The sequence below is a fragment of the Pseudophryne corroboree genome, chromosome 1 (genome assembly GCF_028390025.1).
Source record: "Pseudophryne corroboree isolate aPseCor3 chromosome 1, aPseCor3.hap2, whole genome shotgun sequence".
NCBI classification, from domain to species: Eukaryota; Metazoa; Chordata; class Amphibia; order Anura; family Myobatrachidae; genus Pseudophryne; species Pseudophryne corroboree.
Window position 1 is genome coordinate 949,154,844 of NC_086444.1, and position 554,917 is coordinate 949,709,760.

The 554,917-nt window shown below is 45.6% G+C and overlaps 2 protein-coding genes, 1 long non-coding RNA gene and 1 pseudogene across 5 annotated transcripts; 2 read left to right on the forward strand and 2 right to left on the reverse strand.

Annotated features, from left to right (window-relative positions):
- Positions 1-39,982: 39,982 nt before the first annotated feature.
- On the reverse strand, positions 39,983-170,222 carry LOC134919229 (E3 ubiquitin-protein ligase TRIM65-like). 3 transcript variants are annotated; one of them, XM_063920420.1, is made up of 10 exons: positions 169,589-170,220; positions 141,354-141,431; positions 107,286-107,519; positions 95,627-95,649; positions 80,770-80,909; positions 71,028-71,116; positions 70,384-70,491; positions 47,928-48,588; positions 47,676-47,836; positions 39,986-40,206 (listed from the first exon to the last, which is right to left on the reverse strand). In XM_063920420.1, exons 1-9 carry the CDS (start codon positions 170,078-170,080, stop codon positions 47,697-47,699), a joined length of 1,965 nt encoding a protein of 654 aa, XP_063776490.1. In that variant the 5' UTR covers positions 170,081-170,220; the 3' UTR covers positions 39,986-40,206; positions 47,676-47,696. The 3 variants fall into 3 exon arrangements, with proteins under 3 accessions (XP_063776492.1, XP_063776491.1, XP_063776490.1); XM_063920422.1 differs by lacking the exon at positions 107,286-107,519 and having other exon boundaries at positions 39,983-40,206; positions 169,589-170,222; XM_063920421.1 differs by lacking the exon at positions 141,354-141,431 and having other exon boundaries at positions 39,985-40,206; positions 169,589-170,221.
- Positions 170,223-197,798: 27,576 nt separating this feature from the next.
- On the forward strand, positions 197,799-197,917 carry LOC134949211 (5S ribosomal RNA; annotated as a pseudogene).
- Positions 197,918-234,164: 36,247 nt separating this feature from the next.
- LOC134974150 (annexin A10-like) lies at positions 234,165-473,489 on the reverse strand. The gene is made up of 12 exons (XM_063946507.1): positions 473,278-473,489; positions 426,805-426,889; positions 386,805-386,899; positions 367,222-367,335; positions 291,468-291,558; positions 290,129-290,208; positions 283,445-283,498; positions 282,555-282,648; positions 279,507-279,602; positions 261,143-261,201; positions 254,902-255,024; positions 234,165-234,471 (listed from the first exon to the last, which is right to left on the reverse strand). Exons 1-12 carry the CDS (start codon positions 473,293-473,295, stop codon positions 234,403-234,405), a joined length of 978 nt encoding a protein of 325 aa, XP_063802577.1. The 5' UTR covers positions 473,296-473,489; the 3' UTR covers positions 234,165-234,402.
- LOC134974039 (uncharacterized) lies at positions 336,386-337,567 on the forward strand. The gene is made up of 3 exons (XR_010190277.1): positions 336,386-336,433; positions 336,737-336,811; positions 337,394-337,567. It is a non-coding gene; the product is annotated as an uncharacterized LOC134974039 (long non-coding RNA).
- Positions 473,490-554,917: the final 81,428 nt, after the last annotated feature.

Consider the following 554,917-nt stretch of genomic DNA (forward strand, 5'->3'; position numbering starts at 1 on the left):
CACACAAATTCCTGCACAATTTTCTTTGCAGTAAACACGGCAGTATTTGTGGCAGCGGGGAACGCTTCTACCCAATTTGAAAACACATCAATACAAACCAGTACATACTTTAAATTTCTACAAGGTGGCAATTGTATGAAATCAATTTGCATCACCTGAAAAGGGCCGTCCGTTGGCGGGATATGGGACGGTTCTGTTGGTATCACCTTTCCAATATTCTTCCTCAGGCAGGTGAGGCATGTCATTGCTCTCTTTCCCGCATGGAAAGAAAATCCTGGTGCGCACCAGTAGGCTCTTACCAACTTGCACTTGGCCTAGATGAGTCAGACCATGTGCCGCCTCAGCTAAACTTGGAAGGTATGCTCTGGGTGCCACTGGCTTACCCTGTCCATCTGTCCAGAGTACTGAGGACTCCTGGCCATATCCTTTTGACCTCCAGACTGCCTTTTCCTGTGGGGAACACAAATTTTGCATTTCACTCAATTTCTGTGTGTTGACGGTATCAAATACCATCAGTTGTGTGATGTTCGTCTGTATGGGGGTGCTGGCGGCTGATTTAGCAGCTTCGTATGCCCGGCTGTTACCAAGTGCCACTGGGTCTTGGCTGTACGTGTGGGCTTTACACTTGATAACAGCCACTCTGTCAGGTTCCTGTATCGCTGCTAGAAGTCTTTTGATGTGGGTCGCATGCGCCACGGGTGTGCCAGCTACGGTCATGAAATTTCTGAGGCGCCATAGGGCCCCAAAATCATGTACTACTCCAAAGGCATACCTAGAATCCGTGTAGATATTGGCTGACTTACCTTTAGCCAATTCACACGCTCTGGTTAGGGCAACCAGCTCAGCAACTTGTGCTGAGTGAGGTGGGCCCAGGGGTTCCGCTTCTATGATACCTTTGTCATCTACGACTGCGTATCCAGTACACAAGTCTCCAGAGTCCGTCTGTCTATGGCAACTACCGTCAGTGCAAAAAGTAAAATCTACACCTTCCAGTGGGTTGTCACTGATGTCGGGCCTTGCAGTGAAATTTTGGGTCAAATATTCCATACAATCATGTGCGTCAGTGCCTGTACTAAATCCTCCTTCACCATCACTCTCATCCCCCACCCTTTGCGCCTGTCCAGGCACACCTGGGAGATACGTTGCAGGATTTAGTGCGCTGCATCTCCTTATGGTGATGTTTACAGGGGCCATTAGTGCTAATTCCCATCTTGTAAACCGTACAGATGAGACGTCTGGTTTGGGCAGAATTCAGTAAGGCTGATACTGCATGAGGTGTATGGATGGTCAGGTTGTGTCCTAACACTACATCTTCGCTTTTACTCACTAGCAATGCTATCGATGCAACACTTCGCAAGCATGTGGGGAGAGATCGTGCTACGGTGTCTAGCTGAGCGCTGTAGTAGGCTACCGGCCTGCTGGCATCACCATGTTTCTGGGTTAAAACACCTGCCGCACACCCAGCACTTTCTGTACCGTAAAACTCAAAGTGTTCCCCATAATCTGGCATACATAATGCTGGTGCCTGCGATAGGCACTGTTTGAGTCTCTCAAATGCCAGTTCGGACTCATCTGTGTGCGAAATCCGATCTGGTTTGTTTGATGAGACCATCTCTTGTAAAGGTAAGGCTAGTATGGAAAACCCTGGGATCCAGTTGCGGCAGTACCCACACATTCCTAGGAAAGTGCGAATCTGTTGCTGGGTTTGTGGCAGAGTCATGTTGCGAATCGCCTGTATTCTATCAGCGGTGAGGTGTCTCAGTCCTTGTGTCAAGCAATGTCCCAAATATTTTACCTTGGTCTGGCATAACTGTAACTTATCCTTTGAAACCTTGTGTCCCGTATCAGAAAGATGAAACAAAAGTTGTTTTGTGTCTCTCAAGGACAATTCGAGTGAATCAGAACACAGCAGTAAGTCATCTACATACTGCATTAATACTGATCCGCTCTCAGGTTGAAAGGATTGTAAACAATCATGCAAAGCCTGTGAGAAAATACTTGGGCTGTCAATGAAACCTTGTGGTAAGCGAGGCCAGGTGTACTGTACTCCTCTGTATGTAAATGCAAACAAGTATTGGCTGTCAGGGTGCAGATGGACCGAAAAGAAAGCGGAGCAGAGGTCAATAATAGTGAAAAATGTTGCAGTGGGAGGGATCTGCATAAGGATGTCAGCTGGATTTGGCACTACGGGGAATTGGCTTTCAACTATCTTGTTTATCCCTTAGATCCTGCACTAGCCTTTCACAGGGAAGATGGGACTATTGGCAGTGCTGGACGTCCTAACCAGAATGCCCTGTTGTAGCAAGCGCTCTATTACTGGGTAAACTCCTAACTCCACCTCTGGCTTCAGAGGGTATTGTGGGATTTTTGGAGCTATCTAAGAAAACACCTCCAGGAGTACAATATATGACACACCCCATCTTGCACAGTAAATCTCTCCCAAGTAGATTAGTTGGAGCCGATGCAGCTAGCAAAAAGGAGTGCTTGGTCTGCAAAGGCCCTATCGTAATCTTTGCTGGTTTACTTAAAGGGTAGTGTTGTACTACTCCTGTTACTCCCATGGCTGGAATTGTTTTACCAGTGGTTTTCATACCCACCGTTGAATTTAACACTGACTTGGCTGCCCCCGTATCTACGAGGAAAGGTAGTGATCTACCAGCTACATCAATTGTGACCTCGGGTTCACTTCCAAGGCTCGCAATTAATTTCACTGGCTGCAGACTACAGGTGTGGCCCCACCCCTATTGTACGTGGTGACCTCCCCGCAGCGCGCTGGCAGCTACAACATGTGAAGGGGGTAACTGGGAATTTCAGAGACCTGCCAGTCTCTCCTGGGTGGGTACCTCTTTGTCTCCCCTGCATGTGGTTCATAACTTCTCCTCTGCGGTCCCAGATCCCAATTACATGTGTCATGTTGTTGTCTAGGGGGTTGATATGCCTTATGTGGGTTTCCATAGGTGCAGTTTCGTGCAAAATGTCCCTCTCTCTGACAGTTATAACATTTTACCACATACGACTTACCGTCAGGGGTCTGGGGCTTTGGCTGAGGTGGCCTTGTTGTAAGGGCCTGTACACTTACTGCCATCAGCTTATCGCCCCGTTACTCCCCGTGTCTAATGATGTTCTGATCATGCCTGAAAGCGGTCTCTCTCAAAGCAGCCACCGCCATACCTCTCCAGTTAGGTTGAGTGGTCTGTACCCTAGTTCTCAACACTTCCTTTAACCCATCCATTAATACAGAAACCGCCACTTCCCTATGGTGCACATTTTCCTCAATGTCTACAATTCCAGTGTATCTAGCCATTTCCTCTAATGCCCTATGGAAATAGTCAGAAGCCGTTCCCCCTTCTTTTTGTCTAATGGAGAAAATTTTGTTCCACCTGACAACAGTTGGGAAATATACTCCTAACTGCAGATTGATCTGTTTAACATTTTCCTGATTGTATGCATCAGTGAGAGGTTTCTCTTCATCTAACTTACAATCAGTAATGAATTTCAAAGGGTCAATAGTAGAGGGCAAACATGCCCGCAGTACTGTCCGTCAATCTGTTAGTGGGTTCGGCGGCGTTACCTAGTTCTTTAATGAACCTTTGGCATGCGGCTAGATCTTTCCTTGGATCTGGAAATTCAGACATAATTGTCATTAATTCTGTCCGGGACCAGGGGCAATGCATCGCAATGTTCCTGACGGGAGTGACTCCCAGAGCGTCAGTCTTTCCATTTGGGACTGTGATCACCCTGACAGGATTAAGTTCAATCACATCACTCTGTGTTTCTTCTACAATGTGAGGTGTAATTGTTTCTGCATAATGTACAGTTCCGTACTTACCCGTGGACACAACCTCACCTATCCCTCCACTAGGGGCCTTCGCTACTCCTCTTACTGGTTGGGCCGTGCCCACTGTAGTCTCTTGTATGGTGGCTGCTTGAGAGTGCCGATATTGTGGTAGGCTCATCTTCCTGGTCGCAGTCCTGAGGGAAGTTCAAGATGGGATACAACTTGCACGGGTTAGCATTAGCATCAATACAGTTATCTACTTTACTCTTATTATTAATATTTATTAAGTGCACTTTTATCATATACCAGTATGCCATTCTCTGTAGCCATTTTCTCTCCTGTTATGTATGGTGGTGGTGGTGCTGTTGCTATCAGTTTCCTGCTAGGGTTAGAACCAGCTGCTTGAGCTAATCCCCTTTGTATCTCATCTTCCTGTTGCCATCATTGTAAACAATCATAATGTCTAATCCGTTGCTTTCCAGATTTTATCAGACATATCCTTCTCCTTAAATTTTGCAAAACCTCAGGATTAAAACTGCCTACCCTAGGGAACTGTTCCCCATCGTTCACAGTCATATGTTTCCACTCATTGCACAAAACCTCTGCGTGTGATCCATATTTCTCACACATTATGTACCTCGCCGACCCTTTGGGCCGACAAATATCAACGTGAACCCTTGTTGATCGTCCCCTACTTGAGCAACTGGCCCCCATTCTTTGCAGGTATTGCCTTCTCAGCGAACCCTTACAAAAACCAACTTACTCAGTGGTAAGGCGACGGTGAAAGTTCTCCGAGCGCTTTCACCCACTCACGCCCCTATTGGCCAATACACCAAGCCCTGTGTCCAGTGCCGGTAGTACCCAATCTCTGGTTCTTTTGTAACCTCTATTTACTGAGAGCGTGTGGGAGTATGCTACCCCTCCCAGTAAATATCAGTTGTTGGAGATTTCCTGAGTGAACAGCGAAACTCCCTTAAAATAAAAAAACCTACACAAATCACGTTTACCTGTACAATTAGCGTCTATGATCCCGCAGCAAATTTAGTGGGTATCAAGGTGAACTAACTAATGTACACAGTAGCGTGTGGTCCAGTCGCACTGCGTATAAGTATCTATTACTTATCCGCCGAACGACCAACGGAATCGGTTGTTTAGGCTGTGAAACCTCAGCCGGAGCGTATTCTCAATACGGGCCTATATGGGTACTACGCAAACCCCCGGGGCTGCGCTCACTACCTCTGACCTTTCTCAAGTCAGGGTTTTCAGAACTTCATTACTTACCTTAAACGGATTTCTGACTTTCGCCGACCTTTTGGTCTGCTGTAATACTAATTGCTCCTTTATACCTTATACAATGTTAACGTGAGAAAGCCACTCCCACGCCACCAAGTGTCCACTCACCTGATGTGGTCTCTGACGGGATCCCGAATTATGGGTTCACAAAAACCTTTATTTTCACACTCACTCCTGCTCAATCATATGCACTTTGATTTTTCTGTACAGAAAATTACTTTCATTCAGGTGAAACAGGCTAATCCCAGAGGTGATGCAACAAGAGGAGGATCTTTTAAACTAAAATTTTGGAAACTGAACAAATTTGTGCTATTATCTCGTGGACTAAAACAATGTTATCATGTGATTTGTATTTAGTGGGCGTATCTGCACGCACGCTGAGTAAACATGCCACGTGTGTAGGCCTTTGCGTTGCGTACGCAGTTTCGCACATGGTCCGAGACACGTATACAAAGGCCGGATACGTCCACAGTAACACAAATAACACTTCTATAAATGCAAACAATATTTAACTATAATCGCTTACCGAGCACCGCACAGTATCTTCTGTATAAACCTTTATAACTGGGTCAGGCTGCGTGTGTGCTTTTACAATTACTCCCTTAAATATTACTCTTTACTTTTAACTAAATAGCAACAAATTTCCCAGCACGTGATCAATGCTAATGGCAAACAGAAGGGTAGATATGCGAAAATACACAAATGAAAATACAGGTGTGTGTGTGTGTTGCGTGCGCAATTTGCACCAAACAGAAATTTAAACAGATTTAAAAGACAATAGCTTAACGTTCTTACCTTTCGGATCCGGATCCCACCAGCATCCCTACAAACCAAGCGGAGCAGATGCTTATCTAATCAGCACTACTGTATCCCCGACCACCAAACGGCTAACAGTGGATACTACCTTCCCGCCCTTTGCTGATAGATAATAGTCTGCCTTGTCCTGCTAGGCTGCGGATATGAGGAGGACCGGACGAGCCCTCAATTGATAATGTCAAATATTACCTTTAAATATTAAGCTATATACTATTACCGTTGAGCCGCTATGGCGGTTAGACCACGTGCACGTGCTATGCACTTTGCACGCTATTTGCGTACGGAGTACCGTACGTGGTATGCACTTGGCGTACACACGCTGTGCTGAGTGTACGGAATACACACAGCGAGCGCACACACAGTTGATAACCTTTAAACCTTATTATTAAAACCACAGTAAGAATATGCTTATGCTCTAAACCTTAATAGCCAAATACTGTAATGATGTAACGCTTAAAACCTTTAACAAAGTGTATACTGTATGAGCGATTAAGATGCTAAGAGAGCCATTTGCGTAGGAGTGAAAACACAAAACCTGATTTGGATTTAAAAACCACAGTAGCTCTAACACTGCCGTGGATGGTTTAGAGAAAAAGGGAAAAACGCAATACAAGTTATACACTACAAACTAACATCAAAATCTAACACAATAACAGAGAAATAGCGAACAATCGCAAACAAGAGTGAACAAATGAGAACATAAATGGCGAACAAAATGGATAACAAAATGGCTACAGAGAAATATACATACGTGGGGATGATTCGCAAGCGCGTCCTGGATCCAGCTCTCAGCATTCAGAGAGAAAGCCTTCAGAGAGAGTGAGTGACTGGCCAGGCAATGGTGGTCTATATATACACAACATACATTCACAATACAATGGTCCCTGGTAATCTCATTTTTCATTGGACACAGAAATGTGTCTCCACATTATAGCAAAAGTCATAGGTGGATTTGAACAGGTGGGCTGTGTCTTTCCCCAACTGCTCAGGTGGGAGGTATCCTCAGGATTCCCGCCGCATGTGTAATAAACAGCAAATACAATTAATGTCCATAACCTACTTTTGTACATAACTATACGCAGGAGCGAGCGATCCTTTCCTAACCAGCATCGGAATGTTACCCTTAAAATACCCTACAGCTGGATACTAGACACCACCTTTCAACCTTTATCTGACCCATCCTATCATGCAAAGAGGAATCTCTCTGTCCAGGAACAGTTTAAACTAAAGATACTTGCTGACAATGTCTAGGGGAATATTATCTACAATATGTGCTATTTGGGTTAAATATGTAACGATCGAGTCGCACGCTACATGCTCACAAACTCTACCGTAAATGCACATACCACGCGCCAAAGCGCACGGCCGTAGAAGCTCCATTACGCAAAGTGCGAATATGCGCACGCACGGCAGAGCGTGTGCACGCGCAGCGGGCATGTGCATGGGGTTAGTACAAGGCATATGAATCATGATATTTTTCGACTTTGACAAGAGGAAGAGGCCAGGGATCTTCCATGAGCAATTCCTGAAGATCTGGATACCAGGACCTCTTTGGCCAATCTGGAACAATGAGTATCGCCTGAACCCTTGTTCTACTCATCATCTTTATCACCTTTGGAATGAGTGGAAGTCGAGGGAACACAGACCGAAGGAAACACCCACGATGTCACTAGGTGTCATCGCTTGAGGGTCCCTCGACCTGGAACAATATCTCTGAAGTTTCTTGTTGAGGTGGGACACCATCATGTCTATTTGAGGAATTCCCCAACGACTCGTCACTTCTGCAAAGAAATCTTGATGAAGACCCCACTCTCCTGGATGTAGATCGTGTCTACTGAGGAAGTCTGCTTCCCAGTTGTACACATGGCATTTGTATGTTTCTCTGCCCAGCGAAGAACTTTTGTTGCCTCGGCCATTGCCGCTCTGCTCTTTGTTCCGTCCTGGCGGTTTATGTACGCCACTGCTGTTATGTTGTCTGACTGAATCAAGACAGGCAGACCGCAAAGAAGATCCGCTTGCAGAATGCCACTGGCCCTTAATTCCAGAATGTTTATGTGCAGACAAGCTTCCTAGCTTGACCACTTTCCCTGAAAATTTCTCCCGTGTGACTGCTCCCCAGCCTCGGATACTTGCATCTGTGGTCACCAGGATCCAATCCTGAATCCCGAACCTGCGTACCTCCAGAAGGTGAGAACTGTGCAGCCACCACAGGAGGGAGATCCTGGTCCTGGAAGATAGGAGTATTTTCCGGTGCATGTCCAGGTGAGACCCGGACCACTTATCCAACAGGTCCCACTGAAACACCCTGGCATAGAACCTGCCATACTGAATGGCCTCGTATGCCGCCACCATCTTCCCCAGCAACCGAGTGCATTGAAGAATTGACACTCTTACCGGTTTCAGAATCTGTTTTACCATGTTCTGTATTTTCAGAGCCTTTTCAACTGGAAGAAAAACTCTGTAATTCTGTATCCAGAATCATACCCAGGAATGACAGCCGTGTCGTCGGAACCAAATTTGATTTTGGCAAGTTTAGGAGCCAACCATGTTGTTGCAGAATCGTCAGAGAGAGCGCAATGTTTTTCAGCAATTGCTCCTTGGATCTCGCCTTTATGAGGAGATCATCCAAGTACGGGATAATTGTGATTCCCTGCTTGCGCAGGAGAACCATTATTTCCGCCATAACCTTGGTGAAAATCCTCGGAGCCGTGGACAGACCAAACGGCAACGTCTGAAATTGGTAATGACAATCCTGAACAGCAAACCACAGGTAAGCCTGATGTGGAGGATATATGGGGACGTGTAAGTAGGCATCCTTTCTGTCGACCGACACCATAAAATCCCCCTCCTCCAGACTGGAGATCACTGCTCGAAGAGATTCCATCTTGAATTTGAGTTTTTTCAGAAAAAAATTGAGGGATTTTAGGTTCAGAATCGGTCTGACTGAGCCATCCGGCTTCGGTACCACAAACAGACTCGAATAAAAGCCCTCCCCCTGTTGTGACGGGGGCACCGTGACAATGACTTGATTTTGACACAGCTTTAGTATCTCAGCGCATACAACCTCCCTTTCGGGAAGAGAAGCTGGCTAGGCCAATTTGAAAAATCGGTGAGGGGGCACGTCTTGAAACTCTAATTTGTACCCTTGGGTTACCATTTCTAATATCCAGGGCCGAGCAAACCCAGACCTGACTGAAGAGTTTAAGATGTGCCCCCACTGGTGCGGACTCCCGCAGAGCCCTAGCGTAATGCGGTGGATTTGGTAGAAGCCGGAGTGGGCTTATGTGCTTAGGAACTTGCCACAGCCTGTGACCTTTTTCCCTTTCCTCTCACAGCAAGGAAGGAGGTTCCTCGTCTTTTGTACTTATTGGACCGAAAGGACTGCATCTGATAGTGGGGCGTTTTCTTTTGTTGCGCAAGAAAATAAGGTAAAAATGACGACTTACCCGCGGTTGCCGTAGATACCAGGTCAGTGAAGCCGTCCCCAAACAAGACACTACCATTAAACGGTAGAGACTCCATAGTCTTCTTCGAGTCAGCATCAACATTCAATTGATGAATCCACAATGCCCTCTTAGCCGAGACTGCCATGGCATTGGCCCTTGATCCGAAAAGGCCAATATCCCTTGCAGCTTCTTTTAAATATGCTGCAGCGTCCCTGATATGACCCAGAGTCAAAAGCCTGTTATCCCTGTCCAGGGTATCTATCGCAGATGACAAGTTATCTGCCCACTTTTCAATAGCGCTACTCACCCATGCCGAAGCAACGGCAGGCCTGAGTAGCGAACCTGTAGTGACATAAATGGATTTTAGTGTATTTTCCTGCTTATGATCCGCAGGATCCTTTAGGGCTGCTGTGTCAGGAGACGGAAGCGCCACCTTTTTGGACAGACGCGATAGCACTTTGTCCACTGTGGGGGTTGACTCCCACTTTTCCCTGTCCCCAGAGGGGAATGGATATGCCACTGGAATTATTTCAGGAACCTGTACCTTCTTGTCAGGATTTTTCCAAGCCTTTTCAAAAAGAGCGTTCAGTTCATGAGAGGGAGGAAATGTTACCTCAGGTTTCTTTCCTTTAAACATACAGACCCTTGTATCAGGAACAGCAGGGTCCTCCGTGATATGTAATACGTCTTTTATCACCACAATCATGTACTGAATGCTATTAGCCAGTTTAGGATTCAATCTGGATTTACTATAGTCGAAACTGGAATCGGAGTCCGTGTCGGTATCTGCTATCTGGGTAAATGCACGTTTTTGTGACCCCGAAGGGGTCTGAACTTGTGACAATGAATCCTCCATGCATTTCCTGTCTGGTTCTTAGACTCCGATTTATCTAATCTCTTAGTAAACCGAGCCACATTTGCATTCAAAACACTCAACATATTTACCCACTCAGCAGTCGGCGGTGCCGACAGAATCACTCCCACCGCCTTTTCTGTCCCCACTCCAGCTTCCTTCTGGGAAGAGCACTCAGCCTCAGACATGTCGACACACACGTACCGACACCTACAATCACACTGGGCTGTAGGGGACAGACCCACAGCAAAGCCTGTTAGAGAGAGACAGAGGGAGATTGCCAGCTCTCAACCCAGCGCCTATCCGGGTTCTAAAACTTTATATACAATGCCTCAGACCTGTTAGCGCTTTTATAATAAAGATAATGGCACCAAATTTACTGTGTTTTTCACCTTGTTACTTGTACAGCAGTGTGGAGGTCAGGGCCAGTGTCTTTGCAGCTTCTGTGAAGAGAAAATGGCGCTGGTCAGAGCTGTGAGGGCTAAGCCACGCCCCCTCACCAGCACGTTTCAGTCCCGCTCATTTTAGCATATTTATACTGCCGGGGGTCTATATTGAGTGTGCAGGTATTTTTCATACAACTTTTGCCAGTTTATTTCAGGTCTACATGCTGCCCAGGGCGCCCTCCCCTGCGCCCTGTTAGTGCCGCTGTGTGTGTGGGAGAACGGCGCGCAGTGCGACCGCTGCGCAGTACTTCAAGACCTGAAGTCTTCTGCCGTCACTGAAGTCTTCGGTTCTTCTTTTACTCACCCGGCTTCTTTTTTCTGGCTCTGCAAGGGGGGGTGACAACGCGGCTCCGGGAACGAGCAGCTAGGTGTACCAAGTGATCGGACCCTCTGGAGCTAATGGTGTCCAGTAGCCTAAGAAGCAAAACCATTGAACTCACAGAAGTAGGTCTGCTTATCTCCCCTCAGTCCCTCGAAGCATGGAGCCTGTTGGCAGCAGAGCTCCATGAACATAAAAAACCTAACATAAGTATTTTTTCAGAGAAACTCAGTAGAGCTACCCTGTGTGTGACCAGTCTCCCTGGGCACAGACTATAACTGGAGTCTGGAGGAGGGGCATAGAGGGAGGAGCCAGTTCACACCCTATTTAAATCTTAAAGTGCCCATGTCTCCTGCGGATCCCATCTATACCCCATGGTTCTTGAAGCATCCCCAGCATCCTCTAGGACATATGAGAAAATAAAGCAGCGAGTATCTCTCTTACGTCCTAGAGGATACTGGGGTCCACATTAGTAGCATGAGGTATAGATGAGTCCACTAGGAGCCACTGGCACTTTGAGAGTTTGAGCTGGCTCCTCCCTCTATGCCCCTCCTACCAGACTCAGTTTCAAAAATGTGCCCGGAGGAGCCGGTCACAGCTAGTGGAGCTCTACAGAGTTTCTCTGGTAAATGTGTTTTTTTTAGAGTTTATTATTTTACAGGGAGGCTGCTGGCAACAGTCTCCCTGCTTCGTGGGACTAAGGGCGGAGTAGTGTTCTCCCTGCAGGGTCTGAGCCAATATCTCCGCTGACAGGACACTAAGCTCCTGAGGGGATCAAACAATCCCCGCCACAGGGGATCGCTCACCCCCTTACAGAGCAAGATGTTCAGTGGCGAGTTAGTCACCGCCCTCAAATGGGAAACTGGTGTGAAGATGGTGACAATAGGGTATGGAGCGCAGTACTAACTGCACTCCGGGGCTCAGCGGTACATAGTGCGGCACTGTGAGGGGCGCCCTGAGCCAGCGCCTACAACCGACACTGACCTCCAAGCCTGTCAGGGTCACAGGACCGCTGCTAGCACAATTCCTCAGGCCAGTATAATATTCAGAAGAGCGGGAAGACAGTGCCATGTAAGGGGGCAGAGCATCTCAGTGCGGACCCAGCAGTGTTCAGCGCCATCTCCTGCCTGCAGAAGCGATGACCGGGAGAGCTGTCGCTCCAAATCAACTCCAGCTATCTCTTACAGTACCAGGGGGTGTAGAAGGGAGGGAAGGCTGTGTAAAGTTTGTGTAGTCTATTAAGGTACACGGATAGCGCTGGTAGTTTCATTAATTCTACCTTAAAAAGTGCTGTGTGTGGGTTGGCTCCAATCTCTGTGGCATGCTTGGGAGGGAAACTGCGTCTGACATTTTCCTGTGTGTGTGTGTTTACTATCTCACAAAGCCAGGTCTAGGACTCATATGCTGCAGAAGAGATTTCCTCTCAGGAGATCCATTCCATGTACACAGGATTGTAATGCTTTGTCTCAGATCCCTATTGTTGAACCTGAGTGGTTTAACTTCTATCAAAGGAATGATCTCTCAGATCTCTACTAGGGTAGCTAATACTGAGACTGAAACTCAGGTGTTGAAGAAGTCTATGGCAGTTTGGTCAGGCTCTGTCCCTATTCCTGCAAAATCCCCAAGTATGTTCCCACAGAAACGTGCACTTGCACAAATTATGCAAGATGACACAGATACTGATTCTGATACTTCAGACAGTGATGGGGATGTGATGAGGGGGTCGGCATCCCTTGCTAAGGGCATGCAGCTTATGTTTGAGACCATTAGAGATGTGTTAAATATTACTGACACAACACCTGAGCAGGTTGAGGAGGCTTACTTCACTGTCAATAAAAAAGCCTCGCTAACCTTCCCTGCGTCAAAAGAATTGAACGCTATTTGAAAAATCCTGGGAAAACCCAGAGAAAAAATGCCAGATCCCAAAAAGCATTCTGGTTGCTTTTCTATTCCCTGAGGAAGATAGAAAAAAATGGGAAAGCCCACCAATTGTTAACGCGTCTGTCTCCAGACTGTCTAAAAGGGTGGTTTTTACCTGTCCCTGGTTCTACCGCGTTGAAAGAACTGGCTGATCGTAAGATTGACACTACACTCAAATCCATATACACTGCTTCAGGAGTGGCCTTAAGGCCCTCTATTGCCTCAGCATGGATTTCTAAAGCCATAGTAAAGTGGTCAGGCACATTACTAGGGGATTTGGATGCCATGGAAAAAAGTGACATTGAATTGATTTTACGTCACATACAGGATTCTGCTGGGTTCATGGTGGAATCCATGAAAGACCTGGGTATGCTGACTGCACAGATATCCTCCATGTTGGTATCAGCTCGCAGGGGACTCTGGCTATGCCAATGGTCTGCAGACGCGGAATCCAGGAGAAGTGTGGAGAACCTACCCTACACAGGTCAGCCTCTATTTGGGGAAGCATTGAATGCATGGATTTCCATGGCAACCACGGGTAAGTCATCTTTCCTTCCCCCTAGTACTCCTTTCGGACCGCTAAGACAAAACAAAAAAAGCCCAAGCCTTCCACCACTTTCTTCAGAAGTGGTCGGGCAAAATACAAAAAGCCTGCACCCGCAAGCTCCCAGGACCAGAGACATGCTTCTGGATCCTCAAAATCCTCAGCATGACGGTGGACCTCAAAGGAGGACGGTTTGGTGGGTGCGAGACTCAGACGTTTCAGCCATGTCTGGGTGTCATCCGGCCTGGATCCCTGGGTACAGGATATTGTGTCCCAGGGGTACAGACTGGAGTTTCAATAACTCCTGCCTCACCAATTCTTTAAATCAGGCTTGCCAGTTTTGCTGACAAACAGGGCTATCCTACAGGAAGCCATCCTAAAATTGGTGAAAATCACAGGTCATTGTCCCAGTTCCACCGCATATCATATGCAAAACAAGGGTTATTATTCAAACCTTTTCGTGGTACCGAAACCGGATGGTTCGGTCAGACCAATTTGGATATTCAAAACGGAGTCTCTCAGAACAGTGATTTCATATCTGGAGGAGGGAGAGTTTCTGATATCCCTGGATATCAAGGATGCATACCTCCACATTCCGATTTGGGGCACTATCATTTGGCCTCTCCACAGCACCGAGGGTGTTCACCAGGGTGATGGCAGAGATGTTTCTCCTTCGCATACAGGGGGTGAACATAATCCCATATCTGGACGATCTGCTGATAAAGGCAGCATCCAGGGAGAGGTTGTTGCAGTCCATTGTTCTCACGACTCATATGCTCAGGGAAAATGGTTGGATCCTGATTTTTCCAAAATCACATTTGGAGCCGACCAGGAGGTTGTCTTTTCTGGGAATGATCCTCGACACAGAAGTGCAGAAGGTGTGTCTGCCAGGGGAAAATGCGTTGGAGATACAAACAATGGTCCGGGAGGTCTTGAAGCCAGCCTGGGTTTCGATTCTGATGAAGCCGCTGAACCCGGAGGGAGGCGGGGAAACGCGTCATTTACTCATCTCCAGGGATCCACCTCTATTTATGATCCCCCAGAGATGACTGCATGATAAAGGTTAAAAGCACCAGCAGCCGGGGAGGATATTCTTGGTGAAAGAATCCACAAATAGGAGTGGCGAGATCGTACTGCTTAATTGTCTGGCCAGACACGCTTTTAGAGGAAGCACTGTTTCACTTTATTAACAGACTTTGGCTATATAAATGGGACAGCTTAAAAGCACACATCTAATGTGAGGAAAAACCCTATTTCAATTTTTGCGCAAAAGTGACTGTTGTATAGTTACACAGAGAAGAACTGTGTGTGCTATTAAGCCTCAGTCAACATCGGAAAAGCTAAATTTTAGCTACTACAACAGGTGTTAAGAATTTTAAGTGGATACAGAGTAATTTGCTATAATACATGTTATATCCAGTTAATATGTGAATTTATTATTGGAATGGTACATTGACCGGCCGGTGGTATAAATTGCATATTATATATATATATATATATATATATATATATATATATTTTTTAATAAAAAATAAAAGAAAACTTTTTAGTTCTAATCCATATGCGCTGTAACACTAGTTTCTTTGTTGAGAGTTTCTGATATCCCTGGATATCAAGGATGCATACCTCCACATTCCGATTTGGGGCACTATCATTTGGCCTCTCCACAGCACCGAGGGTGTTCACCAGGGTGATGGCAGAGATGTTTCTCCTTCGCATACAGGGGGTGAACATAATCCCATATCTGGACGATCTGCTGATAAATGCAGCATCCAGGGAGAGGTTGTTGCAGTCCATTGTTCTCACGACTCATATGCTCAGGGAAAATGGTTGGATACGGATTTCTCCAAAATCACATTTGGAGCCGACCAGGAGGTTGTCTTTTCTGGGAATGATCCTCGACACAGAAGTGCAGAAGGTGTGTCTGCCAGGGGAAAATGCGTTGGTGATACAAACAATGGTCCGGGAGGTCCTGAAGCCAGCCTGGGTTTTGGTTCATCAGTGCATTTGCCTTCTGGGGAAGATGGTGGCCTCTTACAAGGCTCTACAGTACGGAAGGTTTCATGCTCGGGATCTCATCTACACATGCACAAGAGAAGACGTCTGTCGCCAAAAGCCAGGATTTCACTCCCCTGGTGGCCACAACTACCTCACCTTCTGGAGGGCGGCAGGTTCGGGATTCAGGACTAGATCCTTCTAACCACGGATGCAAGTCTCTGGGGCTGGGGCGCAGTCACTCAGGGGAAAACCTTCCAAAGAAGGTGGTCAAGCCTGGAATCCAGCTTACCAATAAACATTCTGGAACTAAGAGCCATCTACAACAGCCTTCTCCAAGTGGCCCATCTTCTGTGAGATCGAGCCATTCAAGTGCAGTCGGACAATGTAACGACAGTGGCTTACATAGACAGGGTGGAACGAAGAGCAGAGCTGCAATGTCAGAGGTAACAAGAATAATCCTCTGGGCAAAAAAACACGCGTTGGCGCTGTCCGCAATCTTCATTCCAGGAGTAGACAACTGGGAAGCGGACTTCCTCAGCAGACACGATCTCCATCTAGGAGAGTGGAGACTTCATCCGGAGGTGTTCACGGAGGTAACAGATCTTTGGGGTGTACCTCTAATAGACATAATGGCAACTCATCTCAACAAGAAGCTTCGGCGGTATTGTTTCAGGTTGATGGACCCAAGCCATGGCGGTGGACGCCCTAGTGACTCCGTGGGTGTTCCTGTCGGTGTACGTGTTTCCTCCACTTCTACTCATTCCAAGAGTTCTAAAACTCATAAGGAGAACAAGTGTTCAGGCGATCCTCACTGCTCCGGACTGGTCAAGAAGAGCTTGGTACGCAGATCTTCTGGATCTACTGCTAGAAGAGCTGAGGCCTCTTCCTCTTCAGAAGGACCTGCTACAGCAGAGGTCATTCGATTATCAAGACGTACCATGGCTACGTTTGACGGCATGGAGGCTAAAGGCCAGATATTAGCTCGGAAGGGCATTCCAAACAAGATTATTCCTACCCTGATACAGGCTAGCAAAGAAGTAACGTCTAAACATTACCATCGTATTTGGAAAATATGTATCTTGGGGTGAGCCAAGAAGTTTCCTACGGTGTAGTTTCAACTGGGACGGTTTCTCTTCTTCCTGCAAGCAGGTGTGGATATGGGCCTAAGGTTGGGATCTGTACAGGTCCAGATTCCGGTCCTATCCATTTTCTTCCAGAAACAGTTGGCTTCCATTCCTGAGGTTCAGACTTTTCTGCAAGGGGTTCTGCACATCCAGCTTCCCTTTGTGCCACCTACGGCGCCATGGGATCTTAACGTGGTGTTACAGTTCCTCCAATCGGATTGGTTTGAACCTCTGCCGGAGGTTGAGGTCAAGTTTCTCACGTGGAAGGCGGTCACTTTGTTGGCCTTAGCTTCTGCTAGGCGTGTCTCAGAGTTGGGGGCTTTGTCTTTCAAAAGTGCCTACTTGGTCTTCCATGTAGATAGAGCTGAACTCTAGACACGTCAGCAGTTCCTTCCGAAGGTTGTGTCGGCATTTCATATCAACCAACCTATTGTGGGGCCAGTTGCTACTGACTCCTCAATTTCATCAAAGTCCTTGGATGTTGTAAGGGCTCTGAAAATCTATGTGAAGAGGTCTACTTGTTACAGATAATTGGACTACAGGACACCCAAGCTTCTAAGCAGACGATCTCTCGCTGGATCAGGTTCACTATACAACATGCTTATTCAATGGCAGGATTGCAGTGTCCTATGTCTGTTAAGGCCCACTCTACTCGTAAGGTGGGTTCTTCCTGGGTAGCTGCCAGGGGTGTCTCGGCTTTACAGCTTTGCCGTGCAGCTACTTGGTCTGGGACGAACACATTTGCAAAATTTTACAGGTTCCATACATTGGCCTCTGAGGACCTGAAGTTTGGTCAATCAGTTCTGCAGGAGCCTCCGTGCTCTCCCTCCCGTTCTGGGAGCTTTGGTACATCCCCATGGTACTAATGTGGACCCCAGCAATCTGTAGGACGTAAGAGAAAATAGGATTTTAATTACCTACCGGTAAATCCTTTTCTCGTAGTCCGTAGAGTATGCTGGGCGCCCGCCCAGTGCTTCGTGATCATGCAGTGGTTACTTAGTTCAGTACTGCTTAGTACTTGGTTACGTACTGTTTTGTTACTTGGTAAGTAATCTTGTTCAGACGTTGCTGATGTTTCAAGCTAGTTAGCTTGGTTTGCCTTGTGTGTGGGCTGGTGTGAATCTCGCCACTATCTGTGTAAAATCCTTCTCTCGAAGTTATCCGTCTGCTCGGGCACAGATTCTAGACTGAGTCTGGTAGGAGGGGCATAGAGGGAGGAGCTAGCCCACACTCTCAATGTGCCAGTGGCTCCTAGTGGACCCATCTATACCCCATGGTACTAATGTGGACCCCAGCATCCTCTACGGACTATGAGAAAAGGATTTACTGGTAGGTAATTAAAATCCTATTTTACCCTGCACAGAAATAAAATAACCCACCCAAATCTAACTCTCTCTGTACATGTTATATCTGCCCCCCTGCAGTTCACAAGGTTTTGCCCAACTGCTAACAAATTTGCTGCTGCGACCAACTCTGAATTACCCCCATACTAAATATGACTAGACATAAAAGTTACAACATATACCAGTACAGGATAACCAGTACAGCACAGTGTGCCATGGCTGGATAATGTCATTGTATGCATTGAGTGTGAAGCCAGGTACTACACACACTGCTTTTGCTGCGATAACCCACTCACATGCTGTCAGGATGTATTGTTGTATCTGACATGCTGCACACAGGCCCTGCAACAGGGTGTACAAGTGGAACACTTGTACTAGGTTCCAAGTTTTCCAGCCTCAGTAATCCATTTAATTTTCCCACTACCACAGACCAGTCAGTTTAGTGGCAGCCCGTGTAACATCAATATGTTGTGCCACTAGATGGCAGAGGAGCCATGAAGTCAGCAGTAGGTAAGTGTGGGCTGACAGTGCTGAAGGCACGGTGCTGGTGAGATAGAGGGAGATGTGCTGGAGACAAACACGGAGAAGGTGAGACTGACCAGACAACGGGGAGTTGAGCCGATGGCTGGAAATAGAGAGTCAGAGAATTATGCAGAAGACATAGGGAGGATGGAGAGGAAGACAGATCCCAGAGAGACACAGAGGATGAGCTAAATGCCAACTAGTCTGTACTGACCAGGGAGGAATGCCCTAAAAATCTGTGCCAAGCTTTAAGATTTCCAGCTCACGGAGCAATGGAAGAAAGTGTAAAAGTGCATCCGGAAAGTATTCACAGGGTTTCACTTTTTCCACATTTTGTTATGTTACAGCCTTATTCCAATATGGAATAAATTAATTTTCTCTTACATCCTAAGGCATACCGGGAATCCATTTAGTAGCATGGGGTATAGACGGGTCCACTAGGAGCCATGGGCACTTTAAGAAATTGATAGTGTGCGTGGGTTCTTCCCTCTATGCTCCTCCTACCAGACTGTGTTTAGAAAATGTGCCCGGAGGAGCCGGCCACGTCTCTGGAAGCTCCTGAAGAGTTTTCTGCATTTATTTTCTGTTTGTTGTTTTCAGGAAGGACTGGATGGCACCAGCCTGCCTGCTTCGTGGGACAGAGGGGGAGGGGAGGGGGGGCAACGTCTCTCTCAGGGTTAATGGTCCCGTTACCCACTGACAGGACACTAGCTCCTGGCGGGCGTACATTCCCGCAGCATGACGCCACCCCTAACAGAGCCAGAATAATGAAGTGGCGAGTACTAAACCGGAATCCCAGTTAGCGGGTCGCTGGTCATTATGGGGACATCAAACACAGAAAGTGTGAGAGAAAATGGCGCAACTAGACACTTCTAGAGACGTAAAAAGGATTGCTTACTGGTATTTTTTAGATGTAATAGGTAACGATACACCTTCCCAATATATGGACACTAAAAAGATAATAAAAGAACACAAAACATAGTGTAATCCAGTTAGGTCAGGTGATGTTTCTTTTATTCGTTACTGGTCCCACTCACATGGCATAGATGGTATATTTACATGTAGAAACCATATACATTGTATGCAACCGCTTCCACTCCACAGGAATAGGGACGTGTAATCTCCAAGAGGCACTTCAAATGAAGAGAATAAAAGATAGTGCAATACCGTCTATGTATAGGTAAGGAACTAATAATTTAATGGAAACACTCACAAACACAGGTTTAAAAAAGCATAACAACACAGAGATGCAGCATGGATGTCAGGGGCTAAGGAAGACAGCAGCCAGCAGGTATAGATGTATAGTCACCACCAATCCTGGTTGTTTTGGAATACCCCCACGCTGTCCAGTGTGTCCTTCCAATGCTCCCGTCAGTCCAGTGTAAAAAGTCCCAGCTTAAGCGCTTTCGGATATCAAATCCTTCATCAGAAGCGTGATGGGACATGCACGCTCACAGTTTTAAATAGCAGCAATAATCAAACATAGAAGAGACAGCTGTAGATCATCAGCAGCAATCTCATACACAGAGAGCAGCTGTGAATCGCCCGGCCAGACGGATCCGATATGCAGGAAGTGACGATTGCGTTCCACTCCCGTCCCGGAAGCCGTGTTGCCGGAAGTGACGTGTGCGGGTCAGCGAATGGTCGTGTTATGCGTTCCATTCAGCTCTATTAGTAGTCCACACTTAGTTTTCACTCCGTGACTCCCAAGGAGTCCATAAAAAACATAGAAAATCATATCAAATATCAAATTATAATCATACAGCGTTATTACAGCAGGAATGGACTTAAGTAAAAAAACTTTAAACGGGTTCAAATATTTAGTTTTAAACTAGAGAAGAGATACATCAAATTAATAATAAATAGTAGTTAAAAAGATATACATATATATAATATAATAATGATAAAAATTCCTCATAAAAACCATTTGAGTTCAAAATCGGTATTAAGACCAGTAGGTACTAGGGTTTTTAATTTAAAAATCCATTTCATCTCAGTTTTAGATAATGCAATATCAATTTCCTTGTTCCGAGGGGTAGGGTTAACAGTTTGAATACCCCAAAAAGATTTGAAATGACAGGGTTTACATGCATGTTTTAGTTTAAAATGTTTAGAGACTGTGTGGGTATCTAGTCCCTTTTTTACATTGTAAACATGCTCGGATAGTCTGGTTTTCAGGTTTCTACCTGTCTTCCCGACATAAATTAAGCCACAGTCGCACTCCAGGGCATAGATAACATTTCTGGAATTACAGGTAATGAAGTCTCTTATTGGATAAGAGACACCACCCACTGAAAATTCTTTTATCTTACTTGCGCCCTTTGTGCACTTACACATGGCGCAAAGGCCGCATCTATAGAATCCTATACTTCTAATGCTTGTCCTCTTTGGGACCTCAATTGAGCTGCATACAAGTTTGTCCTTAAGCGATTTTGATCTTCTATAGATGAAATCTGGTTTGGATGGTAATAGTGGACCCAGGATGGGATCTTTACTGAGCACCTTCCAGTGTCTTTTCATTATGAACTCTATCTCTCTATACTGTGAGTTGAAGTTCGAAGTGAAAGACCACTGGTAATCTTTTTCTTTTTTAGGTGCCCTTCGATTAGTACCCTGTATCAAATCCCTCCTATCTATAGTTTTTATCTTCTCTTGGGCTTGTAATAACTATATACTATAGTGTAACTATATACTTGTAAGCTCAGACGTATCTTCCCTATATACAATTATAGAGGAAGATAAGGGTCTAGAAGCAGTATCTTTCTTTCTTGAATTATCTGACTATACAGCTGACCTAAAGGCTTTTATTTTGGAAGGCATTAAATTTATACTGAGGAACAATTATTTTGTTTTTAATGGTAATTACTATTTGCAGCGTGTGGGGACTGCCATGGGCACCAGGTTTGCCCCGAGCTATGCCAACCTCTTCATGGCCTACTGGGAGGAGCAGGCAGTGTGGCATGGAGAGCTGCTCGGGGCGGGCCTGGTGCTATGGCGTCGCTATATCGATGATTTATTCTTTGTATGGAATAGAGATTCAGAGGAGCTTGATTTATTTGTTGATGAACTTAATAGAAATCAATTCAATATTAAGCTGACTACTATTATGAGTAGGGATGAGATAATGTATCTAGACCTCTGTATTTATATAACAAATGGCCTATTGAATACAAAATTATATCGAAAACCTACTGACTCAAACAGTTTTATCGAAAGGGCAAGCCAACACCATGATCATTGGTTGGATGGCATTCCATATAGCCAATTTTTAAGAGCCAAACGAAATTGTACTGACCACAATGTATGTGAAATACAATTGAGTGAATTACATAACCGGTTCATTGAAAAAGGCTATAGTGAAGATGTATTATTACAAGCCCAAGAGAAGATAAAAACTATAGATAGGAGGGATTTGATACAGGGTACTAATCGAAGGGCACCTAAAAAAGAAAAAGATTACCAGTGGTCTTTCACTTCGAACTTCAACTCACAGTATAGAGAGATAGAGTTCATAATGAAAAGACACTGGAAGGTGCTCAGTAAAGATCCCATCCTGGGTCCACTATTACCATCCAAACCAGATTTCATCTATAGAAGATCAAAATCGCTTAAGGACAAACTTGTATGCAGCTCAATTGAGGTCCCAAAGAGGACAAGCATTAGAAGTATAGGATTCTATAGATGCGGCCTTTGCGCCATGTGTAAGTGCACAAAGGGCGCAAGATAAAAGAATTTTCAGTGGGTGGTGTCTCTTATCCAATAAGAGACTTCATTACCTGTAATTCCAGAAATGTTATCTATGCCCTGGAGTGCGACTGTGGCTTAATTTATGTCGGGAAGACAGGTAGAAACCTGAAAACCAGACTATCCGAGCATGTTTACAATGTAAAAAAGGGACTAGATACCCACACAGTCTCTAAACATTTTAAACTAAAACATGCATGTAAACCCTGTCATTTCAAATCTTTTTGGGGTATTCAAACTGTTAACCCTACCCCTCGGAACAAGGAAATTGATATTGCATTATCTAAAACTGAGATGAAATGGATTTTTAAATTAAAAACCCTAGTACCTACTGGTCTTAATACCGATTTTGAACTCAAATGGTTTTTATGAGGAATTTTTATCATTATTATATTATATATATGTATATCTTTTTAACTACTATTTATTATTAATTTGATGTATCTCTTCTCTAGTTTAAAACTAAATATTTGAACCCGTTTAAAGTTTTTTTTACTTATGTCCATTCCTGCTGTAATAACGCTGTATGATTATAATTTGATATTTGATATGATTTTCTATGTTTTTTATGGACTCCTTGGGAGTCACGGAGTGAAAACTAAGTGTGGACTACTAATAGAGCTGAATGGAACGCATAACACGACCATTCGCTGACCCGCACACGTCACTTCCGGCAACACGGCTTCCGGGACGGGAGTGGAACGCAATCGTCACTTCCTGCATATCGGATCAGTCTGGCCGGGCGATTCACAGCTGCTCTCTGTGTATGAGATTGCTGCTGATGATCTACAGCTGTCTCTTCTATGTTTGATTATTGCTGCTATTTAAAACTGTGAGCGTGCATGTCCCATCACGCTTCTGATGAAGGATTTGATATCCGAAAGCGCTTAAGCTGGGACTTTTTACACTGGACTGACGGGAGCATTGGAAGGACACACTGGACAGCGTGGGGGTATTCCAAAACAACCAGGATTGGTGGTGACTATACATCTATACCTGCTGGCTGCTGTCTTCCTTAGCCCCTGACATCCATGCTGCATCTCTGTGTTGTTATGCTTTTTTAAACCTGTGTTTGTGAGTGTTTCCATTAAATTATTAGTTCCTTACCTATACATAGACGGTATTGCACTATCTTTTATTCTCTTCATTTGAAGTGCCTCTTGGAGATTACACGTCCCTATTCCTGTGGAGTGGAAGCGGTTGCATACAATGTATATGGTTTCTACATGTAAATATACCATCTATGCCATGTGAGTGGGACCAGTAACGAATAAAAGAAACATCACCTGACCTAACTGGATTACACTATGTTTTGTGTTCTTTTATTATCTTTTTAGTGTCCATATATTGGGAAGGTGTATCGTTACCTATTACATCTAAAAAATACCAGTGTGTAAGCAATCCTTTTTACGTCTCTAGAAGTGTCTAGTTGCGCCATTTTCTCTCACACTTTCTGTGTTTGGTGTACTATGTTGAAACCACGGTGAAGGTTTCCTTTGTGGGATTAAAGGCTGCTATCTAGTATAAGCGCAAGAAAGATCACCTGTTTTGTTTTTCATTATGGGGACATGACAGTACAGAGACACACGGCTTCTAGACAGGGAAGACTACGTCTCCCGCTGTATACGGGCACAGATGCTGAACAACGGACACAGTACAAAGACTGGCAACATAACCATAAAAGGAGTCTCCATTTTATGCACAAGACACATATAGCATATATAAAAAAAGAGCGGAAAGACTGTGTGCAATTGAAGGGGCGGGGATTCACTATGAGCCAATCCAGCAGCTCACCTGCACCATCTTTCTTCTGCAGCTGATACAGACACTGACTGACAGGGTTGCGCAGCTCTGCCGGAGAGACTTCAGATTACCTCAGAGGTACCAGGAGGTAATAGCACGGGGGGGAGCGATTATTAGTGTACTAAGGGGGTCATTCTGACCTGATAGCTCGCTGCAGTTTATCGCAGCACAGCGATCGGTTCAGAACTGCGCATGCACCGGCGCCGCCATCGTTGCCTAGCGATCGCATCTGAGGCAGAGGCAGTCGCTGGGTGGGAGGGGGATGGACGGTGGCATTAAGCCACCGTTTAGGGGGCGTGCCCGGACCATTGGGCGGGCCATGGCAGCTGTCTGAAATCACACGCAGCCGCTGCGACCCGGGACAGTGAAGAGGCTCTCCCGGCCAGCCGCAGGAGCTGCGCTGGCCGGGAGTAACTCTTGACATGCAAAAGCATCGCCGCTGTGCGATGCTTTTGCATTTCTGCAGGGGAGGGGGTTGGCACTGACATGCGGGGCGGACTAGCCCTGTGCTGGGCGTCCCCCCGCATGTCTGAGTGCCTGATCGTAGCTGTGCTAAATGTAGCACAGCTACAATTAACTCGGAATGACCCCCTAAATCCCTAATCTAGGGACTTAGTCTGTGACCCGGCTAAGCTTGGCATAAACATTAAAGGTGCCCTGTGCTGGTTCCATACTCCCTCTGCGTCTCCCTGGAAGAGCTCTTTGTGGGTTAATTGTGCATTTAACCTTTTCCTGTTTGTGTGTGCTGTCACTATTACAGTATGTCAGGCAAAGAGTGCGTTTCATGTGAAGCATAGTGTTACTATTCCCCAGGGGGTTCACTAGCGTGTACTCAATGTAGCGTCCCTTCCAAGGATAGTGGGGCTTGATAGAGTCTGATATCTACCTTTTAACATTAGCTATATACTAATACCGTGTAGCCGTAATGGCTGCTAAACCACGTGCACATGCTACGCACTCCGTACGCTATTTGCGTATGAAGACCTCGCACGTGGTACGCAAGTTAAGTACACACGCTGTGCTGGGTGTACGGAATACCCACAGCGAGCATACACAGACAGTAACCTTTATAATCTTTAAACACAGATATGCTTACACTGTAAACCTTAATACTGTGGTACTATAATGCATTTAACACTGAACCTTTGTGAGTATGCAAGCTGTTTGAGCAATTGAGATACTCAGAAACCCTTTGTACTAGCTAGAGAGACACAGACACCCTGCTGAGGTTCCAACACCTTTACTAACGAGCTTTTAGATATATCAAAAGGGGTACACAGTTTACAAGTCACACACTACAAGCTAACATATCATTCTAACAGAATATCTAGACAGAAATATACAATAGCGTCACAATCTTATACTATAACAGAGAGAGAGAGAGAGAGAGAGAGAGAGAGTATGGCCAATACAAACAGAGAGCAAATTGATTACAGAGAATTACTTACACACACTGGGAACGATCGCTGCGCTAGCTTTCTGGTACCAGCTCCAAGTTAGTCAAGATGAAAACCGTTTGTGGAGAGTCAGAGAGAGCTGCCCAGGCTGGCTGATCTTATATACACTGCCTACAGTACACTACAAAGGGACCTATAATCTCATTGTTCATTTGACACAGGAATGTCTCCTCGCATCATAACAAAAGGTCATAGGTTAGTTTGAACAGGTGGGCTGTGACTATATCAAATTGCTCAGGTGGGAGGGAAACTCAGGATTTCCAACACATGGACAATAAATAAATGTCCAGAAACTACTAATGGCCATAACTATACGCCGGAGCGATTAATCTTTACCTAACCAGCACTGGATCGTTTCTAATAAAATACTCTTCGGTTAGGTACCAAACACAAGTGCTCAAACCCTGTCTGGCCCTTTGTACCATGAAAAGAGGAATTCCTTTGTCCAGGGACCAACTCACTTTAAACAAACTTACAGTTATCACTAAGGGGAACATTACCAATAAAACCTGCTATATGGATTTATTAAGCAGCGATTGAGTCGCTCGCTAGACGCACACAAACTCTACCGTAAATGCACATACCATGCGCTCGAGCGCACGCCCGTAGAAGCGCCGTCATGCAATTGCGAATATGTGCACGCACGCCAGAGAAAGTGCATGTGCAGCGGGCAAGCGCATGAGGTGAATATATGGCAACGTGTAGCGTGATATTTTTCCGACTTTGACAGTCCACCCTTTGGCAGTCACCAGTAACTGCCACTTCCTAAAACACTTCAAAAAGAGAAAAATATATGTCATATGTAAATACATTTCTATGATTGGGTAAGGGAGGAGAGAAGGTGGGAAAAGGGTATGACCTAGTGAGATAGTAGAAGCATGTGTGTATGAATCCATGTTTGAGGGGTCATGTATCATCGTGCCGTACGTGTTTTAAATCAAGCTTCGAGGTATTGCGAAGTATACATTTGAATTCCTTCTTATCCCGTATTAAGGGTCTGTGGATGGGCTGTCAAACTTTACCGAGCTCTTTTCGGCTTTTGGTTGCAACAAAATGGGGGAGCACATTTTAGTTGATGATACATGAATGGGGGAATATGTGAGTGCTGATATCTGTGTCTATATTCCCTATCGACTATGTGTGTCATTACCTGAAGGTTGTAGAAATGAAGATAAGAAGCAATTATGGTAAATGCAGTCATAAACTATGTGAGTTCAATATACATTTGCCGATTGAGGTCTTGTCATGTGTCTTGTCTTGATGTACATGTTGCCAGTAGTCTCCCGATGCCTTTGCTTTAAATGATGAGCAAAAAGCTTTCTCAATGTCCATAGACTTACAATCTTTAAATTATTGGGCTATCGTAAAAGTTAAAGTCACTAGGGATATTGGGGGTCTATGGCATTGTCCATCAGTGGTCTGTGTAAAAGGTTGTCAAATTCTTCTTCCAAGCGGATTTCTTTGTACCTTGGAGGAAAACAAAGGAGAAACGGGTGAAAGAAACGGACCGTGGTATCACATTTTCATCACAACATTGTCTCTATCGTTGGGTCATAAATCAAATTAGTCGTTGTAATTACAGTGTCCTCACTCCTTAGACTCATCACTCGGGTACTACGTTTACACTTCGTTAAAATCCGAACGCATCTAAATATCAGGCCGGTTAATATGACGACTCCCAATATACACAAGAGAAACTTCCCTACATCCATGATAATACCTTGGGCCCATTCTCCTAAACCAGAGAACCAATTTCGTGGGTTCAACCATGACACCCAACCGGTCAGCTCATTACCCACAGCAGCGAGAGTGAGATTGTGTTTCTTTCGGAACTCCCATTTTAATTGCAAAATGTCATCCATCTTTTGGTCTATGACCTCGACTGGGTCCTTAGTGCTGTTAGTAATGTACGTGCAGCACTTTATTCCATACTGGGTCGCTAGGGTAACACAATAGCCGCCTGTTACTGCCGTAAGGTAATTGAGAACCATCCTATGCTGAACCAGTTCTGTTTTGTAGGCTTGTAACTCTCTTCCAGTATACCTGAATGTGTCGTCATACATTTCGGTGATATTGTCTAATAAATTTGCAAGCGCAGATATATATCTATAATTTAACACTCCTCTGGCGGTACGAGTGATATCTAACGCGAGTAGGACTTGAATCCCGGTGGATTCATGGATCAGGTCAGAGGCCGGATGCTCTGTTCTTTCTATCAGGTGCCGTTTAGCGATGTGCTCGTAATGAGTGTGAGTATAAGGAGCTTGGGCACTACGGTGAATATCTTTCATTTTGTTATGGGATACAGTCATTACTTCAGGCAGTACTTTTCCAATATAACACAATCCCTCTGAGTTTGGGGCAAGTCACTTATACGCCTTCCTCCCGCATATGAAATATGCATCATCGGGGAGAACATATGGGACGGAGTATGACATTACCATATTACAAATTTTCCATATGAAATATCCTAACCCTAATTCTTCCATCTGTTTAGTACATGCATCAGTTTGTACGACATGTGCACAGTATCCTGGTGATACTTCTCCAACTCGCATGGTCCTACTTCCTAAAGTGTACCTATACCGGAAGAATCTTCCATGGTCGGCTATCTGGCGTATAAGCTCTGAGTCTATGGGCAATCTGTCGGCTCTGTGTGAAAATGTCATGGTTTGATTACTCCATGACACTTCCCAATTTCCCGGCTTTCGGGGATTGGAAATATTAAAGCACACTAAGGACCTATCCACATGATATTGGTGGAGCTTCAAACTAGGAGGACTAGAGATATTAAACCTCCTGTCCACCGGCCTTCCACCACTTAGATCAAGTACCTCTCCTACCGTTAAAGGGAATGGTACTAGTCCTGATTTGCTATGGCCTTGAGGTACTTGAGAGCATACCCAACAGTCTGTCTGGTTTAACACTTTACCCACTAAGGAGTGATAGTCACTCAATGGATGCCGGTCCATATGGATATTAAAACTGGATTGACATTTCTTGATACACCCATCCTCGACTATACTGTTACAGTGTCTACAGATGCACTTCTCTTCAGCTAACAATCCTTCACAATTCCTTTTATTGTCAATGCTATCAGATCGTTTTCTGATACTCGCCTTTACTTAGTGATTGTGTTGCTATTGGAAATTTACACCTCCGTCTCAGTCATCAGAAACCCATTCTGGATCCTTTCTCGACCTCACTGGTACTCTCACCGAAACAGACTGCTCTGGTCAACATCATGGTCAACAGGAAAACACGGACTGCAGTCTCTTGGGGCGAGTCCATCTTACAGGAGGAGAAAGAGAAATTTGTAATGGGGGTACAAAAAAATACTTTGAGGGGAAAGAAAAATGTTACGATGTCTTATGTCCTCTAGTCTTGTTGTTTTTCTTGCTCTGCTGTCATCTCAAAGGTGCCGTCTCTCAGTCTTCCAAAAGAACACTCCGGTGATACAATATTCCTTCCAAATCAGCGATCTCTCTGTAAGGAGCAAAAATCTTGCATTACCATTTGTCTAACTGATGTGTGACATACCATCTTTAAAGCATGAGAACACGAGAGAGAGAGAGAAGGAAAAAAACAAACAAACGAGAGAGAACAATTCATCACATTTTGCATTAAGCAACAAACAAAAAACATTATCAGATCTTCCGTTCACCATCAGGCTGTCACACCAACACATCCATTGGTATCTTTGCGCAGTCTCTCCCACCAGTATTTCCACACTCCACCTTTTTTTTTTTTTGTGCCTGGCCAGGACACACAGATGTTGGTAGGTCACACTGGGGTTAGGTAGACTTCTGCAAAGACCAAGTAGCTATGTGATGTTTGAGTTCTGCCGATGAACGTCAGAGATGGGAAAAAGAAACATTTACAAATAAATTACAACGTTTACCCGGCCGTTCCTGTGTCTACAAGGAACGGACCTCCCAATTTCATTAACTGTAACCTCAGGCTTACTATCAGTCCTAATGATCACCTTTCCCGACTACATATTACAGGTGCGGCCCAAACTTCTTTCTATATGATCCCTGATTACAATTTCGTGTGTCATAATTCTGCTCGTGTTCTTGTCTAGGGGGTCTGACTTTATGTGGGCTGTTACAGTTGCTGGCATAATGCCCTTCTCTTTTACAAAGATAACAAACCCTGGGCTTCCTCCAAGTGTCAGTGACCTGAGGTCTTGGTTGATTTGATGCCTCCTCAAACGCTTGGATGCTCATCACCATCAACCGCTTTCCCTGTACTTCCCCGATTCCTTGGATATCATGGTTATGTTGTTGTCTAGGGGGTTGATATGACTTTTGTATATTTCTTGATCTACAATCTCTTGCAAAGTGTCCCTCTTTATGACAATTGTAACAGACTACCACATTTAAATTTCTCGCAGGGGTTTGGGGCTTATGCTGGAGTGGCCTTGTGGTTAGAGCCTGTATACTTACGGCCATCAGCTTATTACTCTGACTCCCTGTGTCTGGTGATGTTCCGATCATGATCAATAGCGGCCTCTCTTAATGTAGCCACCGAGGTATTTCTCCAGTTTGGGTTGGTGGTCTGTACCCTTGTTCTCAACACCTCCTTTAAACCATTCATTAATAACTTAACCGCTACTTCTTTATGCTGTGCATTTGTTTTGATGTCTGTGATCCCAGTGTCTCTAACCATTACTTGCAGTGCTCGATTGAAGTAGTCAGAAGTACTTTCACCTTCTCCTTGTCTTATGGAGAGGATTTTGTTCCACTTGACAATGGCTGGGAAATATACTCCTAACTGCCGGTTGATCTGCTTAATACATTCCTGATTGTGTTCCTCCGTACGAGGTACCTCTGTGTCTAATTTACAATCAGCAATAAATTTCGCAGGGTCAACACTGGAGGGCAAACATGCCCTCAGCACTGTCCGCCAATCTTTGTTGGTGGGTTCTGTGGAGTTTCCTAGTTCTTTAATAAATCTCTGACATGCAACTAGATCTTTCCTAGGATCAGGGAATTCAGACATAATTGCTCTCAATTCCATCCGGGACCAGGGACGGCGCATTGCATTGTCCCTGGCGGGAATGATTCCCTGAGCGTCAGTCTTCCCATTGGGGACTGTGATCACCCTGACAGGACTAAATTCAATTACATCATCTTGTGTTGGTTCTACAATATGAGGTACATTTGTTTGTGCGTGATATATAACACCGTACGTACCTGTGGACACGACCTCACCTGACCCTCCGTTAGGGGGTTTGATTACTGTCTTTACCGATTTGGTCGCGTCCACCTGGATGTCTTGCAGGATGGCTGCTGGAAAAGGTGCCGACATCGTGCTGGGCTCACTTTCTTGCTGGTAATCCTGAGGGAAGTTTAACATGGAGTGCAACTTGCACAGGTTAACATTTGTACATTTAATAGTTTTACTTTTATCATTGTTACATTTGTTACAATTACTCTTATCATCTATAATACAGTTGCTAAGTGCATTTTTATCATACACCAGTGTGCCATTCTCTGTAACCACCTTCTCTCCCGCTGCCATATTTTTCTTACCAAAGTGAGAGTCAGCTGTATAAGCTAATCCTCCTTGTATTTCACCTTCCTGTTGCCATAACTGTAAACAATCATAATATTTGATCTGTCTCTTTGCAGATTTAATGAGACATATCCTTCTCCTTAGATTTTGTAACACCTCTGGGTTAAAACTGCCCACCCGTGGGAACTTTTCCCCGTCATGCACAGTCATTCTTTCCCATTCATTGAATAAAACCTCTGTGTGTGATCCATCTCGGACCTCCTGGTTTGTATCACATGTTATAGACCTTGCCGACCCTGTTGGCCGGTTTACTACATCAACCGGAACCATGGTTGATCGCCCCCTACCTGAACAACTGGCCCCCATCCTTGCAGGTGTTGCTTTCACTACCTCTGACCTTCAACTCAGGGTCTTCAGCGAACCCTTACAAAAACCAAGATGTCCGGGGTAGGCCGACGGTGAAACTTTACCGAGTACCTTCACAAACTCTCGCCCACGTTGGCCAATACTGCAATCACTGACTCAGAGCTGCTGTACCCAACCTAGGGCCCCTATAAACCTTTATTTCTGGGGCGTGTGGGAGTAGGTTACCCGTCCCCAGCAAGTATCGGTTGTTAGAGAATTCCCGAGTGACCAGCGAACCTCCCTTAAAATAAAAAAAAAATTCACAAATCACGTTAGAATGTACAAATAGCGTTTATGACCCCTCTAGCGTACGCAAACGGTACTGGGTCAAGTTACTAACTAATGCACACAATTACGTGCGGTAAAATCGTACTGCACATAAGCAACTAATCTTATGTGCGGAACGACCAGTGGAATCGAAAATTGCGGCTGCGAATTCATTCAGCCGGAGCTTAATGGCCTATATGGGTACTGCACCAACCCCCTGGGTTGTGCCTCTTTTCTCTATCTATAGCGGACTTCCTAGTCTGCTGTACCTAGACCTCCTGGTCTGTCTCTCTGGACCTCCTGGTCCGTGACCTCCTGGTCTGTGTCTACAGTAGACTTTTACTCTGCTATACTCTAATGCTCCTGTATATGTTTAACAAGGGATGCCTCCCAAGCCACCACGCCGTCACTTACGTGAATGTCCTCACGAGAACTCGACTTCTACGTTCCAATCAAAAATGAGAGAATACTTATATATGTATACACACACTTTCACCTCATATACACTTCACTTTCGTTTCTGCGCAGAAATCCCTTTCATTCAGTAACACAGTCTAGTCCAGAGGAGTTGCAACTTAGAGAAGGATCTATTAGCTTAAAATTTTGGACACTGAGATTGACTTGCGCTATCGCGTTGCCTCCTTTTCGCTTATTTAAACAATACTATCGTGTGATTTGTATTATGTGGGCGTACCCAGACACTCCGTTGCGTAATATACGCTCCGTGCGTCGGCCCTTGCGTCGCATACGCTAGTCTCACCCTTTTGTTAGAGACACGTGTACGCCAGCCAGATATGTCCACAGAAATACAATTAACACGTTTATCAATGTAGATGGTCTTTAACTGTAATCTACCGAGCACCACACAGGTCTTTCCTTGTATCTTTAGGCAAAGCTGTGTGCGTGTTTTACAAATTACCTCTTAATGTATTATTTTTACTCTTTAACTACCAATAGCAACAAATCTTTCTTAGCACGTTATCAATTATGAAATGGCAAACAGGAAAGTGAGATGTGAAAATTACACAAATGAACATGCAATTCTAAATTAATCTAATAACATACATTGATGTAGGCACACGCATATAGATATTACATATATGTACTAATCACTATTACTTATGTGAGACCTTATTCAGTGCTTCTAATTTGCATATGAATGTGCTTTTTAACTAACTTTGTAAAGGAGACAGTGACAAAAAAAAAAAACTACTTTGTTTTATTTGTGTATTTCTTAAATCAAATATTTAATTTATTATTAACTTTTATTAAACTCTATCTGAACCACTTATGATTGACTATGATATGGATTAAATAAATGCATAAAAAAAACTCATTAAATGATGATTTCTTTTTGACAATGGATGGCTGATTATTTCCCGAGTCAACTGAAAATCAGCCGCTTAGGGAAAAAAAATAATTTTTTTTGACCTTCCCAAAATGGCCGCTGCTTCTCCCCCTTCCACCTCCATGAGGGTTACACAAAATGGGGGACAGACCATGCTGCTCCTTTTGTCACAAAGGAAATCATGCCAGCCCCTTTTAGTTATTTTTAAGCCTGGGTAAAAACTATCACGCTATGCAGAGCGATTAAAAATACTTTTAAACCTATTTAAACAGACAAGCCATCCAATCTGCGTGTGCAGTTGGCACCAAATAGAAATAAAAACCAGATTTACAAAGACAATAGCTTAATGTTCCTACCTTCTTCGGATTCCACCAGCATCCCTACAGACCAAAAGAATCAGACGCAGACTCATCTGATCAGCACTACAAGATACTACATTTCCTCCCTTTGCTGATCGATATAGTCTGCGCATTTTCGCCTGACTGAGGATATGAGATGGACCGGACTTTGAGCCCCCAATTGATAGAGTCTGATATCTACCTTTTAACATTAGCTATATACTAATACCGTGTAGCCGTAATGGCTGCTAAACCACGTGCACATGCTACGCACTCCGTAAGCTATTTGCGTATGAAGACCTCGCACGTGGTACGCAAATTAAGTACACACGCTGTGCTGGGTGTACGGAATACCCACAGCGAGCATATACACAGACAGTAACCTTTATAAACTTTAAACACAGATATGCTTACACTGTAAACCTTAATACAGTGGTACTATAATGCATTTAACACTGAACCTTTGTGAGTATGCAAGCTGTTTGAGCAATTGAGAAACTCAGAAACCCTTTGTACTAGCTAGAGAGACACAGACACCCTGCTGAGGTTCCAACACCTTTACTAACGAGCTTTTAGATATATCAAAAGGGGTACACAGTTTACAAGTCACACACTACAAGCTAACATATTCTAACAGAATATCTAGACAGAGATATACAATAGCGTCACAATCTTATACTATAACAGAGAGAGAGAGAGAGAGAGAGAGAGAGAGAGAGAGAGAGAGAGAGAGAGAGAGAGAGAGAGAGAGAGAGAGAGAGAGAGTATGGCCAATACAAACAGAAAGCAAATTGATTACAGAGAATTACTTACACACACTGGGAACGATCGCTGCGCTAGCTTTCTGGTACCAGCTCCAAGTTAGTCAAGATGAAAACCGTTTGTGGAGAGTCAGAGAGAGCTGCCCAGGCTGGCTGATCTTATATACACTGCCTACAGTACACTACAAAGGGACCTATAATCTCATTGTTCATTGGACACAGGAATGTCTCCTCGCATCATAACAAAAGGTCATAGGTTAGTTTGAACAGGTGGGCTGTGACTATATCAAATTGCTCAGGTGGGAGGGAAACTCAGGATTTCCAACACATGGACAATAAATAAATGTCCAGAAACTACTAATGGCCATAACTATACGCCGGAGCGATTAATCTTTACCTAACCAGCACCGGATTGTTTCTAATAAAATACTCTTCGGTTAGGTACCAAACACTAGTGCTCAAACCCTGTCTGGCCCTTTGTACCATGAAAAGAGGAATTCCTTTGTCCAGGGACCAACTCACTTTAAACAAACTTACAGTTATCACTAAGGGGAACATTACCAATAAAACCTGCTATATGGATTTATTAAGCAGCGATTGAGTCGCTCGCTAGACGCACACAAACTCTACCGTAAATGCACATACCATGCACTCGAGCGCACGCCCGTAGAGGCGCTGTCACGCAATTGCGAATATGTGCACGCACGCCAGAGAAAGTGCATGTGCAGCGGGCAAGCGCATGAGGTGAATATATGGCAACGTGTAGCGTGATATTTTTCCGACTTTGACAGGCTGAACCAGCATGGCTGGACTCCATTAGGGGAATGATTTCCACAATCTTTACTAAGTTATCTCAGAATGAGAAAGACGCAATACTTAAAACAATCTATGACTGAGTTTATGAAGAGAGACTCAGTACCCAAACCAGCGTCTCAGTCCCCTGCCATTTGTCTGCAAAAATGCACTTTGGCCCATATCCTGCAGTCTGACGCAGATGATGAAGGGTCAAACATAGAGGAGGGTGAGGTTGACTCAAAGGTGAGGGAGGGTACACTGTCGCAAGAAATAAAGGCTCTTATGGAAGCTATCAGAGAAATTCTGAATATCCCTGATAAGGTGAGAGAGGTGAGTGAGGAATCTTATTTTAATATAAAAAAGAAATCCTCAACCACTTTCCCTGTGTCAAAGGAATTAAATACCCTGTTTGAAGAACCATGGGTTAATCCTGATAGGAAATTTCAAATCCCTAAATGGTTGTTATCATCCTTTCCTTTTCCTCCTGAGGATAGGAAAAAAAATGGGAAACCAATAGTGGATGCAACAGTATCCACGCTCTCACAGAAAATTGTATTGCCTGTCCCGGGTGCAGCCTCCTTGAAAGAGGCAGCTAACCACAAAATTGAGACTATGCTTAAATCTTTGTATACAGCTACGGGGGTGGCCCAGAGACCCACTATAGCATGTGGTTGGATTATGAGAGCCATTACTAAATGGTCGGGTAACATACAGTAATTGAGAGGTTAGATACCTTATCTCAAGGGGAGATTATATGCTGCAGGAGCAAAACACACGAGCATGCGAACTTTATGGTGGAGGCCATAAAACAAATAGGCTTGCTTAATGCATGCACTACAGCTATGGCAGTGTCTGTATGCAGGGGTCTATGGCTACGCCAGTGGACTGCGGATTCCAGGAAAGGTGTGGAAGGCCTACCTTTCACAGGTGAGGTCTTATTTGGAGATGAACTAGACAAATGGATCTTCAAAGCTACTGCGGGTAAGTCCACATACCTTCCTTCTGCAGCTCCCAAAGCTAGGAAGGCCTACTCAGGTCCCAATTTACAGTCCTTTTGGACTGCCAAGTTTAGGGGTAAACCCAGAGGTTCTTCTACAGGTGCTAGAAGTAAACCATGCAAACCAGCAACTGCCGGTTCACAGGAAAAGGGCTCAAGCTCTGCTTCCTTAAAACCTTCAGAACGACAGTGGATCACAATGCCTGGAAGACTGGCAGGTGGGAGCCCCACTAAAACTCTTCAGTCACATCTGGACAAGTTCGTGCCAGGATCCCTGGGTCATAGATCTTATTTCCCAGGGCTACAGACTGGAGATCCAGGATATCCCACCTCACAGATTCTTCAAATCAGGCTTCCCAGTTTCACAAGAGGAAAGTATAACTTTACAGGACGCCATTCAAAATCTTCTGGTACAGACTCAGGTCATTGTTCCAGTTCCACCTCTGCAAAACAAGGGGTACTATTCCAACTTGTTTGTAGTACCGAAACCAGATGGTTCAGTAAGACCGATTCTGAACCTTAAGTCGTTGAACCTGTACTTATGAGTGTACAAATTCAAGATGGAGTCTCTGAGAGTGGTGATCTCGGGTCTGGAGGAGGGGGAATTCCTAGAGTCTCTGGATATCAAGGATGCGTACCTTCACATTCCGATCTGGCCGCCTCATCAGGCTTATCTACGGTTTGCACTGCAGGACTGTCACTACCAGTTCCAGGCCCTGCTATTTGGTCTTTCCACGGCACCGAGGGTGTTCACCAAAGTGATGGCAGAGATGATGTTTCTACTCCACAAACTGAGTGAACATAATTCCGTACCTGGACGATCTGCTGATAAAGGCACTGTCCAGGGAGCAGTTGTTGGACGTTTCCTCCATATACGCGTTTCCTCCATTTCCTCTGATCGCAAGATTTCTAAAAAGAATAAAGAGGGAAAAGGTTCAAGCAATCCTCCTTGCTCCGGACTGGCCATGAAGTGCCTGGTAAGCGGATCTTCTCGAGATGCTGCTTGAAGATCCGTGGCATCTACCGCTTTGCGAAGATCTTCTGCAACAGGGCCCATTCGTCTATGAGGACTTACCACGGCTACGTTTAATGGCATTGAAGTTAAACGGCAGATTCTAGCCAGGAAAGGGATTCTTGACAAGGTCATCCCGAACATGATACAAGCCAGGAAGGGGGTAACGTCTAAACATTATCACCGTATTTGGAAGAAATATGTCTCTTGGTGTGAGAGCAGACAATATTCTGTGGTGGAATTTCAACTGGGACGTTAACTTTTTCTGCAGCCGGGAGTGGATGTGGGCCTACGTCTAGGCTCCATAAAAGTAGAGATTTCGGCGTTGTCCACTTTCTTTTCAGAAACAATTGGCTTCTCTCGAGGTCCAGACATTCTTGAAAGGTGTTCTGCACATTCAACCTGCCTTTGTGCCTCCCACGGTACCTTGGGAACTCAACGGTGCTGCAGTTCCTCCATTCGGACTGGTTTGAACCATTGCAGGAGAATGATCTGATGTACCTTACGTGGAAGACCGTCACACTGTTAGCCTTGGCTTCAGCAAGATGTGTGTCGGAGCTAGGGGCGTGGTCTCACAGGAGCCCCTACCCAATTTTCCATGATGACAGAGCTGATCTCAGAACTAGTCAGCAATTTCTTCCTAAGGTGGTGTTTGCATTTCACATCAACCAACCTATTGGGGTTTCAGTTGTTACAAACACCTCTGCTACTTCAAAGTCTTTCGATTTTGTGAGGGCTTTGAAAGTATATGTAAAGAGAACAGCTCGTCACAGGAAATCGGACTCGCTGTTCGTTCTCTATGATCCAGATAAAACTGGATGTCCTGCTTCAAAGTAGTCAATTTCTCACTGGATCAGGCTCACTATCCAGCATGCTTATTCCACGGCAGGCATGCCAGTTCCAAAATCTGTACAGGCCCACTCTACTTGGTCGGTGGGTTCTTCTTGGGCCGCTGCCTGGGGTGTCTCGGCTTTACAGCTCTGCCGAGCAGCTACTTGGTCAGGTTCAAGACGTTTGCTAAGTTTTAGAAGTTTGATACTTTGGTCTCTGAGGACCTTCAGTTTGGTCAATCAGTTCTGCGGGAACCTAAGCACTCTATTACCCGGTTTGGGAGCTTTGGTACTTCCCCATGGTACTACATGGATTCCCGGTATTCCCTAGGATGTAAGAGAAAATAAGATTTTAATTACCTACCAGTAAATCCTGTTCTCGTAGTCCATAGGGTATACTGGGCGCCCGCCCGATGCTTCAGTGTTTCTGCACTGTTACTTGGTTAAGTATTCTGGCTTGTTCAGCTGTTGCTGTCAATGTTTTAAGTTTGATTTGCACGGCTTTCTTCTTGTTCTGTGTGTGCTGGTTCGTAATCTCACCATTTTCCTTATCTATCCTCTCAAAGTATGTCCGTCTCCTCGGGCACAGTTTCCCAGACTGAGTCTGGTAGGAGGGGCATAGAGGGAGGAGTCAGTGCACACTATCAATTTCTTAAAGTACCCATAGCTCCTAGTGGACCTGTCTATACACCATGGTACTAAATGGATTCCCAGTATCCCCTATGGACTATGAGAAAAGGATTTATCAGTAGGTAATTAAAATACTATTTTTTTCCTCCAAATTCTACACAAAATACCCCTTAAAGACGTGAAAAAAGTTGATTTTTTTGCTAAATTTATAAAAAACAAAAAAACTAAGGAATCACATGTACATATGTATTCATAGCCTTTGCAAAGAAGCTCAAAATTGATCTCAAGTGCATCCTGTTACCACTGATCATCCATGAGATGTTCCTACAGCTAAAATTGGAGTACACCTATGGTAAATTCAGTTCACCCGTCTATAAAAAGGTCCCACACTTGACAGTGCATTTCTGAGCACAAACCAAGTATGAAGTCAAAGGAATTGTCTGTAGACCTACGCGACAGGAGTGTCTCGAGGCACAAATCTGGGGAAGGGAATAGAAAAATATCTGCTGCTTTGAAGGTCCAAATGAGCACAGTTGCTTCAATCGTCTATAAATGGAAGAAGTCTGGAACCATAAGGACTCTTCCTAGAGCTGGCTGGCCATCTAAACTAAGCGATTGGGGGAGAAGGGCTCTAGTCAGGGAGGTGACCAAGAACCCGATGGTCATTCTATCAGAGCTACCGCATTCCTCTGTGGAGAGAGAACCTTCCAGAAGGACAACCATCTCTGAAGCAATCCACTAATCAGGCCTGTATGGTAGAGTGGCCAGACGGAAGCCACTCCTGGGTAAAAAAAAACAAACAAAAAACACATGGCATCCCACCTGGAGTTTGCCAAAATGAACCTCTCAGAGCATGAGAAACAAAATTCTCTGATCTGATGAGACAAATATTGAACTCTTTGGAATGAATGCCAGGCACCGCTCATCACCAGGCCAATACCATCCCAACAGTGAAGCATGGTGGTGGCAGCATCATGCTGTGGGGATTTTTTTCAGTGGCAGGAACTGGGAGACTAGTCAGAATAGATGGAAAGATGAATGCAGCAATGTACAGACACATCCTGGGTGAAAACCTGCTCCAAAGAGCTCTTGACCTCAGACTGGGGAGACGGTTCATCTTTCAGCAGGACAACGACCCTAAGCACACACCCAAGATAGCAAAGGATTGGCTTCAGGACAACTCTGTGAATGTCCGTGAGTGGCCCAGCCAGAGCCCAGACTTGAATCCAATTGAACATCTCTGGAGAGATCTGAAAATGGCTGTGCACCGACGCTTCCATCTAACCTGATGGAGCTTGAGAGGTGCTGTAAAGAGGAATGGGCAAAACTGCCCAAAGATAGGTGTGCCAAGCTTGTAGCATCACAATCAAAAAGATTTGAGGCTATAATTGCTGCCAAAGGTGCATCAAAGTATTTAGCAAAGGCTGTAAATACTTATGTACATGTGATTTCTTCGTTTTTTATTTTTAATAAATTTGCAAAAATCTGAGAAACTTTTTTCACGTGGTCATTATGGGGTATTGATTGTAGAATTTTGAGGTTAAAAATTAATTTATTCCATTGTGGAATAAGGCTGTAACAGAACACAATGTGGAAAAAGTGAAGCGCTGTGAATACTTTCCAGATGCACTGTATATAAGTCAATATAGTTGCCATTAAGCAAAAATATTTATTGCTTTGTCATTTTTTATTAAAGATACAGTAAGTCAGTTAGCTTAAACAAGTTTAGAAATAAATGATTAACATAGTTAACACACCAAAAAAAAAAAAACCACCATCTTTGCTTTTTTTTTTTTTTTTTTTAAGTATTTTACAAATAAATCCCAAATCAATAGCAGTGCCAACAAATGACCATATCTTCAATTTATGCACCAATCCACTGATTGTAGGTCTTATTCTGTAAAGAAAGAAAATCAATAACAAAAGAGACACATTAAGCACCATTACCATTACCACAAGAGGCAAAAATCACTGGCTTAATAGAAGACTAAACACAAATAAAACCTAGAAAAATATGATTTGCCAAATATTCTGTGAATAATGAAAAAGTAAGATACATGGAGAAAGAGGCTGCCAAACTCCAGAGATCACCTAAAATGAAGCCTTAGGCATAGACTTCAAGAGAATAAATAATATTTAGTTACACAATGGCAGACAAAGGTCTTTAACCCCTCCCCCCCAAAAAAATAATAATAAGAATTTACTCCGGTAATTCTATTTCTCGTAGTCCGTAGTGGATGCTGGGAACTCCGTAAGGACCATGGGGAATAGCGGGCTCCGCAGGAGACTGGGCACTCTAAAGAAAAGATTAGGTACTATCTGGTGTGCGTATGAAGGAAAAAATATACCCGAAGGTACTTGGGCGCTTTAGGTGTGAGATGCTTCGTCGAGCTGCAGTCACAAGAAGGAGGGGAGAGTCACTCCCGTTATGTTACACAGCAAAAAAGAAGGGGATTTTGTGACTGCGCTAGGTTTTGATGATCACAACAGTGATGTAATTTTCAATAAAACAAATTTATTCCTAAAGATTGCACAATAGATATATATAAGGATAATAGATAAAATATACACATATAACAAGTATTAAATAATACAATTATTAAAATGTATCTTTGAGAAAGCTGCCAGTTGGTTGCAGCGAAACGCGTCAGGTGCTACCAGGGACCCCCGCCAGGAAGTGACTCTAAGGAGGACCGAACCATTCCCCGAAGTTTCGTCCAGACGTCCTGCTTTATTCTCAGACTACATATGGCAATTATCGTATAAAGGACAGCATACACCGTAATGCATGAGGAGCTCTACACTACAGATTCCGGAGCACATTACCCTCTAACGGTAACTAGTCCATCCATTGGACCTTGCCTAAAATTCTGAGACTATTACATAAGCTGGACTGTATTGATATAGGGGAAATACATCAGGAACGGTCACTGCATATATCTCCACGAAGTCCTAATATAACACCTGGCGAATTGGGTAGTCCTTTAAGATGTTATTTTTACATTTTAATAATTGTATTATTTAATACTTGTTATATGTGTATATTTTATCTATTATCCTTATATATATATCTATTGTGCAATCTTTAGGAATAAATTTGTTTTATTGAAAATTACATCACTATCTGGTGTGCACTGGCTCCTCCCTCTATGCCCCTCCTCCAGACCTCAGTTAGGGAAACTGTGCCCGGAAGAGCTGACACTACAAGGAAAGGATTTTTGGAATCCAGGGTAAGACTCATACCAGCCACACCAATCACACCGTACAACTTGTGATAACCTTACCCAGTTAACAGTATGAACAACAACTGAGCCTTACTAAACGGATGGCTCATAACAATAACCCTTATTTTAGCAATAACTATATACACGTATTGCAGAGAGTCCGCACTTGGGACGGGCGCCCAGCATCCACTACGGACTACGAGAAATAGAATTACCGGTGAGTAAATTCTTAATTTCTCTGACGTCCTAGTGGATGCTGGGAACTCCGTAAGGACCATGGGGATTATACCAAAGCCTCCAAACGGGCGGGAGAGTGCGGATGACTCTGCAGCACCGAATGGGCAAACACAAGGTCCTCCTCAGCCAGGGTATCAAACCTGTAGTACTTTGCAAACGTGTTTGAACACGACCAAGTAGCAGCTCGGCAAAGCTGTAATGCCGAGACCCCTCGGGCAGCCGTCCAAGAAGAACCCACCTTCCTTGTGGAGTGGGCTTTCACTGATTTTGGATGCGGCAATCCTGCCGCAGAATGAGCCTGCTGAATCGTGTTACAGATCCAGCGCGCAATAGTTTGCTTTGAAGCAGGAGCACCCAGCTTGTTGGGTGCATGCAGGATAAACAGCGAGTCAGTTTTCCGGACTCCAGCCGTCCTGGCTACATAGATTTTCAAAGCCCTGACTACATCAAGTAACTTGGAGTTCTCCAAGTCCCGAGTAGCCGCAGGCACCACAATAGGTTGGTTCAAATGAAACGCTGATACCACCTTTGGGAAAAATTGGGGACGAGTCCTCAATTCTGCCCTGTCCATATGGAAGATCAGATATGGGCTTTTACATGACAAAGCCGCCAATTCTGACACATGCCTAGCTGAAGCTAAGGCCAACAGCATGACCACATTCCACGTGAGATACTTTAGCTCCACGGTCTTAAGTGGCTCAAACCAGTGTGATTTCAGGAAATTCAACACAACATTAAGATCCCAAGGTGCCACTGGAGGCACAAAAGGGGGCTGAATATGCAGCACTCCCTTAACAAACGTCTGAACCTCAGGCAGTGAAGCCAGTTCTTTTTGAAAGAAAATAGATAGGGCCGAAATCTGGACCTTTATGGACCCCAATTTTAGGCCCATAGTCACCCCTGACTGTAGGAAGTGCAGAAATCAACCCAGCTGGAATTCCTCTGTTGGGGCCTTCCTGGCCTCACACCAAGCAACATATTTCCGCCATATGCGGTGATAATGCTTTGCTGTCACATCCTTCCTAGCTTTTATCAGCGTAGGAATCACTTCATCTGGAATGCCCTTTTCCGTTAGGATCCGGCGTTCAACCGCCATGCCGTCAAACGCAGCCGCGGTAAGTCTTGGAACAGACAGGGCCCCTGCTGCAACAGGTCCTGTCTGAGAGACAGAGGCCATGGGTCCTCTGAGATCATTGCTTGTAGTTCTTGGTACCAAGTTCTTCTTGGCCAATCCGGAATGATGAGTATTGTTCTTACTCCTCTCTTTCTTACTATCCTCAGTACCTTGGGTATGAGAGGAAGAGGAGGAAACACATAAACCGACTGGTACACCCACGGTGTCACTAGTGCGTCCACAGCTATCGTCTGAGGGTCCCTTGACCTGGCGCAATATTTTTTTAGCTTTTTGTTGAGGCGGGACGCCATCATGTCCACCTGTGGCAGTTCCCAATGATTTGCAATCTGTGTGAAGACTTCCTGATGAAGTCCCCACTCTCCCGGGTGGAGGTCGTGCCTGCTGAGGAAGTCTGCTTCCCAGTTGTCCACTCCCGGAATGAACATTGCTGACAGTGCTAGCACGTGATTCTCCGCCCATGGAATCCTTGTGGCTTCTGCCATTGCCCTCCTGCTTCTTGTGCCGCCCTGGCGGTTTACATGGGCGACCGCCGTGATGTTGTCTGACTGAATCAGTACTGGTTGGTTTCGAAGCAGGGGCACTGCTTGACACAGGGCGTTGTAAATGGCCCTTAGTTCCAGTATATTTATGTGTAGTGAAGTCTCCAGGCTTGACCACTGTCCTTGGAAGTTTCTTCCCTGAGTGACTGCCCCCCATCCTCGGAGGCTTGCATCCGTGGTCACCAGGACCCAGTCCTGTATGCCGAACCTGCGTCCCTCGAGAAGATGAGCACTCTGCAGCCATCACAGCAGAGACACCCTGGCCCTCGGGGACAGGGTGATCAGCCGATGTATCTGAAGATGCGATCCGGACCACTTGTCCAACAGATCCCACTGAAAGGTCCTTGCATGGAACCTGCCGAAGGGAATTGCTTCGTATGAAGCCACCATCTTTCCCAGGACTCGCGTGCAGTGATGCACCGACACCTGTTTTGGTTTCAGGAGGTCCCTGACCAGAGATGACAATTCCTGGGCCTTCTCCACCGGGAGAAACACCTTCTTCTGTTCTGTGTCCAGAATCATGCCCAGGAAAAGCAGACGCGTCGTAGGAATCAGCTGCGACTTTGGGATATTCAGAATCCAGCGGTGCTGTTGCAACACTTCCTGAGAAAGTGCTACGCTGACCAACAACTGCTCCCTGGACCTCGCCTTTATGAGGAGATCGTCCAAGTACGGGATAATTATAACTCCCTTCTTCCGAAAGGATTATCATCATTTCGGCCATTACCCTGGTAAATATCCTCGGTGCCGTGGACAGGCCAAACGGCAACATCTGGAATTGGTAATGACAGTCCTGTACCACAAACCTGAGGTACTCCTGGTGAGGTGGGTAACTGGGGACATGCAAGTAAGCATCCTTGATGTCCAGCGACACCATAAAATCCCCCACTTCCAGGCTTGCAATAACCGCTCTGAGCGATTCCATTTTGAACTTGAATTTCTTTATATAAGTGTTCAAGGATTTTAAATTCAGAATGGGTCTCACCGAATCGTCCGGTTTCGGTACCACAAACATTGTGGAATAGTAACCCCTTCCCTGTTGAAGGAGGGGGACCCTGATTATCACCTGCTGGAGGTACAGCTTGTGAATTGCCGCCAGTACTACCTCCCTTTCCCTGGGGGAAGCAGGCAAGGCTGATTTGAGGTAACGGCAGGGGGGTCGCTTCGAACTCCAGCTTGTACCCCTGAGATACAATTTGTACAGCCCAGAGATCCACCTGTGAGCGAGCCTACTGGTTGCTGAAGTTTCGGAGACGCGCCCCCACTGCACCTGGCTCCGCCTGTGGAGCCCCAACGTCATGCGGTGGACTTAGTGGAAGTAGGGGAGGATTTTTGTTCCTGGGAACTGGCTGCATGGTGCAGCTTCTTTCCTCTACCCCTGCCTCTGGCCAGAAAGGATGCGCCTCTGACCCGCTTGCCTTTCTGAGGCCGAAAGGACTGCATTTGATAATACAGTGCTTTCTTAGGCTGTGAGGAAACCTGAGGCAAAAAAATTGACTTTCCAGCTGTCGCTGTGGATACGAGGTCCGAGAGACCATCCCCAAACAATCCCTCACCCTTATAAGGCAAAACCTCCATGTGTTTTTTAGAATCAGCATCTCCTGTCCATTGCCGAGTCCATAAGACCCTGCTGGCAGAAATGGACATTGCATTAATTCTAGAACCCAGCAGGCAAATGTCCCTCTGGGCATCCCGCATATATAAGACAACGTCTTTTATATGCTCTAGGGCATGGGTCTTCATCCTGTGGCCCTCCAGCTGCTGTGAAACTACACATCCCAGCATGCCCTGCCACAGTTTTGCTATTAAGGTATGCTAAAACTGAGGCAGGGCATGCTGGGATGTGTAGTTCCACAGCAGCTGGAGGGTCGCAGGTTGAAGACCCATGCTCTAGGGTTAGCAAAATATTATTCCTGTCGAGGGAATCAATGTTGTCTGACAGGGTATCAGTCCATGCTGCTGCAGCACTACACATCCAGGCTGAAGCAATAGCAGGTCTCAGTAGAGTACCAGAGTGTGTATACACAGACTACAGGATAGCTTCCTGCTTTCTATCCGCAGGCTCCTTTAGGGCGGCCGTATCCTGAGACGGTAGGGCCACCCTTTTAGATAAGCGTGTGAGCACCTTGTCCACCCTAGGGGATGTTTCCCAACGTAACCTGTCCGTTGGCGGGAAAGGGTACGCCATCAGCAACCTCTTAGAAATCACCAGTTTCTTATCAGGGGAACTCCACCCTTCTTCACACAACTCATTTAATTCATCAGATGGGGGGAAAGTCACTGGCTGTTTTTTCTCCCCAAACATATAAACCTTCTTGGTAGTAACCGGGTTAACGTCAAAAATGTGTAATACATCTCTCATTGCAGTAATCATGCATCGGATGGTCTTTCTAGACTGTAAATGTGTCTCATCATCGTCTACACTGGAGTCTGACTCTGTGTCGACATCTGTGTCAACTATCTGAGATAGAGGGCGTTTATGAGCCCCTGACGGTTTCTGAGTCGCCTGGGCAGGGGCGGGCTGAGATCCCGGCTGTCCCAAAGCTGCAGCGTCATCAAACCTTTTATGTTATGGAGTTGACATTGTCGTTTAAGACCTTCCACATATCCATCCAATCAGATGTCGGCCCCGACACCACACTTATCTGCCCTTGCTCCGCCTCCACATAACCTTCCTCATCAAACATGTCAACACAGCCGTACCGACACACCGCACACACACACACAGGGAATGCTCAGACTGAGGACAGGACCCCACAAAGTCCTTTGGGGAGACAGAAAGAGTATGCCAGCATACACCACAGCTCTATATAACACAGGGATTTTCACTTACAAGTGGTTTCCCAATAGCTGCCTTATGACTTATTTTGCGCCTAAATTTATGTGCCCCCCTTCTCTTTTTCACCCTTCCTGTACCTGGATACTGCAGGGGAGAGCCTGGGGAGCTGCTTCCAGCGGAACTGTGAAGGGAAAATGGCGCTGGTGTGCTGAGGAAGAAGGCCCCGCCCCCTCAGTGGCAGGCTTCTGTCCCGCGTTGTGTGTATGTTAATGGCGGGGTTTTTTACATATATACAGTACCAGACTGTATATATGTATTTTTAATGCCAAAAAGGTATATTAATTGCTGCCCAGGGCGCCCCCCCCCCAGCACCCTGCACCCTACAGTGACCCGAGTGTGTAAGTGTGCTGGGAGCAATGGCACACAGCTGCGGTGCTGTGCGCTACCTTAAATGAAGACAGGAGTCTTCTGCCGCCGATTTCGTCTTCATCTTCTGGCTCTGCAAGGGGGACGGCGGCGCGGCTCCGGGAACGGACGATCGAGGTCAGGTCCTGTGTTCTAACCCTCTGGAGCTAATGGTGTCCAGTAGCCTAAGAAGCACAAGCTAGCTGCAAGCAGGTAGGTTTGGTTCTCTCCCCTCAGTCCCACGTAGCAGTGAGTCTGTTGCCAGCAGATCTCACTGAAAATAAAAAACCTAATAAATACTTTCTTTTCTAGCAAGCTCAGGAGAGCCCACTAGGAGCACCCAGCTCTGGCCGGGCACAGATTCTAACTGAGGTCTGGAGGAGGGGCATAGAGGGAGGAGCCAGTGCACACCAGATAGTACCTAATCTTTTCTTTAGAGTGCCCAGTCTCCTGCGGAGCCCGCTATTCCCCATGGTCCTTACGGAGTTCCCAGCATCCACTAGGACGTCAGAGAAAAAAAACAAAAAACCTTACAATACATAAACTAGATGAGACTTCGACTAGTAGAGACGTTGAAAGTGTTGTGCCAACCTCTCACCTACTTCGTCTTCACGTCTTCAATGTGTCTTTTTTAAAATTAAAGTATTTTAAACTGCAACTATCTCTAAATACCCAGCACTATTCAGAGATACATATTTTATTCAACTCTTGTCATAGGCTTCATTATAATTCTCTCAGAATGTATGGCATTGAAAAACAAATCGGGTAGATAATGCTATTCACATTTTTAAGGAAACCAAGTTAAACTTGTTTCTACAATCGTGTCAAAATATTGACGTTTTGTTTTTAAAATGGCTACCAATGGGTAAATTCACTGAAGGTCCTATGAATGAAAAGTGGTGGAATCTATCATTTCTCTATTGCATCCTAGAAAATGATAGACAGAATCTGATATGTTGCTATGGGCAACATCACCACTCTTCAATTTTAGAACTTTTACTAAATTAGTAATTACCCCAGTAATCAGCCAATGTTAAGCAACCATACCTGATCATTAGGCTGGCAGAATTAATGCTGCTTTTTCTGCAGGGTCAATGACTTATCTTCTTTATTGTTACAAGTACTAGTTTGTTCAGGAGTCTCCTCCACATCTGAATTTGGATGAGAACATGCATCATAAAATTCTTCTGAGCACATGTCCTCTGGGACTAAAGGAAAAAAAAAAAAAAAGGATAAAATGTTTTTAAGTATGAAGTTTTAAGTAAGATTAGAAATCATAAACACATTCAGTGAGCTTGCCTTCATTTGCTGGTTTTGGAGATGGCTGTAGACTGAATGGGTTGCAAAATGGAGATGTCATTTGTGGATCACTGGAGACATAGGTATTACCAAGCTTATCAAGAGACTTGCCCGTTAATGTGATGTTGGTCTTAACAGATTTAATTTTCACTTTGGTTGGTAAAGATGTTTGAGCCTTTTTCAGCTTTATATCCAATCTTCCATTCTTACAAGGCTTAGTTATAGCTGTAATGTCAGAGCTACCAATACAAAAACGTGGTAACACATTTTTGCTAATACTTTCATTTCCAAATTTGATCTCACTTGCCACCATTGTATCAGACGACAATCCACTAGCTAAACTCCCAAAGTGTTGGACCTTAAACGATTTATTGTTTGGGCTTTTTAACATACATGCGGATAGTCTGTCCATTTCATGTGCCGTTCCAAGCTCTGTTCTTGCTGATGTTTCGGGGAATGTTTTCTGTTTACCACCTACTGTACATCCACTATCAAAGGCATTTTGTCTTACAAGTCTTGTGTCTTTTAGTCCTCCGAGTCCAGCAATACTGATTTGAAATCTGTCTGCATCACTGATAACATTTTGTCTTTGTACTTTAGGCAGTGACAACACAGCATTTTCCTGTGTAACGGACCCTTCATAGTACTTCATACGAAGTTCCTACCAATTACAGTAAATATAACAGTTAAAATGGCATTACATTAGGACTAAAGCTTGTATGAATGCATTTAAAATACTCAAGCATGTTAGGGTACAAAACTGAAACCAGATACAGAGAACTCTTTTTCTGGGGCACTTATAAAATCGTTAACACTTAAGTCAAAATAAATGTAGATAAATATCCAGTTCAATGACAACCAGCCCATTGGTGTAAATACTGCAGTTTTAAAAACATATGATGTCATATAATACTTTATTCAAAGCCCATGTTATATGCGCTTGCCATCAGGAGAGGTAAATAAAACAAAATATAAGCAATATCCTAGATGTGGCACTGTAAATATACGTTATGGTAAGAATTTACCGTTGATAACAGTATTTCTCCTAAGTCCACAGGGATCCCACCCCGACGCACCTGATTTAAGGATCTTTCTACTCACTAGCCCAATGCTTTTTTGACTTACCAAACTTATTATACTGGGGCTGCTTACGATCACTTTTTCCCTTTGCTTTTCCTTGAGACCGAAAGGGCCGGAAAGCCGGGACTTCGATTTGGAGTTATTTGTGGAAGGAAACTGGTCCTTTTTGGAGTCTGCTTTTGACTCCAGAATATCTGTCAATTCTTTATCAAAAAGAATATTTCCAGAAAAAGGCAAAGATTCCAAAACCTTCTTAGAATCTGAATCAGCTTTGCACGTACGTAACCAAACTGCTCTGCGAGCAGCAATTGTTGAGGCTGATGCCCTAGAAAAAATAGTACCCATCTCTAATGCTGCTTCTTCCAAGAATATTGCAGCCTGTTTAATAAGCGCCATATGGGATTTTCGTTCTCTAGAAGCTAATGAAAAATCCCCTTCCAATGCATCAGCCCAGACAGCCACTGCCTTTGCCATCCAAGCTGAAGCCATGGCTGGCCTTATGACTGCTCCAGACAGAGAAAATATGGTTTTTAGAAAACCATCCACTCTCCTATCCGTGACATCATTTAATGATGTTGATGGCAAAGGCAATATACATTTTTGCACTAATCGAATCACATGCAAATCTACTTTAGGAGCCACCTCCATTTTTAAACAATCCCCAGCTGGAAAAGGATCATTGGAATCCCATATTTTTTATTGGGTGTAGACCAAGCCTCTTCCATGATTTCAGTCAGCTGATCTGACCCTGGAAACTTAATCTTAACTGTTTTGGGACGTTTAAACACAGGTTCCTTGGTTTTTAACAGAGGCTCTGCTGAATCTTCTGAGGATAGAATGGCTTTCATTGCTCTAATTAACTCAGCTATATCCACTGAGCTGAGATCTTCTTCCTCCTCTTCGTATGCCGAAGTAGAGTAAATTGAGTTTTTATCTTCCGATGAATCCTCATGTGTAGCTTGTGAAGGTGAAGATTTACTTACCAATCGATTTATCAGCTTGCTTCATTTGAGAAGCTGCTGGGGGAAATTATATACCGTAGGTAGGGAGCTGCATGTATGGGTTAATAGTGTACCCCATTCCTGGCACAGAAGCTGTAGGAATTATCCGTTCAGCTATACTGGACAAGGTCTGTGCAAACATAGCCCAAGGTGGATCCATCTGTACCTGACGTTGTACAGGGATCTGCCTTGTATTTTGCTGAAAAGCAAAACAATTTGCACATAGACCATCCTGAACCAGATCCTGAGATGATACAGTTTTTCAAGACAAACATGATATGAGTGTTGGTATTGCTGTAAGTGTACCTTCGTCACCTTTGCCACTCTTAGATATGATAAATCATCATCACTTTCACAGTGTACTACACAATTTGTGACTGTAATCACTTTAAACCTTCTAAAGTGATATACAATCTGACCCTATGTACCAGCATTGAGGATCAGAGAAAACGACTGACAACATATAGTAAAGTCAGCAATCACACTAGCAGTCAGTCACATGTTATATAGTAGTCATATGAGCACATCTACTACAAACACATTTTTAAGTATGTAGGAGAACATATTACTGAATCCTGTTTAAACAGATCGAACGTATTCAGACGCAATGCGAAAGAAACCACACTAAATGTATACAGACTCATATGCAATAGGTACTTATCTAACTATTCGTACTCCCAAAAAGTAGATGGAGATTTAGTGCTGTATAGCCCGTACTCAGTAAAGAGTGGGATACAGGGAGACTCGCCTCGCTCCCTGGGTCAATCAACACGTTAACGAACGCTGAGTGGATCCAGACGCTACTATTGTACACTGCCGCTCCATGAACCTATAGTGAACACAGACACACCGGTCACACAGCCGCCTATGCTGCGACCGGGCCCCCTCGTGGCAGCGTCTGGGACGGAAGTGAGGAAACAGTTCATGGCGGGAGACTCGGCGGAAACTGGTCATGAACCGGGGGGAGGGGCGACCAGGAGAGCATCCGACTCCCCCTGCTGATATCAACCCTAGGGATCGTGGCCTCATGCTATTCCTGAAGCATATGATCCCTAAGGCCTAGCGCTGGAGCACCCGTGGTGGCGGCGCATCAGCTACTGTTTGGTAGTCTCCTTCCCAAAACAGTGCGGCTGGGTCCGTATTCCCCTTCTAAGTGGAACCGATGCATTACCTTTTCTCCGTGCTCTGACCACAGCCTGGTAACGTCTGATGGACCTGCTAGTATATCCGTCAAACACGCCCGCCGAAACAGCACTGTACTCGTGGGTAAGCGTTGTCGCGACCCGGCGGAGAGTTGTTGGGAGCGACTCTTTCTAATATGCGTATAAGATGCTGTTTAGAAAGATCACTCAACAAAATAGTAAGACTATAAAAATAAAATCAGAAAGCCTAGGGCTACTAAAAACAGCAGTACTCTGACCATGAGCCGGCTCCTGCCGCACCAAACAAAAAACGTATTTGCCTGAGCCAGTGGGCGGGGATATATGGACAGGCCCATTGCATCCTGGTAGGCCAGAAAGCTTTGATCGATTGGTGCCAATCTGCTGTCGCTCCATCATATCCCATTGTTATCCCGTGGATAACCTGTGGACCCTGCTGGAGAAACGCCTTGTTCCAGATGACACTTTCATAGGATATGGAGACAAGATCTGTTTTCCTACATGATACGAAGTATCCCATGTTTAGAAAGTCATTCCATGAAAACAAAAATTGTAACAATTGGGATGATACAGTATCAAGAGGCTGAATTGTTGTATCCAATATGCAAACAGCATTCAAACAGCTGTAAGATATTAAGGCATCAAAAAATGTCACGGATTAGAAGTGAATTCTGTCTACTGCATATATAAAATATATTTTGTATTGTTGCAGTCTCCTTGTGTACTTTTTTAATAATCAATTGCTTGTGTAGAATGCCCTATGGTTACACATGCAAGGTATCTTAAGGAAAAAAAAGTAAGAAGGAAGCTCTTCCCAGGAATATACTTGGCTTCTATTTTTTTTTTGGGGGTGGGGGGGTTATCCTTGGATATTGAACTCACAATGAGGGGGCCTGTATGTGGTATATGCATACAAACATAAGGAGACACTTGAGATTAATTTTGTACACAGATTATAGATTTCTTAAATGAATACAGGGATAGAACATCACTTGTGCTGGTTAAGCATATCAAGCAATGAAAAGCCCATGGCTAAATATATTAGTTGTTAGTAAGGTCATAAACAAACGTTTTACAACTATTTTAGCTAAAGCATAAACACAATTCTGTGGTGTAATAGTACCCATGCTAAAGGAAATATGAACGATAATGCTCCCAGAGGACTGCAGTCTACTTCTGCTTTCAACTATCTTATCTGAGACATTGAATAGTTAATGAGAGAGTATCCATGCAATCAAAAATAGTAACAAGAAGTGCTTCTACTGTCAGCTGTCAAATGTCTGTCCAAGTCCATAAACCATAAGCTGATGAGGGCACACTTGAGACAGGAAAGTTAACAGAGGTTTACCTTAGCACAACAGTGCATGCAGTTTTGCCTGTCAGCGTGGGTGAAGAGGTAGTCTCTTCCGATGTGCACATTTTACCAAGGGCGGCTTTGTCAAGGAGTCATGTTAGGGTACACTTATACATACTACAGTCTGCATTTTCTGTAGAAGACCCTTATAATTTTAGATTTCATTCAGATGACTGGAGGGTTGACTGACGCTTTAAAAAAGTGGTTCCCAAACTGGGTAACACAGGGCACTTGCAGAAGTGCCAAGGGCTGGTGATCCAGGACTAAATCAAATTATTTATGGTTCATGTGACTGGCAGCCATCAGCTCTGGTTAAGCCCATCATTCAAAATACGGACAAGCGCAGCACTGTTCATTACCACATAACTCAAACGAAGGATGGCATGTAAGCACAATATGAGTGAGATTCAAGAAAGTTTGGGAACCACTTCTTAAGATTCTCCTTTTTAGGGTCAGAGACACTACAGAATAATACCCATCTGTCTGCACAAACCTTTATTCTGTGCTACAACACTCACTTCCATCTTTATTTTAAAAGCTTGAACTTTATGCAAAATGCTTGTGCACAGATATTGAAAATTTTGGACCATCATACAAGAATCTGAAACCGATGAAATAAAGCCACACACTAGAATGCCCTAACTAAATTAGTGCTCCACTAATCATGCCGCCACAGGTGTTTCTGAACACCAACTTTCGAGACTTAAAAGTGCTGCATTTTGAAGTACATAAGATCAACGCGGTTGTTAAGTGAAACGTTTCTCCACTTATGAAAACACTGATCTACAAGCTTTCTACATGACATACTGAACATTTACCGCTACTGGGTGACCAAGAAAGAACCAGAACAACTATTTCAGAAACAAAACAGTGGTCTAAAAGGCATTTCCAACACCAGCCCTAGATGGGTACGCCCAGCTTTGGGAATATATTTGACACTGTTGAGAATAGAAAAACAGTATTTTTGACGCCTAAGAAAAAAATCTCGTAGTCCATAAGGGATATTGGGCGCCCGCCTCTGTGCGGTAACTTTCTTCAGGTTATCCGTTATGTGTTACCTGTTCAGCTGTTGCTGTTAATGTTGCTGGCCCAGTTATGTTTTGGTGTGCTGGTGTGTAAATCTCACCACACTTCTTGTTGTTATGTTCCTTCTCTCAAGTATGTAATTCTTCTTCGGGCACTGTTTTACCTATAAATGAGCTGTAGGAGGAGCCACAGAGGGGAGGAGCCAGCACACCCAGCTGAAGAAATTTAAAGTGCACTGGCTCCATTGGACCAGTCTATACCCCATCGTACTAATGTGTCACCAATATCCCTTATGGACTACGAGAAAAGGATTTACTGGTAGGTATTTAAAATCCTATTTTTGCGCATCATACAGCACAAACAAGGAATCAGTCTTTCTGATCTAAACCGTCCTCTGGACATAGATTTTCAAGACCCGCTCTGCATTCAATGCCAACAGAGGAGCAGAACTGTCAGAACTGATGGAATCACAATAGGTTGATTCAAGTGAAATGCGGAGACCACCTTTGGCAGGAACTGCTGTCTAGTCCTGAGCTCCACTCTGTTCTTGTAAAAGATCAAGTACGGGCTTTTCCACGACAAGGCCCCCAATTCTGAGACGCGTCTAGCAGAAGTCAGGGCCAGTAACATCACCGTTTTCCACGTGAGGTACCTCTCTTCTACCGTAGTCAGAGGTTCAAACCAGGAGGACTATAGAAAGCGTAACACTACATCCAGATCCCAAGGTGCCGTAGGCGGCACGAATGGATGTTGTATGTGACGCTCCCCTTGCAAGAAGGTCTGAACTTCTGGCAAGAGATCCAACTTCTTCTGGAAGAAGATGGAAAGAGCTGAAACCTGGACCTTAATGGATCCCAGACGCAAGCCTTTATCAACTCCAGCCTGCAGGAAACGAAGGAATCTTCCAAAGTGAAATTCCACAGAGGGATATGTGCATTCCTCGCACCAAGAGACATATTTCTGCCAGATATTATGATAGTGTTTTGACGTCACAGGTTTTCTGGCTTGCACCATAGTGGCAATGACCTTTTTGGAAAGCCCTTTGTGAGCTAGGATGTTCCGCTCAACTTCCATGTCGTCAAACGAAGCCGCTGTAAGTCCGGGTAGACGAACGGGTCTTGTTAAAGAATAGCTCTTCTGAGTGGTAGAGGCCAGGGGTCCTCTACGGACATGTCCAGAAAAGCCGTGCAACACGCTCTTCGGGCCCAATCTGGGGCAGTCAAGTTTGCTTCCACTCTTTGATGTCTGATCCGCTTGAGCACCCTCGGGATCAGCGGAATCGGAGGAAACCGGTAGATACAGCTGGTAAGGCTAAGGCGACGCCAACGCATCCACTGCGCTTGCCTGAGGGTCCCTGGTTCGTGACCAATAGCAGCGAAGCTTCTTGTTGAGACGACCATCAATTCGATGTGTGGGCATCCCCACCAGTCAATTATTTCTTGAAACACCTGAGGGTGTAGTCCCCACTGCCCCGGGTGGAGGTCGTGGCGACTTAGGACGTCCACTTCCCAGTTGTCCACTCCTGGAATGAAAAATGCGCACAGTGCTCTTGCATTCCTTTCTGCCCAGAGAAGTATTCTGGACAATTCTCGCATGCAGGCCCTGCTTTTTGTCCCTCCTCATCGATTGATGTACGCCACTGCCGTGGCGTTGTCCGACTGCACCTGGATCACCTGAACTCAGAGTAGAGAGGATGCCTGAATCAGAGCATTGTGGATAGCCCGAAGTTCCAGAATGTTGATCGGAAGTAGAGCCTCTTGGGCAGACGACCTGTCCTAGAACTACACCCCCTGGGTGACAGCTCCCCATCCTCTCAGTCTTGCATCCGTCGTGAGTCCTTCCAGCAAGTTGGAAGACTGTAGCCACCACAGGAGAGAAATTCTGGCCTAGGGCGACAGACGAATAAGCCGGTGCATCTGAAGATGGGAACCGGACCACTTGTTCAGGATGTCCAATTGGAACAGTCTGGCATAAAACCTTCCGAACTGAATCGCCTCGTACGAGGCCACCAATAATTTTATGCAAAGATGAATGGAGACTCGAGCAGGTCGGAGTACCATGCGAACCATTTCTTGAAGTGTTCTCACCTTTTCCTCTGGGAGGAACACCTTCTGTGCTACAGTATCCAGTAGCATTCCCAGAAATAGGAGTCGCTGAGACGGATCCAGGTGGGAATTCTGTAGTTTGAGGATCCACCCATGTTGAGACAGAAGTTGGATAGTGTGATCTATATGGAGTAATAGATGCTCCCTGGAGATCGCTTTTATCAGATCGTCCAGGTATGGAATTACATTGACCTCCTGGACCCAGAGCTGAAACATAATTTCTGTCATCACCTTCGGGAACACCCTCAGAGCTGTAGACAGGCGCGAAGGGCAACGCCTGACACTGGCAGTGATCGTTAAGTAGGGCAAACCTCAGATAAGCCTGATGAGGAAGTCAAATTGGGATATGTAGGTAAGCGTCCTTGATACCCAGGGACACTAAATCCACGATGTTCGAGGCCTGCGATCACCACTCTCAAAGATCCCATCTTGAATTTGAAAACCTTCAGGTAAGGATTCAAGGACTTCAGATTCAGAATGGGTCTCACAGACCATTCTGATTTTGGTACTACAAACAAACTGGATTAGTAACCCTGTCCTTGTTGTAGTAGGGGTACTGGAACAATGACCTGGGACTGGAACAACTTGTTTATGGCCAGTAGTAGCGTACCATGCATACTTTCCACAGCTGGTAAACCTGATTTGAAAACTTGTTGAGGAGGAGTACCGTCAAACTCCAGCTTGTAACCCTGAGAGACGGCCCCTTACCCAAGCATCTTTGCAGGAACAGTCCCAGATGTAGCTGAAATGACGTAACAGAGCTCCCACCTCGGGGTGAGTGGGCACCGTCATGCTGAAGTCTTTGCGGAAGCAGAACTGGTGTTCTGGAACGGAGATCCAGCAACGGCTGGTTTCTTAGGTTTTCCTCTTGAGCCTCTAGCTGCGTTGGAGGCCCCTCTTGCCGGCCCCAGATCGAAATCTGGTGGACCCAAAGGACTATGTAGATGGTCCCGGATTGGTACATCTAGCAGGTGGAACCCCCGAAGGTAGAAACCTGGATTTTCCAGCAGTATCTTTGGAAATCCATGCGCCCAATTCACCTTCACAGAGCCATTCACATGTTAAGGGAAGAGATTCCACATTACGTTTGGAGTCAGCATCAGCAATCCACTGACGAAACCATATGGATCTGCGCGGAGACACAGCCATAGCCGTGGTGCTAGCATTAATATTGCCAATCTCTTTAAGTGAGTCACAGAGGACTCTTGCCGTGTCCTGAATGTGAGTCAGGAAAAGAGGATTTCAATTACCTACCGGTAAATCCTTTTCTCGTAGTCCGTAGAGGATGCTGGGGTCCACATTAGTACCATAGGGTATAGACAGGTCCACTAGGAGCCATGGGCACTTTTAGATTAATAGTGTTGCCTGGCTCCTCCCTCTATGCCCCTCCTACCAGACTCAGTCTAGAAACTGTGCCCGAGGAGACGGACATACTTCGAGAGAAGGAAATACACAGATAGTGGCGAGATTCACACCAGTTCACACATACAACAAAAGGAAAGCCAAGCTAACCAAAAGGAAACAATTCAGCAACGGCTAAACTAGGAAATTAACCAAGTAACAATGCAGGAATATGAAGCACTGGGCGTGCGCCCAGCATCCTATACGGACTATGAGAAAAGGATTTACTGGTAGGTAATTTAAATCTTATTTTCTCTTACGTCCTAGAGGATGCTGGGGTCCACATTTAGTACCATGGGGATGTACCAAAGCTCCCAGTATGGAAGGGAGAGTGTTAAGGTTCCTGCAGAACGGATTGACCAAACTTTAGGTCTTCAGAGGCCAAAGTATCGAACTTGTAGAACTTAGCAAACAGGTTCGACCCTGACCAAGTAGCTGCTTGGCAAAGCTGTAAAACCAAGACACCCCGGGCAGCCGCCCAGGAAAAACCCACTTTACGAGTAGAGTGGGCCTCTACAGATCTTGGACACGGCAAGCCTGCCGTCGAATAAGCATGCTGGATAATGAACATAATCCAGCGAAAAATTGTCTGCTTAGAAGCAGGTCACCCAACCTTGTTCGGATCATAAAAGGACAAACAGTGTCCGACTTCCTGTGACGAGAAGTTCTCTTCATATATATTTTCAAAGCCCTCACAACATCCAAGGACTTTGAGGTAATTGAGGAGTCAGTAGCCAGTGGCACCACAATAGGTAATAGGTTGGTTAATATGAATAGCCGACACAAGCTTTGGAAGAAATTGCTGACGTGTCCTGAGCTCAGCACTATCCTCATGGAAAATCAAAGTAGGGACTCTTGCATGACAATGCCCCCAATTCAGACACCCGTCAAGCAGACACCAATACCAACAGAGTGACCACCTTCCAAGTAAGAAACTTGACGTCCACCTCCTATAAAAGGCTCGAACCAATCCGATTGTAGGAACTACAGCACCACATTAAGATCCCAAGGTGCCGTAGGAGGCACAAAGGGTGGTTGAATATGCAGAACCCCTTTCAAGAAAGTCTGAACCACAGGAAGAGCCGCCAATTGTTTCTGGAAGAAAATGATCAAGGCTGAAATCTGGACCTTGATGGAGCCCAGGCGTAGGCCTACATCTACACCTGCTTACAGAAAGAGGAGAAACCGTCCAAGTTAAAACTCCACCGCAGGAAACTTCTTGGATTCACACCAAGACACATACTTTTTCCAAATCCGACGGTAATGTTTGGACGTTACTCCCTTCCTAACCTGTATTAGGGTAGGAATTACCTTTTTCAGAATGCCTTTCCGAGCTAAGATTTGGCAATCAACCTCCATGCTGTCAAACGTAGCCTCTGTAAGTCTCGATAGGCGAACAGCCCCTGTTGGAGAAGGTCCTCGCGAAGAGGAAGAGGCCTCGGACCCTCCAGCAGTAATTCCAGAAGATCCGCATACAAAGCCCTTCTTGGCCAGTCCGGAGCAATGAGGATCGCTTGAACTCTTGTTCTTTTTATTAGCTTGAGAATCCTTGGGATGAGTGGAAGTGGAGGGAACACACACACACACTGACTGGAACACCCACGGAGTTACCAGGGCGTCTGCTGCCACTGCGTGTTTTTCTGCCCAGAGGATGATTGTTACCTCTGACATTGCCGCTCTGCTCTTCGTTCCGCCCTGTCGGTTTATGTAGGACACTGCCGTTACATTGTCTGACTGAACCTGAATGGCCTGATCTTGCAGAAGATGAGCCGCTTGTAGAAGGCCGTTGTATACGGCCCTTAGTTCCAGAATGTTTATCAGAAGGATGGATTCCAGATTTCACCACTTTCCTTGGAAGTTTTCCCTTTGGGTGACTGCTCTCCAACCTCTGAGAATTGCATCTGTGGTTAGAAGAATTAAATTCTGAATCCCAAACCTGCGGCCCTCGAGTAGGTGAGAAGTTTGCAGCCACCATAGGAGTGAAATTCTGGCTTTCCGCGACAGGCGTATCCACTGGTGCATGTGAAGATGTGATCCTGACCATTTGTCTAGGAGATCCAGTTGGAAGAACCTTGCATGGAATCTTCCGTACTGGAGAGCCTAGTAGGAGGCAACCATCTTCCCCAAAAGACGAATGCACTGATGAATAGATACCCGGGCTGGTTTTAGGACATTGTGGAATATTGACTGGATCACCAACGCTTTCTCAAGTGGTAGAAACACCCTCTGCACTTCAGTCTCCCTGTCGGCTCCAAATGCGAGTTTGGAAGATTCAGGATCGTGGCGTAGTCGAATTAAGAGAGCAATACTCTGCAACAACTTCTCCTAGGAAGATGCTTTTATCAGCAGATTAGCAACAGTCCAGCATCGCAAATCTTAAATAAGCCTGGTGAGGCGGCTAGATCGGAATGTGAAGGTACGCATCCTTGATATCCAGGTATACCAGGAATTCTTCCTACTCCAGACCCGAGATCACCGCTCTCAGAAGAGTCCATTTTGAATTTGAATTTCCTCAAGTAGGGGTTCAATGACTTTAGGTTTAATATAAGCCTTACCGAACCGTCCGGTTTTGGTACCACAAACAGGTTTGAGTAATAACCCTTGTGCTGTAGGTGAGGTGGAACTGGAACAATGATATTTGAACCAATTTTTGAGTAGCTTCCTGTAGGATAGCACTTTCTTTCAGCGAAGTTAGTAAGCCTGGTTTGAAGAATCTGTGAGGTGGGAGTTCTTTAAGCTCCATTCTGTATCCCTGGGCAACAATATCCTTTACCCAGTGGTCTAGGCATGATGACGCCCAAACGTGACTGAAAGCTTTTAGCCTCGCTCCCATCTGGTTTCGGTACCACAAACAGGTTTCAGTAATAACCCTGGTCTTGTAGGTGGAGTGGAACAGGAACAATGACATTTGTTTGAACCAATTTTTGAATGGCTTCCTGTAGAATAGCGCTGTGTCAGCAAAACTGGTAAGCCTGATTTGAAGAATCTGTGAGGTGGGAGTTCTTGAAAGTCCAGTCTGTATCCCTGGGCCACAATATCCTTTACCCAGGGGTCTAGGCATGATGATACCCAAACGTGACTGAAATCTGTTAGTCTCACTCCCCACCTGCACGACCTCCACCGTCATGCTGTAGATTTTGAGGAAACAGAACCTGGTTTCTGTTCCTGGGAACCTGATGGTGCAGGTTTTCTGTACTTTACCCAACCTCCTCTAAAGAAGGTGGGAGGGGGTTTGGATTTCTTAAATTTTGTGGTCCGAAAGGACTGCAGTGTAGGCGAAAGATAAGATTTCCTAGCCGGTGGTGCTGCTGAGGTAAGAAAGGTAGACTTACCCGCAGTTGCGGTGGAGATCCATGCATCCAAAGCATCCCCAAACAGAAACAGCAAAATGGCAGGAGGGAATACTCGTATAAGCGCCTATTCCTGTGAGGTAAAAATAAAGTATATACGTTCCTTGTATGTTGTATATGAGGTGAATTTCTCTTGTCCTCTGTCTCCAATGTTTCAATTCTTAGTCAGGAATACTCAGTCCCAATGGATATATATGAAAAAGGAAACAAAAACAGATGTGTAGAAATGCTTCGTGTTCGCCTTAGTTTCTATAATCCACTAGGCTTTAAGGGAGGGAGATAATGAAGCTCCACAGTGCGTACCCCAACTCACAATGGAGTTCACCAAGACGTATATATCACGGTTTCTTTATAACGTGACCACGTGTGACCTTGACCCAGAAATTTCTAGAGAAGAATGCGTACCTCTACTCACTTATGAGGAGGGAGTTTTCAAACTCTGAAAGGTTTCTTTGCATGGAGACTCTTCTCTTCCCTCTATCTCCAGTCCTTTCACAAGGAATTCTCAATTCCCATGGGTATGCGAAAAGAAGGTAACAGACAATGTGTAGAAATGTCTTATACCTATATAGGTTATATATAGCCCACTTAGACCAGAAGGAAGGATGATGGTTATTTATAAAGCGTACCCCAACTCACAATGGAGTGCCCCAAAATGTGTGTATATTGGTATCTTTTCAGCAGGACCACATGTGAACTTCACCAAGGAGTTTCTAAACAGGGATGCGTACCCACACTCACACGATCAGATGGTAATACCCTCCTATCTGGGTTTCTTTATCCAACTATAGTGCCCTGAGGAAGCTCAATAGGAGTGAAATGCGCATAGGCTGTAGCTATGTGTTCCCGTATTAATAATATCTAAATGTGCAAATGGCATAACACATACGTTTGAGACCTATAGACTGTGATAAGGAGCCAAATATACTTATGTCTCAGAGGAATCCTTGAGCGCATACTATATCTATTGATACTTTATCTGTATGCTGCGGGCTAGATCTCAGTAATATTTAACAAAAGAGACAATGTGGGGTTTATACCAGATATGGGATGATATGAACTAATCCTTTAAAATGTCTCATATGCAATACTGTTTCTGTGTTTAGTGGACATTCAGTGCAATTATATACACACTGCTATTAATCTGTAAACGGGCATGATTCTCTGGTACTGACACAAACTGCAACTCAGTTAAATACGATTAACAGTGAATGCGCTATCAATATGTCCTGCAAGGACACAATGTAACACTGTGCAACACGAGTGACAACTGCTGCTAATACGCATATGTAATACCAACTTCTATATGCATTGCAGGAATTTGGAGTATATACGTTCCCTGTATATTCTTTAAATACCTTTATGTATTGGGATTAATATACTATGAGTATGGCCAGTGGATACTAATCATTGTAGCATCATATCACAGGGATATATTCCATCACAGTATAATGGAATTACCTATTTCTGTGAATTAACATCACATGGGAAATACTAAACCCATCTCTTCTGCACACTATTTTATGTATTATTAATAGCAGTGGTTGGTATCAGAGATTGCTGAGGTTTATAAAACAGATAGTTTTGAACACAGTGCAGTGAGACTTTAATCAAAGCATATCCCCATTAGCTCTCTTTAATATCTAAGCTATTCACACCATATTATATAAGCTTCTTTACGGTGTGTGATAGTCTATGATTTCAAGCCTGAGTCACATACTTAGCAACATTGTTTCACCACAGAGTTTATAACATTAGAATCAGTTTACTATATTCATAGACTTAAGGGCAGGAGTGGTGACTTTGTTGCATATTTTTGAAACATGGTTAAAATTTGATGTAACAGTTTGTGACTCAAAAGAAAGACAGCATATTTTTCTCTGATACAGTACATAGGCTCCAGCTAATACGAAAATTGTAGGTCTCATATGAACATAGCACTGATACAGTGCTGCATAAATACATGTATGCGAGTGCACGATTGAAATAAATACAATAAATTATACTAAGGGAATAACACATTAGCTTTGTTTTTAAATCTTTATTGACATATTGTTTAATTTCTCATACTTTACACTTTTTTTCTCTCTATGAATTTTAATATTTCGCTCCATTCTTAATAAAGGACAATTTAGTACCATACAAATATATAAATATAAAATAAATTTCTACACCGATTTAGATTATTAAGCATTTAAGCCTTTATTTGATATTGCTGCTGAGGATATATACGCTTTACAACAACAATCATATTAAAATTTATCAGTTGGATGAGTGCACCTAAAATTTACCTGGTTTCTTTCTCTTTTCCCCTCTCTATGGGGATTTGACTCCACATATAGGTGGGTTTCCCACTTTTTCCTACCCTCTTCAGGAAAAGGAAAAGCAATAGCAATGAGAACCCTTTTTGAGATCTGAATTTTTTTCTCTGGGTTTTCACAGGATTTTTCAGACAGAGTAAAACTCCTTGGAAGCCGGAAAGGTAAGAGAGGATTTCTTACTTTCTGTAAAATAAGATTCCTCCACCTGTTCAGGTACGTTTTTAGAAATGTGTAACATCCCTAATGGCTTCAATCATTAGTTGAACCCCTTTAGCAAGGGATGCATCCCCCCCCCCCCCCCGGATATCCCCATCACTGTCCCTTGCATCAATAGTCGGCATCAGTGTCAGCTTGCATTATCTGGGCAAGTGTACGCTTTTGTGGGTTTGTAGGTGGGATTTTTGATGAAGTAGTGGGGGCCATAAATTGTAACCCCTCCACAGATTTCCTCAAAAACTGCGTATCTTTCTCAGCATGTGACATCCTTGTTGAAATCTGGGATATAATTCCCCTTAAAGAATCCACCCATGGAGGTTCGGATTCCAAAGGTTGAGACAGTATATTGCAGTCCTGAGTACATGGGACAAACTCTTCAGGAGAAGATAAACACTCTGCAGCACAGGACAGTCCTGAGACATAGTAATGTGGGATACACACACACACACACACACACACACACACACACACACACACACACACACACACAGGAAAATGTCAGTTTCCCCCAGAGTACCTTCAGAGAGTCACAGAGTTTAAGGAGCCAGCCACAGAGCGCCCTTGTGAGCAGTTATGATAAAAGCCTGGCGCGGAGTAACCAACCTTAATAGGTTCATTACTAACAATGCACTACCCCCCTGTATATAACACCCTGATACCGCAGTAACAGGAGTTATCTGGAGGGTCAACGCTCCCTGTCAGCGTCCTCTTTTATGTTTGCAGGCAGGAAAATGGCGCTGGTGAATGCTGGATCCGCTGACCGGGACGCCGGCGCTGTACTCACCACCTTCCATCTTCTGGCTCTGTTTGGGGGTGCTGCGGGAGTGATCGGTCGCCTTGTAGGCTTGCAATCATCACCCTCAGGAGCTCAGTGTCCTGTCAGTGGAGATAGAGAACCATTAACTTCTAGAGTTGGTTCCTACTCTCAAGTCCCACGAAGCAGGAAGGCTGTTGCAAGCAGCCTTCCTGTACCTAATATTCCAATAAAATAAAAAGACTAAGAAAACTCCTAAGAGCTCCCGTAGCTGTGACCAGCTCCTCCGGGCACATTTACTAAATGGAGTCTGGTAGGAAAGGCATAGAGGGAGGAGCCAGCCCATACTATTAATCTCTTAAAGTGCCCATGGCTCCTAGTGGACCAGTCTATACCCCATGGTACAAATGTGGACTCCAGCATACTCTAGGATGTAAGAGAAAGTAACAGTATTAACTAAGGTCATATCACCTGAGAAACCTTCCTTAAATTTGATTAGCTCACGAATGAATTGCAACCTGCAATGACCGGTCTTTGAGCTACACCTGCAGCAGTGTAGATAGATTTCAGAGTGGTCTCAATTTTCCTATCTGCCGGGTCTTCACCGTAAAGGAGCCCAGAGCAGGGAGAGACAGACTTCTACTGCTGGAGACTCCTCACAGAATTTCCTGCAATCAGGGACAAAGGGGAATGTATGCAAAAACAATTTTGACACCTGATATTTAAAATAGCCTGGAAGAATCCAGATAAAAAATAAGTCATCCAATGCCTTGGAATCAGCAAATGTGACTGTCAGTTTGTCTTGTGAGAAGTAAAAGGACTGCAGAGTATTAGCGTCCTCCAGGGGAAGCTTTAACACATCCCGAATAGCCAATATGAAGGGTTCAATACTCTGGGTAGGGGTGGAATCCCCATTTACGGGGGCCACATCATCCTGTATATCATCAGTATCTGATAGGAGTGCAGGTAGAGCACGTTTTTTTAGCACATTTAGCAGACAGGGGGGGGGGGGGGGGATGATGATTAGCAGTTAGACTTTCCATTGCATGTTGCAGTTCCTGAATCTTATTGGCATTTGCAGTGAGTTGAGAGGACATATCAGACATCCTAGTTTTGATAGCCCCCAACCAGGAAACCAGGAGGGCTCTGGACTCTACCCCACATTGATATCAGCATTCTGAGAAGACTGAGAACACTGCTCGCATGATATTGAGCCAGATGAACTAGGAGATAATCTAGCATGACATATACTGCATGACTTCTGTTTTACCATTGTGAAGCAGAAAAACAGGTATAATACACATACAACACAGCCCGATAATATGATTTTAGTACCTACCGGTAAATACTTTTCTCCTAGTCCGTAGAGGATGCTGGGGACTCCAAAAGGACCATGGGGTATAGACGGGATCCGCAGGAGCTTGGGCACACTAAAAAGACTTTGACTGGGTGTGAACTGGCTCCTCCCTCTATGCCCCTCCTCCAGACCTCAGTTATAGGAACTGTGCCAAGGAGAGAGAGACATTTCGAGGAAAGGATTTTTGTTTTAAACCAAGGGCGAGAAACCTACCAGCCCACACCACAAACATACCGTACAACCGGAGTATCAGGAAACCAGATAACCGTATGAATCAACAAAAGCAACAAGCTGAATATAACTAATACACAACCCGCGTGTAAACAAATTTAGCCAGTAATAATACACTGCAAGTTACAGTCCGCACTGGGACGGGCGCCCAGCATCCTCTACGGACTAGGAGAAAAGGATTTACCGGTAGGTACAAAATCCTATTTTCTCTTACATCCTAGAGGGTGCTGGGGACTCCAAAAGGACCATGGGGTCTATACCAAAGCTCCAGAACGGGCGGGAGAGTGCGGACGACTCTGCAAACATGAGGTCCTCATCAGCCAGGGTATCAAACTTGTAAAACTTAGCAAAGGTGTTTGAACCCGACCACGTAGCTGCTCGGCAAAGCTGAAGTGCAGAGACCCCTCGGGCAGCCGCCCAAGACGAGCCCACTTTTCTGGTAGAATGGGCCTTTACTGACTTCGGAAACGGTAGCCCAGCCGAAGAATGAGCTTGCTGAATCGTATCACAAATCCAGCGTGCAATAGTTTGCTTAGAAGCAGGATTTCCAATCTTGTTGGAAGCATACAGGACAAACAAAGCCTCCGTTTTCCAGGTAAGAGCCATTCTGGCGACGTCAATTTTCAAACCTCTTACAACATCAAGAGACTTTGGAACCGCCACAGCATTCGTAGCCACAGGCACCACAATAGGTTGGTTAATGTGAAACGAAGAAACCACCTTCGGCAGAAATTGTTGACGAGTCCTCAGTTCTGCTCTATCCGAATGGAAGATCAAATATGGACTCTTGTGAGATAAGGCCGCCAAGTCTGACACTCGCCTGGCAGACGCCAGAGCCAAAAGCATGACCACCTTCCAAGTGAGAAACTTTAACTCAACCTTACGCAAAGGTTCAAACCAGTGAGACATAAGAAACTGCAAGCCCACTTCAAGATCCCCCGGCACCACAAATGGATGATGGATATGCAGCACTCCCTTCACAAAAGTCTAAACCTCTGGAAGGACGGCCAATTCCTTTTGAAAGAAAATAGATAAAGCCGAAATCTGCACTTTGATGGAACCCAATTTCAGGCCTGCATCAACGCCTGCCTGCAAAAAATGGAGAAACCGACCCATGTGAAATTCCTCCACAGGAGCAGTTTTGATTTCACACAACGAAACATACTTTCTCCAAATACGGTGATAATGCTTCGCCGTAACTTCCTTCCTACCCTTAAGGAGAGTGGGGATGACCTCCCCAGGAATACCTTTTCGAGCTAAGATTTGGCGCACAACTTCCACGCCGTCAAACGCAACCGCGGTAAGTCAAGTCCGGAAACACGCAGGGCCCCTGCAGTAACAAGTCCTCTCTTAGAGGAAGCGGCCAAGGATCTTTCACAAGCAATTCCCGAAGTTCTGGATACCAGGCACTGCGTGGCCAGTCTGGAACGACTAGAATCGCCTGAACCCTTGTTCGTCATATGATCCCCAGAACCTTTGGAATGAGAGGGAGCAAGAGGGAACACATATACCGACCGAAACACATACTGAGTTACCAGGGCGTCCACTGCACTGGCTTGGGGGTCTCTTGACCTGGAACAATACCTCGGAAGCTTCTTGTTGATGCGAGACGCCATCATGTCTATCAGAGGAATTCCCCAACGCCCCGTCACTTCTGCAAATACCTCTTGGTGAAGAGCCCACTCTCCCGGATGTAGATCGTGTCTGTTGAGGAAGTCTGCTTCCCAGTTGTCCACGCCTGGGAGGAAGACTGCTGACAGAGCGCTCATGTGCTGTTCCACCCAGCGAAGGATTCTTGTGGCCTCCGCCACAGCAACCCTGCTCCTTGTTCCGCCTTGGCGGTTTACGTACGCCACCGCTGTTATGTTGTCCAACTGGATCAGGACAGGACGACCCTGAAGAAGGCTCTTTGCCTGTAGCAGGCCGTTGTAAGTGGCTCTTAACTCGAGAACATTTATGCAGAGACAAGATTCCTGGCTTGACCATTTTCCCTGGAAATTTCTTCCTTGCGTGACTGCGCCCCAGCCTCGGAGACTTGCATCTGTTGTCAGCAAGACCCAGTCCTGGATTCCGAATCAGCGTCCCTCTAGAAGGTGAGAGCTTTGTAGCCACCACAGGAGAAAAATCCTTGCCCGGGAAGATAGACTTATTTTCCGGTGCATGTGTAGGTGAGACCCGGACCATTTGTTCAGCAGATCCCACTGAAACACCCGGGCATGAAACCTGCCAAACGGAATGGCTTTGTAAGCCGCAACCATCTTCCCCAGAACCAGAGTACATTGACGAATCGACACTTGTCGGTCTCAGAAGCTCCCTGACCATTGTCTGTATTTCCAGAGCTTTGTCTTCCGGAAGAAACAAACACTCTCTGTAATTCAGTGTCTAGAATTACGCCCAGAAAAGGGCAGCCGAGTGGCCAGGATCAACTGAGACTTTGGCAAATTTAGAAGCCAACCATGTTGTCGCAGAACCGACAGACACAGATCCACATTTCTTAACAACTGTTCCTTGGACCTCTCCTTTATCAGGAGATCGTCCAAGTACGGGATAATTGTAACCCCTTGCTTGCGAAGTAGAACCATAATTTCTGCCATGACCTTGGTGAAAATCCTCGGGCCGTGGAAAGCCCAAACGGCAACGTCTGAAATTGGTAATGACAATCCTGCACCGCAAATCTCAGGAAAGCATGATGTGGAGGATATATTGGGATGTGTAAGTAGGCATCCTTTATGTCGACTGACTCCATAAAATCCGCCCGTTCTAGGCTGGAGATCACAGCTCGAAGAGATTCCATCTTGAACTTGAGAACTTTCAAGTATGGATTGAGGGATTTTAGGTTCAGAATCGGTCTGACCGAACTGTCCGGCTTCGGTACGACAAAGAGGCTCGAATAGAACCCCTCCCCCTGTTGGGACGGGGGAACGGGAACAATGACCCTCCGTTGACACAACTTTTGTATCGCAGCATTTACCACCTCTCTTTCCGGAAGAGACACTGGCAAGGCCGAAATGTAAAAGCGGCGAGGGGGCGTCTCCTGAAACTCCAGCTTGTATCCCTGAGACACTATGTCTAGGACCCAAGGATCCAGGCCTGATTGAACCAGACCTGACTGAAGATCCGTAGACGGCCCCCCACCGGCCCGGACTCCCGCAGGGGAGCCCCAGCGACATGCCGTGGACTTGGTAGAGGCGGGGGTGGACTTTTGGTGTTGGGCGCCTGATACTGCAGGCGACTTCCTTCCCCTTCCTCTACCCTTTGAAGTGAGGAAGGATGAGCCTTTTCCTCGCTTGTATTTATTGAGTCGAAAGGACTGCATCTGCTGATGGGGGTGCCTTTCTGTTGTGTGGGATCATAAGGAAGAAAAGATGACTTACCCGCAGTTGCGGTAGACACCAGGTCAGCCAGGCCGTCACCAAACAAGACACTACCTTTGAAGGGAAGAGCTTCCATATTTTTCTTGGAGTCGGCATCAGCATTCCATTGATGGATCCACAGCGCCCTCCTGGCCGAGACCGACATGGCATTGGCTCTTGATCCCAAGAGACCAACATCCCTCGCCGCATCCTTCAGGCAATCCCCAGCGTTCTTGATATAAACCACGAGTCAAAAGAATATGATCTTTATCAAGGGTAACCATATCAGAAGCTAAATTATCAGCCCATTTATCAATAGCACTACTCACCCATACCGACGCCACCGCAGGTCTGAGCAATGCACCCGTATTAAATGAAAATGGCCTTCAAAGACGTTTCCAGCTTGCAATCAGACGGATCCTTGAGAGCTGCCGTGTCAGGAGACGGAAGCGCCACCTTCTTAGACAAACAGGATAGAGCCTTGTCGACATTCGGAGACTACTTCCATTTTTCCCTGTCATCAGGGGGGAAAGGATACGCCATGAAAATTCTCTTGGGAATCTGCCATCTCTTGTCTGGTGACCCAAGCCTTTTCACAAAGAGCATTCATTTCATGAGAGGGGGGAAACTTCACTTCAGGTCTTTTCCCTTTAAATAAACAAATCCTTGTTTCCTGCACCACAGGTTCGTCAGACATACGTAAAACTTCTTTAATAGTCACAAACATGTACTGAATACTCTTAACTAGCCTTGGGTGTAAAGTAGCCTCATTGAAATCGACATCGGAATCAGAATCCGTATCTACCATCTGGGTAAACAAACGCTTTTGTGACCCTGAAGGGGTCTGCACCTGAGTCAAAGCATCCTCCATGGATTTCCTCCATACTTGTGTCAGACTCAGATTTATCCAACCTCTTGGACAATGAGGCACATTTGCATCAAGTGCACTTAACATAGTAACCAAATCAGGAGTCGGCTGTGCCGACAGAGCCAGTTCCAGCACCTTTTCTGCTCCCCCAGTAACAACCTCCGGGGAGTAACATGCCGACACGTAGTACCGACACCCCCCCACACACTGCCCAAACCAGGGGACAGACCCACAGGGAAGCCCGGAGAGAGAAACACAGAGGGAGTATGCCAGCTCATACCCCCAGCGCCCATATATCACACCAATATAATATATGATGATAGCGCTGCCCTTAATTATAAACAAGCACCAATTTATCTACAGTATCTGTTATTGTGCACAAATATAGCGGCTCTCCTCCTCTACACCCGGTACCAGCGATCCAGGGACTGTAATGGGGGAGCTGTGGAGGCTGCTGCTATGCAGAGGAAGGTGCCAAAATGCCACTGAGCCCACTCTCGTGTAGCTCCGCCCCCCACCATGGCGCCGGAGCTACTGCTGAATATTTATACTGGCCATGTCTCCCTATGTGTGTAACCTCACATAAATGCTTGGTACACCTATATTAGCCAGTCTCTCCCTAGCCCTCTCTCCCCTCCCCCCCCCCCAAATGCCTATATAACAGTGATCTGCCACCGTTGACAGGCCTCCAATAATTTCAGTAGAAGTCCACTGAGGCAAAGTGTAAACATGAAATGAAAAAAGGAAAAAAAAAAATGTATATGTGTTAGTATCATTCTTAAAAAGTTTAGTTTTATGACCAACAATTTGTTTGCATTAATCATGTGCCATACCGTACATGTAAAATGGGTCTATGCATCTATGGCACTGTAAGGTTACCTCATGGCTTAAGTGTTGATACCCAGGCATCTTTGTTATAGAAATGTAGCGAATAACCATTTTTTGCATTTGACCTTGAAGAAAATAAAGTTCATTATCTTGAATTGGCTGTAAAAAAAATAAAAATAATAAAAATAAAATAAGCAATGTGGAGTACAGGTTGAGTATCCCATATCCAAATATTCCGAAATACGGAATATTCCGAAATACGGACTTTTTTGAGTGAGAGTGAGATAGTGAAACCTTTGTTTTTTAATGGCTCAATGTACACAAACTTTGTTTAATACACAAAGTTATTAAAAATATTGTATTAAATGACCTTCAGGCTGTGTCTATAAGGTGTATATGAAACATAAATGAATTGTGTGAATGTAGACACTTTGTTAAATGCACAAAGTTATAAAAAATATTGGCTAAAATGACCTTCAGGCTGTGTGTATAAGGTGTATATGTAATATAAATGCATTCTGTGCTTAAACTTGGGTCCCATCACCATGATATCTCATTATGGTATGCAATTATTCCAAAATACGGAAAAATCCGATATCCAAAAAACCTCTGGTCCCAAGCATTTTGGATAAGGGAGACTCAACCTGTATTTATAGTATTTAGTAAGAAAGTAGATTATGCTACTAGCCACTTACACAGTACTTTTCATTGGGTACTATTTCAGGTTTCCACTTTCTGGTTATAGTTTTAAAGTAAAAGTTTCCTTTTATATTAGCCAGGGAACCTAAAATAAAAAAAATAAAAACAGAGAAAACAATTCTGAATAACGGAAAAGATTGGTAGTAGATCAGCCCTACACCTCCAAAGTCTATTAGTTGTCTGTCAGTAAAGTCCTTCTTTTAAAGGACAATCTGTCCAAAATGTGTGTCATACTCTTCTCAGTTCAAATGGCAACACAAGTCTCGTTAGACCACTTAAAAAAATCTACACTATAGGGAGAGATCATCCTTCCTAGTTTAGTATTTAAAATGTATCTATCAACCAGTGCTCAAATGACCAAATGCACAGTAATAACCTGCCAGGTGCAGTCTCCATTGTGATCTCAGCGATTTGTCCACTAGATTTAAGGCAGCAATACTTGAAAAGTGGAAACTACACCATGGTTGTGCTTTATAAAGTACTGCTAAATCGTTGAGATTGTGTGGGTGCCTTCAACTAGCAGACCATTACATTTGCACCAAAGAGTTTTTAATTACGTCTTTGAATTCCAGGTCATTCATATATTTTTGCTTCAAGCTTCCGTAACAATTCAAAAATTAAAATAAATATATTTCTATATGTATGTCTCTCTATAGAGATTACTTGATAGGCATTGCATGTGAGGAAAAAAGTTGCAAAATTACATAGAAAATCACAGCAACACCTACAGTATACTTCACCTCAAACTCAACCTGTGGGGCAGATGTATTAACCTGTAGAAGGGATAATTAAGTGATACAGCAGTGATAAGTTCATGGTGATAATGCCCCAACCAATCATTACAGATTAGAAAAATTAGTTAGGATCCGATTGGCTGGTGCGTTATCAACTTCCACTTATCACCCGTCTTTATCCCTTCTCCAGGCTTAATACATCTGCCCCTATATACGTAAAATGCAACAATTAGTGTTTTGCAAAACACCATTTTGTGTTGATACCAAACAAATGGCTGCATACCAGATTTAAAGAATCCATTTGTTTATCTGTTGCCTAACAGGGTACATCAGCTTTTGTTTATGCTGGACAGTCTTCCTCTCTCATTCTTCTCCGAGATTCTTCAAATATATGCTCTGGACTTATTCAGATAAGCAGAACACTAACATTTATTGGCACACATCAAAATAGATCAGTATCACACTTGATTTTTTCATAGTTACTTTGGTAGTTATGAAGAATATATGAAAAACTTGAGACATTCAAAAATACTCCCAAAAAGCCTATTGTACGGTTAGTTTTTATTTTTAAATACGTGGTACGTTTGTACTTTATTGGAACCCTGAGCATTGGTTGATCATTTCTTTTGAGATAACGATACTCTCACTTTAGATAATATTTCTAGAGTTTATAAAATGGCAACAAGATATTAAAGAATCCCCAAATTCTGAATTGAAGGGCAGAAAACAGAACATTCTACTTAATATCCATTTTTCTCTTCACTCTTTTTACAAAATCTCAAAAATCTGTCACAAAGGAGCTAAAAGCAACAGAGAACTGTAGTATTAATGATGGAAAAAAGTAACCCTTATTATTTGATTGCTATTATTACTTACATTTTAAGGTTAAATTTTCTTTATAGGGCGTGGTCTGGCCAGCAAGGAAGGTGGCTGTGTTTCACCTCAGCTCCTCTGGTGAACACACAATCAGAGCCTTATAACCCCTTTACCTATCCCACACGCGGCCAAGAGACAACCCAGCAGACCCCTTTACCCGGCTACCACAACCTGGGGAGTCCCGCGGAGTCGGGAAGTGCTTTTAAGCACTTCTGCGGATTGCGGCCTTCTCCCCGAGGGCCTAGAGTTGAAGGGGAGCCCGGATCGCTCCATCCGGAAGTAGACCTCCGCTACGTGAGGGCGCCCGGCGGTTCCCACCACACTACCCGGACTTACCAAACCTCGGCTGAGGAGTAGAGGACGGGTCCGGCATCCGAGGGTAAGTCCGCTCCACGCACGGAGCTCGAGCTGTGACCGAAGTGACGGTCCCCGACGGCCGCGACCCTCGTGATCCCGCTGTTCTATCCACGGCCCTGCAGCGCAGCACTGTGCGCTCCGCTACACGGACCGCCCGGCAACCTCGCTGACAGCTGGCAGTACCCGCTCCCCCCTACGTCCTACAGACGCTGGAGCTCTCCCCTCGACCTTGAACTGCACCACCCCAGGAGGCCTCTCCCTGCTACACGAAGCAGAAGCCCCGGTGGGGCTGTCACCATCCACACGCTGTCGGTTTTCCCCAGCGCCCACTCAAGCCCTACTGTTACATGCAGGTACGGCCTGCCCCTCCCTGGAAGGCCGGGGACTAAAGTAGAGACTCCCCCCCAGAACAGTGCCGACACTCGGCTGAGTGTCACGCCCCTGCTTGGAGACCCGGAGACGGAGCCTGCACTTGCCCACAGCGAGAGACAGAGGCAAGAGTAGAGGGAGACCGCGGGACGCGACGAAGCAGCCCCCTCTGATCCTCGCAATAGAGGCGCGACGGCGGTAACGGGGGTCCAGGATACCCGCGGGCCAGACGGAGACGACGGCTGGTAGGTTTTTTACTGGCCTGCCAGTCCCTAGTCCCCCGGCGGCTCAGCGGCATTCACTGTGCCTCTCCCGCCCGCTATATCTCCGCCAAAGAGGCATTTAGCTTGAGCCTGTCACCCGAGGCCTCCACTCCCCGTACCCGTAGGCAGGGGACTGAAGTCTGGAAGAGGCCCGGCCGCGAGTTCCGGGACCGGAACGAAGACACGGCGGGCCCTAAAATATTCGCCTTCAACCACCTTCCGCAGCTGTAAGATCCCTCTCCACCTGTGGCAGGCCTAACACCTGATAAATGTTAGCAATCATTATAAATTATATAATACTTATTGAAGATCAGTGGGCTTAGGGCCTAACTCCCAGTGACAGTGCCCTTCGAGATCCATTTCTTGAGCTGGAGCACCCTCTAGTGGCTTATCTATATACAGAGTTATACATATGTCATTTAGATCCCTTTATACTTCACTGATAGAATCTTCAAAGAAAGCGGGTCGCTCCCTGGGAGCCGGCATTGCGGGTGCCTTATATCTACCTCTACATTACCGAAGAAGCGGGATTTGAAGCCCACCATGTGCCTGCTACCGTAACAACGATCACCAATTAATGACGTGCTAGTGCCATTCCATTGGGAGTCATCATGCTATAGGCACTTCACAGCGTACCAAGCAATTCTAAATCTATACTCATGACATCTTCTGCAATCAAGTATTTATCCAATCATTTATAAGCATGGTTAGATCCGGGAAAAAGAAAGGCAACACCGCACAACCTAAAGAAACCACGACCCAACCGGGAATGAGATCGTTCCTACAATCTACACCTGCAAGACTATCCGAAAACCTCTCTCCCTCCAGCCCCTCTTCCTGTCACTCTGCTTCCTCTGCTTCCCCGTCAATGATGGAACAACAGCCCACCTCACACACACACAGCGACACCGCTCTTCAAGATATCCTGCAATTTATGAAAACACTCCCAACTAAGAAGGAAATCCAAGATACCATACGAAAAGAGCTGGCATCAATCAAACAAGATATTTCCCAGCTTTCCGATAGAGTAAACTCGCTGGAAGAACACCGAGACTCCACTGATAATTTTCTGGGGTCCTTAACAGACGTTATCAAATCCCAATCAGATGAGATCAGATCGCTACGATCCCGTGTACTGGATTTGGATAACAGAGGGAGGAGGAACAATATTCGGGTGAGAGGCATCCCAGAGGAGGTCCCCCAGACGGGCATAGTGGATGCGCTGACGACAATCTTTAACACAATTCTGGGCAAAGACCCAACGGCCGCTATAACATTTGATAGAGCCCATCGCGCCCTAAAACCTAGGGGGCTTCCCTCAGATCGTCCCCGAGATGTCATATGTCGTCTGCATTACTATTCCCAGAAGGAAGAAATCATGAATAAAGCGCGACATATTGACGACTTGAAACACAACGGTGACCCTATCTCCGTCTTTCAAGATCTCTCCTGGCATACCCTGCAACAAAGGAAGATTCTTCGCCCCCTGACGGAGGAACTTCGCAAGCGACAGCTGAAATATAGATGGGGTTTCCCTTTCAGCCTACAGGTATCCTCCTCAGGCAAGATACATTCACTCCACACCACATCCGACCTTCCTACTTTCTGCTCAGGACTCGGTCTCCCACCCTTAAAGGTCCCGGACTGGGACTTTACCCCCCCCCCCCGGATCTACAACCACCACAGCCTTCGAGAGGGGGAGAGTCATGGCAAGTGGTCGGCAGTCCTCGAAAGAAACTCTCAAAACCACTTCCTGCACGCCAGGATCATCCCCCCACCTGAAGAAATTGATTTCCATTACTCTGCTGAATGAGCCCTACTGATTTTCCTAGGCGGACTGAATGTCCAGACTGTGAGACACCGGGTGAGACATGTCACACGCGGCCTAGTGCCATTTTGACCTTGTTTTACTGTGTCCCCCTTTCCTCCCCCCCCCCCCGGTTTCATTTGCAGCCCCGGAACTCAGCGATGGGACATTGGCAGAAGATAATTACTTGTTTCTACCAGTTAATGTTATCAGTCATTAAAAGTTTTACCTAGTTAGAATTGCACTATTACAATATTTAAGTTTAAAAAAAAAAGTGCCTGTAAGGGTGACTCCCTTACCCCGATCCCGCATACGGCCATTGTGCCCCATGGGGATGCTGGTTAATATACCTACCTGCTTCCCCATTGCGGATGTTATTATGTTTACGATGTTTCTATTACTTGTAACCTGCTCTTTTCATCACTCTTTTTCTTCTCATTGTTTTTCTATTTCTTCTGGTGAACTGTCCGAGTACTACGCTTCATTGTGCTATGATGCAATGTGATGTCTCTCCCAGGTGTAATCAAACTCACCTCGATTAATGCAAAGGGTCTCAACACCCCCGAGAAAAGATCCCACTTACTTCGGACACTACGATCCGACGGAGTGGATGTGGCTCTAATCCAGGAGACACATTTTAAGATCTCTGCTCGAGGCCCCTCCTTGGTAAATCAAAAATATCCCCTGGCTTTCTACTCCAATAACCCTGAAGGCAAATCTAAGGGAGTCGCCATAATTTTTCCCAAGGCCCTCCAGGTGTCTAATGTCTCGGTCCATAAGCTTGTCCCAGGGAGGTTACTGGTAGTCCAGTGTAATATATTTTCCCAGGCATACACCCTCATATCCCTTTACGCTCCAAATCAAGGGCAAATTCCCTTTTTCCGATCCTTTCTACCCCGGCTTGAAGCCTTAGCGATGGGCATAGTGGTTTTGGGAGGCGACCTCAACTGGTCCATGGACCCTTCTGTCGACACCTCTCCCCCAGCCCCTAGATTTTCTGAACACAAACATAGACAGGTCAGGAAGATCTTCCACGAACTTCAACTTGCAGATACCTGGCGGGTCACACATCCCACTGACAGAGATTTCTCCTGTTTCTCACACCCACATCAGGTCTACTCACGCCTAGACTACATGTTCTTAAGCCATAGACACCTCCCCCTAATCGTAGATGCCTCTATTGGCTCCATCACGTGGTCGGACCATGCCCCAGTATCCTTGTCCCTATCGGCCCCATCTCGTGCCTTCGGTCCTTGGACCTGGCGCCTTAATGAATCGCTCCTATATGATGCATATTGTAAATCAGAATTGGATAAGACACTGTCCGAGTACTTTGATATCAACGACACAGGAGAAGTATCCGAAATTACGATTTGGGAGGCCCACAAATGTGTTATACGGGGTAAACTGATTCAACTAGGTTCGTTTGTGAAGAAAAACAGTCAGGCCTTGATCACTACATTACTACACAAAATTCACACCTTAGAAACCAGTCACAAAACCTCCCTGACACCATCGGACTTGACGGAGCTATCCGCGGCCCGAGCACAACTCCGAACAACCCTTAATAACAAAACCCAAGCCTCCCTGCGTAGATGTAATAGTAAATATTATAAGTGGGGGAATAAACCAGGCAGGCTCTTGGCCCAGGCACCCAGAGATTGGCCTCCTTCATCCCATCAATGAAAAACAACACGGGCTCCACATGCTTTAAATCCCCAGAGATAGCAGCATGCTTTAAAAACTACTATAATACCCTATATAACCTGGGTAACCCTTCCCAGGCCCATGAACCTCTCTCCAATATGTTAAGAGCCAGGAAATATCTAGCCGATGTGGCATTTCCTCAACTATCAAAATCTGCCCAGAAATCTTTAGAAGCACCTTTTACTTTAGCCGAGGTGGACCATGTTATCTCTATCGCTCCCCTACGTAAAAGTCCGGGCCCAGATGGCTTCACAGCCACCTACTATAAGATGTTTAAAGAAATGCTGGCCCCCAAATTACTGCAGGCCTTTAACTCCATATCCGCCGAGACCCACTTTTCTAGACAATCACTTGAGGCCCATATTACAGTGATCCCTAAACAAGGAAAGGACCCCTCAGTGTGCTCCAGCTACAGGCCAATCTCCTTGCTTAATATGGACCTCAAGTTCTTCGCGAAACTAATGGCTCTTAGACTGAATGAATTTCTCCCGTCGCTCGTCCATAACGACCAAGTGGGTTTCGTACCCGGTCGGGAAGCGAAAGATAACACGACTAAACTCCTCAATCTAATCCATTTGGCCTCCAGCAGTAAGATATCTACTGTACTACTGTCCACAGATGCCGAAAAGGCCTTTGACAGGGTAAATTGGGACTTCATGAGAGCGGTGCTGGAGCACATCGGGTTGGGCCCACAAGCTCTCCATAGAATACTATCTTTGTATACACAACCATCAGCAAAGGTACGGGTTAACGGGACTCTCTCTGATAACTTTCTAATTAGTAATGGAACGAGACAGGGCTGTCCTTTATCCCCCCTGATCTTTGTCCTTTGTATTGAAGCCCTGGCCAGGGCAATTAGGACTAATGACAGGATTAAGGGACTACAAGTAGGGGATATAGATTATAAACTTGCTCTATTTGCAGATGATCTGCTGGCGACAGTCACAGACCCCGCACACTCACTCCCCAACCTGATGAGCGAGCTAGACATTTTCAGCTCACTATCAGGTTTTAAAATCAACACATCCAAATCCTATGCTCTTCATATCTCAACCCCCCACTCGGTTTTAACTGGCTTGAAAGCTACGTTTCCTTTTCAGTGGAGGGACTCCCACATTACATACCTGGGAGTTCACGTTTACTGTCCTTGAACTTCCACCCCATTCTCCAAGCCATTAGAAACGACTATTGCAGATGGCAATATCATAATCTTTCTTGGCTTGGTAGAATCAATATTGTAAAGATGAACACGCTACCCAAACTACTTTATCTCCTTCAGACCTTACCGATTCGGATCCCCGACTCTTGGTTCCGGACTGTGAGATCTTTGATCCAGCAATTTATATGGCGTCGTAAGAGACCCAGAATCAAAAGGTCAATACTGACTCGACCTCCCCAGAAAGGGGGCTTTCTATTACCAGACATTGAAATCTACTACCAAGCAATTCTCCTGAACAGAGTCTTGGATTGGACCAGGAGCCGGGAGATTAAGCAATGGGTGGTCTTAGAAGGTTCATGCGTGCAACTGTTCCCAGAAATCTTCCCATGGCTCCCGACCTTGCCCAAATTACTACACCCTCACCCGACCATATCTCCTACACTTTCTTTTTGGAAGAGGACACGACGAAGATCGTGCATCTCTTCTGTTTTTGGCCCCCTCACCTCTTTTCTGAGTAATCCGACCTTCCCACCGGGCCTCTCATTAGGATATTATCAAAACTGGGCGTTGGAGGGACTCTTTAGAGTGGGGCAGTTGGTCCACCCATCCGGGGTTAAACAGTTCTCGGAGATACGAGAGAAATGGGAGATCCCACAGAGAGATTTCTGGAAATTCCTACAGATCCGTCACTTCCTACATACAAATAATGCATACCGTGAGGCTTCGAGGGAGCTGACCGCGTTTGAAAAAATGTGTGTGGCCCCCATGAATCCAATACACACTGTCTCCACCCTATACAAACTTCTATGTGCGTCTGACTCCCCGATATCCCCCCATTTTATTCAAAAGTGGGAAAAAGATCTAAACATCTCACTCTCGGATAAGGAATGGGACTCTATCTTTCTTAAAACCCATAAGAGCTCCATCTGTATCCAAGTTAGAGAAACACAATATAAGATCCTAATGAGGTGGTATAGACATCCCACTCTCCTACACGTAATATCCCCATCCATCTCACCTACCTGCTGGAGATGTCGTAGGGACTTAGGTTCTCTGCTACACATCTGGTGGACCTGTCCCCTTATTAAAAATTACTGGGATGATGTAATCTCAACCTCCAGCGCCATTCTACATACTTCCGTCCCATCTGACCCAGCCTTTTGGCTACTAAATCATTCCACTACCCCAATCTCTACCTACAAGTCATCGTTAATACGACACCTGGGCAATGCCGCACGAGCAGTGATCCCCACAATGTGGAAATCTGTCAACCCCCCCACAAGGAATACCTGGTTCTCCAGACTAGACTATTACATGAACATGGAAGATGTATTAATAAGCGCTGGGGACAGGCGCCCGGAATTTACTGCTATATGGTGGCCTTGGATAGACTACAAGACATCCGAATCATATACGACTTACATTTCCTCCACAAAATAGAGTAGAAGACGGGAACCGACTTGTGACTTAATTGGTAATAGGGTCTTAAATGAATAAGCCTAACTCTTGAATCACTGCACATGTCATACTCTCCTTTGCTTAACATACTCGGTTCAGTCACCCCAATCTTTTGATGTTTCTCTTTTCTTTTCTTTTTCTTCTTCTTGTTACACACCTATCTATTATTATGTTTTCTTAAACCAAAATGTTAATGTGGACTATAACTGTACAGAACTCGTGATTATCGATCTGTATACGCTCATGTTGTCATACCATTCTGCCATTGATTGATACCAAGTTATATTTACAACTTGTTGTAAGTCTATATTGTTACAATAAAAACAGATTATACAAAAAAAATTCTCTTTATAAAAAAACTTAACATGCATCAAAAAAATTTTTTAAACAGTCATTACTCAAGATGAAAAAGTACAGTATGACAGACTCTTAAATCACCACTCTAAAGGAAGGTGGTAATCAACATGTCTTGCCCAAGTTTACTTTATGGAAAAAAAACACACATTTTTAGCTTTAACTTATTGCAAGGTCTTTCGCATTTCAATATACAATAGTGTGACATTTCATCCTTACCAAATATTAAAAATATATAGGCATGTCGTTTTTCTTAACAACTGACTGCAGGAAAAAAAAAAAAAAGAAAAAAAAAAAAAAAAAAAAAACACAACAAACCCCACACCTCCTTAATGCAAGTTTTTAAATACGAAGGCAAACCCATTGTTCTCTCACCATTTGTTCCATTGCAGCTTTGCTAAGAAATTAAATTTCCCCTTGTAAAACAAACCGTTTGCAATAGAAAAATGCACACAAAGAAAGGCGTGTATTTAGAAAATGCATTTATTGGTACAACATAAAATTACATAACTTAAAATAATTTAGATAGGGACACCAGGCTTAACGCCATGTGTTATGAAATAGCTTGAATGAAAGAAATAACAATGAAATGGCTTGAACAAAAGACATTTACCAGCTTTATAATACAAACAGAACACATTAATATTTGCTAACCATTAGAGCTGAGGGTTGTAACTTCCAAGGCAGAAATAGCTTCCAGGACAGTCTCCACATTTATACATTTATGTTCAGATTTCAGCCAATCTTCACAGTTAACATTGGTGGACTCAATTAGGTCTAGGATAGATTTCATCCTGTAAAGATTAAAATGTATATATATTGTCACCATATAAACATAGCACCATTTCTCAGTTCCACTGCACACGGATTATCACGTTTCCTTCTCTTAGCATATTTAACAAATACCTTTACTGTCACATCTACCTATGACTAGCGATGGGAAACAGTGATGTTTTGCTTCAGATATTCAAAGTTTTTGTCATGAATAGTAAAATAAGATTTTACTCACCGGTAAATCTATTTCTCGTAGTCCGTAGTGGATGCTGGGAAATCCGAAAAGACCATGGGGAATAGCGGCTCCGCAGGAGACTGGGCACAACTAAAAGAAAGCTTTTAGACTACCTGGTGTGCACTGGCTCCTCCCACTATGACCCTCCTCCAAGCCTCAGTTAGGATACTGTGCCCGGAAGAGCTGACACAATAAGGAAAGGATTTTGAATCCCGGGTAAGACTCATACCAGCCACACCGTATAACTCGTGATACTATACCCAGTTAACAGTATGAACTATAACCTGAGCCTCTCAATAGATGGCTCAGAACAATAACCCTTTAATTAGTCAATAACTATATACAAGTATTGTAGACAATCCGCACTTGGGATGGGCGCCCAGCATCCACTACGGACTACGAGAAATAGATTTACCGGTGAGTAAAATCTTATTTTCGGACGTCCTAGTGGATGCTGGGAACTCCGAAAGGACCATGGGGATTATACCAAAGCTCCCAAACGGGCGGGAGAGTGCGGATGACTCTGCAGCACCGAATGAGAGAACTCGAGGTCCTCCTCAGCCAGGGTATCAAATTTGTAGAATTTAGCAAACGTGTTTGCTCCTGACCAAGTAGCAGCTCGGCAAAGTTGTAAAGCCAAGACCCCTCGGGCAGCCGCCCAAGATGAGCCCACTTTCCTCGTGGAATGGGCTTTTACTGATTTAGGATGCGGCAGTCCAGCCACAGAATGCGCCAGCTGAATTGTACTACAAATCCAGCGAGCAATAGTCTGCTTAGAAGCAGGAGCACCCAGCTTGTTGGGTGCATACAGGATAAACAGCGAGTCAGTTTTCCTGACTCCAGCCGTCATGGAAACATATTTTCAAGGCCCTGACTACGTCCAGTAACTTGGAATCCTCCAAGTCCCTAGTAGCCGCAGGCACTACAATAGGTTGGTTCAAGTGAAAAGCTGATTCCACCTTAGGGAGAAACTGGGGACGAGTCCTCAATTCTGCCCTATCCATATGGAAGATCAGATAAGCACTTTTACATGACAAAGCCTCCAATTCTGATACACGCCTGGCTGAAGCCAAGGCCAATAACATGACCACTTTCCACGTGAGATATTTCAGATCCACGGTTTTAAGTGGCTCAAACCAATGTGATTTCAGGAAACTCAACACCACGTTGAGATCCCAAGGTGCCACTGGAGGCACAAACGGAGGCTGAATATGCAGCACTCCCTTTACAAATGTCTGAACTTCAGGTAGTGAAGTCAATTCTTTCTGGAAGAAAATCAACAGGGCCGAAATCTGGACCTTAATGGAACCCAATTTTAGGCCCATAGCACACCGGACTGAAGGAAATGCAGAAATCGACCCAGCTGAAATTCCTCTGTTAGGGCCTTCCTGGCCTCACACCACGCAACATATTTTCGCCAAATACGGCGATAATGGTTTGCGGTTACTTCCTTCCTGGCTTTTATCAGCGTAGGAATGACTTCCTCCGGAATGCCCTTTTCCTTTAGGATCCGGTGTTCAACCGCCACGCCGTTAAACGCAGCCGCGGTAAGTCTTGGAACAGACAGGGCCCCTGCTGTAGCAGATCCTGTCTGAGCGGTAGAGGCCCTGGGTCCTCTGATATCATTTCTTGAAGTTCTGGGTACCAAGCTCTTCTTGGCCAATCCGGAACCACGAGTATCGTTCTTACTCCTCGTCTTCTTATTATTCTCAGTACCTTTGGTATGAGAGGCAGAGGAGGGAACTCATAAACCGACTGGTACACCCACGGTGTCACTAGAGCGTCCACAGCTATCGCCTGAGGGTCCCTTGACCTGGCGCAATATCTCTTTAGCTTTTTGTTTAAGCGAGTCGCCATCATATCCACCTGTGGCCTTTCCCAACGGTTTACAATCAGTTGGAAGACTTCTGGATGAAGTCCCCACTCTCCCGGGTGTAGGTCGTGTCTGCTGAGGAAGTCTGCTTCCCAGTTGTCCACTCCCGGAATGAACACTGCTGACAGTGCTAACACGTGATTTTCCGCCCATCGGAGAATCCTTGTGGCTTCTGCCATCGCCATCCTGCTTCTTGTGCCGCCCTGTCGGTTTACATGGGCGACTGCCGTGATGTTGTCTGATTGGATCAGTACCGGATGGTTTTGAAGCAGGGGCCTTGCCTGACTTAGGGCATTGTAAATGGCCCTTAGTTCCAGAATATTTATGTGTAGGGACGACTCCTGACTTGACCAAAGTCCTTGGAAATTTCTTCCGTGTGTGACTGCTCCCCAGCCTCGAAGACTGGCATCCGTTGTCACCAGGACCCAGTCCTGTATGCCGAATCTGCAGCCCTCCTGAAGATGAGCACTCTACAGCCACCACAGTAGAGATACTCTGGTCCTTGGAGACAGGGTTATCAGCCGATGCATTTGAAGATGCGATCCTGACCACTTGTCCAAGAGGTCCCACTGAAAGATCCTTGCATGGAATCTGCCGAATGGAATTGCTTCATAGGAAGCTACCATTTTTCCCAGGACTCGTGTGCAGTGATGCACCGATACCTGTCTTGGTTTCAGGAGGTCTCTGACTAGAGACGACAGCTCCTTGGCTTTCTCCAGCGGGAGAAACACTTTTTTCTGTTCTGTGTCCAGAACCATCCCCAGGAACAGTAGACGTGTGGTAGGAACCAGCTGTGACTTTGGAATGTTTAGAATCCACCCGTGCTGTTGTAGCACTTCCCGAGATAGTGCTACCCCGACCAACAACTGCTCCTTGGACCTCGCCTTTATAAGGAGATCGTCCAAGTATGGGATAATTAAAACTCCCTTTCTTCGAAGGAGAATCATAATTTCTGCCATTACCTTTGTAAACACCCTCGGTGCCGTAGACAGTCCAAACGGTAGTGTCTGGAATTGGTAATGGCAATCCTGTACCACAAATCTGAGGTACTCCTGGTGAGGATGGTAAATGGGGACATGCAGGTAAGCATCCTTGATGTCCAGGGATACCACCCTGAGCGATTCCATCTTGAACTTGAATCTTTTTATGTATGTGTTCAAGGATTTTAAATTTAAAATGGGTCTCACCGAACCGTCTGGTTTCGGTACCACAAACAGTGTGGAATAGTAACCCCTTCCTTGTTGAAGTAGGGGCACCTTGACTATCACCTGTTGGGAATACAACTTGTGAATTGCCGCTAGTACAGCCTCCCTGCCTGAGGAAGTTATCGGCAAGGCAGATTTTAGGAAACGGCGGGGGGGGGGGGGGGGGGGGGGGGGAGATGCCTCGAATTCCAGCTTGTACCCCTGAGATACTACTTGAAGGATCCAGGGATCCACCTGTGAGCGAGCCCACTGATCGCTGAATTTTTTGAGGCGGCCCACCACCGTACCTGGCTCCGCCTGTGGAGCCCCACCGTCATGCGGCGGACTTGGAAGAAGCGGGGGAGGACTTTTGTTCCTGGGAACCTGCTGTCTGTTGCAGCCTTTTTCCCCTACCTCTGCCTCTGGACATAAAGGACCCGCCTTTTCCCCGCCGACGAAAGGACTGCACCTGATAAAACTGCGCTTTTTTAGGCTGTGAGGGAACATGGGGCAAAAATGCTGACTTCCCAGCCGTTGCTGTGGAAACTAGGTCTAAGAGACCATCCCCGAATAACTCCTCACCCTTATAAGGCAAAACTTCCATGTGCCTTTTTGAATCTGCATCCCCTGTCCACTGCCGAATCCATAAGCCTCTTCTGGCAGATATGGACAAAGCACTTATTTTTGATGCCAGCCGGCAGATCTCCCTCTGTTCATCTCTCATGTATATGAACTATAACCTGAGCCTCTCAATAGAGTCTTTTATATGCTCTATGGTTAGCAGAATAGTGTCCCTGTCTAGGGTATCAATATTTTCTGACAAGGAATCTGACCACGCAGCTGCAGCACTGCACATCCATGCTGAAGCAATAGCTGGTCTAAGAATAATGCCCGAGTTTGTATATACAGACTTCAGGATCGCCTCCTGCTTTCTATCAGCAGGCTCCTTTAGGGCGGCCGGAGACGGTAGTGCCACCTTCTTTGACAAACGTGTGAGCGCTTTATCCACCCTAGGGGGTGTTTCCCAACGTGACCTATCCTCTGGCGGGAAAGGGAACGCCATTAGTAACTTTTTAGAATTACCAATCTCTTATCGGGAGAAGCCCACGCTTCTTCACACACTTCATTCAATTCTTCAGATGGAGGAAACACTATTGGTAGTTTTTTCTCCCCAAACATAATACCCTTTTTAGTGGTACTTGGGTTTATATCAGAAATGTGCAATACCTCTTTCATTGTCTCAATCATGCAACGAATGGCCTTAATGGGCATAAAATTTGACTCTCTCGTCGATACTGGTATCCGTATCCGTGTCGACATCTGCGTCTGCCATCTGAGGTAGCGGGCGCTTTAGAGCCCCTGATGGCTTTTGAGACGGCTGGGCAAGCACGAGCTGGGAAGCCGGCTGTCCCGCATTTGGCATGTCGTCAAATTTTTTATGTAAGGAGTCGACACTTGCACGTAATTCCTTCCATAAATCCATCCACTCAGGTGTCTGCCCCGCAGGGGGTGACATCACATTTATGGACATCTGCTCTGCCTCCACATAAGCCTCCTCATCAAACATGTTGACACAGCCGTACCAACACACCGCACACACACAGGGAATGCTCTAACAGAGGACAGGACCCCACAAAAGCCCTTTGGGGAGACAGAGAGAGAGTATGCCAGCACACACCAGAGCGCTATATAATACAGGGACTAACTGAATTATATCCCCTATAGCTGCTAGATATAGAGATATATATATATATATATATAAAATATATTCGTGTTTTCTGGCACTCCTCGCCTCCCAACCATTAAACGACCCGGTGCCCTCCGAATAATGTATATAAAGTTCCAATGTTTGAACGGCGGCACTCCACGGGTACTTGAAAATGGTGATGGGTATACACAAATTTGGCTGCTTAGTACTGACGTGGATTCTGCAGACGCGGGTCTGCGATGGATGACGTCAGCCCTATTCAGAATTGGCGCTTTGATGCACCGGTACACTGTGGGTGGTGTTATCTACTTAAGGTAAGAATTGTATTGTACTAATTTACTCCTGACGACGGTTTTGATGAATAAAACCGAAACGTAGAACTATGGATTAGTACGTTTGGTTTTTCAAGTACCGCCGCCGTTCAAACATTGGAAAATATATATATATATATAATAAGAATTTACTTACCGATAATTCTATTTCTCGGAGTCCGTAGTGGATGCTGGGGTTCCTGAAAGGACCATGGGGAATAGCGGCTCCGCAGGAGACAGGGCACAAAAAGTAAAGCTTTAGGATCAGGTGGTGTGCACTGGCTCCTCCCCCTATGACCCTCCTCCAAGCCTCAGTTAGGATACTGTGCCCGGACGAGCGTACACAATAAGGAAGGATTTATGAATCCCGGGTAAGACTCATACCAGCCACACCAATCACACTGTACAACCTGTGATCTGAACCCAGTTAACAGTATGATAACAGCGGAGCCTCTGAAAGATGGCTCACAACAATAATAACCCGATTTTTGTAACTATGTACAAGTATTGCAGATAATCCGCACTTGGGATGGGCGCCCAGCATCCACTACGGACTCCGAGAAATAGAATTATCGGTAAGTAAATTCTTATTTTCTCTATCGTCCTAGTGGATGCTGGGGTTCCTGAAAGGACCATGGGGATTATACCAAAGCTCCCAAACGGGCGGGAGAGTGCGGATGACTCTGCAGCACCGAATGAGAGAACTCCAGGTCCTCCTTAGCCAGGTTATCAAATTTGTAGGATTTTACAAACGTGTTTGCCCCTGACTAAATAAGCTGCTCGGCAAAGTTGTAAAGCCGAGACCCCTCGGGCAGCCGCCCAAGATGAGCCCACCTTCCTTGTGGAATGGGCATTTACATATTTTGGCTGTGGCAGGCCTGCCACAGAATGTGCAAGCTGAATTGTATTACACATCCAACTAGCAAAAGTCTGCTTAGAAGCAAGAGCACCCAGTTTGTTGGGTGCATACAGGATAACAGCAAGTCAGTTTTCCTGACTCCAGCCGTCCTGGAACCTATATTTTCAGGGCCCTGACCACATCTAGCAACTTGGAGTCCTCCAAGTCCCTAGTAGGCGCAAGACACCACAATAAGCTGGTTCAGGTGAAACACTGACACCACCTTAGGGAGAGAACTGGGGACGAGTCCGCAGCTCTGCCCTGTCCGAATGGACAAACAGATATGGGCTTTTTTGAGAAAAAAAACACCAATTTGACACTCGCCTGGTCCAGGCCAGGTCCAAGAGCATGTTCACTTTTCATGTGAGATGCTTCAAATCCACAGATTTGACTGGTTTTAAACCAATGTGTTTTGAGGAATCCCAGAACTACGTTGAGATCCCACAGTGCCACTGGAGGCACAAAGGGGGGTTGTATATGCAATACTCCCTTGACAAACTTCTGGACTTCAGGAACTGAAGCCAATTCTTTCTGGAAGAAAAATCGACAGGGCCGAAATTTGAACCTTAATGGACCCCAATTTGAGGCCCATAGACACTCCTGTTTGCAGGAAATGCAGGAATCGACCGAGTTGAAATTTCTTCGTGGGGCCTTCCTGGCCTCACACCACGCAACATATTTTCGCCACATGTGGTGATAATGTTGTGCGGTCACCTCCTTTCTGGCTTTGACCAGGGTAGGAATGACCTCTTCCTGAATGCCTTTTCCCTTAGGATCCGGCGTTCCACCGCCATGCCGTCAAACGCAGCTGCGGTAAGTCTTGGAACAGACATGGTACTTGCTGAAACAAGTCCCTTCTTAGCGGCAGAGGCCATAAGTCCTCTGTGAGCATCTCTTGAAGTTCCGGGTACCAAGTCCTTCTTGGCCAATCCGGAGCCATGAGTATAGTTCTTACTCCTCTACGTCTTATAATTCTCAGTACCTTAGGTATGAAAAGCAGAGGATGGAACACATACACCGACTGGTACACCCACGGTGTTACCAGAACGTCCACAGCAATTGCCTGAGGGTCTCTTAACCTGGCGCAATACCTGTCCCGTTTTTTGTTCAGACGGGACGCCATCATGTCCACCTTTGGTAATTCCCAACGGTTTACAATCATGTGGAAAACTTCCCCATGAAGTTCCCACTCTGCCGGGTGGAGGTCGTGCCTACTGAGGAAGTCTGCTTCCCAGTTTCCATTCCCGGAATGAAACACTGCTGACAGTGCTATCACATGATTTTCCGCCCAGCGAAAAGTCCTTGCAGTTTTTGCCACTGCCCTCCTGCTTCTTGTGCCGCCCTGTCTATTTACGTGGGCGACTGCCGTGATGTTTTATCCCACTGGATCAATACCGGCTGACCTTGAAGCAGAGGTCTTGCTAAGCTTAGAGCATTATAAAATTTACCCTTAGCTATATTTATGTGGAGAAAAGACTCCAGACTTGATCACACTCCCTGGAAATTTTTTCCTTGTGTGACTGCTCCCCAGCCTCTCGGGCTGGCCTCCGTGGTCACCAACATCCAAAACTGAATGCCGAATCTGCGGCCCTCTAGAAGATGAGCACTCTGTAACCACCACAGGAGAGACACCCTTGTCCTTGGATATAGGGTTATCCGCTGATGCATCTGAAAATGCGATCCGGACCATTTGTCCAGCAGATCCCACTGAAAAGTTCTTGCATGAAATCTGCCGACTGGAATTGCTTCGAAGGAAGTCACCATTTTTTTACCATGGCCCTTGTGCAATGATGCACTGATTTTAGGAGGTTCCTGACTAGCTCGGATAACTCCCTGGCTTTCTCTTCCGGGAGAAACACCTTTTTCTGGACTGTGTCCAGAATCATCCCTAAGCACAGGAGACTTGTTGTCGGGATCAGCTGCGATTTTGGAATATTTAGAATCCACCCCTGCTGTTGTAACAGTATCCGAGATAGTGCTACTCCGACCTCCAACTGTTCCCTGGACTTTGCCCTTATCAGGAGATCGTCCAAGTAAGGGATAATTAAGACGCCTTTTCTTCGAAGAAGAACCATCATTTCGGCCATTACCTTGGTAAAGACCCGGGGTGCCGTGGACAATCCAAACGGCAGCGTCTGAAACTGATAGTGACAGTTCTGTACCACGAACCTGAGGTACCCTTAGTGATAAGGGCAAATTTGGGACATGGAGGTAAGCATCCCTGATGTCTCGGGACACCATATAGTCCCCTTCTTCCCGGTTCGTTATCACTGCTCTGAGTGACTCCATCTTGATTTGAACATTTGTAAGTGTTCAAATTTTTTTAGATTTAGAATAGGTCTCACCTAGCCTTCTGGCTTCAGTACCACAATATAGTGTGGAATAATACCCCTTTTCTTGTTGTAGGAGGGGTAATTTAATTATCACCTGCTGGGAATACAGCTCGTGAATTGTTTCCCATACTGCCTCCTTGTCGGAGGGAGACCTTGGTAAAGCAGACTTCAGGAGCCTGCGCAGGGGAAACGTCTCGACATTCCAATCTGTACCCCTGGGATGCTACTTGTAGGATCCAGGGGTCCTGTACGGTCTCAGCGTCATGCTGAGAGCTTGTCAGAAGCGGTGGAACGCTTCTGTTCCTGGGAATGGGCTGCCTGCTGCAGTCTTCTTCCCTTTCCTCTATCCCTGGGCAGATATGACTCTTATAGGGACGAAAGGACTGAAGCTGAAAAGACGGTGTCTTTTTCTGCAGAGATGTGACTTAGGGTAAAAAACGGTGGATTTTCCAGCAGTTGCCGTGGCCACCAGGTCCGATGGACCGACCCCAAATAACTCCTCTTCCTTTATACGGCAATACACCTTTGTGCCGTTTGGAATCTGCATCACCTGACCACTGTCGTGTCCATAAACATCTTCTGGCAGATATGGACATCGCACTTACTCTTGATGCCAGAGTGCAAATATCCCTCTGTGCATCTCGCATATATAGAAATGCATCCTTTAAATGCTCTATAATCAATAAAATACTGTCCCTGTCAAGGGTATCAATATTTTTAGTCAGGGAATCCGACCAAGCCACCCCAGCTCTGCACATCCAGGCTGAGGCGATCGCTGGTCGCAGTATAACACCAGTATGTGTGTATATACTTTTTATGATATTTTTCAGCCTCCTGTCAGCTGGCTCCTTGAGGACGGCCCTATCTATAGACGGTACCGCCACTTGTTCTGATAAGCGTGTGAGCGCCTTATCCACCCTAAGGGGTGTTTCCCAACGCGCCCTAACTTCTGGCGGGAAAGGGTATACCGCCCATATTTTCTATCGGGGGGAACCCACGCATCATCACACACTTCATTTAATTTATCTGATTCAGGAAAAACTACGGTAGTTTTTTCACATCCCACATAATACCCTCTTTTGTGGTACTTGTAGTATCAGAAATATGTAACACCTCCTTCATTGCCCTTAACGTGTGGCCCTAATAAGGAATACGTTTGTTTATTCACCGTCGACACTGGATTCAGTGTCCCTGTCTGTGTCTGTGTCGACCGACTAAAGTAAACGGGCGTTTTAAAACCCCTGACGGTGTTTTTGAGACGTCTGGACCGGTACTAATTGTTTGTCGGCCGTCTCATGTCGTCAACCGACCTTGCCGCGTGTTGACATTATCACGTAATTCCCTAAATAAGCCATCCATTCCGGTGTCGACTCCCTAGAGAGTGACATCACCATTACAGGCAATTGCTCCGCCTCCTCACCAACATCGTCCTCATACATGTCGACACACACGTACCGACACACAGCACACACACAGGGAATGCTCTGATAGAGGACAGGACCTACTAGCCCTTTGGAGAGACAGAGGGAGAGTTTGCCAGCACACACCAAAAACGCTATAATTATATAGGGACAACCTTATATAAGTGTTTTCCCTTATAGCATCTTTTTTATATATTTCTAACGCCAAATTAGTGCCCCCCCTCTCTGTTTTAACCCTGTTTCTGTAGTGCAGTGCAGGGGAGAGCCTGGGAGCCTTCCCTCCAGCCTTTCTGTGAGGGAAAATGGCGCTGTGTGCTGAGGAGATAGGCCCCGCCCCTTTTTCGGCGGCCTCGTCTCCCGCTCTTAACGGATTCTGGCAGGGGTTAAATATCTCCATATAGCCCCCGGAGGCTAAATGTGAGGTATTTTTAGCCAAAATTAGGTTTTCATTGCCTCCCAGGGCGCCCCCCTTCCAGCGCCCTGCACCCTCAGTGACTGCCGTGTGAAGTGTGCTGAGAGGAAATGGCGCACAGCTGCAGTGCTGTGCGCTACCTTAAGAAGACTGAGGAGTCTTCATGCCGCCGATTATGGACCTTCTTCTTGTTTCAGCATCTGCAAGGGGGCCGGCGGCGAGGCTCCAGTGACCATCCAGGCTGTACCTGTGATCGTCCCTCTGGAGCTAATGTCCAGTAGCCAAAGAAGCCAATCCATCCTGCACGCAGGTGAGTTCACTTCTTCTCCCCTAAGTCCCTCGTTGCAGTGATCCTGTTGCCAGCAGGACTCACTGTAAAATAAAAAACCTAAGCTAAACTTTTCTAAGCAGCTCTTTAGGAGAGCCACCTAGATTGCACCCTTCTCGGCCGGGCACAAAAATCTAACTGAGGCTTGGAGGAGGGTCATAGGGGGAGGAGCCAGTGCACACCACCTGATCCTAAAGCTTTACTTTTTGTGCCCTGTCTCCTGCGGAGCCGCTATTCCCCATGGTCCTTTCAGGAACCCCAGCATCCACTAGGACGATAGAGAAATATATTATATATATATACACACATATACATACTGCGCCTAAATTTAGTGCCCCCCTCTCTTTTTTACCCTTTCTGTAGTGCAGACTGCAGGGGAGAGTCAGGGAGCTTCCTTTCAGCGGAGCTGTGAGGGAGAAATGGCGCCAGTGTGCTGAGGGAGATAGTTCCGCCCCTTTTTCGTCTGACTTTTCTCCCGCTTTTTTAAGGAATCTGGCAGGGGTATTTATCACATATATAGCCTCTAGGGCTATATATTGTGATTTTTAGCCAGCCAAGGTGTGTAATATTGCTGCTCAGGGCGCCCTCCCCAGCGCCCTGCACCCATCAGTGACCGGAGTGTGAGGTGTATGAGGAGCAATGGCGCACAGCTGCAGTGCTGTGCGCTACCTTGGTTTAGACTGAAGTCTTCTGCCGCTGATTTTCCGGACCTCTTCTTGCTTCTGGCTCTGTAAGGGGGACGGCGGCGCGGCTCCGGGACCGAACATCAAGGACGAGTCCTGCGGTCGATCCCTCTGGAGCTAATGGTGTCCAGTAGCCTAAGAAGCCCAATCTAGCTGCAAGCAGGTAAGTTCGCTTCTTCTGCCCTTAGTCCCTCGTTGCAGTGAGCCTGTTGCCAGCAGGTCTCACTGTAAAATAAAAAACCTAAAATAAACTTTCTTTTTAGGAGCTCAGGAGAGCCCCTAGTGTGCATCCAGCTCGGCCGGGCACAAAAATCTAACTGAGGCTTGGAGGAGGGTCATAGTGGGAGAAGCCAGTGCACACCAGGTAGTCTAAAAGCTTTCTTTTAGTTGTGCCCAGTCTCCTGCGGAGCCGCTATTCCCCATGGTCCTTTCGGAGTTCCCAGCATCCACTAGGACGTCAGAGAAATGCATTTACCATCAATGGTTTTGGTTAAAGACTTAGTCAGTTTATTCTGATTGGCTGACAGCAGGCCAGCCCCCGATTACTCCTTCCTTCACTATAGGGGAGTTGTAACAAGCAGTGAGCAGAGTGAAAATGGAAGACAAGTGGAGTAATTGCCCATACAAACCAATCATCCTCTACCCATCATTTATAAAGTACAGTACATTCTACCTTTCGATGGGTATAAGCAGATTGTTTGCTATAGGTAACAGTTCCTCTTCACTTCTTCATATATCTATCCCTAAAGTTAGTTATTTCACAGCTACAACAGTACCAGAAAGATTACAAACCAAATGAAACTGACTTATTTGGCACTCAAGGCAGTGGTTCCCAAACTGTGTGCCGTGGCACCCTGGGGTGCCGCGGGACACTTGCAGGGGTGCCTCGGGTTGGTGGTCCAGGACCAATTCAAAATATTTATTATCCATGTAATAGGAAAAACTAGTACTTGTGGCTGCCAGTCATAAAATATGTGTACAAACAGAAGCAAATCTTGTCCCTCACCACATAACTGAACCTAAGTATGACATATAAACATCATTTACTTAATTTCATATTTTTTATAAATTTCCCAATTAGAAACTTTTGGACTAGGGGTGCCGTGATAAAAATTCTGATACTCTAGGGCGCCGTGATTCAAAAAAGTTTGGGAACCACTGACTCAAGGTAATGTACACTGATTGAAATGTAAAATGAATAGCTATTAGGCATGATTTAAAATGGTTACTGAGACTACCACAAAACAATACCCATATAAGGCAATATTAAAAAAAAAAAATGTTTTAAGTGATTTATAAATCAGTTATTTAAACCTATATATTACTATTAAACATGGATAACTGAGGAACATGTTTTTTAAGCTATATTATACTTAACTGTGTTTGGATTATTTTTCACTTAATTTGGTTCACTTTTCTTGCCCCCACTTGTGAATTTTTCCACGTGTGCCTGCCCCTATTTTGTTGTACGCAATCAGCTTACCTTATGCTGCCTCACTTTTATGATTAATACAACAACTTTAAAAAAAAAAAATATTGTTTCAACTTTTTTTGGTTTGTGGAAACCAGTTTCTTAGAGATTCATATTTTCATGAAAAAAAAAAATTGAATCCTGCTTATTATCTTAATAATGTGAAACGTAGCTATGTATTAGAAACTTGATAAACAATGGTTAATGCTTTCTAACATTAAGGGGTATACTCAATTAGGGTCGAAAACTGCCGTCTGTCGAAAATACATCAGTTTTCGACTTTTTAAAGTTGAATAGTGATTCGACCTATTCAATCCCATCAGTTTTTATTCGACAAGTCGTGGAATTAGACTTGTCGAATAGTACATGAATCGGCGGTATAGCTGCCGATTCACGTACTTTTGAGTGAAACGGGGCCAAATTCGACAGGTTTTGGCCCCCATTTCTGACCATAAAAAATAAATAAAAAATGTTGGACTGAGATGAGGGACCCAGAGGAGGAGAGGGGGAAGAGCCGTGGGGAGACGGGGGGACAGCCGGGGGCAGACAGGGGAGAGCAGTGCTACAGCACAGCACTGCAGCAGGATGTCTCACAGCAGCGTCCACCCGCCTCCAGCAAGCAAGGTCACGCTTGCTGGAGCCGGGTGGACATTGCTGTGAGGTTTTGGGGCTGTGAGACAACCTCCTGCAGTGCTACTGTAGCGCTGCTCTCCTCAGTCTGCCCGCGGCTGTCCCCGCTGCTCCCCCCCCCTCACCTCCTCTGGGTCCCTCATCTCAATTCGACTTCTAAAAAGTCGAATTGAGATGAGATTGAAAAGGGGTTGTCGGATCCACTCCGACAAATGCATGTCGGAATGGATCTGACCCCAATTGAACATACCCTTAACAATCCAAAAGATACTAGGTTTTGGTAGGATTTATTTTACTAAAACCATTTTTTTTACTTATTATTCATATTTACTTATGAATATGTGTAGACAAACTAAACATCTAAAACATAAAAAGAACACTCAATAGTACTGAAGGGTTTGAATTTTAATGAACATGAAGGAGATTAAAACCATTATGTGTTTCTCTGAAATGCCTCTTTAATGTGTTTGAGTTATTTACCCTTTAAGATTGAGAATGTTAGTTGTGGTTTTCTCCTGTCCTAGTAAAATGTTAGGGTAGGAGTTTGTGGAGTCTTCGCTGTTGCTAGGCAGATTTAGTACCACTCTGATTTGGTTCAACCTCCAACCCTCCCTATTTCTTTGTTGTGTGTGAATTTACTGCATTAGTTCATCTCACTCAAATGAAGAAAACAAGCAACAAGAATGTGAAAGAACGGGGTACAAAGTAGTGAAAACTTTTTTCTACTTTTCTTGCATTTGCTTGTTGCAAAATAGGGGTTCACTACGGCTGGCCGGCGGTCGGGCTCCCGGCGACCAGCATCCCGGCGCCGGGAGCCCGACCGCCGGCTTACCGACAGCTTGGCGAGCGCAAATGAGCCCCTTGCGGGCTCGCTGCGCTCGCCACACTACGGGCACGGTGGCGCGCTACGCGCGCCACACTATTTTATTCTCCCTCTATGGGGGTCGTGGACCCCCACGAGGGAAAATAATAGTCGGTATTCCGGCTGTCGGGCTCCCGGCGCCGGTATACTGAGCGCCGGGAGCCCGACCGCCGGCAAACAGAAGACCACCCGCAAAATAGAGTAAGGTACACATTAACAATCTTACTTTTGATTATATTCTACTATAGGTGGGACGAGAAAGCTCTTGGCACATTGAATGGATCCCTAAGGGTCCTGTTTATAAACTATGAATAGCTGCATACTGTAGACTGCACATTATATCCACAAATCACACAAAACATTAATAGGATACATGAAAAATACTTACTTTTCATTTAGGTCACACGCCGCCTATAAATTGAAAGAACAGGGACATTTTAAATAAACAAGTTTGTGTGCCAACTAAGGACACTTCGCAATACACTAAACTGAAAACGCCACATAATGCTACACGGAAATCCCGTAAAAAAAATAAAAATAATAATAATAATAATAATAATATATATATATTTATTATCACGACAGCACTCAAAGCCTATGTATATAAAGCAAAAAATGGTGGTGCAAGGCAGCAATAAATATAAAACTCACTTCTCCAGAGATACAGAAAAAGTAGACAAGCCAGCACTCACATGTAGATGAAAGAAAAGCAGGATTTATTCCTTAACCAAACGGCATGGTGAAGTACAGCAAATACAGAAAACACAGCCCGACAGCTGGTCTTGAGGAAGACCAGTCAGTTGAAACAGCTGTCGGGCTGTGTTTGCTGTACTTCACCATGCCGTTTGGTTAAGGAATAAATCCTGCTTTTCTTTCATCTACACGTGAGTGCTGGCTTGTCTACTTTCTCTGCTTCGCTGGAGAAGTGAGTGATATATATATATATATATATATATATGGCATTGTAATGAGAAAAGTAATGTTTTAAAACATCATAACAGATTAAATGTGCACCTTCATGCTCTCCACCACCAAAAGAGTACAGATACAGTCTAAGAAGTAAAGAACTACAAATTTAACGCTCCGGAACTCTACCAAAGGTCTTTATTCATTCACTAATGCTTATGGCCATATAGCTACCTTCAATTAGCAGAAGAAGAAAAAATTAAAGGCTGTAGAGCCAGTGGACTCTACAGCCTTAAACCTCTGTTTGCTGGGGGGCAACTGCAGTCAAGAGACCAGTTGAACTGCATCGGAGAGCAATAGCCGCAAAAGAGTAACACACTGTTGCGGTGAAACTATTTACAAAATAAATCAAATGATGCTCTTAAATACATGTTAACATTTTAAATGGCATAGTATAATAAATGTGATGATGATTGTGCCCTGTAAGTTTCATAGGTTTCCAGGCCAGCAGAGTTATGTCCTAATATAATATAGATAATTTCTTATATTATTTATATGTAATTCTAGGCAGGTGTGGAAAAAATGCTGCAAAGTACGAATGCTTTTAAAATTAGAAGTGTAAAAAGGAAACTATTATCAATTAACGAAATGCAAAGTGAGTGAACAGAAGAGAAATCTAAATAAATCAGTATTTGGTGTGGCCACCCTTTGCCTTCAAAACAGCATCAATTTCTCTAGGTACACTTGCAGTTTTTGAAGGAACTCAGCAGGGAGGTTGTGCCAAACATCTTGGAGAATAAACCACAGATCTTCTGCGGATGTAGGCTTGCTCAAAGCCTTCTGTCTCTTCATGTAATCCCAGACTCGATGATGGGGTGGGGGGGTCCATATCATCACCTCCAGGACTTCTTGGTCCAAATGTATTAAGAAGTGGAGACTGATAAAGAGTGATAAATGACCAGCCAATCAGTTTCCTAACTGATATGTCACAGGCTGTGTTTGAAAAATGACAGGAGTTAGTTGGTTGGCTGGTCATTTATCACCCTTTATCAGTCTTCATTTAGAGGGGTATTCAATTAGTGCCGTTTTTTTCAGCCAGTCGAAAAAACTGCACTTTTTGACCATTTGTAGGTCGAATTTACATTTGACCTATTCAATGCCTGTGCCGTGTCCTCGACTGGTTGAAAAATCCAGCACTGGTGAAAACCACGTGTATTGGCGAATTTGCCACCAAGTCAAATGTTTTGGAGTACTCGTGGGCATTTTTGCCCATGCAGATTAGACAAAAAAAAAAAAAAAAAAAAAAGAAGGTGCAACGGAAATGGATTAAAAAATGGGCGAAAATGCCTGTAACTGAATACCCTGTGTTGAATTAGTGCCATTTGCCATTTTATCGGACCAGTTGAAAAAACTGCACTTAATGAAATATCCCCCTTTAGCTCTTGTCCTTTATGCTGAAGATAGTTGTTAATGCATTGGCTGTACGTTTGAGGTCATTGTCCTACTGCAGAATAAATTCTGAGCCAGACGTCTCCCTGATGGTACTACATGATGGGTAAGTTCCTGCCTGTATTTCGCAGCATTGAAGCACAAAGAAACGAGCAGTAAAAACATTGGTCAGCCAAGTCAACTTAAGTGTACCAGATGAAAGACATCATGCTTAAAGGTGTGTACACACGGAGCAATATGGCTCAGCGATGTTGACTATATAGTTAAAATCGTTAAGGAAGTTTGTGTATATCGCTCTGTGTGTACGCAGCGAGCAATAGCGATGCGCGTCCCTGCCAGGTGACTATCTCTATGAAAGACTCTGCAGTCAAGTCAATTTGAACAGTCGCTGGAAAAGTGAAAACATCCCCCTATTTAAATGAGTTAGTCAAAATCGCCTCTAGCCAAAATCACTTGCACACAATCAAAATCGCTGGTAAAGTTAGTCAAAATTTTCTACTGCCAGTTCAAGGTAAAATCTGTCAGTCAAAACCGCTCCATGTGTATGGACCTTTAATTTCCTTCGAAATCTTAAGATGTGCATCAGTTTAAAACAGACAGAAGCCAGTGGAACCCAGGTATAGCCTTCTTCATGATAGAATTGCATCCAAAAATACACTTAGACATGGAAACAAGGCCAAGCGACTAAACTATGCACAAAAACATAGGAACTGGGGTGCAAATAAATGGCAGTAGGTGCTCTGGATTTAGGAGCCAAAATGTGACATATTTGGCTGAAACAGAAGGCAGTTTGCTTAAAGGCTGGAGAGCGGTATAATAATGTGCCTGCAGGCAACAAGTGAGGCATGGTGGAGGTTCCTTGCACCTTTGGGGTTGCATTTTTTAGCAAATAGAGTTGAAGATATGGTCAGGATTAATGGTGTTCTCAATGCTGATCTCAATATCATCAAGTCTGTCAGGGATTACATGAAAAAACTAAAGGATTTGAGCCTACATCTGCAGAAGATCTGCAGTTAGTTCTTCAAGATGCCTGGAACAACCTCCCTGGGGAGTTCCTTCAAAAACTGTGTGCAAGTGCACCTAGAAGAATTCATGCTGTTTTGAAGGCAAAGGGTGGTCCCACCAAATACTGACTTGATTTAGCTATCTCTTCTGTTCATTCACTTTGCATTTTGTTAAATAAACTATTAAACTTCTATTTTAAAAGCATTCTTACCGTTTTGCACACCTGCCTAAACCTTTTGCACAGTACTGTGTGGGATATATATATATAAAATCATTTATATATTACATATTCAGGAACGCTGCAAGACCTTTACCACAAAACATCTGAATTCTCAGCTGTACCAATTTAATTTTGGTTTTACATATTTTTGAAAGTCCTGTCTGAAATACTACTGCTTTTTCCCTACTCTCACAATTTCTCTCAAGTCTAACAGTCTTCTTTAAAACTCATCTTATGCAACCTTATAATCTTCTCTAAATTTTGCTTGTAACTATTATTGTCAAACATACACTTTACAACACTGTGCTTTTACGCCTGCAATTCTACAGTTCTGTCTCTATCATAGTGTCCACTATCCCCCATGTTTTTTTCTCTCACCCATTTACCTCACCTACGGTATAATACATATACACGTTTTCATCCGCCTTCTCCATCACTCCTCGTCTACCTAATCATTTATTTTGCCCCTTCCTCCCACCTCTAACTGACCCCCCCCCCCCCCCCCCCCCCCCCACTCGTGTCTCCTACTCTCTCCCCTCTGCTTCCCTTCCTGGATACCCCACCATTCAGCCCAGCTCCCTCCTTCCTTTCAGTCACTTCCTCTTCTCTATCTGCAACACACTGCACTCCCGCCATGCTCTCCTCCTGCAGTTTCCCCTCCTAGCTTAGAAGTCAGCACCAACACCACGTCCACTTTATCCCTGCCATTCAAATCAATCTCACCTCAATGTTACAGAAACCTTGACAATCTCATTTGCATCTCTCCCACAAACCCACACCCACTGTCCTATTCCCTATGGAATGCCAGATCTGTTTGTAACAAAACTGGTTCCCACCCATAACCTTTTCATCCTCAACTCCCCGCATCTTCTTACCATTACAGAAACCTGGATTAACCCCTGACATCACTTCTCCTGCTGCCATCTCTGCTGAGGGCCTCACATTCTCCCCCAACACCACCACCTCGCTAAGAAGGTGGTGTTGGGGTCCTTTTACCTTCTAGCTACTCCTACCCCCGAACAGTCCCTTACATTCACTGGTCATCTCCAGACTGTAATACTGTAATCTTCTATCTGGCATCCCTGACAAATGACTCTTCACTCCAATCTATCCTCATTGCTGCTGTCCGGCTCATCTTCCTCACCAAACGTACTACATCCACCTCCCGTCTCTTACAAGCCCTTAATTGGCTCTCCCTATCCTTCAGAATCCATTTCAAACTGATTACCTACTGCCTACGGATTACCTCTTTCCTCTAAGATTTTGCATGTGCTCATCCCTTTCTGGAATGCTCTACCTCTTTCCTCAGACACTCCACAAAACTTCAAACGGGCTCTTAAGACCCACTCTTCACCAAACCCAGCCGTCTCTCATCCTGAGACCTCTGTCCGACACTCACTTTCTACTCCATCTGTGTCACCCATCTGTGTGCCCCTCCCCTTTAGAATATAAGCTTTCAAGAGCAGGGCCCTCTTCTCTCATGTGCTTTTCAGTCTATTACTTAACCCATCTTCTTTTCAATACCCCTTTGATGGCACCTAGTCCCTCGGTTTTCTGCCGCCCTGATACTTATTTGTGACACAGCTATGTTTATATACCCTGTACTTGTCCTATATGGTCTTGAATTGTAAGTCACTGTTTTCTTGTTTTGCTTATGTACTCTGTAATTGGGCACTGTGGATACCATAAATAATAATAAGAAATTACTCACCGGTAATTCTATTTCTCGTAGTCCGTAGTGGATGCTGGGTACTCCGTAAGGACCATGGGGAATAGACGGGCTCCGCAGGAGACTGGGTACTCTAAAAGAAAGATTAGGTACTATCTGGTGTGCACTGGCTCCTCCCTCTATGCCCCTCCTCCAGACCTCAGTTAGGGAAACTGTGCCCGGAAGAGCTGACATTACTAGGAAAGGATTTGGAATCCAGGGTAAGACTCATACCAGCCACACCAATCACACCGTACAACTAGTGATAACTATACCCAGTTAACAGTATGAATAACAAATGAGCCTCATTAACAGATGGCTCATAACAAAACCCTTTAATTAAGCAATAACTATATACACGTATTGCAGAGAGTCCGCACTTGGGACGGGCTCCCAGCATCCATTACGGACTACGAGAAATAGAATTACCGGCGAGTAAATTCTTATTTTCTCTGACGTCCTAGTGGATGCTGGGTATTCCGTAAGGACCATGGGGATTATACCAAAGCTCCCAAACGGGGGGGAGAGTGCGGATGACTCTGCAGCACCGAATGAGCAAACTCAAGGTCCTCCTCAGCCAGGGTATCAAACTTGTAGAATTTTGCAAATGTGTTTGAACCCGACCAAGTAGCAGCTCGGCAAAGTTGTAAAGCCGAGGCCCCTCGGGCAGCGGCCCAAGAAGAGCCCACCTTCCTCGTGGAATGGGCTTTTACAGATTTAGGATGCGGCAGTCCAGCCGCAGAATGTGCAAGTTGAATCGTGCTACAGATCCAATGTGCAAGTTGAATCGTGCTACAGATCCAGCGAGCAATAGTCTGCTTTGAAGCAGGAGCACCCAGCTTGTTGGGTGCATACAGGATAAATAGCGAGTCAGTTTTCCAGACTCCAGCTGTCCTGGAAACATAGATTTTTAGGGCCCGGACTACGTCCAGCAACTTGGAATCCTCCAAGTCACGAGTAGCCGCAGGCACCACAATAGGTTGGTTCAAATGAAAAGCTGATACCACCTTTGGGAGAAATTGGGGACGAGTCCTCAATTCTGCCCTGTCCATATGGAAAATCAGATATGGGCTTTTACACAACAAAGCTGCCAATTCTGACACACGCCTGACCGAAGCCAAGGCCAACAGCATGACCACTTTCCACGAGAGATATTTTAGTTCCACGGTTTTAAGTGGCTCAAACCAATGTGATTTTAGGAAATCCAACACAACATTGAGATCCCAAGGTGCCACTGGAGGCACAAAAGGGGGCTGAAAATGCAGCACTCCCTTAACAAACGTCTGAACTTCAGACAGTGAAGCCAGTTCTTTTTGAAAGAAAATAGACAAGGCCGAAATCTGGACTTTTATGGAACCCAATTTTAGGCCCATAGTCACTCCTGACTGTAGGAAGTGCAGAAATCGACCCAGCTGAAATTCCTCCGTTGGGGCATTCCTGGCGGTGATAATGTTTTGCCGTCGCATCCTTCCTAGCTTTTATTAGCGTAGGAATGACTTCATCTGGAATGCCCTTTTCCTTTAGGATCCGGCGTTCAACCGCCATGCCGTCAAACGCAGCCGCGGTAAGTCTTGGAACAGACAGGGCCCCTGCTGTAGCAGGTCCTGTCTGAGCGGCAGAGGCCATGGGTCCTCTGAGATCATTTCCTGAAGTTCTGGGTACCAAGTTCTTCTTGGCCAATCCGGAACAATGAGTATAGTTCTTACTCCCCTTTTTCTTATTATCCTCAGTACCTTGGGTATGAGAGGAAGAGGAGGGAACACATACACAGACTGGTACACCCACGGTGTCACTAGAGCGTCCACAGCTATTGCCTGAGGGTCCCTTGACCTGGCGCAATATCTTTTTAGCTTTTTGTTGAGGCGGGACGCCATCATGTCCACCTGCGGCCGTTCCCAGCGATTTACAATCAGCTTGAAGACTTCTGGATGAAGTCCCCACTCTCCCGGGTGGAGGTCGTGTCTGCTGAGGAAGTCTGCTTCCCAGTTGTCCACTCCCGGAATGAACACTGCTGACAGTGCTAGCACGTGATTCTCCGCCCATCGAAGAATCCTTGTGGCTTCTGCCATTGCCATCCTGCTTCTTGTGCCGCCCTGTCGATTTACATGGGCGACTGCCGTGATGTTGTCTGACTGAATCAGAACTGGCTGGTTTTGAAGCAGGGGTTCTGCTTGACTCAGGGCGTTGTAAATGGCCCTTAGTTCCAGAAAATTTATGTGTAGGGAAGTTTCCTGAATCGACCATTGTCCTTGGAAGTTTCTTCCCTGAGTGACTGCCCCCCAACCTCTGAGGCTTGCATCAGTGGTCACCAGGACCCAGTCCTGTATGCCGAATCTGCGGCCTTCGAGCAGATGAGCTCTCTGCAGCCACCACAGCAGAGACACCCTGGCCCTCGGGGACAGGGTGATCAACCGATGCATCTGGAGATGCGATCCAGACCACTTGTCTAACAGATCCCACTGAAAGATCCTTGCATGGAACCTGCCGAAGGGAATTGCTTCGTAAGAAGCTACCATCTTTCCCAGGACTCGCGTGCAGTGATGCACCGCCACCTGCTTTGGTTTCAGGAGGTCCCTGACCAGAGATGATAATTCCTGGGCCTTCTCCGGGAGAAAGACCTTCTTCTGTTCTGTGTCCAGAATCATGCCCATTACAGCACACGCGTCGCCGGAATCAGCTGTGACTCGGGATATTCAGAATCCAGCCGTGCTGATGCAGCACTTCCTGAGAGAGTGCTACGCTGACTAGCAACTGCTCTTTGGACCTCGCCTTTATAAGGAGATCGTCCAAGTACGGGATAACTATGACTCCCTTCTTTCGGAGGAGCATCATCATTTCGGCCATTACCTTGGTAAATACCTGCGGTGCCGTGGACAGACCAAATGGCAACGTCTGGAATTGGTAATGACAGTCCTGTACCACAAACCTGAGGTACTTCTGGTGGGGTGGATAAATGGGGACATGCAGGTAAGCATCCTTGATGTCCAATGACACCATAAAATCCCCCTCTTCCAGGCTTGCAATTACCGCCCTGAGCGATTCCATCTTGAACTTGAACTTTTTTATATAAATGTTCAAGGATTTCAAATTTAGAATGGGTCTCACCGAACCGACCGGTTTCGGTACCACAAACATTGTGGAATAGTAACCCCGTCCCTGTTGAAGGAGGGGTACCTTGATTATCACCTGCTGAAGATACAGCTTGTGAATTGCCACCAGTACTACCTCCCTTTCTCTGAGAGCAGCAGGCAAGGCTGATTTGAGGTAACGGCGAGGGGGAGTCGCCTCGAACTCCAGCTTGTATCCCTGTGATACTACTTGCAGAACCCAGGGATCCACCTGTGAGCGAACCCACTGGTCGCTGAAGTTCCGGAGACGCGCCCCCACCGCACCTGGCTCCGCCTGTGGAGCCCCAGCATCATGCGGTGGACTTAGAGGAAGCGGGGGAAGATTTTTGATCCTGGGAACTGGTTGTCTGGTGCAGCTTTTTCCCTCTTCCCTTGCCTCTGGGCAGAAAGGAAGCGCCTTTGACCCGCTTGCCTTTCTGGGGCCGAAAGGACTGTACCTGATAATATGGTGCTTTCTTAGGCTGTGAGGGAACCCGAGGTAAAAATGTCGACTTCCCAGCTGTTGCTGTGGAAACGAGGTCCGAGAGACCATCCCCAAACAATTCCTCACCCTTGTAAGGCAAAACCTCCATGTGCCTTTTAGAATCCGCATCACCTGTCCACTGCAGAGTCCATAATCCTCTCCTGGCAGAAATGGACATTGCATTAATTCTAGATGCCAGCCGGCAAATATCCCTTATTGCATCTCTCATATATAAGACGACGTCTTTAATATGCTCTATGGTTAGCAAAATCGTATCCCTGTCGAGGGTATCAATATTTTCTGACAGGGTATCGGACCAAGCTGCTGCAGCACTACACATCCAAGCTGAAGCAATTGCAGGTCTCAGTATAGTACCAGAGTGTGTATATACAGACTTCAGGATAGCCTCCTGCTTTCTATCCGCAGCCGTATCCTGAGACGGTAGTGCCACCTTTTTTGACAAGCGTGTGAGCGCCTTATCCACCCTCGGGGATGTCTCCCAACGTAACCTGTCCTCTAGCGGGAAAGGGTACGCCATCAGTAACTTTTTAGAAACCACTAGTTTCTTATCGGGGGAAGCCCACGCTTCTTCACACACTTCATTCAACTCGTCTGACGGGGGGAAAAACCACAGGTTGCTTTTTCTCCCCAAACATAATACCCTTTTTAGTGGTACCTGGGTTAATGTCAGAAATGTGCAACACATTTTTCATTGCCGTAATCATGTAACGGATGGCCCTAGTGGAATGTACATTAGTCTCGTCCTCGTCGACACTGGAGTCAGACTCCGTGTAGACATCTGTGTCTGCCATCTGAGGTAGCGGGCGTTTTTGAGCCCCTGATGGCCTTTGAGATGCCTGGGCAGGCACTGGCTGAGAAGCCGGATGTCCCACAGCTGTTATGTCATCGAACCTTTTATGCAAGGAGTTGACACTGTTGTGTAAAACCTTCCACAGATCCACCCAATCTGGTGTCGGCCCCACAGGGGGTGACATCACACTTATCGGCACCTGCTCCGCCTCCACATAAGCCTCCTCATCAAACACGTCGACACAGCCGTACCGACACACCGGGAATGCTCTGACTGAGGACAGGACCCCACCAAGTCCTTTGGGGAGACAGAGAGAGAGTATGCCAGCACACACCACAGCGCTATATAATCAGGGATTTACACTAACACAAAGTGATTTTCCCTATAGCTGCTTTACATATACAGTTTTCGCCTAAATTTAGTGCACCCCCCTCTCTTTTTTACCCTTTGAGCCTGGAAACTGCAGGGGAGAGCCTGGGGAGCGGTCTTCCAGCGGAGCTGTGAAGAGGAAATGGCGCCAGTGTGCTGAGGGAGATAGCCTCGCCCCCTTCTCGGCGGACTTCTCCCGCTCTTATATTTATATTATGGCAGGGGATTTTTGCACATATATAGTTTTTTAGACTATATTATGTGCTGTTTGCCAATGTAAGGTACTCTAATTGCAGCCCAGGGCGCCCCCCCCAGCTCCCTGCACCCATCAGTGACCGGAGTATGTGATGTGCATAGGGAGCAATGGCGCACAGCTGCAGTGCTGTGCGCTACCTTAATGAAGACCGGAGTCTTCAGCCGCCGATTTTCAGGATGTTCTTCTTGCTTCTGGCTCTGCAAGGGGGACGGCGGCGCGGCTCTGGGACCGGACGACCGGGGCTGGGCCTGTGTTCGATCCCTCTGGAGCTAATGGTGTCCAGTAGCCTTAGAAGCCCAAGCTAGCTGCAAGCAGGTAGGTTCGCTTCTCTCCCCTTAGTCCCTCGTAGCAGTGAGTCTGTTGCCAGCAGATCTCACTGAAAATAAAAAACCTAACAAATACTTTCTTTACTAGAAGCTCAGGAGAGCCCCTAGTGTACAACCAGCTCGGGCCAGGCACAGATTCTAACTGAGGTCTGGAGGAGGGGCATAGAGGGAGGAGCCAGTGCACACCAGATAGTACCTAATCTTTCTTTTAGAGTGCCCAGTCTCCTGCGGAGCCCGTCTATTCCCCATGGTCCTTACGGAGTACCCAGCATCCACTAGGACGTCAGAGAAAATAATAATAATAAGTATACACACCACCCATTTTTTTGATCGAGAAGGGACAATACTAGTGAGGACAACAGTTGGGATAATGAATATACAGGGCACCTTCCCCAAGAGCCCTAATGTATGCCTTTAAAATCCTCCTAGACAACGCAAAGAAAACAATGTTGAATGCGCTGATACAACAATATGGTTTTCTTCTGCATGAATTACATCTGGCTATAGTACATTACTTTAGCTCAAGTACAAAAAGTGGTGTGGTGCAGTATAGCACAGCGTTACCTACAGTACCAACACTTTGTTTTTTGGTCATTGTATTTGTTCATGAGGACTATTCTACTGAGGCAAAATGAGCAGCATAGAACACATCCCTTTGCTTACCACTGATTATTACAAATCCTCTCTTATATGGTGGTGGAACTGCATCTATAAAGAGCCTCATGACAATGCAAGAAAAGCTGTGTCCTGTGGGTTTCTATATTTTTAAACACATCTGGGAGAGATTCCTAATGAATTCTGTTTGATTTTAAATTGCAAATTCACAATAAAAGAAAAAATCTCCTGTCTGCAAAGGACCGCTGTAGGCCTGATTAGTGTGATACAAATTTCTTTGAGTACAAAACCAGGTTTTCATAACTCGCTTGAATAAGCTGCACTATTTTAGTGAGCTTGCGATTCTGAATTCAAGTATCATTTACATCTGTAGACCGTTAGCGTCAAAACGAAGTTCCATTTTTAAAGTGAGTGTCAAAAGTGTTTTACAGTATACTGTATATATTATGCACTTTACACAAATCACTGAAACCTGTAGATCCGCTAACTGCTACCTATTGACCAAGTGTCATTTTATCCCAAAATAAGTACACTTACTTCATTCCTTCATCAGCAGGTTTGTTCTGCAACAAATTGAATAGTTAAAGGAGTCCAACTCCAAGAGATTTATTCACGAAGAGGCATTTTTCAAAACCATGGAATTTCTAAGTATACATTTAAACCCAAACTGTTTTAAATTTATTATTGCAGATTTAAATAATGCTGAAAATTGGCATATTTTGGGGGAGGGAGAATGACCTTTGATTGATAAACGCGTGTCATACCATTTATTACAGATTTTGAAAAATCACCTGTAGAAAGGTTTTTGGTTCCGATACATCCACAAGTTTTTCACATTCTGGTAAGAGGCTTCCAACTTTTTTCATGTGGTGAACTCTCATTTGTTTACGCACTTCACTCCACTTAATGGATTTACTTTGAGTCTCTTGAATAAAGTCCAAAAGCTGCCGTTTTTTCAAATCTAAAGCTTCCTGCACTTTATCAAATGCAGCTGTAACCACATTAGTATTTTTTTGTAGTATATCCTAAAAACAAAATCATGCCAAAATCAGACATAACCAAAATCAAACAGAGGTAACAAGTGCACTGTTTGACAAGAGTCTATGGGGAGATCCTGTACTCTCACTGACATTCATGTGTTTTTTAAAATGAAAAAGCAACTGAAAATAAGCTGGTCATACAAGTACATTTCTAAATAAGGCTATAATGTTAAATCATAGGTAAAGGTCACTAAAGTGACAACGCTATTAAAATAGCATTATAAAAATCCGACACTTTTTTTTTTTTTAATAAAAATACTGCTTGAAACAAATTAGAAGAATATCATTTTGCAGTAGTTTTATTTGAGTTACTTATCCAGGCTGATCATTTTCATTTAACCTGCAATATATTTTCAAGTGGCTTATCATGTGACAAGGGTTGCTCAGACTGATACACAGACTAGTGGCAGAAAATGTTTACATAGAGCCCGATTTAAATTTGGAAGTAAAGCAAAATAAGCAAGTAACATTGTATATGGAACAATGCTGAGATGCAAGGAGAACAAATACTGTACATTTATATTTTTTCTGTGCAGGGTAAATACACTCTGTTTTTGTATGCATACTGCCTTATTTTTACATTTAGATTTCAGTTTGTACACACTCCACCCAAATCTAAAATCTCTGCACGTTACATCTGCCCCACCTACAGGGCAACATGGTTTTGCCCAGTTACTTTATGTTTTACGTCCAAATCCATAGTTTTGTTACTAGTACTTAAATACACTTAAAATATAACTAGTATATTTTCCCAATTGGAAAATGCATCAGACTTTCTGCCTGCTTACTGTAGTAAAGGGGGAAATTATCTTTCTAGATTAAAATGCCAAAAGACAACTGCTGTGTACAGTGTAAAGAATACTATTGATTTTCCTTAAGAATGAGCGATTAAAACAGGATTTTAAATACCTACCGGTAAATCCTTTTCTCGTAGTCCATAAGGGATATTGGGGACACATTAGTATGATGGGTATAAATGGGGTCCAAAGGAGCCAGTGCACTTTAAATTTCTTCCAATGGGTGTGCTGGCTCCTCCCTTCTATGCCCCCTCCAACAGGCAGTTATAAGTAAAACAGTGCCCGAAGGAGAAAGGACATACTTGAGAGAAGGAACATAACGAGAAGTGTTGTGAGATTTATACACCAGCACATCATAACATAACTGGGCCAGCAACATAAACAGCAACGGCTGAATAGGTAACACAACAGAGAACCTGCAGAAAAATTGCCGCACAGAGGCGGGCGCCCAATATCCCTTATGAAATACGAGAAAAGAATTTACTAGTAGGTATTTAAAATCCAATTTTCTCCAGCATCCACAAGGGATATCAGGGACACATTAGTACGATGGGGATGTCCCAAACCTTCCAGAACGTGCACAGACATCTGTAGAACTGCCTGCCCAAAACTGGGTATCCTCTTTGGCCAGGGTATCAAACTTGTAGAACTTCACAAAGGTGTTCTTCCCCAACCAGGTAGCGGCTTGGCATAGTGCAAGGCCGAGACCCCATGGGCAGCCGTTCAGGAAGAGCCCACCGATCTAGTAGAGTGGGCCTTTAGAGACTTAGGAACAGATAAGGCTGCAGACACATAGGCCTGTTGGATAGTAAGTCGAATCCAATGAGCAATGGACTGCTTCGAAGCAGGGCAACCCTTCTACTGCGCATCATAGAGCACGAACAAGGAATCAGTCTGTCTGATCCGAGGAGGAGGAGCAGCGTCAGAACAGGATGGAATCACAATAGGTTGATTCAAATAAAACGCGGAAACAACCTTCGGCAGGAACTGCCGTCTAGTCCGGAGCTCCGCTCTATCCTCATAAAAGACCAAATACAGACTTTTATACGATAAGGCCCCCAATTCTGAGACACGTCTAGCAGAAGCCATGGCCAGTAACATAACCGTCTTCCACTGTCATCAGAGGTTCAAACCAGGACTGTAGAAATCGTAATATCACATCCAAATCCCAAGGAGCTTTAGGCAGCACAAACGGAGGTTGGACGTGAAGCACCCCTTGCAAGAAGGTCTGAACTTCAGGCAGTATAGCCAACATCTTTTGGAAGAAGATTGAAAGACAAAATTTGAACCTTAATGGATCCCAGACGTAAGCCTTGATCCACTCCAGCCTGCAGGAAACGAAGGAATCTTCCTAAGTGAAAATCAGCAGATGGAAATGTGCGTTCCTCGCACCAGGAGACATATATCTGCCAGATATTATGATAGTGTTTTGACGTCACAGGTTTTCCGGCTTGCACCATAGCGGCAATGACCTTTTTGGAAAGTCCCTTGTGAGCTAGATGTTCCGCTCAACTTCCATGGCGTCAAACAAAGCTGTCGTAAGTCCGGGTAGACGAACGGGCCTTGTTGACGAATATCTCTTCTGAGTGGTATAGGCCAAGTGTCTTCGACGGACATGTCCAGAAGATCAGTGTACCACGCTCTCCAGGGCAAGCAGAATTGCTTGTGCTCCTTGATGCCGACTCATCTTGAGCACCTTTATGATCAACGGAATCGAAGAAAAAACAGCTGGTAAGGCCAAGGCAATGTCGGTGCATCCACTGCTCATGCCGGATGGTCTCTGGTTTGCGAGCAAAAGGAGCAAAGTTTCTTGTTGAGGCAAGATGCCATCATGTCAAACTGGGGGCAACCCCACTGGTCGATGATCTGTTGAAACACTTGTGGATGTAGGCCCCACTCCCCTGGGTGCAGATCGTGGCGATTCAGGAAATCACCTTCCCAATTGTCCACTCCCGGAATGAAGATTGCAGACCGTGCTAGTGAATTTCTTTCCGCCCAAAGGAGGATTCTTGATGCTTCTCGCATGCAGGCCCTGCTTTTTGTCCCACCTTGTCGATTGAAGTACGCCACAGCCGTGACTTTGTCCGACTGCACCTGGATTGCCGGATACCGGAGCAGAAGTGAGGTCTGAATCAGGGCATTGTAGATCGCCCGAAATTCCAGGATGTTGATCGGAAGTAGGGCCTCTTGGGCAGACCACCTGCCCTGGAACTGCACCCTTTGGGTGACAGCCCCCCGTCCTCTCAGACTCACATCAGTTGTGAGGCGAATCCAATCCTGAATTTCCGAAGCGTCGACCTTCCTGGAGATTGGAAGACTGCAGCCACCACAGGAGTGAAATCCTGGCCCGGGGCGACAGTTGAATCATCCGGTGCATCTGATGATGGGAACCGGACCACTTGTTCAGGATGTTCCGTTGAAAGGGTCTGGCATGAAACCGTCCATACTGGATGGCCTCGAACGAGGCTATCATCTTTCCCTACAATCTTATGCAAAGAGGAATGGAAACTCGAGTCTGTCAAAGAAGCATGCGTACCATTTCCTGGAGAGCTCTCACTTTGTCCTCTGAGAGGAACACTTTCTGCGCTACAGTATCCAGTAGAATTCCCAGAAACAGGAGCCGCTGAGAGGTCTACAGGTAGGACTTCTGTAAATTGAGGATGCATCCGTGGTGTGACAGAAGGTATATAGTACGATCTATATGGAGCAGTAGGAACTCCCTGGAACTTACTTTTATCAGAAGATCGTCCAGGTAAGGGACCACGTTTGACCCCTGGACCCTGAGCTGGAACATAATTTTCGCCATCACCTTCGTGAATACCCTCGGAGCTGTAGATAGGCCTAAGGGTAACGCCTGGAACTAGAAGTGATCGTTCAGCAGGGCAAACCTCAGATAGGCCTGATGAGTAGGCCAAATTGGGTTAAGGAGTTAAGCGTCCTTGATATCCAAGGACACTAGGATTTGCTGACGTTCCATACATGCGATCACTGCTCTCAAAGATTCCAACTTGAATTTGAAAACCTTCAGGTAAGGATTCAAAGACTTCAGATTCAAAATTGGCCTCACAGACCCGGCTGGTTTTGGCACAACGAACAGACTGGAGTAGTAACCTTGTCCTTCCTGTTGCAGTGGTACTGGAACAATGACTTGGGACTGGGCCAACTTTGTGATGGCCTGTAGAAGTGTAACACGCATATTTTCCCAAAGCTGATAAGCTTGAGGATTTGAAAAATCGTTGGGGAGGAGCACCGTCGAACTCCAGCTTGTAACCCTGAGAAATAAGGTCCCTTACCCAGGCATCCTGGCACAAACTTTCCCAGATATGGCTGGAGTGACGTAACTGGGCTCCCACCTCGAGATCCTCCCGGGGTGGGTGGGCACCATCATGCTGAGGTCTTTGCGGAAGCTGAACTGGTGCTCTGTTCTTGAGAGCCAGCAAAGGCTGGTTTCTTAGGTTTACCCCTGGTGCCTCTAGCTGCATTTAATGCACCTCTGGCCCCAGATCGAAACCTGGTGGACCGAAAGGACCGAGTAGACGTTCCTAGGTAGGTACGTCTAGCGGGCAGAGCCCCCAAAGAAACGCGGATTTCCCAGCAGTAGCTTTGGAGAGCCATGCATCCAATTCGCCTCCGAAGAGCCATTCACCTGTAAAGGGAAGATATTCCACATTGCGTTTGGAGTCAGCGTCTGCAATCCACTGATGCAATCATATGGCTCTGTATGCTGACACAGCCATAGCAGTGGTTCTAGCATTAATATTGCCACTCTTTTAGGGAGTCACAGAGGACTCTTGCAGTGTCCTGAATGTGTTTTAGGAAAGTCACCGTAGTAACTAGGGTCAAGTCACCCAGGAGACCCTCCTGGATTTGAGTAGTCCAGGTGTGAATTGCATGTGTCATCCAGCCACCTGCAATGACCGGTCTTTGAGATACCCCTGCAGCAATGTAGACAGATTTCAGTGTGGCCTCAATTTTCCTATCCCCCCCAAGTCCTTTACCGTAAAGGAGCCGGGAGTACCGCCTTCTTAAAGAGGCGAGAGACAAAAACGTCTACAGCTGGAAATTCTTCTGAGAACTTTCTACCCTCAGGAGCAAAGGGGAATGTATGCAAAAACCGTTTTGGACACCTGATATTTTTTATCTGGATTCTTCCAGGCTAGCTTAAATAAATCATCTAATTCTGTAGACTCAGGAAATGTGATAGTCCGTTGGTCTTGCGGGAGGAAAAACGACTGCTGATTTGCAGTGTCCTCTATGTGGAGCTTTAGCACATCCCTTATAGCTAAAATGAAGGGTTCAATACCCTGTGTAGGAGTGGAATCCCCACCTATGGGATCCACATCGTCCCCATCATCATCAGTATCTGATAGAAGTGCAGGTAAAGCACGTTTATGTGTGCCTGCAGTAAAGAGGGCAGAGATGGGGGGGGGGGGGGGGATGGGGAACATCAGCCATGGCAGCTAGATCTGCTACTGCTTTTTGCAGTTCTTGTGTTTTTGTTGGCATATGCAGTGAGCTGAGATGACATATCAGATATCATAGTTTTGATAGCCCCCAGCCAGGCGGGCTCGTGACTCTCTCCCTCATTGTCCTCAGCATTTTGTGAGGACTGACTACACTGCACACATGATATGGAACCAGATGAAAGAGGGGAGAATCGGGCATTGCATACACTGCATAACTTTTGTTTTATCATAATGAGAACACAACACACATACAACACAGACTGTTCACAATGCACGCCAGCCCTATTGCATGTGAAAGGAGACACAGAGGAAGAGAGGACCCAGCACACTCAACGCTGCAGAGCCCCAGTGAGGTGGTCAGAGTTTTTACAGAACAGTGAGAACTGCTTATACAATGTCATTCCCGCAGAGGAATAATATCTGTGCACAATTAGTGGCTCTCCCCATAATCAACACCCTGTACCAGTGATCCAGCGTGTGACAGTCTGGGGGAGCTGTGTGAGGCACTGGCTCCGTCTCCTAACCATCCTGTAGCCTTACATGAATGTTTGGTACAGCCATCGTTAGCCAGTCTCATGCAGGGGCTATAGCGGGTCCCTCCCAGGACGGACCCGTATGCCTCACCTGCGCTTCTGCCGCACCAAGAACCAGGGAACCCACCTAGCGGGGTCCCCTGTGTATACTCCCCACTGACGATCACCTTCAGGCAGTGTTAGGGGTGTGCGGTGTGCTGCGGTTGCCACAGCCAAGGCGCAGTGCCCCGCTGAACAAACTGCCCCTCAGGACGGTAGTCCTGCAGCGGGGAAGCGACTCTGCACCTCACAAGGCCAGCGACCGTCCCCTCCCCTAACTCCCACGGTGCAGGTATGCTGTTGCCCAAACAGCATACTCAAATAAACAAAAGTTTAAAATAAAATGAAAAACTCTGGAGCTAGCAGAGTGTGCAAACTCTCCTGAGGGCACTTTTTTCTAAACTGCCTGTGGGAGGGGGCATGGAGGGGAGGAGCCAGCACACCCAATGGAAGAAATTTAAAGTGCACTGGCTTCTTTGGACCCAGTCTATACCCACTGTACTTATGTGTCCCCAATATCCCTTACGGATGCTAGAGAAAACACATTAAAAACTTACTTTATGTAAAGTCTCGTCTAAAATGATTTTACAGTTGTGTCATTAGCAAAAATTAAATTCCAAGATAGATTTAAAAAAAGATCTACATGAATTAGTGTTAAAGTGAGACAAATCCCTAAAAAATATAAAACTTACTTGTGTAAACTCCACTTTAATGGCTTAGCATAAATAAGCAAAAATAATTAATGATACTTAAAATAAGATACTCTTAATGCAAACAATTAATGCAAAATTTATAAGGCTTTTTGACTACTCTTTGAAATAAAGGCAAAATATTTATGTTCATAGTGTTTCAACTAGGTTTTAGTTTGTGTCCAACTCAAAATATACTTAAGATTTTGTCAGTTATATTCTTTAAATGACAATAGCTAAAAAATGTCAACACAAAGGGCAATATTCAATTGATATATCGTGCCTGAACTCCCATCTTAAGCGACAGGAGATCGCTGGGCGATATTCAGTTTGACACCCATTATCGCCCCTGTGGCGCCCACAGCAGTCTGTGGGCGCGATTGCGAAAGTCCTGATTGGACACCCAAACAGGTCACTTTTCACGCATTTCAATAATAGTTTGACCAATAACAAAAGATCCCTGCTGGAAGCAGTAACCTTTTTACCCATTTGCATACATCAGTACAGTTCTGTGGCCACATCCATATTTTGTGTTATACACATCTTAGTACGCAAAGCTTACAACTTGCATACAGGAGTCCAAAAAAACCTATATTCTACATTAAAAGACAAGCTGCGCTATTGAAGATGAAGAAACAAATGGCAATAGGGTAGGGGGCCATTTCAAAGCGTTTTATGCGTGCCACTCCAAATTAGAAGTAAACATCACAAACACTTAAGAAGGTCCCATGTCTCTACCACTTCATATATACATAAAAACAACCATACTACTGCACTCGTAATTACAAGGATACAAAAAAAAAGGTGCATCAAACGTGAACTGGTCACCTGAAAATAATTTGTTCCCTCTTCATCATTTTACACATCTGCATTGGGCCAGTATCAATAACCAAAGTGTCTACCCAGTGAGCACAGGAAGTCATGTGATATCATGAATTTCCACCTATACAGAAGCTCATGGAAAATATCTCCATGGTGTCCAATATGCTACACCAGAGACCCGGCACGTAGTAAAATTGTCAAGGTCCAATAATTTTTTCCCTACAATTACCCATTTTAATATATCATGCGTTACCTAAATGAAAAGTTATCAGTCGGAAAAAAGAAAAAAAAAAAAAAAAATGGATACACAAAAAAGTTATTTCAGTTAAACATTAAAAAACTGAATATTTATTGGATTACAAATATATACAGTAGGACTCTGCATTTCGATGTCCAACTAATATGGCCGTTCCCAAATATAAGTGTTATAATTGAAAACAGCCATATTTATAGCACATGTACTGTTCAGCTTTTTTTCGTCTCAATATGTTCAATGGGACATCAGAGAAGAGTACCATTTATAGCCCTGTATTAAGATGGCATCTAAGTGTACCGGTGATAAAAATATATGAGTATTAAGCTTCTTACTTTACATAAGTTAGAAATGATCATACAATACGTAAAGAACATAGTATGTCTACGGCAGAATTTACAATTTCAAAAAAAGGAAGTGTCTATTTTTTCAGAGGTCGTCTGGAACCTAACCCACTGCATGAGTGAGGCCATACTATACTGCATCACTGGCTAGGAGAAAAAATATATAAAGAGCACTAAATCAAACAATTAAAAAAAAAATTACAAAAATTGCATTTATGAAGCAGTGTTTCTCCGGCAGGGTCCACAGGTTATCCACAGGATAACAATGGGATATGATGAAGCGACAGTGGATTTGCACCAATCGGTCAAAGCTTTTCCGGCCTCCCAGCATGCAACGGGCCCGTCCAATTATCTCCGCCTCCTTGCTCAGGCAAATCAGTTCTTTTGTTTGGTGCGGCAGGAGCCGGACTATGGTCTGAGGTCTGCTAGTTCTTAGCAGCCCTAAGCTTTTTTATTTTATTTTTATAGTCTTTTTTTTTTTGAGTGATCTTTCTAAACAGCGTCTTATACGTACATTAGAAAGAGACGCTCCAACAACTCTCCGCTGGGTCGCGACAACACTTACACGAGTACAGTGCTGTTTCGGTGGCCGTCTATGTCGGATATACTAGCAGGTCCAGCAGATGTTACCAGGCTGTGGCCGGAGCACGGGGAGAAGGTAAGGCATCAGTTCCGCTTAGAAGGGGAATACGGACACAGCCGCACTGTTTTGGGAAGGAGACCACCAAACAGTCGCTGACGCGGCTGTCACCTCGGGTGCACCAGCGCTAGGCCTTAGGGATCAGAGGCTCCAGGATTAGTATGAGGTCGCAATCCCTAGGGTTGACGTTAGCAGTGGGGAATCAGAAGCTCTCCTGGTCGCCCCTCCCCCCGTTCATGACTAGTTTCCTCAGAGTCTCCAGCCATGAACGGTTTCCTGCTTCCATCTCTGACGCTGTACAGGACCCAGTCGCAGCATAGGCGGCTGTGTGATTGGTGCGTCCGTGTTCACCGAGCGTCTATGTTCACTATAGGTTCATGGAGCGGCAGTATACACTAGTAGCGTCTGGATCCACTCAGCGTTCGCTAACGTATTGATCAGTCCTGGAAGCGAGGTTAGTCTCCCTGTATCACACTCTACTGAGTACAGGTTATACAGCACTAAAAGAGGATTTTGGTACTTACCGATAAATCCATTTCTCTGAATCCTCTAGGGGACACTGGAGTCAAACAGTAGGGGGTGTGAAGCTTGCAACCGGAGGTGTGGCACAATCTAAAAATTAGCATTGTCTGCACAGCCGGCTCCTCCCCCTTCACATCCCTCAGTTTGGAAAATTTGACCGAGAGAGCAGGACATGAAACTAGAGCACATGGCGAGGAACCGAACCGTACAACATATCAAACCGCTTCCGAGGAATTCTTAACAGAAAAACCAACGCTGTTTGCACGAACTGTTTGAACAAGAACCTTGAACACAGCAGGTTGACAGCGCCAAGGCGGGCGTCCAGTGTCCCCTAGAGGATTCAGAGAAATGGATTTATCGGTAAGTACCAAAATCCTCTTTTCTCTTTCATCCACTAGGGGACACTGGAGTCATATACAGTAGGGGACGTCTCAAAGTTATCCCCCAGGGAGGGTGTGCTGTCAGTGGTCTGCAAAACTAAACGTCCGAACTTTAGAGTGTCCGGACGCAAAGTCATCAAACCTGTAAAATTTTGCGAACGTGTGGGCTGAGGACCACGTCGCCGCTCTGCAAAGTTGAGTAGTGAAAACACCTCTGACGGCGCTCCACGAGGCACCCTATGATCTGGTAGGAGCACCCGTCTGAGCCGGAACCTGTTTGCCACAGGAACCATAAGCTTGCCAAAAGGCAAGTCGAATCCATCTAGACAAAAGCAGCTTAGATGCTGGCCAACCCCTCTTTGGCCCATCATAAAGAACAAACAATGGTCCGACAGTTTGAAGGCCGACGTAACTTGTACGTATACCCGTAAAGCTTGGGCAACATCCAAAGACACTTCCCCATCTGTGAGACTCTGAAAAGATGGGACCGCAATTGGCTGGTTTACGTGAAACCCCGAAACCACCTTAGGAAGGAAACCTGTTCTTGTACGGAGTTCTGCTTTAAGCCCATGCGACATTCAAAGGACTCATACACGATAGGGATCCCAACTTAGAAACCCGCCTGGCCGAAACCAAGGCAAGCAATAACGTGACCTTCCAAAAGATATAGTTCAGCTCTGTTTTTGCTAATGACTCAAACGTTGGAGATCTGAAAAATTCCAACCCAAATTACAGTCCCATGGCGCATTTGTAGGGTGAAAAGGGGGTTGCGTCCTCAGAACCCCCTGTAAAAAGGCTTGAACCTCTGGCAAGAATGCTAACCGCTTGTTGACATAGGATGGAGAGAGACGAAATTTGAACGTTCAGAGAGCCCAGCCTTAGTCCTATATCTAGACCGGTCTGAAGGAACAGCACAAGTCTGGATAAGTGGAAGTTCATCGAATTCCACCCACGTTCTTGACACCAGTCCATGTACATCTTCCAAATCCTGTAGTAGTGCATTGCTGTGACCGGCTTCCTAGCGTTAATTATCGTAGGAACGGTCGTTCTTGGTATCCCTCTATGTGTTAAGATCCAGGTTACAATAGCCCCGCCTTTAAATGCAGCCTATGTAGGTCTGGTGTTGGAACAGTCCCTGAGATAGCAGGTCCTCCCTTTGAGGTAATCGCCAACGATCTTCCACCAGTAACCCTCGCAGGACTGAGTACCAACTCCTGTGGGGCCAATCTGGTGCAATTAGAATTGCCCGTACTCATTCTTGGTTCAACCGTTACAGAACCCTGGGTATGAGTGGGAAAGGTGGAGAAATAAAAAACCCTCCTGTAACACCAAGGAAGTGTTACTGCGTCCACTCCTTCTGCTGCTGGATATCTTGTCCTGGACACAGATCTGGGCAGCTGATAGTTTTGCCGAGACGCCATTAGATCGACTAGAGGTAGACCCCATCTCCTCACCACCCTGTCGAAAATCTGTGGATGTAGGCACCACTTTCCCGGATGCATGTCCTGGCAGCTGAGATCATCTGCTTCCCAGTTTTCCAAACCTGGAATGAACACTGCCGAGAGGATGATTTTTCGCCTTTCTGCCCACAAAAAGATCTTTGTGGCTTCCATTAACGCCATCCTGCTCTTTGTTCCCCCTTGATGGTTTATGCAAGCAGTCGTCGTGACATTGTCCGACTGTATCTTTAAGTGTTGACCCATGACTAGGTCTGCGGCTAAGAGAAGCGCACCGCAAACTGCTCTCGGTTCGAGAATGTATTTGGGCAGGCTGCCCTTCATGTTCTAAGCCCGCAATAACTGACTGGATTTATTCCATCCTGAATCTGCCAACCATTAGGACTTTGTACCACTAGGACGGCATCCCAACCTCTGAGACTGGCGTTCGTTGTCAGGATACTCCAATCCCAAATGCCGAATCTCTTGCATGCTGCGAGATTCTTTTGCAACGACCACCAAATCAGTAGGTTCGTATGTGTGGTGGAAGTTGGATTCTTTGATGTAGAAGCCAGTGCGAATCTGCTCCCTGAGCAATGAGTTTCATCTGGAATGGTCGGGAATGAAGTCTGCCGTACCGGAGAACTGTGAATGACGCCACCCTCTTCTCGAGAAGTAGCACACAGAGGTGTAGAGAAACAGTCTGTGTCCTTAGTACCTGAGCCACTAACCTTTGTGGGTCCTGGATCTAGTGCTCTGGTAGGAATACTTTCAATTGTATAGTGTCCAAGATGAGACAGAGGAATTGAGTCCGTTGAGTTAGCATGAGGTTGGATTACTTTGATGAGATGCTGAGCATCCTTTATCAGCTGTTTCTGAGATGAGGTCTATATCAGTAGATCGTCTTGAGAAGGTATGATCGTGACCCTCAACTGTCTCAATCCTGTCACCACTATTGTTATGATCTTTATAAAGATTCTTGGGGCTGATGATAGACTGAATGGCAGGGCCCTGATTCGGTAGTAATCCCACACTGGCGCAAATCTTAAGTAAGCTTGGTGAGGGGGTCCAAATCGGGATATGAAGGTATTTTGCATTACCAAAAGTTTTGAATAAAATCCCGTTCCTCATTGAGGGCCAGGGACTGGCGACTTAAGCCTTTGTATCTAGGAGTCTTTGAATTTGCCTTTCTGTAACGCTCCTGCTCGCAACGGGCACCTTAGGCCCTCGCACTGCTAATAAACAGCCTGAGTGTACACTCCTGTAACTCTATCCTGTAACCCTGGGAAATATCTTGCTGACCCAGACGTCTGGTGATGTTTTGGCCCAGACGTCCCCAAGGTGGACCCCAGGTGAGCAGGGAGACAGTCATGCTTTTCTGGTGTCGACTGTCTTCTGGCTAGGTACGACAGCAATCGAATGAACTTAAACACTGGTCCCGAGCAACCTCCTCTAACGTGTGAAGTGGTGCTTGAGTAAGAAATAGGTAGAACGGTAGATTTCACTGTAGTTGCCTGCAAAATCTACTTGTTGAACTCATCACATAACATCTAAACCCCAAAATGGAATAGCCTCTACTCTGGGAATCGTAGACCACTAGCCATTCTCTGAGCCATAAAATTCTTCTAGTGGAAATGGGCGAAATCGAGATGCGGGACGCTATTCTACTAGCGACCCTTGAAGTCTGGCACATATAAGTCGCTGATTTTCGAATATGCTCCGCTTTCTGAGAAATTTCCTCTAGGCTACTTTCTTACGCCCAGCCCATACGACAAATGTGCTGTTATAAAATGATTTTAATGCAGTGTGCACCCTGCGACATGACATAGCCTTTAAGGCGGTCACTTTAGGCATAGGTGACATTTGTCAACGAGGAAAGGGATACGAATAGATCGAAAACTCTCTGGTTCCTGAACTCCTTACGTTAGGAAGCGTAGGATCTACATAACTGCTTTTATAAGGGAATCTAAGCTCCTGATCTAAGGCAGACTCAATTATCTTGCCCTTTTATCTATTATAAGACCCTCATCCTCCTTCGTGTAAGATGGGGAGGGTTCTCCGAAACGCCCTGCTCACATTGCATAATGCTTGTGCAGGAGGGATTAAGTTAAATCAGAATACCTCTATGGTATTTGATAATCCCTCAGCCCCTTTGACTGCTGTTTGCGGGATTTTGACATTGCTTTTGAAAGCTTTGTCAGAGCTTGACCGTGGCGGAACCTTGCTCCCATGTTGAGCGCCTTTAAATAAACAGGAAACGCATACCCGGGAGTCACCCAAACTAGCGCTGATCTTATTACAGTTTGCGCACACATAATAAGCTCTTGGTAAGTGCTTTTAACATTTGAAGCCGCACCCCAGAGAGCGCTCCTCAGTGCTTTCCACCTTTATAATAGGAACAGAAAGACCGTAACGGGTGATGGATATTAAAGGTACACCGGATTCATCTAGCTGGATTTTTGTTTGTTTTTTGTTTTACTTTACATACTACAGATGGGTCCCCGGTTATCTCGACTAGTTGCGCATATGGCCAACATAACTTATTAGCATAAAACCCTTCGGCTATTGTTCTCGAACAATACAGCAGGGGATTAAGTCCTTACAGCAGGGAATTAAGTCCGACTGGCCAGTCTCAGTTAATCTTATTAAAGGTCAAGATAAATGTTGGACCCATCCGTATATAAAATTTTTTAAAAACAACAACAATAAAAAATAAGATTTTACTTACCGATAAATCTATTTCTCATAGTCCGTAGTGGATGCTGGGACTCCGTCAGGACCATGGGGAATAGCGGCTCCGCAGGAGACAGGTCACAAAATTGAAAAGTTTGACCACTAGGTGGTGTGTACTGGCTCCTCCCCCTATGACCCTCCTCCAAGCCTCAGTTAGGATACTGTGCCCGGACGAGCGTACACAATAAGGAAGGATTTTGAATCCCGGGTAAGACTCATACCAGCCACACCAATCACACCGTACAACTTGTGATCTGAACCCAGTTAACAGTATGATAACGTAGGAGCCTCTGAAAATATGGCTCACAACAATAAACAACCCGATTTTTTTGTAACAATAACTATGTACAAGTATTGCAGACAATCCGCACTTGGGATGGGCGCCCAGCATCCACTACGGACTATGAGAAATAGATTTATCGGTAAGTAAAATCTTATTTTCTCTGACGTCCTAGTGGATGCTGGGACTCCGTCAGGACCATGGGGATTATACCAAAGCTCCCAAACGGGCGGGAGAGTGCGGATGACTCTGCAGCACCGAACGAGAGATCTCCAGGTCCTCCTTAGCCAGGGTATCAAATTTGTAGAATTTTACAAACGTGTTCTCCCCTGACCACGTAGCTGCTCGGCAGAGTTGTAATGCCGAGACCCCTCGGGCAGCCGCCCAAGATGAGCCCACCTTCCTTGTGGAGTGGGCATTGACAGATTTAGGCTGTGGCAGGCCTGCCACAGAATGTGCCAGTTGAATTGTGCTACAAATCCAACGAGCAATCGTCTGCTTAGAAGCAGGAGCACCCATCTTGTTGGGTGCATATAGTATAAACAGCGAGTCAGATTTTCTGACTCCAGCCGTCCTTGAAATATATATTTTCAATGCTCTGACAACGTCCAGCAACTTGGAATCCTCCAAATCGCTAGTAGCCGCAGGCACCACAATAGGCTGGTTCAGGTGAAACGCTGATACCACCTTAGGCAGAAAATGAGGACGCGTCCTCATTTCTGCCCTGTCCGAATGGAAAATCAGATATGGGCTTTTATACGACAAAGCCGCCAATTCTGACACTCTCCTGGCTGAAGCCAGAGCCAGTAGCATGGTTACTTTCCATGTAAGATATTTCAAATCTACCGATTTGAGTGGCTCAAACCAATGGGATTTGAGAAAATCCAAAACTACATTGAGATCCCACGGTGCCACTGGGGGCACAACCGGGGGCTGTATATGTAGTACTCCTTTTACAAAAGTCTGGACTTCAGGAACTGAAGCCAATTCTTTCTGGAAGAAAATCGACAGGGCCGAAATTTGAACCTTAATGGACCCTAATTTGAGGCCCATAGATAATCCTGTTTGCAGGAAATGTAGGAAGCGACCCAGTTGAAATTCCTCTGTCGGGGCCTTCCTGGCCTCACACCATGCAACATATTTTCTCCAAATGCGGTGATAATGTTGTGCAGTCACCTCCTTCCTGGCTTTGACCAGGGTAGGGATGACCTCTTCCGGAATGCCTTTTTCCTTTAGGATCCGGCGTTCAACCGCCATGCCGTCAAACGCAGCCGCGGTAAGTCTTGGAATAGACACGGTCCCTGCTGAAGCAGATCCCTTCTTAGAGGTAGAGGCCACGGATCTTCCGTGAGCATCTCCTGAAGTTCCGGGTACCAAGTCCTTCTTGGCCAGTCCGGAGCCACTAGTATCGTTCTTACTCCCCTTTGCCGTATAATTCTCAGTACCTTGGGTATGAGAGGCAGAGGAGGGAACACATACACTGACTGGTACACCCATGGTGTTACCAGAGCGTCCACAGCTATTGCCTGAGGATCTCTTGACCTGGCGCAATACCTGTCCAGTTTTTTGTTGAGGTGGGACGCCATCATGTCCACCATTGGTCTTTCCCAATGGACCACAATCATGTGGAAGACTTCTGGATGAAGTCCCCACTCTCCCGGGTGAAGATCGTGTCTGCTGAGGAAGTCTGCTTCCCAGTTGTCCACTCCCGGAATGAACACTGCCGACAGTGCTATCACATGATTTTCCGCCCAGCGAAGAATCCTTGCAGCTTCTGCCATTGCCCTCCTGCTTCTTGTGCCGCCCTGTCTGTTTACGTGGGCGACTGCCGTGATGTTGTCCGACTGGATCAACACCGGCTGACCCTGAAGCAGAGGTTTTGCCAGGCTTAGAGCATTGTAGATTGCTCTTAGTTCCAGTATATTTATGTGAAGAGACGTTTCCAGGCTTGACCACACGCCCTGGAAGTTTCTTCCTTGTGTGACCGCTCCCCAGCCTCTCAGGCTGGCATCCGTGGTCACTAGGACCGAGTTCTGTATGCCGAATCTGCGGCCCTCCAACAGATGAGCACTCTGCAACCACCATAGCAGAGAGACCCTTGTCCTTGTCGACAATTTTATCCGCTGATGCATCTGCAGATGCGATCCGGACCATTTGTCTAGCAGATCCCACTGAAAAATTCGTGCATGGAATCTGCCGAATGGAATCGCTTCGTAAGAAGCCACCATTTTTCCCAGGACTCTTGTGCATTGATGCACAGACACAGTCCCTGGTTTTAGGAGGTTCCTGACTAGTTCGGATAACTCCCTGGCTTTCTCCTCTGGAAGAAATACCTTTTTCTGAACAGTGTCCAGAATCATCCCTAGGAACAGCAGACGTGTCGTCGGGATCAGTTGGGATTTTGGAAAATTCAGAATCCACCCGTGCTGTTGGAGCACTACTTGAGTTAGTGCTACTCCGACCTCCAGCTGTTCTCTGGATCTTGCCCTTATCAGGAGATCGTCCAAGTAAGGGATAATTAATACGCCTTCTCTTCGAAGAAGGATCATCATTTCGGCCATCACCTTGGTAAAGACCCTGGGTGCCGTGGACAATCCAAACGGCAGCGTCTGAAACTGATAATGACAGTTTTGTACCACGAACCTGAGGAACCCTTGGTGTGAAGGGCAAATTGGGACATGAAGGTAAGCATCCTTGATGTCCAAGGACACCATAAAATCCCCTTCTTCCAGATTCGCTATCACTGCTCTGAGTGACTCCATCTTGAACTTGAATTTTTGTATGTACAGGTTCAGAGATTTCAGATTTAAAATAGGTCTTACCGAGCCGTCCGGCTTCGGTACCACAAATAGCGTGGAGTAATACCCCTTTCCCTGTTGTAGAAGGGGTACCTTGACTATCACCTGCTGAGAATACAGCTTGTGAATGGCTTCCAATACCGTCGCCCTGTCGGAGGGAGACGTTGGCAAAGCAGACTTTAGGAACCGGCGAGGGGGAGACTTCTCGAATTCCAACCTGTAACCCTGAGATACTACCTGCAGGATCCAGGGGTCCACCTGCAAGTGAGCCCACTGTGCGCTGAAATTCTTGAGGCGACCCCCCACCGCCCCTGAATCCGCTTGTAAGGTCCCAGCGTCATGCTGAGGCCTTTGCAGAAGCCGGGGAGGACTTCTGCTCCTGGGAAGGGGCTGCTTGGTGCAGTCTCTTACCCTTTCCTTTGCCTCGGGGCAAATATGAATGTCCTTTTGCTCGCTTGTTCTTATAGGAACGAAAGGACTGCGGCTGAAAAGACTGCGTCTTTTTCTGTTGGGAGGGGACTTGAGGTAAAAAGGTGGACTTCCCGGCTGTTGCCGTGGCTACCAAATCCGATAGACCGACCCCAAATAATTCCTCCCCTTTATACGGTAATACTTCCATATGCCGTTTGGAATCCGCATCGCCTGACCACTGTCGTGTCCATAGACTTCTTCTGGCAGATATGGACATCGCACTTACTCTTGATGCCAGAGTGCAGATATCTCTCTGTGCATCTTGCATATAAAGGAATGCATCCTTTAATTGCTCTATAGTCAATAAAATACTGTCCCTATCCAGGGTATCAATATTTTCAGTCAGGGACTCCGACCAAGCCACCCCAGCACTGCACATCCAGGCTGAGGCGATTGCTGGTCGCAGTATAACACCAGTATGTGTGTATATACTTTTTAGAGTATTTTCCAGCCTCCTATCAGCTGGATCCTTGAGGGCGGCCGTATCAGGAGACGGTAACGCCACTTGTTTGGATAAACGTGTGAGCGCCTTGTCCACCCTAGGGGGTGTTTCCCAGCGTGCCCTAACCTCTGGCGGGAAAGGGTATAATGCCAATAACTTCTTTGAAATTAGCAGTTTTTTATCAGGGGTAACCCACGCTTCATCACACACGTCATTCAATTCCTCTGATTCAGGAAAAACTACAGGTAGTTTTTTCAGACCCCACATAATACCCCTTTTTGTGGTACTTGCAGTATCAGAGATATGCAAAGCCTCCTTCATTGCCGTGATCATATAACGTGTGGCCCTACTGGAAAATACGTTAGTTTCTTCACCGTCGACACTAGATTCGGTGTCCGTGTCTGGGTCTGTGTCGACCGACTGAGGCAAAGGGCGTTTTACAGCCCCTGACTGTGTTTGAGACGCCTGTACAGGTGCTAATTGGTTTGTCGGCCGTCTCATGTCGTCAACCGACTTTTGCAGCGTGCTGACATTATCACGTAATTCCATAAACAAAGCCATCCATTCCGGTGTCGACTCCCTAGGGGGTGACATCACCATTACCGGCAATTGCTCCGCCTCCACACCAACATCGTCCTCATACATATCGACACACACGTACCGACACACAGCAGACACACAGGGAATGCTCTGATAGAAAACAGGACCCCACTAGCCCTTTGGGGAGACAGAGGGAGAGTTTGCCAGCACACACCAAAGCGCTATAATTATATAGGAACAACCTTATATAAGTGTTGTTTCCTTATAGCTGCTTAAATATATATAATATCGCCAAAAAATGCCCCCTCTCTCTGTTTTTTACCCTGTTTCTGTAGTGCAGTGCAGGGGAGAGCCTGGGAGCCTTCCTAGCAGCGGAGCTGTGTAGGAAAATGGCGCTGTGTGCTGAGGAGATAGGCCCCGCCCCCTATTCCGGCGGGCTCTTCTCCCGGTTTTTTTGAGACCTGGCAGGGGTGAAATACATCCATATAGCCTCAGGGACTATATGTGATGTATTCTTTTTAGCCAGAAAGGTAATCTCATTGCTGCCCAGGGCGCCCCCCCCAGCGCCCTGCACCCTCCGTGACCGCTGGTGTGAAGTGTGCCTGAGCGCAATGGCGCACAGCTGCAGTGCTGTGCGCTACCTCATGAAGACTGAAAAGCCTTCAGCCGCCGGTTTCTGGACCTCTTCTTACTTCGGCATCTGCAAGGGGGTCGGCGGCGCGGCTCCGGTGACCCATCCAGGCTGTACCTGTGATCGTCCCTCTGGAGCTAGTGTCCAGTAGCCTAAGAAGCAAATCCATCCTGCACGCAGGTGAGTTCACTCCTTCTCCCCTAGGTCCCTCGTTGCAGTGAGCCTGTTGCCAGCAGGACTCACTGAAAATAAGAAACCTATCAAAACTTTTACTCTAAGCAGCTCTTTATGAGAGCCACCTAGATTGCACCCTGCTCGGACGGGCACAAAAACCTAACTGAGGCTTGGAGGAGGGTCATAGGGGGAGGAGCCAGTACACACCACCTAGTGGTCAAACTTTTAAATTTTGTGCCCTGTCTCCTGCGGAGCCGCTATTCCCCATGGTCCTGACGGAGTCCCAGCATCCACTAGGACGTCAGAGAAATAATAATAAAAATATCACCAGCCGTTGTCACCCTCGCACACCCAACTGTATTTCAGTTCTGGGGTCGGGTTTGTGATCCAGTTGTTCCCTTTATTTCGTCAGGATCTTTTGTGTAGTAGTCCCTTGAAAATATATATATATCCAACTCTTTGTTAGAGTACATTGAAAATCCATTGCAGCAGAGTCCTAATATATAAAATATCCAGTAGAGGGAGCAGTGTTCTATCATAAAACAACTCGTTCCTCTGCAATGACTGGTCTGGAAGCCTGACTATTCTAAAGGGGGCGTATACCTTCTAATAGAAACTTTTAGGCGCCTCTAATAGTTTTAAAATGGCCGCCACTATAATATATATATATATATATATATATATATATATATATATATATATATATATATATATATATATATATATATATATATAGTGTAAAGATACACTCGGCACTCCGCCAAATAAATGTAGACATCTTGCCCGGTGCCTTCCTTCTGAGTTTGATATAAGTATGGTATATAGGCGGCACTCGTGGACTTAATTCAAATAAGAAACCCGGACACTCCTGGGTTGAATACAACGTTTCGGATTTATTATCCTTCGTCAGGTATATAACAAATACAAGAAATCAAGCTTACCTTTATGCAGTTAAGAAACACCAAGTGAAAGTGAAAGTAAGTGCAAAAACACTCCCCATGCTGCTGCTGCTGACGTCATCACCAATAGACGGCGCCTGAGCAGTGACTGGGACAAAGTGAAAATGAAAGTGAAAGTAAAAACCGTTACCATGGTTACAATGATACATTGTACAAACGGACATTACTACAAATGATCTTACAGCAATACTACAAAAAATAGCAACATAACCATTATAAGAAACAATTAAAGGAAATCATTTCATTCAGTCCATGCGGGGAAACAGTATTCAAAAGATGTATCCATTTAATTTCTAACTGCAGAAGGATCTTTCCTCTATCACCCCCCCTGATATCTTCCTTGACATGGTCCAACATCATGTAGCGTAATGAGGAGAGACTGTGCTTGCAAGTTTTAAAATGTTTGGCAACAGGCTGATCTATGTTTTTCCCTTCCAATATCTGCTTAATGGCACTGCGGTGTTGTGTCATTCTTTCTTTGAACTGGCACACCGTTTTGCCTATGTAATATAAGCTGCAAGGGCACCTAATGCAGTAGATCACATATTTGCTGGTGCAAGTAAAAACATGTTTTAATTTGATCTGTTTACCACTATGTGGATGCCTGATATAATTGCCGGTGTCCAGATAGGTGCAAGTAGTGCAACCTAAGCACCTGTAGTTTCCTGGTTTTTTAGTCATGAAGTGTTTAGGATATGTGGGTGACATGTTAGCAATGTCAACATGTATCACATGGTCCCCGATGTTTTTACCCCTTGTATAACAAGGTAGTAACGCACTTTCAGACAATTCTGCAAGGTCTGGGTCTGCTTGGACTACTGGCCAAACCCTTTTAGCGGTACTGACAATGGTCTTGGTAGATACCGTGTAATTGTTGACCCAAATCATGGTAGTGTCTATTTTATTAGGTTTGGGACAGGTGATATTCTTTACTTTAGGTCCTTTGAGTGCCTTAATTTTAGCTGATTGTAAATCCTTGTTGCTGTACCCCCTTTCTAGAAATTTTTTAGTCATAAGTTCCATTTTATTCACCTCATCAACAGGATCACTGCAAATGCGGTGAACCCGTAAGAATTGCGAATAGGGGAGACCTCTTTTAAGGGAGCTCGGATGGTGGCTGGAGGCATGCAGCATATTGTTGCAATCAGTGGGTTTCTGGTAAATAGATGTACTGAAGTCAACACCACGTATTTTTACCTCTACATCTAAAAAATGTATGTTTTCCTTTTGAATGTTCCACGTAAACTTGATGTGTCTGTCCCTAGTGTTGGCCAGTGACATCATATTAGTGAATTCCTCCTCTGTGCCCCTCCATAGGAGGGGCACAGAGCTTATATTACATAGCTTATATTACATAGGCAAAACGGTGTGCCAGTTCAAAGAAAGAATGACACAACACCGCAGTGCCATTAAGCAGATATTGGAAGGGAAAAACATAGATCAGCCTGTTGCCAAACATTTTAAAACTTGCAAGCACAGTCTCTCCTCATTACGCTACATGATGTTGGACCATGTCAAGGAAGATATCAGGGGGGGTGATAGAGGAAAGATCCTTCTGCAGTTAGAAATTAAATGGATACATCTTTTGAATACTGTTTCCCCGCATGGACTGAATGAAATGATTTCCTTTAATTGTTTCTTATAATGGTTATGTTGCTATTTTTTGTAGTATTGCTGTAAGATCATTTGTAGTAATGTCCGTTTGTACAATGTATCATTGTAACCATGGTAACGGTTTTTACTTTCACTTTCATTTTCACTTTGTCCCAGTCACTGCTCAGGCGCCGTCTATTGGTGATGACGTCAGCAGCAGCAGCATGGGGAATGTTTTTGCACTTACTTTCACTTGGTGTTTCTTAACTGCATAAAGGTAAGCTTGATTTCTTGTATTTGTTATATACCTGACGAAGGATAATAAATCCGAAACGTTGTATTCAACCCAGGAGTGTCCGGGTTTCTTATTTAAATTAAGTCCACGAGTGCCGCCTATATACCATACTTTTTATATATATATATATATATATATACACATACACACACACACACACAATCACTAAAGTGCTCACTCTGCCCCCTTTTACGGCTGCCCCAGCCCGTTGTTACTGCCAAGAGGAGACTTTGTATACATTCCCACCCTTTGCTGTCCCCCAGTGCTGCGCTGGCAGCGGGAGGTCTATACAAGGGGAGCGCGGAGGAGCTTGCTGCTAGCCTGCCAGTTATAAGGCAGCAGCGTATAAGAAGCCGCTGCTGCTCTTTTCCCCCCCATCAGCTTTACCAGCCCTCCGCGCCCTCGTACTAGCGCCGACGGCGGGAGGCGTGTGGGGGATACAGCCCGAGTCCCGGCGGGTGCAGGGGAAGCTGCGGCTGCTAGCCGCGAGAGATCTCAGCGGGAGGACGACGCGCTTTTGTAACAGCCCACTGTTCCCCCCTGTGTTTAAGCGGCGGCGTTATACGGTGCGTTGACAGCCGCAGTGTCTCCCTCAGCCCTCCGTTTGTAGTGGCAGGAGGGGCGGACGGGGGAGCTGACATGAAGTGGGATCTAAACACTGATCCCTTGTATAGCTGGCCAGGGAGTGTGTCACAGCGCCAGTGGAAGGAGGGGGGTCACTGCTGACTCTGTGCTCCGGATTTTCTGAGGAGAGATGCAGATCCCCTTTAGTAGGGATCATTGTCTCTCTATTCTTAAGACTTGATCCCCCTTTTCATTAGGTTAACTCAGTCTCAGTATTGAAATGGAGCAGGAGCTCCTTCTGTGCCTGTTACCTCCTTGGCACAATTTTTCAAACTGAGGGATGAGGGATGTGAAGGGGGAGGAGCCGGCTGTGCAGACAATGCTAATTTTTAGATTGTGCCACACCTCCGGTTGCAAGCTTCACACCCCCTACTGTATATGACTCAAGTGTCCCCTAGTGGATGAAAGAGAAAGTCTCTATCTACCTTTTGAGTATGAATTGTTAGATAAGTGCCTATTGCATACGAGTCTGTATACATTTACTGTTTCTTTCGCATTTGCATCTGAATACGTTAGATCTGTTTAAACATGATACAGTAATATGTTCTCCTACATACTTAAAATGCAGTTGTAGTTGTTGATGTGCTTATATTGCTTAATATACTAACGTATAACATGTGACTGACTGCTAGTGTGATTGCTGACTTTACTATATTTCTGTCAATTTGTTTATTCCGATCCTCAATGTATTTTACTTTAGATTACAGTCACAAATTGTGTAGTACACTGTAAAAGTGCTGATTATTTATCATGTCTAAGAGCGGCAAAGGTGAGGAAGGTACACTCATAGCAACACCAACACTAATATTATGTTTGTCTTGCAAAAATGTGTTATCCTCTTAGGATCTGGTTCAGGATACTATTGTGCAAATTGTTTTAGCTTTCATCAGGGGTTAATGAAAAAATAAGATTTTACTCACCGGTAAATCTATTTCTCGTAGTCCGTAGTGGATGCTGGGAACTCCGTAAGGACCATGGGGGAATAGACGGGCTCCGCAGGAGACTGGGCACTCTAAAAGAAAGATTAGGTACTATCTGGTGTGCACTGGCTCCTCCCTCTATGCCCCTCCTCCAGACCTCAGTTAGGATACTGTGCCCGGAAGAGCTGACACAATAAGGAAGGATTTTGAATCCCGGGTAAGACTCATACCAGCCACACCAATCACACCGTACAACTCGTGATACTATACCCAGTTAACAGTATGAAATATAACTGAGCCTCTCAACAGATGGCTCAACAATAACCCTTTAGTTAGGCAATAACTATATACAAGTATTGCAGACAATCCGCACTTGGGATGGGCGCCCAGCATCCACTACGGACTACGAGAAATAGATTTACCGGTGAGTAAATTCTTATTTTCTCTGACGTCCTAGTGGATGCTGGGAACTCCGTAAGGACCATGGGGATTATACCAAAGCTCCCAAATGGGCGGGAGAGTGCGGATGACTCTGCAGCACCGAATGAGAGAACTCAAGGTCCTCCTCAGCCAGGGTATCAAATTTGTAGAATTTAGCATACTTGTTTGCCCCTGACCAAGTTGCAGCTCGGCAAAGTTGTAAAGCCGAGACCCCTCGGGCAGCCGCCCAAGATGAGCCCACTTTCCTCGTGGAATGGGCCGTTACTGATTTAGGAAGCGGCAATCCAGCCGCAGAATGCTCCAGCTGAATTGTGCTACAAATTCAGCGAGCAATAGTCTGCTTAGAAGCAGGAGCACCTATTTTGTTGGGTGCCTACAGGATAAAAAACGAGTCAGTTTTCCTGACTCCAGCCGTCCTGGAAATATAAATTTTTAAGGCCCTGACTACATCCAGTAACTTGGAATCTTCCAAGTCCCTAGTAGCCGCAGGCACTACAATAGGTTGGTTCAAGTGAAAAGCTGATACCACCTTAGGGAGAAACTGGGGACGAGTCCTCAATTCTGCCCTATCCATATGGAAAATCAGATAAGGGCTTTTACATGACAAGCCGCCAATTCTGACACACTCCTGGCCGAAGCCAAGGCCAATAACATGACCACTTTCCATGTGAGATATTTCAAATCCACAGTTAAGTGGCTCAAACCAATGTGATTTTAAGAAACTCAACACCACGTTGAGATCCCAAGGTGCCCCAGAAGGCACAAAAAAGGGGCTGAATATGTAGCACTCCCTTTACAAATGTCTGAACTCCAGGCAGTGAAGCCAGTTCTTTCTGGAAGAAAATCGACAGAACCTAATCTGGACCTTAATGGAACCCAAATTTAGGCCCATAGTCACTCCTGACTGTAGGAAGTGCAGAAAACGACCCAGCTGAAATTCCTCTGTTGGGGCCTTCCTGGCCTCACACCACGCAACATATTTTCACCAAATACGGTGATAATGGTTTGCGGTTACTTCTTTCCTGGCTTTTATCAGCGTAGGAATGACTTCCTCCGGAATGCCCTTTTGCTTTAGGATCCGGAATTCAACCGCCATGCCGTCCAACGCAGCCGCGGTAAGTCTTGGAACAGACAGGGCCCCTGCTGTAGCAGATCCTGTCTGAGCGGTAGAGGCCATGGGTCCTCTGATATTATTTCTTGAAGTTCTGGGTACCAAGCTCTTCTTGGCCCATCCGGAACCACGAGTATCGTTCTTACTCCTCGTTTTCTTATTATTCTCAGTACCTTTGGTATGAGAGGCAGAGGAGGGAATACATAAACCGACTGGTACACCCACGGTGTCACTAGAGCGTCCACAGCTATTGCCTGAGGGTCCCTTGACCTGGCGCAATATCTAGTTTTTTGTTTAGGCGGGACGCCATCATGTCCACCTGTGGCCTTTCCCAACGGTTTACCAACAGTTGGAAGACTTCTGGATGAAGTCCCCACTCTCCCGGGTGTCGGTCGTGTCTGCTGAGGAAGTCTGCTTCCCAGTTGTCCACTCCCGGAATGAACACTGCTGACAGTGCTAAGACGTGATTTTCCGCCCATCGGAGAATCCTTGTGGCTTCTGCCATCGCCATCCTGCTTCTTGTGCCGCCCTGTCGGTTTACATGGGCGACTGCCGTGATGTTGTCTGATTGGATCAGTACCGGCTGGTTTTGAAGCAGAGGCCTTGCCAGACTTAGGGCATTGTAAATGGCCCTCAGTTCCAGAATATTTATGTGTAGGGACGACTCCTGACTTGACCAAAGTCTTTGGAAATTTCTTCCCTGTGTGACTGCCCCCCAGCCTCGAAGGCTGGCATCCGTGGTTACCAGGACCTAGTCCTGTATGCCGAATCTGCGGCCCTCTTGAAGATGAGCACTCTGCAGCCACCACAGTAGAGATACCCTGGTCCTTGGAGACAGGGTTATCAGCCGATGCATCTGAAGATGCGATTCCGACCACTTGTCCAAGAGGTCCCACTGAAAGGTTCTTGCATGGAACCTGCCGAATGGAATTTTGCTTCGTAAGAAGCTACCATTTTCCCCAGGACTCGTGTGCAGCGATGCACCGATACCGGTTTTGGTTTCAGGAGGTCTCTGACTAGAGATGACAGCTCCTTAGCTTTCTCCTGCGGGAGAAACACTTTTTTCTGTTCTGTGTCCAGAACCATCCCCAGGAACAGCAGGCGTGTGGTAGGAACCAGCTGTGACTTTGGAATGTATAGAATCCATCCGTGCTGTTGTAGCACTTCCCGAGATAGTGCTACTCCGACCAACAACTGCTCCATGGACCTCGCCTTTATAAGGAGATCGTCCAAGTACGGGATAATTAAAAACTCCCTTTTTTCGAAGGAGTATCATCATTTCTGCCATTACCTTGGTCAAGACCCTCGGTGCCGTGGACCGTCCAAACGGCAGTGTTTGGAATTGGTAATGGCAATCCTGTACCACAAATCTGAGGTACTCCTGGTGAGGATGGTAAATGGGGACATGTAGTTAAGCATCCTTGATGTCCAGGGATACCATGTAATCCCCCTCCTCCAGGCTTGCAATAACCGCCCTGAGCGATTCCATCTTGAACTTGAATTTTTTGATGTATGTGTTCAAGGACTTCAAATTTAAAATGGGTCTCACCGAACCGTCCGGTTTCGGTACCACAAACAGTGTGGAATAGTAACCCCGTTCTTGTTGAAGTAGGGGCACCTTGACTATCACCTGCTGGGAATACAGCTTGTGAATTGCCTCTAGCACAGCCTCCCTGCCTGAGGGAGTTGTCGGCAAGGCAGATTTGAGGAAACGGCGGGGGGGAGACGCCTCGACTTCCAGCCTGTACCCCTGAGATACTACTTGAAGGATCCAGGGATCCACCTGTGAGCGAGCCCACTGATCGCTGAAATTTTTGAGGCGGCCCCCCACCGTACCTGGCTACGCCTGTGGAGCCCCCGCGTCATGCGGTGGACTCAGAGGAAGCGGGGGAAGAATTTTGATTCTGGGAACTGGCTGACTGGTGCAGCTTTTTTCCCTCTTCCCTCGTCTCTGTGCAGAAAGGAAGCGCCTTTGACCCGCTTGCTTTTCTGAATCCGAAAGGACTGTACCTGATAATACAGTGCTTTCTTAGGCTGTGAGGAAACCTGAGGTAAAAAATTTTCTTCCCAACTGTTGCTGTGGATACGAGGTCCCAGAGACCATCCCCAAACAATTCCTCACCCTTATAAGGCTCTATGTGCCTTTTAAAGTCAGCATCACCTGTCCAGTGTCGGGTCTCTAATACCCTCCTGACAGAATGGACATTGCAATAATTCTGGATGCCAGCCGGCAAAATATCCCTCTGTGCATCCCTCATATATAAGACGACGTCTTATGTTCGCAAAATAGTATCCCTGTTTGACAGGGTTACAGACCACGCTGCAGCAGCACTATCTGCAGGTCTCAGTCTAGTACCTGAGTGTGTAAATACAGACTTCAGGATAGCCTCCTGCTTTTTATCAGCAGGTACCTTCAAAGTGGCCGTATTCTAAGACGGCAGTGCCACCTTTTTTGACAAACGTGTGAGCGCCTTATCCACCCTAGGGGATATCTCCCAGCGTAACTTATCCTCTGGCGGGAAAAGGTACGCCATCAGTAACTTTTTAGAAATTACCAGTTTCTTATCGGGGGAACCCACGCTTTTTCACACTTCATTCACTCATTTGATGGGGGAACAAAACACTGCCTGCTTTTTCTCCCCAAACATAAAACCCTTTTTTAGTGGTACTTGGGTTAATGTCAGAAATGTGTAACACATTTTTTATTGCCGGGATCATGTAACGGATGTTCCTAGTGGATTGTGTATATGTCTCAACCTCGTCGACACTGGAGTCAGACTCCGTGTCAACATCTGTGTCTGCCATCTGATCGAGCGGGCGTTTTTGAGCCCCTGATGGCCTTTGAGACGCCTGGGCAGGCGCGGGCTGAGAAGCCGGCAGTCCCATAGCTGTTACGTCATCCAGCCTTTTATGTAAGGAGTTGACACTGTCGGTTAATACCTTCCACCTATCCATCCACTCTGGTGTCGGCCCACAGGGGGCGACATCCCATTTATCGGCATCTGCTCCGCCTCCACATAAGCCTCCTCATCAAACATGTCGACACAGCCGTACCGACACACCGCACACACACAGGGAATGCTCTGACTGAGGACAGGACCCCACACAGCCCTTTGGGGAGACAGAGAGAGAGTATGCCAGCACACACCAGAGCGCTATATAATGTAGGGATAAACACTATCACTGAGTGAATTTTCCCCAATAGCTGCTTGTATAAACAATATTGCACCTAAATTTAGTGCCCCCCCTCTCTTTTTAACCCTTTGAGCCTGAAAACTACAGGGGAGAGCCTGGGGAGCTGTCTTCCAGCTACACTGTGAAGAGAAAATGGCGCCAGTGTGCCGAGGGAGATAGCTCCGCCCCTTTTTCGCGGACTTTTCTCCCACTTTTTTATGGATTCTGGCAGGGGTAATTATCACATATATAGCCTCTGGGGCTATATATTGTGATTATTTTGCCAGCCAAGGTGTTTTTATTGCTGCTCAGGGCGCCCCCCCCCCCCCCAGCGCCCTGCACCCTCAGTAACCGGAGTGTGAAGTGTGTATGAGGAGCAATGGCGCACAGCTGCAGTGCTGTGCGCTACCTTGGTGAAGACAGAAGTCTTCTGCCGCCGATTTTCCGGACCATCTTCATGCTTCTGGCTCTGTAAGGGGGACGGCGGCGCGGCTCCGGGAACGAACACCAAGGACGGGTCCTGCGGTCGATCCCTCTGGAGCTAATGGTGTCCAGTAGCCTAAGAAGCCCAAGCTAGCTGCAAGCAGGTAGGTTCGCTTCTTCTCCCCTTAGTCCCTCGTTGCAGTGAGCCTGTTGCCAGCAGGTCTCACTGTAAAATAAAAAACCTAACATATACTTTCTTTCTAGGAGCTCAGGAGAGCCCCTAGTGTGCATCCAGCTTGGCCGGGCACAGAAATCTAACTGAGGTCTGGAGGAGGGGCATAGAGGGAGGAGCCAGTGCACACCAGATAGTACCTAATCTTTCTTTTAGAGTGCCCAGTCTCCTGCGGAGCCCGTCTATTCCCCCATGGTCCTTACGGAGTTCCCAGCATCCACTAGGACGTCAGAGAAATACAAGGCATATTCAGGTACAGATGGCTCCACCTTGGGCTATGTTTGCACAGACTTTATCCAGTATAGCTAAAAGGATAACTCCTCCTCCTGTACCAGGGATAGGTAACACCAGGCCTGGCCAACCTGTGGCTCTCCAGCTGTTGTAAAACTACAAATCCCATCATGCATTGCCACAGTTTTGCTATTAGGGAATGGTAAAACTGTCTGAGTATGCTGGGATGTGTAGTTTCACAACATCTGAAAAGCAACAGGTTGGCCAGGCCTAGGTTACACTATTAACCCTTACATGCAGCTCTCCACCTATGGTGTATCACTTCTAGCAGCAGCTTCTCAAAACAAACAAGCTGATAATCCGGTGGTAAGTAAATCTTCGCCTTCACAGGCTACACATTATTCAGATGAGGATTCATCGGAAGATAAAAGCTCAATTAATTCTACTTTGGCATATGAAGAGGAGGAGGGTGTCGGCTCAGTGGATATAGCAGAGTTAATTAAAGCAATGAAAGCCATTCTATCCTTAGAGGATTCAGTAGAGCCTGTGTTAAAAACCAAGGCACCTGTATTTAAACATCCCAAAACAGTTAAGACCGAGTTTCTAGGGTCAGATCAGCTGAAGGAAATTATGGAAGAGGCTTGGGCTACGCCCAATAAGAAGTTTAGAATTCCTAAGAAATGGAATTCCAATTATCCTCTTCCAGCTGGGTATTGTTTAAAAAGGGAGGTGGCTTCTAAAGTAGATAAGCATGTAATTCGATTAGTGCGAAAATCTACATTACCTTTGCCTTCAACATCATTAAATGATGTCACGGATAGGAGTGTGGATGGTTTTCTAAAAAACATTTTTTCCCTTTCTGGGGCAGTCATAAGGCCAGCCATGGCTTCAACTTGGATGGCAAATGCAGCGGCTGCCTGGACCGACGCATCGGAGGGGGATTTTTCTATAGCTTCTAGAGAGCAAAAATTCCATACAGCTCATATAAAACAGGCTTAAATGTTCCTGGAAGAAGCAGCATTGGATATGGGTACTATTGCCTCCAGGGCATCACCTTCAACAATAGCTGCTCGCAGAGCAGTTTGGCACGTACATGGAAATCTGATTGAGAATCTAAGGTGGTTTTGGAAACTAACTTTTTCTGGAGATATTCTTTTTGGTAAAGTATTGACAGATATTCTGGAGTTAGAAGCAGACTCCAAGAAGGTCAAAGTTTCCTTCCACATACAATTTCATGCCTAAAGTTCCGGCTTTTCGGTCCTTTTGGTCTCAAGGAAAAGCTAAAAAGGAAAAACTGATGGCAAGCAGCCCCAATACAAGAAGTCTGGTAAGACTAAAAAGAATTGGGCTACCAAAGAACCGGTTGGGAAGACTGATAATAAACCATCAGCCTCATGGTGCGGGCCACCACCTGGGGGACCCCAGGGTGGGGGGCAGACTTCTTCAGTTTGCACAGATCTGGCAGCAGTCTACAAAAGATGCCTGGGTGCAGGAAGCGGTATCTCTAGGTTATGCTGTTGCCTTCAAGAAGCACCCTCCTCGAAGGTTTTTTGTACCAACCCGTCTCGGGTAGAGACGAAGGCCAGGGCTTTGTTAGAGGCAGTTTAGAAATTGCTTCACTCAGAAGTAGTCATTCCAGTTCCTCCTGCACAATGGGGACAGGGCTTTTACGCCAAACTGTTTTAGTTCAGAAGCCAAATGGGTACCTCAGTTTCACATGGAGACATTACGTTCCATCATTTTGGCCATGGAACCAGGGGATTATATGGTATCCCTGGATATACAGGATGCTTGCCTACATGTTCCTATAGCACTGTCCCATCAGTGCTATCTCAGGTTCGCTATCCTCCAACAGCATTTTCAGTTCCAGGCCCTACCTTTTGGGTTAGCCACAGCTTCCAGAGTATTTACCAAGTTTATGGTGGTAATGGCAGTTTACCTCCGCCAGCAGGGAATAAGAATTTTTCCATACCTCGACGATCTTTTAATCCTGGCACAGACGCAGGATTTGTGCTTATGTCATCTGCAACACACAACATGTCTGCAGAACCATGGGTGGCTCAAACTGGGCAAAATCGTCTCTGGTTCCATCACAACGGATGACTCACTTGGGAGCTGTACTGGATTCAGGTTTTCAGAGAGTAAGTTTACCTCTGGACAAGATATCCAAGGTCCAGTCAAGGTTTCAGATAATGTTACACACAGTCAAAGGTATCCATTTACGCAGCTATCTGCGGGATGGGTTTGATGGTGTCAACATTCGACATGGTGGAGTATGCACAATTCTACTCGAGGCCTCTGAAGCGTGTGATTCTTGCCAAATGGAAAGGGTTGCATCAGACGATAAAAACACAGACCACGTCTCTTATGATAGAAGTAAGAAGGTCATTAGCCTGGTGGCTACAGACATCCCATCTGGACAAGGGGACACCCCTTTGGATATCAGATTGGGAAATTCTGATGACAGACGCCAGTCTCCAGGGCTGGGGAGCAGTGTCAGGAAGGTTGTGTTTTCAGGGGCAATGACCAGTGAAGAAAGTTGCCTGCAAATAAACACATTGAACTTCGGGCCATATACATGGCATTGATTCAGGCAAAGGCTCATTCTTCAGGGAAAACCAGTCCAGATCCGCTCGGACAATGCGACGGTAGTAGCGTACCTCAACCATCAGGGAGGAACTCGCAGCCGAAAAGCTATGAAGGAGGTAAGTCACATACTAAAGTGGGCAGAACTTCATCATCCAGCCTTGTCCGCAGTGTTCATTTCGGGAGTCCTAAACTGGGAAGTGGACTTTCTCAGTCGACACGCCATTCAGGCAAGGGAATGGTCTCTACACCTGGAGGTCATCCAGACGCCAGTAGAGAAGTGGGGATTGCCAGAGATAGATCTCATGGCGTCCCGTCTGAGCAACAAAGTTCTCGCATACGGGTCCAGAACGAAAAGGAACCCAGAGCGATCTTTGTGGATGCCCTGATGTTGAGATGGGACTTTCATCTGGCTTATGTGTTTCCTCCAGTCACCGTATTACCCACGGTGGTGAGAAAGATAAAGCAAGGGAAAGGTGCAGTGATACGAATAGCTCCGGCTTGGCCCAGAAGACATTGGTACACAGATCTGCAGATGATGTCGATGGACGTCCCACTTCTGCTCCCTCAACATCCAGATCTACTGATGCAGGGTCCTTGTTATCACAGACATCTGGATCGACTGTCTTTGACAGCGTGGCTCTTGAAACCTCTATCCTGAAGTTAAGAGGATTCTCACAACAGGTAATTCAAACCTTCCTCAGCTCACATTTATCACCGAATATGGCAAACCAGTATTCATTGGTGCAGTGAACGGAAAATGGACCCCAAGGCTTTCAGAGTTTCCAGGGTCTTAGCATTCCTTCAGGCAGGAATGGATAATGGTTTAAAGGTGGCTTCCTTGAGTGCAAGTGTCGGCATTGACTGTATGGTTCCAAAAAAAAAAAAATTGCCAATTTACAGGATGTGCGTACTTTTTTCCAGGGAATGCTGCACATTCAACCTCCTTTTGTTCCTCCTACAGTGCCTTGGGACTTAAGTCTAGTCCTGAAAGCCCTTCAAGTTGCCCCGTTTGAACCACTTAATATAGTGGATCTTAAATGGTTGACAGCTAAAGTTCTTTCTGCTGGCTATGGCGTCAGCTAGAAGAGTATCAGATTTAGGTGCACCAGTATGTCGTTCCCCATTTCTGATTTTTTATCCAGATAAAGCAGTTCTCATAACTAGATCAGGGTATCTTCTGGGTATCTTCTGGGTATCTACGGATTTCACAAGAGAGGATGGCCTGCTGATAAGCAGACACTGGCAAGATGGCTTCAGATGACAATTTCAGAAGCATATTCTCAGGCCGATCTTCCTGTTCCGGCTAATGTCTCTGCTCACTACTCGTAAGGTAGGTCCATCATGGGCAGCACAACGTGGTGCTTCAGCAGAACAGATATGCAAGGCAGCCACATGGTCTTCCATTAACACATTCATTAGACATTATGCCTTGGATACCTTTGCCTCATGACACTGAATTCAGGAGAAGGATTCTCTTGTCCAATCAGGAGCGTCCTCACCACTAAATTGCTTTGGCAAATCCCATTGTTATACTGTGGATAACCTGTGGACCCTGCTGGAGAAATATACGTTATGGTAAGAACTTACCGTTGATAACGGTATTTCTCCTAAGTCCACAGGATCCACAGGGATCCCACCCTGACGCACCTGATTTGAGGATCCTTTTACTCACTAACCTCTTCCTTCTTGTATGGAAGGGTGTGCATGTGTGTTCTTATCACCTGATTAGGGCTATCTATGATGCCTTGAGCTTTGAAATACAACGGATTTGCCCGAGTAAGATGGCGGGGATATATGGACTGGCCCATTGCATGCTGGGAGGCCGGAAAAGCTTTGACCGTTTGGTGCAAATCCGCTGTTGCTTCATCATATCCCATGGTTATCCTGTGGACTTAGGAGAAATACCATTCTCAGCGGTAAGTTCTTACCATAACGTATATTTTTAAAGGCTCAGGAAACTGTCTTTTCAGAAACATTTTAGTAAGGGAAAATGGTGCTTTGATACATCAATGGGTGTTTGCAACATGCAAATGAAAAGATAAATAGTTTTGCACTCCCATCAATGAATCCGATTTCAGCAGAACTTTCTCCCCTAGGTGACAACATTATTCATAACAGCAAATGTTTACAAATGAAAATATGTATAGACCCAGTTAGTGAAACTGCAGATTTAAGCTGTTTTTCTGGACACAAAATAATACAAGTAATGTTCCCAAAAGTACATTTTATTAACTCACCTCCAAATTTTCTTTTGTTTCCTTATTCAGTTTTTCGTTTGCTTCACGCAGATTTTTTAAGCTACTGAAAAACAATAGCTGTAAACACAATAGAAAATGAAATTACATATTACATCATACATACATACATACATACATACATACATACATACATACATACATACATACATACATACATACATACATAGTATTCTTGTTCCTGTATCATTCAAATACTGCCCTGGTTTCAAAACGCTATACAAAATGTTGACACTGAAAGTATATAAATATTTCTGCAGCGGGGTACACTGGTATTCCACAGGTAATAACATCAGGGTGTAGAGTTGGATCTTGATCCGATGCACCAACAGGCTAAAAGCTTTGACTGTTCCCAGGATGCACCACACCGCCTCCTCTGTAACCCCGCCTCCGTGCACAGGAGATCAGTTTTGTTAACCAGTCCAATGCAGTAGCAGGTAAAGAGACGGTAGATGTTAGTCACATAGAACCACGTTCTCACGACAGGAGAAGGGACCAACGGCTAATGCCATACAAACCCAAAGAAGCTAAGTGCGCCAGGGTAGGCGCCCTGTGGAATCCAGTGTATTTCGCAGAAAGATTTAACCATGGTAAGTCTTACCATAAATCTTCTTTTCTGCAGCGGGGTACACTGGGATTCCACAGGGAATAACATCGGGTATGTCCTAAAGCAGTTCCTCATGGGAGGGGATGCACTGTAGCGGGCACAAGAACCCGGCATCCAAAGGAAGCATCCTGGGAGGTGGAAGTATCAAAGGCATAGAACTTGATGAACATGTTCAAAGAGGAACACGTAGCCGCCTTGCACAATTGCTCAGCGGGTGCACCACGGCGGGCCGCCTAAGAAGGTCCAACGGACAGAGTAGAATGGGCCTTGATAGCAGCAGAAGCTGGGAGACCAGCCTGCGCATAAGCTTGTGCAATCACCATTCTAATCCATCTGGCCAAGGTTTGCTTGTTCGCAGGCCAGCCACGTTTGTGAAAAACAAACAGTACGAAGTGGGAATCTGACCTCCTGATAGAGGCAGTCCTCTCCACATATATACGGAGAGCCCATACCACATCCAAAGACCGCTCTTTGGAGGACTAACCAGAAGAGATAAAGGCCGGAACCACAATCTCTTGGTTAAGGTGGAAAGATGACACCACCTTAGGCAAATAACCAGGGTGAGTTCGAAGAACTGCCCGGTCACGGTGAAATATCAGAAAGGGTGGACGACAGGACAAGGCGCCTAGGTCTGACACCCTCCTTGCAGAGGCAATAGCAAAGAGAAACAGGACCTTAAGCATAAGCCATTTCAGGTCCACAGACTCAAGAGGTACAAATGGAGACTCTTGCAGGGCGTTAAGAACAGACAGACAGATCCCATGGAGCTACAGGAGGGACATAAGGGGTTTTTGCGGATACAACCTCCCTGAGTGAAGGTATGAACGTCAGGAACAGACGCAATCTTCCACTGAAACCACACCGACAAGGCAGAAATATGAACCTTGAGGGCAGCCTGACGAAGGCCTTATCCAGGCCTTGTTGCAGAAAAGCCAGAAGCTATGAAGTTCTGAAATTATAGACAACGTAGTTCTTACCAGCACACCAGGTGAAGTAAGAGTTCCAGACCCTGTAGTAAATCCGAGCCGAAGCTGGTTTACGGGCCTTCAGCATAGTTTGGATGACCGCCTCAGAGAATCCTTTGGCCCTCAGGACTGATGCTTCAAGAGCCATGCAGTCAAAGCCAGTCTGGCCAGGTCTGGGTAGACACAGGGGCCCTGAACGAGGAGGTCTGGGTATTGAAGAAGTAGTAGAGGACATTCCATTGATAGACCCTGCAGGTCTGAGAACCAATGCCATCTGGGCCACGCTGGAGTTACCAGAAGCAAGACTCCTCCTTCTTGATTGAACTTCCGCAGTACCCTGGGCAGAAGAGACACGGGAGGGAACACGTATGGCAGCTGAAATTCACATGAAATTGCTAGTGCGTCCATGAACGCTGCTTGTGGATCTCTTGTCCTTGATCCGAAGACCAGAACCTTGTGATTGTGTCGAGACGCCATCAGGTCTACATCTGGTAGGCCCCACTTGTCCACTAGGAGTTGAAAGACCTCCAGATGAAGGCTCCATTCTCCGGTGTGTACGTCCTGACGATTGAGGAATTCTGCTTCCCAGTTGAGAACACCCGGAATGAACACTGCAGATATTGCTGGCAGATGGCGTTCCGCCAAAGAATTCTTGACACTTCCATCATTGCAGTGCAGCTTCAAGTGCTGCCTTGATGATTTATGTAAGCCACCGTGGTTGCGTTTTCTGATTGTACTTGAACAGGCCTGTTCCTTATCAGAAGCAGGGCTAGCGTCAGTGCATTGAACACTGCCTGCAGTTCCAGAATGTTGATGGGGAGGAGAGACTCCTCCTTGGTCCAGCGACCCTGAACAGAATATTGCTTGAACACCGCGCCCCAGCCCCTCAGACTAGCATCCGTAGTCAAAGGACCCAGTGAGGAATCCAGAAGGGACGGCCCCTGCTCAACTGTTGATCCTGGAGCCACCAGCCTAGAGACATGGGGGCCGGCCAAGTCAGGAATATCATTTGAGACCTGATCCGCTGAGGTAGACCGTCCCATTTGGAGAGGATTAACTGTTGGATAGGACGAGAATGGAACAGAGCATACTCCACCATGTCGAAAGATGACACCATCAGGCCTAGTACTTGCATCGCCGAGTGAAGGGACACCCTTGGGCGAGAGAGGAAGTATCTGATCCTGTCCTGAAGCCTTGGGACCTTCTCCGGAGACAGAAACAGCCTCTGGCTGTGTGTATCCAGTAGAGCCCCCAGGTGCACCATGCGCCGCGCAGGGGCCAGGGATTACTTTTTCCAATTGATCAGTCACCCGTGGGCTGTGAGGAATTGCCCTGTCAGCTGGAGATGACTCAGGAAGACATCTTGAGAGCTTGCCAGGATCAGCAGGTCATCAAGATATGGCAGGATCCTGATTCCCGGTTGATAGAGATGAGCTGTCATCACAGCCATGACCTTGGTGAAAATCCGAGGGGCCGTTGTTAGTCCAAACGGCAGAGCCCTGAATTGATAATGGAGGTTGACAATAGCAAACCGCAAATATTGCGGATGTAAAATGGCAATAGGTATATGCAAGTGTGGCCAGAGAGACTAACCAGCCACATGTGTAATGGCGGCTGTGGCACTGAAGGGGTTAACCCTCGTGCCCGGCGCCGTGTTGCGGACAATAGGCGCTTGGCGTCACTGTTAAATGTACTTACGGCGCTGGGCGCAGACTGTTTAAAAATATGTTTAATGATGTGTCTTAACATGTCATATGTAGTGCTCTGTGCACAATTGCAGGAATGCATGTTTAAATGTATTTATAGTTAAGATGTGGTCGCCTGTATTTTAAAAAGGGAAAAATGCACTTACTATATCTGTCTGAATAATCATCTCCTATCTTCTGTGAATAGGAAGTGGCATGCTAATCGCCCTGTCCTAGCAGAGAGGTGTGAATGACAATACCTTTTGATGTGTAAGTTCCTTAGAGAAAGATGCTAATCACGGGGGATCTCCTCATCCCATATATAAAGTCTATGGGCTTGGGACCTGTTTCATGTAGCTGATTTAATTGATATACGAATCCTGAATGGTAGATGCAGGAAGGAAGAATATTTGTTTGGTAAATCAAATACAAACCGTATTTGAAGCTATGTGTTAAATGTATCAATGGTGAAGTGTAAACTCCCAGGTGGTAGGAATTGGAGTTTAAATTATACAAAACTTTGTGTGTGGCAGGAAAAATAAGAATTTACTTACCGATAATTCTATTTCTCGGAGTCCGTAGTGGATGCTGGGGTTCCTGAAAGGACCATGGGGAATAGCGGCTCCGCAGGAGACAGGGCACAAAAAGTAAAGCTTTAGGATCAGGTGGTGTGCACTGGCTCCTCCCCCTATGACCCTCCTCCAAGCCAGTTAGATACTGTGCCCGGACGAGCGTACATAATAAGGAAGGATTTTGAATCCCGGGTAAGACTCATACCAGCCACACCAATCACACTGTACAACCTGTGATCTGAACCCAGTTAACAGTATGATAACAGCGGAGCCTCTGAAAAGATGGCTCACAACAATAATAACCCGATTTTTGTAACTATGTACAAGTATTGCAGATAATCCGCACTTGGGATGGGCGCCCAGCATCCACTACGGACTCCGAGAAATAGAATTATCGGTAAGTAAATTCTTATTTTCTCTATCGTCCTAGTGGATGCTGGGGTTCCTGAAAGGACCATGGGGATAATACCAAAGCTCCCAAACGGGCGGGAGAGTGCGGATGACTCTGCAGCACCGAATGAGAGAACTCCAGGTCCTCCTTAGCCAGGGTATCAAATTTGTAGGATTTTACAAACGTGTTTGCCCCTGACTAAATAACCGCTCGGCAAAGTTGTAAAAGCCGAGACCCCTCGGGCAACCGCCCAAGATGAGCCCACCTTCCTTGTGGAATGGGCATTTACATATTTTGGCTGTGGCAGGCCTGCCACAGAATGTGCAAGCTGAATTGTATTACACATCCAACTAGCAATAGTCTGCTTAGAAGCAAAAGCACCCAGTTTGTTGGGTGCATACAGGATAACAGCAAGTCAGTTTTCCTGACTCCAGCCGTCCTGGAACATATTTTCAGGGCCCTGACAACATCTAGCAACTTGGAGTCCTCCAAGTCCCTAGTAGGTGCAAGGCACCACAATAAGCTGGTTCAGGTGAAACACTGACACCACCTTAGGGAGAGAACTGGGGACGAGTCCGCAGCTCTGCCCTGTCCGAATGGACAAACAGATATGGGCTTTTTTGAGAAAAAACCACCAATTTGACACTCGCCTGGTCCAGGCCAGGGCCAAGATCATGGTCACTTTTCATGTGAGATGCTTCAAATCCACAGATTTGACTGGTTTTAAACCAATGTGACTTGAGGAATCCCAGAACTACGTTGAGATCCCACAGTGCCACTGGAGGCACAAAAGGGGGTTGTATATGCAATACTCCCTTGACAAAATTCTGGACTTCAGGAACTGAAGCCAATTCTTTCTGGAAGAAAATCGACAGGGCCGAAATTTGAACCTTAATGGACCCCAATTTGAGGCCCATAGACACTCCTGTTTTCAGGAAATGCAGGAAACGACCGAGTTGAAATTTCTTTGTGGGGCCTTCCTGGCCTCACACCACGCAACATATTTTCGCCACATGTGGTGATAATGTTGTGCGGTCACCTCCTTTCTGGCTTTGACCAGGGTAGGAATGACCTCTTCCGGAATGCCTTTTTCCCTTAGGATCCGGCGTTCCACCGCCATGCCGACAAACGCAGCTGCGGTAAGTCTTGGAACAGACATGGTACTTGCTGAAGCAAGTCCCTTCTTAGCGGCAGAGGCCATAAAACCTCTGTAAGCATCTCTTGAAGTTCCGGGTACCAAGTCCTTCTTGGCCAATCCGGAGCCATGAGTATAGTTCTTACTCCTCTACGTCTTATAATTCTCAGCACCTTAGGTATGAGAAGCAGAGGAGGGAACACACACCGACTGGTACACCCACGGTGTTACCAGAACGTCCACAGCTATTGCCTGAGGGTCTCTTGACCTGGCGCAATACCTGTCCCGTTTTTTGTTCAGACGGGACGCCATCATGTCCACCTTTGGTATTTCCCAACGGTTTACAATCATGTGGAAAAAACTTCCCGATGAAGTTTCCACTCTCCCGGGTGGAGGTCGTTGCCCTCCTGCTTCTTGTGTCGCCCTGTCTGTTTACGTGGGCGACTGCCGTGATGTTTTTCCCACTGGATCAATACCGGCTGACCTTGAAGCAGAGGTCTTGCTAAGCTTAGAGTATTATAAATTTACCCTTAGCTCCAGTATATTTATGTGGAGAAAAGTCTCCAGACTTGATCACACTCCCTGGAAATTTTTTCCTTGTGTGACTGCTCCCCAGCCTCTCGGGCTGGGCTCCGTGGTCACCAGCATCCAATCCTGAATGCCAAATCTGCGGCCCTCTAGAAGATGGGCACTCTATAACCACCACAGGAGAGACACCCTTGTCCTTGGATATAGGGTTATCCGCTGATGCATCTGAAGATGCGATCCGGACCATTTGTCCAGCAGATCCCACTGAAAAGTTCTTGCGTGAAATCTGCCGAATGGAATTGCTTCGTAGGAAGCCACCATTTTTACCAGGACCCTTGTGCAATGATGCACTGTTTTTAGGAGGTTCCTGACTAGCTCGGATAACTCCCTGGCTTTCTCTTCCGGGAGAAACACCTTTTTCTGGACTGTGTCCAGAATCATCCCTAGGCACAGCAGACGTGTCGTCGGGATCAGCTGCGATTTTGGAATATTTAGAATCCACCCGTGCTGTTGTAGCAGTATCCGAGATAGTGCTACTCCAACCTCCAACTGTTCCCTGGACTATGCCCTTATCAGGAGATCGTCCAAGTAAGGGATAATTAAGACGCCTTTTCTTCGAAGAAGAATCATCATTTCGGCCATTACCTTGGTAAAGACCCGGGGTGCCGTGGACAATCCAAACGGCAGCGTCTAAAACTGATAGTGACAGTTCTGCACCACGAACCTGAGGTACCCTTAGTGAGAAGGGCAAATTTGGGACATAGAGGTAAGCATCCCTGATGTCCCCGGACACTATATAGTCCCCTTCTTCCTGGTTCGTTATCACTGCTCTGAGTGACTCCATCTTGATTTGAACCTTTGTAAGTGTTCAAAAAATTTTTTAGAATAAGTCTCACCTAGCCTTCTGGCTTCAGTACCACAATATAGTGTGGAATAATACCCCTTTTCCTTGTAGTAGGAGGGGTAATTTAATTATCACCTGCTGGGAATACAGCTTGTGAATTTTTTCCCATACTGCCTCCTTGTCGGAGGGAGACCTTGGTAAAGCAGACTTCAGGAGCCTGCGAAGAGGAAACGTCTCTACATTCCAATCTGTACCCCTGGGATACTACTTGTAGGATCCAGGGGTCCTGTACGGTCTCAGCGCCATGCTGAGAACTTGTCAGAAGCGGTGGAGCGCTTCTGTTCCTGGGAATGGGCTGCCTGCTGCAGTCTTCTTCCCTTTCCTCTATCCCTGGGCAGATATGATCTTCTAGGGACGAAAAGACTGAGGTTGAAAAGACGGTGTCTTTTTCTGCAGAGATGTGACTTAGGGTAAAAACGGTGGATTTTCCAGCAGTTGCCGTGGCCACCAGGTCCGATGGACCGACCCCAAAAAACTCCTCTTCCTTTATACGGCAATACACCTTTTTGCCGTTTGGAATCTGCATCACCTGACCACTGTCGTGTCCATAACATCTTCTGGCAGATATGGACATCGCATTTACTCTTGATGCCAGAGTGCAAATATCCCTCTGTGCATCTCGCATATATAGAAATGCATCCTTTAAATGCTCTATAGTCAATAAAATACTGTCCCTGTCAAGGGTATCAATATTTTTAGTCAGGGAATCCGACCAAGCCACCCCAGCTCTGCACATCCAGGCTGAGGCGATCGCTGGTCGCAGTATAACACCAGTATGTGTGTATATACTTTTTATGATATTTTCCAGCCTCCTGTCAGCTGGTCCTTGAGGACGGCCCTATCTATAGACGGTACCGCCACTTGTTTTGATAAGCGTGTGAGCGCCTTATCCACCCTAAGGGGTGTTTCCCAACGCGCCCTAACTTCTGGCGGGAAAGGGTATACCGCCCATAATTTTCTATCGGGGGGAACCCACGCATCATCACACACTTTATTTAATTTATCTGATTCAGGAAAAACTACTGTAGTTTTTTCACATCCCACATAATACCCTCTTTTGTGGTACTTGTAGTATCAGAAATATGTAACACCTCCTTCATTGCCTTTAACGTGTGGTCCTAATAAGGAATACGTTTGTTTATTCACCGTCGACACTGGATTCAGTGTCCCTGTCTGTGTCTGTGTCGACCGACTAAAGTAAACGGGCGTTTTAAAACCCCTGACGGTGTTTTTGAGACGTCTGGACCGGTACTAATTGTTTGTCGGCCGTCTCATGTCGTCAACCGACCTTGCAGCGTGTTGACATTATCACGTAATTCCCTAAATAAGCCATCCACTCCGGTGTCGACTCCCTAGAGAGTGACATCACCATTACAGGCAATTGCTCCGCCTCCTCACCAACATCGTCCTCATACATGTCGACACACACGTACCGACACACAGCACACACACAGGGAATGCTCTGATAGAGGACAGGACCCACTAGCCCTTTGGAGAGACAGAGGGAGAGTTTGCCAGCACACACCAAAAACGCTATAATTATATAGGGACAACCTTCTATAAGTGTTTTCCCTTATAGCATCTGTTTTATATATTTCTAACGCCAAATTAGTGCCCCCCCTCTCTGTTTTAACCCTGTTTCTGTAGTGCAGTGCAGGGGAGAGCCTGGGAGCCTTCCCTCCAGCCTTTCTGTGAGGGAAAATGGCGCTGTGTGCTGAGGAGATAGGCCCCGCCCCTTTTTCGGCGGCCTCGTCTCCCGCTTTTAACGGATTCTGGCAGGGGTTAAATATCTCCATATAGCCTCCGGAGGCTATATGTGAGGTATTTTTAGCCAAAATAGGTTTTCATTTGCCTCCCAGGGCGCCCCCCTCCCAGCGCCCTGCACCCTCAGTGACTGCCGTGTGAAGTGTGCTGAGAGGAAAATGGCGCACAGCTGCAGTGCTGTGCGCTACCTTTAGAAGACTGAGGAGTCTTCTGCCGCCGATTCTGGACCTCTTCTTACTTCAGCATCTGCAAGGGGGCCGGCGGCAAGGCTCCGGTGACCATCCAGGCTGTACCTGTGATCGTCCCTCTGGAGCTGATGTCCAGTAGCCAAGAAGCCAATCCATCCTGCACGCAGGTGAGTTCACTTCTTCTCCCCTAAGTCCCTCGTTGCAGTGATCCTGTTGCCAGCAGGACTCACTGTAAAATAAAAAACCTAAGCTAAACTTTTCTAAGCAGCTCTTTAGGAGAGCCACCTAGATTGCACCCTTCTCGGCCGGGCACAAAAATCTAACTGGCTTGGAGGAGGGTCATAGGGGGAGGAGCCAGTGCACACCACCTGATCCTAAAGCTTTACTTTTTGTGCCCTGTCTCCTGCGGAGCCGCTATTCCCCATGGTCCTTTCAGGAACCCCAGCATCCACTAGGACGATAGAGAAAAGGAAATAGCTTTTTTGCACTTACTGACATCCTTGTAAAATGTAATTTATTTATATTTTGTGCGATAACCTGATTGGTTGGAGAAGACAAGACGGGCTTACCCCCCTGTGGTACTGTGTGGAAAATTGACATAAAAAGGATGCCTGCGAGCATCCAGAGTGTATTATACCAACTACTTTCTGCTGTGAACATCTTGCTGTATGCTGTTTCCCCTAGCAATAGGGAAGAGTTCTCTTTAGAACTATTAAAAATAAATACCATTTGCCTCAAGAAGACCGCGTCATCTTGTGACCTATAGGGCTATGCGAAACCTAGCCCCGTTCACCGGCTGTCTAGGGTGAACCGGCGTCTCCAAGTTCCGCCAGCTACCGGTAGCGGCCTAGTCAGGTGACTAGTGGGGATTCGTCACTACCACACAGGTGTGGTAAGGCAGCGTGTCGGAACATACAGAGCAGAACCGTGGTTCCAAACGCCACGGCAGGTTAGGAGTTTGGTGGTGGCAGCATAAACCCGCCCACAGCGCAGTGGGTGGAGTCGGTAACAGGCGGTTACTGACGGCAAGCGGGAATCCCCTATGTGGTCAGGTCCCGTGTGACCTAAGCATCCATTCTGCGTACTGGGGACGGGACGCGAAAGCAGTGAGGTCTTTCGTACGAAGACCGTCCGGTCACAGCAGGTAAGCATCCTGTTAATCCAGGGATACAGTGTAGTACCCATGTTCCATGGCCAGTACAATGGAGCGCAGCGTTTCCATACAGAACTTGGAAACTCTCACAAATTTGTTCAGTGACTTGAGGTTGAGAATAGGCTGGAAAGACCCATTGGGTTTCAGAACTAGAAACAGGGTCGAGTAGTAGCCCCATCCTTTTTGAGAGATAGGCACCGGCACCACCACTCCTGTCTCCAGGAGTGACTGTACAACTAAGTGTAGAGCTTGTGCCTTCAACGGGTCCGATGGGATGACCATTGTGCAGAACTGGCGAGGGGGACGTCTCCTGAAGGAGATCGCGTACCCGTGAGAGACAACTTCCTGCACCCACGCATCTGAAGTGGTCCTTGACCAGACATGGGTGAACTGCAGAAGTCGGCCTACCACCGCAGGAGGTCCCCCAGGGGAAGGCCCGTCCCATCATGATGCAGGCTTGTCCTGTTTGGAAGCAGGCTGACGGGCAGCCCAGGATTGTTTAGATTTGGGCTTACTGGTCTTGGAAGCACGAGTCTGTCTCGAGTACACCAGACCCTTCAATTTAACTGAAGTCCGAAATGAACGAAAAGTAATACTTTTGGCTTTCGGAGCAGTATTAGGAAGGCACGCAGTCTACGCAGAGGCGTAGTCAATCACGACCTTGTTTAGGTCTTCTTGGAATCCAGGTCCACCTTCCAGAACCGCAACCAGAGAATACGGCAAGCCAAAATAGACGTAGTACCCGCCTCAGAGGACACCTCCTGAATATAGTGGGAGGCGGTGGTAATATGAGACAGACACTGTCTGGCAATGTCAGAAATATCCGGTAGCTCATCCTCTAATAGCTGGACCCATGCTTCGATACCTTCTTTTGCAGCCTATAAGGCCCCAATAGTCGGTCTATGTATCGCCCCATTTAGGGAAAAAATACACTTCTGGCACCCCTCCACACGCTTATCTGACGGTTCCTTCAAGGTGGCGACAGCGGTGACAGGCAGAAAAGAGGACACCGCAATCCGTGCGACATGAGAGTCTACCGGAGGTGGAGTTTCCCACTTGGTACTCAACTCAATAGGGATAGGCTAGCGAGCTAGCATCTTCTTAGAGAGGGAGAATTTCTTCCCTGGTGAAGCCCATGCCTCCTGACGTATGTCAATTAAACTGTCAGAGTGAGAGAAAACAACTTTAACCACCTTCTGACGCTTGCATTTATCAGGCTTCTTTGACACAGTAGTGGGATCTGCTTCATCATCAATCTGGAGAACCATTTTGATAGCTTCCACTAAGTCAGGGACATCAACCTGAGTTACAGGCTCCCAGTCAGAGGCCGCTGAGTCAGAGTCAGTCGGATCAGTATAAGCCCCATCCTCATCAGAAGTATCCAAAACATGAGTGGATTGGGAGGAGGAAACCACACGCTTGGAGTGCCCCTTGGCCCCAGAGAGCTGAGGTGTAGGCTTCTGTTTAACCAAAGATTTATTCAAAAATCAGTATCTGGGCAGACAGAGTGGCCACCCAAGGCGGATTTGCTGCAGTGACAATTTGTGGCTGTAATGGCACAGGTAGTCTCACAGGGGCGTAAGATGTGTTACCAATGTATTTAACATACAGGAGAAGGCAGCCCATGGTGGCTCTTGATTGGCCACAGAAGCTACAGGTGGAGTGGGAGAGGTATGGGACCCAACACCCACGGCCCCAGCAGCAGTTTCTCCCCCTGGTAAATCCATGGGATCAGCACTGCCTGAGGCAGGAGCGTCCACAGAACTCCCGCCCTGTGTGGCAGACATTATGAGGAATGAAACCTTGGGGCACACAGTATAACATAGCCAGACAATAAGAATGCCGTATACCAATCCCCTGATCTATGTGCTAATAAAAGCTGGACACAAACAGAGAATTAAGTCGGTATGGGGTGACTGAAATACGCAGAAAAGTACACTGAGCTGTATATACTGTATTTTATGAAAATGTACTTCATTATTTTCTGTACTATATTATACTATGTATCTGTTAAGCGCCTTGAGTCCTATTGGAGAAAGAGCGCTATATAAATAATATAATTATTATTTATTATTATTAATTTTTTTTATTTTTATTATTATTATTATTATTATTACTACACTAATAGTATAACTAATATATATATATATATATATATATATATATATATATATTATATTATATTATATTATATTATATTATATTATATATCTCCATATCCATCCCTCCCTGACGCACAGGACACAGAATATAGTGATAGCAAGGGTGTGATACACTGCATGAAAACACACAGCAGCTATAGGCACACTCTGTCACAAACGCACTGCAGATATAAAGTGCACAACAATAATACTGCACTGGACATGCGAATTACATATGACAATAGATATGTATATGCAGAGAGGTAACAATGCACAGTAATACTGGATGTATATCACACAATAATTGTACCACCTATTCTGTTATAATTACACTTGTTAACTAACGCTGTCTAAACGACATGTAGAATACTCAAGTGACTGTAAAAGCATGGCGCTGTGAAAGGCGGCTTTACAGAGGAGAAATCAGCCCATCAATCCCGTTGAGAGCAGCCCTTGCTATAGAAATGGGGCCAGATCTCTGCAGGAAGTGAGGGAGAAAGTGAAAGCAGCTCCAGGGCGGGAACACCTGCGGAAGATGGCGCCCAGAGCTGGGGGGAAGAAGGGCTACAGGTCAGCCAATTATCCCCTCACGCTGGACTTCACCAGTACTTATGGAGCCTTTATCAAACGGTTTTTCAAGAAAACCAACCTGCGCTCCGGCTGCCCTGGTGGATATAGTGGGGTCCCCGAGTCTCTTACCTACTCCCCGTGTCCTGCAGCCACGCGATCCTGGAGATGTGCAGCAGCGGTGTGCCAGAATACCAGTGTGTCTCCACTGTAAGTACCCGGGAACCAGGCCGCGGGAGAATACAGCGCCGCAGTGGGGAGGTGAGGGAGCCGCAGCACAGTATGTCCCCTGGACATAAAAAGTGCTGCGGCCCATGAAGTATCTTCAATAAAGCTGTATTCGTCTTTTCTTCAGGGATGCGTAACACAGCCCCCCCTGTTAGTGACCTGCTATGCAGACACCTTTAAAACTGAGCTCCTGTGCACGGAGGCAGGGTTATAGGGGAGGCGGTGCGGTGCATCCTGGGAACAGTCAAAGCTTTTAGCCTGTTGGTGCCTCGGATCAAGATCCAACTCTACACCCTGATGTTATTCCCTGTGGTATACCGGTGTACCCCACTGCAGAAATATTTATATACTTTCAGTGCCATCATTTTGTATAGAGATTGAAACCGGGGCAGTATTTGAATGATACAGGAACAAGAAAAAGCAAAAGAAGCATCTTTTATGGGTGCACTGGAACCACAATAAATAGTTAAAATTATTCTTCTTTATTAGATATACATTAAAATTATTACAGGACTGGTGAAATATTAAAATATAGTGTGGTATTATGGAATGGTCGCGCCCACATGACATAAAACAGTGGGTTCATATCGAGGGAACAGTGCTGCCTGCCCCCATTGCATACTACCCCTGGCGCTCAAGGCTACCACATGTAGACCATCCTACTATTGGCCCTACACTTACACGTTGGGGTAGACTTAGGGTACTACCACATATTTCTTCTAAATATTCCCCTCTGACCCCACTGTTCAATAACCCAGATTTTCCACCAGCAGCCTCAGGCCGGGGATTCGACTCTTGGAAAAGGGCGGGGGTGACACGTGTTGGCGGGCTGGTGGAGCGTGGAGAGATGATCCCTTTCCCCTTAATGCAATCCAAGTGGAACCTTTCGCCTTCAGAGATTTGGAAATACCTCCAATTAAAACATTTTGCCATGGGGAGTACTATACGCCCGAGCCTAAGTAGATCATTAACAGCTTTTGAGAGCCTCTGCCTGGAACCTTCTCGCCCATCACACTTCCTCTCAAAGTGCTATAGACTTCTGATTGAGAATAAATTCCCAGATCTACCCAAATATGCTAGGGACTGGGGCCATGATGTGCAGATGGACTTGTCAGAGGAGGACTGGGAGAGGAGCTTCCAAGCCACCTTTGCCAGCTCCTCTAGTTATTCGGTCCTCGAGACGCATTTTAAAGTCTTATCTCGTTGGTACAGGTGTCCCCAAACATTAGCCAAAATGTTTCCCAATGTACCAGATATATGTTGGAGATGTAATAACCAACCGGGCTCCCCGATGCATATCTGGTGGAGCTGCCCCGAACTTCGTCCCTTTTGGGACGAAGTTATAGCAATTTCAAAATTGTTAGTGGACCCAGGGGTTCCCTCGGAGCCTACTTTCTGGCTTCTCAACTGTACTTCATGGCCCCTGTCAACATATAAAAAATCTCTATTAAAGTTTCTCAATAGCGCAGCCAAAGCGGTTATTCCGGTACATTGGCGATCTATTAAACCTCCTACTGTGAGGGAGTGGGTCGCCAGAGTAGATTGGTATATGACTATGGAGGAACTGCGGGTGACCCCGGAGACAAATCAAAGGTTTACGACTACTTGGTCCCCTTGGCTGGAATTTAAGGCCTCACAAGCTTACTCGACATTGCTGTAGTGACCTAGACCATTGGTCCTAATCCTCTACCTGGGCTCTCCCGCTGTCCTCTTGGGAACGACTGAAGCTAGAAACCTATACTTCGGACCCCCGACCAGACTAGACATGGAAGGTTCGTTATGACCTTCCCCCACCCCCTTCCCCCCTCTTCTCAGATTCTCTATCCCCCCCCCCCCCTTTTTCTTTTTCTTTTTTACTCTTTCCTTTCCGCCCTATACTCTCCGCTGTCCTGTTTTTCTTGAACTCTTTTAAAATTTGGAAATGTTTTATTGAGACAGCCTGCACCTAGAACGGCCAGAAGCGACCTTGAATTTGAGATAAGGCCCCGGCAGGGAGTCCCCCAACAGCAGGCCATGTTAAGTTTGTACACAGTTATTGCTTGTATCAAATAGACTTATTAATACTTGAATTGTAAATGCTGTCTTCCATAATTTGCTAGAACCTGTTATTACCTTTAATCAATAAACATTTATTGAAAAAAAAAAAAAAAAAAAAATATAGTGTGGTAAGAAATATGTGTGATATTAAAACTACCAAAACTCAAGTCAATTGTTATCCACAATATAGACGTTATGGTAAGAACTTCCCGTTGATAACGTGATTTCTCTTATGTCCACAGGTATCCACAGGATAACATTGGGATATGCCAGAGCGACAGCGGAAATGGCACCAAACGGTCACGAGCTTTCTGGCCTCCCAGGATGCATCGCTGCTTCACCATATAATCCCGCCCACTGACTCAGTCAAATCAGTTCTTTCCACAGCGATTAGGCAGGAGCATCAGGTAGAAACCTATTTAGGCGAGAAGAACACATATGGCACACCATTCCATACAAGAAGGAAGAGGTTTAGTGATTGTCAAGATCCTCAAATCGGGTGCGTCAGGGTGGGACCCCTGTGGACATAAGAGAAATCACGTTATCAACGGTAAGTTCTTACCATAACGTCTATTTCTCTGGCTGGGTCCACAGGTTATCCACAGGATAACATTGGGATTCCCAAAGCCAGTTTTAGGTTTGGGGACGCTCCTGATTACGCAGGAGGACCTTTCGCCCGAATTCTGCGTCATGAGAGGCAAAAGTATCGGAGGCATAATGTCTGATGAATGTGTTTATGGAAGACCATGTGGCTGCCTTACAAATCTGTTCTGCTGAAGCACCCTGTTGTGCTGCCCATAAAGGACCTACCTTACGTGTAGAGTGAGCAGAGACATTAGCCGGAGTAGGGAGATCTGCATGAGAATAAGCTTCTGATATTACCATTCAGAGCCATCTTCCCAGCGTCTGTTTACTAGCAGGCCATCCTCCTCTATGAAAACCGTAGAGGATGAAGAGAGAGTCTGTTTTTCTGATTGCACTAGTACGATCTATGTAGATTATTAATGCTCGGACTACGTCCAGCGACGCTTCTCCCGCAGAAAGTCCTGATACCTGAAAAGCTGGGACTACAATCTCTTCATTAAGGTGAAACTTTGAAACCACCTTCGGAAGATAACCAGATCTAGTTCTGAGAACTGCTTTATCTGGAAAAAAAACTTAGAAAAGGAGACTTACACGACAGCACTCCTAAATCTGATACTCTTCTAGCTGAGGCCATTGCCAGTGGAAAGAGTACTTTAGCCGTTAATGATTTAAGATCTGCTCTCTTAAGATGTTCAAACGGAGGTCCCTTAAGGAATTTAAGAACTAGATTCAAATCCCAGGGAGCTGCAGGAGGAACAAATGGAGGTTGAATGTGTACAACTCCCTGAAAGAAAGTACGCACATCCTGTAAATCAGCAATCTTTCGCTGAAACCATACAGTTAACGCTGATACTTGAACTCTCAAGGAAGCTACTTTCAAACCCTTATCCAATCCTGCTTGAAGGAAATCCAAAATCCTGGATACTTTAAAAGATCTTGCATTCAAACTTTTTCACTACACCAATGTATATAGGCTTGCCATATTCGATGATAAATACGAGCTGAAGAAGGTTTTCTTGCTCTAAGCACAGCTTGAATTACTTGTTTTGAAAATCCTCTAGCTTCTAAGATAGAGGTTTCAACAGCCACGCCGTCAAAGACAGACGATCCAGATGGCTGTGACAACAAGGACCCTGCATTAGCAGATCTGGACGTTGAGGAAGATGTATTGGTGCTTCCACGGACATCCTCAGTAGATCTGTGTACCAATGCCTTCTTGGCCAAGCTGGAGCTACTTTGATTCAGCTTCCGATTCTAGAATATCAGACAATTGTTTTCCAAACAATATATTACCAATGAAAGGCAATGCTTCCAATTCTTTCTTGGATTCAGTATCTGCTTTCCAAGTACGTAGCCAAACTGCTCTACGAGCGGTTACTGTCAAGGCTGATGCTTTAGAAGCAATCGTACCCATATCAATTTGCTGCTTCTTCCAAATATTGGGCAGCTTGTCTTAAACGGCTTAAATGATACTCTTGCTCCCTATTAGGAGAGAGGCCATTCTCTAGTTTCTCTATCCATTCGCCCATTGCCTTTGCTATCCAGGCCGAAGTCATAGCAGGTCTTACCACTGCTCCTGAGAGAAAATATATTTTTCAAGAAGCTGTCTACCCTTCTGTGACATCATTTAGTGAGGTAGATGACAGTGGTAAAGCAGATTTATGCACAAGTCGCAGTACATGTGCATCTACTTTCGGAGGAACTTCTCTTTTCGAACAATCCGCAGCTGGAAATGGATAATAAGAATCCCATTTTTTCGGAATCTTATACTTTTTACTGGGCGTCGCCCAAGATTCATCCATTATTTCCGTCAGATCATCTGACGCTGGGAATTCCGTTTTAACTGTCTTTGTTCGTTTAAACACAGGTGCTTTAGATTTTGACACTGTTTTGGCTGATTCCTCCAAAGAGAGAACAGCCTTCATAGCATCAATAAGTTCAGCTACATCTACTGAACTAAAACACTGTGACTGATCATCATACGGAGTATTTGAATATACTGCATCATCTTGTGTAGTCTGCCACATAGACGCATTTGTCTTAGTCTTACCTGTCCCTTGGTTACTTGTAGAGGCTACTGGAACCAAACCGTAGGAAGGGAGCTGCATGTATGGGTTAATAGTGTAACCTATCCCCCGGGGTGGTGCTGCCGGAGTTAACTTGTCCACTATTGAAGACAAAGTCTGTGCGAACATACTCCATGGTGGCTCTGCTGGTTGTTGAACCAATTCCTGTTTTTTACTTTGCTGAATAGCAAAACAGTTCGCACATAACCCCTCATAAGTGACCAACTGGCTTATACCAATTAACCCTGTTTTACAAGATAAACATGTTAGGGATGTAGGAGTGCCTGATAAATTCTCCTTGTCACTTTTGCCGCTCACAGACATGGTAATATTCTGTTTATGACTACACAATTTGTGACTGAAAATCACCTATATATAGATATATAGAAGTGAGATCAATCTGACCACAACTGTGCACCTGAATTGAGGTTCAGAACAGGACTGACAACATTAAAAAAGTCAGCACACATACTAGCAGTCAGTCACATGTTAAAACATTAAAACATTATCATATGAGAATACAATCACCATCATAACTTACAAGTAAGTAGGAATATTGTATTTCTGTTTTTAACAGTTTTTTTTTTTCAAACATAACATGCAGAAACAACAGTAATATACAGGTCTCATATGCAATATGTACCAAAATTAACAATTCATACTAACAAGTAGAGAGAATTTTTAGTACAGTATAGCCCTTCCTCCATAGAGCGGGATACAGGGAGACTCGCCCCACTTCCATAGCCATCAAATACACTCGCAAGACGCTGAGTGGATTCAGACGCTACTGGTGTACACTGCCATTCTGATAACTGATGAAAGACACGGACGCTTACTAACGGACGGTCAGTGAATGCCACGTGTATGCAGACGCTAAGGCCTGCGACTCGGTCCGGCAATCTAGTGTACACAACCGCAGCGTCTAAGCTGCGACCGAGTACCCTCGTGGTAGCGTCTGAGATGGAAGTGAGGTCATTCAGTTCATGGACGGGAGACGCGCGGAAACTGGTCATGAACTTGGGGGAGGGGCGGCCAGGAGAGCGTCTAATTCCCCCTGTTGACAAACTCTAAGGATCGCAGCCTCTACCTAGTCCTGGCGCCTATGATCCCTACAGCGTAGCGCTGTCGCACCTAAGAGTGGTCGGCGCATCAACACACTGTTTGCAGTCTCCACCAATACAGTGTAGCTGTGTCCAGAACCCCTAGTAAGAGGAAATCCATAGACTTACCTTCTCCCCATGCGCCGGCCGCAGCCTGGTTACGTCTGCTGGACCTGCTAGAACATCAGACACAGACGCCAGTCGAGACAGCACTGTACCGCGAAGGTAAGCGTTGTTGTGACCCGGTGGGGAGTTGTTGAAGCGACTCTTTCTAGTATCGATTTAAGACGCTATTAAGAAAAGTCACTCAAAAAACATAGTAAGACTATAAAAATAAAATAAAAGCTTCAGGCTGCTTTATTAACAGCAGCCCTGTGACCATGGTCCGGCTCCTGCCGCACCAAACAAAAAACCTTTTTGACTGAGTCAGTGGGCGGGATTATATGGTGAAGCCCCGATGCATCCTGGGAGGCCAGAAAATAAGATTTTACTCACCGGTAAATCTATTTCTCGTAGTCCGTAGTGGATGCTGGGGACTCCGTAAGGACCATGGGGAATAGACGGGCTCCGCAGGAGACTGGGCACTCTAAGAAAGATTTAGTACTACTGGTGTGCATTGGCTCCTCCCTCTATGCCCCTCCTCCAGACCTCAGTTAAGGAAACTGTGCCCGGAAGAGCTGACATTACAAGGAAAGGATTTTGGAATCCAGGGTAAGACTCATACCAGCCACACCAATCACACCGTATAACTTGTGATAAACTTACCCAGTCAACAGTATGAACAACAACAGAGCATCAAACAATGGATGCCAACATAACATAACCCTTTATTAAGCAATAACTATATACACGTATTGCAGAAAGTCCGCACTTGGGACGGGCGCCCAGCATCCACTACGTACTACGAGAAATAGATTTACCGGTGAGTAAAATCTTATTTTCTCTAACGTCCTAGTGGATGCTGGGGACTCCGTAAGGACCATGGGGATTATACCAAAGCTCCCAAACAGGCGGGAGAGTGCGGATGACTCTGCAGCACCGAATGAGCAAACTCAAGGTCCTTCTCAGCCAGGGTATCAAACTTGTAGAACTTAGCAAATGTGTTTGAACCCGACCAAGTAGCAGCTCGGCAAAGTTGTAAAGCCGAGACCCCTCGGGCAGCCGCCCAAGAAAAGCCCACTTTCCTCGTGGAATGGGCTTTTACAGATTTAGGATGCGGCAGTCCAGCCGCAGAATGTGCAAGTTGAATCGTACTACAGATCCAGCGAGCAATAGACTGCTTTGAAACAGGAGCACCCAACTTGTTGGGCGCATACAGGATAAATAGCGAGTCAGTTTTCCCGACTCCCGCCGTCCTGGAAACATAGATTTTCAGGGCCCTGACTACGTCCAACAACTTGGGATCCTCCAAGTCCTTAGTAGCCGCAGGCACCACAAAAGGTTGGTTCAAATGAAAAGCCGATACCACCTTAGGAAGAAATTGGGGACGAGTCCTCAATTCCGCCCTATCCATATGGAAAATCAGATAAGGGCTTTTACATGACAAAGCCGCCAATTCTGACACACGCCTGGCCGAAGCCAAGGCCAACAGCATGACCACTTTCCCCGTGAGATATTTTAGTTCCACGGTTTTAAGTGGCTCAAACCAATGTGACTTAAGGAAATCCAACACCACGTTGAGATCCCAAGGATCTGGAGGCACAAAAGGGGGCTGAATATACAGGACTCCTTTAACAAACGTCTGAACTTCAGGCAGTGAAGCCAGTTCTTTTTGGAAGAAAATCGACAGAGCCGAAATCTGGACCTTAATGGAACCTAATTTGAGGCCCATAGTCACCCCTGACTGTAGGAAGTGCAGAAATCGACCCAGCTGAAATTCCTCCGTTGGGGCCCTTCTGGCCTCACACCACGCAACATATTTTCGCCATATGCAGTGATAATGGTTTGCGGTCACCTTCCTAGCTTTAATCAGCGTAGGGATGACTTCCTCCGGAATGCCCTTTTCTTTTAGGATCCGGTGTTCAACCGCCATGCCGTCAAACGCAGCCGCGGTAAGTCTTGGAACAGACAGGGCCCCTGCTGTAGCAGGTCCTGTCTGAGCGGCAGAGGCCATGGGTCCTCTAAGATCATTTCTTGAAGTTCTGGGTACCAAGCTCTTCTTGGCCAATCCGGAACCACAAGTATAGTTCTTACTCCTCTCCTTCTTATTATTCTCAATACCTTGGGTATGAGAGGCAGAGGAGGGAACACATAAACCGACTGGTACACCCACGGTGTCACTAGAGCGTCCACAGCTATCGCCTGAGGGTCCCTTGACCTGGCGCAATATCTTTTTAGCTTTTTGTTGAGGCGGGACGCCATCATGTCCACCTGTGGCCTTTCCCACCGGTGTACAACCATTTGGAAGACTTCTGGATGAAGTCCCCACTCTCCCGGGTGGAGGTCGTGTCTGCTGAGAAAGTCTGCTTCCCAGTTGTCCACTCCGGGAATGAACACTGCTGACAGTGCTAACACATGATTTTCCGCCTATCGGAGAATCCTTGTGGCTTCTGCCATCGCCATCCTGCTTCTTGTGCCGCCCTGTCGGTTTACATGGGCGACCGCCGTGATGTTGTCTGACTGGATCAGCACCGGCTGGTGTTGAAGCAGGGGTCTTGCCTGACTTAGGGCATTGTAAATGGCCCTTAGTTCCAGAATATTTATGTGTAGGGAAGTCTCCTGACTCGACCATTGTCCCTGGAAGTTTCTTCCCTGTGTGACTGCCCCCCAACCTCGAAGGCTGGCATCCGTGGTCACCAGGATCCAGTCCTGTATGCCGAATCTGCGGCCCTCTAGAAGATGAGCACTCTGCAGCCACCACAGCAGCGACACCCTGGCCCTTGGAGACAGGGTTATCAGCCAATGCATCTGAAGATGCGATCCGGACCACTTGTCCAACAGATCCCACTGAAAGATCCTTGCATGGAACCTTCCGAATGGAATTGCTTCGTAAGAAGCCACCATCTTTCCCAGGACTCGCGTGCAGTGGTGCACCGACACCTGTTTTGGTTTTAGGAGGTCTCTGACTAGGGATGACAACTCCTTGGCCTTCTCCTCCGGGAGAAACACTTTTTTCTGTTCTGTGTCCAGAACCATCCCCAGGAACAGTAGACGCGTTGTAGGAACCAGCTGCGACTTTGGAATATTCAGGATCCAGCCGTGCTGTTGTAGCACTTCCCGAGCTAGTGCTACTCCGATCAACAACTGTTCCCTGGACCTCGCCTTTATAAGGAGATCGTCCAAGTACAGGATAATTAAAACTCCCTTTTTCCGAAGGAGTATCATCATTTCGGCCATTACCTTGGTAAATACCCTCGGTGCCGTGGACAGACCAAACGGCAACGTCTGGAATTGGTAATGACAGTCCTGTACCACAAATCTGAGGTACTCCCGGTGAGAAGGGTAAATGGGGACATGCAGGTAAGCATCCTTGATGTCCAGCGATACCATGTAATCCCCCTCGTCCAGGCTTGCAAACACCGCCCTGAGCGATTCCATCTTGAACTTGAACCTTCTTATATAAAAGTGTTCAAGGATTTTAAATTTAAAATGGGTCTCACCGAACCGTCCGGTTTCGGTACCACAAACATTGTGGAATAGTAACCCCGTCCTTGTTGAAGGAGGGGTACCTTGATTATCACCTGCTGAGAATACAGCTTGTGAATAGCCTCCAGCACTGCCTCCCTGTCCGGGGGAGCTGTCGGCAAGGCAGATTTGAGGAAACGGCGAGGGGGAGACGTCTCGAATTCCAGCTTGTACCCCTGAGATACTACTTGGAGAATCCAGGGATCCACCCGTGAGCGAGCTCACTGGTCGCTGAAGTTCTTGAGACGGGCCCCCCCCCCCCCGTACCTGGCTCCGCCTGTGGAGCCCCAGCGTCATGCGGTGGACTTAGAGGAAGCGGGGGAGGACTTTTGTTCCTGGGAACTGGCTGTATGTTGCAGCTTTTTCCCTCTACCTCTGCCTCTGGGCAGAAAGGACGCGCCTCTAACCCGCTGGCCTTTCTGGGGCCGAAAGGACTGTACCTGATAATACGGTGCTTTCTTTGGCTGTGAGGGAACATGGGGTAAAAATGCTGACTTCCCAGCTGTCGCTGTGGAAACGAGGTCCGAGAGACCATCCCCAAACAACTCCTCACCCTTGTAAGGCAAAACTTCCATGTGCCTTTTAGAATCTGCATCTCCTGTCCACTGCCGAGTCCACAATCCTCTCCTGGCAGAAATGGACATTGCGTTTATTTTAGATGCCAGCCGGCAAATATCCCTCTGTGCATCTCTCATGTATAAGACAGCGTCTTTAATATGCTCTACGGTTAGCAATATAGTGTCCCTGTCTAGGGTATCAATGTTTTCCGACAGGGAATCTGACCACGCAGCTGCAGCACTGAACATCCATGCTGAAGCAATAGCCGGTCTCAGTATAATTCCTGAGTGTGTATATACAGACTTCAGGATAGCCTCCTGCTTTCTATCCGCAGGCTCCTTTAGGGCGGCCGTGTCCAGAGACGGTAGTGCCACCTTTTTTGACATACGTGTGAGCGCTTTATCCACCCTAGGGGATGTCTCCCAACGTGACCTGTCCTCTGGCGGGAAAGGGTACGCCATTAGTAACTTTTTAGAAATTACCAGTTTCTTATCGGTGGAAGCCCACACTTTTTCACACACTTCATTTAATTCATCATATGGGGGAAAAACCACTGGTAGCTTTTTCTCCCCAAACATAATACCCTTTTTTGTGGTACCTGGGGTAATATCAGAAATGTGCAACACATTTTTCATTGCCGTAATCATATAACGAGTGGCTCTATTGGAATGTACACTAGTCTCATCGTCGTCGACACTGGAGTCAGTATCCGTGTCGACATCTGTGTCTGCCATCTGAGGTAGAGGGCGTTTTAGAGCCCCTGATGGCTTTTGAGACGCCTGGGCAGGCACGGGCAGAGAAGCCGGCTGTCCCACATCTGTTATGTCGTCAAACCTTTTATGTAAGGAGTTGACACTGTCGCTTAATTCCTTCCACATGTCCATCCATTCAAGTGTCGACCCCGCAGGGGGTGACATCACATTTATCGGCACCTGCTCCGCCTCCACATAAGCCTCCTCATCAAACATGTCGACACAGCCGTACCGACACACCGCACACACAGGGAATGCTCTGACTGAGGACAGGACCCCACAAAGTCCTTTGGGGTGACAGAGAGAGAGAGTATGCCAGCACACACCAGAGCGCTATATAATGCAGGGATACACACTACACACAGTGATTTGTCCCCTATAGCTGCTATAATACAAGCCTAAATTTAGTGCCCCCCCTCTCTTTTTTACCCTATTGAGCCTGGAAACTGCAGGGGAGAGCCTTGGGAGCGTCCTTCCAGCGGAGCTGTGAGAGGAAATGGCGCCAGTGTGCTGAGGGAGATAGCCCCGCCCCCTTCTCGGCGGACTTCTCCCGCTTTTTTCAGGATATTTTTGGCAGGGGATTTTACACATATATAGTCTTGCTGACTATATTATGTGTTTATTTGCCAATATAAAGTACTCTTATTGCAGCCCAGGGCGCCCCCCCCCCCCCCAGCGCCCTGCAACCATCAGTGACCGGAGTGTGTGGTGTGCATGGGAAGCAATGGCGCACAGCTGCAGTGCTGTGCGCTACCTTAATGAAGACCGGAGTCTTCAGCCGCCGATTTTCTGGACGTTCTTCTTGCTTCTGGCTCTGCAAGGGGGACGGCGGCGCGGCTCCGGGACCGGACGACCGAGGCTGGGCCTGTGTTCGATCCCTCTGGAGCTAATGGTGTCCAGTAGCCTAAGAAGCCCAAGCTAGCTGCAAGCAGGTAGGTTCGCTTCTTCTCCCCTCAGTCCCTCGTAGCAGTGAGTCTGTTGCCAGCAGATCTCACTGAAAATAAAAAACCTAAATATACTTTCTAAGAGCTCAGGAGAGCCCCTAGTGTGCAACCAGGTCGGCCGGGCACAAAATTCTAACTGGGGTCTGGAGGAGGGGCATAGAGGGAGGAGCCAGTGCACACCAGGTAGTCCTAAATCTTTCTTAGTTGTGCCCAGTCTCCTGCAGAGCCGCTATTCCCCATGGTCCTTACGGAGTCCCCAGCATCCACTAGGACGTCAGAGAAATATATATATTTTTTTTAATTCTATCTATGGGCGGCATCCAACAACCCGCCAGAGGCTAGCCAATTAGCCGACGGACGCTGCTGCTTATTGGTGATATGGTTTGACCTGCTTCCGGCAGGTCAAACAAAGTCCCCGAAAGCAGACCAGTTTTTGCAGCCGGCAAAAAAACACAAGTTTCACTGAACCGGTGTGTGTTTTCAAAATAAATATATATATATAAATAAGGATCGCCTGTAGGGAAAAAAAAAAAAGGCTTGGTGACACATAGCAAAAAAAATCTGTTAATTAATGGCTGGCTGTAATATGAAAAAAAACCTAGTAAGTGCATCCATTATTGCCTGATATTATATATAATGGTGTGTTATTAATAGATAAACCATGATCGAACACACTAGGGGGTCTGTTCATGAAGCAGTGAAAAGAGTGAAGTAAGCCTGTGGAGAAGTTGCCCATGGCAACCAATCAGCTGCTCCATACAACTGTATAGTATGCAAATTATAAATGTTACATCAATGCTGATTCGTTGCCATGGGCAAATTCTCCACTGACTCACGTCTCCACACTTTTTCATGAATAGACCCATAGGTCACATGACATGCATTATTTCCCAAAGACCGCACACCCGAACATCTTCCAACTGTCACCAAAACTACATCACACAGCAGTATCACACCACAACTGTAAGCAATAGTATAACACACAGTGGGGCAGATGTATTAACCTGGAAAAGGCATAAGGAAGTGATAAACCCGTGATATGTGCAAGGTGATAAAGACACCAGCCAATCAGCTCCAATATGTAAATTAACAGTTAAGGCCAGTACTCACCGGCCGATGTGGGAGAGATGTGTGCTGAGCGAACTGCTCAGCACACATCTCTCCCGCCGCTCAGCACAGCGCAATGTGTGCTGAGCGTGCGGGGGCGCTCACTTCACCCGGCGGGTGAAGTGAGCGACCCACTAGATTGTCCTGCATGCAGGCCAATTTAGCAGCAGCGATAGCGATGCGCTGGGCTGCACATCGCTATCGCTGTGGGGGCTACACACGGAGCGATCTTGCTTAAAATCTAAGCAATCTGGTCAGATTGCTTAGATTTTAAGCAGCAATCGCTCCGTGAGTACCCCCTTTAGGATCTGATTGGCTGGTGCCTTTATCACCTTGCAGATATCACTGGTTTATCACTTCCTCATGCCTTCTCCAGGTTAATACATCTGACCCAGAGAGACTACTCACAGAATAGCAGCACATCGCTGCCTCACCGACAGAATTTTTATAAAAAATTACTTCATAATTTAAATGATCTGACAGCAATTCTCACCAAAGATGACTGATCGTGATCATCTCTTCAGAGAGAGTAAATAGGACTATTTATTTTATCAATATCGTCTGGTTCAACTCACTCTGCCTTCGGCCTCATGCGTCATAATGCGGTCAGCATACCCAAGAGTGGTATCCAGATCACTGCTGGTCATTGCGATCAGGCAGCTGTCCGGCACCCCACAGCCAACGGCTGCAAAGCAATCAAGACTAACAACATCCTTCTATCCCAATCACTGTGGCCATCAGTGATCGAGCAACCCAGTGTCACCTCCCCCTGACCTGCATAACTGCAGCCGAGTCTACACTAGACACACAGCAGCCGAGGCTCTGCATCCCCAGTGTGTCCTGATCACTGAAGCCTACAGTGATTGGGAAGTGAAGTGTCATCTCACAAAGTACCACCTATTCCAGGCATTACTGCAGCAGTGAAGGGCGATCCTCAGGAACGCTCACCCACTGCTGAGTGCTTCTCTTGCAGGTCTGTAAAGTACTGCTAGAAGTAGTTTTACAGTTAAAATAGAGAAGCAAACAAAAAACAACATTATATTATAATATTACTGGGGGGTTCCAAATAGCCCCGATGATGTTTCAGACGATAAAAACAATCAGTTATCGCGATTAATGACCAATGGTCATTATTGCAGTATCCAATTAGGGGCCATATTTAATCAGCGGAAATTGGACCCAAGTTGACACATGGAACAGGGACACAATTCGGATTAAGAATGGCCTGAGACATCCGATACATAATCCCCAATAAGAGCTAGCATCAGAGCTAATTGGATTGCCCTGGCAATACAATCATCTGCAGTCATTGACCGCAGATAATTGGATATAGTTAGATATATCATATATAAATATTTTAGTGTGTAAATATAATAAAGTTAATACAGTAAACAATTTTGTAGACATTTTTGGAAAAAAAAAATAGCCAGTTAATACTGTAGGTTAACAAGTATATTTTATTTGTCAGGGACACAAATTGCCAGCACATCCCTGGCGAGTGAACGCATCTGAAAGGCCCGCATACATCTTGCCGCTGGTACCCCAATGCAACCGGAACTACCGATTGGCAATCGGAGAACAGGGGAAATTCTTCATGTTAAAAATCACAGGTTTCCCAATCCTAACTATTTGTTGGTAGTGATGGAAAAGGAAATCTTTTAACCTGTTGAATATCCCCAGTTTTCAGACCCTTGGTTAGCGGAATAACGGAAGTGCTACCATATGCCACAGATGTATGAGGGCCTTTACAGCAGTGCCTCCCATGTCATTAATGATTAAGATAATACAAAGTTGATACTTATGACACATATTCTGTGTCATAAGTAACCTCTTTATATTATTCTAATCATTGTAACAGTGCCTCCCGTAGACTATGAGAACAGGATAGAGAGGGGGGAGGGGGAGGGGGGCAAGCAGAGGGCTTTAAAAGCCCATTGAAACAATTGTCAAAAGCGCCAACTATAGAAGTGCCTCGTTGACAGGGACGGGCTTTCAGCCCACCTCAAAGCATGCCCATCAGCGAGGCACATGTGATTGGACAGCAAATCTGGTGCTGGATCCACTGGTCCAATCACCCATAAGAGGCAGGACAAGGATCTCGGAGCTGCCAACGAGAATTATCAGCTTCCCCCCCCAACTCCTGCAGTAGCCGCCCGCGCCCAGTAATCTCTGTTACCCAGCAGGCGCAGCTGACAACACCGGGGAGAGGCAGCAGGCACAGAGCCGGCGGCAGGAAACCCAGACCAGCAGCGGCCAGCACTCTCCTCCTCTCAGGCAGCAGACACAGCAGCATCAGCACCAGGCCTGCTACACTCTCCCGCAGGCGTCACTGCCAGGACTCAGGTGAGAGGTGATGGGGGGGAAAGGGGTGACTTGAAGTGGTGTGGGCAGGGGGGTAGCTCATTCCACACATACGAGACAGGAGGCACTACATGTAACTGGCACTACAGGGGACACCACATTGTGATCCTGGGGATGTACTGGAGAAGCCAGTGCCTCCCCCATCCATTGACCTCACCGCACGTCACTGCTAGAGACACGCAAAGATTGGGCTGTGGGGACACACCGGTTAGTCTGACCGTTTCAGGAACAGCCACCCGGGAGAGGGAATCTCACCTTCTCCTCCTGCAGAACCACATCCAGCAGATTGACGCTGTGGAAGAAGCCCCTGTGTTTAAGGGACACACACTTGCCGCAGCACGGCTCCGCGCAGCCCCTACAGAACAGCTCCAGCCTCATCTCCGGGTGCTCCGGGCAGTAGCCGGCCCGCACCCCGCTGGAGAACATGTCCACCTCCTCCGCGCCGGCCTCCGTCTGTTTCTTCTTGGCCTCATCGCTTAGCGACATGAGTCGGACGACCTCGGCGAGAGTGGTGTTCACGGGCAGCGCTGCGAGGCCCCCGGGAAGGGAGCTGACCTTGCGGCACAGCGGGCAGGTGACGGCGGTGAAGTTCGGGGGTGCGCTGCAGGACTGTACGTACACGGAGCCGCTTTGCGGGGTAGCACACTGCCGCACGCAGCCCTTGCAGAAGTTGTGTGAGCAGAGCGGCAGCGTCACCGGCTGACGGAAGACGCCCAGGCACACCGCGCACGTCAGGCTGGCCTCCATCTCCGGTGTAGGGTTTACAGTGTGAGCGCTGCGTCTGAAACTGTTACTGGAAGAACGCGGAAACTTTATAAACGAAACTTAAAAGCCACTGCGCACTTCCTAGTGCATCACGTGGGTTATCATGTGATTGTGCCACGTGAGCTAGCTTTTGTAAACACCAAGATCTGGGCAGGGTTGTGTCTATGTTAGCTTCGTGCTCAGGACCTGGAAGTGACATAACAAGAGGGCAGGAGAGAACTTCCGCCCTTACAGCATCTAAATGTTTGGGGTAATTTTTTTTCTATGCAGAATTGAACCTTCGCGGACTAGCTTCGCTCGCCACGCTTCGGGCTCGGTGTCTTGCTCCGCTTCGCTCGCCACAGATAATTCCAAATAGTTTGTGACATGGACGGAGGGGGTTATGGGAAAGGTCCTCTCCACGAAGGGAAACTAGACGCTACCATCTGGCCAGTTATAACTATTACTGGAAGCAAGTGATTGGCTGAGTGCGGTGAGTGGGTAACGGCAAATGCTGCCTATTGGGCCATTGCCCGCACGGGGCACGTCACAGCAGAGCAGCAGGGCCTGATTCAGAGATGGACACAGCTGCTGTGTGTACAATATACTGTACTAGTGCTGCAGGAAGGGTCGTGTGGAAGTAGACACCTCTTGCAAGCTTCTGTGATCTTCTGCTGCCCCCGCAGGCGCAGTACAAGATCACTCTATTTTCAACACAGCCGTTGTGTACACTGTGACTGTGTTTATGTTCCCTTAGTGATCAGCATCAGGAAGTGACAGCACGAGAGGGCAGAAGAGAATTTCTGCCCTTACTGCACCTTAGAATCAGAATCGGCTTTATAGGCCAGGTATACTTGCGTATACTAGGATGTAATTCTCGCTCTGCTCCGCTTCACTCGCCACCACAGGTTGCTATTCCAAATAGTTGGTGACATGGACCTAGGGGCTTATGCAAAAGGTCCTTTTCACGAAGGGTAACTAGACGCTACCGTGCTACTGTGTCCATCTCTGAATCACTCCCTGAATAAGGTGCCACAAATGGACAGTGGGGGGGGTGGAGCTTAGTTCAGTGCAGACTTCAGTCCCTGGCTCCTCAGCACTTCCTCATCAGCCTCCTGCACATGGGGGGTAATTCCAAGTTGATCGCAGCAGGATTTTTGATAGCAATTGGGCAAAACCAAGTGCACTGCAGGGGAGGCAGATATAACATGTGCAGAAAGAGTTATATTTGGGTGGGTAATTTTATTTCTGTGCAGGGTAAATACTGACTGCTTTATTTTTACACTGCAATTTAGATTGCAGATTGAACTCACCACACCCAAATCTAACTCTCTCTGCACATGTTATATCTGCCTCCCCTGCAGTGCACATGGTTTTGCCCAATAGCTAACAAAAATCCTGCTGCGATCAACTTGGAATTACCCCCATGGTGCGGCCATTTTGGAGGCACACATCGCTGTTCCCTGCTCCTGCTGACTGCGCTGTTCTCTGTACACAGCGCTGAAGCTCCCTGCATCCAGCCCTCCCTAAGGTCATGAGTCTTACTGTGTGGATTACATGTGCACTTATATACTGCATTTCTCTATTGCTGATATATATAACTCCCCTAATCTATATATGTCAAAATATACACTGCTCAAAAAAATAAAGGGAACACTTAAACAACACAATGTAACTCCAAGTCAATCACACTTCTGTGAAATCAAACTGTCCACTTAGGAAGCAACACTGATTGACAATCAATTTCACATGCTGTTGTGCAAATGGAATAGACAACAGGTGGAAATTATAGGCAATTAGCAAGACACCCCAAATAAAGGAGTTGTTCTGCAGGTGGAGACCACTTCTCAGCTCCTATGCTTTCTGGCTGATGTTTTGGTCACTTTTGAAAGCTGTTGGTGCTTTCACTCTAGTGGTAGCATGAGACGGAGTCTACAACCCACACAAGTGGCTCAGGTAGTGCAGCTCATCCAGGATGGCACATCAATGCGAGCTGTGGCAAGAAGGTTTGCTGTGTCTGTCAGCGTAGTGTCCAGAGCATGGAGGCGCTACCAGGAGACAGGCCAGTACATCAGGAGACGTGGAGGAGGCCGTAGGAGGCCAACAACCCAGCAGCAGGACCGCTACCTCCGCCTTTGTGCAAGGAGGAACAGGAGGAGCACTGCCAGAGCCCTGCAAAATGACCTCCAGCAAGCCACAAATGTGCCTGTGTCTACTCAAACGATCAGAAACAGACTCCATGAGGGTGGTATGAGGGTCCGACGTCAACAGGTGGGTGTTGTGCTTACAGCCCAACACCGTGCAGGACGTTTGGCATTTGCCAGAGAACACCAAGATTGGCAAATTCGCCACTGGCACCCTGTGCTCTTCACAGATGAAAGCAGGTTCTCACTGAGCACATGTGACAGACGTGACAGAGTCTGGAGACGCCAAGGAGAACGTTCTGCTGCCTGCAACATCCTCCAGCATGACCGGTTTGGCAGTGGGTCAATAATGGTGTGGGGTGGAATTTCTTTGGGGGGCCGCACAGCCCCCCTTGTGCTCGCCAGAGGTAGCTTGACTGCCATTAGGTACCAAGATGAGATCCTCAGACCCCTTGTGAGACCTTATGCTGGTGCGGTTGGCCCTTGGTTCCTCCTAATGCAAGACAATGCTAGACCTCATGTGGCTGGAGTGTGTCAGCAGTTCCTGCAAGACAAAGGCATTGATGCTATGGACTGGCCTGCCCGTTCCCCAGACCTGAATCAAATTGAGCACATCTGGGACATGATGTCTCGCTCCATCCACCAATGCCACGTTGCACCACAGACTGTCCAGGAGTTGGCAGATGCTTTAGTCCAGGTCTGGGAGGAGATCCCTCAGGAGACCATGCACCACCTCATCAGGAGCATGCCCAGGCATTGTAGGGAGGTCATACAGGCACGTGGAGGCCACACACACTACTGAGCCTCATTTTGATTTGTTTTAAGGACATTACATCAAGGTTGGATCAGTCTGTAGTGTGTTTTTCCACTTTAATTTTGAGTGTGACTCCAAATCCAGACCTCCATGGGTTAATAAATTTGATTTCCATATAATTTTTGTGTGATTTTGTTGTCAGCACATTCAACTATGTAAAGAACAAAGTATTTAATAAGAATATTTCATTCATTCAGATCTAGTATGTGTTGTTTAAGTGTTCCCTTTATTTTGTTGAGCATTGTATATAGAGAGAGAGAGAGAGAGACACATATCACATATAGGGCGTGCGTGTCCCTTCCCTATTGCTGGCTCTCCTATGCTTATTATCAGTTCGCTGTATACTTCTCTGTGTGAAAGTATTATAATGGCAGGAAAGATGGGCTGCATCAAAAGCTCAATTGAAGTTATTTGCATACAAAAAAAGGTAATACAACCTTTACACAAAATCAGAGTCCATGTCTAGACTATCTTCATATATGTAGCAAAAATAGGGCGTTTCTGACTACTCCTTTCTCTGTTGCTTTCTCTCCTACATCAGCGTACCTGCTGCCTCTCTGTTTCTGAATACCTGTCATTTTTCAGTGTGACAGTGTTGTTATAATAGTAGGCAGGGGAGCTGCATCACAAGCTTCTCTGAAGTTATTTGTTTGTAGAAAGTGTAACACGCAGAGGTATCTCTGTTCTGTGGCTCAAGTGCGGCTGGGAAATCAGTTCCAATAGCTCACCCTGTGCAAAACCCTGCTCCAGCAGTGTCCATGCCAGTATACTAGGTCCTACGGAACAGGCATCAGGCTCTATTACAGTGTGTTTTACACAGGAGGACTCAGAGGTCATTTCTCAGGATATAGAGGCACTGATCCTGATGGTACATCAGGTACTAACGGTCCCTGACCAAGGACCTTCACAACCTTCCCTCTAAAGAAACAAAGCTCTTTGGTCATTTTTCCAACAGGATTTAGATGATCAGATAGCTTGATAACATAGATAGCTTGGAAACATAAAAAGTTTCACAACGTCTGCTTGCCTCTTCCTTTTTTTTCCACAGATAGCAGAGTACAGTGGGAGACTCCTCCAACAGGGGACCCTTCTGTGTACCGTTTGTCAAAGAAGACTACTTCCAGTCCCTGGCACTACTTCTGTAAAGAAACCATCAGTTCCTGGTTTAAAATGCTATTTAAGCCCAGGCCAAGAAGCTGTGGACAGGATTGCTAGCTGGCCTCCCAAGACCTGAGCTTGTCATTAGCATTTAGAGATGTGAGCATGCTGAACTCTCGTATTCTTCGTCGGCATTCTCAGCCCGTAGACCCCTATGGCTTCGCCAGTGGCTAGCACCTGCAGAATCCAAGAGAGCGCTAGAGGCTCTACCCTTTTCAGGCGATATCCTATTTGGCTGTGAACTAGATAGGTGGGTTTCTCAGGCTACAGGTCGTAAATCCACTTATCTGCCCCCAGGAAAATCATCCTCTGGACCCTTGTTTTGTTCCTTTTGTGTACCTGCCAAGTTTAGAGGTAGAGCCAGAGGTTCCTTTTCCGCAGCAGCTTCAGGACATCAGGAGCCTAGAACTGCCAGCAAACCTGCGGCATGACTCTCTACCCTCCCACTTGGGGGACCCTACACTGGGAGCCCGCCTGTTGTACTTCAAGGACATTTGGGTGCAACTTTTCGAGACTACTGGTCCTGTATGAGAAGCCTAGTCTCTCAGGGATACAAGATACATTTTCTTTTCCAGCTCCCTCATCATTTCTTTACCAGGCTCAGGTTTACCATTTTCAGAGGAAAAGAAAGTGGTATTATAGGAGACAGACAATCACAAATCTCTTGACTTCAGAAGTGTTGCTACCAGTTCCCCCTCAACAACAGAAACAGGGGCTTTACTTAAATCTGTTTGTTTTACCAAAGCCGTCCGGCTCCATCTGACCAATTCTGAGTTTGAAATCCCTCAATCCATTCCTTAAGGTTTTCAAATTCAAAATGGAATCTCTCCACTCAGTGATTGCGGGGCTGGAAGCATAGGAGTTCCTAGTATCACTGGATATCAAGGATGCCTATCTCCACATTCCAATCTGGGAACCTCGCCAGGCGCAATTTCTCGAAGTCGCTCTTGGAACCAACTCAGAGAATACAGTTCTTAGAGATAGATCTTCGATACAGTGCTTCAGTAGGTTTTACTTCCACTGGACAACACTGTGGTGATACAGGAACTGGCTCGGTTAGACCTCCAGCCTCAGCAAGCCTCTGTTCACCTCTGCATCCTCCTACTCGGCAAGACGGTGGCTGCATTCGAAGCCATCCAGTACGGTTGTTTTTACTCACAACCCATTCAATTAGATCTCCTTTAACAGTGGATGGGATTACGTAGCTGAATTTTCTAGTTCGCTTAACTTCCAGGATGCAGGTCTCGCTCCACTGGTGGTTGCAGACCTCTCACCTTCTAGAGGCACGTTGATTTGGACTATGGAACTGGATTCTCACGACGGATGCCAGTTTCCAAGGTTGGGGTGCCGTGACAATGGACAGTCAGTTGCAAGGGCATTGGTCTCCTCAGGAGTCATCCTTGCCAGTACACATTCTGGAGCTCCAGGCAGTGTACAGTGTCCTTCATCTGTCTTTTCCGCTACTCAGAGGTTGGGCAATTTGAGTCCAATCAGACAATGCCACTGCGGTGGCATACATAAACAAACAAGGCGGAACTTGAAGCAGGGGAGCCATGCGGGAAGTAAGTTGCATTCTCCTCTGGTGCAAAAAATGTGCCACAGTGATTTCATCAATCTTTGTCCCCAGGATAGAAAATTGGGAAGCAAACTACCTAAGTCATCAGGATATTCATTCAGGAGAATGGGCATTACATCCACAGGTCTTCACACAGCTGGTCCATCGTTGGGGCGAGCCTCATATAGACCTCATGGTATTAAGGCAAAACCATCAGCTCCCTTGGTACTGCTCAAAAACTTGGAACCCAGAGGCTGAGGCTGTGGAAGCCTTAATGACTCCTTGGCCGTTTCAGCTGATTTACCTGTTGCTGCCATTTCTCTTCTACCTCGAGTCCTCAAGCGCTTACAGCATGAACTTGTCATAGTCATCCTGATAGTTCCGGCCTGGCCTCTCAGAGCATGGTACTCAGACCTGCAGCTACTTCTCATAGACAACCCTTGGGCGCTGACTCCCAAGGAGGACCTTCTCCAACAGGGTTCGTTTGTCTATCCAGACTTATAGCGTTTGCATTTGACAGCGTGGCTGTTGAAACTGCACTGCTGCGATAGAGGGGTATTCCCAGGTCTGCGATTCCAACTATGCTTCGAGCTCAGATGTAGGTGACTTCGGTACACTACTGCCGTATTTGGAAGTATTATGTGGCTTGGTGTGAAAGGATTCTCAGCTGGATTATGGTTGGGGTCTTTGAAGTTACAAATTTATGCTCTCTCAAATGTTTTTCCGGAGACACATGGCCTTAATGCAGGTGCAGACTTTTCTCAAGGCTGTGGTTAGAATTGAGCCTCCCTTTGTTCCTCATTTTGCACCCTGGGACTTAAACCTGGTACTCTCTTTCCTCCAGTCATCCTTTTACGAGCATTTGGAAATGGCTGCCTTAAAGTTTCTATCCTGAAAGACGGTGGTCCTTTTAGTTTTGGCTTCAGCCAGAAGGGTCTCGGAACTGTGAGCCTTGTCATGTCACTCCCGTTATCTAGCCTGCCATGAAGACAGAGCGGAATTCTGCACAAAGCAGGATTTTCTGCCTTAAGTGGTTTCTTCATTCCACATCAACCAGCCTATTGTGGTACCATTTTTTCAGAGTACTCTCCATCCTCTCAATCTTTGGATGTGGTAAGGGATCAGCATCTATGTGAGCAGGGCATCTCAGCTGTGTAATTCGATGATGCAGCTAAGCCAGGATGGCCTGCATCAAAGCAAATGTTTGCTCAGTGGATTTGACTGACTATTAGGCAAGCCTATCTGATTTCCGGTCTGGTCTGTTAAAAATATTTTTGTCAAATTTTATAGGTTGATACATTTGCGGTCCCTGAACCTCACTTTGGCCAATCTGTGTTGCAGGTGCTCTTCTCCCGCCCATGAAGGGTGCTCTGGGACATCCCCACTGTCATAAGCCTCCAGTGTCCCCAAGTGGATGAAAGAGAAAACAGGATTTTGGTACTTACCGGTAAATCCATTTCTCTGATTCCACAGGGGACACTGGATGCCCTCCCAGCACTATGTCTCCTGCCATTGTATGTTTGGTGTTCTGTTGTGACTGCATCTTTTTGTACAGATTGTTATTTTCATATTCTGTTTCATATGGTCAACCTCCTTCTTTAAAGTTCTGTTCTTTCTGTCTCTCCTCTGTATCTGTTTCTCTAACTGGTCTGGAGGGGGGCATAGAGGGGGAGGAACCAGTCACACTTATAAATTTAAAGTGCCTGTTCCACTTTTCCACCCGTCTATACCCCACTGCCATAACCCTCCAGTGTTCCCTGTGGAATCAGAGAAATTGATTTACCGGTAAGTACCAAAATCCTGTTATTATCTCCACATCCTGACCACTTCACTAGGAATGGTATGCAGGAGATTTCCTCACTCTTTAGGGTTTCTTTCATACCTACCAGAAGAGTAGGTAAGTATGCTTTAAATACTTGTAATGGTATGCTGTCACAACACTGGCACTAATTCATTATGGAAATATGTACAGGGTTTTGGTTTAGGGTTAAGCACAAGCAGGAGGGAAAAGCTGCGGGGAAGGGGTGGTTAGGGTTAGGCTATGAGAGGGGGAGTCTAGGCTGCTGGAGGGGTGGGTTAGGGGTAGGAAGAAAATACCAGGATGTGTTGTGACTCTAGCCATCGGGATCCCACTGTTGGTCTCCTGACTGCTGGATCCCGACTGATTGGAATTTGTACTCATTTCCTTGTAACACATAATGGTGCCAACAGGATGCCTGCCGAGTTAAGCGGTGGTGGCAGTGTAGACTTTGAGGTCTCTTAGGGCTCTCCATAGTGTTGAGTACCAAGGAGCAATTGGTTCAATGAACAGGGCACAGAAAGATGCGTGGTGTAATATCGGAGGTCAGACCTCTGGAGAGAGCTGTGCTAGGTCCTAGTGGCTTTGAGGTCAGGAACTGAGGCAGTACAGAGCACTCCTATAACAGCTGTGGAACTACACATACCAACATACCCTGCCATATTTTTAGTTTGCCCTAATTGTAAAACTATGGGCCTAATTCAGACCTGATCGCAGCAGCAAATTTGTTAGCTAATGGGCAAAACCATGTGCACTGCAAGGGGGGGCATATAACGTGCAGAAAGAGTTAGATTTGGGTGGGTTATATTGTTTCTGTGTAGGGTAAATACTGGCTGCTTTATTTTTACACTGCAATTTAGATTTCACTTTGAACACAACCCACCCAAATCTAAAGGTGGCCATCCACTACTCAGACTTGTCTGAACTGCAGATATCATCAGATTTCTCTTGAACTCTCCCGGGAGCTTCCCGGGAATCGGATCTGACCCTGGGCTTAATTTTCACTACATTCACTTCAGATATATCTGATGCGATCTATCATGTGCCAGATCGCATCAGATATATCTGATGCACACATGCTACATGCGATTGATCTGATGCTGCTGCTGCTGCCGCCCAGTCTTGTGGTGGGTGGGAGTGGCCAGGGAGATGCCAGTCAAGTGACGCTTCAGATGAATCTGATCAGATACATCTGAAGTAAAAAAAACACTCCGATGTGCACCTGATTTCTTCAGATTCAGATAAATAGTTGGGGCAGCCTCAGAGATCTCTAGTTCAGACAAATCTGACACGGGAGTGCGCATCGGATCGGAAGAGCCATCCGATGTGACACTTTTCTTCAGATTTGACGGTCAGATGCGTCGAAATCTGAAGAAAACTGCCCAAATCGGACTAGTGGATGGGGGCCTTTACTCTCTCTGCACATATTATATCTGCCCTCCCTGCAGTGCACATGGTTTTGCCAATTAGCTAACAAATTTGCTGCTGCGATCAGGTCTGAATTAGGCCGTATGGCAGGACACACTGGGTCATGTAGTCCCACAGCACCTGGAGGGCTGCATTTTGAATACCCCTGCTTTGCACCATTGACGTCTATCAGTGGAGTTAGGACTCAGCGGGAGGCAGTCTTTAAATCATGGTGGACAGTGATGTTCATGTTTGTAACTTATTAAATGTCTTAACTCTGGGAGTTTGTGCTAGAGCCTTGGGGATAGAGGGCATGATTCAGAGATGTACGCAAACCCAATGGTTTGCGTCTAACTCAGATGGTGAGTGGACTGCACATGTGCAAAAGGGTCCTGTGTTGTTGCTCGCATTAACCTCAAGTCACAGTGTGATTGACATGCTGCGCCCATTTGGGGGGGCAGTGATTTGGATTGTTCTTCAAGACACGGATGTGTCGTCCCTATTTCGTAGGTGTTCCGACACCAGAGTCTGCATTTCCCGGCCTGGCAGAGGAGTTCTTGCGGTCATTCCAAGTACACTTATGCTAACTCAGTTGACTTGGATTAAAGGGCGGTCTTCAGTATGCCAACTGTCGGGATCCTGGCGCCGGCATACCGACAGATTTTCTCCCTTGTGGGGGTCCACAACCCCCCTGGAGGGAGAATAAATAGCGCGCCACCGTGCCCGCAGCGTGGCGAGCGCAGCAAGCCCGCAAGGGGCTCATTTGCACTCACCGGCGGTCGGGCTCCCGGCGCCGGTATGCTGGTCGCCGGGAGCCCGACTGCCGGCATACCATACTACACCCGGATTAAAAAATATGGCAAAATCTTCATAACACAAGCATAATTGATTAAACAAATACTAACATACATTTTAAAGTAAATATAGCACATCAACTTTAGAGGGTGGAAACTAAACTAAACTTGTTTTCTATGCTGGTCATCATTCTCACACTTGCAGCTGTATTACTTATCTGAGTCTTCGTTAACTCTGGGACCTCTGCTGCTGTATAAAGTATTGCCACTTTTAAATATAGAACCCTTTATTGGGAAGGCAGTCAAAATGCGGCTTTTGGGATCCCGGTGTTCAGGAGACCGACACTGGAACCCTGATAGACGGCATTTTACCGATGGCTGCCATATCAACACCCGCCCCTAATTTCCACTCAGTTGGTGGGTCCGTGCCACCAACTGAGTGGGAATAGAACCTGTGGCGAGTGAAACGAGACTACGAGGTGACTCATCGGTATTCCAGCAGACGGAGATGCCGCTGTTGGTATACTGACAGGCGACATCCCATCTGCCGGTATATCATACTGGATCCTTTTATTGTTGTCCATATTTTTCCTTGCAGTTTAAAGCACTGACCGCATTTCCATTGTTTCCCTCCTGAACCAAAGATTGTAGGTTGTCCTAGCTATTATGATGGTCCTGATTTGAGCCAGTCCTGGTTGCAAAAATACAGAGGGAAAAATGTGTAGGTTCCCCATATTAGAATAACCAGCATTGTGCTTTTGGATCGGTCCTAGTTCCAAAACTACAGGGGGGAAAAAGACATAGGGGTCCCCCAGTACTTTTGAAACCAGCACTGGGATCCACTAACCAAAGAGGTAATGCCACAGCCAGTGGGCATGTTTATACTGGTCCCTGCAGCTGTATTATTACCCTCAAACTAGTCAGCCTTGGCCACGGTTTTCTGGGGAATTGGGGACCCCCCAATAAAGACCCCCCTCCAGGCACCCAAGGGTCAGGGCTGAAGCACGCAGCTATGCTCACCATAGTGGATGGACAAGTTCATAGTCCAATTTTGTGTAAAATTAAGAATTAATATTATGTTTTACTGTTGGAACTACAAGTCCCAGCAATCCTCCCCTGTATGCTGGTACTTGGAGAACCACAAGTACCAGCAAGCAGGGCATTAAAGGCCCACTGGTACCTGTAGTTCCACTAGTAAAACAAATATTACAATAAAGACAGGACAGGACAGACACCTTAGAAAGTACTTTAATAAAATATTCTTCCACACTCCCATACTTACCCTCCACATACCTACCATCCCCATAGTGTGATCGGTCCCCTTCTCCAGTAGAAATACATAGGGAACCTGGAAAAACATTATAGTCACCTAAATCCAGTATAGGTCGGTCCTCTTCAGTCCAAGTAGGCAACCCAGGGGTTTAAAAAAGGGTAAAGGGTATTGCAATCCAGCGTACATAAGGGGATCTATGTCTTACAACATAGATCCCCTTTCCCGAATAGTGGGCCGCCATGTGACATCTCTCACTTGGGGATCTGCCAGGAAATCAGGGAGTGCCAAGAAGTAGTGCTCTCCTGATTGGCTTTGCGCTCCTGACCTGTCACTCAAGCAGAGCCCATACGCTTCAGTGGAGAAAAATCCCCATTGAAGTCTTTGGTGGGAACTTGTGGTTTGTACTAGACCACAAGGTTAATTGAGGTCAATCTTGTAACTGACCTTAATTAATCTTGTGCCTTACTGCAGACCACCAGTTCCCACCATAGACTTCAATAGGGATTTTTCCACATTGAAGCGTATGAGTTCCACTTGAGTGTCAGCTCAGGAGCGCAAAGCCAATCAGGAGAACACTACTACATGCAAAAGTTTTAGGCAATTGTGGAAAAAATGCTGCAAAGTAAGAATGCTTTCACAAATAAAAGTGTTAATTGTTTATTTTGTATTTATTAACAACATGCCAAAGGAATGAACAGAAGAGATATCTAAATCAATATGCAGTGTGACCACCCTTTTCCTTAGAAACCGCATCAATTCTTCTAGGTACACTTGCACAAAGATATGGATTTTGTAGGATTATAGGGGGTCATTCTGACCCGATCGCTCGCTGCAGTTTCTCGCAGCGCAGCGATCGGGTCGGAACTGCTCATGCGCCAGCACCGCAGTGCGCCGGCCCATGCCAGCCATCGTTGCCTAGCGATCGACTCTGAGGCAGAGGCGGTCGCTTGGTGGTAGGGGGCTGGACTGTTGGGGTGGGCCACGGCGGCTGCGTGACGTCACACACAGCTGCTGCGGGCTGGGGAGCGACGAGTAGCTCCCGGCCAGCATGCTAAAGCTGCGCTGGTCGATAGCTACTCTTGAAGTGCAAAGGCATACCCGCTGTGCGATGCCTTTGCACTTCTACGGGGGGGCAGCACTGACATGCGGGGGGGAATAGGCCTGCGCTGGGCGTCCCCCCGCATGTCAGTGTAATGACCCCCATAGTTAGGTGTATGATTATCCGATCATTCCAAACAAGTGATAATGATCATCATTTATGTAGGTTGAAACACAATCATTGACTGAAACAGAAACAACTGTTTAGGAGGCTTAAAGCTGGGTGAGGAACCAGAGGTGCAGATAGCAAGGGTATGTTTTGGAGCCCTCATCCCCTGTACTGAATTTGGGTTCAAGCCACCATGTGGTGTCATGTTTCACTTGAAAAGATACAATATTTAAAAATCTTAAATTGGTGACAGGTGCCACGGACCAAACTGTGTGGAGTTTGTATATTCTCCCCAGTGCTTGTATGGGTTTCCTCCGGGTACTCTGGTTTCCTCCCACAATACAAAAATATACTGGTTAATTGGCTCCCAACAAAAATGAACCCTGTTTTGTGTGTGTGTGTGTGTGTGTGTGTGTGTGTGTGTGTGTGTTGTAAGTAATATAAATTATAAGCTCCCATGGGGCAGGGACTGATGTGAATGGTGAAATATTCTTTGTAAAGTGCTGCGGAATATGTGTGCGCTATATAAATAACAGATAATAAATAATGGATTCATTGGGAGGGTGCGTGGTCACAGAGCAGTACCAATTCACTTTACACTGCACAGTAGTGTCCATTTTTCACATTACACCACACAGCAGTACTCCTTATACACATTTCACCACATAGTAGAGCCCCTTATACCCATTACATTATGATTGAGCCCCTTATACACATTATACCATGGCAAAGTCGCTATGGAAGTACTGTAGCTGTATTTAACTTGTTTAATTCAAATAAATTAAAAACACTATGTATGCCACGACTGACCTGACCTCACAACACCCCAATTTCTCAATGAAAATAAAGCCACACACAAACCTGATAAACCCCCCCCCATCGGTGAATGAAAATAATGCCTCAAAACTGACCTCCCCAAATCTGATAATCTCCCAGTGCCTCAATGAAAATAATGTCCCAAATGTGACCCCTCCCCACACACCTGAAACCTCCTAAATTCTCAATGGAAATAATGCACCAACATTGTCATACCCCTCGCCCAATTGGATAATCCCCCAATGCCTCAATGAAAATAATACCCTAGAACTGCCATCCCGGACCTGATAATCCCACCATGCTTTAATGAAAATAATGTCCCAGAATTGCCTGAGGGGCAGAGAGAGCTGTGCCACAGCAGCCTGAGGGCAAAGAGAGGTGCTGCGCATCGAATGTGCACACTGTTCCTGTTTAAAATATAGGGGGTAGGAGCACCAAAATGAGGAATGCTATGGGTGAGGGGTTATGGTGCTGGGAAAGGGGTACAGGGTCAGAGGCGAAACTAGCATCTGTGCAAGGGGGCACCAGCCAAAATCTGGCCTAGGGCATCATATTGTTTAGGGCTGGCTCTGACTATGGGGGTCATTCCGAGTTGATCCCTCGCTAGCAGTTTTTAGCAGCCATTCAAACGCATAGTCACCGCCCACAGGGGAGTGTATTTTCGCTTTGCAGGAGTACGAACGCCCGTGCAGCAGAGCGCCTGCAAACACATTTTGTGCACAACAAGACCAGCCCTGTAGTTACTTATCCTGTGCGATGATTGCTGCGACGAGTGACACAGTAATGACGTCAGATACCCGCCCAACAAACGCCCAGCCACGCCTGCGTTTTTCCAAAGACTCCCAGAAAATGGTCAGTTGACACCCATAAACACCCTCTTTCTGTCAATCTCCTTGCGTACGGCTGTGCGATTGGAATCGTCGCTAGAACCAGTGCAAAACCACAATGGACTTCATACCCGTACATTGCGGTGCATATGCATGCGCAGATTAGCCGTTTTTTTCACTGATCGCTATGTAGCGAACAACAGTAGCTAGCGATCAACTCGGAATGACCCCCTATACCAGTGGCAAGTGCTGAACTTTCATTCGTGCTCTCTGCTAAGTACATACTATAGAAAGCAAAACACTGAGGAGGAGGGAGGGGGACAACGAGGTGGCCTTGGGGGAAAAATGCAACACAGGATGAAAAGAAATATAGACAGAGGCCATGGCAAATGGGAAATTAGCAAAGGATTAGGAGAAGAATGATACCAGAAGGAGGGCACATATAATTAAAATACATGATACTTATCTTTGGAAAGGGTGCTCTGCAAAGGAATCCCCAGGCTGCTTCATTTAAGGTGGGCCCCTCTAAATTTAACCAGGAAGGACAGGATGTGCAGCCTGTTGCTTCCAGTGCTGCACTTTCCAGGACAAAGCCTGTCTCCTCCCTGCTCTTTCCATTTATGCTGCCCCCAGCTGCCCAGCCTCCGCTGCCCTTTACTGGCTGGTCTGCTGGTCCGAGTGTGAAAGGAGGGATGGGCATACCTTCCCGTTTCCCCCTTTTACCATGCTGCCGGGCCGCCTGGCGACCCTCCCCCTTAAGGCGCTCCGGCGCCATCTTTTGCAGCACCTTTGCTGTTCAAAGTTCAGCTGTCTCCTGCAATAACCAAACCTGGTTCTGTTGTATGCAAGTATTGCCTATTGACTGTGTAGCTCTGTTGCAAATTCCTATTGGTTTTCAGGCCGATCATCTGTGTTAGCAATTGCCTGTACAAATCCTGTTTCAAGTTCCTATCGGTTTCCAGGCCGATCACCTGCACTACCTATACAAATTCTGTTTCAAGTTCCTATCAGTTTCCAGGCCGATCATCTGCATTACTTACCTGAAAAGAACTGTTTCTCATTGCCATCGGTTTCCAGGCCAATCATTTATATTGCCAAGTATCTGTGTAAAATTCTGTTCAAGTTATCACCGGTTTCCAGGCCGATCATCATGTACTTCCAGTTATTGGTTCCCAAACCGACCTATTGCAGGTGACTGCTTTTCCAAAAACTCTGTCAGCCTCCACGCTGAAATACAGTTGTATTTGCTTTTGCTCCAGTGATAATTATATTTCTGTGTGCTTCAATAAACACTATTGTGCACATGCGCAGTAATTTATTACAGCCTCCTCATTTCCTCCACTGCACCACCACTGACCCACTAGTGCCCCCTCCGGCCTCCGGGAACAGACACAAACCCAGACCTGACAGTCTCATGAGGAGCAAGAGAGGCAATAGGAATAACGTACTGTATGCCTGTATTGTGATAAGGCTGGTCGCCTCATTGCTTCTTGCCCCAAACAGAACAATTAGGAACTGAGAAAGCCTAACTGATGCTAGGGAGGCCATGTTACATACAGTTGAAATTCCTCATACGGTTTCATTTAATCAGTTCACAACTGCGATGTCTTTCTGTGTGTCTCAAATTTCAGTTTCCCTGTCAGCCCTTATTCATTCTGGAGCTGATGGGAATTTTTTCTCCTCCGTTGCATCCAAGTTAGGCCTGCCCACAATCCTTTACTGGTCTCTCTCACCCGCAATGAGCTAAGATCCCTGCCACCACTGTACAGCAGGGACAATGGGTGAGGTAAATGGCTGAGCAGGGAGTGGCCAGTATCAGAGCCAGATTTACACAAACATATACAGTATGAGCCTGTCAGGCTCCGGAGCCTTACCTCCGGCGGGTGCTCCCGCGGGTTATCATCCCGCTGGTTGGCGCGGCTGCGGCGGCAGGGAGCTGCTGGCGGCGGGTCCTTCTGGACGGATGTGCGGCTGCCGGGGGCCGAGGGTCTGGAGAGCCGGTCGCTGCGCCGGGGATCGCTGCGGTAAGGTCCTCTAGTGGTGACACAGTATAGTGTGTCAGAGACAGAAGCTGGCTAAAGCTGTGTGCTAACAGCTAAGTGTTATGATTCCAGCACTCTGGTCAGAGGAGATCTTATGGCAAGGACCGGAGCACTGGAACGGAATGCTGGGGAAGGGAGCAGGACAGGAAAATAGCCCCTGGCGCCCTAACTCTGTTGTCTCACCCGTGTTGTCAGAAATCCCCTGAGAGACTATGGTTTCTTGAGCCCTTGGCAGCCGCGTTTGAAGGGCGGATTATGTCTGCCCAACTTCGATGCCCCCCGGTCTTAATGAGAGACAAAGGGAAACCCGAGACAGGGTGATAACAAGAGGCCCTCTAACTAAACAACCAGGCCAGGGGATAAGCAAACTCAAAACTATAATATGTGCGGAGAAACCGCCAGGGAAAAGGACAACCAAAATATCCACTTGTCCAATTCTCCTACCCGGCACCGCCGAGTACCAGAGAGGACTTGTGGAAGCGGAACCCTCCGCAAATGCTCCAAACACAAAATATAAAAGGTAAAGCGGCTGAGCCGCAACACACGGCAGAGCCGCAACTCACGAACACCACTGGATATAAAACGGTGATCAGTCAGGACTCCAGGGAACCAAACGACCTCATGGGATGAGATGACAACTCCCGAATACCGGACTTCTGAGGACTGGAATGACCGGATACAGCAGGACTGGAAACAGACTCTCAGCAAACAAAGGCAGCATGCAGGAAGCTATTACCGGCGTCTGTGAGAAGCCCTGGGAGTGTATTTAACAAGGAGTCCTCCAATCAGCTGCTAAAGGCTGATTAGAATAAATGCCGTGCAGCTGCCTTGCTGCACGGCCAGAGAGCAGGTGAATATCTTAATTTCCTAAAGCCTAGCAACGGGGAAGGCGGTCCGCCAGTGGCGTCCCCGTTGCTAGGGTCCGTGCGGCTCAGCGCGCCCGGCGTCTAGCGTTGCTAGGGAGCCGGCGGCTGTACGTGCACGGCGTCTCTAGTTGCTAGGCGCCGGGCCGCGCAGACCATCAAGCGGACCCCGGCGCCTAACACTAAGTATGTCTTCTGTGCTGGGGGCAGCCATGTTGGAGACCAGAGTATTACCAATGAAAATCCCAATCTGTGTCCAGCCAATCCTGCGTGTTCTCCCCTTACAAAAGGGGGCTGGCTCAGAGGGAGAGTGCCAGTGCTTCATGTTACCGCCTTGTGAAAGGTTCTCCAGCTCTGTGCTCCCATGTTACTTCTGGTTCCCTGATTGCTTTCATCCATCGGTTACCTAAACGTTGCTGCAGTCCTGCTGTCTAAGTCGTAGAGGAGCTCCAGATGCTAACCGCGGTTCCCGCAGACGTCTTCATTTCTTCAAAGTCCCAAGTTCTTCAGCCTCGTCTTTCAATCACAAACCACAGTCCTCATTTCTTCAAAGTCCAAGTTCTTCAGCCTTATCTTTCAATCACAAACCACAGTCCTCTTTTCTTCAAAGTCCAAGTTCTTCAGCCTCGTCTTTCAATCACAAACCACAGTCTTCATTTCTTCAAAGTCCAAGTTCATCAGCCTCGTCTTTTAATCATAAAACACAGTCTTCAGCTCTTCTTTACCGGAGTTCTTCAGTTTCACTCTTCAAGTCATTTAACCATAGACTCTAATTCTTCCAGTTTCTTCAATTGCTCCAATATTCGTGTACAGCCTGATTATTCATTAAAACTACAGTTATCTTCCTACGAAGTCCTCCTGTTCTTTACGCCCTCCGGCCAACGTTAACACTTAGTTTGGCTTCCACCCCATGAGGAGGAATTACATTCAGCCACCTCGTTTACTCTCCTCACAGGTAGCTGTCCCTTCAGCCAAAACTCGGTTGTCGGAACCCCAACTTACGCCGAGCGTGACAGTAAGCACTGACCCAATGGATCCGGCAAGTGAGCAGGCTACCAGGGGCAATGCCTCTGTGGATATTCTGTCTCGTCTAAATAAACAGGAGGCCATGCAGGCACAGATTGTACAGTTCATGCAGAATATGTCCACTCGTTTGGATTCTCTTCACACAGCCATTTCCACATCTCGGACTTTAGTTCCACCTTCCAATCCACCAGCACCTAATCCTCTAGTGTCGATCCCAGTTCCTCGTTTACAACTACCACCACCCAGTAAATTTGACGGTAGTCCAAAGCAATGCCGAGGGTTCCTCAATCAATGCGAGATCCAGTTTGAGCTTCAGTCAGCTAACTTTCCGGCTGATTGGACCAAAATCGCATACATCATTTCACTTCTGACTGGACCAGCTTTGGATTGGGCTTCACCCTTATGGGGGAGAACTGATCCCATACTCTCGAATTACCCGGAATTCGTGGCAACTTTTCGTAAAATCTTTGACGAGCCAGGCCGGACCACCTCTGCCTCTTTGGAGATTCTGCGCCTGCGTCAGGAAACCTGTTCCGTCGCCCAGTACGTGATCCAATTCCGTACTCTGTCTTCCGAAGTGGGCTGGAATAAAGAGGCTCTCATTGCCACCTTTTGGAACGGTCTCTCCGACAAAATTAAAGATGACCTGGTCACTCAGGATGTGCCAGTTAAGCTCGATCAGCTAATTTCTTTATGTAACAAGATTGATCTAAGATACAAGGAGCGCTGTCTTGAGAGAACAAGGTTCGAGCGACCCAAATCTCGGGCCTGTCCCACTCCTAGACCATCCTCACCATCTACTGAAGAACCCATGCAGGTCAACCGTTCTCGTCTCACCAATGAGGAACGTCAAAGACGCAGACAGGGAAACCTCTGAATGTATTGTGGGGCGGCCGACCACTTTGTTAAGTCTTGTATTCAACGACCAGGAAACTCCCACTCCTAGCTTATGCAGTTAAGGTTAAGCTAGGAACATTCCCCAACCAATTTACCAGGAAGGAATCACTGTTGGCTGTATGTCTGGAACTTCCCTCTACCTCCTTTCATGTTACAGCACTTTTGGATTCTGTAGCTGCAGAAAGTTTCATTACTTCCGCCTTAGTCCGACAGTCTGAAATACCAAACACTCGTTTGGAGCGAGCTATCTCTATCACCGCGTTTGACGGAAGTTATATCCCTGAAGGGATCATCACCCACCATACAGTTCCTCTAAAGATGAAAGTTGGTATTCTCCATTCTGAAGTTATATCTTTCCTGGTAATTCCCAAAGCCTCTCAAAAAATAATCCTAGGATTCCCGTGGTTGCAGGAGCGCAACCCCCGCTTGGATTGGCAAACTAAGGATGTACTCGCCTGGCGGGAGTCGTTTTCTCGAAGCTGTTTATCCACCGTCAAGCCACTCTTTACCCTACACTCCACTGATCTCCCAGATGCCTGTCAGCCCTTTCTGGACGTGTTCAGTAAGCAGGGGACGGATACCTTGCCTCCCCACCAAAGTTGGGGCTGCCATATCGATTTACTGCCTGGTAAAACACCTCCCAGAGGCCGAACGTACCCTTTATCTCTCCCAGAAACCCAAGCGATGTCTGAGTAGATACAGGAGAATTTGGGCAAAGGGTTCCTTCGCCATTCCTCTTCTCCAGCCGGGGCAGGGGTTTTTTTTCGTTAAGAAGAAGACGGGGCCTACGGCCTTGCATCGACTACCGGGGCCTCAACGAAATTACAGTTAAGAACAGATACCCCTTGCCCTTGATTCCCGAACTATTTGACTGTGTAAAGGGGCTACCATTTTCACCAAATTGGACCTGCGGGGAGCTTATAACCTTATACGCATTCGCACAGGAGACGAGTGGAAGACTGCGTTCAATACTCGCGACGGGCATTACGAATATCTGGTGATGCCCTTTGGATTATGCAGTGCTCCAGCAGTGTTCCAGAATTATGTCAACAAGTTATTCCGAGATCTCCTCTATAAGTGCCTGGTTGTGTATCTGGACAATATTCTAATATTTTCCAAAGATCTGAAAGTCCATCGGGAACAAGTCAGAGAAGTCTTGAGATGTCTAAGGGAAAATCGACTCTTTTGTAAACTAGAGAAGTGCACGTTTGAGGTTCCCTCCATCCCTTTTTTAGGTTATATCATTTCCAGGAGGGAATTACAGGTGGATCCTGCCAAAGTCCAAGCAATCAGAGATTGGAACCTTCCTACCACTCTGAAGGGAATACAGTGTTTTTTAGGCTTCGCCAATTTCTATAGGAAGTTTATTAAAGATTATTCCTCCATCATTGCCCCGATTACAGCACTAACAAGAAAAGGGTCTAATTCTGCAGCTTGGCCACCTGAGGCACTAAAAGCCTTTTCGTTTCTAAAAGAGGCCTTCATCTCTGCTCCTATCCTTCGGCAACCTGATCTCAGTCGTCCTTTTCAGGTGGAGGTGGATGCTTCTTCAGTAGGAGTGGGGGCCGTCTTATCCCAGTACTTCGAGGATCAGAAAGTTCATCCTTGTGCTTATTTTTCCCCGAAGATTCTCTCCGGCAGAACAAAACTACGCCATTGGAGAACAAGAATTGCTTGCCATAAAACTTGCTTTTGAAGAGTGGAGGTACTTACTGGAAGGAGCTCAGCACCCAATCTCAGTAACCACAGATCACAAAAATCTTTTATATCTTCCGACCGCCCGATGTTTAAACCCACGGCAAGCCAGGTGGGCACTGTTCTTCTCATGTTTTTCTTTCAAGCTCAGTTATCGTCCAGGGTCTCTTAATCAGAAAGCAGATGCGCTCTCTCATTCATTGAGTTCAGATGAGTCCACAGATCTTCTGGACAGACAATTCATCCTAGATCCGGCCTCCTTTGCTGCAACTCGTACTACTCCGCTTCCGCCACCGAGAAAAACCTTCGTTGCACCAGAACTCAGGAAAAAAACTGCTCACGTGGGCTCATACCTCACCATGTATGTGACACGCAGGTAGTCTCAAGACCCTTAAGTTCATCCAATGCTCCTATTGGTGGCCTCATCTGAAGACGGATGTTTTGGAATTCATAGCTGCCTGCCCAAAGTGCGCCCAACATAAAAGTCCAAGAGGATCACCATCGGGTCTTCTTCATCCACTATCGGTTCCACAAAAACCCTGGACACACATCTCCATGGACTTTATAACTGAACTACCTGTCTCCAGAGGACGAAACACCATTTGGGTCATTGTGGACCGATTTTCCAAAATGGCGCACTTTGTCCCACTCACAGGTCTTCCAACCGCTCCACAACTATCAAAAATGTTCATATCAGACATCTTCCGGTTACATGGACTTCCACAAGAGATAGTTTCCGATCGAGGGCCTCAATTTGTGGCTAAATTCTGGAGAGCATTGAGTTCAGCTCTTGGAATTAAATTAAATTTCTCTTCTGCATACCATCCCTAACTGACCAGACTGAGAGAGTGAACCAAGACTTAGAGACTTTCCTACGACTCTTCATGTCTTCTTCTCAGGACGATTGGCTGGACTATCTTCCATTTGCTGAATTTGCTCACAATAATCTCTACCATTCCGCTACTTATTCCACACCCTTTTATGTGAATTATGGACTTCATCCACATGTTCCTGCTTTCCAATCTCTTCCAGCTCTTAAAGTACCTGCCGCAGAGTTAGCTCTTCAGCAATTCACTAAGATGTGGAAACAAGTTCATGAGGCTCTGCTTAAAACGTCCAATAAATACAAGTTTTTTGCAGATCGGAAATGGAAGGCTGTTCCTAGTCTCAAAGTGGGTGATCAAGTCTGGATTTCTACTCGAAACGTAAGATTCAAGGTCCCTTCCCAAAAATTTGCCCCCAGATTCATTGGACCATATTCTGTTGAAAAAGTATTGAATCCAGTAGCATACAAAGTGACGTTGCCTCCATACTTGATGATCCCAAATGCATTTCACATCTCCTTACTGAAGCCTCTCATACTGAACCGTTTTCGGGCTGCGCTCCCTAGACCTTCCAAGGTGCAAGCTGCTCAGGGAGAAGAATTTGAAGTTCATAGGATCCTTGACTGTCGTAAAAGATATGGTTGTCTCCAATATCTTATTGATTGGAAGGGATATGTGCCGGAGGAAAGGTCCTGGGTTTCTGAAGAGGATGTCCATGCTCCAAGATTAGTCTGGGTTTTTCATACCAAGAATCCAATGAAAGCACAAGGGTGTTCAGAGCCCACCCTAAAAAGGGGGGGTACTGTCAGGCTCCGGAACCTAACCTCCGGTGGGTGCTCCCGCGGGTTACCATCCCGCTGGTTGGCACGGCTGCGGCGGCAGGGAGCTGCTGGCGGTGGGTCCTTCTGGACGGATGTGCAGCCGCCAAGGGCCGGGGGCTGAGGGTCTGGAGAGCCGGGCGCTGTGGCAGGGATCGCTGCGGTAAGGTCCTCTAGTGGTGACACAGTATAGTGTGTCAGAGACAGAAGCTGGCTAAAGCTGTGTGCTAACAGCTAAGTATGTCTCCTGTGCTGGGGGCAGCCATGTTGGAGACCAGAGTATTACCAATGAAGTTCCCAATCAGAGGGAGAGTGCCAGTGCTTCATGTTACCTCCTTGTGAAAGGTTCTCCAGCTCTGTGCTCCCAGGTTACTTCTGGTTCCCTGGTCCTGGTTGCTCTCATCCATCGGTTACCTAAACGCTGCTGCAGTCCTGCTGTCTAAGTCTGTTGCCACTCGTGGAAGCGCTCACGGGGTCTTAGGTCATAGAGGAGCTCCAGGTGCTAACCGCGGTTCCCGCAGACATCTTCATTTCTTCAAAGTCCAAGTTCTTCAGCCTCGTCTTTCTTTTTTTTTTTTTTTTGTTTTTTTTTTTTTGACATTTTTTTTTTTTTTTTTTTTCCATCAATAGTTTTTATTGTGCAGGAAAAGAAATATCACATTTATGGGGTACAAAACAAAAACAGAGGGGATTATAACACAGTACATTGCACTGATGGGGTATGAGAGGAGCTTATTGGGTGGGGGGGGGGGAGGGGAAGAAAGGGTGGAGAGAGGGGGAGAGGGGGGGGGGGGAGCGTCCAGACATAGGAAAGAGGGTAGATCAACAGCGATGAGCATGTGGGGGACAACATGTACCAAATCGACATATACAGCAACACAATATAACCATGAAGTCATTGGAATCCTTTAGCATATAGAAAAGAGGAGAATGCCCCGAAACCATCGAGAGAGCAGGAATGGGGATAGCGTAGTTGTCTTTAAGAGAGGTTAGGATGTTCCGTTGAGCTGCAGGGGGAGAGGGTATCCATAGGTGGCTTATGTAAGTAGTGAGAGCCTTCTTTCGAGGACACGAAGAGGAGCCAAGGGGACCAACTGGATTTGTGGGGGGGTGGATTAGTGGTTGGGGGGTTAAATTCTGTTTCCATGAGGAAGTGATGGTTTATCTTCTGGATCGCCTTAAGCAGGGTAGGGGGTGTTGATTGTTTCCACAGCTGAGCCAGATTGGCCCGAGCAGCTATTAAGATGTGGCCTAGAACGTATCTGGCAGGAGGAGGAACTGAGGGAGGGAATATATGGAACAGTGCAATAATCGGATCAGGTGTAATATTGATGGAGAGGACCTTATTTATCAAGTCGAATATTTCTGACCAGTAGTTGGCGATTACAGGGCATTTCCAGAAGATGTGGAAGATGTGGCCTATCGAGCCGCACTGTCTCCAACATTTATTACTATGGGAAGGCCAGAATTTATGAAGACGGTCAGGGGTCAGGTACATTCTATTGATTAGTTTTATTTGCATTTCTGTGTGGTTTAAACATTTGGACATGGAGTACGAGGATAGGAAAGTAAGTCGCCATTCGTTTGGGGTCAGGGTCTTGCCTAGGTCTTTTTCCCATTTCATGTGTGCATTGGTTTTGGAGAGAGAAGGGGTTATGAGAAGTTTGTACCAGTATGTGATGTCCCCTTTAGTTGTAGTTAGGGCGAGGCGAGAGAAGAGTGTAGATGAGGACGCGTGTGGGGTTGAGTAGGAAGGGGGAATTGATCTCCACCAATGGGCGATTTGCATATAGTGAAAGTACTCTGAGGTTGGTAAAGTAAAACGAGATCTAAGATCTGAGAAGGAAGACAAAACTAACCCATCTAGTAGGTCAGCTAGTAGAAGGATGCCTGCCTGTTTCCATTTGGATAAGTTAAGGTGAGGAATCATCCGTGCTAATGTGGAAATGGAGATCTGCTGAATATTGGAGATAAGGGAGGGGGAGGAGGTGGACAGTTTGTCCCAAGAACGAAGTGTAGCTTGAGTGGATGGAAGGAGATTTGTCGTGATAGGACGGAGCGGTTTAGGGATACGGAAAAGGTCGGCTATGGGAGTTGATTTTGCTTGTTCTAGCTCCACCCAATTCAATTGAGGGTGGATCTGGAAGTAATGCTTAGTGGAGGCCAAGAGAGAGGCTTCGTGGTACAGGGAGATGTTGGGAAGATCTTCAGCCTCGTCTTTCAATCACACACCACAGTCCTCATTTCTTCAAAGTCCAAGTTCTTCAGCCTCGTCTTTCAATCACAAACCACAGTCCTCATTTCTTCAAAGTTCAAGTTCTTCAGCATCGTCTTTCAATCATTAACCACAGTCCTCATTTCTTCAAAGTCCAAGTTCTTCAGCCTCGTCTTTTAATCATAAAACACATTCTTCAGTTCTTCTTTACCAGAGTTCTTCAGCTTCACTCTTCAAGTCATTTAACCATAGACTCTAATTCTTCCAGTTTCTTCAATTGCTCCAATATTCGTGTACAGCCTGATTATTCATTAAAACTACAGTTATCTTGCTACGAAGTCCTCCTTTTCTTTACACCCTCCGGCCAACGTTAACACTTAGTTTGGCTTCCACCCCATGAGGAGGAATTACATTCAGCCACCTCATTTACTCTCCTCACAGGTAGCTGTCCCTTCAGCCAAAACTCGGTTGTCGGAACCCCAACTTACGCCGAGCGTGACAGAGCCCAAGGGTTCATGTGGGCATTGTACACCGGTACAGCACTATATACTGCTGGAAATTTGGTCAGTTTTAATCAGATGTGCGGAAAAGATAGATGACGCGAACCTCACCTGTCAGATTTTTTACTTCAGAGTTTTGACTATAAAAATTATTAGAATAATACAAAGAAGATATTTATAATATATTCTTTGTATTTTTCATATACTTTAGATAGTCAACACTCTGGCATATACAGGAGTATAAGGAAAAAGGAGCGACCCGGCACTGGTCATACAAAAATACAAATATGATATAATGCTACCAAATTTGGACGGTTTTCTATTTAAATCCTTAGATCTTTGTCCAGTTTGGTGGTGTGCCCACAGCCAGAGAGAACATATGTCAAAGAAGGGAGAAAAAGAAGGCTCTTGTGTGGGCGCACTCTTAATTAATTGAAATTACTTTAGGTAATTATCAAATTAGTAATCAGTAATGCTGATAAAACATAACTTTATTAAGATATTCCTTAAAATCAATGTGATCGCCCATTACAGAGGATATGATCCAAAGTGAGTTCCGTGCACATTGGATTAGAGTTAGGAGAATATATATAAAATGTTCTGGTCCTGTCTCAGGGAGTGAGATAAGAAAGGATGTAGACACTTCAAAGTCTTACAGCCATTTCAAGCTGACCAGTACAGACAATCTGTGTTAATGAGACCACTGCAATTAATGTTCCCCTACAACATCTATATTTTCCATCTTTTCTCTTCTCTTTTCCTTCTCTTTCGCCAATCCATTTGTGCTCACAATTTATCACAATCCATATACTAAGTACACACACACTTTTTAGCATTCCCAATCCAATCCCAATAATAGGATTTTTCCTATATTAATAATTTAATATTATTTTTCCTATAATCCGTTTTATCCTTTTTCTCACTTAATTCATCTTTTGCTTTTCTATCCCTTTTACTATTCATTTCTTCTTACTGTAATAATCACAACTATTATTGATTAAAAAAAATAAGTATATTATGCTTATGCCAAAACCTCTTCTTGTCTTTTTACATATAATTTTTATATTTTTCTCTTCATTTTTCAATAAGGGCATAATTGCCCTTTTCCAAGATGGCCCCCTTAGCAACTGCAGGGAGAGGTCCGCAAAATTATAAATATATTAGCCATTTTTCCCCTCTTAATATAGCCCTTGGATCGGGTGGTCTTCAGTATGCCGGCGGTCGGGCTCCCGGCGACCAGCATACCGACGCCGGGAGCCCGACCGCCGGCATACCGACACTTATTCTCCCTCGTGGGGGTCCACGACCCCCCTGGAGGGAGAATAAAATAGTGTGGCGCGCGTATCGCGTGACCGTGCCCGTGGCGTGGCGAGCGCAGCGAGCCCGCAAGGGGCTCATTTGCGCTTGCCACACTGTCGGTAAGCCGGCGGCCGGCCTCCCGGCGCCGGTATGCTGGTCGCCGGGAGGCCGGCCGCCAGCAGATCGTAGTGAACCCCTTGGATCAGCTGCTTTTCTAACTGATAATAATCTAAATGATATGTGTTAGTTCTTTGCAGATATCCACTGTGTGACTGAACGTTCGATATCTGGGGCTAAGCTCATTATTACCAGGTTTGCCCTGTGACACTATATGTCATCTTATTAACGAGAATAAATACATAACAATCCTCTCTTCAGACAAATTTTCATCGTAATCTAAATCTATCTACACTTTAACTATTCCAGCGTTTTTCATATCCTGCGCCACCAAAGATCTCTTTTCTCTGTTATGTTATTGGCACAATTTACCCTTCTTTAACATGGCCCATTTAACATCTGACGCGTGATTTGGTCTTCCTACATGCATACGGCAACAGCCGCTGATGTCAGCGGCGTTGTATTATGGGAAACACACATCTTATCCGTTGCCCCTCCCACACAAGGGATCTATTGGCAACGATTGGCTCATGCCTCCATGGGAGGCATTTTTAAACTCCATAGTTACCCGCACATAGACCCAGGAAGTGAGCAAGCCCTGCGGGGTGAAACGCGTTTTCCATTTCAGTCACAGCGGGTCTATCGGTTCCAGCCGCAGCACATGATTCCACTCCAGTTATCGTGGGTCTATCGGTCCCAGCCGCAGCACATGAAATTGCACCTTTATTTTTGAGTATACTCAGGTCAGATACATCCATTTTCAGGTTACAGCGGTTCCACCGGTTCCAACCGTAGCACATGAAATTGCATCTATATCACTGGACGTATCCAGGTTATGTGCAACAATACTTGAGATTTACCGTTATTTAGTGTTATTGTTTCCGGTTACAGCGGATCCGCCATTTCTAGCTGCAATACATGAAATTGCATCTGTGTTTGTGGGTATACTCGGATTATGTATATGATTTTGTACCTGCACTAATACCTAGAAATTTACTTCATATTTAGTGGCATTGCTGTTTTGGCCGCAGCATATGAAAGTGCACCCTTATCATTGGATACATTCAGGCCATAACACTGTTAGATGACTTATATGAAATAACTTATTTTTCTGTCCTCTGACCAGCGTGTTCAATTCTATGAGCTCTGATAGGCTTAATTATAGCCAACACCTATATTTGTGTATCTTCAGTTGTTTAGTTATCCACACGGCCACTATAACAGCATTGGCCTTTTTCTTATCTATCTGAGATTTCTCAGTTAAACCCATTTGGGGACTTCACATTAACTTGGATTTCATGTCTAGGTGATAAATATTTCTGTGTAACAGGTGTGCATAACCACAGACTTTAGTATTAGTTGCATACTTTATTGCAGTAACTTCTTCAGCACATACTGTATATAAACATGTTTAGGATTATTTCATTACATGTCACAAACAATTTGTGAGGTTTCTATTTTCATTTCTTGATTACCGTGGACTCTCATCTATGATCCAGGGGCACAATACCACAGATGTGGGATTTGATGCATCCTGCCTAACGTAGAAAGCAGATCCACACCTTTATTCTTGTAATCAAACTGTCACACTCTCCTATTTAGATGCACTCTCATTGGAGTCTGACCCACCTTCTCTACTATCAAACCACACTGCTAATGCCCGATCTCGTCCGATCTTGGAAGCGAAACAGTGTTGGGCTGAGTCAGTACCTGAGGAGGAGACTCACAGGGAATACCCAGTGTTGTAGAGTATTAATCATTATACATGATGTGCGGTATGTGACACCAACAGCAGTATCACCACTTGTCTACAATTTTTCAATAACCTTTCATGCTATTATATTAGTTTATTCTGAAGGACTAAGATTAGCCCTTCATGTATACATACAGATATAGATCTTTATAGAATAATTGTGCATGTTTCTGACGACCGGTATGAACTCTGTACTGTCATGTCAATTATTCTGACCCTGACTACACAGACTTAATATTCAATTGACCACACTGTGGTCTCATTAACACAGATTGTCTGTACTGGTCGGGTTGAAATGGGTGTAAGACTTTGAAGTGTCTACATCCTTTCTTATCTCACTTCCTGAGACAGGACCAGAACATTTTATATATTTTCCTAACTCTAATCCAATGTGCACGGAACTCACTTTGGATCATATCCTCTGTAATGGGCAATCACATTGATTTTAAGGAATATCTTAATAAAGTTATGTTTTATCAGCATTACTGATGACTAATTTGATAATTACTTAAAGTAATTTCAATTAATTGAGAGTGCGCCACACAAGAGCCTTCTTTTTCTCCCTTCTTTGACATATACAGGAGTATGGCAGGAAAGGCTCTGCCTCACCTCACCAAACGTCACTGTTTTACTGGTCTGCATGGATCCACTGGAATTTAGGATTAGAACATTACAGTATACTGTATGGTTAAAAACATTACTTTCCTAGTAAGTTCCATGGGTATTAATCCATTTATTGTAGTGACACCCACTTACTTGATACACATTCTGGTTAGACCATCTTCTGGGGTTTTTTCTTTGAAACAAATTATCTGTCTTCCATACTCCCACAAAGGAATACCAGGTTACTTGTTACCTCTTCCAAATCTACACAACCACCAAAATAAACTGCCTCTTTATTATGAATGGGATGTCTCTGTTGAATTTCCTCCTAAGGGGAAAAGTGTTTTCAGTTATCTCTTAATGGAATCTTAAGATATGGAATGGCATATTAAGTTATTAATATAATTATTAGCTTTATTGTGACAAAGAAATATGTCAGACTGCATCAGTGTATTGTTTACTGGCGGTTAAGTGCAGTGGACAAGTAGAAAACATTTCTTATTGGTACTGTGTGCCAAAAAATGGGTGTGGCCACTGAAAATGGGGCGTGATACACATATGCCCCCAATAATGCAGTGCCAGATACACATATGCCTCCAATAGTGCAGTGGCAGATACACATATGCCCCTAATAGTGCAGTTCCAGATACACACATGCCTCCAGTAGTGCAGTGCCAGATACACATATGCCCCCACGGTGCCAGATATGCCCCCAAAGTCACAGATATAAATATGCCCCCACAGTACAAGATATGGCCCCACTGTGCCAGATACACTTATGCCCCCACTGTGCCAGATACACATATGCCTCCACGGTGCCAGATATGCCTCCACAGTGCTAGATATGCCTCCATAGTGCCAGATATGCCCCCCCAATAGTGCCAGATACACATATGCTCCCCCAATAGTGCCAGATACACATATGCCCCTCAACAGTGCAACTCACCACTGCTGCTGCCTCGGGCCGGTTCTGCAGTGTCACTGTATCCGGGGAGAGGAAAGCGCAGCACGCTCCTCTTCTGTCCCTCTCCTGCCCTCAGTCTGCTCTCCTGTGGTGGCGTATAGCTCAAATCAGGGGCCAGTTTGTGAGCCAATCAGTGCTCACGGTCTGGCAGTGGCAGTTCCTGATTGGATGCCGTTCCTCGAGCTCTGACTCATGAACCGGTGCCTGATTATGAAACACGCTGCCGCCGCCGGAGGGAGACCAGACTGAGTGGGCAAGAGAGGGGCAGGAGAGGCGCATACTGCGCTCTCCTCCCCTCAGACACAGTGGCTGCAAGGTGGTCGGCCCGGCGGACAATTTCTTAGTGGTACACAGTACCACCCCGTACCGCCATAATTGCAGCACTGGTTAAGTGTAATAACCATTAAAGACAGCCGTACCACTAATTCCTGAATTATTTGACAGTATAAGGGAGTTACCATCTTCTCAAAACTAGACCTCAAAGTAACTTAATTCAAATATGAAAAGATGATCAGTGCAAAAACACTTTCAATACCAGAGATAGGCACTTTTGAGTATCTGGTCATGCCCTTTGGCCTCAAATGCTCCTGTTCTCTTTCAAAAGTATGTCAATGAGATCTACATGGATGTATTATACTGTTACTTAGTGGTCTAACTTGAGGATATGTTCCTGTAGATCTTGAGGAAAACATGACTATAAGATGTGTGTAGCTCTGGATGTATCATGTTTGTGGTAAACCACTTATACTTGAAGCTTGAAGTGTCTGTTTGAGCAAATTTAGTTGCCCTTCCTAGTGTATATTGCTTCAGTAATGGGTCTAGAGATGGATCAAGAAGAACTTGAGCCAATTGTCAAGTGGCCATAGCTATGCTGTTTTAAAGCAACACAGTGGTTATTAGGATCCTCAAACTATTACAAACAACTTATTAAGAATTATTTCACTCTAGTGGATCCAATAATAGATATGAAGAGACAATCCTAATTGCAATAAAGATTGGTTTCCTGAAGCAACAAAAGCATTTCACCAACTCTAGTAAGCTATATATTTAAAACTACAGTATATATTGGAAAAAGGAGTGGAGACTGTATAATAGAGACAGAGCAGGAGAATTACAGGAGTTCAGGTAAAAGTACAATGTTGGTAAATGTGTATTATAGTCAAAAGTAATTGAGTTACAAGTGAAACTTTCAATTATGATTTTTAGATTGCATAAGTTCAGTTTTAAAATAGACTGCTAACATTGAGAGTGGTTGTGAGAGTCAGGAAAAAGCAATAGTAATTCAGACAAGACTTACAAGAATATGTTAAAGAAAAATTACATTGGTACAGGTGAGAATTCAGATGTTTTTGGTAAGCTATAAACATAAATGTGAGGTTACTCAGACTGGAGGTGTCTGATGTGTAGAGTAAGTAGACTCACATTTGTTTGAAAGCAGTCCTACAGTGGTCCAGATTGTGGGTTGATTGTTTTCCTTCAGGTTTCCTATATCAATTACGCAGAATGTTCCAGCCAGTAGAACCTTTGTGCATCTTAAGTTTTGTGGCAAGATTCTGAGTAGAGACATGCATCACCATTTTAGGATTACTCTGAGATCAAGAAGACTCTGGAGTTCATTCTTTGAACATATTGGTGGCCTGCTATCCTAGACAATGTTAAAGACTATGTTGAACTATACTGTAGGTGGACTAGATTTAAAATGTGCAAACAAATTTAGACCTGAGAGGAATGTGTCCAAACTCAAATCTAAATTGCAGTGTAAAAATAAAGCTGCCCAGTATTTGTGGGCTACATGCAAAAGCAACCAGAATTTAGGACTCAATTCAGTAAGGATTGCAAATTCAGCTTTTTAGCAGAATTTGCAATCCTTTACCTCGCATGGTGGGGGCCTCCCATTGCAGGGCAAGGCCGCCCAACATGCTAATCGACGAACTCCCTCCCCATCTGCGACTGCACTAATTGCGGCACGATCAGAGAAATGAGGGAAGCGCCCTGCCGGCGCAGCCTGACTGCTTCGGCAGAAGGCCCGTCGCCAGATTTTTGATTGGAGCAGCTATGTGTGACGTCACGCAGCCACCCAGATAACACGGCATAGCCCCCTCTTTCCTGCCACCGCCCCCACAATGGCCCATCTCCACCTTGGAAATAGAGTATTGCCACCCCCTATCCGCCCCGCGAATGCCTCTGCCTGTCAATCAGGCAGAGACATTCGCATTTACTGTAGGTCACCCGCAGTAAATGTGGGCACATGTGCAGGACGCCAGGGTAATGTAAAAAATTTGGGATCCAACCTGAATTATGCCCGTACTCTGCATGTAAAATAAATAAATGTATTTGCACCCCTTGCGTTATAACATGGGGGTAATTCAGAGTTGATCGCAGCAGCAAATTTGTTAGCAGTTGGGCAAAACCATGTGCAGTGCAGGTGTGGCAGATCTAACATTTGCAGGAAGAGTTAGAATTGGGTGGATTATTTTGTTTCTGTGCAGGGTAAATACTGGCTGCTTTATTCTTACACTGCAATTTAGATTTCAGTTTGAACACACCCCACCCAAATCTAACTCTCTCTGCACATGTTATATCTGCCCCCCCCCCCCCCCCTGCAGTGCACATGATTTTACCCAACTGCTAACAAATTTGCTGCTGTGATTAACTTTGAATTAGGCCCATGGTGTCACGGTTCCAGAATTCTTTAGATCCAGCTCAGGGCCCTGGGTAAGAGCCGAGACAAGGAAAAATGTCAAGAAAAGAAGACTCTTTTGTGGGCACACTCTTGTTTGCGAAGTAGAAAAGGATGTAAGTATTGTGTAATTAAGAAATAATTTTAGATGTTAAACTAATAAAAGCTAAGTTAGTATCCAACAGCTACAGAACAGATTCAACATACAGTAATAAAATATGGTTAAAGCAATGTGTGTTCTGGTTCATCTATATAGATTATAGATTGAGAGAGGAGTGTAGACACAATCAGTACTACAGATGTAACCACCTTTATCTTGACCGATTCTCCGCCTAGACGGACGTTTAGTCACGCTAAGGCGATAGCTTAGCTTGCTGAATTTAATCACAGGCAGGCGCGTTGAGGCGATTCTAGATACTCAGCATGCATTACACATCTCCACCACTGGGTGGCTAATGCTCCACTAATCCAGTACTTTCGATCGTATTACGGCGGATTGATCTACAGCTCTGGCAAATGGTCAGTGATGACTGTAATGTTAATAGATGGTGACCAATGGTCAGACGGTGAGAGTTCTCAATATAAATAGTTTATACAAACACAAACGAACATGTTAAAACACTTGTGTATGCAGACGCAAGATTGTGTATGGAGACGCAACTAATTGTGTAAAAGGAAGTGTGTACAATGCATAAACACCGTGCTTTTGAAATACATGTACAGAATGAGCGCCCGAGTTCCTGTGACATTCACTTTATTATAATTTTTTTCTCTGTTATACATTCAATGGAAGGGTGCACACAGGTTTCACATAAATCTTGTCTTGTAACCTGAACGGAACTCCCTACCTGTCTACTGCATGAACTGTGCAGGCTCCCAGGGGGGAAGAGGAAAGTGGGATGGCGGTAGGGCGAGGCAGTGGAAAATACTGTGTTCAAAGAACGGGCCAATGCTGAAGGAGCGTCAGCATCCCCTAGCTAAAATACACAGGGCTGATAGGGATAAGTGAGGTCTATCCACATAATGATACAGCAGACCCTATCGCATCACAAAGTGACAAAATGTTCAAGGCACATGAACCCCTCGCCTTGTAGCATTATGTGCATAGACCTTGCTTAACCCTATCGCCCCTGTGTATTTTAGCTAGGGGATTCCGACGCTCCTTCAGCACTGCTCCGTAGCCTGCAAACCCTATGCCGTCACTCGCTCCATAGCTGAGTGCTGACACAAGGTGGATGTTCATGTGCCTTGGACATTTTGTCACTTTGTGATGCGATGGGGTCTGGGGTATCGTTAAGTGCATAAATCTCGCTTATCCCTATTGAACCTGTGTATTTTAGCTAGGGGATTCTGACGCTCCTTCAGCATTGCCCTGTGACCTACAAAATCTGTGCTGTTACTTGCTCCATAGCCGAGGGCCTCTATGGGGCAAGGAGTCAAAGGCGGTAGCCATTTCAATTGAGTCTGCCCTGCTACAGAATTGTATGTGTACCGTATGGTGCATAGAACCTTAACAGTACAACCGCTCCTGCAGCTTTGCCCTGGTTTATGTGAATAACTCCTTGTCTACTACATGACCTGTGCAGGCTCCCAAGGGGAAGGGCGATGGGCTAGCAGGAGGCGGTGGAAAATACCGTGCTTTTGAAATGCAAGTACTGTATGAGTCCGAGTCCCCAGTATGTTCTTCTAGTGTACTAATTAGCACGAACAGCTTGTAACGTACAGTGGCAAGTTTAACCTTTCTATGTATAATGGAGAGATAAAAGCTCCTTCCTAAGTTCCTAGATGCCAAATCACTTAGTATCCTTAGTATCTCTGTACAGTATGTTCTACTAGTGTACTAATTAGCACGAACAGCTTTTAATTGGATGTCAAATCACCGTACTTAGTATCTTTGTACAGTATGTTCTATTAGGGTACTAATTAGCACGAACAGCTTGTAACGTACAGTGGCAGGTTTAATCTTTCTATGTATAATGGAGAGAGATAAAGCTCCTCCCTAAGTTCCTGGATGCCAAATCACTCTCCGTAGTATCTCTGTACAGTATGTTCTACTAGTGTACTAATTAGCACGAGCAGCTTGTAACGTACAGTGGCAGGTTTGATCTTTCTGTGTATAATGTAGAGAGATAAAAGCTCCTCCCTAAGTTCCTGGTTGCCAAATCACCGTCCTTAGTATCTCTGTATAGTATTTTCTATTAGGGTACTAATTAGCACAAACAGCTAATTAGTACCCTAATAGAACATACTGTACAGAGATACTAAGTACGTGATTTGGCATCCAGTTAAAAGCTGTTCGTGCTAATTAGTACACTAGTAGAACATACTGTACAGAGATACTAAGGATGGTGATATGGCATCTAGGAACTTAGGGAGGAGCTTTTATCTCTCCATTATACATAGAAAGATTAAACTTGCCGCTGTATGTTACAAGCTGTTCGTGCTAATTAGTACCCTAATAGAACATACTGTACAGAGATACTAAGTATGGTGATTTGGCATCCAGTTAAAAGCTGTTCATGCTAATTAGTACACTAGTAGAACATACTGTACAGAGATACTAAGGATGGTGATTTGGCATCCAGGAACTTAGGGAAGAGCTTTTTTCACTCCATTATACATAGAAAGATTAAACTTGCCACTGTACGTTACAAGCTGTTCATGCTAATTAGTACACTAGTAAAACATAGAGTACAGAGATACTAAGGACGGTAATTTGGCACCCAGGAATTTAGGGAGGAGCTTTGATCTCTCTCCATTATACTTAGAAAGATTACAATGGAGAGAGATTAAAGCTCCTCCCTAAGTTTGTGGATGCCAAATCACTGTACTTAGTATCCATGTACAGTATGTTCTACTAGTGTACTAATTAACATGAACAGCTTGTAACGTACAGTGGCAAGTGTAATTTTTCTAAGTATAATGGAGAGAGATAAAAACTACTCCCTAAGTTCCTGGATGTCAAATTACCATGCTTAGCATGTACCTGACCTGAACTCCCTCCCTGTCCACTGCATGACCTGTGCAGGCTCCCAGGGGGGAAGGCCGATGGGGATAGGGAGAGGCGGTGGAAAATACTGTGCTTTTGAAATACAAGTATTAGCGTCCGAGTCCCCTAAGGCATAAACCAACACCAATGGAAAGGAAGTGACAACTTTTTTTTTAATGTGTTCCTGTAACATTCACTTTATTATTATTTTTTTCTTTGTTATACATTCAATGGAAGGGTGCACACAGGTTTCACATAAATCAGAGTGGGCGGGGGATTTTCCTACATACAGTAGTATACTGTTGTACATGTTTTGTAACCTGATCGGAACTCCCTCCCTGTCTACTGCATGTACTTTGGAGGCTACCAGGGGGGAAGGGGAAAGTGGGATGGGGGTAGTGGAAAATACCGTGTTCAAAGAAAAGGCATAATCAAAACCATGGGGAACTTTGCGGTGTATCGTTATGTACATAGACCTCGCTTATCCCTATCACCCTTGTGTATTTTAGCTAGGGGATTCTGACGCTCCTTCAGCATTACCCCGTAGCCTGCAAAACCTATTCCATTGCTCGCTCCATAGCTGAGTGCTGCCACAAGGCAGAGGTTCACATGCCTCAGACATTTTGTCACTTTGCGATGCGATGGGGTCCGGTGTATCGTTATGTGCATAGACCTCGCTAATCCCTATCGCCCCTCTGTATTTTAGCTAGGAGATTCTGACACTCCTTCAGCATTGCCCCGTAGCCTGCAAAATCTGTGCTGTTACTTGCTCCATAGCCGAGTGCCTCCATGGAGCTAGGAGTCACAGGCGATAGCCATTTCAATTAAGTCTGCCCTGCTATAGAATTGTATGTGTACCGTAAGGTGCATAGAACTTTGACAGTAGAAACTCTCCTGCAGCTTTGCCCTGCTTTATGTAAAACTTGTGTTTTGTTAGTTTGCTATGCGATCGAGCCCGGTGTACCATAATGTGCATAGACCTCGCTTATCTCTATTGCCCCTGTATATTTTAGCTAGGGGATTGTGACGCTCCTTCAGCATTGCCCCATAGCTTGCAAAATCTGGACTGTTACTTGCTCCGTAGCCTAGGGCCTCTGTGGGGCAAGGAGTCATAGGTGGTAGCCATTTCTATTGAGTCTGCCCTGCTACAGAATTGTATGTGTACTGTACGGTGCATAGAACCTTAACAGTAGAACCGCTCCTGCAGCTTTGCCCTGGTTTATGTGAATAAAAATAATAATAAAGTGTCTGGAAAAAACTAACATGCATTCGTACTTTAGGAATCGAACTCGGGACTCTGAGTATAGGAAGCGGAACACTTCACCACTTTGCCGCAGACAGATGAATAAATCCATTGGTTTTGATTATGCTGTAATGGCTAAGGGATTAGGACGCTAACATACTGTACAAAGGGGGTAATTCTAAGTTGATCGCAGCAGGAAATTTTGTAGCAGTTGGGCAAAACCATGTGCACTGCAGGGGAGGCAGATATAACATTTGCAGAGAGAGTTAGATTTGGGTGGGTTATTTTGTTTCTGTGCAGGGTAAATACTGGCTGCTTTATTTTTACACTGCAATTTAGATTGCAGATTGAACACACCACACCCAAATCTATCTCTCTCTGCACATGTTATATCTGCCTCCCCTGCAGTGCACATGGTTTTGCCCAATTGCTAACAAACTTGCTGCTGCGATCAACTCAGAATTACCCCCACAATTCCTAATCTCAAGAGGCAATAGTGAACTTCTAACATGTCCATTTGCGACAGTGTACACTACTGGTTTTATGTTGTTTTGTCTGTGGGACTTGGACGCTCACATATTCATAACGTACTGTAGATGGATCATATACTGTATGCTGTGCTATTTGCATCTGTACCGTATAAACTGTATTAAATAATGCAGCGTAATGAGTATTTACTGTATTAAATAATGCAGCGTAATGAGTATTTACTGTATGCAGCGTAATGAGACGCCTTAATAAAGTAGTCCTTATTATATATTTCAGTATTGGATTTTACGGGAGACCACACGCATGCGCAGTGGTGATTGTAAAAAGTGACATCTGGTGGATGATCGCAGGTATTACACGTAAAGGTAACGCCAAACGCTCTGTCTGCCCTCGTGCGATTAGGTACGCCTCTCTGTGACTAGACGCGCCTCCCTACGCCCCGGTACGCTGCGTATGCTCGATCGGGACAAACGCCTCAGCCAGTCAAGATAAAGGTGGCTCCATCTGTACATCCATATCATTTGGGCAAGTAAAAAAAATTATATTTAGAGGACCTCAATAGGTCAACCAGTATTTGGGAAACACCCAAACATCAACTCAGGTTGTCCTGATCTTACCACTCATTAATTGGGTACGTCTGTATTCAGAATACCTGCGTGGTTTACCATCCTTTATTGAGTATGGAATGCAAGTTACAAAAGAGGCAAACTTTGGCAATTCAGGATGAAGGAAGAAAAGCGGTGAGCCTACTATTAGTGTTGTGGCAGAGTTAATTATTCATACCATCCTACAACACCCGGTATTCCCTGGAGGTCTCCCTTCCAAGTACTAACCCAGTCCAGCACCGTTCGGCTTCCAAGATCAGACTAGATTGTGCATGTGCGGTGAGGTATGGTAGTAGAGAATTGAGGAATGTCTCTGACTCACTAATGAAAGTGTACCTAAATGTAGCTGAGATAAAGTAACATTGATGTTGTGGAGAGAATTAGGATAGACTTAGAGGGTACCAGGGAAGGTAAAAATAAAGTTTGTGGATCTGCTGTCCACATTAGATGGAAGGACGTCTGTTCGTACCTACTGATGTAGCATTGTTCCTCTGAATCGTGCATGAGAGTCCACTGAATAAGTGTAGGCAGAACTAGGTATAATAGTGGAAGAGAGAATGATTAAGTTTATTGCATTAGTCGTTGTGGTTGATACTACAGCAGTGGGTGGAATATATGACCACACGTAACACACACTGGATTGATGGTTGATTGTGATGGTGGGTTCAAATACCACTAAGGTTTGTTAATCATACAGTGTCCAATCACTATGGTGTGCCTTAATATATGGAGTAGTAAGTAGATCATATAGGCCTCTGCGATGGTCAATAAGAGATTAGATCGTGAATGCATCATGTCCGGATACCCGTGGTGACGTCTCCTTTAAAAAGTCTGCTGCCGCAGCATACTAACCCCATGTCCTGTCCCAGCCGGCTCTTCACAGACGCATTACTGAGAGAAGAAGTTCTAGCAGGCTCAACATGGCTACGCCTCCTCCCACTAATGCATCTGTGAAGAACCGGCTAGGACAGAGCATGGGGCTTAGCACGCTCTGGAGGCAGACTTTTTAAAGGACTAGTGGACCCACACCAAACCACCTCCATGCTTTACTGTAGCTACTATACACTTTGGTATCATATGTTCTGCTGGCTTATGCCAAACCCAGAAATGTCAATCTGATCTGAAAAGTGTAAATCATGATTCTTCATGCCATAACACTCACCGCCATTGTTCCACTGTCCAATTTTTACACTCTTTACACCATCGTAAACGTTGGGTTGCATTAACCTGTAGAAGTCATAAGGAAGTGATAAAACAGTGATAAAGCAGTGTTAAGTGCAAGGTGATAATGCACCAGCCAATCAGCTCCTAACTGTTAATTTACATATGGGAGCTGATTGGCTGGTGTGTTTATCACCTTGCATTTATCACTCGTTTATCACTTCTTTATGTCTTCTCCAGGTTAATACATCTGCCCCTCTGTTAGCTCCTTTCGGCAAGCCATTTAGTTAGCAAATGATCTAATCAGTGCCCCTCTACCCATTTTATACCTTCATGAACATGTGTCTGCTGCAGGAGCACATAATTTCGCTTGCACTTGGGTGTCCAATCACTTTTGTCTACATACAGTAGTGTAATAGACTGCAGATTGAGATTGCTCAAATTGCATCAATTTTATGCTATCTGTTCGGACAGAACAGAACATAGAGCCACATTAAACATATATATTATTTTGTCACTACTTAATACTCAATAAAATAAAAAAAAATCTTGATGGAACATAATTATTTAATTTATTATAAGGGCAATAATGTTAAAAAATAAGAAAATTTTAAATGCCTACTTCTGCATTTATAAGGACCTCCGTGTAATGCGCCCAGTAACCTGCGCAGTTACATAATACTTGGTCTTCTGCTATAAACCCTGCACTGGATGAGAAGCTCTACCGCCCGTCAGGATGGGACTGTGAAGCCGACCAAACAGCTGATGTGGCTACGCTGACAACCCTATCCAAGTGGTGCACCAGGCAGGTTAACTATTACTGCACCGGTTACCTTTTGCACGTATTGGAGTCATATATTTGGAACTGCTCCTGCACAGGGATGCCAGTGGCAGGTTCTGTATGTCTCATTATCTACGTATAAGCTTTATTAATATACTGTATAAACTTCACAGCTGCTGACTGATTGTTGAATCACGCAAGTGTTACATACGTACTATGGACCCTATTCAGGTTGATTCGCAGTGTACCAAACATCACAAAAGAGTGATTTTCGGTACACTGTACATGTGCTGCGGCCGCACAGCACATGCGTGCGCACAGTGTGATTGCATCTCTGAAGGATGCAATCACACTATGATTGACAGCGGCAGCATCAAGGTATGGGGGGGGGTGGCGTTGCGGTGGAGTGGTTCACCAAAGCAGGCATGGTCAGACCATTTTTGGGGTGGCTTCATGATATCACATGTGGACGTGCCAATAAAAAAACATGGGGGCATTTTTCTTTCTGCGAAGGCAGGGGTCATCCACAATTGCTGTGACTACAATGTAAAATGTGGTTGCAGCTGCTGGGCGGTGTTTATCATGCTTGGCGGCCTTACCATCATGCGAGAAACAACAGTTGCAGATTCTGCTTTTTAGCAGAATCTACAACTGAACCTGAATAGGGTCCTATAGTTGCAATATTATAACAAGTGGATACAAATGTAACTTCTGTACATACAGTACTAATTGAGCATTGCACTGAGGACTGCTTTCTATTCAGAGACTTATCTATTGGCAACACTAATTGCCTTTTAGCAGTAAAACGGACACATTTGTTTATTTTTTTCCTAACGGTAAAATGTATTCTATATTTATTTGATCAATTATTAAATGCATGTGCTGAAATTTAAAACTTTTAGTCAGGTGATGTATGTATATCTATATATTGCAAATATTTAAGTAAAGTGTGTGTATATACAGTACATTTTAAAGCAAGCCTCATATTTATTTAATAAGGAGCAAACACAGATATATACTGTATATATACACACACACAGATGTAGCCATGTTCAATGTTGCTGTAGTTTCGTACATGTCTTAGTCGCAGCAAAACGTCAGCGCAGGTTGGCATAATATGGTGTAGTAAGGCATACTAAGGCAGTGGTTCTCAACCTCGGTCCTCAAGTACCACCAACAGATCATGTTTTCCAGGTCTCCTCACAGGATTGCAAGTAGAGATGCGCGGGTTCGGTTCTCAGAGAACCGAACCCTACCGGACTTTGACTTCCGAGTTCGGTTCCGAGCCAGGCTCTGGTTTTCCCGCCTGACTCGGAAACCCGAACGTGGCAAAACGTCATCATCCCGCTGTCGGATTCTCGCTGGATTTGGATTCCATATAAGGAGCCGCGCGTCGCGGCCATTTTCACTCCAGTCTTGGAAAGTGTTTTGAGAGGACGTGTCCTCAGTGTTCAGTGTCTGTGTGGGGGCGGGAAAGAGGGGTGGCGAGTCTTATGCTGTGTTGTGCTGCTCAGTCCAGTGTAGTCAGTGTATTGTGCTGCATCAGTCCAGCCAGTCACAGTGTTGGTGTCCTCTGCTGCCATATAGCCAGTGTAGCTGTATAAAGTGGTGTTGTGTTGTGCTGTCCAGTCCAGTGTTGTCAGTGTATTGTGCAGCATCAGTCCAGCCAGTCACAGTGTTGGTGTCCTCTGCTGCCATATATCCAGTGTTACTGCCGTATAATTACTGTGATACTGGCGTATAATTCTTGTGACATTGCCATATAATTCTCGGAATACTGGCGTATAATTCCTGTGATACTGGCGTATAATTCCTGTGATATTGCCATATAATTCTCTTAATACTGGCATATAATTCACGTGATACTGGCGTATAATTCCTGTGATATTGTCATATAATTCCTGTGATACTGCCGTATAATTCCAGTTATCCTGCTGTATAATTCCATATAAATCCATATAATTCCATATAAATCCAGTCCAGTGGTGCTGCCATATAAATTCAGTGGTGCTGTCCTGTGCTGTATATTATTTTACTCCAAATAAAGGGGTTATTAATATTGAATCCAAATAATTTTTAGAGGGTTTGCCCTGTGAGGTGTAGGGGTACGCTCTCTTGTGCCGCATATTGTGTTATATAACTCCAGAAAAATAATGGAGAATAAACATTTGGAGGCTAAAATAGGGAAAGATCAAGAACCATTTCTTCCTAGCGCTGAAGCTGCTGCCACTAGTCATGACATAGACGATGAAATGCCATCAACGTTGTCTGCCAAGGCCGATGCCCATTGGGATAGTAGAGGGCATGTAAAATCCAAAAAGCCAAAGTTCAGTAAAAAGACCCAAAAAAATAAATTTAAATGGTCTGAGTAGAAATGTAAACTTGCCAATATGCCATTTACGACATGGAGTGGAAAGGAATGGCTGAGGCCCTGGCCTATGTTCATGACTAGTGGTTCTGCTTCACATGACGATGGAAGCCCTCATAACTGAGGCCTTGACACTTATGTTGGTGTTAGACGTGCATCCAGTATCCGCCATTAGTGCAGTGGGATTTAGACAATTGATGGAGATATTGTGTCCCTGGTACCAAATCCCATCAAGATTCCACTTCACTAGGCAGGCGATACCGAGATTTTGCCATTTAATTCCAGTGATTTGGATGTATAATTATTAATTACAGTGATTTTGCCAATTAATTCCAGTGATTTGGACGTATAATTACAGTGATTTTGCAGTATAATTCTAGTGATTTGGACGTATAAGTATTAATTACAGTGATTTTGCCAATTAATTACAGTGATTTGGATGTATAATTCCAGTGATTTGGACGTATAATTTCAGTTGGAATTGTTTGTGTTGCTTGGCTTAGTCATACAGCTACCTCATTGAACCTCTTCGACATCTTTGCATGAGGTGCTGTTTGGGGCCTAGTTTTTGAAAAGTGCCATCCTGTCTAACACTGCCGTATGAGTCCAGGGGTACTGCTGTATTAGTCCTGGGGTACTGCCATGTAAGTCCTCCAATTGCAGATTTTTTAAAAAATGACAGGGGCGTGCTGGAGATGCTGTCAGTGGACCGAACAATTGCGGCCCACTCTCGACATTCAGCCACTGCGTGACACTACTAGATGGGCTAGGTGGTTGTGTCGCTTAGCTTAGTCATACAACAACCTCGGTGCACCTTTTTGTCTTCTTTGCATCATGTGCTGTTTGGGGCATTTTTTTGATATCTGCCCTCCTGTCTGCCACTGCAGTGCCACTCCTAGATGGGCCAATTGTTTGTGTCGCTTGGCTTAGTCATACAGCTACCTCATTGCACCTCTTCTACATCTTTGCATGAGGTGCTGTTTGGGGCCTAGTTTTTGAAAAGTGTCATCCTGTCTGACACTGCCGTATAAATCCATGGGTATTGCTGTATTAGTCCTGGGGTACTGCCATATAAGTCCACCAATTGCAGAATTTTTAAAAAATGACAGGGCTGTGCTGGAGATGCTGTCAGTGGACCGAACAATTGCGGCCCGCTCTCGACATTTAGCCACTGCGTGAGACTACTAGATGGGCCAGGTGGTTGTGTCACTTAGCTTTACAACAACCTCGGTGCACCTTTTTTTCTTCTTTGCATCATGTGCTGTTTGGGGCTTTTTTTTAATATCTGCACTCCTGTCTGCCAGTGAAGTGCCACTCCTAGATGGGCCAATTGTTTGTGTAAACAGTTTCACCACTAATCAAAACTACAGCGCTGAAAACAATAGCTGCGGATGGATACCATACTGCAGCGTACAATACAACAGCAAGTCCTGACAAACGGGCCAATCACTCAGTGTAAAGCTTTACAATGGGTCTAATTCAGACCTGATCGCAGCAGCAAATTTGTTAGCTAATGGGCAAAACCATGTGCACTGCAGGTGGAGCAGATGTAACATGGGCAGAGAGAGTTAGATTTGGGTGGGGTGTGTTCAAACTGAAATCTAAATTGTGTAAAATAAAAATGTAAAAATAAAGTAGCCAGTATATACCCTGCACAGAAATAAAATAACCCACTGAAATCTTACTCTCTCTGCACATATTACATCTGCTCCACCTGCAACGCACATGGTTTTCCCCATTAGCTAACAAATTTGCTGCTGCAATCAGGTCTGAATTAGGCCCAGTGTACGATATGTACAGTACTTTAATGTACTGTAATTTTGGCAGGGATGTGCTTGCGTCACACACACATTGATACCATGCTTTACAAATGAATGGTGGGCTTTAGGGGTGCTGTAGAAAATATTCATTTTGTGTCAGGACCAAAAAAACACTGCTTTTATTTACACATGAGTTTGTGTCTGTATACACAAGCAGTAGTGTATTGTTAATACTTATACTGTATGTGTATACAGACGCAAACTTATGTGTAAATAGAGTAAAAGCAATGGTCCTTTGCAATTGGATTTGCGAGCATCCAAGTCCCATAGACAATACAGTATAAGCATTTCCAATTGAAAGGAATCACTGCTTAGATTTATATTTACACATGAGTTTGCATCTGCATACACCAGCTATCTACCGCTAGACTAAAGTAGCTTGGTATTAATGATTGCAGAATCCTTCATTTCTCTGACGTCCTAAGTGGATGCTGGGGACTCCGTCAGGACCATGGGGAATAGCGGCTCCGCAGGAGACAGGGCACAAAAGTAAAAGCTTTAGGATCAGGTGGTGTGCACTGGCTCCTCCCCCCATGACCCTCCTCCAAGCCTCAGTTAGATTTTTGTGCCCGGCCGAGAAGGGTGCAATCTAGGTGGCTCTCCTAAAGAGCTGCTTAGAGTAAAAGTTTTGTTAGGTTTTTTATTTTCAGTGAGTCCTGCTGGCAACAGGCTCACTGCAACGAGGGACTTAGGGGAGAAGAAGTGAACTCACCTGCGTGCAGGATGGATTGGCTTCTTAGGCTACTGGACACTAGCTCCAGAGGGACGATCACAGGTACAGCCTGGATGGGTCACCGGAGCCGCGCCGCCGACCCCCTTGCAGATGCTGAAGAGAGAAGAGGTCCAGAAATCGGCGGCTGAAGACTTCTCAGTCTTCATGAGGTAGCGCACAGCACTGCAGCTGTGCGCCATTGCTCTCAGCACACTTCACACCAACGGTCACTGAGGGTGCAGGGCGCTTGGAAGGGCGCCCTGGGCAGCAATGAAAGTACCTATGCTGGCTAAAAATACATCACATATAGCCCCTGGGGCTATATGGATGTATTTAACCCCTGCCAGGTTGTCAGAAAAACAGAAGAAGAAGCCCGCCGAAAAGGGGGCGGGGCCTATTCTCCTCAGCACACAGCGCCATTTTCCTACACAGCTCCGCTGCTAGGAAGGCTCCCAGGCTCTCCCCTGCACTGCACTACAGAAACAGGGTTAAAACAGAGAGGGGGGGCACTTATTTGGCGATATTATTATATATTAAGATGCTATAAGGGAAAACACTTATATAAGGTTGTCCCTGTATAATATAGCGTTTTGGTGTGTGCTGGCAAACTCTCCCTCTGTCTCCCCAAAGGGCTAGTGGGGTCCTGTCCTCTATCAGAGCATTCCCTGTGTGTGTGCTGTGTGTCGGTACGTGTGTGTCGACATGTATGAGGACGATGTTGGTGAGGAGGCGGAGCAATTGCCTGTAATGGTGATGTCACTCTCTAGGGAGTCGACACCGGAATGGATGGCTTATTTAGGGAATTACGTGATAATGTCAACACGCTGCAAGGTCGGTTGACGACATGAGACGGCCGGCAAACCAATTAGTACCTGTCCAGGCGTCTCAAACACCGTCAGGGGCTTTAAAACGCCCATTTACCTCAGTCGGTCGACACAGACACAGACACGGACACTGACTCCAGTGTCGACGGTGAAGAAACAAACGTATTTTCCATTTGGGCCACACGTTACATGTTAAGGGTAATGAAGGAGGTGTTACATATTTTTGATACTACAAGTACCACAAAAGAGGGTATTATGTGGGGTGTGAAAAAACTACCTGTAGTTTTTCCTGAATCAGATAAATTAAATGAAGTGTGTGATGATGCGTGGGTTTCCCCCGATAGAAAATTATTGGCGTTATACCCTTTCCCGCCAGAAGTTAGGGCGCGTTGGGAAACACCCCTTAGGGTGGATAAGGCACTCACACGCTTATCAAAACAAGTGGCGTTACCGTCTCCAGATACGGCCGCCCTCAAGGAGCCAGCTGATAGGAGGCTGGAAAATATCCTAAAAAGTATATACACACATACTGGTGTTATACTGCGACCAGCGATCGCCTCAGCCTGGATGTGCAGCGCTGGGGTGGCTTGGTTGGATTCCCTGACTGAAAATATTGTTACCCTTGACAGGGACAGTATTTTATTGACTATAGAGCATTTAAAGGATGCATTTCTATATATGCGAGATGCACAGAGGGATATTTGCACTCTGGCATCAAGAGTAAGTGCGATGTCCATATCTGCCAGAAGATGTTTATGGACACGACAGTGGTCAGGTGATGCAGATTCCAAACGGCACATGGAAGTATTGCCGTATAAAGGGAGAGGAGTTATTTGGGGTTGGTCCATCGGACCTGGTGGCCACGGCAACAGCTGGAAAATCCACCTTTTTTACCCCAAGTCACATCTCAGCAGAAAAAGACACCGTCTTTTCAGCCTCAGTCCTTTCGTCCCCATAAGGGCAAGCAGGAAAAAAGGCCAGTCATATCTGCCCAGGGATAGAGGAAAGGGAAGAAGACTGCAGCAGGCAGCCCATTCCCAGGAACAGAAGCCCTCCACCGCTTTTGCCAAGTCCTCAGCATGACGCTGGGGCCGTACAAGCGGACTCAGGTGCGGTGGGGGGTCGTCTCAAGAATTTCAGCGCGCAGTGGGCTCACTCGCAAGTGGACCCCTGGATCCTACAAGTAGTATCCCAGGGGTACAGATTGGAAATTCGAGACGTCTCCCCCTCGCAGGTTCCTGAAGTCTGCTTTACCAACGTCTCCCTCCGACAGGGAGGCAGTATTGGTAACAATTCACAAGCTGTATTCCCAGCAGGTGATAATCAAAGTACCCCTCCTACAACAAGGAAAGGGGTATTATTCCACACTATATTGTGGTACTGAAGCCAGACGGCTCGGTGAGACCTATTCTAAATCTGAAATATTTGAACACTTACATACAAAGGTTCAAATCAAGATGGAGTCACTCAGAGCAGTGATAGCGAACCAGAAAGAAGGGGACTATATGGTGTCCCTGGACATCAAGGATGCTTACCTCCATGTCCCAATTTGCCCTTCTCACCAAGGGTACCTCAGGTTCGTGGTACAAAACTGTCACTATCAGTTTCAGACGCTGCCGTTTGGATTGTCCACGGCACCCCGGGTCTTTACCAAGGTAATGGCCGAAATGATGATTCTTCTTCAAAGAAAAGGCGATCTTAATTATCCCTTACTTGGACGATCTCCTGATAAGGGCAAGGTCCAGAGAACAGTTGGAGGTCGGAGTAGCACTATCTCAAGTAGTTCTACGACAGCATGGGTGGATTCTAAATATTCCAAAATCGCAGCTGTCTCCGATGACACGTCTGCTGTTCCTAGGGATGATTCTGGACACAGTCCAGAAAAAGGTGTTTCTCCCGGAGGAGAAAGCCAGGGAGTTATCCGAGCTAGTCAGGAACCTCCTAAAACCAGGAAAAGTGTCAGTGCATCATTGCACAAGGGTCCTGGGAAAAATGGTGGCTTCTTACGAAGCGATTCCATTCGGCAGATTTCACGCAAGAACTTTTCAGTGGGATCTGCTGGAAAAATGGTCCGGATCGCATCTTCAGATGCATCAGCGGATAACCCTGTCTCCAAGGACAAGGGTGTCTCTTCTGTGGTGGCTGCAGAGTGCTCATCTACTAAAGGGCCACAGATTCGGCATTCAGGACTGGGTCCTGGTGACCACGGATGCCAGCCTGAAAGGCTGGGGAGCAGTCACACAAGGAAAAAATTTCCAGGGAGTGTGATCAAGTCTGGAGACTTCTCTCCACATAAATATACTGGAGCTAAGAGCAATTTACAATGCTCTAAGCTTAGCAAGACCTCTGCTTCAAGGTCAGCCGGTATTGATCCAGTGGGACAACATCACGGCAGTCGCCCACGTAAACAGACAGGGCGGCACAAGAAGCAGGAGGGCAATGGCAGAAACTGCAAGGATTCTTCGCTGGGCGGAAAATCATGTGATAGCACTGTCAGCAGTGTTCATTCCGGGAGTGGACAACTGGGAAGCAGACTTCCTCAGCACGACCTCCACCCGGGAGAGTGGGGACTTCATCGGGAAGTCTTCCACATGATTGTGAACCGTTGGGGAAGACCAAAGGTGGACATGATGGCGTCCCGCCTGAACAAAAAACTGGACAGGTATTGCGCCAGGTCAAGAGACCCTCAGGCAATAGCTGTGGACGTTCTGGTAACACAGTGGGTGTACCAGTCGGTGTATGTGTTCCCTCCTCTGCTTCTCATACCTAAGGTACTGAGAATTATAAGACGTAGAGGAGTAAGAACTATACTCGTGGCTCCGGATTGGCCAAGAAGGACTTGGTACCCGGAACTTCAAGAGATGCTCACAGAGGACTCATGGCCTCTGCCGCTAAGAAGGGACTTGCTTCAGCAAGTACCATGTCTGTTCCAAGACTTACCGCGGCTGCGTTTGACGGCATGGCGGTTGAACGCCGGATCCTAAGGGAAAAAGGCATTCCGGAAGAGGTCATTCCTACCCTGGTCAAAGCCAGGAAGGAGGTGACCGCACAACATTATCACCACATGTGGCGAAAATATGTTGCGTCGTGTGAGGCCAGGAAGGCCCCACGAAGAAATTTCAACTCGGTCGATTCCTGCATTTCCTGCAAACAGGAGTGTCTATGGGCCTCAAATTGGGGTCCATTAAGGTTCAAATTTCGGCCCTGTCGATTTTCTTCCAGAAAGAATTGGCTTCAGTTCCTGAAGTCCAGAAGTTTGTCAAGGGAGTACTGCATATACAACCCCCTTTTGTGCCTCCAGTGGCACTGTGGGATCTCAACGTAGTTCTGGGATTCCTCAAATCACATTGGTTTAAACCGCTCAAATCTGTGGATTTGAAATATCTCACATGGAAAGTGACCATGATGTTGGCCCTGGCCTCGGCCAGGCGAGTGTCAGAATTGGCGGCTTTGTCTCACAAAAGCCCATATCTGATTGTCCATTCGGACAGGGCAGAGCTGCGGACTCGTCCCCAGTTACTCCCTAAGGTGGTGTCAGCGTTTCACCTGAACCAGCTTATTGTGGTACCTGCGGCTACTAGGGACTTGGAGGACTCCAAGTTGCTAGATGTTGTCAGGGCCCTGAAAATATAGGTTTCCAGGACGGCTGGAGTCAGGAAAACTGACTTGCTGTTATCCTGTATGCACCCAACAAACTGGGTGCTCTTGCTTCTAAGCAGACGATTGCTAGTTGGATGTGTAGTACAATTCAGCTTGCACATTCTGTGGCAGGCCTGCCACAGCCAAAATATGTAAATTCCCATTCCACAAGGAAGGTGGGCTCATCTTGGGCGGCTGCCCGAGGGGTCTCGGCTTTACAACTTTGCCGAGCTGCTACTTGGTCAGGGGCACACCCTGGCTGAGGAGGACCTGGAGTTCTCTCACTCGGTGCTGCAGAGTCATCCGCACTCTCCCGCCCGTTTGGGAGCTTTGGTATAATCCCCATGGTCCTTACGGAGTCCCCAGCATCCACTTAGGACGTCAGAGAAAATAAGAATTTACTTACCGATAATTCTATTTCTCGTAGTCCGTAGTGGATGCTGGGCGCCCATCCCAAGTGCGGATTGTCTGCAATACTTGTACATAGTTATTGTTACAAAAATCGGGTTATTATTATTGTGAGCCATCTTTTCAGAGGCTCCGCTGTTATCATGCTGTTAACTGGGTTCAGATCACAGGTTGTACAGTGTGATTGGTGTGGCTGGTATGAGTCTTACCCGGGATTCAAAATCCTTCCTTATTGTGTACGCTCGTCCGGGCACAGTGTCCTAACTGAGGCTTGGAGGAGGGTCATGGGGGGAGGAGCCAGTGCACACCACCTGATCCTAAAGCTTTTACTTTTGTGCCCTGTCTCCTGCGGAGCCGCTATTCCCCATGGTCCTGACGGAGTCCCCAGCATCCACTACGGACTACGAGAAATAGAATTATCGGTAAGTAAATTCTTATTTTTACTAAGCATTGTCATTTTCTTAATAGGGTAATAGATGCATGTGATCAAAAGCAAGGCAAAATTTGCAGTGTGTTGAAAATTATGTTTTTCTTGATGTGTACGGTAGTTGTTTAATGTCATTTTCAGTGGGATAATAGATGCTCGCAATCAGCTACATGGTAAATTTTGGAGTGTGAAATGAAACAACTGCCATACATGTTATCATGTAAGGATGTTATCATGGTAAGGATTGTAAAACATACAGTACGTATATTACAGTACTGTTTATACAACATAATATATACAATACACTGTACTGTAAAAAAATAAAATAAAATGGACTCTAGAAATGTGACTGCTAAAATGGAAGCATTGTTTGTCTTAACAATGGAGACTTCCCTCATGTGCAATGGCTGTTTTCAAAAGCGACGCCTGGTGAATGTGTTGCAATGACCGGAGAAACAAATCATTACATTGCGACTAAATATGCCACCTTGCAGCTGAACACGCCTACCTGCGACCAGGCATAAGTAATGCGACTAGTATTATGCATTACACGCCACACAGAGGATAGATGAGTATGGCTACATCTGTATACATAACTTTCCTATACATATAATAGTTTATATTTTGTTCACTGAGCGCAGTGATTAATTTCATTTTTTCTTTATGTTTTGAATAAATATATAAATATTTATTTATTTTTAAACATTTTGCATGTCTATTATTTTAAAATGTACCTTTTGGAAAGCGGAACCTGTTGGAAAGCGGGACCAGGTAAGTATGAAATAAATTAAGGATTAAAGTATTGCATGCAGTTGCGCCGATGACCCAAACCAGGAAGCGTAAGCTATCATGCAGCTTCCAGCTCTTCACTGAGACATATTAATTTTCAAGTTGCAAATTTACACAAAAAATATTTATCACCTCTGCAATTATAATGCACATTGTGATGAATACTGGGTAGGGCGCTGGATCCCTGCGCTCAACTATTATGTGTTTCAAATGATTGTAACCAGAGTGTAAATAAGATTATGTTTTGCAAAAAGCCTAAGGACGGGTACACACTAAACAATGTGTGTACCTGGCAAATGGCACGACCAATACGATATATCGACCGTACCGTACACACTGTGGCACCCCCCGGAGGGAAGACCCGTGTATTTTGTATGTTACTGGTGCCGTTCCAGGTGGGCTGGGCACTGAATGATGTACTGTAAACGATAGTGAGGTCAGGAGGTAGTGGGTGAGTTCATGGTGCAGTGATATAGAGGACAGGTACAGTGCCACTTGTACGGGGGGGGGGGGTTGGTGTCTGAGGTACAGTACAGTACAGTTACCGGGTAGTTAGGGCAGCAAAGTACAGTATAAGGCGATATAATAAAGAGTAATCAGGGCAGCACAGTACAGTATAACAAATGGGTTAGGGCAGCAGCGTATTATAGTGCTGTTCTGGGGGGATTGTGAGCAGTGGAGACTGTGCTTCTGTTCTGGGGGTGTTTTGGGCAGTGGAAACTGTGCATCTGTTGTGGGGGCTTGCAGGCAGGGGAGACTATGCTCCTGTTCTGGAGGGGGTTATATTGAGATATTGCAATATTTGCTAATGTACTTATATCCAGAGGCGGCACAACGCACTCAGCGAGGTCAGCAATGCAGGGATGTGTCAGACTACAGAGGTGCTCTCCCTGCTCTGCTGCTACAGTATCCACTGCTGCTGCGTCTGTCAAACTGATAAGCAGCAGCAGCAGCAGCATCAAGGCTCCTCAGTGCCATTCCCCCAGTGCTGCTGCTACAGCAGCCATTTAGTAGCCGAGGCTTTGCCCCCTCCCACAGACCCTATCCCCTCCGCAGCCCGCGGCTCCCCCTGAATAGAGTAAGTTAGGGAAAGATTCCTATTACTTATTAAAAGCTTCTTCTCTTATATCCCCTTCTCTGATCTCTGCACCTTTCTGTCCTCTCCAGCGCTTTGCTTAACCCCTTCATCCCCTGTTCCATCTTGCTGCCTCCCACCCAATCCCTCTGTGCACTGTTTCTTCCAATTCTTCCTCCACTGTGCTCCATGCTCTACCTTTCTTTGTCTCTCTCCTTGATTCTCCTATTGTGGGCATTATGTGTGTAAGGGGCACTACTATTGTCTGTGGGCATTATGTTTAAGGGGCACTACTACTGTGGGCATTGTTACTGAGAGCATGATGTGTACATGGCACCATTAGTCTGGGCATTATGTGTAGAAGCAGCACTACTACTGTGGGCATTATGTGTATATGTGGCACTACTACAGTGGGAATTCTGTGTAAGCAGCACTACTCCCACAGATGTACAAATCCAGATATTATTCTCCTTAGCCTACCTTCTTCACAAGGAAGTGGTTGGGATGCAGGAAGGACCACCCACTCTTGTGGGAGCCTGTGGACTACCCTAAAATGTTATAGTCTCCTGGAGAGAGTAAGTATGCCAATATGTTATATTCAAAACACTCCTGTGTTTGTAGTGTGAATACCAGCTGACAGCGAGAATCCATTATATCTGATCCAGAAATTACATTCTCCAAGTGTTTGTATATCTACAGTACATATACAGTGGTCAAAGCGGGAATTTAGCTGTATATTAATTGTTCCTGAATGGTTTAGGGATTTTGATAGTATTAAAATCATTTTAAAACACTATATAAAAATACAGATACTGACAGAATTTAAAACATATTTGTATTTAATTAAAAGTATCTTTGGTCTTTGCTACCCATATCACAAACACACAGGGAATACATAGACTGACACAAAACAGAGACTGGGAATACACAGCATGCAGAAATGAGTCTCAGTGAAGTTACTGCATTTGGCATATTACATTTGTTCATTCTGATGACGGGAATAAAGTTTTGCCAGAGCAGGTGAAATAATTTCCATGTAAAAATGTGTCCCTATTTCAGTCTGAGCCATACAAGCTGCAGTCATTTTTTGGAGATCAAAATGCAATGAAACTGTTAACTATGGCTCCAGCATTAGATAAAAAATGTTTGTGACAATTGATCAGCAAGTGGTAAGTTGAAGAGATGGGGGTACATTTACTAACATTCGTAATTTCCGAAAATAGGTCAAAGTTCAATCACGAATGACATCGACAGTGTAAAACTGCAACTTTTTGAATTTATTACGATGGATTTACTAAGCTGTCGTATTCGTGTTTTTCTTTTCTTCCGATGTCGATGTCATTCGTTTTTTTTTACCTAATTTTACGGCAGTGATTAGCAAAACACTGCCGTTTTTTTTTACAATCAATCTCGGCCGGATCTGAGTGATCCGTGCTGGGGTTCTTTTTTTTTTTTTTTTTTAATTAAACAATGTAAAATCCCCAAAAAAAATGCGTGGGGTCCCCCCTCCTAAGCATAACCAGCCTCGGGCTCTTTGAGCCGATCCTGGTTGCAGAAATATGGGGAAAAAAATGACAGGGGTTCCCCCATATTTAAGCAACCAGCATCGGGCTCTGCGCCTGGTCCTGGTCCCAAAAATACGGGGGACAAAAAGAGTAGGGGTCCCCCGTATTTTTAAAACCAGCACCGGGCTCCACTAGCTGGACAGATAATGCCACAGCCGGGGGTCACTTTTATATAGTGCCCTGCGGCCGTGGCATCAAAAATCCAACTAGTCACCCCTGGCCGGGGTACCCTGGGGGAGTGGGGACCCCTTCAATCAAGGGGTCCCCCCCCCCCAGCCACCCAAGGGCCAGGGGTGAAGCCCGAGGCTGTCCCCCCCCATCCAATGGGCTGCGGATGGGAGGGCTGATAGCCTTTGTTGTAAAATAAAAGATATTGTTTTTAGTAGCAGTACTACAAGTCCCAGCAAGCCTCCCCCGCATGCTGGTACTTGGAGAACCACAAGTACCAGCATGCGGCGGAAAAACGGGCCCGCTGGTACCTGTAGTACTACCACTAAAAAAATACCCCAAAAAACACAAGACACACACACCGTGAAAGTATAATTTTATTACATACATACACACATACATACATACTTACCTTATGTTCCCACGCAGGTCGGTCCTCTTCTCCAGTAGAATCCAAGGGGTACCTGTTGAAGAAATTCTACTCACCAGATCCAGTGGTCCAGGCTCCTCGGCAAATCCAGGGATAATCCACGTACTTGAATAAAACAAAAAAACGGTTGCCCGACCACGAACTGAAAGGTGACCCATGTTTGCACATGGGTCACCTTTCCACGAATGCCAGAAACCCACTTTGCCTTCTGGCTAAGTGGGTTTCTTCAGCCAATCAGGGAGTGCCACGTTGTAGCACTCTCCTGATCAGCTGTGTGCTCCTGTCCTCACTGACAGGCAGCACACGGCAGTGTTACAATGTAGCGCCTATGCGCTACATTGTAACCAATGATGGGAACTTTCTGCCCTGCGGTTGACCTAAAGTGACGTCACCACTGAGCAGAAAGTTCCCATCATTGGTTACAATGTAGCGCATAGGCGCAACATTGTAACACTGCCGTGTGCCGCCTGTCAGTGAGGACAGGAGCACACAGCTGATCAGGAGAGTGCTACAACGTGGCACTCCCTGATTGGCTGAAGAAACCCACTTAGCCAGAAGGCAAAGTGGGTTTCTGGCATTCGTGGAAAGGTGACCCATGTGCAAACATGGGTCACCTTTCAGTTCGTGGTCGGGCAACCGTTTTTTTGTTTTATTCAAGTACGTGGATTATCCCTGGATTTGCCGAGGAGCCTGGACCACTGGATCTGGTGAGTAGAATTTCTTCAACAGGTACCCCTTGGATTCTACTGGAGAAGAGGACCGACCTGCGTGGGAACATAAGGTAAGTATGTATGTATGTGTGTATGTATGTAATAAAATTATACTTTCACGGTGTGTGTGTCTTGTGTTTTTTTGGGTATTTTTTTAGTGGTAGTACTACAGGTACCAGCGGGCCCGTTTTTCCGCCGCATGCTGGTACTTGTGGTTCTCCAAGTACCAGCATGCGGGGGAGGCTTGCTGGGACTTGTAGTACTGCTACTAAAAACAATATCTTTTATTTTACAACAAAGGCTATCAGCCCTCCCATCCGCAGCCCATTGGATGGGGGGGGACAGCCTCGGGCTTCACCCCTGGCCCTTGGGTGGCTGGGGGGGGGGACCCCTTGATTGAAGGGGTCCCCACTCCCCCAGGGTACCCCGGCCAGGGGTGACTAGTTGGATTTTTGATGCCACGGCCGCAGGGCGCTGTATAAAAGTGACCCCCGGCTGTGGCATTATCTGTCCAGCTAGTGGAGCCCGGTGCTGGTTTTAAAAATACGGGGGACCCCTACTCTTTTTGTCCCCCGTATTTTTGGGACCAGGACCAGGCGCAGAGCCCGATGCTGGTTGCTTAAATATGGGGGAACCCCTGTCATTTTTTTCACCATATTTCTGCAACCAGGATCGGCTCAAAGAGCCCGAGGCTGGTTATGCTTAGGAGGGGGGACCCCACGCAATTTTTTTTTTAAAAATAAGCACTTTCCCACCCCTTCCCACTGATATACATGCACGGATCTCATGGATCCGTGCATGCCTATCCAATCACGAATAAAAAAAAAAGGTCTGTTTTTTTTTAGCACTTTTTTACGAGTTGTAATTTTTCACGGCAGTGTTTGTTCTTTTTTTGCTTTGCACTTCTTAGTAAATGACCGAGATTCATACTTAAACAGCCGCGTTTTGACCGATGGTGTATTCATTCGTAATTTTTTACCTGAACTTGCAAAAAATTACGAATGCCCTCATCACTGCCGTGATTAGTGTTTAGTAAATGACCGAGATTAACCGAGATGACACTTTGAAGAAAAAACGGCATCTCGGTCAAAATCGGGAGCTTAGTAAATATACCCCATGGAAGGAGAAAACAACTCACATCGACACTGTGGCTGAACTTCATTGCAGTCATCTGGAGGTAAAGTCTCTCCACCCAACCTCCAAATAACCTCCCTTCCCCATTCTTACCCCCCTCATAGTGCAGACAACAGTGAAGACTGGAGTTTAAGTCCAGATGGGACAGGGATGCATAGGCACTTAATAGGCAGACTACAAACATCAATTTATGCTGCAGAACCAGATATTCAGTGTCACGCTCGGCGGAGATAGGGGCTCCGACAACCAAGCTTGGGCTGGGAGAACAGCTGACTGTGTAGGAAGTAGACAAGATGGTTGAATGTAGTTCTTCCTCATGAGGTAGAGGCCTAGTAGGTGTTAGGGTTGGCTGGAGGGCGTAAGAAAGAGTGAGGACTCTGTAAGAGGATAACTGTATTTTAATGAAGAAACTGTACACCTATACTTGAAAGACATGGGAGAAGAACTGGAGTCTATGATTAAATGACTTGAGGAATGGAGCTGAAGATCACTGGTATTTGAGGAACTGAAAGACTGTGGTTTGTGGTTGGTAGACGAGGCTGAAGGAGACTGGGTTTTGAAAAACTGAAAGATTGTGGCTTGTGACTGGTAGACGAGGTTGAAGGAGACTGGTTTTTGAAGAACTGAAAGATTGTGGCTTGAGACTGGTAGACGGGGTTGAAGGAACTTAAGGGCCCCATACACTACAACGATATGTCAGAGGCTAAAGTCAGAGGCGATATGTCTGAGTCTGAAGTCAGAGGCGATTTCCCTTGAACTCTCCCAGGAACTTCCCGGGAGTGGTTGCATACGATTCCATATGATTTGGTACATGTGTGGCTTTTTTTGCATGCGATCTATCGCATACAATATGTCATGCTGCGACATAGCGCATGGGATTTATCGCAATGCATTCACATGTACCATAAGATATATCTGATGGGCTGGATTAGGGTGCTAGGGGGGCTGGGCCAACTAGGCATATAAATAGCAGCAGCCATTTTTGTGCATACTGCTGCTCTGTGAATAGTGAGGCTGGTTTATAACTTCTGAGCGTTCCACATTGCTACTGTGCTTTGCTTTGTTTGTTTTTTCTGAACAAAGTGCTCTTTATCTTGTTCTGTGATGGATTCCTACAGGTATCAACTTTTATTAGCCTATGGCTAACTGAAGCTGAAATGTGACAGGGATCTGAAACAGAAGAGGGTGAGGTCTGTTTAGAGCAAGGAGTGGCTGCTGAAGAGGGGAAGCGCTGGTAACCGTGTAAAAAAGGCTTTTTTTATTTAATATATTCTATTTGTTCTTTTCTAAAATAAGGTTTATATCTCATACATATTTTAATAAAATCTTAACATACAGTATGCAATATTTATAAACCATATATTATGTTATATTATATATGTTATATTAATATGTTATATTGTTTCATTTATCCAGGTTCAGGAATGCATTGATTTACAGATTTAATTATACTAGCATTTTCTGCTGAGCCTGGATAGATGACATTCACTTGTTGCAATTTGGTCTTTGCTAACTATTCACAGCTAAAACAGACACTATTTAACCACTTTAAAAGAAGGTAAAATGTATCCTCTATGTATTTGTCAGAGAGACTGTCCACAGCTGTGTGATTAAAACACCTTATCATGAAGCGTTCTCAGTTGTTTAACCACTGTGAGTTCTAATCCATTGCCGGCAATTTATTCAACAGCTTGTACTCAAATCAGTCCTTTTTGCATACAGAAAAGGTCCTCAATAGTCACTTATATTATAGCTCTCAGTGTAATGAACTGCACTCCAATATAGTTATAACATGGCCATGTTTGGTGATTTTAAAAAATGGATATTACCATATCCGTCCTGGGAACCCTGGTCTGTACACTCCCGGCCCTGGTAGCGAAATTCCTTTTAGCGGGTCCTTATCCGGAGGTCTGAAGCAGGTTCCACAGCCAAGGAGATACTAGAATTGTGTAGTATCCCTTGGTATCCTCAGGTTATAGTAAAACGCGTTTATCCGCCTGTTTCCAATGATCGGCGGCTATTTTTTATTTATTCTTTATTCTGATTTATGGGCTGAGTATTCCCTAACTGAAAGCTGCGACAACTGTGTACATATTTGGTTGGCACCAGGAAATTTTTATTATTTATTCTTGCTGAAGAGGGGGACTCTCACATGTCGCTCCTGACTGAGATTAGGGATAATAACCCTGAAGATTATTGAAACTACCTGTGAATGGATGATGCTACCTTCCAGGAGTTGCTGGGCCTTGCGACTCCCTACATCGAGAGGCAGGACACCAAGATGCGGATGGCCATCACTGCTGAGGAGAGGCTGACTGCTACGCTGAGGTACCTGGCTACTGGGTGGTCGCTGGAGGACCTGAAGTTCGGGACCCTCATCTCCCCCCAGGCTTTGGATCGGATAATCCCTGACACCTGCAAGGGCATTGTGAAGGTGCTGCAGGACCAGTATTTAAAGGTAAATAAAATAAACACCACACCTGTTTAGTTACTTTGAAACTGTTTATAGAAAAAAAAGTTGTTTTTTTTTGTTTGTTTTTCTTGTTAACAACTGTGCAAAAACTATGGCACATATAAATATAAAACATAACATCACAATTTGGATATATATGTAATAACATAATTAAAATGATTAAATAACAGTTTATTTTACTGTAAATTCCCAATAAATATGGTGCGGTACTTTCACTCCTAAAAGATGGAGGGCTACAGTATATGGTGTTTTGCGCACAGATTTGATTGGGGAATATACACATGCTGTAAAGTGCAGAATGAATGGGCCTGGCTCCACTATTATGCACCTACAGCATGTGTGTATCCTCCCCCAAAACGCCATATAGCCTATACCGCACCATATTTATTGGAAATTATAAGATGCCTACAAATTTTCAAACTGGAGAATGTCCTCCTCTGCCTCCAGCATAGCAGAGTATATGGCTGAGGAGCAGGTGGATGGGGGAGTAGGCTGTTGTTGGGTGGGCGGAATAGGATGTGGTTGGGAGGGCGGAATAGAATGGGGTTGGGTGGAAGGAGCAGTGAGAGGAAGGCGGACGAACAGTACGACATTGTCGTGGAGTTTTGGTTTTCGGGCCTTGTTAATCATCTTTAAATTTAAATGCTCAATTTGCTCGGCTTGCCCAGGTGGCAGGTTGCGCATGGCAGAGGCCAAGAATTCCCCAAATCTTGTTGGGGGGCTGGGCAAGTCCTGTCTTGATTCCCTCAAAGATGAGGTCATCGCCCTCCTGGCCGGTGATTTTTTTTTTTGGGGGGGGTTTCTCTTCCGGGGTCGCGGCGGAGCTGGTGCTTCAGTGGTATCAGGGGTAGCTGGTACTTCAGGGGTCATATCTTGGGTCTGGGATTCCTCTGTATCCAGGAGACTCTGGGGTGGTGGAAATCTCCACACTTCCACTCTGTAGTAGATTAAAAAAAATACCCTGTATAATTACATGTCTTAATTTTTTTTCTTTTTTTTCTTGCTCCCTGCAAGTACATCTGAATGGCAAGCTGGGGCAGAGGCGTTTGCCACCACCTGGCAATTCCCTAACTGTGGGGGAGCGATAGATGGCAAACATGTCCACATCAACCCTCCTGCAAACAGCGGATCCCTTTATTTTAATTATAAAGGGTATTTCAGCATTGTGCTGATGGCAGTGGTGAATGCCAACTATGAATTCATCTTCATTGATGTTGGCAAAAACGGACGTGCATCAGACAGTGGGTCGCTGAAGAATACCACCTTCTACGAGCGGCTCACCACAAAGACCCTGAACTTGCCATCTAGGGAGCAAACCAAGCACGGCCTCATCTTTGTTTTTGTGGCTGATGAGGCATTCGCACTCCACGAGAACATTATGAAGCCATACCCCCAAAGGCACCTGACAAGGGAGAAGCGCATCTACAATTATAGGCTATCCCAAGCACGACGAATTGCACTTTTGGCATCCTGTCTAGTCGCTTCCGCATATTCCTAACGGCTATCAATTTGCAGGTGGAGAAGATAGATTGGGTGGTGACTGCATGCTGTGTCCTGCATAACTATTTGCACAGCAAAACCACCCAGTATAGGACACTGCCCAGAGCAGCACCAGGAGACCCAGACCCAGAACACCCAGAGGAGACTTCACCATTTCCCTCTGTGGAACCACCTCCACTACATTCTAGGGCGAGTGTACGGGCAAAACAGGCCAGGGTCAATTGGCAGGAGGACCACATTTTAGCGGACTGTGTTGGACTGATGGAATTTGCAAAAACTTTAGTGAACCTTTTAAAAACGTATTCAAAAAAATATACTTACAGATACAGACAAAGATAGTTCACCCTCTTCAGGCTCTGGTATGGCAGTCTGAGGGAGGGAGGTGAAACCTGTCCGAGTAGCCTCCTGGTCGAGGACAAACTCCAGCATGGGGTAGTACCAGAGCGAGGTCTTGTAAACCTGGGAGGAAGCTGCTCCAGATCTTTTGGACTGTTCCATTTTTTGGTGTTCTTTGAGGAACACCGTATGCAGGTTCTGGATATTTTTCTTTACCCAGTCCTTGTCAGCATCGGACACAAAAGGCCTGCTGTACTCCACTAGCTCCTCCAAGGCTGCATTCCGCCGGACTTTATCCAAATACACCTTGGCTTTGATCCTCCACAGCAGGGCCGGATTAAGCCCTCGGGGGCCCAGGGCACCCAAGACAGGAGGGCCCCCCCGGCTGCACACGCTGCTCACCTCCTCCGGTCACAGGCAATGGGAGCTGTGCTGCAGCAGGGGGAGAAGAGAAGACACCAGGCTGCCGGGGCAGGAGGAATCCACGCTGCCGTGGGAGTAGTGCGGCTGTGCATGCGGCTTCCTCCCCCCTCCTCTCAAGCAGCACGGTCGGGGACTGAGTCAAGCAGCAATCTCCAGCCTCTGCCACCAGCAGCATCTCTCCTGGCAGCAGCAAAGGCTGGGGATTGCTTGACTGACCATGCTGCCCGAGAGGAGGGAGGAAGAAGCCGCATGCACAGCCGCACTCCTCCCCCAGCAGTGTGGATCCCTCCTGCCCCGGCATCCTGAAGAGCGGTGCAGAGCTCTGGCCGGAGGGCCCCTTAAGACAGGGGCGCCTGGGGTACTGACCCCCTGGGCACCCCCATTAATCCGGCTCTGCTCCACAGACATTCATGGCCACGGTACATTTCTAGTAGGCCGATGATGAAGTGTATATCTTGATCTAGAGACATATCTATAATGAAAAAAAAGTGGTGCACAAACTGTTATATATTTTGTGTTTAAAAATGGTTTTACTTAAGGTATATGGCTAAATGGTTATATGGTTAAATTTGATTAAGATATGGTTTTAAAATTCATTATTTTTTTTCATTTTCAAAATGGTTTTACTTAAGTTTAAAAATATACTTTTGAAATGTTTTGCTATATGGTTCAATTTGGATAATATATGTTTTTAAAATAAAGTTATTTTTTGAAAATAGTTTCCTCATTACCCAAACATCAATGGTGCAGCATTGGGGTACAGTGGTGGGGAAAACACATGGCCATTAGGGTGTTAAAATTACTTTGGGGCCTCAAAAACACAAGGTGCAGCATTGGGGTACAGTGGCAGTGAAAACACATGGCCATTTAGGGGTTAAAATTACTTTGGGGCCAGAGAAACACAAGGTGCAGCATTGGGGTACAGTGGCGGGGAAAACACATGGCCATTAGGGGGTTTTAAAATGGCTTTGGGCCTACAGAAACAAATAAAATGTGAGCAATAGAATACATTGGTGGACAGTGTGATAGGTGGACAGTGATATTGGTGTTCAGTGTGTGTTCAGTGTGGATTAAATACATACTTGGGGCAATGCGAAATCCAATCAAATCGGATATATCTGTAGCTTTCCTCCTGCTGCTGCTGCTGCTGATGGGAGTGTCCTGAGAATGCCAGTCAAACTTCCTAGGATATATCGCAGGCACAAAAAAACACACCTTTTCCAAAACGATTCCATGCAATTACGATATATCACGGAGTGCAGCTTAGCAACCTAGGGAATCCGACACAACACCCATGGGAACGCGCATCAGATCGGATGGAAAACACATACGATGTGACACTTTTCATAAGATATATCGGTCCGAAAGGTCAAAATCGCAGGAAATCGGCCATTATCATTCTAGTGTATGAGGCCCTTTAGACTTTGAAGAAATGAAGACTGTGGCTAGGGGTTGCAGGACGCCTGCAGGAACCACCGTTTAGCACCCGAAGCCCCTTAATGACCGGGAGACCCGTGAGCGCCTCCACGAGTGGCGACGGGTTAAGCGACAGGACTACAGCAGCGATAGGTCACGGACTGATGATAGCAACTGAAACCGGGGAACCAGGAGCAGCCTGGGAGTACAGAGCTGGATCACCTTTCACATGAAAATAACTTGAAGCACTGGCACTCTCTCCCTGAGCCAGACCCCTTTTATAAGGGAAGACTGCACTGGATTGGCTGGAAACAGAGTGTGAATTCAATTGGCAGATCTCAGGTCTCCAACATGGCTGCCCCCAGCACTGGGGACATTCTCAGCTGCAGCACTTTAGCTACCCCAGCTCCGGCCCCGACTTCCTGAGACAGAGTCACCGCCAGAGGGCTCTGCTGCAGTGACTACACGCTGCAGCACCTGGCTCACTAGACCCCGGTCCCTGACCTCCGGAAGCCACACACGCGCCCAAAGGACTCGCTGCAAGCACCTCCCCGCCGCTGCAATCGCGCCAACCACCTGGGTGGCAACCCCCGGGAGACCGCGCCGGTGGTAAGGCTCCGGGCACTGACATTCAGTAGGTACACCTTGAGGCAAATGCTTCTATTGCCTCTGGTAGTCAAGCCACTGCATTGACCACATATATGGTCTGTTGATGTTATTCATTAATGATGTTTATATACAAATGTATGAATCAACATTTGAGAAAATTGACTGACCCCAAATTAACCATAATTTGGTTTAATACAAACTGGTCACATATAGCTAATAGGACACTTTATGATCTGAGCCAGATAAAATGCAGCAATGAAATCTCTGCATCTGAAATTAATTGATAAATAGTGGTGCCGAGGGGGTAGATAGCGAGTACAAATTACCCGGGCTGCTGGAGGGGCCTGACAGGGGCCCGGATCCGCTACCTTCTCTCAGTATACCTGTGCTGCTATCTCCCGGTGATCTCCTCAGGAAGATGGCACCGCACATAGAAAGCAAAGCTAGCACGGGCCGGGACTGGGAAGAGGGTACTGGCCTGGGGAAACGGGACCCACTTCCTGTTCAAATAAGTTAGGAAGTGGGTGCCCTGCCCCGCTCCCCCCATGTTAAAATTGAGCCCCCTGTCCGCAATTATTTATTATATAATTATTATAGTAACGACGTTGTCATACCTCTTTTTAATCCAAGCCACCTTCCTTTACAGGGGCCCGGCGTAGCTCTCTATGCTCCTGTTGGTAAATAGAAAGGTTGTGCATGGTTTGGAGAAACTGCAGTACCACTTATTTTACTGGGACAAAAGGAAAGTTGGAATGAAACTTTTACTAAAGTCTTGATTGGCCCTGAAAAAGAGGTCAGTTTGTGATAGGATTTATTCTATGGTCACATAAGCATAAAATTCAGTTCTGTATATAGTGGCGCTAAAGCACAGACAAATAAGGCAGACAAGTCAACATCACATTAACAGTCCAAACTACACACCACCAAACTGATTTAATACAACTTTTTACTAAAACATTGCTTCTTTTATCCTCATTCATGACTTCAGACTCCATCTGGGCCCCCTCCTCTCTTTCCGGCAGCGCTGTATACTCTGGGCACTAGGGCCACTAGGGGGCCCTAGCACTGCCCCAGATTCTAGTACACATGCGCAGATCTCCGTGAAAATGGTGTGGCAGACATTTTCCCAGTGATTTCCATAGTGCGCATGTGCGAAGTGTGGGGAAAATGCCCGCTGCGCCATTTTCCTGGTGACTTCTGCAACTCTGCCGCTGCCAACGTGGGACTCCAGAAGGTAAGTATTGAAAAAAAATGGGTGCAGCGTGTGCGGTGTGCCCCCCCATGGACCCCAGGAGCCCATGTGCACCACACACTGCACACATTATAAATATGAATGGTTAGTAGTGCGTACACACTTCCAGGTTTGTCATTGTACCACCTTGTCTCACAAATACTAGGAAGAACATAAAACCAGATCAGCAGATGGGAAGTTTTCTTGAGATACAAACATGATCTTGGGCAAGTACACACTCTTACAATATCTCACCAAGAAGACGTGAATCTTTTAATTGTATATACAGGCATTTCTAGAGAGGAGGAGGCCCGTGTACAGCTCCATTTGGGCCCCCTCTCTAGCTGGCGACAGCACTTCACTCTGTGCACTAGGGTCCTTAGAGGACCTTTGGGCTCTCCCAGAGCCAACAGCGCATGCACAGATCTCCGGGAAAATGGCGCAGCAGCCATTTTTCCAGTGATTTTTCCTACTGCGCATGCACGAAACAGAGGGAAAATGGTGCCATTTTCCAGTGCTTTCAGCAGCACTGCAGGACTCTGGAGGGTAAATATAAAACATAATGGGTGCAAGGTGTGCAGTGTGGGCCCCTCGGGGACCCCTGTGCGCCACACACAGTGCACCCATTATAAATACACTAGTGATTGTACAGGTTTGTACATTACAACAAATCTGAGGTAAGAATCAACATTTATTTGGCTTTCAAAATAGACAAATCTTTTGTGTAACTTTCATTTGTTGTTTTCCCTCCCCAGAAATTTTCAATTCCTCTTTATTAGAACATTTTAATCATCACAACTGTTGCTTTTGATTGGACTAATGCATTAGCAACTCTGATCATTTCAGCAAAGCAATGTTTTTCAGTTTATCCAGTAATTTTAAAATGAAATGGTGTCCAGATTGTTTATATCTCAGTAGTCTTGTCCCTCCGTAGTACATATGGCAAGCAAAGCTTTTTCATAATGTCCCGACGCAAAATGCTGTGAGGAAAAAAATGTTATAGGATTTATATTATGGTCACATAAACATAAAATTCAGTTCTGTATATAGTAGCACTAAAGCGCAGACAAGTCAACATCACATTAACAGTCCAAACTACACACTTTAGAACTACCAAACTGATTTAATACAACTTTTTACTAAAATATTGCTTCTTTTATCCTCATTCATGACTTCAATTACTTAGGGCCTTATTCAGAGATGAAAGCATAGACAACCTGCGTTCATCTCCTCACATGCTGGGGGCTGCCCACCACAAGGCAAGGCCAACCAGCATATGTTAGGCCGCCTCCCGATGTGTCCACAATTAGATTGCGTATGCATCAGAACTAAGGTCGACCCCTGGCTGCACGGTCAGGTGGTCTGCCGCCATTTTTTTTTCAGAGCGACTGCGTGTGACATCATGCAGGTGCCCCAAAAACGGTCCTGTCCCGCACCTCTCTACATGTCTTTATTATTTCACGGATATCAGTACATTGGAAGAGACGGGATGCAGTTAATGTGCCGGTGGTTGGGATCCCAGCAGTCAAGATACCAACAGCCAGAATACAAGCACCTGCTTTCATCACTGTGATCAGAGCTATGGGCAGCACCTGCTGCTGAAATGATATGGGGGCCAGAGGCGGGGTTTATGTGCACCAGTAATGCCCATCATAGCCTCTCACTTGTCCCCAAGATTTCATTTCCCTTCCCTTCCCAGCATCACAGCACTTGTTTGTTCTGGGTGCCAGGGTGTCAAGTTATACCCCTTTCAGACCTCAATCAATACCCTAGGTTATTGCACTTGAACATACAGTAACCCGGGTGGTAGCACAGTCTGAAAGGGGCCAGTGTAAATAACCCGTGTCGAGCAACTCTGTATTTCAAGCCAGGTAGTGAGCAGGGTTGAACACGGAATCAACTCGGCTCACGGTGCAGTGTGAACGGGTAAGCTGGGTCAATGCAACCCAGGACCTGTTCACTGAATAGGAAGAGGTGGCACTTGGAGATCCTCTCATCACCATACGCCACCTCCGCACGCACCAGTGGTGACATCACCAACCCAACAATAAGCGGGGTTGGCCCGCCAGTCTGAAAGGGGTCTCAGCCGGGTTGCACCCAGGCAGTACCCATGTACAGATCACGGTCGTGACCCGGCTTTAGTGGTCCGAATGGGGTATTACTTCTCTGTGTCTACTGGGTCAGCGCGGGGTAGAGGGGGGGGGGGGGGGTGTTGGTTGGGGTAGCCTGTTTCATTTGTGCTGGGCCTCACAGTTTTTGATATTGGCCCTGCTTCCAGGCCACAGCAGACTGTCAGTGCAGTGATTTGAAAGCTGCAGAGTGCCAGCAGGGATCTGGCCGAAGCCTCCTCTCCCATCCACAGCCGTATCCTATGGATATCCACCCAGCCCTTCTCCTCCCTCTATACTGCCTATGTTACCCAAGATATGCAGCTGAGCTGTTTGTGGTGCCCCACTCTAGCCTGTAATCTAGCTACAGAACGTATGGACCCCATCTCCCCTACAATCCTACACTTTTTCATCCATAACTATGGGCTACAACGTTAATGGTCCTGGCTGCCCAGCTAGAGAGACCCTACCACTGCGGCTAGTCTCTGCCATTGACTTGCAGGGAGCATGCTCGGCTTTGTTAGGTGATCAGCGCTTTGCCACCATTCACACTCTCCACCGGTTTAAGGAGTGAGGTGGACGGTATATGTGTGTGACACCACGGTACTACTGGTATCTACAACCGGCTCAGCTATATCCCTCTGCCTTGTAGCACAAGGTAGAATAGAGCTTTCTGTTCACATTCTCCTTTCTTTATACCATTTTCAATATTATACACAAGCCTGATTGATTGGGCTGAAGCCTAGGGGCCCAGCAGGTACTAGGGGTCCATAATTGATTTTATTCTTTTGCGACTTCCGCTTCCGGTTGCATGCAGGACACAGCGTGACCGTGCTGCTCCGTTCTGCACCCGGCCACTAATACCTTTTAAAGGCTTCCTTTAGCCTCCACTACCTCACCGATTAGTCTCCCCCCCGCTGGTGACTCAGATGGAGAAGTTCCTCACTTCTCCACCCGCTGCCAAGCCGCTGCAGCCCCGTCAGGAGAAGCATCACGCGGACCCCATAATGGCGCTGGATACAGACGCGGCTCCCAGCCTCCCAGCATCTAAGAAAGCTACAGCTGCTGCTTTAGAGAACGCAAATACACCGCAGGTACGGCATCCTCCTGACTCCCCTGTCACAAGACATAGTAGATGCCATAAAGAATACAATGACCCCTCTCTTAATGCAAGCTGTGACAGACATTACACAGCAATTACATCATCTACAGGGGAGAGTTACTGACACTGAGAATCGTGTTGCCTCAGTTTGCCATGATTTGTCTGAAGTTCCATTATAAGGCTTCAAAAGGAAATCATCAGCTTTGGAATAAAGTTGATGCTATAGAAAATCGTTCTAGGAGATCCAATATAAGAATAGTAGGAGTACCGGAGTATGTGAAAAGCCCAACCCTGATGTCTTTTGTGTCTGTTACACTCCCAAAGCTTCTGAAAATTGAGACAGAATGCAAAGACTTAATAGTTGAAAGAGCTCACAGAGTCGGTCAACCTCCTAAACCACACGATAGGAGACCGCGTGTCATTATTTTTAAATGCCTTAACTACCTGCACAAAATTGCTATATGGAAGGCATCCCGCCAGATACAAGACCTAACATGGGAGGGCAAACATATCCGTATATTTCAAGACTTCTCCGTTGAGCTGACCAGAACAAGGAAAGCATTCTCCCCAGTATGCTCGACATTAGTTTCAACAAAGAAGAAGTTTGCACTTATGTATCCGGCCCGCTTGCGCATCTTCATCGCTGATAAGCACTATGATTTTAATACCCCCGAAGATGCCCAAGCTTTCCTGAATGAGGAAAGTCAGCTGAATACTGAAGATATATCTGACCCACCTTCTGCCCTGCAGTAACCTTTGCCCTTTTTCTCTCCGAGATATCGGAAATATCTTTAAGTTACCTTGCTAAAATCTCTATACACTTATATATTTTGTGATATTATACACTCTACTGTTAATATGCTGTCACACTGTCTTTGAATGATTCTCCGCCTGATATTAATATGGCCATCATTCTTTCAGATTTATTTCATGTTTATTAGTTCATGTTCAGATTGTTTCTCTGAGGTACATGGTCCTCATTTACCGTTTGTTTACATTTAAGAGGTTTCATCTCTATCATATAAGGGTGGCGGAACACCTGCCGTGCTCCGTTATGCTCCTTAACACACATTTAAACACTGTGATTAGTGTTTCATTCCTATATTTCCTTTTCCCCCTAATGTGGAAGCAATATGCATGCTTGCATGCTGACCAGATCGTAGACATGAGGTTCGCACCCATGATTTGCTTGTCTCCTCTATATTTTTTGTTGTCTTATCCCTCACCTCCCTCTTGTGTCTCCCTTTTGTGTATTTCCCTTCTCTAGAGGTTCTACTACATCCTCATTAGAAAATTCTCACACCTGAAGAACTTACTATGCTACACTCTGATGTGACTACTATTAAAGATCGGCTCGATAAATGTAGGTGGTGTCGGCACTCCTGCCAAGCGACGCAAGGTACTACACTATCTGAACAGACAAAAACTAGATATCGTATTTATTCAGGAGACGCATTTTACAGCTCCTGAATCTCTCAAGCTCCAAATGCTTAATTGGCGCCTACTCGCCTCCTCACCTTTCAAATCAAAATCTAGGGGTGTGGTTATTTTTGCCTCTAAATCACTTCCAATAGAGGTTTTAACAACGGATAGTGATCCAGAGGGCAGATATATTATATCTTCAATCAAACTATATTCCAACACCTATACCTTGTGTTCCCTCTATGCCCCTAACTCCTATTCTAAATGTTTCTTTCAAACTATTTAAAAAAAAATTACTCCCTTATGCTTCTACAAATCTCATTTTGGGTGTAGATTTTAACTTGATTTTTTAGTACACTGGTCTCACCTGTTCCTTACCATGGAATGCTTTGGATTTCCTCACACCTTTATTTCCTTCATTAAAACGATTTACACTTCGCCATCATCACAAGTTTCATGTAATGGTTTCCTGACCCCACCTTTCCCAATTCAGAAAGGCACATGACAGGGTTGCCCCCTTTCTCCCCTCCTGTTCACCTTAGCGATTGAACTCCTTGCAATTGCCCTTCACACCGCCCCAGATTTCATAGGCATTAAAGTTTTCTCTTTGGAATTAAAGGTTTCCCTTTTTGCAGTTGACATGCTGCTTTTTATTTCAGACCCCGCTAACTCTCTCCCGGTTATCCTAGAAATAATTTCTTCATTCAGCCTTATAGCAGGATATAAAATTAATGTGACTAAATCAGAAATTCTTCCCATCTCTAACCTAACTCCCGAACTTTGTTCCCTACCTGTACTTACCCAATTTCGACTACAAACATCACAACTTAAATATCTAGGAGTCCAAATTACTAATAATACCTGCACCCTATATGCAACTAACTTCACCCCCCTTTTTGAAAAAATATCCTCTCAACTGGAAGCTTGGTCCAAACTCCCCTTGTCTTTAATGGGCAGAGCAGCTGTTCTGAAGAGTGTTATCTTTCCTAAAATCTACTACCCCTTACAAATGTTACCCCACCTCCTTATCAAACAAGATTTCGGTAATCTTGAGAGAATACTATCGAATTTCTTATGGAATGGGAAAAGACCCAGAATGGCATTAAAGAAGCTTTACAGAGCCAAAAAGGTGGGAGGCCTTGGTATCCCAAATTTCGCATTATATGCAATTACCTCTCAGTTCAGGATCATTGCAGATTGGCTCATGGAAACTTCAGCTTCCACAGATAATATTTTTGAGCAATACACGTTTTATCCATTCTCACCTGGAGCTCTACTCCATACCCCAATTCATCTAATACCCCAATGTATTCTAGATCACTCTTTATTTAGGGATACCTATAGTAGTTGGATTCGTATAAGCAAGTCCCTCAAATTCCCGCACACATCCTCTTCCTTCATACCAATATGGGGTAACCCTAATTTTGAACCCTCTCTCTCCAACCCGGCCTTTCGCCTATGGTCTCAGAAAGGTCTTAATTTAGCTACAAAACTCTTTGATCCTGGTGGCCAAATCCTACCTTTATTAAAGACACCTACAACCTTCCCAATTCCCACTTCTATCTATATTTGCAGGCTAGACATTATGCCCAATCTCTTTATCCTCTAAACTCTTTGCCCAAACTACCTCACCCTCTAGACACTATACTAAAACCTGTGCTCACATAAACTTTTAACTAAATCTTTATATTCTCTCCTTACTAAACCATTAAATGACAACAGTTTAGAGGTCCTTGCTTGTGCTTGGAGTGCGGAAATCCCTGAGATTTCCAGAGCCGATCTTATTGTCACCGCACAGTTTCCTAAAATCATGAGTACCCTCCATTTGACTTATCTTCAAGAAGTCCACTTTAAATCTATTCATTGGATTTACATAGCTTCTGCACAGAGGAAGTATATGATTGCCTCAGAAACTGGTTCCTGCTATAAATGTCTCATGGCTAATGCCAAATATTTACACTGTTTCTGGACATGTTCGAAAATTCTAAAATTCTGGCACATAATCATAGCCTTCCTCAACTCGTCACTACAATTACATTTGGATATAAATCCTCTTGCTTGCTTATGCCTGAACTTTAAAAACTGGAACCTTTCTAATGAAGATCACTCTCTCTCATCATTTCTCATAACAACTTTGACTTTGGCAAAGAAACTCATTTTGGTACATTGGATAAAGAAATCTGCTCCGAGTCTCCGAGAACTGCAAAACAGACTTCTGCAATTGATTTACTTTGATAAAAGCTCTCTCTCGCTTAATCCGGACAGTCGATTTGATAATTTTGTGATAAAATGTGGAAAATATATTTCCTCTTTAGATAACTTAACTAGTTCTGACTAGAGATGAGCGGGTTCGGTTCTCCGAGATCCGAACCCCCCCGAACTTCACCTATTTTACACAGGTCTGAGGCAGCCTCGGATCTTCCCGCCTTGCTCGGTTAACCCGAATGCGTCCGACCGTCATCATCCCGCTGTTGGATTCTCGCGAGATTCATATTCTATATAAAGAGCCGTGCGTCACCGCCATTTTCACTCGTGCATTGGAGATTGAACGGAGAGGACGTGGCTACGTTCTCTCCCTGAAAAGCTCCATATCTGTGTTCAGTGTGCTGCAAATATCTGTGCTCGGTGTGCTGCAAATATCTGTGCTCAGTGTGCTGCATTTTGGTGACCAACAGTATATAGTTGTACAGTACAGTAGGCCATTGCTGTATCTTGCAGCTCTGTGTCACTGCAAGTATACATTCCATATCTGTGCTGCATTTTTGTGAGCAGTATATATAGTAGTACAGTACAGTGCAGCATTTTGGTGACCAACAGTATATAGTTGTACAGTACAGTAGGCCATTGCTGTATCTTGCAGCTCCGTGTCACTGCAAGTATCCATTCCATATCTGTGCTGCATTGTTGTGAGCAGTATATATAGTAGTATAGTGCAGCATTGTGGTGACCAGTATACTTCAATACAATCGTCCAGTGCTGTTCTCACTGCTCAGTGTCTGTTCTCCGTAGTATCAGTGCTCAGTATAATCAGTGATTGATCAGTATAATCAGTTCTCAGTATAATCAGTGCGCTGTTAGACGTGCGCCCGTTTTCCGCCATTAGTGCAATGAGATTTAGACAATTGATGAAGTTATTGTGTCCCCGGTATAAAATCCCATCTAGATTCCACTTCACTAGGCAGGCGATAGCAAGATTTTACCAATTAATATCAGTGATTTATAAATAATTATTAATTACAGTGATCTTGCCAAATGATTCCAGTGATTTTGTCATTTTCTTCCAGTGATTTGGACCAATAATACCATTGATTAGAACAAATAATTCCTGTGATTTTGTCATTTTCTTCAAGTGATTTGGACCAATAACACCATTGATTAGAACAAATAATTCCTGTGATTTTGTCATTTTCTTCCAGTGATTTGGACCAATAATACCATTGATTAGAACTAATAATTCCTGTGATTTTGGCATTTTCTTCCAGTGATTTGGACCAATAATACCATTGAGTAGAATGAATAATTCCAGTGATTTTGTCATTTTCTTCCAGTGATTTGGACCAATAATACCATTGATTATAATGAATAATTCCTGTGATATTGAGGTGTTTGTGTCGCTTAGCTTAGCCGTCCAGCGACCACAGTGCACCTCTTTTTCTCTTTTCTTTGCATCATGTGCTGTTTGGGGCCAATTTTTTTTAATGCCATCCTATCTGACACTGCAGTGCCACTCCTAGATGGGCCAGGTGTTTGTGCCGCCCTCTTGGGTCGCTTAGCTTAGTCATCAAGCGACCTCGGTGCAAATTTTAGGACTAAAAATAATATTGTGAGGTGTTCAGAATAGACTGGAAATGTGTGGAAATTATGGTTATTGAGGTTAATACTACAATAGGACAGTGGTTTCCAAACTTTTTTGAATCACGGCGCCCTAGAATATCAGAACTTTTTTCACGGCACCCCTAGGCCAAAAATTTCTTATTGAGAAATTTAGAAAGAAATATTACATTAAGTAGATCGCGTTTATGTGTCATCCTTAGGGTCAGTTGTGTGGTGAGGGACAGGATTTGCTTCTGTTTGGCCACATATTTTATGACATGCAGCCACCAGCACTGGTTTTGCCTATTACAGATGTAGCCACCTTTATCTTGACCGATTCTCCGCCTAGACAGACGTTTAGTCACGCTAAGGCGATAGCTCAGCTTGCTGAGTTTAATCACAGGCAGGCGCGTTGAGGCGATTCTAGATACTCAGCATGCATTACACATCTCCACCACTGGGTGGCTAATGCTCCACTAATCCAGTACTTTCGATCGTATAGCGACGGATTGATCTACAGCTCTGGCAAATGGTCAGTGACGACTGTAATGTTAATAGATGGTGACCAATGGTCAGACGGTGAGAGTTCTCAATATATATATAAATAGTTTATACAGACACAAACGAACATGTTAAAACACTTTTGTATGCAGACGCAAGATTGTGTATGGAGACGCAACTAATTGTTTAAAAGGAAGTATGTACATTGCATAAACACCGTGCTTTTGAAATACATGTACAGTATGAGCGTCCGAGTTCCTGTGACATTCACTTTATTATAATTTTTTTTCTTTGTTATACATTCAATGGAAGGGTGCACACAGGTTTCACATAAATCTTGTCTTGTAACCTGATCGGAACTCCCTACCTGTCTACTGCATGAACTGTGCAGGCTCCCAGGGGGAAGGGGATAGTGGGATTCGGGTAGGGCGAGGCAGTGGAAAATACCGTGTTCAAAGAACGTGCCAATGCTGAAGGAGCGTCAGAATCCCCTAGCTAAAATACACAGGGTCGATAGGGATAAGCGAGGTCTATGCACATAATGATACATCAGACCCCATCGCATCACAAAGTGACAAAATGTCCAAGGCACATGAACCCCCGCCTTGTAGCATTATGTGCATAGACCTCGCTTAACCCTATCGCCCCTGTGTATTTTAGCTAGGGGATTCCGACTCTCCTTCAGCACTGCCCCGTAGCCTGCAAAACCTATGCCGTCACTCGCTCCATAGCTGAGTGCTGACACAAGGCGGATGTTCATGTGCCTTGGACATTTTGTCACTTTGTGATGCGATGGGGTCTGGGGTATCGTTATGTGCATAAATCTCGCTTATCCCTATTGACCCTGTGTATTTTAGCTAGGGGATTCTGACGCTCCTTAAGCATTGCCCCGTGACCTACAAAATCTGTGCTGTTAATTGCTCCATAGCCGAGTGCCTCCATGGGGCAAGGAGTCACAGGCGGTAGCCATTTCAATTGAGTCTGCCCTGCTACAGAATTGTATGTGTACTGTATGGTGCATAGAACATTAACAGTACAGCCGCTCCTGCAGCTTTGTACTTAGTATCTCTGTACAGTATGTTCTACTAGTGTCTTTCTATGTATAATGGAGAGATAAAAGCTCCTCTGTAATCTCTCTCCATTATACATAGAAAGATTAAACTTGCCGCTGTACGTTACAAGCTGTTCGTACTAATTAGTACCCTAATAGAACATACTGTACAGAGATACTAAGTTTGGTGATTTGGCATCCAGTTAAAAGCTGTTCGTGCTAGTTAGTACACTAGTAGAACATACTGTACAGAGATACTAAGGACGGTAATTTGGCACCCAGGAATTTAGGGAGGAGCTTTTATCTCTCTCCATTATACTTAGAAAGATTACAATGGAGAGAGATTAAAGCTCCTCCCTAAGTTTGTGGATGCCAAATCACTGTACTTAGTATCTCTGTACAGTATGTTCTACTAGTGTACTAATTAGCATGAACAGCTTGTAACGTATAGTGGCAAGTGTAATTTTTCTAAGTATAATGGAGAGAGATAAAAACTCCTCCCTATGTTCTTGGATGTCAAATTACCATGCTTAGCATTTCTGTACAGTATTTCCGATCTAGCCAGAAACCCTGCATCCTGTGCAAGCTAGGCGGACAACTGGAGGGGACCCGATACACGGTTGCTTCCCTTTTCCCTTTCCAGTGTCACATAAACTAGTGGTTGATCTGCCACAAAAGCCAAGAGTCTCCTCTTTTGTATGGTACCAGTCCTGAGTCTCTGGGACACCCAGAACCAGAGATATCAGTATGCAAAGTGGACCCATTTTCCCATAGACTATAATGGGCCCGTTAATTCAGACCCACCATGGGTTCCGACGGTTGCCATGAGCCTTGTGGGGGTCACAGAAACTTGGGGTTGATACCCTCTGGTAGCTAATTGTCTCCCCTTCCATACCAACCTAGCGATAAAGGCTCCCACGCTGAGAGTCCCAGGTTTGAGTCCCAAAGTGCCAACCTTTTTTTTTTTTTTTTTTATGTGTTCCCATGACATTCACTTTATTATTTTTTTTCTTTGTTATATATTCAATGAAAGGGTGCACACAGGTTTCACATAAATCAAAGTAAATCTGCAGCAGTGATTCATTCCACTATATACAAATACACAGCGGTAATGAGTATAAATTAGTGTATTCTGACGCAACTGAGCAACACAGTACTGTAGATCGTCGGCATTTGTGTATTGTACCTGACCTGAACTCCCTCCCTGTCCACTGCATGACCTGTGCAGGCTCCCAGCGGGGAAGGGCGATGGGGGTAGACAGAGGCGGTGGAAAATACTGTGCTTTTGAAATACAAGTATTAGCGTCCAAGTCCCCTAAGGCATAAACCAACACCAATGGGAAGGAAGTGCCAACCTTTTTTTTTATGAGTTCCTATAACATTCACTTTCATGTTATTTTTTTTCTTTGTTATACATTCAATGGAAGGGTGCACACAGGTTTCACATAAATCAGAGTTGGCGGGGGATTTTCCTACATACAGTAGTATACTGTTGCAAAAGTCTTGTAACCTGATCGGAACTCCCTCCCTGTCTACTGCATGTACTTTGCAGGCTCCCAGAGGGGAAGGGGAAAGTGGGATGGGGGTAGGGCGAGGCAGTGGAAAATACCGTGTTCAAAGAAAAGGCATAATTAAACCATGGGGAACTTTGCGGTGTATCGTTATGTGCATGGACCTCGCTTATCCCTATCACCCCTGTGTATTTTAGCTAGGGGATTCTGATGCTCCTTCAGCATTACCCCGTAGCCTGCAAAACCTATGCCGTTGCTCGCTTCATAGCTGAGTGCTGCCACAAGGCAGGGGTTCACGTGCCTCTGACATTTTGTCACTTTGCGATGCGATGGGGTCCGGTGCATCATTATATGCATAGACCTCGCTTATCCTTATCGCCCCTGTGTATTTTAGCTAGGGGATTCTGACGCTCCTTCAGTATTGCCCCGTAGCCTGCAAAATCTGTGCTGTTACTTCTTCCATAGCCGAGTGCCTCAATGGAGCTAGGAGTCACAGGCAGTAGCCATTTCAATTGAGTCTGCCCTGCTATAGAATTGTATGTGTACCGTAAAGGGGCATAGAACCTTGACAGTAGAAACTCTCCTGCAGCTTTGCCCTGCTTTATGTAAAACTTCTGTTTTGTCAGTTTGCTATGCGATCGAGCCCGGTGTAACATAATGTGCATAGACCTCGCTTATCTCTTTCGCCCCTGTGTATTTTGGCTAGGGGATTGTGACGCTCCTTCAGCATTGCCCTGTAGCCTGCAAAACTTATGCCATCTCTCACTCCATATCCGAGCGCTGCCTGCCACGTGGTGGGGGTTCAGAGGTGGCAGACATTTTGCCAGTGTGCTATGCGATCGAGTCCGGTGTACCGTACTGTGCATAGACCTCGCATATTCCTATTGCCCCTGTGTATTTTAGCTAGGGGATTGTAACGCTCCTTCAGCATTGCCCCATAGCCTGCAAAATCTGGACTGTTTCTTGCTCCGTAGCCTAGGGCCTCCGTAGGGCAAGGAGTCATAGGTGATAGCCATTTCTATTGAGTCTGCCCTGCTACAGAATTGTATGTGTACTGTACGGTGCATAGAACCTTAACAGTAGAACCGCTCCTGCAGCTTTGACCTGGTTTATGTGAATAAAAAAATAATAAAGTGTCTGGAAAAAACTAACATGCATTCATACTTTAGGAATCGAACCCGGGACTCTGAGTATAGGAAGCGGAACACTTCACCACTTCGCCGCAGACAGATGAATAAATCTATTGGTTTTGATTATGCTGTAATGGCTATGGGATTAGGATGCTAATATACTGTACAAAATTCCTAATCTCAAGAGGCAATAGTGAACTTCTAACACGTCCATTTGTGACAGTGTACACTACTGGTTTTATGTTGTTTTGTCTGCGGGACTTGGACGCTCACATATTCATAAAGTACTGTAGATGGATCATATACTGTATGCTGTACTATTTGCATCTGTACCATATATACTGTATTAAATAATGCAGAGTAATGAGTATTTACTGTATGCAGCATAATGAGATGCCTTAGTAAAGTAGTCCTTATTGTATATTTCAGTATTGTAATTTACGGGACATCACACGCATGCGCAGTGTTGATTATAAAAAGCGACATCTGGCAGATGATCGCAGGTATTACACGTAAAGGTAATGCCAAACGCTCTGTCTGCCTCCGTTCGATTAGGTACACCTCTCTGTGACTAGGCGTGCCTCCCTACGCCCCGGTACACTGCGTATGCTCGATCGGGACAAACGCCTCAGCCAGTCATGATAAAGGTGGCTACATCTGTATATTGACCATAAATAATTTGAATTGGTCCTGGACCACCAACCCAAGGCACCCCTGCAAGTGTCCCGAGGCACCCCAGGGAGCCACGGCACACAGTTTGGGATCCTCTGCTATAGGATCAAAATTACCCCCAAATTCTATGATTTTAGCTGTTTTTGAGGGTTTTTTAAAAAAAACACCCGAATCCGACAAAAAATTTTCAGAGAGGTTTTGCCAAAACGCATCCGAATCTAAAACACGCCCGCGGAACCGAATCCAAAACCAAAACCCGAAAAATTTCCGGTGCACATCTCTAGTTCTAACATATGGAGAAATCTTTTGTAATACCTGCAAAAAAACTGTATTTATTCATGAAGTTTTTTCTTACCATTATCGTACTTATCTCTCTGATTTGGATGTAATCTGTGATCTCACTTTGGTCCATACTCCTTAACTGTATTAAAAAGTTATCTCATAGAGATTTCTTGATCTCATTTACTCTTATCTTTCTCTGTACTTCACCAACCTGTACCCCCCACCCTCCTCCTTCCTCTACTATCTCTTCAATTTCCTCCTTACCCTCCTATACTGTCTTGTCTATTAAACCCCCCCCCCCCGCCCCCCTCCCCCTTTTTCCCAATGATTTGTACTGAAATTGTTTATCTGTCCCTTTCTATTTGAAGATACGATTATTCTTTTCATGATATTATACTCTGTAATGATATTATTAGATGTGGCCACGCATCTCTCTATCTCACAGGTTCTCAAACTCGGTCCTCAGGACCCCACACAGTGCATGTTTTGCAGGTCTCCTCACAGAATCACAAGTGAAATAATTAGCTTCACCTGTGGACCTTTTAAAATGTGTCAGTGAATAATTAATACACCTGTGCACTTGCTGGGTTACCTGCAAAACATGCACTGTGTGGGGTCCTGAGGACCGAGTTTGAGAACCACTGCTCTATCTAATAGCCCACTTTATGTTAAAAAGCCCTCATATCTCCACAAGGTGCATGATTTTTTGATTTGTATATTTTTCTTGGCTTTCTTGTATTATGCCTATTTGTCAAAACCAAATAAAATCCTTAAACTATTTTATTCTTTTGCTGATGCACTGTTTCCTGTGCCCTTTGTATCCAACGGTTCAAATCACTTTGCACTCTGTAACTTAGGAAGGCACACTCATAGTCAGCTGGGGTTTGTTTTTAGACAATGGTGGGGGGGGGTTCTGGTGACACCCCCCATCACAGAACTGCTTTGCCTGCCACTCTTACAGCATCCCCGGACCGGCTCTGGGTGGCCAGCATTTGGTAGTAGAGGGGATCAGACGGGAGGTTCAGGCTTCCAGGGAGGAAGATCCAGATGAGCTACTTACTGGAAGATCCCATGCTTGGGATCCTACAGACACTGATGTCCACTCCACCCTAGCGAGACCCTCCAGTAGCAAGCCTCAACCCAACTGTCAGCAGTCGCTGGCAGCAGAAGGAAAGTGCCAGGACACATTTACTGTTTGGTTATGTTTTCACATATTAATGTAAAAACATACTTGAAGCTATAGCGATGCAAGAGTGGCACCATTTCCACCTGGTGTTGTCTGGATGTGTTTCTTTTTGTGTATGGACTGTCAGACTTTGTGTCTTATGTAATCTCTCTCAGCCTCTCTATCTCTTCTCCCCTTTCCCCCTTCTCCTCTCTCGATGTCCCCTCTCTCTCTCTCTCTCTCTCTCTCTGCTTCTCTCTCCTCTCCACCTTTATCTGTCTTCCATCTTTTACATTCTCTCTCTCTCTCTCTCCTCTCTCTCTCCCTTTTCTCCTCCATCCCATTTGTTGTTGCCCCTTTTGGGAGAGAGATACATTCTGTAACATGGCAGGTCTTAGGTGCTGATTGGCTGGTACTTTATCTCCACTTTGTTACTCTCCAATGCTTCGTACATCTCCCCCCGAACCTGTAACACAAACCTCTCACAACAGAGAGATGTCCACTTCCAGCTCCCCCTAAAAGAAAAGTATAGATCTGCTCCCGCTGTTTGGGGATGATTTTGTTCATCTTCAGCCTCCATCACCAGCAGCAGCTCTCCCAGCAGGAGCGTGGCTACTTGATGAGCTGCTGCTGGTGTCAGGGGCTGGAGACAAGCAGAATTGGTTCCCATGTTCCCCGAGAGGAGGCTCCGGAATCTGCCGCCACTACAGGAGTGCAGGTAGGACCCGTGCTGCTGCTGCCTCATGGATGTGCGAAGGAAAGAGGCACAAACACAGCAGCCAGGGCCTGCGACAGGAGGGGTCAAAGGGGACACCTGTACTAGGCCCCAAAGATCAGAGGGGCCCCAAGGATACGTCACCTAGTCCAAATAAGGCAGCGATCTGTAGGCGGTATGGGCGCAGCCTCAGACAGGAACCTATCACACAGGGTGACTGTGCAGTGTGAGTGTGCGCCTGCTCTTCCGGATATATAGGAAAATATGTAAGTGCGCAGTCAGCAGCAGCTGGTATGGGGGTGGTCAAACCCTCCAATATAGAGAAAGAAAAATGGGGTGTAGCAGCGCTGGCTGTAATAATTATATAAAAAGGACGGTTTGCTTCATATAAATAATAACAATTTATTTATACACATATTAAAACAGCAGAAGTAGATGCATATTGATGCTAGTAGCAGCACTCATATGCAGATACCTCCCTAAATTGGATCACTAATGCAAGTCCACTCATACAATTAGAAGGAAGTTGTCAACTTCTTATTGGCGAAGACAGTTTCCAATGTGCAGTCACTGTAGAGCAATCATATTTACCGGATACACAGAATGATATCCCTGGGTTGCATCAGCCTTAGGGAAAGTCCAGGGATGAACCGGAATGGATGCTGAAGTGTGAAATTCCAATAGTGGATGGACGCCAAATAATTGCCAGAATGGTTGACAGAGTCCCAATGGACACAAGGTATAGAGTGGGATCCAGGTAGGTATTTGGTGGTAAGCTCAACGTGTTTCACTGGTAATAATAAAATCCAGCTTCCTCAGGAGCATATTTCTTCTTATGCTAATATGCACTAAATGATAAGCAATGTATATCTCTTTATTCCTTTCTGACGGTTTTAAATTTTTTATGTAAAATCGGGTTTCCTTAGATATAACAAGCTGTGGATGTCTCCAAGGAAACCAGTTCTATCTTTGCTCATTTAAACACAACGGTGTGTGGGAGGTAGACACTTCTGCACACCTCCCAGGACGTGCCCCGGCCCATGTGCCCTGAAACACCCAATGGACTCGGCGCGGGTCCCGGTCATGTGGGTAACACCACTTGATCGTAGATTAGGAGTTCAATGCAGGCCCCGGTCGCATGAGCGGTACCACGTGATCGGAGCCCCTGGACCACGTGCCCTGAAACCTTCAATGGACGTGGTGCAGGTCACGGTCACATGTGATCCCAGATCGGTAATTCAATGCAGGCTCCGGTCACATGAGTGCCACCACGTGACCGGAGCACCATGTTATACAGACCCAATTACTAATGGACCAATGGGATTGCAAATAATCCCGATCACGTGACCCGATGCGGTCACCTGATCTGCTTAAATGAATTATTTTTATATTCTAAAAATTTGTTTCAATGCTCGTTTTTATAAATAACTGTACCCCACTGATTAAGGGGAATTTTATGATGATGGTGTTGTATCTTTTACATTATTTTTTTTAGACGGTTTGCTTCATGATAGTCTGCAGCAGGCATTCACAACTTTGGTCATCAAGGCACACTAATAGTCCAGGTTTTAGTGAAATCCATGCTTGAGCACAGTTGACTTAATTAGTACCTCAGTTATTTTGATTTAACTATCTGTGGTGAAGCCTGGATATCCCTAAAACCTGCACTGTTAGTGTGCCCTGAGGACCAAGTTTGGGAATGCCCAGGGGTGGATTGGGAACAAAAAGCGGCTCTGCAAAAATTTGTACTAGTGGCCCCACATGGGCAGCACCAGAGGTGTAAGGTCTAGCCATGGGTCATGCCAGCAGCACCCTCCCCCCAAGACTTTCCAGATAGTGGGCATGTCCAGCATCAAGGGGGAAGTTAAAAAGAAATAAAATTAAACATTATGAGCACATTATATGATACACCTTCAGAATTTAGGAAACTATATAATTCTTTAGAAAGATATATTTTCTTGCTAATTACACCAACCGTATCCCAATCACTATTCACTCAATCTTATATGTCAGCCAAGCAGGCAGACAGAGCATACACTAGATCATCTGCAATCACAGGCTAAGTGGCAAAGTAATTTTCATATATGCAAATTATTTTGCATCTTATTCATTATGTCTATAAAAAAGACCACATGTCCTCAAACAAAACAGGCCCTGCGGGTGCGTCAGCCCACAGGGAATCTTCCCTGTAAAGCCTATGGCCAATGCCTGTTCTACAGTATGTTAGCTTCATTGCAAGTATACTGCATGTCTCAAGGGCAGTATATATTTGCTTATATATGGTATGTTGCATTGTTTTTTATCAAGCATTTTGGTCACTGTAATGCATATCTCCATCGAAAAGCATTGTTTAAATGCTCCACTATAAGTATACAGTATGTGACAGTGCCATTTTACGTATGCACCATTGCCAGTATACAGTGCATCCGGAAAGTAGTCACAGCGCTTCAGTTTTTCCACATTTTGTTATGTTACAGCCATAAATTAGAATAAATTAATTTTTTCCCTCCAAATTCTACACACAATACCCCATAATGACAACAAGATTTTTTTTAATATTTTTGCTAATTTATTAAAAGTAAAAAACTAAGAAATCACATGTACATAAGTATTCACAGCCTTTGCCATGAAGCTCAAAATTGAGCTCAGCTGCATCCTGTTTGCACTGATCATTTTTTTAAATGTTCCTACAGCTTAATTGGAGTCCACCTGTGGAAAATTCAGTTGATTGGACTTGATTTGGAAAGGCACACACCTGTCTATATACGGTCCCACACTTGACAGTGCATGTCTGAGCATAAACCAAGCATGAAGTCAAAAGGAATTGTCTGTAGACCTCCGAGACAGGATTGTCTCGAGCCACAAATCTGGGGAAGGGTACAGAAAAATATCTGCTGCTTTGAAGGTCCCAATGAGCACAGTGGCCTCCGTCATCCGTAAATGGAAGCAGTTCGGGACCACCAGGACTCCATCAGAAGCGCAACCATCTCTGCAGCAATCCACCAATCAGGCTTGTATGGTAGAGTGGCCAGACGGAAGTCACTACTTAGTAAAAAGCACATGGCAGCCCATCTGGAGTTTGCCAAAATGCACCTAAAGGTCTTTCAGATCATGAGAAAGAAAATTATCTGATCTGATGAGACAAAGATTGCACTCTTTGGCGTGAATGCCAGGCATCATGTTTGGAGGAAACCAGGAACCGCTCATCGCCAGGCCAATACCATCCCTACAGTGAAGCATGGTGGTGGCAGCATCATGCTGTGGAGATGTTTTTCAGCTGCAGGAATTTGGAGACTAGTCAGAATAGAGGGAAAGATGAATGCAGCAATGTACAGAGACATCCTGGATGAAAACCTGCTCCAGAGTGCTCTTGACCTTAGACTGGGGCGACAATTCATCTTTCAGCAGGACAACGACCCTGAGCACACAGCCAAGATATCAAAGAAGTGGCTTCAGGACAACTCTGTGAATGTCCTTCAGTGGTCCATCCAGAGCCCAGACTTGAATCCGATTGAACATCTCTGGAGAGATCTGAAAATGGCTGTGCACCGACGCTTCCCATCCAACCTGATGGAACTTGAGAGTTGCTGCAAAGAGGAATGAGCAAAACTGCCTAAAGATAGGTGTGCCAAGCTTGTGGCATCATATTCAAAAAGACTTGAGGCTGTGAATGCTGCCAAATGTAAATCAACAAAGTATTGAGGCTGTGAATACTTACAGGTGAAACTCAGAAAATTAGAATATCGTGCAAAACTTAATTTATTTCAGTAATCTTACGTAAAAAGGTCTAGCTAATATATTACATAGACTTATTACATGTAAAGTGAGATATTTCAAGCCTTTATTTCAGGCATGTCCACACTACGGCCCTCCAGCTGTTGTAAAACTACATATTCCAGCATGCCCTGACACAGTTTTGCTGTCAGAGAATGCTAAAGCTGTGTCAGGGCATACTGGGATATGTAGTTTCTCAACAGCTGGAGGGCCGCAGTTTGGACATGCCTGCTTTATTTGTTACAAATTTGAGGATTATGGCTCACAGCCTGTATGTACATGTGATTTCTTAGTTTTTTTTATTTTTAATAAATGTGCAAAATCTAAAAAAAACTTCTTGTATATAATAGCAATCCAGGTATAGGCTTATTGATATATTAATAAGGGAAATTCAATCCTTTGTTCAATTCTGATGTTTTGGGACTTAACCCATCAACAAGGAGATACAGTGTATAAAAAAATATACAGGTATGGGCTTCCCTAGCCCGGTGTGCTCCCCACAGCAGCTGACGGCAGCGTCATCCAGGTAAGTAGCATTGTGTGAGTAGTGGGGTAATATTTGTGGGTATAAATGTCTGCACCTTTTTAACACTGAATTGGATAAAGGATTTAATTTTTTTTAATAGTGTGTGTATAAAAATTATATCTATAATATATAGCTATAAATGTGACGCATATAACACCTCACACACACACTGTACTTACATATACATATAAACATACACACACATACAGCTGAAGAGTGTCTATGACTGCCAGTTAGTTGTCCCACAAAACTGAATCCAGCCCTGGGTGAGTGACCAATAACAGGAGTAAAATGTACGTCAGAAGGTGGCAAGGTACAAGTTGAAAAAGGAGCGCGCTTCTGTGCCAACTCCAGTCTTCCTGTTTTCTAAGGAGGCTTCATGCCTATCCCAAGATGGCCACCAACATCTCTAATAAGCATGTGCAGTGACCATCTTGCTTTACTGTGTAGAGTAATATGGTGGGACACAGAAGTATACTACTTAGCTCCTATCAGAAACCAGGATTATTACCTGCTATAAAGCTGTTCCAGCATCCCTGCACCACTTCCTGTCTGCACCACTACGCTGCATCACCAGTGTATGTGTAACAGTGAGTATGGCTGTACGTGCCATCCATCAATACCCCAACACCACAGGTTAAGAAATTGGGCTGTTCATAGTTTGAGTCATCCGCTAATGTGTGCCTATATAACTCTGCACTATCAACACCTGTGCACACATCATTTCCAACACAAGCGTCATCTTAAGCAGTAATAGGTGCACCCCGGTAGCTTTGTTCAGTAAGGAAGTTACTGGGTGCTAATCAGTCTACTCATCTCCATTTGTACCCACTTTTTACCACTTATTGATGCGTTTCTTTTCATTTTCTTTGTATCTTATTGTGCTAAAGGATTGTTTGGGCCTGAGCAGAATAAATTATGAAAATTTACATATTTGTGTTGCTCACCACTGTAATTCCAGACAATCCCAATATTGCTGTTATTATTTCTTCTATATTCTTAAGAAATAATAGAAAAAGGATAGTTTCTCTGTAAATTGCCTAAACCCTAACTTCTTCAGAGTGTGGCAGGTATTCTAAATTTTTTAGCTTTTGGTGAGAACGAGCACCTCTTTTTCTATTAAAAAAACAAAAACTTCACTGGATTTACAGCATACATGTAGCACATCCAGTGGTGAAATTTTCATTAGGGGCGGCACTTGTTTTAGAACGGTCAGTCTGAATTTACTTGTGACTAAAAATATTTCCACACTACCACTTCGTACACTATTTTGTGTGGAGTGTGGATGGGTAGGATATGTACATTCTGCCTGTGTAAGCAGTCCTATGTAGCAAATATGCATGCATAATTAAAACGAAGAGACATAGCTCTTGCTTTATTTTATTATTATATCAAATGACGGGTTATAATCAAATAATAAAAATAATACATTTGGTCGGAGGGAGCAGCCATTACTTTTGTGCTTAGGGCCGTCCAGACCCCTAAAACAGCCCCTGGTTGTGTATTTCTTTTCCTTTGGCAGGTTTAGCAGTTTATAGCCAGGCCTGCTCTCTTCTTCCACATTATTTGTGCTACATAATGTCATTTCTTATACAGGGCTTTAGATTATACATGTACTGTATGTGTGTATGGATTTACCTTAAGGTCATGGAAGAGGGAATGTCCATATCTCTCCTTGTATCTCTGTCTGATGCTTATTAGGTCTATTTCACTTCTGGCTATTATGGTCCTTATAACAGTTTTATTGTGAAAACCAAAATCCTAAGCAGAGGGAAAAACAAAAAATGACAGTGTAGTACATTGAAAATACAAAAAAATAAAATAAATAAACACAGTACAAGAATGTGTAGTAAGGTTAGTCACATAACATTAACATGGTGACATCATGGACTATGTGTGATACATTATGGGGTATATTCAATTGAAGTCAGTTCCATTCCGACATTAATTTGTCGGAATGGATCCAACAACGGCTATTCAATGCCATCTCAATCAGACTTAAAAAAAAAAAAATCGAATTGAGATGCGGGAGCTGAGATGGGGGAGAGCTATGGGCAGACTGGGCAGAGCAGCGCTACAGCAGTGGCTATAGCAGCGTAGATGGAGGAGGTGTCACAGCTACCGCTCACGGCAGCGTCCACCCAGCACCAGCAAGCGAGGTCTCGCTTGCTGGAGCCGGGTGGACGCTGATGTGAGTGGCGGCTGTGACATCCTTCGGCTACACTGCTATAGCGCTGCTCTCCCCAGTCTCCCCGCATCTTTCCCCCGTCTCCCCGCTGGTCTCCACCCTTTCAGCTCCCTCATCTCAATCCGACTGTTTTATAGTCAGATTGAGATGGTTGGAAAGGGGGCCAAAACCTGTCAGATTTGGCCCCATTTCCGACAATAGCACGCGGATCGGCAGCTATTCCAGGAATTCGACTTGTTGGATAATTTTGGGTTATATTGAATAGGTCGGAACCCCTTCAGACCTAAAAAAGTCGAAAAATGCTGTGTTTTCGACAGACGGCAGCTTTCGACTTTAATTGGATATACCTCAATGCCTACTAGAGTAATACCTCACATATATAAAGTGGACCAGTCTATGGGTCCACACATCAAAGTTTTTAACTATACACTTGTAATTACTTGGAGCTGCTGTAATGTTCTGTGATATGTTCAACAAAAATATGTATAACCCTCAATTTGTTTGTTTAAATATGTATGAATGCGTGGATGAGTTAATGGGTTAAACATACATATTTAAAGCTATGTCTATTTTGTAAATCCGGAATAGCAACGTTTGAAATCTTACTTTCTCATGTATGCATTAAAAATCCATATTGCATTGCAAAGTCAGATATGCATTTACCATAACATAGGAATATTTACTATAGCAAAGACACATGGCTAACAGAATGCATATTCAAAGCAGTGCACGTTTATGCACATGAGAAAGGACTCTGAGCTGAGAATTGTCATAGTTCCATGACAGTACTGAGAGCAATTCAGAAAAGCATCATTAAACTTACTGTATGTGTGTTTGAACAGAAGATTACATTTTTTTTCTTTAACTATAAATTCAGCTTTAAAAATTGTATTATTGACATTAATAAAGGTTTCATTTTTTTTCCATATATTCTTTAGTTTCTCCAAAACTGATAACTTTGATTTCCTTGCTAAAAAGTATTAAAAAGCCTTTGAAATACTTTCTTTGTAATTGTTGAAATAACTTATTGATAATCAAAACCATAAAATAAAAAGCATTTTAACTTGAATAACATTTGTTTCCAACAGCTTACTACTCCTCTATGTTAGTGCAGATAAGGTATAATAGTGGCCTTATGCTGACTCTGATGGTCAGTGGTGCTGAGAGAGGGGAGGGGGGTGGGGTGGGGGGGTGGAGGAGGGTACAAATTACCCGGGCCCAGGTCTGATGGAGGGGCCCAGTAGGGGCCCCGGACTTCCTCCTCCTTAACTGACAGCAGCAGTTGCAGCTCTTCTCCTCAGCCAGTACATGCTGCTGTGTGCTGGGCTGGAGTGTGGCCATGGTGGTGCTTAAAATATTTTTTTTCTGTATTTTTTCCTAAGGATGCATGACCATGCCTCCTGTGATTATCCCACGCCCCCTAAATGTACCCGAGCTCAGCAAAACTCTCTACTACCCTACTGATGGTTATAAATTATTCTGCCTGGAGACCACATCTATGGTGTCCAGGCAGAATATGCTGAGGGTTGGGTACTGCCAGAGGTGATATTAGGGTTGTTAATATATTGGCACATGCAGGGAGGGATGTGTGGGTCTGGGGGGGCCCACAAAGATATCAGTGTACTTGGCCCCCAGATTTCCGTTGCCGGCCCTGGGAGTGGCATGGGAGTATATCAAAAGCTACATGCGGTTCTGAGTTGTGTGTATGGGGAAGGGAAGTCTGTTTCCTGTGACACTTTTAAAAAGCACTTATTCTTACAGTTGATCGGATCATTTATTAAGTAATCAAAGCAAAAATAGAAAGTATATGAACTGAAGATCACAACATTACAAACTACTGTCTTACCATTTTAGTGCACACTTTTTTTTATAGCTTTTCTCACTAGATGGCAGCAAAGTCCATGAAAAATTATTTGCCGTACAGTTCAGTTGCAGTGTAATTACAGTAACATTTTCATTAGATCTGCTTACTTACAATACATCTAAGTGCAAAACTTATAAAGATATTGGGGGTCATTCCGAGTTGATCGCTAGCTGCCATTGTTCGCAGTGCAGCGATCAGGCTAAAAAACGGCTTTTCTGTGCATGCGAATGCACCACAATGCGCACGTGTTGTTGTTTTCCACAGGTTCTAGCGAAGTTTTCAGTCGCACTGACGGCCGCAAGAAGATTGACAGGAAGGGGGCATTTCTGGGTGTCAACTGACCGTTTTCAGGGAGTGTTTGCAAAAACGCAGACATGGCTGGGCGTTCGCTGGGCAGGTGTTTGACGTCAAATCCGGACACGAATAGGCTGAAGTGATCGCAAGCGCTGAGTAGGTTCAGAGCTACTCAGAAACTGCACAAACTGTTTTTGCAGAGCTCGGCTGCACATGCGTTTGCACCTCTGCTAAGCTAAAATACACTTCCCAGTGGGCGGCGGCATAGCGTTTGCACGGCTGCTAAAACTAGCCAGCGAGTGATCAACTCGGAATGACCCCCATTATCTTTTATCTGTTATGTGCAGGATGCATGAGAAAGTGTCTGATTAGATACTATGCCTTAGTGACATGTGTAGTGCAATTTAGCAATAAGAAAGCTGCCAAATCTATAAAATAACAATTTTAAAAGAAGTCAACTGAAAAAAGCAAATTACTTTTAAATACTTGTGTATAACATGGTAAATATAGGTTGATTTGGATTATTAAAATAAAAAGCTTTCTTTCAGTTTTCAGTCTTATCAAGATGCCTGTGAGAAATCATTCTCCATGCCACATCCAGTCCAGTGATTGGCAGTTGAGCATTCCTGAGTCAGTCTGCAGGTTGCAGTATTGGTTAATTAAGTTTTTAGAAATACAATTTTCATAAATATTCATACATGGGGGTAAATTTACTAAGCTCCCGATTTTGACCGAGATGCCGTTTTTTCATCAAAGTGTCATCTCGGTAATTTACTAAGCAATAATCACGGCAGTGATGAGGGCATTCGGAATATTTTGAAGTCCAAGAAAAAAATCACGAATGAATACACCATCGGTCAAAACGCGGCTGTTTAAGTATGAATCTCGGTCATTTACTAAGAAGTGCACAGCAAAAAAAAAAAAAAAACACTGCCGTGAAAAATTACAACTCGTAAAAAATTGCTAAAAAAAAACAGACCTACTTTTTTTTCCCGTGATTGGATAGGCATGCAGGGATCCATGAGATCCCTGCATGTATATCAGTGGGAAGGGGTGGGAAAGTTGTTATTTTATTAAAAAAAATTGCGTGGGGTCCCCCCCTCCTAAGCATAACCAGCCTCGGGCTCTTTGAGCCGATCCTGGTTGCAGAAATATGGGGAAAAAATTGACAGGGGTTCCCCCATATTTAAGCAACCAGCATCGGGCTCTGCGCCTGGTCCTGGTTCCAAAAATACGGGGGACAAAAAGAGTAGGGGTCCCCCGTATTTTTAAAACCAGCACCGGGCTCCACTAGCTGGACAGATAATGCCACAGCCGGGGGTCACTTTTATATAGTGCCCTGCGGCCGTGGCATCAAAAATCCAACTAGTCACCCCTGGCCGGGGTACCCTGGGGGAGTGGGGACCCCTTCAATCAAGGGGTCCCCCCCCCCAGCCACCCAAGGGCCAGGGGTGAAGCCCGAGGCTGTCCCCCCCCATCCAATGGGCTGCGGATGGGGAGGCTGATAGCCTTTTGTGATAATGAAAAGATATTGTTTTTAGTAGCAGTACTACAAGTCCCAGCAAGCCTCCCCCGCATGCTGGTACTTGGAGAACCACAAGTACCAGCATGCGGCGGAAAAACGGGCCCGCTGGTACCTGTAGTACTACTACTAAAAAAATACCCAAAAAAACACAAGACACACACACCGTGAAAGTATAATTTTATTACATACATACACACATACATACATACTTACCTTATGTTCCCACGCAGGTCGGTCCTCTTCTCCAGTAGAATCCAAGGGGTACCTGTTGAAGAAATTATACTCACGAGATCCAGGGGTCCAGGGTCCTCGGGGAATCCAGGTGTAATCCACGTACTTGAAAAAAATAACAAATCGGACACCCGAGCCACGCACTAAAAGGGGACCCATGTTTGCACATGGATCCCCTTTTCCCGACTGCCAGAAAACCCACTCTGACTGATGTCTAAGTGGGTTTCCTCAGCCAATCAGGGAGCGCCACGTTGTAGCACTCTCCTGATCGGCTGTGTGCTCCTGTCCTGACTGACAGGCAGCACACGGCAGTGTTACAATGTAGCGCCTATGCGCTCCACTGTAACCAATGGTGGGAACTTTCTGCCCTGCGGTTGACCTAAAGTGACGTCACCGCTGAGCAGAAAGTTCCCAGCATTGGTTACAATGTAGCGCATAGGCGCTACATTGTAACACTGCCGTGTGCCGCCTGTCAGTTAGGACAGGAGCACACAGCCGATCAGGAGAGTGCTACAACGTGGCGCTCCCTGATTGGCTGAGGAAACCCACTTAGACATCAGTCAGAGTGGGTTTTCTGGCAGTCGGGAAAAGGGGATCCATGTGCAAACATGGGTCCCCTTTTAGTGCGTGGCTCGGGTAAGCGTTTTTTTTTTTTTTTTTCAAGTACGTGGATTACAAAGGATTTCTCCGAGGACCCTGGGCCCCTGGATCTCGTGAGTATAATTTCTTCAACAGGTACCCCTTGGATTCTACTGGAGAAGAGGACCGACCTGCGTGGGAACTTAAGGTAAGTATGTATGTATGTGTGTATGTATGTAATAAAATTATACTTTCACGGTGTGTGTGTCTTGTGTTTTTTTGGGTATTTTTTTAGTAGTAGTACTACAGGTACCAGCGGGCCCATTTTTCCGTCGCATGCTGGTACTTGTGGTTCTCCAAGTACCAGCATGCGGGGGAGGCTTGCTGGGCCTTGTAGTACTGCTACTAAAAAACAATATCTTTTCTATTACAACAAAGGCTATCAGCCTCCCCATCCGCAGCCCATTGGATGGGGGGGGGGACAGCCTCGGGCTTCACCCCTGGCCCTTGGGTGGCTGGGGGGGGGGACCCCTTGATTGAAGGGGTCCCCACTCCCCCAGGGTACCCCGGCCAGGAGTGACTAGTTGGATTTTTGATGCCACGGCCGCAGGGCACTATATAAAAGTGACCCCCGGCTGTGGCATTATCTGTCCAGCTAGTGGAGCCCGGTGCTGGTTTTAAAAATACGGGGGACCCCTACTCTTTTTGTCCCCCGTATTTTTGGGACCAGGACCAGGCGCAGAGCCCGATGCTGGTTGCTTAAATATGGGGGAACCCGTCATTTTTTTTCCCATATTTCGGCAACCAGGATTGGCTCAAAGAGCCCGAGGCTGGTTATGCTTAGGAGGGGGGACCCCACGCAATTTTTTTTTTTAATTTTACAGTGTTTAATTTAAAAAAAAAAAAAAATAGAACCCCAGCACGGATCACACAGATCCGGCCGAGATTAATTGTAAAAAAGTCGGCAGTGTTTTGCTAATCACTGCCGTAAAAAACACAAAAAAAACACGAATGACATCGACATCGGAAGAAAAGAAAAACCCGAATACGACAGCTTAGTAAATCCATCGTAACAAATTCAAAAAGTTGCAGTTTTACACTTTCGATGTCATTCGTGATTGAACTTTGACCTGAAACGGGAAAATACGAATCTTAGTAAATTTACCCCATGGTGCTTAATAAAAGTATACACACTTACATGAATTGCAGAGTGAAGTCTGTGTGCAAAATATGATGGTTTGTCCCGAATACAGGATACTGTATAAAGCACACAAAACAGGTTGTTTCAGGAATGGTGATTAGGTTTAATTTTTAAACGACAAACTTTTTTATACATGTGGGTGACCAAGTGAATAATATCCAGTCATTGAAGTTTTATTGGAGATATGTTGTTCTTGTGCCATATATTTCTAAACCATCTTGTGCCATATATTTCTATTTATCTCCATGTACCAAATACATTTAATTTCTGCCTCACTGGGACCAGTAATGCTATGATTAGTTACATTTTATGGATCATGTTTCCAGGCCATTTTAGAAAATATGTATTTTTTTAAATTAAGAAAAATAGATATTTCAATTCATAACACAGTATCTATCAATATTTAGGGCCTAAAAACTCTAAATATATATTTTCACACCCCCTCTACACATACAATTAGCAGCCTTACACATAATGCCCACAGTAGTGTTCCTTACATATAATGTCCCCAGTATTGGCCCTCATTCCGAGTTGATCGCTAGCTGTTTTTGGTCGCTGTGCAGCGATCAGGCAGAAAATCGTCAATTCTGCGCATGCGTATGCGGCGCAATGCGCACGCGCGACCTACTTTCACAACAGCCGATGCAGTTTCACACAAGGTCTAGTGACGCTTTTCAATCGCACTGCTGACCGCAGAGTGATTGACAGGAAGTGGGTGTTTCTGGGTGGTAACTAGTTCCTGTTTTGACATCAAACAGTCTGAAGTGATTGCAAGCTAGGAGTAGGTCTCGAGCTTCTTAGAAACTGCACAATTTTTTTGTAGCAGCGCTGCGAACCTTTCGTTTGCACTTCTGTTAAGCTAAGATGGACGGCGGCTTAGCGTTTGCACGGCTGCTAAAAGCAGCTAGCGAGCGAACAACTCGGAATGAGGGCCATAGTGTCAGATACACAAAACGTTCCAGTAGCATGCCAAATACACATACGCCCCCAATAGTGCAGTGCCAGATGTACATATGTCCCCAGTAGTGCCAGATACACATTATATGCCCTTAGCAGTGCCATGCCAGATACACATTATATGCCCCCAGCAGTGCCAGATATACATTATATGCCGGTAAAGAGAAAAGAATGAGTCTGCACTGGTAAAGCTATTAAATGTATCTATTATAATGACATGTGAAACCAATATTCTAAACTGTTTTATCACATAAATACAGTATTATCTTGGTTGGTGCTTCCTGAATATTTTGTAGATCTAAGCTACACAATTTCAAAAGGAAGAGAGAAAAGAAAAAACAGTCTCTTCCAGGAGCACTCTTAATCAATAATTATGTGCAAACATATTGTTCTAACATGAAATGGTACAATTTCCAATTCTGCATTCCTAATAGTGATGTGCACCGGAAATTTTTCGGGTTTTGTGTTTTGGTTTTGGATTCGGTTCCGCGGCCGTGTTTTGGATTCGGATGCGTTTTGGCAAAACCTCCCTGAAAATTTTTTGTTGGATTCAGGTGTGTTTTGGATTCGGGTGATTTTTTACGAAAAACCCTCAAAAACAGCTTAAATCATAGAATTTGGGGGTCATTTTGATCCCATAGTATTATTAACCTCAATAACCATAATTTCCACTCATTTTCAGTCTATTCTGAACACCTCACAATATTATTTTTAGTCCTAAAATTTGCACCAAGGTCGCTGGATGACTAAGCTAAGCGACCCAAGTGGCCGACACAAACACCCGGCCCATCTAGGAGTGGCACTGCAGTGTCAGGCAGGATGGCACTTCAAAAAACAGTCCCCAAACAGCACATGATGCAAAAAAAAAAAAGAGGCGCAATAAGGTAGCTGTGTGACTAAGCTAAGCGACCCAAGTGGCCAACACAAACACCTGGCCCATCTAGGAGTGGCACTGCAGTGTCAGACAGGATGGCAGATTTAAAAAAATAGTCCCCAAACAGCACATGATGCAAAGAAAAAAAGAGGTGCACCAAGGTCGCTGGATGGCTAAGCTAAGCGACACAAGTGGCCGACACAAACACCTGGCCCATCTAGGAGTGGCACTGCAGTGTCAGGCAGGATGGCACTTCAAAAAAATAGTCCCCAAACAGCACATGATGCAAAGAAAAAAAGAGGCGCAATGAGGTAGCTGTGTGACTAAGCTAAGCGACCCAAGTGGCCGACACAAACACCTGGCCCATCTAGGAGTGGCACTGCAGTGTCAGACAGGATGGCAGATTTAAAAAATAGTCCCCAAACAGCACATGATGCAAAGAAAAAAAGAGGTGCACCAAGGTCGCTGGATGGCTAAGCTAAGCGACCCAAGTGGCCGACACAAACACCTGGCCCATCTAGGAGTGGCACTGCAGTGTCAGACAGGATGGCAGATTTAAAAAATAGTTCCCAAACAGCACATGATGCAAATAAAAAAAGAGGTGCACCAAGGTCGCTGGATGGCTAAGCTAAGCGACAAAAGTGGCCAACACAAACACCTGGCCAATATAGGAGTGGCACTGCAGTGTCAGGCAGGGTGGCACTTCAAAAAATAGTCCCCAAACAGCACATGATGCAAAGAAAAATGAAAGAAAAAAAGAGGTGCAAGATGGAATGGTCCTTGGGCCCTCCCACCCACCCTTATATTGTATAAACAGGACATGCACACTTTAACGAACCCATCATTTCAGCGACAGGGTCTGCCACACAACTGTGACTAAAATGACTGGTTGGTTTGGGCCCCCACCAAAAAAGAAGCAATCAATCTCTCCTTGCACAAACTGGCTCTACAGAGGCAAGATGTCCACCTCCTCCTCATCATCCGATTCCTCACCCCTTTCACTGTGTACATCCACCTCCTCACAGATTATTAATTCGTCCCCACTGGAATCCACAATCTCAGGTCCCTGTGTACTTTCTGGAGGCAATTGCTGGTGAATGTCTCCACGGAGGAATTGATTATAATTCATTTTGATGAACATCATCTTTTCCACATTTTCTGGAACTAACCTCGTACGCCGATTGCTGACAAGGTGAGCGGCTGCACTAAACACTCTTTCGGAGTACACACTGGAGGGGGGGGGGGGGCAACTTAGGTAAAATAAAGCCAGTTTGTGCAAGGGCCTCCAAATTGCCTCTTTTTCCTGCCAGTATACGTACGGACTGTCTGACGTGCCTACTTGGATGCGGTCACTCATATAATCCTCCACCATTCTTTCAATGGTGACAGAATCATATGCAGTGACAGTAGACGACATGTCAGTAATCGTTGGCAGGTCCTTCAGTCCGGACCAGATGTCAGCACTCGCTCCAGATTGCCCTGCATCACCGCCAGCGGGTGGGCTCGGAATTCTTAGCCTTTTCCTTGCAGCCCCAGTTGCGGGAGAATGTGAAGGAGGAGCTGTTGACGGGTCACGTTCCGCTTGACTTGACAATTTTCTCACCAGCAGGTCTTTGAAGCTCTGCAGACATGTGTCTGCCGGAAAGAGAGATACAACGTAGGTTTTAAATCTAGGATCGAGCACGGTGGGCAAAATGTAGTGCTCTGATTTCAACAGATTGACCACCCGTGAATCCTGGTTAAGCGAATTAAGGGCTCCATCCACAAGTCCCACATGCCTAGCGGAATCGCTCTGTTTTAGCTCCTCCTTCAATGTCTCCAGCTTCTTCTGCAAAAGCCTGATGAGGGGAATGACCTGACTGACTTCACGTGTGGCAAGTTCAAAGGGTTGCAGAACCTTGCACAACGTTGAAATCATTCTCCACTGTGCTTGAGTCAGGTGCATTCCCCCTCCTTTGCCTATATCGTAGGCAGATGTATAGGCTTGAATGGCCTTTTGCTGCTCCTCCATCCTCTGAAGCATATAGAGGGTTGAATTCCACCTCGTTACCACCTCTTGCTTCAGATGATGGCAGGGCAGGTTCAGGACTGTTTGCTGGTGCTCCAATCTTCGGCACGCGGTGGCTGAATGCAGAAAGTGGCCCGCAATTCTTTGGGCCACCGACAGCATCTCTTGCACGCCCCTGTCGTTTTTTAAAAAATTCTGCACCACCAAATTCAATGTATGAGCAAAACATGGGACGTGCTGGAATTTGGCCAGATGTAATGCACGCACAATATTGGTGGCGTTGTCCGATGTCACAAATCCCCAGGAGAGTCCAATTGGGATAAGCCATTCTGCGATGATGTTCCTCAGTTTCCATAAGAGGTTGTCAGCTGTGTGCCTCTTATGGAAAGCGGTGATACAAAGCATAGCCTGCCTAGGAACGAGTTGGCGTTTGCGAGATGCCGCTACTGGTGCCGCCGCTGCTGTTCTTGCTGCGGGAGGCAATACATTTACCCAGTGGGCTGTCACAGTCATATAGTCCCGAGTCTTCCCTGCTCCACTTGTCCACATGTCCGTGGTTAAGTGGACATTCGGTACAACTGCATTTTTTAGGAAACTGGTGATTTTTTTTCTGACGTCTGTGTACATTTTCGGTATCGCCTGCCTAGAGAAATGGAACCTAGATGGTAATTGGTACCGGGGACACAGTACCTCAATCAAGTCTCTAGTTCCCTGTGAATTAACGGTGGATACCGGAAACACGTTTCTCACCACCCAGGCTGCCAAGGCCTGAGTTATCCGCTTTGCAGCAGGATGACTGCTGTGATATTTCATCTTCCTCGCAAAGGACTGTTGGACAGTCAATTGCTTACTGGAAGTAGTACAAGTGGTCTTCCGACTTCCCCGCTGGGATGAAGATAGACTCCCAGCAGCAACAACAGCAGCGCCAGCAGCAGTAGGCATTACACTCAAGGATGCATCGGAGGAATCCCAGGCAGGAGAGGACTCGTCAGACTTGACAGTGACATGGCCTGCAGGACTATTGGCTTTCCTGTGTAAGGAGGAAATTGACACTGAGGGAGTTGGTGGTGTGGTTTGCAGGAGCTTGGTTACAAGAGGAAGGGATTTAGTGGTCAGTGGACTGCTTCCGCTGTCATCCAAAGTTTTTGAACTTGTCACTGAATTCTGATGAATGCGCTCCAGGTGACGTATAAGGGAGGATGTTCCTAGGTGGTTAACGTCCTTACCCCTACTTATTACAGCTTGACAAAGGCAACACACGGCTTGACACCAGTTGTCCGCATTTCTGTTGAAATAATTCCACACCGAAGAGGTGATTTTTTTTTGTATTTTGACCAGGCATGGCAATGGCCATATTCATCCCACGGACAACAGGTGTCTCCTCGGGTGCCTGACTTAAACAAACCACCTCACCATCAGAATCCTCCTTGTCAATTTCCTCCCCAGCGCCAGCAACACCCATATCCTCATCCTGGTGTACTTCAACAGTGACATCTTCAATTTGACTATCAGGAAGTGGACTGTGGGTGCTCCTTCCAGCACTTGCAGGGGGCGTGCAAATGGTGGAAGGCGCAACCTCTTCCCGTCCAGTGTTGGGAAGGTCAGGCATCGCAACCGACACAATGGGACTCTCCTTTGGGATTTGTGGTTGAGAAGAACGCACAGTTCTTTGCTGTGCTTTTGCCATCTTAACTCTTTTACGTTTTCTAGCAGGAGGATGAGTGCTTCCATCCTCAGGTGAAGCTGAACCACTAGCCTTGAGCATAGGCCAGGGCCTCAGCCGTTCCTTTCCACTCCGTGTCGTAAATTGCACATTGGCAAGTTTACGCTTCTCCTCAGACGATTTTGATTTAGATTTTTGGGTCATTTTACTGAGCTTTATTTTTTTGGATTTTACATGCTCTCTATTATGACATTGGGCATTGGCCTTGGCAGACGATGTTGATGGCATTTCATCATCTCGCCATGACTAGTGGCAGCAGCTTCAGCACGAGGTGGAAGTGGATCTTGATTTTTCCCTATTTTACCCTCCACATTTTTGTTCTCCATTTTTTAATGTGTGGAATTATATGCCAGTAATATATCAATAGCAATGGCCTACTACTATATATTCTGCGCACAACTGAAATGCACCACAGGTATGGATGGATAGTATACTTGACGACACAGAGGTAGGTAGAGCAGTGGCCTACTGTACCGTACTGCTATATAGTATATACTGGTGGTCAGCAAACTGTACAAAACTGAAATGCACCACAGGTATGGATGGATAGTATACTTGACGACACAGAGGTAGGTAGAGCAGTGGCTTACTGTACCGTACTGCTATATATTATATACTGGTGAACAGCAAACTGTGCAAAACTGAAATGCACCAGAGGTATGGATAGTATACTTGACGACACAGAGGTAGGTAGAGTAGTGGCCTACTGTACCGTACTACTATATATTATATACTGGTGGACAGCAAACTGTGCAAAACTGAAATGCACCACAGGTATGGATGGATAGTATACTTGACGACACAGAGGTAGGTAGAGCAGTGGCCTACTGTACCGTACTGCTATATGTTATATACTGGTGGTCAGCAAACTGTACAAAACTGAAATGCACCACAGGTATGGATGGATAGTATACTTGACGACACAGAGGTAGGTAGAGCAGTGGCCTACTGTACCGTACTGCTATATGTTATATACTGGTGGTCAGCAAACTGTGCAAAACTGAAATGCACCACAGGTATGGATGGATAGTATACTTGACGACACAGAGGTAGGTAGAGCAGTGGACTACTGTACCGTACTGCTATATATATATATAGTTATACTGGTGGTCAGCAAAATTCTGCACTGTCCTTCTACTATATACTACAATGCAGCACAGATATGGAGCGTTTTTCAGGCAGAGAAGGTATAATACTGGTGGTCACTGGTCAGCAAAACTCTGCACTGTCCTCCTACTATATAATACTGCTGGTCCCCAGTCCCCACAATAAAGCAATTAGCACACTGAGCACAGATATTTGCAGCACACTGAGCACAGTCAGATATGGAGCGTTTTTCAGGCAGAGAACGTAGATATTTGCACTTGCAGCACACTGAGCACAGATATTTGCAGCACAATTTGCAGCCCACTGAACATAGAAACTGAGAGGATGCCAGCCACGTCCTCTCACGATCATCTCCAATGCACGAGTGAAAAATGGCGGCGACGCGCGGCTCCTTAAAGGAATACGAATCTAGCGAGAATCCGACCGCGGGATGATGACGTTCGGGCGCGCTCGGGTTAACTGAGCAAGGCGGGAGGATCCGAGTTGCTCAGACCCATGAAAAAAAGGTGAAGTTCGGGCGGGTTCGGATCGTGAGGATCCGAACCCGCTCATCACTAATTCCTAAAGAGGGAAAAGTATAAATTTACAGTAAAACCTAACTTTTAATCCAATAAAAAAACAAGAACAATCAAGAGAGAGAGTTCTTGATTACATTCCTTATCAAAGAGATATATAGTACTAAAGGGGGTACATAATCCCTTTGTACGCTATTATTGCTGTAAATACCTTGTGTACATTAATAAATCAAGCCAGTCTTATTCAATTGGGTGAAAATATGACATTACTAAATTATTATTATTATCGAGACTCATAGTATTAATTTATCAAAATTAAATATAGAAGAGTCTCACCTCCACACAGTCTTCAAATACTCCCGTTGTTAAATTCTTCTTAATCAAGATCTTTTGTGGATCTATTTGTGACCCAATCTATGATTCCAGAAATGACATATTTCTTTTCACATGTGTGATCAACCGGTAAGTGGTGCCAAATAAGAGGTGCCAATATGCATTTATAAGTATAATGGTTTTAAAGTTGTTAAATAAGGGTGGTCTTCAGTATGCCGACTGATGGGATCCCGGCGCACAGTATACCGGCGCCGGAAGCTCGATAGCCGGCATACCGACACTTATTCTCCCTCGTGGGGGGTCCACGCCCCCCCTGGAGGGAGAATAAAATAGCGTGCACCGTGCCCGTAGCGTGGCGAGCGCAGCGAGCCCACAAGGGGCTCATTTGCGCTCGCCACACTGTCGGTAAGCCGGCGGTCGGGCTCCCGGCGCCGGTATGCTGGTCGCCGGGAGCCCTGCCGCCAGCATACCATACTGAACCCGTTAAATAAGATAGAGGAATAAGTAATTAGAGGTTGTGATTCTGCTGTCAACGTTAGAATTTATTCTTGCCGCCTCTTATTTGATCCTACAACACCTGGTATTCCTATGGGGTCCCCTCCATGGTACTGGCCAGGCCCAAAAATATATTGCTTCCAAGATCGGACAAGATTGCGCAGATTCACTGTGGTATGGTTGTAGGGTGTTTTTCACTTATAAAAAAATCGTTAATGAGAGTTCACGAATAAGTATAGTCATGAAAAAGAAAAAATAAGGAGAGAAGGAGATCTAATAGCAAAAAGAATAGTATATGATGTGAAGACTGCTATACTGTATATGCAGAGGAATAGATTCCCAGAGATCTGTTGTCAATGGGGAGAGGTGAGAAGTGAATATGGGATCTGCTTTCAGTGTTAGGCAGAGATGTGTCCTCAGGCCTCCCAAAGTGGGCACTTTCTCTGGATCACTGATGAGAGTCCCAGAAAATTAGTAAGTGATGAAATCCAAGTATATACAATCATAATGGGGGTAATTCCAAGTTGATCGCAGCAGGAATTTTGTTAGCAGTTGGGCAAAACCATGGCCCTCATTCCGAGTTGTTCGCTCGGTATTTTTCATCGCATCGCAGTGAAAATCCGCTTAGTACGCATGCGCAAAGTTCGCACTGCGACTGCGCCAAGTAACTTTACTATGAAGAAAGTATTTTTACTCACGGCTTTTTCTTCGCTCCGGCGAACGTAATGTGATTGACAGGAAATGGGTGTTACTGGGCGGAAACACGGCGTTTCAGGGGCGTGTGGCTGAAAACGCTACCGTTTCCGGAAAAAACGCAGGAGTGGCCGGAGAAACGGTGGGAGTGCCTGGGCGAACGCTGGGTGTGTTTGTGACGTCAACCAGGAACGACAAGCACTGAAATGATCGCACAGGCAGAGTAAGTCTGGAGCTACTCTGAAACTGCTAAGTAGTTAGTAATCGCAATATTGCGAATACATCGGTCGCAATTTTAAGAAGCTAAGATTCACTCCCAGTAGGCGGCGGCTTAGCGTGTGTAACTCTGCTAAATTCGCCTTGCGACCGATCAACTCGGAATGAGGGCCCATGTGCACTGCATGGGAGGCAGATATAACATGTGCAGAAAGAGTTAGATTTGGGTGGGTTATTTTGTTTCTGTGCAGGGTAAATACTGGCTGCTTTATTTTTACACTGCAAATTAGATTGCAGATTGAACACAGTACACCCAAATCTAACTCTCTCTGCACATGTTATATCTGCCTCCCCTGCAGTGCACATGGTTTTGCCCAACTGCTAACAAAATTCCTGCTGCGATCAACTTGGAATTACCCCCCATGTTCATATAGGTTCATGTGTTGTTATTAACAACACATGAACTTATATGAACAGTATGATTGTGGGCCATGGCTAGTAGTCATTGTTGGGATTACTCTACTAGAGTGCTTCTGTAAATGTCTGCGTTTTCAGCTAAGGTTATGTTTTATACAGTAAGAATGTCCGTGTTAATGATACAAACGTGGATGATATAATAAGTAACTATGGATGTCTTTTGATAGGTATTATGGTAAAGCAGAATACCACCTAGTTAGTCTATTTAAGCCTTCTGTGGAAAGTACAGTGCACCCAGAAAGTATTCACATCGCTTCACTTTTTCCACATTTTGTTATGTTACAGCTTTATTCCAAAATGGAATAAATAATTTTATCCCCTCAAAATTCTTCAAACAATACCACATAATGACAACGTGAACAAAGTTTGTGATTTTTGCAAACTTATTTAAAAAAACAAACTAAGAAATCACATATACATAAGTATTCACAGCCTTTGCTCAATACTTTGTTGATGCACCTTTGGCAGAAATTACAGCCTCAAGTCTTTTTGAATATGATGCCACAAGTTTGGCACACCTATCTTTGGGCAGTTTTGTCCATTCCTCTTTGCAGCACCTCTCAAGCTCCATCAGGTTGGATGGGAAGCGTCGGTACACAGCCATTTTCAGATCTCTCCAAAGATGTTCAATTGGATTCAAGTCTGGGATCTGGCTGGGCCATTCTAGGACATTCACATAGTTGTCCTGAAGCCACTCCTTTGATATCTTCGCTGTGTGCTTAGGGTCTTTGTCCTGCTGAAAGATGAACCATCACCCCAGTCTGAGGTCAAGAGCGCTCTGTAGCAGGTTTTCATCCATGGTGTCTCAGCACATTGCTGCATTAAATCTTTCCCTCTATTCTGACTAGTCTCCCACTTCATGCCGCTAAAAAACATCCCCACAGCATGATGCTGCCATCGCCATGCTTCACTGTAGGGATGGTATTGGCCTGGTTATGAGCGGTGCCTGGTTTCCTCCAAACAGGACGCCTGGCATTCCTGCCGAAGAGTTCAATCTTTGTCTCATCAGACCAGAGAATTTTGTTTCTCATGGTCTGAGAGTCCTTCAGGTGCATTTTGGCAAACTCCAGGCGGGATGCCATGTGCTTTTTACTAAGGAATGGCTTCTGTCTGTACAGGCCTGATTGGTGGATTGCTGCAGAGATAGTTGTCCTTCTGGAAGGTTCTCCTCTCTCCACAGAGGAATGGTGTAGCTCTGACAGAGTGACCATTGGGTTCTTGATCACCTCCCTGACTAGGGCCCTTCTCCCCTGATTGCTCAGTTTAGATGGCCAACCAGCTCTAGAAGAGTCCTGGTGGTTCCGAACTTCTTCCATTTATGGATGATTGAGGCCACTGTGCTCATTGGGACCTTCAAAGCAGCAGATATTTGTCTGTACCCTTCCCTAGATTTGTGCCTCGAGACAATCCTGTCTCAAAGGTCTACAGACAATTCCTTTGACTTCATGCTTGGTTTGTGCTCAGGCATACACTGTAAAGTGTGGGACCGTATATAGACAGGCGTTTGCCTTTCCAAGTCATGTCCAATCAACTGAATTTACCACAGGTGTACTCCAGTTAAGCTGTAGGAACATCTCAAGGAGGATCAGTGGAAACAGGATGCACCTGAGCTCAATTTTGAGATTCATGGCAAAAGCTGTGAATACTTATGTACATGTGATTTCTTAGTTTTTTTTATTTTTAATAAATTTAAAAAAAAAAAAAACCTTTTTTCATGTTGTCATTATGGGATATTGGCCCTCATTCCGAGTTGATCGCTAGCTGCCATTGTTCGCTGCATAGTGATCATTTAAAAAAAGTCTAAACTGCACATGCGTATGCACCGCAATGCGCACGTGTGGCGTATGGGTACAAAGAGCATCGTGGTTTTGCACAGGTTCTAGCGACGCTTTCAGTAGCATTGGCGGTCGCAAGGAGATTGACAGGTAGTGGGAGTTTCTAAGTGGCAACTGACCGTTTTCTGGGAGTGTTTGGAAAAGTGCAGGCATGGCCGGGTGTTTGCTGGGTGGGTATCTTACATCATTACCGTGTCATTCGTCGCAGCAATCATCGCACAGAATAAGTAACTACAGGGCTGGTCTTGTTCTGCACAAAATGTGTTTGCAGCCGCTCTGCTGCACAGGCGTTCTCACTCCTGCAAAGCGAAAATACACTCCCCCATGGGCGGAGACTATGCGTTTGCATGGCTGCTAAAAACAGCTAGCGAGCGATCAACTCGGAATGAGGTCCATTGTGTATAGAATTTTTATGGAAAATTCATTTATTTCATTTTGGAATAAGGCTGTAACATAACAAAATGTTGAAAAAGTGAAGCGCTGTGAATACTTTCTGGATGCACTGTAGATATATTTTAGTTATCAACTTTATAAAGAAGTAAATTAAATGCATGTCTTGCAAAATAAAATTACTGTACAAATCTCTCTCCATGGCAAGGGTACAGACAATGAACACCACAAACGGATGAAACAATTGTAAAACAGAAGCATTATGTACAATGACTTTAGGTTATAAATTCCTCCTGGTCGTGGATGTACATATGGTATTAGTTTAAATGTGGTAATGTAGCAGTGATGTTCTACTAAATACCAAAACATATGGGAGAGAGGACGTGAGCAATACTGCATTTGGGGGGTCATTCAGAGTTGATCGCACGTAGCAACTTTTTGCTGCTCGTGTGATCAACCTGACGCCGCCTATGGGGGAGTGTATTTTAGCATAGCAGGGCTGCGATCGCTTGTGCAGCCCTGCTATGCTAAAAAAGTTTTCTGCAAAACAAGACTAGCCCTGCAGCTACTTACCCAGTGTGACAGATCCAGCGATGAAGGTACCGGCTGTGACGTCAGACATCCGCCCTCCAAACGCCTGGATCCACCTGCCTTGGACTCATAACGCCGGGAAAACAGTGAATATCTGCCCCGGAACGCCTCCCACCTGTCCGTCTTCTTGCGATCGCCGCTGCAATCACTTTTCTTGCTGGCAGCATGCGCAATGCATCTGCCGCGCATGCGCATTTCCAACCCGTTCGCACCACAGTGAAGAACCGCTGCGTCCGAATGGGTCGGAATGACCCCCTTGGTTGATAGGTGTTTGATTCTAAATGCCCATATTCATAAACAAATCCATAATTAATTTCAGTTCTAAGACCAAAGAGGCATCCATCCATATCAGTGACAGTCAGAGAAGGCAAGGAAGGCAGAGCCTCCCCTGTCATACTCCAAGAGCTTTTACTATAAAAATGATTAGAATAATACATAGAAGATATTTATAACTTATAATATAACATATGACCAGATCCCAGAAGCAGCAGCACTGTGCAGCCGGAGCAGAGATATGGAGACTGATTGAATTACTGCAGCAGCACCATCAGGTCAGTGCTCCCATCCCCCCAGCCCAGTGGCTTCCCCCATCTCACTGACCTCCATCCCAGTGTCTCCGCTTTCCTCTTCCCAGTGTCCCCCACATCTCAATGACCCCCTCCATCCCAGTATGCTCCCCCTTCCCTCCCTAACCAGCTGTCTCATTGACTGTCACTTGTCTTAGCTAATAATGGTGCAGGGCTCTGGAACAGTGATAATAGGGGAGTAAAGTGACATGTCTCAGGAGCTAAGAGGATGGGGGTGTAAACTGTCCTTTGCGATGAGAGCACTTCCATGTTTAGGACTCGGATCCCTAATTGCGAATGCGTCGAGTTACGCACGTTTGTTGCCCATGGGCTGAGACTTTTTATTTTGCTCCACATTTAATTTCTGAGGCTATATCTGAGTTTATGAGTCCTGAATTGAAGGTAAACATTTGACTTTTGCACACATTAAATTGAGTCTGCATACTTGTGTTTCTATGGCTATATTTTCATTTGAACGTAACTGAAGAAATATACAACTTTAATTCTAGCCTATAGTTACACCTGACAGAGATGTGGCTGTCATCACTAACAACTTATGGAATATACCAGTGGATCCCAAACTGTGAGCTGTGGCACCCTGGGGTGCCTGGGGACACTTGCAGGGGTGCTCTGGATTGGTGGTCCAGAACCAATTTAAATTATTTCTGGCCAATGTAACAGACAAATCCAGTGCTGGTGGCTGCCAACCATAAACTATGTGGACAAACAGAAGCAAATACTGTCCCTCACCACATAATTAAAAACATATAAACACAATTTACTTAATGTTTTTTTTTTTTTTTGTGTAAATCTCTCAATAAGAAACTTTTGGCTTTGGGGTGCCCGGAATTTTTTTTTTCTGATACTCTAGGGCTCCGTGATTCAAAAATGTTTGGGAACTACTGGTATATACAAAGATACACTTCCTATAAGGCTAAATATATGCTCTAAATGGATGACTCTTCAAGGAGACTTTACTGTACTTAACCTTACATGTTATCCGCCTTACTACTTTGCAAGTGGATACACTGAATTCAAAATATGGCTACACTGTGAAACAAATGTTGCACAAGTCACATGTTTACATATCACAAAGCGATATTTCACCTGTAAGATTAGACCCCCTTGTACATTCCCATTTATTTTTCTTGTATACTCTGTTTTTATTGAGTAAGCAATAGTAAAAAAAAGTTGCAAACAGTAATTGCAAGCAAATTACCCCAAAATACAAATTGTAGAAAAAAATAACCATAATAATCAGTGGCAAGGGGGAGATCAATAAGATATAATTAAACACAAGACTAGCATAATTAATTGCTAGATAATTTAACGTATATGAATAAGGTTCAAAGAGAACCAAGAGAAAAGAAAAGAAAAACGGTGGGAGGGAAAAAATGCGGAAAAGGGAACCATCAAAGTGAATTGTGTAACTACCCAAATAACTCAAGTTACTCATTAGGTTGAGTTGTGGACACATAGACTTTGTAAGCATCAAAGGACTTGCATTCTAACCACAGGAACCATGTGCTTGTGAAGTCAGAAAGTTTATCCTCAGAGGATAGTAGAATGTCTTCCATAGATATAGAATAATTTAGCTTCAAAAAAACAATCCTTGCACGTGGGAGGTGTGGAGGATTTCCACAGGACAGAAATGACCAAGCGCACAGCATTGCTAAGGTGGCAAATTAATGACTTTGTATTTAGTCACTGGTGTCTGGGAATGGCCCAGTAGCCAGAAGGCAGGGTATGTGGGTACTGCTGTATTCAGTATTTACTGGGACACTGTAATATCAGTCCAGAAATTCGATAGATGGGAGCATTCCCACCAGATATGGAGTAATGTGCCCAAGGCTGTAAAGCATTGCCAATATGTACTGGGTGTAGACTGGAACATAGCATGGAGTAGGGAGGGATGTCTATACCAGCACATCTTGTATTGTATTTCTTTCACTGTCACACAAACAAAACTAGAATGTGCCTTAAGGAAGACATTTTGCCATTCTGTTTTAGATAAAGATAAGCCTAAATCTTTCTCCCAAGCCAGAACATAGGTTGGGATGGGGGGGATTGGGAGCCTGTAGTAATTTATAGAGTGTGGGAAGGAGATGTCGGGGGAGATGCATGGCAGCTCAAAAGGAGGCTCTTTCTATTGGATGATTTAAACAATTGCCTTATTTGCAAGAAAGTCCAGAAAATTAGAGTGGGGAATGTCCCATCTATTTTGGATCTCAGAAAATTGTTTAACACCAGAAGCAGACACAAACTGACCAACCCTAAAAAGATCCACAGTAACCCACCTGGGAAAGTGAGAGTGAGTTAGTCCTGGAGAAAAGCTGGGGTTCACAAGGAATGATGTCAAGGGGCCAAAGACAGAAGAAATGGAGTGGAGACTTCATAGGGCTTTCCAGGAGGAAAAAGTGGGTGGAATCGACTGATGAGAAGAAGAAATCTTAGGAAAAATGGAGAGCCACAGGTCAATCTCTGGATGCTGTTGCATTCAAAAGCCTTCTGACGCAACTCACTTCTTTAGGTCTTTGTCCCTCGTCCACTGAAGAATTCTATTTAGGAGAATGGCCTGATATATTTGATGTTTGGAAGTTGACCTCTCATCCAAGTGGGCCGTGACTATACATCACGTTTTTTGCGTGACCAGACACATTGACAGATCAGGAAATGAAGTCAGGGACTTGAATCGGTAAGGCCTGGAGAAGAGAACATAAAGCAGTCTGGGAAGCATGCTCGTTTTCACTACATTTATCCTGCCTAGCCAGGAGAGTTGTGTCAAATGCCAACTGTTATAGTCGGTATGCATAAAGGAAAGAAGTGGGGCAAAATTCATGTTGAACAACTGAGATAAATTGCTAGTCAACTTAATCCCAAGATATGTTATGTGAGTGGGGTGCCAGTAGAATGGAAATGCATGCTGGAGACCTATTACAGTGGAAGGAGAGGAAGAAATGTTAAGAGCACCAGACATTTAAAATGAGACAGTTTCCTGAATTTCTCAAATTTAAGCATTAAATGTGGGAGGGACTTAATAGGATGGGATAGCTAGTAAATCAGTGAGTATAGCCAATTAATATTCCTCATCTTCAACCCTAATGCCAGATGTGCAGATTGGCCCTAATAGCTGTAGCCATGACTTCAAATAATAGAACAAATATCAACGGGGACAAAGGGTAGCCCTGTTTGGTACCATTGCTAATGAGATACAGATCTGACAGGGCACCATTGTTTCAAACCCTAGCTGAAGGAGATGCCTTTTATAGGATCCTGGCACTATAGGCAAGATAACTCAATCAGATGTGCTCAAGAGCAGATCTCATAAAGGTCCAGCCAATCCTATCAAATGCTTTTTCACCATCAGTTGACTGGAGAATAAGGGGGACCTGGCGCTGAGAGGGTAAGTGAATCAGGTTAAGGACTTTTATTTATTGTCCCTTGCCTCTCAACCAAGAACAAAGGCCTTGGGCCCTGTGTATTAATTGTTGGAGCAGAGTGCTTAGCTTGTTCGCCATCAATTTGGCATATAATTTAAGGTCGACATTCAGGAGAGATATGGGTCTGTAACTCAAACACACAGAGGGGTCCTTACCTTGTTTAGGGACAACAGAAATATGAGCTTCTAACGATTATTGTGAGAACTATGCATCTACGGAAATAGAACAGTTGAAAGCTTGGTGGAGCATGGGGACAAGCCAATCTTTAAAAATATTGTAGTATGTTATAGTGAAGCCATCAGGGTCAGGGCACTTGCCCGAAGGGACGAAGAGATGGCCATTTCAACTTCTTTCAAGGTAAAGAGAAGCTTCACGGTATCCCTATAAGAAAGGGGGGAGAGAGAGAGAGAGAGAGAGAGAGAGAGAGAGAGATGGGGAGAGGGAAGGAGAGAGAGAAGGAGAGGAGAAGAGGGGGGAGAGGGGGGAAGGAGAGAGAGAGGGGAAGGAGAGAGAGAGAGAGAGAGAGAGAGAGGGGGGGGGGGAGAGAGGGAGAGAGAGAGACTCTGAGACTATAGAGGATAAATAATCCAGGATCTCCTGAGATGAGGAAGGATGATCTGGGTTGGTAGAGGCATTAGCCAAATTATACAATGTGGAGTAATATTGTTTAAAAAAGATGCAGTCTTAGGTGTTTGTGGATGGGCTGTTCCAGTAGTGTCTTGGACTGTGTGAATAAAGGAGGCTGCACGTTTTGCATGAAGAGTTTGGCCTAACAATCTACTTGGTTTATTGCCTCATTGGTAAAATTAGTATTTACACTACCGACAATATAATACAATCAGAGAGTATCTTATTTAGTCCCGCACGTGCCTCTGACAATTCTAAGTAAACCTCTCTGGACAAGGAGGTCTTGTGGGAGGTCTCAAGATGTTCGATCTGCTGCAGCAAGGCTGCTATTTGTGCAGTTTTTTGTTTTTAAACGTAGGAACCTAGTTGAATAAATTTGCCCTGGAGAACACATTTATGTGCTTCCCAGAGGGTAAGCTTAGAGACTTCGGGGAAGTCATTATATGTAAGGTAATCAGAAAGAGCAGCATCGATATCAGTCTTACAGTGAGCGTCTTCCAGCAAAGTCTCAGTGAGATTCCACGTCCAATGTCCAAGGACAGAGTCATCGAGATGGGGGCATGATCAGACCAGGTGATAGGCACATCTAAGATGAGGGGGAGATGTCTGTGGCTCAGATATAAGTAGTCTAGATGAGAATAAACCTTATGGGAGTAAAAAAAATAATCACAGCCTGTAGGATGCAAGGTCCTCCTAGAGTTGGCCAGCTAGTGATTGTGAAAAGCCTTTAGAACCTGACGGTATTTGACTAGAGAAAATCTAGGGGAGTTGTTAGAAGATTCTATTAAGGGGTCTAATGTCCAATTAAGGTGTCCCCATCCCCCCCATAGTACTGTAATACCCTTCACAAGGGACAATATGATCAAATTGAGCTGCAAAGAAAGTATGCTGGGCTTGGTTGGTAGCATATACAGTATGATAACGAAAGTAAGAGCTTGGTGAAAGATCTGACAATTTTTCAAGAGAAGTCTATCTGGGATTAATCTATGTACTGAGACATCAGTGATATGAAGTCTCGTAGAAAACAAAATCACTACACACTTGTTTTTCTATTCAAGCCTATTACTGAAGTAGGCAGTAGGGAAGCCTGTGAACTGTTTTTTAAAATGTGTTTCTTGAATCATGGCTACATTAACCCTATCTGCCTATAAGGAGTGAAGCAATCTGGACCTTTCTTCTGGGATGTTTAGGCCCTGGGCATTAATAGAGGAGATTATAATCTTATCCAAAATAGACATTGTGGATGGGAAAAGGGTTTAAAGGTAGAGGTTCTCAGGACAAGAGTAGAAAGGAGAGGAATAGGTAAAAACAGAAGACAATGGGCAGCATAAATAACACATCTCTGCCCGTTTATTTTCTTAACAGAATTCGTTAAACCTTATTTTGTGTCCTGCAAGTTTGAAGGCACTATGTGGCACGGTACAAAGGAAAATAGATACTATTACATTAAATACATGTGTGATCTTTAGTGGCCCTAGTGGCAATTTATTAATCCCACAAAATATGTCTCTTACCTATGGCCAAGAGCAGCTGCTTAAAGTATCCATCATAGCATTGTTCAATAGCTACTGCTATATCTTGTCCAGAGATATTCAGAAATTCTTGGAAAACTTATAAATAAAACAAAGACACACAGTTTTAATAGGTTACACAGACACACATAAGAATGGAAGAACAGGCATTGGCTGTAAGTGAAAGCTGACACTTTTAGTGCCACCGATGGGTGCATTCTATTTTGCAGTAATACCATGAATCAGTGCTACTCACCTTTGGGTTGGTTATTTTGCTAAGTGATTGGCTATAAACAGAAAGAATGACTTAAAGTCAGCTCTGGTGTGTCCTGAAACTAATGCAGTGATACACAGTTAATTAAATAACTTCTGGTTTTCTGAAACTGGTCTATTTAGGCATATACAGTATGATAAAAATATATAGTATTATTGAGAAATCATCGCAAGACATTCTCTCATCTCTGTGTAGGAAAACTAATATAATGGGAAAATATGTAAGCACCCAATCATCATGGGATGTTCATGGCACAGTTGAAATGATCCCTTCACTATCTCCGTGATAAATTATATTAAGGCCACTATACATATATGTGATTCCCTGACCCAGCCAAAACTGCAGATACGCCGACTGGAACTGCAGGTTACCGACCAGTGATAATCAGTATTCAGTTGGGAATTGGAGAAATTAAACATGTTAAAAATGATCGATTTGGCAATCCCGACTGGTTTCAGTCGGGATCGGGGAATCTGGATTTTTGGACATGTTTAATATTCCTGATTCCCAACCGTCCATCGAGGGATCAGGACATTAGCCCAATGTATGTCTGAGGTATGGGGGCCTTTACCTGAACTCTCGTAGAGGGGATGGGGCCTAATGGCACAAATAACCTGGCCTGCCCCCATCACCACCCACCTGCAGCTCCCCTACAGGCTTCTCCAGGAAAAAACTACAAATTAAGGCAAGTATGAGAAGCGGGTTCCATCCCCTGTGCTTGTGAATTTTGCAGGATATTTTAGTGAGGTGTGTTCCAGACACCTACACAATTCAATTATAAAAAGTAAATGATCTTGAACCCCAAAGACATGACAAATAAGATAGCATGACAGTCTAGAAAGCTGCTAGTGGCCACATAGAAAGTATTGGAGGCAGATAAATGGTGACAAATGGTTGGTTTTTTAGAACTTTTAGAAATGATGGCAAAATGATAGCCAGCATGTGTATTTCAGAACATAAAAGTTGTTAGAATATTGTGGGACTTACATTAAAATGTCTCTATAGTAATTCTTAAATTTGTATATACTACAGTAGTTTATAAGAAAAAAAACTTGTAAAAAACACTTGTAACTTCCATCTGCAAGTTCAAAAACACCTTTCTCAGCTATACACTTCAAAATACATGTAATACATCATTTAACCCATTTTTCTGCTTTTAGAGAAAATAACAAGTCTTTTTTCGACATTTTCCTTTTTAAAAGCCTTTAAATATATTATTCACTGGGAGGGGTGACCCAAATGTTTTGTACTGTGTCCGGTTATTTGTATATTACAATATTACAGCACACTAGTGGTGAGGCATTAGATATCAAATGAGAATGAGGACTATGAAAAAGGGAGTTTATTTTTAAAGTGAGGCTTCTTGGAGACATATTTACTCCTGTCATCAGAGATTCAACATGAACATGGAGCAGACTTTGATATACCATGTATAAAAACTATAATTACCAAAAAAAAAAAAACACCTTAGACCTGTTGTGAATATGGAGTCTGAATATTATTGCTATAACATCAGTCTGATGCCACGAATACTTATGTTTCTCATTTCTTTGATTTTCTAGGGACAATGCTAAGTTAACAAAAAAAAAATACTTGAAAAGTTTGAATTTAGCGTTGTGCACTATATATCTATAGTATGTTGAAGCAACTGATGTTTTAATAAGCGTTATGACATGACATACCTAAAGTACATACAGATTTGTCAGCTTTGAAGTAACATTTATTAAGTATATTCAATAAAATTATATGTAGCAGCTGATTGGTTGCCATGGGCAACTTCTCCACTGACTCACTTCTCCACGCTTTTTCTTGCTTTATGAATAGACCCCATAGTATAATCAGTAGGAGCCAGAACTGAGCTTTCTAAGCATACATGCTCTCTCCTCAAGTCAAGACGTCCGACTCCTCTTGCTGTCACCTGCTCTCTGGTCCGATGCGCTGACTGAGCGCTCAGATCCAGACACACACCAGACTTGGTAGGAGAAGCTGCTGAAACTTGGGCATCTGCATTCAATCCCTTACACTGAATGTTCTCACCGCTGCTTTACTATAATTTTATTATATACTACTGCTATTGTGGTCATGATTCCAGCCGCCTGCCAGGCTGGGTGGATGGGAGTTTCTGGGCAGCTTGAACTACTCATGTTTGCCCATGTGTTTTAACTAGAATCACATTGGGCCTGATTCAGAGGTGGATGCTAATGCATTTGCAATAGCAGCCGTTGTCCCAACATCGGCTGCAAAAATATGCAAATTCTAATCTCAGCCTTTACCTTGTGCACCAGTGTGTGATGGAGAGCATAATCGCTTTCAGAGACGACCCACTTTCAGGGACCATGGACAGTGCAACTGTGTCTCTGGTTCTGAGCACTCCATTGGCGAACCATCGCCCACACTATTGACACTTGCGACAGTCTATGGGCTGCTCAGTGCTTCCTTCTCAAATCCCTCTAAACCATGGCCTCTGTGGCTGTGTATCAGTGTTTGGAAACACGGCTGCGTTTGCAGACACGTCCCTGACACTCCCATAACATGGCTAAGAGGGGACCTTTTTTACGAATACTTCAGGCCACCTCGCAGTCACCGCCAGGGAATGCCCAGGTTTGTGCGCCATAAGCTCTATTACAAGGGACTCTGTCCACAACAGAGGTTCTCTGTGTACACTCTGTAATGTATAAACTTTAGGTGTATTCTGGAGTTCTTGCGCAGTAGCAAATAATCGCTCAACTGTGCAAACATCGATTTTGCATCCTCTAGAAAGAATAAAGGATTATTACCCATCCATAATTGCTGGTAGCTTTTGTTACATAAAATCAGCTGCATCATGTTTTTGTGTTCATCTGTTCTTCTTTGACATGCGTCCCAGAGAACCTAGAACATAAACAGACATACTATAGTTAGTTTGTGCAATTTCTTCGGATAGTTTCCAGTAGTTACACTGAACAAAAATTGCTCCATGATGCTTTTTTGTAGTCTAGTAAAGCACAATATATACTACTTCTACTTTAAAGCCTATCATATAGATGTAGAAACCATTAGCAGCACTTATTAAAAGGGGGTTTCTATGTTAAAAATAAATAAATCTATTTTACCAAATAGATTCTATTATCAGTAAATAAAACCACCTTTATTCACTGTATTTAGCAGAATCCTGACACATACAGGGGCGTCGAGAGCTTTGCCGGGCCCCGGTAATGAGAGGGGGCGTGGCCAGAGAGGGGAGGCATGGCTAGGCCGCTCCATTTAAAAATACATGTGCGGCCGCTCCCCTTTCTTTCATCATGCAAGAATAGAGGACTGGCTAGCACTGGTGCACTGGCTGGTAGAAAGGCTGCCGTCAGCAACAGAGAAGGGGGAGGGCAGAGCCCGGGACCCTAGAATGGGCCAGGCCAAGAGCACCTAGCCCCCCCCCCCCTCCTCAGCGCCAATGCTTACATACAGTAAGGAGGGGAGATCTGACGGTTTGTGGGAGAGGAGAGTCCCTGGGCAAGACTTTATGAAAGTACTGGTACCCTGCTAAATGCATTAAATGGTACGCTCCTAGGGGAGGCAGCTGTAGCCCCACCAATGTTCTGCTTTTGGGAAGCTAGAGGATTTTTGAAAAATTGAGGTATAAAGTTAAAAATCTATTTATAAAAATAAGTACTGTAAGAAGCCCTTCATGTACCATTGCATCCTGAGCTGCTACACCAGGATCTGGATATCCTTCCACTCTTACTCCCTGCAATAAACAAATAACATGAATGTAAAGGTGATCATGACATATTTAGTCAGATAATCCTTAAAAATTATTTTCTAAGTAGCATTTTAGACAAATAAACATTGAAACACAATATAGTAACATAGTAATTGAGGTTGAAAAGAGGCAATTTGCCCATCGTGATCAACCTGTATTAAGTTGTGATGAATCTACATACCCGCTGAATAATGTTTTAAGACTAGTTACTGTAACTACTATAACTCATATAACCCGTGGATTAACCATGTTGATATTTTAAATATTATAACCTTGGATATAATTTTCATTCAGAAATGTATCCATTCCCTTTTTAAATCCATTTACAGAGTCCGCCATTACCACCTTCCTTGGCAGGGAATTCCACATCCTAATTACCCTAACAGTGAAGAACCCTTTCCTCCATCGCGTTCGGAACTTTCTCTCCTCCAGCCGCAGCAAGTGCCCACGTTTCCTAAACTTTGTTCTTTTAATAAATAATTCCACTGATAACTCTTTGTGATGTCCCTTTACATATTTGAAGATAATAATATCTCCTCTTAGACGCCTCTTTTCTAGTGTATTTAACCTAGTAAGCCTTTCCTCATAATCCAGTCCCTCTAGGCTTTTAATCAATTTAGTATCTCACCTTTGAACCCTTTCGAGTTCACCAATATCTTTTTTATACAGTGGTGCCCAAAAGTGAACACAATATTCCAGGTGCGGACGTACCAATGCTTTATCCAGCGGCAGGATTACGTCCGAGTCCCTTGACTCAATTCCCCGTTTTATGCACGCTAGCACCTTACTTGCCTTTTTTACTGCGCTTTGACATTGTGTATGGTTATTAAGCCTATTATCAATGAGTACCCCCAAATCTTTTTCCAAATCTGTTTCACCTAGGCGTTCCCCATATAATATGTAGGCTGCAAGTTTGTTTTTAGTCCCAAAATGCATATCCTTGCATTTGTCTGTACTGAACCTCATTTTCCATTTAGACGCCCAGAGCTCAAGTTTAGATAGATCATACTGCAAGGACTCCACATCCATTTCCGAGTTAATTACCTTACACAGTTTAGTATCAACTGCAAAGATTGACACTGTGCTTTCCAGGCCTATATCTAGGCCATTGATAAATATGTTGAACAGTAGTGGTTCGAGTACGGACCCTTGTGGTATTCCGCTGACTACTTGGGACCAGGTTGAGGACTTCCCGTTGACCACTACTCGCTGTACCCTGCTATCCAACCAGTTGCTTATCCATGTGCAAATAGTTTTTCCTAGGCCAAGCTCCTTTAATTTGATGATCAGTCTCCTGTGAAGCACTGTATCGATGGCTTTTGCAAAATCTAGGAAGATCACATCCACTGCTTTTCCCTGATCAAGATTATTGCTCACTTCCTCATAGAAGCTAATCAAGTTACTCGGATATGACCTGTCCCTCACAAACCCATGCTGGTTCTTGCTAATAATCCTAGTGGTCTGTAGATACTCCTGTATGCTGTCCCTTAGAATTCCTTCCAATATTTTCCCCACTATAGACGTCAAACTAACTGGTCTGTAGTTACCCCGAAGATTTCTGGATCCCTTTTTAAATAATGGCACTACCTCAGCTATACGCCAATACTTCAGTACCATGCCTGATCTAATTGAACTATTGAAAATCAAGTATAGGGGTTGTGCTAGTTGTGAACTAAGCTCAATAAGAGAACCTTCGGGTGAAGTCCATCAGGACCAGGTGATTAATTAACCTTAATTTTGCTTAGTCTCTCTTGGATTACTTCTTCACTTAAACAAGTATCTAACCATGGATCATTACTTTCACAATTGTTATGCTTTAATCCCACCATCAGTTCTTCTCTGGCGAATACTGATGAAAAAAATTTGTTCAGTATTTCTGCTTTTATTTCGTCATCATTTATCAATTCTCCAAATTCATCTTTTAATGGACCTATATTCTCCTATTTTAACCTTTTACCATTTATGCATTTAAAAAAAAAATTAGGATTGGTTTTACTCTCTATAGCAATTTACTTTTCATTTTCCATTTTAGCTGCTCTTATTGCTTTTTTGCTTTTCTTATTACATTCCTTGTAATACTTGAAAGTCTCTTCCTTTCCATTAGATTTAAATGCTTTGAAAGCCCACTTTTTTTTATCCATTTCTGCCTTAACCTTCTTGTTAAGCCACATCAGTTTGAGTTTAATACTCCTGCGTTTACTGCCCATGGGAATACATTTATGGATATTGCTATGCAGCAACCCCTTTAAAACATCCCACATTCCCAAAGTGTTCTTGTTATTAAACAGAATCTCCCACTCTATGTCGTTAAGTGCACATCTCAGCATACTGAAATTAGCCTTCCTAAAATTAAAAGTTTTGGTGGAACCCCTGTAGCTATGTTTCCTGAAACTGATGTCGAATGTGATCATATAGTGATCACTGTTACCCAAAGTCTCCTCCACTTTATTATTATTATTAATAATATCCACATTATTAATAATTACTAGATCCAAGGTAGTTTTACCCCTAGTTGGGTCCTCGACTAATTGAGACAAGTAGTGTTCCTTTAACATATTTAAGAACCTGTTGCCCCTAGTTTTAGCACATGAATTGTTACTCTAGTTTATATCCAAGTAATTAAAATCCCCAATCACAAGGATGTACCACAATCCCGCAGCCATTTCGATTTGCTGCAAGAGTTGTTCTTTCTCATGTATGCTAATATCCGGCTGTTTGTAGCACGTGCCTATGACTAGTTTTTTTTGCATCAATTCCCCCACTTGAGATTTCAACCCATAGTGACTCTACATTATCGCCAGTTTCCTCATAGATAACCTCCTTTAAGTATGGTTTAAGTGATGGTTTAACATAAAGACATACACCCCCTCCTCTTTTGCTTGTCCTGTCCCTCCTGAAAAGACAATACCCCTCCAAGCTTGCAACCCAGTCGTGAGAGTCGTCCCACCATGTTTCCGTAATACCTATAATGTCATACTCAGCATTTGATGCTAACAATTCCAATTCCCCCATTTTACCTGCTAGACTTCCGGCGTTTGCAAGCATACATTTTAGTTTAGCGGTTCCTTTATTCATTTGTTTTTTTAAAGATATCCTATCTTTAACTAGTGCATCCCTTGAGTTACTGATAAAGACTGTCCTTCTTGCTCCCACTCCAATCCCACCGTACTTAGTATTGCCCACCTTACTTTTCTCTTTGATCAACACAATATTCCCGTCTAAATTTACCACCCATTTTCTATAGGCTGTAAAGATGACACAATTGTTATTAGTTAATGCTTTGGCAATACCTTTCTTGATACCCTTGTTAGAATCCATGTAAATACCCTTACCGGCTGCACTTTTCCTCCCCCCTTCTCCACCCCCTTTTATCTCTCTACCACCATCCCTACTATTCTCACTGCATGACCCATAGTCTCTAGCTAAACCCTACCCCCAAGCTCCTAGTTTAAAAACTCCTCCAACCTACTAACCATCCTTCCCCCCAGCACCGCAGCCCCTGCCTCATTCAGGTGCAATCCATCGCGAGAAAAGAGATGGCGCCTGACTGAGAAGTCCGCCCAGTGTTCCAAGAACACAAACCACTCTTTCATACACCAGTCCCTAAGCCACACATTTACCTCCCTAATCTCCCTCTGTCTCCCTGGGCTAGCATGTGGCACTAGTAATATTTCAGAGAATATTACCTTAGATGTCCTTTTTTTAAGTTTCTGGCCTAAGTCCCTATAGTCTTTCTTAAGGACATCCCACCTACCATTAACTTTGTCGTTGGTGCGAAACGTGCACCAAGACCGCCGGGTCTTTCCCAGCCCCTCCCAATAATCTATCTACCCGGTCCGCGATGTACTGTACCCAAGCACCCCGGAGACAACAGACCATACGGCGATCACGATCCCGGTAGCAGATTGCCCTATCTGCCTTTCTGATGATAGAGTCCCCTACCACCATCATCTGCCTGGGTGCCTCTCTAGCTTTCATCCCATCTGAGCCAGAGGGACCACTCCTCCGGTTGCTAGAGGAAGCAGTCTCCTCCGGCTCCGTCATTTCGTCGCTATCATCCACCGAATCTTCGTCCAATCGGGCAAATTTGTTCGGGATTGATAGATCCGAGATGTTGTGCCTCCCCCTCTTTTTCTTCCTTCTAACAGTGACCCAACTGCCTACCTGATTATAAATGGTTATATTAAATAAGAAAAGGAATATTTTTGACATGTTTCATAGAAATGTAGTACACTATTAAATGATGTTTATATTTTAATGATGCAGACTAAGGGGAAAATTCAATTAGATGTGGTAATTTACTGTGGGATAACTGAACTCCCGAGGCTATCCAATTAGCCCTGAACGCAGCCTGCCAGCAGCTCTTAAATTGGGGATTTTTTTTTCTGGACCTCTGCAGGCTCCAAAAAAAATTCCCTGTTAAGTAGCTGGCAGTGTTAACACACAGGATTGTGAATTTATCAGGGATTCTATGTGTAAACGCATGAAAAATAAAAATTTTACAGGTGCAAAAAAACAGGCTGTAATTGAATAAGCTGAAGTTAAAAAGTGGAAAAAACTTGTGGCTACCCCCATTTTTCACAGTCGTTAAGCTTTCAGTGCTAATTGAATTTATCCTCAAGGATATGCAACCGCAATATTAAATATTAAAGGGCCAGAAAAAGACAAGACTTAGAATTGATTAAACCCGGGCATGTCAGTCAGTACCACACTAAATCCTTTGTACACAACTACAGTAAGTAGCTTTTTTAATCATGCAACATCAAAAAGATCTTGAGCTTAGCAGGAAAATAGTGGAAAGTCATGTTCCTCATTCTAAAATGGTAAACACAGTATCGGATCTTGCCACGGGCAAGCAGGACTTTTGCCCGGGGCGCCGCCTTCCGGACGGCGCCGCGGCAAGATCTGCTACTGCTGTGCCCTCCTCTGCCCGCTGCCGCTGCCCGCTGTGAAGGGAACTAGACGCGTAGCGTCTAGTTTCCCTTCGTGGAGAGGACCTTTACTGTGCGGTGCGTGATGATGTCATCGTGCACCGCACAGCAAAGGTCCTCTCTATGAAGGGAACTAGACGCTACGCGTCTAGTTTCCCTTCGTGGAGAGGACCTTTGCTGTGCGGTGCGCGATGACGTCACCGCGCACCGCACAGCATTTCAGCGGTGCTACTACTGTACAGGGGGCGTAACTGACTACGCCCCCTGTATGAAGCCATGCCCTATTTCTCGCCTGGGGCGCAAAAAGGCATAGAACCGGCCACTTAACTGCTACACATTAGCTAGAAATGCTTTAGACCTTCTATATATAGGCAGTATTTATAGCATTCAGCTCGTGCCATCAAACTGACTAGTAAATGTGCAGATGGATAATGTAGGAATAATATAAATGATGGATGCACTTTTTACATTAAAGTTACTGGAATGTTATTATCATCTACTCTGATAATATGCATTATGCTGTGATGATTTTTTGTGTTTTAAACTTGTTTATTGCTTTTAACACCACTATATTCTACTGTTGTATGTCTACTTATCAGTGGTGCAAGTGTGTGGGTACGGCGTACCCGTAAGAATTTAGCCGTTGGTACGCCGTACCCACACCGACGGGCAGCCGCTCCTCTTCCCTCCCTCCCTCTGCTGCTCCCCGCCGCACCCGCCGCACTACCGCTGATGTGAGGGAAGGAAAGCGCAGCCTGCACCTCTCCTTCCCCTCAGTCTCCGGTGGGTGTCTCAGTTTAATTCAGCAACGATCCGTGAGCCAATCAGAGCTCGCGGTGCGAGCTCTGATTGGCTCACGGATCGGCGCTGAATTAAACTGAGACACCCGCCGGAGACTGAGGGGAAGGAGAGGCGCAGGGTGTGCTCTCCTCCCCTCACACAGACAGACGTCAGCGGTGAGCAGGGGAGGAGGGGGGGGGGGCAAGTATACCTGGCACTGGGGGTATATCTGGCACTGGGGGGGCATGTATACCTGGCACTGGGGCATATCTGGCACTGTAGGGGCATTTCTGTATCTGGCACTGGGGGCATATCTGGCACTGTAGGGGCATTTCTGTGTCTGGCACTCTGGGTGCATTTGTGTATCTGGCACTGTGGGGGCATTTGTGTATCTGGCACAGTGAGGCAATGTGTATCTGGCACTGTGGGGGCATTTGTGTATCTGGCACTGTGAGGCAATGTGTATCTGGCACTCTGGGGGCATTTGTGTATCTGGCACTGTGAGGCAATGTATATCTGGCACTCGGGGCATTTGTGTATCTGGCACTGTGGGGCAATGTGTATCTGGCACTGTGGGGCAATGTGTATCTGGCACTGTGGGGGCATTTGTGTATCTGGCACAGTGAGGCAATGTGTATCTGGCACTCGGGGCATTTGTGTATCTGGCACTGTGGGGCAATGTGTATCTGGCACTGTGGGGCAACGTGTATCTGGCACTATTGGGGTCATATGTGTATATGCCCCTCCCCCATATGTGTATCACGCCCCCATTTTTATTGGCAACGCCCCATGTGGCATTTGGCCACATCGTTTTTTTTGCACGCGTGCCTTCGGCGCGCGCACACAGTACCCGGAAGACATTTTTTCTACTTGCACCACTGCTACTTATGATAGAAAACAGTACCTGAACCAAGTTTATTAAAGCATCTCTAAAATGCCCTGAGGTTTCCGAAGAGATGCTTTCCTCCAGATTGTTGCCATATTCTACAAAGGAAACAAATAGTATATTATTTTAAATGTCACACGTGTTCTATTAAAGACATTTTTAAAAATGTTCTCTCTCTCTCTCTCTCTAGATATAGATAGAGAGAGAATATATATATATATATATATATATATATATATACACAAACACACACACACACAATATATAGCGTGCAAGAAAATGGCTTAAGCAAACATCTAAAATGCGGATGTCTTCAGACCAGTTTCATGGAAAACAGTAATTTATACAATATTCACAACATTTTCCAATAACAACATTAATAAATTTGTAATAAAACTATTATGAACCAAGCACCCACACTAAGGAAGGCTTGCCACAATATTAAATGGGTATAAAGATGTGGAGGCTATGATCCCAAAAGTTTATTGGGGTGTAAACGTTTTTATTGTCTATTAAGTTTTTTTTTTAAACAAAACAAAAAAAGCACATGCACATTTAAGGGTCTTCTAATGTGGTACAGAATCTAGACTACAACACTCGTATCTAGAAAATGCATCCTGCAGCAGCATGTCATCGCTAGTGATATCCCCCCGATCCATGGGACTGGGCGGCATTTTGTCTAGTGTGTACCTAGCCCCAGCTTAACAAGAGAGGCAACAATTAAGTAAAAGAGCAGTGTGAGAGCTGCAGGAACAAGGTAGGGATAGCCATCGGTACAAACCATCTATGGTAAATAACTATTCAGTATTGCCATCAATGGTTTTACCATTAGTAGTTTCACTCATTCACAGCAAACACTGTAAAGGTGTGTAACTGTACACACGGTAAGATTTTTTTCTTACAATTTTGACTATATAGTCAAAATCGTAAGAAAAGTTAGTGCATACCGCAAGGTGAAAGTCACCATGCGATACTGATGCGTGGTCCCGTGAGGTCAGTAACGCAAGCCTAGATAGACGGTGCAGGCAAGTCAATTTTGACTATCTCGTATAAAAGATAGTCAAAATTGACACTTAGCCAAAATTGTACAAAGCCAGTATCGCAAGCACAGTTATCTATTCTTGCGATACCGACCTAGTCCCTATCGCATAGTGAGAATCGGGGTGGGCCCGAATCTCACCGTGTGTACACACATTAAGAGTCAGGAGCTGCTTAGGGTTGCTGACTGACAGCCTAGCAGCTCTGTGCAGCAACAGCCCTCTGAAAGCCAGAGGGTATACACCTGCACAGAAATAGATGATTGCATGTGCTTAATCAGGTTGGTAGGAATAACTATAGTTACTAAAAGAGTACTTACGCATTAAATAGACTTGCTTCAGCTGAAATATATCTGTACTAGTTCTCGATGCTAAAATATCAATAAGGCAGTTTTCCTCTGTCCCGACTCCCTGTAAACAGGTGTGTAATGTGAAAAAGCAAAGGTTTATTACAAAAATGAAATCAATATTACTGTAAATCGGGTTATATAGTACCATTAAGGGTGTAGCTACCAAAGGTTCAGGGAGTGCAGCTGCTCTGGGGCCTAGAACAGAAAGGGCCCCTCCCAGGCTCGGCACTACCCGCTCAGCAAGGTCTGCAAAGCAGGGAGGTGCCGGGTTGGAGAGGTGCTCTCCCCGCTTTGTAACCTTGCTGATGTGCGCTGCTGCTGTCTGTCACACTCTCAAGCAGCAGCCGCATCGGCAGTATGAAGAACAGCTCTCTCCTCTCTACCTCCTTACTGATGGAGCCGCTCTATCCTCCTGCCTGTTGCCGCCTGCCAGCTCCTGTCACACTTATCATAGGCAGCAGCGGCGCCAGCAGCATGAAGAGTGGTGCATGCACCCAGAGTCATCACCAGGTGGGGTACACCTGGTGCGCACTCTGCATCACTACACCCTTCACCCCCCTCTTCCCACACTCACCCCGCCGGAGCCGCGGCCGGATGGAAAGGGGGCGTGGCCTAATTAAAAGAGGCATGGCCTTGCGGGTCCTTCTTCACTCCGGGGATGTATCCAGCTTCCTCTGAAATTCTGGCTGCCCCCGGAGACTAGGCAGCGTGCAGTGACGGCTCCTTTTCAGTGACATGAGCCGAGTGCTGCAGAGGATTATCACACTGCAGCACTCGGCTCCTGTCACTGCAGAAGAGCCAGCACTTGGTGTCACCCCTTCCGTGGGTGATACCTGGGGGCGGGTCACACCCCCCGCACCTACCTTCTGACGCCACTGCATGCACCGCCCCCACCAGTGAAATCAGGAAGAGTAGACCACACTAGCACAGCTCCACCTCTGAGGCTCCGCCTCCCCTGTGGGCTGCTTTAGATCAAAGGGAGCTGCAGCGCACAGTAGCACTGCTTACTACAAATATCTGGTAAGTGACAGTCGGGCGGTGGGGGGGATTTAGAGCATTTGTTTATTCTAATATACTGTAGCTATTTTTTAGGCCCCTGCCCTCATCCTCCCTATAACTTCCCCCTCAATGCCCCTACCCTCACCCTCCCTGTAGCACCCCCCTCAGGTGCCCACACCATCCCTCTAACTCCCCCCTCAGCATCCCAGCCCTCACCCTCCCTGTAAATCCCCCTCAACATCCATGCCCTCACCCTCCCTGTAACTTCCCACTCAATGCCCCTATCCTCACCCTCCATGTAGCTCCCTCCTCAGTGTGCCCTCACCCTCCCTGTAACTCCCCACTCAATGCCCCTATCCTCACCCTGAATGTAACTCCCCCTTCAGTGTCCCTGCCCTCACCCTCCCTCTAACTCCCCTCTCAGCGTCCCTGCCCTCGCCCCCCTGTAACTCCACCCTCAGCATCCCTGCCCTCACCCTCCCTCTTACCCCCCTCAGCGTCCATGCTCTCACCCTCCCTCTAAATCCCCCATCAGCGTCCCTGCCCTCACTCCCCCTGTAACTCCACCCTCAGCATCCCTGCTCTCACCCCTCCTGTAACTCCACCCTCAGCATCCCTGCCCTCACCCTCCCTGTAACTCTGAAAGTAGTGGGAGTAAGAAGAGAAAAGAGGGGATAGAAAATAGGTTGTAAAAGGGGTTGCCAAAATAGGAGGAAACAGTGAGAAGAAATAGCCTCAGACAGTGCTGGGGATAATAGCTTAAAAAAGAAAAAAGAAACCCAGGCAATGCTGAACATACAGTAAGTATATAAGGGGCACTACTATGTTGTGTAATATGAATCAGGAGGACTACGTGCAGTGTAATGTAACATAGTAACATAGTATCTGAGGTTGAAAAAAGACAATTGTCCATCGAGTTCAACCTATTTGTGGTGTCCTATGCATGATGATTTGACTAAAATTTCTGACTGATGCTGCTGTCAGCCATTGCATTTTATCCCTATTAATAGTAACTATAATGCATGACTATGCACCATACCCCTGGATATCCTTATCCAATAGGAATTTATCTAACCCATTTTTAAAGGTGTTGACAGATTCCGCCATTACAACTCCCTCGGGCAGGGAATTCCAAACACGTATTGTCCTTACCGTGAAAAAGCCTTTACGCCGTATTGTGCGGAATCTCCTCTCCTCTAACCTGAGCGAGTGTCCACGAGTCCTCTGTGTTGATCTAACCAAAAACAGGTCCCGCGCAAGCTCTGTGTATTGTCCCCTTATATATTTGTAGATGTTGATCATATCCCCTCTTAGTCTCCGCTTTTCCAATGTAAACATGCCTAGTCTTTCAAGCCTTTCCTTGTATTCCATCGTCTCCATGCCCTTAATTAGTTTGGTTGCCCTCCTCTGTACCTTTTCAAGCTCCAGGATATCCTTTTTGTAGTACGGTGCCCAGAACTGTACACAGTATTCGAGGTGTGGCCTCACTAGTGATTTATATAACGAGAGTATAATACTCTCGTCCCTAGCATCAATACCCCGTTTTATGCATGCTAATATCTTATTAGCCTTCTTTGCTGCAGTCCTACTTTGGGTACTACTGCTTAGCTTGCTATCTATGAGGACACCTAAGTCCTTTTCCAGTACAGAATCCCCTAATTTTACCCCATTTAGTAGGTAGGTGTAATTTTTGTTCTTGTTAATCTGTGAATAAGATTGTGCTACAGTGTGGCGTAATATGAATTGGAGGTACTTTTGTGAGGTGATAATGCGTGTCCACACCTCTTCCTTGTGAGACCACACCCCTCTTGTGGTGCACGCTGTCCCTTTATGAGTTAAGGGAGGGAGGGCGCAATTTAATGGTTTGCAGGGGGGCGCCGAACACCCTTGCACCGGCCCTGGGCCCACCTTCCCTGTCACAGTTACACGTGTTATATACAAGATGTCACAATCCGTGCCAACGGCAATCAGTTCTAGTATCCTGTTAACAACTGCATACAATATATTTACTATTTGGGATTTCATGCATTTGTTTTCTTACAAGTTTATGGTTTGTCTGGACTTCATCATGCTACCAGTGAGCACTTACTGCATCCAGCAATTAACTTTCCATTCAGTGCCATATCAGTGTCATTATTGCCTTCAACTAAAGGGGGGTACACACGGGGAGATGTGTGCTGAGTGATCTATCACAGAACACTCAGCACACATCTCTCCCAGAAAAGAACTAGCGCACTATTATGGTGCATAAAATTAACACCTGCTACAGAGAGGAGTCTCTGTAGAGCATTGGGACAGGGGCCCCTTCAAAATATTGCTATGGGGCCCACAAAGTTCTGACTATGTCCTTGAGTACCATGGTATAATGTGTGTGAATGTACACCTCTACTCGGGATGCAGTCAGAATGCCGGCTGTCGGGATACCAGCAGTCAAAATAAAGATGCTGGAAGTATAGGCGGCGGGTTAGGTTTAGGGATGGGGAGGGGGGGGGGGGTTAGGTATAGGTTTCAGATGGTGGGTTATGGTTAGGCTGTAGGGGGGGGGTCAGAGTTAGGCTGCGGGGTGGGATGGTTAGGTTTAGGCAGCGGGGAGGGGAACCTAGGTTTAGGTACCTCCAGGAGGTGGTTAGTGTCAAGCACTTTGTGGGGAGGTTAGGGTTAGGCTGCGGGAACAGAGGGTTAGGGTTAGAGTATAGGGGAGAGAACACCCCATGCTAACACTTGTCGGTCTTTTCAACTTCGGGATCCCAGCGTCCGTATTAGGACCGCTGGGATCCCGAGCACCGGCATTGTATACTTGACCCCTCTACTCATCACATTTGCTGAAAGTGGTACATTTAAAATTCCCTTTTTAATGCAGTTGGCCCACAGCCTGTTTAATAAAAAAAGCTGTTGCTATATCTCCGCAATTGGGAAGGCACCTTAGAGATAAAACTGCTTTACATTAAAAGGCAGCACATGAATGGATGTTAGCTGTATGATTGTTACACCCTTCCGTGATTAGCTCAAGTCTCCCGGTTAGCTTTAGTAAAATACAGCATTTGGACCATCCTTTTTTTTTCTCTTCTTTCATCCAGATGATCAAGTAGGTTAGGTGCGATTTTATGGATAAAATTGCTTGAATCACTTTTCTTTTTAGACTGAATCAATTTATTAATTTATTTTGCAAAAGAGGTCAGTGGAAAATAATTTATTCTGATTATGTAACAATAATAGAAAGTGTGCCATGTCTGTTATCCTCCATAATGATGACACATTAACATAATGAAGAAGCATCAAATCCTATTATGGCATCAAACTGCCAACATTTGAGGTTTCAGGACCCATTTTTCACCCTCCTGGGGTTTCTACCACCTTATATATTAGTAAATCTCTTCCTACCCCTTCAGTTGGCTTCCCATTCCTGCCAACACTGGGGGTAATTCAGAGCTGATCGCAGCAGCAAAGTTCTTAGCAGTTGGGCAAAACCATGTGCACTGCAGGGGGGGCAGATTTAACATGTGCAGAGAGAGTTAGATTTGGGTGGCTTATTTTGTTTCTGTGCAGAGTAAATACTGGCTGCTTTATTTTTACACTGCAATTTAGATTTCAGTTTGGACACCCCCCACCCATTTCTAACTCTCTCTGCACATGTTAAATCTGCCCCCCCCCCTGCCCCCCCCTGCAGTGCACATGGGGGGTAATTCCAAGTTGATCGCAGCAGGATTTTTTTTAGCAATTGGGCAAAACCATGTGCACTGCAGGGGAGGCAGATATAACATGTGCAGAAAGAGTTAGATTTGGGTGGGTTATTTTGTTTCTGTGCAGGGTAAATACTGGCTGCTTTATTTTGACACTGCAAATTAGATTGCAGATTGAACACACCCCACCCAAATCTAACTCTCTCTGCACATGTTATATCTGCCTCCCCTGCAGTGCACATAATTTTGCCCAATTGCTAACAAAAATCCTGCTGCGATCAACTTGGAATTACCCCCCTGGTTTTGCCCAACTGCTAGCAAATTTGCTGCTGCGATCAACTCTGAATTACCCCCACTGTGTTGTCAAATACGGATAATCCTTAAAATTACTGTTGACCTCTGTTTGAAGCTATCTGTCCAGCAAGCACAAGAGGAGGTAACAGAGAGCTAGAGATAATAGCCACCTGCTTTTCCAGTGGCAAAAATGTTTCATTCAGATGCCAGCAATAACATCTAGCCAAACTTCAGATTCTTCCCTACTCTGATCTGCTGAAAAATGATTGCAGAAGTTTGCCGCCAGACATTTGTAATGATTTTAGGTATAAGGGGGCTGATGTATCAAAAATGTGATAAGTTAAAAAAAAAATTGTGTCACTTATTGTGTCTTTTTCGATTTTTTTTTCAAAGTGTGTATAATTTTTTTAATCGAAAATGTGATTGCGATAAAAGCCCAAAAATATGATATTTATCGCAATCTACTTTTCGATAGTTTTACCACATTTGGAAAAAATTAAATGAAGTGCGCAAGCTCTGTTTCAGAGCCCGACATGCACAGTGAGTTCTTTGGTGGCGTTCAACACATACCTGGCCTACAGCAGAAAAGAATAGCTAGTTTTCTATTGGGACACTTATTGGAAAACTGAAAGGGGAGGGAACTTTTACAAAGACAATTCAATTGGTTATTCTAATGACTGTTATAAACATGTTACTAAGATGAAATTCAACTGGCCTTTAGTAGTGTGTGCTGTTTACTTCCAACAGAACTATTAAGAGTCTCACAAACAAAACATACATACATATATACACTAGAGATGATCGGGTTTGGTTCGCCGAGAACCGAACCCACTCAAATTTCACACTCTGAGTCCTCCGAAGTCTTGCGACTTCTCGCCAGACTCTGAATCCGGAACAAGGCAAACGTCATCATCATGCTGTCGGATTCTCGCAGGATTTGGATCCCATATAAATAGCCGTGCGTCGCCGCCATTTTTACTCCATACTTGAAGAGTGAGGGAGACAGACCCCTCTCTCTCTCTGTGGGTGGTGGCGTCGGGTGGGGTTAGTGTGTGCTCTGTAGGGGGTGCTGCTGCAGTCACTGTGGTGTACCTGTTCTGTGTTAGGGGTGCTGTCCCTGCTGTCACTGGTGTTTCATGTGCTGTTACTGCCGGGTGCTACAGCTGTACATGGGTCTTGCTGTCCTGGCTGTCCCTGTGTTGTACAGGGGGCAGGGGCACTGTAAAATATAGGGGGTGCTAATGTCTTAACATTACACTGGCCCTGAAAAAATTTAGGGGTGCAGTTCTTACAAATTAAAAGCACACTGTTCCTGTATGCTGTCAAATATAGGGGTGCTGCTGTTCAAATAACATTACACTGGCCCATTATGTTGTAAAAATTCAGGGGTGCTGTGAAAATAAAGGGACACTGTTCTGTGCGCTGTAATAATAAAGGGGTACTGTCCTGTGAAATGGAGAAAAACAATTTGGAATAAAAAATAGTGGAAGATCAGGAACCACTTCCAGTTCCTAGTACTACTGCTGAAGCTGCTGCTGCCATCAGTCATGACATTGATGATGCAATTCCATCAATGTCGTCTGCTAAGGCCAATGCCCAATGTCATAGAGGGCATGTAAAATCCAAGAAGCAAAAATTAATAATCAGAAAAAAGAAAGAAAGAAATTATCTGATGAGAAACATAAAATTGGCAATATGCCACAAAGTGGCAAGGAAAGGCTAAGGCAGAGGTTCCCAAACTGTGTGTCGTTGCTCCCCGGGGTGCCCTCTGGACACTTGCAGGGGTGCCCTGGGTTAGTGGTCCAGGACCAATTCAAATTATTCATGGTCAATATAATAGGCAAAACCAGTGCTGGTGGCTGCCATTTATAAAATATGTGGCCAAACAGAAGCAAATATTGTCCCCCACCACACAACTGACCCTAAGGATGACATATAAACGCGATCTACTTAATGTAATATTTCTTTCTAAATTTCTCAATAAGAAATTTTTGGCCTAGGGGTGCCGTGAAAAAAATTCTGATATTCTAGGGAGCCGTGATTCAAAAAAGTTTGGTAACCACTGGGCTAAGGCCTTGGCATATGTTCATGACTGGTGGCTTAACTTCTCATGAGGATGGATGCCCTCCTCCCTCTCAAAAAAATGTAAAAAATTAAGCTTGTTAAAGCACAGGAAAAAAAAACTGTGCATTCAGAGATATCACAAATACCCAAGGAGAGTCCAAGTGCGTCCACAGTTGCGATATCTATGCCTGACCTTCCCAAGACTGTATGGAACTGGATGACATCCTACACCAGTATGAGGAGGATGTTGTTGTAGCTGGCGCTGAGGAGGAAGTTGATGATGAGGATTCTGATAGTGTTAGGATCTCCTGCTCTGTGCTGCCACGTCGCCATGGCAACTGGGAGGCAAGTGTTAGCGAAGTAACCTGAGCGCAGCTGATACTCCGGTCCGGGTTTTTACTGTGTAGTGGTTACAGGCTCTGTGCACGGCAGGGAATCCGGCGCTGGTTTTGTGCTCACAGTCTGTGAGGTCTGAGTGGGGCGTGGACAGCACCTGCTATATAAACCATCCTCTCAGGCTAGGCAAATGCTGCTGAATCTTTGTTTGTTAGTCAGTTCCAGAGAGTTAGCTAGTACTGTGTGACTTTGTATTTACTTGTTGCTTACTGCGAATAGGCCTTGGGATTCGGTACTTCATTCTGCCAATCCGGACTTAGCAATAAGACTGGAGTCAGTTGTTTGACCTGCTGGGGTTCTTTTGCTATTCTGTGAACCCAGCAGGTTTGCGGCTGTACTCTCAGACCTGCTTGCTTAATCCTCCCTCACTGTGCAGGGCGTCCAGGTGTCAGTTTAGTGGCAGTAAGCTGAACCTGTGCCCTGCAAGTGGGGGTTAGGATTGTGGATACTCTCCTTTTGTCTATATTTCTATCTCTGACCAAGAAGTTTATTCCCACACCCGTTGGTAACCCTTTGGGGTTTTTCTGTTGCTCTTAGCAACATAATTTCAGGTGCTCCACATGTTAAATCACTACACATCGCTTCATTGTCCGCTCTATTCCATCTGAGCATTCCTGACACTAGGGAGACACCCAATTCCTGAGTCTTTGGGCTTCTCCGTTCACTTTGTGTTTATTAGTTATTCCATCACCTCCTGTGTATGTTATGTTATACTGTCTGTGAGTTCGTTTGCTTCGCATCCCTCTCTGTTCATACACCAGTATACTCCTGTTAGCACTGGTGTGCATAACAGATAGTGATGTGGTTTGTTTAAATAAGGCACCAGTGGAGACAGTTGTTGTCCGTGGGATAAGAAATCCCATTGTCATGCCTGGGCAAAATACCAAAAAATCCACCTCTTCGGTGTGGAATTATTTCTCCACAAATCCGGACAAAAGGTGCCAAGCCGTGTGTTGCCTTTGTCAATCTGTAATTAGTAGGAGTAAGGATGTTAACCACCGAGGAACATCCTCCCTTATATGTCACCTGCATTCATAATAAGTCATTGTCAAGTTCAAAAACTTTGGGTGGTAGCGTAAGCAGTCCATTGACACCTACATGATGTGATTTGTTTGAATATTATTTCTCTGTGAGTATGAGGATGTAAACACTGAAGGGTGGGGGGGTGAATCTGAGGACGAGGACGACATCTTGCCACTGTAGAGCCAGTTTGCGCAAGGAGAGATTAATTGCTTCTTTTTTGGTGGGATCCCAAACAAACCAATCATTTTAGCCACAGTCGTGTGGAAGAACCCTGTCACTGAAATTATTGGTTTGTTAAAGTGTGCATGTCCTGTTTATATAACATATGGGTGGGTGGGAGGGCCCAAAACAATTCCATCTTGCACTTCTTTTTTTTCTTTGCATTATGTGCTCTTTGGGGCCTAGTTTTTAAAACTGCCATCCCGTCTGCCACTGCAGTGCCAATCCAAGATGGGCCAGGTGTTTGTGCTGCCCACTTGTGTCGCTTAGCTTCCTCATCCAGCTACCTCGGTGCAACATTTTGGACTAAAAACAATATTGTGAGGTGTGAGGTGATTTTAGCTGTTTTTATGTTTTTTCAAAAAACTTCCAGATCCAAAACACGAGGGGAGATCCAGATACTTAAAAAATACGAAAAGTATAGAAAAGTGAAATTTATCTAATTTTTTAACACAAATAACTGTTGATTGAGGACTGCTGAGTTGAGCAAGCCCTTAACAACTACGGTGGGAAAAAAAAAGTAGGTTTTCATATATAGAAATATAAGGTGGTAGTAACGCACAATTTTTGTTTATTACCCGTAGATGATGAGACATTAAAATTCTTGCTCTTCACTTTTCTGCTGTAAGCTGCTGTGTGTGCTGGATATTTCAGATGACATTTATAAAACTTTCAAATATAGTGAACAGGGATTCCCTTCCTTTCCCTGTTATTTGCCTAAAATTATATTGCAAAAGTTTTTTTTTTTACATTGTTGACAAGATTTTGCAACACTATTCACAGTAGTTAACCCTTATCTTAGTAGGTAACCATCAGTAAAACAGATGTTTGAAAGTGGAACACAAAACGGGCGTTACAATTTACTATTTCTATTTAGAACATACTATTTAACAGTGCAAGCCTCTTTCCATATATACTTCCCATTCACACCCTAAGAAACAGGCAGGCAATATTAGTATACAGAATAGTAGAGCTGCACTACCGAAAGGTTTGTGTATCTTAGTGGCTATATTAAATGGTGGACACCAGATACATTTTTATTTTAGTTTGGTGGACTCTACATGATATGTCATTTTTAAGTTTGTGGTGGATTTACTAGTGTTTGCCCCCATACACTACAACGAGGTATTGTATGCACTCCGTCGAATCCGATACCCCTACAACTCCACACCAGCAGCTCCTGGACTCACGATATCGTGAGTCCAGGGCACCTTCACTCACGATGGGCTAACGTTAGATCGCATGCGAGCTAATGTTAAGCACCTTCATAGCAAGTGACAGGGCCGAATCTTACCTACTACATGTAAGATCTCAAAGCCCTTCTTACGAAACCTGGAAGCGTGCCTCACTTCATAATCGTAAGTGGACCATATCGTCACGATAAGTCAGACCAATGCGTTGATATCGTGGCAAAAGGCACAATATCATTCTAGTGTATGGGGGCCTTAACTCATCTGTGCAGTGAACATTTATTTAAAAAGATGTGTGTTATTTATAGGTTTATTTAAGTCTGGACAGTCTTCAGTTCTCCACAGATAATAGCAAACCAAATATTGTAATCTTCCATGTGTTTTGTTCATACGTTTGTAAATCCAGTCATCAGGACACAGACATGTGAATTCACTGCTGTGCTGTTTATTCCCTCCAACTCCAGGCACACTGCACACTGGACACTGGACCACCCACTTCCCAGCATCCTCCTGGTCCCAGGGACCATCACTGAAGATTCAGGCTTACACATGTTAGTAAGGGAGTGTCTACAAATATTAAGCATTCTAATACACTAACATCACATCCTCTTTTCTTTAAAGATAAGCCCTGTACGCTTCAATGCAACAATTAACAATGTCATATTAAGAACATCATCTAACACGTTTCAATGAGTCTCTCAGGTCTGCGTATTTCCCTTTTGGTTCTTTCATACACAGTCTGTGTTTCATCGACCATGTTGGACCTTTCTAAAATCGTGGTTTGTTCACCATTATCAGGATCATCATACATGTCAGATGAAGGGTATTCTTCAGTCATGTTGTCTTCATTATGGTTAGGTTGAGATCTTAAATCCACCCGATTTCTTCTTACTTCCGTTCCACGCTCTGTATGTATAGTATAAGATCTTGGTGCTACTTGTGCTTGCTCAATACCTTTGTGCACCCAAATACCTTTCTCGTGATCTCTGAGACGGACTTGGTCACCCGATTTAGATCACATAAGCTTTTTGTTCGCCTGTCATGGATCAGTTTCTGTTTCGACTGTTGACGTTCCTTACTCAGTCTGACCACCGCTGAGTTATGTGTATTAAGCAGTTCATCATGTATCGGGAGATTTGCTCTAATCCTCCTTCCCATCAGCATTTGTGCAGGAGAAAGTCCATTCTGTAAAGGTGTACTGCGGTAGATTAAAAGACTTTTGTAGAAATCTTCTTTACCTTCTTAAACTTTTTTCATGAGACTCTTTACAGTTTTCACTGAACTTTCCACCAACCCATTTGAGCGTGGATAGTGGGGACTTGACATAGTATGGACAAATTCCCACTCATCAGCAAATTGTCTAAATTCAGCACTGGAAAACTGAGGACCATTGTCAGTGAACACTTCCATAGGAACACCATGCCTTGCAAAGATTGACTTCATGCAATTGATTACGGCTTTACTAGTAGTTGTATGTAGTGTCTTCACCTCAGGGTAGTTAGAGTAATAATCAGTCACGACAATGTACGTTTTCCCATTACAATCAAACAAATCTGCGCCAACTTTCTGGTACGGTCTCTCTGGCACTGCGTGAGGACTCAGTGGCTCGACTTGTTGTTTCGGTCTATACGTTAGACATAATTCACATGTAGCTGTAGTCTGTGCTATGTCTTGGTTCATTCTTGGCCAATACATAACTTCACGCGCTCTCCGCTTACATTTTTCTTCTCCTAAGTGGCCTTCATGTATCTTGCACAGCATTGTTTTTCTTAGTCGTGCAGGTATGACAAACCTATTGCCTTTGTAAATAATACCATCGACAACTGTAAGGTCCCTGCGGTACATCCAATAATCATGGATAGACAGCGGGCACGCATGTTTTTCTGCTGGCCAACCTTTCAGAATGATATCTTTCAACACTTTCATTGTATCATCTGTCTCAGTTTCTTTCCTAATCTGTTCTTGTCTTGCAAGAGACACTGGTAGAGAAGCTACAATCAAATTAACATAGGCTTCTATCTCTTCATCCATCAGACTTTTGGAACCTTCACTTTTGTCCACAGCACGATAAAGTGTATCAGCAATGTACATGTATTTGCCGGGACAGTACAACAAGTGTGCATCATATTTCTGTAGTCTGATAAGCATTCGTTGAATTCTCATGGGACAGTCATGTAATGATTTAGTCATGATGGCTATCAATGGATTGTGGTCAGTTTCCACTGTAAATGTTTGACCATACACAAACTGATGAAATCCCTCACATGCATATGTGATCGCTTGAAGTACTTTTTCTGAGCATACCTTGTTTCAGCACTTGTCAGTGCTCTTGATGCATAGATTACTGGTTGCCATGTATCCTCATGTTCTTGTAACAGCACTGAGCCTAGGCCAAATTGTGAAGCATCTGCTGAAATTCTTATTCTTTTCGCAGGATTAAAGAATTTTAGCACTGGTTGCTCTGTAATGATCTGTTTCAAGTTTTGCCAACTTTCTTCTTGTTAATGTGACCACATCCACTCGTTATCTTTGTCCAACAACCATCTAAGAGAGGCTGTTCATTCAGAGAGTTGAGAAATAAACTTTCCTAAGTAAGTAATCATTCCTAGGAATCTTCTGACGTTGTCTTTGTTGTTAGGACGTTCCATGTTCACTATGGCTGATATTTTCCTTGGGTCTGGTTTTACACCTTGATCCGAGACCACGTCACCCATAAAGGTAAGTGTATTCACGCCAAATTCACATTTGTCCTTGTTTAGCTTTAGATTCACTTTCTTGATAAGTTCCATTACTTGTCTCAATCTAGAATCATGTTCTTCCTTTGTAGATCCCCAGACAATAATGTCATTATCATTGTTTCAACACCTGGAATATGTTCAAAAATCATGTGCATCTTTTTGTGATATACTTCTGGAGCAGACAATATTCCACATGGTAGTCAAAGAAATCTGTATCGACCTTCTGGTGTATTAAATGTACAAAGCTTTGAGCTGGCCTCATCTAGCTTCATTTGCCAGAATCCTGAAGATGTGTCCAATTTACTGAATCATTTTGCTCCCGCAAATTGCGACATGATTTCATCTCTGGTTGGCAGTTTGAAATGTTCTCGTTTAATAGCTTTGTTTAAATCTCTGGGGTCTAGACATATTCGGAGTTGTCCATTTTTCTTTTCAACAATTACTAAGGAGCTTACCCATTCAGTAGTCTCATCAACTTTCTGTATCACACCCAAGGCTTCCATGCGATTTAACTCTTGTTTCAGTTTTTCTCTCAGCGCAAATGGCACTTTTCTACAGGGGTGTATCACTGAAGAAACTTGCGTGTCTATATTTATTTTATGCTCTCCAGGCAAACAACCTAGACCTTCAAACAAGTCTCTGTATTCTGTAAACATCGATTTGCAGTCATCTACTACTTGTGATGTCACTATAAAAACTTTCTTTAGCAAGCTTAGTTTCTCACAGGAACTTAATCCTAGAATCGATTGCACATTTTTATCCACAATCAGTAGAGATGTTTGAAACTGTTGTCCCTTATATTTCAGTGTCACTAAGCATGTACCTTTCACAGGAATTTCCTCCCCAGTGTACCCTGTAACTTTCACTTTGGCTGGGTGAATTTTAGGTTTTACTCTAAAAGTCTTATAGTCTTGAAATGATATTAAATTCACCTGCGCACCAGTATCAAGCTTAAAGGGAATGACAGTCTTGTTCACAGTTAAAGGGACAATTCATTCTTTCTTATCTGCACTGCAAAGTTCAATGCAATCCACAAAGAATTCCTCTGTTTGTTTAACAGCATGCACTTTGTTTGTTTTACTTTTAATTTTACAGCATTTGGCAAAGTGATTAAGTCTACCACATTTCATGCAGGTTTTACCATAAGCAGGGCACATTTTAGGATTGTGAGCATTTCCACATCTACTACACATTTCCTTATTAGACTGTGGCTTAGACTGCTTCATTCTTGAGAATGGAGGTTTGCATGGCTCTGTTTTCTGCACTACATGCACATCAGCTTCCTTGTGTAACATTTTGGCTTGAAATCTAGTTATTTCTGCAGATCTACACATAGTCACTTCCTTTTCTAGTGTTAGGTCTTGCTCTCTCAGCAATCTCTCTCTGAGTCCATTATCAGGTATTCCACAGACAATACGATCTCTAATCAGTGAATCCTTTAAATCACCAAACTCACAGGTTTTACTGAGTGATTGCAGCTCTGTAACATACTGACCAAATCCATCTACAGACTTCTGATCACATGTGAAAAACTTATATCTTTCATATGTCACATTTTTCCTTGACACAAAGTAATCTTCAAACTTTTGCATTATAGAAGACAGCACCATATTCTGCCCCTCACCAAACTGAAAACTATTATAAATGTCCAGCACATCCTCTCCTATCACATGGAGGAAAATGGATGCCTTCGTTTTGTCAGTCTCTGAATCAGCTCCACATGCAGCAAGATATATATTAAACCTTTGCTTAAATCTTTTCCAGTTTTCAGACAAGTTACCAGACATCAGCATGCCGGTTGGAGGAGCTAGTTTATCCATGGTTACTCACTGTTTGAAGATAGGAGCACACGGCAGGTATTGCAGACTCTGAGTATCACATCCTGACAGACTTCTGCAGGATTCTGTCACACTCTGAGAGCACTAGCAGTCCAAGTTACACTACTTCTGACACCATGTTTTGTTCAAACGTTTGTAAATCCAGTCATCAGGATACAGAGACATGTGAGTTCACTGCTGTGCTGTTTATTCCCTCCAACTCCAGGCACACTGCACACTGGACACTAGACCACCCACTTCCCAGTATCCCCCTGGTCCCAGGGACCATCACTGAAGATTCAGGCTTACACATGTTAGTAAGGGAGTGTCTACAAATATTAAGCATTCTAATTCACTAACATCACACCATGTATCTATTTTTTTAAAATAAATAAATAAATAAATGTATGTAAAAATATTATTTCTTTTTATTTACACAAACGTGTTTTTTTATTTTTCAGTTTGTACAGTAAAGATTAATGCCAGACATTCTGAACATGTGTTATGGATTTATTACGCCAATGCAGAAAACAAGTGTGTAGTACTTTATTTATTTAAATATAGTAGAAAGATAAGAATTGCTGCAAAATAGGTCTTGATAAACAATTCCTGCCTTCTTCTAAATGTATCATTACAGGTTGAGTATCCCATATCCAAATATTCCGAAATACGGAATATTCCGAAATACGGACTTTTTTGAAGAGAGTGAGATGGTGAAACCTTTGTTTTTTGATGACTCAATGTACACAAACTTTGTTTAATAAACAAAGTTAATAGGATTTTAATACCTACCGGTAAATCCTTTTCTCTTAGTCCGTAGAGGATGCTGGGGATGCTTCAAGAACCATGGGGTATAGACGGGATCCGCAGGAGACATGGGCACTTTAAGACTTTTAAAGAGGTGTGAACTGGCTGCTCCATCTATGCCCCTCCTCCAGACTCCAGTTATAGGAACTGTGCCCAGGGAGACAGACATTTCGAGGAAAAGGATTTACTTAATTTTTAAAACTAAGGTGAGATACATACCAGCTCACACCTCAAACACGCCGTACAACATGGCAATCAACGACAATGCATGCAACGGCACCAACCTCAGCCACAGACTGACTGTACTTAACTCAACATGAGAGTAACGAAAACCAAACTGCAGATACGGCCCGCACTGGGACGGGCGCCCAGCATCTTCTACGGACTAAGAGAAAAGGATTAACCGGTAGGTATTAAAATCCTATTTTCTCATACGTCCTAGAGGATGCTGGGGATGCTTCAAGAACCATGGGGTTTTTACCAAAGCTCTAGAATGGGCGGGAGAGTGCGGATGACTTTGCAACACCGATTGACCAAACAAGAGGTCCTCCTCAGCCAGGGTATCAAACTTGTAAAACTTCGCAAAGGTGTTTGAACCCAACCAAGTAGCAGCTCGGCAAAGCTGTAATGCTGAAACTCCTCGAGCAGCCGCCCAGGATGAGCCCACCTTTCTGGTAGAATGGGCTTTCACCGATTTCGGTAACGGCAATCCTGCCATTGAATGAGCCTGCTGAATCGTATTACAGATCCAGCACGCAATAGTCTGCTTAGAAGCAGGAGCCCCAATCTTTTTGGGAGCCCACAGGACAAACAGAGCCTCTGTTTTCCTAATCTGAGCCGTTCTGGCAACATAGATTTTCAAAACTCTGACCACATCGAGAGACTTCGATTCCGCCAATGCGCCAGTAGCCACTGGCACCACAATAGGCTGGTTTACGTGAAATGATGAAACCACTTTTGGCAGAAATTGCTGACGAGTCCTCAACTCTGCTCTATCAGCATGGAAGATTAAATAGGGGATTTTGTGAGACAATGCCGCCAATTCAGATACCCGCCTTGCGGATGCCAAGGCCAACAACATGACTACTTTCCAAGTAAGGAATTTTAACTCAAGCTTACGTAAAGGTTCAAACCAATGAGATTGCAGGAACTGCAATACCACATTAAGATCCCACGGTGCCACAGGAGGCACAAATGGAGGTTGGATGTGCAGCATGCCTTTCACGAAGGTCTGAACTTCTGGAAGGGAGGACAATTCTTTCTGAAAGAAAATTGATAAAGGACTAAATTTGTACTTTAATAGAGCCTAACTTTAGGCCCACATCCACACCTGCTTGCAAAAAATGGAGCAAACGCCCCAGCTGAAATTCTTCCGTAGGAGCCTTCTTGGATTCACACCAAGACACATATTTTCTCCAAATACGGTGGTAATGCTTTGCCATTACTTCCTTTCTAGCCTGAAGAAGAGTGGGAATGACTTCACTGGGAATATCCTTTCTGGCTAGGATTTGGTGTTCAACCGCCATGCCATCAAACACAGCTGCGGTAAGTATTGATACACGCACAGACCTTGTTGTAACAGGATCTCCCATAGAGGAAGAGGCCAGGGATCTTCTATGAGTAACTATTGAAGATCTGGATACCAGGCCCTCTTTGGCCAGTCTGGAACAATGAGTATCACCTGAACCCTTGTTCTTCTTATAATCTTTATCACCTTTGGAATGAGTGGAAGTGGAGGGAACACATAGACCGACGGAAACACCCACGGTTTCACTGGGGCGTCCACCGCCATTGCTTGAGGGTCCCTCGACCTGGAACAATATCTCTGAAGTTTCTTGTTGAGGTGGGACACCATCATGTCTATTTGAGGAATTCCCCAATGACTTGTCACTTCTGCAAAGACCTCTTGATGAAGACCCCTGGATGGAGATCATGTCTGCTGAGGAAGTCTGCTTCCCAGTTGTCTACTCCTGGAATGAAGACTACTGACAGAGCGCTTGCATGTCTTTCCACCCAGCGAAGAACTTTTGTGGCCTCGGCCATCGCCGCTCTGCTCTTTGTTCCGCCCTGGCGGTTTATATACGCCACTGCTGTTATGTTGTCTGACTGAATCAAGATAGGCAGACCGCGAAGAAGATTTTCCGCTTGCGGAATGCCGTAGTAAATGGCCCTTAATTCCAGAATGTTTATGTGTAGACAAGCTTCCTGGCTTGATCATTTTCCCCTTAAAGTTTTTCCCTGTGTGACTGCCCCCCAGCCTCGGAGACTTGCATCTGTGGTCACCAGTATCCAATCCTGAATCCCGAACCTGTGTCCCTCCAGAAGGTGAGAACTGTGCAGCCACCACAGAAGGGAGATCCTGGTCCTGGAAGATAAGATTAATTTTCCGGTGCATGTCCAGGTGAGACCCGGATCACTTGTCCAACAGGTCCCACTGAAACATGGAACCTGCTATACAGAATGGCCTCGTAGGCCGACACCATCTTCCCCAGCAACCGAGTGCATTGAAGAACTGACACCTTTGCTGGTTTCAGAATCTGTTTTACCATGTTCTGTAACTCCAGAGCCTTTTCCACTGGAAGAAAAACTCTCTGTAATTCTGTATCCAGAATCATACCCAGGAACGAAAGCCGTGTCGTCGGAACCAACTGTGATTTTGGCAAGTTTAGGAGCCAACCATGTTGTTGCAGAATCGTCAGTGAGAGCGCAACATTTTTCCTCAATTGCTCCTTGGATCTCGCCTTTATGAGGAGATCGTCCAAGTACGGGATAATTGTAATTCACTGCTTGCGCAGGAGAACCATCATTTCCACCATAACCTTGGTGAAAATCCGTGGTGCTGTGGACAGACCAAACGGTAACGTCTGAAATTGGTAATGACAATCCTGAACAGCAAACCTCAGATATGCCTGATGTGGAGGATATATGGGAACGTGCAAGTAAGCATCCTTTATGTCGACTGACACCATAAAATCCCCCTCCTCCAGACTGGAGATCACTGCTCTGAGAGATTCCATCTTGAATTTGAATTTTTTCACAAAGAAATTGAGGGATTTTAGGTTCAGAATCGGTCTGACTGAGCCATCCGTCTTCGGGACCACGAACAGACTCGAATAAAAACCCTCCCCCTGTTGTGACGGGGGAACTGTGACAATGACTTTATTTTGACACAGCTTTAGTATTGCAGCGCATACTACCTCCCTTTCTAGATGAGAAGCTGGCAAGGCCGATTTGAAAAATCGGTGAGGGGGCACGTCTTGAAACCCTTGGGTTACTATTTCTAATATCCAAGGATCCAGATCCGAGTGTACCCAGACCTCACTGAAGAGTTTGAGACGTGCCCCCACCGGTTCGGACTCCCGCTGAGGAGCCCCAGCATCATGCGGTGGATTTGGTAGAAGCCGGAGAGGATTTCTGCTCTTGGGAACTTGCCACAGCCTGTGACCTTTTTCCCCTTCCTCTTCCTCTCGCAGCAAGGAAGGAGGACCCTCATCCTTTTTTGAATTTATTGGGCCGAAAGGACTGCATCTGATAGTGGGGCGTTTTCTTCTGTTGTGCAGGAACATAAGGTAAAAATGACGACTTACCCGCGGTAGCCGTAGATACCAGGTCAGTGAGGCCGTCACCAAATAAGACACTACCGTTAAACAGTAAAGACTCCATCGCCTTCTTAGAGTCAGCATCAGCATTCCATTGATGAATCCACAATGCTCTCCTAGCTGAGACTGCCATGGCATTGGCCCTTGAGCCCAAAAGGCCAATATCCCTTACAGCTTCTTTTAAATATGCTGCAGCGTCCCTGATATGACCCAGAGTCAAAAGCACGCTATCCCTATCTAGGGTATCTATCTCAGATGACAAGTTATCTGCCCACTTTTCAATAGCGCTACTCACCCATGCCGAAACAACGGCAGGCCTGAGTAGCGAACCCGTAGTGACATAAATGGATTTTAGTGTATTTTCCTGCTTACGATCCGCAGGATCCTTTAGGGCTGCCGTGTCAGGAGATGGAAGCTCCACCTTTTTGGATAGACGCGATAGAGCTTTGTCCACCGTGGGGGTTGACTCCCACTTTTCCCTGTCCCCAAAAGGAAACGGATATGCCACTGGAATTCTTTTGGGAACCTGTACCTTCTTGTCAGGATTTTCCCAAGCCTTTTCAAAAAGAGCGTTCAGTTCATGAGAGGGAGGAAACATTACCTCAGGTTTCTTTCCTTTATACATACAGACCCTAGTATCAGGAACAGCAGGGTCCTCCGTTATATGCAACACTTCTTTTATTGCCACGATCATGTACTGAATGCTCTTAGCCAGTTTAGGATTCAATCTGGCATTACTATAGTCGACACTGGAATCAGAGTCCGTATCGGTATCCGTATCTGCTATCTGGGTAAACGCACGTTTCTGTGACCCCGAAGGGGTCTGAGCTTGTGACAATGCATCTTCCATGGATTTCCTCCATGTCTGGTTCTTAGACTCAGATTTATCTAATCTCTTAGTCAACCGAGCCACATTTGCATTCAAAACACTCAACATATTTTACCCAATCAGCCGTCGGTGGTGCCAACACGGTCACTCCTACAGCCTTTTCTGTCCCCACTCCAGCCTCCTCCTGGGAAGAGCACTCAGCCTCAGACATGTCGACACACACGTACCGACACCCACAACCACACTGGGGCTATAGGAGACAGACCCACAACAAAGCCTGTTAGAGAAACACAGAGGGAGTTCTGCCAGCTCACAACCCAGCGCCTATCCCGGTTCTGAAGCGAGTAAACTACTGCCCAGACCTGTTAGCGCTTTTACAATCAAATAATTAGCACCAAATCTCTTGTGCCCCCTCCCCCGTTTTGCACCCTGTTACTTGTACAGCAGTGTGAGAGGCCGGGCTCAGCGTCTCTGCAGCTTCTGTGAAGATAAAATGCCACTGGTCAGAGGTGTGAGGGCTAAGCCACGCCCCCTTAATGGTGTGCTTAATTTTGGATATTTATACTGGCGGGGGTCTGTAATTAGTGCCCATGCACTTTATACACTTCTGCCAGTCGTATTTTTGAGGATTAATGCTGCCCAGGACGCCCCTCCTGCGCCCTGCACCCTTCAGTGCCGTTCTGTATGTGGGAGCATGGCGCGCAGCGCGGTCGCTGCGCGGTACCTCAAAAGCCGTCTTCTGCCGTCACTGAAGTCTTCTGATCTTCTTTTACTCACCTGGCTTCTGTCTTCTGGCTCTGCAAGGGGGGTGACTGCGTGGCTCCGGGAATGAGTAGCTAGGCGCACCAAGTGATCGGACCCTCTGGAGCTAATGGTATCCAGTAGCCTAAGAAGCAGTGCCTTTGAACTCAGAGAAGTAGGTCTGCTTCTCTCCCCTCAGTCCCATGATTCAGGGAGCCTGTTGCAGGTCTCCCTAAAAATAACAAACCTAACAAAGTCTTTTTTCTGAGAAACTCAGTAGAGCTCCTCAGTGTGCATCCAGTCTCACTGGGCACAGACTCTAACTGGAGTCTGGAGGAGGGGCATAGAGGGAGGAGCCAGTTCACACCCCTTTTAAAGTCTTAAAGTGCCCATGTCTCCTGCGGATACCGTCTATACCCCATGGTTCTTGAAGCATCCCCAGCATCCTCTAGGACGTATGAGAAATTAAAAATATTGTATTAAATGACCTTCAGGCTGTGTGTATAAGGTGTATATGAAACATAAATTAATTGTGTGAATGTACACACACTTTGTTTAATGTACAAAGTTATAAAAAATATTGGCTAAAATGACCTTCAGGCTGTGTGTATAAAGTGTATATGTAACATAAATGCATTCTGTGCTTAGATTTAGGTCCCATCATCACAATATCTCAGTATGGTATGCAATTATTCCAAAATACGGAAAAATCCGATATCCAAAATACTTCTGGTCCCAAGCATTTTGGATAAGGGATACTCAACCTGTATTATTATTTTTTTTTACCAACAACTGCTCAACTTTTACTGTACTCATTTGACCATTTCATAGTTTTAAAGGTGCCCGTAGAGCAACAATCTATTGGCACAATAATATGTTTTGCTGATGATTGTGTAAAAAAGGCAAAATTTAACATGTTCAAAAGCCTCAATTTGACATTGGCCCTCATTCCGAGTTGATCGCTCGCTAGCTGTTCTTAGCAGCCATGCAAACACATAGTCGCCGCCCACGGGGGAGTGTATTTTCACTTTGCAGGATTGCGAACGCCTGTGCAGCAGAGCGCCTGCAAACACATTTTGTGCAGAACAAGACCAGCCCTGTAGTTACTTATTCTGTGCGATGATTGCTGCGATGAATGACACGGTAATGACGTCAGATACCCGCCCAGCAAACGCCCAGACACTCCCAGAAAACGGTTAGCTGCCACCCAGAAACTCCCACTTCCAGTCAATCTCCTTGTAACCGCCAGTGCGACTGAAAGAGTCGCTAGAACCTGTGCAAAACCACAATGCTCTTTGTACCCGTACACCGCGCGTGTGCATTGTGGTGCATATGCATGCGCAGTTTATCCGATTTTTTAAATGATCGCTATGCAGCGAACAACGGCAGCTAGCGATCAACTCGGAATGAGGGCCAATATCAACTGAAAAATAATCTGAGTTGGAAAGACAAGGATTTCTATTATGTTGGATTTTGCCAATTATCCGAGAAGCAATTTATGTACTGGCCCCTTTAGATGTCAAAGAGGCACTAGTATTTCTTAATCTTGTTTTTTTTTTTTAATCACTGAAGATCTGTTCTCCAGATTTAGATCAGGAAATAAAGTGTATGGGTTAGGTAGCACGATGTTAAAGCAGACATTGCAAACTCATGGCCCACAACACATACTTTTTACAGTCCAAGTTTACGTTTTAAAACAATGGAATGCAGCCCAGCACCACCGAATGAGTTACTGTTGGCCCATCTGGTGTGCTCGGAGCTCATCTCCGATAGGGCAGCATTCACCATTCTGCGCATGCGCGAGAAGATCGTCAAGGAGATGGGGAAATGTCCATGGGGGGAGCTGCTGAATGCCCAGCTGCCTCTGCAAAGCTCTGCCCCATGCCACATCCCACCTGCTAAGTGCTATTAGCACTGAAGCGGTCATGCACTGTATGTGTGTGTGCCAGACTGCCCTGTGTACCCAGCTGCCCTAATTACAGGAGGATTCTTCTGGAATCTGTATAGAAAAACATCTCTCAACGAAGAAGGTACATTGGAGAGGTCTGTCACAGGAGGGCTTCTGGCTGGAGGGGACACAAGGAGCAAGAAGGATACCAGGGAGCATGTGGCTGGACTTGAGGGAAAGAGGGGGGCTGGAAGTGACACATTTTACTACCTCACACTGATATGTATTATATAGGGGGAGGGGACTGCACTCAATGAAATATGAGGGGGAATAACACAGCTCGCAGCTCACACTGATATGTATTATAGAGGAGAGGGGATCTCAGCGATATATATGAGGGGGAATAACACACCTCCCAGCTCACACTGATATATGGTATTATTAATATATGGAGGAGAGGGAACTGCACAGTGATATATGAGAGGAAATAACAACTCCCAGCTGACACTATTACATTTGTTTTCTTTCCGCTACTTGACATCTCTTTGATTATACTTTTTTGTTGGTTTTTGGAATAAAACTTTCAAAATTGCATATAATCATTTCCTTTTTCTTGCACCCTGCATAAGACATAGGGGTATATGCAATTGCTGGCGAATTGCCGAAAATGTAGAAAACGGGGCATTTTCGACACAAAAAAAAATTTGACAATGCAATACAGTACTTTTTGACAAAAAAAAATGACTTTTCAGATTCGACTTTTTGAAATTCGACAGTTCACAAATTCAACATGTCTGCAATAGTAAAAATGCGGCTTTTCGACAAAAGTATATTCAATTGAAGAATGTCGATTCGACAACAGTGCTTTTCGACAGTAATTTCGTCAACTTCATTCCGCCTCACTTTTCTGGCGGAATCTAATAAAGAATTTTAAAAACATGTTTTTTTTGTGTTTTTTTATTGCTAATAGCATATCTATTTATATTAGAAGGGATTAGGTACTTGGTTTGTCTATTAGGACACACAACTATTATTTATATATTTTTTAAAATAAGATTTTTTTTTTAACTGACTAAAATAGAGAGAGCATGGTTTTTAGTGGGAAGGGGTGGGAATGGGTTAAAATCCTGGAAAAAAAATGCGTGGGGTCCCCCCTCCTAAGCATAACTAGCCTCGGGCTCTTTGAGCCGGTCCTGGTTGTAAAAATACGGGGTGGAAATGGACAGGGGATCCCTCATATTTTTAGAACCAGCACCGGGCTCTGCCTCCGGTCGTGGTGCAAAAAATACGGGGGACAAAAAGCGTAGGGGTCCCCCGTATTTTTTTACACCAGCACCGGGCTCCACTAGCTGAAGAAATAATGCCACAGCCGGGGGACACTTTTATACCGGTCCCTGCGGCCGTGGTATTAAATCCCCAACTAGTCACCTCTGGCCGGGGTACCCTGGAGGAGTGGGGACCCCTTAAATCAAGGGGTCCCCCCCTCCAGCCACCCAAGGGCCAGGGGTGAAGCCCGAGGCTGTCCCCCCCCCATCCATGGGCTGCGGATGGGGGGCTGATAGCCTTGTGTAAAATAAAAGAATATTGTCTTTTGCAGAAGAACTACAAGTCCCAGCAAGCCTCCCCCGCAAGCTTGTACTTGGAGAACCACAAGTACCAGCATGCGGGGGGGGGACGGGCCCGCTGGTACCTGTAGTTCATCTGAAAAAACAAAAACAAATAAAAACAGGACACGCACACCGTGAAAGTAAAACTTTATTACATACATGCCGACACATACTTACCAGAAGTCACAGGGGGGTCTCAGCATTCGGTGAAAGGGGTCCCATGTGTAAACATGGGACCCCTTTCAGTCAGTGGTCCAGGTATGCGGTTTGTTTTTTTTGCCAAGTACGTGGATTACAAAAAAAAAAGAACAGGACACACTGGATTTAGGTGAGTAATATTTTATTTTCAGGTACCCCGGATTCTACTTGGAGACGTGGACAGAGTCGGCGTGTGAACATAGGTAAGTATGTGTGTGTCAGCATGTATGTAATAAAGTTGTACTTTCACGGTGTTCGTGTCCTGTTTTTATTTGGGTATTTTTTTTGCAGTAGAACTACAGGTACCAGCGGGCCCGTTTCCCCCCTGCATGCTGGTACTTGTGGTTCTCCAAGTACCAGCTTGCAGGGGAGGCTTGCTGGGACTTGTAGTTCTTCTGCAAAAAAAATATTCTTTGATTTGTCACTTGGCTATCAGCACCCCATTCCGCAGCCCTTGGATGGGGCGGGACAGCCTCGGGCTTCACCCCTGGCCCTTGGGTGGCTGGAGGGGGGGACCCCTTGATTTAAGGGGTCCCCCACTCCTCCAGGATACCCCGGCCAGGGGTGACTAGTTGGGGATTTAATGCCACGGCCGCAGGGACCGGTATAAAAGTGTGCCCCGGCTGTGGCATTATTTCTTCAGCTAGTGGAGCCCGGTCCTGGTGTAAAAAATACGGGGGACCCCTGCGCTTTTTGTCCCCCGTATTTTTTGCACCAGGACCGGACGCAGAGCCCGGTGCTGGTTCTAAAAATACGGGGGATCCCCTGTCCATTTTCCCCCCGTATTTTTACAACCAGGACCGGCTCAAAGAGCCCGAGGCTGGTTATGCTTAGGAGGGGGGACCCCACGCAATTTTTTTTAGGGTTTTTTAACCATTTTTGTGCCGTCCGAAAAGTCGAATTTGGTCAAAGTATCGAACTTGTAGAACTTAGCAAACATATTTGAACCAGACCAAGTAGCCGCTTGGCAGAACTGTAAAGCCGAGACACCCTGGGCAGCCACCCAGGAAGAACCCACCGACCTAGTAGAGTGAGCATGTACAGATTTTGGAACCAGCAAACCTGCCGTGGAATAAGAATGCTGGATAGTGAGCCTGATTCAGTGTGCAATTGTCTGTTTTGAAGCAGGACACCCAGTTTTTATTGGGATCATAGAGAACGAACAGCAAGTCAGATTTCCTGTGATGAGCTGTCCTCTTTACATATACCTTCAAAGCCCTCACAACGTCAAAAGACTTTGAATTAGCAGAGGTGTCGGTGATAACCGGAACCACAATAGGTTGGTTGATGTGAAACGCTGACACCACTTTAGGAAGAAATTGCTGACAAGTTCTTAGTTCAGCTCTGTCCTCATGGAAAATTAAATAGGGACTCTTGTGAGACAAAGGGGGTCATTTCGAGTTGATCGTAGCTGTGCTAAATTCAGACATGTGGGGGACGCCCAGCAGAAATGCAAAAGCATCGCACAGCGGCGATGCTTTTGCATTTCAGGAGTAACTCCCGGCCAGCGCAGCTCCTGCGGCTGGCCGGGAGAACCTCTTCGCTGCCCGGGTCGCAGTGACCGAGTGTGACATCACGCAGCCGCTGCAGCCCGCCCCCCCAACGGTCCGGCCACGCCTGCATTGGCCGGACCGAGCCCCCTAAACGGCGGCTTAAAGCCGCCGTCCACCCCCTTTCACCCAGCGACCGCCTCTGCCTGTCAATCAGGCAGAGGCAATTGCTAGGCAACGATGGCCTTCAGCCATCTGGCATGCGATGGCACACTGCGGCACTGGCACAAGCGCAGTACTGACCCGATCGCTCTGCTGCAATAAACTGCGTCATGCGTTCAGGTCAAAATGACCCCCAAAGCCCCCAGCTCCGACACAAGTCTTGCTGAAGCCAAGGCCAACAGTGTGACGGTCTTCCACTTAAGATATTTTGCGTCCATCTCCTGTAACGGTTCAAACCAGTCTGATTGGAGGAACTGCAGCACCAAGTTGAGAACCCAAGGTGCCGTGGGAGGCACAAAGGGAGGTTGGATGTGCAGAACACCTTTCAAGAACATCTGGACCTCAGGAAGAGAAGCCAATTGTTTTTGAAAGTAAATGGACAAGGCCGAAATCTGGACTTTTATGGAGCTCAGACGTAGGCCCACATCCACAACTGCCTGCAGAAAAAGCAGGAAACGTCCCAGATGAAATTCCACTGCAGAATGATTTCTGCTCTAACACCAAGAGATGTATTTCTTCCAAATACGGTGGTAGTGTTTAGACGTTACCCCATACCTGGCTCGGGTCATAAATCGGGATAACTTAGTTAGGGATCCCTCTTCTGGCTAGAATCAGCCATTCAACTTCTATGCCAAATGTAGCCGTGGTAAGTCCTGATAGATGAACGGGGCCTGTTGCAAAAGATCTCGTAAAGAGGTAGAGGCCATGGATTTTCGAGGAGTATCTCCAGAAGGTCCGCGTAACAGGCTCTTTCGTGGCCAGTCCGGAGCAATGAGTATTGCTTGAACTTTTTCCCTTTTTATTCTTTTTAGAATTCTTGGGATCAGAGGAAGTGGAGGAAACATGTACACCATCTGATAGTCCCATGGAGTCATCAGAGCGTCTACTGTCACTGCCTGTGGGTCTCTCGACCTGGAACAATACTGCTTGAGCTTCTTGTTGAGACGAGAGGCCATCATGTCGATTTGTGGATATCCTCACTGACTTGTCAAGCACCTGAACACTTCCAGGTGAAGGCCCCACTCCCCCGGGTGCAGGTTGGGTATGCTGAGGAAGTCTGCTTCCCAGTTGTCTACTCCCGGAATGAAGACCGCTGACATCGCCACAGCATTTTTTTCTGCCCAGAGAAGAATTCTTGACACCTCTGACATTGCTGCTCTGCTTTTCGTTCCGCCCTGTCAGTTTATGTATGTCACTGCCGTCACATTGTTCGACTGGACCTGAATGGCCAGATCGTGAAGAATATATGATGCCTGCAGAAGGGCATTGTATATGGCCTTGAGTTCCAGAATGTTGACTGGAAGGATGACTTCCTGACTTGACCATCTTCCTTGAAACTGCACCCCCTGGGTGACTGCTCCCCAACCTCTGAGGCTTGTGTCCGTGGTTAACAGGATCCAGTCCTGAATTCCGAACCGCCGACCCTCGACGAGGTGAGAAATCTGTAGCCACCACAGAAGAGAAATCCTGGATTTTGGAGACACATCGATCCTCTGGTGCATGTGAAGATGCAATCCATTTGTCCAACAGATCGAGCTGGAAGGGTCTTGCGTGAAATGTTCCGTATTAAAGCTCCTCATAAGAGGCCACTTTTTTCCCCAGAAGGTGAATGCATAGTTGCACAGAGATCCGGGTTGGCTTCAGGACATCCCGTACCATCGACTGGATTACCAATGCCTTTTCCAATGGAAGGAACACTTTCTGCGATTCAGTGTCCAGAATCATTCCCAGGAATGGGAGCCTCCATGTCGGCTCTAGGTGAGATTTTGGAAGGTTCAGAATCCACCCGTGATCCTCGAGAAGTTTGTCTGAGAGACCAATGCTGTCCAGCAACCTCTAAGCTTTCCTGGCTGGAGGAGCTGCGGAAGGAAGATATGTAGACTTACCCGCAGTAGTTTTGGAGATCCATTTGTCTAGTTCATCTCCAAACAATGCCTCTCCTGTGAATGGTAGGCCTTCCACTGGCATAACCACAAGCCCCTGCTATGCTGACACTGCCATAGCGGTGGTGCATGCATTAAGCAAACCTACAGTATCTCTTTTATGGCTACCACCATAAAGTTTTCAGAGTCCTGTATATGCTGCAGGAGTAAAACAACATCCCCCCTAGACAAGGAATCTAACCCCTCAATTAAGTTACCTTACCATTTAGCAATGGCTTTTGTGATCTACGCACATGCAGTAGTGGGTCTCTAGGCCACCCCAGCAGCTGTGTACAATGATTTGAGTGTAGTCTCAAGTTTACGATTAACCGTGTCTTTTAGGGAGACTGCACCAGGAATAGGCAATACAATTTTTCATGACCGGTATCTTGACGAAGCCTGAACATACAGGCAAAATGCGTCGATAACGGATCAACGGATTGGGAAGCCTGCACGCCTACCTCCGGAGCCATAACCTGATCGGTCTGCCGGCAGACACCCTCACCTTCGGACGAGAGCGGCATGCACTTCCAGTGACGGGACATCAAAGAGTGAGTACTGATAGCACGGACATAGATACTTGCAAAAAGTAACGGGATATTCTACCAAGTGGGCCTTTTTTTTTTTTAGCAGGATCTGTAAGCCGAGTGAAAAGGAGGTGCAGTGAGCTGGAACAACTGCAACTGCTAAGTGGAGTATCGGTGCCGCAGGAGAGAGTACTACGGCTGCATAAAAGTGAAGGACCAAGAACCGCACAAATATAGATAAGTATAAGCCAGCTTAATTATTGTATAAGTGAGATTGTTTGTCTTCTACTTTTTCTTTTTGCTTCTTTTTGAGAGTAACAGGGAGTTAGACCTTACAAACAATATGGGAGGGGCTGTGATTGGGGACCTCACTCAGTGCATGTCGTGCAAGATGTATGCACACCTGGAGCGACCGGCCCAGTGTGATTACATCTGCACGAGGTGTGTGCGAACGGTTGCCCTGGAAGCCCAGGTAACTGATCTAGAGCAAACCGTTACGCGACTGAGGGAGATTCACAATCTTGAGCGAAGCTTAGACAGAACGGTGGAGGAGTTGCGGGAGGGGTTACTGGTAGAAGAGGATGATGATCAGGTAGCCAGCTGGGTCACAGTTAGAAGGAAGAAAAAGAGGGGAGGCTCGACATCTCTGAACTATCAAACCTGAACAAATTTGCCCGACTGGACGAGGAATCGGAGGATGATAGTGATGAAATGACGGTGCCGGAGGAGACTGCACCCTCTAGCATCCAGAGGAGCGGTCCCTCTGGCGCAGTTGGGATAAAAGATAGTGAGGTACCTAGTCAGATGGTGGTGGTAGGAGATTCTGTCATCAGGAAGGCAGATAGGGCAATCTGCTACCGGGACCGTGATCGCCGTACAGTCTGTTGTCTCCCGGGTGCTCGGGTACGGCACATCGCGGACCGGGTAGATAGATTGTTGGGAGGGGCGATCTTGGTGCACGTTGGCACCAATGACAAAGTTAGCGGAAGGTGGGATGTCCTTAAGAAAGACAATAGGGACTTAGGAAAGAAACTTAAGGCAAGGACATCTAAGGTAATATTCTCCGAAATATTGATGCTAGGGACGAGAGTATTATACTCCCATTATATAAATCACTTGTGAGGCCACACCTTGAATACTGTGTACAATTCTGGGCACCTTACTACAAAAAGGATATCCTTGAGCTAGAAAAGGTTCAAAGGCGGGCGACCAAACTAATTAAGGGTATAGAGACGCTGGAATACGAGGAAAGGCTTGCAAGACTAGGCATGTTTACACTGGAAAAGCGGAGATTAAGAGGGGACATGATCAACATTTACAAATATATAAGGGGACAATATACAGATCTTGCGCAGGACCTGTTTTTGGTTAGATCAACACAGAGAACTCGTGGATACTCGCTCAGGTTAGAGGAGAGGAGATTCCGCACAATACGGTGTAAAGGTTTTTTTACGGTAAGGACGATACATGTTTGGAATTCCCTGCCTGAGGGAGTTGTAATGGCCATCTCAGTCAACACCTTTAAGAATAGTTTAGATAAATTCCTAATGGATAAGTATATCCAAGGTTACGGGGCATAGTCACGCACTATGGTTATTATAAAAAAAAGGGGTAAAACGTAACGGCAGTCATCAACATCAGTCAAAATTTTATACAAAATAATTGTGCATAGGAGACCAAAAATAGGTTGAACTCGATGGACAATTGTCTTTTTTCAACTTTAGATACTATGTTACTATGTTACACACTGTGTATTCATTCACACCACCCATCCCAGGACTTAAATATTCCCCTTCACAAGAAGGATTTTATTGCTTGTTAGCTTCCTCTGCAGCGGAGCACACAAGAAGAGACTTGTCAGCAGAGACATCTGTTCATTTATGAACTACTGAGGATTTTACAAATATCCGTGATTATTTTAGGTAGAGTAAAACGCTGAAGCGTATATACCCCCTCCACATGTGAATCTTTTGTCTTGTCAATTGTCAGTGTTGAATGTTTTATGTTTTTATGATATACCGGTATTAGGATAAATTATATATATATATATATATATATATATATATATACATACACATACACACACACTGCTCAAAAAAATAAAGGGAACACTTAAACAACACATCCTAGATCTGAATGAATGAAATATTCTTATTAAATACTTTGTTCTTTACATAGTTGAATGTGCTGACAACAAAATCACACAAAAATTATCAATGGAAATCAAATTTATTAACCCATGGAGGTCTGGATTTGGAGTCACACTCAAAATTAAAGTGGAAAAACACACTACAGGCTGATCCAACTTTGATGTAATGTCCTTAAAACAAGTCAAAATGAGGCTCAGTAGTGTGTGTGACCTCCACTTGCCTGTATGACCTCCCTACAACGCCTGGGCATGCTCCTGATGAGGTGGCGTATGGTCTCCTGAGGGATCTCCTCCCAGACCTGGACTAAAGCTTCCGCCAACTTTTGGACAGTCTGTGGTGGATGGAGCAAGACATGATTTCCCAGATGTGCTCAATTGGATTCAGGTCTGGGGAACGGGCGGGCCAGTCCATAACATCAATGCCTTCATCTTGCAGGAACTGCTGACACATTGCAGCCACATAAGGTCTGGCATTGTCTTGAATTAGGAGGAACCCATGGCCACCCGCACAAGCATATGGTCTCACAAGGGGTCTGAGGATCTCATCTCGGTACCAAATGGCAGTCAGGCTACCTCTGGCGAGCACATGGAGGGCTGTGCCACCCCACACCATTACTGACCCACTGCCAAACCGGTCATGCTGGAGGATATTGCAGGCAGCAGAACGTTCTCCTTGGCGTCTCCAGACTCTGTCACGTCTGTCACATGTGCTCAGTGAGAACCTGCTTTCATCTGTGAAGAGCACAGGGAGCTAGTGGCAAATTTGCCAATCTTGGTTTTCTCTGGCAAATGCCAAACGTCCTGCACGGTGTTGGGCTGTAAGCACAACCCCCACCTGTGGATGTAGGGCCCTCATACCACCCTCATGGAGTCTGTTTCTGATCGTTTGAGTAGACACATGCACATTTGTGGCTTGCTGGAGGTCATTTTGCAGGGCTCTGGCAGTGCTCCTCCTGTTCCTCCTTGCACAAAGGCGGAGGTAGCGGTCCTGCTGCTGGGTTGTTGCCCTCCTACGGCCTCCTCCACGTCTCCTGATGTACTGGCCTGTCTCCTGGTAGCGCCTCCATGCTCTTGACACTACGCTGACAGACACAGCAAACCTTCTTGCCACCGCTCGCATTGATGTGCCATCCTGGATGAGCTGCACTACCTGAGCCACTTGTGTGGGTTGTAGACTCCGTCTCATGCTACCACTAGGGTGAAAGCACCGCCAGCTTTCAAAAGTGACCAAAACATCAGCCAGAAAGCATAGGAGCTGAGGGAGTTGTTCTGTGGTCACCACCTGCAGAACAACTCCTTTATTGGGGGTGTCTTGCTAATTGCCTATAATTCCCACCTGTTGTCTATTCCATTTGCACAACAGCATGTGAAATTGATTGTCAATCAGTGTTGCTTCCTAAGTGGACAGTTTGATTTCACAGAAGTGTGATTGACTTGGAGTTACATTGTGTTGTTTAGGTATTCCCTTTATTTTTTTGAGCAGTGTATATGTATATCTTTTATTTTTACTTTTTTACTCATTGAATTTCATACACTGCATAGCCATCTCATTATGTAAAAAATAATAAATTATTTTTATTTATAATACATGCATTGGTAATTATTGTTTAAAGTGAGCGCTGGGGAACTACGCTCTATCTGCAATTTTTCGTGACAGCCTAGTGTCACAACTGAGGGCTGGTGCTCACTACTGGAAGCCTCAGTTGTAGGGCTAAGGTATACTTAAATGTGAGAGGCCAGGTAGGACTCCTGGACATGCGTGGACCTGCAGTACCTAAAGCCCCGAAGGCGTGACCACGACAACAGAGGATATGTTTAAAGGTTATATTGAAACTCAGCTCAGTAATGAATATTGGCAGTAGCAGAATGATAACAGATAACAAGTCACAGTTCTTGGAAGTGCATATAGGAAGTCTCTAGGTGTGGTACAATTGGGTACAGTCTTGAAGGACCTGGAGATAGTATGTCCTTACCAACACCAATGCACTGGGGAGCTGATTGGAAGTAGAAGCTGGTGACTGTGAACTGCCGGGTTTTACCAGATGGGACTGGTCCAATGGAAGAGCTGACTAGATAGTGCTGGAGCGCACTAATGTAGCTTGAGAGCGAGGAATGTATAGATGATGCTTAGGAGCATAGACAGGAAATTCTTGGGAGCATATACAGGAGATGCTTGAGAGCATATATAGGAGATGCTTGTGAGCGTAGATACAGGAGATGCTTGTGAGCATATACAGGAGATGCTTGTGAGCATATACAGGAGATGCTTGTGAGCATATACAGGAGATGCTTGTGAGCATATACAGGAGATGCATGTGAGCATATACAGGAGATGCATGTGAGCATATACAGGAGATGCTTGTGAGCATATACAGGAGATGCTTGTGAGCATATACAGGAGAAGCTTGTGAGCGCAGATTACGGGAATACAGGAACAGGGCACCGCTGGAAGCTGGAATGCTGGAAGCCGGTGTTTTTAGTAATCTGCCAGATGCAGGGTGCAATGGGAGATCGATGGCGGAACACCAATGGTGACTGGAGATCCATGGCTGAACACCGATGGTGACTGGAGATCAATGGCGGAACACCGATGGTTACTGGCAGAGTAGAGCACCGCTGGAAGCCGGTGTCGGGTAACTGCCGGTCACAGGATGCAATGATGAGAAACTGCAGAGTCAGGCTGCACCATGGAGAGTGGAACTTGTGTGAGTCTCTAGTGGAGTTTGAAGGCAGGAATGACCACAATAGGAAGAGACTGGTTTCACTAGGATGACAACTGAAGCACTGACCACTTCCCAGCCCAGGAACAGAATATATAGACCAGCTGGGAAACAGGGATTGGCTGGCTGATTAAGCAGAGTCTAGAGTGCAGCTGCTGGATAATTAGGCAGAAACCAGAGTGCAGCTGATAGGCTGAAAAGTGACGTGATGAAAACAAACATGGCATGTTTGAAATTGGAGGGAAAGACTGTTTGTAACTTGCATGTGAGTTTTAACTATGAAGCTGCCAGAATCACAGTGAAGAGACTTGAGACAATGAGATGCAGCGTGCTGCATGCAGACAGTGCAGATGGAATCCAGGCTTGGAACGCTGGGACAGTCTCAAGAGGCAATTGGAAGGTAAATACTGATAAGGAATTACCTGGATCGTGACACCTAGAGACTGATGCTTCCACTATCGGTGGATTTTCCCATTTTTTCCTATCCTCCAGAGGAAAAGGAAAATATGAGAGCAACCTTTTAGGGATTTGAAATTTCTAATCAGGATTAATCCACGGTTCTTCAAACAGGGTATTCAATTCCTTTAACGCAGGAAAAGTGACTGAGGACTTCTTTTTTACATTAAAATAAGATTCCTCACACTCCTCTGACACCTTATCAGGAATTTGCAGAACATCTCTGATAGCCACTATAAGAGCCTCTAATCCCTGTGACAGTAGTATCTCCCCCCTCCAAATCCATCTCACCCTCCTACATGTCTGACCCATCAGCGTCAGAGTCAGACTGCAGGATATGGGCCAGAGATCGTTTTTGTAGACGGAGGGGATTGAGATGCTGGTTTGGGGACTGAGTCTATTCATAAACTCATCTACAGTCTGTCTTAAGTATTGCGTCTCTTTCTCATTGCGGGATAATTTTGTAGAAATAATGGAGAACATTCCCTTAATGGAATTAACCACGCTATTCTGGGAAGGTGCACTGCCCTGAGTACCCAGGATTGAGCCCCCTGATGAAGAGGAACACTCCGCTGTACAAGAAACACACTCTTTGCCTCACATAATGTAAATGTGACAGCACACACACACACACACACACACACACACACACACACACACACACAGGAAAAGGTTAAGCACAAATAACCCACTAAGAGTCCTTCAGGGAGACAGAGTTGTTTGGAGACAGCCTGCACCGCGCCCTTATTGCTATTACCAAGCTCAGCCATGTCACAGACTAAGTATCCCGATAGGGGACTTAGTACACTAATAATCGCTCACCCCTGCTATGACCCCCCTGGTGCCGCTGAGGTAATCTGGAGTCTCTCCGGAGGAGCTGCACGTCCCTGTCAGTCAGCGTCTGTGTCCACTGCACATGGAAAATGGCGCTGGTGAGCTGCTGGATCTGCTCATAGTGAAGGCCCCGCCCCTTCAATGGCCTGTTCAATTCTTCCCGCATTTTTATACTGACTGAGGTAATCTGGTGCTTAAAATGGAGAGAAAACCATTTTAATTTTGTTTTTGCCAGTGTGGGTACTGTGTACTGAGATGCAGCTGTGTACTGTGCCTGGAGACGCATTCCTCCCCTGTTAGAAGCCGTGCATCTCCATATTCTCATGCCACCATAATGGCCAGCGCCCCGCTAACCGGGACGCCGGCTTAGTACTCACCACTCTTCATTCTTCTAGCTCCGTTAGGGGTGGTGGCGTGCTGTGGGAATGTACGCTCGTCGTGGTGGGGCTTGCAAATGAGTCCCTCAGGAGCTCAGTGTCCTGTCAGCGGGGAACGGGACCATTAATCATTCAAGTGGTTGGGCCATCCCCCCCCCCCCCCCCGCTAATTCCCACGAAGCAGGCAGGCTGGTGCCAACCAGCCCTGCCTGAAAATAACAAACATATAAAATAAATGCAGAAAACTCTTCAGGAGCTTCCATAAGCATGAGTCTGGTAGGAGGGGCATAGAGGGAGGAGACAGCCCACACTATCAAATTCTGAAAGTGCCTATGGCTCCTAGTGGACCAGTCTATACCCATGGTACTAAATGGAACCCCAGTATCCTCTAGGACATAAGAGAAAAATTAGTAAGTACCACACACTTGTGCACAGAGGTAATTTTCATATATTTTTCAATTTTTCCATATTTTACACAGTTTGGGCAGCTTCACAATGTGAGATTTTAATGATATCACCAGGATTTTTGTACCAGTAGTCCTGGTAATTAAAGTTTCAGAAGACAATATGACTATCTGTTGAAGTACTGTAGTCATCCTGCAAAACGAAATCTCACTTTTACATACATGTACATACAGATGTAGCCACCTTTATCTTGACTGTTTCTCCGCCGAGACGGGCGTTTAGCCACGCTAAGGCGATAGCTGAGTTTAATCACAGGCAGGCGCGTTGAGACGATCTAGATACTCATCATGCATTACACATCTCCACCACTGTGTGGCTAATGCTCCACTAATCCAGTACTTTCGATCGTACAGTATAGCGGCGGATTGATCTACAGCTCTGGCAATACTGTAGGCGTAACGGGAGGCGGTGGAAAAAGTATGGAGTACAGTACTGTATGTGTATGGAGACGCAACTACAGTAATTGTGTAAAAGGAAGAATGTACAGTACAATGTATAAACACCGTGCTTTTAAAATATATGAGCGTCTGAGTTCGCTAATGCATAATGGGAATGGAGGACTAGCAGAAGGCGGAGGAAAACACCGTGCTTTACAAATGCGAGCGTCCGAGTCCTCTAAGGCATAAACCAACAGCAATGGGGCGAGGGCCGGGCGCTGTTTGCAGTACTTTCACACATGAAATTAGAAATCTCTCATGAGGCATCGTGGGCTAGGGGTGAAGGCTCCCACCTCCCTCACTGGGGGTCCAGGGTTCGAGACATGATGTGCTTTCTTTCTTTTTTTTTTTTTTTTTTCTGTAATAATGCACTGTATTATTTTATTTACATTGTAAGACAGTCAATGGAAGGATGCACACAGGTTTCACATAAATCAAAGTACATCTGCAGGAGCGATTCTTTACGCTAAATGCACCCAAACAGCGTGAATGAAATGAGTGTATTCTGACGCTACCAACTAAGCAAAACAGTACTGTAGATCTTCAGCGTTTGTGCATTGCACAGGACCTGAATTTCCTCCCTGTGCAGGCCCCCAGGGGGGAAGGGCGATGGGGGTAGGGGGGAGACGATGGAAAATACTGTGCCTTTGAAATGCAATTACATGAGCGTCCGAGTACACTACGGCATACTGTAAACCAACACCAATGGGAAGGAAGTGCCAACCTTATTTTTAATGTGTTCCCGTGACATTCACTTTAACATTTTTTTTTTCTCTCCAATACAGTACATCCAATGGAAGGATGCACACAGGTTTCACATAAATCAAAGTACATCTGCAGGAGCGATTCTTTACGCTAAATGCAACCTACAGTACGGTACTGTAAGTGAGCAAAATAGTACTACAGTGGGCGTTTGTGTATTGCACATGACCTGCATTCCCTCCCTGTCTACTGCATGATCTGTGCAGGCTCCCATGGGGGAAGGGCAACAGGCTAGCAGGAGGCGGAGGAAAACACCGTGCTTTACAAATGCGAGCGTCCGAGTCCTCTAAGGCATAAACCAACAGCAATGGGGCGAGGGCCGGGCGCTGTTTGCAGTACTTTCACACATGAAATTAGAAATCTCTCATGAGGCATCGTGGGCTAGGGGTGAAGGCTCCCACCTCCCTCACTGGGGGTCCAGGGTTCGAGACATGATGTGCTTTCTTTCTTTTTTTTTTTTTTTTCTGTAATAATGCACTGTATTATTTTATTTACATTGTAAGACAGTCAATGGAAGGATGCACACAGGTTTCACATAAATCAAAGTACATCTGCAGGAGCGATTCTTTACGCTAAATGCACCCAAACAGCGTGAATGAAATGAGTGTATTCTGACGCTACCAACTAAGCAAAACAGTACTGTAGATCTTCAGCGTTTGTGCATTGCACAGGACCTGAATTTCCTCCCTGTGCAGGCCCCCAGGGGGGAAGGGCGATGGGGGTAGGGGGGAGACGATGGAAAATACTGTGCCTTTGAAATGCAATTACATGAGCGTCCGAGTACACTACGGCATACTGTAAACCAACACCAATGGGAAGGAAGTGCCAACCTTATTTTTAATGTGTTCCCGTGACATTCACTTTAACATTTTTTTTTTCTCTCCAATACAGTACATCCAATGGAAGGATGCACACAGGTTTCACATAAATCAAAGTACATCTGTAGGAGCGATTCTTTACGCTAAATGCAACCTACAGTACGGTACTGTAAGTGAGCAAAATAGTACTACAGTGGGCGTTTGTGTATTGCACATGACCTGCATTCCCTCCCTGTCTACTGCATGATCTGTGCAGGCTCCCATGGGGGAAGGGCAACAGGCTAGCAGGAGGCGGAGGAAAACACCGTGCTTTACAAATGCGAGCGTCCGAGTCCTCTAAGGCATAAACCAACAGCAATGGGGCGAGGGCCGGGCGCTGTTTGCAGTACTTTCACACATGAAATTAGAAATCTCTCATGAGGCATCGTGGGCTAGGGGTGAAGGCTCCCACCTCCCTCACTGGGGGTCCAGGGTTCGAGACATGATGTGCTTTCTTTCTTTTTTTTTTTTTTTTTCTGTAATAATGCACTGTATTATTTTATTTACATTGTAAGACAGTCAATGGAAGGATGCACACAGGTTTCACATAAATCAAAGTACATCTGCAGGAGCGATTCTTTACGCTAAATGCACCCAAACAGCGTGAATGAAATGAGTGTATTCTGACGCTACCAACTAAGCAAAACAGTACTGTAGATCTTCAGCGTTTGTGCATTGCACAGGACCTGAATTTCCTCCCTGTGCAGGCCCCCAGGGGGGAAGGGCGATGGGGGTAGGGGGGAGACGATGGAAAATACTGTGCCTTTGAAATGCAATTACATGAGCGTCCGAGTACACTACGGCATACTGTAAACCAACACCAATGGGAAGGAAGTGCCAACCTTATTTTTAATGTGTTCCCGTGACATTCACTTTAACATTTTTTTTTTTCTCTCCAATACAGTACATCCAATGGAAGGATGCACACAGGTTTCACATAAATCAAAGTACATCTGCAGGAGCGATTCTTTACGCTAAATGCAACCTACAGTACGGTACTGTAAGTGAGCAAAATAGTACTACAGTGGGCGTTTGTGTATTGCACATGACCTGCATTCCCTCCCTGTCTACTGCATGATCTGTGCAGGCTCCCATGGGGGAAGGGCAACAGGCTAGCAGGAGGCGGAGGAAAACACCGTGCTTTACAAATGCGAGCGTCCGAGTCCTCTAAGGCATAAACCAACAGCAATGGGGCGAGGGCCGGGCGCTGTTTGCAGTACTTTCACACATGAAATTAGAAATCTCTCATGAGGCATCGTGGGCTAGGGGTGAAGGCTCCCACCTCCCTCACTGGGGGTCCAGGGTTCGAGACATGATGTGCTTTCTTTCTTTTTTTTTTTTTTTCTGTAATAATGCACTGTATTATTTTATTTACATTGTAAGACAGTCAATGGAAGGATGCACACAGGTTTCACATAAATCAAAGTACATCTGCAGGAGCGATTCTTTACGCTAAATGCACCCAAACAGCGTGAATGAAATGAGTGTATTCTGACGCTACCAACTAAGCAAAACAGTACTGTAGATCTTCAGCGTTTGTGCATTGCACAGGACCTGAATTTCCTCCCTGTGCAGGCCCCCAGGGGGGAAGGGCGATGGGGGTAGGGGGGAGACGATGGAAAATACTGTGCCTTTGAAATGCAATTACATGAGCGTCCGAGTACACTACGGCATACTGTAAACCAACACCAATGGGAAGGAAGTGCCAACCTTATTTTTAATGTGTTCCCGTGACATTCACTTTAACATTTTTTTTTTTCTCTCCAATACAGTACATCCAATGGAAGGATGCACACAGGTTTCACATAAATCAAAGTACATCTGCAGGAGCGATTCTTTACGCTAAATGCAACCTACAGTACGGTACTGTAAGTGAGCAAAATAGTACTACAGTGGGCGTTTGTGTATTGCACATGACCTGCATTCCCTCCCTGTCTACTGCATGATCTGTGCAGGCTCCCATGGGGGAAGGGCAACAGGCTAGCAGGAGGCGGAGGAAAACACCGTGCTTTACAAATGCGAGCGTCCGAGTCCTCTAAGGCATAAACCAACAGCAATGGGGCGAGGGCCGGGCGCTGTTTGCAGTACTTTCACACATGAAATTAGAAATCTCTCATGAGGCATCGTGGGCTAGGGGTGAAGGCTCCCACCTCCCTCACTGGGGGTCCAGGGTTCGAGACATGATGTGCTTTCTTTCTTTTTTTTTTTTTTTTCTGTAATAATGCACTGTATTATTTTATTTACATTGTAAGACAGTCAATGGAAGGATGCACACAGGTTTCACATAAATCAAAGTACATCTGCAGGAGCGATTCTTTACGCTAAATGCACCCAAACAGCGTGAATGAAATGAGTGTATTCTGACGGACTGTGCATCTTCGGTATTTGTGTATAGCATAAGACCTGTGAAGGCTCCCAGGAGGGAAGGGCGTAGGGCAAGACAGTGGAAAATACTGTGGTCAAAGAAAGGGCATATTTAAAACTAAGGGAAACTGTCACAAAGTACAGTAACTACAGTACTGTACGTTGAATGCCTGGAACGCACGACGTCTGAGACGCACGACGTCTGAGACGCACGACGTCTGGATCGCTCATTGAGCATAAGCATGGCTGCTGTACGTGACCGTCCCTATGCTCTGGGTGAGCTGCGTCTCCTCGTTCGCTGGCGGGACAGAACTCTCGCCAGCAACGAGGAGAAAGTGAGAGCATATAGGAGGGCAAGTAGGGCTATCCTCCAGACCTACAACCGGAGGAGAACGGTGAGGTCTCTCCAGAGGAGATGGAGCGACCTCGTGAGGAGGACCCCACGACGCCTGCAGGCCATAAGGGATTGTAAGTACAGTACATTACTGTAGATTACTGTACTTTAAGTTACTGTAGTTACAGGTACAGTACATTATAGCAGGGGCTGCTGTAGCAGCAGGTATCCGGTCTATACAGCACTGTACAGTATTTGTGGTAAACAAATGGTTAAACAAGGACCAAACATTAACCCGGGTCAAAAGGTCAATTTGTTTTTTTGCGTCGACCTAGATGGTGCGGCTTTTGAAATTGGTTGACACCAGTTACTGTAGGTTGACATGGTCGTTAAGTTGACATGGAAAAAGATCGACATGCGTTTTACAAAAACAATTGTTATTTTTTTAAACTTGTGTATATACAGTAGTTCTTTACAATCCAGGTGGTCTACGATTGTGCAGTGTACAGTATCATGCAGTGTACAGTATATGCAATGTATCACAGTGTATCGTGCTGCGTAATTGCAGCGTGTCATGCAGTGTACATTCAGTATATGGTATTGTGCAGTGAGTGTAATACATAGTGAATCACATCGTGCAGCAGAGCCGGCCTTAGGCATAGGCAAACTACAGTAGGCAAATGCCTAGGGCATTTGCTATGCTTAGGGGCACCAGCAGCTTCTGCTGATTAAAATGATATGCGGCATGCCTATATTTTGCGTGACTGCGGCTGTATCTGTACCTGGCTAGGGCCAGCACTGTCGTGCAGTGTACTGTATACACATGTGGTAATTGCAGTTTTTTGTGTAGTGTACATTGTATCATATTTTGCAGGGAAATGTGCAGTTTGTCATATCACGCAGTGCATACACTATGCAGTCGTGCAGTGCATTGTGTGGTTTAATTGCAGTGTGTCGTGCAGTGTGCCGAAATTTGTGTTTCAGATAGTACAGTGTTCTAAGGGATGTTACTTTGGCAGAAATTATTCTAAGGGATGTTACAGTGGCCTAATGTGTTCTGACGTGCATTACTCTTGCATAAGGTTCATGACTGGCAGATCTCTACTTTGTGACGTAATGTGGATATACTACTGCACTACTGTGACGTACAGTACAGTAACGTGAATAAGGTGCTCTACTGTGTGACACAACGTGAATCAAGGACAGTACTGTGACGTGAATACGGTGCTCTACTGTGTGACACAACGTGAATCAAGGACAGTACTGTGACGTGAATACGGTGCTCTACTGTGTGACACAACGTGAATCAAGGACAGTACTGTGACGTGAATACGGTGCTCTACTGTGTGACACAACGTGAATCAAGGACAGTACTGTGACGTGAATAAACTGCACTACTGTGACATGACGTGAATAAGATGAATTCAGGTGAGTACTGCATCATCTGTCATGAAATCAATTTGTAATGTAATGAACAGTACTGAGATGGTTAAGGGTGGGAGGGCTGCATGCTGATGTGTGTCATAATGTTTATAAGGGCAATGCTTATGTGTGTTACAATGTCTATAAAGGTAGTGTTCTGTCTAATACCCTGGACCTACTGTACTGTAGCGATACTGTAAGTGTACTGTATGTCACATTTAGAAATGTGCCCCTTAAGTTTTGAAGACAGTACAGTACACTATGCCCTCCTGAGTGATTAGGTGCAGGGTACTAGAATGAACAATTCCATTTATTGTGATGTCATAAAGATGCTGTCAATGTTGAATTTCATTGGCTGTACAGTATGCTGCCATTATACTGTATATATATTTTTACAGGGCTGGTAGCACGACGTCACAGGAGGCGGGACAGGCGCCGCCAAGCTGGTAAGTATTGTCAAATACAGTAGTGTACAGTACATAGTGATTTCTATAGTCCCAACCCCCTGTCCTGACCATCACAGATAACTCGCTGCAATCCGTTAATGTTAAGAATGTCTGTTTACAAAACTAAATGTAAATATTAAACACAAAGTATAAATAACATTGTAGATAGCTGAATACCCGTGCTTCGCTACGGGATGAGGATGGTAAATTCCAGTGATAGTTGTTTGTTAATTTACGTTTGTTGGCGATCTAGTATATAGTACTGTATACTTTAAGCATACTGTATCTTGCTTCTCTGATGCAGATTGTTTATTGGCCGGACCCCTTTTTGGTCCTGGATACTGTACAGTACATGTTTCAAATTGACAGCTTCACTTACAGTACTGTTATTTCTTTTCCCACAGTACCACCACCACCACCACCACCACCTGCTGCGCTGCCAGGTATTGTGTAACGAGAATTCTGGTGCTACTGTCATCGTTGTTACACTACTGTACATGTGTCCTGGATACTGTACAGTACATGTTTCAAATTGACAGCTTCACTTACAGTACTGTTATTTTTTTTCCCACAGTACCACCACCACCACCACCTGCTGCGCTGCCAGGTATTGTGTAACGAGAATTCTGGTGCTACTGTCATCGTTGTTACACTACTGTACATGTGTCCTGGATACTGTACAGTACATGTTTCAAATTGACAGCTTCACTTACAGTACTGTTATTTTTTTTCCCACAGTACCACCACCACCACCACCACCACCTGCTGCGCTGCCAGGTATTGTGTAACGAGAATTCTGGTGCTACTGTCATCGTTGTTACACTACTGTACATGTGTCCTGGATACTGTACAGTACATGTTTCAAATTGACAGCTTCACTTACAGTACTGTTATTTTTTTTCCCACAGTACCAACAACACCACCACCACCACCTGCTGCGCTGCCAGGTATTGTGTAACGAGAATTCTGGTGCTACTGTCATCGTTGTTACACTACTGTACATGTGTCCTGGATACTGTACAGTACATGTTTCAAATTGACAGCTTCACTTACAGTACTGTTATTTTTTTTCCCACAGTACCAACAACACCACCACCACCACCACCACCTGCTGCGCTGCCAGGTATTGTGTAACGAGAATTCTGGTGTGACTGTCATCGTTACACTACTGTACATGTGTCCTGGATACTGTACAGTACATGTTTCCAATTGACAGCTTCACTTACAGTACTGTTATTTTTTTTCCCACAGTACCAACACCACCACCACCACCACCACCACCACCTGCTGCGCTGCCAGGTATTGTGTAACGAGAATTCTGGTGCTACTGTCATCGTTGTTACACTACTGTACATGTGTCCTGGATACTGTACAGTACATGTTTCAAATTGACAGCTTCACTTACAGTACTGTTATTTTTTTTCCCACAGTACCACCACCACCACCACCACCACCACCACCACCTGCTGCGCTGCCAGGTATTGTGTAACGAGAATTCTGGTGCTACTGTCATCGTTGTTACACTACTGTACATGTGTCCTGGATACTGTACAGTACATGTTTCAAATTGACAGCTTCACTTACAGTACTGTTATTTTTTTTCCCACAGTACCACAAACACCACCACCACCACCACCACCTGCTGCGCTGCCAGGTATTGTGTAACGAGAATTCTGGTGCTACTGTCATCGTTGTTACACTACTGTACATGTGTCCTGGATACTGTACAGTACATGTTTCAAATTGACAGCTTCACTTACAGTACTGTTATTTTTTTTTCCCACAGTACCAACAACACCACCACCACCACCACCACCTGCTGCGCTGCCAGGTATTGTGTAACGAGAATTCTGGTGTGACTGTCATCGTTACACTACTGTACATGTGTCCTGGATACTGTACAGTACATGTTTCCAATTGACAGCTTCACTTACAGTACTGTTATTTTTTTTCCCACAGTACCAACAACACCACCACCACCACCACCACCTGCTGCGCTGCCAGGTATTGTGTAACGAGAATTCTGGTGTGACTGTCATCGTTACACTACTGTACATGTGTCCTGGATACTGTACAGTACATGTTTCCAATTGACAGCTTCACTTACAGTACTGTTATTTTTTTTCCCACAGTACCAACACCACCACCACCACCGCCGACACCATCCGAGAGCTCCGGAAGTGGTAATAATTACTTTTTGTTACAGACACACTAGTTTCCTACAGTATTACTGTAATTTTTGTATTTTACAATACTTGTCATCTTTTACACACAGACCGCCTCGTAATTGATACAGAGGAGGAGCTCATTCACATTGATTCGGGGGAGGAAGAGGAGCCAGATTATAGTAAGTACAGTAGGATTTTCTCAAGCCCATTCTTAAAAGTATTGACCAAGTCCACTTTTATTACTTTTCAGGCAGGGAATTCCAAACATGTACTGTACAGTATTTCCCTCACTGTGAAGACCCCTTTTCGCCTCTGTGCGAAATCGCCTCTACTTCAACAAGAGTTACTGTGCACGTGTCCTCTGTGTCCATCTTATCAAAAACCGTTCCTGTGTATTGTCCCCTTACTGTATACAGTATATTTGTAAAGGTTAATCATGTCCCCTCTTAATCTCCTCTTTTCCAATGTAAACATGCCTAGCCTGCCTTTCCTTGTATTCCATCTTCTCAATCCACTTCATCACTTTGGTCGCCCGCCTCTAAACCTTTTGTAGTTCCACGATATCCATTTTGTATTATGGTGCCCAAAATTGTGCATCCGACCCACCCTCCACTAGCCTAACCCTCCAATCATACTCTGAATCCACACTCTGCATTCTGAATGTCGGGATCCAGACAGCAGGTCTTTTAAATACAGTACTGTATGTCCCCTACCGCTGGACAGTCATTCTGCTCCTACTGTATTATGAATATATCTCTGCCTCCTGTAGCACTGTACTACTGTGCAATTTTGTAGTAACTGTACTCTACTGTATTTTGTTTATAATATTTTTTTATTTTCAACTCAGTAATTATTGACAGTGAGGATGAGGATGAAAAACCCTCTCCCCAACTTGGTAAGTAAACTGCAGTATTGTACTGTACTGTACATTGTGTTAAACCAATGGGTTGGGTTTGCGTGACCAGCAGTCAGGATTCTAGCGGTCAGGTGACCGACAGTGGCATCCTGATTGCAGCAATCCCAACAGGGTGAGGTACGGTATCCTAACCCTCCTCCACTACCCCCTGATTCTGGCCTCGACATTCTCGTCTCTGTGTGCGAAATCTACTCTCCTCCTCCAATTCCTGACTGAATTTTTGCTTTACTGTATTCAACACAGAATACAAAAGTATATTTCATGGATTTTTTGCTTTCACAGCCCCTACACTGTCACAGGCGGTGGCGGAGGAGGAGGACCAGGACTCTATGTCCATCACCTCACTGCACCCATTAAGTAAGTCCAGTCCGGTACATCGTGCCTCTGTAGAGCCAGTTTGAGCAAGGAGAGATTGATTGCTTCTTTTTTTGGTGGGGGCCCAAACCAACCAGTCATTTCAGCCACAGTCGTGTGGCAGACCCTGTTTATATAACATAAGGGTGGTTGGGAGGGCCCAATCACAATTCCATCTTGCACCTCTTTTTTTATTTATTTATCTTTGCATCATGTGATGTTTGGGGAAAATTGTTATAAGGTTTGATGTAAAAAAAAGGTTAAAAAAAAGAGGCAGATTAGATGGGCAAAGTGGTTCTTACAGTATTTGTCATCAAATTCTATGTTTCTGTATGCAGACCCTCCAACATGACCCGCCGCACTGCTCTGTTTCTAGACTTCCCTCTTAATTTATGATTTCCATCACCTGTGTTGAACTAGTTATATGATAAGAAAGCTGTTTCTTCACAGGTGATGGCAATAATAAATTAAGAGGGAAGTCCAGAACCAGAGCATTTTGTACCTAGTGGGGCGGGTCATGTTGGAGGGTATGTGTATTTCCTGGAATGAACCTTTTTTTTTTCACATTAATGTTTTTTTTCACAGGCCCTACACTGGAACAGGCCACGGAGGAGGAGGAGGATGATGATGATGCTGCTGCATTTAGTGGTAAGAATTATTACTGACATTGATCTGATGCCATCAGATTTTTCTGGCAAATGCGTAGAAATCGGATGAAAATTGTTTTTGTTTGAACTGGTGATATTGCCCATACAGTAGCAACCGATCACATCCCACATTAACATTTACAGTATCTAGTTACACTTACAGACGATAATACAGTACAGTAGGTAATATTTGATTGGTTGCTACTGTATGGACAACATCCTGTTCTAAAAAAAACACCCATCTTACTCAATTTCTCTCTCTCTCTCTCTCTCACCCCTTGTCACTGTCTCTCCATTCATCTCTCTAGATACTGTCAGTGATGAATTTCCCATTAGGCACGAGAGGCACGTACTGTACCTAGTGGCGGCATCTGTTTGGGGGCCTCAGTTGGATGCTTACAGTATGCTAATACTGTCATCCCAAAAATTACCACTACAGTAACTGCTAAATATTTTAAGTGTACTGTACAATATGCACATACAGTACTGTACAGTATACATAATTCAAAAGAAAAAAGAGTTGCTACCTTATTCTAGTCATAATCACCGGCATACGGGTCACTCACAAATTTTCTGATGGTCTCGGTGGGGTCCCTTGGAATCACCATGCCTGTCACAAGCATACCTTTTTTTACCCACCTGACACTGGGCCTGGACACTAGTGTACTATTACTATACTTTTTACTGTATACTGTATCTTATAATATTCTTCTCTTTTACCCACAGACGACGAGCCAGAATACATTTTTGGTAAATATACTGTCAAAGTCAGAAAAATGTCTCAATGCACGTTGCCATATTTGCACCGCACACTGGTCCGCGCTGCGCGTGCGTACGCTCTCCCGTGGAGGCGCATACCCGCAATAGCGTGCACTCGCAGGCGCGGTATGCGTATTTACGGTAGAGTTTATGTGGTCGTAGCGTGCGACTCATTCGTTACATATTTTCACAATTAATGTAGTTTATAGATCATGGTCCCTTTGATAGATTCTGAAAGTTTGGTTAAAATACAATGTCCCAGAGCTGAGAAATCCCTCTTTATATCGTACGAAGGGTCTAACAGGAATCATACAGCAGTGTTTGGTACCCATCGGAAGAGTATTTAATTAGCAATATTCCGGTGTTGGTTTGGAGCGTATTAATCGCTCGTGCGAATAGTTATGGACATAAGAAGTTTATGTCCATTTCTATTATTTACTCATACTCAGGTATGCGGCGGGAAACCCAGTTTCCCACCCACCTGAGCTGTTGGAAATCGTCACAGCCCACCTGTATGAATCACCCTATGACCTTTTGTTATGATGCAGGGCCGAATTCCTTCGGCCAATGGACAATGGGATTGTAGGGACTATGAGATTGCATTGTGTGTGGGGCATAAATAGGCAGGCCGACCACATCCAGCTCTCACTCTCTCATCAACGGTTATCTGCTGATAGCCGGGAGCTGGATATCGAGGCGCAGGCGATCATACCCTTTGTGCGTAAGTTTCTCTCCGTAATCATTGTCTTTCTGTGAGCCAATTTCTCTCCATCTCTCTCTCTCTCTCTCTCTCTCTCTCTCCTCTTTTCTCTTATATCTCCCATAGTATTATAGTATTGTATTGTATTTCATTTAGGTCAGAGTAGTATTGTCTTTTTGTATTTATTGTTTAGTTCTGTGGTTAGGAAGTCTCTGTTATATTGTAGTGTATCATTTGTACTGTTATCCCCTTTTTACAAGTATATTAGATATAATACAGTTAATAGGCTTTGGAACCTAAACCAGTATCTGTGTATTTTCTATAGTGTTAAGTGTTCACTTGAGCGTCGGTGACGCTCAAGCAGCTTTGTAGTTAGTCAGGTTACACAAGGTTGCACTTACACCCTGTACTCACATTAAGGTATTCAGTGTATTTCATTGGTATAAGGTTTTAACATAAAGGTATAGTGTTGTGAGCGTCTGCATCGCTGGTGACCTCCTCGTGGTCTCGAGCGTACGCTACGCTACAGCGAATCATTCCCCTAGACATAGCCAATAACGTGTCCTGTGATCACTGGGCCGTGAGCGAACGTGACGCTTGAGCGTCTCGCCTACGGCTGAGCGATCGCTACGCCAATAGCGTACCATTACGGTACTTCTTAAGTAAACAGCGTACAGTGTTCTTAGCTTCATAAAGGGTTGTTTATACGACAAGGAATTTAGCATTGTCAATTGGGGACTCGTCCTATCCTTCTCATATGTGCACTAGGTAGATCAGCAGACATTATCCCTCCAGCAAAAGGGTGGGAGGTTGTCTCGCAGTTGCTGACGGGATAAGCGTCTGCTTCGCTTAGATAAAGAGTGCTGAAGGAATCCGGGAACCGGAAGTAAGAACAAAACGCTTGTGTCTTTTAAAACTGTTTATTTTTCTTTTGTCTTGCGTACGCACGCATATATCTGCATTTCTGTTTCATTTTCGTATATCACTATTCCTGTTTGCCAATTTTTATAGTTGATAGAAAGTGCTAAAAAGAGATTTGCTGTTATTTAATAGTAGAGGTAATAGTTAAAGTATAGAACAACACACGGTTTGTCTAGGAGATAAGGCAGTCAGTGTGGATTGCGGTAGATGATCAGGGATCATTTACATTGATAAAAGTATATATTGTGTTACGGTGGATCTTTGCATTGCGTACACGTGTCACTAACAAAGACTAGCGTACGCAATCCAAAGGCAGACGCACGCAGCGTACATTACGCAACGTAGCGTCTGGTTACGCCCACGTAGCTCGTCACGAAAAGTTGAATTAGCGCAAAGTGAAGTAACGCAAAGGCGATAAGTAACGCACAGCGGTAGATAACGCGACGCGGTAAATAACGCAAATCTATTTTTGGAAAAATCTGAAATTTAGTTTAACAGATCCTGCTCCTAATTGGTAACACTTTTGGCCTAAAGACAATTTCTGCGCAGAAATAGATATAGAAACAAAGTGTACATGTGTTGAGTGAGTGTGTTTTGTATACAAAAGTTTATATAACTTTAAGGTGGAACCAAAAGGAAAGCCGGGTACTCGTCAAGGGACATACGTGTAAGTGACATATACGGTGGCTAGGGAGGCATCCCTGGTTAAATAATATTTGAGCATTAGAGTATAGCGGACCATAAGGTAACAAGACCAGGAGGTCATAAGGTAACAAGACCAGGAGGTCATAAGGAACAAGACCAGGAGGTCGTAAGGTAAAAGGTCCGCTATAAAAGTCCAGTGGCACAACGCCTGGGGTGTTGGTGCAGAACCCATATAGGCCATAAGCTCTTGCTGAAGGAATCGCGGCCGGAAACATCGATTCCATTGATCTTTCAGTACATGACAAGTAGTGCTCGTGTACTGAACGATTGGACCACACGTAATTGTGTGCAGTAGTTAGTAATCTGACCTAATACCATTAGAGTAAAGTGGTCACAAACGCTATTTGTACATTCTGACGTGATTTGTGTAATTTTTTATTTTTGGAAGGGAAGTTCGCTGGTCACTCAGGAACTATCCAACAACCGATACTTGCTGGGGAACGCGCCCCAGTAAATAAAGGTTCACAGGGGCCCTGGGTTGGGTACCGCAGCTCTGGTTACAGTGATTGCAGCACAGGCCAACGTGGGCGAGAAGTAAGTGGGGTACTTGATAAACCACCACCGCCGGCCTGCCCAAGGACATCTTGGTTTGTTTGTAAGGGTTCGCTGAAAACCTTGAGATAAAGATCCAAGGAGGAATAAGCAACGCCTGCAGATTATGGGGGCCATTTGTTCCGGTAGGGGGCGATCAACCTCGGTTCGGGTTGATTCAGAGAACCGACCAGTTGGGTCGGCACGATATGTAATGTGTGAAAAATACGGTAGTCACACAGAGGTTTTATGTGATGAATGGGAGAGAATGACTGTACAAGACAGGGACAAATTCCCAAGAATAGGTAGCTTCAGTCCAGAAGTGTTACAAAATTTAAGGAGGAGGATATGTCTCGTAAAATCAACAAAGAGACGAATTCAGCATCATGATTGTTTACAGTTATGGCACCAGGAAGGTGAGATACAGAGAGGTTTGGCTCTGGCGGCAGGATCTGGGGCAGTCAGGAAGTTGATTGCCACAGCTCCTCCCCCACCATACATTGCAGGAGAGAAGTTGATTGCGGAGAGAAACGCACTGGGTTGTAAAACACAAACTCTTAGTAACACTGTAAATGTTAATGATGTTAACCAAATAACTCATGCAAGTATTAACCCGTGCAAGTTGTACCCTGTTTTGAACCTTCCTCAGGAGTGTGATCAAGAAGAAGATTCGGCAACAATTTCAGCTCTCTCTCTTGCGGCCACCATAGCAGAGACCACAGTAGGCACAGCAACACCCACGAGATTAGTGAAAGCCCCTAGCGGAGGGATAGGTGAGGTCGTGTCAACTGGTAAGTACGGCACCATGCACTACACTGAAACAATTGTACCACAACAAGCTGTAGAATCTACACAGGAAGAGGCTGTTAGAATTGCTCCTGTAAGGGTAATAGCAGTTCCCAATGGAAAAACAGATGTGTCTGGAGCCACTCCCATAAGGAACATTGCCATGTACACTCCATTTTCCCGAATGGAATTAAGAACAATAGTGTCCGAATTTCCTGACCCCAGGAAGGATTTAGTTGCTAGCCAAAAATACATCAGGGATTTAGGTAACACTGTAGAACCCAACAACAAGGATTGGCAGATACTGCTAAGAGCTTGTTTACCTTCCAATGTTGATGCAACTCAGTTTTTAGCTGATTGTACATTGGATAAAGATGTACCGCTTACAGACGTGTACAACAAGGATAATGTAAAAAGGATAAATTTACAGCTAAAAGAGTATTTCCCAGCCGTTGTTAAATGGAATAAAATATTTTCCATTAAGCAAAAGGAGTCCGAAACGGCAACAGAATATTTTCACCGGGCACTATTAGAAATGGCAAAGTACACTGGTATAGAAGACATTAAGACCAACCCAAACCATCGAGAAGTAGCAGTATCTGTACTGATGGATGGTTTGAAAGAAACATTAAAAGCTAGGGTACAGACCACGCAGCCATGTTGGCGAGGTCTGTCAGTGTCCACATTGAGAGAGGCTGCTATTGATCACGACAGAAACATCACTAGGCACAGGGAATCGCAAAGTGATAAGTTGATGTCCGTAAGTATACAGGCGCTGACCACAAGGCAGCCTGCGTATGTACCACCGAATCCTGTGGGTAAGGCAAGTGTAATAACATGTTTTTCTTGTAACAGACCGGGACACTTTGCACGAGAATGTAGAACAAAGAATGTACAAAGATCTTTTCAACCCCCTAGACAACAACACAACACACGACATTGGGAGCAGGGTCCACAGAGGCGGAGTTTTGAGCCACATACAGGGGAAACAAAAAGATATCCCCCGAACAGAGATTGGCATGCCTCTGGTAGTTCCCAGCTAACTCCCCCACAAGTAGTTGCTGCCAATGGGATTCAGGGAGGTCAGCATACCCAATAGGGGTGTGGCCATACCTGTAATCTGCAGCCAGTTAAGTTGATTGCCAGTCTTGGAAGCGAACCAGAGATTGCAATCAATGTGGCTGGTAAAACTTTAAACTTTCTTGTAGACACAGGGGCGGCCAAGTCAGTGATAAATTCGACAGTGGGCATGAGAACCACTGGTAGGACAATTCCGGCCATGGGAGTAACAGGAGTAGTCCAGCACTACCCTGTTAGCAAACCAGCCGAGATTACAATAGGGCCTTTGCATACCAAGCATTCCTTTTTGCTGGCTGCATCGGCACCAACTAATCTCCTGGGTAGAGACTTACTATGTAAAATGGGTTGCGTCATTTATTGTACTCCTGAAGGTGTATTCTTGGACATTCCTGAGAATCACGCTCAGGAAGTACGAGACATGTTAGACTCCCCATCAAAATTAATGTCACATTCCATTATGACAAATAGGAATCCATCCCAAGTAGAAGAGATGACATCTCAGATACCAGAGTCACTTTGGACAAAAGATGGACAGGACACTGGATTAATGGCAAACGTAGCTCCAGTAGTTGTACAAGTAAAAGATGGTAGGATAGCTCCAAAAATCCCACAGTATCCTCTGAAGCCAGAGGTGGAGTTAGGAGTTTTTCCTGTAATAGAGCGCTTGCTACAACAGGGCATTCTAGTAAGAACGTCCAGCACAGCAAATAGTCCCATCTTCCCTGTTAAAAAGAGTGGGGGGAGGGGTTACAGGCTAGTGCAAGATCTAAGGGGGATTAACAAAATAGTTGAGAGTCAGTTCCCCGTAGTGCCTAATCCAGCTGTCATCCTAATGCAAATTCCTCCCACTGCCAAATTTTTCACTGTTATTGACCTCTGCTCCGCTTTCTTTTCGGTACCTCTGCACCCTGACAGCCAATATTTGTTTGCATTCACATACAGAGGAGTCCAATACACGTGGACTCGGTTACCCCAAGGTTTCATAGATAGTCCAAGTATATTTTCTCAGGCTTTGCATGATTGTTTACAGTCTTTCCAACCGGAGAGTGGATCAGTGTTGATACAGTACGTGGATGATCTACTACTGTGTTCTGATTCATTGGAGGCATCCCTGAAGGATACGAAACAGCTCCTGTTTCATCTTTCAGACACAGGTCACAAGGTTTCCAAAGACAAGTTGCAATTATGCCAAGCTAAGGTAAAATATTTGGGACACTGTCTAACACAAGGACTGAGACACCTGACCGCTGATAGAATCCAAGCCATTAGAGACATGACACTGCCACAAACCCAGCAACAGATCAGGACGTTTTTAGGAATGTGTGGGTATTGCCGTAATTGGATCCCAGGGTTTTCCATATTGGCGCTACCTTTGCAGGAAATGGTCTCTTCAAACAAACCTGATCGGATTTCGCATACAGACGAATCTGAAACAGCATTTGAGAGACTCAAACAGTGCCTAACGCAGGCACCAGCACTAGGTATGCCAGACTATGGGAAACCCTTTGAACTATACGGAACAGAAAGTGCTGGGTGCGCAGCAGGTGTACTAACACAAAAACACGGTGATGCCAGCAGGCCAATTGCATACTACAGCGCTCAGCTAGACACGGTAGCGCGATCCCTCCCCACATGCTTGCGTAGCGTTGCGGCGATAGCATTGCTAGTGACGAAAAGTGAAGATGTCGTGCTAGGCCACAATCTCACAATCCATACACCGCATGCGGTATCTGCCTTATCGAATTCTGCCCAAACCAGACACGTCTCATCAGCAAGGTTTACAAGATGGGAATTGGCATTAATGGCCCCCGTAAACATCACCATAAGGAGATGCAGTGCATTAAACCCTGCAACATTTCTCCCAGGTGTGCCTGGTCAGGCACAAAGGGTGGAAGGTGAGAGTGATGGGGAAGGAGGATTTAATGCAAAGGAAGATGCACATGATTGTATGGAATATTTGACCCAAAATTTTACCGCAAGGCCTGACATCAGTGACAATCCACTGGAAGATGCAGAACTCACGTTCTACACGGACGGTAGTTGTCACAGACAGTCAGACTCGGGAGACTTGTGTACTGGATACGCAGTCGTAGATGACCAAGACACCATAGAAGCGGAACCGCTAGGCCCACCTCACTCAGCCCAGGTTGCTGAACTGGTCGCCCTAACCAGAGCATGTGAATTGGCTAAGGGTAAGTCTGCCAATATCTACACCGATTCTAGATACGCCTTCGGGGTAGTCCATGATTTCGGAGCGCTATGGCGGCTCAGAAATTTCATGACGGCGGCTGGTACACCGATAGCGCATGCAGCTCACATAAAAAGGCTTCTAACAGCGATACAGGAACCCGACAGAGTGGCTGTTATCAAATGTAAAGCACATACATATAGTCAAGACCCAGTATCCCTTGGTAACAGCCGAGCAGACGAAGCCGCAAAGCTTGCAGCTGCTACCCCCACACGGACAGACACCACACAGTTGATGGTATTTAATACCATCAACACACAGAAGTTGTGTGAGATGCAGAATTTGTGTTCCACACAGGAAAGAGCAGTCTGGAAGGCAAAGGGATATGGCCAGGAGTCCTCAGGGCTCTGGACGGATGGACATGGTAAACCAGTGGCCCCCAGGGCATACCTTCCATGTCTGGCTGAAGCAGCTCACGGGCTGACTCATCTAGGCAAGGAGGGGATGTGCAAATTGGTAAGAGCATACTGGTGCGCCCCAGGATTCTCCTCTCATGCGGGTAAAAGAGCAATGTCATGCCTTACCTGTCTGAGAAAGAATATTGGAAAAGCAATACCTACAGAACCATCCCATATCCCACCTGCCGGCGGCCCTTTCCAAGTAATACAAATTGACTTCATTCAATTACCCCCATGTAGAAATTTGAAATATGTACTTGTCTGTATAGATGTTTTCTCGAATTGGGTCGAAGCTTTTCCAGCAGCTACAAATACCGCTATGTTTACAGCTAAGAAAATTGTGCAGGAATTTGTATGTAGATATGGTATCCCTAGAATCATTGAAAGTGATAGGGGTACCCATTTTACAGGTGATGTCTTTCAAGGAATGTGTAAGTTGATGGGAATTGATAGCAAGCTGCACACTCCGTACCGTCCACAGGCGAGTGCGAAGGTCGAAAGAGTGAACAGCACTATTAAAAATAAATTGAGTAAAGTAATGGCAGAGACAGGATTGACATGGCCAGAAGCTTTACCCATTGTTTTGTATAGCATCAGAACCACTCCCAGGTCCCCTCTTAATCTGTCTCCTTTTGAAATTCTGTTTGGTCGACAACCGCATGTCATGATTAACCCTCAGGATGATTTGAAATGTAACAATGAAGTAACTGTAAAATACTTGATTAACATGAGTAAGCAGTTGAGGAATCAAAATGATAATCTGAAGTTGGTGATTCCTGATTTACCAGGTAGTAATTGTCATGACATTGAACCTGGGGATTATGTAATGATACGAAATTTTCTACGCTCAGGTTGTCTTATTGATAGATGGGAAGGACCATACCAGGTCTTATTGACCAGCACCACAGCATTGAAGGTTGCTGAGAGAGAGACTTGGGTCCATTCATCCCACTGCAAAAAGGTTGCTGATCCCGAGAAGTCCCGTGACAAGGAACAGACGGTAGAGGTTGTATCACTGGAGTGTCTGTTCCAGGAGGACTGAGGCGGCACCTGAGCCTTGAAGATCGAAAGCAGCTGTCGACTCCCCTCTCCCTTTTATTGTTTTTCTCCACTTCCCAGCCCCTCTCCCTTAAAATTTCTTTTTCCCCCTTCTCATTCTTCTCTATTTCCTCCTCAAAGATGGACTTGCACCAAGAGACTGTGATCCGGATTTTGATGTTAACCATGATGTTGACCAGAGCAGTCTGTTCCGGCGAGAGTACCATAGAGGTCGAGAGAGGTTCTGGAATGGGTTCCGATTATGATGATGGAGGCGTAGTTTTCCAAGATCAACCAAACCAACAAGCAAAGGCGAGTATCAGAAAACGATCCGATAGAAGAAATTGTGATGGATTGTTAGCTGAAGAAAATTGTATCTGTAGGCTCTGTGATAATCTGGTTGAAGATGGATGCATAAAGAAATGCCAATCTAGTTTTAATATCCATATGGACCGGCATCCATTGAGTGACTATCACTCTCTAGTGGGTAACGTGTTAAACCAAACAGATTGTTGGGTATGCTCTCAAGTACCTCAGGGTCACAGTAAATCAGGGCTAGTACCATTTCCTTTAACGTTAGGGGAGGTACTTGAGCTAAGTGGTGGGAGACCGGTGGACCGGAGGTTTAACATCTCCAGCCCTCCTAGTTTGAAGCTCCACCAATACCATGTGGATAGGTCCCTCTTATGTTTTAACATCTCCAATCCCAGAAAACCGGGAAATTGGGAAGTGTCATGGAGCAACCTTACCATGACCTTTTCACACAGAGCAGATAGAATGCCTACAGATACAGAGCTCGTACGCCACATAGCCAGTAGAGGAAAATCTTTCCGGTATCGATATACCTTAGGAAATAGGATTACTAGAGTTGGAGAGGTATCACCAGGATACTGTGCACATATCGTACAAACCGATACGTGCATTAGGCAGATGGAAGAATTAGGGTCAGGAGATTTCACCTGGAAGGTTTGTAACATGGTCATGTCCTTCTCCGTCCCATATGTTCTCCCCGATGATGCATATTTCATATGCGGGAGAAAGGCGTACAAGTGGCTTGCCCCAAACTCTGAAGGATTGTGTTATATTGGAAAAGTATTGCCTGAAGTGATGACTGTTACACATGACAAAATGAAGGACATACACCGTGGTGCCCAAGCTCCTTATACTCACACTCATTACGAGCACCGAGTTAAAAGACAACTGTCAGAAAGGTTAGAGCATCCGGCCTCTGATCTTATCCATGAATCCACCGGGATTCAGGTTCTGGTAGCGTTAGATTTCACTCGCACCGCTCGAGGTGTGATGAATTATAGATACATTTCCGCACTCGCCAATTTGTTAGATAATATCACTGAAATGTATGATGACACGTTTAGATACACTGGAAGAGAACTTCAAGCTTACAAAACAGAACTAGTTCAGCATAGGATGGTTCTTAATTATCTTACAGCAGTAACAGGCGGATATTGTGTTACATTGGCAACACAGTACGGCATAAAGTGTTGCACGTATATCACAAATAGCACCGAGGATCCGGTAGAGGTCATAGACCAAAAGATGGACGATATTCTGCAATTAAAGTGGGAATTTCGTCGAAAACACAATCTCACCCTTGCTGCTGTAGGTAATGAGCTGACTGGTTGGGTGTCATGGTTGAACCCGCGAAATTGGTTCTCCGGTTTAGGAGACTGGGCTCAAGGAGTCATAATGGATGTTGGAAAGTTTCTACTATGTATCCTGGGTGTCGTTATATCGATTGGATTGATATTTAGATGCGGGCAGGCTTTAATGAGGTGCAAACAAAGTACAAAAGTGATGAGCTTGAGGAGTGAGGAAACCGTAATTAACCTGGATTTGATTTATGACCCAATGATAGAAACCAGAATGTGATGAAAATGCGATTATACGGTCCGTTTCTTTCACCTGTTTTTCTGCTTTTCTCCAAGATACAAAGACCCCCTTGGACGAGGAAGTTGACGAGACGCTATACAGACAACAGACAAGCACCAAAGAAGAAGATTTGACAACTTTAAATATGGACACTTGATGAACTTTGCCATGGATCCCCAGTTTCCCTAGTATTTTTAAACTCACGCTAGCCCAACATTTTTTTGTAAATCTGATGGCTCAGACAAAGCTATTTGCTCATGCCCAAGGAGCAATACAGCGCAAAGAAGACGACTCTCAACAGATACCGAACACAACTTCAACAACAGATGTACATTTCCCTGACATAGAATATCATTGCATTTTTCATAAGTGTTCTTTATCTTCATCTCTACAACCCCCAGGTAACGACACACATAGACGATAGGGAATACAGGCACAGATAGCAGCAACCACATACCTCCCCCATTCATGTATCATCAACTAAAATGTGCATCCCCATTTTGTTACAACCACAGCCGAAATGAGCTCGGTAGAGTTTGACAGCCCATCCACAGACCTGTACCACAGGATAAGAAGGAATTCAAATGTATACTTCGCAATACCTCGAAGCTTGATTTACCACACGTACGGCACGATGATACATGACCCTCCAAACATGGACTCATACACACATGCTTCTACTTTCTCACTAGGTCATACCCTCTTCACACCTACTCCACTCTTCTCCCCTACCCAACCATGGAAATCAATTAACCCCTGACTTACATTTTTCTCCTTAAATGTTTTGTGGCAGTTATTATTGACTGCCAAAGGGTGGACTGTCAAAGTCAGAAAAATGTCTCAATGCACGTTGCCATATTTGCACCGCACACTGGTCCGCGCTGCGCGTGCGTACGCTCTCCCGTGGAGGCGCATACCCGCAATAGCGTGCACTCGCAGGCGCGGTATGCGTATTTACGGTAGAGTTTATGTGGTCGTAGCGTGCGACTCATTCGTTACATATTTTCACAATTAATGTAGTTTATAGATCATGGTCCCTTTGATAGATTCTGAAAGTTTGGTTAAAATACAATGTCCCAGAGCTGAGAAATCCCTCTTTATATCGTACGAAGGGTCTAACAGGAATCATACAGCAGTGTTTGGTACCCATCGGAAGAGTATTTAATTAGCAATATTCCGGTGTTGGTTTGGAGCGTATTAATCGCTCGTGCGAATAGTTATGGACATAAGAAGTTTATGTCCATTTCTATTATTTACTCATACTCAGGTATGCGGCGGGAAACCCAGTTTCCCACCCACCTGAGCTGTTGGAAATCGTCACAGCCCACCTGTATGAATCACCCTATGACCTTTTGTTATGATGCAGGGCCGAATTCCTTCGGCCAATGGACAATGGGATTGTAGGGACTATGAGATTGCATTGTGTGTGGGGCATAAATAGGCAGGCCGACCACATCCAGCTCTCACTCTCTCATCAACGGTTATCTGCTGATAGCCGGGAGCTGGATATCGAGGCGCAGGCGATCATACCCTTTGTGCGTAAGTTTCTCTCCGTAATCATTGTCTTTCTGTGAGCCAATTTCTCTCCATCTCTCTCTCTCTCTCTCTCTCTCTCTCTCTCCTCTTTTCTCTTATATCTCCCATAGTATTATAGTATTGTATTGTATTTCATTTAGGTCAGAGTAGTATTGTCTTTTTGTATTTATTGTTTAGTTCTGTGGTTAGGAAGTCTCTGTTATATTGTAGTGTATCATTTGTACTGTTATCCCCTTTTTACAAGTATATTAGATATAATACAGTTAATAGGCTTTGGAACCTAAACCAGTATCTGTGTATTTTCTATAGTGTTAAGTGTTCACTTGAGCGTCGGTGACGCTCAAGCAGCTTTGTAGTTAGTCAGGTTACACAAGGTTGCACTTACACCCTGTACTCACATTAAGGTATTCAGTGTATTTCATTGGTATAAGGTTTTAACATAAAGGTATAGTGTTGTGAGCGTCTGCATCGCTGGTGACCTCCTCGTGGTCTCGAGCGTACGCTACGCTACAGCGAATCATTCCCCTAGACATAGCCAATAACGTGTCCTGTGATCACTGGGCCGTGAGCGAACGTGACGCTTGAGCGTCTCGCCTACGGCTGAGCGATCGCTACGCCAATAGCGTACCATTACGGTACTTCTTAAGTAAACAGCGTACAGTGTTCTTAGCTTCATAAAGGGTTGTTTATACGACAAGGAATTTAGCATTGTCAATACTGTACAGTAGCAATAGTTGGTACTGTAATTACAGTATTTTTTTTTCTCCAACATTATTTTAAGTCAAACTGATATGACTAACTGTACTGTATTTTATCTTTTTACAGTCCGTCGCCAACCAGTGGAGGAGACACCTGGTAATAAAATAGAAATACATAATGCACTGTACTGTATTCTAACTTACTGTAACATGTATAACACTGAGCTGATCATCTTCACACCCTCTGACATAACCTTACAGTACAAACTGTACTTTCTCTCCTTTTTCACCCTCTTCACTCCACAAATGCATGCTGCGTTTCCTGACTACTGATATAATAGTGTGTAGAGCGTAGCGAGGCACCGTGCCCACCGCGTGGCGAGCGAAGCAAGCATGCAAGGGGCTGCTTGCCGCTCGCCGCCCCTGTCGGGATTGTGTGGTCGGGATTCCGGCGTCTGTATTTTGACTGCCGGGATCCCGTCCAGCGGGATTACGTACTGATCTCCAGTCTGAGCCTGCCCTAGGCATAGGCATACTTGCCAAATGCCCAGGGGCACAAGCAGCTTCTGCTGATTAATATGATATGCAGCATGCCTACAGTATATTCTGTGCATACAAAATGCATTACTAATGTGCAGCATTATGTGTATACAGTACTTTGTTGTGTAACATATACTGTAGCAAGGGCACTACTGTGTGGTCTAATGTGAACAAAGAGCAATATGATGTGATGCAATGTGAATAAGTGGGAATACTTTGAGGAGTAATGTGGTACTATCATATGATGTAACGAGAAAAAGAGACACTATTGCATGATATGTTGTGAATAAAGTTGCAGTACTGTGTGGCGTCATTTCAGATTGGGGAATTACTGTGTGGCCATGCCCCTTCCCAGCAAGAACATGCACCGTTTTGGGATGCACACCGAATGTGCACACTGTTGCTATTTTAAACATACAGTACAGTAAGTTGGAGGAGCACCAAAATGAGGACTGCTATGGTTGAGGGGTGATGGTGCTGGGAAAGGGGTACAGGCTCAGAGGCGGAAATAGCATCTGTGCAAGGGGGCAGCATCCAAAAACTTGACTAGGGAATCATATTATTTATGGCTGGCTCTGAGTACAGTCCACTATTATGGATAGTACTCCCTACAACACCACCTACAGTACTGTAACCCTCTTTTTTCTGAAGCGGTCATGAAATGTCATGACTGCTAATACATACAGTAAATGTCTACAGTATTTGTACTGTGGTGTTTTATTCCTTTGACAATTTGTTTATGACCTATTGAAGCTAAACTCTTGTACAGTACTTTATATTTTGAATACCAGCAATACAGTATAATACTGTACCTACAGTATACAGTAATAATTGTTTACTATTTGAATGTGACTAAATGTTTTTTTTTCTCCAATATAGTGCCAATTATTTATGGGGGCCCCAGACAGGGGCAAGATAGGTGGGCTGGCCCAGAAGCGGGCAGGCAGCAGCCCACTTATACAAGAGGTAAACTAAAGCAATGTTTAAATTACCTCGACAGCATACAGTAGTGTTTGATTTACTGTACTGACAATACAGTACTGTACATTGTAAATAACAATATTGTCTAATATAGAGTAAAGTACTGTATTGCCATTACTACACTGTAAAGTATTCAGTATTTGTTTTGTAATACTGTCCTTTTTTTCCCACAGAACAGTTGCAGCGTGCCATCCAGCTCCTGCGGGTGGTGGTCCACCTCTTAGTGGACCACTTTTTTAATTTTTTATTAAGATTAATTTAATTTTATTTAATAAAAATTTTTGTTCTTGTACTCCATTGTATAGTATCTTTTTCTACTGTATAAGATAGGCATACTGTACACCATACAATTATCTGGCAGATAATCTGCAAGATCTGGCTGTTTGTAATGAAATTCTCTCCTAATTTAGCTGTGGTGTACAGTACCTCCTGAGTGTGCTGGGGTGCTTTCTGGCCAGTTTGGGGTGATTTGGAGCAAGTTTGGTCGGCCATCTGGCCGACATGTGCTGTCGACTGTTTGGCAAACATGTGTTTTCACTCCAGCATGTGTGTGTCAGGCATTTTGTGTGTGTCAGGCATTTTGTGTGTGTCAGGCATTTTGTGTGTGTCAGGCATTTTGTGTGTGTCAGCCATTGCTGTGTGGTTCCACAAATGTTAGCGTGTCAAAGTGCTGACCACTGACACCACTATTTCACTTTGTACCGCATGCCTTTTGTGGAACCACACAGCCCAGCATGACTTATTGCTGGGCTGTGTGGTTCCACAAATTTTCTTGGAAAACAAATGAACATGAGTGTCTTTACTTTAATACTTTTTTTTTTTTTTTCCCACAGATATCTATATACACAAGAAAAGAATGTAACGAAGAACAAACTACTTTTTTGTTTTAATTAACTTTCAAACTTTATTTAAAAAAAAACACCTTTTTTTTCTTCAATAAACTTTTAAAAATAGAAGTTTCCTGTGGTTTTTATTAAAATATGAAATGCAAGATGCCTAACCAAGTTGTTTTACATACAGTATACCACTCTTAATTGAATTCCCATCATACAGTAGTACTAATTTATACAGTACAGGAAGTTGGGAATACAAACATTGGAAACCACGTCATGTTTATTTTAAGAAACACTTTATTTACGGACAAAATCATTTGGAACATGTAACATCACACATACTGTACTGTATTGTAATAAAGCCAACATCACACATACTGTACGGTACTTTAATCAAAAGGTAACAGCACAAATACAGTAACAATATCAACTTTAACATTTTTATAATTTATTTTTTTGTGGTGGTGGTGCGGGGTAATGGTTTTTGTACTTTATTTTTAGGTTTTGCTTTTTTGAATTATTTTTCGTTTTTGTCTTTTGCTTTTTAACACTGTCGCATACGGACACCAGAATAGAGGACTGACAACAGCAGCCCCTGGATGGAAACGCAGCCCAAGGCCCCAGATGGACACAGCACAATGGACTCGGCTGCTACTGGATAGATACAGCAGCGCCCAAAAAATCAACAGGAATAAAAGGGGCAACTTGTAACAGGCCCTTACATTACCAGGAATGTGGTGAGCCAAGTTCATGCACTCCCCTTTGAGTAACCGAGCTGCTCCAAGTGGATTCAGCACAGTGCATGCAGCCCCAGAAAATGTACAGGTCATACAGGTACATTGACACAATTTTTTAGCTTCAGCTGTGTGAAGCTGATGTGCTGAAGCTAGGAGGTAGGTAATGATCTGGTTTCATCATAGTCGAGCTTCCAAGTCATTTTCCTCTTCGTTCTCAGCACAGAGTTTATGGTATCCCTTATCTTCCTCTTTTCTGGATCACCAATCCTCACGCGGCGTTCACACCTAGCCATGATGTCATGTACCAGATTTTTGGGCAGCGGAAGTTTGCCCTTGGAACCATCAAAGTTCACACGATTGGCCCACGTCAAGTATTTGTCGTACCGTACATGGTGCTGGAACAGAGAATATGCATATTTCTGAATATGTCCATTTGAAGCTCTGTACAGATGGTCGTCCAGGGAAGTTGAGATGACAGCCAGGGCAATATTGTTCAGAGAGCCTCCGAATGTATTGCGAAGTGGCCTGTGAGCAGGTGTGCTGGTCATCATTGGTGTTCCTGGCAACAGCACACTTGAATCCAGGCCTCTGCGGTCGTCCAGCCCTCTGCGGTCGTCCAGGCCTCCTCTGCGGTCCTCCAGGCCTCCTCTGCGGTCCTCCAGGCCTCCTCTGCGGTCCTCCAGGCCTCCTCTGCGGTCCTCCAGGTCTCTTCTGCGGTCCTCCAGGTCTCTTCTGCGGTCCTCCAGGCCTCCTCTGCGGTCGTCCAAGTCGCTGACTTCGTCCAGTCCGCTGCTGTGGTCCAGGCCTCTGCGGTCCTCCAGGCCTCCTCTGCGGTCCTCCAGGCCTCCTCTGCGGTCCTCCAGGCCTCCTCTGCGGTCCTCCAGGCCTCCTCTGCGGTCCTCCAGGCCTCCTCTGCGGTCCTCCAGGTCTCTTCTGCGGTCCTCCAGGCCTCCTCTGCGGTCCTCCAGGCCTCCTCTGCGGTCCTCCAGGCCTCCTCTGCGGTCCTCCAGGCCTCCTCTGCGGTCCTCCAGGTCTCTTCTGCGGTCCTCCAGGCCTCCTCTGCGGTCCTCCAGGCCTCCTCTGCGGTCCTCCAGGTTTCCTCTGCGGTCCTCCAGGCCTCTGTGGTCGTCCAGGCCTCCTCTGCGGTCGCCCAAGTCGCTGACTTCGTCCAGTCCGCTGCTGTGGTCCAGGCCTCTGCGGTCCTCCAGGTCTCTTCTGCGGTCCTCCAGGCCTCCTCTGCGGTCGTCCAAGTCGCTGACTTCGTCCAGTCCGCTGCTGCGGTCCCCCAGGCCTCCTCTACGGTCGTCCAGGCCTCCTCTGCGGTCGTCCAGGCCTCCTCTGCGGTCGTCCAGGCCTCCTCTGCAGTCGTCCAGGCCTCCTCTGCGGTCGCCCAAGTCGCTGACTTCGCCCAGTCCGCTGCTGTGGTCCAGGCCTCTGCGGTCCTCCAGGCCTCCTCTGCGGTCGTCCAAGTCGCTGACTTCGTCCAGTCCGCTGCTGCGGTCCCCCAGGCCTCCTCTACGGTCCCCCAGGCCTCCTATGCGGTCGTCCAGGCCTCCTCTGCGGTCGTCCAGGCCTCCTCTGCGGTCGTCCAGGCCTCCTCTGCGGTCCTCCAGGCCTCCTCTGCGGTCCTCCAGGCCTCCTCTGCGGTCCTCCAGGCCTCCTCTGCGGTCCTCCAGGCCTCCTCTGCGGTCGTCCAAGTCGCTGACTTCGTCCAGTCCGCTGCTGCGGTCCCCCAGGCCTCCTCTACGGTCGTCCAGGCCTCCTCTGCGGTCGTCCAGGCCTCCTCTGCGGTCGTCCAGGCCTCCTCTGCGGTCGTCCAGGCCTCCTCTGCGGTCCTCCAGGTCTCTTCTGCGGTCCTCCAGGCCTCCTCTGCGGTCGTCCAAGTCGCTGACTTCGTCCAGTCCGCTGCTGCGGTCCCCCTGGCCTCCTCTGCGGTCGTCCAGGCCTCCTCTGCGGTCGTCCAGGCCTCCTCTGCGGTCGTCCAGGCCTCCTCTGCGGTCGTCCAGGCCTCCTCTGCGGTCCTCCAGGTCTCTTCTGCGGTCCTCCAGGCCTCCTCTGCGGTCGTCCAAGTCGCTGACTTCGTCCAGTCCGCTGCTGCGGTCCCCCAGGCCTCCTCTACGGTCGTCCAGGCCTCCTCTGCGGTCGTCCAGGCCTCCTCTGCGGTCGTCCAGGCCTCCTCTGCGGTCGTCCAGGCCTCCTCTGCGGTCGTCCAGGCCTCCTCTGCGGTCGTCCAGGCCTCCTCTGCGGTCGTCCAGGCCTCCTCTGCGGTCCTCCAGGCCTCCTCTGTGGTCGTCCATGCCGCTGACTTCGTCCAGTCCGCTGCGGTCCTCCAGGCCTCCTCTGCGGTCCTCCAGGCCTCCTCTGCGGTCCTCCAGGCCTCCTCTGCGGTCCTCCAGGCCTCGGTCGTCCAGGCCGCTGACTTGAACCGCTTGGTGGTGTGTTGCAATGATGGTGCGGCAAACTCCAACTTGCCATTCTTCCCTCGTTTGTTCAATGACTTTCTTCATGGCTTCTACCATCTGTTCCTTTATGCCTTCTTTAAGGCCAGCCACATCGGTCTGCAGCTGATTGACCTGTCCACCAACTTCTGACTCCATATTGGTCACCTTACTGAGTAGCTCCTTTAGTAAAACAGGACAGGTACACTGGCAGTCCTGCACTTTGGTGTTCACATCTGTGAAATGCAACCTTCTTCGTGGTGAATGTGTCATGTCTTCTTGTCCAGGGGTGGCTACATGGTCCAAAAAAGAAGCTTCCTGATGCAGCGTGTTTGTCACGTCCTCTAGCACCGGTATTTCCAGATTCATTGGCTGAACACTGTGATCTGCAGGAGATGGAACAATTACATCATTTGCCACACCACATATCATCTCCAACGTATTATTCTTTGCCTTGGCATTTTTTCGTGGTTTCACCACATTTTCTTTCTGAGCCGCCTTGGCAGTTTTCTTCTTCTTTTGTGGGACTAATGCAGCAAGTTTCTGTGCCACTGATGGGTGGGTTTTGGCACTCCCGTAAAATCTGGTAGTCTGCATTCTTTGTCTTTTGTCTAAAAATCTAAAAACCACAATAAGAAAACATGTAAAGCACAGCATGCTAAAAATAGCAAACAACTGTACATTTTCAAATAAAGTGCACAACAGTAAAGTGCAAATACTGTACAGTATTTGCCTTTTTTCCCTGTGCCTCCCAACAAGAACCTCTGCAGGAGGGACAGAATGCTCTGTTACGGACTTCAGTTTAAATATACAGTATGATTACCATCACCTGTGCGAACAACTATACTGTACAGTAGTTACTGTATTTGATAAGATAGGTGTTTCACCACAAGTGATAGCAATCATTCAGTACTACTGCACATACCTGTAGTACACCGGGATAAGCAAGGTCTATGTACATTACGTTATACCGAGCTGGATCGCTTAGCAACCTGACAAAATGGCCACCGACCGTGAACTCCCAGCACGTGGCAGCGCTTGGATATGGAGTGAGATACAGTATGGTACAGTCCAGGGGCAATGCTGAAGGAGCGTCACAATCCCCTAGCTCAATTACTAGAGCCATCTTAACAGCAGTGTGGGCCCCTGGACACAGCAATGCACTGGGGCCCCTACCCACTCACCAGCGGAAGGGGTGGGGGGAGCTATCAGCGGCAGCTTTGATGCTCCGCGGGGGATAGGGGGGGTTCTATCTTTCGCTCAGTATGTACAGTAGGACCTGGAGAAATAATTTCTGCTAATTATTCCTTTACTGCACAGATGGGGCAGGAAGGAGAACACTAAACTGTAGAAGGGGGCATTGTGCTGAATGAAGGGGCCCTGGTACATGACTTCCAGGGTGGTAGGGGGTGTTTAATACACAGGGGAGGAGTGGATAATGGAGTGGGCTTAATATTAGTGTTATGGACTGCAATTAGTTTCCTGTATGAAACAGATACAGTACAGTAAATAACCCTCCTTGGAAGTGCATGGGCCCTGTGAGACTTACAGTAGTGTACAGCATAAGGGTCGACTGACATGATGTACAAGCATTACATACAGTACATGTCAGTACTGTATGTAAATTCTTCAATTATTGCCTAACAACAATGCTGCTTACTGTATATTAAATACTGTAGGCCTAGAAATGTGCATCTCAATATAGTAGTTAAAAACACAGGGGCCTATGTGGATAAGCGAGTTCTATGCACACTAAAAATGGCCACCGACCGTGAACCCCCAGCACGTGGCAGCGCTCGTATATGTAGTGAGATACAGTATGGCATACATTTCACAGTTCAGGGGGCAATGCTGAAGGAGCGTCACAATCCCCTAGCTCAATTACATTGGGATAAGCGAGGTCTATGCACATTACGGTATACCGAGCTGGATCGCTTAGCAACCTGACAACATGGCCGCCGACCGTGAACTCCCAGCACGTGGCAGCGCTCGGATATGTAGTGAGATACAATATGGCATACATTTCACAGTTCAGGGGGCAATGCTGAAGGAGCGTCACAATCCCCTAGCTCAATTACATTGGGATAAGCGAGGTCTATGCACATTACGGTATACCGAGCTGGATCGCTTAGCAACCTGACAAAATGGCCGCCGACCGTGAACTCCCAGCACGTGGCAGCGCTCGGATATGTAGTGAGATACAATATGGCATACATTTCACAGTTCAGGGGGCAATGCTGAAGGAGCGTCACAATCCCCTAGCTCAATTACATTGGGATAAGCGAGGTCTATGCACATTACGGTATACCGAGCTGGATCGCTTAGCAACCTGACAAAATGGCCGCCGACCGTGAACTCCCAGCACGTGGCAGCGCTCGGATATGTAGTGAGATACAATATGGCATACATTTCACAGTTCAGGGGGCAATGCTGAAGGAGCGTCACAATCCCCTAGCTCAATTACATTGGGATAAGCGAGGTCTATGCACATTACGGTATACCGAGCTGGATCGCTTAGCAACCTGACAACATGGCCGCCGACCGTGAACTCCCAGCACGTGGCAGCGCTCGGATATGTAGTGAGATACAATATGGCATACATTTCACAGTTCAGGGGGCAATGCTGAAGGAGCGTCACAATCCCCTAGCTCAATTACATTGGGATAAGCGAGGTCTTTGCACATTACGGTATACCGAGCTGGATCGCTTAGCAACCTGACAAAATGGCCGCCGACCGTGAACTCCCAGCACGTGGCAGCGCTCGGATATGTAGTGAGATACAATATGGCATACATTTCACAGTTCAGGGGGCAATGCTGAAGGAGCGTCACAATCCCCTAGCTCAATTACATTGGGATAAGCGAGGTCTATGCACATTACGGTATACCGAGCTGGATCGCTTAGCAACCTGACAAAATGGCCGCCGACCGTGAACTCCCAGCACGTGGCAGCGCTCGGATATGGAGTGAGAGATGGTATACATTTTAAAATACACCGGGATAAGTTGTACAGGCCATGGAGCAATGCACAGGGACATTCATCATTTACGTACAGTATATAAATAATTGTAAACCGTAAATGAAAGAATTACCGGTCAAATACTGTATGACGAAACTGTGTCAATGAGCTGGAACAGTATGGCCTGTGAAGAAGTTTTCGAAGGCAGAAACGGAGAGCAAATTATCAGGAGATTTCTGAAAGGTCGGAGAAGATCCACACAGCAAGTCTGCCTACGAGGAAACAGATTTGCAAAGTGGGTAGCGGGCGGTGACTGAGACGCTCTTTTATTCACATTCAAAAGTACAGTATGCTCTGTGATTGGTGTAAGGATGAATGCGCCTATATTGGCACCAATCACAGCGGTAAGAATTCCTTTTGTGTGAATGTGAATAAAAGAGCGTCTCAGTCACCGCCCCGCTACCCACTTTGCAAAGCTGTTTCCTCGTAAGCAGACTTGCTGTGTGGATCTTCTCCGACCTTTCAGAAATCTCCTGATAATTTGCTCTCCGTTTCTGCCTTCGAAAACTTCTTCACAGGCCATACTGTTCCAGCTCATTGACACAGTTTCGTCATACAGTATTTGACCGGTAATTCTTTCATTTACGGTTTACAATTATTTATATACTGTACGTAAATGATGAATGTCCCTGTGCATTGCTCCATGGCCTATACAACTTATCCCGGTGTATTTTAAAATGTATACCATCTCTCACTCCATATCCGAGCGCTGCCACGTGCTGGGAGTTCACGGTCGGCGGCCATTTTGTCAGGTTGCTAAGCGATCCAGCTCGGTATACCGTAATGTGCATAGACCTCGCTTATCCCAATGTAATTGAGCTAGGGGATTGTGACGCTCCTTCAGCATTGCCCCCTGAACTGTGAAATGTACAGTATGCCATATTGTATCTCACTACATATCCGAGCGCTGCCACGTGCTGGGAGTTCACGGTCGGCGGCCATGTTGTCAGGTTGCTAAGCGATCCAGCTCGGTATACCGTAATGTGCATAGACCTCGCTTATCCCAATGTAATTGAGCTAGGGGATTGTGACGCTCCTTCAGCATTGCCCCCTGAACTGTGAAATGTATGCCATATTGTATCTCACTACATATCCGAGCGCTGCCACGTGCTGGGAGTTCACGGTCGGCGGCCATGTTGTCAGGTTGCTAAGCGATCCAGCTCGGTATACCGTAATGTGCATAGACCTCGCTTATCCCAATGTAATTGAGCTAGGGGATTGTGACGCTCCTTCAGCATTGCCCCCTGAACTGTGAAATGTATGCCATATTGTATCTCACTACATATCCGAGCGCTGCCACGTGCTGGGAGTTCACGGTCGGCGGCCATTTTGTCAGGTTGCTAAGCGATCCAGCTCGGTATACCGTAATGTGCATAGACCTCGCTTATCCCAATGTAATTGAGCTAGGGGATTGTGACGCTCCTTCAGCATTGCCCCCTGAACTGTGAAATGTATGCCATACTGTATCTCACTACATATACGAGCGCTGCCACGTGCTGGGGGTTCACGGTCGGTGGCCATTTTTAGTGTGCATAGAACTCGCTTATCCACATAGGCCCCTGTGTTTTTAACTACTATATTGAGATGCACATTTCTAGGCCTACAGTATTTAATATACAGTAAGCAGCATTGTTGTTAGGCAATAATTGAAGAATTTACATACAGTACTGACATGTACTGTATGTAATGCTTGTACATCATGTCAGTCGACCCTTATGCTGTACACTACTGTAAGTCTCACAGGGCCCATGCACTTCCAAGGAGGGTTATTTACTGTACTGTATCTGTTTCATACAGGAAACTAATTGCAGTCCATAACACTGAAGTTGTATTTTCAGTACTGTACAGTATACAATACTTAAATTTGAACATCAGGTACTGGATAGTAAACATGTACAGTATTAACTTCTATCATAAAACTCTTATGCATTTTCAGATGTGTAAATTTTAGACTACAGTATTCACAAATGTTTTCTCTCCATACAGGAATTATAGTTGGACAACATGCCAGTAACTATCAACAAAACGATGAGCAAGATAATCGCCAACATGAAAAAAGAAAATAAAACCATCAAAGAGATCCATGCATGGCTCAAGGAAAGTGGCATTATAGTCACTTTAGAAACGGTGCGCTATCATGCATTCGAGAGAACAACGCCCAGATTTGTATTTCCTACAAAATGCACATGGTACGTACTGTACACTACTGTAATGTTTAAATGACTTGCTTTATACCATAAACAATTTTTTTGAAATAAAATAAAAACTTCATCAATTGTAACTGTGATTGTGCTGTTCATGAATTCATATTTTTCATACTGTATTGTACTGTAGGAGAGTGCAACAAATTGTGGAGGAACTAACTCGTGAGGATGATGAGCGTACTGCTCTGCAAATAAAACGAATTCTCCATTCCAAGTATGACCTGGACATATCGGCCACCAGCATCAGAAGGATGCGACGGAAAATGGGATGGACCTTTGGCGCAACAAGGTAAAATACTGAAAGCAGTATAAACCATACAGTAAATGCACTGTTAATAATCCCTTGATACGTGATATAATAATGCCATAAATCATTATACAGAGTGTGTACTTTATACTATATACAGTATGTGTGTGTGTATATACTGTATATATTCTATCCCAAAAGAGATACCTACTGTATAGGCACTCAGAGACAGCAATGAAGCATTGCCGGCTTATTGTGATGATTACATACTGTATACTGTGTGTGTGTTTGTGTGTATGTACAGTATGTATATATATATTACTCTGTATGTAACTTAATGTACTGTATGTACAGTTTAATGTATACAGTAGGTATATAATACAGTATACTGCACATACAGTCTACTGTATATACAGTAATCTGTAAATCTGTAATTTCATAACTGTATCTGATTTCATTATTTTTGGCTCTTCACAGGATATCTCCAATGATAAGAGATGTGAATAAAGAAAAGAGAGTGGAACAGGCACGGCGATGGATTGAGAGTGGTGAAACATTTGATGATGTCATTTTCACAGATGAATCGTCTGTTGCCCTTGAGCGGTTCTCCAGAATGTCATTCAGGAAACGTAACCATATCTCTTTAAAACCACGCCCAAAGCATCCATTGAAAGTCCATGTATGGGGAGGCATATCACGATTAGGAGCTGGTCCCCTATTATTTTTCGAAGGTACAGTACTATACTTTATTCTGTGCCTGTGTTCTGTAAAAATACATGTTGTACTGTAGAGTACGTGTAACTGCACAATAAAAGGAGTTGCTTATTAATGAACAACATTTTTTGATTTCTGTAGGAATCATGGATAAGAAATATTTCCAAGAAACAATAGTAGAGAAATGTATGGTGCCATTTGTGAATAAATATTACCCAACTCACCATAGGATATTCCAAGACAATGATCCTAAACACTCCGCCTCAGCCAAATTTATGGAAGAGAAAGGTATGAATTGGGAACGCACACCACCAGAGTGAGTATTCTTTCAACAGTGTACAAGTAAAATTTTGGATAGCACTCTAGTACTGTAAAAAAAATTTTTGTTTAATAAACAGTACAATATTGTATGTTTAATTTTCTCTATTTACTGTAATGTAATTAATTTTTTCTATACGCTTTTTTTTTTATTTTTATATAGATCACCAGACATGAACCCAATCGAATTAGTGTGGGCTCAATTGAAGAGGTACGTTAGGAGTGTTGCAAAGCCAACAACAAAACAGCAACTGGTGGATGGGATAAAGAAATTTTGGCTAGAAGTACTCACACCTGAACATTGTAATAATTATATAAATCACCTGTATAAAGTATTACCTGTTGTAGTTGAAAGAAATGGTCAAGCCACAAATATGTAGTTCTGTATTTTCTGTTTAAAATTTTAAATTGGTGCATTATTAAAAAAAATGATAAAATTGCCTTTGTCTGATTATTGCATAAACTAATGTAGAATATTATACAGTAGTAATGTTATTGATGTGTACTGTATGAACAGTTATTTTCAGTTTTATAAGTCCTGAATAAGAGTACTGTACATTTTGATCAGTGCAGTACATGGAATCGGATGTTGTAATACTTTATTTTTACATTAATATTGATGTTTTTCCAATAAATATTCAATTTTACAGTATGGTACGGTACAGTACATGAGGGTACCTGTACAGTATGATACGTCATTATGGGGGAGAAATACTGTATCCACTAAATGTACAGTAAAATGTTTTTTTCTTATTACAAACACACAAATGCATCTCAGATGGAAATATGCTATACACAGCAGACAGCTTATGGTGACAGAACTTCCCTACTGTATCCCCACCCATAGTCGTGGTATATTTTAGATTGCCTAATGAGACACTCCTGCAGCATTGCCAATGATTCATGTAAAACCTGTGTGCAAACAGTATCTGTATTGAATGCAAAGTACAGTAAGAGTACAGTATACAGTATTATCAGAGCCAAACCTGACCAACATGATGCCCTAGGCTAGATTTTGGCTGATGCCCTCTTGCACAGATGCTACGTAGTTCCGCCTCTAACCCTGCACCCCTTTCCCAGCACCATCACCCATTTTGGCGCTCCTACCCCCTATAATCTAAATAAGAACAATGTGCACATTTAGTGCCAGCCCAAAACAGTGTACAGTATGTTCTTGCTGGGAAGGGGCATGGTAACACAATAATACCCGAAGATGAAATGACACAACACAGTACTGCAACTTTATTCACATTATATCATGCAGTGGTGTCTCTTATTCTCATGACATCATATCATAGTACCACATTACTCCTAACAGTAATGCCCCTTATTCACATTACACCCCACCACATTCATCTTTATTTACATTAGACCACAGGTTCTCAAACTCAGTCCTCAGGACCCCACACAGTGCAGGTTTTGCAGGTCTCACAGAATCACAAGTGAAAAAATTAGCTCCACCTACTGTATGGACCTTCTAAAATGTGTCAGTTAGTAATGAATACATCTGTGCACTTGCTGGTTTACCTGCAAAACATGCACTGTGTGGGGTCCTGAGGACCAAGTTTGAGAACCACTGCATTAGACCATGCAGTAGTGCCCTTTCCTTATGTTACACCAGAAAATATTGTAGTACACCTTATACACATACAGTACAGTAATGCCACACATTAGTAATGCATTTCATATTTAAATTTTCTGATTTAATTTCATAGAGCCGCAGTCACTCACAGAATATAGGCATGTACTGTAGCATCTCATTTTATTCTGCAGAAGCTGATTATTCCCGTTTGGCTAGTTTGCCGCCTCTGTACAGTATATCACAATAGAAAAAAGTTATAGTGTCAGTGAAAAAAGCACCTCATGACAGATACTGTACACAAGCTCATGTCTAAATACTGTATACTGTAAGCAGTGACATTAAGGGGTACAGTACTGTATATGCAATTGCAGTCGAATTCCGGAAGGAATACGGAAAAAATGGACACGGGATCCCCCATCTTTTTAGAACCAGCACCGGGCTCTGCGCCTGGTCCTGGTGCAAAAAATAAGGGGGACAAAAAAAGCGTAGGGGTTCCCCATATTTTTTGAATCAGCACTGGGCTCCACTAGCTGGACAGATAATGCACAGCCGGGGGAGACTTTTATACCCGTCCCTGCGGCCATGGAATTAAATACCCAACTAGTCACACCTGGCCGGAGTACCCTGGAGGAGTGGGGGCCCCTTAAATCAAGGGGACCCCCCTCCAGCCACTCGATTATCTCTATCACCCCTGTGTATTGTAGCTAGGGGATTGTGACGCTCCTTCAGCATTGCCCCGTAGCCTGCAAAATCTGTGCTGTTATTTGCTCCATAGCTGAGTGCCTCCTAGGAGCTACTGTAGGAGTCACAGGCGGTAGCCATTTCAATTGAGTCTGCCCTGCTATAGAATTGTACAGGTATGTGTACATTACCGTACGGTGCATAGAACCTTTACAGTAGAAACTCTCCTGCAGCTTTGGCCTGCTTTACTGTATGTACTGTAAAACTTGTGTTTTGTCAGTTTGCTATGCGACCGAGCCCGGTGTAACGTACAGTACTGTAATGTGCATAGACCTCGCTTACAGTATCTCTGTGTATTTTGGCTAGGGGATTGTGACGCTCCTTCAGCATCGCCCCGTAGCCTGCACAGCTTATGCCATTTCTCATTCCATACCCAACTGCTGCATGCCACGAGGTGGGGGTTCAGGAGGTGGGGGTTCATGGGTAGTGGTCGTTTTGACAGTGTGCTATGCGATTGAGTCCGGTGTACCGTAATACTGTATGCAATCCTACAGTGGCTTATCCCTCCCCTGTGTATTTTGGCTAGGGGATTGTGACGCTCCTTCAGCATTGCCCCATAACCTGCACAAGGGTTCAGGGGCGGCGGCCATTTTGCCAGTGTGCTACAGTATGTCATCGAGTCCGGTGTACCATAATATGCATACTGTGTATTTTAGCTAGGGGATTGTGACGCTCCTTCAGCATTGCCCCATAGTCTGTACAATCTGGACTATTACTTGCTCCGTAGCCTAGGGCCTCTGTGGGGCAAGGAGTCATAGGTGGTAGCCATTTCTATTCAGTCTGCCCAGCTACAGAATTGTATGTGTACTGTGTACGGAGCATAGTACCTTAACCTGCATAGAACCTGCACATTATGGTACACCGGACTCGATCGCATAGAACCGCTCATGCAGCTACTGTATGCCCTGGTTTACAGTATGTGAATAAAAAAAATAATAAAGTGTCTGAAAAAAACTACAGTAACATGCATTCGTACTTAAGGAATCGAACCCTGGACTCTGAGTATAGGAAGCGAAACACTTCACCACTTCGCCGCAGACAAATGTATAAATCCGTTGGTTTTGATTATGCTGTAATGGCTACGGGATTAGGACGATAACATACTGTAGAAAATTCCTAATCTTGAGAGGCAATAGTGAACTTGTAACACACATCCATTTGCGACAGTGTACACTACTGGTTTTACAGTACTGTGTTTTGTCTGCGGGACTTGGACGCTCACATACAGTATTCATAAAGTATTGTACAGTAGATGGATCATATACTGTATGCTGTACTACTGTATTTGCGTCGGTGTCGTACTGTATATACAGTACTGTATTAAATAATGCAGCGTAATGAGTACAGTATTTGCTGTATGCAGCGTAATGAGACGCCTTAGTAAAGTAGTCCTTATTATGTATGTCAGTATTGTATTTTACGGGAGACCACACGCATGCGCAGTGGTGATTGTAAAAAGCGACATCTGGTGGCTGATCGCAGGTATTACACGTAAAGGTAACGCCAAACGTCAAATGTCTGTCTCCGTGCGATTAGATAGCCTCTCTGTGGCTAGGCGCGCCTCGCTACGCCACAGTACGCTGCGTATGGTCGAACGGGACAACCGCCGCGGCCACTCAAGATAAAGGTGGCTACATCTGTAAGTATAGAAATATAAGCACATGGCATTGTTTCCTGCTTAGTGTACAGTAGGCTAACACATGCAGCATCTCTCATAATAAGGTAGATTTTGGCCGGTATCCAACTGCCGGCGTTAATTTACCACACGGCAAAAAAGGGCTAAATTAGCCTGATCGTATTATCAGGCTAACCAATCATAGCCCATTTTTACCATGTGGTAAATGACCCACTTTCAGATGATACATGAGATCCTGGATAAATTGCATTATTGCATAAAAACGAGTCTCCGGTGGTTGCTTATCATAGGTTACTATTCGGGTACCTGAGGCACCAGCAGCATAATCCCCAATAAATTCTGCATATCAGGGCTAATTGGATAGACTGGCCGAATCCATTAGCTGTGGTAAATTACTGCAGCTAATTGGATACCGGCCTTTGCCTCCTTCTATGCCTGCACATCCATGCCTTCATCATAGAAAAGACAGTAAAAGTTATTAAGTTACCTTCATTGCATGGTAGAGCTCATGGGCATCGTAAGCTGGAAAAGAGTACATCAAACCCACCATGACATCCTTGAAATGGCCATCAAGTTTTTCTCTCAAGTCGTCAAGCAAATTCTTTAAGAAAGAGAATTAGTTTTGTGATTAGGTTATGGATCACGAGATATTAGGCAACATGTAACCCTTTATGATTATCAAGTGTATTTCTGTTAATTACCAGCATGGTGACCTGCACATGTCCCCTGATGTGGATGTCCAGCTGCAGGGATAATTTGTCATGTGATAGGAAGGCTGGCTGATTTATGTATAGCCCATTAGGACTGCCAACAAATGATACATCAGACAGATAATGGTAAAACTATGGGGTCTTATACATTCTGGGCTTGCCCGTCTCACAAACATGATGTTGGCCTGAAAAGTGTCACCCGTTCATACCCGAGTGACAACATACTCTAGATAAAGGGCCATAAAAACTAATTAGCATCTATACAAGCCAGTAAGCCGTCAGAAGGGGGCTGTGTAACAGCCCAGGTACTGTAGGCATAAAATACCCTGTAAAACTCTGAAACTTTGTACAATTCTTGGGCGGCAATATGACGCTAGGATTTGCTCCATCTTCTTGTGTCTCTTCTCAAAACAGATTCATGTGAGACTTTTTATGCCTTTTTGTTTATAAAAAATTGCCCAAGACTATCTTTGTAGGTCATTCTTAATATTTTTGTATAATAAGACTGATCTCTGTGATTCTTATCAGATTCATTTTGCCAGTGGATTTGGCTAATCCATACTTCATATCTGTACTAAAGGTTATTATTTGGGTAATGATAACTGGGTTAATTTATTAGTAGTTTTTCATCAAGGGAACTTATTTTAATATACAGTAAAGATGGATACACACTAAGATAATCTGTCCAATATTTCTGGTAGGAGCGAAAATCTGGTAATGTATGGGAGCATGGGACTATTGACCATTTGCTCCCAAACACTGGAAAACAGACAAAAATGGATGTTCAGACAAATTGGTTAAATCCTTTTGAGTTCATCAATTTATCTAATCAACCATTTTTGTCCATTTTCCAGCTTTTGGGAGAAAATTACCAGATTTTCACTACAACCAGAAAGATTGGACAGTTGATCTTATAGTGTGTATCCAGTTTAACAGTTCTTCAAATATCCATATTGTTAAGGCTAATAAGACTAATGCATATAGCTCATGTATATGGAATTGATATTGGTACAGAATCCAACTATTTCCTTATTCTTCCTTCACTAAGATTTTATACACTTCGCAGATCATATTGTAAAACTGTCCATATTGGGGGTCATTCCGAGTTGATCACTCGCTAGCAGTTTTTAGCAGCTATGCAAACGCATTGTCACCGCCCACTGGGGAGTGTATTTTCTCTTTGCAGAAGTACTAACGCTTGTGCAGCAGAGCGCCTGCAAAAACATTTTGTGCAAAACAAGACCAGCTCTGTAGTTACTCTTCGTGTGCATTGATTCTAACGATGAAGGGACGGCTTTTGACATCACACACCCGCCCACCCACGCCTGTGTTTTTTCTGCCATGCCTGCGTTTTTCTAAGCACTCCCTGAAAACAGTCAGTTGACACCCAGAAACGCCCACTTCATGTCAATCTTCCTGCGTTCGGCCGTGCGACTGGAATATTCGTTACACTCTGTGCAAACCCACGATGCTCATTGTACCTGTACGATGCGCCTGCGCATTACGGTGCATACGCATGCACAGAAATGCAGATTTTTAGCCTGATCGCTGCGCTGCGAACAACTGCAGCTAACGATCAACTCGGAATGACCCCCATTAATCATAGAAATAGCATACACCGCAGGGCTGTGCAATAGGGATACGCAAAATGTTCAAAATTATTTTGTGAAATGAGCATCATTCCATATCTGGAAAAGTTTCATTCCAGCTGGAATTCCCCTATATTTTCTTTATGCCCAGATTTCTACATCATCCAAACCACAGAGAATATTGAATCAACACCATCTTGCAGGAATTCCTATTGCAATTGTGCATGGATCTATTAGTATTGGTCTGCAATATAGACCTATTTTAGGTCTATAACTAAATTAACAGGGCCTAGGTAGTGTGCATAGAAGTCCTTGTGAAATTAAATGATGATATCATGTAGAATCTAACAGAGCATTGACATTTAACACACAGTAATCAATTTGAAGCCCACTTGTAGTGACTGGCGAGTAAGAAACCAGTCGCTCCACAGTGTGAAATTTATATATATATATATATATATATATATATTACACACACACACACACACACACACACACACACACACACACACACACACACACGCATACAAACAAGTCAGGGGCACTCACCAGTCTTCAAATTCATGCACTTTTATTTAGAGCAGCATTTCAGTGCAAAGTAAAGCAGCAGCGACGTTTCGGTCCTCACCAGGACCTTTGTCAAGCTAACCATGCAATGGACAAAACAGACATATGTACCCCATAATCGCACCCACCAAACCAATTAAACAATTAATCACCTTAACCCTTAATAAAACCAAGTGCTCACCAAGCACATATAAAAACAAACTGGTCATCAGTACACACTAACCAGATCACACCAGTATCCACAGTATGTGTTACACATTGTATAAATAAATAATCAAATGACCGAAGAGGCTGTAATACACCGGGTCCCGGTGGACGTGTGCGCCCCCTCAGAGCCACACATCCGGTAACCCGCCTACGTCACCGGAAGTATGCGGCCCCAAGGAGAAACACACCAGGCCCCGACAAGGCTCCTCTGATGCTGGTGGTCCCTAAATCTAGGTCTGGGCCCAGGGTGCAGAACCCCACAAACCGGCAAAGGCCAGCTACCCCAGGGCAGCACAATGCGAGAAGGTAAAGTGTTAGTATGTGTTAATAAAAGGAAAGCAAAATCTATATACCACCTAACCTGATCACACATTATATCCCTGTTCTTTTTCACTGGCGCTAAATTAGTGCCAGTAATAGAATGATCTGTCATGCTTTATCCTGTATATTTTTGATCATATACTCGATTTTAATAACTATATTCCGCAGTGGAATGCAAGCTGCAGGCAGATGTTCCTTACTTGCTGCGGCTGCGATCACGTGACCTCTCTGAGGTCCATACAGTGTACTGTGCTGAACAAAACCAACCCGGGAGTGTGTTTCTCCTTGGGGCCGCATACTTCCGATGATGTAGGCGGGTTACCGGATGTGTGGCTCTGATGGGGCGCACGCGTCCACCGGGACCCGGTGTATTACAGCCTCTTCGGTCATTTGATTATTTATTTATACAATGTGTAACACATACTGTGGATACTGATGTGATCTGATTAGTGTGTACTGATGACCAGATTGTTTTTATATGTGCTTGGTGAGCACTTGGTTTTATTAAGGGTTAAGGTGATTAATTGTTTAATTGGTTTGGTGGGTGCGATTATGGGGTATATATGTCTGTTTTGACCATTGCATGGTTAGCTTGACAAAGGTCCTGGTAAGGACCGAAACGTCGCTGCTGCTTTACTTTGCACTGAAATGCTGCTCTAAATTAAAGTGCATGAATTTGAAGACTGGTGAGTGCTCCTGACTTGTTTGACTATAGTGGAAGTGATTTTAACGGTGGACTCACTTATTCCAGGATTGTCACCCCAGCGATTGCTCTTTTTAAGGGAGTGTGGATATATATGCAATGATATATATATATATATATATATATATATATATATGTTACCAATCGGCCCGGCACTCCTCTCTGTTAATACAGCTGCTGCGGTGCCCTCCCGGTGAAAACTCAGTTGCACTATGCAGTTCAAGGGTATTTCGGCGGCAATCAGTCAGACTTATACGGCTGAAGTATAACCAAGTAATTACTAGAGATGAGCGGGTTCGGTTTCTCTGAAACCGAACCCGCACGAACTTCATGTTTTTTTCACGGGTCCGAGCAGACTCGGATCCTCCCGCCTTGCTCGGTTAACCCGAGCGCGCCCGAACGTCATCATGACGCTGTCGGATTCTCGCGAGACTCGGATTCTATATAAGGAGCCGCGCGTCGCCGCCATTTTCACACGTGCATTGAGATTGATAGGGAGAGGACGTGGCTGGCGTCCTCTCCATTAGAAATTAGATTAGAAGAGAGAGAGAGATTGTGCAGAGTCAGACAGAGTTTACCACAGTGACCAGTGCAGTTGTTGTTAGTTAACTTTTATTTATTTTAATATAATATATCCGTTCTCTGCTATATCCGTTCTCTGCCTGAAAAAAAACGATACACAGCAGCAGCCAGTCACACAGTGTGACTCAGTCTGTGTGCACTCAGCTCAGCCCAGTGTGCTGCACATCAATGTATAAAAGGCAAAGCTTATAATAATTGTGGGGGAGACTGGGGAGCACTGCAGGTTGTTATAGCAGGAGCCCCCAGGAGTACATAATATTATATTAATTTAAAATTAAACAGTGCACACTTTTGCTGCCGGAGTGCCACTGCCAGTGTGACTAGTGGTGACCAGTGCCTGACCACCAGTATAGTAGTATATTGTTGTATGTATTGTATACTATCTCTTTATCAACCAGTCTATATTAGCAGCAGACACAGTACAGTGCGGTAGTTCACGGCTGTGGCTACCTCTGTGTCGGCAGTCGGAACTCGGCAGGCAGTCCGTCCATCCATAATTGTATTACAATATATACCACCTAACCGTGGTATTTTTTTTTCTTTCTTTATACCGTCGTCATAGTGTCATACTAGTTGTTACGAGTATACTACTATCTCTTTATCAACCAGTGTACAGTGCGGTAGTTCACGGCTGTGGCTACCTCTGTGTCGGCAGTCGGCAGGCAGTCCGTCCATCCATAATTGTATTATTATTATAATATATACCACCTAACCGTGGTTTTTTTTTCATTCTTTATACCGTCATAGTGTCATACTAGTTGTTACGAGTATACTACTATCTCTTTATCAACCAGTGTACAGTGCGGTAGTTCACGGCTGTGGCTACCTCTGTGTCGGCAGTCGGCAGGCAGTCCGTCCATCCATAATTGTATTATTATTATAATATATACCACCTAACCGTGGTTTTTTTTTCATTCTTTATACCGTCGTCATAGTGTCATACTAGTTGTTACGAGTATACTACTATCTCTTTATCAACCAGTGTACAGTGCGGTAGTTCACGGCTGTGGCTACCTCTGTGTCGGCAGTCGGCAGGCAGTCCGTCCATCCATAATTGTATTATTATTATAATATATACCACCTAACCGTGGTTTTTTTTTCATTCTTTATACCGTCGTCATAGTGTCATACTAGTTGTTACGAGTATACTACTATCTCTTTATCAACCAGTGTACAGTGCGGTAGTTCACGGCTGTGGCTACCTCTGTGTCGGCAGTCGACAGGCAGTCCGTCCATCCATAATTGTATTATTATTATAATATATACCACCTAACCGTGGTTTTTTTTTCATTCTTTATACCGTCGTCATAGTGTCATACTAGTTGTTACGAGTATACTACTATCTCTTTATCAACCAGTGTACAGTGCGGTAGTTCACGGCTGTGGCTACCTCTGTGTCGGCAGTCGGCAGGCAGTCCGTCCATCCATAATTGTATTATTATTATAATATATACCACCTAACCGTGGTTTTTTTTTCATTCTTTATACCGTCGTCATAGTGTCATACTAGTTGTTACGAGTATACTACTATCTCTTTATCAACCAGTGTACAGTGCGGTAGTTCACGGCTGTGGCTACCTCTGTGTCGGCAGTCGGCAGGCAGTCCGTCCATCCATAATTGTATTATTATTATAATATATACCACCTAACCGTGGTATTTTTTTTTCTTTCTTTATACCGTCGTCATAGTGTCATACTAGTTGTTACGAGTATACTACTATCTCTTTATCAACCAGTGTACAGTGCGGTAGTTCACGGCTGTGGCTACCTCTGTGTCGGCAGTCGGCAGGCAGTCCGTCCATCCATAATTGTATTATTATTATAATATATACCACCTAACTGTGGTATTTTTTTTTCTTTCTTTATACCGTCGTCATAGTGTCATACTAGTTGTTACGAGTATACTACTATCTCTTTATCAACCAGTGTACAGTGCGGTAGTTCACGGCTGTGGCTACCTCTGTGTCGGCAGTCGGCAGGCAGTCCGTCCATCCATAATTGTATTATTATTATAATATATACCACCTAACCGTGGTATTTTTTTTTCTTTCTTTATACCGTCGTCATAGTGTCATACTAGTTGTTACGAGTATACTACTATCTCTTTATCAACCAGTGTACAGTGCGGTAGTTCACGGCTGTGGCTACCTCTGTGTCGGCAGTCGGCAGGCAGTCCGTCCATCCATAATTGTATTATTATTATAATATATACCACCTAACCGTGGTTTTTTTATACCACCTAACCGTGGCAGTCCGTCCATAATTGTATACTAGTATCCAATCCATCCATCTCCATTGTTTACCTGAGGTGCCTTTTAGTTCTGCCTATAAAATATGGAGAACAAAAAAGTTGAGGTTCCAAAATTAGGGAAAGATCAAGATCCACTTCCACCTCGTGCTGAAGCTGCTGCCACTAGTCATGGCCGAGACGATGAAATGCCAGCAACGTCGTCTGCCAAGGCCGATGCCCAATGTCATAGTACAGAGCATGTCAAATCCAAAACACCAAATATCAGAAAAAAAAGGACTCCAAAACCTAAAATAAAATTGTCGGAGGAGAAGCGTAAACTTGCCAATATGCCATTTACCACACGGAGTGGCAAGGAACGGCTGAGGCCCTGGCCTATGTTCATGGCTAGTGGTTCAGCTTCACATGAGGATGGAAGCACTCAGCCTCTCGCTAGAAAACTGAAAAGACTCAAGCTGGCAAAAGCACCGCAAAGAACTGTGCGTTCTTTGAAATCCCAAATCCACAAGGAGAGTCCAATTGTGTCGTTTGCGATGCCTGACCTTCCCAACACTGGACGTGAAGAGCATGCGCCTTCCACTATTTGCATGCCCCCTGCAAGTGCTGGAAGGAGCACCCGCAGTCCAGTTCCTGATAGTCAGATTGAAGATGTCAGTGTTGAAGTACACCAGGATGAGGAGGATATGGGTGTTGCTGGCGCTGGGGAGGAAATTGACCAGGAGGATTCTGATGGTGAGGTGGTTTGTTTAAGTCAGGCACCCGGGGAGACACCTGTTGTCCGTGGGAGGAATATGGCCGTTGACATGCCAGGTGAAAATACCAAAAAAATCAGCTCTTCGGTGTGGAGGTATTTCACCAGAAATGCGGACAACAGGTGTCAAGCCGTGTGTTCCCTTTGTCAAGCTGTAATAAGTAGGGGTAAGGACGTTAACCACCTCGGAACATCCTCCCTTATACGTCACCTGCAGCGCATTCATAATAAGTCAGTGACAAGTTCAAAAACTTTGGGTGACAGCGGAAGCAGTCCACTGACCAGTAAATCCCTTCCTCTTGTAACCAAGCTCACGCAAACCACCCCACCAACTCCCTCAGTGTCAATTTCCTCCTTCCCCAGGAATGCCAATAGTCCTGCAGGCCATGTCACTGGCAAGTCTGACGAGTCCTCTCCTGCCTGGGATTCCTCCGATGCATCCTTGCGTGTAACGCCTACTGCTGCTGGCGCTGCTGTTGTTGCCGCTGGGAGTCGATGGTCATCCCAGAGGGGAAGTCGTAAGCCCACTTGTACTACTTCCAGTAAGCAATTGACTGTTCAACAGTCCTTTGCGAGGAAGATGAAATATCACAGCAGTCATCCTACTGCAAAGCGGATAACTGAGTCCTTGACAACTATGTTGGTGTTAGACGTGCGTCCGGTATCCGCCGTTAGTTCACAGGGAACTAGACAATTTATTGAGGCAGTGTGCCCCCGTTACCAAATACCATCTAGGTTCCACTTCTCTAGGCAGGCGATACCGAGAATGTACACGGACGTCAGAAAAAGACTCACCAGTGTCCTAAAAAATGCAGTTGTACCCAATGTCCACTTAACCACGGACATGTGGACAAGTGGAGCAGGGCAGGGTCAGGACTATATGACTGTGACAGCCCACTGGGTAGATGTATGGACTCCCGCCGCAAGAACAGCAGCGGCGGCACCAGTAGCAGCATCTCGCAAACGCCAACTCTTTCCTAGGCAGGCTACGCTTTGTATCACCGCTTTCCAGAATACGCACACAGCTGAAAACCTCTTACGGCAACTGAGGAAGATCATCGCGGAATGGCTTACCCCAATTGGACTCTCCTGTGGATTTGTGGCATCGGACAACGCCAGCAATATTGTGTGTGCATTAAATATGGGCAAATTCCAGCACGTCCCATGTTTTGCACATACCTTGAATTTGGTGGTGCAGAATTTTTTAAAAAACGACAGGGGCGTGCAAGAGATGCTGTCGGTGGCCAGAAAAATTGCGGGACACTTTCGGCGTACAGGCACCACGTACAGAAGACTGGAGCACCACCAAAAACTACTGAACCTGCCCTGCCATCATCTGAAGCAAGAAGTGGTAACGAGGTGGAATTCAACCCTCTATATGCTTCAGAGGTTGGAGGAGCAGCAAAAGGCCATTCAAGCCTATACAATTGAGCACGATATAGGAGATGGAATGCACCTGTCTCAAGTGCAGTGGAGAATGATTTCAACGTTGTGCAAGGTTCTGATGCCCTTTGAACTTGCCACACGTGAAGTCAGTTCAGACACTGCCAGCCTGAGTCAGGTCATTCCCCTCATCAGGCTTTTGCAGAAGAAGCTGGAGGCATTGAAGAAGGAGCTAACACGGAGCGATTCCGCTAGGCATGTGGGACTTGTGGATGCAGCCCTTAATTCGCTTAACAAGGATTCACGGGTGGTCAATCTGTTGAAATCAGAGCACTACATTTTGGCCACCGTGCTCGATCCTAGATTTAAAGCCTACCTTGGATCTCTCTTTCCGGCAGACACAGGTCTGCTGGGGTTGAAAGACCTGCTGGTGACAAAATTGTCAAGTCAAGCGGAACGCGACCTGTCAACATCTCCTCCTTCACATTCTCCCGCAACTGGGGGTGCGAGGAAAAGGCTCAGAATTCCGAGCCCACCCGCTGGCGGTGATGCAGGGCAGTCTGGAGCGACTGCTGATGCTGACATCTGGTCCGGACTGAAGGACCTGACAACGATTACGGACATGTCGTCTACTGTCACTGCATATGATTCTCTCAACATTGATAGAATGGTGGAGGATTATATGAGTGACCGCATCCAAGTAGGCACGTCACACAGTCCGTACTTATACTGGCAGGAAAAAGAGGCAATTTGGAGGCCCTTGCACAAACTGGCTTTATTCTACCTAAGTTGCCCTCCCACAAGTGTGTACTCCGAAAGAGTGTTTAGTGCCGCCGCTCACCTTGTCAGCAATCGGCGTACGAGGTTACATCCAGAAAATGTGGAGAAGATGATGTTCATTAAAATGAATTATAATCAATTCCTCCGCGGAGACATTGACCAGCAGCAATTGCCTCCACAAAGTACACAGGGAGCTGAGATGGTGGATTCCAGTGGGGACGAATTGATAATCTGTGAGGAGGGGGATGTACACGGTGATATATCGGAGGGTGAAGATGAGGTGGACATCTTGCCTCTGTAGAGCCAGTTTGTGCAAGGAGAGATTAATTGCTTCTTTTTTGGGGGGGGTCCAAACCAACCCGTCATATCAGTCACAGTCGTGTGGCAGACCCTGTCACTGAAATTATGGGTTGGTTAAAGTGTGCATGTCCTGTTTTGTTTATACAACATAAGGGTGGGTGGGAGGGCCCAAGGATAATTCCATCTTGCACCTCTTTTTTCTTTTCTTTTTCTTTGCATCATGTGCTGATTGGGGAGGGTTTTTTGGAAGGGACATCCTGCGTGACACTGCAGTGCCACTCCTAGATGGGCCCGGTGTTTGTGTCGGCCACTAGGGTCGCTAATCTTACTCACACAGCTACCTCATTGCGCCTCTTTTTTTCTTTGCGTCATGTGCTGTTTGGGGAGGGTTTTTTGGAAGGGACATCCTGCGTGACACTGCAGTGCCACTCCTAGATGTGCCCGGTGTTTGTGTCGGCCACTAGGGTCGCTAATCTTACTCACACAGTCAGCTACCTCATTGCGCCTCTTTTTTTCTTTGCGTCATGTGCTGTTTGGGGAGGGTTTTTTGGAAGGGCCATCCTGCGTGACACTGCAGTGCCACTCCTAGATGGGCCCGGTGTTTGTGTCGGCCACTAGGGTCGCTAATCTTACTCACACAGCTACCTCATTGCGCCTCTTTTTTTCTTTGCGTCATGTGCTGTTTGGGGAGGGTTTTTTGGAAGGGACATCCTGCGTGACACTGCAGTGCCACTCCTAGATGGGCCCGGTGTTTGTGTCGGCCACTAGGGTCGCTTATCTTTCTCACACAGCTACCTCATTGCGCCTCTTTTTTTCTTTGCGTCATGTGCTGTTTGGGGAGGGTTTTTTGGAAGGGACATCCTGCGTGACACTGCAGTGCCACTCCTAGATGGGCCCGGTGTTTGTGTCGGCCACTAGGGTCGCTTATCTTTCTCACACAGTCAGCTACCTCATTGCGCCTCTTTTTTTCTTTGCGTCATGTGCTGTTTGGGGAGGGTTTTTTGGAAGGGACATCCTGCGTGACACTGCAGTGCCACTCCTAGATGGGCCCGGTGTTTGTGTCGGCCACTAGGGTCGCTTATCTTACTCACACAGCGACCTCGGTGCAAATTTTAGGACTAAAAATAATATTGTGAGGTGTGATGTGTTCAGAATAGGCTGAAAATGAGTGTAAATTATGTTTTTTGAGGTTAATAATACTTTGGGATCAAAATTACCCCCAAATTCTATGATTTAAGCTGTTTTTTAGGGTTTTTTGAAAAAACCACCCGAATCCAAAACACACCCGAATCCGACAAAAAAAATTCGGTGAGGTTTTGCCAAAACGCGGTCGAACCCAAAACACGTCCGCGGAACCGAACCCAAAACCAAAACACAAAACCCGAAAAATTTCAGGCGCTCATCTCTAGTAATTACTTGGTTATACTTCAGCCGTACAAGTCTGACTGAGTGCCGCCGAAATACCCTTGAACTATAATATATATATATATATATATATATATATATATATTTCCCACATATTCCAAGATCCGGCACTCATAGGTAAACAACAGGAAACTGTACCCGGTGCCCTCCACAATTTCAGCCCAGGGGCTGTGTGTTACATATCCTCTAGTGGAGGCACTAGGGATGTATCAATAGCTACTCAGAGTGTCTCAGACTACAGCTTGGTAGGCAACGTTTCAGCACTTGGCAGCACTTTTATCAAGCTAAATGAATACAATACAAAAAATTGTCACATCTTTATATACCTCCACCTAAATTAGCAATGCTGGCCACACCTCCAGTTCCTTTTCATTCTCAAAACTGCACAGGAAATGTTTAAGGTAGCCATAGTTACAACATATACAATACATACAAAAATACAGTACATAAAAAACATCGACTAAATACAACATTAAAAGATAGAAAACATAGAAAAAATAATAAAAAAGGTAATAAAATGATGAATTGTCTGTCTGTACTTCACGTACACTTAGAGATGGATTATAGATGGGTTGAGCCATCTCTTTGATCTATGAATATCATATTCATTAAATGGCATAACTGTGATTGCATACTCTAAGTTGGAAAAATTACACTACATTGCTCATGCTCCATGTCCATGCTCAAAAATCTATGTAGGTAATGCCGAGGTCACATTTCATGAAAGAATGGCACAACATCGCACAGCCAAAAGTGCTGCCATCAACACTGGATCAAGTATCCAGCCAGTGGCACACCAAACAATCTTTCTCTAACGTCCTAGAGGATGCTGGGACTCCGTAAGGACCATGGGGAATAGACGGGCTCCGCAGGAGACATGGGCACTTTAAGAAAGACTTTGGGTGTGCACTGGCTCCTCCCTCCATGCCCCTCCTCCAGACCTCAGTTTGAGACTGTGCCCAGAGGAGAATGGGTGCACTGCAGGGAGCTCTCCTGAGTTTCCTGCTAAGAAAGTATATTTGTTAGGTTTTTTATTTTCAGGGAGCACTGCTGGCAACAGACTCCCTGCATCGAGGGACTGAGGGGAGAGAAGCAGACCTACTTAAATGATAGGCTCTGCTTCTTAGGCTACTGGACACCATTAGCTCCAGAGGGAGTCGGAACACAGGTTTGCACTGGACGTTCGTCCCAGAGCCGCGCCGCCGTCCTCCTCACAGAGCCAGAAGAAAGAAGCCGGGTGAGTATGAGAAGAAAGAAGGCTTCAAAAGGCGGCAGAAGACTTCATTGATCTTCACTGAGGTAACGCACAGCACTGCAGCTGTGCGCCATTGCTCCCATACACCTCACAAACGGCAGTCACTGTTTGGGTGCAGGGCGCAGGGGGGGCGCCCTGAGCAGCAATATAAACCTCTTATTTGGCAAAAGAGAGCATATATACAGCTGGACACTGTATATATGCATGAGCCCCGCCAATTTTACACTTTTAGCGGGACTGAAGCCCACCGTCGAGGGGGCGGGGCTACTCCCTCAGCACTCACCAGTGCCATGTTTTTCTCCACAGCACTGCTGAGAGGAAGCTCCCCGGACTCTCCCCTGCTTATACCATGGTAGAAGAGAGGGATATAAAGAAGAGGGGGGGGCACATAATTTGGTGCAGATAATAATAACAGCGCTACGGGGGTAAACATTAAATTGATGTGTTTTGCCTGGGTCATATTGCGCTGGGGTGTGTGCTGGCATACTCTCTCTCTGTCTCTCCAAAGGGCCTTGTGGGGGAACTGTCTTCAGAAGAGCATTCCCTGAGTGTGTGGTGTGTCGGTACGTGTGTGTCGACATGTCTGAGGTAAAAGGCTCTCCTAGGGAGGAGATGGAGCAAATGTGTGTGTGTGTGGTGTCTCCGTCGACAACGCCGACGCCTGATTGGATATGTGAAATTAAGTGCTAAGATGAATTTATTACACAAAAGATTAGAGAACAGACAGGGAATCTACCCATGTCTGTCCCTATGTCACAGAGACCTTCAGAGTCTCACAACGCTCACTATCCAAAATAATAGACACTGATATCGACACGGAGTCTGACTCCAGTGTCGACTACGATAATGCAAAGTACAGCCAAAACTGGCAGAAAAGTATTCAATATATGATTATTGTAATAAAAGATGTTTTGCATATCACTGATGACTCATCTGTCTCTGACACGAGGGTACACATGTTTAAGGGGAAGAAAGCTGAGGTAAATTTCCCTCCTCTCATGAAGAAAAAGAGCGGGAATCTCCAGACAAGAAGCTGCAGCTTCCCAAAAAGAATTCTCAGGGAGTATCCTTTCCCTAAATGGGGCCAGGATACGATGGGAATCTTCCCCTACGGTGTACAAGGCATTGACACGTTTACCCAAAAATGTAGCGCTGACTTTACAGCTAACCTCAGGGATCCTGCAGATAGCATGCAGTAAAAGTACTTTGAAGTCCATTTACACACATTCTGGTACACTACTCAGACCGGCGATTGTGTCGGCATGGGTTTATAGCGCTGTAGCAGCGTAGACTGATACCTTATCAGCGGAGATTGAAACCCTAGATAAGGATACCATGTTATTGTCCCTAGTATATATATATATATTTATATGTTAAAGATGTTGTCTTATATATATATATATATATATATATGACATGCCCAAAGAGATGTTAGTCTACTGGGTTCTAGAGTCAACGCTATGTCGATTTCTGCTAGACGTGTCCTGTGGAACAGTCAATGGACAGGTGATGCCGACTAAAAGGGGCATATGGAGTTGTTGCCTTACAAGGGTGAGGAATTGTTCGGAGAGGGCATCTCAGATCTCGTCCCCACGGCTACGGCAGGTAAATAATTTTTTTTGCCATATATTCCCTCACAATCTAAGAAAGCGTCTCATTATCAAATGCAGTCCTTTCGTTCCAATAAAAGCAAGAGAGCGCGTGGATCGTCCTTTCTTGCCAGAGGTAAGGGCAGAGGGAAAAAGCTGCACAACACAACTAGTTCCCAGGAACAGAAGTCCTCACAGGCCTCTGCTAAATCCACCGCATGACGCTGGGGCCCCCCTGAGGAAGTCAGCTCCTGTGAGGGCACGTCTTCGACTGTTCAGCCATGTCTGGCTCCACTCACAGGTAGATCCATGGGCAATAAAAATTGTTTCCCAGGGTTACTGGCTGGAATTCGAAGAAGTGCCTCCTCGCCGGTTTTTCAAATCGGCCCTACTGAAACAACCCCTGGAAAGGGAGATAGTGTTACATGCGATTCACAAATTGTGTCTGCAACAAGTGGTGGTAGAGGTTCCCCTGCTTCAAAGAGGGCAGGGGTACTACTCAACTCTGTTTGTGGTTACGAAACCGGACGGTTCGGTCAGACCCATTTTAAATTTAAAATCCCTAAACCTTTACTTCAAACGGTTCAAGTTCAAGATGGAATCACTCAGGGCGGTCATCACCAGCCTAGAAGGGGGAGATTTTTTGGTATCTCTGGACATAAAGGATGCATACCTGCATGTCCCCATATATCCTCCTCATCAGGCGTACATGAGATTTGTGGTACAGGATTGTCATTACCGATTTCAGACGTTGCCGTTTGGGCTTTCCACGGCCCCGAGAATTTTCACCAAGGTAATGGCGGAAATGATGGTGCTCCTGCGCAAGCAGGGTGTCACAATTATCCAGTACTTGGACGATCTCCTCATAAAAGCGAGATCACGGGAGAAGTTGCTGAGCAGCGTATCACTTTCACGGAATGTGTTACAGCGACACGGCTGGATTCTCAATATTCCAAGATGAATCCTACAACTCGTCTGCCCTTTTTGGGCATGATTCTGGACACAGACCAGAAAAGGGTTTTTCTTCCGAAGGAAAAAGCGCAGGAACTCATGACTCTAGTCATGAATGTTGAAACCAAAACAAGTGTCAGTACATCATTGCACTCCAGTTCTGGGAAAGATGGTGGCAACTTATGAAGCCATTCCATACGGCAGATTCCATGCAAGGGCCTTCCAATGGGACCTATTGGACAAATTGTCCGGGTCGTATCTGCAATCTCCTGTGGTGGCAAAACAGTGCTCACCTTCTAGAGGGCCGCAGGTTCAGCATTCAGGACTGGATCCTGGTGACCACGGACGCGAGCCTCCGAGGTTGGGGAGCAGTCACACAGGGAAGAAATTTCCAAGGACTTTGGTCAAGTCAAGAGACTTGTCTTCACATCAACATCCTGGAACTAAGGGCCATATACAGCGCCCTACGTCAAGCGGAGATCTTACTTTGCAATCGACCAGTTCTGATCCAGTCAGACAACATCACTGCAGTAGCTCATGTAAACCGCCAAGGCGGCACAAGGAGCAGAGTGGCAATGGCGGAAGCCACCAAAGTTCTTCGCTGGGCGGAGAATCATGTAAGCGCTCTGTCAGCAGTGTTCATTCCGGGAGTGGACAACTGGGAAGCAGACTTCCTCAGCAGACACGATCTGCATCCGAGAAAGTAGGGACTTCATCGGGAAGTCTTCGTGCAGATTGCAAGTCGGTGGGGACTACCCCAAATAGACATGAAGGCATCCCATCTCAACAAAAAGCTACAAAGGTATTGCGCCAGGTCAAGAGACCCTCAGGCGGTAGCTGTGGACGCCTTAGTGACACCGTGGGTGTTCCAGTCGGTATATGCGTTTCCTCCTCTACCTTTCATACCCAAGATGTTGAGGATAATAAGAAAAAGAGGAGTGAGAACAATTCTCATTGTTCCAGATTGGCCACGAAGAACCTGGTATCCGGATCTGCAAGAAATGCTCACAGAAGATCCGTGGCCTCTTCCTCTAAGGCAGGACCTGTTACAACAAGGTCCCTGTCTGTTCTAAGACTTACCGCGGCTGCGTTTGACGGCATGGCAGTTGAACGCCGGATCCTAGCGGAAAAGGGTATTCCGGATGAGGTCATTCCTATGCTAATAAAGGCTAGGAATGACGTGACGTCTAAACATTATCACCGAATATGGCGAAAATATGTTTCTTGGCGTGAGGCCAGGAATGCTCCTATGGAAGAATTGCACCTGGGCCGTTTTTCTTCACTTCCTGCAAACTGGAGTGAATTTGGGCCAAAAATTAGGCTCCATTAAAAGTTCAGATTTCGGCCTTATCCAATTTCTTTCAAAAGGAATTGGCCTCATTACCTGAAGTACAGACTTTTGTGAAGGGAGTACTGCATATTCAGCCTCCTTTTGTACCTCCGGTGGCGCCTTGGGACCTTAACGTGGTGTTAAGTTTCCTTAAGTCACATTGGTTTGAACCACTTAAGACAGTGGAGTTGAAATATCTCACCTGGAAGGTGGTCATGTTGATAGCCTTGGCTTCGGCTAGGCGAGTTTCGGAATTGGCGGCTTTATCACATAAAAGCCCCTATCTGGTTTTCCATATGGATAGAGCGGAATTGCGTACCGTCCTCAATTCCTGCCTAAGGTGGTCTCATCCTTTCATATGAACCAACCTATTGTCGTGCCTGTGGCTACACATGACTTGGATGATTCCGAGTCCCTTGATGTGGTCAGGGCTTTGAAAATTTATGTGTCCAGAACGGCTAGGATCAGAAAAACAGAAGCACTGTTTGTCCTGTATGCAGCCAACAAAGTTGGCGGCACTGCTTCAAAGCAGACTATTGCTCGCTGGATCTGTAACACGATTCAGCAGGCACATTCTATGGCAGGATTGCCGTTACCAAAATCGATTAAGACCCATTCCACTAGTAAGGTGGGCTCTTCTTGGGTGGCTGCCCGAGGGGTCTCGGCACTACAGCTGTGCCGAGCTGCTACTTGGTCGGGGTCAAACACCTTTGCAAAGTTCTATAAGTTTGATACCCTGGCTGAGGAGGACCTCCTGTTTACTCAATCGGTGCTGCAGAGTCATCCGCACTCTCCCGTCCGTTTGGGGGCTTTGGTATAATCCCCATGGTCCTTACGGAGTCCCAGCATCCTCTAGGAAGTTAGAGAAAATAAGATTTTAAACCTACCGGTAAATCTTTTTCTCGTAGTCCGTAGAGGATGCTGGGCGCCCGCCCCAAGTGCGGACTTCTTCTGCAAGACTTGTATATAGTTATTGCTTACATAAGGGTTATGTTATAGTTTCATCGGTCTTGGACTGATGCTATGTTGTTTTTCATACTGTTAACTGGGTAGTATATCACAAGTTATACGGTGTAATTGGTGTGGCTGGTATGAATCTTGCCCTTGGATTAACAAAAATCCTTTCCTCGTACTGTCCATCTCCTCTGGGCACAGTTTCTCTAACTGAGGTCTGGAGGAGGGGCATGGAGGGAGGAGCCAGTGCACACCCAAAGTCTTTCTTAAAGTGCCCATGTCTCCTGCCGAGCCCGTCTATTCCCCATGGTCCTTATGGAGTCCCAGCATCCTCTACGAACTATGAGAAAAAGATTTACCGGTAGGTTTAAAATCTTATTTTCTTCTCTAAGATACCATATTATAGATCATGTGCCCCCCTCCTCGCCTATGGTCGGCGATAGATCTATTAAACTTTTACAGAAGGAGGCTGAATGGATTCTATGTCTCATCTCCCTGACCCCTAGAGGGTAGAGGGCTCAATGAAAACATAGGGATGCAAGCATTTCTATAGTAATATACATTGAATTACAGTTGTAATATAATGAATATATATTTGTATTTAGCATAATGTAGTGTCTTTTTTCCAACTAAAGGTGGGTACACACTAGTAGATATATCTGCAGATCAATTGATCTGCAGATATATCTATGTACGGATCGGGCAGTGTGCTGTGCATACACACTGCCCGATCCGTCGGGGGACCGACGTCATGAACTGGGCGGGCGCCCGCCCAGTTCACCTGTCAATCACCGCCGGCCGCCGCAGCATGTCTACGGGCGGTCGGCCAACCGCCCCGTACACACACAGCGACGCGCCAATATATCGGTAGATATATTGGCCGTCGGCTGTGCTGCGCGGCCGACGCGATATGTCTGTGAACGACGGAGTTCACAGACGTATTGGCTGTACACACTGGCCGACGGTCCCGCGATATATCGGCCGTTCAAGAGAACGGCCGATATATCGACCAGTGTGTACGGGCCTTTAGAGTATGCTATCACAGTTATGCCATTAATGAATTCGATATTGATAGATCAAAGATATGGATCAACCCATCTATAATCCATCTCTAAGTGTACATGGAGTACAGACAAACGATTCATAAGTTTATTACTTTTTTATTTTTATTATTATTATTTTTTTCTGTGTGTTCTATCTACTAATGTTGTATTTAGTCAATGTTTTTTATGTATTGTATTTTTGTATGTATTGTGTATGTTGTAACTATGGCTACCTTAAACATTTCCTGTGCAGTTTTGAGAATGAAAAGGAAGTGGAGGTGTAGTCTGAGTAGTTATTGATACAACCTGAGTGCCGGCAGCAGGGAGTCCCCTCACGGGCTCGTCACACATCAGGTCCGGTGGCAAGATTTGCTCACCACACTATTCTATTCCCCCCCATGGAGAGACGTGGACCGCTCCCCCCCCCCCCCCCCCCCCTGAGTGGGGATACTGGGCCTCGGTTGGGATTGCGACCGTCGGCATTTTACCGGCTGTTGGGATTCCAGCGTACAGTATATACACACACAGTACGCATTTCTATATACTATACATAAAAAAACATATATACTGAAAACATACCTATCTATATCCCATGGGGCTAATGCAGAGTGAAGCCTATGCCACTCGCCATAGTGTATCGAACACAAATTTGTATTGTGCTCCCATGCAGATCTGTGCGATTCTGACACTTATGCCTTCCTGTGTATGGATGTTCAGAACTGGGGACATTCTAATGCAGACCAAGTACAGTGAGGGCATGTTTACAAGGTAGCAAACACATGCAGGCAATGGATACCAATATAAAATGCATTTGTTGCACATTAAATAAATGGGTACGAGTCGGCGGTACATGTTTGATATGTGCTTGGCATAAACCAGATTCACATAACAATGTTGTCGACTGAACTACATCTTGAGCTCTGTATATTGATGCACTTTCATTTTTAAGTTATTTATACCCCATTTTGCCACCAACTTGGCATCAGCCCCTCTGGGTGCATATGTATCATTTTTTTTTTAGACTTTTCAAATTGTTGGATCTGAGCAATATTTTAATAGCTCCCCAAGTGGCTAATATCCAAGTTCAAAAAACTGAATTCAATGGACTCCTGTATGAAGGCTTAAGAAGTCATTGTCACCTTGGTTTTACTTACAGTACATTATAACACTGTTGAGCTCGTAATTTAATCTAGAAAAGGTAATTAGTTTAAATAAAACTATGAAAAAGCTAAATACTTCTGTATTAGGCTTTTAGCCAATTATTTAAGAGAACAGCTAAAAAGCAAAACAACTGTAGTAACAAGATTATTAGTGCACTAATAGCAAATAAGACATCATTCTAATATACAGCAATATAAAAAATACACTTAAAAATGTTATACCCTGCCATTCAAACTCCCATAGGCTTCAGCAATAATAATTCTTTGTGCATTGCAGCGCTGGGTAAGAATATTTATCAAGACGTCCTTGTCACAACCTGGTGATAAAGAACACAAAGCAAATGTATTAGCTAAACCTCTCAATTTATCAATGGTATTTAAAACAACGGAAGTAGCCTATTCTAGATAAATTAATGGAAGGTTTGCATAGTAATTACTGCCATCTCAAGTCTTATTTTGGTTCTATTGGCCTACTGTAGGTCACAATAAAATACTCAAAAGTATCAATAAATGTTTCACAAGCCCTATAACAGGGATCAGTATGTAATGCCGGTGCACGGGATCCCGCTGTTTAAAAATCCGACAGGGATGAGTACGTGTTGTTCTCCACTCTCCCCACCCCGAACCCTCCCTACACGCCGCCCAACCCTAACCTCCCCCCCTAGTGCCTAACCCTAACCACCCCCTAGAGGTGCCTAAACCTATCCCTCCGAGGGGGTTGCCTAACCCTAACACCCCCTCCCCACAGCCAGGGCTGTATAATATAATATAATATTATATTATCTCTCTCTCTCTCTCTCTCTCTCTATATATATATATATATATATATATATATATATATATATATAAAAATAGATAGCGCTCTATCTATATATATATATCTATATCTGTATAGAAATATAAATAGATAGCACTCTCTCCCTCTCTCTCTATATATATATATATATATATATATATATATAGATAGATAGATAGATAGATAGATAGATAGATATATGGATGCATGTATTATAGAAGATTTATATAAAATTTATAAATTGTTCAGCACCACAGTGCTGCGTCTGTCACTCACAGTCACAGTTCTCAACTCACAGTGTCACAGCCTAACAGGTTAGCTCCCGACAAGATGACCAGCCCTGCTGCTGATTTTTACAACTGACCTGAGCTGTGCCACTCCCAGCCAGCTCCCTGTCCCTGCTCACTGCCTGGAGCATGCGGATTGTGAAGAGGCCATCCAGAGCTGGCTGCAGAAATTGACTCACGAGGTGATGATGATGTCATCATCTCACGAGATCCTAGAAGTGGTGCTATGACTGGAAGTGGCTGTGAGGGACATCCACGACAAGGGACAAACAGCCAGGTGACACATACATACATCCCTCCTCTTGGCGGACCGACATGCTGCTCGCCAGCCCACTGATTTATAATAAAGAAAAAAAATTACCCCCCCCCCCAAAAAAAAAAAAAAAATGTCTACTGGTGTGATCTGGCCTGTGCCCCCTGGCATGCCTGGGTTATCTGTACACCCTCCCCCTCTCTCGGTACTACTGCCCGCAGCCTAACCCTAACCCCCGGCGACAGGATGGTGCTCCTATTCTGGATGCCAGTGTCAGTGTTCAGAATGATGTTGGGATTCCAGCGTTGGTATTCTGACTGCTTCCCCTATAACAGTTGCACTTTACACTCGGTGAACTGATCTCAGTATTTGCGCTACCATGTTACAAATTAATCAACCGATTTACAGATTTGCTACAACCCAGCAGAGAGTAATTTAATGGAAGGAATAATAAATGCAAAATCAGCTGAGCTATAATATGTTGTAGTCACAGATACAGCCTCATCTGGTATACTGTGTACAGTTCTGGAGACCATGGGGGTAATTCCAAGTTGATCGCAGCAGGATTTTTGTTAGCAATTGGGCAAAACCATGTGCACTGCAGGGGAGGCAGATATAACATGTGCAGAGAGAGTTAGATTTGGGTGGGGTGTGTTCAATCTGCAATCTAATTTGCAGTGTAAAAATAAAGCAGCCAGTATTTATTTACCCTGCACAGAAACAAAATAACCCACTCAAATCTTACTCTCTCTACACATGTTATATCTGCCTCCCCTACAGTGCACATGGTTTTGCCCAATTGCTATCAAAAATCCTGCTGCGATCAACTTGGAATTACCCCCCATATCTCCAGAGGGATATAAATATTTATCTTAAGTCCTAGAGGACACTAGGGTCCATATTAGTACCATGGGGTATAGACGGGTCCACCAGGAGCCATTGGCACTTTAAGAGTTTAATAGTGCGGCTGGCTCCTCCCTCTACGCCCCTCCTACCAGACTCAGTTTAGAAAATGTGCCCGGAGGAGCCGGTCACAGCTAGGGGTGCTCTACAGAGTTCTCTTAGGAAAAGTTTATTTTCTTTGTTTCAGAGCTTATTTTTTTACAGGGAGGCTGCTGGCGACAGCCTCCCTGCAGTGTGGGACTGGGGGGGGGGGAGCAGTGTCCGCCCTGCGGGGTCTTGAGCCACTGCCCCTGCTGACTGGACATTGAGCTCCAGAGGGGCCTGATCTCGCCGGCCGCAGGGGAACGCTCGCCCCGGCAGCCAGCCACCACCCCCTCAGGGAACTGAAGTGTGGCGAGTGAGTCACTGTCCCCCCTTGCAAGCGGGGGGACAGTGTAAAGAAGGCGGCTAGAGGGTAGTAGCACGGTTAGGAAGGCTCAGCGGTACTGCAGTGCGGCGCTGGGGGGGGGGGGGGGGCGCCCTGGGCCAGCTCCGGACCCTATACTGACCACAAGCAGCCTGTTGGGGTCTGTGGATCCAGGCCAGCATAAATTCCTCCGGCCAGTATAATCTTCATTGAGCGGGAAGACAGCGCCATTGAGGGGGCAGAGCTTCTCCTCAGAGCGGACCCAGCAGCATTCAGCGCCATTTTCCAGCCTGCAGCTCACTGCCAGTGGATGCCAGGTCCCTCCTGAATGACTCCAGGTATCTGTACGGTACCAGGGGGTTGTAGAAGGGGGGGTGGGGGGAGACTGTGTTAAGCCTGTGTCACCTATTAAGGGACACAGTCAGTGTGGGTTTAGGGACTCCCTATACTCTACCAGCTCTGAGTGTGGATTGGCGCCAATCTCTGTGTCTCTCTGCCATTCTTGGGGGGAAACTCTGTCTGCCCAGTACCCTGTGTGTTTGTGGGGTGTTTGAGGGTGTGTGACAACATGTCTAGGGACACGGTTTCATATGCTGCAAAGGATTGGTCTTCCCAGGAAGACTCCAATCCATGTAATCAGGATTACACTGTTTTAGCACAGATCACAGCTAGAGAGCCAGAAAGGCCCCTTCAGAGAGATTAACCAATTTCTCAGATTTCTGATAGAGTTGCTAGGACTGAGCATGCCACTCCGGTCCTCCAGTCCTCTATGGTGGTATGGTCTAATACTGCCTCCTCGAGGTCCCCTGCGGTACATTCTCACAAACGTGCACTTACAATTATGCAGGATGACACGGACACCGACTCTGACGCTGCAGACGGTGACGGGGATGTGTTGACAGCATCACTTGCCAAGGGGGTGCAGTTGATGATTGAGGCTGTTAGGGATGTTTTACACATTTTGGACACAGCTCCGGAACAGGTGGAGGAGGCCTTCTTTACTGATAATAAGAAGCCCCCCCTCACCTTCCCGGCATCCAAAGAATTAAATGGTATCTTTGAAAAGGCATGGAAAACTCCGGTAAAGAAATTCCAGATTCCTTCAGAGAGTCTTTTGGTGGCTTTTCCCTTCCCAGAGGAAGATAGGAAGAGATGGGAGTCCCCACCTATAGTTGACGCCTCTGTCTCCAGGCTGTCCAAACAGGTGGTATTACAGGTCCCGGGATCTACCACGTTAAAGGACCCGCAGATCGCAAGGTGGATGCTACGCTGAAATCCATTTACACGGCTTCAGAGGCTATATTGCGGCCTACTATAGCCTGTACTTGGATTGTTAAAGCTATTGCCAGGTGGTCAATCACTCTGCAGGAGGAATTGACTACGCTGGACAAAGGTGACGTTGATATATTTTTACGTAATATTCAGGATTCTGCAGGGTTCCTGGTGGATTCCATGAAGGACCTGGGTTCGATGGCTGCCGGGATCTCCTCCATGTCCGTCTCGGCTCGCAGGGGTCTCTGGCTGTGCAACTGGTCTGCAGACGCGGAATCCAGGAAGTGTGTGTAGGGCCTCCCATACAAAGGTCATGCTCGCTTTGGGGAGGCGCTGGATGTGTGGATTGCCACGGCTACCGCGGGTAAGTCGCCTTCTCTGCCCTCAGCTGCACCGGCTACGAAGAAGCCTTTTTCATCTACCGCGTCACAGTCCTTTCGGCCCGCGAGGCCTAGAAAGAATAAGCCTTTGAACACTTTCTTCAGAGGTGGTCGTGCTAAAGAAAAAAAGCCTGCTCCCGCAGGTTCCCAGATCCAGAAGCCCGCTTCTGATACCCCTAAGTCCTCTGCATGACGGTGGACAGCTAGGCCTGGAAAAAGGTCAGGTGGGGGCAAGACTCCGGCAGTTCAGCCACGTCTGGGTGTCGTTGGGTCTGGACCCCTGGGTCCTGGATATAGTGTCCAGAGGGTACAGACTGGAGTTTCAGGATCCACTGCCTCACCGTTTCTTCAAGTCAGGCTTGCCAGCCCTGCTGGCAGACAGGACAATTCTTCTGGAGGCCATCAGAAAATTGGTGGTGTCAGAGGTCATTGTTCCAGTCCCACTTCAGCAGTGGAACAAGGGTTATTATTAGAACCTTTTTGTGGTACCAAAACCGGATGGTTCGGTACGGCCTATTCTAAACTTAAAATCTTTGAACCCTTATCTCAGGGAGTTCAAATTCAAGATGGAATCTCTGAGAACTGTCATCTCAGGACTGTCGGAGGGGGGAATTCCTGATGTCTCTGGACATCAAGGATGCTTACCTCCACATTCCCATTTGGGCGCCGCATCAAGCATATCTCAGGTTTGCGTTGATGGACGATCACTATCAGTTCCAGGTGCTGCAGTTTGGCCTCTCCACAGCACCGAGGATCTTCACCAAGGTGATGGTGGAGATGATGGTTCTCCTCCGCAAACAGGGGGTGAACATAATTCCATATCTGGACGATCTCCTGATCAAGGTGTCGTCCAGGGAGAGGTTGTTGCGGTCCATTTCGCTCATGACACAGCTGCTCAGGAGGCACGGTTGGATCCTAAACCTTCCAAAGTCTCATCTGGAACCGACAAGGCAGCTGTCATTCCTGGGAATGATCCTCGACACGGAAGTGCAGAGGCTATTTCTCCTGGTGGAGAAACCGTTGGTGATTCAAGCATTGGTCCGGGATGTCATAAAGCCTACCCGGGTATCGGTTCATCAATGCATATGCCTTCTGGGGAAGATGGTGGCCGCCTACAAGGCTCTGCAGTACGGCAGGTTTCATGCTCGACCTTTTCAGCTGCACCTATTGGACCAGTGGTCGTGCTCTCACCTACACATGTACAAGAGGATACGCCTGTCTCCGAAAGCCAAGATTTCACTCCTCTGGTGGCTGCAACTTCCGCACCTTCTGGAAGGGCGAAGGTTCGGAATTCAAGACTGGATCCTTTTAACCACAGATGCAAGTCTAAGAGGTTGGGGAGCAGTCGCTCTGGGGGAAACCTTTCAGGGACGATGGTCTGATCAAGAGTCACTTCTCCCAATAAACATCCTGGAACTCAGGGCCGTATACAACGCCCTTCTGCAAGCATCACACCTTCTACAGGATCGGGCTGTTCAGGTGCAGTCGGACAATGTGACCACAGTGGCCTACATAAACCGACAAGGCGGAACGAAGAGCAGGGCTGCCATGTCAGAGGTGTCAAAAATCCTCATCTGGGCAGAAAGGCACGTGGTGGCGATGTCGGCAATCTTCATTCCGGGCGTAGACAACTGGGAAGCAGACTTCCTCAGCAGACACGATCTCCATCCAGGGGAGTGGGGCCTCCATCCGGAGCTGTTTGAGGAGGTAACCGGTTGGTGGGGGGTTCCTCACATAGATATGATGGCCTCACGCCGTAACAAGAAGCTACGGAGGTACTGTTCCAGGTCAAGAGACCCACAGGCAGTGGCGGTGGATGCACTGGTAACACCGGGGGTGTTCAAGTCAGTGTATGTGTTCCCTCCACTTCCTCTGATACCAAAGTTTCTTCAGCTCGTGAGAAGAACAAAGAATCTGGCAATCCTCATTGCTCCGGACTGGCCAAGGAGGGCTTGGTACGCGGATCTGCTGGATCTTCTGCTGGAAGATCCACGGCCTTTACCTCTTCGGGAGGATCTGCTTCTGTAGGGACCGTTCGCTTATCAAGACTTACCACTGCTATGTTTGACGGCATGGCGGTTGAACGCCAGATCTTAGCCCGGAAAGGTATCCCGAGTGAGGTCATTCCTACCCTGATACAGGCCAGGAAGGGGGTAACCTCTAAACATTACTATCGCATTTGTATGAAATATGTTTCTTGGTGTGAGGCCAAGAAGTTTCCGGCGGTGGAGTTTCAACTTGGACATTTTCTCCTTTTCTTGCAAGCAGGGGTGGATATGGGACTGAGGTTGGGCTCCATCAAGGTCCAGATCTCTGCTTTGTCCATCTTCTTCCAAAAACAATTGGCTGTTCTAACTGAGGTTCAAACCTTTTTGAAAGGGGTTCTGCACATCCAGCCTCCCTTTGTGGCGCCTATGGCACCATGGGATCTTAATGTAGTGTTGCAGTTCCTGCAATCTGCTTGGTTTGAGCCTCTACAGGAGGCCGATCTCAAGTTTCTCACGTGGGAGGCGGTCACCTTGTTGGCCTTGGCTTCTGCACGATGCGTGTCGGAATTGGGGGCTTTATCTTGTAAAAGCCCCTATCTGATCTTCCATGAGGACAGGGCAGAACTTAGGACTCATCCACAGTTCCTGCCTAAGGTTGTGTCGGCTTTCCATATCAAGCAACCTATTGTGGGGCCAGTGGCTACTGACTCCTCACTTACTTCAAAGGCCTTGGATGTAGTGAGGACTTTGAAGATTTATGTGAAGAGGACGGCTCATCATAGGAAAAGTGACTCTCTGTTTGTTCTCTATGATCCTAAGAAAATTGGAGGTCCTGCTTCTAAGCTGTCGATTTTGCACTGGATCAGGTTCACTATCCAGCATGCCATGTCCGAAATCTGTAAAGGCCCACTCTACTCGTAAAGTGGGCTCTTCCTGGGCGGCTGCATGGTGTGTCTCGGCGGTACAACTCTGCCGAGCAGCTACTTGGTCTGGATCGAACACGTGTGCCAAGTTTTACAAGTTCGATACTTTGGCCTCTGATGACCTCAAGTTTGGCCAAGCAGTGTTGCAGGAGCCTCCGCGCTCTCCCTCCCACACTGGGAGCTTTGGTACATCCCCATGGTACTAATATGGAATCCAGCATCCTCTAGGACGTAAGAGAAAATAGGATTTTGGTTACCTACCGGTAAATCCTTTTCTCGTAGTCCGTAGAGGATGCTGGGCACCTGCCCAGTGCTTCGTTTTCCTGCATTGGTTTTATGGTTCAGTGTTACCTGGTTCCTAGGTAAGTTCTGCGTTATTTACTGTTTCAGCTGTTGCTGAGTTGTTCTGGCATGTTGGCCGGATTCGCATGTTTGTGTGAGTTGGTATGAATCTTGCCGCTATCTGTGTAATTCCTTCTCTCGAAGTATGTTGTCTCCTCGGGCACAGTTTCTAGACTGAGTCTGGTAGGAGGGGCATGGAGGGAGGAGCCTGTGATGTTAGTGTATTAGAATGCTTAATATTTGTAGACACTCCCTTACTAATCTGTGTAAGCCTGAATCTTCAGTGATGGTCCCTGGGACCAGAGGGATGCTGGGAAGTGGGTGGTCCAGTGTGCAGAGTGTCTGGAGTTGGTGATGGAATAAACAGCACAGCAGTGAACTCACATGTCTCTGTATCCTTATGACTGGACTTACAAACATATAAACAAAACATGGTGTCAGAAGAGGTTTAACTTGGACTGCTAGTGCTCTCAGAGTGTGAAATAATCCTGCAGCAGTCTGTCAGGCTGTGATACTCAGTGAGAAGAAGTTTAACTTGGACTGCTAGTGCTCTCAGACTGTGAAAGAATCCTGCAGCAGTCTGTCAGGCTGTGATGCTCAGTGTCTGCAAAGCCTGCCGTGTGCTCCTCTCTTCAAAGAGTGAGTAACCATGGATAAACTGGCTCCTCCAACCGGCATGCTAATGTCTGGTAACTTGTCTAAAAACTGGAAAAGATTTAAGCAAAGGTTTAATATATATCTTGCTGCATGTGGAGCTGATACAGAGGCTGACAAAACGAAGGCATCCATTTTCCTCCATGTGATAGGAGAGGATGTGCTGGACATTTATAATAGTTTTCAGTTTGATGAGGGGCAGAATATGGTGCTATCTTCTATAATGCAAAAGTTTGAAGATTACTTTGTGCCAAGGAAAAATGTGACATATGAAAGATATAAGTTTTTCACAAGTGATAAGAAGTCTGGAGATGGATTTGATCAGTATGTTACAGAGCTGCAATCACTCAGTAAAACCTGTGAGTTTGGTGATTTAACGGATTCACTGATTAGAGATTGTATTGTCTGTGGAATACCTGATAATGGACTCAGAGAGAGATTGCTGAGAGAGCAAGACCTAACACTAGAAAAGACAGTGACTATGTGCAGATCTGCAGAAATAACTAGATTTCAAGCCAAAAAGTTACACAAGGAAGTTGCTGCTGCTGTCCATGTAGTGCAGAAAACAGAGCCAAACAAACCTCCATTCTCAAGAATGAAGCAGTCTAAGCCACAGTCTAATAAGGAAATGTGTAGTAGATGTGGAAATGCTCACAATCCTAAAATGTGCCCTGCTTATGGTAAAACCTGCATGAAATGTGGTAGACTTAATCACTTTGCCAAATGCTGTAAAATGAAAAGGGAAACAACCAATGTGCATGCTGTTAAACAAACAGAGGAATTCTTTGTGGATTGCATTGAACTTTGCAGTGCAGATAAGAAAGAATGGATTGTCCCTTTAACTGTGAACGAGGTTGTCATTCCCTTTAAGCTTGATACTGACGCGCAGGTGAATTTAATATCGTTTCAAGACTATAAGACTGTTAGAGTAAAACCTAAAATTCATCCAGCCAAAGTGAAAGTTACAGGGTACACTGGGGATTAAATTCCTGTGAAAGGTACATGCTTAGTGACACTGAAATATAAGGGACAACAGTTTAAAACATCTCTACTGATTGTGGATAAAAATGTGCAACAGATTCTAGGATTAAGTTCCTGTTAGAAATTAAGCTTGCTAAAGAAAGTTTTTATGGTGACATCACAAGTAGAAGATGACTGCTAATCGATGTTTACAGAATACAGAGACTTGTTTGAAGTTCTAGGTTGTTTGTCTGGAGAGCATAAAATAAATATAGACACACAAGTTTCTTCAGTGATACACCCCTGTAGAAAAGGGCTGTTTGCGCTGAGAGAAAAACTGAAACAAGAGTTAAATCACATGGAAGCCTTGGGTGTGATACAGAAAGTTGATGAGCCTACTGAATGGGTAAGCTCCTTAATAATTGTTGAAAAGAAAAATGGACAACTCAGAATATGTCTAGACCCCAGAGATTTAAACAAAGCTATTAAACGAGAATATTTCAAACTACCAACCAGAGATGAAATCATGTCGCAATTTGCGGGAGCAAAATGGTTCAGTAAATTGGACGCATCTTCAGGATTCTGGCAAATGAAGCTAAATGAGGCCAGCTCAAAGCTTTGTACATTTAATACACCAGAATGTTGATACAGATTTCTTCGACTACCATGTGGAATATTGTCTGCTCCAGAAGTATATCACAAAAAGATACACATGATTTTTGAACATATTCCAGGTGTTGAAACAATGATGAATGACATTATTGTCTGGGGATCTACAAAGAAAGAACATGATTCTAGATTGAGACAAGTAATGGAACTTGTCAAGAAAGTGAATCTAAAGCTAAACAAGGACAAATGTGAATTTGGCGTGAATACACTTACCTTTAGGGGCGAAGTGGTCTCGGATCAAGGTGTAAAACCAGACCCAAGGAAAATATCAGCCATAGTGAACATGGAACGTCCTAACAACAAAGACAACGTCAGAAGATTCCTAGGAATGATTACTTACTTAGGAAAGTTTATTTCTCAACTCTCTGAACGAACAGCCTCTCTTAGATGGTTGTTGGACAAAGATAACGAGTGGATGTGGTCACATGAACAAGAAGAAAGTTAGCAAAACTTGAAACAGATCATTACAGAGCAACCAGTGCTAAAATTCTTTGATCCTGCGCAAAGAATAAGAATTTTAGCAGATGCTTCGCAATTTGGCCTAGGCTCAGTGCTGTTACAAGAACATGAGGATACATGGCAACCAGTAATCTATGCATCAAGAGCACTGACAAGTGCTGAAACAAGGTATGCTCAGATAGGAAAATAACTTCTAGCGATCACATATGCATGTGAGCGATTTCATCAGTTTGTGTATGGTCAAACATTTACAGTGGAAACTGACCACAAGCCATTGGTAGCTATCATGACTAAATCATTACATGACTGTCCCATGAGAATTCAACGAATGCTTATCAGACTACAGAAATATGATGTACACTTGCTATACTGTCCTGGCAAATACATGTACATTGCTGATACACTTTCTCGTGCTGTGGACAAAAGTGAAGGTTCCAAAAGTCTGATGGATGAAGAGATAGAAGCCTATGTTAATTTGATCGTAACTTCTCTACCAGTGTCTCTTGCAAGACAAGAACAGATTAGGAAAGAAACTGAGACAGAGGACACAATGAAAGTGCTGAAAGATATCATTCTGAAAGGTTGGCCAGCAGAAAAACATGCGTGCCTGCTGTCTATCCATGATTATTGGATGTACCACAGTGACCTTACAGTTGTCGATGGTATTATTTACAAAGGCAATAGGTTTGTCATACCTGCACGACTAAGACAAACAATGCTGTGCAAGATAAATGAAGGCCACTTAGGGGAAGAAAAATGTAAGCAGAGAGTGCGTGATGTTATGTATTGGCCAAGAATGAACCAAGACATAGCACAGACTACAGCTACATGTGAATTATGTCTTACGTATAGACCGAAACAACAAGTCGAGCCACTGAGTTCTCATGCAGTGCCAGAGAGACCTACCAGAAAGTTGGCGCAGATTTGTTTGATTGTAATGGGAAAACGTACATTGTCGTGACTGATTATTACTCTAACTACCCTGAGGTGAAGACACTACATACAACTACTAGTATAGCCATAATCAATTGCATGAAGTCAATCTTTACAAGGCATGGTGTTCCTAAGGAAGTGTTCACTGACAATGGTCCTCAGTTTTCCAGTGCCGAATTTAGACAATTTGCTGATGAGTGGGAATTTGTCCATACTATGTCAAGTCCCCACTATCCACGCTCAAATGGGCTAGTGGAAAGTTTAGTAAAAACTGTAAAGAGTATCATGAAAAAAGCTCAAGAAGGTAAAGAAGATTTCTACAAAAGTCTTTTAATCTCCTGCAGTACGCCTTCACAGAATGGACTTTCTCCTGCACAAATGTTGATGGGAAGGAGGATTAGAGCAAATCTCCCGATACATGATGAACTGCTTAATACACATAACTCAGCGTTGGTCAGACTGAGTAAGGAACGTCAACAGGCGAAACAGAAACTGTTCCATGACAGGCGAACAAAAAGCTTATCTGATCTAAAAATCGAGTGACCAAGTCCGTCTCAGAGATCACGAGAAAGGTATTTGGGTGCAGAAAGGTATTGTGCAAGCACAAGTAGCACCAAGATCTTATACTATACGTACAGAGCGTGGAACGGAAGAAAGAAGAAATCGGGTGGATTTAAGATCTCAACCTAACCATAATGAAGACAACATGACTGAAGAATACCCTGCATCTGACATGTATGATGATCCTGATAATGGTGAACCAACCACGATTCTAGAAAGGTCCAACATGGACGATGAAACACAGACTGTGTATGAAAGGCCCAAAAGGGAAATACGCAGACCTGATTGACTCATTGAAACGTGTTAGATGATGTTCTTAATATGACGTTTTTAATTGTTGCATTGAAGCGTATAGGGCTTATCTTTAAAGAAAGAGGATGTGATGTTAGTGTATTAGAATGCTTAATATTTGTAGACACTCCCATACTAATCTGTGTAAGCCTGAATCTTCAGTGATGGTCCCTAGGACCAGGGGGATGCTGGGAAGTGGGTGGTCCAGTGTGCAGAGTGTCTGGAGTTGGTGATGGAATAAACAGCACAGCAGTGAACTCACATGTCTCTGTATCCTTATGACTGGATTTACAAACATATGAACAAAACAGAGCCAGCCCACACTATTAAACTTTTAAAGTGCCAATGGCTCCTGGTCTAGACCCCATGGTACGAATATGGACCCCAGCATCCTCTACGGACTACGAGAAAAGGATTTACTGGTAGGTAACCAAAATCCTATTATTAGAGAGTGTACAAGGAAGGGCAACTAAAATGGTGCATGGCCAACATCACAAAACTTACCCGGAAAGGCTAAAAGATCTTAACATGTATAGTTTGTAAGAGAGAAGGGAAAAGGGTGACATGATAAAACCTTTGGTATATTTGAAAGTTTCTAACAAAGTTCAGGAGGGAAACATTCTTCAAAGGAAGAGAAGTATTAGAACTCAAGGACATACATTGAAACTGGAGGGAGGCAGGTTCAGGGGAAATTTAAGTAAAAATTACTTCAAAGAAAGTGTAGTGGATAAGTGGAATAGCCTCCCATTAGTGGCGGTAGAAGCTAAGACTGTAGAGCAATTTAAACATGCTTGGGATAGGCATATGAATATCCTTACAAAGAATTAAGGTTCAAAAAAGGGGTTGAGATTACCTAAAGGATAACAAAAAGGGACAGACTAGATGGGTCAAGTGGTTCTTATCTGCTATCAAATTCTATGTTTCTATATGATGTTTTTATACATTAGAGTGGATAACTACTGTACTAGACAATGAATACACATTTCAGTCACACCACTGTATCCAACAAAGTGCACAGCCAATTTTCAAATTATTTTTTTAATTAAAATTATCTCTTCACAGAAGCGATGGGCTTAGCTTTCATTTTGCAATACAGATGTTAGTGAAAATATTTACTGTTCATTTATACAGTGTTGGTGAGCCAGTAACTTCCTTTCCTTCACAAATCAGCCCTGCTCTCTCCCATCAACTTTCTCATAGGAGTATGAAGACATGGATTTGACAGTTGCCCTCTTCAGGCAAGTCTGGCTCTGCCATTTAGGCACCTGCCTAGGGTTCCAGAATCTGGCATTCAACAGCATATCATCACTAGCAACATCCCACAATTTGCTGCATGTAAAGACAATGGTGGATGTCACTAGCCACACACAGGAGCACACATCGCTAGCGATGTAGTGGGTACAAATTAGGATGATTTGTCTTAACGACTCAAACTTATTGGGAAAACTGTTTAAATTGTTGGTTAATGTGTACCCAGCTTAAGAGTTATCTAGAGTTTTTGCCCAGACTTACTTCCAGGCTTTTGACATAGGGTTCTAGTGAAACTTCTTTGAGTGTAATTCAGCTGCAGAAGGACTAACCAGATCCCAGGGCACAGCCTGAAATGGTCAGCAGCTGAAGCTTTCTCCTCCTGTGATTCTTTCAGGGTTTATAAAAATCCATTTAGTAGGGTCTCTGGTGATACATAGATCCAAGAATGGGGAGTTGTAAAAAAGTTCAAAAAAAACAAAACAAAACCCCCCACAAATCAATTAATCTCTTGGCATTAGCTAGTGAGTTTAAAAGTTTGATTAAAATATGAACTAATGCCTCATACTTTCAATCTGCAGAATACATAGTTTGCAATAGCAAGCTATGTATTCATATATATTATAATCAATATAAGGAATTATCTTGACATGCAGCTGGTGCCCTAGAAAATGCAGATTTTACTGAGCGGTGGCTTTCGATTTTATTTCCAATCTTGCTTATTGTTTTATAGTCATCCCATTAACGGTTATTTGAATGTAGTTTAAAAGCAAAGATTTTTGTTACATGCCAGCCTCTTTCACTGATCGGTGGCCTTACATGATTTTAATTGAATTTCAGAATTCTGAACTGAAGTGTGGCGAGTGAGTCACTGTCCCCCCTTGCAAGCGGGGGGACAGTGTAAAGAAGGCGGCTAGAGGGTAGTAGCACGGTTAGGAAGGCTCAGCGGTACTGCAGTGCGGCTCTGGGGGGGGGGGGGGGCGCCCTGGGCCAGCTCCGGACCCTATACTGACCACAAGCAGCCTGTTGGGGTCTGTGGATCCAGGCCAGCATAAATTCCTCCGGCCAGTATAATCTTCATTGAGCGGGAAGACAGCGCCATTGAGGGGGCAGAGCTTCTCCTCAGAGCGGACCCAGCAGCATTCAGCGCCATTTTCCAGCCTGCAGCTCACTGCCAGTGGATGCCAGGTCCCTCCTGAATGACTCCAGGTATCTGTACGGTACCAGGGGGTTGTAGAAGGGGGGGTGGGGGGAGACTGTGTTAAGCCTGTGTCACCTATTAAGGGACACAGTCAGTGTGGGTTTAGGGACTCTCTAAACTCTACCAGCTCTGAGTGTGGATTGGTGCCAATCTCTGTGTCTCTCTGCCATTCTTGGGGGGAAACTCTGTCTGCCCAGTACCCTGTGTGTTTGTGGGGTGTTTGAGGGTGTGTGACAACATGTCTAGGGACACGGTTTCATATGCTGCAAAGGATTGGTCTTCCCAGGAAGACTCCAATCCATGTAATCAGGATTACACTGTTTTAGCACAGATCACAGCTAGAGAGCCAGAAAGGCCCCCTCAGAGAGATTAACCAATTTCTCAGATTTCTGATAGAGTTGCTAGGACTGAGCATGCCACTCCGGTCCTCCAGTCCTCTATGGTGGTATGGTCTAATACTGCCTCCTCGAGGTCCCCTGCGGTACATTCTCACAAACGTGCACTTACAATTATGCAGGATGACACGGACACCGACTCTGACGCTGCAGACGGTGACGGGGATGTGTTGACAGCATCACTTGCCAAGGGGGTGCAGTTGATGATTGAGGCTGTTAGGGATGTTTTACACATTTTGGACACAGCTCCGGAACAGGTGGAGGAGGCCTTTTTTACAGATAATAAGAAGCCCCCCCTTACCTTCCCGGCATCCAAAGAATTAAATGGTATCTTTGAAAAGGCATGGAAAACTCTGGTAAAGAAATTCCAGATTCCTTAAGAGAGTCTTGGTGGCTTTTCCCTTCCCAGAGGAAGATAGGAAGAGATGGGAGTCCCCACCTATAGTTGACGCCTCTGTCTCCAGGCTGTCCAAACAGGTGGTATTACAGGTCCCGGGATCTACCACGTTAAAGGACCCGCAGATCGCAAGGTGGATGCTACGCTGAAATCCATTTACACGGCTTCAGAGGCTATATTGCGGCCTACTATAGCCTGTACTTGGATTGTTAAAGCTATTGCCAGGTGGTCAATCACTCTGCAGGAGGAATTGACTACGCTGGACAAAGGTGACGTTGATATATTTTTACGTAATATTCAGGATTCTGCAGGGTTCCTGGTGGATTCCATGAAGGACCTGGGTTCGATGGCTGCGGGGATCTCCTCCATGTCCGTCTCGGCTCGCAGGGGTCTCTGGCTGTGCAACTGGTCTGCAGACGCGGAATCCAGGAAGTGTGTGTAGGGCCTCCCATACAAAGGTCAGGCTCGCTTTGGGGAGGCGCTGGATGTGTGGATTGCCACGGCTACCGCGGGTAAGTCGCCTTCTCTGCCCTCAGCTGCACCGGCTACGAAGAAGCCTTTTTCATCTACCGCGTCACAGTCCTTTCGGCCCGCGAGGCCTAGAAAGAATAAGCCTTTGAACACTTTCTTCAGAGGTGGTCGTGCTAAAGAAAAAAAGCCTGCTCCCGCAGGTTCCCAGATCCAGAAGCCCGCTTCTGATACCCCTAAGTCCTCTGCATGACGGTGGACAGCTAGGCCTGGAAAAAGGTCAGGTGGGGGCAAGACTCCGGCAGTTCAGCCACGTCTGGGTGTCGTTGGGTCTGGACCCCTGGGTCCTGGATATAGTGTCCAGAGGGTACAGACTGGAGTTTCAGGATCCACTGCCTCACCGTTTCTTCAAGTCAGGCTTGCCAGCCCTGCTGGCAGACAGGACAATTCTTCTGGAGGCCATCAGAAAATTGGTGGTGTCAGAGGTCATTGTTCCAGTCCCACTTCAGCAGTGGAACAAGGGTTATTATTAGAACCTTTTTGTGGTACCAAAACCGGATGGTTCGGTACGGCCTATTCTAAACTTAAAATCTTTGAACCCTTATCTCAGGGAGTTCAAATTCAAGATGGAATCTCTGAGAACTGTCATCTCAGGACTGTCGGAGGGGGGAATTCCTGATGTCTCTGGACATCAAGGATGCTTACCTCCACATTCCCATTTGGGCGCCGCATCAAGCATATCTCAGGTTTGCGTTGATGGACGATCACTATCAGTTCCAGGCGCTGCAGTTTGGCCTCTCCACAGCACCGAGGATCTTCACCAAGGTGATGGTGGAGATGATGGTTCTCCTCCGCAAACAGGGGGTGAACATAATTCCATATCTGGACGATCTCCTGATCAAGGTGTCGTCCAGGGAGAGGTTGTTGCGGTCCATTTCGCTCACGACACAGCTGCTCAGGAGGCACGGTTGGATCCTAAACCTTCCAAAGTCTCATCTGGAACCGACAAGGCAGCTGTCATTCCTGGGAATGATCCTCGACACGGAAGTGCAGAGGCTATTTCTCCTGGTGGAGAAACCGTTGGTGATTCAAGCATTGGTCCGGGATGTCATAAAGCCTACCCGGGTATCGGTTCATCAATGCATATGCCTTCTGGGGAAGATGGTGGCCGCCTACGAGGCTCTGCAGTACGGCAGGTTTCATGCTCGACCTTTTCAGCTGCACCTATTGGACCAGTGGTCGTGCTCTTACCTACACATGTACAAGAGGATACGCCTGTCTCCGAAAGCCAAGATTTCACTCCTCTGGTGGCTGCAACTTCTGCACCTTCTGGAAGGGCGAAGGTTCGGAATTCAAGACTGGATCCTTTTAACCACAGATGCAAGTCTAAGAGGTTGGGGAGCAGTCGCTCTGGGGGAAACCTTTCAGGGACGATGGTCTGATCAAGAGTCACTTCTCCCAATAAACATCCTGGAACTCAGGGCCGTATACAACGCCCTTCTGCAAGCATCACACCTTCTACAGGATCGGGCTGTTCAGGTGCAGTCGGACAATGTGACCACAGTGGCCTACATAAACCGACAAGGCGGAACGAAGAGCAGGGCTGCCATGTCAGAGGTGTCAAAAATCCTCATCTGGGCAGAAAGGCACGCGGTGGCGATGTCGGCAATCTTCATTCCGGGCGTAGACAACTGGGAAGCAGACTTCCTCAGCAGACACGATCTCCATCCAGGGGAGTGGGGCCTCCATCCGGAGCTGTTTGAGGAGGTAACCGGTTGGTGGGGGGTTCCTCACATAGATATGATGGCCTCACGCCGTAACAAGAAGCTACGGAGGTACTGTTCCAGGTCAAGAGACCCACAGGCAGTGGCGGTGGATGCACTGGTAACACCGGGGGTGTTCAAGTCAGTGTATGTGTTCCCTCCACTTCCTCTGATACCAAAGTTTCTTCAGCTCGTGAGAAGAACAAAGAATCTGGCAATCCTCATTGCTCCGGACTGGCCAAGGAGGGCTTGGTACGCGGATCTGCTGGATCTTCTGCTGGAAGATCCATGGCCTTTACCTCTTCGGGAGGATCTGCTTCTGTAGGGACCGTTCGCTTATCAAGACTTACCACTGCTATGTTTGACGGCATGGCGGTTGAACGCCAGATCTTAGCCCGGAAAGGTATCCCGAGTGAGGTCATTCCTACCCTGATACAGGCCAGGAAGGGGGTAACCTCTAAACATTACTATCGCATTTGTATGAAATATGTTTCTTGGTGTGAGGCCAAGAAGTTTCCGGCGGTGGAGTTTCAACTTGGACATTTTCTCCTTTTCTTGCAAGCAGGGGTGGATATGGGACTGAGGTTGGGCTCCATCAAGGTCCAGATCTCTGCTTTGTCCATCTTCTTCCAAAAACAATTGGCTGTTCTTACTGAGGTTCAAACCTTTTTGAAAGGGGTTCTGCACATCCAGCCTCCCTTTGTGGCGCCTATGGCACCATAGGATCTTAATGTAGTGTTGCAGTTCCTGCAATCTGCTTGGTTTGAGCCTCTACAGGAGGCCGATCTCAAGTTTCTCACGTGGGAGGCGGTCACCTTGTTGGCCTTGGCTTCTGCACGATGCGTGTCGGAATTGGGGGCTTTATCTTGTAAAAGCCCCTATCTGATCTTCCATGAGGACAGGGCAGAACTTAGGACTCATCCACAGTTCCTGCCTAAGGTTGTGTCGGCTTTCCATATCAAGCAACCTATTGTGGGGCCAGTGGCTACTGACTCCTCACTTACTTCAAAGGCCTTGGATGTAGTGAGGACTTTGAAGATTTATGTGAAGAGGACGGCTCATCATAGGAAAAGTGACTCTCTGTTTGTTCTCTATGATCCTAAGAAAATTGGAGGTCCTGCTTCTAAGCAGTCGATTTTGCACTGGATCAGGTTCACTATCCAGCATGCCATGTCCGAAATCTGTAAAGGCCCACTCTACTCGTAAAGTGGGCTCCTCCTGGGTGGCTGCATGGTGTGTCTCGGCGGTACAACTCTGCCGAGCAGCTACTTGGTCTGGATCGAACACGTGTGCCAAGTTTTACAAGTTCGATACTTTGGCCTCTGATGACCTCAAGTTTGGCCAAGCAGTGTTGCAGGAGCCTCCGCGCTCTCCCTCCCACAATGGGAGCTTTGGTACATCCCCATGGTACTAATATGGAATCCAGCATCCTCTAGGACGTAAGAGAAAATAGGATTTTGGTTACCTACCGGTAAATCCTTTTCTCGTAGTCCGATGAGGATGCTGGGCACCTGCCCAGTGCTTCGTTTTCCTGCATTGGTTTTATGGTTCAGTGTTACCTGGTTCCTAGGTAAGTTCTGCGTTATTTACTGTTTCAGCTGTTGCTGAGTTGTTCTGGCATGTTGGCTGGATTCGCATGTTTGTGTGAGTTGGTATGAATCTTGCCGCTATCTGTGTAATTCCTTCTCTCGAAGTATGTTGTCTCCTCGGGCACAGTTTCTAGACTGAGTCTGGTAGGAGGGGCATGGAGGGAGGAGCCTGTGATGTTAGTGTATTAGAATGCTTAATATTTGTAGACACTCCCTTACTAATCTGTGTAAGCCTGAATCTTCAGTGATGGTCCCTGGGACCAGAGGGATGCTGGGAAGTGGGTGGTCCAGTGTGCAGAGTGTCTGGAGTTGGTGATGGAATAAACAGCACAGCAGTGAACTCACATGTCTCTGTATCCTTATGACTGGACTTACAAACATATAAACAAAACATGGTGTCAGAAGAGGTTTAACTTGGACTGCTAGTGCTCTCAGAGTGTGAAATAATCCTGCAGCAGTCTGTCAGGCTGTGATACTCAGTGAGAAGAAGTTTAACTTGGACTGCTAGTGCTCTCAGACTGTGAAAGAATCCTGCAGCAGTCTGTCAGGCTGTGATGCTCAGTGTCTGCAAAGCCTGCCGTGTGCTCCTCTCTTCAAAGAGTGAGTAACCATGGATAAACTGGCTCCTCCAACCGGCATGCTAATGTCTGGTAACTTGTCTAAAAACTGGAAAAGATTTAAGCAAAGGTTTAATATATATCTTGCTGCATGTGGAGCTGATACAGAGGCTCACAAAACGAAGGCATCCATTTTCCTCCATGTGATAGGAGAGGATGTGCTGGACATTTATAATAGTTTTCAGTTTGATGAGGGGCAGAATATGGTGCTATCTTCTATAATGCAAAAGTTTGAAGATTACTTTGTGCCAAGGAAAAATGTGACATATGAAAGATATAAGTTTTTCACAAGTGATAAGAAGTCTGGAGATGGATTTGATCAGTATGTTACAGAGCTGCAATCACTCAGTAAAACCTGTGAGTTTGGTGATTTAAAGGATTCACTGATTAGAGATTGTATTGTCTGTGGAATACCTGATAATGGACTCAGAGAGAGATTGCTGAGAGAGCAAGACCTAACACTAGAAAAGACAGTGACTATGTGCAGATCTGCAGAAATAACTAGATTTCAAGCCAAAAAGTTACACAAGGAAGTTGCTGCTGCTGTCCATGAAGTGCAGAAAACAGAGCCAAACAAACCTCCATTCTCAAGAATGAAGCAGTCTAAGCCACAGTCTAATAAGGAAATGTGTAGTAGATGTGGAAATGCTCACAATCCTAAAATGTGCCCTGCTTATGGTAAAACCTGCATGAAATGTGGTAGACTTAATCACTTTGCCAAATGCTGTAAAATGAAAAGGGAAACAACCAATGTGCATGCTGTTAAACAAACAGAGGAATTCTTTGTGGATTGCATTGAACTTTGCAGTGCAGATAAGAAAGAATGGATTGTCCCTTTAACTGTGAACGAGGTTGTCATTCCCTTTAAGCTTGATACTGACGCGCAGGTGAATTTAATATCGTTTCAAGACTATAAGACTGTTAGAGTAAAACCTAAAATTCATCCAGCCAAAGTGAAAGTTACAGGGTACACTGGGGATTAAATTCCTGTGAAAGGTACATGCTTAGTGACACTGAAATATAAGGGACAACAGTTTAAAACATCTCTACTGATTGTGGATAAAAATGTGCAACAGATTCTAGGATTAAGTTCCTGTTAGAAATTAAGCTTGCTAAAGAAAGTTTTTATGGTGACATCACAAGTAGAAGATGACTGCTAATCGATGTTTACAGAATACAGAGACTTGTTTGAAGGTCTAGGTTGTTTGCCTGGAGAGCATAAAATAAATATAGACACACAAGTTTCTTCAGTGATACACCCCTGTAGAAAAGGGCTGTTTGCGCTGAGAGAAAAACTGAAACAAGAGTTAAATCACATGGAAGCCTTGGGTGTGATACAGAAAGTTGATGAGCCTACTGAATGGGTAAGCTCCTTAATAATTGTTGAAAAGAAAAATGGACAACTCAGAATATGTCTAGACCCCAGAGATTTAAACAAAGCTATTAAACGAAAATATTTCAAACTACCAACCAGAGATGAAATCATGTCGCAATTTGCGGGAGCAAAATGGTTCAGTAAATTGGACGCATCTTCAGGATTCTGGCAAATGAAGCTAAATGAGGCCAGCTCAAAGCTTTGTACATTTAATACACCAGAATGTTGATACAGATTTCTTCGACTACCATGTGGAATATTGTCTGCTCCAGAAGTATATCACAAAAAGATACACATGATTTTTGAACATATTCCAGGTGTTGAAACAATGATGAATGACATTATTGTCTGGGGATCTACAAAGAAAGAACATGATTCTAGATTGAGACAAGTAATGGAACTTGTCAAGAAAGTGAATCTAAAGCTAAACAAGGACAAATGTGAATTTGGCGTGAATACACTTACCTTTAGGGGCGAAGTGGTCTCGGATCAAGGTGTAAAACCAGACCCAAGGAAAATATCAGCCATAGTGAACATGGAACGTCCTAACAACAAAGACAACGTCAGAAGATTCCTAGGAATGATTACTTACTTAGGAAAGTTTATTTCTCAACTCTCTGAACGAACAGCCTCTCTTAGATGGTTGTTGGACAAAGATAACGAGTGGATGTGGTCACATGAACAAGAAGAAAGTTAGCAAAACTTGAAACAGATCATTACAGAGCAACCAGTGCTAAAATTCTTTGATCCTGCGCAAAGAATAAGAATTTTAGCAGATGCTTCGCAATTTGGCCTAGGCTCAGTGCTGTTACAAGAACATGAGGATACATGGCAACCAGTAATCTATGCATCAAGAGCACTGACAAGTGCTGAAACAAGGTATGCTCAGATAGGAAAATAACTTCTAGCGATCACATATGCATGTGAGCGATTTCATCAGTTTGTGTATGGTCAAACATTTACAGTGGAAACTGACCACAAGCCATTGGTAGCTATCATGACTAAATCATTACATGACTGTCCCATGAGAATTCAACGAATGCTTATCAGACTACAGAAATATGATGTACACTTGCTATACTGTCCTGGCAAATACATGTACATTGCTGATACACTTTCTCGTGCTGTGGACAAAAGTGAAGGTTCCAAAAGTCTGATGGATGAAGAGATAGAAGCCTATGTTAATTTGATCGTAACTTCTCTACCAGTGTCTCTTGCAAGACAAGAACAGATTAGGAAAGAAACTGAGACAGAGGACACAATGAAAGTGCTGAAAGATATCATTCTGAAAGGTTGGCCAGCAGAAAAACATGCGTGCCTGCTGTCTATCCATGATTATTGGATGTACCACAGTGACCTTACAGTTGTCGATGGTATTATTTACAAAGGCAATAGGTTTGTCATACCTGCACGACTAAGACAAACAATGCTGTGCAAGATAAATGAAGGCCACTTAGGGGAAGAAAAATGTAAGCAGAGAGTGCGTGACGTTATGTATTGGCCAAGAATGAACCAAGACATAGCACAGACTACAGCTACATGTGAATTATGTCTTACGTATAGACCGAAACAACAAGTCGAGCCACTGAGTTCTCATGCAGTGCCAGAGAGACCTACCAGAAAGTTGGCGCAGATTTGTTTGATTGTAATGGGAAAACGTACATTGTCGTGACTGATTATTACTCTAACTACCCTGAGGTGAAGACACTACATACAACTACTAGTATAGCCGTAATCAATTGCATGAAGTCAATCTTTACAAGGCATGGTGTTCCTATGGAAGTGTTCACTGACAATGGTCCTCAGTTTTCCAGTGCCGAATTTAGACAATTTGCTGATGAGTGGGAATTTGTCCATACTATGTCAAGTCCCCACTATCCACGCTCAAATGGGTTAGTGGAAAGTTTAGTAAAAACTGTAAAGAGTATCATGAAAAAAGCTCAAGAAGGTAAAGAAGATTTCTACAAAAGTCTTTTAATCTCCTGCAGTACGCCTTCACAGAATGGACTTTCTCCTGCACAAATGTTGATGGGAAGGAGGATTAGAGCAAATCTCCCGATACATGATGAACTGCTTAATACACATAACTCAGCGTTGGTCAGACTGAGTAAGGAACGTCAACAGGCGAAACAGAAACTGTTCCATGACAGGCGAACAAAAAGCTTATCTGATCTAAAAATCGAGTGACCAAGTCCGTCTCAGAGATCACGAGAAAGGTATTTGGGTGCAGAAAGGTATTGTGCAAGCACAAGTAGCACCAAGATCTTATACTATACGTACAGAGCGTGGAACGGAAGAAAGAAGAAATCGGGTGGATTTAAGATCTCAACCTAACCATAATGAAGACAACATGACTGAAGAATACCCTGCATCTGACATGTATGATGATCCTGATAATGGTGAACCAACCACGATTCTAGAAAGGTCCAACATGGACGATGAAACACAGACTGTGTATGAAAGGCCCAAAAGGGAAATACGCAGACCTGATTGACTCATTGAAACGTGTTAGATGATGTTCTTAATATGACGTTTTTAATTGTTGCATTGAAGCGTATAGGGCTTATCTTTAAAGAAAGAGGATGTGATGTTAGTGTATTAGAATGCTTAATATTTGTAGACACTCCCATACTAATCTGTGTAAGCCTGAATCTTCAGTGATGGTCCCTAGGACCAGGGGGATGCTGGGAAGTGGGTGGTCCAGTGTGCAGAGTGTCTGGAGTTGGTGATGGAATAAACAGCACAGCAGTGAACTCACATGTCTCTGTATCCTTATGACTGGATTTACAAACATATGAACAAAACAGAGCCAGCCCACACTATTAAACTTTTAAAGTGCCAATGGCTCCTGGTCTAGACCCCATGGTACGAATATGGACCCCAGCATCCTCTACGGACTACGAGAAAAGGATTTACTGGTAGGTAACCAAAATCCTATTATTAGAGAGTGTACAAGGAAGGGCAACTAAAATGGTGCATGGCCAACATCACAAAACTTACCCGGAAAGGCTAAAAGATCTTAACATGTATAGTTTGTAAGAGAGAAGGGAAAAGGGTGACATGATAAAACCTTTGGTATATTTGAAAGTTTCTAACAAAGTTCAGGAGGGAAACATTCTTCAAAGGAAGAGAAGTATTAGAACTCAAGGACATACATTGAAACTGGAGGGAGGCAGGTTCAGGGGAAATTTAAGTAAAAATTACTTCAAAGAAAGTGTAGTGGATAAGTGGAATAGCCTCCCATTAGTGGCGGTAGAAGCTAAGACTGTAGAGCAATTTAAACATGCTTGGGATAGGCATATGAATATCCTTACAAAGAATTAAGGTTCAAAAAAGGGGTTGAGATTACCTAAAGGATAACAAAAAGGGACAGACTAGATGGGTCAAGTGGTTCTTATCTGCTATCAAATTCTATGTTTCTATATGATGTTTTTATACATTAGAGTGGATAACTACTGTACTAGACAATGAATACACATTTCAGTCACACCACTGTATCCAACAAAGTGCACAGCCAATTTTCAAATTATTTTTTTAATTAAAATTATCTCTTCACAGAAGCGATGGGCTTAGCTTTCATTTTGCAATACAGATGTTAGTGAAAATATTTACTGTTCATTTATACAGTGTTGGTGAGCCAGTAACTTCCTTTCCTTCACAAATCAGCCCTGCTCTCTCCCATCAACTTTCTCATAGGAGTATGAAGACATGGATTTGACAGTTGCCCTCTTCAGGCAAGTCTGGCTCTGCCATTTAGGCACCTGCCTAGGGTTCCAGAATCTGGCATTCAACAGCATATCATCACTAGCAACATCCCACAATTTGCTGCATGTAAAGACAATGGTGGATGTCACTAGCCACACACAGGAGCACACATCGCTAGCGATGTAGTGGGTACAAATTAGGATGATTTGTCTTAACGACTCAAACTTATTGGGAAAACTGTTTAAATTGTTGGTTAATGTGTACCCAGCTTAAGAGTTATCTAGAGTTTTTGCCCAGACTTACTTCCAGGCTTTTGACATAGGGTTCTAGTGAAACTTCTTTGAGTGTAATTCAGCTGCAGAAGGACTAACCAGATCCCAGGGCACAGCCTGAAATGGTCAGCAGCTGAAGCTTTCTCCTCCTGTGATTCTTTCAGGGTTTATAAAAATCCATTTAGTAGGGTCTCTGGTGATACATAGTTCCAAGAATGGGGAGTTGTAAAAAAGTTCAAAAAAAACAAAACAAAACCCCCCACAAATCAATTAATCTCTTGGCATTAGCTAGTGAGTTTAAAAGTTTGATTAAAATATGAACTAATGCCTCATACTTTCAATCTGCAGAATACATAGTTTGCAATAGCGTGCTATGTATTCACATATATTATAATCAATATAAGGAATTATCTTGACATGCAGCTGGTGCCCTAGAAAATGCAGATTTTACTGAGCGGTGGCTTTCGATTTTATTTCCAATCTTGCTTATTGTTTTATAGTCATCCCATTAACAGTTATTTGAATGTAGTTTAAAAGCAAAGATTTTTGTTACATGCCAGCCTCTTTCACTGATCGGTGGCCTTACATGATTTTAATTGAATTTCAGAATTCAGTCTAAAGTGGGCAGGAGTTCTTTTGTGGCCCATTGGCAGGGGTTAACTTGGGGCAGAACTGCAACCCTGGCGTTCCACCTCCGTCTACCCAGTGACTTTTCCTGCTGTCTGCACCGCCCACTGGTACCCATAGACTGAGTCATGGCCAGAAGTGGTGTGAAACAGGCAGCAGGGAGCAACGGAGCCCTGACAGACAGCCGGAGCTCTTACTGCTAGAGCCATTACAGCCACAGCCCTGACCCCCTGATCCCTGAAGCAGCATGTCCACAAAGGAGTCTCTGTAAGTCTCTGGGGCATGCTACACGGGGGATGGGGGTGCAAGGGGGACATTATGTGTAACTGGCACTATACTGGGGACATTATGTGTAAATGGCACTATACTGGGAGGAATTTTGTGTAACTGACACTATAGTGGGGCCATAAAAATAAAACTATTCCGAAACACAAAATAATCCGTTATCCAGAATGCTTCTGGTCCCAAACACTTTGGATAAGGGATACGCGACCTGTATAATTAGAGCCTTTAGCATGATACAAACAGCTTTGCAGTAGTAATTATACTGTAGGCACTGACAGCTGTTTTTTTTTTAGCATTCATACAGGGTATTTACTGTGCATTGCTGCAGCTGTTACCTGGAGAAATACAGATTTAATGGGCAGCTCACTTATTTATTTTATTTTATCTCATGTAACCTGGTGGCCACCATATAAATGTTCCAAATTAAATTATATTATATATATATATATATATATATACACATATACATACATACATACATACATACATACATACACACATACATTCATACATACAGACATATACTGGGGAACTTCCTGGATAGGTCACCTGACCTATAAAGCCACGCCCCTCAGTGAAGCATATCTGATAAGTATCCAAACTATAGATCTACACTAAAATGGTCTAGAGTCAATAGGTCTACCACTAATGGTAGACATGCATTAGGTTGACAGGGACAAAAGAGGCAGACATGTAAAAGGTAGTCAGTTCAACAAGTCGACATGACAATGGTTGACACACACATGGTAGACAATTTTTTTGATTTTTTTCAACTTTTACATACTTTACCAACCACGTGGGCTACGATTGGGAATAGTAACCCATGCAGAGTGCAGCGGAGGTGAAGCGGGACCTTGCCCAAAGCATGTCTTGCAGCTAGGGGACGCAGTACACTAATGGGGCTTCTAAATACCTCTCCACACAAAAAAAGTAATATTGCGTCAACCTTTTGACCCTGTCGGCCATTCCTACCTATTCTATGTTGACCTTTTGACCCTGTCAACCTAATGCACGTTTACCATGAGTGGTAGAACTATTGACTATTGACTGTAGACCTTTTTAGTGTAGATCTAAAAATCCACACCCAATCTGATAGCTGCCTCATGTTTCACTTTTTTTGCAGTATTATACAGTACTCAAAGCTGCTTCACCTCTAGTCTCTCCCTAACAGTCCCTGTATTTCTCATGGAGCACTGCAAATTTGGTTTGGACTATAAAAATGATTAGGACTAATACAAAGATGATGTTTCTAAGTTATAAATAGCTCCTATAGACTTGGGGATTTATTTATTAAGCCTCAAATTCTTAAATCCTGCGCTTCCAATTTGAAAGGGCAATAATTTTACTAGCTAAACACAGCTTTTACATTTCGGGCATAAACATGATCGGAAGCGCCGGATTTTAGATCCAGATGCTTTATAAATAAACCCCCAAGTCTCTTTAGGTTGCATCCAATGTTTAGTAAATAAACCACTTGGATCCATCCCCAGATAAGCTTCTTAGAAGACGTATCTTTTGTAGTGATCACTACAACAACAATTGTGGTCTAGCTGCTTCTGACTAGGTGTAGTAATCAGATGGTGGGAGAAGTGTGTGTGTGCAGGATCCATTCTGTGCATGTGCAGAACAGATTATCTGTGAACGCTTACAATTTCCCCTTTGCGCAGCATGATTGACATGCTGCAGTGTTTGGGGGGCAGTGCTCGGGAGAGTTCTACAAAACATGTGTTAAGCACACAGAGTCCAGCATGCAGGGCCAGATTTAGCCTTAAGGGAGCCTGGGGCACTTAAGACGGGGGGGTGGAGGGAGGGGGGAGGCACGTGGGCAGGGGTGTGAATATTACATTGTGCATAGCTCCTTACATGATCACCAGGAGGGACTCCCTCTTAATATATGATTGGCATCACTTGTATTGAACTATTTCATTGATAAGAAAGATGTTTCAACAGAGGTGATTGCAATCATAAATTAAGAGGGAAGTCCTTGTAGAGCATTTTGTCCCTCCTGGAATGGGTCATGTTGAAAAGGTATGGATTGTGTATATTTAATTTAAACCAATGGTGTAATGCCTGGGTAGTGTGGATAGCTCCACCTAACAACTCTTTTATAAAGTTTCTTGTAGTGGAACAGACAACTTAAACAACCTTAAAATACGCATAAAAAAATATACTTCTCTACCCCTTCTATCTCTACTCTGGTCGGGAAGCTCGGTTGGTAGTTCATGAAATCTTATACTCCTGTGTCTCTGCCTGCTGTCATTGTGTTCCAGCCAGGGGAGGGGGGGGGAGAGCTGACAGAGGGGGGCCCAGGGTACAGTATGCCCTGCACCACCACCTTAATCTGGCTATGCCAGCATGTGCGTCTGATGACCAGTCCGAGGAAGCTTCGTATTAAGCAGACTGGCCGAGGGCTGCGACAATCGTGTGATGGTGAGACCATGTTGCATCTTCAGGTGCAGCACTCAGATAGCATATGCTGGCAGGAGGTGTCTTTTTCCTATAGATGCCTCCTGCTGCATTATCATTTCAGTTTAATGGTATTGCATAGCTGCTTTTCTGCGTCTTTGCAATACCATGCAATACAGAATCAGGCCCTCTGTCTAAACATTATTGCCTCTTTTGTATATGACAGGACTGCTGGGATATTGGTAGGGAATGCATATGAGTGGGTGGGGGCAACTGGGATGTAGTTACTGTACCACCCTGCTTATATGCATAGCACTTTTGACGTTACATGATAGAAGCTAATAAAGCATAGGTTTAAGTGTGAAACCTACTTAGCCTAATGTGCACATATAACCAAGAACAAATTGGGTCATGTTGAGTTGGGGGTTGAGTCTAATATCCTGATGAAAAAATGTGGCTAGACATAATCCTGACACCAAAATACAGCCACTCATAATACAGACAACCCCAACAATGACACAGACAAATTCCCGCCTTGGACAAAATCCAGACAGTTTCAAATACAGGCAAACAAAATCCCAACATATCAAAAGCCCAGAAATTACGGACAGTGGGGAAAAAAAAATTGTGTGTGGGTCCACCTCAAAAAAATGTAGCCAGGACTCATCTTTTTGAGCCAGCCCTGGTCCTTAAAATACAGGGAAAATTCTGGTGTAGGGGTCCCCTGTATTTCAAGAGCCAGCACTGGGCTCAACTAGCAGGGGGTTAATTCCACAGACAGGGGACACACTTCATGGGGTCACCCTGGCCAAAGCATTACCCCCCCCCAACTAGTCAGCCCAGGCCAGGATTCCTTCCGAGCAGAGCCGCTCAGCAAGGGTATGCAGTGCAGGGAGGCGCCAAGCTGAAGAGGCACTCTCCCTGCTCTGCTACCCTGCTGCTGCACCTGTCAGACTGGATGACAGGTAGCAGCGCTGGTAGAGGGTAGTGCGACTCCCCCCATGGAAGGTCCCTCCAGCTCCCTCCCACCTTCTCCTCCCGTCCCCAGAGAGAGAGAGAGTGTGCGGCTACAGCGCTGCTACTGCCGACATCCAATGCCGAGAGTTCTGCTGGCCAGATTAAAGTTTGGGGGTGTGGCATAATTGCGGGATGTGTGGCCCCCTTATGGAAAAAAGGAAGTAAAAAAAATCTTTGCAGAGCCAAGCGAGGTGGAGGGGGTTGGGGCCTTGAGCCCCTCAGCTAGGGGCAATTTGAGTGGGGAGCATGATCAGTGTGATCACTCTCCCCCCCCTCCCCATACAAGAACAGGCAGAGACTCAGCAGAAACCTCTTTGACACAGCAGCACACACTGCCAAGATGAGAGTTTGTGCTGTTGCTGCTGCCCAGTAAGGAGGGGGGGAGGAGTGCAGCAGACCAGGGCCCCCAACGGGCCTCTTCATCAGTCCTGGGCCTGTGTAATTTGTACCTGTCCCCACCCCTCTCAGCGTCACTGCTGACATCCTCCAGAGCCACTGCTGCTGGAGTAACAGAGCCTCCAAGAGGGAAGAGGAGGTGAAATCAGAGGAGGAGCAGCGCCCGAGCTGGGACCTCCTGTAGGTACCAGAGCAGTGCTGTGCAGACATGTGTAAGGGGCACACATAATACTGTGAGCATTATGTGTGACACTACTGTGGGCATTATATGCAAGGGGCACTATTACTGTGGGCATTATGTGTAGCACTTCGACTGCGGGCATTATTTATAAGGGGCACTACTGCTGTGGGTAGTATGTGTAAGGGGCACTACTTCTGTGGGCATTATGTGTATAAGGGGCAATACTACTGTGGACATTATGTGTGGCAGTACTACTGTGGGCATTATGTGTATAAGGGGCAATACTACTGTGGACATTATGTGTGGCACTACTACTGTGGGCGTTATGTGTAAGGGAAACTTCTACTGTGGACATTATGTATATAAGAGGAAGGGGTGTACAGAGGGCAACTCTGGTGGAGTACAAGCTCAGGGTGGCAAAAAGGTTAGGGGGCACTCCACAGTCAGCCCGCTTGCTTTTGCCCATTGTCATATTTTATTTACTGGTAACAGACTAACAGCACATTACTGCTGGTGATCCCATCTGCCCGACCCTCCCACTTTTCCAGAATGCCAGTGGAACCATGCTGGGGGCAATCTGGGAGCAGCCACGGGGGGTAGAGATGACAGATGGAGGAGCACTAGCAGATCCACATGCGCCCACCTGTTAGCCTGCCTGCCAGCCCGGCTGGTCCTTGCGGCTAGAGCATCCATTAAACACAGCTGACCAGCTGGAATGTGTGGAGTCCAAGGCAGAGCATCAGAGTTATGCCTACAAAGTGGGAACGCAGAAGGTACTAGAAGTGGGGTGGGTGTGGAGTGGTAGGTATGAGGTGGTTGGGCTGTACCTTGCATAATGTGCATAATGGGCTCTACCTGGCATAACGTGTAGAACAGGCTCTACCTGGCATAACATGTAGAACGAGCTCTACCTGGTATAACGTGTAGAATGGACTTTACCTGGCATAATGTGTAAAGGCAGCTCTACCTGGCATAACATGTATAAGGTTCTCTACTGTGGCATAATGTGTATAAGCGGCTCTTTTGTGTAGCATAACGTGTATAAGGGGCACTCCTGTGTAGTGTAATGTGTATAAAGGGCTCCACTGTATGGTGTAATGTGTATAAGGGTACTACTGTGCAGTGTACTGTGACTAATGGACCATACTGCGCGGTGTAATGTGACTAACAGACACCACTGTACAGTGTAATGTGACTAAAGAACACTACTGTGTGGTGTAATGTGACCAACGGACACTGCTGTAAGGTGTAATGTGAATTGGTACTGTTATGTGGCCATGTCCTTATATTTTTGGTGCACGCCTTCGGCATGCACTATCCCTGTTCTGAGCATGGCAAGCGCCAAACTAAACTTTCGTCCTGAGCTCCACAAAGTTTAGAACTGGCCCTGTCACAGATTTTAAAATGTATATATTTTTTCAAATATAACATGCCCCCAATTCAATACAGGGAAAGGGCGCTTGCTCGGGGCATCATAGCACCTAGCTACACCTCTGATAAGGGGCACTACTGTGGGCATTGTGTTAAAGGGGTAGTATAGTGTGGTGTAACATGTATAAAGGGCACTACTGTGTGATGTAACGTGAATAAGGGGCACTACTATTTGGTGTAATATGAATCAGGAGCACTATGTTTGGGTGAAAGTGAATAAGATTTTAATACTGTGTGGCGTAATTTGAATTGTGGGTACCATTGTGGCCATGCCCCTTCCTTGTGTGACCACACCCCTTTTTGCAGCACATGCTCTCCCTTTTTTATGCATGGGAGGGTGCAAATTTATCATTTGCATAGAGGCGCCAAACACTCTGGCACCGGCTCTGGTTCAGAGTACACCCCATGCCAGGGCTAATTTCCTGGGGCTATCCCCAGCACCCCTGGACAGCGGGTGTGATATCAGTGAAAGTTAGAATTTAAAGTAATTATGTCCTTTACTGTGGTACTACAAGTCCCAGCAAGCCTGCCCCGCTTGGCACACTTGAAGAACCACCAATTCCAGCAAGCCTGGCCATTAAGGGCCCAGTGTCACCTATAGTACCACTGTAAAGGGAACATTTTAAAAGTGATAGTATGTGCACAAGGGGGGTTTAGTCCTTTACTGTGAAAAAAACCCAAAACAAACTTACTGTAAGGGTCTATTTATGAAGCAGTGAAAAGAGTGGAGAAGTGAGCCCATGGCAACCAATCAGCATTGAAGTGACATTTATGAAGTACATTCTATAAAATTATATATAGCAGCTGATTGGTTGCCATGGGCAACTTCTCCACTCACTCACTTCTCCACCCTTTTCACTGCTTCATGAATAGACCCCATTCTCACCAACCTGAGACGAGACCTACAGTTCCATTGTAACGGACAATATTATTTACAAATGTAACTTCAAATCCTATTAACTCTGCACCCACCAGACAGGGGTGCTAGGGAGATACCCGGGCTTCAGCCCAGACATGGGGTATACTCGGGAGGGGGTACCCTTTTACTGGGGGGGTCCCCACTCCAAGGAATCCCTAGCCTGGGCTGACTAGTTGGTGGGAAATAATGCTTTTGCCAGGGTGACCCCGTAAAGTGTGTCCCTTTGCTGTATCACTAACCCCCTGCAACTTGAGCTCAGTGCCGGTTCTTTAAACATGAGGGTATTTCTACACAATCCTTTTCTGTATTTCCAGGACCGGGGCCAGCTTAAACCTCCCACAGCTGGCTATACTTTATTTTTATTGTTTTTTTTTTTTTTTTTTGGGGGGGGGGGGGGTTGACCCCATTCCGATTTTTCCCCCACTATGTCCTTAATTGCCAGGTTGATTATTTTTTTCTCAATATTTAAGTAATTGCTGGGCTTTTGATATGTTAGGATTGTGGTTGTCTATTTTTGAACCTGTCTGGATCTTGTCCCTGTCAGTATTGTGGTTGTCGGTATTGTGGTGTTGAGATTATGTCTGCCTAGATTCTGACTACATCCCTGAGTTGCAATTAAAATCATAATTATATTGTAAATATCCCCAAAAACTCCTGCAATAATTAGAGCCATGCTGAACTAGTAAAAATTAGTGATAAGCGGGTTCGGTTTCTCGGAAACCGAACCCCCCCGAACTTCACCCTTATTAGACGGGTCCGAGGCATACTCGGATTCTCCCGTATGGCTCGGTTAACCCGAGCGCGCCCGAACGCCATCATCCCGCTGTCGGATTCTCGCGAGATTCGGATTCTCTATAAGCAGCTGCGCGTCGCCGCCATTTTCACTCGTGCATTGGAAATGTTAGGGAGAGGACGTGGCTGGCGTCCTCTCCGTGTATTGTTGATGCAAATATTTGTGCTTGCTTTACTTATTGCTTAATTGTGGGGACTGGGGAGCAGCTGTATATTAATATAGGAGGACTACAGTGCAGAGTTTTGCTGATCAGTGACCACCAGTTTTATCCGTTCTCTGCATGACAAAAACGCTCCTTATCTGTGCTCAATGTGCTGCATATATCTGTGCTCACACTGCTTAATTGTGGGGACTGGGGAGCAGCTGTATTATATAGCAGGAGTACAGTGCAGAGTTTTGCTGACAGTGACCACCAGTTTACGTTGTCTGCCTGAAAAACACCCCATATCTGTGCTCAGTGTGCTGCTTTATTGTGGGGACTGGGGACCACCAGTATAATATTATATAGGAGGAGTACAGTGCAGAGTTTTGCTGACCAGTGACCACCAGTATACGTTGTCTGCCTGAAAAACACTCCATATCTGTGCTGCATTGTATACAGTATATAGTAGGAGTACAGTGCATAATTTTGCTGACCACCAGTATATAATATATAGGAGTACGGTACAGAAGGACACTGCTGTACCTACCTCTGTGTCGTCAAGTATACTATCCATCCATACCTGTGGTGCATTTCAGTTTTGCACAGTTTGCTGTCCACCAGTATATATGTATGCTGCATTGTATACAGTATATAGTAGGAGTACAGTGCATAATTTTGCTGACCACCAGTATATAATATATAGGAGTACGGTACAGTAGGCCACTGCTGTACCTACTTCTGTGTCGTCAAGTATACTATCCATCTACATTCTATACCTGTGGTGCATTTTAGTTTTGCAGTCTGCTGACACAGTGACCACCAGTATATATAGCAGTACGGTACGGAAGGCCACTGCTGTACCTACCTCTGTGTCGTCAAGTATACTATCCATCTACATTCTATACCTGTGGTACATTTTAGTTTTGCAGTTTGCTGACACAGTGACCACCAGTATATATAGCAGTACAGTACGGAAGGCCACTGCTGTACCTACCTCTGTGTCGTCAAGTATACTATCCATCTACATTCTATACCTGTGGTGCATTTCAGTTGTGCACAGTATATATAGTAGTAGGCCATTGCTATTGATACTGGCATATAATTCCACACATTAAAAAATGGAGAACAAAAATGTGGAGGTAAAAATAGGGAAAGATCAAGATCCACTTCCACCTCGTGCTGAAGCTGCTGCCACTAGTCATGGCCGAGACGATGAAATGCCATCAACGTCGTCTGCCAAGGCCGATGCCCAATGTCATAGTAGAGAGCATGTAAAATCCAAAAACAAAAGTTCAGTAAAATGACCCAAAAATCAAAATTAAAAGCGTCTGATGAGAAGCGTAAACTTGCCAATATGCCATTTACGACACGGAGTGGCAAGGAACGGCTGAGGCCCTGGCCTATGTTCATAGCTAGTGGTTCAGATTCACATGAGGATGGAAGCACTCATCCTCTCGCTAGAAAAATGAAAAGACTTAAGCTGGCAAAAGCACAGCAAAGAACTGTGCATTCTTCTAAATCACAAATCCACAAGGAGAGTCCAATTGTGTCGGTTGCGATGCCTGACCTTCCCAACACTGGACGGGAAGAGCTTGCACCTTCCACCATTTGCACGCCCCCTGCAAGTGCTGGAGGGAGCACCCGCAGTCCAGTTCCTGATAGTCAAATTGAAGATGTCACTGTTGAAGTACACCAGGATGAGGATATGGGTGTTGCTGGCGCTGGGGAGGAAATTGACAAGGAGGATTCTGATGGTGAGGTGGTTTGTTTAAGTCAGGCACCCAGGGAGACACCTGTTGTCCATGGGACGAATATGGCCATTGACATGCCTGGTCAAAATACAAAAAAAAATCAGCTCTTCGGTGTGGAATTATTTCAACACAAATGCGGACAACAGGTGTCAAGCCGTGTGTTGCCTTTGTCAAGCTGTAATAAGTAGGGGTAAGGACGTTAACCACCTCGGAACATCCTCCCTTATACGTCACCTGCAGCGCATTCATCATAAGTCAGTGACAAGTTCAAAAACTTTGGATCACAGCAGAAGCAGTCCACTGACCACTAAATCCCTTCCTCTTGTAACCAAGCTCCTGCAAATCACACTGCCAACTCCCTCAGTGTCAATTTCCTCCTTACCCAGGAAAGCCAATAGTCCTGCAGGCCATGTCACTGGCAAGTCTGACGAGTCCTCTCCTGCCTGGGATTCCTCCGATGCATCCTTGAGTGTAACGCCTACTGCTGCTGGCGCTGCTGTTGTTGCTGCTGGGAGTCGATCGTCATCCCAGAGGGGAAGTCGGAAGACCACTTGTACTACTTCCAGTAAGCAATTGACTGTCCAACAGTCCTTTGCGAGGAAGATGAAATATCACAGCAGTCATCCTGCTGCAAAGCAGATAACTCAGGCCTTGGCAGCCTGGGTGGTGAGAAACGTGGTTCCGGTATCCACCGTTAATTCAGAGGCAACTAGAGACTTGATTGAGGTACTGTGTCCCCGGTACCAAATACCATCTAGGTTCCATTTCTCTAGGCAGGCGATACCGAAAATGTACACAGACGTCAGAAAAACAGTCACCAGTGTCCTAAAAAATGCAGTTGTACCCAATGTCCACTTAACCACGGACATGTGGACAAGTGGAGCAGGGCAGACTCAGGACTATATGACTGTGACAGCCCACTGGGTAGATGTATTGCCTCCCGCAGCAAGAACAGCAGCGGCGGCACCAGTAGCAGCATCTCGCAAACGCCAACTCGTTCCTAGGCAGGCTACGCTTTGTATCACCGCTTTCCAGAAGAGGCACACAGCTGACAACCTCTTACGGAAACTGAGGAAGATCATCGCAGAATGGCTTACCCCAATTGGACTCTCCTGGGGATTTGTGACATCGGACAACGCCAGCAATATTGTGCGTGCATTACATCTGGGCAAATTCCAGCACGTCCCATGTTTTGCACATACATTGAATTTGGTGGTGCAGAATTATTTAAAAAACGACAGGGGCGTGCAAGAGATGCTCTCGGTGGCCCGAAGAATTGCGGGCCACTTTCGGCATTCAGCCACCGCGTGCCGAAGACTGGAGCACCACCAAACATTCCTGAACCTGCCCTGCCATCATCTGAAGCAAGAGGTGGTAACGAGGTGGTATTCAATCCTCTATATACTTCAGAGGATGGAGGAGCAGCAAAAGGCCATTCAAGCCTATACATCTGCCCACGATATAGGCAAAGGAGGGGGAATGCACCTGACTCAAGCGCAGTGGAGAATGATTTCAACGTTTTGCAAGGTTCTGCAACCCTTTGAACTTGCCACACGTGAAGTCAGTTCAGACACTGCCAGCCTGAGTCAGGTCATTCCCCTCATCAGGCTTTTGCAGAAGAAGCTGGAGACATTGAAGGAGGAGCTTAAACAGAGCGATTCCGCTAGGCATGTGGGACTTGTGGATGGAGCCCTTAATTCGCTTAACCAGGATTCACGGGTGGTCAATCTGTTGAAATCAGAGCACTACATTTTGGCCACCGTGCTCGATCCTAAATTTAAACCTACGTTGTATCTCTCTTTCCAACAGACACAAGTCTGCAGAGGTTCAAAGACCTGCTTGTGAGAAAATTGTCAAGTCAAGCGGAACGTGACCTGTCAACATCTCCTCCTTCACATTCTCCCGCAACTGGTGGTGCGAGGAAAAGGCTAAGCATTCCGAGCCCACCCGCTGGCGGTGATGCAGGGCAGTCTGGAGTGAGTGCTGACATCTGGTCCGGACTGAAGGACCTGCCAACGATTACTGACATGTCGTCTACTGTCACTGCATATGATTCTCTCACCATTGAAAGAATGGTGGAGGATTATATGAGTGACCACATCCAAGTAGGCACGTCAGACAGTCCGTACGTATACTGGCAGGAAAAAGAGGCAATTTGGAGGCCCTTGCACAAACTGGCTTTATTCTACCTAAGTTGCCCTCCCTCCAGTGTGTACTCCGAAAGAGTGTTTAGTGCAGCCGCTCACCTTGTCAGCAATCGGCGTACGAGGTTACTTCCAAAAAATGTGGAGAAGATGATGTTCATCAAAATGAATTATAATCAATTCCTCCGTGGAGACATTCACCAGCAGCAATTGCCTCCACAAAGTACACAGGGACCTGAGATGGTGGATTCCAGTGGGGACGAATTAATAATCTGTGAGGAGGGGGATGTACACAGTGAAAGGGGTGAGGAATCGGAGGATGATGATGAGGTGGACATCTTGCCTCTGTAGAGCCAGTTTGTGCAAGGAGAGATTGATTGCTTCTTTTTTTGGTGGGGGCCCAAACCAACCAGTCATTTCAGTCACAGTCGTGTGGCAGACCCTGTCGCTGAAATGATGGGTTCATTAAAGTGTGCATGTCCTGTTTATACAACATAAGGGTGGGTGGGAGGGCCCAAGCACAATTCCATCTTGCACCTCTTTTTTCTTTCATTTTTCTTTGCATCATGTGCTGTTTGGGGACAATTTTTTTTGAAGTGCCATCCTGCCTGACACTGCAGTGCCACTCCTAGATGGGCCAGGTGTTTGTGTCGGCCACTTGTGTCGCTTAGCTTAGTCACACAGCGACCTTGGTGCGCCTCTTTTTTTCTTTGCATCATGTGCTGTTTGGGGACTATTTTTTTGAAGTGCCATCCTGTCTGACACTGCAATGCCACTCCTAGATGGGCCAGGTGTTTGTGTCGGCCACTTGTGTCGCTTAGCTTAGTCACACAGCGACCTTGGTGCGCCTCTTTTTTTCTTTGCATCATGTGCTGTTTGGGGACAATTTTTTTAATCTGCCATCATGTCTGACACTGCAGTGCCACTCCTAGATGGGCCAGGTGTTTGTGTCGGCCACTTGGGTCGCTTAGCTTAGCCATCCAGCGACCTCGGTGCAAATTTTAGGACTAAAAATAATATTGTGAGGTGTTCAGAATAGACTGAAAATGAGTGGAAATTATGGTTATTGAGGTTAATAATACTATGGGATCAAAATGACCCCCAAATTCTATGATTTAAGCTGTTTTTTTAGGGTTTTTTGTAAAAAAAATGAATCCAAAACACACCCGAATCTGACAAAAAATTTTCAGGGAGGTTTTGCCAAAACGCGTCCGAATCCAAAACACGGCCACGGAACCGAATCCAAAACCAAAACACAAAACCCGAAAAATGTCCGGTGCACATCACTAGTAAAAATCAGATTTAATGGGCAGCAAATGTGGTTGATCATCATCATCTTGCACCAGGTCCAAGCACCTGCAAGCTTCTCTTTTCCTGACAGCCTCATGTCCATCGGTGACCCAATCTGCATAAGTCACATTTGTGCCAACACGTCCAAATTGTGCTTGAGCTACGTTTACACACCATCTCCTTACCCTGAACCACATCTTTAGTATAAGGAAACCACAAGTGGTCATAAACATGAGCTGAAGAGACTTATACTGTAGTATGGCCTCAAACTAAAGCTGGGTACACACTAGATAATATTTTGGACATTTGAGCCATATTGTAACGATAAATCGCTCAAATCATCCAGTGTGTATGCACCATCCCTATAAGTCATTCCTTCCATCTTTTGCTCAGCCCTATATGCTGCTCAATATGAAGATGTCAACAACAGCATACACCTGGATGTGGCCATTGATGATATATCGTTGAAGATTGCACAGTGTGTATGCACTATGGGGTCTATTTACAAAGCCTTGGATGGAGGTAAAGTGCACGGAGATAAAGTACCAGCCAGTCAGCTCCTAACTGCCATGTCACAGGCTGGGTTTGAAAAATGACAGTTAGGAGTTGATTGGCTGGTACTTTATCCCCGAGCACTTTATCTCCATTTAAGGCTTAGTAAATAGACCACTAAATAGTTTGTCTGGGAGTTCAGCGGCAATCCTTGATGACATCGCATTATTTGCCTGTCATCTAATGTGTCATGCACAGAAGAAGCCATACTAGCAGGGGGATAATGCACAGCCAGGGGACATACTTGGCAGGGTCACACCCAGCCAACGCATTGCCCCCGCCCAACTAGTTAGAGCAGGCCAGGGATTCCTGGGAAGAGTGGACCCCCAAATAAAGGGGGTTCCCCCTCTCCAATGTATCCCCAGGCCTTGTCTAAAGACAGAGGGTATTCCCCTACACACCTGGGCTGTGGGTGTGGAGTTTATAGCTTTCAGTAAAAGATCGATTTAAGTACTATTGTCTCCTACAGGAGGAAGCCTCCCCCACATGCCAGTACTAGGAGAACCACTAGTAAAGGTGCATACACATGGTGCAATATAACCTTACATTTTTGACTATGTAGTCAAAATTGTAAGGAAAATTTGTGCAAATCGCACTGTGTGTACACAGCTTGCAATACCGATGCACGGTCCTGTGGGGTGGAAAAGATGGACTGTGCAGGCAAGTCAATCTTGACTATATAATGTACTAGATTGTATACAATATAGTCAAAATTGGCACTTAGTCAAAATCTCAAGTTCAGGGCCCCGGGAAGTTCAGGGGAAATCGCAAAGTCAAAATCGGAGATAGTCAATATCTCATTGTGTATATGCACCTTAAGGGCCAGCTGGTACCTTATTATTTAATTAGAAAAAATAAAACAAAAACCCCACCACATATATCTGAGGAATCCATGCTCTTTAGTTCGGAGCTGCTTGCAGGTGACAAGATAATGGGTTTGGACATTTTTGAAGTGATGTTTTTGGTGATTTGCATTTTTGTAAACCGGTGTGCTTTGACTGTGGTTTTGGATTGGAAACAACAACAACAACAACAACAACAACAACATCATATATACCTGCATTAAATCCTGCAACCAGAATTGCGAAAATTGTTGATTGTTGGCAGATTGAGTTTCTACAGTATAGTGTATATGCAACATACAGTAAAAGTATCAATGTGAATACGTGTAGAATACTGACCAAATCCTTGAAGTGCCCCGTCAATCATTTGTGCATCCATCATGGGATCACTGTTTGGGTTTGGGAATATGGTTCCTTGAGCCTGCTGAATTAAGAACATAGTGACAGAGAGATTAAACTACTGCAGGCATTCCCAACCACGGTCCTCAAGGCACACCAACAGTGCAGGTTTTAGTGATATCCTGGCTTCAGCACAGATGGTTAAATCAAAATAACTGGAGGTACTTATTAAGTCACCTGTGTTTAAGCCTGGATATCACTAAAACCAGGACTGTTAGTGTTCCTTGAGGACCGAGGTTGGGAAACACTGAACTACTGTTTGTTTCATAGACTGATCAAGTTATATTCTGCTATATCGGGCATTCCCAACCTCGGTCCTCAATGCACACTAACAGTGCAGGTATTAGTGATATCCAGGCTTCAGCACAGATGGTAAAGTCAAAATAACTCAGGTACTACTTAAAAGTCACCTATGGTCAAGCATGGATATCACTAAAACCTGGACTGTTAGTGTGACTTGAGGACCGAGGCTGGGAATGCCCGTAGTATAACTTAAACCTGTGTCATTCTTAATCAAGCCATATACTGTACATATGAAATTATTTTATTCAGAAATGTAATCTCCATAAAATCCATTGATAAGTAAATAGAGCAGGCATTCCCAACCACGGTCCTCAAGGCACACCAACAGTGCAGGTTTTAGTGATATCCAAGCTGCTACACAGATGGTTAAATCAAAATAACTGAGCTACTAATTAAGTCACCTGTGCTGAAGCCTGGATATCACTAAAACCTGCACTGTTAGTGTGCCTTGAGGACCGTGGTTGGGAATGCCTGAAATGGGGTGATCACGAGACCCTCTCCTGAGATAATGTGTCCTTAAGGCACAAAGTGACTAACACAGAGGTTCTCAAACACGGTCCTCAAGGCACCCCAACGATCCAGGTTTTAAGCATATCCAAGGATCAGCACAGATGGTTAAATCAAATTGACTGAGGCACTAATTAAGTTACCTGTAGCCAAGGATGAATATACTTAAAACCTGGACCTTTGGGGTGCCTTGAGGTTCACATTTGACAACCTCTGGACTAACACAATCTTTTACGCTTTTCGTAGCGTGGTATGTGAGGAATGCGGTCTGCAGAGCTAATTAACCTGTTGTCTCTCATACCTCCTGTGGTAGGTTATTGTTAATTAACACTTAGGGCCAAATGTAATAGAGTGAGAGTTCCTGAAAGTGAGAGATTTGGTAAGGTTTTTCAGTTTTTTTTTAAAGTGGCAATCATTTACACTGCAAAACCAGGTTGATCATGCTGTGTAAAATGATTGCCACTTTAAAAAAAATGGCAAAACCTTACCAAATCTCTCACTTTCTGAAAATCTCACTCTATTACATTTGGCCCTTAGGGCGGTATTCAGTTACCGCCAACAAAGCTTTGGACAATATTTCATTGATGTTTTTTTTATCTGGAAAAAACATCCTTTTCACCCGAAAACATGTAGGTTCAGTGAAACCTGTGTGTTTTCGGGAGAACAGACCCGTTTTCGGGTGAGAATGGGGCTGTTTTCGGGGAATTTGCTTCGCCTGCAGAAGGAAGGTGAAACAAATCCCTGTAAAGCGGCGGCATGCACCGGCATATCGGGGCTAATTTAATAGACCCCCGGTGATACTTTACACCTGACAGTCAGTGCGGGTAATTAAATTTCCCAGTTAAAGTTTCCACACAATTTAAGTAAAAAGGACCTTATCATTATTATTACTACAGTATTTACCTTTATTTATATGGTGCCACATGTAATCTGCATCACCATACACATGGCAAAAAACAATGTAAAGCAGTACTACAGTATATAGTAAACAAATAACACTATAACTCTCAGAAACTGAGTATTCAGTGCAGACTTAGGGGGACATTTATCACTGCTTAGTACAAGTGGAGTAGTGAGCCAGTGGAGAATTTGCCCATGGCAACCAATCAGCTGCTCTGTATATTTTTAAAGTATGCAAATTATAAAATGTTATGTCAATGCTGATTGGTTGCCATGCGCAACATCTCCACTGGCTCCCTTCTCTACTTGTATCACTTCTTAGTTGATGTCTCCCTAAACTCTGCCCATTACCATGGGTACAACCAACAGGTTTAGAGGCCCGGATGTAATGCAGCATGACACGGCCGGAGCTTTGAGATTCCGGCTCAACTCATACTTTTTTTAAAGCGGCAATAATTTACAAGGCAAAGCGGCAATCATTTACAAGGCAAAACCAACTTGGTTTTACCTTGTAAATGATTGCTTCTTTAAAAAAAAAAGTATTTGTGCAGCCAGAATCTCGGAGCTCCGGATGTCTCGCATTGGATTACATCTGGCCCAGAGTCTTTGAAAGAGGTGCAAGGAGTAAGTGTAGTCAAGGGGCAGAGAGCCCAAGAAGGAGGTCCACGCGTAGTTGGTGAGAAAGAGTTTTAGGTAAAGAGAACACGAGGTAAGAAGACCCTGCACACTAGAGCTTACAATATGATTGCTTGAAGTAGGGATCATCCAAAAAGGGGTGTGGTAACAGCTGAATGGGGCATAACCTCAGGCTGGGATGTGGAATAGCATTACATCTCCCGTTTTGTGATTTTGTGGCTCCCTGCTCAGTTCCCTGCACTGCTTTGCTGAGAGTAGCAGCTGTAAACAAGGCTCCCAAACTTCATCCACTGCCCGCGGGACACTGCAGACCATGGGTGGGAAAGCAGGACAGTGTCTGGATAGTAGGACTGTCCTGCTAAAATAGGGATAGATTGGATGCATGCATTTACTTATGCTGCTTGGTAACCACAGGTTCAAGTGACTGCAACATTTCTGTGTATTGCTCACTCTATACATTTCCAAGGATCACTATACTCTACCCAAATGCTGGAGAGACTTGGAAACTACCTATGTTTGGTACCGTGCAATATACATTAGGCAGATATCAAACTTCCTGTGTGTATAAACTTTATCATCGATAAATGATTAGAAGAAGATTTTGTATGTGTTGGCCTTTTCTATTAAAAAAGGCATTGATTTCATATTTGCTTTACTGTGCCTTCACTTAGAAATGGGGGGGGGGGGGGGGGGAATCTATATCTATATATCTATCTCCAATTCCAATCTTTCTCTGATGTATTTGGAAGTACTACTATTGACTGTTATGAAGGCTTGTCTTGATAAAGATTCACATTGAGGAATTGAAACGTCGACATATTAAAGCCATGGATTTGCAAGAGAAATTAGTTGTCTTGGACTATTTTGTCATCTAAGAGAGTGCCCCTCCATAAGATTGGAACTGGATCTATATATGTGGATTTACTGGTATGACTGATATCCACTGGGTGCAACCCTCCGTTGACTTGTATTTGATCTGAGTGCAGGAATTCTGAGGAGATAGATAGATAGATAAAAATCTCCACAGTAATGTGCCGCCATCATAATGTTTGGGACAGGCACACACTAAAAAGGGAAGTAACTAATATATACACTGCTCAAAAAAATAAAAGGAACACTTAAACAACACAATGTAACTCCAAGTCAATCACACTTCTGTGAAATCAAACTGTTCACTTAGGAAGCAACACTGATTGACAATCAATTTCACATGCTGTTGTGCAAATGGAATAGATAACAGGTGGGAATTATAGGCAATTAACAAGACACCCCCAATAAAGGAGTTGTTCTGCAGGTGGTGACCACAGACCGCTTCTCAGCTCCTATGCTTTCTGGCTGATGTTTTGGTCACTTGTGAAAGCTGGCAGTGCTTTCACTCTAGTGGTAGCATGAGACGGAGTCTACAACCCACACAAGTGGCTCAGGTAGTGCAGCTCATCCAGGATGGCACATCAATGCGAGCTGTGGCAAGAAGGTTTGCTGTGTCTGTCAGCGTAGTGTCCAGAGCATGGAGGCGCTACCAGGAGACAGGCCTGTACATCAGGAGACGTGGAGAAGGCCGTAGGAGGGCAACAACCCAGCAGCAGGACCGCTACCTCCGCCTTTGTGCAAGAAGGAACAGGAGGAGCACTGCCAGAGCCCTGCAAAATGACCTCCAGCAATCCACAAATGTGCATGTGTCTACTCAAATGATCAGAAACAGACTCCATGAGAGTGGTATGAGGGCCCGATGTCCACAGGTGGGGGTTGTTCTTACAGCCCAACACCGTGCAGGACGTTTGGCATTGGCCAGAGAACACCAAGATTGGCAAATTCGCCACTGGCGCCCTGTGCTCTTCACAGATGAAAGCAGGTTCTCACTGAGCACATGTGACAGACGTGACAGAGTCTGGAGGCGCCAAGGAGAACGTTCAGCTGCCTGCAACATCTTCCAGCATGACTGGTTTGGCAGTGGGTCAGTAATGGTGTGGGGTGGCATTTCTTTGGGGGGCCGCACAGCCCTCCATGTGCTCGCCAGAGGAAGCCTGACTGCCATTAGGTACCGAGATGAGATCCTTAGACCCCTTGTGAGACCATATGCTGGTGCGGTTGGCCCTAGGTTCCTCCTAATGCAAGACAATGCTAGACCTCATGTGGCTGGAGTGTGTCAGCAGTTCCTTCAAGGCGAAGGCATTGATGCTATGGACTGGCCCGCCTGTTCCCCAGACCTGAATCCAATTGAGCACATCTGGGACATCATGTCTCGCTCCATCCACCAACGCTACGTCGCGTCCAGGTCTGGGAGGAGATCCCTCAGGAGACCATCCGCCACCTCATCAGGAGCATGCCCAGGCATTGTAGGGAGGTCATACAGGCATGTGGAGGCCACACACACTACTGAGCCTCATTTTGACTTGTTTTAAGTACATTACATCAAAGTTGGATCAGCCTGTAGTGTGTTTTTCCACTTTAATTTTGAGTGTGACTCTAAATCCATACCTTCATGGGTTAATAAATTTGATTTCCATTGATAATTTTTGTGTGATTTTGTTGTCAGCACATTCAACTATGTAAAGAACAAAGTATTTAATAAGAATATTTAATTCATTCAGCTCTAGGATGTGTTATTTAAGTGTTCCCTTTATTTTTTTGAGCAGTGTACAATGACTTGTTTGAATGGGACAATAAAGGAATGTGTTTACTAAGCCTTTAGGGTGAGAGCCCCGCTTCTCCCTGGACTTTCCCCCTACCAGCAAGCAGTTCAATCCTTAATTAGCTCCTCACATTTTTTCATGATGAATATGCCACATTTTGTAACATTTGAATTCAATACAATCCTTCTCCAGGCTTAACTGCATGGGCAGTGTCCCTGCTGACTCATTCTTTACAAATACTGACAGTGTCATTGGAACACAAATGTAGTAAAACCTGTTTTGTCAGTATCAACAGCAAATGTAATACCATTATGACATTAGCTCACATAAGCTAAAATAAATTATGTCACTTTGCAAGTAACAAATACTACATAATAGAAAAACAACAACAACAATGATCTTTTTCTGATTTATGAATTAATAAGGTATATTATCAGCTCACAAACTAATGGTAATTTCCCCAGTCAGTGGATAACAGGGCAGTAAAGAGCCTGGCTGGACCCAGGTACTTTTCAGGGAGCGTGTTCGAATCGTAGGAAGCATGGTCATGCACTCTTAGAAAAAATCATATTGTAAGCACCTCCATGACCACACTGCAGCCCAGGACACAGCAGCGTGTGCTGGGCTGAGAGGTGCTACAGCTGATGCTGCCCGGTAAGGGCAATTTGTCCCAGGGCCCCACTGGGCCCCTCCATCAGACCTGGGCCCGGGTAATTTGTTCCCACTCCCCCTCTCTGGTGGATAATATCTAATTTCCTACTCAATATTTGTTACTATTAATGGACATTTTTGTGAATGACCTTTTGGAGGTGCAATGCTGCCTAATATTAAAGATGAGCAGGTCAGATTACCTGGAATCTGATTCTCCCCCCCCCCCCCCCCCCTGAACTTTGCCTTTGTCTGAGTAAATCCAAGCCACAGATCGGGTTTTCCCACCAGTCTTGCATTCTAAATCAAGGCAAATGTCTCCTACCAATGTCAGATTCTTGTGAGTTTTGGATTATATATAAGGACCTGGTGGTGCCATTTCATGCCAGTCATGCTGCGCGCATCTTCAAGCTGCATCTAGGGGACCGGTATGTAAAGCCGGTGGGTGGGATCCCAGCCGTTAATATACAGACAGCTGGATTCTGGCCACCGGTATGCCAGCAGCTGCGCTCGCAACGCTGCGGGCCCGGTGGCTTCCTGCGCTTTGCACAGGATTTATTCTCCCTCTATGGGTATCGTGGACACCCATAGAGAGAGTAAAGCCTGTGGTGCTGGAATTCCGGCATCTGTATTTCACCACTAGCCGGGATTCCGGCATCGGGACTGCAATGCCCGGGATCCTGACTAGCAGTATGGTGACTGCTTCCCGTATCCAGTCCACCTAAGTCTGTCTAGAGAGGATCGGCTTGGATTTTGTAAAATCCGAGCCACCCCAAACTTCCAGGATCTGAGTCTTTGAGCCCAGACTCGGATTTTCCCACCAGGCTTGGATTCCAAATTGGAGCAAATCATCCTTCTCCCAGCGTCGGATTTTCGGGAATTTTGGATTCGATATAAGGGGGCTGTGGCACTCCAGTCCAGGCACTCTGCTGTATGCTGTGCTCTGCTTTAAAGTGGCTGTGTGGTTTCTATCCACAAGTGACTGCCCATCTCAGTGGTAATGCACTGACTCCACAGGCACCACCCATTGTGTTCACATTAGCAGTGGGTTAAAAAACATTTTTTTTTTTTAAATGGTTTGTACTATTCTGCATGCTGCACCCCAGAACACATGCAGAAAAGTGGTTTGACTCCACAGAGTGTGAGCTGAGCTGCCAGTTAACAAAATAAAATAAAAAATTAATAGAAGGGAGCGCTAGTGTGTCAACTGTGTGAATTTTTCAGTTTTGTGAAGGTCCAATATCAATCAATACTGTCACAGACTGCTGCTACAATTAATTGAGGGGCTGTACCTCAAAAAGATTTTATAAAATAAAGAAACAAAAAAGAATTGAGCGCTGTCTGTGAGGATATTTGCATTAAAAAAAAATATTTTATTTTTAACATAAAAACTCACATACCATATGTGAAGTGAAGTTACAATTAAAAAACGGTTCTCACAAAATGTACATACATATTACACAATTAAACAACATACATAAATAAGTCGTTAGACGGCTGCAGTTTTGAATGCAATTTAAGCCACTAATTGGAAGGATTCTTCTTTTATTATTATTATTATTATTACATTTTATTTATAAAGGCGCCACAAGTGTTTCGCAGCGCCGTTCAAAGGACAGTACATGGAGACAAAACTTAGCATTACAGTAAATAAATAACAGAAATAGAGTACGGGTAACAAAGAGCACCACAATTCCCAAAACTTAATACAGCTAAGATGTAAGTAGTGAGGGAGTGATTATCGTACTACAAGGGGCTGGTTGCTATAGATGGAGATGAGCTTTTACCGGCAGGAGAAAAAAGTGGGTAAATATGGTCACTGAGTAGGTGAGAGCTGCGAGTGAAATGTGTCAAGAAGAAGGCTTAGCTAACAAGAGGAAAGAGGGCCCTGCTCTGAAGAGCTAAAAATCTAGTAGGAAGGGTCAACAGACAGGTGACATGAGGTGCAAGCAAGCGGGAGGTAGCCTGATGGCAGTATGTAAGCAAAGCTGAGATGTTCAAGGCATGGGGCAGGGGGATGGAGGAGCAGCCTCAGGACTAGGTTAAGCATCGGAAGGGTACGCTTTGATGAATAGGTAGGTTTTTAGTGCCTGTTTGAAGCTTTGCAAGGTCAGGGAGAGTCTAATGGAGTGGGGGAGTGCGTTCCACTGAAGGGGTGCAGCACGGGCATAGTCTTGAACTCGAGCATGGGAAGCAGTGACCAGGGCGGTGGAGAGGCGATGGTCATTGGCAGACCATAGGGAGTATGAAGGGGGAGGAGGTTGGAGATGTAGGGAGCAGTGGAATTAGAGATGGCCTTGTATGTGAGGGTGAGGAGTTTGAAGAGGATTCTATAGGGGAATCGAAGGGAAGTGGCAGATGTGGAGCGGCAGGAGAGGAAGATAAGCCTAGCTGCAAATTTCAGGATAGATTGGAGGGGAGCAAGATGGGAGCAAGCAAGGCCAGTGAGGAGAACATTGCAGTAGTTGAGTCATGAGATGACCAGTGAGTGGATGATAAGTTTAGTTGCATTCTGGGAGAGAAATGGCCTGATGCGAGCAATGTTGCGTAGCTGGACCCGACAGGATTGTGCCAGAACTTGGATGCAAGGTGCAAAGGAGAGGGAGGAGTCAAGAGTGACGCCCAAGCAGCAGAGTTGGGGAACGGGGGAGATGGTGGCGTTGTCAACAGTGATAGAGATATTGGTAGGGGGTGTTGCTCTGGATGGAGGAAAGATGATGAGTTCAGTTTTGTCCATGTTGAGCTTCAGAGAGACATCCAGGAGGAGATTGCGGAGATGCAGCTGGAAACCTGAAAGAGGACATAGGGGGGACAGATCAGGAGAGGAGAGGTAGAGTTGTGTGTCATCAGCATATAGGTGATATTGAAGGCCAAAGGAGTTAATGAGCGCACCCAGGGAAGAGGTGTACAGGGAGAACAGAAGGGGGCCAAGGACAGAACCCTGAGGGACACCAACAGGAAGGATGGAAGGGTGTGAGGTGGTGCCAGTGGCAGACACAAAGAAGGAGCAGTTAGTGAGGTAAGAAGAAAACCAGTGCTAGAGAGGATAATATTAGGGAGTGGACTTCATTGTCTGAAGTGGGACAGAAGGAGGACAGGGTGGGATAGATGGAGGGGAGGGATGATGAAGACAGGGGGGCAGCAGAGAGGTGACGGGGGAGATGTAGGGTCTGATAGTCTCAATTTTGGAGATGAAGAAGGAGGCAAAGTCAGTGGCAGTGAGGGAGGATGGGAGGAGAGGAGGAGGGGGGCAAAGGAGAGTGTTGAAAGTTTCAAAGAGACGGCATAGACAGGAGTACTGAGAAGAGATGAGTAATTGGGAAAAAAAAGGATTGCTTGGCGAGGGAAAGAGCAGCGCTATAGGAGGAGAGAATAAACTTGAAATGGAGGAAGTCCGGCAGGGAGTGAAATCTCCTCCAGGAGTGTTAGAAACAGGTTAGTGTGGTGTGCCAGGGTTGGGGTTTGGAGCGGCGGAGGGGGACAGAGGAGAGGGGGGCCACAGATTTGAGAGCAGCGGTTAGGTTAGAGTTATAGAAGATACAGAGGAAATGGACCTTGACTGTACACCCTAGTGGTTGTAATGAAAGGTGCTATCTGCTGAGATTTTATGGTAATACAGGGGAAGAAATGGGTGCAGCTGCACTATACAATCATTACTGTAAATTACAATATAATATATAATATAATAAGGGGTTGTTAGCATATACTGTAATTGGCCAATGATAAGGGCTTGTTCACAGTGTCAAGGTCACCTCTATCAAGCAAGTCCCTAACACTTTGGGGTTCACACTGGGATGCAGGGCATCTGTACCCATTTCTTCCCCTAGAGTTAAAGAAGGACCTGAATGCTTCTAGCATATTTATACTTTTGCTCTCACATTCCTTTCATTGGACACAGTGTTACTTATTTTGTAACTACTCCAGTGATGAAATAAATGTGGCAATGTGATTGCTATATTTGTAGCCAGCTGATAAGTATCACGGAATGTTGTAACAAAGTCACATGAAGTTTAAAGCACAGTCTCAATATTGCTGTATGCAGATTCTGGTTAATAATGAGAAAAGGAAAAGTCCCTCAGCATAAAATTGATTTTGAGGTCTCCGCTCCCAATAGCCACTTAATATAAATTGGCTTGTTGATTCCAATCAATGATATTGCAATGGTTAGTAATTATTCCACTCTGGATGGACTTTCATGCACTGCATATGATGGTGGAAAAATGGCTCTGATAACAACAGGATCATGTAAAAGTTCTTATGCGGGTGTTATATGGCGATCACTTACCTGCTTCTTGCTGGAAACCACCGGCGGTGTCATAAGTGAATCCCGTGGTCAGGCTGCACAGTTTAGCAGTCACGTTCCCCTCAATGTTGGGAGTGCAGGACTGGGACCTTGATGGAATAGCCAGTCAAGCACAACTGCAGAACAGACTTTCCTGTGTCCGGTGAAGACCGGCGTGCCTCTGCCGCTGGTGCCGGGTGTGGGGATGAGGTGCAATCACTGCCAGAGACGGAGACTCAGAGCTCAGAATAAGCTGTGTGGCTCACAAGCGTCTGCAGGCATCATGTGCAGGGCTTAACTTGACGCATTTCTCAGCCTCTGGAATGGGTCTGTTTCATCAGAAGTGGTAACTTTGTTACAACATTCCGTGATACTTATCAGCTGGCTACAAATATAACAATCACATTGCCTCATTTATTTCATCACTTTGGAGTATTTCCAAAATATGTAACACTGTATCCAATGAACGGAATGTGAGAGCAAAAGTATCAATGTGCTAGAACAGTGGTTCTCAAACTCGGTCCTCAGGACCCCACATGGTTCACGTTTTCCATGTCACCCAGCAGCTGCACTGTTTATCACCAACTGTCACATTTCAAAAATCTACAGGTGACCTGCAAAAATTGAACAGTGTGGGGTCCTGAGGACTGAGTTTGAGAACCTGTGTGCTAGAAGCATTCAGGTTTAAAGAAGAATCCTTCCAATTAGTGGCTTAAATTGCATTCAAAACTGCAGCCATCTAACAATTTATTTATGTGTGTTTTATTGTGTAAAATAAAAAAATATATTGTTCTCTATTTGACATCCACTGCAGGATGTTATGGAGTCAGATTTCCAGAGGTGTGGCATGCTGGCTGATCTTGGACTTTTTTTTAAAGAGGCAAATGCTTACAAGGCAAAACCATGCCTTGTAAGAGATTGCTACTTAAAATGTCTCACATCCCACACCTCTGGCGATCTCGTACTCCATTACATCACACCACTGGTTGGGTCTAAAAGAATTGCACAATATCAGTGATACATCTACTGCAACTCCATCTGATGCAGTCACCATCCAAAGAACAGTGGAGGATTATTTTCATGACACCATACAAATAGGCATGTCACAGAGTCCCTTTGACTAAAAAGAAAAAAGGCATTTTGGAGGCCATTGTACAAACTGGCTGTGCATTACTTTGCACCCTTTAGTGTGTACTCAGAGTTTTCAGCACAGCCGGGAACCTTATCAGTGATCCGCAGAGGAGGCTACTTCCTCAAAATGTGGAAAAGACTATGGGGGTCATTCCGAGTTGTTCGCTCGGTAATTTTTTTCGCATCGCAGCGATTTTCCGCTTAGTGCGCATGCGCAATGTTCGCACTGCGACTGCGCCAAGTAAATTTGCTATACAGTTAGGTATTTTACTCACGGCTTTTTCTCCGTTCAGGCGATCGGAGTGTGATTGACAGGAAGTGGGTGTTTCTGGGCGGAAACAGGCCGTTTTATGGGCGTGTGGGAAAAAACGCTACCGTTTCTGGGAAAAACGCGGGAGTGGCTGGAGAAACGGAGGAGTGTCTGGGCGAACGCTGGGTGTGTTTATGACGTCAAACCAGGAACGACAAGCACTGAACTGATCGCAGATGCCGAGTAAGGTTGAAGTTACTCAGAAACTCCTAAGAGGTGTGTAATCGCAATTTTGAGAATCTTTCATTCGCAATTTTACTATGCTAAGATTTACTCCCAGTAGGCGGCGGCTTAGCGTGTGTAAAGCTGCTAAAAGCAGCTTGCGAGCGAACAACTCGGAATGAGGGCCTATGCTCAAAATTAACTACAAATTCCACAAGAAAAGTACAGAGACTTCCAGTGGCGGCTCCAAAGGTGGGGCTGCAGCGCAATCAAAAATTCAAATAGGGTAGCCACACCAACTGCAAGCAAGTCCTGGCTGGCGATGTTTGGAGTGGCAGTTGGTGTGGCTCCCCTATTTGAATTTTGGGCTGTGCTGCTGCCCCACTTCTGGAGCTGCCACTGGAGACTTCTGTAATGGTGGATTCATTTTAGTGGAGATGAATTGATAGTGTGAGGATGATGTACCTACTAATGAGAGTGAGGATGGCAGTGACGATGACATTTTGCCACCACAGAGCTGTTAGCATAGATGCCTTAAACCCACTGGTAGCTTGTTTTGTAGGGGCCCAATCAAACCAAGCACTTCAGCCACAAAAGTAGCAGTCCCTGTCATTGAAGTGCTTAATTTGTTAAACTGTGCATGCCATTTTTAATATTCAACATATGTTTTTTTAGATGTGCTATAAACTGCTGTGTGTTTGTGCCTCTGCTCTGCCGTTTAGTAACCAGCCAGCTCACTGCAGTCTTTGGCCTAATGTGGATGAAAACATTATTGTGAGGTGGTCAAAATTGACTGGAAATTAATATTATTGGGAGGTTAATAATCCTGTAGGAAAAAAAAACCAACAAAAAAAAAAAAAAAAAAACAACAACAACCAATTTATTTGATTTTAGCTTTATCAATTTAAGAAAAAAAAAAAAAAAGCAAAACCACAAATCCAGCCACAGCATTTTGGTAAAACCATATCCAGACAACGTATTAAAAGCCCGTCAAAATGATGGACAACTGAGCCGGATTATATTAGGAGGGCGGCCACTACTCACACAGGAGCTGTCGGGTTTAAGGAAGTCCTGCTGCTGGGAGCTGTGGCTCTATCATGCGGAGTGTATGTAGCGTTAACCATTTATAAATATAGATGCTGTATATCTGTAATGGGAAGGGTATAATGATGCTGCACTATATACACTAGTCCCTTCTCGGCAGCGACATCCGGTGAAGTAAGTGACTGGTGAGGCACTGGCCCCACCTTTCCTCCTCCCTCCTCCCTCTCCCCCCTCAAAAAAAAAAAAAAAAGCATAGGGTTTCCCTTCTTTTACAAAGACAAGCACTAGGCTGAACCAGCCAGGGGGAGTAATGCCATAGCAGGGGAGATACTCAGTATGGGGTTCCCCTGCCTTAGCATTAAGCACCCCCCAAACCAGTCAGCCCAGGATTGGAATTCCTCAGGAAGTGGGGGTCCCAAAAATGTAAATGGGGTCCCCCCTCCTGAGCAACAACCAGCCAGTGCTATGTGCAGCACCCCTGGTGGCGGTGGGTGCCAGCATGCCTGGACATTAAGGGCCCGCTGGCCCCCGTAGTCTGCCTGTAAAGAAAATATTAAAATAAAAACACAACACCTGATGTTTTAACATTTTATTGTGCTGGACCTTCACCTGGGGGAGGCGGACTTTAAGTTCTTTTGCATGGCCGCCCCCACTCCGGGACTACTGGCATCTTCACCTGGGGGATGGCAGCCTTTAAGCTCTTAAGCATGGCTGCCGCCTCCCCAGGGCTTCCGGCGTCTATAGGAGCTCTTGACTTCTCCCTCCCCGCCGCCGGACTGACCGCCACTACCTGCCGCTGGCTTATATAAGCCAGTTGAGGGAGCGGCACGATGACGCGGCGAGCCGTGATGGGCTCGCGGCGGCCATCTTGAATTTCAAAAATTATGCTGAGGTGCCATTTTTTAAATTGGAAGCCGCTCTCTGCTGCCGAACTCTGTAGAGTGGCTGGCAGGGGCTGGATCCTCTTAGATCCAGGTCTGCCGCCAGCTACCCTTTCCCCGCCGTGTCTTGCCGCCACATGTGCCTGCTGGCCAACAGATCCGCGGGCCCAATCACATCTGGGGGACTGACAGGGGCATGCATTCATGTAGGCTGAATGCACGCCCCTGTCATTGAGGCACCAGTATAGGTGCCGCTTACCCATAAATTTTCAATGGGCTTTTACAGGCCATTGTTTCTCCCTGCCCTCTGCCCGCCCGCTGCTGCCCGGACTTTAATGTTAGCAGCCGGAGGCACCTCTCCTGCTGCCTCTAACCCTAAAATGCAGGGATTTTCTAGGGGGGGGGGATGGTTAAAATAATAAAAGATGATATTTATCACAGACTCTGTGTTATAAATATCTTCTTTTTATTATTTTAATCATTATGACAGGAGAGGCACTGCCTCCCCTGATTGCACATCCGTGCTTCACAGCTCCCAGTCAGTCTAGGGGGCAGAGGACACCAGTAGCCACCAGCAACTGTCCGGAGGGGTCTGGGCATGGCTTGTACAGGGTCTGGGATGGGAGCAAGCACAGAAATCTGCCCCTCCGGTGGTACGCAGTATATATAAAGCAGCTGAGCTATTAATCTGCCTCCTCCTCACCTGTATCATCTGTAGCCCCAGCACAGACACCCCCTCCTCCCCGTTAGGACTAGATTTGTCCACAGCAGTACAGGGTAATTCCCCGGTGCCCCCCCCCCCCTCTCTATGACATGTCACAGACCGTGCACTCAAATTAGAGGGTCTCTTATGGTTGAGACCATGGTAACTGTTTGCACCCCTTAAGCATGGGCCCCTACCACTGCATTCCTCCAGTGGGCCCTTCATGCCCCTGTCTGACACTGATCACAGTCACTGCACTGCTCACTCTACACAGGGTCTTAATGCTTCCTGCCAGACTGATTCACCTTTTCCCCCCCGCCGGTAAGTGGCCACATGTGTCCCCGATGCCTCCACTCTGAGCACTGCGGGACTGTCTGGTGATTCCTGCAACAGTTTCCTGGTTACTGCTGCTACTTGTTGCAGAGTCCTGGATGGCAAGTAACCTGGGGCTGCAGCATAGTACATGGAGAAGGGGGGTACAGAGTTTGCTGTATATGGCGAGAGCAGTATATAGAGGAGGGGGTGCCATATATATAGGGGGCACTATATGGAGGGGTATGGGTGGGTGCAATGTGCATATACAGGCAGTATATTGTGGTGGGTGCAGAACATAGAAGAGGATGGGAGTGCAGTGTATATAGTGGCAGTATATAGTGAGGGGTGCAGTGTACATAGGGAGAGTGTGGGTGCAGTGTAAATAGGGAGCGTGTGTGAGTGAGTGTGTGTGTGTGTGTGTTTTATGTCACACACAGGCGACTACTGAAAAAAATCTGCATCTCTCTCCACTGTCCCTATCTGCCCCTACCACTCCACTCTCTCCACAGTCCTTATCTGGGCTCTGTGCAAAAGCAAGCCTCTAGGGGCATTTCCACATTTATTTTCTTTGTGTGGGTGGATCACATCTGCCCCACACAGAATATGCTGTGCACCAGTGCCATTCCTGGTGTGATTATATATATATATATATAAATATAATTACAAATTTTCTCCCTCATTGGATGTCACCCCAGCACTGTTTATATTCAAACGTGAGTGTGGACCCTCTATCTTATATATATATATATATTTATTTATTGTGACAAGAACACTGGAATAGTGTTTGAGGGCAGGTATGTTTGTCCCAGGTTCTTGTCTTACATGTATTAGGAAAATGAAAACTTGTAGGTAAATGTTTTGTTTTGTCAGAACCTTTTCAGTTTATTGGAAAAGCTGGATAAGGGCCCTGAAAGAGAGATAGGGCAAGTTCCAGACATTGGGCCCAGTTCGGGTCTTTGGCCTCCCAGAGGGCTAATCAGGGCTTTCAGCTGTGCAAGAGCCTTTTAGGGCTGCTAGCCTGATTAGTGTGGGCAGATTGCCTGGGGAGAGACTGCAGAATCTCTGTGAGAGGAGCTTCCTTATACAAGTGAGCTATACAGTGTTTACTGGAGAACTCTGTGTTTTTGTTTAGTGATAGTTAGGAACGTTTTGTGTTTAGTTAGTGCCGGACAGGCAAGGTATTTTCTTTTGGTGTTTGTTTTATTTTCGGTTTAATAAAACTGGCTGTGGCCAGTTGCACCACAAACTGGACATGTGTGATTCCTCAGCTGCTGCGTGCTGCCATTTACCCCAGGAAACGGCACCTTGTACCCTTACAGTGTTACAACTTGGTGGAGAATGCGAGCATGCCGTTCTGCGCATAAGTGAAAGCAGCAGCTTTATGAGGCATGCAGAAAATGGTGGTTTATGCAGATACAGCCCAGTGTGAAGTTACTGAGACTCGCCCTGAGGATTTGATATATGTCCTGGGTGAAAGCAGCTACAAAGCTGCCTGAAAAGTCTGTCGACATGGAGGAACTGCTCAAAGCCTTGCTGCAAGCTACAGTGGCTCAGCAGGAGGCCAAAAGACAGCAGCAGGTGGCAATGGAAGAAAATAGGAGACAGCAGCAGGTGGCTATTGACGAACTTTACAGGCAACAGCGTCAGGATAGAGAGGCCTTAACAGAAGTGGTGCAGAGCCTTGCAGCCCGGATTGGAGATATGGCCATCAGTGCTCCGACCAGCTCTAGATCTATACGGGCCAGTCACTTCCTGCAGAAAATGACAGAGGCTGATGATATGGAGGCCTACCTGACCACGTTTGAAAGGACTGCCGAGCGTGAGAACTGGCCAAAAGCACAGTGGGTCAGTCTGCTGGCACCTTTTCTGTCAGATGAGCCCCAAAAAGTGTACTTTGATTTAAGCCCTGCTGAGGCTCGGGACTATGATAAACTAAAGACTGAGATCCTGACCCACCTGGGAGTCACGCTGTCAGTACGAGCACAATGGGTGCACCGTTGGGTGTACGCCATGGAGAAGCCTCCTCGCTCCCAGATGCATGGCCTTATTCAGCTAACAAAAAAATGGTTACAGCCAGAGACATTAACTGGTCCCCAGATGGTTGAAAGAGTCATCATGGACCGCTATTTGAAATCTTTGCCCGTGGTCCTGCGCAAGTGGGTGAGCCATGGAAACCCGGATACCGCTGACCAATTAGTAGACATAGTAGAGAGGTATTTGTCAGCAGAGGAACTACTGATGACCACCCAACAACCCATAGATCCTCAACAGTGCCCTTCAGTAAAGACTGGTAAGACTGTTCCGTGGGAAAACGTTGCTGGGCGGTTAGGAGAACGCAAGGCAGGAGAGACTGTAAACACTGGCCCTGGAGACAGGCCAATGGGGCTAGAACGGTCTATGCTGCCCAAACGGGTTGATAATCGTGTGGTTAAATGTTTTAGGTGTGGTATGCCAAGTCATGTTATTGCCAATTTCCCATTCACGCAAGAACCCATGCAATGTGATGCTGCCTTTGAATGTCGCAGAATGTCTTTCTTTGCTAGGTTAGCCTGTACTGTAGTACCTTCACCTGAGCTGGAAAAACAAATGTGTGATGTGTTCTTAGAGGGTAACCGGGTAGAGGCCTTGCTAGATTCAGGAAGTTTAGTTACTCTCGTGAAAGCTGGGTTAGTGAACCCCTTAAAGGTCCAGCAAATACCTATTGGGGTAACTTGCATACATAGGGATACCCAACATTATGTCACTGCTGAAGTGAATATAGAAACTTGTTGTGGGTCAGCAGTTGTTAAATTAGGACTGGTACCCACCTTGATGCATGAGGTCATAATAGGGAGGGATTTTCCTCATTTTTGGAAACAGTGGGAATCCTGTTTATCAACAGATGTGAGAAGTAAAGAGCCAGTTGATAATACCTGTGATTTTATGGATGTACGTGTGTCTTCAGAACTTTCTGACCCTTTGCCTTTTGCTAGTTTGGCTGGGGAAGTGACAGATGGGGAGTCCAGTGAGGACCCTCTTGCTGGGAACAGAGACATAGTAGTTAGAACTGAAAGCGTGCCTGACCTGGAGGTAAAGAAGGATCTGTTTGCGTCTGAACAGTTAAAGGATCCTACCTTAATAAAGGCTAGAGAGAATGTTAAGGTTGTTAATGGGGAACTTGTGGTACCAGGTGACAGGGTTACGTATCCCCACATGGCCATCTGTAATGAGCTCTTGTACCACATTGTCAAAATGGGTGAGGATGTGGTGGAACAGCTGGCAGTTCCCCAGCCTTATCGGAGAACGGTACTAGATTTAGCTCATAGTCACGTTACAGCAGGACATTTAGGGGCAGAAAAAAACAATGAAAGAGTTTTACAAAGGTTCTTTTGGTCAGGGGTTTATAAAGAAGAGTATGAATATTGTTCTTCCTGTCCTGAAGGCCAGTATCATGCCCCTAGACCCCATTTCAGGAGCCCACTAGTTCCCATGCCTATTATAGAGGTCCCGTTTGACAGAATAGCCATGGATCTCGTGGGGCCCTTGTTAAAGTCTGCTCGGGGCCATCAGTATATCCTGGTAATTATGGACTATGCCACTCAATGTCCTGAGGCTGTCCCTTTACGCACTATCACAACCAAGGTGATAGCTAGGAAGCTGGTGCAGGTTTTTAGTAGAGTGGGAATACCAAAAGAAATTTTGACTGACCAAGGTACTCCATTTATGTCAAGGATCATGAAAGAATTGTGCAAATTATTTAAGGTCACTCACCTCAGGACGTCCATCTACCATCCCCAAACTGACGGGTTGGTGGAAAGGTTAAAACATTAAAAAGTATGTTAAAAAAGGTTGTTGATAGAGATGGGAAAAACTGGGATTGTTTATTGCCCTACTTGTTAATGGCCATCAGAGAAGTTCCTCAGTCCTCTACGGGGTTTTCTCCATTTGATTTGTTGTATGGGAGACACCCCAGAGGGCTGTTGGACATTGCCAAAGAGACGTGGAAAGGACAGCCCACTCCTTATAGAAGCGTTATTGAACACGTAACAAATGCAGGATAGGATTGCAGCCGTGGTACCTATTGTCAGAGAGCACATGGAACAGGCCCAAAGTGCTCAACAGAGGGTATATAACCGGAGTGCCAAGATATGAGAATTTGCTCCTGGAGATAGATTTCTTGTTTTGGTACCCACTGTGGAAAGCAAATTCCTAGCTAAATGGCAGGGTCCATTTGAGATTAGGGAAAAAGTGAATGAGGTTATTTACAAAGTATACCAGCCGGGAAAGAGAAAACCCGAACAAATCTACCATGTTAACTTAATCAAACTCTGGAAAGATAGGTTGTCTCTGTCAGCGGAGCCTTGCCCTTCGGTGTCTTCACCTCGGTTGCTTCCCGCAGTAAAAGGTGTCAGAGACATTATCAGCTGATCAGAACAATCAGGTTAAAGAATTTCTCATCCAAAATAGGGAGATATTTTCAGAACTGCCTGGCCGAACGACCATAATAAAACATGACATTGTCACAGAACCAGGGGTCAGGGTCCATTTAAAGCCATATAGGATTCCTGAAGCTCAGCAAGCAGCTGTTTCTAAAAAAGTTAAAACCATGTTAGAACTTGGAGTCATAGAGGAATCTAACAGTGAGTGGTCCAGTCCCATAGTTCTCATCCCGAAGCCAGACGGTAGCATACGCGTCTGTAATGACTTTCGTAAGTTAAATGAGGTGTCCAAATTTGACGCATACCCCATGCCCAGTGTGGATGAGCTTATAGAAAGGCTGGGAACAGCCAGGTTTCTCACCACGTTGGACCTGACCAAAGGTTACTGGCAAATACCTTTAACTGATAGAGCAAAAGAAAAAAACAGCCTTTTCGGTTCAGTATAAGATGTTACCCTTTGGGTTGCATGGGGCTCCAGCAACCTTTCAATGGCGATGGATAAAATTTTGAGGCCACATAGAAAATATGCAGCTGACTATTTAGATGATGTGGTAATTCACAGTACAGACTGGGGGTCCCATTTGGTTAAAGTACAAGCAGTACTGGACTCAATCAGAGAGGCAGGGTTAACTGCTAACCCAAAGAAGTGCTGCCTCACAATGGAGAGGTCAAATACTTGGGCTTCACCATAGGCAGAGGTCTGATTAGGCCTCAATTGAATAAAATTGATGCTATTCAAAACTGGCCTCGTCCAGTAAATAAAAAACAGGTAAGGGCTTTTTTGGGAATAACTGGGTACTGTAGACGGTTTATTCCCAATTTTGCGACCACGGCAGTGCCGTTGTCAGATCTTACCAAAGGGAAGCAGTCAAATGTGGTGAAATGGAACCCTGATGCAGAAAAAGCATTCCAAGCATTAAAAGTGGCTTTGTGTTCACAACCTGTATTGATAACACCAGATTTTTCAAAAGAATTTGTGGTACAGACAGATGCCTCAGAGGTAGGGATAGGGGCTGTGCTGTCCCAAACCAGAGATGGGGACGAACACCCTATCATTTATTTGAGTAGGAAACTCAATGAGCATGAAAAAAGGTATGCCATTGTGGAAAAGGAGGCTTTGGCCATTAAGTGGGCACTAGATACCTTGAGATATTACCTCTTGGGTAGACAATTCAGACTAGTGACAGATCATGCCTCTTTAAAATGGATGTATGTAAATAGAGGCAAGAATGCTCGTGTAACTAGATGGTTTCTAGCATTGCAGGATTTTAAGTTTACTGTTGAACATAGACCGGATACACAATTTGCCAATGCAGATGCATTGTCCCGCATCTTCTGTTTGGGGGCTACAAGTGTTCCGACCCCTAGGTCGAAACAGGGGAGGGGGATATGTTACAAGAACACTGGAATAGTGTTTGAGGGCAGGTATGTTTGTCCCAGGTTCTTGTCTTACATGTATTAGAAAAATGAAAACTTCTAGGAAAATGTTTTGTTTTGTCAGAACCTTTTCAGTTTATTGGAAAAGCTGGATAAGGGCCATGAAAGAGAGATAGGGCAAGTTCCAGACATTGGGCCCAGTTCGGGTCTTTGGCCTCCCAGAGGGCTAATCAGGGCTTTCAGCTGTTCAAGAGCCTTTTATGGCTGCTAGCCTGATTAGTGTGGGCAGATTGCCTGGGGAGAGACTGCAGAATCTCTGTGAGAGGAGCTTCCTTATACAAGTGAGCTATACAGTGTTTACTGGAGAACTCTGTGTTTTTGTTTAGTGATAGTTAGGAATGTCTTGTGTTTAGTTAGTGCCGGACAGGCAAGGTATTTTCTTTTGGTGTTTGTTTTATTTTCTGTTTAATAAAACTGGCTGTGGCCAGTTGCACCGCAAACTGGACTTGTGTGATTCCTCAGCTGCTGTGTGCTGCCATTTACCCCAGAAAATGGCACCTTGTACCCTTACAGTGTTACAATATATATATTACACACACACACACACACACACACACACACACACACACACACACACACACACACACACACACACACACACACACAGAAAATATGCTGCAAAGTAAGAATGCTTTCAAAGATAGAAGTGTTGTAGATATTTTGTTAAGTGCTAAAAATAAACTGAGAAATTTAAATTGAATATTTACTGTGACCATCCCTTCCCTTCAAAACACCATCAATTCTTCTAGGCACAGTTGCGCACAGATTTTTGAAGGAACTTAGCAGGGATGTTGTTCCAAACATCTTGGAGAACTAACCACAGATCAGAGCAACATGGCTGTATTATAATACATGTGGTTAGCACCAGATTCCTGAGATATTAGGAATATTTTGTATTGTATGATATTACATTATAAAGGCAATAACGCCTAAAGGATGATGCTTATTAAATAATTACATGGCCCTAATAGTGTATAGTAGAGCAGATGCCCAGATATTGCCCCTAGGTTACGGACAGTGAGCCATAAAGGAAATCGGATGCAACTATAAAAATAGATCAATTATAAGATGACCTAAACTCCAAGACAATGTGTGGAGCTGCACAAAAACAATATAGTTGTAAGTCCCCATGATAGAATGCGAGATGAGGACCTGACTACCTGGCTCTATATGTGAAGGTGACCCAGGTAAAAAATATAGGAGATCCAACGTGAAAAATAAAATTAAAGAAAGCAACTCAAGAACAGCGTCTCATTGAGTCCAAATGGGTGCACAGTTTGAAGTGTATAGATCCATTCAGCTTCCTTATGCAGTAAGATTTTACCCCTGTTCCAACCACATAAACTCGGAGGTACCCAATCAATGATTTTGTAGCGGATGGCTCACAGGTTGTGGTTAAAGTCTTTGAAGTGTCCGACAGCTGGTTGTTCGGAGCCCTTTCCCTCCAATGCTGCTCGAATACCAGAGCGATGTAACACCATCCTTTCCTTCATTTGATGAGATTTTCCAACATATAGTAACCCCTAAGGGCATCGGATGTGATAAACAAACCTGGTAGAACAGGTCACTGGATGTTTGATCTTATATAGTTTACCAGAGTGGAGATGTCGGAAAGTTATCTCACGTTTCTAAATAGCTGCAAGCTGTGCAGCCTATGCAGCAATAATTGCCAGGCTTTTGTGTCATAAAGTGTTGTACATTCATCACATTGTGGCTTGAGATGTCATAGTGAACTACAATGTCCTTTAAAATTGGTGCCACGTCTAAATGATGGCAAAATCGTTGTTTGACGAAGGCTGTTAAGATCCTTATCATTGGTCACTATAGGTCACACCCTCCTGGCTTTCTTCATAAAAACTTTACTGGCATTGGTGTAGTCCTGAGTCCACACAATGTTGTTCCTCATTAGGCTAATGCCAGACCCCATTAGTGTATTTTCCTGTGGTATTGCTAATGCTTGGCTTTTGGTATTTTTAAGAGCTTTCCACTGGTATCCCAATTTCAGGAATTTGAACAGCATCTTGTCCATTTTTTTCATTTGTGTCCGTCGGGTCACTGCAAATGCATCTTATTCAAAAGAAACTGAGAGTAAGGTAATCCACATTTTGAATTTGGAGGATGGTGGCTACCCGCTTGTAAAGCGGTAATGCTATGCGTCTCTTTATAAAGACATTGATGTTGTAAATTCATTAGCATCATAGAGACTGACTGTCACATCCAAATAGTGCACCAGATGTGTACTGCAGAAATATGTAAATTTAATGTTCACATCCATGGACTTGATCTTGGTCATAGTTTCAATGAAGGTGGTTTCTGTCCCATCCCATAATAAGAATAGATTGTCTATTTATCTGCAGAACAACATGATACATTGACTCACTGTTGGATCACTGAAAAATAAGTCCCTTTCCACCTAAAACATAAAAATATTTGCAAAGCTGGGTGCGACACATGATCCCATGGCACACCAGGTTGCTGAATTTAGAACTTCTTGTCAAAATTTAAATAGTTCCTAGTGCGTGTCAGCTGCAGTAATTCCAGGAAAAGAAGATGAATTGCACCATTGTAATTCAAATTAGAATTAAATAAAATTAGAAATAAAAAAAGGTAGGTTGTTGTTGGACAAGCAGTTGAATGTTTGGTCTAGATATCGTGACATCACGTAAATACAAAGAATCATCGCTGCCAGAGAGTCTTTGTATTTACGTGATGTCACGATATCTAGACCAAACCTTCAACCTCTTGTACAACAACAACCTACCTTTTAATAGGACACCACAGCACTCAGAATTTTACAACAACATTCTCTGCTACCAAGTCATTATCTACTATGCACCATTGATCTGTGTAGTTTCTATATTAGCATCCCCCACTCTAGGGGCACTGAAGCCACACATAGATTCCTGAATTCAAATTTGATGGGTGAATCCATCTTTTTTTCCTGGAATTACTGCAACTGACACTCACTAGGAACTATTTCCTTTTTGACAAGAAAATCTATATTCAACGATTTGGGTTCACCATGGGATCATGTGTTGCACCCAGCTTTGCAAATATTTTTATGTTTGACGTTGAAAGGGACTTATTTTTCAGTGATCCTACAGTGTTGTGCAGATAAATAGATGATAGATTCTTATTATGGGATGGGACAGAAACCACCTTCATTGAAACTATGACCAAGGTCAACTCCATGGATGTGAACATTAAATTTACATATTTCTGCAGCACACATCTGGTGCACTATATGGATGTGACAGTAAGTCTGTATGATGCTAATTAATTTACATCAATGTATTATAGAGACAGATCACAATACGGCTTTACAAGCGGATAACCACCGTCCTCCAAATTCAAAATGGGGATTACCTTACTCCCAGTTCCTTTGAATAAGATGCATTTGCAGTTACTCAATGGACACAAATGAAAAAAAAAATGTATAAGATGCTGTCCAAATTCCTTAATACTGCCAAAAACCGAGCATTAGCAATACCACAGGAGAATATGCTGATGGGGTCCTGCATTTAACCCAATGAGGAACAACATTGTGTGGACTCAGGACTACACCACTGTCAAATGAAGGAAAGGATGGCATTACACCGCTCTGGTTTTCAAGCAGCATTGGAGGGAAAAGGCTCCAAACAACCAGCTGTCGACACTTCAAAGACTTTAACCAACACCTATCAGCCATCCGCTACAAAATCATAGAGATGAGCGGGTTCGGTTTCTCTGAATCCGAACCCGCACGAACTTCATGTTTTTTTTCACGGGTCCGAGCGACTCGGATCTTCCCGCCTTGCTCGGTTAACCCGAGCGCGCCCGAACGTCATCATGACGCTGTCGGATTCTCGCGAGACTCGGATTCTATATAAGGAGCCGCGCGTCGCCGCCATTTTCACACGTGCATTGAGATTGATAGGGAGAGGACGTGGCTGGCGTCCTCTCCATTAGAAATTAGATTAGAAGAGAGAGAGAGATTGTGCAGAGTCAGACAGAGTTTACCACAGTGACCAGTGCAGTTGTTGTTAGTTAACTTTTATTTATTTTAATATAATATATCCGTTCTCTGCTATATCCGTTCTCTGCCTGAAAAAAAACGATACACAGCAGCAGCCAGTCACACAGTGTGACTCAGTCTGTGTGCACTCAGCTCAGCCCAGTGTGCTGCACATCAATGTATAAAAGGCAAAGCTTATAATAATTGTGGGGGAGACTGGGGAGCACTGCAGGTTGTTATAGCAGGAGCCCCCAGGAGTACATAATATTATATTAATTTAAAATTAAACAGTGCACACTTTTGCTGCAGGAGTGCCACTGCCAGTGTGACTAGTGGTGACCAGTGCCTGACCACCAGTATAGTAGTATATTGTTGTATGTATTGTATACTATCTCTTTATCAACCAGTCTATATTAGCAGCAGACACAGTACAGTGCGGTAGTTCACGGCTGTGGCTACCTCTGTGTCGGCAGTCGGAACTCGGCAGGCAGTCCGTCCATCCATAATTGTATTACAATATATACCACCTAACCGTGGTATTTTTTTTTCTTTCTTTATACCGTCGTCATAGTGTCATACTAGTTGTTACGAGTATACTACTATCTCTTTATCAACCAGTGTACAGTGCGGTAGTTCACGGCTGTGGCTACCTCTGTGTCGGCAGTCGGCAGGCAGTCCGTCCATCCATAATTGTATTATTATTATAATATATACCACCTAACCGTGGTTTTTTTTTCATTCTTTATACCGTCATAGTGTCATACTAGTTGTTACGAGTATACTACTATCTCTTTATCAACCAGTGTACAGTGCGGTAGTTCACGGCTGTGGCTACCTCTGTGTCGGCAGTCGGCAGGCAGTCCGTCCATCCATAATTGTATTATTATTATAATATATACCACCTAACCGTGGTTTTTTTTTCATTCTTTATACCGTCGTCATAGTGTCATACTAGTTGTTACGAGTATACTACTATCTCTTTATCAACCAGTGTACAGTGCGGTAGTTCACGGCTGTGGCTACCTCTGTGTCGGCAGTCGGCAGGCAGTCCGTCCATCCATAATTGTATTATTATTATAATATATACCACCTAACCGTGGTTTTTTTTTCATTCTTTATACCGTCGTCATAGTGTCATACTAGTTGTTACGAGTATACTACTATCTCTTTATCAACCAGTGTACAGTGCGGTAGTTCACGGCTGTGGCTACCTCTGTGTCGGCAGTCGGCAGGCAGTCCGTCCATCCATAATTGTATTATTATTATAATATATACCACCTAACCGTGGTTTTTTTTTCATTCTTTATACCGTCGTCATAGTGTCATACTAGTTGTTACGAGTATACTACTATCTCTTTATCAACCAGTGTACAGTGCGGTAGTTCACGGCTGTGGCTACCTCTGTGTCGGCAGTCGGCAGGCAGTCCGTCCATCCATAATTGTATTATTATTATAATATATACCACCTAACCGTGGTTTTTTTTTCATTCTTTATACCGTCGTCATAGTGTCATACTAGTTGTTACGAGTATACTACTATCTCTTTATCAACCAGTGTACAGTGCGGTAGTTCACGGCTGTGGCTACCTCTGTGTCGGCAGTCGGCAGGCAGTCCGTCCATTCATAATTGTATTATTATTATAATATATACCACCTAACCGTGGTTTTTTTTTCATTCTTTACACTTTCATTGACACTGCAGTGCCACTCCTAGATGGGCCCGGTGTTTGTGTCGGCCACTAGGGTCGCTTATCTTTCTCACACAGTCAGCTACCTCATTGCGCCTCTTTTTTTCTTTGCGTCATGTGCTGTTTGGGGAGGGTTTTTTGGAAGGGACATCCTGCGTGACACTGCAGTGCCACTCCTAGATGGGCCCGGTGTTTGTGTCGGCCACTAGGGTCGCTTATCTTACTCACACAGCGACCTCGGTGCAAATTTTAGGACTAAAAATAATATTGTGAGGTGTGATGTGTTCAGAATAGGCTGAAAATGAGTGTAAATTATGTTTTTTGAGGTTAATAATACTTTGGGATCAAAATTACCCCCAAATTCTATGATTTAAGCTGTTTTTTAGGGTTTTTTGAAAAAAACACCCGAATCCAAAACACACCCGAATCCGACAAAAAAAATTCGGTGAGGTTTTGCCAAAACGCGGTCGAACCCAAAACACGGCCGCGGAACCGAACCCAAAACCAAAACACAAAACCCGAAAAATTTCCGGCGCTCATCAATCATTGATTGGGTACCTCCGAATTTATGTGGTGGGAACAGGGGTAAAATCTTACTGCAAAAGGAAGCCAAATGGATCTATACACTTCAAACTGTGCACCTGTTTGGACTCAATGAGACGCTGTCCTTGAGTTGCTTTCTTTAATTCTATTTTTCCTGTTGGATCTCCTATATTTTTACCTGGGTCACCTTCACATATAGAGCCAGGTAGTCAGGTCCCCATCTCGCATTCTATCTTAGGGACTTACAACGTTATAGTTTTTTTGCACAGCTCCACACATTGGGTCTAATTCAGACTGGATCACTGCAGTGGCAGTGATTGCAGTCTGAAGCCCTTTGGGGAGTGTGCTCGTGCCGCGAGCGCACCCTGAGAGGCCCAGTGAGATGCTAAAAACATCTTGCAGCTAGGCTGCGCAGGCAGGGAGCTAATTGGCGGGTGCAGTAGCATCGCCACTGTGCAATGCTCTTGCACCATGCAGGGCGGGGGTAGGGCAGATTAGCCCTGTGCTGAGCGTTTCCCCACATGTCAGATAAACTGATCGTAGATGTGCTAAACTTAGCATGTCTTCGCTCAGATCTGTGTCACCCCCATTGTCTTGGAGTTTAGTTCATTCTTATAATTGATCTATTTTTATAGTTGCATCAGATAGAGCTCCTGAGCAGTTACAAATTACATGATTATATAGACAGCACTTTCAGCCGGTCTACAGGGACCAGAGCCTGTTGTGAATTGGCAGGGCTCCAGCTACGCTGTGTGACAATGGGGGTCATTCCAAGTTGATCGCTCGCTACCTAGTTTTAGCAGCTGTGCAAACACTATGCCGCCGCCCACTGGGAGTAGATATTAGCTTAGCAGAAGTGCAAACGGATGTATCGCAGAGCGCCTGCAAAAATTTTTTGTGTAGTTTCATTGTAGCTAAAAACCTACTCAGTGCTTGCGACACTTCAGACTATTCAGTTCCGGATTTGACGTCACAAACCCGCCCAGCGTTCGCCCAGCCACGCCTGTGTTTTTCCTGGCACGCCTGCGTTTTTCCGCACACTCCCTGAAAACGGTCAGTAACAGTTGCCACCCAGAAATGCCCACTTCATGTCAATCACTCTGCGGCAACCAGTGTGACTGAAATGCATTGCTAGACCCTGTGCAAAACTACATTGTTCGTTGTGCCCCTACGTCGCGCGTGCACATTGCGCCGCATGTGCAGAACTACCGATTTTTAGCCTGATCGCTGTGCTGTGAACAAATTCAGCTAGCGATCAACTCGGAATGACCCCCAATGGCCGGTGGGTCAGGGTCAGACTCGCAAGATTCTGCCGTCTGCAGCAAGCAGAATCAGCATTCACTGGAAGGTCCCATTTCACAGTCCATTAGCAGCAGCGGGTGCACCATCACTTGCTGCAGCACGGGCTGAGCAGTACCAGGTGGGAGCCGTTCTGTCCCCTATTATAAGTGCAGCAGCAGGAGCATCTCAGAGCTCTGTTAGAAGATCAGTGGTCACACTTGGATCCCGCTGTGAACTGCACAGGTGCTGCTGTACATCCAGGTGCCCCTTCAGAGTTTGGAGCCCGGAGGCAGGCTTCTCCACTGAGTGACACCACTGCCCCCCAGGAAAATCCGCCACTTCAGTGAGCTCAACTGAGCCAGTTGCAGTTGTTGTGACTGCACTGGCTCAGTGGCTTCACAATGTTGGGTCACCCGCAGGAAGGCAGTCCCATTGGGAGGTTTATCCTCCCTCCGGGACTGCCAGACCGGACTGCGATTAGCAGAGAGCTGCTAATCGCATCTCTCTGCAGGTACTGGTTAACTTCACCACGATAAATGCTGTTGCCAACTAAAGAGTTAATCACTGTACTGTCTGGGGTTGCCTTTTGTTTACGCTGAAAATACATAGTTATGGTAGATTTACTGTTGATAACTCTATTTCTCCTAAGTCCACATTATCCACAGGATATACATTGGGATATGAAGTAGCATCAGCGGATTCAGAGCCGGATTAGGTGGGGAGTCTTGGGGGTAAGTAACCCTGGCCCCCCCACCATCTGCCACAGATCAGATGTTTATTGCTGATCCGATCAGCTACCCTACAGCCTGCACCGGTAGCCGCTGGCACTCACCCTCGCTCTTTAACAGCTGTCATTCTGATAGGACCGCAGACCTGACAGCAGCGCTGGGCGCCGGCAGCCATCGAATTAGTGTTTCTCAGGCTGCGCATATTCTCACTGTGACTTATCGGTGTGGGTTGCGGAGTGTAGGGAAGGAGGGGGCAGGCACATGGAGGACCATCAGTGCAGGGATCCGCTATTAGTCAGCAGTGCAATGCACTGCTGCCTCAGAGTATCGTCTGTTGCTACTGGATTCTACTAGCAGTACCTGGGTGCCAGCTTCCTTGTCATTCTACATGAAGCATCTTCTCTCTAACATATCAGGTAGCACTCCTCACCCCCCACCCTTATTGATGCCTGTCCCTTTATATATTCACTGCCTAGTGGCCATGAGGTTTTTACCACCTTGGTCCTGAGTCCCTCACCCTCATGTTCTCCTGACCATTTTACCCCTTCAGTGCTCTCTCTCCTCCTGCCACAATGAGAGTAACCCCTTGTCATCAATTAGGTCTTTCACACAGTTGTTGTGTGGGTGTGTGTGTATATCAGACACACAATGTTAGTGCAATAATTTGCCTAAACAAAATGGTTTATTAGCAATATTCAGCAACGTTTCAAACCCTCAGGTCCTTTCTCAAACCAAGGGTTCAAAATGTTGCTGAATATTGCTAATAAACCGTTGTGTTTAGGCAAATGATATGTATGGTGTGACAGTCTCTTTTTCTGCATTAACTATTCATATTTAGGCCATCATACATCTACCATTGGTTCTCTGACACAACCAGAATCGCAATTGGATAGATAGATCAGTTGCCATCAGTGTTCAGAGATCCATTAGGGAACCAGGGAAATTCCTTATGTAAAAAAATCCCCAATTTGGCGATCTCAACCATTTTCTGTTGGGATCAAGGAATCAAGATCTTTAAATTGGTTGAAGATTTCCTAACCCTGGCATCGGGAAATTGCGACAATTCTAGCTGGTGTAAATGGTCTCTAGACTAAGAATCTCTAATATTTGCCACACTATGATACTAATTTTAGACTTTACGGCCCCCCTGTCTTAAATTTCACCCGGGCCCCCCAAAGCCTTAATCCAGCTCTGAGCAGATTGGCACCTCTCCTGTCGTGCTCCGGTCTCCGAGCGCTCCCCCAGCCGCTGCATCACCACGTGACCCGCTGCCGCTCTCCCTGCTCGCTCCGGCGGCCCCAGCCCGTACCCTCCGGCTCCTGCACTGTGTTCTGCCGCTGGATTCTATAAGTGCCTGTGCCCTCCCCATACTACTGCTGCCTTGCTGAGCTCTGCTCCATTAGGATAGGGAGCAGTTTGCTATTAACCCTTGCAGATCTTGTGATACGCTGGTCAACCTCAGCTTCCTAGCACACACTTCATTTCAGCTTATTGTGCCCCATATGCTGGGAGGGGAGGAAAGATTTCTATATCCTGCTGCAATTATTTATTCTGTGCTAACAGAGGCTCCCGATATTATACACGGTCACTGATCAGTTTTGGTATACTATACTTACCCGCAAGCAGCGACTGGATAATTCTGATATACTACATTCAGTTATTCATTGGCCGTCCCTGGACAGTTCTTGATATACTATTTAATATACTTCTTGCCTCCTGCCGCCCGCTCGGTTATAATGGTCAAACCGCATCGGTCTGCCGCGGCCGCGGTGAATTTGAAGAAAGTATGTCAGAAATCCACCGACGCGGTCCCAACAGGGTGGGGAGATGCAGTCGACCTCAGCGCCGCCTTCTCCGTCGGCTGGCTCCTCATCTGCGGATGCCACCGATGCTGCTCTGCAAAAGGTGCTGGATGCGGTCACGGCCAGTGAAGCCCGCTTGGCCGACAGGATCGGTCAGGTCCAGGCGGACTTATCCATTATACACCAAGACCTTCAGCGGGTGCGAGAGAGGGTCGGTGAGGTTGAGACGCGCACCTCCACGCTGGAAGACACGGTTACGCCTCTCGGTAGACGCACTTCTGCTCTGGAGTCTCAGATGATGGATGTACATAGAAAGATGACGGATATGGAGGGGAGATTGCGGCGAAATAATGTCAGTCTCGTCGGACTCCCGGAGAAAGAAGAGGGTGCCTCCCCTGAAAAATTTCTTGAACGTTGGCTGTTGGATGCATTTGGAGCGGAGGAGTTCACTTCACACTTCGCAGTGGAACGCGCCCGTAGGGTCCCGATGCGCCCATTACCTCCAGGGGCACCTCCCCGTACGTTTATTGCCAAACTCCTCCATTACCGGGATAGAGACGTGATTCTGAGACTGGCCCGCACCAAGGGTCCCCTTACGTGGAACGGTTCCCCAGTTTCAGTCTTTCCGGATTTTGCTGTCGATGTCCAGAAGGATAGAGCTCAGTTTGTTCCTGTGAAACGCAGGCTGCGAGAATTGAATATCCCCTATGCCATGCTCTTTCCGTCTAAACTGCGGGTGGTCTCGGATGGGAAAACAAAATTCTTCACGACCCCTCGTGAAGCATCAATGTGGCTGGACGGACGCTTTCCGGCACGGCGGGCGCTAGCTGCTGATTGAACTTATGTGTTTGATTTCCATACTTGCAAGTATACTGCTTCGTTTATGCTTGATATGTTATTGTTATATTGCCTTGGGAGGGATGTATAGTTGTTTGTGGTTATGTTCCTTATGATTCCCTGCAGGATGTCAGTTTGGCTGGATGGACGCTTTTCAATTAGGGGAGCGATGGCTGCTGATTGCACTCCTGTCTCTGATTTCTCAGCTAAGTCAATATGCTACTGTTTGGGATGTGCTGCTATCTGATTTACGGAGGGGCTATCTGCGGCCCTTATGGGCCTTTATTGGGAGAGGGTAGCTCTGTGGAGATGGGTGATTGGTAGATGTTGCCTTTACGCTGATTTTGGGCCTTATGATCTCGGTGTTTGCTCTGCCATATAGTCTTTAAGGGGTAAACGGTTACTCAGTTGGGGTGGGGGTAATGGTCTAGGGGGGGATTGGTTTTGTTTTGAGTTTAGCTGGGGGATTCTCCTGTCTTATGGTCATTAAATTCTTGGCCCCCTTAGTGGATATAGGAATTTGACCTTAGTTGGTACTGGCGGAGTATGTTACCGGGCTCTGTGCCTTAGTTGGGATTGTTAGTACTTAGGGTGTTTTGTTGTTAAGGAATCAGGTATGCTGCTAGTTTTAGGTGGTATACGGGTTGGGGATGGGGGTTATTTTAGATTGTTAATATTGAGGTGTTTTTATTTTTTGCTGTGCAATGTGCTTATTTCCGCTATGTCTATGTTGCAGCTAACTGCAGGCGTATCCTCTTTGATATTCACTGGCGGTTGCTGGCCGCGGGTGCTATGCAAAATCACAACAATGCCCTGTTATGGCGTCGGTTAAGTTTCTGTCGTGGAATGTGCGGGGGATCAATGACAAGGTTAAGCGCTCCTTGATCCTTCGACAGATTAAATCTTATGCGTCGGATATAATTTGCTTGATGGAAACCCACCTACTGGGTACTAAGATTATGTCCCTTAAAAAACCATGGGTGGGATGGGCTTACCATTCTATGCATACTGCAGCGTCCCGGGGAGTGTCGATCCTAATTAGGAAATCTGTTCCCTTTGTGCTTGATTCTGTGCAAACGGATCAATGGGGTAGATATGTATTTCTCAAGTGCAGAATTAACTCCGTCCCCTTGTTATTGCTGGCTGTGTATGTACCCCCTCCATATTCGCACGATGTCCTTAAAAAGGCGTCTGCCTTTATGGCTGCTTCCCCTGACATACCCGTTATCTGTATGGGGGACTTTAACAATGTTTTAAGTCACGAGTTGGATAGGTTGTCCAGGGCGTCCTCCAACCCGCAGCCCAGGCATTCCCAGTTTGCAGACACTGTGTCGGAGTTGGGTCTGATCGACCCCTTGAGATTGAAGAATCACGATTTGAGGCAATACTCATGTTTTTCACGCTCTCACTCTTCCTTCTCTAGGATAGATTTGGCTCTTCTGTCCCGGGAGCTGTTGCCCAAAGTTCAGAATGTCAAGTATGAGACTAGGGGTATCTCGGATCACTCCCCTATATCGTTACATATCGACTTAAACTGTCAGCGAGGCCAAGCAGTGTGGAAATTTAATCCCTTTTGGCTGACGCATATGGGTGAGGGATCCTATTTGGAGGCTAGCTGGTCAGAATTTTTTGTTATGCATGATGACACCACGGATGTGTCTCTGCTGTGGGACACTTTCAAGGCTTTCTTGAGAGGAACGTTGATCAAACGGGTGGGGAGTCTTAAATCCTCCTTTAGAAAACACGAGTCTGAATTGGAGGCTCGGGTGGCCGCTTCAGAAGTGACGTATGTGCGGGATGGCATGGATGCTTCTAAGCTGCTGTGGCTTCATGCGCAGGGTAAATGGAAGATTATCTGTGGGGGAAAACCCAGCACAGACTTCTCTTCTCCTCGCATGTCCAGTATGCTACGGGGGATAGACCAGGTTCTTATTTGGCCAATCTTGCAAGGGGTGACCGTTCCTCTCATACTGTAGTGGAGATTTTGGATTCAGCTGGGTCGGTGCTGGACCGCACCCCCCAGATCGTGGCGGAATTTGTCTCATACTATCAGGCATTATATAGTTCTCAGTTGACCTGTTCCCCACTAGAGCTATGTGACTACTTGGATGGGGTCCACTTGCCCTCCATCTCCAGTGAGGCCAGGGCCCTTCTAGATGCTCCTTTGTCGGTGGAGGAGATTGAGACTGTGATCTCTGCCTCCCCCGATGGTAAGGCCCCTGGCCTTGATGGCATCCCATCAGAACTGTATAAGAAATATATAAAATTCTTTGCCCCTCAGTTGCTTGAGTTGTTCAGTGAAATTCTTGCCCAAAGTACGCTTCCCCCGTCTATGGCGGAGGCTTTGATTATAGTGATTCCCAATCCGGATAAAGACCCCAGGAGGGTTGAATCCTACCGTCCTATTTCCCTGTTGCCCACGGATATTAAAATCCTGGCCAAGGTTCTGGCTTCCAGACTTGGCCGGGTTGTCTCCCAAATTATTCACCCTGACCAAACGGGCTTCATGCCTGGCAAGTCCACTGCTGTGAATTTGAGGCGCCTGTTTACTCATTTTCAGGCTTCTCGGGAGGAGGACTGCTCTGCCATTATAGCCTCCTTAGATGCCGCAAAGGCCTTTGATTCGGTGGAGTGGGCCTTCCTCTGGGAGGCTATGAGTAGGTTTGGTGTGGGCCCCAACTTTATCAATTATGTTAAATTGTTATATTTTCAGCCCATGGCCAGAGTCTCGGTGAACGGGTTTGTTTCGGACTCCTTCCCCCTATCCAGGGGAACGAGGCAGGGCTGCCCTCTGTCCCCGACTCTGTTTGCTATCGCTATTGAGCCACTGGCATGTTTGATTAGGGCAACTCAAGATATTGTGGGTATTAGGGTTGGCGCAAAGGAAGACAGGATAGCGTTATACGCTGATGACCTGTTGCTCTTTGTGGACGATTCTGTTTCCTCCTTACCTAAACTTCTTGACTTGATAACGGACTATGGACGTTTCTCCGGGCTCAAAATTAACTGGGATAAATCCACCATTACTCCACTTAGAGGCCCGGTTTCGGAAGCCCCGGTGATTCAAACCCCCTTAAATGGGTAGACTCCTTCAAATACCTGGGGGTATGGGTATCGAATAACCCTTGTACCTATGTTTCCCTTAATGTCATGCCGCTGATGGGGTATCTCCGCTCGAAGGTTAGGGTTTGGGGGTCTCTGCCCCTGACTGTTACTGGCAGGGTCAATTTGGTAAAGATGGTATACTTGCCCAAACTCCTTTATGTTCTCCAGCAATCCCCTATATATATTAACTTGAAGACATTTCGACAGATTGACAGTTTGCTTTCTTCTTTAATATGGGCCAGCAGGAGAGCAAGGCTGAGACTTGACGTTCTGTCCAGGCCAAAAGTGTTGGGAGGCTTAGCTCTCCCTATATTTTGATTTTACTACTATGCCGCGCAGTTGGCACATATATGGGAGTGGGTGAATGCCCCGGATGCTCTCACTTTGCACTCCCAATTGCTTTTCCAGATATACCCTGCCGGCTCTCCATTACAGATGCTTCTTTGTGGGAACCCTAACTTGTCCAAGATCCCTATAATAAGACAGGCCATCCTCATATGGAAACAGGTGCATGTTATCCTGTTAGGCCAGGGTATTGACCCGGATACTCCTCTGGACAATGCCCTCGGCTTCCCAGAATTGGCTTCGCTGCGGACTGGGGCGGTGTGGGGGAGGTGGGGTGTGACATCCCTGGGCTACTTATATAACGATGGTATACTGAGGTCCTTCCTGCAGCTTCAACAGGATTACAGTGTACCCTCTTCTCATTTCTACCGCTACCTGCAGCTGAGACATGCGCTTAACGCACAATTTCCCGAAACTCCTCCAATGATTGCCGACTCCCCGGTCAAGTCTCTCCTGCGGTCCCAGGGAAGCGGACATCTGGTGTCCAACATTTATGCAAGCATGCTTCGCTCTCACTATTCTGACCCGTTGTCCATTCTCAGGAGCAAGTGGGAGTCTGACTTGGGTGCCATCTCTGATGAGATCTGGGAGGGTGCTTTATGTTCTCCACGATTATCCACTACCACCACTAGATATCAGCAAATTCAACTGTTTATAATACACAGAGTATATATGACGCCAATGCGCTTGCGACATGTAGGGGGTACCCACTCCTCTGGATGTCCTAAGTGCGATAGTCTGGATGCTGACTTTTGGCACATTCTCTGGCTGTGTCCCAAGATAGCCGTATTTTGGTCGGGTGTTACTGACGCCCTGGTGTCAACGGGTATTCCCTCGTCTGTATGCTCCCCGACGACATGTGTGTTATCTGCTGTGGAGGAGGATGCCCTGGACCCCCCTGCCAAACGATATGTAATTAATCTGTGTGGCCTGGCCAAGGTGTGTATCGCCAGGCTTTGGCTAGCCAAGGATGCACCCACACTGCGATCCTGGGTCTCCCTTGTAAATGATACGACCTCTCACGAGAAATATGTATACCTAGCTAGAGAAGCGGAGAAAAAATATCAGGACCTGTGGGGTCGATGGCTTGAGTCCCCGCTTTCTGGGACCTGGAGTGTCTAGATATGCTGCGGGGGATTAGAGTGGGTGTGTGACTTTTGATCTGCATCGGGTACACTGCCTCTTTTTCTTTGTGTTGTCCCCTGCGCCCGCGGTCAGCCATTCCCGTTCCCGTGCCATTGCTTTAGCTCTGAAATTAGCTCAAATTTATGATGTGCTGCCATAGATATCTGTGTACAGCTTTCATTGATCTATACGCGCCTTGTTAGCATGCGATATTGATTCTAACTTACAACCTATGTTTCGGAATTTAAGCCTGCACCGGTTTCCTATGATAACTATGATAATTGGTCCCTAATGGACATGGGAATCTGCGTATTCCCTGGGCTGGGGATCTACTGTGGGTTGTGCTGTTGTTTTTTTTTTGTAATGTGTTTAATGTAAAACAGAAAACTAATAAAAAAGTATTGAATTAAAAAAAAAAAGGCAAAGACTCTAGAACCTTCTTGGACTCTGAGTCAGCCTTCCATGTACGTAGCCAACAGCTCTGCAAGCTGCTACTGCTGAGGCTTATGCTTGAGAGGCAATAGTACCCATTATCCATGGCTGCTTCTTCAATAAAAATAGCTATCTGTTTAATATGTGCAATATGGGAATTTTGCTCTCTAGATGCCAATGAGAGATCATCTTCCAATGCATCAGCCCAGGCTGCCACTGCATTTGCCATACAGGCTGAAGCCATGGCTGGTCTTACAATAGTCCCAGACAAGGAGAAAAAGTTTTTGTTAAAAACCATCTATTTTCCTATCCATAACATCATTTAACGATGTTGAAGGCAGAGGCAATGTAGATTTTCACACCAATCAAATGACATGCATATCTACTTTTTAAACAGTCCTCAGCTGGAAGAGTATAATGTGAATTCCATTTCTTTGGAATTCTAAACTTCTTACTGGGTGTTACTGAAGCCTCTTGCATAATCTCAGTCAGCTGTTCCGACCCCGGAAATTCAGTTCTGACTGTTTTGGGACGTTTAAACACAGTGTCAGATTGTGTTTGGTCTGTGTCCCCGGAGGGGGCGCTAGTGGGTCAGTGGAGGTAGGAGGAAAGAGACGAGGAGGTTGTAACACGTTCTTGCGCATGAGCGCAATGGTATTTATTCAGCAGAAAGTATAACAGAAATGCAGCAGAAATAATAGCAGATGAAAAGTCAATACTTGAAATGATAACAAAAGTCTATGGCAATGGGTGATGGATGAATTGAGAAATCATATCCAGAATATAAACAACAGAATGAAAGTCAATGGAATGATTCTGGTGTGGGAACCAGAGCAGGGTTTAAAATGGAGAACTAAGGCAGATGAAGCATTGCAAACCTGAGCATTAGCAGGAGACCAACTCACAGTGCAGGTGATGGGGCACTGGCAGCAGCAAGCTGTGTCACAGGTGGAGGAAATGAACACACCTGGAGTTTAGTCTTCAACCGCAGGCTGAAGCACACAAGGTGGTGATGAGTGTGAAGCCCAATGCAGGTTGCTGGTATTGCTGAGCCTTGAAGTTCCACGGGAGTAAGGAGAATCACCAGGAGTATAAGTTCTAGCAGGAACTCAGGAGAGACAGGAGCTGATCCTTTCATGCAGGTTGTCAGAATGACACAAAGTCCAGGATGCCTGTGAGGTGAAACTGTGCCTCCTATATACCCCATGGTGTGCAGGGATTGGATGGAGAAAAGGAAAGTGGGTGCGGCCACGCACCGGATTGGCCGCAGCATACTAGCTGTTTGGAGACTGTCATGGCGGCGCCCACGCCGCGGCCTAGCGGGGACGCGGCGCGCACACGCCTGCTGGTTCAGGAGTGCCCCCAGGATCCAGATGATGTCCCATGGCAGGGGCATAGGTGACAGGTGACCGCAGGGAGCCAGGACGGAGTCCGCAGCGGCGGACGGATGCCAGTCTGGTAAGACGATTCCTGACAGTACCCCCTCCTTTAGGGGTGGACACCGAACACCCACGTGGTTTGGAGGGATAAGTACTGTGGAAAACACGGACCAACCTAGGAGCATGGACATCAGATGAATTCACCCAGCTTCTCTCCTCTGGGCCATAACCGAACCAATCGACCAGGTACTGGAGACGTCCATACCGGCAACGAGAGTCCAGAATCTTGCTGATCTCAAATTCCACGCCCCGCTGAGTTCGAACCTTGGGACCTGCTGGAAGAGTATTCTGGAAGCGGTTTAGGACTAGAGGTCTGAGGAGAGAGATGTGAAAGGCATTAGGAATACGAAGTGTAGGTGGTAACTTTAACTTGTAAGCCACTGGGTTGATGACACTCTCAATAGGGTAAGGACCAATGAAGCGTGGTGCGAACTTCATGGATGGAACCCTGAGACGAAGGTTGCGGGTTGATAACCAAACCCTGTCCCCCGGTTTCAAATGGGGAACCGCACGTCTCTTACGGTCGGCATAGACCTTGTAACGACTGGAGGCTTTTTTGAGAGAAATGTGGATTCTTTTCCAAATGGAGGAAAACTGGGTCAGAGCAGTAGTGGCAGCAGGAACATCTATGTGAGGAAGTTCTTGAAACTCAGGTACTCGGGGATGTTGCCCATAGACTGCAAAGAAGGGTGTCGTGTCTGTAGCAGTGTGGTAACGAAAGTTATGGGCAAACTCGGCCCATGGGAGCAGATTAAACCAATCATCCTGGGAGGATGTCACATATAGCCGTAGGAAAGTCTCAAGTTCCTGATTGACTCTCTCTGTCTGCCCATTCGTCTGAGGATGGTATGAAGACGAGAATTTCAATTTTATCTGCATGGCAGAACAGAGGGCCCTCCAAAACCTAGCAACAAACTGTACCCCCCGATCAGATATTATTTCGGAGGGTAACCCGTGTAAACGGAAGATCTCCTGTAGGAAGATCTGGGCTAGTTTCGGGGCAGAAGGGAGACCTTGGAGAGGAACGAAATGAGCCATCTTGGAAAATCTGTCCACTACAACCCAAATAGTGTTATGTCCCTGAGAAGGTGGAAGATCAGTGATAAAGTCCATTGATAGATGAGACCAAGGACGACTAGGGACTGATAAGGGTTGCAACTGACCTGCTGGAGACTGACGAGGAGTCTTGTGCTGCACACATTTTGGACAGGATGCCACGAAATCCTGGATGTCCACTTTCATCTTTGGCCACCAATATGACGCAGAAAGGAACTTGAATGTCTTCAGGACACCAGGATGACCAGTAAACTTGGATTGGTGGGCCCAAGCTAGCAACTTGGGACGGAGTTCTGGGGAAACAAAAGTCTTACCCGGAGGTGGAGCTGGAGAGACTTGAGAGGTAGCGAAAACCACGGGACTCAGGATGGAATGTGGCACAGAGTCAGATGTTCCCTCGTCTGATTCCATGGACCGGGATAATGCGTCGGCTTTCACATTCTGTGAACCTGGGCGGAAATGAAGCCTGAAATTAAAACGTGAGAAAAACATAGCCCACCTGGACTGGCGGGGGTTAAGGCACTGAGCTGCTTTTAGGTATAGCAGGTTCTTATGATCCGTGAAGATGTTAAACGGATGTTTGGCCCCTTCTAGGAGATATCTCCATTCCTCGAGAGCCAGTTTGATTGCCAATAACTCTTGATCTCCCACGGAGTAGTTAGCTTCAGCAGGTAGAAACTTGCGAGAGTAGAATCCACAAGGGTGGATTTTCCCATCAGATCCCTTCTGGGAGAGAACAGCTCCAACCCCAACATTAGAGGCATCTACCTCCAATTCGAACGGCCTGTCGACATCTGGCTGTGACAGCACTGGAGCAGACATAAAGGCTAGCTTGATCTTCCGGAAGGCTGCCAAGGCTTCTTCTGACCAGTTGGAATGATCTGCCCCTTTCCGAGTCAGGTTGGTAATAGGAGCGATGAGAGTGGAGAATCCTCGAATAAATTTTCTATAATAGTTGGCAAAACCCAGGAATCGCTGGATAGACTTGAGGGAGTTTGGAATGGACCAATTGGCAATGGCTTCCAATTTTGCCGGGTCCATCTGAAGATCCGATCCGGAAATTATATACCCCAGGAAGGGTATAGAGGGAACTTCGAAGGTGCATTTGGATAACTTCCCGTAGAGACGGTTCTCACGAAGACGTCGGAGAACTTCACAGACTTGTAGGCGATGAGATGGAAGGTCTTGAGAAAAGATAAGAATATCATCTAAGTAAACAACGAGGTACTTATACAGGACATCACGGAAAATCTCGTTCACGAAGTGTTGGAATACCGCTGGAGCATTACTCAACCCAAATGGCATTACCAGGTATTCATAATGGCCATCTCGAGTGTTGAAGGCTGTCTTCCACTCGTCACCACTCCGGATTCTGATGAGGTTATAGGCACCGCGGAGATCTAACTTGGTGAAGATGCGAGCCCCCTTAACTCTATCAAACAGTTCAGTAATGAGTGGTAAAGGATAACTATTCTTGACAGTAATGTCGTTGAGACCCCGATAGTCAATGCATGGACGCAGTCCTCCATCCTTCTTTTTGACAAAGAAGAAACCTGCGCCAGCGGGTGATGATGACGGACGGATGAATCCTTTCTGAAGATTCTCTTTAATGTAGTTACTCATCGCCTCTGTTTCAGGAACAGACAAAGGATAGGTGCGCCCCCTGGGTGGCTTCTTGCCAGGAAGGAGATCAATGGGACAATCCCATTCCCTATGGGGCGGCAGGATATCAGCAGCTTTTTCGCAGAAGACGTCTGCGAAGTCTTGATAGACTGCTGGGAGACTTGGCTGTGACTTCACTTCGGTGGACTTAAGAGGACACACTTGGGCTAAGCAGGAATGATGACAGTGTGAACCCCATGAGGTAAGCTGCAACGTTGTCCAGTCGAACTGTGGGTTATGTAGCTGGAGCCAAGGCATGCCCAAGACAATCTCCTGGGTGGCTTGAGGAATGACCAGGAACTTGATAATTTCTGAATGGAGAAATCCAACTCCCAGAACCACTGGGGTAGTTTGATGTGAAATGTTCCCTTTGGTGATTCTACTACCATCCACAGCAGTAATGTAAACAGGACAAGAAAGTTCACAGGTAGACAGGCAGAATTTGTTTACCGCAGCTTGGGTGATAAAATTTCCTGCAGCACCGCAGTCCACTAATGCTGATGCAGACTGGAGCCCAGCAGAAGTTTCTAGCGTCACTGGAAGAATGAGATCCTGTTGAGAAGGAGTTTGACAGAATGATCCCAACTTGACTCCTTCCATACAAGTCAGGACCTGGCGTTTCCCGAACGCATTGTGCAGGAGTTAATTTGATGACCCGCAGCAGCACAGTATAGGCAGAGCCTCTCTCGTATTCTTCTTGCCCGTTCCTCAGGGGTTAGGCGGGACCTATTTACCTGCATAGGCTCGTCAGAAGAAGAAGGAGGCTGAAACTGTACAGGAGGTATGAACCTTACTCTGCGAGACTCACTCCGAGCGCGTTCACTATTGCGTTCGCGGATGCGAGAGTCCAGCTTTATACACAGGGAGATCAAGTCAGACAGTTGAACAGGAATGTCACGGGTTGCCAGTTCGTCCTTGATCCGATCCGAAAGTCCGTGCCAGAAGGTTGCTACCAGAGCTTGGTTGTTCCATTGGACCTCTGCAGCCAACGTCTGGAACTGGATGACATATTGTCCCATGCTTCGGTTACCTTGACGAATTTGGATCAGGTCTGCCGAAGCTGATGTTGCACGACCGGGCTCGTCAAAGATCCGTCTAAAGGTTGACACGAAGTCAGAGTAGTTACTGATCAGGGGATCAGCACGTTCCCACAGGGGAGACACCCAATTCAGAGCAGATCCGGAGAGTAAGGAAATGATGTAGGCAACCTTGGACCTTGGTGTAGGAAAGTTATGTGGCAATAACTCAAACTGTATTTCGCACTGGTTTAGGAACCCGCGACATGATTTAGGACTGCCATCATATTTGCTCGGCACGGGCAGGTGCAGACGTGACACTGGAGCTGATGCAGCCGACACAGAAGAACTTACAGCACTGGCAGGTGCTGGGGTAACAGTAGGTGAGAGTACACTTGGCAGAGACTGCTGCAGTGTATCCAATCGGGAGGACATCCCTTGTAGAAAGTGAAGCATCTGCTGCTGCGCAACCTCTTGACCATCCAGACGGGAGACCAGATTTTGCAAGGCCTCTGACCCCACACTCCGTCCACCATCCGAGTCCATCGATCCTGGACTTACTGTCAGATTGTGTTTGGTCTGTGTCCCCGGAGGGGGCGCTAGTGGGTCAGTGGAGGTAGGAGGAAAGAGACGAGGAGGTTGTAACACGTTCTTGCGCATGAGCGCAATGGTATTTATTCAGCAGAAAGTATAACAGAAATGCAGCAGAAATAATAGCAGATGAAAAGTCAATACTTGAAATGATAACAAAAGTCTATGGCAATGGGTGATGGATGAATTGAGAAATCATATCCAGAATATAAACAACAGAATGAAAGTCAATGGAATGATTCTGGTGTGGGAACCAGAGCAGGGTTTAAAATGGAGAACTAAGGCAGATGAAGCATTGCAAACCTGAGCATTAGCAGGAGACCAACTCACAGTGCAGGTGATGGGGCACTGGCAGCAGCAAGCTGTGTCACAGGTGGAGGAAATGAACACACCTGGAGTTTAGTCTTCAACCGCAGGCTGAAGCACACAAGGTGGTGATGAGTGTGAAGCCCAATGCAGGTTGCTGGTATTGCTGAGCCTTGAAGTTCCACGGGAGTAAGGAGAATCACCAGGAGTATAAGTTCTAGCAGGAACTCAGGAGAGACAGGAGCTGATCCTTTCATGCAGGTTGTCAGAATGACACAAAGTCCAGGATGCCTGTGAGGTGAAACTGTGCCTCCTATATACCCCATGGTGTGCAGGGATTGGATGGAGAAAAGGAAAGTGGGTGCGGCCACGCACCGGATTGGCCGCAGCATACTAGCTGTTTGGAGACTGTCATGGCGGCGCCCACGCCGCGGCCTAGCGGGGACGCGGCGCGCACACGCCTGCTGGTTCAGGAGTGCCCCCAGGATCCAGATGATGTCCCATGGCAGGGGCATAGGTGACAGGTGACCGCAGGGAGCCAGGACGGAGTCCGCAGCGGCGGACGGATGCCAGTCTGGTAAGACGATTCCTGACACACAGGTGCCTTGAATTTTAACAAAGGCTCTGCTGCCTCCTCTAAGGATAGAATGGCTTTCATAGCACTAATTAGCTCAGGTATATCCACTGAGCTTGGACCTTCCTCCTGATCTCTGTATGCAGATCCAGAATGCAAGGAATCCTCATCCTCCAAAGAGTCCCCATCTGAAGCATGTGTAAACTGTGAAGATGTTGTTTCATATCTGTGTAATTTACCTTCCACAGGCCTTTCAGCCTGTTTTTGTTGAAAAGCTGCATATTCCTGGACTGGATAACCCAGGGGGAATGTTGCATGTAAGGGTTAACAGGGTAACTTATCCCTGGTATAGGAGCTGGCACTATCCGCTCAGCTATATTGGATAATGTCTGTGCAAAAGAAGCACATGGGGGTTCAACTTGAACCTGTGCCTGCTTTGGATTATTCAGGAGGCTTTGGTGAAAGCTAAAACAATTTGCACATAATCCATTTTGAACCAGATCTTGAGAGGTTAACCCAGCTTTGCAAGACAAACATGAAATCAGTGTTGGTGCTGCTGTGGAGAGTGTATCCTCCTCACCCTTGCCTCTCTTAGACATGATAAACAACTCATACACCAGTACGGTGTTAACTACACAATTTGTGACTGAAATCACTTTATCGCTTGCTAAATAAAGTGACATACAATCCGATCCCTCCCTGCCTAGCACCAGCATTGAGGATCGGTATATACACAGAAACTGACAGGTTTAGTAAATGCAGCAATCACACTAGCAATCAGTCACAAGTTATACATTAGTATAAGAAGCAATATGAGCCCATATTCAACTGCAGATACAAATCAAGTATGTAGGAGAAACATATTACTGCATTACCTTATTTATGACTTTAAGCATATTCAGTCACACAGCGAAAGAAACTGCAGCAATAGTTTACAGACTCATATGCATTAGGCACTTATCCAACTATTCGTACTCAATGGTAGATAGAGACTTAGTGCTGTATCACCTGGCTCAGGAGAGTGGGATACAGCAAGTTTTATGTTAATGAACGCTGAGTGGATCCACCTGCAAATAGTGTACACAAACACCCTAGTGAACACATCAGTGAACACAGACGCCCAAGTGATCACCGATGCATCAGTCACACAGCCACCTATGCAGCAGCTGGATCCTTTAGATACACAGCGTCTCAGGCGGAAGTGGGAAATCAGTTCATGCTGGGAAACTCAAAGGAAACTGGTCATGAACCGGGGGGAGAGGTGACCAGGGGAGCATCTTACTCCCCACTGCTGACATCAACACCAGGGATCGCGGCCTCACAGTAATCCCTGAAGCCCATGATTATTATTACCAGTTATTTATATAGCGTACACATATTCTGTAGTGCTTTATAGAGACTATTTTGCCCATTCACATCAGTCCCTGCCCCAGTGGAGTTTACAATCTATATTCCCTACCACATGTACACGAGCACACATTCATACTAGGGTTAATTTGTGTTGGGATTCAACTGACCTACCAGTATATTTTTGGATTCCTGGGGCCTAGCGCTGGTGCACCAGAGGTGGCAGCCGCGTCACCGACTGTTCGGTAGTCTCCTCCCAAAAACAGTGCGGCTGTGTCTTGGGTCTCACCCGCTAAGGGGAGCTGATGCTTTACCTTCTCCCCGTGCTCCAGCCACAGTCTAGTAACATCAGCTGGACTAGCTAGTACATCCTACATAGACATCCGCCGAAACAGCTCTGTACACATGGGTAAGCATTGACGCAACACACCGGAGAGTTTTTGGAGTGACTCTTTCTAAGGTGCGTGTAAGACGCCTTTTAGAAAACTCGCTCAAAAAAATTGTAAGCTTATGGCTGCCCAAAATCAGCAGCCCAAAGATCATGGTCCACCTCCTGCCGCAACAACTAAAAAACTAAATTGCCTGAGCCAGGAGGCGGGGACATAGGGGACTGGTCCGTTGCATTCTGGGAGGCCGAAAGCTTTTGAACGTTGGTGCCAATCCACTGACGCTACCTCATATCCCAATGTATATCCTATGGATAATCTGTGGACCCTGCAGGAGAAAACAGTTTACTGTGGCATACAGTTATCAGCTTTGGGGCTTAAATACAGTCTACTATGTGTGTTGTTCATTGGGCAGAGATAGGGGGAACCACCTAGGGAGAGGTTACATGCAAAAATGTGCTCAAAACGGAGAGATTACATTATAATGTAACCTCTCTGTTTTGAGCATATTTTTACTGTGTATATGTAATACAAGTTTTCTTAGTTTTACCAAGCCTGTGGAGTGCCACCTCCATTTTTTTCCTCTACTCATCTGTGAGCAAGTAGGGAAATTTGTCTAATATAATGTATATATAAGCGTTCACTGTCTACATTTTCTATTTTCTAAAGCAAAAGTGACTGCCAACATTTAAAGGCTAAACATCAGAGATTTAAATTTCAGGTTTAGATAGTAGTTAAACATGAAACTATTACTAATTACAAAGACATTGTCAAATCATTGTACAATTTGATAGGAATATGAAATTTACACTGAATCCAGGTTGATTTTTTCCCAAAAACTCATTGTCTGAAATAAAGTCCCTGGGCCAAACATCCGGTTTGCTTTTATGGAAATCCCTATATTACAGATATTCACATGATATAACAGAGAAATTACAGTGTTTCATGTATAAGTATTACATATGAACAGGCTTGGACTGGCCCGCATGGGCACAGGGGAGACCACCGATGGGCCCCATTGCCTGGGGGCCCATCTCCTGCTCTAAGGATCAGGTTCCAGATTGTGCACTTGAATTATACATATGTTACCTTACTAGACTATGGTGTATTTTCTACAGTGCATTGCCGTTATTAATCTGGTACATAATCATGCATGCAGCAGCTGTATTTACTGAATTTAATGAAGGGGCCCAGATGTTGCACTCTCTAATGGTTAGTCAAACCAACGTGGTGGCAGGCCACACCCCCTCTGCAGACTTGCCACACCCCTAAACATGGGCCCCTACCACTGCATTCCCCCAGGTGGGCCCTACATGCCTCAGTCCGACACTGCATATGAAACAAGGACTTCTGTTCTACTCCTTATTTTCCCTCTACAGGCCATTTGAAAATGAACAGACCCAGCATATATAGTATGTTGCCATTTTTTTTTATATGATATGTTAGTAACTAAATAAGGATTGGCTAGTTGATAATATTGTACAGAAATGTATTCGGTTTTAACACTGCACTGCTTGCCTCACTTGGACTAACACCAGAAAAAATGAGTCATGTACAGTATCTCTCAGATTACACGCGACTTGCATGGTTTAATGCTTTACATGTTCTCCTTGCTGGCAGAAAAATCACAGTGCGCTTTATTCTATAGTAAACGCACTAATCTGTATCCGGCATTTTTCAAGTGGTACATTTATATTACAAGGATGTGTAACAAACCTTATATACAAGGCTATTATAGTAAATATTCTTTTTTTTAATTATATAAATACATATAAAGCAGTATATACATAAAGATATATACATATTCAAAGCATATCATTTATAAAAAATAAATAATAGAACTTACATAGTTTCCAGGAAACATGTTAGTATGTTAGTGCAGGTTGTCTTCGTACAGCACGTTAGTAGACAGGTTACAGCAAAGAGTCAGAATGAAGCAGATTTAGTTGGAAAATATCAGGGTGATCTGGAAACTCCACCCAAACTGATAATGGGTTTGCCAGGTGACTGTGTGCTAAGCATCAATCGTATGTAGGCTTACCATACTATCCCTTTAAACTGGGACACTCATGAATTACACAGGTTCTGTCGCTGGCTGACTTCAAGCCTGGGTCACCTGGTTTAATCAGATAGTGAACCTGTGTAATTCATAAGGTTTAAAGGGATAGTACGGTAAGCCTAATCATGTGTCAAGTAACAAATTCATTTCATAATACTAATAAAACTTTGGGCCTAATTCAGAACAGGTCACAGCAGCAAAACTGTTCTCTAATGGGCAAAACCATGCATGGCCGGTACAAGGTTACGGTGAGTTTATAATATACTATATATATACATGCCCAACTAATAATCCCCCCCACCAACACCCACACCCTGCACACCCCTCCCCCGACTCTGCCACATTAAAAGGTTATATAGCACCGTGCCGGTGACTGGGAGAGTTCTGGAGGCTTGACACCTTGGTAGCTTTGGCCTGGTCGTCCGTAGTCCCGGCCAGAGACTGAAAGCATACCTCCCAACATGACCCATTCCAAGAGGGACAAAATGCTCTGTTTCCACTCTTCCTTCTTAAATGTGTTAAACTACAGTAGTTGAATGATAACAAAGGTGTTTCAACACAGGTGATGGCAATCAGAAATTAAGAGGGAAGTCCAGGAACAGGTCATTTGGACTCTCTTGGACTGTGTCATGTTGAAAGGTATGACTGAAAGAGACAGCCTTCTTTTTTTTTTGTCTGGACTCAAGGTGCCCCCCACAGTGGCTGGGGCCCCTAGGCAGCTGCCTAAAGCTGCCTAATGGTAGAGCCGGCCCTGAAACCATGTGCACTGCACGTGAGGCAGATATAACTTGTGCAGAGAGTTAGATTTGGGTGGGGTATGTTCAAACTGAAATATTAATTGCAGTGTAAAAATAAAGCAGCCAGTATTTACCCTGCACAGAAACAATATAACCCACCTAAATCTAACTCTCTCTGCAAATGTTATATCTGCCCCCCTGCAGTACACATGGGCGGGTCATTCCAACCCAATCACATGCTGCAGTTTTTCGCAGCCGTACTATCGGGTCCATAATGTGCATGTGCTGCGGTCGCAACGTGCAGGTGCGTCACTGCCCGTCAACAAGGAACGCCAGGAAGCGAATGTTCTAACAAAGATTTCGATCACAGTGGCTATCGCAAGGTGACTGACAGCAGGAAGGCGTTCCGGGGTGGCAACTGACCATTTTCTGGGAGTGGAGAGGAAAACGCAAGCGTGTCCAGGCATTTGCATGGCGGGTGTCTGACGTAAATTCCGGAACCTGACAGGCTGAAGTGATCACAGTGGCTGAGTAAGTTCAGAGCTACTCAGAAACTGCACAAAATGTTTTCGTACAGCTCCCCTGCACAAGCGTTCGCACACTTGCACAGCTAAAATACACTCCCCCATAGGCGGCGACTATCTGCTCGCACGGGCTACAAAAAGTTGCAGCGAGCGATCAACTCGGAATGACCCCCATGGTTTTGCCCATTAGAGAACAATTTTGCTGCTGCTATCAGGTCTGAATTAGGCCCTTAATCTTTTCAATGGCACATGTGGTGACACAAGAGAAGCAAGGATGTTTACTATCATACATAACATTTTGCTTATTAGATTCTGTCAGATTTCATTATCCACATAACAACCCAAGGTTTTTTTTTTTTGACTGAGTGTAAATTTTATCAATAAGCAGTTCTAATTCTACAGTAATTGGGATGTATTGGATTAAATTAAAGATAACTGTATCGGGTCACACAAAAATTATGAATGTAAGCGAACACAGAGAATCTACTTTTCTTTGGACAGGGGCGGATTTAGGGGTCAGGGTGCCCCTAGGCACAACAGTAACGGCCGCCACTCTGCCTAATTTTAGTACTTTATTTGATTAGTTTTAATCCCTCATTTGATAACAATTGGCAATTTTTGTTTTATTTTCAATTATGTATACTATTTACTAAGTAGAACAGCTTACAGGTGCAGTAAGTACATGTCCTACCCATTTACACTCAACTCATGATGGCATATGGTACAGTGGAGTAGAAATAATTTGCAGTTACTGGTATTAACACAAGCATCCAAGTGCCGCCCCGAACAAGTGCTGCCCCCGAACAAGTGCTGCCCCCGAACAAGTGCTGCCACCGAACAAGTGCTGCCCCTGAACAAGTGCCGCCCCGAACAAGTGCCGCCCCCGAACAAGTGCCGCCCCCGAACAAGTGCCGCCCCGAACAAGTGCTGCCCCCGAACAAGTGCCGCCCCCGAACAAGTGCCGCCCCGAACAAGTGCCGCCCCGAACAAGTGCTGCCCCCGAACAAGTGCCGCCCCTGAACAAGTGCCGCCCCCGAACAAGTGCTGCCCCCGAACAAGTGCCACCCCTGAACAAGTGCTGCACCCTATGCACGTGCCTAATGAGAAATTCCCCACTATGTTTTGAGTGTCATATATGGAATTTATTTTAGTGGCACTGAGACTGCGTATTGAGAAATATGATAACATACAGAAACAAGCTGCAGCTCAGACACTGAATATGTGTGTGCAAGTCATGTGAGATGTAGAGGAAAAACTAGAGAAAGAAACACAGGAAAAACAGGTTTTCGAAGAACAGGAGATAATGTTATGGTCTTGTGTTAATGAACAAGAAAAAAGGCAAGCACAGACAGAAAACAGTTTACATAACATGTTGTGTATGTGGTGAATTATAGAAACATAAGAGGAGGGGAAGGAACCAGGTTAACCCTGTGAGCAGGGGCGTAAATTAATTCCAGTCACCTGGATGCAAGTTTGGCTTTGGTGCCCCCATTAAAAAAAATGGGAAAACAAATATGGTGTGTGTGTGTTTTACATTTGCCCTGATAGGCTTTGGTAACTGAGGTCTTTCTCTTTGGAAAGCTATTCTTTCTCTGTCATTTGACAATCGAGATTCTCTTTCTTGGTCACACATACGACTTACAGAATTATATAGATAGCGCTCTCTGCCAGTCTACATGGACTGGAGTCCGCAGTGAATTGTGAAATGTCAAGGCTCCAGCCACACTGTGGGTGGGATGTATTAACATACATCGCCGCCCCTCGCCGGTTACCGCAGCGATGTTGATCGCATATGTACTAACATATGCGATCAATATCGCGATGCGGTGACGGAGGCCCCCCGCGATACCTGTTAGGTGGTCTGCGAGGGCTCTCCATCACCTCCCAAGGGTCCCCACACTGGCTAGACGCCGGGAAGCAGCAGCAGGCTGCCCCCGGAGCCTCCTCCTCCCCCCTGCTGCCGGAATGACGTCCAGCTACGTTGCTAGGGAGAGGAGGAGACTACCTTCCGGGTACAGGGCAGCCTGGAGGAAGGTAAGCCGTGGGGGAGGCGTCTGCGGCGGTGTCGGCGGGTTGCGGCGGTCGGTGAAAAGAAGCCCATAGGCTTCTATAGGGTATCGCCATCCAGAGATGGCGATACCCTGGACGCCGAAAACACGTTAGTAAATATGAAAATGCGGTAAAACCCCCATTTTCGGGGGTTTTACCGCATTTTTGCTTTAGTACATCCCGCCCTGTATGACAATGGTCAGTGGGTCAGGGTCAGACTCAAGAGATTCTGCCGTCTGCAGCATGCACAATCAGCATTTACCATCACTTGCTGCAGTGCAGGCTGAGTAGTACCAGGTGGGAGCCATCCTGTTCTCTATTGCGGGTGTTAGCAGGGCTCCTGGGACAGAGCCGATTAACTTTGCAGCAGCGGGTGCACCGCAAAGCTATGTTGGATGAACAGTTGTCACACTTGGATACAGCTGTGAACCACACAGGTACTGCTATTCATGCAGGTGCCCCTGCAAAGCTTGAAGCCTGGAGGCAGGCGTCTCCATTGCCTCTGGAAGTTACGCCCCTGCCTGTGAAAGTAAGCACACTGATATAAACCAAGATATGGGAAAGGTTTCAGGGGTCTGGTTTTGATGCCTTGGACAAGGAATTTGAGTATGAGGAAGGTTATGAGGGAGAGTTGAGACCCAATATGACCACACACGAGATGAGAGAAGGAACAAGAGAACACAAGGGACTATACAACAGGAAGTATCAAAATCACAGAAGAAACATGCAGTTACACTGTAGGGGAATTATCAGTTCAGCAAAGAAACTTTGTCAGATACCGGAGAAAACAATTTATCTTTTACTATGCGATTGTGTTGGCAAGGGGTGAAGGGACAGTGATTTCTAACAAATACATGTTGGCATGGGTTCCCTGTGCCAAGAACCGGTTGTCAGTTGTATATGTAAAGGGCAAGAGCCACCTCTGCATATCATACATGTCTCTGTTGCACAGGTATATGACCACCCCACTGGTTTGATTACCAAAACCCCCTGGCCAGCCATACTGTATCTGCTGACCTATAGAGTTTACTAGAATTTTTCACGGCTTTATATAAAATGGTGGTTGCTCTAACCACTTAACTGATCATTTTTTCCCTCAAAACCGTTCATAAAATAGTTTTTTATAACATTTTTTTATTTAATATAGTTGGGGAACATCGACTGCTCGAGTAGGTAGATAGCTATGTAGGCTGTCCACAGCAGTAGCTACGCAAACGCCATGTTTCTCTGCGTACATGATCGCAGCTGATGTCAGATACATGACCTGAAAACGACCATGACACAACTGCATTTTTGCCGCCACTCCCCGTTAGCACCCCCAAACAGTCCCTTTCTGTCAATCGCTCTGCAAAGAAATCCTCAAAGCCTCCTTTGCACATGTGCAGTGTGATTGCAGCACATTCACTGTCTGACGATAATAACTCAATTGTGAAAACATTGGCATAGCGTACAACTTTGAATTAGGCCCATACTTGCAAAAATATGTTTAAGCCACCATTTTATATTACTGTTCTGAGAGGCATGGATGGGTCCAGCATTTGGAGGGTGTGCTGGTATTTGTAGTGCCACTTGGAGAATCTTGGGGTGCCTCCATGTGAGCTGGTTCTCAATTTAGATATATTAATGTACAGTATGTGCTATTATCATGTACAGTAGCATAACAATATGCAATTATATGACCCAAAGTTGGTGCTATTATTACGTAGAGTTAGGGACCGCCATAACAGAGACTCCTTGGTGCAGCCTGGTGGATTAAACATATTTTTGCAAATATGTGCAAACAGATCTTTGTACAAATATTTCTATTATCATGTAGTATTCAAATCTCATTGCTGGACCTTTACAGTGTGTCAGGGTAATATTTTTCTTTTTTTATTGTATCACGGGGTTGCAGAGAATCACTGTAAATTCAGATGATATACAGGTGAAACTCAGAAAATTAGAATATCGTGCAAAAGTTCATTTATTTCAGTAATTTAACTTAAAAGGTGAAACTAATATACAGTATTATATAGACTCATTACATGCAAAGTGAAATATTTCAAACTTTTATTTGTTATAATTTGGATGATTGTGGTTTACGGCTTAAGAAAACCCCAAATCCAAAATCTCTGAAAATTTGAATATTACATAAAATCAATGAAAAAAAGGATTTTATATACAGAAATGTCTGGCCTCTGAAAAGTATAATCATGCATATGTACTCAGTACTTGGTTTGGGCCCATTTTGCAAGAATTACTGCCTCAATGCAGCGTGGCATGGATTCTATCAGCCTGTGGCACTGCTGAAGTGTTATGGAAGACCAGGATGCTTCAATAGCAGCCTTCAGCTCTTCTGCATTATTTGGTCTCATGTCTCTCATTTTTCTCTTGGCAATGCCCCATAGATTCTCGGTGGGGCTCAGGTCAGGCGAGTTTTACTGGCCAATCCAGCAAATTAATCCCACGGTCATTGAACCAGATTTTGGTACTTTTGGCAGTGTGGGCAGGTGCCAAGTCCTGCTTCAGGAAGGAAGTCCTGCTTCAGGAAAATGAAGTCAGCATCTCCAATGTCATATTCCTCTTGTCAAGCCGCTCTTGAACAACAAACAATGTCAGAAGCATCTTTCCTGGGCTATAGAAAAAAATAACTGGTCTGTTGCTCAGTGGTCCAAAGTCCTCTTTTCTGATGAGAGCAAATTTTGCATCTCATTTGGAAACCAAGGTCCCAGAGTATGGAGGAAGAATGAAGAGGCACACAATCCAAGATGCTTGAAGTCCAGTTTGAAGTTTCCACAGTCTGTGTTGATTTGGGGAGCCCTGTCATCTGCAGGTGTTAGTAACATAGTAACATAGTAACATAGTATCTGAGGTTGAAAAAAGACAATTGTCCATCGAGTTCAACCTATTTGTGGTGTCCTATGCATGATGATTTGACTAAAATTTCTGACTGATGCTGCCGTCAGCCATTGCATTTTATCCCTATTTATAGTAACTATAATGCATGACTATGCACCATACCCCTGGATATCCTTATCCAATAGGAATTTATCTAACCCATTCTTAATGATGATGACAGATTCCGCCATTACAACTCCCTCGGGCAGGGAATTCCAAACACGTATTGTCCTTACCGTGAAAAAGCCTTTACGCCGTATTGTGCGGAATCTCCTCTCCTCTAACCTGAGTGAGTATCCACGAGTCCTCTGTGTTGATCTAACCAAAAACAGGTCCCGCGCAAGCTCTGTGTATTGTCCCCTTATATATTTGTAGATGTTGATCATATCCCCTCTTAGTCTCCGCTTTTCCAATGTAAACATGCCTAGTCTTTCAAGCCTTTCCTTGTATTCCATCGTCTCCATGCCCTTAATTAATTTGGTCGCCCTCCTCTGTACCTTTTCAAGCTCCAGGATATCCTTTTTGTAGTACGGTGGCCAGAATTGTACACAGTATTCAAGGTGTGGCCTCACTAGTGATTTATATAACGGGAGTATAATACTCTCGTCCCTAGCATCAATACCCCATTTTATGCATGCTAATATCTTATTAGCCTTCTTTGCTGCAGTCCTACTTTGGGTACTACTGCTTAGCTTGCTATCTATGAGGACACCTAAGTCCTTTTCCAGTACAGAATCCCCTAATTTTACCCCATTTAGTAGGTAGGTGTAATTTTTGTTCTTGTTACCACAGTGCATTACCTTACACTTGTCTGTGTTGAAGCGCATTCTCCATTTGGCTGCCCATGCTTCTAATTTAACTAAGTCGTTCTGAAGAGACTCGGCATCCTCCTCTGTATTTATAGCCTTACACAATTTGGTATCATCTGCAAAAATTGACACCATGCTCTCTAGACCTTCTGTTAGGTCGTTAATGAAAATATTGAACAATAGCGGTCCTAATACTGAGCCTTGCGGCACACCACTTAGCACTTCAGTCCAAGTTGAAAAAGATCCATTAACCACAACGCGCTGCTTCCTATTATCTAACCAGTTTTTGACTCAAGTGCATATTGTGCTTCCTAGCCCTGATTCTTGTAGCTTGTAGATAAGTCTCATGTGTGGTACAGTATCGAACGCTTTGGCAAAGTCTAAAAAGATTACATCCATGTCTTTACCCTGATCTAGGTTTGCGCTTACTGTTTCATAAAAGCCAAGTAAGTTGGTTTGACAGGATCTGTCCTTCATAAACCCATGTTGATTCCTTTTAATGACCTTATTGGTTTCAAGGAACTTCTGAATACTATCTCTTAGAATACCTTCCAATACTTTCCCCACTATAGATGTAAGACTAACTGGTCTATAATTACCTGGTTCAGCTTTACTTCCCTTTTTGAATATAGGCACTACTTCCGCTATACGCCAGTCTTTGGGAACCATACCTGATATAACTGAATCCTCAAAGATCAAAGATAGCGGTTTTGCCAGTTCAGAGTGAAGCTCTATTAGAACCCTTGGATGAATACCATCGGGCCCTGGTGATTTATTAATCTTTAAATGTTTTAATCGGTCACAGACTACTTCCTCGCTTAAATAAGTACCTATCAGTGTGATATTCTCATTATTGAGATTGTGTGTCAGTCCCTGAATTGGGTCCTCTCTAGTGAATACTGTAGAAAAAAACTCATTTAGTGTGTCCGCTATGTCATTATCATTTTTGCTTAAGACTCCCAATTTGTCTTTTAAAGGGCCTATACTCTCCTTTTTTAATCTCTTGCTATTAATGTATTTAAAGAATTTTTTGGGATTCGCTTTGTTTTCCTTTGCTACTAGTTTTTCAGTTTCTACTTTAGCCGCTCTTATTTCCTTTTTGCAATTTTTGTTACATTCCTTATAGTGCTGAAATGACTCTGCTTCCCCGTCAGATTTGTATTTTTTAAATGCTCGCCTGTTAGGCGCCGGGGTCCGCTCGTCGGTGCGGCCCGGCGCCTAGCAACCAGGGACGTCGTGCGCGTGCAGCCGCCGGCTCCCTGGCAACGCTAGACGCCGGGCGCACGGAGCCGCACGGACCCTAGCAACGGGGACGCCACTGGCGGACCGCGTTCCCCGTTGCTGGGTCCATTTAAATTAATAGGGCACCTGTTTCCTGGCCGTGCAGCAAGTCAGCTGCACGGCATTTAATCCAATCAGCCTCTGAACAGCTGATTGGAGGACTCCCTGTTAAGTACACTTCCAGGGCTTCTCACAGACGCCGGTAATAGCTTCCTGCATGCTGTATCTGTTTGCTGAGAGTGTTTCCAGTCCTGCTGTACCCGGTCGTTCCTGTGCTCAGTTGTCCTGTACTCGGAAGTCGTCATCTGTTCCTGGAGTCCTGACTGAGCACCTTTAAACATCCAGTGGTGTCCGTGAGTCACGGCGTAGCTGTGTGTTGCGGCTTGGCCGCTTTATTACTTATTATTTATTATTTGTGTTTCGGAGCTTTTGCGGAGGATTCCGCTCCCACAGATCCACTCTGGTATCCAGCGGTGCTGGGTAGGAGTAACGGACTAGTGGATTTTGGTTGTCCTTTTATCTGGCGGTTTTTCCGCGCATACTTCTGGTTTGGTTAGTTAGCTTGTTGCCCCTGGCCTGTTGTCAGTCAGAGGTCCTCTTGTCATCATCCTGCCTCGGATTTCCCTTTGTCTCTCACTAAGACCGGGGGGCACCGGAGTTGGGCAGACATAATCCGCCTTTCAAACGTGGCTGCCAGGGGCTCAAGAAACCATAGTCTCGCAAGGGATTTTCGATAGCACGGGTGAGACAATAGAGTTAGGGCGCCAGGGGCAACTAGTCTTTCTAGCTCCCGTAACCAGCATTCCCCTTCCAGTACTCTGGCCATTGTCATTAGATCTCCTCCGGTCAGGAGTACTGGAATCATAACATTATTACCGGCCTTACCAAAACTTAAAATTAAACAGGGTTTGATTTTTTTCTTATTCAGTTTTGTAAGAGTTATCGGCCTCATGAATCCCACAGGTTTAGGGCCAAATCCTGGCCAGCTCCTAGTCAGCCAGATTCAAGAACTTACTCAGATGGTTCAGGATCTTTCCCTTCGGGTGAAGTCGCAGGAAGATCTTTTACGAACTTCCCCGAGGGTAGTCCCTGAACCAAAAATGCACTTACCTGACCGTTTTTCTGGTGATAGGAAGGAGTTTTTTAATTTTAAAGAATCCTGTAAACTTTATTTTCGTTTAAGACCGATCTCCTCAGGTACTGAATCTCAGCGGGTCGGAATTATTATTTCTTTGCTCCAGGGGGATCCTCAGACCTGGGCTTTTGGTTTAAAAGCAGAGGATCCGGCATTGTTGTCAGTAGACGCCTTTTTGGGGTCTTTAGGGCTTTTGTATGATGACCCTGATAGAGAGGCATCCGCTGAGAGTCAGTTACGCGCTCTCAGACAGGGTAGAAATCCTGCAGAGGTTTATTGTACAGAGTTTTGCCGTTGGTCGAACGACTGTGGCTGGAATGACCCAGCCCTGCGCAGTCAGTTTCGCCTCGGCTTATCTGAGTCTATAAAAGACAGTCTCCTTCAGTATCCCGCTCCTGAGACTCTCGATAAACTCATGGAGCTTTCTATTAAGATTGATCGTCGTCTCAGAGAGCGGAGGGCTGAAAAAGGAGCACCTGTCCGGTCTACTCCATGTGTATTTTCCATTCCTGAGGACATAGAGGAGCCCATGCAGATGGGTCTCTCCCGGCTGTCTCCAGAAGAAAGAGCCAGAAGGCAAAACTCTGGTCTTTGTTTGTACTGTGGGGGTAAGGGACATTTTGCCCGTAATTGTCCGAACAAGTCGGGAAACGCCTCGACCAAGTGAATTGTGAGGTGGTTCACTTTGGTCTGCAGCTTATCTCCTCGAATAACTCCCTTTTAGTCCCAGCTAAAGTTTCCTTTGGCAGCCTCAGTTCTTCGGTGTCGGCTTTTGTTGACAGTGGAGCTGCAGGGAACTTTATGGACTTAACGTGGGCCAAAGCCTTAGGTATTCCTCAGTTAGCCTTGGGTAGGTGTATCACCATGCATGGTTTAGATGGGAGTCCCTTGTCCAATGGGGTTATTTCCCTCCGTACACCCCCTATACTACTTACGGTAGGAGCTCTTCATTCCGAAAAGATCGAGTTTTTCCTTACCCATTGCCCAGCAGTTCCAGTGGTTCTGGGTCACCCTTGGCTGGCCTTTCATAATCCCATCATTGATTGGCAGTCGGGGGAGATTTCACAATGGGGTACCATCTGTAATAAGGAATGTATTACGTTTCCCGTCAGAATAGCTGCTGCCATTCCCGAACTCATTCCCGTGGAATACCAGGACTTTGTTGATGTGTTTTCCAAGGGCAATGCGGACATTCTGCCTCCCCATCGGCCTTATGATTGTGCTATTGAGCTAATTCCTGGTGCCACATTGCCAAAGGGAAGGTTATATGCATTATCCGGGCCAGAAACTGCGGCCATGAATGAGTATGTTAAGGGGAGCCTAGGGAAAGGATTTATCAGGCCATCTAAATCCCCTTTAAGTGCAGGCTTCTTCTTTGTGGAGAAAAAAGATGGATCACTCAGACCTTGCATTGACTTTGGAGCCCTGAATAAGATCTCAGTTAAGAATACTTACCCTCTGCCGCTGATTTCTGTCCTCTTTGATCAGCTGCGTTTGGCTGTGATTTTTTCTAAAATTGACCTGAGGGGAGCGTATAACCTCATCCGAATCAAGTCGGGAGATGAGTGGAAGACGGCTTTCAGTACTCAGTCGGGTCACTACGAGTATCTGGTGATGCCGTTTGGCTTGTCTAACGCTCCGGCAGTTTTCCAGGATCTCATTAACGATGTGCTCCGTGATTTTCTAGGAAGATTCGTGGTCGTTTACTTAGACGACATCCTGATCTATTCTGACTCAATTGAACAACATGTTACCCAGGTGCGTCAGGTTCTTCAAAAATTACGTGAAAATCACCTATATGCCAAGCTGGAGAAGTGTGAGTTTCATGTCACGGAGGTATCCTTTTTAGGGTACATTATTTCCCCTCGGGGATTCTGTATGGAACCTAAGAAGCTCCAAGCCATCCTTAGTTGGGCGCAACCCACCAACTTAAAAGCAATTCAGCACTTTTTAGGGTTTGCGAATTATTATAGAAGATTTATTCATTCTTTTTCAGACCTGGTTGCTCCCATTGTGGCACTGACTAAGAAGGTAGCGGATCCTACCAACTGGTCACGTGAAGCTGAGTTATCCTTTCAGGCCTTGAAACAAGCTTTTGTCTCAGCTCCAGTCCTCAGACATCCCAACCCAGAATTGCCCTTCATTGTTGAGGTTGATGCCTCGGAGGTTGGAGTGGGGGCTATCCTATCTCAGAAGGATCCGGACTCTCTGGAACTACATCCTTGTGCCTTTATGTCCAGGAAATTCTCATCTGCTGAATCCAACTACGATGTTGGTAACTGGGAGTTACTGGCTATTAAATGGGCTTTCGAGGAGTGGAGGCATTGGCTTGAGGGAGCAACACATACCATTTCAGTATTGACTGACCACAAAAATCTTCAGTACATCGAATCAGCTAAGCGGCTGAATGCCCGGCAGGCTCGTTGGGCTTTATTTTTTACTCGTTTCAAGTTTATTATCACTTTTAGGCCAGGTTCCAAGAATACCAAGGCGGATGCCCTGTCACACAGTTTTCTTCCAGTTCATAATAACAGTCCTGTTACTCCCATACTTCCGTCTTCAGTCATTTGGGCAGGCCTCACACAAGATTTGTTTACCCAGTTAAAGCAGCTTCAACATCAAGCTCCTGGAAATACTCCTGCTGGTCGTCTTTACGTCCCTGAGTTTTTGAGAGCTACTGTTTTGACTGAGTTTCATGATAGCAAAGTTGCCGGGCATCCGGGGATCTCTAAGACTTTGGAATTAGTCTCCCGCTCAGTATGGTGGCCTGGTCTTTCTAAAGACATTAAGGAGTTTGTTTTTTCTTGTCAGGTCTGTGCACAGCATAAGGTTCCCCGTTCCTTGCCTATCGGGCAACTTATGCCCTTAAATGTTCCTCTCAGGCCATGGTCTCATATTTCCATGGATTTTGTGGTAGACCTCCCTCTGTCAGCCGGATTCCGAGTCATATGGGTGGTAGTGGACCGTTTTAGCAAGATGGCCCATTTCATTGCTCTTCCCCGACTGCCATCTGCCCAGGGATTGGTTGTTTTGTTTCTCCGCCATGTTTTCAGACTTCATGGGTTGCCCACTGATATTGTTTCTGATCGGGGTCCACAATTCATTGCACAATTCTGGAAGTCTTTTTGTGCCTCATTAAAGATGAAATTGTCTTTAACATCCGGCTATCATCCCCAATCCAACGGGCAGACCGAGCGAGTTAATCAATCATTAAAACAGTATTTGCGTTTGTACTCAGCCAAACTCCAGAATGATTGGTCCGAGTTTCTTCCTTTGGCGGAGTTTGCTTACAACAATTCTTGTCATTCCTCCACTAATGTGTCTCCATTCTTTTCAGTTTTTGGTTTTCACCCCAGAGCTAATTCTTTTTTTCAACATTCCTCTGTTTCCTCGCTAACCTTAACCTCTCATCTCAGAGTCATTTGGAAAAAAGTGCACCTTGCTCTCAGAAAAGCGGCATTTCGAGAGAAAAAGTTTTCTGACAGGCTCCGGCGTCCTTGCACTTTTAAGGTGGGAGACAGGGTATGGTTGTCGACTCGTAACATTAGACTTCGACAAACCTCAGCTAGATTGGGCCCCAAATTTATTGGACCATTTCATATTATTAAAAAAATCAATCCAGTTGCTTTCCGGTTACGTTTACCAAGAGCTCTCCGAATCGGAAATACGTTCCATTGCTCCCTGTTGAAACCATACGTTTCTTCCAGTAGATTTCCTCTGAAGACCTCTCAGGGGAAATCACCAGTAGATGTACAGGGACATCAGGAGTTCTTGGTGGAGAAGGTTCTCGATTCCAAATTGTCCCGGGAATTTCCTCGGAAACCTGGCTTTAGGGGTTCCTTGACCCCTCCTCAAGGGGGGGGGGGTGCTGTTAGGCGCCGGGGTCCGCTCGTCGGTGCGGCCCGGCGCCTAGCAACCAGGGACGCCGTGCGCGTACAGCCGCCGGCTCCCTGGCAACGCTAGACGCCGGGCGCACGGAGCCGCACGGACCCTAGTAACGGGGACGCCACTGGCGGACCGCGTTCCCCGTTGCTGGGTCCATTTAAATTAATAGGGCACCTGTTTCCTGGCCGTGCAGCAAGGCAGCTGCACGGCATTTAATCCAATCAGCCTCTGAACAGCTGATTGGAGGACTCCCTGTTAAGTACACTTCCAGGGCTTCTCACAGACGCCGGTAATAGCTTCCTGCATGCTGTATCTGTTTGCTGAGAGTGTTTCCAGTCCTGCTGTACCCGGTCGTTCCTGTCCTCAGTTGTCCTGTACTCGGAAGTCGTCATCTGTTCCTGGAGTCCTGACTGAGCACCTTTAAACATCCAGTGGTGTTCGTGAGTCACGGCGTAGCCGTGTGTTGCGGCTTGGCCGCTTTATTACTTATTATTTATTATTTGTGTTTCGGAGCTTTTGCGGAGGATTCCGCTCCCACAGATCCACTCTGGTATCCAGCGGTGCTGGGTAGGAGTAACGGACTACTGGATTTTGGTTGTCCTTTTATCTGGCGGTTTTTCCGCGCATACTTCTGGTTTGGTTAGTTAGCTTGTTGCCCCTGGCCTGTTGTCAGTCAGAGGTCCTCTTGTCATCATCCTGCCTCGGATTTCCCTTTGTCTCTCACTAAGACCGGGGGGCACCGGAGTTGGGCAGACATAATCCGCCTTTCAAACGTGGCTGCCAGGGGCTCAAGAAACCATAGTCTCGCAAGGGATTTTCGATAGCACGGGTGAGACAATAGAGTTAGGGCGCCAGGGGCAACTAGTCTTTCTAGCTCCCGTAACCATCATTCCCCTTCCAGTACTCTGGCCATTGTCATTAGATCTCCTCCGGTCAGGAGTACTGGAATCATAACATCGCCTTTTCTTGCCCATAAGTTCCTTAATCTTTTTGTTAAGCCACATCGGTTTATGATTTTTATTCCCTTTTTTGCTACTCATAGGAATATATTTGAGTGTATTTTTAGCTAGCAGGAATTTTAGTACCTCCCATTTCTCCGTAGTATTTTTTCCTAAAAACAAACCTTCCCATTCAATATCCCTGAAAAATACCCTCATCTTTTCAAAATTTGCTTTGCTAAAGTTTAAAGTCCTAGTTGAGCCAGTATAGGGCTGTTTGTAGAAACTGATATTGAATGTGACCATATTGTGGTCGCTGTTTCCTATGGGTTCCCCTACTATAATACCCGATACCAAATCCTGATTGTTTGTTAATACCAGGTCTAAGATTGCATTGTACCTAGTTGGTTCCTCAAGTAGTTGGACTAAGTAGTTATCATTTAGTGTGTTTAAAAACATATTGCCCCTAGCAGTATCACATGAATCGTTTTTCCAGTTTATCTCTGGATAGTTAAAATCTCCCATCACTACTATGTCTCCTACTCCTGCTGCTCTTTCAATTTGCTTTAGTAACAATTCATCATCAGATGCGTTGATACCAGGCGGCCTATAGCATACACCCAATACTAACTTTTTTATTCCTTTTTCCCCGCATGCAATTTCTACCCATAATGTCTCAACAGTGTTTACAGTCCCCTCCTGAATATCTTCCCATATATTAGGTTTTAAAAACAGCTTTACGTACAGACACACCTCTCCACCCTTTTTATTTAGTCTGTCTCTCCTAAACAGTGTATAGCCCTCTAGATTGACTGTCCAATCATGAGATTCATCCCACCAAGTTTCAGTAATGCCTATAATATCATACTTTTTGCTTGCTGCAAGTATTTCTAGTTCACCCTTTTTACCAGTAATGCTTCTGGCGTTTACATACATACAACTAAGATAAGTATTTTCCCTTGCGTTAGGGACATCTTTCACCTTATGTGGCAAGGATGACCTGTAATCGTCATTGGTTAGTGCTTTAGTAAAATCCCTTTTAGTACCCATGTTAGTAACCTTACCGCCTGCTCTTACCCTCCCCCCAACTTCTCCCCCATTTCGTTTACTACCGCCATCCCCACTATTCTCAATGCATGACCCGTAGTTTCTAGCTAAACCCTCCCCCCAGGCTCCTAGTTTAAAATCTCCTCCAACCTTCTAACCATCCATCCCCCCAGCACCGCTGCCCCCTCCTCAGTCAGGTGCAATCCGTCACGACAAAAGAGATGGCGCCTGACTGAGAAGTCCGCCCAGTGTTCCAGGAACACAAACCCCTCTTTCCTGCACCAATCCCTAAGCCACACATTTACCTCCCTAATCTCCCTCTGCCTCCCTGGACTAGCGCGTGGCACGGGTAATAATTCCGAGAATATTACCTTAGATGTCCTTGCCTTCAGTTTCTTTCCTAAGTCCCTATAGTCTTTCTTAAGGACATCCCACCTTCCGCTAACTTTGTCATTGGTGCCAACGTGCACCAAGACCGCCGGGTCTTTGCCAGCCCCTCCCAACAATCTATCTACCCGGTCCGCGATGTGCCGTACCCGAGCACCCGGGAGACAACAGACTGTACGGCGATCACGGTCCCGGTAGCAGATTGCCCTATCTGCCTTCCTGATGATAGAATCCCCTACCACCACCATTTGACTAGGTACCTCTCTATCTTTTATCCCAACCGCGCCAGAGTGACCACACCTCTGGATGCTAGAGGGAGCAGTCTCCTCCGGCACCGTCATTTATTCACTATCATCCTCCGATTCCTCGTCCAATCGGGCAAATTTGTTCGGGTTTGATAGTTCGGAGATGTCGTGCCTCCCCCTCTTTTTCTTCCTTCTAACTGTGACCCAACTGGCTACCTGATCATCATCCTCTTCTACCAGTGACCCCTCCCGCAACTCCTCCACCGTTCTGTCTAAACTACGCTCGAGATTGTGAATCTCCCTCAGTCGCGTAACGGTTTGCTCTAGATCAGTTACCTGGGCTTCCAGGGCAACCGTTCGCACACACCTCGTGCAGATGTATTCACACTGGGCCGGTAGCTCCAGGTGTGCATACATCTTGCACGACATGCACTGAGTGAGGTCCTCAATCACAGCCCCTCCCATATTGTTTGCAAGGTCTAACTCCCTGTTACACTCAAAGAAAAAGCAGCAAAAATAAATAGAAGACAAGCAATCTCACTTATACAATAATTAAGCTGGCTTATACTTATCTATCTTTGTGCGGTTCTTGGTCCTTCACTTTTATGCAGCCGTAGTACTCTCTCCTGCGGCACCTATACTCCACTTAGCAGTTGCAGTTGTTCCAGCTCACTGCTCCTCCTTTTCACTCGGCTTCCAGCTCCTGCTAAGAAAGAAAAAAAAATGCCCCTCACACCCGCACAATCACAGCCCCTCTGCTACTCCAAGTAAGAGACCCTCTCACTCACTCACAAGGTCAGCCCCTTGCAGCCTCACCAGAAGTTTAATGGTACTGTAAATGTGTGTTCCTGATTGTGTATTATAAAACTCACCTTTTTCTGTATTCTAACTCACCTTTTTGCTGTTTACAACTCACACTTAGAAATCCCAGCAGCACTTGGAAGAGACCAGCCCCACAGAGCAGGCTCCAAGAGTCTAGTCACTGCTTATATAGGCTCACCCAGCTGCTTCAATCAGCCCCTCCCCCTCCTGATTACTCCTGATTACTCACACCTGAGTTAACCCCTCTGGCTTTTCACCTCACACTTTATTTTTATTTTTTTTCCCCTCCAAAAAAAACCAACAACAACCCAGTACAGATATATTAAAACAAAAAGAAACAGTATAGATACAAACAATCAGAATCAGATTACTTTCTCTCACAAAATTACTATCCCTATATGGATAGACAGAGATTAATCAGAGTTCACCTTTTTGCTGTTTACAACTCACACTTAGAAATCCCAGCAGCAGTTGGAAGAGACCAGCCCCACAGAGCAGGCTCCAAGAGTCTAGTCACTGCTTATATAGGCTCACCCAGCTGCTTCAATCAGCCCCTCCCCCTCCTGATTACTCCTGATTACTCACACCTGAGTTAACCCCTCTGGCTTTTCACCTCACACTTTTTTTTTTTCCTCCAAAAAACAACAACAACAACAACCCAGTACAGATATATTAAAACAAAAAGAAACAGTATAGATACAAACAATCAGAATCAGATTACTTTCTCTCACAAAATTACTATCCCTATATGGATAGACAGAGATTAATCAGAGTTCACCTTTTTGCTGTTTACAACTCACACTTAGAAATCCCAGCAGCACTTGGAAGAGACCAGCCCCACAGAGCAGGCTCCAAGAGTCTAGTCACTGCTTATATAGGCTCACCCAGCTGCTTCAATCAGCCCCTCCCCCTCCTGATTACTCCTGATTACTCACACCTGAGTTAACCCCTCTGGCTTTTCACCTCACACTTTTTTTTTCCTCCAAAAAACAACAACAACAACCCAGTACAGATATATTAAAACAAAAAGAAACAGTATAGATACAAACAATCAGAATCAGATTACTTTCTCTCACAAAATTACTATCCCTATATGGATAGACAGAGATTAATCAGAGTTCACCTTTTTGCTGTTTACAACTCACACTTAGAAATCCCAGCAGCACTTGGAAGAGACCAGCCCCACAGAGCAGGCTCCAAGAGTCTAGTCACTGCTTATATAGGCTCACCCAGCTGCTTCAATCAGCCCCTCCCCCTCCTGATTACTCCTGATTACTCACACCTGAGTTAACCCCTCTGGATTTTCACCTCACACTTTATTTGTTTTTTTTATTTTTTTTCCCTCCAAAAAAAAAACAACAACAACCCAGTACAGATATATTAAAACAAAAAGAAACAGTATAGATACAAACAATCAGAATCAGATTACTTTCTCTCACAAAATTACTATCCCTATATGGATAGACAGAGATTAATCAGAGTTCACCTTTTTGCTGTTTACAACTCACACTTAGAAATCCCAGCAGCACTTGGAAGAGACCAGCCCCACAGAGCAGGCTCCAAGAGTCTAGTCACTGCTTATATAAGCTCACCCAGCTGCTTCAATCAGCCCCTCCCCCTCCTGATTACTCACACCAGAGTTAACCCCTCTGGCTTTTCACCTCACACTTTATTTGTTTTTTTTTATTTTTTTTCCCTCCAAAAAAAAAACAACAACAACCCAGTACAGATATATTAAAACAAAAAGAAACAGTATAGATACAAACAATCAGAATCAGATTACTTTCTCTCACAAAATTACTATCCTATATGGATAGACAGAGATTAATCAGAGTTCACCTTTTTGCTGTTTACAACTCACACTTAGAAATCCCAGCAGCACTTGGAAGAGACCAGCCCCACAGAGCTTTATTAAGTCCAGAGTCAACACAGCCGTCTACCTTCTTTTAAAAGAAACATGAGACCCAGGACCTGATCAACCAATAGGCTGATCAGGCTGCAGCCTGGAGGGCTGGGTCCTGGGGGGGTGCAACACCGGCACAATAGATGCTTAGGCTCTACCTACTACTGGAAGCCGCAGCGGCGGGAGGGGGGGCGGTCTCTGCAGATTTCATGCGGACGGCATGGAAGATGGGCATTCAAAAAATGGTAGCTGCCTTCTAGGAGACAGATGCTAGCGATATTACTAGACCATTACCCAGCGCTACCCTAAATTAGCATGTAACCCCCTGGCACAGAGCATGTAACTTGCATGGCAACAAGCATATGTAACCCCTGGCAATGAGCATGTAACCCCTGGCAACCAGCATGTAACCCCTGGCAACCAGCACGTAGGAAAAATTATAATTACTGTATGAGGGGGGTCACTTCTGTATTAGCCTAGGGTGGCTGGACCCATTAATCAGGCCCTGATGAGGCCCTATCTTGTAGCATAAAGAGTTACAGGTGCGATTACCAAACAGTACCATTAGGTACTATTTATTACATGTTATATGTTACATGTGGTTTTGTTAATATGTGTTGAGTTTCGTCTAAATCAACGGTAGGCAAGTGCCCCACAAAAAAAGAACATTATTTCTCTCCTTTGTTTACAATTTACTCTATACTAGGTAATTCAACTCGCCCCACGGGCACTCCTCACACCACCATAAGGGGCTACGCCCCCTTAACCTTTGCATGCCCTTGTGGCATGCAATATTTGTATTATATGGAGTATTACCTCCAATCGTAATTATGTGAGTGGTTAAATATTGCACGGACAAAGGGTGTACACTGGTTAAGGGGTCGTTGCTCCTTGCAATGGTGTGAACAGCGCACGCAGGGCCTGATGAATCACCTAGTAGGTGCTGTGGTTGGGGGAATGGTGGGTGCGGAGGAGAGGCAGATGGGGGAGAGGGTCCGGGGATGCCGTGGGTGGGGGAGGGGTGGTAGCGGATCCACTGTGGGTAGGTGAGAGGCGGGTGCCGTGGTGTGGCGGGTGGGGGAGGGGCAGGTGCAGGGGTGCTGCGGGTGGGGGAGGGGGTCGGGAGCCACCACAGGTGGTGGAGGGGGTGTGTGGGGGAGCCGTGGATGGGGCCCGGAGGTACTGCGAGTTGGGGAGGGGCAGGTAATGCTTCTCCTGCTTCTCCTCCTGGAAGCAGCTAAGCTGCTGTCCTCCCTTTGGCAGTGGCTCTCATGGAGACTCGCACAGCAGCCAAGCAGCCACATTAAAGGGAAGAAGATGCACTCAATAAACTACATCAGGCCTTCGTTCCGAAATGCTTCGGTGCTAAGGGCTGCTGGGAGCTGTAATTTATTTAGTGCATCTACGTCCCTGTAATGCGGCGTGTTTGGACACTGGCGCTAACAATAGTGACTGGCTGGCAAAACTGACTGACTCGCTGAATCAATGTAAAAGGTGGGAGTGCTGTGCAGTGTCAGCGACACTGCACACCTACTGCACTGCACAGCACTGTCACCATTTACATTGATTCAGCGTCCAGACATTACCCCCCACGATATCACCCACTCTATCCATTACATTAGCCATCTTGGGGCTTCCAGGCCGGCAGCCCAGGCGCTGTGTTGCGGAGTCAGGGCCTCTGGAGATCTGGGCGTGGCTGTGGCGGGGAGGCACTTCTATGACATCATGCGCAGAGGAGGCTCCAGGGCAAAGAGAATATGCGGTGCAGGGAGGGCTATGAAAGCCTTCCGCTGCGCAGCTTTAATACACATCTATGCCGTTGGCCGCAGCAGCTTTGGCCTGCTTGCAATTGTGAAGAATGCATTTGTTAAGAATGTGATTTAAGAATGGAGTTAGAACCGGAACTGAAAACCATTTCTCCTCTCTTCACAGGTAAAAACACCATCTTCATGCTTGTATATCTGAGTCTCTCATCTCTCTCTGGCTACACTTTTCACACCCCAAGGAAGATTGTCTGCAAATGTCTGTGATCCTTCTTCAATGCAAAATAACCTCTGTTAATTAGCTGAACTTCTGATTGCATACCTCCCCCATTGCCAGCTGATATAGTTGGAGCATTTAAGAGCAATATTATCAAGGCCCGCAGTCAGGACTTGGCCTGCTTGCAATTGTGAAGAATGCATTTGTTAAGAATGTGATTTAAGAATGGAGTTAGAACCGGAACTGAAAACCATTTCTCCTCTCTTCACAGGTAAAAACACCATCTTCATGCTTGTATATCTGAGTCTCTCATCTCTCTCTGGCTACACTTTTCACACCCCAAGGAAGTTTGTCTGCAAATGTCTGTGATCCTTCTTCAATGCAAAATAACCTCTGTTAATTAGCTGAACTTCTGATTGCATACCTCCCCCTTTGCCAGCTGATATAGTTGGAGCATTTAAGAGCAATATTATCAAGGCCTGCAGTCATGACTTGGCCTGCTTGCAATTGTGAAGAATGCATTTGTTAAGAATGTGATTTAAGAATGGAGTTAGAACCGGAACTGAAAACCATTTCTCCTCTCTTCACAGGTAAAAACACCATCTTCATGCTTGTATATCTGAGTCTCTCATCTCTCTCTGGCTACACTTTTCACACCCCAAGGAAGATTGTCTGCAAATGTCTGTGATCCTTCTTCAATGCAAAATAACCTCTGTTAATTAGCTGAACTTCTGATTGCATACCTCCCCCTTTGCCAGCTGATATAGTTGGCGCATTTAAGAGCAATATTATCAAGGCCTGCAGTGAGGACTTGGCCTGCTTGCAATTGTGAAGAATGCATTTGTTAAGAATGTGATTTAAGAATGGAGTTAGAACCGGAACTGAAAACCATTTCTCCTCTCTTCACAGGTAAATACACCATCTTCATGCTTGTATATCTGAGTCTCTCATCTCTCTCTGGCTACACTTTTCACACCCCAAGGAAGTTTGTCTGCAAATGTCTGTGATCCTTCTTCAATGCAAAATAACCTCTGTTAATTAGCTGAACTTCTGATTGCATACCTCCCCCTTTGCCAGCTGATATAGTTGAAGCATTTAAGAGCAATATTATCAAGGCCTGCAGTCAGGACTTGGCCTGCTTGCAATTGTGAAGAATGCATTTGTTAAGAATGTGATTTAAGAATGGAGTTAGAACCGGAACTGAAAACCATTTCTCCTCTCTTCACAGGTAAAAACACCATCTTCATGCTTGTATATCTGAGTCTCTCATCTCTCTCTGGCTACACTTTTCACATTCCAAGGAAGTTTGTCTGCAAATGTCTGTGATCCTTCTTCAATGCAAAATAACCTCTGTTAATTAGCTGAACTTCTGATTGCATACCTCCCCCTTTGCCAGCTGATATAGTTGGAGCATTTAAGAGCAATATTATCAAGGCCTGCAGTCAGGACTTGGCCTGCTTGCAATTGTAAAGAATGCATTTGTTAAGAATGTGATTTAAGAATGGAGTTAGAACCGGAACTGAAAACCATTTCTCCTCTCTTCACAGGTAAAAACACCATCTTCATGCTTGTATATCTGAGTCTCTCATCTCTCTCTGGCTACACTTTTCACACCCCAAGGAAGTTTGTCTGCAAATGTCTGTGATCCTTCTTCAATGCAAAATAACCTCTGTTAATTAGCTGAACTTCTGATTGCATACCTCCCCCTTTGCCAGCTGATATGGGCCCTCATTCCGAGTTGTTCGCTCGGTATTTTTCATCGCATCGCAGTGAGAATTCTCTTAGTGCGCATGCGTAATGTTCGCACTGCGCATGCGTCAAGTAACTTTACTAAGAAGAAAGTAATTTTACTCACGGCTTTTTCGTCGCTCCGGAGAACGCATTGTGATTGACAGGAAATGGGTGTTACTGGGCGGATGTACGGCGTTTTAGGGGCGTGTGGCTGGAAACGCTACCGTTTCCGGAAAAAACGCAGGCGTGTCTGGAGAAACGGTGGGAGTGCTTGGGCGAACGCTGGGTGTGTTTATGACGTCAGCCGGGACCGAAAAGCACTGAATTGATCGCACAGGCAGAGTAAGTCTGGAGTTACTCAGAAACTGCTAACTCGGTTTTGATCGCAATATTGCGAATACATCGGTCGCACATTTAAGATGTTTAGATTCACTCCCAGTAGGCGGCGGCTTAGCGTGTGTAACTCTGCTATAATCGCCTTGCGAGCGAACAACTCGGAATGAGGGCCATAGTTGGAGCATTTAAGAGCAATATTATCAAGGCCTGCAGTCAGGACTTGGCCTGCTTGCAATTGTAAAGAATGCATTTGTTAAGAATGTGATTTAAGAATGGAGTTAGAACCGGAACTGAAAACCATTTCTCCTCTCTTCACAGGTAAAAACACCATCTTCATGCTTGTATATCTGAGTCTCTCATCTCTCTCTGGCTACACTTTTCACACCCCAAGGAAGTTTGTCTGCAAATGTCTGTGATCTTTCTTCAATGCAAAATAACCTCTGTTAATTAGCTGAACTTCTGATTGCATACCTCCCCCTTTGCCAGCTGATATAGTTGGAGCATTTAAGAGCAATATTATCAAGGCCTGCAGTCAGGACATGGCCTGCTTGCAATTGTGAAGAATGCATTTGTTAAGAATGTGATTTAAGAATGGAGTTAGAACCGGAGTTTGAACTGGATTTGGACTACGCTAAAATCTCGAATAAAACAATTTTCCCAAACACTGCAACTCAGGACCATCATGTGGCCTCTCCTCACCTCTGCCTTGAGAACACCAGGACCAATGCCTACTACTTCTCTGTCCAAGAACATCATGACTGCCCCCAAGACTACCCCTCAAGCTGAGCAGGGAACTGAGGGGCGTGCGCATCAGGACCAGATTTTGCTGGGTCAGTTCCATTGGACATTAGTGTGCAGTGTACTCCACATTCTTACATCCACCCGCACTGCTCCCCACACTCTCACACCCACCCGCACTGCTCTCATGAGACCAGGACATTTATCATTTTCACAAATTAATGTTTTCCTGCAAATGTGTCTTTCTCTTCTTTCTTATTACAGGGTACTTTCCCCCCACTGTGTGCTATTCTTGTAATGTGTACCTCCATTGGTTGCACACCCTGCCAGCAGTAACCTACACAGTGCGCCTCACATGGCTGCCTCGGATGGTTCCTCCATGGGCAGGGTGTGCTTCATTTGGATCTTTCCATGCAGGGTATAGCATACTCCTACACTCGTGTCAGTTTTCCCGTGAATGCATTTGGCCCTTGTATGGCTCTTCTCCCACTGTGTAACCTTCGTAGTGCGCCCAACATGGCTGCCTTATATGGTAAACTTGTGGATGGGATGAAAAATACATGGACCTGATGGTTTTATTGGAACCCTACTCTGAACCTAAGGACTCTGCAATCTCCCCGTTTTGTGTTCTCTTCTAGGGGTGGACTATTCCACCCTGGGTAATCCTACGCAGAGCGCCTAAGATGGCTGCCGCACCTGGTACCTTGTGAGGGTGGAATGCACAACCCCTGGAGGTTATTACCCAAAATGCTTACACCAACCCTGCATTATGCTTTCTGTCTTTATTGTCTGTGTGGTTTATCTTTTGATGTAATACTTAAATCTTCTGTATTATGTGCATTGTTTAAGTTCTAGTTGGCGCCGCGGATGGCTGCCTCGGTGCTGCTCTGCCAAGCAGCCTTTGTGTTTAGTCCTACGTGTATAATATGTCTAATATGTTGAGTCTATTGTACAGTTGCAATGTGCAGTATCAACTCATACGTGTAATGTGTGTAATGTATGCTATGTTCTTCCCCCTTCGTATGCTATGTATTCCCCCTTCATGTTGCTGCTTGGCGATGCATTGTACCACAAAGAATTCCTAGTGTACGTGAGTACACCTGGCCAATAAAGCTGATTCTGATTCTTTTGTTCCACCTGCGCCGCTGCTAGGGAGTGGAGATTGTTGATGCCGGAGGAGGCATAAGGACTGGCAGCAGGACATAGGACGCTGCAGTAAAAGAATTCCCCCACCTCCCTATCTACAGCACAGAGACTTGCTGCAGATGCAGTGGCATACCCTCTAGCTGTACCTTTTTGGCAGATACAGTACCTTTTTATGGTCTGTACCAATTTTTGGCTCTCCAAACTTCCATTGAAAGTATAGGAAAAGGGGCATGGCCACTCCACTTTACCCGTGGCCATGCCCCCTTTTCTAATTTGTAGCAATTTTTATGTGTAAATTGTTGGAGGGTTTGTTGCTGCAGATGCAGTGGGCCTATTTTGGCGTGTGGACCTAGAGCTGCAGCTCCATCAGCCCCATTGCTAATCCTGCTCTGGGAACATACAGCAGCCAAAGTGCAGAGCCTCCTATTGGATGTAACCTGTGTGGAAGGGCATTTCTCGCCCAATCAGCTGTGGACTGGGTGTGATAGACCTGCCACTAACCCAATGAGAGCTCCTAGCCACGCCCAGGATTATACACACAGGCACAGAGTCACAGATCTGGGCTATTATATAGGAGATACTCTCCTGGGAGCACCCCCATAATCCAGTAAATAACATCCCACTATTAGGGAACGTATTCACCACATTTATTTGGAGTAACCTACCTATAGTATACCTCTACTACTCACTTGAGTTTTTGTTACCAATGCTCCAGTCTTTCCCCCTCCCCCATTCCTCCATTTATAATATCTCGGCAAAGATCGGCACCATTGGGGACAGTGTCACAGAGCTGTGGCAAGGAAAGGCTCACTTTCAGACACTCGCCTAAAGGTAAAAAACACAACTCTGTATCGAAATTGGGTTAGTTATTGTATCTGGCAGGTCGAGACTCTGGACTCCCAGAACAAGACACCCAAGAAGAGTCCTGCGGAACTTTTACTACACCAGTGGTTCCCAAGCTGTGTGCCTAGGCACTCTGGGGTGCCGTGAGACACTTGCAGAGGTGCCTCAGGCTGGTGGTCCAGAACCAAAATAAATTATTTATTGTCAAAGTGATAGGCAAAACCAGTGCTACTGGCTGCCAAATATAAATTATTGGGCAATTAGAACCACAACTATGTCCACCACCACATAACTAGTCCTAAGCGTGACAATTAAGCACAATTTATGTAATCTAATATCATTTTTTAAATTTATCAATGAGAAACTTTTGGACTAGGGGTGTCTTGAAAAAATGCTGATATTCTAAAGTGCCATGATTCAATAAAGTTTGGAAACCACTGTTACACTAATTAAGACTTACTATATAAATTTGAGCGGACATAGCGCCTAATTCAGACCTGATCGCTAGCAGGTGATTTTTGCACTGCTGTGATCAGATAGTCACCGCCTACAGGGGGAGTGTATTACAGCTGTGCAAGTGTGCGAACGCATGTGTAGCAGACCTGTACAAACAGATTTTGTGCAGTTTCTGCACAGCCCAGGACTTACTCAGCCACTGCGATCACTTCAGCCTGTCCGGGACCGCAATTGAAGGTCAGGAACCTTCCTTTCCAATGCTTGGACACGCCTGCGTTTTTCCAACCACTCCCTAAAAAAAGTCAGTTGCCACCCACAAACGCCCTCTTCCTGTCAATCTTGCGTTCGCCTGTGCGATTGCTTTTTTTGCACCATCCCGTTGCTGCCTGGCGATCCCTGTCGCTGCAGACCGATGTGCCATTGCATTGTGGTGCATACGCATGCGCAGTTCAGATCTGATCGCAGGCTGTACGAAAATGCAGCCTAGCAATCAGGTCTAAATTACCCCCATAAATACCACACCATTAGATTCTAATTGCAAACTGTTTTGGAACCTACACACATACTGTAGCGATGTGTGCCAGTGATCTGAGTAATGTTAGATCGCTCAACAAGATCGCTAGGCACACACCGATGCACCAGCGATGTGTCAGCGATATGTGCTGAGCAATCTGGCAGGGCCAGTGTTCTCCAGTAAGAAGATTGGCGATCTAACTAGATTAATCATGCATGCATGATCTACATTGCCCAGCGATAGTGTCGCGTGGGGCCGCGCATCGCCTTCACTATGGCCCCTACACACACAGCGATGTGTGCTAATTTTCTAAGTGATCTAGTCAAATCTAGTCAGATCGCTTAGAAAATGGCAAAAAATTGCTCCGTGTGTAGGCTCCATTACTCCAGCAGGGATTTGGAGAATGACAACTTGATACCTATGTGACTGGGCCCACAGGTCTTGTGTATATTCATGTGCACGCAAGCAGGACCAGATTAAGGTTTACGGGGGGGCCTGAGGCACTTAAGACAGGGGGCACAGGTAAAGGGCGGGGTTGTATAGTCGATTGTGCATACCTCCCAAAATTTCCCATTCTAGGTGGGACAAAATGCTCTCTATCTGTACTTCCCTTTTAATATATAATTGGTGTCACCTGTGTTGGAACTAGAGATGTGTGGCTGTCACTTTTCGTTTTTTGTGTTTCTGCTTTGGATCTAATTCCACTTTCGTGTTTTGGTTTTGGCTTGGTTTTGCCAAAACCACCCTTTCGTGTTTTGGTTTTGGTTTTGGATCTGGATGATTTTGGGAGGAAAAAAAACATAAAATGGCTAAAATCATAGAATTTGGGGGTAATTTTAATCCTATGGTATTATTAACCTCAATAACATTCATTTCCATTCATTTCCAGTCTATTCTGAACACCTCACACCTCACAATATTGTTTTTAGGCCAAAAGGTTGCACCAAGGTGGCTGTATGACTAAGCTAAGCAACACAAGTGTGCGGCACAAACACCTGGCCCATCTAGGAGTGGCACTGCAGTGTCAGACAGGAGGGCAGATATAAAAAAAGGCCCCAAACAGCACATGATGCAAAGAAGAAAAAGAGGTGCACCGAGGCTGCTGTATGACTAAGCCAAGTGACACAAGTGTGCGGCACAAACACCTGGCCCATCTAGGAGTGGCATTGAAGTGTCAAACAGGTTGGCACTTTTCAAAAACTAGGCCCCAAACAGCACCTCATGCAAGATGTAGAAGAGGTGCAATGAAGTAGCTGTATGACTAAGCCAAGTGACACAAACGATTGGCACATCTAGGAGTGGCACTGCAGTGGCAGACAGGAGGGCAGATATCCAAAAAAAAGACCCCAAAAAGCACATGATGCAAAGAAGAAAAAGAGGTGCATCGAGGTTGCTGTATGACTAAGCTAAGCGACACAACCACCTGGCCCATCTAGTAGTGTCACGCAGTGGCTGAATGTTGAAAGTGGGCCGCAATTGCCCATACGGCAGTACCCCAGGACTAATACAGCAGTACCCCTGGACTCATATGGCAGTGTCAGACAGGATGGCACTTTTCAAAAACTAGGCCCCAAACAGCACCTCATGCAAATATGTCGAAGAGGTGCACTGAGGTAGCTGTATGACTAAGCCAAGCGACACAAACAATTCCCACTGGAATTATACGTCCAAATCACTGAAATTATACGTCCAAATCACTGGAATTATATGTCCAAATCACTGGAATTAAATGGCAAAATCGCTGCAATTATACTGCAAAATCACTGGAATTATACTGCAAAGTCACTGGAATTATACGTCCAAATCACTGGAATTATACGTCCAAATCACTGGAATTATACGGCAAAATCACTGGAATTAAATGGCAAAATCACTGGAATAATACGGCAAAATCACTGGCATTATACGGCAAAATCACTGGAATTAAATGGTAATTTCACTGGAATTAAATGGCAATATCACTGGAATACTAAGGCAAAATCACTGGAATTATAAATCCAAATCACTGGAATTATACGGCAAAATCACTGGAATTAAATGGCAGTACCACTGGACATATATGGAAGTGTCAGACAGGATGGCACTTTAAAAAAATAGTCCACAAACAGCACATGATGATAAGAAGTAAAAGAGTTGTAAGATGGAATTGTCCTTGGGCCCTCCCACCCACCGTTATGTTGTATAAACAGGACATGCACACTTTAACAAACCAATCATTTCAGCGACAGGGTCTGCCACACGACTGTGGCTGAAATGAGTGGTTTGTTTGGGCCCCCACCAAAAAAGAAGCAATCAATCTCTCCTTGCACAAACAGGCTCTACAGAGGCAAGATGTCGAGCTCATCCTCATCCTCCTCCTCCTCACAGAGTATTAATTCATCCCCACTGGAATCCACCATCACAGGTCCCTGGGCACTTTCTGCAGACAATTGCTGGTCAAGGTCTAACTGGAGGAATTTATAATTCATTTTGATGAACATGATCTTATCCACATTTTGTGGAAGTAACCTTCTACACCGATCGTTGACAAGGTTACTGCTGGGTTAATTGGCTCCCAAGAAAATTAACCCTAGCGTAAATGTGACTGTGTGTACATGTGGTAGGGAATATAGATTGTAAGCTCTACTGGGGCAGGGACTGATGTGAATGGCCAAATATTCTCTGTAAAGCACTGCGGAATATGTGTGCGCTATATAAATAACTGGTAATAATAATAATAACATCATCTTCTCCACATTTTGTGGAAGTAACCTCCTATGCCGATCACTGACAAGGATAACGGCTGCACTAAACACTCTTTCAGAGTACACACTGGAGGGTGGTGGGGGGCAACTTGGGTAATATAAAGCCAGTTTGTGCAAGGGCATCCAAATTGCCTCTTTTTCCTGCCAGTATATATACTGAATGTCTGATATGCCTACTTGGATGCTGTCACTCATATAATCCTCCACCCAGAGGCGGAACTACCGCCAGTGCAACCAGTGCGTTGCACTGCGGCCCGCCACTGTCCAGGGGCCCAAAGCATGTAATGAGTCAAACTGAATCATTACATGCCGCTGTGTGCTGTAGGCAACCGCTGCCCGCAGCACACAGCCGCCTGGAGAGGAGAGGAGCGCAGCTGTCACGGGGGGAAGGAGGAGGAGGGAGGTGGAGGAGGGAGCCGCAGCAGAGCTTTGTTACTGGTGGAGGCGCTGCTGCTGCTGTCCCTCTGCTTCACTATAGGCTGTCTTCCACCGCTGTGAAGCGCATCCCAGCATTCACAGAGGCGAAGGACAGCCTATGGTGAAGGACTGGGACAGCAGCAGCAGCGCCTCCACCAATTACACAGCGCTGCTGCGGCTCCCTCCTCCACCTCCCTCCTCCTCCTTCTCTCCTGCCCGGGGTCTCTGGAGAAGCTGCACTGAGGAGCCTGAGCCAGCGGAGAGAGTAAGTATAATTATCTTTCTTTCTTTCTTTCTTTCTTTCTTTCTTTCTTTCTTTCTTTCTTTCTTTCTTTCTTTCCAAAAAGGGGGACTGTCTGCCGTAATGTGTAAAAAGGGGGAATCTGCCTGCCGTAATGTGTAAAAAGGGGAATCTGCCTGCCGTAATGTGTAAAAAGGGGACGCTGTCTGCCGTAATGTGTAAAAATGGGACGCTGTCTGCCGTAATGTGTAAAAATGGGACGCTGTCTGCCGTAATGTGTAACGAGGGCACGCTGTCTGCCGTAATGTGTAAAAAGGGGACGCTGTCTGCCGTAATGTGTAACGAGGGCACGCTGTCTGCCGTAATGTGTAAAAAGGGGGGAGCTGTCTGCCGTAATGTGTAAAAATGGGACGCTGTCTGCCGTAATGTGTAACGAGGGCACGCTGTCTGACGTAATGTGTAAAAAGGGGACGCTGTCTGCCGTAATGTGTAACGAGGGCACGCTGTCTGCCGTAATGTGTAAAAAGGGGGGAGCTGTCTGCCGTAATGTGTAAAAAGGGGACGCTGTCTGCCGTAATGTGTAACGAGGGCACGCTGTCTGCCGTAATGTGTAAAAAGGGGGACGCTGTCTGCCGTTATGTGTAAAAAGGGGACACTGTCTGCCGTAATGTGTAAAAAGGGGACACTGTCTGCCGTAATGTGTAAAAAGGGGACGCTCTCTGCCGTAATGTGTAAAAAGGGGACGCTGTCTGCCATAATGTGTAAAAAGGGGAATCTGTCCTCCGTAAGGTGTAAAAGGGTCTCTACCTGGTGTAATGGTGCTACTGTGTGGTGTCATTTGAATAATGGAGACTACTGTGCACCGTTTTATGAATTGGTATTATTTTGTGGGCACACCCCTTCCACACGAAGCCCTGCCCCTATGTATTTTTGCGCGCGCCTACGGCTCGCACTGCCCCTGTTTTGCATGCAGGGGTGGGGTTCCGATGCCGTTTCTTGCACACAGTGCTAAAATGTCTAGTTACGGCACTGTTGCTAGGTATCCATTTCTCTGGCCCTGAGCAGGTCCCCTACACCAGATCCTCTCCAGGGGTGAGGGGGTGGACTTGGATGGGATGGGGGGGCCCAAAGCATTTTGTCACAACTGGGCCCACCGCTCGCTAGTTCCGCTACTGCCTCCACCATTCTTTCAATGGTGACAGAATCATATGCAGTGACAGTAGACATGTCAGTAATCGTTGGCAGGTCCTTCAGTCCGGACCAAATGTCAGCACCTGCTCCTGACTGCCCTGCATCACCACCAGCTGGTGGGCTAGGAAATCTTATCCTTTTCCTCGCAGCCCCAGTGGTAGGAGAAATTGAAGAAGGAGCTGTTAACGGGTCACTTTCCGCTTGAGTTGACAATTTACTCACCAGCAGGTCTTTGCACCTCTGCACACTTGTGTCTGCCAGAAAGAGAGATACAACGTAGGCTTTAAACCTAGGATCGAGCACAGTGGCCAAAATGCAGTGCTCTGATTTCAACAGATTGACCACCCTTGAATCCTTGCAAAGCGAATGAAGGGATCCATCCACAAGTCCCACATACTTAGCAGAATCGCTCCTCTTAGCTCCTCCTTTAATTTCTCCAGCTGCTTCTGCAAAAGCCTGATGAGGGGAATGACCTGACTAAAGCTGGCCTGCAGGACTACTGATGTTCATGGCTGAGGAGGAAGTTGACATTGAGGGAGTTGGTGGTGTGGCTTGCAGGAGCTTGGGTACAAGAGGAAGAAGGGATTTAGGTGTCAGTGGACTGCTTACGCTCTTACCCAAAGTTTCACAAGTTGACACTGACTTCTGATGAATGCACTGCAGGTGACATATAAGGGAGGATGTTCCTAGGTGGTTAACATTCTTACCCCTACTTATTACAGATTGACAGAGGCAACACACGGCTTGACACCTGTTGTCTGGATTTGTGGAGAAAGAATTCCACACCGAAGAGGTGGCTTTTTTTGTATTTTGCCCAGGCATCACAATGGGCTTCTTCATCCCACGGACAACAGGTGTCTCCCCCGGTGCCTCATTTAAAAAAACCACATCACCATCAGAATCCTCACCGTCAACTTCCTCCTCAGCACCAGCAACACGCATATCCTCATCCTGGTGTACTTCAACAGTGACATCTTCAATTTGAATATCAGAAACTGGACTGTGGGTGCTCCTTCCAGCACTTGCAGGGGGCATGCAAATGGTGGAAGGAGCCACCTCTTCCTGTCCAGTGTTGGGAAGGTCAGGCATCGTAACCGCCGACACACTTGGACTCTCCTTGGGGATTTGTGATACCATCTCAGAACGCACTGTTCTTTTCTGTGCTTTTTCCAGCTTAACTCTTTTAATTTTTCTAGCGGGAAGATGAGGGCTTCAATCGTCATGTGAAGCTGGACCACTAGTCATGAACATAGACCAGGGCCTCAGCCGTTCCTTGTCACTCCGTGTCGCAAGTTTACGTTTCTCCTCAGACGATTTAAATTTCTTTTTTTGGGGTCTTTTTACTGAACTTTGGCTTTATGGATTTTACAGGCCCTCCACTATCACATTGGGCATCGGCCTTGGCAGACGACGTTGATGGCATTTCATCATCTATGTCATGGCTAGTGGCAGCAGCTTCATCACTAGTAGGAAGTGGTTCTTGATCTTTCTTTATTTTATTCTCCAAATTTTGTTCTCCATTATTTTTCTGGAGTTATATAACACAATATGTGGCATAGGAGCACTGGACATATGGCAGCAGTGTATTCCACTGTGACTGGTCACTGGAATGACTGATGGCTGATGCACAGGACACTACCACTGATCTGATGCAGGACAACACAGCAACACTGTAAGGGTCTTATTATTATTATACAGCAACACTGGACATATGGCAGCAGAGGATACTACTGTGACTGGTCACTGGAATGACTGATGGCTGATGCACAGGACACTACCACTGGTCTGATGCAGGACAACACAGCAACACTGTAAGGGACTTGTTGTTATTATTATACAGCAGCACTGGACATATGGCAGCAGAGTATACCACTGTGGCTGGTCACTGGAATGACTGATGGCTGATGCACAGGACACTACCACTGGTCTGATGCAGGACAACACAGCAACACTGTAAGGGACTTGTTATTATTATACAGCAGCCTTCCATTTAATGTAGGGCCACAGAATGTCTGGTCTTGAATAAGTTAGGTACATGTGTCTATATTTTTACAGGATACCACATATTTTAGTCATTTTTTTACACTTTGATTCACTTTCTGTGTGGAGTTTGTATGTGTTTGCTCCACACCTTCATTATCACTTTATATTCAGCTATGTTTTATTCACACTTTTCATCTATGAACATTTAAGGATGATATAAAAATGTATACATATACGTTTTTCATACGCTTAGGTTATGCTCTCAGGTAATAGGATAAGCATATATACTGATATCTGAATTTATATTACTTCAGTTCTAGTTTTATTTTTATATATATATATATGTTATAAGATTAGTATTTAATTCTAGTGCTCCTACTCTACTGTACAAGGCGGCGGACGGGCCCAGCTGGAGGAGGCTGCACACAGGCCTCCTGCTCTCTTAAAGCGCCCCTGCTTTCATCTGTTGTTTGCCTCAACACACAGGGGAAACGAGAAATGAATTTAGAAACAGTTGGTAAGATGTACTAAGCCTTAAAAAGTGATAATGTGGCGAGTGATAGACCACCAACCAATCAGCTCCTGTCATTTTTCAAACACAGCCAGTGACATGGCAATAAGGAGCTGATTGGCTGGTACTTTATCACTCTTCATATTATCACTTTTTAAGCTTAGTACATCAGGCCCAGTGCACTGTCCCCAGACAGACAACTAATTAGGTTTCCATTTGTCCTCCCCGCAGGGCCGGTTCTTGCCCTTTTGGCACCTTGGGCGGAAAACAGGGGCTTGGCTTCATAAGGGGGCGTGGTCAGTTACGCCCACTGTACAGTAGAGTAGCGCTGCTGAAAAGGAAAAAAAAATACTTACTATCCCCGCTTCCGACCGCTGCAGACCTCCGCCGGCGCCGCTCCTCTCCTCAGATCTGCCATAGACAGCCACAGGAGGTCAATTATGACCCCTAGCGTCTGTCAGTCCCACAATGCTGTGCGGTGCGCGATGACGTCATCGTGCACCGCACAGCAAAAGGTCCTCTCCACGAAGGGAAACTAGACGCATAGCGTCTAGTTCCCTTCACAGCGGGGAACCAGGGGGACACAGTGGGCAGCGGGGGTCACAGAAGTAGCGGATCTTGCCATGGTGCGGCACCCTCTGGATGGCGCCGGCGCCCTCCGGACGGCGCCGGCGCCCTCCGGAAGGCGGCGACTCGTGCAAAAGTCCTGCTTGCCCGTGACAAGATCCGCTACTGCCTCCCCTGCCTGTTGTTAATACTCAGTGATGTTGTATTGAGACACTTTGGTACAGTCTCTTATACCCCTTCTCCACTAGCTCTAAAAAAATTGGGAAAATGCGCGGGGGCACGCATTTACCCGTGTTTTTTTCTAGTGGAAACGCCCCCCCCCTGCAAATTCCTGGATCAAGTGATCCGGGAATCCTACACGGGTAGCTTGCCGGGTTGAACACGTGTTCAACCCGGTAAGCTGTGTAGTGTAAACGGAAGCCGTGTCAATGCAACACGGCTCCCGTTCACACTGTATGGAAGGGTGGCACTGGGAGATCATGTGATCTCCCAGCGCCGCCCCTGCCGTGTCACTAACAGCGTCACCAACCCGGCAATATGCTGGGTTGGTGAGCGCAGTGGGAAAGAGGGCTGAGCACGGGTCGCAGCCGGGTAGCACCCGTGTCAGGCTCCCGGCTGCGACCCGTGCTCAGTAGGTGGAAAAGGGGTATTACTTACAAAGTAGCACATGCACTAGTGGGGGAGGGGCACCAATACACATATTGTACACCAGTGGCGTGCGGTGAGGTCAGTTGCTGGTCAGAGCCATATTTACGCACGCATATACTATGGACCCGAAAGAGGTACCTTAACTCCACCATTCGATTGGCAGGTTGCCTAGGTACATACATTTTCCTGTATCTTAATAGGATTTACAGCACAGGAATACTGAAAGCCAATAGCACAATAACTAGAAATACATTCACCTGTATTTGAACAACTCAAGATTTATTGATTTTTGCAATAGGTGGTTATATTCCTGCAAAGAATCTAATTTATTCCAGTTAAGAAAAAACAGTAACACATATTTAAACGAGCATACAGCTTTGGAAATGCAGTTCCACTATTCAAAGTCATTCAAATGAAAACATACATTGTATAGCCTGACCATTACTTGTAAATGAAGTCCATTCGCCTATCCTTCTGGATAAAGCTATCAGTGACTTTGCTATAGAAGTCCTCTCTATTTTCTTTTAGTTTTAAAAGTCTCTCCGTCTCAATAGAGATGATTGCCAGGGATGAAAGTCGCCCTTGATCAGTCTTCGGGTGTGTACACACGGTGAGATATTTTCTTTCGATTTTGACTATATAGTTAAAATCGCAAGAAAAGTTAGTGCAGATCGCAAGGTGAAAGTCACCTTGCAATCCCGATTCGATCCCGATGCTCAGTCCCGCCAGGCCGGCATCGCAAGAAAAGATAGACTGTGCAGGCAAGTCAATCCTTGCTAGATCGGTGTACTATCTAGTTCATCTCACATGTCAATGACATCTCACATAAGCCAAAATCGTAAGCACACATAGTCCATATCTCAAGAAAAGTTTGTCAAAATCTGTGCTATCTGGGCTCCAGGGAGTTCAAGGGAAATCGCAAGTGAAAATCGGGTATAACACCCTTATTCCTGGTGTATGTTTTGAGTCGTTTCAAAGCAGAGAATGACCTTTCAACAGACGCTGTTGTTGCTGGTATAGTAAGCACCAGTTGGAGTAACTTTGTCACTTCGGGAACTGTTTGCACGAGATTATTTTCGGTCACAAAGCTGAGGAGCTGTGTGGGTGATTTGCATTCGTTCCTCACCATTTCTGAGCTATACAAGCAACTAAGATCAGTCTTTAGTCTAACAAAGTCAAAGTATTTAGCATATTTTGATAGACTCTGCAGTTTGGTGTCGTCAAAATGTTGGGACATATCATAAAATTTTGTGCAATCAACCAAACCTAGGAAACTTAGCTCAGCGAAATGGTCAAACCTAGCTTTCATTTGAACACTGACATTGTCCAGAATGTTAGAAAACATTCTTTTCCTCTCATCTCTCATCACCTGGTTGCTTCGGGCATTGTCTGTCAGGCCAAGGGTGACACATTTCTGCTCAAATCGGTTATAAAAACTATCAAACTCTTGTCTCTGGCGTTCTACTGCTCCCATTGTGTCACGGATTCGTGCACAGCAGAATCCAATGTCCATTATTTTATTCTGCAGCACATGAAAGAGTGCATCGGTTTCATTGAAAATGCCCTCATATGCCATTATGAAGAAGCATGTGGATGCTTTTGACAGCCAGAGATCATATCCATTGGCCGTGTATAGGGTGTCATTGTCCCAGTCTCGAGGATTTTCTTTCATAATCTTAAACATAGCACGTATATCAGATTGGTACATGCTGATTGTCTGCACTAGTCTGGAATTTGAGCTCCATCTCGTGGGCACTGCTCTTGGCAAACGTCGCTTCACAACATCATCAAGTAGGTGAGTGCGCTTGGTTGACTTATTGAAAAATCCTGAAAGTCCCTCAAGTGTTTTAAAAAAAGTGTTACACTGAGGCATACATTTTGCTGAATGCAAGAGAATCAGATTTAATTTGTGCGCATAACAATGGATAAACATAGCTTCAGGTATCTTCTCTTTAATCCTGGCCTGCACCCCATTGAGATCTGATGCCATCACAGAGGCTCCATCATAAGTCTGAGATACCAACTTTTTAACACAGTTGTATTTCTACAACACTCCCAAAAGATATTCAGCAATAGCTGGTGCTCGTCTATCTTCACTCACATCATCGAAACCCAAAAATGCTTCCTTCACCTCACTTGTAGCAACATAACGCAAAATCACAGAGAGCTGGGCTTTGCTTGTGACATCTGTTGTCTCGTCTACTTCAACTGCTACAAATGGGGCGGCATTAATCTCCTTTTTCATATCATTTCGGATCACATCACCAATTGCTTCAATTAAATCATTCTGGATTCTGTTTGATAAGCCAGAAAACACGGTGGATGTCTCCAAATGCTTAGCTAACTTCTCATTTTCCTCAGCAAAAGCATATAATAGCTCCACATAGTTGCTACGATTAACAGAGCTTGCACTCTCATCGTTTCCACGAAATGCTAACTCCTGTTTCGCTAGGAAACAAGTGGCATTAATAAGGGAATTTAAAATCTCCCGGTTTTCCTTTACCTTAGCATTATGCATGCTGATATTTGATTAGCTGAAGGCTGCATAAGCCTGAGGCCATATAAGAGCCCAACTTTTTGTGATTGGTTGTTTTATGACTAAGCAGTTGCTAGGCAGATCATATTTTCCGGTGGTTTTTTCCTATAGGATCAGAGGGTTGTCCGTCAAGCTGTAAGGGGTTGGTCTCAGGAGAGTATATAGGGCAGGGTCATGTGCCTCAGACTTCCTCTTACCATTTTATTGTATGCCCTCCCACCCTCCCTGATTGAATTTGATATGTTTGTTTCTCTTCGGTTGGCTATTGACATCCAGATTGGCGGGAAGTCGCTACCAACCAGCGGTCAAACAGGCATAAGTGGTCATTGTGGGGCACCCTCTTTAGAAGGACGGCAGGTGTGTCCTTCTCTTGCGGTTGGACATTTAGACGTTCCCCTGCGGGAACCGAACGTTTGCCAGAGAAAAGAGTGGTGAGGCCAGCACAATGCGGGTTATGCAGGAAGGAGGCGGGGTTGGGTACTCCCCTCCTTGGTTTGGTGGTTTTCATCTAGGTGACTGGAGCTGGTGTCTGGTAGCGACTTTTCCTTTGCCATCCTCCAATCTAAATTTAACTTTACAATCTAAATTAAATCCAATTCAATTACAATTATAGTTTAAAGAGTTGGTCAGCGAACAATAAATATTGTCTGACCTTTAACTCCAGCTACCATGTCCGTGTCTTTATTTCAGTGTTGTGTCAATTTATTTTAGTGATAAGCTAGCTTAAGAAAGGTTTATGTAATCACAATAAAGTTATGGGCGCCTTAAATCTCCGCTGTTCACTCAAAGCCAGATCTATCCTTGTGATTCCAAAAGTCTTTAAAGTAATTTGGCTTTGGATATGAATTACTGACTTTTCATGTTTGCTGAGGCTCCTTGGCAGATTTTTCAAGTCACAAAATCCAGTGTTAATCCAAACATTGTCAACGGTGGTAAACAGAAGGCAGGGAAAGCAGTACAGGCGATTCCTCGTAGCACAGCCACACAACCAGTCTTTTCGTTGGTACCACTCCACTTGGAATGTCCGTGTAATTTTCTTCCGTCCTGCCATTTGAAGTAGGCCCTTAAACTCAGGCACTGGTCTTCCATTAGTTATCAGTCCCCGCTTTGCCTGAAAGTCCAACTTGGAAAACTGTTTAAGGTTTGCTATGATGTCGTTTTCCGTTTTTTCAAACTAGCTTGAAGTCAGCTATCAAATCTAACAAAAAAGAGAGAGCACTGATGTAGGACACATGATTTACTAGAAAGTGATATAAATAAAAAATATACAATATATCCAGACCAAAAAAATAAATTATATGTAGTGATGTGCACCGGACATTTTTCGGGTTTTGTGTGTTGGTTTTGGATTTGGTTCCGCGGCCGTGTTTTGGATTCGTACGCGTTTTGGCAAAATCTCCCTGAAATTTTTTTGTCAGATTCGGGTAAGTTTTGGATTCGGGTGTTTTTTTTACAAAAAAACTTTAAAAACAGCTTAAATCATAGAATTTGGGGGTCATTTTGATCCCATCGTATTATTAACCTCAATAACCATAATTTCCACTCATTTTCAGTCTATTTTGAACACCTCACACCTCACAATATTATTTTTAGTCCTAAAATTTGCACCGAGGTCGCTGGATGACTAAGCTAAGCGACCAAAGTGGCTGACACAAACACCTGGCCCATCTAGGAGTGGCACTGCAGTGTCAGACAGGATGGCACTTAAAAAAATAGTCCCCAAACAGCACACGATGCAAAGAAAAAAAGAGGTGCACCAAGGTCGCTGGATGGTTAAGCTAAGCGACCCAAGTGGCCGACACAAACACCTGACCCATCTAGGAGTGGCACTGCAGTGTAAGACAGGATGGCACTTCAAAAAATAGTCCCCAAACAGTACATTATGCAAAGAAAAAAAGAGGTGCACCAAGGTCGCTGGATGGTTAAGCTAAGCGACCCAAGTGGCCGACACAAACACCTGACCCATCTAGGAGTGGCACTGCAGTGTCAGACAGGATGGCACTTCAAAAAATAGTCCCCAAACAGCACATGATACAAAGAAAAAAAGAGGTGCACCAAGGTCGCTGGATGGTTAAGCTAAGCGACCCAAGTGGCCGACACAAACAACTGGCCCATCTAGGAGTGGCACTGCAGTGTCAGACAGGATGGCACTTCAAAAAATAGTCCCCAAACAGCACATGATGCAAAGATAAATTAAAGAAAAAAGAGGTGCAATGAGGTAGCTGTGTGAAGAAGCTAAGCGACCCAAGTGGCCGACACAAACACCTGGCCCATCTAGGAGTGGCACTGCAGTGTCAGACAGGATGGCACTTCAAAAAATAGTCCCCAAACAGTACATTATGTAAAGAAAAAAAGAGGTGCACCAAGGTCGCTGGATGGTTAAGCTAAGCGACCCAAGTGGCCGACACAAACACCAGACCCATCTAGGAGTGGCACTGCAGTGTCAGACAGGATGGCACTTCAAAAAATAGTCCCCAAACAGCACATGATACAAAGAAAAAAAGAGGTGCACCAAGGTCGCTGGATGGTTAAGCTAAGCGACCCAAGTGGCCGACACAAACAACTGGCCCATCTAGGAGTGGCACTGCAGTGTCAGACAGGATGGCACTTCAAAAAATAGTCCCCAAACAGCACATGATGCAAAGAAAAATGAAAGAAAAAAGAGGTGCAAGATGGAATTGTCCTTGGGCCCTCCCACCCACCCTTATGTTGTATAAACAGGACATGCACACTTTAACAAACCCATCATTTCAGCGACAGGGTCTGCCACACGACTGTGACTGAAATGACTGGTTGGTTTGGGCCCCCACCAAAAAAGAAGCAATCAATCTCTCCTTGCACAAACTGGCTCTACAGAGGCAAGATGTCCACCTCCTCCTCATCCTCCGATTCCTCACCCCTTTCACTGTGTACATCCCCCTCCTCACAGATTATTTATTCGTCCCCACTGGAATCCACCATCTCAGGTCCCTGTGTACTTTCTGGAGGCAATTGATGGTGAATGTCTCCACGGAGGAATTGATTATAATTCATTTTGATGAACATCCTCTACTCCACATTTTCTGGAAGTAACCTCGTACGCCGATTGCTGACAAGGTGAGCGGCTGCACTAAACACTATTTCGGAGTACACACTGGAGGGGGGGCAACTTAGGTCAAATAAAGCCAGTTTGTGCAAGGGCCTCCAAATTGCCTCTTTTTCCTGCCAGTATACGTACGGACTGTCTGACGTGCCTACTTGGATGCGGTCACTCATATAATCATCCACCATTCTTTCAATGGTGACAGAATCATATGCAGTGACAGTAGACGACATGTCAGTAATCGTTGGCAGGTCCTTCAGTCCGGACCAGATGTCAGCACTTGCTCCAGACTGCCCTACATCACCGCCAGCGGGTGGGCTCGGAATGCTTAGCCTTTTCATCGCAGCCCCAGTTGCGGGAGAATGTGAAGGAGGAGCTGTTGATGGGTCACGTTCCGCTTGACTTGACAATTTTCTCACCAGCAGGTCTTTGAACCTCTGCAGACTTGTGTCTGCCGGAAAGAGAGATACAACGTAGGTTTTAAATCTAGGATCAAGCACGGTGGCCAAAATGTAGTGCTTTGATTTCAACAAATTGACCACCCGTGAATCCTGGTTAAGTGAATGAAGGGCTCCATCCACAAGTCCCACATGCCTAGCAGAATCGCTCGGTTTTAGCTCCTCCTTCAATCTCTCCAGCTGCTTCTGCAAAAGTCTGATGAGGGGAATGACCTGACTCAGGCTGGCAGTGTCTGAACTGACTTCACGTGTGGCAAGTTCAAAGGGTTGCAGAACCTTGCACAACATTGAAATCATTCTCCACTGTGCTTGAGTCAGGTGCATTCCCCCTCCTTTGCCTATATCGTAGGTAACTGTATAGGCTTGAATGGCCTTTTGCTGCTCCTCCATCCTCTGAAGCATATAGAGGGTTGAATTCCACCTCGTTACCACCTCTTGCTTCAGATGATGGCAGGGCAGGTTCAGGAGTGTTTGCTGGTGCTCCAGTCTTTGGCACGCGGTGGCTGAATGCCGAAAGTGGCCCACAATTCTTTGGGCCACCGACAGCATCTCTTGCATGCCCCTGTCATTTTTTTTTAAATTCTGCACCACCAAATTCAATGTATGTGCAAAACATGGGACGTGCTGGAATTTGCCCACATGTAATGCACGCACAATATTGGTGGTGTTGTCCGATGTCACAAATCCCCAGGAGAGTCCAATTGGGGTAAGCCATTCTGCGATTATGTTCCTCAGTTTCCGTAAGAGGTTGTCAGCTGTGTGCCTCTTATGGAAAGCGGTGATACAAAGCGTAGCCTGCCTAGGAACGAGTTGGCGTTTGCGAGATGCTGCTACTGGTGCCGCCGCTGCTGTTCTTGCTTCGGGAGGCAATACATCTACCCAGTGGGCTGTCACAGTCATATAGTCCTGAGACTGCCCTGATCCACTTGTACACATGTCCATGGTTAAGTGGACATTGGGTACAACTGCATTTTTTAGGACACTGGTGAGTCTTTTTCTGAGGTCTGTGTACATTCTCGGTATCGCCTGCCTAGAGAAGTGGAACCTAGATGGTATTTGGTACCGGGGACACAGTACCTCAAGCAATACTCTAGTTCCCTGTGAATTAACGGTGGATACCGGAAACACGTTTAACACCACCCAGGCTGCCAAGGCCTGAGTTATCCGCTTTGCAGCAGGATGACTGCTGTGATATTTCATCTTCCTCGCAAAGGACTGTTGGACGGTCAATTGCTTACTGGCAGTATTACAAGTGGTCTTCCGACTTCCCCTCTGGGATGACGATCGACTCCCAGCTGCAACAACAGCAGCGCCAGCAGCAGTAGGCGTTACACTCAAGGATGCATCGGAGGAATCCCAGGCAGGAGAGGACTCGTCAGACTTGCCAGTGACATGGCCTGCAGGACTATTGGCTTTCCTGTCTAAGGAGGAAATTGACACTGAGGGAGTTGGTGGTGTGGTTTGCAGGAGCTTGGTTACAAGAGGAAGGGATTTAGTTGGCAGTGGACTGCTTCAGCTGTCACCCAAAGTTTTGAACTTGTCAATGACTTCTGATGAATGCGCTCCAGGTGACGTATAAGGGAGGATGTTCCTAGGTGGTTAACGTCCTTACCCCTACTTATTACTGCTTGACAAAGGCAACACACGGCTTGACAAATGTTGTCCGCATTTCTGTTAAAATAATTCCACACCGATGAGGTGATTTTTTTTGTAATTTGACCAAGCATGTCAATGGCCATATTCATCCCTCGGACAACAGGTGTCTCTCCATGTGCCTTACTTAAACAAACCACCTCACCATCAGAATCCTCCTTGTCAATTTCCTTCTCAGCGCTAGCAACACCCATATCCTCATCTTGGTGTACTTCAACAGTGACATCTTCAATTTGACTGTCAGGAGCTAGACTGCGGGTGCTCCTTCCAGCACTTGCAGGGGGCGTGCAAATGGTGGAAGGCGCCACCTCTTCCCGTCCAGTGTTGGGAAGGTCAGGCATCGCAACCGACACATGGACTCTCCTTGGGGATTTGTGATTTAGAAGAACGCACAGTTCTTTGCTGTGCTTTTGCCAGCTTAAGTCTTTTCATTTTTCTAGCGAGAGGATGAGAGCTTCCATCCTCATGTGAAGCTGACCCACTAGTCATGAGGAACATAGGAGAGGGCCTCAGCCGTTCCTTGCCACTCTGTGTCGTTAATGGCATATTTGCAAGTTTACGTTTCTCCTCAGACGATTTTAATTTTGATTTTTGGGTCATTTTACTGAACTTTTGTTTTTGGGATTTTACATGCTCTCTACTATGACATTGGGCATCGGCCTTGGCAGACGACGTTGATGGCATTTCATTGTCTCGGCCATGACTAGTGGCAGCAGATTCAGCACGAGGTGGAAGTGGATCTTGATCTTTCCTTATTTTACCCTCCACATTTTTGTTCTCCATTTTTTAATGTGTGGAATTATATGCCAGTAATATATCAATAGCAATGGCCTACTGTACCGTACTGCTATATATTATATACTGTTGGTCAGCAAAATTATGCACTGTCCTCCTACTATATATACTGCGCACAACAACTAAAATGCACCACAGGTATGGATGGATAGTATACTTGACGACACAGAGGTAGGTAGAGCAGTGGCCTACCATACCGTACTGCTATATATTATATACTGGTGGTCAGCAAAATGATGCACTGTCCTCCTACTATATATACTGCGCACAACAACTAAAATGCACCACAGGTATGGATGGGTAGTATACTTGACGACACAGAGGTAGGTAGAGCAGTGGACTACTGTACCGTACTGCTATATATTATATACTGGTGGTCAGCAAAATTATGCACTGTCCTCCTACTATATATACTGCGCACAACAACTAAAATGCACCACAGGTATGGATGGATAGTATACTTGACGACACAGAGGTAGGTAGAGCAGTGGCCTACCATACCGTACTGCTATATATTATATACTGGTGGTCAGCAAAATTATGCACTGTCCTCCTACTATATATACTGCGCACAACAACTAAAATGCACCACAGGTATGGATGGATAGTATACTTGACGACACAGAGGTAGGTAGAGCAGTGGCCTACTGTACCGTACTGCTATATATTATATACTGGTGGTCAGCAAAATTATGCACTGTCCTCCTACTATATATACTGCGCACAACAACTAAAATGTACCACAGGTATGGATGAATAGTATACTTGACGACACAGAGGTAGGCAGAGCAGTGGACTACTGTACCGTACTGATATACTGTAATACTGGTGGTCACTGGTCAGCAAAATTCTACACTGTCCTTCTACTATATACTACAATGCAGCACAGATATGGAGCATTTTTCAGGCAGAGAACGTATAATACTGGTGGTCACTGGTCAGCAAAACTCTGCACTGTCCTCCTACTATATAATACTGGTGGTCCCCAGTCCCCACAATAAAGCACACTGAGCACAGATATTTGCAGCACACTGAGCACAGATATGGAGCGTTTTTCAGGCAGAGAACGTAGATATTTTCAGCACACAGCACAGATATTTGCAAGCACACTGAGCACAGATATTTGCAGCACACTGAACACAACGGAGAGAACGCTGCACACGTTCTCTCCCTATCATCTCCAATGCATGAGTGAAAATGGCGGCGACGCGCGGCTCCTTATATAGAATTCGAATCTCGTGAGAATCCGACAGCGGGATGATGACGTTCGGGCTCTCTCAGGTTAACCGAGCAAGGAGGGAGGATCCGAGTCTGCCTCGGACCCGTGTAAAATGGGTGAAGTTCGGGGGGTTCGGATTCCGAGGAACCGAACCCGCTCATCACTAATAATATGAAAACATGACGCACACATACATCTATGGGGTCAATCCAAGTACGTGCAAGTAGCATTGTATGAGTGCGATTTTCTCTGAAAATTTGCACTGCAAATTAATTTTGCAATCCAATTAGGAACTTCGCACTTTGGCCCTCATTCCGAGTTGTTCGCTCGTTAGCTGCTTTTAGTAGCATTGCAAATGCTAGGCCGCCGCCTACTGGGAGTGTATCTTAGCATAGCAGAATTGCGAACGAAAGATTAGTAGAATTGCGAATAGAAATTTCCTAGCAGTTTCTGAGTAGCTCGAGACTTACTCCTCCACTGCGATCAGTTCAGTCAGTTTCGTTCCTGGTTTGACGTCACAAACACACCCAGCGTTCGCCCAGACACTCCCCCGTTTCTTCAGACACTCCCGCGTTTTTCCAAGAAACGCCCAGCGTTTTTTCGCACACACCCATAAAACGGCCAGTTTCTGCCCAGAAACACCCACTTCCTGTCAATCACACTCCGATCACCAGAACGATTAAATTTCTTTGGTACGCCGTGAGTAAAATACAAAACTTTTTTGCAAATTTACTTGGCGCAGGCGCACTGCAAACATTGCGCATGCGCAGTTTGCGACTAATCGCTCCATTGCGAAAAAATCTAACGAGCGAACAACTCGGAATGACCCCCCTAATAAGAGTAAACTCACATTTTTTTGTTCACTACCCTGAGGTGTAAAATCTTTATTTGATGGTAAAAATGTCTGGACTTGCTTCAGAACCTCTTTGACACCCCCCTATCCCCATGACTAGTTAGGCATTTTGGAAATGTTTAAATTAGCTTAATTGAGCCAATAATAACATTACATTTTTTAGAATAATAACATGGCCTCAAACCCTTATTCATTAAATCATGCACCCACAATTTCATGAAAAGTATTAAATAAAAGAAATAGAAAAATATCTTTAAAGTCACCTCAAACTACCCCAAAAGCTTTTTTTCTGGCATTTCCATTTAATTCCTTTATATTTAAATGAAATTCATTTGTGTTAGATTTCTTTAATTTATAGAAACAAATGCAAAAACCTACACATTTGACACCTTTTAAAAGTATCCAGTACTTTCCTTATCCCCATTTAAATCCTTCTATATGATTCCACCTTTTTGGGGTCTATGAAAGTCTCCCCACTTTTCTCACATCGCATTTGGCATAGTTTGCAAACCCGAGCTGCAGGTGAGCATATTTATGTGAAGGCTAAAAAATAATTTGCAGATTTGCACCTAATTGGATTGGACCCCTATATGGTTTTAACAAAAATGGTATGATTTTGAAAACTACTAAGTCGGTCAGCAAAGGAAAGTGTGTGTGGGGTGGGGGGGAGTTGGGGCAACATGGAGTATCCCATTTTTCCTAATGACCAGCACCAGGCTGAACCAGACAGGGTGATAATGCCATAGCAGTGGGAACACACAGCATAGACGTCCCTTGCTGTTACATTAACCAGACCCAAACTAGTTGCAAGGGCTGGAATTTCCTGGAAAGCGGGGACTCAACATAGGAGCCGCACCACCCAATCAAAAACCTTTCAGTCCTGTGCTATGCTACGCACCCCTGGATGGCAGTGGGTGGATGCACGTTTTATGTAGAGATGAGCGGGTTCGGTTTCTCTGAAACCGAACCCACACGAACTTCATGTTTTTTTCACGGGTCCGAGCAGACTCGGATCCTCCCGCCTTGCTCGGTTAACCCGAGCGCGCCCGAACGTCATCATGACGCTGTCGGATTCTCGCGAGACTCGGATTCTATATAAGGAGCCGCGCGTCGCCGCCATTTTCACACGTGCATTGAGATTGATAGGGAGAGGACGTGGCTGGCGTCCTCTCCATTAGAAATTAGATTAGAAGAGAGAGAGAGATTGTGCAGAGTCAGACAGAGTTTACCACAGTGACCAGTGCAGTTGTTGTTAGTTAACTTTTATTTATTTTAATATATATCCGTTCTCTGCTATATCCGTTCTCTGCCTGAAAAAAAACGATACACAGCAGCAGCCAGTCACACAGTGTGACTCAGTCTGTGTGCACTCAGCTCAGCCCAGTGTGCTGCACATCAATGTATAAAAGGCAAAGCTTATAATAATTGTGGGGGAGACTGGGGAGCACTGCAGGTTGTTATAGCAGGAGCCCCCAGGAGTACATAATATTATATTAATTTAAAATTAAACAGTGCACACTTTTGCTGCAGGAGTGCCACTGCCAGTGTGACTAGTGGTGACCAGTGCCTGACCACCAGTATAGTAGTATATTGTTGTATGTATTGTATACTATCTCTTTATCAACCAGTCTATATTAGCAGCAGACACAGTACAGTGCGGTAGTTCACGGCTGTGGCTACCTCTGTGTCGGCAGTCGGAACTCGGCAGGCAGTCCGTCCATCCATAATTGTATTACAATATATACCACCTAACCGTGGTATTTTTTTTTCTTTCTTTATACCGTCGTCATAGTGTCATACTAGTTGTTACGAGTATACTACTATCTCTTTATCAACCAGTGTACAGTGCGGTAGTTCACGGCTGTGGCTACCTCTGTGTCGGCAGTCGGCAGGCAGTCCGTCCATCCATAATTGTATTATTATTATAATATATACCACCTAACCGTGGTTTTTTTTTCATTCTTTATACCGTCGTCATAGTGTCATACTAGTTGTTACGAGTATACTACTATCTCTTTATCAACCAGTGTACAGTGCGGTAGTTCACGGCTGTGGCTACCTCTGTGTCGGCAGTCGGCAGGCAGTCCGTCCATCCATAATTGTATTATTATTATAATATATACCACCTAACCGTGGTTTTTTTTCCATTCTTTATACCGTCGTCATAGTGTCATACTAGTTGTTACGAGTATACTACTATCTCTTTATCAACCAGTGTACAGTGCGGTAGTTCACGGCTGTGGCTACCTCTGTGTCGGCAGTCGGCAGGCAGTCCGTCCATCCATAATTGTATTATTATTATAATATATACCACCTAACCGTGGTTTTTTTTCCATTCTTTATACCGTCGTCATAGTGTCATACTAGTTGTTACGAGTATACTACTATCTCTTTATCAACCAGTGTACAGTGCGGTAGTTCACGGCTGTGGCTACCTCTGTGTCGGCAGTCGGCAGGCAGTCCGTCCATCCATAATTGTATTATTATTATAATATATACCACCTAACCGTGGTTTTTTTTTCATTCTTTATACCGTCGTCATAGTGTCATATTAGTTGTTACGAGTATACTACTATCTCTTTATCAACCAGTGTACAGTGCGGTAGTTCACGGCTGTGGCTACCTCTGTGTCGGCAGTCGGCAGGCAGTCCGTCCATCCATAATTGTATTATTATTATAATATATACCACCTTACCGTGGTTTTTTTTTCATTCTTTATACCGTCGTCATAGTGTCATACTAGTTGTTACGAGTATACTACTATCTCTTTATCAACCAGTGTACAGTGCGGTAGTTCACGGCTGTGGCTACCTCTGTGTCGGCAGTCGGCAGGCAGTCCGTCCATCCATAATTGTATTATTATTATAATATATACCACCTAACCGTGGTTTTTTTATACCACCTAACCGTGGCAGTCCGTCCATAATTGTATACTAGTAAACTATCCAATCCATCCATCTCCATTGTTTACCTGAGGTGCCTTTTAGTTCTGCCTATAAAATATGGAGAACAAAAAAGTTGAGGTTCCAAAATTAGGGAAAGATCAAGATCCACTTCCACCTCGTGCTGAAGCTGCTGCCACTAGTCATGGCCGAGACGATGAAATGCCAGCAACGTCGTCTGCCAAGGCCGATGCCCAATGTCATAGTACAGAGCATGTCAAATCCAAAACACCAAATATCAGAAAAAAAAGGACTCCAAAACCTAAAATAAAATTGTCGGAGGAGAAGCGTAAACTTGCCAATATGCCATTTACCACACGGAGTGGCAAGGAACGGCTGAGGCCCTGGCCTATGTTCATGGCTAGTGGTTTAGCTTCACATGAGGATGGAAGCACTCAGCCTCTCGCTAGAAAACTGAAAAGACTCAAGCTGGCAAAAGCACCGCAAAGAACTGTGCGTTCTTTGAAATCCCAAATCCACAAGGAGAGTCCAATTGTGTCGTTTGCGATGCCTGACCTTCCCAACACTGGACGTGAAGAGCATGCGCCTTCCACTATTTGCATGCCCCCTGCAAGTGCTGGAAGGAGCACCCGCAGTCCAGTTCCTGATAGTCAGATTGAAGATGTCAGTGTTGAAGTACACCAGGATGAGGAGGATATGGGTGTTGCTGGCGCTGGGGAGGAAATTGACCAGGAGGATTCTGATGGTGAGGTGGTTTGTTTAAGTCAGGCACCCGGGGAGACACCTGTTGTCCGTGGGAGGAATATGGCCGTTGACATGCCAGGTGAAAATACCAAAAAAATCAGCTCTTCGGTGTGGAGGTATTTCACCAGAAATGCGGACAACAGGTGTCAAGCCGTGTGTTCCCTTTGTCAAGCTGTAATAAGTAGGGGTAAGGACGTTAACCACCTCGGAACATCCTCCCTTATACGTCACCTGCAGCGCATTCATAATAAGTCAGTGACAAGTTCAAAAACTTTGGGTGACAGCGGAAGCAGTCCACTGACCAGTAAATCCCTTCCTCTTGTAACCAAGCTCACGCAAACCACCCCACCAACTCCCTCAGTGTCAATTTCCTCCTTCCCCAGGAATGCCAATAGTCCTGCAGGCCATGTCACTGGCAAGTCTGACGAGTCCTTTCCTGCCTGGGATTCCTCCGATGCATCCTTGCGTGTAACGCCTACTGCTGCTGGCGCTGCTGTTGTTGCCGCTGGGAGTCGATGGTCATCCCAGAGGGGAAGTCGTAAGCCCACTTGTACTACTTCCAGTAAGCAATTGACTGTTCAACAGTCCTTTGCGAGGAAGATGAAATATCACAGCAGTCATCCTACTGCAAAGCGGATAACTGAGTCCTTGACAACTATGTTGGTGTTAGACGTGCGTCCGGTATCCGCCGTTAGTTCACAGGGAACTAGACAATTTATTGAGGCAGTGTGCCCCCGTTACCAAATACCATCTAGGTTCCACTTCTCTAGGCAGGCGATACCGAGAATGTACACGGACGTCAGAAAAAGACTCACCAGTGTCCTAAAAAATGCAGTTGTACCCAATGTCCACTTAACCACGGACATGTGGACAAGTGGAGCAGGGCAGGGTCAGGACTATATGACTGTGACAGCCCACTGGGTAGATGTATGGACTCCCGCCGCAAGAACAGCAGCGGCGGCACCAGTAGCAGCATCTCGCAAACGCCAACTCTTTCCTAGGCAGGCTACGCTTTGTATCACCGCTTTCCAGAATACGCACACAGCTGAAAACCTCTTACGGCAACTGAGGAAGATCATCGCGGAATGGCTTACCCCAATTGGACTCTCCTGTGGATTTGTGGCATCGGACAACGCCAGCAATATTGTGTGTGCATTAAATATGGGCAAATTCCAGCACGTCCCATGTTTTGCACATACCTTGAATTTGGTGGTGCAGAATTTTTTAAAAAACGACAGGGGCGTGCAAGAGATGCTGTCGGTGGCCAGAAAAATTGCGGGACACTTTCGGCGTACAGGCACCACGTACAGAAGACTGGAGCACCACCAAAAACTACTGAACCTGCCCTGCCATCATCTGAAGCAAGAAGTGGTAACGAGGTGGAATTCAACCCTCTATATGCTTCAGAGGTTGGAGGAGCAGCAAAAGGCCATTCAAGCCTATACAATTGAGCACGATATAGGAGATGGAATGCACCTGTCTCAAGTGCAGTGGAGAATGATTTCAACGTTGTGCAAGGTTCTGATGCCCTTTGAACTTGCCACACGTGAAGTCAGTTCAGACACTGCCAGCCTGAGTCAGGTCATTCCCCTCATCAGGCTTTTGCAGAAGAAGCTGGAGGCATTGAAGAAGGAGCTAACACGGAGCGATTCCGCTAGGCATGTGGGACTTGTGGATGCAGCCCTTAATTCGCTTAACAAGGATTCACGGGTGGTCAATCTGTTGAAATCAGAGCACTACATTTTGGCCACCGTGCTCGATCCTAGATTTAAAGCCTACCTTGGATCTCTCTTTCCGGCAGACACAGGTCTGCTGGGGTTGAAAGACCTGCTGGTGACAAAATTGTCAAGTCAAGCGGAACGCGACCTGTCAACATCTCCTCCTTCACATTCTCCCGCAACTGGGGGTGCGAGGAAAAGGCTCAGAATTCCGAGCCCACCCGCTGGCGGTGATGCAGGGCAGTCTGGAGCGACTGCTGATGCTGACATCTGGTCCGGACTGAAGGACCTGACAACGATTACGGACATGTCGTCTACTGTCACTGCATATGATTCTCTCAACATTGATAGAATGGTGGAGGATTATATGAGTGACCGCATCCAAGTAGGCACGTCACACAGTCCGTACTTATACTGGCAGGAAAAAGAGGCAATTTGGAGGCCCTTGCACAAACTGGCTTTATTCTACCTAAGTTGCCCTCCCACAAGTGTGTACTCCGAAAGAGTGTTTAGTGCCGCCGCTCACCTTGTCAGCAATCGGCGTACGAGGTTACATCCAGAAAATGTGGAGAAGATGATGTTCATTAAAATGAATTATAATCAATTCCTCCGCGGAGACATTGACCAGCAGCAATTGCCTCCACAAAGTACACAGGGAGCTGAGATGGTGGATTCCAGTGGGGACGAATTGATAATCTGTGAGGAGGGGGATGTACACGGTGATATATCGGAGGGTGAAGATGAGGTGGACATCTTGCCTCTGTAGAGCCAGTTTGTGCAAGGAGAGATTAATTGCTTCTTTTTTGGGGGGGGTCCAAACCAACCCGTCATATCAGTCACAGTCGTGTGGCAGACCCTGTCACTGAAATGATGGGTTGGTTAAAGTGTGCATGTCCTGTTTTGTTTATACAACATAAGGGTGGGTGGGAGGGCCCAAGGATAATTCCATCTTGCACCTCTTTTTTCTTTTCTTTTTCTTTGCATCATGTGCTGATTGGGGAGGGTTTTTTGGAAGGGACATCCTGCGTGACACTGCAGTGCCACTCCTAGATGGGCCCGGTGTTTGTGTCGGCCACTAGGGTCGCTAATCTTACTCACACAGCTACCTCATTGCGCCTCTTTTTTTCTTTGCGTCATGTGCTGTTTGGGGAGGGTTTTTTGGAAGGGACATCCTGCGTGACACTGCAGTGCCACTCCTAGATGTGCCCGGTGTTTGTGTCGGCCACTAGGGTCGCTAATCTTACTCACACAGTCAGCTACCTCATTGCGCCTCTTTTTTTCTTTGCGTCATGTGCTGTTTGGGGAGGGTTTTTTGGAAGGGCCATCCTGCGTGACACTGCAGTGCCACTCCTAGATGGGCCCGGTGTTTGTGTCGGCCACTAGGGTCGCTAATCTTACTCACACAGCTACCTCATTGCGCCTCTTTTTTTCTTTGCGTCATGTGCTGTTTGGGGAGGGTTTTTTGGAAGGGACATCCTGCGTGACACTGCAGTGCCACTCCTAGATGGGCCCGGTGTTTGTGTCGGCCACTAGGGTCGCTTATCTTTCTCACACAGCTACCTCATTGCGCCTCTTTTTTTCTTTGCGTCATGTGCTGTTTGGGGAGGGTTTTTTGGAAGGGACATCCTGCGTGACACTGCAGTGCCACTCCTAGATGGGCCCGGTGTTTGTGTCGGCCACTAGGGTCGCTTATCTTTCTCACACAGTCAGCTACCTCATTGCGCCTCTTTTTTTCTTTGCGTCATGTGCTGTTTGGGGAGGGTTTTTTGGAAGGGACATCCTGCGTGACACTGCAGTGCCACTCCTAGATGGGCCCGGTGTTTGTGTCGGCCACTAGGGTCGCTTATCTTACTCACACAGCGACCTCGGTGCAAATTTTAGGACTAAAAATAATATTGTGAGGTGTGATGTGTTCAGAATAGGCTGAAAATGAGTGTAAATTATGTTTTTTGAGGTTAATAATACTTTGGGATCAAAATTACCCCCAAATTCTATGATTTAAGCTGTTTTTTAGGGTTTTTTGAAAAAAACACCCGAATCCAAAACACACCCGAATCCGACAAAAATAATTCGGTGAGGTTTTGCCAAAACGCGTTCGAACCCAAAACACGGCCGCGGAACCGAACCCAAAACCAAAACACAAAACCCGAAAAATTTCAGGCGCTCATCTCTAGTTTTATGATATAAAAGTGTTATAGTGGATATACACCTAAAGATATATCTGCAGATCAATCTGCGGATATATCTGTTGTTGAGGACATTGGAAAATGTATCTACAGTATGTGAGTGTGTATGCATGTATACACAGTGAACATATACTGTATAATTATATATATATATATATATATGCACACAGCATGTGGGTATATGTATATACAATATTTATTGGCATGTCTTAAACACTTTTACCTGGAGCCATAATAGTGCTCAACTGTGCTTGCCACTAATTGAGCAGTGTGGGCTGATGCGCACACACACAGCCCAGGAACATAAAACATGAGCTCAGCGTCAGACAGGCCAGCCTCCTGACGAAGTGTGATACGAAACGCATAGGGGCGTGGCCTATCTGACGCACTGTGTCCACCTGTGCAGCTGCTCACACTGTCTGATCCAGAGAGGTTTCCCGACGAGTCATGGCTATACCATAGCCGGCGGTGCGGTGTGTGATCCCGGGTGGTGGCCAGCGGGTATGCAGTTTGTGCCAGTGGAATTTCTTTGACCCGTGTGGTAACCAGCCCACAGCGTGTGCTATATGGTACGAGTCCTATACAATTTGTCCGTGGACCTGTTACTGTTTTTAAATTGAATAAACAGTCTGCACTATGAGCGCCTTTTCCATTATGTTTTATTCCTAGAAATCAATCCTGCTCCAGGAGTCCGGAGCCTTCATTGGGAAAGTGCTGCGGTATTTATCCTATACCTGTGCTACAACTCAGAGGTTTCTGGTGCTTGTAATTTTCTCTACTGTTGAGAGAAAAAGGACTGCCAGCGCACCTGCACACCTTATAATCGAATATATATATACACATAGTTCCACTAGTATAAAACAGCGGCACTCGGAGACGTCCATAAGTGAAAACTGTATATATTATGTATATATTTATGAACCGAAAATCAACGTTTCGGGGCTCTCTGGCACATTTGTCAAGGTAAATAAGAACAATTAAAACATTTACATACCTTTATATAAAGAAGAAGCCTGCCAGTGTCTTGCGTCCATCCGTCAGTGCAGCAGCCCGTTCCATTTCCGGTTGCACGGGCGGCTGCACTGACGGACGGACGCAAGAAACTGGCAGGCTTCTTCTTTATATAAAGGTATGTAAATGTTTTAATTGTTCTTATGCGCCTTGACAAAGGGTCCAGAGAGCCCTGAAACGTTAGTTTTCGGTTCATAAATATATACCGTTTTCACTTATGGTCGTCTCCGAGTGCCGCTGTTTTGTGCGAGTGGAATTCTGTTGATATCAGAGGGCACCGGAGCAAGCTGTACTTGAGGCATGAGTGCCGGTTCTTTTGTACATATACATATATATATATATATATATATATATATATTTATTCGGTGTACATAGCAGCGGCACTCTCAGGTCATTATCATACAAGTGAACTGGCTAACGTCCCATTGATGCAACGTTTTGGTTTATTTCAAACGTCAGGCATTTTTGAGCCTGATGACAGCTGCAATAAAACAAAACTGTTGCATCAGTGGGACGTTAGTGGTTCACTTGTATGATAATGACCTGAGAGTGCCGCTGCTATGTACACCGAATATAAATATTCGCAATGCACACCATCCAGATTAAAAGTTAAAGGGAAAAAAAATACGTAGGGGTCCCCCCTATTTAATGGACCAGCACTGGGCCCTAAGAGCCAGCCTGATTCTAAAAAATATGGGGAAAAAAATTATATGGATCCCCCATATTTTTAGAACCAGCACCAGGCTCCTCCAGTAATGGAGGGTAATGCCACAGCCAGGGGACACACTTTATGGGGTCCCGTGGCCAAAGCATTCTGGCCCCACCTAACTAGTCAGCAAAGGCCAGAGGTTCCTAGTGAAGTGGGGACCCCCCAATACAGGGGTCCCCCTCACCAGGGTACCCCAGGCCTTTGCTGAAGCCCAGGGCTATCCCCCACACCCCTGGGCGGTGGGTGTAGGGTTGATAGCGTAAAAAGCAATATTGTCCTTTACAATGGGACTACAAGTCCCAGCAAGCATGCTACTCATGCTGGTACTTGGAGAACCACAAGTACCAGCATGCAAGGCATTAAAGGCCCGCTGGTACCTATAGTCCCCCTGTAATGGAAATATTAAAATAAAAACACAACACTGGCTTTTTAAAATATTTCATTTATCTGCAGCTTCACCTGGTGGGTCGGCGGCCATATAGCTCTTTTGCCTGGCCGCCGACCCACCAGGGCTTTCAATATCTTCGCCTGGTGGGACAGCGCCCACCAGGGCTTCCGCCGTCTTCGCCTGGCGGGTCGGCGGCCATATAGCTCTTTTGCGCGGCCGCCGACCCACCAGGGCTTCCGCCGACTTCGCCTGGCAGGACAGTGCCCACCAGGGCTTCCGCCGTCTTCGCCTGGTGGGTCGGCGGCCATTAAGCTCTTTTGCGTGGCCACCTACCCACCAGGGCTTCCGCCAACTTCGCCTGGCGGGACAGCGCCCACCAGGGCATCCGCCGTCTTCGCCTGGGTGGCAGCAGCCTGTAAGCTGTAAGCTGTAAGCTTTTACATGGCTGCTGCCCTCACCCAGGACTTCTGACATCTTCACTTGGGTGGCAGCAGCCTGTAAGCTCTTACATGGCTGATGCCCTCACCCAGGACTTCTAACGTCTTCACCTGGTGGGCAGTAGCCTTTAAGCTCTTTTGCATGGCCACCGCCCACCAGGACTTTTTTCTTCTGGAGCTCTTCTCCGCTCCTACACCGCCGACGAACTGCATGCTCCGGGCTCGTGCTGGCTTCTATATGACGCAATGAGCCGTGATTGGCTCGCGGCGGCCATCTTGGATTTCAAAAATGGCTCTGCATAGCAGGGCCATTTTTGAAAGTGGCAAAGCCCTCAACTATGTTGCTCTAATGGCTGCAGGGAGTGGATCTATGATCCAGACCTGCAGCCAAAATGCCCGCTGAGTTCCTCCGCCCGTCGCCCGCTTATAAAGTCCCTCCGCCGCAGTGAAGTACTGCCGCCCGCCACCGCAGTTAAGGCACGCCGCTGCTGAAGTCCCGCTGGCCACCTCCGCCGCACAAGCCCCGCCGCCGCTGCATAACTCTCTGCTCCGCCGCCGCATAAGTCCCGATGCCCACCTCCGCCGCACAAACCACGCCGCCCGCCGCCGCTGCCCATGACCGCCCAACGCCGGGTTCAACTCCGCAATGTGCCTGCTCATCAAAAGTGATGAGCAAGCAAATATACTGTGCTCTGTGCTGTGTAGGGAATTGTAATGAATAAAACAAGTGTGTAATGGAGTGGGGAAGGTGTGTGGGGGGGGACATTAATGTATTAATTGATGTACAATGTTCTGGGCTTTCATTAACTTAGCAGCGCCGCGATTGTGGCGCTATTAAGATACTGAAAGACCTGGACAGTGAGAGGACAATAAGGATAAAGCTGTGGTGTGACAGTGGGGGTGATTCCGAGTTGTTCGCTCGCAAGCTGCTTTTAGCAGCATTGCACACGCTAAGCCGCCGCCTACTGGGAGTGAATCTTAGCTTATCAAAATTGCGAACGAAAGATTCGCAATATTGCGAAAAGACTTCTCTGTGCAGTTTCTGAGTAGCTCGAGACTTACTCTTCCAGTGCGATCAGTTCAGTGCTTGTCGTTCCTGGTTTGACGTCACAAACACACCAAGCGTTCGCCCAGACACTCCTCCGTTTCTCCAGCCACTCCCGCGTTTTTCCCAGAAACGGCAGCGTTTTTTCACACACTCCCATAAAACGGCCAGTTTCCGCCCAGAAACACCCACTTCCTGTCAATCACACTCCGATCTCCAGAACGAAGAAAAAACCTCGTAATGCCGTGAGTAAAATACCAATCTTCATAGCAAATTTACTTGGCGCAGTCGCAGTGCGAACATTGCGCATGCGCAATAAGCGGAAAATCGCTGCGATGCGAAGAAAATTACTGAGCGAACAACTCGGAATGACCACCCGTGTGTGTAAACTAAACACTTACATGCACTGTCTGACACTGACTGCAGCAGAAGACACTGGCTGGCACTATCTCCTCTCTCCCTGTAACAGCAGCAGCACTGACGGTAACAGCCGTATGCAGGTCACTGTCAGTGCTGCTGCTGCTGCATCTGCTGCTGCTGCCCAATCACTGTGACAGGGGCATGCTTTCATGGCTGAAAGCACGTCCCTGCTGCACTGAGGCACCTCCATAGGTGCCGCTTCCAATGCTTTTTTTAATGGGCTTTTACAGCCCTCTGCATAGCCACGCCCCCTGCCCACCCCCTGCTTCCTGCCATTTACTACTAGCAGCGAGAGGCACCGTTCAAGGTGCCTCCAAAATCGTTTTTTTAACGCTAAAAAAGGACTAGATTACTATAAGAAGATACTTATGACACAGAACATGTCATAAGTATCTTCTCTGTATTCTTTTAATCCAGGGCCGGATTAACAATGGGGTGGATGGAGCTGCAGCTCCAGGCCCTCCACTGAAAATAGGCCCACAGCCTGCCATAGTTGAGAGGGCCATAATCACCGGCATTACAATGAGTCACTCTGACTCATTGTATGTTGCCGCCAGACAGTGCCTCGGCCCCCAGTCAGTAAATCCAGGCCGGAGCAGGAGTGGCCGCTCTCCTCTCGAGCGTCTCCTCCCCAGAGAATATTGATCTGCCTAGCTAGTGGGGAGGAGGAGCCGCTTTCCCCTCTACTCCAGCTCCTCCCCCCTAGACTTGGTGCTGCTGATGAGGACGGTCTGGCCGGAGGGTGAGGAGGGGCACCGCAACGTAACAGCTGCACCACCACCGCATTCACACCAGTTGCCTGCTCCGCACACTGCATTGGTGGGACTCCCCCCGCCTGCACCGCACACCACGCTAGCCGCAACACCTACCTCCCACAGCCGCCTCCCACACCGCTGGCCGCCACCCCTGCCCCCCAGCCGCATCCCGCACCGCACACCATGCTGGACTGCCACCAGTCTTCCCGGCCACCTTCCACACCGCACACCGCGCTGGCCGCCACCAGTCTTTCCCAGCCACCTTCCACACCGCACACCGCGCTGGCCGCCACCAGTCCATCCCAGCCACCTTCCACACTGCACACCGCGCTGGCGGCCACCAGTCCTTCCCGGCCACCTTCCACACCGCACACCGCGCTGGCCGCCACCAGTCCTTCCCAGCCACCTTCCACACCGCGCTGGCCGCCACAAGTGCTTCCTGGCCACCTTCCACCCTGCTACCCGCCTCCGGCACCACACACCGTGCTGCCCATTTTTTTGTGGGGGGGTTTAAACGAAAAGCTTGCTATGATTTCCTGTGGGCTGGCTAGAGATGGGGCTGCGGAAAGGATTTTTTCTGGGTCTGCCCTATATTGATGTACTGCCTGGAGGGGACTGGTTACAAGAGCAGTGCCAGTGTTCCGCCACTTACTGGAGCTCCTCGCTTTTACACCCTGCCTAATGAGGTAATAACAATATTATATGTCTGTTACATATTACACAACTGTTATTCTCTGGTGCTCATGTTATTTTGTATATCTATTTTATCCTGTTTTCATTCTCATTCCTCCAACCTCTCCCTGTTAATCCCCCTGTTCTGCTTTTGTCGCCCCGTTATTCCTCCTGTATCCCTCTTGTCTCCCCCCATCATTCCCCCTGTGTTCCTCTTGTCTCCCCCCGTCATTCCCCGTGTTCCTCTTGTCTCCCCTCGTCATTCCCCCTGTGTTCCTCTTGTCTCCCCCTATCATTCCCCCTGTGTTCCTCGTCTCCCCCATCATTCCCCCTGTGTTCCACTTGTCTCCCCTCGTCATTCCCCCTGTGTTCCTCTTGTCTCCCCCAATTATTCCCCCTGTGTTCCTCTTGTCTCCCCCCATTATTCCCCCTGTGTTCCTCGTCTCCCCCCGTCATTCCACCTGTGTTCCTCTTGTCTCCCTCGTTATTCCTCCTGTATCCCTCTTGTCTCCCCCCGTTATTCCCCCTGTGTTCCTCTTGTCTCCCCCCCGTCATTCCCCCTGTGTTCCTCTTGTCGCCCCCCGTCATTCCCCCTGTGTTCCTCTTGTCTCCCCCCGTCATTCCTCCTGTGTTCCTCTTGACTCCCCTCGTCATTCCCCCTGTGTTCCTCTTGTCTCCCCTTGTCATTCCCCCTGTGTTCCTCTTGTCTCCCCGTGTTATTCCCCCTGTGTTCCTCTTGTCTCCCCCCGTCATTCCCCCTGTGTTCCTCTTGTCTCCCACTGTTATTCCCCCTGTGTTCCTCTTGTCTCCCCCAATCATTCCCCTTGTATTCCTCTTGTCTCCCTCATTATTCCTCCTGTATCCCTCTTGTTTTCCCCCATTATTCCCCCTGTGTTCCTCTTGTCTCCCCCCGTCATTCCCCCTGTGTTCCTCTTGTCTCCCCCCGTTATTCCCCCTGTGTTCCTCTTGTCTCCCCCGTCATTCCCTCTGTGTTCCTCTTGTCTCCCCCCGTTATTCCCCGTGTTCCTCTTGTCTACCCCTGTTATTCCCCCTGTGTTCCTTTTGTCTCCCCCTGTTATGCCCCGTGTTCCTCTTGTCTCCCCCCATTTTTCCCCCTGTGTTCCTCTTGTCTACGCCTGTTATTCCCCCTGTGTTCCTCTTGTCTTCCCCGTCATAGCTGTGCCTGCTTTAGTAGTTCCCCCTGTAGTTGTGCCACTTGTAGCAGTGCCCTCTGTAGTAATGTCCCCAGTAGCTGTGCCCCTTGTAGCTGTGCCCCCAGTTGATTTGTGCCCTTGTAGTTGTGCCCCCTGTAGATTTTCCCCCAGTAGTTGTGCCCCCTGTAGTAGTGCCCCCAGTAGCTGTGCCCCTTGTAGCTGTGCCCCCAGTTCATTTGCCCCCAGTAGCTGTTACCCCTGTAGCAGTGGCCCTTGTAGTAGTACCCCTCAGTATGTGCCCCCTGTAGATTTGCTCCCAGTAGCTGTGCCCCTTGTAGCTGTGTCCCCTGTAGTAGTGCCCCCAGTAGCAGTGTCCACTGTTGCTGTGCCCCCAGTATGTGCCCCCTGTAGAAGCATCGCTTTGAAACCCTAAAAAATCAAACAAACAAAAACCAATACTTACCAGCCTCGCTCCTGCTTCCGGACTGCTGCTGCCGCTGCTGTCTCCTGGTACCAGCTCCGCTCTATGGGCGAGACGTCATGACGTCTCTCCCATAGCAGTGCCGCATTGACACTAGGGGTAAATTTTGACCTCTAGCGTCAGTCAGCGACGCCAGCGGCAGCGGGCGCCCACTGCAGCTGGGGGCTGGGTAACGGGGAGGGAGGGTGCATTAGTAGCGGCTCTTGCCACGGCGGCGGTGGAGCACTCGGGGTAGCGGCATCCTGGGCAAAAAGCCTGCTTGCCCGTGACAAGAGCCGCTACTGGTTCCTCTTCCACTGACGCCTATACAGACTAGGAGGGGGGCACACTGATGCCTATACAGACTAGGAGGGGGCACACTGACACACATACAGACCAGGAGGGGAGCACACTGATGCCTATACAGACTAGGAGGGGGGAACACTGATGCACATTCAGAGCAGGAGGGAGGCACACTGATGCATATACAGACTAGGAGGGGGGCACACTGACGCATATACAGACTAGGAGGGGGGCACACTGACGCATATACAGACTAGGAGGGGGGCACACTGACACTTATACAGACTAGGAGGGGCACACTGATGCCTATACAGGCTAAGAGGGGAGGGGAGCATACTGGTGCCTATACAGGCTAGGAGTGGAGGGTGGGCACACTAATACACATACAGACAAGGATGGGAGGGGGGCACACTGACGCCTATACAGACTAGGAGGGGGGCACACTGACGCATATACAGACTAGGAGGGGGCACACTGACACATATACAGACTAGAAGGGGGCACACTGACGCATATATAGACTAGGAAGGGAGGGGGCACATTAATGAATGTACTTTGAAGGACACACTCCTTTTCAGTGGCCATGCCCCCTTTTTAAACAGTAATCCCATTTAATTTGCCATACCCTTACTTCAAAATTCCCACTTCCATGAGCACTGTATGTATGTATGGGTCTGTTGTTCAACTCCTTAAATGGTTGAAGGTAGGCACTAGCTATGACCTCCATGGAGATAGCCACACCCATGGCAAAAGCCACACCCCCTATTTATACTACCCTCATCGCAGCGCTTGTCATACCTCCTGCCAAGGCACACAATAGGCCCTTCATACATTTCAGCTCCAGGCCCATGTGGACCTTAATCTGGCACTGTTTTAATCCCTAATGACAGGGGAGGCACTGCCTCCCCTGACTGCACGTCCCTGCTGTACACCCCTGTTATTTCTTTTTATTTAAAAACATTTTTACATTGGAGACCTGTAATTATGTAGACCGTTTATTTTCTGTGCTGCCAGTGATAATAGAAAGAAATGTAAAAACCAGGGGGTATAATTACAAAGATTCGTGTTTTTGCCGTTTTTAAGGGTGTTTGATCTAGAATGGTATCGGGTGCATTTTACTGCAACTTTTTGAATCCTGATACGGTCATTCACTAAGCTACCGACTTTTCCAAATTCGTATTTTCCGATGTCGATGTGATTCGTAATGTTAGGCAGTGTTTTACGGGAGTGATGAGTAAAACACTGCCTGACAAAACACAAGGAATCCCGACCAGATCTGTGAGATCCATGCAGGGCTTCATTGTGTACCTTAAGAAGGTGTTTAAAGTGTTAAAAATTCAGAAAAAAATTGCGTGGGGTACCCCCTCCTAAGCACAACCAGCCTCGGGCTCTTTGAGCCGGTCCTGGTTGTCAAAATATGGGGGGGAAAATTACAGGGGTTTCCCCATATTTCATCAACCAGCACCAGGCTCTGCGCCTGGTCCTGGTTCAAAAAATATGGGGGACAAAAAGCGTAGGGGTCCCCCATATTTTTTAAACCAGCACCGGGCTCCACTAGCCAGGTACATAATGCCACAGCCGGGGGACACTTTTATTGTGGTCCCGGCGGCCCTGGCATTACATACCCAACTAGTCACCCCTGGCCGGGGTACCCTGGAGGAGTGGGAACCCCTTAAATCAAGGGGTCCCCCCCTCCAGCCACCCAAGGGCCAGGGGTGAAGCCTGAGGCTGTCCCCCCCATCCAAGGGCGGCGGATGGGGGCTGATAGCCTTGTGTAAAAAATGAGAATATTGTTTTTAGTAGCAGTACTACAAGTCCCAGCAAGCCTCCCCCGCAAGCCGGTACTTGGAGAACCACAAGTACCAGCATGCGGTGGAAAACCGGGCCCGCTGGTACCTGTAGTACTACTACTAAAAAAATACCCAACAAAAAACAGGACACATACACCGTGACAGTATAAGTTTATTACATACATGCACACCTCCAAACATACATACTTACCTATGTTCACACGAGGCTCGGTCCTCTTCTCCATGTAGAATCCTCGGGGTACCTGAGAAAAAAATTATACTCACATAATCCAGTGTTGCTTGTCTTCTTTGTATAATCCACATACTTGGCAAAACAAAAAAATGGAAACCCGACCACATGGGACCCCTTTCTCCGACTGCCAGGACCCCCCCTGACTCCTGTCAAAGAGGGTCCCTTCAGCCAATCAGGGAGAGCCACGTCGTGGCACTCTCCTGATTGGCTGTGTGCTCCTGTAGTGTCTGTGAGGCTGCACACGGCAGAGATACAATGTAGCGCCTATGCGCTCCATTGTATCCAATGGTGGGAACTTTGCGGTCAGCGGTTGACCGAAAGTAACCTCACCGCTGACCGCAAAGTTTGTATTATTTTATTCATTTTTTACCTACTAAAAACTGTTTTAAGCGTGTTTTGGAGGCACCGATCTTAGTGCCTCCCGCTGTCAATGAAGAAGGTCTGGGAGCGGGGGGCTTGGCTAAGCATCGGGCAGTAATAGCCCATTAAAAAAATCCTATAAGCGGCACCTCTAGAAGTGCCGCTTTGACAGGGGTATGCTGTCAGTCCACATGCAAGCACGCCCCTGTCACTGAATCTTAATGTGATTGGGCAGCGGGGCGGGAGTGTGCACAAATGATTTTACTTACATTATATTAAAATGCCACTGCCCATCCCCCAGCCACATAGACAGCGGGTAGGTGGGAGTCCGGCTCTCAGCACCAGACTTCAACAGCAGCACCAGTGCCGGATTTTAAGTAGGTTGTGCTGGGACAGAGGCGGAACTGCCGGAGACCTGAAGGGGGCACTTCCTCCACAGTCCCATCGGTCCTTGCCGCAGTTTGTGGAGCCGCCGGGCGAAGTGCACATTAGCGGCGGTGCTTCTCCAGTGAGACCTCGACTCGCTGGTCTGCTCGCGGGTTATCATTTGAAATGCGCGACCCCCGACCTGAGCAGTGAAAGCGCAACTGAGGAGCCGGGACCCGGGAAACAGTGTGTGCTCTGTGTAGGGAGAGCGGGCGTGAAGAGAGCGGCTGCCCGGCACTTGTCGCTGTTCACTGTTGCAGCAAAGCCAGGAGCAACCAACGTTCTAGTAAGTGCCAAGCCCCATGGGGTGCTGGAGTGGTGGTAGATGCTGGGGGGGGGGCAATTTATTTAAATGTATTTAATTTGGAAGCACTGGTGGAGCATCATTCTATATCCAATTATAAATATCTTATTACACTATCTTTCATTGTTTATTGCAGTGTGTGTGCACACTTTGCACTCCCCTGCCCGTTGCAATGAAAGCAGCTGTGATGGGGTGCTTCAGCTGGCCTGGCACCCTGGCACTTCAAGATGACACATGCCTGCTCAGAGGCCACCCTCCCTGGTCACACTGCCCCCAATGTACACCGCAAATCATGCCTGTCATGTTTTTTTTTATTTTTTTATTATTAATAGTAGTGTTATGCAGGGGCATGGTAGACACAGCAAGACAGAGGCTGCACCAATTTTAGTTACCCCATGGCCCCCACAAGACTTAATCTGGCCCTGGCAGCAGTCAGTCCCTGGCCGCCGCTACTGCCTGCACTTCCCACTTCCGTGTTATCAATCTAGACCACAACTCCAGGGAGCCATGAATATAATATGATAGTCAGGCAGGCTGCTGCAGAGCCGGATTAAGGGGGGAGCCCAGGGGACACATTACCCTGGGCCCCCCAAATTTAAGGGCCCCCCATGCCTGCCGTGAAGCACTGGCAGTTTTGCATGTTTTTTTTGTTTTTATGAAGTTCAGCAAACTGTGTTTCAGAGACGGAGACAGCCTTGTCTCCGTCTCTGCACCCGGCGGGACCACCCACAGGCACTAAAGTGCTGCCGAGAACTCTCCTCACAGAGAGCTCTGATCAGCAGAGATCTCTGTACTGGACACATGACTCACAGTGGAAGGAGCTGCTGAGCATGTGCAGCAGCAGCAGCTCCTGTGCTTAACTAACTCCGTCAGAATCTCCTTCTCTTCTCTTAAATTGGTTAGTGCTGTGTGTGTGTGTGTGTGTGTGTGTGTGTGTGTGTCTGTAGATATGCTGTTTGTTTGTAGGTATGTAGTGTGTGTGTGTGTGTGTGTGTGCGCGTGTGTGTGTGTATGTATGCCTGGTGTGTGTGTGTGTGTGTGTGTGTATATATGTACTGTATGTATGCTATGTGTGTTAATGTAGGTATGGTGTGTGTGTGTGTGTGTTTGTAGGTGTGTAGTGTGTGTGTGTGTGTATGCATGCTGATTGTGTGTGTGTATGTACTGTATGCATGCTATGTGTGTTTATGTAGGTATGGTGTGTGTGTGTGTGTGTGTGTGTGTGTGTGTGTATATGTACCGTATGTGTGTGGATGTTTTGTGTGGATGTATGCTGTGTGGATGTAGGTATGCTGTGTGTGTATGTTAACAGTTTTCTTCTTGTAGTACTATAGGGTTTAGGATTAATTGATATACTTAATTTTGTGACAGGCAGATTATACAATCCTGTACTGTTGTAACCATCAGCTTGCCTATCCCTAGACGCAAGCAGATCATGCCCCCACATCATACTATCACCACCTACTGTGTGACAGGTTTGCGGTGACCCTGTGCCTCACAGACTAGCCACAACGTCCAATCCTCTGAGTCTAGCTGAGCACTACAGTGTGATATTGTTTTTCTACGGTGTATACTATACATACGCTAATTTTCTATTGAATAATATGCGCTATATGTTGTTACTGCCTCTAACAGCTTTCTGCTTATACTTTTATCTATCTATCTATCTATCTATCTATCTATATATATATATATATATATATATACGCACACACATGTAAGGAACATCCCCTTCCTATATACACTATATTTAGTCCTCTGGAGCCCCCCTTGTCTAAAGTACCCCGGGCTCCCTGAAGCCTTAATCCGGCCTTGGGCTGCTGGCATTGGCGGTGGTGACATTGGACTAAGATGCAAATTACAGTACATACAGCGCCATATATATTGTATTATACATAACCCCCCTCATATTACACCCAGTACACACAGCACCATGCTGTATATATTGTATTATACACAACACCCCCATATTACACACAGCACCATGTCACATAGACAAGCCCCCTCCCCCATAATACATTCAGTACACACAGCACCATATTACATAACACAAACCCCATCCCCCATAATACATCCCCCCTCCCCTCATATTACACACAGCACCACATTCAATTACCTAATACCCCCATATTACCCCCAGTACATTCTACACCCACTTACTGCATACTTGCCTACTCTCCCGGAAGCTGAAGGAGTCTCCCGTTTTATGGGGTACCCCCCCGCACCCCTGGAAGAGTAGGCAGGTCTCCCGCATCCTACTCGCACCCTAATGATGCGGGCAGGATGGAGACATACTCTCCCGTATTCGTGGGTCCGTGGGGAGGGGAAGGGGTTTAAATGACGTGAATCACATCATTTTAGCCCCGCCACCTTCCTGCAGACCCGCAAATTGCGGCATTTCCCGATCAGGGGTTTGGGGCTTGACGATGTCACAGCCCCGCCCCATCCCCGAAGGCTCCTGCATTGTCTCCTCTCCGGGGTTCTCCTGGAGAGAAGAAATTGAAAGTCGGTAAGTATGACTTACAGTAGCTTTGTTGATTTTTCTTGTGAAAAGCAGGAAGCCAGTCCCGGGACAGTGTGGTGGGGGTAGGCAGCACAGGACTGCCACATCCAGTGATAAACGAGGAGTAGTGAGAGGAAGGCTGGGCTGATCCACGCAGCCCACTCTGTGTGTGGAGGGCAGGGCCAGCCACAGTGAAGCAAAGCCCCAGCTGCCGGGACATGTGCTTCACTCTATGGTGTACCGCTGTCAGTAGACCAGCTTTTCTGCTGTTATTCCCCTGACACTAGCTCTGCTCACACTGCATAGCTCTACCGCTCAGTAGGATGGCTACCGCGCATCCGTGCACGACCCGCCCCCTCCGGCATTTCCGGCTCTCGCTTGCACAATGCGGAGCTTAATGAAGGGAACACAATAATCCGGGGGGGTTGACAAGGGTTGTGGCACAGCGGGAGGCTCATTTAAATATCGGGAGCCTCCCTCTAAATGCGGGAGGGTAGGCAAGCCTGATGCACACACACTCGGAGTGTCACCTAGCAGCAGTGTATTGTAGATACTGAGGGAAGAAAGTGGGCACCAGATTTAGCCACGTTCCCTCACGGCAAAATGCCATGATTCACTGGTCTATCGGGAGGGGGCGGGGCTAAAATGACATAATTCAAATGGAATCTAGTAATATTGGCTCCGCTACCCACCCCAGTGACACAATTTACCGTGAGGGGGCAGGGTTTTGTAATATCGTGCCTGCTCTCTTTAGTCGGTTGGGGGGATGGGGGGGGGGGGTTCTGGGTACTCAGAAACCCCCCTGCGTGCGCTGCTGACAAGGGAGCCAAGTGAAATATTGCTGTACTGCTGTAGACATTTGTTCTGGATTATTATTACTAGCACTCCCAAGTATGGTGATCAGAAAGCAACATTGAAGTTGTTACAGGACATCTGCACTCACTATGGGACTTCACAAGAAGGGAGACAGAGTGCATTTTATATGCATGGAGTGGATTAAACACCCGAGCCTGGGACTGCATGCTGTCAGGCATGGAAGGGTTAATCTTTTGGTTGGAGGCTGGATCTTGTATGGGGTGAGGGAGGTTAGTCTATTGAGAAGGTGGGGTTAGGATCCATTTAGGAATGGCTGGGAGCAGCCATTTTAAGGTTTTTCCTGCTGGAGATTGCCCGCCCTCCCTCCCTTGTTTCAGGATTTTGTGTTATAGTTCGGTGTCAGCTTTATCGGGGCAGGAAATAACGGTTGCAGTTGCCATCTGTCTTGTGGGCTTAAGGTGCTCTCCCCTCCAATACATGTCTTAGGCTGATTCTACCCTACTGGGGTCAGTGGCACCACTGGTCCGGGTGGGCCCAGGTTGTTGTGTCATTGGGGTGGGAGGTGGAGACCTTGAGCGTGGTTATATGCTGGCTGTCCGCATCTCATTAAAAGACCAGTGTGGGTTGGCAGTGGTGATATTGCATTGTGGGGCCGTTCTTTCTGTGCCACCATACTGTTATCTGTCTTTCTTCCTTCCTCTTTTAGTTATCATAGTTATATATCTACAGTAGATACATATTCTGGTAGATGTTTTAGATACCTTTAAATAGGTGTGTTAAATAGTTATCAGTTTAAATTTAAATAGAGAATTCATTAATTAATTAATAAATTAATTAATACAATTAATTAATAAATTACTAATTAATATAGTAAAATAAATAAATTAATACAATCTTATTTAATGAGTTGTTTAAATAAAGCTGACCTTCCTTTCCCCTTAATTATGTCTCTGTGTCTTTATGGTGTGTGATGCTTAAACCCCTTAATGGCTTGGGGCCGTCCAGTTAACTCATGCAGTGACAAACAATTAAACTTAACATCTAAAATAAAGACTCGGAGACTTGAATTTGGCAGAAAAACTTGACAGCTATTTATTTATAAGTAGTAAACTAATAAATCTAAAAATAGAGTAAATAAATTAAGAGTATGGTGGCCAGAAAGAACGGAAGTAACAGTCCACACCAAAGCTCTATACAAACCCAGCCAAGTCACAACACTAAAACACTAAACAAAGGTATCCTCTCAACCTCCACTTGACTACCCACCAGTCCAGGTGCTAAGGCTGCCCCAGTTAAGGTGATCCAGCAGATATTATAACAGTCATCGAAGGTGAGCGCACCCAAAATAATTAGCAAACTCAACCAACAACAGGTAATAATCCGTTCTTTCCCAACAACAAGCGAGGTTCTGACAACAGAAACCATGCACCGCCACCATACCCTTAAACCAAACCGGCAACCACCGAAAACAGATCCTCAACAAAGATAGACAAGTCTTCCTCAGCCAAATGCACCCCATCTCTCCTAAACAGGTAAAAATATCTAAACCTGATCCTAGAATGCCTAACCACAAACCCACCAATGGCTACCACCACATTGGACACAGCAGAATTCAGCTTCTTTCTAGCCTCATCTAACGCCCTGCAATCTACCACTCCACGCCAAAACAACCTAGGTACAATCTCGGACCAAACCACCGTACAGGACGGCCAAGCCCTCATAATGCGCAGTATGTCATGGATGATGTCAAAACGTAGCTGCAGCGTGGACACCTTCCCAAAATCATTACCTCCAAGGTGAATTACCAAAATCCTAGGTAACCCAAAAAGCCGCACCTGACCAAGCAGCTTGGGCTTCAAATCCTTCCAGAACATTCCCTGCACACCAATCCAACGGACACCTGCGTGCCCGACCAAAGATGGAGCACCGTCTGAAAGCATCAATTTAGCCGCCCAATACACAAAGGAGTGTCTACAAGACAAGAGAGTATGCTGGCGCCGGCTGGATTTCAAATAATGAACGGATATGAGTTTTTCAATAAAAAATAGGTGAACTCGGCTGGAGATGAAACCTAAAAACCTGCTGTGGAAATTAAAATTAAAAAGCCAATTAGCCGAATTAAGAGTAGGCCAGGTAAAAAATTGTGAAAGAACTCCAGACCTCCACTGCCAACAGTGGCGAGTAGCTTATCCCCGAGTAGGGAGGACAGGGGGAGATTAACAAGACGTGAAACACCACAGACGAAAACAGGCAAAAAACAAGCAAGAAACATTAACCAGAGTGAACAAAAACAGCACAACTACCAAGGGAGTGGCCGAATGTAACGCTTATAACTGGCCGACCGCCATCGGCCCAAAGCCTTAATTTTGTCCACAGAGCGGCCAACAAACGTGGCAGAGGTGGCAGCCCCAATCCTAAATGAGTGAGTGCCAAAGTCCCCGGGAGAAAACCCCAAACCAGCCAGAAAGCGCCGGAGCATCCAGCCAAACTGATATTTGGTCAGCGGCGAACCATCCGCATGTAGAAGCCATGACCACGCGGAGGATGGCCGTACTTCCACATACATGTTGGCCAGAGCCACCGGACATACCTGGTTGTCTCTCGAAGGCACCATCGTGACCCAAAGACCTTGACCCAATTGGTCCGTTTTGGACCGGTGCAGTCTGCATAGCAAGGACCTCTCTCCCGTGACAACATCCAAACGCAACATGGTCGCATTAGTCCGTTTGGATGAAGCCACCAATTCCGACACCTGAAAAAACTCCATGGTATGCCATGAAAAACGCCAATAGAAATAAACGCGCCTCAAAACCGTACACTGCCACCTCTGCAACCGCTCCCAAGATGGAAGATAGCAGGGAGCTATCAATGGGATGTCTTTTATCAGGAGGTACGGGCACCAGCCACGCCCAACCCCGCAGTTAAAAGGAAACGCTTTGTGTAGTCTGGAATACCTCGCAATTTGGATAAAAAGGAAATCCTCGCAAGGTAATAAGAAACCGTTGCTCTCGACCGACCATCCACAAAGAGTTTCCAAACAAATGACAGCAAAAGTGAACAACCGGTCTCAACTCGAGGCCCTTGGTCACGGGAAAACTCTTCCCACTCCATCCAGGCCCATTGGTACATCTGTGAAGTGGTCGGAGCAAGCAAATTTTCAGCCAAACCTTCTAATCCGGCACAATAACCTGCCAAACAGAAAAGGGGCAGGGCAAACCAACTGGATCAGCCTCCGGAGCCAACACACGAAACCGATCCCATTGACCCCTAGATAAGGCGGCGTCGATTGAGTTATCCACATCGGAATTGTGCCGAGCTTGCAACAACACATTGCGCTGTATGCAAAGCAGCACTACTCCCAGCACTGGCGATGCCTTAGCTCACTGGTTATTAATGGCATGCACCACGCCCAGGTTGTCGCACCTGAAAATGATGCTGCAATTGCTAAGCTGCTCACCCCACACTTCCAAAGCCACTAATATAGGGAACAACTCGAGCAGCAAGAGGTCCATCGTGAGACCCCTCCGCTGTGAACTTGCAGGCTAAGGAGCAACACACCAAGAACCGTTCAGGTAACATCTGAAACCCGAAGATCCCGTGGCATCGGTGAAAAGCTGCAGCTCGCAGTTGTCAACGGATGGGGCTAACCAAATCCTAACACCATTAAAATCTGCCAAAAATGAAACCCAAACAGACAGGTCTCTAAGTATCTCAGAAGAAAGGCGGACAAAATGATGCGGCTTGGCAATCCCAGCCATGGCACGCTTGAGCTTGCGGCAAAATACCCTCCCCATGGGAATAACGCGACAGGAAAAGTTCAACAGGCCCAACAGAGATTGGGCCTGCCGAAGGGTCACCTTCATCCTACCTGAGCACAGCACAATCGCATTGCAAAGCTTCACCACCTTGTCTCATGGCAAACGACAAGCCCCTGCAACAGTATCGATTTTGATACCCAAAAATGACAGGCACGTATGCGGCCCTTCGGTCTTGTCTTCTGCCACCGGTACCCCAAAATGCCAGAAGAGAGTGTGCAAGGAAAAGAACAGTCTGCTGCAACTCATAGAACCCGCGGGGCCCACGCAAAGAAAATCGTCGAGATAGTGGACTATACCCCGACCCCTGCAGGTAAACTCTACACACCAGTGCAGGAAAGTGCTGAAACACTCAAAAAATGCGCAGGAAACAGAGCATCCCATTGACAGGCATTTATCCACAAAATAATCCCGGCCCACTCGGAACCCAAGGTACCGAAATTAATCCTGGTGTAAAGGGAGCAAGCGGAAAGCAGACTCCACATCTATCTTAGCTATGAGGGGCCCGGGGCCATGCACCCGTACCAAGCAAAGCGCCTCATCAAACGACTGATACCCCACCGAGCAATGCTCGGGAGTTATTGCATCATTAACAGAGGACCCCAACGGGTAAGACAGATGCTGAATCAGCCGAAACCTGCCAGGAGCTTTCTTGGGAACAACCCCCACGGGGGAGACAATCAAGTTCTCCAAGGGAGCTCGTGAAAAGGGGCCCGCCATCCTCCCTAGCCTAACCTCCCGCTCAACTTTTTCTCGAAGAACCTCAGGAAAAACTCGAGCCGACTGCAAATTTTTGGGGGCAACTAACAACCACCGCCCTTTCAACTGGCAGGCGAAAACCAAATCGAAAACCTGAAAACAAGAAATCGGCATCAACCCGGTTTGGATACCACTCCAACTATTTGGCCATGGCTGCCAAACAGACAGGGGTGGGGGCCCTATTTAGGGACATTGCTGCCAGCCTGCTTGGGCAGTGCACTACTACCGGGCTTGGAACCCAGCTTACCCGAGCGGAAGCAATTGGAAGCGGGATGTGTCCCGTTACAATGCAAGCAAAGGTGTCGAAAAGGACACCGCTGTCCCAGAGTGCAAGAGGCGTTGTTAAAAGCGTAACACTTGCCTTTTGATGGGGACGTAAAATTTGATCGTGCCGCTCCACCCACGCGCCGCGCCGTCAGATTATCGGCTAATAAGTGCGATGTGCCCGAGGATGTCGCTAGCGCTTCAGGTGGCACCGTCAGTGCCTCCTTACTTCCCTGTGCTGACCTCGTAATATCTAACCAGACTTCCACATCCTTGCAGCCAAAGTCCATCACCTCCAAGCAATCCTGCTTACACCTGAACTCCTCATCATAAACTCGCCATTCAGTACCTTTGTACTTGCGCTGCATCTCATGTACTAAATGAATATACCTAATGATATTCAAATATTCGCCTGGCCGATCCTCCAAATAGCAAGCCGCAAACACGCAGAAACCGGCTAGCTAATTGTCATAAGACCTGAAGGCTTCAACCCTCATCAGTGAGGGTGTACATGTCTACATACTCACCCCTGCGTATCCGCTTCCGACAGCTATCACGAAGACCCCGCAGCACCTTCGTGTAGTCGCAGCGTACCACACCTGGCAAATTGCGTCGCTTCCTAGCCCGACGTGCACTCGAGGACAAACGCCGCCGCTTGCCAACTCTCCTGTGGGTTCACGCCGCGCGTAGTGTGCCGCCCACTTCTTGGCCCTAGTTGCAGTACTGCTGGACGCCAGCGACAAAGACGACAACGCCGTCGATGAAGATCTACTGGAAAAATGACTGGACATCGATGAACCTTGACTAGTAACAGAAACCACACTGGACTACCCATCCGACCCAGAGGGATCACCCTACATTGACCCAGACACTGACAAAAGGAGCGCATCCTCATCGGCGTCCCCGCTGGCATCGCTTGAACCACCTGCAACAGCGGAAAAAAACACCGGAGCCGGAGCACCACTCGCAGAAAACAAGGGCTTATACAAAGCAGCAGGACCCGCCACAACCGGAGCAGCTGAGGATGCCCCAGAACCAAGCATCGCCACAGCCGCACCGATGTCCTGGCAAGCCCTCAGCAACTGCGCCACAGCATCCCCAGAAGCATCCTGCCAAGAGGCCGAGCCACTGGAGCCAGCCAAGGCGGATGGACCAACCTGAGCCATGGCCGCCGCTAATGGTTACAAAGCGGAGGCCATGGCCGATGCTAACAGAGGGGTGAACACCAGAGACCGACGTAACACCCGCGTCTCCTGGCGCAACCCCCCCCCAGAGTCGGCAGCACTGTCGGCCCTGCAACCAACAGCTCGCTCGCTAGCATGCCCATCCTCAAGCCTGTGCCGAGCACTACCCCTCACAGCTGAGGAAACTGCCGGCTCAGTATCACCAGCCCCAGCAGCCTGGTCAGAGGCATTAGCAGGCTCTCTACATGCTAAACCCCGCCTGCGCCTTCCATGTGACTGCCCCCTATTGAAATGGTGGCCAACAGTGCCCCCCGCTCCTGCCCCCCCTGCCAAGGTTGGAGCGCTCCCACCTGCAACAATGGCAGCAGCGCGTGCCCCACAGCTGCCAGCAGCAGTACCTTCCAGCCAGCCGGGGACGGCACCCCGCACCGGCTGGGAAGAAAGAGGAGGCCTCGTGTGAGTGGCAGTTAGGCTGTGGGCTCCCGATGCAGCCGCCGCCAATGAGGGCTGAGCTCTAGCGGGCCGTAGACCCGCCGCGTCAGGCACCCGCCGGCCACCCCCACCACCGTATATTGTCCGGCCGGGGAGGGGATCCATCCACGGCAGTGAGGGAGAAGCGGCCGCCGCCATCAGAAGGGGAACCGCGCAATGGCTCCACAGCTGGGAGATCTGCAGGCACCAGAGCGCTGGCCTCCTCAGTGAGGTAACGGGCCGGGGTCCTGGGGGAACGCCGCGGGCGAGGCATGCTGATGGAAGAGTGACTGAAAGTGTATGTGTATGAATGTAGTGGGTCATTCCGAGTTGATCGCTCGCTGGCTAGTTTTGGCAGCTGTGCAAACGCTATGCTGCTGCCCACTGGGGAGTGTATTTTAGCTTAGCAGAAGTGCAAACGCATGTGCAGCCGAGCTCTGCAAGCACCCCCATACACGGCTGCGGCGGTAAGCTGCATATACCTGCTATTTTAGCAGCACATAGACTGTGGGATAGTGTTTTAAAAGTAACTGTGTCTCTCTTCAAAAGACTGAGTTTTACACGTTGGAATAATATCACACACCTTTGTGGGAAGAATATATTTATTCACAGTGGCAGAATATATGACTGTTTCCAATTACGCTTTTTGCACTGGACGCTTATCACAGAATTATTGCCAGAGTCTTATTAAAGGAATTAGGTGAGCTCATATTAAACATGCATGTGTATTGTGTTTTTATATAACAGATTTTTTTGAATTAAAAACCAGAAGGTTGTATATTGTAGAAGTGTTTTCATTCATATACGCACCTGATATTATAGTGCAATTAGTCATCTTTTTTCTTTCTTAAGATACAGCAATGGCCTACTGTACTGTACTGTACTACCATATACTGGTGGTCACCACAATGCTGCACTGTACTACTATATACTGGTCACAACAATGCAGCACAGATATGGATACTAGAAGTGACACCGAGCTGCAAGATACAAAAATGGTCTACTGTACTACTATATACTGGTGGTCACCACAATGCTGCACTGTACTACTAAATACTGGTCACAACAATGCAGCACAGAAATGGATACTAGAAGTGACACAGAGCTGCAAGATACAGCAATGGCCTACTGTACTACTACATACTGGTGGTCACCACAATGCTGCACTGTACTACTATATACTGGTCACAACAATGCAGCACAGATATAGATACTAGAAGTGACACAGAGCTGCAAGATACAGCAATGGCCTACTGTACTGTACTACTATATACCGGTGATCACCACAATGCTGCACTGTACTACTATATACTGGTTACAACAATGCAGCACAGATATGGATACTAGAAGTGACATGGAGCTGCAAGATACAGCAATGGCCAAATGTACTGTACTACTATATACTGGTGGTCACCACAATGCTGCACTGTACTACAATATACTGGTCACAACGATGCAGCACAGATATGGATACTAGAAGTGACACAGAGCTGCAAGATACAGCAATGGCCTACTGTACTGTACTACTACATACTGGTGGTCACCACAATGCTGCACTGTACTACTATATACTGGTCACAACAATGCAGCACTGATCAGGATACTAGAAGTGACACAAAGCAGCAAGAAACAGCAATGGCCTACTGTACTGTACTACTATATACTGGTGGTCACCACAATGTAGCACTGTACTACTATATACTGGTCACAACAATGCAGCACAGATATGGATACTATAAGTGACACAGAGCTGCCAGATACAGCAATGGCCTATTGTACTGTACTACTATATACTGGTGGTCACCACAATGCTGCACTGTACTACTATATACTGGTCACAACAATGCAGCACAGATATGGATACTAGAAATGACACAGAGCTGCAAGATACAGCAATGGCCTACTGTACTGAACTACTATATACTGGTGGTCACCACAATGCTGCACTGTACTACTATATACTGGTCACAACAATGCAGCACAGATATGGACACTAGAAATGACACAGAGCTGCAAGATACAGCAATGGCCTACTGTACTGTACTACTATATACTGGTGGTCACCACAATGCTGCACTGTACTACTATATACTGGTCACAACAATGCAGCACAGATATGGATACTAGAAGTGACACAGAGCAGCAAGAAAGAGCAATGGCCTACTGTACTGTACTACTATATACTGGTGGTCACCACAATGCTGCACACTGAGCACAGATATTGAGCTTTTCAGGCAGAGGACGTAGCCACGTCCTCTCCGCTCAATCTACAATGCACGAGTGAAAATGGCGGCGACTCGCGGTTCTTTATGTGGAATATGAATCTCGCAATAATCCAACAGCGGGATGATGATGTTCAGCCTTGTTTTGGTTAACCGAGCAAGGTGGGAACATCAGAGGCTGCCTCGGACCCGTGTAAAACACGTGAAGTTCGGGGGGGTTCGGATCTCGACGAACCGAACCTGCTCATCTCTACTAAAAACCCAATGTTTCCCTAGTCCACCCCCAGCCTGAGGGGTTTAACCATCTCCTCTCCTATTCAGTCCTTTCGCTCTCCATTTGTCTACCTTGCATGGGGTGAAGGATGCCTTCATCAGGTGATGGGTAGTTTAATACAAACTGCTAAGCTTGAAATCACACTGTCTCTGCCAACATACACAAGTGACAACTTATACTGCAGTGCAGATCAGCGGTGCAAGTATGTGGTTATGCTTGGGTATGGAGTACCCCTAAGAATTTGGCAGCAGGTATGCAGTACCACCTGCCACACACTTTGCCATTACAACAAATATAATGGGCCACAAAGCAACAAGACCATTGTGCTTGGCAGCATGACGGCTCCTTCCACTTTGTCAGGGTTACTGGGAGTGCGACAGTAGCTGTATTTTCCTGTTATAATGGAGGCATTACTATTAGAGATGAGCGGGTTCGGTTCGTCGAGATCCGAACCCCCCCGAACTTCACATATTTTACACGGGTCAGAGGCAGCCTCTGATCTTCCTGCCTTGCTCGGTTAACCTGGAATGAGGCCGAACGTCATCATCCCGCTGTCGGATTCTCGTGTGATTCGTATTCCATATAAAGAGCCGCGCGTCGCCGCCATTTTCACTCGTGCATTGGAGATTGAACGGAGAGGACGTGGCTACGTTCTCTCCCTGAAAAGCTCCATATCTGTGCTCAGTGTACTGCAAATATCTGTGCTCAGTGTGCTGCATTGTGGGGACCACCAGTATATTATATTAGTACAGTACAGTAGGCCATTGCTGTATCTTGCAGCTCCGTGTCAGACTCAGTTCTAGACAGTATCCTGATCAGTGCTCAATATCTGCTGCATTGTTGTGTGACCAGTATATACTATATATATATATATATATATAGTAGTACAGTGCAGCATTTTGGTGACCAACAGTATATAGTTGAACAGTACAGTAGGCCATTGCTGTATCTTGCAGCTCCATGTCACTTTAAGTATCCATATATGTGCTGCATTGTTGTGAGCAGTATATATATATATATAGTAGTACAGTGCAGCATTTTGGTGACCACCAGTATATAGCTGTACAGTACAGTATGCCATTGCTATATCTTGCAGCTCCGTGTCACTTCAAGTATCCATATCTGTGCTGCATTGTTGTGAGCAGTATATATATAGTAGTACAGTGCAGCATTTTGGTGACCAACAGTATATAGTTGTACAGTACAGTAGGCCATTGCTGTATCTTGCAGCACCGTGTCACTGCAAGTATCCATATCTGTGCTGCATTGTTGTAAGCAGTATATGTAGTAGTATAGTGCAGCATTTTGGTGACCAACAGTATATAGTTGTACAGTACAGTAGGCCATTGCTGTATCTTGCTGCGACGTGTCACTTCAAGCATCCATATCTGTGCTGCATTGTTGTGAGCAGTATGTATAGTAGTACAGTGCATCATTTTGGTGACCAACAGTATATAGTTGTACAGTACAGTAGGCCATTGCTGTATCTTGCAGCTCCATGTCACTGCAAGTATCCATATCTGTGCTGCATTGTTGTGAGCAGTATATAGTAGTACAGTGCAGCATTTTGGTGACCAACAGTATATAGTTGTACAGTACAGTAGGCCATTGCTGTATCTTGCAGCTCCGTGTCACTTCAAGTATCCATATCTGTGCTGCATTGTTGTGAGCAGTATATAGTCAGTGGCGTCACAAGGTGGGTGCGGGGGGTGCGGCCCGCACCCGGGTGTGACGCCTGGAGGAGGGTGACACCAAATGTCAGCTCCTCCGCACTGACAGGAACCAGGTGCTGCAGTGAGAAAGTCTCCTACAGCACCCGGCTCCTGTCACAGAAGAGGAGCCGACAGCGGACGGAGACTGGCTCTAGGGGAAGCCCAGCATCTCCGGAGATGCTGGGCACGCCCCCAGAGTGACGAGTCTGGGATCCCCGCGAAGCCACGCCCCCTAAATACAAGGGCACGCCCCCTTTTTGCCGCGATCGCGGCAGGAGATCAGGGGCGCGCACCGGGTGTCACCACACCCGGTGACGCCTCTGTATATAGTAGTACAGTACAGTAGGCCATTGCTATTGATATAATAATATAACTGGCATATAATTCCACACATTAAAAAATGGAGAACAAAAATGTGGAGGGTAAAATAGGGAAAGATCAAGATCCACTTCCACCTAGTGCTGAAGCTGATGCTACTAGTCATGGCGAGACGATGAAATGCCATTAACGTTGTCTGCCAAGGCCGATGCCCAATGTCATAGTAGAGAGCATGTAAAATCCAAAAAATTAAAGTTCAGTAAAATGACCCAAAAATCTAAATTAAAAGCGTCTGAGGAGAAGCGGAAACTTGACAATGTGCCATTTACGACACGGAGTGGCAAGGAACGGCTGAGGCCCTGGCCTGCATTCATGGCTAGTGGTTCAGCTTCACATGAGGATGGAAGCACTCATCCTCCCGCTACAAAAGTGAAAAGAGTTAAGCTGGCAAAAGCACAGCAAAGAACTGTGCATTCTTCTAAATCACAAATCCCCAAGGAGAATCCAATTGTGTCGGTTGCGATGCCTGACCTTCCCAACACTGGACGGGAAAAGGTGGTTTCTTCCACCATTTGCACGCCCCCTGCAAGTGCTGGAAGGAGCACCCACAGTCCAGTTCCTGATAGTCAAATTGAAGATATCACTGTTGAAGTACACCAGGATGAGGATATGGGTGTTGCTGGCGCTGAGGAGGAAATTGACAAGGAGGATTCTGATGGTGAGGTGGTTTGTTTATGTCAGGCACGCGGGGAGACACATGTTGTCCATGGGATGAATATGGGCATTGACATGCCTGGTCAAAATACCCAAAAAAAAATCACCTCTTCGGTGTGGAATAATTTCAACAGAAATGCGGACAACTGGTGTCAAGCCATGTGTTGCCTTTGTCAAGCTGTAATAAGTAGGGGTAAGGACGTTAACCACCTAGGAACATCCTCCCTTATACGTCACCTGGAGCGCATTCATCAGAAGTCATTGACAAGTTCAAAAACTTTGGGTGACAGCGGAAGCAGTCCACTGACAACTAAATCCCTTCCTCTTGTACCTAAGCTCCTGCAAACCACACCACCAACTCCCTCAGTGTCAATTTCCTCCTTAGACAGGAAAGCCAATAGTCCTGTAGGCCATGTCACTGGCAAGTCTGACGAGTCCTCTCCTAACTGTAATTCCTCCGATGGATCCTTGAGTGTAACGCCTACTGCTGCTGTTGTTGCTGCTGGGAGTCGATCATCATCCCAGAGGGGAAGTCAGAAGATCACTTGTACTACTTCCAGTAAGCAATTGACTGTCCAACAGTCCTTTGCGAGGAAGATGAAATATCACTGCAGTCATCCTGCTGCAAAGCGGATAACTCAGGCCTTGGCAGCTGTTTTTTTGGTGTTAGACGTGTGTCCGGTATCCAGCGTTAGTTCACAGGGACTTAGAGAATTTCTTGAGGTAGTGTGTCCCTGATACCAAATACCATCTAGGTTCCACTTCTCTAGGCAGGCGATACCAAGAATGTACACAGACGTCAGAAAAAGACTCACCAGTGTCCTAAAAAATGCAGTTGTACCCAATGTCCACTTAACCACGGACATGTGGACAAGTGGAGCAGGGCAGACTCAGGACTATATGACTGTGACAGCCCACTGGGTAGATGTATTGCCTCCCGCAGCAACAACAGCAGCACCAGTAGCAGCATCTCGCAAATGCCAACTCATTCCTAGACAGGCTACGCTTTGTATCACCGCTTTCCATAAAAGGCACACAGCTGACAACCTCTTACGGAAACTGAGGAACATCATCACAGATTGGCTTACCCCAATTGGACTCTCCTGGGGATTTGTGACATCGGACAACGCCACCAATATTTTGCGTGCATTACATGTGGGCAAATTCCAGCACGTCCCATGTTTTGCACATACATTGAATTTGGTGGTGCAGAATTTTTTTAAAAACGACAGGGGCGTGCAAGAGATGCTGTTGGTGGCCCAAAGAATTGCGGGCCACTTTCGGCATTCAGCCACCGCATGCCGAAGACTGGAGCACCAGCAAACACTCCTGAACCTGCCCCGCCATCAGCTGAAGCAAGAGGTGGTAACGAGGTGGAATTCAACCCTCTATATGCTTCAGAGGATGGAGGAGCAGCAAAAGGCCATTCATGCCTATACATCTGCCTACGATATAGGCAAAGGAGGGGTAATGCACCTGACTCAAGCGCAGTGGAGAATGATTTCAATGTTGTGCAAGGTTCTGCAACCCTTTGAACTTGCCACACGTGAAGTCAGTTCAGACACTGCCAGCCTGAGTCAGGTCATTCCCCTCATCAGGCTTTTGCAGAAGCAGCTGGAGAGATTGAAGGAGGAGCTAAAACAGAGCGATTCTGCTATGCATGTCGGACTTGTGGATGGAGCCCTTTATTTGCTTAACCAGGATTCACGGGTGGTCAATCTGTTGAAATCAAAGCACTACATTTTGTCCACCGTGCCCGATCCTAGGTTTAAAGCCTACGTTGTATCTCTCTTTCCGGCAGACACAAGTCTGCACATGTTCAAAGACCTGCTGGTGAGACACTTGTCAAGTCAAGCAGAACGTGACCCGCCAACAGCTCCTCCTTCATTTTCTACCACCACTGGAGCTGCCAGGAAAAGGATCAGATTTCCAAAACCACCCGCTGGTGGTGATGCAGGGCAGTCAGGAGCAGAAACTGACATCTGGTCCGGACTGAAGGACCTGCCAACGATTACTGACATGTCATCTACTGTCACTGCATATGATTCTGTCACCATTGAAAGAATGGTGGAGGATTATATGAGTGACAGCATCCAAGTAGGCACGTCAGACAGTCCGTACGTATACTGGCAGGAAAAAGAGGCAATTTGGAGGCCCTTGCACAAACTGGCTTTATTTTACCTAAGTTGCCCCCCCCCCCCCTCCAGTGTGTACTCCGAAAGATTGTTTAGTGCAGCCGGTAACCTTGTCAGCGATCGATGTACGAGGTTACGCACAGAAAATGTGGAGAAGATGATGTTCATCAAAATGAATTATAATCAATTCCTCCGTGGAGACATTCACCAGCAATTGCCTCCAGAAAGTACACAGGGACCTGAGATGGTGGATTCTAGTGGGGACAAATTAATACTCTGTGAGGAGGGGGATGTACACAGTGAAAGGGGTGAGGAATCGGAGGATGATGATGAGGTCGACATCTTGCCTCTGTAGAGCCAGTTTGAGCAAGGAGAGATTGATTGCTTCATTTTTTGGTGGGGGCCCAAACCAACCAGTCATTTCAGCCACATTTGTGTGTCAGACCCTGTGGCTGAAATGATGGGTTTGTTAAAGTGTGCATGTCCTGTTTATACAACATAAGGGTGGGTGGGAGGGCCCAAGGACAATTCCATCTTGCACCTCTTTTTTTTTTTTTTATTTATGCATCATGTGATGTTTGGGGCCAATTTTTTTAAGTGCCTTCCTGTCTGACACTGCAGTGCCACTACTAGATGGGCCAGATGTTTGTGCCGCCATACTTGGGTCACTAAGCTTAGTCATCCAGCAACCTCGTGCAAATTTTAGGACTAAAAATAATATTGTGAGGTGTGAGGTGTTCAGAATAGACTGGAAATGAGTGGAAATTATGGTTATTGAGGTTAATAATACTATAGGATCAAAATTACCCCCAAATTCTATGATTTAAGCTGTTTTTGAGGGTTTTTTGAAAAAAAAAAAACACCCGAATCCAAAACACACCCGAATCCGACAAAAATTTTTAAGGGAGGTTTTGCCAAAAC

Coding starts and splice junctions, on each gene's coding strand:
- LOC134919229 (XM_063920420.1), bottom strand. CDS start 170,080: ATGGAGGCCAGCCTGACGTGCGCGGTGTGCCTGGGCGTCTTCCGTCAG. Junction 80,910..95,626: donor GCGTGTGACCTAAATGAAAA/GTAAGTATTTTT, acceptor TAATCTTTACAG/GATGAAATCTATCCTAGACC. Junction 48,589..70,383: donor ATCAACACTTAAGCCATGAG/GTAACCTTACAG, acceptor TGTAATTGGTAG/GAACTTCGTATGAAGTACTA.
- LOC134974150 (XM_063946507.1), bottom strand. Junction 290,209..291,467: donor GAAGCAAGTCTATTTAATGC/GTAAGTACTCTT, acceptor TTTCCTTTGTAG/AATATGGCAACAATCTGGAG. Junction 255,025..261,142: donor GACTTCACTCTGCAATTCAT/GTAAGTGTGTAT, acceptor CCCTCTGCTTAG/GATTTTGGTTTTCACAATAA.